This window comes from Papio anubis, chromosome 2 (assembly GCF_008728515.1).
Source record: "Papio anubis isolate 15944 chromosome 2, Panubis1.0, whole genome shotgun sequence".
In the NCBI taxonomy this organism is placed as follows: domain Eukaryota; kingdom Metazoa; phylum Chordata; class Mammalia; order Primates; family Cercopithecidae; genus Papio; species Papio anubis.
The window spans coordinates 177,707,032-178,162,225 of record NC_044977.1 but is presented as its reverse complement, the minus strand read 5'-3'; the positions used below and the strand labels follow the sequence as shown (position 1 = coordinate 178,162,225).

Here is a 455,194-nt window from a genome sequence, read left to right as displayed (position 1 = left end):
TTGTTCATTCTGAGCATCAGTCTCTGCCAGGCACTGTGCTAGACATTGTCAGAGTAAGACAAAGTCCTTTAAACCAGTGGTTCTCAAAGTCTGCTGCATATTAGAGTCACTGGAGCTTTTAAAAATCCCCATGCCCAGGTACCATTGCAGGCCAGTTACATCAGAATGTCCCAGGGTGGGATCCAGGCATCAGCATATTTATTTATTTATTGACTTATATATTTTTCGAGACAGTCTCCCTCTGTTGCCGGGCTGGAGCAGGATTTTTTAAAGTTCAAGAGGTAATTGCAAAAGGAAGCCAAGATTGAGAACCAGAAGACTAAAATATCAGTGGATTTTGGCTAAAGAAACAAATACTCTAGTACCTACAAAAAAACTAAGCCTAGGCTGGGTGCCATGGCTCACGCCTATAACCCCAGCACTTTAGGAGGCCGAGGTAGGCAGATCACCTGAGGTCAGGAGTTCGAGACCAGTCTGCCCAACTTGGTGAAACCCCGTCTCTACTGAAAATACAAAAAATTAGCCAGGCATGGTGGCGGATGCCTGTAATCCTAGCTACTCGGGAAGCTGAGACAGGAGAATCGCTTGAACCTGTGAGGCGGAGGTTGCAGTGAGCCGAGATCTTGCCACTGCACTCCAGCCTGGGTGACAAGAGTGAAATTCCATTTCAAAAAAAAAAAAATAATAATACTAAGCCTATTCGTTTGATGCTCAGAGAATTGTTATTTTTGCTTTGTTCTCTACACTGAATGAAATAGTTATTTGTGTTACTTATGATATTTACTTAAGGAAATACTTAAAAGGAGCTGGTGAGCCAGAGCAGTCTTTCCATCCCCTCACTAATGGTTTGTTCTCAATTATTTGCAATAATGCAAAGATACATGCAGGGATAATGGGAAAGATGGGCTAGTCAAGCTTCATTAATCCTTTCTGTATTTGTGTAACAGAATGCATTTGTCAAATTGAATAATGAAGTCATGTACTTGGGTAGTATACATACACTGCAAATATTTATATTATCTAACTGAACTAGGATCCCTTCGTCTGGCACAGTAAGGCCAAATACCCACACCAAGGTTTGCAGAGGGAGAAAGAAGGGTGTTTATCTGTAGGGCACCAAGCAAGGAGAATCAGGTAGCTCCTCCTTGATGGCTGGCAAGTAAGGGTTCTTAAAGGCAGTTGGGGGCCAGGCGCGGTGGCTCACACCTGTAATCTCAACACTTTGGGAGGCGGGGGCAGGAAGATTGCTTGAGCTCAGGAGTTCAAGACCAGTCTGGATAGCACATACCCTGTCTCTACAGAAAGTTAAAATTAGCTGCGTGTCCCAGCTAGTCAAGATAGGCTGAGATGAGGGGATTACTTGAGCCTAGGAGGTCGAGGTTGCAGTGAACTGTAATCGTGCCACTGCACTCCAGCCTGAACAAAAGAGCGAGACCCTGTCTCAAAAATAAAAAGTAAAATAAAGGTGCGTGGGGCAGAGGTTACAGGTAAAGTCGTAAATCAATACATGGAGCTACACATTGGTTTGACCTAAAAAGGCAGGACATCTCAAAGGTGGTGGGGGGGGGGACCCACAGGTCATAGGTGAATCAGAGATTTTCTTGTTTGCAATTGGTTAAGGAACTTTAAATAAAACTTTGTCTAAAAATTTGGGATCAGCAGAAAAGAACGTTAGTTCTCAGCCCAGGCAGTATAGGGAGACCCCATCTCTACAAAAATAATTTAAAAATTAGCTGACCATGGTGGCACAGACCTGTGGTTCCAGCTACTTAGGAGACTGAGGTGGGAGGATTGCTTGGGCCTGGAAGGTGGAGGTTGCAGTGAGCCATGATTGTGTGACTGCACTCCAGCCTGGGCAACAGAATGAAACACTATCTCCAAAAAGAAAAAATAAAAAAATAAAAAAGAATGTTAGTTCTGATTTGCAGGCATGACTTTTAGGCCCTCTGGAAGACATTTAGAACAAAGAACAGTGGTCAGAGTTCAATCCTCAGTTCCTCCTTATCTGAGGTCTACATGCCAGTGGATATGTTTGGTGAGGGTCTGGGTTTCTAAAAAACAACTCAGGGACATATGTTAAGATGCATCATTAGTTTCCATAGGGACCATCTTTGGACTCTAACTTCCTTGGCCTTTTTTTTTTTTTTTTTAATTTTTTAAATTTTTAGGTAGAGTCTTGCTCTGTCATCCAGGCTGGAGTGCAGTGGCACAATCTCAGCTCACTGCAACCTCTGCCTCCCAACTCAAGTGATCCTCTCCCTCAGCCTCTTAAGTAGTTGGGACTACAGGTACATGTCATAATGCTAATTTTTGTATCTTTTGTAGAGACGGGGTTTTGCCATGTTGCGCAGGCTGGTCTTGAACCCCTGAGCTCAAGTGATCTGCTCACCTTAGCCTTCCAAAAGTGCTGGGATTACAGGCGTGAGCCACTGTGCCCAGCCTTGGCTATTGTTTTAAGTTACTGTTACTTTCTTGCTTATTAATTTGCTCATTTACTTCTCAAGGCTGGGTAGGTGCCTGGAATTTCCCTTGAATGAACTCAAGATTTTCTGTTATTTCCATGCTTGGGAGATCCACAGGCCTTTAAGAGGGGTCCCTGCTCTGTCTCCTTTACACCAAATTATTCATTTTTACCAGTTGCCTAAAAGTTTTTAGTTTATTTTTTAAAAGGGGTTTTTTGGTAGAAAGAGGGTCTTGCTATGTTGCTCAGGCTGATCTTGAACTCCTGGCCTCAGGCAATCTTCCTGCCTTGGCCTCTCAAAGTGCTGGGATTATAGGCAAGAGCCACCACTCCTAGCCACCTAAAAGGTTTTTTGTTTTTTTGTTTTTTTTTTAAATTTTTTGGGGGCCACTTATAAGTTTTGTACCTTCTCTGGAAACTCTTATTCCTGAATATTACAACTACATTTGCATGAACGTGAGCTACCCAGCTATTCTGTGTGTTGGGGTGATCAGACCCCACACCAGGCCATGGGGGCTACAAAGTCCAACAGAGTCAAAGGACTGAGAAAAGACAAGTTAAGAGAGAAAGTGGGACCAGGGGGCCAATGCTAGTATGTAGGCTGCAAAGGCCCTGAGCTCTGGAAACCCACGCTATTTATTGCTGATAAAACAAAGAAATAGGTGGTGAGGATGTGGGGGTTGAAAGGAAGTGGTGTATCAAGCGAATGAGCTACAGCTGTGATGGTTTAGCATTTTCTTTGAAACATATGGCTACTTGAGATAATGGGAGAAAGGAGCCAGCAAGTCTAGACCCATTCCAAAGGCCACGAGGGGTTTTAGACCCTGGACCCTGGACATGTTCCAAGCCCTGCCTCAGCTTCTCTCCCAACACTCAGCTTTTCTCCCAACACTGTGGACATATCCTGTCCAGCATCATCCTACAGTGTTTATTGGTGACCTGATATGCACAACACATTGTGCGAGAACAGACAGAGAGGATAGTCATTTGGTTTTATAGACTGGTTACAAAGATTAAAACAAAAAACAAATAGGTGAAATTTATGAACCTAATGTTGAGAAAATAAAGCAAGTTCCGGGAGAATACATATAGTGAGATCCCATTTCTGTTAGTTCAGAAACAAGCAAAAATAAATCTATCACTAGGGATTTACATGTAGTGAAACTGTAGAGGAAAACAAGGAAAGGAAACACACAAAATGGAGGATCATGGATATGGTGAAGGGCAGGGTTAGTTATTTACACATTTTGCACATATTAAGTCATTTTTGTGTAGATGTTTAATGAAAATCACGGGCAAAAGGAGAACCCGCAGTACAGAGGAGTGAAGAAAGCCAAACCAACCACAGTGGATAGGACCTAGTGATCTGCTTTCCAATTTTGAGATAGCTGATCTTCTACCAGTCCCACTCTTTTGTCTAAGATGACAGTGCCAATGATGTTGGTCTTCTGTGTGCCACCTTCTCCAAAAGGGTTGAATAGCCTGGAAGACAAAAGGTTAGCCATTGTCATTGTGACAGTGCCAACTCTTTGGGGACCTGGAGAAGGCTTAGGGCAGGGGTGTCCAACCTTTTGGCTTCCCTGGGCCACATTGGAAGAACTGTCTTGGGCCACACATAAAACACCCTAACACTAATGATAGCTGATGAGCTAAAAAACAAACAAACAAAAAATCAAAACAAAACAAAACAAAAACAACTTACAAAAAAAATCTCATAATGCTTTAAGAAAGTTTATAAATTTGTGTTGGGCTGCATGTGGTCCACAGGCTGTGGGTTGGACAAGCTTGGCACAGGGCGTACATAATTTCATGCATGGAGACAACGTCTTTAACAACATGACTGGTTCACCCATCGTGGTAGAAAGAGGTGCCACTAGCTGGCCAGGTAAAAATCAGGTAGCACTTTGGAAACTCACCCCAGAAATCTCCTTAGCAAGGTCACTGAGTTCATGAAGTACACTTTTTATTTTCCACATTACAGAAGGCAATGGCAACAGTGTTGTCAAACTTTTCTGTGTAACTGGAGTCCCCTTTCCTCTCTCTGGATAACATTTCCCTCACTTTAAGTCCTCACCCCCAGTCTCCTACACCGTTACTAACATGCTCCCAGAGGCGTTTCTGGCTTATATCTGCTGCCCAGTCCCAAAGCCAGTGCTGCGTGTTATGGTGTCATCAGTACTCCACTTCCAGGTACAAAAATCTGTCCTGATTATTGCTTGTTGCATAACAAACCATCCCAAAACGTAGATCTTAAAACAACATTTCTTTATCTCTGGAATATTACATAGGGGTGGATGTTCAAATGGGGCTGGAAGATCCACTTCCAAGACGTCTTGCTTGGATAGAGCAAGATGGAGGCCAAAATGGCTGCCAAGTTGTGCCTGTTGCTGGCTGGCAGCTTGGCGGAAGCTGAGGGCTGGAGGCTGGAATCCTCTGCGTGGGCCTCTCTGGAGCTGCATCTCCATGGCATAGTGCCTGCATTCTGCAAGGAAGCATTACAAGAAAAACAAAATGGAAATTGCTAATTTCTTAAGACTTGAGTCCAGAAATGGCCATGACATCACTTTTGTTTTGATCAAAAAATTACAGAGCCCAAATTCTAAAGGAAGGGACATAGGCTCTACCTCTCATTAAAAGAAGTGCCAAAGAATTTGGGGATTATGTTTTAAAATTGCCATTGCCATGCTCTATATTGTATATTCATATTACAAGTGAGGACACTAAGGTACAGCAATACTAAAAAACACTTTCCAAGGGTCCAGTGGTGAGTCAGGACCAGAATTTTTGGATTCATATCCTGCACTTATCAACTGTTCATTTATTCTACATGTACTTACTGAGCACCTACTATGTGCTGGTCACTGTGCTAGGTCCCAAGAATTAAATATTAAACAAGAGCTTGGTGAGGTGGCTCACGCCTGTAATCCCAGTACTTTGGGAGGCTGAGGTGGGCCGATCACTCAAACTCAGGAGTTCGAGACCAGCCTGGGCAAGACCCCATCTCTAAAAAATTAGCCAGGTGTGGTGGTGCATGCCTGTAGTCCCAGCTATTCAGGAGGCTGAGGCAGGAGAATCACTTGAGCCCAGGAGGTGGAGGTTGCAGTCAGCTGAGATTGTGCCATTGCACTCCAGCCTGGATGACAGAGTGAGAGTCTGTCTCAAAAACAAACACACAAGAGAGGCAAGGTTCCTGCCCTCTTAGATGCTTATATTTAAAGGCAGATGTAGACCAATGAACAGGGAAGCACCCTAGTGTGATAAATGGTACCAGCTTACTATGGCAGCTCAGAAAAAGACCCTTGTCCCAGATGTGGGAGTTTAGGGAAGGCTTCCTAGATAAAGTAAGATCTCTGCTGAAGCCTGAAGAAAAGGTGGCATTGGCAGAGGAAAGGGGTGGGAGAGCAGCCAATGAGCTGTTCCATGCAGAGGGAACAGCACAGGCAAAATTCAGAGTCTAGAGAAAGATTGGGATGTTCAGGAGCTAAGAGGAGTTTAATATGGATGGAGGGAAGAATGAATGAGTGACAGAATATGAGGGGAAAGGGGAATTGGAAATAAATAAAAGCGGAGAGGTAGAGGAGGTACCTGATTATGGTTGGCCTTATAAAGCATATTGAAAAATTAGAACTGAAATTCTGAAGGCCAAAAAAAACATTATAGGGTTTCAGCAGGAGCTTAACATCATCAGTCTTGTGTCACAGGAAGTATGCTCTGGATGAATTCACAGGGAGAAGGCCCAAAGGCTGAGACCAGGAAGGAGCCTGCTGCTGTATTCTATAAGAGCCATAATAATGGCTTAGACCGAGATGGAGACCAGTGTGGTGGTAACAGTGATGGAGACAAGTGATTGAAACTCAGACATATCTAGGAAGCAGAAAAAAAAGACTTACTACTTTCTCAGGTGCGAGAGAGGAAAGGGTCTAGGATGACTCCAGCTATCAGTCTTGGGCAACTGAATGAATATCCTTTGCTAAAATGGGGAACCCAGGAGGAGAAACCAATCTAGAGAGAAGGATGATGAACTCAGTTCTAGACAAGTTTAAGTTTGGGGAAGATCATTTGATATCCAAGTTCACATTTCAGGGAAGCAGTTGGATATGTGAGCCTGAGATAGACACATTTGTCATTTACCAGCATGTACTTAGAAGTTGCAAGTGGTCAGTGCCTAGAACAATGCCTAGCACAGCATGGGCACTCAATAAATGTTGAATGAAAGTGATTGGGATCACTCAGAGAGATGGGAAGACAAACCAGGACAGACTCTGGAATGGACTTAATATTAAAGAAGAGGCACGTGAGAGGACGAGAAAGAAACAATGAGAACTTTGGGTGGTATCACAGTTGCCAAAGGAAGGCAACATTTCAAGAAGGAAGGATGGTCACAGGAGAGTTGAGAGTGGTCAAATAAAAACCAGGGTTGGGTGCAGTGGCTTATGCTTATAATCCCAGCACTTTGGGAGGCTGAGATGGGCAGATTGCTTGATCCCAGGAGTTTGAGACCAGCCTGGGCAACACAGCAAGACCTTGTCTTTAAAAAAAAAAAAAAAAAAAAAAAAAAAGGATAGGACTAAAGTGTAATGTATCTTCGGGCTAGGAGGATGTTGGTAGGGCCCTCATATGGTTGTGCAGGTAGCGCACTGCACAACACCAGCAGGCACCATGCACACTGCAGACATTGCAGATTGGTATACCTAAGATGACTATTTTCTGATAGACGGAAGCAAGTGTCTTGAAAAAGGGAAATGTTTTTCCAGTCTGCTTGAAAGCAATATATGGGCTTACCACAGGCCTGTTTTTTGCTGTCTCTGGTCAGAGTAAGTCACTTTCAGTTTTGGAGCTGAGCATAAACTCATTGTGTGGTGGGTGGAGGTATAAATAAATGGAAGGTAGGGAAGTGGGACTTGAACAAGTGCAGATATCTTAGTCTGTTTGTGCTGCTATAACAAAATCCCTGAGACTAGACAATTTATAAAGAACAGAATTTTGTTTGTTTGTTTGTTTGTTTGTTTGCTTTGTTTTGAGACAGAGTCTCCTCTGTCGCCCAGGCTGGAGTGCAATGGCAGGATCTTGGCTCACTGCAACCTCCACCTCCCAGGTTCAAGTGGTTCTCATGCTTCAGCCTCCTGAGTAGCTAGGATTGCAGGCTTGTACCATTATGCCTGGCTATTTTTATATTTTTAGTAGAGACAGGGTTTCACCATGTTGGCCAGGCTAGTCTCAAACTCTTGGCTTTAAGTGATCTGCCTGCCTTGGCCTCCCAAAGTGCTGGGATTACAGGCATGAGCCACTGAGCCCAGCCCAGAAATTTATGTCTGGAAAGTCCCAGGTCAAGGTGCTGGCAGTGTCTGGTAAAGGTCTTCTTGCTTGTCCCCATGTAATGGAAGAGCGGGGGGGAGGGGGTGGAGTGGGGAAGGGCCTAATTCCCTGTAGCCCTTGTAGCCCTTTTATGAAGTCATAATCTGGCCAGGTGCTGTGATTCATGCCTATAGTCCCAGCACTTTGGGAGTAAATCATGGGAGGATTGCTTGAGCCTAGGAGTTCGAAACCAGCCTGGACCACTTGGCAAGACCTTGTCTCTACAAAAAAATGTAAAAAACAGCTGGGCATGGCGGTGCACACCTATATCCCCAGCTACTTGGGAGGCTGAGGTGGGAGGCTCCCTTGAGGCCAGGAGGTTAAGGCTTCAGTGATTGTGCCACTGCACTCCAGCCTGGGAAACAGAGCAAGACTCTGTCTCAAATAAACAAATAAAGTCATAATTCCCAATTAGAGCCCTCATGACTTAATCACCTCCTAAAGGCCCCACCCCTTAATACTAGCAAATTGGGGATTAAGTTTCAACATGAATTTTGGAAAAGACACAAACATTCAAACTGCAGCAGTAGACAGTGTTTTCTAGAAGTTTTGGCTGTGAGGAGATGAGAGATAGGGACATGAGGAAGAGGAGAGGCAAAACTAAAGAGTAGCGAAGTAATTTTAGGTTTTTTGTGCTTGTTTGTTTTACATCATGTGGAGGAGGCTAGAATATGTTGAACTAGTCCTGGGGAGGAGCCAGTAGAGAGAGAGATATCTAAAATACAGGAGAGGCCAGGTGCAATGGTTCATACCTATAATCCCAGCAGGAGGATCTCTTGAGTAGCTGTGATTCCAGCTACTTGGGAAGCTGAGGCAGGGGGATCCCTTGAACCCAACAGTTTGAGGTTGCAGTGAGCTATGATTGTGCCACTGCAGTCCAGACAGAGCAAGACCCTGTCTCAAAAGATAAATAAAATAAAATACAAAAGAGAATGAGAAGGACAGTGAGAGTAGGAGTGAGAGAGAAATTAGTCTTGTCTTGTCTTGTCTTGTCTTGTCTTTTCTTTTCTTTTCTTTTCTTTTCTTCTGAGATGAAGTTTCGCTCTTGTTGTCCAGGCTAGAGTGCAGTGGTGTGATCTCGGCTCACTGCAACCTCTGCCTTCCGGTTTCAAGCGATTCTCCTGCTTCAGCCTCCCGAGTTGCTGGGATTATAGGCACCCGCCACCATGCCCGGCTAATTTTTGTATTTTTAGTAGAGATGGGGTTTCACCATGTTGGCCAGGCTGGTCTCAAACTCCTGACCTCGTGATCCGCCTGCCTCAGCCTCCCAAAGTGTTGAGATTACAGGTGTAAGCCACGCGCCCAGCCAAGGGATTAGTCTTATATTAGACGAGATGGTCCCAGAAAAATTCTCTGAGAAGGAGACATCTGAATGCATGGAAGGAGCCTGCCCTGGGAAGGTGGGCAGAAGAGAACTCCAGGGAGGGGCACCGCCGGTGTGAAGGCCCCGAGGCAGTGCAGAGCCTGCATATTTGAGGAACAGAAAACTACAATTAATAAGTAAGTATGAGAGAGAGGAGCATTTCAGTTAGAGACACAGTCAGCCCAGATTAAATAGCAGGGGCTTGTGGTCCATGGTATTAAAAAAAAAAAAAAGGATTTCCCACTAGGCAAATCTGAGTCAATGCATGCATTAAAATTAATAATAATTGTTATGAATGTAAACTCTTTGAATAAAAGTTCATGAGCCTATGCCAATTCAAAGAAACAAGTAAACAAACAAGGCAGAAGGGAAACAAGTGAACAAGGCAAACAAGTCGAATGTCAACCCATAAATATGGAAAGAATGAAGGCTCTAGACAATCATCAATGGATGCTAACAATAGTGACGAAAGTCTGATGTGGGACAGGATATTTACTTAGCATCAAAGTGTCCATACAAATTGTTTACAAAGGCTAAAACAGTAACTTTACTATAGAGGAAACTGACTGACACCACCTTAGCCACATGGTCAAAGTCATCGCCAGTGATGGGACAAACTGACACATGCACCTTCTTGAACTAAAATGAGAAGATATTTGCTGAATATCAGTGTGTTAGAGATCTATTTTTAAAAATAGGACTTCAGGATTTTACAGATTAAAATATTTTTAATTTTTTTGATGTCTGACAGAGAATTGTCCATTTCTTCCAAATAAGGACACAAGCTATTGCCATATCCTATTACCATTTTATTTCATCTTATTTTATTTTAATTCATCTTATTAATCTTACTTTATTTAACATATCTTTTGAATAATTAGTGCATCCATATGGTTCAAAACCCAAACATCTTAAAGAGGTATACAGTGAAATTCCTTTCTTTTCCAGCAGATGCCCAATTCCCTCCTTTGAATAAACCTTTTTCTCAATCCCAGTTTCTTTGTGTATCCTTCCAAGAGTATCCCACGCATATACAAATACAGTTTTTTTCCCTCTCTCTTTTTTTTTTGTTTTTGAGACAGAGTTTCTCTCTGTTGCCCTGGCTGGAGTGCCCAGGCACAAACATGGCTCACAGCAGCCTTGACCTCCTAGGCTCAAGCAATTGATCCTGTGTCCTCATCCTTCCAAATAGCTGCGACTCACAGGTGCAAGCCACCACACCTGGCCAATTTTTTAAAGTTTTTTATAGAGATGAAGTTTCCCCGTGCTGCCCAGGCTGGTCTTGATCTCCTGGGCTGAAGAGATCCTCCCGCCTCAGCCTTTCAAAGTGCTGGGATTACAGGCGTGAACCACTGTGCCTGGCTCTTCTTGTTTTTAATTCGTATGTTATGCACATTGTTCAGTTACTTGCTTTTTCACTAGATGTCATTTGGCATTAAAAATGTCAGTCAACATAAAAGGATGCACATAATGAAAACTTAAAAGAAAAATACTTAGCTTTTTGGAAAATACTCCCCCAAAGTCTTTATTTTTCTTATTTCTCTGTGACACTGAAAACCTATTCACAGGCTGATATTGGTTAGATTTTTTCCTCTAATTCCAAGTAAAACATACACTTGGACCACTGTAGAGAAATATTTTATCTATTCTGCCTTACTCCACATATGTCATAGCTTTACTTCCTCATTACACACCATACAATCTCTGGGGGTGACATTTGTTCTTGGTATAGCTGATTTCAAATGCAATTATCCATCTTCAATATTGTTATTGACAGTCCAGTGATAAATTACAGATTTTTGGCAGAAGAAGACAATGCCTCCTTTTGGAAACTTATATTGGCTTTTATCTCACTTCCTTGGGGAATAGAGACATAATGGATAAAAGCAGATTTGGCTGCTTGAAAGACCCGAATAGAGCCCCAGGCACTTAGCAGTAGCAGGTGTCAATTGTAATCTGTTCACATCAAAGTTTATTACATTATCCAGGAGGTCTGTGTACCAGGTTTTATCCAGCAACTGCATGTTTTCACCAGTTCCTTAAATTGGGACAGTGTGAAAATTTGTTGCTTCTTTTACAAACCACACTACCATAATCTACTTTTGGTTTAGAAGCCAGCTGTTAGCCCAGCACTGTGTATTATTATAGATTATGTCTGGGGTGTGAGCCAACTTGGACCACTTGGAGAACTTGGGAGTTTTAAAGATGAATTTACCAGACTTAGGACTGTAATTGACCAGAGAAAGGCATATCTATCCAGTTTTTGCCTGATTAAAAGTCAAATATCCACCTGAACTTGGTTTTCTGTGTGTTTTTGTTTGTTTGTTTGTTTGTTTGTTTTGTTTTGTTTTTGAGATGGAGTCTCCCTCTGTCACCCAGGCTGGAGTGCGGTGGCACAATCTCGGCTCACTGCAACCTCTGACTCCTAGGTTCAAGCGATTCTCCTGCCTCAGCCTCCCTGGTAGCTGGGATTACAGGCGCCCGCCACCATGCCCCACTAATTGTTGTATTTTTAGTAGAGATGGGGTTTCACCATGTTGGCCAGGCTGGTCTCAAACTCCTGACCTCAAGTGATCTGCCCGCCTTGGCCTTCCAAAGTGCTGGTATTGCAGGCATGAGCCACTGTGTCCAGCCTGAACTTGGTTTTTAGTTTGTCGTTTTCATTTGTTTATTCAACATGTAGTTACTGAACTCCTACTATGTGCCAGGAGCTAAGGACACAATGTTGAACACAACAAAGTCCCTGCCCTCATGGAACTTACAGTCCAGAGGGGAAACTAGATAAAGAACAAAGCAGGTTTCTTCAAAAGTATCCACCTTTATGTTCCTCTGATGAGAGATGAGGGAGGCCGGAACCGATGCGAGGGGCAGCAACCTGGACCCAAGGTGTCAGGTAAGACTTTCTAGACATCTGAATTGAAGGATGAGTAGGAATTAACTGGGGGAAGAGTGTTTGAAGCAGAGAGAACAGCACGGGTGAAGGTTAGGAGGCAAAATGAAAATAGTCATTGGTTCTTTTGAGAAACTGAAAATTCAGTAAGTTGGAGGATAATTCAAGACATAAAGACAGATGAGAGGCCGTGTGCAGTGGTGCACACCTGTAATCCCAGCACTTTAGGGGCTGAGGTGGGAGGATCCCTTGAGCTCAGGAGTTCGAGACCAGCCTGAGAAACACGGTGAAACTCTGTCTCTACAAAAAATACAAAAATTAGCCAGGCATGGTGGCACGCACCTGTAGTCCCAGCTACTCAGCGGGCTGAGGTGGCAGGATTGCTTGAGTCCCGGGGGTTGAGGCTGCAGTGAGCAGAGATCATACTACGGTACTCCAGCCTGGGTGACAGACCTTGCCTCAAAATAGATTAAATAAGTAAATAAATAAAGTGTTTTTAAAAATCAGAAACAAAGTCACTAAAAAAAGAAAAAAGGAGGCCGGGCACGGTGGGTCATGCCTGTAATCCCAGCATTTTGGGAGGCCGAGGTGGGCGGATCAACTGAGGTTGGGAGTTCAAGACCAGCCTGACCTCCAAGGAGAAGCCCTGTCTCTAATAAAAATACAAAATTAGCCGGGTGTGGTGGCACATGTGTGTAATCCCAGCTACTCGGAAGGCTGAGGCAGGAGAATCACTTGAACCCAGGAGGCAGAGCTTGCGGTGAGCTGAGATGGCGCCATTGCACTCCATCCTGGACAACAAGAGTGAAACTCCATCTTAAAAAAGAAAGAAAGAAAGAAAGAAGGAAAGAAAGAAAGAAAGAGAGAAAGAAAGAGAGAGAAGGAGGGAGGGAAAGAAAGAAAGAAAGAAAGAAAAAAAGAAAGAAAGGAAAGAAAGAAAGAAAGAAAGAAAGAAAGAAAGAAAGAAAGAAAGAAAGAAAGAAAGAAAGAAAGAAAGAAAGCAAGCAAGCAGGCAGGCTTAAAAAAAAAGGGAATAAAGACAGATAAGGCAGACAGTTTGGTGGGGGCCAAATAATGCAGGCTTCTGTCATAGAGCTTTTGATTTTATTTTGGAGACAATGAGGGAATACTGAAGTGTTTAGGTTGGTGAGTGAGGTAGCCATATTTGTTTTTAAAAGATTACTCTTGGCCGGGTGCAATGGCTCACACCTGTAATCCCAGCACTTTCGGAGGCCAAGGCGGGCAGATCACAAGGTCAGGAGATTGAGACTATCCTGGCTGACACAGTGAAACCCCATCTCTACTAAAAATATGAAATATGAGCCAGGCGTGGTGGCAGACACCTGTAGTCCCAGCTACTTGGGAGGCTGAGGCAGGAGAATGGCATGAACTCAGAAGGCGGAGCTTGCAGTGAGCCAAGATCGTGCCACTGCACTCCAGCCTGGGCAACAGAGCGAGACTCTGTCTCAAAACAGCAACAAAAATGATTACTCTTGTTGCAGCAAAGAAGATGTCCTAGAAGGGGCAAAGTTGGAAGTAACAAGAACAGTTAAGTAAGAGGCTGTTGCATACAATAGGGATGGAAAAAAGTGGACCAGTTAAAGGAAGAACCTATAGGATCTGGCATTTGAGCCTAAGTGATCCAGGACTGTAGGTAGAATCCACAGGATCTGGCAATGTTGGAAAGAGTTAATGATGACTTTCAGATTTTTCACTTGGACAGTTAGGTAGGTGGTGGTGGGAGGGGGATAGCACAGGGGATGTTTTGAGGCAGAAGTTGCCTTCTTGGCAAAAGCAAAAGTATCTGTGGCTTTTCTGGTTTTCCTCTTTTCTAAACTATGAAATCAGATACCAATCCTTGCCTTATATTTTATGCCAAATAGCATTCAAGACTGATTGTAGTTTTCCATGAATGACCTGCAAGTATGAGAGATGTGATTTAACTTGTAAAAGCTTGGCATTTTGGAGCAGTTCAAAAATTTATATGCTTCTGTCACTTCTCAACGTATGAGACACGTGGATAAAATTTAGCGCTTGCAATATCGCATCACATGATGTTTGGTTGGTCACTCTCTGGGGTTTTTTCTCTTAATTTTTAAAAACCAAAAATCTAACACATGCATGTGGTTTTTAAAATGATCTAGTACCAACTGCTAAATCTAAGTGGAAATAGTAAATACTAAATGGAAAGCAGCAACCCTCTCTGCAGATTCTACTCTTTAGAAACAACCACTTTCAATATTTCTTCTGGTATTTACTTCCATATTTCTACATAATGTCCTTATGCTTCTGTTTCTGTTTTTTAAATTAAAGTGTCTAAATAAGTAATGAAATCACATTGTTCTAAAATAGAACATATAAAAAGATGTACAGTAAAGAGCAGTTCTCTTCCTCTTGTCCTCTATCCGATTCCTACCCAACTTCATTTTCTCAGGTAACCACTACTATTTGTTTTTTGTGTATGCCTATATATGAGAAAATACCATTATACATTTAGTCCTTTTCCCATTTGCCCCAAGAATACTTGCTGGTGGTGCTTGCCACTGCAGCATTTGCCCTAAGATAACTATGCCACAAAATATCTTGCTCGTATTATTATTTTTGCATCGCTACTCTAGTATATCGACTTTGGAAACAAAAGACATAATTCTAATATTTATAGCATTCTGTTTTTAGTGGTGGTATTTCCATTTACAAAATATAGTATTTCTCGATTGCTGAAGGTGGCAAATCCTAAAAACTGTAGCATTCCTACATGTGATGTTAACATTGTTCTCAAACAGTTGTTGGCTGAAGATTCATTTGATGAATTCAATTTTTCTGAAATAGATGATTCTGGTTATTCAGACAATTATGATGTTAGCTCTGTTTAGAAATTACTCCAAGAACAGTTTTCATATTTTATATTTGCATTGAAAATCAGTCAGATTTGCTTCAGCCTCTAAGAGCATGTTTATGTAAAATTAAATGAGCGCTGGCAGCGAGCTGCACTTTTTTTTGAGAGGGAGTCTTGCTTTAACACCTAGGCTGAAGTACAGTGGCACAATCTCGGCTCACTGCAACCTCCGTCTCCCAGGTTCAAGCAATTCCCCTGCCTCAGCCTCACTGGTAGCTGGGATTACAGGTCATCACCATGCCTGACTAAGTTTTGTATTTTTAGTAGGGGTGGGGTTTTGACTTGTTGGCTCAGGCTGGTCTCCAACTCCTGACCTCAGGTAATCTGTCCGCCTTGGCCTCCCAAAATGCTGGGATTAGAGGCATAAGCCACCACGCCTGGCCCACTTTGTTTCTCTAAACAAGAAAAGGGTTAATTTTTCTGCCTTTTGCTTTTTTTACACAAAAGGTGCTATACTATCCTGTACCAGTCACAATAAAGGTGAATATGTTGCAGTAACAAACAATTCATGCATCTTTGTGGCTTCTTTCACCCACATGGTGTGTGTTCATCCTGGGCTGGCTGGGGATTCACATTTTCCTCACCCAGGATTGCAAACCAACTGAGTGTCTACCATCTGGAGGGTCATATTTGTGATGGAAGTGGGCAGGGAACATGACTAATCACTCACTGGCCCTGAAAGCCTTTCTCCCAGAGTTGACCCATATCTCCTCTGCTCCTGTTCATTGACCAAAGCATGTTACATGGACCTGACAGATTAAAGGTGTTGGAGACCAAAAGAATGAGGGTCATGATAAACTCAGTATACCACTAGAGGCTACACGAATAAACAGCAAACTGTTCTCATGAAAGCAGGATTTTGGCAAACTGACAAACTGCATCTGCCACCCAGAAGGAATGCTGAGGGTGGTCACGCCCCAGAAGCAGTGTTTCTTGTGATTAGGCACATGTGAACCTGTGATCAATCAAGCAGCTGGTCAATTGTTACCTCCTCCTCCCTGCTCTTTCTACCCAATAAATACGAAGGGCTGTGGAAGCTCAAGGCCCTTGCTCACTAGAAGCAAGGAGCCCCCAATCCCTTCTTTAAACCAGAGTATTTTGTTTTTGTTTTTCATTTCTGCATTCATCTTCCTTTGTTCAGTCCCATAGTAACCATAACAAGTGGTGCCTAAACAGGGACCTGCAGGGACAAATAGAGATAAATAGAGACAAATAGAGACAACAAGGAGAAATAGGGATTAGAAGAGACTTTCAAGGACTAACAGGAACCGACAGGGACATACAGGGACATGAATGAAGAAGGTCTGCTGGAGCAGAGAAAGTAAAACTGACCAGATGAATGAGAAAACCCAGGACGAGTCTGCCGGCAGCTGATATAAGGTCAGTGCCCTAAAGAGGTACTGGGAGTGGGAAGTTTCTGAATCAGGGTAACATGGGGCAGAATTTATCTATTCTTTCTGTTTTTACTTGGAGTTTGGCCCATGCTGTTCTTTGCCATTGTTTCCTTCTTATTTAGCGGGACGGCAGGAGTTATGTTCTGAAAATTTGAGTCTTTTGCCCCACCCACAGCACCTATTAAAAATGGTGAACAGGAGAGGGAGGATGAAAACTGGCCTGTACTGTCTTCTTCTGTGGCTGCAGAAATGCTAGCTTTGGCTTTGGCTTTTGGGAAAGCAAACGTGGATTGTAAATGTGCACTGGCATCTGTGAGATGTACAAAAAGCTTAAGAACACCTGGAAGTGCAGGATTAGATCTCCCAGTCAGAGAATGGGTTGCATTAGTTGGAGGAGACAAACCCACCAAGATTTCCACTGGTATTTGGGGACCCTTGCCAACGGGATGTATGGGATTAATTTTAGGCAAAAGTCATCTTAACCTACAGGGCATTACTTTAGTCCCAGGAGTTGTTGAATTATGAAGGAGAAATTCAGGTGATGGTGATGTCACAAGATCTTTGGGTTTTTGAACCAGGAGAATGTATTGCTCAACTGTTGCTTATTCCCTGTAAATTATACTCTTCTCCACTTAAGGAGAAATGGGGAAATCAAGGATTTGGGAGTACAACTAGGAGGAAATTTATCTATCACAACCCATAGCATCTAATAGACTCACCTGTACAGTGCAAATTAAAGGAAAGAAGTTTTATGGGCTTATGGATATGGGAGCTGATGTGTCAATAATATCTAAAAACAATTGGCCCTCATCCTGGCCTCTGCAATTAACTTCTACGCCCCTAGCGGAAGTAGGAACAGCTCAAAGTATTCAACAGAGCGCTGAGATTTTACCCTGTCTTGGACCAGATGGACAGTCATGTACTTTTCAACCTTATGTTGCAAATATAGGTGTTAATCTATGGGGTCAAGATTTACTTACAGCATGGGATATGAGCCTTACAAATGAAACTATTGATAATCTAGGACTTAAAATGTTAAAGAAAATGGGATCTCAGAGCAGAAAAGTCTTAGGAAAGCCCCTCCAAGGAATCCCTGAATCAATATCAATAACTGAACAGACAGATAGAAAAGGGCTAGGTGGTCAGGATTTCTGACGAGGGTCATTGATATTTCTTCTCCACCCACTGCTTTGCCATTAGAGTGGCTGACTAACAAACCTGTATGGGTGGAGCAATGGCCTCTATCACAGGAGAAACTGATACCAGTATTTGCAGTTGCAAAAAAGTCAGGAAGGTGGCAATTGCTACATGATTTGAGAGCTATTAATGCACAGATTAAACCAGTGGGTGCATTGCAGCAGGGTCTGCCATCCCCCATGGCCATTCCGAGGGATAGGCTTCTTGTAGTGATAGATTTTAAGGATTTTTTTTTGTTGTTGTTATACTATTGTACGAGAAGGAAAGGCCTCAATTTGCTTTCTCTGTGCCTCCTGTTAATCAGAAAGAGCCTGTCTCTCATTATCAGTGGAAAGTTTTCGGTGGATTTACTAATGTGGGCACGAGTGTGTGCTTGAGTTTTTACAGGAGATGGACAAACCTGTGGGTATCCTCAAGGTGTGTGTGTGACCATAGAACAGTAGACTGGAGGGACCCATGGATCCCAACCATGGGCCTGATTTTCCGCAGTATGAGCCATAAGCCAGTTGAATCTGAATGCGAAGACAGAGCAAGGACTGACCGGAGTCACGCTGACATCAACCCCCATAACATAGGGACAGATCTTATTCAAAACAAAAAGGGGGAGATGTTGAAGGCCAAAAGAATGAGGGTTGTGATAAACTCAGTTTACCACTGGAGGCTATATGAGTAAACAGCAAACTGTTCTCATGAAAGCAGGATGTTGGCAAACTGACAAACTGCATCTGCTGCCCAGAAGGAATGCTGAGGGCAGTCACACCCCAGGCATGGTGTTTCTTGTGATTAGGCACATCTGAAGCCTGTTAGTAATAATGTGAACCTGTGATCAATCAAGCAACTGACTAATCGTTACCTCCTTCTCCCCGCTCTTTCTACCCAATAAATTTAGAGTAATAGTATTATTACCTATACTGTGGAAGGGCTGTGGAAGCTCAAGGCTCTTGCTCACTAGAAACAAGAAGCCCCCTGACCCCTTCTTTAAAACAGATTATTTTGTCTTACGTTTTCATTTCTGCATTCATCCCCCTTTGTTCAGTCCCGCAGTAACCATCACATAAAAGGGCAGGGAAGTGGAAATTTATCTGGTGCCCAGGAGTCCAGGGAAGCTGGTGAAGCGCAGATGATGATGTCATATACACACTGTTGTGCAGCTTGCTTTTTTCAGCTAGCAAGATAATTATGCCATTTCAATAAATACAGAGAGCATCTACTGTGGATTGAATGTTTGTGTCTTCTCAAATTACATGTTGAAACCCCAATCCCCAGTGTGATGGTATTTAGAGATGAGGCTTTTGGGAGGTAAGTAGATCATGAGGATGGAGCACTCATGATGGGATTAGTGCCCTTGTATGAAGAGACATGAGAGAGCTTGCTTACTGTTGTTTCACGCATCTGTGTGAAGAGACCACCAAACAGGCTTTGTGTGAGCAACATGGCTGTTTATTTCACCTGGGTGCAGGCGGGCTGAGTTCAAAAAGAGAGTCAGCAAAGGGTGGTGGATTATCATTAGTTCTTATAGGTTTTGGGATAGGCAGTGGAGGTAGGAGCAACGTTTTGCAGGCAGGGGGTGGATCTCACAAAGTACATTCTCAAGGGTGGAGAGAATTACAAAGAACCTTCTTAAGGGTGGGGGAGATCACAAAGTACATTGATCAGTTAGGGTGGGGCAGAAACAAATTACAATGGTGGAATGTCATCAGTTAAGGCTATTTGCACTTCTTTTGTGGATATTCAGTTGCTTCAGGCCATCTGGTCACAAGGGATATGATGGCTTAGCTTGGGCTCAGAGGCCTGACACCTGTCTGTGTGCACCACCAAAGAAAGGCCACCTGAGGACATGACCAAGAAGAGGGCTTTCACCAAGAACCTGCTCATACTAGCACCCTGATCTCAGACATCCAGCCACTGAACCATGAGAAATGAACGTTTGTTGTTTAAGCCATCCAGTCTAAGGTTGTTGGTTATTATATCAAACATATACAACAACATCCTTATTCTTTTTTAACAGCTGATGGACATTTGCATTATTTCCAATATTTTCTTTACAAAAAATGCTGCAGTGAATAAACACATACACATATTATTTTGCCCATGTGTGACTCTGATACAGAAGCGGGGCAGGGAAGTGCTGGGTAGAGGAGGGCATGGCCCCCGGCTAGGGCTTCACCCCCAGGCCTGTGCCCAAGGATCTAGGTGAGGACAGGCACTCCTGCCTTCACGCCCAAATGTTGCATTTCCCAAGACCACTCTGGCCTGCCGTGCTCCCATCCTGTGCCTATAAAAACCCTGAGACCCTAGCAGACACACACACAAGCCACTGGATGTTGTGAGAAACACATTGGTGGAAGAAGACACAAGTGGCTGGATGTCAAGAGGACATTGAGAGGAGCATGCCAGCGGAAGAGCACATGACTGATGCCAGCACACTTGCATGCCATCGACTGGTGGAATGAGGCAGAGTTTGTCCAGGGCAGTTGGAGGAGAGCCCAAGATGCCAAGCAGCCTGATTCCAGGGGAAAACTATCTCCCATTTGGCTCCCCCACCTGCTGAGAGCTACTTCCATTCAATAAAACCTTGTACTCATTCTCCAAGCCCATGTATGATCTGATTCTTCTGGTAAACCAAGGCAAGAGGCCCGGGATACTGAAAGCCTCTAGCCTTGCCATAAGGCAGGGGTCTAATTGAGCTGACTAACACTAGCTGCCTATGGATGGCTGAACTAAAAAACCACCCTGTTAACACATGCCCACTGGGGCTTCAGCTGTAAACATTTACCCCTAGACACTGCCATGGGGTTGGAGCCCCACAGCCTGACTGACTGTATGCTCCCCTAGAGGTTTGAGCAGTGGGATACTGAAGAAGTGAGCCACACCCCCATCATATGCCCTGTGAGGGGGACAAGGGAACTTTTCCCATTTCAAGTGTGTTGCTAAGTGATATGGTTGGGCTGTGTCCCCACCCAAATCTCATCTTGAATTGTAGCTCCCACATGTCATGGGAGGGACCTGGTGGGAATCATGGGGGCAGAGCTTTCCTGTGCTGTTCTCATGATAGGGAAGGAGACTCATGAGATCTGATGGTTTTACAAAGGGGAGTTTCCCTGCACAAGTTTTCTCTCTTGTCTGCCGCCATGTAAGACATACCATCTGCCTTCCACCTTAATCGTGAGACCTCCCCAGTCACGTGAAACTGTGAGTCCATTAAACCTCTTTTTCTTTATAAATTATGCAGTCTCAGGTATATCTGTATCAGCAGCATGAGAACATACTAATACACTAAGATAAATGTCCAGAATGGGATTGTTGGGTCACAGGGTATATACATTTGTCATTTTGAGAGGTATGGCCACATCGTCCTCCCCAGGGGCTCAGCCAGTGTGCATTCTTACCAGCAATGTGTGGGTGTGACTGCTTTCCCATGGCCTTGCCAAGGGAGTGTACTTTGAACTTTTGGGTTTTCAACAGAATAGGCAAAAATATTCTCTATTTAGTGTAAATTGCATTTTGCTTATTATGAATAAAGTGGAGTGTTCTGCTACCTCTTGATTTTTAGGCTTCCTAGAATAGTAATGACGATTTACTTCTGCAACACTCACCCTCCCCATGCACACATTCCCTCTCCCTCTCTTCTCCATTTCCAGTTATGCCACAGCTCTGGGTTAATTCAGCAATCAGTCTACATCATTGTATCATGAAAATACATTTAGCGGCCAGGTGCAGTGGCTCACGCCTGTAATCCCAGCACTTTGGGAGCCCAAGGCGGGCAGATCACGAAGTTAAGAGATTGAGACCATCCTGGCCAACATGGTGAAACACTGTCTCTACTAAAAATACAAAAATTAGCCAGGCGTGGTGGCACGTGCCTGTAGTCCCAGCTACTCAGGAGACTGAGGAAGGAGAATCATTTGAACCTGGGAGGCGGAAGTTGCAGTGAGCCAAGATCGCACCATTACACTCCAGTCTGGGTGACAGAGCAAGATTCCATCTCAAAGAAAGAAAGAAAGAAAATATATTTAGCTAAAGTGCCAGATCATGTTCTATAATTAAATTTTCTCTAGTGTGCTCTCCCCACACCCCCGCCGACTTGATGATTGCCTTTGCATTTTGTACCCGTATACTATTCATCTTTTCATCCTTACAGGTAATTTTTCCCTACCTGTTTCACTGAATCTAGTATATGTCTACTAGTAGTTGTTCACAAATGATCAAATACAAATTTATTAGGTAATTTATTGGTTTCATTTTTTCCTGGAGACTGCCTTCCCAGAGCCATCCATCTGTCAGCCTGCACTATTTACTCTCCAGGCCTGCTTCCTAGACCCCATGTACTCCTCTTTCTTGGATTCCTCTGTGTTTAATTAGAGCACACCATTCAATAACTTTCAGAAAACTCTGTGTTTATGTCTTCATTGTCTTACTGAAACTCACTTTTGATAATGGACTAAAATGGCATAAGTGTCATTTACCCACCAAACGATGAAGACATTATTTCATTGACTACTAGTATCACAGTGATGCTGTGAAGAAATATGATTCTGTTTTGATTCCCATTTGTGGCAGAGGCTTCTATTTGTCTTTCAGTATCCATTTTTTTCCTTAGTAAAGTAATGCCTAACTTTTAGCCTGGCTGGAGATGACATTTCCCAGCCTTCCTTGCAGCACTTTATGGACATGTGACTAAGTTGAGCCAGTGGGGTGTGAGTTGAAATGATGTTTTCCACTTTCAGATTATGCCCGGAAGGAATCAGCAGCCAATGGCCTTTCCCATTCCCTTCTTCCCCATGAACAGGTGCAGACATGATCGGGGGACCTGGCTGCCACCTTGAATTCTGGATTGGAAGCTGTGTGATGAGGTTCCCAGAGCTGCTCTTCTCGCTCTGGACTTTACCTCTGAACTGTGATATGAGTTTGGAATAAATTTCTGTCTTGATTATGCCACTCCACCTTTATACATATGTGTATATTAACACTGCTTAGATTCTTCATTATTACAGTTTCTTTGTATATGACCTGTTAAATCAAGTTTAACCTAAAGTTTCCTCCTTACATATTTTAAGTTTGAGCAAAAGGTTTCTGTGTACATAGTGAACTATAACCTAAATGGAGAGATAGACACTGTCACCTACTCTTGTGAGAAATCACCGAGTGTTGGCTAATCAAGCTGTTCAGTGTTCAAATAAGGCAAATGCTGGGCTGTAATCAATCCAGTTTTTTGTGTATCTCATTTTGGTTTTCTGTCCGTCACTTTCCTTTTTCTGTCCATAAATCTTTTTCCACCACGTGACTGTACTGGAGCCTCCAAGTCTACTCTGGCTCAGGAGGCTGCCCGATTCACAAATAATTCTTTTGCCCAATTAAACGCTGCAAAATTTCTTCGTCTAAGGTTTTTCTTTGAGCTGATATGGTGGATTTTTTTTTTTTTCATTTCCTCTGTCTCTGAAAGTTTTAGGATCCTCTTTTTATCTCCAGCTTTCATGCTTATAGCCCTGTCACTAGCCTTTTAAAATTCAGGGTGCTGGGTACGCTGTGCCCTTTAAATCTGAATGATTGTGTTTTTCAATTTCATAGAATTTTTTGTGTTATTTATTCAAGAAGTAACTCCTTTTCATTTTCTCCTTAGTTTCTGTTTGAAATTTTATCATTTGTTATTGTCACCTTTCCTGAAGTCTTTTCTTTTCTTATTTCCAATTGTTTGCTTGTACTCATCTCCATTTTCTGCATTTCACCTTTTAACCCTTTTGGTGCATTTCTCTAAAAAATTAAAGCCATATTATTTTCCATTTCCAAGAGCTCTTTCTCATTATTCTTTTTATTTCTGTGAAGATGTTTATTATAGGTTTTGATTTTCTTTCATGTTTATGTGATCCTGTTCATGTCGTCTTTTTTATGTTGGAGACTGTCAAATGTTTGGTGGTGTGTGGCCGTTGGTATAAGAGTGAAATGGCTCTAAGTGGACTGGCATGGCTCGTCAACAGAGGGTGACTGGGTTGCAAGCAAGCCTTAATTTTTTTTAACTGATGCATAACAAATGTACATAGTTTCAGGCCATGTGTGATAATTTAATACATTCATATAATTTGCAAAGATTAAATCAGTGTAATTGGGATATCCATCACCATAAATATATATCTTTTCTTTATGCTGAAACCATTCCTATTCTTTTCTCCTAGCTATTCTGACATGCGCAATATATTACTGTAACCCATAGATACCTTACTGATCTACAACACGTCTTTTTCAGTGGGGGCACACCCATATGTCAGCATCCTGAAAACTTTTCTCCAGAGCAGAGTAATTCCTCAAGAGGAGAGTTCTATAGTTTCCCAGGAGAAGGAGATATCACATGTATACTCCAAACCAGCTTTCACATATAAAGATATTGATTCATTTTAGCAAGCCAATGGTTTTGAATATTTTCCCCTAGCAGTTATGGCATATGTATGTGTGTTTATATAACTGATATGGTTTGTCTGTGTCCCCATTCAAATCTCATCTTGAATTGTAGCTCCCATAATTCCCATGGATTGTGGGAGGGACCGGGTGGGAGATAATTTGAATCATGGAAGCGGTTCCCCCATACTGTTCTCATGGTAGTGAATAAGTCTCATGAGATCTAATGCTTTGATACTGGGTTTCTGCTTTTGCTTGGCTCTCATTCTCTCTTGCCTGCTACCATATAAGATGTGCCTTTCACCTTCTACCATGATTGTGAGGCTTCCCCAGTCATGGGGAATTGCGAGTCTATTAAACCTCTTTTTCTTTATAAATTACCTGGTCTCAGGTATGTCTTGATTACCAAAATGAGAATGGACTAATACATTCACTTAACAAATATTTATGCTGAGTCCCTCTGTGTGTGTGTATGTTTGTGTGTGAGATACTAGGAGGACAAAATTGAGAAAATCCACATTTGGGCTCTGTCTTGTAGCAGACACGATCACAATGTATTTCCGGGTAATGACTGCTGTGATGGGGATGGGAGTGGTGTAGAGGGAAACAAGAACAAAGGGTTCCCATATCAGAAGTGTGGAGTGGGCCAGGTAATGTTACAGCAGCTTGGAGGTCTTCCCGGTGGTGCATTCCTAAGTTAGGTTGAGTATAAAGGGAAGGAGTCAGCCAGGTGCAGTGGCTCACGTCTGTAATCCCAGAACTTCTAGAGGCTAAGACAGGAGGATTGTTTGAGCTCAAGAGTTTGGGCCACATGGTGAAACCCTGTATCTACAAAAAATACAAAAATTAGCTGAGTGTGGTGGCACATGTCTGTAGTCCCAGCTACTCTGGAGGCTGAGGTAGGAGGATCGCTTCAGTCCAGGAGGTTGAGGCTGCAGTGAGCCGTGGTTGTGCCACTGCACTCCAGCCTGGGTAACAGAGTGAGATACTCTGTCTTAAAAAAAAAAAAAAAAAAAAAAAGGAAGAAAGCCTCTGACAGTGTGAGAAGCTGTGCAGACAAAGTGTGAAAATAAATATAGTTTTAAAGCTGTTGGGACCCGCTTCACAGCGCCCCGGACAAAAAAAAAATTAAGCGTAGATAGAGATGACTGTGATCTGAGCCACATATGGTTACAATTTATGGTTCTCAGACTATGGATTAACTTGCTTTCTTATTTTTCTTGTTCTGTACAATGACTAGAGAGAATTAAACAAAATCAGAGACAAAAACTTCCCGCCTTTTTAATGAATAGCCCTTGCTAAAGATTAACTTCCCTTTTGTTGTCTTGCTTTGCTTAAACCAGATGACAGAAAATCTGTGACTATTACACCCTCTGTAAAAAGATGTTAAAATGTACCCTTCTCAAAAGAAACACTGCCTAAAACCAATCAAATTGGTGTAACTATGTGCCAATCTTGTATGAATAATGTAATCCCACCAAAAACTCCTCTGTCACCACCCATATACCTGAAATCTTAACTTCCCTACATTGCAACACCGACTCCATCCCTTTGGAGTTATCTTTGGAATATCTTAGCAGAAAAAAGCACAGGGCATGAAAAGACAATGTGCATGAGCAGAAATGACCAACGAACACATGAAAATTTTCTGGATCAGAGGTAGTTCAAACACTGCAGCAGGAAGCAACACTGAGGTTTGATTTCTTTTTAGTAGCCGGTATAAAAGTTAGAGGGGTGTGCTAACATCCAACATTCATGAAGACGGGGGAAAGGGGCTCTGTTGTACTCTGTGGATAGAAATATACAGTGCCATGATTTTCAAAGACTATAAATTGGCCTTATTCCACTTCTATTGAAATATTTAGGCTGGGCACGGTGGTTCACACCTGTAATCCCAGGACTTTGGGAGGCCAAGACGGGTGGATCACAAGGTCAGGAGATCGAGACCATCCTGGCTAACAGTGAAACCCCGTCTGTACTAAAAATACAAAAAAATTAGCTGGGCGTGGTGGCAGGTGCCTGTAGTCCCAGCTACTCGGGAGGCTGAGGCAGGAGAATGGGGTGAACCCGGGAGGCGGAGCTTGCAGTGAGCCGAGATTGTGGCACTGCACTTCAGTCTGGGCGACAGAGACTCCGTCTCAAAAAAAAAAAAAAAAGAAATATCCAAGAGGAATAATACTCTATTATACATATATTTAATTTACATAATGTGTGGTATATATATAAATATATAATATTTAAAAATTCAGAACCTAAATGTCCAACAATAGGTAAATTATATAGTTTTATATTATATAGTTATTAAATGTTGTTACAGAAAATAATTAGTGATATTAAAATAATAAAGATATATTAAATTTTAAAAGTTCACAAAATGATATGTATATGTATACACACGCACATAAAATAATGTATAAACACACACCTACTTGCATGTTAATGAAAAAACAACTGAAATATCAAACATCAAAATATTTTAAATGTGGAGGTACAGAAAACTTCTTAAAAACTTATGTATGTTAAATAAAAATTTTAGGAGGCCATTGTTTTAGACTGAGTTTCTGCACTAGGCCCCAACACACTGGAGTAAAAATCAAAATGGAGTCACCCATGCTGAAGTTCCACATCACCAAACACAAACTAAGTTGCTGTCTGACCTGAGAAGCCAGGAGAAAGAGACAGCCAATTTCCCAAATGGACCAGATTAAATCTTCAATGGGCGTAATAATGCAGTTCCCTCTTCTTTAATCCTTGCACCAGAGAAGTAGCCTAAAGTAACCTGATGTTAATTAATCAGTTCTTTTTCTATCGTTCTGTCTAAAAGTAACTGATAAACTCTTTGTTCATTGCTTCTGCTTTATTCAGCTCTCCTCTGTCCATAAAGCCAAACTCTCTTGCTCAGCTCATTGGAACACTTATTCTGTTTTATGGAAAAAAGTGTTGCCTAATTCTAGAATTGCAAATAAAGCCAACTGAGAAGCTTAAACTTGTTGTAATTCCATCTTTTGATATCTATCCCTTCTAAATTTTCTGTAATAAATATGCATTGTTTCTATAACAAAAGAACAACAGTGAAATATTTTCCAACCAACTGGGATTCACATCCTGGTGGGTTCACCTTGAGTGGAGAGTTGAGGCACACTTTGAAGGTGAACCTAGCAGGACTTGAATTATTTGTGAAAAGTGGCACAGAAATTATACATTCACCATTCAAAACTTATTTATATTTGAAGCGAGGTCCCCAGACCTTAACATAAAGGAACAAAAATATTATGTTTTTTCTTGTTTCATAAGATACAGTAGCACTCTTCTCAAAGGACAGAAAATACAGATCACCTTAACAAAAGAGCAAACAAATTTATAATCTTTTTTTATTTCATAAGATACAAAATGTCTATTTCCAAAGAGCAGAAGATGTAGACTCACTATTTCTAAAGGTGGTGGTAATGGTGGGAATTTCTGACCCTATTTGAAGAAGGAGGGGAGATACAGAGATCTCTGAGCAGGTGTCTCTGACATTTTAGATCATGCTTTGGGGCAGATGCCTGCAGAGAGAGCTAAGGACATAGCTGATTTCTGCAAGAGAGGCCAGTCTTTCTGTGGATTTCCAGAGGCAGGACCATGACTGGCGAGAAACCGTAAGGCTAACTGAGCACAGAACAGATTCTGCAGGAAAATGCAGGGGTCTTAGTGTTACTGATGGAAAGTATCCTAGTTACCAGCGGCAAGTCCATACAGGTCTGCAGCAACTTCGATTCTTACCTCCTCATGAAAGAATTCAACTGAGGGGCATAAAGCAGAAAAAATGACTAAGGCAGGAAGGGTGACTCCTCTCTGAGAAGGAGTGGAAGTTTATTTAAAAGGCTTCAGAACAGGAAAGAAAGGAAAAGAAAGTATGCTTGGAAGAGACCCAAACAGGCACCAAGGTCAAGTGTGACGTTTAACTGCATCCTAGGACTTTATAGGCTCACCTCTTTCCCACGAGTCTTCCGTTAGGGTGGGCTGCCCGCATATGCAGCGCCCTCCTTACCCTTGGGAGGTGAGCATGTGCAGTGTGTTTAGGAAGTTGTACACATGCCCACCTGAGGCTTTCTTCCTTTTTCCAGTGGCCTGCCCCTGGAACGTCGTACGCCACCATTTTGTCTCTTTTAACGTACATGCCCAGGAAGCTGCTTCTCCCTGAAGTCGGCATTCAATTTACACTTTATTGCAACAGGTGTGGACCGTCAGGAAATAGCCTCTTCCCTGGCACCCACCTCCCAATTCATCACTTTTAGAGAGGTAATATGATAATTACCGAACATTCCTAGTGGGTGGGGGAGAGTGCTCTCCTGCCCTGCTGATGCCTGCTTAACTACCTGTAACGTTAGCACAGGCAGTCTCAGAGCAGAGTTTAGATGACAGTAAAACTACCATTGCAAAATTATAACTGAGACGGTGAAAGAGATCTGACCTAACCAATTCCATCTTGCTTCTGACCTCTAAGCTGTCCTTGTGCATTCCTGAGCGTAGGCTGAACTAACTTTGGGAAGAACTTAGCTTAGAGTTTAAAACAAAGACTATAACGGCCCTTTCCCACAACAAACCCCCTTCTTGCTGGGGACTAGACCGACTTTGTAGGGCTAAAAAATTGGCCAAAATATTAGATATTATGGTTTAGGAGTCATGCAGCTGGGGGCTACAAGATTCTGACCCTCTCCAAATTGTTCTTGGGGATAATATCAGTGCTTGAGATATTCTGCAGACCCTGCACTTGATGGATCAGCTTGCACCACCCAGATCAATAAACTGGCTCATCTGATCTTGTGGCCCCAACCCAGGAATTGACTCAGCCACAAGAGGACAGCGTGGCTTCCTGTGATTTTGTTTCTGACCTTACCAATCAGCACTCCCCACTCACTGGTCCCCCACCTACCAAATTATCCTTAAAAACTCTGCTCCCTGAATGCTCAGGGTGACTGATTTGAGTTATAAAACTCTGGTCTCCCGCACAGCCGGCTCAGTGTGAATTACTCTTTCTTTATTGCAATTCCCCTGCCTTGATAAATCAGCTGTCTAGGCGGTGGCCAAGATGAACCCATTGGACAGTTAAAACAGTTTGTCAGGCGACCAGAGAAAGGATACCCACCTTTGATAGACCAGATGCCTTAAGGTTCACATGCGCGTCCGTTTGAAGAGACCACCAAATGGGCTTTGTGTGAGCAGCAAGGCTGTTTACTTCACCTGGGTGCAGGCGGGCTGAGTCTGAAAAGAGAGTCAGCAAAGGGTGGTGGGACTATCATAGGTTTTGGGATAGGCAGTGGAGTTAGGAGCAATGTTTTGCAGGCAGGGGGTGGATCTCACAAAGTACATTCTCAAGGGTGGGGAGAATTACAAAGAACCTTCTTAAGGGTGGGGGAGATTACAAAGTACATTGATCAGTTAGGGTGGGGCAAAACAAATCACAGCGGTGGAATATCATCAGTTAAGGCTATTTTCACTTTTTTTTGTGGATCTTCAGTTGCTTCAGGCCATCTGGATGTGTATGTGCAGGTTACAGGGGATATGATGGCTTAGCTTGGGCTCAGAGGCCTGACAGGATGTTTTTGTAATACTTAGATTCTATTTGTCAATGCAGATCCCTGAATATCGCCAACTCAACCAACTGAAAAGACAAAGCTGAATTTATTGCTCCTCAAGATGAGAGAACACGACCTCCACAGAGCTTTGGCAGTGGCTCTGGGTTCCACGGAAGGGGTCCCTTCCCAAGGGTTCCACTTGGGAAGACAAGATATAAATTGACTCAGAATTGAGACTATCAAAAGACACAATTACAAAAAAACAATTTTAATTAAAGATCTAATTGGGATTTAGATCTTTTAGATGTTGAATTGCCAATTCAACATTTCATCTGAAGATGTTTTTTTAAAGGTGCTCCATTGGTTATAGAAGAACAGTCCGTTTTTATAAGGTTGCTTAAGCAGGAAAAAGGAAACAGCATAATACAAAAAACAGTTTGGTTAACATCAGGTGACTTCAAGTTACTTTCTTTATAAGAGTTAAAGCAGAGGGAGCCTCATTATCATGCTGTCTAATACTGGCCCGTTTGGGAATTTGGCTATCATCTCTTCTGATCTTTTAGAAGATCAGATAAACAACTTAGTTTCAGAACTTTAGCATGAGTGACTCCATTTTGGTGTGATTTGTTGGGGCCAATCACAGGAGCTCAGTCCAAATCAATGACCTCCCATAAATTTCATTTTTCAGGAGTTTTGTTCAAGATGGGCCTTTCATTGTGGGCGACGTGATTAGGATTGGATAAAGATAACAATACAATTGTTCATAATTGGTGAGGAATTTGAAGCAAGGGATTTAAAGAATCTTAGGATGCAAACTGTTGATAATTTTCACTGAGGAGGTGATGGATCTTGGTTGGCTTGGGTGCGCTTGGCATGGCAGACTTTTCTGGCATGGCCAAACTGCTCATATCACTGAGTCTGCAGGAGGAGGGCAAGTTTCTGATGGAGGTAGTACAGGTTTGCTGTGCTAAAGAAACAATTATTCATGACACTTGTTAAAGATAGTAAGGCTGACTTTATTCAACGGGACCATGGTGATCAGTATAGGGACTATTACAATGTGAGATTGGCTCAATTCAGACTCCAACAAGGACGAGTGGAGATTGATAACCAAGGAGCAGGGTAGGGGCAGTGGATGGAAAATTACTAAGGGGAAATATCAAGGATAAGAGGTTTCTGGCTAAACTGACTTGATGGGATTATTGCTGAAGGTGGGATAGGGTGATAATATAGTTAGGGTGGTCAGATGGCAAGGGTGGGGCATGTCCTTCCTTCCTTCCTTCTTCCTTTCTTCCCTTTCTCTCTTTTTCTTCAGGGTCTTGCTTTGTCACCCAGACTGGACTCTAGTGGCACAGTCTCTGCTCACTGCAACCTTGCAACTTTCCCTTCCCTTCTCTCTTTCTTTCTCTCTTTCTCTCCTTCTTTCTCTTTCTTTCTTTCTTTCTTTCTTTCTTTCTTTCTTTCTTTCTTTCTTTCTTTCTTTCTTTCTTTCTTTCTTTCTTTCTTTCTTTCTTTCTTTCTTTCTTTCTTTCCTTCCTTCCTTCCTTCCTTCCTTCCTTCCTTCCTTCCTCCCTCCCTCCCTCCCTCCTTTCTTTCTTTCTCTTTCTTTCCCTTCCTTCCTTCCTTCCTTCCTTCCTTTCTTTCTTTCTTTCTTTCTTTCTTTCTTTCTTTCTTTCTTTCTTTCTCTCTCTCTTTTTCTCTCTTTCTCTCTCTCTCTCTCTCTCTCTTTTTCTTTCTCTCTTTCTTTCTCTCTTCCCTTGCTCTGTTGCCCTGGCTGGACTCTAGTGGTACAATCTCTGCTCACTGCAACCTTGCAACTTTCCCTTCCCTTCTCTCTCTCCCTCCCTTTCTTTCTTTCTTTCTTTCTTTCTTTCTTTCTTTCTTTCTTTCTTTCTTTCTTTCTTTCTTTCTTTCTTTCTTTCTTTCTCTTTCTTTCTTCTTTCTCTTTTCTTTCTCTCTCTTTTTCTCTCTTTCTCTCTTTCTTTCTCTCTTCTCTTGCTCTGTTGCCCAGGCTGGAGTCTAGTGGTGCAATCTCTGCTCACTGCAACCTTGCAACCTAGGCCTCCTGGGCTCAAGCGATCCTCTGGCTTCAGCCTCCCAAGTAGCTGGGACCACAGACACGCACCACCATGTCTGGCTGATTTTTGTATTTTTTGTGGAGATGGCGTTTTGCCATGTTGGCCAGGCTGGTCTTGAACTCCAGGCCTCAAGTGATCCGCCTGCCTCAGCCTCTCAAAGTGGTGGGATTATAGGAGTGAGCCACTGTGCCTGGCCTGGGGATTTTTATTAAACTGACTACACAGGATTCTTGCTCAAACTGGATTCTACAAGGGCAGAGAGGGAAGCCCAAGGGCAGCCTAGTGAAGCAGAGGCCTCAGAGGAGCCTGGCTAAAGTTCTGCTCAAAGGAGAGAGTCTTTGTCAGCCCAATGACAGGAGCAAGAAAAACTATCTTCTGGAGTCATCTATGTAGGTCACATACCTCCAGTGCTTTACGAAACCCAGATCTGAGCATATTTCTCCAAGTATGACATGATTACAAGATTCAAGCTCTCCAGAAGTGAAAAGTCTGAAAATGCCAAAACCATGCTTTTGTGGAGTTTGAGTCTAATGATATTGCTAAGATAGTTGCCGAAACAATGAACCACCTTTTTGGTAAAAGACTCTTCAAGTGTCATTTTATACCACTTGAAAAAGTACATGAAGAAGTTTTCAGTTCTTCTTTCAGAGAGTGGAATGTTCCATTTAAAAAGCCATCATACCCAGTGAAATGAAACAGTCAGAATCAAACGCTTTTAGAAAAGCTGCAGGTAAGGAGCTATTTAAAAAGAAAGAAAAATTACTCAGGAAGAGATTAGCCAAGAAAGAAATTGATTACAATTTTCTTTCACTGATTTAACAGAAAAAGGGAAAAAAAATGTTTCAAACACTGATTTTCAGATATCTGCATATAGTCATGCTTTACCTAAGAAGAAAAAAGAGATGTTAGGCATTCCTAAGAGAAAGGGGGGAAAAACAAACTAACAAAAAATATACATGTTTTATCTAGGGAACGTGAGCCCTTTAAATTATGAGGCCCAGAAAGGCATTTAAAATGTAACAGCAGTTATGTATCACTTCCCTTTGAGCTAAATCATTACTTCTTGAAGCCACTTGCTATTTGGGCTCTAGACTAACTGACATCAAGTAGCCGTAAAATGCCATGCAACCTGTAATTCAACACAAGCCAATCGCAAGTCAATGTTATTTCTGTAAACCAATGAGAATGCCTGATGAACAACTTTTATAATCGCCTCCTCTCCTGATTCATCTTTTTTCTTTTCTTTAAAAACTTGAGATTCTCTTTTGTTTTTCCAAGTATTCACCAAGGCAATTTGGAATCATGTCCCTAGCTGCAGTCCTCAACATTTGTGCTTGAATAAATTCTTTTTAAGCTACATTCTGACCCTTTGATTATTTCAGGTTGACACGTAACACTCCTGACAAGATGGTGAAATGCCAGGGCCTCATATTTGTATACCAGCATGTTTGCAGAGACAGAAATCTGATGTGACATAGATGAATGATGATGATAAAGATAATGAAATAGTTTTCAAATAGCACATATCTGATATAAAAAAAGAAATACTGGCCAGGTGTGGTGGCTCATGCCTGTAATCCCAGCACTTTGGGAAGCCAAGGTGGATGGATGGCTTGAGCCCAGGAGTTCGAGACCAGTGTGGGCAACATTGGCGAAACCCTGTCTCTGAAAAAAAAACAAAAATTAGCTGTGTGTAGTGGCTCATGCCTGTGGTCCAGCTACTAGGAGGCTGAGGTGGGAGGATTGCTTGAGCCTAGGAGGTCGAGACTGCAGTAAGCTGTGACCATGTCACTGGGCAACAGAGTGAGACCCCTGTCTCAGAAAACAGAACAAAACAAAACAAAAACATGAGACTGTATTAGTCTATTTTCATACCACTATGAAGAACTACCTGAGACTGGGCAATTTACAAAGAAAAGAGGTTTAATTGACTCACAGTTCCACATGGCTAGGGAGGCCTTAGGAAACTTACAATCATGACAGAGGGTGAAGGGGAAGCAAGGTACGTCTTACATGGCAGCAGGGGAGAGACAGCAAGAAAGTGGGGAACTGCCAAACACTTTTAAACCATCAGATCTTGTGAAAACTTACTATCATGAAAACAGCATGGAGGAAACTGCCCCCATGATCCAATCACCTCCCACCAAGTCCCTCCCTTCACATATGGGGATTACAATTCAAGACGAGATTTGGGTGGGGACACAGAGCCAAACCATATCAGACTCAAACACCTACATGTCACTTGCCCACATCTCCCTGATAGCACAGGGCCAAACTTGCACTGAATCTTCCTTAAAAATTTGACTAGGAAGGTTCTGCCCTCCACCCCTAGTGTTGGTCTGTTCACCCTGGGCATCGTCACTCTTTGATATGTGAAAGCTCAAAGTTCCTGCGCTGTGGAACCAGGAAGCTGCACTCTGAACTTCTACCTAGAGGCCTTCCTAGTCTTCAACATGTGGCTCTAAACCCCTTGCTTCCCCATCTCCCACCTGTCCCACCACAGGATTAAACGGGAAGTGGTTCATTCTTCCTGAGGCTGAAAATAGTCAGCAACCACCTCTCCCCTGAGAGCTGGATAAGTATTAGTTCTCCTCCAGGAGGAATGCAGCATGCTGTTATTCTACTCTTGAAACATGTCCAAGTCGATTCAGCTACCAAGAGACAAAGTTGAACTCAGAAATTATTCAGGACTGCAATTCAAGTTTTATTACATCCCACTGCAAGGTCTTGGAAAGATTGCTCTTATGCTCATCAAGACCAGGGAATACATAAATATGTTCAGTACCTAAACTGCTGTGAATTGACATTATCCAAGATACATGACTAATATCAGGATTTGTACTCTGGCAGTACATTCAAAGTAAGAAATATTGGGAAAAGGAAGACTTTCTATTTTAAAGGATTGATTATCTTGCATGCCTCTGAAACAGCTTTAAAAATAGAAGGAATAGCTTTTATTTTTAAATTGCAAAGATTTGCAAAACATGTTGGGGGATAAAAATAGGAGATTAAGGATTTGAACATTGACAAGTGCTACTGTCCTGTTTGTCTGGAAATCCATAATACATCCACAAGTCTGTGATCCCAGCACTTGGGGAAACTGAGGCAGGAGGATCCCTTGAGTTCAAGAGTTTGAGGCCAGCCTGCTCAACACAGTTAAGACTCCGGCTCTACAAAAAATAAAAAAATAAGTCAGGCATGGTGGGACATGCCTGTAGTCCCAGCTACTCAGGAGGCTGAGGTGGGAGGATGGCTTGAGCCTGAGAGGTCAAGGCTGCAGTGAGCTGTGATCATTGTGCCACTGTACTCCAGCCTGGGCCACAGACTGAGCCCCTGTCTAAAAAAAAAAAAGAAGGAAAAGGATTGATCCTCTTTGTTTCTCTTCCTCTATGTTCTCTTCTTTTTTCTCCAAAAAAAAAAAAAAAAAAAGAAGTTGCTAGATCCAGCAACCCGTGCAAGACTTGCACCCTCCTTTAGTCCTTTGGTATGAAGAGTAAATTCAATAAAAGAGTTTTAGGATGTAGAAGACCTTAAGGTTTTCCTCAAAGGCTTCACCTTAAATAGTGCCCATGAAGTATTTTATCATAATAGATAAATAACTTTAATTAAAGAAGAATTCATTCATCTCATTTCTCACTTATATAATAAATATGTATTGAGCTCCTACCAGGTGGCCTGGGCTGGGTACTGGACATATAGCAGTGCAAGGGAAGATGCCATCCTTGCACCTACAGTGCTTATAGTCTATCTGAAAGACAGATATTAAACAGAGTTACAATAAGGTGAGAGGGGAGCTGCAGGGTGCTCAGGGGACAGAGCAGAAGGGCCTAACTCAGTTTAGCTTCAATAGAGGCCTTCTTGAAGAAGTGCCTGAGGAAGCACACGAGATGGTGAGATGAGAGGAGAGTGATATGTGAAGTCTGGGAGGGGACAGAGTGGGGCTTGTTTGAGGGACTGAAGAGGGGTCATTGTGTCGAGGGACAGAGCAGGAGCAGGGGGTCCTCTGAGGTTTTTTGTTTGTTTGTTTGTTTTGCAGAGTTTTGCTCTTGTTGCTCAGGCTGGAGTGCAATGGTGTGATCTTGGCTCACTGCAACCTCCGCTTCCCAGGTTCAAGCGATTCTCCTGCCTCAGCCTCCCTAGTAGCTGGGATTACAGGCGTACTCCACCATGCCAGGCTAATTTTGTATTTTTAGTAGAGATGGAGTTTCTCCATGTTGGTCAGGGTGGGCGCAAACTCCCGATCTCAGGTGATCCACCCTCCTTGGCCTCCCAAAGTGCTGGGATTACAGGCATGAGCCACCATGCCCAGCCACTGAAGCGGGTTTTTTTTAAAAGTCGGGGAGCGACACAATCAAATTTGCCTCTTTGAACTTAATTCTGGCTGCAGTGGAAGAGAATGCTTGGAGAGAATTGGAGATAAACAGTGGGGATATTATTGCTCTGGGAGAATAAAGGTGCCTGTGGCTAGGATAGAAGTGGAAAGCAGTGGCTGAAGTTTCGATAAACAGTAAAATCAACCATTTTTGGTATATGAGCATTTGAGCAGGGTTAAGAAAGGACAGAAAGTTGAGAATGATGGTGTTCGGCCTGGGCATTTGATGGACAGTGAGACAGAAAGATGGATAAGCTCATTGGAGGCACACTGAATTAACCTACTTGTGTAGTAGGTGGGGGCAACAAGATGCAAACTAGTGCCAAGGAGGCCAGATCTTGCCTGCAGAGGAATTTGGCCAGCATTCATTCATCATTCAGTTTGTTTTAAAATTATTTGAAGACATACATACTTCAGTATCATTCTCTATCCATACACATACAGATCTTGCATTCTATTTTTGTGGTTTTTTGGCAGAAAACGTGCATACAGAAATGTATATATACTTTAAGTGTATATATATAGCTCATTGACTTTTCACAAAGGTAATTTTATACCTGTGCAACCACCACTCAATTCACAGAACATTACCAGTGCTTCCAAGAGTCCCCTCATGTACTTTTTAGTCACTACCTCCACTATCCTGGCTTCTAGACAGCCTGCTTTTTTTTTTTTTTTTCTTTTGAGACAGGGTCTGGCTCTGTCTCCCAGGCTGGAGTGCAGTGGTGCAATCTTGTCTCACTTTAACCTCCACCTCCCAGGCTCAAGCAATTCTCCTATCTCAGCCTCCCAAGTAGCTGGGACTACAGGCATGTGCCACTACGCCTGGCTAATTTTTTTTTTTTATAGAGATGGGATCTCACTATGTTGCCCAGGGTGGTCTCGAACTCCTGGGCTCAAGAAATCCTCCCACCTTGGCCTCCCAGAGTGCTAGGATTATAGGTCTGACCCACTATGCCTGGCCTAGCCTGTTGTTGTTGTTGTTGTTTTGAGACAGAGTCTCGCTCTGTTGACAGGCTGGAATGCAGTGGCATGATCTTGGCTCACTGCAACCTCCACCTCCCAGGTTCAAGCAATTCTTCTGCCTCAGCCTCCCGAGTAGCTGGGATTACAGGTGCATGCCACCGTGCCCAGCTAACTTTTGTATTTTTGTAGAGACAGAGTTTCATCATGTTGGCCAGGCTCGTCTTAAACTCCTGACCTCATGATCCACCCACCTCAGCCTCCCAAAGTGCTGGGATTACAGGCATGAGCCACCGCACCTAGGCAGCCTAGCCTGTTTTTAAAATCAATATAAACCAGGCATGGTGGCACACACTTGCAGTCCCAGCTACTCTGGAGGCCGAGGCAGGAGGATCCCTTGAGCCCAGGATTTCAAGACCAGCATGGGCAACACAGCGAGACCCTACCTCTACCAAAAAAATAAATAGTTTGTCATTGTGGTGCATATCTGTAGTCCCAGCTACTCAGGAAGCTGAGGCAGGAGCATGGCTTGAGCCCAGTCAAGGCTGCAGTGAACTATGATGGCACTACTGTATTCCAGCCTAGGTGACAGAGCATGACTCTGTCTTTAAAAAGCAACAACAACAACAATTTATGAGCATGGATCATTTAAAACATATGGAATAGTTCAGGCTGGGTGTGGTGGCTCATGCCTATAATCCCAGCACTTTGGGAGGCCGAGGTGGGCGGATCACTTGAGGTCAGGAGTTCGAGACAAGCCTGGACAACATGGTGAAACCTCGTCTCTACCGAAAATACAAAATTAGCCAGGTGTGGTGGCGGGCACCTGTAATCCCAATTACTCAGGAAACTGTGGCAGGAGAATTGCTTGAACCCAGGAGGCAGAGGTTGCAGTGAGCTGAGGTTGTGCCTTACTCCAGCCTGGATGACAAAGCGAAACTCTGTCTCAAAAACAAAAATAAAAACAAAAACAGAATAGTTCAAGGAATAGTGCAGAGAAACCCATATACCTACCAACTAGATTCTATAATTGACAACGTTTTGCTAAAGTTCATTTATCACACATCTATCCATCTATGTTTTAAATGCATTTTAAAGTTGCAGACATTAGGGCATCTCATCCCTAAACATGTCTGCATTCATATCATTAACTAAAGTTCAAGTTTTGTTTATAATTCTTTTTTTGAGGTAAAATTAAATGCAGTGATATGCACAGATCTTATGAAAACTATTAGATAAGTTTTCAAAGTCAATGGTCTTCATTTCCTGATAGCACCATGAATTATTAATTTTTTGAATTATTCTTACCATCATACCCATACAAGTCCATGCAGTTAAATATCAATGTCATTCTTGCCACAGGCCAATTCCTTTGCGTAGGTTGCTCTTCCTCAGGTGCCAGAGCTAAAAGTCTATGTATCTCAGCTGTGTACTCCCATCTCCTGGGTTGGTCCCCCCACCTGCGGGCCTCTATGTTACTCTTCACTCCCATTGTACGTCTAGATGATCTGAGACAGCAAACAACCCAGAGTAGTGATATGGTTAGGCTTGTGTCCTCACCCAAATCTCACTGGAATTATAATCCCCATTACCCCCATGAATCAAAGGAGAGACCAGGTGGAGGTAATTGGATCACGGGGGCAGTTTCCCCCGTGCTATTCTCGTGATAGTGACTGAGTTCTCCTGAGGTCTGATGGTTATTATAAGGGGCTCTTCCTGCTTTGCTTGACTCCTGCTGCCCTGTTAGAAAGGTGCCTTGCTTTCCCTTTGCCTTCTGCCATGATTAGAAGTTTCCTGACTCCTCTCCAACCACGCTGAACTGTGAGTCAATTAAACCTCTTTCCTTTGTAAATTACCCAGTCTCGGGTGATTCTCTATAGCAGTATGAAAATGGACTACTACAAGTAGATTTTACTAATCCCAGGGGCAATGGCATGGCCGTATGGAAAGGGGTCCTGATCTAGATCCCAGGAGAGGGTTCTTAAACCTCACGCAAAAAAAATTTGGAGGCAAGTCTATAAAGTGAAATCAAGTTTATTAGGAAAGTAAATGAATAAAAGAATGGCTACTCTATAGACAGAGCAACTGCATGGGCTGCTCTACCGAGTATACTTACAGTTATTTCTTGATTATATGCTAAACAAGAGGTGGATTATTAATGAATTTTGCAGGAAACAAGCAAAGATTTCCTGGAACTGAGGGTTCCTCTCCACTTTAGACCATATAGAGTAACTTCCTAATGTTGCCAAGGCACTGGTGGGAGTGTCCTTTAGCATGCTAATGCATTATAATCAGCATATAATGAGCACTGAGGATGGCCAGAGGTCACTTTCATTACCATCTTGGTTTGGATGGGTTTGGCCATCTTTACTGCATCCTGTTTTATCAGCAGGTCTTTATGACCTGTATCTTGTGTATTTTTATGACCTCTTATCTCATTTCTGTGACTAAGAATGCCTAACCTCCTGGGAATGCAGCCCAGTACGTCTCAGACTTATTTTGCCCAGCCCCTTTTCGAGATGGTGTTGCTCTGTTTCAAACAGCTCCGACATATGTCCCTCCTCCCTTTTACAAGGGTTGCAGAGGGACGAAGGTCCATTTTCTGTAACTTCTTCGGGCTGAATAGGGGCAATGATATTTCTACCTAAGTATTAAGGTCTCTTGTATTCAGGGCAGACAGGAGCTCAGTCGGAAAGTGTAGGTATGGCGAGGGCCATTCATATCTCTTGAGTTCTGACAAAAGGTGACATCTGGAAGATTAAAGTGTTCAGTTTAAGAAAACATGAAGTAAGCTTATCCTGCATTCCTACACAAAGAGTACAACAGCAATATACTCCACAAGAGTAAAGCAAAATAAGCAAAACTATCCCGAATAAACTAAATAAGAAGGCTTTCCATGAACTGGGCAATTGTTAGAACCCAGCTGATACGAAGTCTCTGGCTGATTCCAACATGTACCCAGAATTATAACATTGATCCAGATTTTTACATTACCTTCCCTCTTGTTTCTTCTGAGCTGCAGTCAGAAATCACTGGTTGGTTCACAGAAATAAGCAGGGTGAGTCTAAATTGCAGGAAAAAACTCCAAAATAACTGATAATACTAGACTCTAATAATAAACAGGTGTACCATGGTTCTTGAGACATCATTTTTCTCTCTCCAGTTCTCATTTTTATTAAAAGCAAATCATGATAGGACTGATTTGCTTACAAAATAAGCTTTGATCTTATTATGTCTGGCTTGATTATTTGTAAAAAGTGCAGCAAGAATAATTATTCGTCACATAGGCTCTTTTTAATTGGTTTTGATGGAACTTTGTTCCATAAGGAATCTCACATAAGACCTTTTTTAAAGCCAAGGCCAGCCATGGGTTTACACATACAGCCATCAAATACCTGTATGAGTTGGTCAAATTCCTTTCCTGTTGAGGTCGCAAGATAACCTGGGGCTCCCGGGCCTGTCAGAAGTGGCATTCTTTACTTACCACAGATCAGGAACCCTATACAGGAACTGTGTAGACAAGATATGTGGCCAGTTTTCCAAAAGGGCTTTTATTGGTTCTATAAGTCAGGTTTGATTCCTTAAAGGAAAGCAGGCCATTCCAGTCAAAGGCTAAGTAAAATAATCAATGTCTCCAATTGTGTCCTGTTACAAAAGAAAACAGATTCTTATTGCACTTATGCAAATAACTATATTGGTAAGAACACTCACAAGTAGTTTCTAAATTTTAGAGAAATCAAGTAGAGAAAATATACTCTAAATTTCGTTTATAGGAGTATAGTTTACTAAAATGTTAAAAGCTATAAATATGACTCATGCCTGTAATCCCAGCACTTTAGGGGGCCAATGTGGGTAGATCATGAGATTAGGAGACCAGCCTGGTCAACATGGTGAAACCTCATCTCTACTAAAAATACAGAAATTAACCCAGTGTGGTGGCATGCACCTGTAATCCCAGATACTCAGGAGGCTGAGGCAGGCGAATCGCTTGAACCCAGGAGCCAGAGGATGCAGTGAGCTGAGATCATGCCATTGTACTCCAGCCTGAGCGGCAGAGCGAGCCTCTGTCTTAAAAAAATTAATAAATAAAGCTATAAATAGCCCAAAAGTTTTCTTGACTCTGAAAAACAAAACAAAGGATCAGCAATGTTTTAAGCAAAAAGTCATAAAAGGATTATTTCAGTCTTCTATTAGTTCAGTCCATGCAGTTAACTCCTGTTCTTCTTGATATTCATGAACATTTCAGCTCTCCATGAGAGTCCTGAAAGTTTTTTCCTATATTCTAATGTCACAGTCTCCAAAGTTATCAGAAACCTGCATTCAAGAGCACCTGTCAACGTCCTATACCTGTCAAAGTCCTATAAACCACCTTATGTAGAGGATCAAAACAAGAGAACAGTTGTCTGTGAATGGCCAAAAGTCTTAGTTAGGACAGCCACTATTAAAGCCACAATTGCCGGGCACAGTGGCTCATGTCTGTAATCCCAGCACTTTGGGAGGCTAAGGCAGGCAGATCATGAGGTCAGGAGTTCGAGACTAGCCTGACTAATGTGATGAAACCCCATCTCTACTAAAAATACAAAACTTAGCCAGGCATAATGGCCTGCCCCTGTAATCCCAGCTACTCGGGAGGCTGAGGCAGGAGAATTGCTTGAACCTGGGAGGCAGAGGTTACAGTGAGCTGAGATTATGCCACTGCACTCCAGCCTGGGTGACAGAGTGAGATTCCATCTCAAAAAAAAAAAAAAAAAAAAGCCACAATTGACCGGGAAATTTTGGTTACTTCTGTGGCATACAACAATTTTATGTAATAATATAACTATTAATAACAGACACTAAGTCATATAAGAATTATAGGAGTGTCAAATAATTTTGGAACACATACCAGTAACATATACAAATACAACCCAAAGAAAGTCAAATACCATTTCATATTTGACAATGCTCCCTGTGTGATTTTTATACCAAATAAGCCAAATATGTCTCTTTTGGACTTTAAGGGACCTAATATCCAAAAGAGTAATTAGGTCAGAAGAAGACATAATTTAGAAAATGATTTTGGAAAGTTTATTAAATGTCAAAGATTTAAACACTTGATATTGTAAAATAGAATCCTAGGTTACCATAAGTCATTCATTTAGTCAAAATGATAACTCAAAAAATTTTTTAAAGGCAGAAAACTTTGCTCATTGATAGAGGGAAGACTTAGCTTTCCAAACAATCTGTCTCTTGTCTTTTCCTTCTTTTTCCTGTAGCTTATTCAAAAGCCAAACAAAACTCAAACATTTCTTTCTTTTTTTTTTTTGAGATGGAGTCTCGCCCTGTTGCCCAGGCTGGAGTGCAGTGGTGCAATCTTGGCTCACTGCAACCTCTGTCTGCCTCCCAGGCTCAAGTGATTCTCTTACCTCAGCCTTGAGATTACAGGCACATGCCACTACAACCAGCTAATTTTTGTATTTTTAGTAGAGATAGGGTTTCACCATGTTGGCCAGGCTGGTCTCAAACTCCTGACCTCCCATGATACACCTGCCTCGGCCTCACAAAGTGCTGGGATTACAGGCGTGAGCCACAGCACCAGCCTCATTAAATTTTTTTTTTAATATTACATGAAAATCTTATTCAAGAAAGAAAACCAAATTTCACCCTTGCATTAGTATACTACTGATATCAAACCCAGCTCTTAATGAAAATTTATGGACAAATTTATCCAATTTTAATGTCTGACCATAAGGTAAGAGTCTCATAAACCTTTCATAACCCTTTACAATTTTTGTAAAAGAGCTTATTAGTGCTCTAAGAAAACCATATTGTGCTTTTATTCCAGTGTTCAATTTACAGAAAAACTGAGTAATACCCCTTTAACTTTAGCCAACATGTTCACACACAGAATTTCTTTTATAAGATTATTTTTTCACAAACCTTCCACAACTTGCTCAAACCTTCAGCTTTATCCTAATATAACATAAAACAATCCTTTAACCCTTTAGGTGAAAAATCCACATTCCCATGCCTTCTTACAACCTTTTACCAAAAGGACATTTCACTTTCCTCACATGCCTTGCATGTAAAACTGTTTCTTGAGTAGTCTCGTTTACACTTTACACTGTTAATTCTTAGCAACTTTTACTTTTGGTGAAAAACCTGGTAAGTAAGCAATTAGAATTATGTACTAGGTATGGAGCCTAGGACACCAGACAGAAGTGCAGATAAGGTCTGACTCTTTCCAGCATAGCCAGGGGGCATAGCTAACTTCACATGTCCCCAGGCGTTACCTAGAATCTAACGGCTCCAAAGCAGGTAAGTCAATCAATTTTCTTTTTTTTAATTGTACTGTAAGTTCTGGGATACATGTGCAGAATGTGCAGGTTTGTTACATAGGTATACATGTGCCATGGTGGTTTGCTGCACCTATCAACCTGTCATCTAGGTTTTAAGCCCCACATGCATTAGGTGTTTGTCCTAATGCTCTCCCTCCCCTTACCCCCTACTCCTGACAGGCCCTGGTGTGTGATGTTCCCCTCCCTGTGTCCATGTGTTCTCATTGTTCAACTCCCACTTATGAGTGAGAACATGTGGTGTTTGGTTTTCTATTCCTGTGTTAGTTTGCTGAGAATGATGGCTTCCAGCTTTATCCATGTTCCTGCAAAAGACATGAACTCATCCTTTTTTATGGTCGCATAGTATCCCATGGTATATATGTGTCACATTTTCTTTATCTAGTCTATCATTGATGGGCATTTGCGTTGGCTCCAAGTCTTTGCTATAGTAAATAGTGCTGCAATAAGCATATGTGTACCTATGTCTTTATAGTAGAATGATATATAATCTTATGGGTATATACCCAGTAATGGAATTGCTGGGTCAACTGGTATTTGATGAATCACCACACTATCTTCCACAATAAAGTCAACCAATTTTCAAAAGTCAAAGAAACAGTTTATGACATTAAAGCATTTAGCAAATCTAATCTCTGACCTAATTTAAACCAAATATCTAAAATTTATTAATCTTTATTTTGCTTTTTTTGTGTGTGTGACAGGATCTTTTTTTTTTTTTGAGGCGGAGTTTCACTCTTGTTGTCCAGGCTGGAGTGCAATGGCACGATCTCGGCTCACCGCAACCTCCGCCTCCCAGGTTCAAGCAATTCTCCTGCCTCAGCCTCCCTAGTAGCTGGGATTATAGGCATGTGCCACCAGGCCCAGCTAATTTTGTATTTTTAGTAGAGACGGGGTTTCTCCATGTTGGTCAGGCTGGTCTCGAACTCCCAACCTCAGGTGATCCACCCGCCTTGGCCTCCCAAAGTGCTGGGATTACAGGCGTGAGCCACTGCACCCTGCTGTGATAGGATCTTATTCTGTCACTCAGGTTGTAGTAGAGTGGTGTGATCTCTGCTCATTCCAACCTCTACTTCCCAGGCTCAAGTGATCCTCCCATCTCAGCCTCCCAAGTAGCTGGGACCACAGGCACATGCCACCACACCCAGCTAATTTTTTGTATTTTTGGTAAAGGTGGGGTTTTGCCATGTTGCCCAGGCTGGTCTTGAACTCCTGAGCTCAGGTGATCACCTACCTCAGCCTTCCTAAGTGCTGGGATTACAAGCATGAGCCCCTGCACTTGGCCTACCAATAATCTTTAAAACTGTCTTTATTTCCCAAAGCTTACTAAAGTCATATGAACTAAAAAGCATTACAGTTTTTATTTTTCTGAAAAAACATTTGAATTAAGTGCTTATTATTTTTAAGCCAGTTAATTAGATCTCTTTCATATATAGACATCACACATACACCACATAGAAATACACAGACAGACAGAAGGAGATCTAGTAGTTGTAGGATTTTTCATTTGCCAGTTTCTTAGTTTCTTAATTCGATTACTGGCTTCAGGGTGGAACCCTTTGAGAAACAGGTCTAGGAAAACAGGCAGTTTCCAGAACCTAGTAAGCAGGCACGGCTGGAAGGGAAAATAGATCCACAAAAATTGAGGGTCTCATTTTTACACCAGATCCCGGATCCCCAGAGACAGGGAACTAGCCCATTTCCCACAGGAGTCTTGTCTCTCAGTGGCAGGGAGGAGCAGGGGGAGGACATTTGGCAAAACTTCCAGGTGGCCAAGAGCATGCTTCTGTAATCCAAACGTCAAAGAGCTCAGTATCCTCTGATAACTGCCATTAGCTAGCCCCAAAAGTATATTTCCTACCTAGTTATTCCACACCAAACTTTCTCATAATGAGAATTTCTAATCACGCTCCAAAAGTGAAAAAAAAAAAGTCTGATAGCATAATACAAAACAGAACGGATCCTTAGATTTTCATGAGGAAAACAGATTTTTTCCCAAAATGGAGTCTGTGGTGCCTCCTCTGTTTTTCCCCAGCAGTCCCAGGCTGTTAGAAATTATCTTAGGCCCTCTCATGTGTGCATCAGGAGTAGCAAGAAGGCAAAATGGAGACAAACCATTCAGTCAACTGAGAAGAAAACAAAGCCTCTTTTCTGGAAAAACAAGAGTCAAGAAGAGAAAAAACATAAAGGCCTTTTAAATATAGGTATAGCTTGGATATCCACTTTTAATTAAGCTGACTTTTAGCCATCGAGCTCTTTAAAAAAAATCCTTTTGTGGTTGGGTATGGTGGCTCACACCTGTAATCCCAGCACTTTGGGAGGCTGAGGCGGGCGGATTACCTGAGGTTGGGAGTTCGAGACCAGCCTGACCAAAATGGAGAAACCCCGTCTCTACTAAAAATACAAAATTAGCCAGGCATGGTGGCACATGCCTGCAATCCCAGCTACTCCAGAGGCTGACGCAGGAGAATCACTTGAATCAGGGAGGCGGAGGTTGCAGTGAGCTGAAATCACACCATTGCACTCCAGCCTGGGCAACAAGAGTGAAAATTCATCTCAAAAAAAAAAAAAAGAAAAAAGAAAAGAAATCCTTCTGCATCTCTTATTACCTGACTTTAGCCAGGCCAAACAGTCAGTATTTCTGGCCTTTGAACTTTACCAAAAGTAATCTCCCAGGTGAAACCAATAAGCCTTAACTAAGGTTATGACTCAACCATGAATGTATGAGGTGTTTTCAAAGATGTGGTTAGAAGTTTTTCAAGATTTAGAGTCATCAAAGGTAGCTCAGAGAAAGGAAGATTCAAGAAGGGAAGTCAGAAGTTGTCCATGGAGAAGAAGTGAATCAACAAATGGCAAAGATCACACAGATATCAAACCAGAAAGGACTCATTCCCTAAGCCTGGAATTGAACCCTGAATTCACGCCACCATTGGCTTGAAAAGAAAGCCTTAGCTACTAAGCTACAGCACTGGGCAGTCTCTATTGCTCTTCTCAGAAGGAGCCTAGAGTAGTCAATTTTGAGCTTGCAATGGCTTTTAACTGCTCAAGATACGTTTTAGAACTATGACATAAACTCCAAAATTCCTGTCCTCCAGATGGTGAAGATCAAGAGAAAGTACTGCCCATGGTTATAAGGTCAAGCTCCCAAGGAACTTGGGACAAGAGGGAAACTTCATCCAGTTTTCGTTGTTGTTGTTACACCAGATTCACTGCAGCTTAAGACTAGCCTCACAAATCCTTTTTCCCATTAATCAAAACTTTGCAGAGGAGACAGTGATTTTTACCATTTCTATAACCAGTTTTCACAGAGAGAGAGGAAAGGGAAGGGAGAAAAGTGTTGACTGCAGCGAGGTGGGGAAGGCAAGGAGCTCGGGGAGGCCAGAGAAAGACCCGCTCATTGCACTAACACTGAATCAAAACTTCAGGCAGCTGCTTGATGGTCACCAAGGGATCTTTTCCAGTAGTCCCATCAGCTCTCAAGTTTCCACCTTTGGGGAAAAGAAAAGTTCTCCATGTCCCATAATCTTGTACATGCCTAATCCTGTCTCTCACGGCCATCAGTAAAGACTACAAGGCAGATTAATCTAAAAAGAATAGTGGTTAAGATCTCATAGTGCCAAATCTATTTTTAAGCAAGGGGGGCTTTACTGAGAGGGGCCTCTGACCCCCTAAATCTTAGGAAGGGTTCTAAGCTTCCGAATTTGGGCCTTGCCTCGAACCCAAGTTTAATCAAGCATCCTTGCCTTTTATTAAGAGGAGCCTTTAACCCTCTCTGTCTTTGGAGAGACTCTCCTAAGTTGGGCCTCTAACCCAATCGCATCCTTTACCTGGGTAAAATGTACCCCGCCACTTACCCAAAGTTGGCCAATTGGTGCTGCAATCTAAGTCCTTTGGGTCAGGATTCTCCTCAGTATAGTCTCTTCATGGTCGCCAGGAAGATGTTACTGGAAAGGGCTCCTGATCCAGACCCCAAGACGGGCTTCTTGGACCTTGCACAAGAAAGAATTCAGGGTGAGTCTATACAGTAAAAGCAAGTTTATTAGGAAAGTAAAGGAATAGAGTAATGGCTGCTCCATAGGCAGAGCAGTGGCATGGGCTGCTCAACTGCGTATACTTATAGTTATTTCTTGATTATATGTCAAGCAATGGGTGGATAATTCATAAGTTTTCTGGGAAATGGGCTGGGATTTCCTGTAACTGAGGGGTCCTTCCCTCTTTAGACCATATAGGGTAACTTCTGGATGTTGCAATGGCATTTGTAAACTGTCATGGCACTGGTGGGAGTGTCTTTTAGCAAGCTAATGTTTTCTAATTAGTGTATAATGAGCAGTGAGGATGACCTGAGGTCACTTTCATTGCTATCTCGTTTTTGGGATGCCAGCTTCTTTACTGCATCCTGTTTTATCAGCAAAGTCTTTATGACCTATATCTTGTGCTGCCCTCCTGTCTCATCCTGTGACTAAGATGTCTAAGCTCCTGGGATTATAGGTCCCAGCCTTATTTTACCCAGCCCCCATTCAAAATGGAGTTGCTCTGGTTCAAACACCTCTGCTGTGACCAGCTGGTAGTTGGATGGGGGGTGTTAAAGGGGTATAGAGAATAAAAACAGCTAGTCTATAGTAATAGTGTCTAGGAGAGGCTGGGCACAGTGGTTAACGCCTGTAATCCCAACACTCTGGGAGGCCCAGGCGGATGGATCACCTGAGGTCAGGAGTTCGAGACCAGCCTGACCAACATGGTGAAACCCTGCCTCTACTAAAAATACAAAATTAGGCATGGTGGCGTATGCCTGTAATCATATCTACTTGGGAGGCTGAGGCAGGCGAATCACTTGAACCAGGGAGGCAGATGTTGTAGTGAGCTGATATCATGCCATTGCACTCCAGTCTGGGCAATAAATGAAACTCTGTCTCAAAAAAAAAAAAAAAAAAGTAGTAGTGTCTAGGAGAGATGACAGTATATAATGGGAATGGATTTTAGGAGCAGGGGTTTTGAATATTTTGAGCAAGGGGGATGGAAGGGAGAGATATCAGTGTTGAGAAGGGAAAGGAAAGAAAGCAAAATTGATAGGAACTGCCCAGTGCGGTGGTTAGAGGAAGAGACGTGGGGTTGTCAGAGGCATTTGAACCATAGCAACTCCATCTCAAATAGGGGTGGGTAAAATAAGCCTCAGATTCGCTGGGCTGCATTCTTAGTCACAGGATGAGATTGGAGGTCGGCAGGACTGGTATCACAACATACAGGTCACAAGACTTTGTTGATAAAACAGGTTGTAGTAAAGATGCAGGCCAAAACCCACTAAAACCAAGATGGCGACAAAAGTGACCACTGGCTGTCCTCACTTCTCATTATACGCTAATTATAACGTATTAGCATGTTAAAAGACACCCCTACCAGCACCATGACAGTTTATAAATGCCATGGCAAAGTCAGGAAGTTCCACTATATGGTCTAAAGAGGGGAGAACCCCTCTGTTCCAGGAAATCCCTGCCCCGTTCCAGGAAAACTCATGAATAATCCACCGCTTGTTTAGCATATAATCAAGAAATAACCATAAAAATAGCCAACCAGCATTCGGTGCTACTCTATGGAGTGGCCATTATTTTGTTTCTTTACTTCTCTAATAAACTTGTTTTCAAGGCCAGGTATAGTGGCTCAGCCTGTAATCCTGGCACATTGGGAGGCTGAGGAGAGTGGATAGCTTGAGCTCAGGGGTTCAAGACCAGCCTGGGTAACATGGCAAAACCCTGTCTCTACAAAGAATACAAAAATTAGCTGGGCTGGGGGCACACACCTGGAGTCTCAGCTATCTGGGAGGCAGAGGTTGGCAGAGGTTGCAGTGAGCTGAGATCGTGCCACTGCATTCCAGCCTGGGTGACAGAGTAAGACCCTGTCTCAAAGAAAAACAAAACAAACTTGCTTTCACTAGACTCTACGGACTCACCCAGAATTCTTTCTTGAGTGAGATCCAAGAACCCTCTTTTGGAGTCTAGATCAGAACCCTTTTCTGGTAATAGGGTCTGACTTCTTGCACGTCCCTGTTCTGCCACTTAGTAGTTGCCTATTTGTTTTAATTTAACTCTCTGTGCCTTAATTTCCTCTTCTGTAAAATGGGGATAATAATAGTAGCTATTCCATTAGATTCTTGTGGGAAGCACATGAAATCATGTAAATGATAGTGAATGCCCTACCTTTTGGTTAATGTACGGCAAACGTTCGCTGAATGAATGAATTGGTGGTTGGTTGGCTTAGCTTTGGGGCCAGTCTTTAACATTTACAATTTATAGTAAGAAAGGTCTCTCGCTATCCTTCCACAGCTATCCCCCATCCTCGTCACTTTCCTACCTGGCTGCTGCAGCAGAAACATTTATTTAATAGGAAACAGAACTACTCATTCTGCAAGAAGAGTCTTTAAATTGCAGATGCCTGGGTGAGTTATTATATTTATATAAGTGGATTTTGTTTAAAGTGCAGACAGTGATCTCTGATCTCTTTTTGATTTGTCAAACAAAGGTAAAGCGAACTTGGAGTCTATAGGTGGAAGAGCTAAAGCCACTGGGGTTGAGGAAAAAGCTAAAGGAATAGATGGGAGACAACCAAGACACATTGTGACACATTTTGATGAGGGTGTCAATTTTAAAAGGAAGCAGTATTTTTATATAAGAAGGACCCCATTTTTCTTTTAGAGATAGGATCTCACTGTGTCACACAGGCTAGAGTCCAGTGGTGTCACCATAGCTCAGTGCAACCTTGAAATCCTGATCCTCCCACCTTGGCCTCCCAAAGTGCCAGGATTACAGGTGCGAGCAACGGCGTGGGCTGAGGGCCCCATTTTTGCAATGCCAAAATATTCTTTATAATAAGTAAGAAATAAGAACTCACAGGAAAGTAGATTCAGGACAAACAATAGAACCGAGATTCTGGTGTTTGTTTGTTTGTTTCTTTGTTGATTGGTCAAGTGCAGTAGTGAGAAGTGGGGAAAGAGTAGAACAAGGAGTTCAACCTGTAACTGAGCGATCATTTGAGATAACTCACTATCTTCATACAGGCAGAGATACTACTTTTTGTTAAACACGTTGAGTAATAATCATACACACGTTGATTCTTAGGTTTCATCTGCTCACACCTGATAAACACCCATACAAATCCCTTCCTAGCTTTTTGTTTAATGCTGCTGAGTCAGCCCCACTGGATGAGAGAGAAGGGAGGAAGCTTAGTTTCACTTTGTGAGCCATCGCCTCCCCCACGGCTTACTTCTAGGCAGATGTGGGAAGCCTTGAGAGGCTGGCATGGTTTCCAAGTTGGATGCCTCCTTTAAAAATGTCTGTTAATTCTGACTACAGGCTAGAGCTGTCAGTTTGGAACCCCTTTAGGTGGAAAGCCAAGCTTACAGTCATTCTATTATTGACCCTGTCTCATTTCCCGGTGACTTTTCACCGTGTACACAAAGCCTTCACCTTTTATGCCCTCTCCCAGGCTCTTGCCCAACGGTCTTGACTGTCTTTTTGTAAATTGATCGGTTAGCATATACTCTATTATTAGTTTAGTCTTATCATAATCACCGTAACAGCTGCTGTTAAAATTTACGTTCACAACAGACGTTAGTGTAATCTGGCTCCTAGTGGCTCGAAAGTGTTTTCTTGCATTTGTGAGAAACCCAGTAGAAGTTACAAGCAGAGGGACTTGGAAGGCTTCCTGGTAGGATGCCTGCACCAGATGGGAACCATACCCTGAACCGCCTTTGGAAAAGCAATCTATGCTCCATCCAGACTGTTTCTCATTCACACTAGCTCGTGGCCCCACCCACTGTGCCATCTTAAAAGGCAAGGCCTCTTCTATTTTGAAAACTTTCAACAACAAAAAATGTGGGTTAAGCAAAATTAAATACTGTAAGTTATCTCACACTGCAAATTAACTTTAATAGGAAGACACAATAGAGTTTTTCTGGAATCTTTCAAAGTAGAGCATTCATTTTGAGTTAGGCCTAGTTTGTCCTCTAAAATCAGGTTGCCTTCTCTGCAAATTTTAAGTAGAGGCTGCATTGAATTACTATTTCAAATAAGGTTGAGAAATAAGATTCTTTCAGCAAATACTTTTTTTGAGCGTTATACAAGTTTATTCCTATTTATACTTAGGTATATGGCATCTGCCATTTAGGATTCAGAATCTTTTTTTTTTTGAGACAGTTTCGCTCTTGTTGCCCAGGCTGGAGTGCAATGGCACAATCTCGGCTCACCGCAACCTCTGCCTCCCGGGTTCAAGCCATTCTCCTGCCTCAGCCTCCCGAGTAGCTGGGATTACAGGCATGTGCTACCACACCTGTCTAATTTTGTATTTTTAGTACAGCCTGGGTTTCTATGTTGTTCAGGCTTGGTTGCAAACTCCCAAGCTCAGGTGATCTGCTCACCTCGGCCTCCCATAGTGCTGTAGTGCCGGGATTACAGGTGTGAGCCACAGCGCCCGACCAGGAGTCAGAATCATTATTAGATACATCTGTTTGCCATTAAAAATTTTAAAAAATATGTTATATATTATTTCCCAACTAATATTCTTTGTATATAAGACTATTAATAGGGGAACTCTTTTTAAGGTGTTGCCAGAAGTGATCAGAATAATATAAATCTTACATTACAAAAGATAGATTTGGAACACAAAATTTAACCTGAATAGGCTAGAAATGTTAAAATTAATACAATATATTTTGTTTATTGACTTTACAGGGTGATTATAACATTGCAGAAGACCACAGCTTGTCTTGGTTTCGATCTAAATACGTAGAATTTTCTTTTGTTAAAAAATAATTTCAACTTTTATTTTAAATTTAAGGGGTACATGTTCAGGTTTGTTATATTGGTATATTGTGTGATGCTGTCACCATAGTACCCAATAGGTAGTGAGCACAGTACCCAATAGCAGTTTTTCAGCCCTTGCCCCCTCCCTCCCTTCCTGCTCTAGTAGTCCCCAGTGTCTGCAATGACATCTTTATGTCCATGAGTACCCAATGTTTAGCTCTCACTTATAAGCGAGAACATGTGATATTTCATTTTCTGTTCCTGCGTTAATTTGCTTAGGATAATGGCCTCCAGTTGCATCCATGCTGCTGCAAAGAACATGATTTCATTCTTTTTTATGGCTGTGTCTTTTAGCAAATTATTTTTGAGTTCCTACTAGTGTAGGGCTCCCTGCTATGCATAGTGCTGGCCTTAGGAGAAAGGAGTGATACAGCAGCATACAACTAACACAAGACACACTAAGGGATCCATTCGGACCATGGAACTGAAGGTGGGTTTCAGAGAGGGGACGATGATTTTGCTGGGCCTTTAAGGATGAATAGACTGTACTAGCAAAACAGAGAAGGGCATTGTTTCACTACCACTGCTGCATAATAAACAGCCCCAAAATTTAGTGGCAAAAAGCAAACCATTTTATTATGCACACAGATTCTATGGGTCAGGAATTCAGAAAGGGTGCAACAGGGTAAGCTTGTCTTTGGTCCACCATGTCTGGGTCCTTAACTAGAAAGACTTAAACGTGGGGGTGACCGCACAGATGGGAGGTGAAATTGTCTGAGAGCGTCTTCATTCACATGTCTGGTGGCTAATCCTGGCTATTATTGGATGAGGCCTTAGTGGAGCTGTGGGTAGAAAAGCCTACCTATGGCCTCTCCACGGGCCTTCTCACAGCAGGTAACCTTTGGGTCGCCAGATTTCTAATTTGGCAGCTCAGGGATCCCAGAGTAAGTGTCCCAAGAGAACCAGGTGGAAGCTGCATGATATCTTCTACACTAGTTTCAGAAACTCAACCGGCCGCGGTGGCTCACACCTGTCATCTTAGCACTTTGGGAGGTCGAGGCAGGCAGATCACCTGAGATCAGGAGTTCAAGACCAGCCTGGCCAACATAGTGAAACTCCCATCTCTGCTAAAAATACAAAAAAATTAGCTGGGTGTGGTGGCACATGCCTGAAATCCCAGCTACTTGGGAGACTGAGGCAGAATTGCTGGAACCTGGGAGGTGGAGGCTGCAGTGAGCTGAGATCGTGCCACTACACTCCAGCCTGAGTGAGAGCAAGACTCTGTCTCGGAAAAAAAAAAGAAAGAAAGAAACTCAGTGGTATCACTTCCACAAGAGAGGCACCAATGTTGGCTAGCTCAGATTCAACAGGAAGTGATACAGACTATGGACTTCAACCTCTTGATGGGGGGCATGTGACCATTTTAAAGCCTGTCCTAAGTGTGCTGCTGCAGAAGCAAAACACAGAGCTCAGGGGCGTTTCCCGCCGGCCTGTAGTCTGATGCTGCTGGCATTGCAGGTGCGAAGGAGAGCGGCAAAGGTGGGGTTGGAAATGTAGACTGGAACCACCATGTGAAAAAAAGTCTTTACTGCTTTGTGACAAGTACCGTATCTGAAGCCACAAATCACAGAAGAAATAAAACTTCGTTTTTCTATGAGTCAATCTACTTTTCCTTTTGAGACATTCCATCAGGGCGTGGGAACTTCATCTCACTCAATTCTGGGTAATCTCTGCCATTCTGGGTTGCCTGAGTTCAGTCCTCCCTCATCTTTTCTCTTGACACTGTCTCTAGCGTGGCATGGGGGTGTATGTGACAGGGAGGAAGCTGGCTCTGGGCTAATTTCTGTCCAAGCTGACACCTGCCCAGGTGTAGATTCTAGGCCGTTGTTTCAAGCAGATTGCAGCTGTGTTATTCCTGACTGCAGAGCTTCTTGAGGTCTAGTTCTGTTTTAGCTAAAACGATCCCCTTCACAGGGACACAGAGATAATCTCCTGTACCTCTCCGGAGCTGCAAGGAACAATGTAAGGTCATCTCAGTTCTTCTCTGTTTCCTACTGCACTTAAATTTTTTTTTTAACTTTTATTAAAGACGGAGTCTCACTGTCACCAGGGCTGGAGTGCAGTGGCACCATTATAGCTCACTGCAGCCTTGAACTCCTGAGCTCAAGCAATCTTCCCACCTCAGCCTCCTGATTAGCTAGGACTGTAGGTGCATGCCATCACACCCAGCTAATGTTTAAATTTTTTGGTAGAGACAGGGTCTCTCTATGCTTCCCAGGATGGTCTCAAACTCCTGGCCTCAAGTGATCCTCCTACCTAGGCCTCCCAAAGTGCTTCAATTACAGGTGTGAGTCACTGTGTCCAGCCTATCTACTGGACTTTACACCTATGCCAAGCCAGCTGCAAAGAATCCACCTCCTGGGTTCAAGTCATTCTCCTGTCTCAGCCTCCCGAGTGACTGTGACTACAGGTGTGTGCCACCACATCTGGCTAATTTCTATATATATATATATATTTTTTGAAATGGAGTCTCGCTCTGTCGCCCAGGCTGGAGTGCAGTGGTGCAATCTTAGCTTGCTGCAACCTCTGCCTCCCAGGTTCAAGCCATTCTCCTCTCTCAGCCTCCCAAGTAGTAGGGACTACAGGCACATGCCACCAGACCCAGCTATTTTTTGTATTTTTAGTATAGACAGGGGTTCACCATGTTGGCCAGGATGGTCCCAAACTCCTGACCTCAGGTGATCCACCGTCCTGGGCTTCCCAAAGTGCTGGGATTATAGGCATGAGCCACCATGTCTGGCCTCTGTTTTCAATTCTTTGAGTATACTGTCTTAAACCAGGAGTGCAGTTGTTGAGTCATATTATAATTTTGTTTTACTTATTGAGGAACTGCCAAACTTTGTCTCAGGTCCTTAAAACACAAAGCTGACCCATATCCTTACTTGGTCAAGATTCATTGTTCTTTTACTGTACTGTTGAATTTCATCTGTCAGGGTTTTATTTAGGATTTTCACACTCCTATCCATGAGTGAGACTGTCTTTGCCAGGCTTTGGTAAAAGAATTATGATTAGTCAGCTTCACAAGTTTCTGTCTTCTATATATATTGTATATTATAATATTATAGATTGTAGAAATGATCTATTTCTATAGTTATAGAATATATAACACAAATACGAGTATTTTGAATTATAAACCTTCAATATCACTTTTAAGGATTTTGTTTGCTTCTCCTTAAAATAGTCTAAGTAATTTATAATTTATTTGTTTTTGAGACAGAGTCTCACTCTGTCACCCAGGCTGGAGTGCAATGATGTGATCTCAGCTCACTGCAACCTCTGCCTCCCAGGTTCAAGCGATTCTCCTGCCTCAGCCTCCCGAGTAGCTGGGATTGCAGGTGCCCGCCAACATGCCTGGCTAAATTTTTGTATCTTTAGTAGAGACAGGGTTTCACCACGTTGGCCAGGCTGGTCTCGAACTCCTGACCTCGTGATCTGCCCGCCTCAGCCTCCCAAAGTGCTGGGATTACAGGTATGAGCCACCATGCCCAGCCCTCTTTATAAACTTTTTAATAGCTCCTAAGTTTTCATTATTCCTTTTATTGTTGTCTAGCTTTTCAACTAATTTTTTTTATTTTGTCTCTGTACTTTACTTGGAATAGTCTTTTAGTCCACCTTAACTTCTAGATAAGGCATTTTGTCCATTTATTTTATTTTTCTTGCCTAGGATTTGCTTTTCTGAACTGCTTTATTAGGTTATAATTTTCCTACTTAAAATTCATCCATGCTCCATGTACAATTCAATGACTTTTAGTAAACATACTGAGTTGTGCAAACATCACCACTATCCAGTTTTAGCACATTTCTGCCACTCTGAAAGATCCCTTATGCTTGTTTACAGTTGATCTTCATTCCTATCTTCAGCCTTAGACAAGCATTGGTTTGATTTCTGTATCATAAATTTGCTTTTTCTGGCCGAGTGCGGTGGCACACACCTGTAATCCCAACACTTTGGGAGACCGAGGTGGGTGGATCACTTGAGGCCAGGAGTTTGAAACTAGCCTGACCAATATGGCGAAACCCCGTCTCTACACAAAATACAAAAATTAGTTAGGTGTGGTGGCACGTGCCTGTAAATCCCAGTTACTCTGAGGCTGAAGGGACAAGAATCACTTGAACCCAGGAAGTGGAGATTGTGCTGAGCCAATATTGCGCCGTTGCAGCCTGGCTGACAGAGTGAGACACTGGCTCGAAAGAAAAAAAAAAAGAAAAAATACTAGCTTTTTCTGGATATTTCATTGTAAATGGAATCATGTTGTATCATGTGGTCTTTTGCATCTGGCTTTTTCTACTGGCCATAATGTTCTCTGGGGCCCACCTGTGTTGTAGCATGTATTGTGTGCAGCAGGTAATACATTCTGACTTTTTAGATTTGCTCATCCACATCTTTCTAGGGACTCTTTCCCTGGACTCACGTAGCTTCCTCCTAAGACTGTGGAAAGCAATACTTTGCAAAGGCTCGAGGGAACACTGCAGATCTCTGGAACTCTCTGTTGGTACAATTTCCTTATCTCTTGTACGTTGCTCCAAACATGGTGGATATTTTCTAAAATTTTTCTCTGCTCTGATATCAAAACATTTCACAGCAGTGTTTTCTCTCTAAGATCTCAGGACAACGCTCCCTTTCCCTTAAGTTGCAGCGTCTTTGCTAGGATATATGAAGTCTGTTTTCACTCCTCCGTGAAGCAGTGAGCTCTTTCAAGGCCTGGGATTGTCACTGGGCAGATATGTGGACTGTTCTCTCCCACTGTAGAGGAGGTGTGAGATGTCCCCCCTCAGGCTGACAGACAACTGGGTGGAGGCTGATCTGCACTCTCCCCAGAGCAATTTCTGGTGCCTAGTGAGTTCTCTTTTATCATTTTTTTTCTTTTTCTTTTTTCTTATATCTCCTCAAGAAAACATAGCACCATCGAATGCTATGGCATCCTATAGAGAACTTCCATCTTTGGTCACAGTGTTAAGAGCTCTTGGTTTCACAGCCTCACAAGCCCTCTTTGAAATTAACTATCTTTTATCATTTAAAAAATAAAAAATTAAAAAAAATTTTTTTAGAGATGGGGGTCTTGCTATGTTGCCCAGGCTGGTCTTGAACTCCTGGCCTCAAAGTCCTCCCACCCTGGCCTCTCAAAGTGCTGGGATTACAGGCATGAGCCACCACACCTGGCCCTTAGTGGGCTTTCTGAAAGAAGCAAAACTTTTTTCCTGTTTTCATTCTGGGATTTCCTGACTGCAAAACCAGTCCAAGAACCTGCCTAGACAAATGCAAGCTTCTGCAGAGGGCAGTGGAGTCACAGAAGGCTGACTGCCTCCTGCTTGTGTAACCAGCTCTCCCAGTGAGCCGGCAGTTCCCTTTCTGTCTGTCACACGGGGTGCGTAGGGAGGCTTTTCTTCCAGCATGTACTGTTCTGGGGGCACTGCCTGACAGGATGCTCACCTCCCAAGATGCCCCTGGGCTAGGCAGTGAATACATCAAGTCCTGGTGGTTGTCACTGAATGGTTACAGAAAGTGGCAGGTGGGCATTGGGGGTAGTAAGGTAAAACGTTGGTTTAGATCAGTTTAGATCAAGCCAGCCTCTCTATACTAGTAGGACTTCTGCCTAGATGCTTGGTCAGAATGAGGATAAGTAAGCTCCTTGTGGCTGTCCACGGTTCAAGGGCCGAGTGAGTATCATTAGGAATGTGGGTTTCCTTTTCCTTTCTTTTCCTTTCTCTTCCTTCCTTCCTTCCTTCCTTCCTTCCTTCCTTCCTTCTCTTTCTTCTCTTTCTTCTCTCTCTTTCTCTCTTTCTTTCTTCTCTTTCTTCTGCTTTCTTCTCTTTCTTCTCTTTCCTTTCTTTTCCTTTCTTTCCCCACTCTCCCTCCTCCACTCCTCCACCACCACCGCCCTCCCTCCTCTCCCTCCTCTCCCTCCCTTCCTTCCCTTCCCTTCCTTCCTTCCTTCCTTCCTTCCTTCCTTCCCTTCCTTCCTTCCTTCCTTCCTTCCTTCCTTCTTTCGACAAAGAGTTTCACTCTGTTGCCCAGGCTGGAGTGTGTGGGTATGTGGCATCACTGCAGCATAAAGCTCTGGTTGACAGTACTCCTGCAAGCCTTCTCAAGTGCTTGGACTAAGAGGAATGAGCTACCATCCCTGGCTATGAATGTGTTTACTGTTAGTGTGACACATTGCATTTACTAGGCTTGTCTCAGATTTTGCCATGTGGTCTTCCTTATCTATCATCCTTCCTTATCTATCACTCCTTCCTTATCTATCACTCCTTCCTTATCTATCACTCCTTCCAGGGAGCAGTTGGGAGAGCACTGGTGGCTTACCCCATGTTAACCTTGAGACAATCTAAGGATTTTTTATTTGGTTCTGGAGGAATTGGAAAACCTGTGAGCTTTCCAGGCAGAAGTGGTGAGTTAGGCGGGTTACAGGTCAGAATTGTTCCACCTGGGCAGTGGCAATTGGAATGCAGATGAATCAATAGTTCCTTGTTTTTTCTCTTAACATTTTTTTGGCTGAGTGCAATGGCTCATGCCTGTAATCGCAGCACTTTTGGAAACCAACGCAGGAAGGCCAGAAGTCTGAGAAGATGAGAAAAGTTCTGGAGATAGATGATAGCGATGGTTGCACCATGTGAATATGACTTAACGCCACCCAACTGTACACTTCAAAATGGTTACAATGATAAATTTTATATCATAATATTTTAACTTCTATTATCTGTCTCTATAAATTTGCATCTCAGTTTTTGCTTTTTAAATCTGTGAAGATAGCATAGGTTCTTTTCCAACCAGAAAGTTGGAGAATAGAGGGAAGAGATATTCCTTTAAGATCTCTTCCAAACGTATTATTTTTCTCTATTTTTATTTAAAGAATTAGTATCTGATGCTATTTTATGAATTCAAATGTCTGATTCTTTTTTTTTTTTTTTTGAGACAGAGTTTCACTCTTGTTGACCAGGCTGGAGTGCAGTGGTGTGATCTCAGCTCACTACATCCTTTGCCTCCCATGTTCAAGCCATTCTCCTGCCTCAGCCTCCTGAGTAGCTGGTATTACAGGCATGTGCCACCATGCCCAGCTAATTTTTGTATTTTTAGTAGAGACAGGATTTTGTCATGTTGGCCAAGCTGGTCTTGAACTCTTGACCTCCAGTGATCCGCCTGCCTCTGCCTCCAAAACTGCTGGGATTACAGGCACGAGTCACTGTGCCTAGCCTGATTCTTTAGAGTTGTAAGTTTTGTTTTATTATATTTTTTCTATAAAGTACTTTTTCTTTCCTTTCTTTTTAAAATAATTTTCTTCGGGCAGCCTCCCAAGCCAGAGTAAGCTCAGACTCTTCTATGAAGTACTTTTATGGTATATCCTACCGCCCCACTCTCGTATCTCTTCATTTTCTCTGGTGTGGCTAGCTGTATGTCTGACGAGAATGTCTGAGTGTAGACACTGCTACTTCCATGAAACAACTTCAGCTAACAGTTATGGGAAAGCCCCATGTTTGTGTATTAAAGTCCTGTTACTAGAATTATCACTCTGTGAATTTATATACATGATAACTTCTTTTTCCCAGCTCTGGAATAATAGCTGTATACCTGATATTTACTTTGATACATTTTATAGATTTATGTAGCTGTAAATTGATTTACCATGTATTGATTAAGCCTGATTTTCATAGAAACTGTCTGATATAGTGTGAGTAAGTCTAAGTTCAGCAACACTGACTTGGCAAACTGACCCTGAAATTGTTACATATCGGCCAATACAATATCTTGACTGATATTGACTGAATGATTATAGTGCATTAGGTGATGAATTGCAGACACATTAGTATCTCCCTTGCAGGTACAGGGCAGTAAAACTATTTATTTTCTTGGAAAGCACTGTAATGAGCATCACTTTCTTCACCTGGAAATCTTAGTGTTGATTCTTCTTCTGTTCTGCAGCCTGTGATTGATTGGACTCTAATTATTGACAACTTTTCTAGGAAGTCTCAGAGCTTTTAGAGGGGAGAGTATTTACATTTGGTAGAAAATCTTTTTTTTGTTTGTTTGTTTGAGACAGGGTCTCGCTCTGTCACTCAGGCTGGAGTGCAGTGGTGCCATCTCTGCTCACTGCAGCCTCGACCACCTGGACTCAGGTGATCCTCCCATCTCAGCCTCCCTCTCGGCTGGGACTACAGGCTGGGACCACCACACCTGGCTAATCTTTTTATTTTTTGTAGAGATGGAGTCTTGCTGATATGGTTTGGCTCTGTGTCCCCACCCAAATCTCACCTCTAATTGTAATCCCCATAATCCCTATATGTCAAGGGCGGGATCACGTGGAGGTGATCGACTCATGGGGGCAGTTTCCCCTGTGCTGTTCTCCTGATAGTGAGTGAGGCTCATGAGATCTGATGGTTGTATAAGCATCTGGCATTTCCCCTGCTTGCACTCACTCCATCCGTCTGCCCTGTGAAGAAGTGCCCACTTCTCCTTTGCCGCCTGCCATGATTGTAAGTTTCCTGAGGTGTCCCTAGCAATGTAGAACTGTGAGTCAATTAAACCTCTTTCCTTTATAAATTACCCAGTCTTGGGTATTTCTTTGTAGCAGTGTGAGAATGGACTAAGGTACTCGCTATGTTGCCCAGGCTGAGCTCAAACTCCTGGGCTCAAGCAATCCTCCTACCTCAGCCTCCCAAAATGCTGGGATTACAGGCATGAGCCACTGTACCTGGCCTGATAGAAATTCTTAATTTCTCACCTTTCCTCTTTCTTTACACTAAAGAGTAAGAAAAGCCAATAACAATGGCCGCTATTGACTACTGTCTCAAAGGCAGCTAAATCTTTTCACTTTGGGGCTAAATGTCTCATAAAACCTATCAGAGAGTATATGAATACCTTTAATGAAACTCTGTCTCTTTTTTACACAATCTATGGAAGTTGATATCACTTGTGGCTGACAATAAAATTTGAATCTGGATATTCTTTTAAATTTTCTAGTACAGCATTTATTGGCTGCAATACAAAGTTATATCGCGCTTTTACTAGAAAGGAGATACTCCTCTGCATTCCATGTACTCCTTCAACAAGTATTTTTTGAGTGCCTTCTAGGTGCCAGCTACTTTGTAATTAAATTCCTAACCTTACGACTGACATCCATGGTTTGTCAGATTTTAAATTCCACAGGATCATGTAAGTTCAAGTTAATTAATTCTAGGTACTAAAAAATAAGACTTCCTGTTAAGACAAAAATTAATTTTACAAGATTAATATAGATATTTGAAAGCCTTCTTGGAATTGAAACAACTCATAAGATCTTCAAATTTTGACAAGTTGAGCCAAAATGATTCAACAACAACAGCAAAAAACCACTGAATTTTAATATACATTTCAAATTGTTTTATGATATTGGAAATAATAGAACTGTTCAGTAACACACAACTTGTAAAATCTAAGAACATTTTAAAGGAAATTCATCACATTATAATTTGACAAGCCCCTAAATATGACTACTGAAAACAGGCACTAATAATTGGAATGACTGTTTTATATTTTATTGCTAATAGTGAATGGGTCTTGAGTAAAGACGTGAATTTTCTTTCAGTGGTCCTCCAACAACAACAGATCTTATTTTATAAAATTCCATATTAATGGAGAGTTCATTTGAGAGTAAGCCAACTGTAATTTTTCCTAAAGTTTTCAGACAAGAATCCGAAACATACATCCATTGAATTGAAGTCTAACACAATTCTTTATCCTAGAAACATTAAAGAGATGGAGATTAATAGTGTTATCACCTCAACTTGAGTCAACTGTTCAATAGAATTAAAAATTGTAGTAATTCTCATATTCTTGTTTCTTTTCACATTCACAAAAAAAATCCAGTATCCTATTTAGGTGGCATTTCAACTTAAGCTGAAACTTAGTTATTCTTCTTTTTCTGCTTTGCTTTCTTTTGGTGGAGGGGTCATACAAGAAGAAACTTGGTCCTAAAAACAAAATATATAGATTGCCATAGATTTTACTTCATTTTATTGTTTTTTGTTATTTTTCTTTTTATTTAATTTTTAATTAATTAATTTTTTTAGACAGAGTCTCACTCTGTCGCCCAGGCTGGAGTGGCACGATCTCGGCTCACTGCAACCTCTGCCTCCCGGGTTCAAGAGATTCTCCCACCTCAGTCTCCTGAGTAGCTGGGATTACAGGTGCCCCCCATCATGCCTGACTAATTTTCATATTTTTAGTAGAGATGGGGTTTTGCCATGTTGGCCAGGCTGGTCTTGAACTCCTGACCTCAAGGTCCACCTGCCTTGGTCTCCCAAAATATTGGGATTACAGGTGTGAGCCTTCATGCCCGGCCTATTTATTTTTTGAAATAGAGACTAGGTCTTATTATATTGCCCAGTTTGGTCTCAAACTCATGGGCTTCAGCAATCCTGCCTCGGCCTCCCAAAGTGCTGGAATTATAGGCATGAACTACCATGCCTGGTCAGCCTTGAGATTTCAAAGGAGCAATTCTTAAAATGACTCATCTTTCCTATATATCTGGGTTTAATTCTGAAATATTCTAAAATTTCAAACTCATTTTTCTATTGCATTTATATTTCCTATTTCTCATTGCTTTTAAGAGGAAATGCATTTCCTATGTTAGCTTTATCCTCTTGAGACTATTTCTGAATATTTCTTTAAAAGTTACTAACATCAGAATTTTGTGGATTCTTTTAGTATATTAAAAGCCTTTCAGCTGGGCACTGTGGCTCACGCCTGTAATCCCAGCACTTTGGGAGGCCGAGGTGGGTGGAACACCTGAGGTCAGGAGTTCAAGACCAGCCTGGCCAACATAGTGAAACCCTATTTCTACTAAAAATACAAAAATTAGCCAGGCTTGATGGCGCATGCCTGTAATCCCAGCTACTCGGGAGGCTGAGGCAGGAGAATCACTTGAAACTGGGGGGCAGAAGTTGCAGTGAGCCAAGATCGCACCACTGCACTCCAGCCTAGGTGACAGAGTGAGACTCCGTCTCAAAAAAAATTAAAATAATTTTTTTAAAAAAGCCTTTCGGGTTAAATAACTGAAGAGAATCTAAAAATATTGTTGCAAGAAGTAGGCTGCTGACTCAAATCACATCTTTAAAAAAATATCCAACATATGAAAAGAAAAAGTTTTAAATACCAATGACCTTGATTTCATCTATGGGCTTAAGATACATTTTAGATTCAAATATGATAAACCCAGTTACTCTCCCTGAAACTGTAAAATAGTGAAGTCTTTTTCATTCTTGTTTGTCATTTAAGTTCTCTTCAATTGTTTTCTTTTTTCTTTCTTTCTTTCTTCTTCTTTTTTTTTTTTTTTTTTTGAGACGGAGTCTCTCTTGGTCGCCCAGGCTGGAGTGCAATGTCACAGGTCAGCTCACTCCAACCTCTGACTCCTGGGTTCAAACAATTCTCCTGCCTCAGCCTCCCAAGTAACTGGGATTACAGGCACCTGCCACAAGGCCAGGCTAATCTTTTTGTATTTTTAGTGGAGATGGGGTTTTACCACGTTAGGCAGGCTGGTCTCTAACTCCTGACCTCAGGTGATCCACCTGCCTCGGCCTCCCAAAGTGCTGGGATTACAGGTGTGAGCCACCATGCCTGGCCTCCTCAATTATTTTCAATTTTTCTATTTCCCTTGTCAAAATATTTCATATAATCTTATCACTCCCTTGAGATAAGGAATTGCTGTTGGAGAAAATGTGATTCCAACCAGAGAATATTTTATGTAACTTAAGGGTTCTGCTTAGTAAAATTTGTTTTTTTTTTTTTTTTACAGTCCAGAGGGTTTTTTTTTTTTTTTTTTTTTTCCACCTATTATGCCATGAATTCGTAGGGAATAGATTCCAGCAGCTCAGGCTCCTTCCCATTGGTTCTCACAAGGTGTACTTCTCTGGGTGCAGCAGGCTGGCGCTTCAGTTGAATCCAGGTACCTTTCTCTTTGGCTTCTTTCTTTTTCTGATCATTTTCCTTCACGCGTTTCAGGAAGCGATCTTGGCTCTTAGAGTGCTTAATATGCTCAATACACATATTAATTCTCTTGGCAAGAATCTTGCCCTTAACTTGTTTACAACAATGCCAACAGTATGCTGGGTAACACCGTAGACTCTCAGTTTAGCCATGGTGACACTTGTGGGGCATTGCTTTTTGGCGCCTGTTCCCTTGATGTCTACAGTATCATCTTATAGATTCGCATATACGTGGCCAAAGGAACAACTCCATGTTTTCTAAAAGGCCTGGAGAACATATATCAGGTGCCTCTCCTCTTTCCTTTGGTGTTTGTCATTTTGGTGAATTACTGGAAGGTGGCGGTCCTCGCCGAAAGGAAGCAGTAAAATTTTTATCACTTGCTTCCTTAAGAAAATTTAGATATTATAAATTTAGCCTCTAACCTTCTTTGACATATTCCCTATTCTCATTTTATGACTCAGTCTCTTCTGTTTTATTTAATGGCTTAATAGAGTCATGTTTGAAACTGGGTAGAAAGCAATTTCAAGAAATGGTTTACAAGCTACTTTTAATGGGTACTGTTAGAGTATTTATTGCTTTCAGATATAACATTATTATTATTAAAACTTATTTTTTGGTTGCTGGTGGTTGTGCTTGGAGCTATGAGAGACATAAAGAAGCTGCAATCACTGTCCTGTGCCCCATTATGTGGCAAATAAAAACCATGTGTCTTTATATGGTTTCTCTGGCTCTACCTGAGCGATTTCCCCCTCTAGGGAATGGACATTGGTTACAGTGAGATGATGCATTTTCATCTTATTTTTATTGGCTCTTTTCATGAGTGTTAGATTACTTGGTAGTCAAGCTGAACTCCCTAAGAGGAAACACTAGGTCAGTGAAGTATATCAATGACCTTTATAAGAACATGATGTCGATTCACGATTCCAAGACTTGCATTAGGGATTGCCTTGGCTCATATTGTTACTGGCAGAACATATCCGTATCTGTACAGGTCTGCAGCAACCTCAATTCTCGCCTCCTTAGAAGAAAGGATTTGACTGAGGAGGCTAATGCAGAAGGAGAGACTGGGGCAAGTTTTTGAGCAGGAGTGAAAGTTTATTAAAAAGCCTTAGAACAGGAATGAAAGGAAGGAAAGTACGCTTGGAAGAGGGCCTGCAGGCGACCTGAAAGGCAAGTGGGTGGTTTGACCTTTTGACCTGCGGTTTTATATATTGGCATACTTCTGGGGTCTTAAATTACTTCTTTCTCCCCGCTCACCTAACTCCCGAGAGCTTATCAGGAAACTGCTGATCACCAGTTTCAGGTGTTATCTATTATGAGACTGCCTTTCACTGGTGCCGGCTGTGACCAATTATTACTGTAGAGGGGCAGTTAACAACCGCCTGACTGTTACCTGATGGCCACCCAACATTCCTGGGGTGTGTGTGTGTGTGTGTGTGTGTCCTTGAATAGCTACCTACTCTAACAATATCTGTAAGTAGATGTTTGAAATAATCTTAGCGATTAGAGTCATGAGTTTTGGAGGGGACAGATATTCAAACCTGCCATGTTCTCTCTTTTCTTCTACCTTCCACCAAATATTTCTCACAAAAGGAGCAGATTTCTTAGCCATAGAAAAGGAAAGGTGACAAAAATGAAGAGGATACCAAACATGTAAAAATACAGAAAAGGAGAGCGAGAGAGTCTATGGATACCAGAAGTTTCCAAGCTCCATACAGAGGATAAAATGTAAAGCCCATCTCTTTGTAACATTTCTTCCTATTTAGGAAAAGAGGAGAAATCAGTTTCATATTGCAATTTGATGTGTATATTGTGTGTGTATATGTGTATGTATGTATCCAAAACACAGATTTTACAAATCAAGACTTGTGATGCACACTATTACCTATTCTGTGATTGATGGCTGGGATTTAAAGGTTGAAGTAAAGAGCCAAGACGACTTCTGGTCTTTGGTTTAGGCAATGGGGTTGGACGGTAGTACTGTTTACTGAGATAGAGAAAATGCAAGAGGAAATGTTTTGAAAGTTTAAAGAGAAGAAAGTGAATGAAATAATGATTTCTGATTTGGCCTTTTATGTTTGAGTTCCTTAGTATAGTGGTTCTCAGACATTTTGACTGATCCTCAGTACATTTGACATGAAGACCAAGTTGACAGGCACACATTTATATATGTAACATGCACATTGATATCATGAGTATGCACGTGTGTGTATGTCCTCCTCCTTTAGCATGAGCAGCAAGAGCTCTGGCCTGAGATGGGGGTTGAAAGATGCCATCTTAAGAGAGGACTCAATGAAGTGTTAGGGCCATCACGAACAAGAAAGAAGTTCTCAATATTTTCCTCATTTGCAGGTGGCACTCACTTCCAGAACCCAATGGCTAATTATTTTCAAAACACCAAGGCAGCGAATGTATTGGAGACAGTTGTTCCAGTCTCTCCATTGCTCTATCAGGAAAGATCAAGAAGGAAGAAGCTCAAGGTCTTCTCTTGCTTTGAGAAAAGCTAAATTGTGGAGTCTGAAGGGGCATCTCCATTTCTTGCTTAAAATCTGAACACCCCTGCCCCCAACAAATGCAAACCTGGGCACAGTGATGTGCACCTGTTGTCCCAGTTACTCTGGAGGCTTGGGCAAGAGAATCCCTTGAGCCTATGAATAGCCACTACAGATAGCCTGGCAACATAGTGAGACCCTGTCTGTTAAAATAAAAAATAAAAAATAAAAATAAAATCTGAACACATTCAATTTTATTGATTAATTAAAAATGATTTTGAGTTAAACTTATTGAAAAATATTTGGAAAAGTTTAGCAAACACTTATTTCCAACATCAAGAATTATTAATTGTTAACATTTGTCTTATTTTCTCCTAGTCTTTTCATTTATGAATATAAAACATTATGGATAAAGCTAATGTCCTCTTGAATCATCACCTCAGTTCCATTCCTCTCCGCTTCTCTGTGCCATCACTTCAGTTAGCATTTATGAATTTGATCTGCATCTTCTGATTCATATTTTATTGTTTTCATACATAATTATTTATAGCCAAGATATAGTATCAATTTTTAAGATTAATAAACCAAACATCGCATGTTCTCACTCATAAGTGGGAGTTGAACAATGAGAACACATGGACACAGAGAGGGGAATATCACACACTGGGGCCTGTTGGGGATCGGGGGCTAGGGGAGGGATAGCATTAGGACAAATACCTAATGTAGATGATGGGTTGGTAGGTGCAGCAAACACCATCGTACATGTATACCTACATAACAAACTTGCACGTTCTGCACATGTGTCCCAGAACTTAAAGGATAATAATGAAAAAAAAATTGATAAATGACTCCTCAGCTGGCCACGGCTGTTATCTAGCAAGCTAGGGTCCTAGCACTCAAAGTTATGTCCTCTCTGAGTGAGAACAGACTTTCTGAGGTTGAGGGGATGGTGATTGTGCAAATCTGTATGGATGCCAGTGCAGGCATCTTTGGCCCAGGATAGAGGGCTGTTTCTGAGGAAGTGAAGTGGGTTCTATGGGGAACTGTAGTTCATGCCCGTTTCCTCAGCTTAGAGCTGTCTCAAGTAAAAGTAGTAAAAGCTGTTCACCACCTGCAAAATGCAGCTGTGTGGGCTATTTTGAAGCAAAGGGAGCGTTAGTACGGCTGGTCATTTCCCCAGATCTCTCTTGGTTCACTAGGCAAAAGGTAATGCAGATATTAACTAGTAGGGTTTTCTGCGTCTTTCTGTCACGGCCATTGCTGCCTGTGGTAGGAGGTATCCTGGTGTAATATACATTTAGGGTTCTTTTAGAACCATATAGCTCCTTTAAGGGTTCCTTTAATCATATCAATCTGGATTGGAAGTTGAAGCTAACAGGCCTCCAGCTATAGTAAGGAGAAAGATATTCCTCAAAGAATATTAGGCTTAGCTGGGTGTGGTGGCGTGCACCTAGAATTCCAGTGCTTTGGGACGCAGAAGGATTGCTTGATGCCAGGAGTTTGAAGCCAGCCTCGACAACAGAGTGAGACCCTATCTCTACATAAAATTCAAAAAGTTAGCTGGGCATGGTGGCTCATGTCTGTAATCCTAGCTACTCGGGAGGTTGAGGCAGGAGGATCACTTGAGCCTAGCAGTTTGAGGTTACAGTGAACTATGATTGTGACATTGCACCCCAGCTTGGGGCATAGAGTGGGATCCTGTCTCAAAAAAAATTCTCTCTCTCTCTCTCTCTCTCTCTCTCTATATATATATATATATATATAAAGGCTCCATATATCATGTTTAGCCAGAGACTTTGGCATGTATAGCAAAGACCACAGCAGGTCTGAGCCATCCACACATCCCTGGCTGATGGAGTCTGTGTGTGTGTGCAGAGGAGACTCAAGAAAGCCTGATGGCTCTGCTAGGCCAAGAAAAAAAGAGACACAAAATCAGGAATGAAAGAGAGGACATTACTACTGACCTTATGGAAGTAAAAGGGATAGTAAGGGAATGTTATGAATATAAATTAGACAACAGATGAATTAGACAAATTCCTAGGAAGATGTAAATTACTGGCTTGAGAAAAAAAAATAGAAAAGCTTAATAGACCTACAAGTAAAGAAATTGAATTGGTAATTAAAAATCTTCCCACAAAGAAGTGCTCATGCCCAAATAACTTCCCTAGTGAATGCTATCAAATATTTAAACAAATACTAGTAACTTACAAGTTCTTTCAGAAAATAGAGGAGGAAGGAACACTTCCAAGCTCATTCAATGAGAGCAGCATTAACCTGATACAAAAGCCAAAGGTGACATGAGAAGAGAAAACTACAGACCAGTGTTCCTTATGAACATAGGCCCCAAAATTCTTCATAAAATATTATCAAACCAAGGTCAGCAACATAAAAAAAGGATCATATACCATGACCAACAATATCCCAAGAAATATTCCTGTATATTCCTGTAATCAGAAATATTCCTGTATCTCAGAAATGCAAGATTGAATTAACATTCAAAAATCAGTTAATGTGATATACCATATTAATAAAAGTCAAGACTGATATGATCATCTTCACAGATGCAGAAAAAACATTGGAAAAAATTCAGCACCAATTCATGATAAAAAACCCTCAACAAACAAGATAGAGGGGCCCTTCCTCATTCTAATAAAGGCATCTAGAAATAACCTAGGGCTAATATCATATTTAATGGTATAGGACTGAATGCTTTCCTCCTAAGATCATGAACAAGGTGAGACTGTCTACTTCCACCACTTCTGTTCAGCTCTATACTGGAGGTTCTAGCTGGTATAATGAGGCCAAAAATAAAAAAGACATCCATGTTGCAAAAGAGAAGTAGGCCTTTTAAAATTCACAGATGATACAATCCTTTATGTAGAAAATTGGAAGAAATCCATACAAACACAAATCTAGAACTAATAAATTAGCAATGTTGCAAGAGACGAAAACAATATACAAAGCTAATTATATTTCCACGTTCTAGCAACAAACTATTCAAAGATGAAATTAAGAAAATAATTCCGGCCAGGCGTGGTGGCTCATGCCTGTAATCCCAGCACTCTGGGAGGCCGAGACAGGTGGTCAGGAGTTCTAGACCAGCCTGGCCAACATGGCAAAACCCCTCTCTACTAAAAATACAAAAATTAGCCGGGCATGGTGGCAGGCGCGTGTAATCCCAGCTACTTGGGGGGCCGAGGCAGGACTTGAATCTGGGAGGTGGAGGTTGCAGTGAGCTGAGATCACGCCATCAGCCAGCCTAAGGGATAAGAGCAAGACTGTCTAAAAAAAAAAAAAAAATTCCATTCACGATACGTAAATAAAATCAAAAGGAACAAAATATTTAGGAAAAAATGATCAAAAGTAGTGCTAGATATATACACTGAAAACCACAAAATATTGCTGAGAGAAATTAAAGAAGATATAAATAAATATTATATGATGGGTTGGAAGACTCAACTTTGTTAAAGGGCGATTTTCCCTAAATTGATTTACATTCAACACAATTCTTCTCAAAATCCCAAGCAGGCTATTTTTTTTATAGCAATTGATAAGCTGATCATAAAATTTATATGGAAATACCAAGGACCTTGCAGAGCCCAAACTGTTTTGAGAAGGAAGAATGACATTCGAGAACTTATACAACTCAATGTCAAAACTCACCATTAAAACGACAGTAATCAAGACAGTGTGATATTAGGGTATTGGGTAAGCGTAGGCATGTACAGTAGGCTCTCTTTTCTGTGGTTTCGATTTCTGCAGTTAGCCATGGTCTACTGTAGTCCAAAAATATTAAATGGAAAATTCCAGAAATAATCTATAAGTTTAAAATTCTTATTATAGTATGCTCTTATAACTGGCCTACTTATTATTGTTGTTAGTCTCTTACTGTGTCTAATTTGTAAATTAAACTTTACCATAAAGTTTACATATATAGGACATATCAGTATAGAAAACAATGTAGAATGTATAGGGTTCTGTACTATCTGCAGTTTCAGGTATCCACTGGGGGGGTCTTGGAATATATCCCTTGCCGATGAGAAGGAACTATTGTAAGGCAATGAAGCAGGACTGAGAATGCAGAAATAAACTATATTAAATTACTTTTCAACAGCGGTTCTAACGCAATTTCGTAGGGAAAGTATAGTCTTTTCAACAAATTGCTATGGAGCAGGCGCTTCTTTTAGGGGCTTGTGGGCCCAAGCATGGAAATAAAGAAAAGTCTTGAGTTCCTTCAAGGGACATTCCGGGCACCTATCTAGCTGTATTAGTCAGTCTTCACACGGCTAATAAAGGCATACCTGAGACAGGGTAATTTATAAAGGAAAGAGGTTTAATGGATCACAGTTTCACATGGCTGGGGAGGCCTCACAATCATGGCGGAAGACGAAGGAAGAGCAAAGGGAAATCTTACATGGCAGCAGGCAAGAGGGCGTGTGCAGGGAAACTCCCCTTTGTAAGACAATCAGATTGTGTGAGACTTATTCACTATCAGACACACAGCAAGGGAAAGACCTGTCCCCATGATTCAATTACGTCCCATCGAGTCTCTCCCAGGACACGTGGAAATTATGGGAGCTACGATTCAAGATGAGTTTTGGATGGGTCACAGCCAAACCATATCACTAGCCTTGAAAAGTAAATAAGCAGCTTGATAAGCAAGAAGTTAATAGTAGCTTAAAACAGGAGCCACAGAAGCTAAAGTCAGGAGATGTTTGATTCTCTACAGAAACTAAAGATAATATCCTAACATATGTACCTGAGTTGTTTTTCAGAAACCCAGACCTCCACCAAACATATCCACTGACACATAGATGTCAAATATGAGGGACCTGAGAACTGAACTCTGACCACCGCTATTTGTTTTAGATGTCTTCCTAGGCGGTCTAGCAGAGGTTGCACTCCCAGGCCAGAATTAACATTCTTTTCTGCTGATCCCAAATCCCAAATTTTAGATAAAGTTTTGTGTCCTTTAATCGCAAATCAGAATTTTTTTTTTTTTTTCCAGCATCTTGCTCTGTCACTCAGGCTGGAGTGCAGTGTATGCAATCTTGGCTCACTGTGACCTCTGCCTCCCGGGCTCAAGTGATCCTCCCACCTCAGCCTCCCAAATAGTCGAGGTGCCAGCCACCATGCCCAACTAATTTGTGAATTTTTGTAGAGATGGGGTTTCACCACGTTGCCTAAGCTAGTCTCAAACTCCTGAGCTCAAGCAATCTGCTCACCTCAGCCTTCAAAAGTGCTAGGATTACAGGCGTGAGCCACCACGCCGGGCCTCAAATCAGAAAATCTTTGGCTCTACCTGTGGCCTATGGGCCTCCACTTCAAGATGTCCCACCTTTTTAGGTCAAACCAATGTGTAGCCTCCATGTATTGATTTATGACTTTGCCTGTAACTGCCTCGCCATCCTAAAATACCCTTACCTGTAAACCATCTGGGAGTTTGGGTCTTGAGTATGACCTGCCCCATTCTCCTTGTTTGATGCCCTGCAATAAATGCTTCACTTCCTCTTGCTGCGAATCCCAATGTCAGGGTTTGGCTTTGCTGCGCCGGGTGAGCAGACCCCAGTTCGGTTCGATAACAAAATGGTGCTGGGACAACTGCGTATCTATATGCAACACTTCTGAAAAAATAGATAAGCTGGACTTCATCAGAGTTGAAAACTTTTGCTTTTCAAAAAACACCACTAACAAAATGAAAAGACAAGTTAAACAGACTGGGTAATAATATTTGCAAATTATGTACCTGACAAATGACTTATATCTAGAATATACATATATATTTTTTTAATTTTTCTTTTTCTTTTTTCTTTTCTTTTCTTTTCTTTTTTTTTTTTTTTTTTGAGACAGAGTATCTCTCTGGTGCCCAGGCTGGAATGCAGAGGCATGACCATGATTCACTGCAGCCTCAACCTCTTCAGGCTCAGGTGATCCTCCCACCTCAGCCTCCCTAGTAGCTGAGACTACAGTCATGCGCCACCATGCCCAGCCCAATTTTTTGGTATTTTTTGTAGAGATGGGGTTTTGCTCATGTTGCCCTTGCTGGTCTCAAACTCCTGGGCTCAAGCTATCAGCCCACCTTGGCCTCCCAGAATGCTAGAATTATAGGTGTGAGCCATCACACCTGGCCTAGAATATATTTTTAAAACTCCTAAATGGGCAATGGATTCGAAGAGATATTTCACTAAAGAAGATATACAAATGGTTAACAAGTACATGAAAAAGGTGTTCGACATCATTAATCACTAGAGAAATATAAATTAAAACCACAATGAAATAGCCATTTACTTTTACCAGAATGGCTGAAATAAAAAAGCAAGCATTCATGAGTGTAAGGAAGTGGAGAAAGTGGAATCCTTTAATGTTATTGGTACGAAGTTAAAATGGTGCAGATATGTTGGCAAATGGCTTCTTAAAGTGTTAAACGTAACCCAGTAATTCCAGTTCGAGGAATATACGCAAGAGAAATGATAACATCTGTCCTCTTGACGTTGAACTTTGTTTGAGCCTGTGCTCCCGGAAAGCAGCAATGCGGAGAAAATTCCCACACTTTTGTATTTGTAAGAAAGCCTACCCACAAAGAATCACTGTTATGGACTTAGTTATGTCCCACCCATGCCCCAATTCATATATTGAGGTCTTAACCCCCAGTACAACTCAGAATGTAATTATATATGGACACAGGGCTTTTAAAGAGGTAATTAAGGTTAAATGAGGTAATGAGGATGGGGCCCCAATCCAACAGAACTGTTTTAACGAGAAGAGGAAGCCACATCAGGAAAGCACGTACACACAGGAAAGTCCAAGTGAGGACACAGCGAGAGGCAGCCATCCGCAAACCAAAAAGAGAGTCCATGGCAGAAACCAACTCTAATGACACCTTGATCTTAGACATGCAGCCTCCAGAACTCTGAGAAAATACGAGCTGTGTTGTTTAAGCCACCCAGTCTGTGGTGTTTCATGATGGCAGTCCTAGCGGACTAATACAACCACCTTGCTCTCGCATATTTCCTGTCATCATTCCTTAGGACTCCTATAAGACTCAGTGGTAGCTCTCTTGTTTACCTGCTTCTATAAAATCTCAGGTCCTCTTTTTTTTTTTCCCCCTGGAGATTCATTAATGAACATTTTGCCTATTTTAAAAGCTTGAATGAATGAATGAAATCATCTCCTTAATTGCTCAGCACATTTTGTCTTTTATGTCCATCACAAAGACTTGTACACAATTACTCATAGCAGCAGCATTTGAAAACTGGAAACAATCCAAATGTCAATTAATTAGTGAATTGATAAACAAAATGTAGTATGCCCGTACAATGGAATTCTATTTAGAAATAAAAAGGAATGATATAGTACTGATATGTGCTACAACATAGATGAACCTTGAAAACGTTATGCTAAATGAAAAAACCTAAGTGAATAAGACTACGTATAGTATGTTTCCATTTATATGAAATGTCCAGAGAGGGCAAATTTAGAGAAACAGAAAGCAGATCAGGCTAACCTGAAGTTGGACATGGGAGTGGAGTGTGTCTGCAAATGGACTAAAGGAAAATGGGCTAAAGGAAATTGGGTAGGGTTCTAAAATTGGAATGTGGTGACGATTGCACAACTATACACTTATTAAAAGTCATGAATTGTATACTTACAATGGGTGAATTTTATGGCATATAAATTTTAACAAAGCTATAGAAAATAACAAGAACAAAAAATAAAAATCAAATGCTTCAACAAACTATGAAAATTCACTGTCAGAACCAATAGTATCCAAAGAGTGGATTAAGCATCCAGACTTTTGGTGTTTTGCCATTGACTCAGCTTCTACAGAGCACTGTGAGTGGAACTCGGAGAGAAATCCCTCCGCAAATTCAGGGTTCATGTTTGATCCACATATCTAGCACCACCCATCAGAGCAGCACCCTCACCACCATAGTCAAAGATCAATAGTTACACTTTATATGTTCCAGTGTAGTAGAAATAAAGAACAAAGAAACTAACTCGATGAAGAAACAGACTATAGTTGAAGCTATTGATCATGGAGCCAAATAAAGATAACACAATGAAAGACTGCAACAATTTCACCCTTCTTATTGAGAAGAAACAGAGTTAATAATTCTTTATCATTGCATCATTAAAAATTGTGTTGAATCTTTTTTAAAAAAATTCACTTTTAGTTAGATATTTACAAATGAGGTCAATACCCATTAACTAGTCTGTGGATGTTGAACATATGAAAACAGACTTAAGAAGATCCTTTCTCTTCCAACTGTAATACAAGTTTACTTAATCATTGGCACTGACCTTTCTTCCCATTGTACTCCTCTCTTCAGAATCTTCCTCCTACCACTCATCTCTGCTTATTGTAAATTCCCATTCAACCATAAGACTTAGCTCTAATGTGATTTCATAGTTCATTTCTCCTTGAATCATCATTACTTGCATAAATATATTATTGATTGCACTTGAATGTAAGGAATGGTGCTGTGTGTTTTTTTCATGGGGTAGCCTCCAGAGTATGGAGCACTTGGTAAACTTCCCTAAGTACGCTTTTTGAATTGAATGGAATGTATTACCCCCTGGTGGCTGAATAGGAAAATAACTTCGGACTTTGTTAAACGACATCACCTGCAATCCCTTGTTCCTCAACTACTGTGGATTTTGGGGGGCTCCAACTGTGGAATTTAATTCAGGGGAATTTGGGGGGTGGGTGATGTTGATGTTCTAAAACTGGAATGTGATGATTGCACAGCCGTCAAAATCAAGAGTAGCTCAGGCCCTTGGTGGAGATTACAATTTCAAAAATTCCTTTTTTTGTTTTTTCCTCTTTTTTCCATTTCTTCCCGCTCCTGTTCCTGTCCTCATTTTTCTCATTTCTCCCTTGTGAATCCTTCCCCCACCTTATCTACTAATTTTAATTTTTTTCTTCTTTCACTTCTTGTTCTTATCTTTTCACTGCTGAGTTCTTTTGCTTCTTTTTGATTTTTGCCTGTTTATATTCAATTATTTCCAGTGTGATCACACGAAAACACTACTTTTTTTTTCTTTTGGTGTGTTTAATGGACACAGCTGGCCAGACTCCAAATTCAGCCACTAATGTCTTCAAATATAATGTCTTGCATTTTTTTCCTGAGGACAGAGTCTTGCTATGTTGCTGCTCAGGCTGGAGGGCAGTGGTGTGATCATAGCTCACTGTGCCCTTGAGCTCCTGGGCTCAAATGATCTTCCCACCTCAGCCTCCCGAGTAGCTGGGACTATAGGCACACACGACCTTACCCCGTGACTTGCATTTTTACAGCACTTTTACAGTAAACTTTTTTCCAGTATGGTTTCCCATCTATGCTCTGGTTCTCATCTATTTTAATATCTGGCAAGAAGTCTTCTTAAAGCAAACATACAGGCATTAGAATGATCTCCATTCAACGATAAAGCAAACTGAATCAGAGGAAGAACAAACACTTGTCTGAGATCACAGATACTCAGTCTGAGCTATGTTCCCACGTCTCTTCTATCATTGCACCAATCCTTCTACAAAGCTGGTTTCTGAAGGGTTGGGATCAAACTTCTTCACCATCAGGGTTTAATAATCACACTTGTCTTTTAAGAGCCTGTAATTATTTCATAATTTTTGTATTTATTTATTTATTTAGATGGAGTTTTGCTCTTGTTGCCCAGGCTGGAGTGCAATGGCAACATCTCAGCTCACTGCAACCTCCGCCTCCCGGGTTTAAGCGATTCTCCTGCCTCAGCCTCCTGAGTAGCTGGGATTACAGGCACCCACCACCATGCCCAGCTGATTTTTTGTATTTTTAGTAGAGACAGGGTTTCACTATATTGGCCAGGCTGGTGTCGAACTCCTGACCTCAGGTAATACATCTGCCTCAGCCTCCCAAAGTGCTGGGATTACAGGCATGAGCCACCACGTCCTACCCTCTTTTTTTTTTGGATGGAGTCTGTCTCTGTTGCCCAGGCTGGAGTGCGATGGTGTGATCTTGGCTCACTGCAACCTCTGCCTCGCAGGTTCAAGCAACTCTTGTGCTTCAACCTCCTGAGTAGCTGGGATTACAGTTGCCCGCCACCACGCCCAGCTTATTTTTGTATTTTTAGTAGAAATGGGGTTTCACCATGTTGGCTAGGCTGGTCTCGAACTCCTGACCGCAAGTGATCTGCCTGCCTTGGCCTCCCAAAGTGCTGGGATTATACGCGTGAGCCACTGCGCCTGGCTGACATTGTATTTCTTTAAGTTTAGTGATACAATGAATGTGATTGTTCACAATTCACCTGGGGTTATAGAAACTTAAAGCCAAAAGAATTAGAAGTAATCTAATTCCAATTATTTCAGCAAATGACAAAACTGAGGCTCAGAGAAGTGAAATGACTTAACTGATGTCACTTAGTTCATTGGTAACACAGCCAACAATAAAACCCAGGTCTCTTGGATTCCAGTTTAGTGTACTTTCCAGGACTTTGTGCAGCCCACTAAGCACAGTTTGGAAGTGGCAGGGAAGAGCTGTGAAGACGCAGAACCCTGGGCCCAAACAGACCAAACAGGAGATCAAGAGAAAATTATTATTTTTTTAAAATCTCAGCTCTGCCACTTGCCAAACCATATTTGGTAAGTTATTTAAGCATCAGTTTCCTTATCTGTAAAACAATGATAAAATCCAGTACAGTTCTGTTTGAAGATTAAAAATAAAAACTATTTGGTAGAGCAAAAATGTGTAGCTTGATAAGAGGTACCTAGATTCTGAGATCAGTACAGCGGATCAAACAGCTAGTGTTTCTAGCTGTTGGAACTTTGCGAAGCTTTTTAACTTCTTTGAATGTTATTTCCTCATCTTTAAAATGGGAATAACAATGCCATTTGCTTCGTAGGGTTTCCAGAAGCTCAAATGAAATCATTCATAAGAAATTAAGATGTGTTTGGCATACAAGTCAGAGTTCAATAAACACATGCTGTAATCAGCCTTCTTCCCAGGTTCTAATGGAAGTTCGGATCTCTTAATGGGCAAAACTTGGGACTAAAAAATTTAGTCTAGAAAACACTTTTTAATAAAATATTAGCTTCTTTCCAAAGTAGTGATGTTTTCAAGGAAATCAGGAGTAAAGACTTTTCGTTATCACATGAAGATAATAGCTACCAAGAACGTGTCATGTGGGCGCCAGGTCTTTACATACAGTCTCTCATTTAGGTTTCAGAATACTCACATGCAGACAGATTAAGTACCTGGTCCAGGATCACTTTGCTAATGAGACGTTTAATCCTGGTCCAGGTCACTCCAAACCCTGTGGCATTCCACCGTCCCATTTTAATTCCACCTCCCAAACTGAACTATTGAGAGAATTAAAACGTGAGACTATCAAAAATTGCTCTAGCTTTTTGACAACCTATTCTAATTACCAAAAGCAGCAGGAGAGAACGTCGACATAAAGCTTTTATGATGCCAGGAGAAACCCTTTTAACTTTTATTCCATGAAATCTCTTGGACATTCTCTAGTGAACCTCCTACCACAATTGACTGTTGAATCCTGTATTAGTCTGCTAGGGCTGCCATGAAAAAATACTGTAAACTGAGAGGCTTAAACAACAGAAATTTATTTCCTCATAGTTCTAGAGGCTGGAGATCCAAGAACAAGGCACTGGCAGTCTTAGTTTCTCCTGCAGCCTCTCTTCTTGACTTACAGATGGTTCCGGCCCCACTATCCGTCCTCATGCTCTTTCCTCTGTGCACCTGCATTTCTGTCTCTCCTCCTCTTAAAAAAAAAAAAAAAAAAAAAAGGCAGCCTCCTGAGGTTGAATGGGCTCAGAGAGACTTCCTTTTCAACTCTTCTTATGAGAATACAAGTCCTGTTAGATTAGGGCCCTACCCCTTACAACCTCATTTAAGCTTAAATGCCTTTGTAAAGATCCTGTCTCCAAACACAGTCACATTGGGAATTAGGGATTCAGCGTATGAATCTGGGGGATGGGGGAAACAATGTAGCCTATAACGAATGCATTCAATATTTTAGCCTCAAGGCCATAAAGCATTTTCTAGAAATACTTGCAGAAACATAATTGACAAGCACGATCATAAATCATGTCTAAGCCCCCAGAATTATAGAATGTGAGAGCCAGAAGAGACCCTAGAGGTCTAGTTCAGTGCCATTATTTTTCAGTTATTGAAACTTGGGCCCAAGATGTGGAAAGAGCTTGTGTGAGGAGTACCTCACATCCGTCCGTATTGGAACCCAGAACTTTTCATGTGGTGCACGAGTTATTCAACTGCAGTGCTGCTGCTATTTCAAATCTGATTTTATATATAATACCATCCTTGGTTTTTCCCCATCTTAAACTTCACCAATGCATTCATTCACACCTGGGAAGATTAGATTCAGCTCATGCCAAGCACTTCACTTGGAAATGCATGTCTTCATTTATTCCTCATTGTAGCCCTGTGTGGAAGACCATGTCGTTTTATAGATAAGGACATCTGAGAGTTTAAGTGACTTGCTCAAGTTTCCTCAACTAGTGAGACACAAAGCCTGATGTGGACATGGATTTGAAGGCTCATGTGTGATTAATTGAATGGCTCATGTGTTTGTTCACTTTGGAGGCTGATTCATTAGCTTCTTTCCCTATCCCCATTGTGACTTACAACTGCAAGTTCAACAACGGGTAGTGAAAGAGGACAACTACAGACCTTCACAGGGCCTTGGAAAAGGGTTCCTTTGTTGTTCTGCAAAAGGGATCACTGGGGAAAGCCAAGAGTTCCTACTTAGCAGGACTAGGGGCACTTTAGGCAGATGGGCTAGAGAATATTTTATAACAAAAACACTTTACAGTGACTGTAAAAAAACAAACCTGTTCATGATTTTAAAAAACATAAACAGTATAGAAAAGTATAAAGAAAGAGTAAATTATCTCATCTTCCTGGCTCATCCCCAGTTGCATTCTCCAGAGATAACTGTTGTTCTGTGTCTATTCAGACATATTTTTAAAAATATATGTAAGCACTTGCATAATGTATGTAAATTATACTTTAGGGTAATACTATAACTATTGCTCTGAAACGTACTTTTAAAAAATCTCTTAACAGTATGTCTTTGACATGTTTTCATGTAAATATATGTCCTTCCATTTCATCCTCCTTTTTTTGTTCTTTTTTTTTTTTTTTTTTTTCAGTCAGGATCTCACTCTGTCTTCCAGACTGGAGTGCGGTGGAGTGTAGCACAATCTTGGCTCACTGCAGCCTTGACCGCCTGGGCTCAGGTGATCCTCCCACCTCAGCCTCCCCAGTAGCTAGAACTACAGGCATGCAACACCACTCTGCTAGTTTTTGTGGGTTTTTTTTTTTTTTTTTGGTAGAAACGGGGTTTGACCATGTTGCCTAGGCTGGTCTTGAACTCCTGGACTCAAGTAATCTGCCCATCTTGGCCTCTCAAAGTTCATTCTTTTTAATGATGGAAAAATATTTCAGGCCAGACACGGTGGCTCACACCTGTAATCCCAGCACTGTGGGAAGTCGAGGTGGGCGCATCACTTGAGGTCAGGAGTTTGAGACCAGCCTGGCCAACATGGTGAAACCCTGTCTCTACTAAAAATACAAAAATTAGCCTAGCATTGTGGCGGGCACCTGTAATCCCAGATACTAAGGAGGCTGAAGCAGGAGAATTGCTTGAACCTGGGAGGTGGAGGTTGCAGTGAGCCGAGATCGCATCACTGCACTCCAGCCTGGGCAACAGAGCAAGACTCGTCTCAAAAAAAGAAAAAAGATAAAACAAAAATATTTCATTGTAGGGATATACAATAAATTTAAATTTACTCATTCCCGTAACAGGCTGAGTAATGGCCCCCCAAATGTCTACGTTGTCTACATCATAATCCCTGGAACCTGTACATGTTACCCTATTTAAAGAAATGATCTTTTCGGATGTGATTAAGAATTTTGAGGCCGGATATGGTAGCTCACGCCTGTAATCCCAGCACTTTGGAAGGCCAAGGCGGGCGGATCACCTGAGGTCAGGAGTTTGAGATCAGCCAAGCCAACATGGATAAACCCTGTCTCCACTACAAATACAAAATTAGCCAGGCGTGGTGGCACATGCTTGTAATGCCAGCTACTTGGGAGGCTGAGGCAGGAGAATCGCTTGAACCTGGGAGGTGGAGGTCGCAGTGAGCTGAGATTGTGCCATTGCACTCCAGCCTGGGCAACAAGAGTGAAACTCTGTCTCAAAAAAAGGGATTTTGAGATGGGGAGATCATCCTGTATGATTGAGAGGGGGGTGTGGGGAGGTGCTAAATGCAATCATTAGTGTCCTTATAAGAGAGAGGCGGAGGGAACTTTGACATACACAGAGAAGGCGATGAAGACAGAGGTAGAGATTGGACTGTGGAGGTTACAAGAAATGTGGGCAGTCACCAGGAGCTGGAAGATATAAGAGATGGAGTCTCTTTTTGAGCCTCCAGAGGAAGTGTGGCCCTGCTGGCACCTTGATTTTGGACCAGTGATATTGATTTCAGACTTCTGGCTTCCAAAATGGTGAAAGAATACATTTATTATGTTTTAAGCAACATAAGTTTGCTTAAAACAAGTTTGGGGTAATCTGTTATAGCAGCCACAGGAAACTTACATAATTCGTTTACTGATGAACATTTAGGATGTTTACAATAAAAGCCTATAATATAACTTTACCCACTTGGACAATTATATTTGTAGGACAAATTCCAAGAACTAGAATATCTGAGGCAAAGCATATGGACGTGAAAACAAAAATTTCATCAGGCCTAAAGAGAATATTTTATATATTCCAAATGGATTCCAGGTACCGTATGTCAAAATGTATACCTTTGAATTTACAACTTTAAATATGTTTGTTGGCTGGGCTCAGTGGCTCACATCTGTAATCCCAGCACTTCAGGAGGATGAGGTGGGAGGATTACTTGAAGCCAGGAGTTTGAGATCTGCCTGGGCCACATAGCGAGACCCTATCTCTACAAAAATAGAAATGAGAAAATGAAAAAAAATGTCTATAGAAGAGGGAATACCCATGAATAGTTAGGTTCATTTTCATAAAGGAAAGACAAGAAGAACGACGAGACTCCTAGATGTCAACAAATACTGCAAAGCCACAGCAACAAAAGCATTATCGTACATGATTGTGGGTAAATAGCTTAATGGGGCAGAACAGAGCGCTCAGAAGCAAAGCTGCGTACGTGAGAACTTGATATATGAGGCTGACACCACAAGTCAGTGAAGAAAGGCAACAGTGCCTCACTATTGGAGAAAAGTAAAATTAGGTCCTTACCTCATTCTGTGTGAAGGTGAATTTCAGATCAACCAAGATCCCATGGAAAGATAAAACTATAAAGTTAAAAAAAGAAAATGTAGGAAGAGTATCTTTTGGGGGGTAGAAGAGAGGTGGGGTTGAAGGATTTCTACAAGACTCAGAAACCACGAACAATTGGGTAAAAAAGTTTAATGGATTATATTACACCACAATTAAGAATTCATTTTTAATATGATATAATAGACAAAGATGACAATTGGCTTACAAAAAGGGAGATTTTTATATCATCAAAAAGTAACAGAAATAATATCTAAAGTAAATCCAATGGAAAAATACACAAAGTATATTCAAGGGGAAATTGAAATGGCTAACATTGCTCAACTTCACTGGATACAAAAATAAAACAAGACGGAGGGGTGCGGTGGCTCATGCTTGTAATCCCAACACTTTGAGAGGCTGAGGCGGAGGGATCACCTGAGGTCAGGAGTTCGAGACCAGCCTGGCCAACACAGTGAAATGCCATCTCTATTAAAAATACAAAACTTAGCCGGATGTAGTGGTGCTTGTCTGTAATTGCAGCTACTAGGGAGACTGAGGCAGGAGAATTGCTAGAACCTGGGAGGTGGAGGCTGCAGTGAGCCAAGATGGCACCACTGCACTCCAGCCTGGGTGACAAAGTGAGATTCTGTCTCAAAAAAATAAAATAAAATAAAAAATAATAAAGTAAAACAAGACACAACTTAAAAGCCAAGAACATTGGGCGGGGTATAGTGGCTCACGCCTGTAATCCCAACACTTTGGGAGGCTGAGGCGGCGGATCACAAGATCAGGAGATTGAGACCATGCTGGCTAACATAGTGAAACCCCATCTTTACTAAAAATACAAAAAATGAGCTGCACGTGGCGGCACATGCCTATGGTCCCAGCTACTCAGGAGGCTGAAGCAGGAGAATTGCTTGAACCCGGGAGGCAGAGGTTGCAGTGAGCCAAGATCGTGCCACTGCACTCCAGCCTGGCAACAGAGTGAGACTCTGTCTTAGGAAAAAAAAAAAAAAAAGGCCCAAAACATTAAAGAGGCAGACAATACCAAGTTTGAGTGTCTAGAGAGCAGTATGCCAATACTTCTGGATGTCACATATACCCCATGACTTATTTAGCCCGCTCCTGGGTAAATGCTCCAGAGAAATTTGCTCACAGTCGTTAAAGGGACAAGTCTACAGATGCTACATTCATTTCAGATTAATGTGGTAGTAGGACAATTGGAGGCATCTGAGCATTTACTGCTCAGGGAATGGATAATACTATGGAATAGATACAACCTGTGGAATACTTTCCAGCAGTTAGGCCCCTATGAACTAGATGTGCATGTGCATCATGGGTAGATCTTAAAAATTAGTGTTGGGGGTTGGGGGCAAGGGGAGGGAGAGCATTAGGACAAATACCTAATGCATGCAGGACTTAAAACCTAGATGACAGGTTGATAGGGTACTGCAAACTACCATGGCACACGTGTACCTATGTAACAAACCTGCACGTTCTGCACATATACCCCATAACTTAAAATAATAAAAAAATTAGTGTTGAGTGAAAGAAGCAGCAGATTAAGGTCTACGGCGTGACAGCATGTCTGTATGATTTTATAAAGATCCTATAAAATACCAACCTATCCAAGGATACTTATTAAGTCCATCAAAGTGGATGTCTATGGGGAGAAACATAAGTGGGAATTGAATTGTAAAAAATAAAACAGGCTGATGACGATAAGCACCATGAAACATGGACTAAAATTTACTCAATTTTATGCACCTATAATAATGCTAGCTATCCTTTTCTTTGGTCTAAAACATGACCTGCATTGTTTTAGAGGCTCAGCCATACACTTGCAAATAACTGCGCATGTATCTGTGGCTCTGCAAGGCTGTCAGGGGCTCTCGGGCAGCCCACGTTTTCTTCTCTGTTGTTCTCTTGAGACCTGACACATAGCAGGTGTTCAATAGTTTTGTTGAAAGAAAACGCAGGACATTTTTGGAAACCAGTTTATACATTCCTCCAAAGCTTAGAAAAATGCAGAGGAACTGAAGAATGTGATGCCTGGAAACAAGATTTTCTAGTTCTCCAACCGGTATCTTGAAGGCTCAAACTTGAAAAGCAAGTACTGTTTTTTGTCCCTGTTTTCTGACTCCCCTTTCTTTTCTTCTCCTTTTCATCCCTAGTGCTTAACAGTTGTCTTCCCCATCTGGGCAAGGGAGTCAGGTGACAGCAGAATTAATATGCAATCCTTCCTGGTAATGTAAGGGAAGGGGCAGGGGTTTGCCTATCACAGCAATAATCTAGCAAAAGCAGCCAGTACCACATGCTACTCCCTGCTGGAGGCCCTCCAGGTCCATGCCCTCAGGATCAAGTCTCCACCTGACACTCGTGTCCTTCCAGACTTGCTTCGGGCTCCAGACTTGGCTGTCGCCCCTCTAACATGATCTGCTTCTCTAACAAAGGGTGCCGACGTGGACACTCATTAATTTTTTAAATTCAATAAGAAATCATTTTAAATAATATAAGTTAAAACTAGTAAGTAATTTTAAATGCTTTCTAGCACCTGTCTCCAAAGGTGGCAGTTTGTTGAGGACACCAGGTCCACAGTGCTAGGGTCTGCTGTTCCCTGCTGTGCTGTAAGTGACAACCCCTTTTGTCTCACTTTCCCAAATCCACCTGTTGTTTTGCAGAGAAAAACCTCTGTGCCAGGGTGAACAAGTCAGAAAGAGGCCTTAGCATGAGCCCCTGTTCTAGAACTTCCTACTTTGTCCCTCCAAATCCACCGTTCTCCCTTTTCCACCTTGCTCCCTGTCCTGGAGGCTGACCTCCAGGGACAGCCTTGGCAGCCCTCCTTGCCCTCTGTTCTTGACTGGGTTTGGCCAGGGAAGAGAGGCACCCTCAGTGCTGACCACACACTGCAGTGCTCTGCAGAGCTACATGACCGCCGATGCCCAGGTCCACCTGAACCAATTCAATCCTTGCCCTACTTGCCCTCTGTTCCTGATCAGTTTTGGCCAGTGAAGAGACAAGAAAGAGGACTATCCTGTTTCACTGTGCAGTCTGTTCCCTCCCAGGACCTTGAATGATACCACCCACTGGTATATCCAGTTCTCAGGAACACCCTGTGTCTTCAGGGCAGTTTTATTTCTTGGTTGTTCTCGTCCTTTCCTGAAACTCAGCATTGGTTAAAGGCCAGCCTGATTCCCTAAATGTTCTCAGGAAACAGGATGGGATGGTTCAGGGCAAGTCTACAAATGGCTCCACTTTCCATACAGGGATCAGCTTTGCAAACCAGGTGCCTTAGGAAACCTCAGGGGAACTCCCCCTTAGCACTTCCCCTCTGGGGGCTACTTGCCTTTCACGTGTATATGCATAGGAAGACCATGCTAATGACTCTCCTCTGAACAGAGAACACACACTCCCGGTGACCAGTGCTTTCTAACCTTAGCCAGAGAAGAGTTTGGTGTAAGTTTTGATTAACTGTGTTATGCAGTCCTCCCCAGCATTCTAGACATTCTGTTGATTCGTCTTCAATGACACTTGTGATTCCTCCAATTTACCACCCTGTGCCCCGCTCTTGTGCCTCTGCCCAAGGCCTGACTGTGCTGTAACACCCCTTCCCACTTTCGTTGGGGCAGCTTCTGCTTTTCCCAGCTGGGAGGTCTGCCTCCTGCAGACAGTCTTCCCTGACCTAAATGAAGTCTAAATTAAACCCTCATCATAGCTGCTTCTCCCACTGTGTTGTAATGACCTGATTGTCTGTCACCCCCATTGAGACGAGAGAACGTAAAAATTAGCCTGGACTACTAAAATCTTCCTTGGCCCTTCATCAGGCTGGAATAAAAGAGAAAACCAGATTCAAAGTTAACAATAAATAATATTTCTCGCAAGGGGCATGCTGTAGTGGTAAAGGGTCACAAAAACCCCCTTCTTGGGGTGAGTAGTGTCTTCTGACTCACTGAGAAACCTTTTTTCTCTAAAATCCTAGACTATCAGAAACATTGCTGTTTGAAATGATGTTAGAGTGAAATATCTCACCCTTGCCTGGAGGATCTAAGTCACTGAGAGAGAAGTAGCCTTGATTTAAACCCTAGGGAGAGAGCTTTGGAGGAGGGGTTTCTGGACACAGTAGCCCACAGCTATGGATAATAGTCTTATTGCTTCCCAGCAAACACTTCATAGTGTTCCATTTGTTCCATTTGTTCCCAGCAAACTGCTTCATAGTCCAGAACTTCGGATGATACCTTTACATTTAGACCTATCTTGCTTTGAGTCTGTCAAAATACATTTCGCTTAAATTCCACTCTTCCCCATGCCCCATACTGTAATTCTTTTCTTTTCCTTTGTTTGGGGAGATACCCTATGGTTCTGCTGGTGTGTGGTCTCTGCAATGTGTCAATGAACATCACTTTGTAGGCTTTGTCAGAGTAGGCTTTGTTCCCGGTGGTCCTGGGTTGGTTGAGTGAGGACAGCAATTCATCATAGCACTTAAAACGCAGGATAAAAGAGAGAAGCAATTTCCGTTGAATGGGTGAGTACATGAATGAGTGAGTAGTGTTTCCCCCTAGATGGACTTGTATGAGCCAGGAAGTGCACCTAGGACCTAGCCAACTTGGGCAGTTTAAACTGGGAATCTGGAGTCAAAGCTGGGTTTGAACCCTAACCTGCCATTTATTAATCATGTGAGCAAAATGAATGTCTTACTTCTGTGCGCCTCAGTGTCCTCATCTCAAAATGAAGATGGTATTTTATTGAGCATAATAATCTCTCTTCTGCAGGGTTGCTATAATTGTCAGAAAAAAATTGTCCAAAAGTTGGGATTGGATAAAAGAGATTACTGGGTGTTACTTCAATTGAGTGGGGCCATTGTCCTGGGGACCCTCTGGGGAGATCTGATTCCACAGGGGTGTGCACATTTCACTGACTTGCCATTGGCTAGGTTTTTTTTTTTTACACTTGATATCAGCCAAAAGGCTGAGAAGCAGTGACTAGCCTTTTAAAAAATACAACTAACAGTAGAAATTAAGTTATAGAAAATTGATGGTAACAATTCCTGCTCATAGCAATGCCAATTAATTTTCTCTGGTCAAGAATATAAATCTCTGTAATTCAAATTCTTATGTGCACCAGCTTTTACATCTTACTGGATTCCCTATTAATTAATGAGTTGAATAAAACCCTTAGCATGGGTTCATTTCACATTTGCACGAGAGTCAGGATTTTACCTTTTGAAATTTTAACTTAGCACAATGAAGATTAATAATAGATGTAAAACGCTTATTGTACTAGAGACCCTCAAGTCATACCTATGATTATTATTTTATTGATAGACTGAGATGCCAGACAGAATACACCAACAGATCAGCAAGAGTGTAGGCGTTACTATAGAGCCCAGCCTTATAGAGTAGGCCAGGGAAGGGTTGGAGAGCGGGAAGTTCTCTTGGGACACATCCAGGCTGAATGAATGTTTGCCCCTCATCTTAGGCATCGCTGCTTGGTTGCAAGCACAGAACCCCACCTGAAACAATGAGGGAGCTTGTGCCATAAAGCACAGGTTGATCAGCCAGGCTTCAGGAAGAGTGGACAGACAAGAGCGCCCCCAGATGCCTTCACTCATCTCTCAACTCTGCCTGTTTATTAGTTTGATTCTCTGTCCTAGCACATTGACCTTGTCCACACAGCCAGGAACATGGCTGCTAACGGCTCCAAGTCCCCTTCCCCAAGGCTGTTACCACAGGTTAAGAACAGTCTTCTCTTCATTCCATTTCCAAAGATTTCCAGGAATGTCTCTAAGGGTTCTGGTTTGGAAAGCTGCACGTGTTAGAGTGTTCAGCTGTGGCCATGGAAGAGAAAGGTATTTCCCATGTGAACCAGTTTCAGGAAGAAGCGGGAGAGTGCTGAGCAGAGAAGACAGAGTAATTTTTCTATTCCCTCTCAAAATTGGCTTGGAAATTGAAGTGTAACTACCTAGAGCTGGCCAGATCCCATTGCAGTGCAGAAGTCAACGATGGTAAAGGGAGGAACAACCGTCCAGAGGAGGGGTTGACAAACCGTGCCGAGGACAGCCCCGCGAGTTTGCACAGATGTTACAGAAATGCTTTTAGAGTGTGTTAGATAAATGATGGGTTCAAACAGATGCATTGATTATATGGGAGTCAGCGTGCTGGCCTCCTTATGATCTCATTTCGCCCTCACAGAAGCCCACTGGTGTGGTGAGGTGATCATCATGTGACAGCGAAGGAGACTGAGGCCCAGAGAGGTCATATAGCTATGAAGTAGCAGAACCAACTGGAGGCAGTCTGATCCTAAACACTAACTGGAATGGACCTTTGGTCTTTAGCCCATATTATGAGCCGAACATGACTCTGATCTTAGTTTTCTCTTTTATCTAGAGTGCTAACTCTGTCATGTCATTCTGTCATGTCAGCATGACCATGCCACAGTGAAATTATGTGGAGAGAGCAGGGCTTTACACTTGTATAAAACCCAGGAAAATGAACGTTCATTTACCACGTAGAGGAAGACAGCCTCAAATAGAATAAGCTGGTATGACTAAGAAAGAGGAAATGAAGGCTGACTTAGAAACATATAAAGATAACCACTGGACCATGAGACTCAGACTGTTTGGTTATCTTTGTGGCAAAGATCATCTCCCTGTTATAGCTGAGGCCGCACCACTAGATAAAGTGAAAGGGGATTCATTTTAGAAGAGGCTCTTATGAACATTTTGGCCCTGACCTAAGGCGAGGGAATCAAATGACCTTTTTAAGTTTCGTTTTTCAGGCCTGGTTTTGTGACAGCAGTAAAATGACTCTGACTGAGAGTTTAGAGAGTTTCAGCACAAAGCAGGATGCTCCCTAGGTCTCACTTCCCCAGGCTGTGGGCATGCCTTGAAAAAGGTGATTCCTGACATCTGGGCATAGTAGAGGCAGCCATATTTTCTGAACCCCAAAGCAAAACTTATGAATGGCAAAGAATTTTTAAAAATGATTTTGAGGCCGGGTGTGGTGGCTCATGCCTGTAATCCCAGCACTCTGGGAGGCCAAGGCAGGCAGATCACCTGAGGTAGGGAGTTTGAGACTAGCCTAAAAAAACATGGAGAAACCCTGTCCCTACTAAAAATAGAAAATTAGCTGGGCGTGGTGGCGCATGCCTGTAATTCCAACTGCTCACGAGGCTGAGGCAGGAGAATCGCTTGAACCCAGGAGTCAGAGGTTGTGGTGAGCTGAGACTGTGCCATTGTACTCCAGCCTGGGCAACAGAGTGAGACCTTGTCTCAAAAAAAAAAAAAAAAGATTTTGATATTTTTATCTGAAAAGTCTCCCAAAACATAAATAATCACATTTATTGAAAAGAAAGAAAACAATCTGGGCCATGTTATCATCACTGACATAGGGGAATCAGGCTGGGGGAGTGACTGGCAAGACAGGAAAGACTGATACCTTTGCCACATGCCACACCTGAGATTGCCACTGCAGCCCTTGTGCAAACTGTCCCTGGAGTTACAGTGATGCCCTCCAAAGAGCAGAGGGGAGATAGCTGATGAAGCTAACAGCAGAGAGGGACCAAGTGAAAACTAAAAGTTAGGCTCTCTTCAGGGGATTATTACTGTCTGGCTGATATAAACTTGTAAATTATGTCCCTCCTTTTTTCTCTTTTACACATCTTCAATCTTGTGTGTTCTTATGAATGCAAAATAGCTAAATAGATTTTAAATATCCATTTATACTAAAGTGTGAATGATTGCTCTGAGCCCACGAGTGGATAAATTGTATTTATCCAAGATATCTGAAAAAGAACTGTCTTAGTTGGATACTCTCCATTAATGGTGCAGATCTACCATAGCCAAAGGGGGAAAAACTCAGTAGGGACAGAAAAACCAATAGACGTGGGTCTACAAGGAAAATGCAGAAATAGGAGATTACAGCTAGATAGGGAAAGGGCAGAGTTCTCAGTATGAGCAGAATTGATGGGTAGCCAATTGGCAACAACAGCTATAAAGTGGGGAATTAAAATGACGAGAGGACCATATTTGGTATGTAACCATCAAATTGCTTGAAAAAGATCCAATGAAAGGGACAGATAAGGATACTGGAATTTCATTATGGGGTTTGCTAGTGACAGAATGAAGTATCTCCATCACTGCAATCCCAAGTTAATATAGAATAGTTGTGAAGTTCCCTTTCTAAATTGTAAATAAGCCTGATGCTGGGGGACAACCATCTGCTCAAATTCTGACTAACAATTCTCCCTTACTAGCAAGAAATCAACAGACTCAGCACTCACGTGGAATATTTTGTGAGTGGTTTTCATTCAAAGGGTGAGTCGCCAGTGGTGAGATACGCTGACGGGGAGTATACTTTGATGCTGAAGCCATTCCTCATTTCTTCCCTTTCATTGGGGGCAAAAAAAAACGCTACAAGGAAAAAAAACTCCCAAACACTCCCTCACACTTCATAGTACTTTACCATTTACTAAGTAATACAACTCAAGATACCTTATTAGAGCCTGACAACAGCACCACAAAGTGGGTGTTGTCATCTTCTTTTTCAGATGAAGACACTGAGGCTATAGCTGGGCATGGCTGCTCACACCTGTGGCACTTCAGGAGGCCGAAGTGAGAGGAATGCTTGAGCTCAGGAGTCCGAGACCAGCCTGGGCAACAGAGTGGGACCCAGTCTCTACAAAAAAATAAAACAAAATTAGCTGGGCATGGTGGTGCATACCTGTATAGTCCCAGCTACTCGGGAGGCTAAGGTGGGAGGACTGCTTGAGCCCAGGATGTTGAGACTGCCGTGAGTTGGGATTGTGCCAATGCACTCCCACTCCTGCCTGGGCAACAGAGTGAGACCCTGTCTCAAAAACAAAACAGAACAAAACAAAACAAAACAAAAACACTGAGGCTCAGAGAGGCAAGTTGTCCCATGACAAGGAAGAGGCACTAACTTACAGCTGTTCCATCTTCCATCTCCAGATGTTTGCTTGATGAAATTTGTGGTAAGCAGACTATTTGATATGGAAAGTAAAAACACAACAAAACAAAAATCCTTCTTCTGCCTGTCATTTGCTAATTCACTAACTCTCTTTATCTCTTTAACAATGAATGATGTTTGGCCTGGAGCGGTGGCTCACGCCTGTAATCCCAGCACTTTGGGAGACCAAAGCGGGCGGATCACGAGGTCAGGAGACAGAGACCATCCTGGCCAACATGGTGAAACCCTGTCTCTACTAAAAATACAAAAATTAGCTGGGTGTCATGACTTGTGCTTGTAATCCCAGTTACTCGGGAGGCTAAGGCACAAGAATCCCCTGAACCCAGAAGGCAGAGGTTGCAGTGAGCCAAGATTTCGCACCACTGCACTCCAGTCTGGCGACAGAGCGATACTCCATCTTGAAAAAAAAAAATGATGTTCGTAAATGCTCATAGGGAGACTATTAGGACTTACACACTGCCTATTGACATTGTAGTAGTCATACTTACAGGGCTCTGCTGTGCACATAAATCGGGCATGCTTTTAAAGTCCGACATAATTTACTGTATAATGTCTGCTAGTAAATTCGAGCATATGATGATCTCAAATGTGTCTTGTCAGAAAGCAAGCCATTCAGCTGCAAGAAACATGCGGTATCTATAAATAAAGGCTCCCACCTTTGCATCAAGATGAATCTCCATGATAATTTCCTTTCCTCTGGCTTCTCTCCTATTGTGAGTAGGCAGCCTTCTGGGAAGAAGGGTAGAAGCTTGGCTTTAGTTCTCCAAGATTCACAACCACATACCATATTGAATGGAGTGCTCACAAAACTGAACTTTCTACCTGTCCAAAGATACCTGTCAAGTTTTTTTTTTTTTTTTAATTTCATTTTTTTTAAGTTCTGCATTCTCTGGAGTTGAAAGGGGGATCTTTTTGCTGCTTTTTGGTCTTTTGCTTTCTTTCTTCAATAATTTCAACCTATAAAAATTGACTTGAATATTAGGTTTGATCCAAAAAGAAATATCAACACCTGGCAACAGCTTCTTTCTGAAATTCTGTTTTCCAGGACTGGGAGTACAGAGATGTATTAGAGATTTTCTATAAGTGGTCTTTTCTCTTTTTAAACTTGGGGAAAGTCAATTCTTAAATCTGCAGATAAAAGCCTTAAGGTCCACTTCTCCCCCTGGCAATTTATATTTAAAACAACTTCAGATCCCACATAGGTTGGTTCATATTTAGATGCAGAGAATGGCTCATATTTAGAGGTTGAGAAACACTAAAGTGAAACACCCTCAATCACATCATTGTTCCCTTGCATTGGAGAGTTCAGAGAAATCAAGTCCTCTGGCAGATTGTAACAAAAAGTATGTTACAATTCTCAAATTTAAAAGATTTCTTTGGACAGAAGTTTCTCTTTACAGGAACATTGAATTGTTTTTTTCCCCCTTTTATGTCTTTAGCATATTTTGTCCACTTTGGTAATCTTCCAATCTGGTTATTTGGGTTTACCTGCGGGGAAGTCAGAAGGACTAGTATTTTGCAAACCACTTAAAACCGCCATTGAAATGGCATCCAGTCAAGAACATTCTGCCTTGAAACTGGCAGCCCCAATTCTACCTCCAGCTCATAGTGTGACCTTGGGAGTCTCCTTTTTCTGAGTTTCATTTTCCTTCTCAGAAAAATGCTGAGATTAGATTAATCCTCCATTTCCAGCCCTCCACAGGGCATTTTGTCAGATGGCAAATCAGGAAGGGGAGATGTCATGGATGGTCATTAACGGTGGCTTTGCACTGCATTGATCACACTAACCACATGTCACTTCATCTCTGGACAGGGACTTCCTGCGGCTCTTTAAAAACCTGGGGTACTTGTTTTATGGCCTTTCAGGAGCCTCAATCTTAAAACACATGAATATCTAGATTGTTTCTTCCTTCAGCAGTAACATATCTGGTGTTTGTAGTACACTTTCAATTTATGAAGAATTTTCTGATTTGGTGTCTCGTTTAATCAAATGCTCATACTACTGTCACTTGAAGAAGGTGTATAGAAAAGACATCTGCACACCTACCCAAAAGCTCTTAGAACTATCACTGAAAATTCTCAGCAGGCATGCAGGTGGGCTGGCAGTCCCTCCTTCCCTCCCTCCCTCCTTCCCTCCTTCCTTCCTTCCTTCCTTCCTTCCTTCCTTCCTTCCTTCCGATCCCTGACATAGGGAACTCATTCTCTAACATGAAGGCATACAGGACATTTGACCTCATATACCTTTTTCTTCTTTTTGAAACATTTGTTTTAGAAGTTTACATTTAATAAATTTCACAATTTTTTGGTGGACAGTCTATGAGTTTCGATGAGCACCTGGAGGTCTTGTAACCACTGCCATAAGTAAGTTATAGGATAGTTCCATCACTCCACCCACCTTCAAAAAAATTTCTGTCTAGCTACCTCTTTGTAGTCAAACACTTGCTCCACTCTTAACTCTTGGCAATTACTAATCTCGTTTCTGTTCCTATAGTTTTGCCTTTCCCAGAATGTCATTATCAAGGAAATCATATAATGTGTGGTTGAGTCTGGCTTCTTTCACTGAACATAATGCATGTGAGATTCACTTGCAATGTTTCAGGTAACAATAGTTTACTCTCATTTATTGCTGAGTATTCATTTATTGTATAAATGTACCATAGTTTGTTTACATTTTTAATTCATTCCCCAGTTGAGGGATCTTTGGGTTGCTTCTAGGTTTTGATGATTATGAATAAGGCATCAATAAACATTCACATACAGGTTTTTTTTGTACAAACATATGTTTTCATTATATTTGTATAAATATCTAGAAGTGGGATAACTAGATCATATTGTTAAGTGTATGTTTAACTTTAAAACAAACTGTCAAACTGCTTTCCAAAGTGACTGTATTATTTTGCACTCTCACCAGCAATGTGTAAGAGTTCCAGTTACTCCACATCCTCACCAGCACTTGGTATCCTCAGTTTTGGGGGGTGTGTGTGTGTGCGCGCGTAAGTAGTCTTGTTAATAGGTATGTAGTAGTATTTCATTGTAGTTTCACTTGTATTTCCCTAATGACTAGTAATGTTGAACATCTCTTGATGTGCTTTTTCGGACATCTGTATATCTTATTTGATGAAGTGAATGCTCACATTTTTTGTGATTAAAAAAATAAGGTTTTCTTCCTTCTGCATTTTGAGAGTTCTTTGAATATGCGGGAAACAAGTTCTTTGTCAAACATATGATTTGCAAATATTTTCCCCAGTCTTTGGTTTGCCTTTCATTTCCTTACCCATATCTTTTAAAATATTTTCAATATTTGTTTATTTTTTAGAGACAGGGTCTTGCTCTACTGCCTGGGCTGGAGTGCAGTGGCATGATCACAGTTCACTGCAGCCTTGAACTTCTGTGCTCAAGCAATACTCCAGCCTCAGCCTCTTGAGTATCTAGGACTACAGGCATGTGCCATCCACACCCAGCTAATTTTTTATTTAAAAAACTTTTCTGGGCAGGTGTTATCTTGCCATGTAGCCCAAGCTGGTCTTGAAATCCCAGCTTCAAGTGATGTTCCTGTCTTGGCCTCCCAAAGTGCTGGGATTACAGGCATGAGTCATCATGCCTGGCCAAGGTTGTTTGTTTTTTGCATATAGATGTTCAGTTCCATCACTGGTTGTAAAGATCATCCAGGTGTGCTCAATGTAATCACAAGGGTCCTTATAAAAAATGCACGAGGGTCAGAGTCAGAGAAGGAGAGGTAATGACAGAACCAGAGATTGGAGTGATGTCCTTGCTGAAAGGGGCCAAGAACCAGGAACTGAGGAATGTAGGCAGCCTCTAGATGCTGGAAAAGGCAAGGAAGAGATTCTCCCCTAGAGCCTCCAGAAACAACATGTCTCTACTGATACCTTGATTTTACCATGTAAGACCCATTTTTGGGCTTCTGACTGCCAGAACTGTAAAACAATCAAGTTGTATTGTTTTATAATAACCACTATGTTTATGGTAATATTTTACAGTAGCAATAGGAAACCAATATAAAAAGCTGCATTGAATTGCCTTTACACTTCTGTCAAAATCAACTGACTATATTCACATGAAACTATTTCTAGATTCTTTATTCTGTTCCATATTTCTATGCGTCCATACTTTTTGCCTACACAACACTGATGTATCTTTTTTTTTTTTTTTGAGATGGAGTCTCGCTCTATTGCCTGGGCTGGAGTGCAGTGGTGTGATCTTGGCTCACTGCAACCTCTGCCTCCCAGGTTCAAGTGATTTTCCTGCCTCAGCCTCCCCAGTAGCTGGGACTACAGGTGCATGCCACTACGCCTGGCTAATTTTTGTATTTTTTGTAGAGGTGGGGTTTCGCCATGTTAAGCAGGCTGGTCTGCAACTCCTAACCTCAAGTGATCCACCCACCTCAGCCTCCCAAAGTGCTGTGATTACAGGCATGAGCCACTGCACCTGGCATATTTTTTGTTTTTTGTTTTTTTTTTTAGACAGAGTCTCGCTGTCTCTCAGGCTGGAGTGCAGTGGTGTGATCTCAGCTCACTGCAAGCTCTGCCTCCCGGGTTCACGCCATTCTCCTGCCTCAGCATCCCGAATAGCTGGGACTACAGGCGCCCGCCACCACACCCAGCTAATTTTTTGTATTTTTAGTAGAGACAGGGTTTCACCATGTTAGCCAGGATGGTCTCGATCTCTTGACCTCATGATCCGCCCACCTCAGCCTCCCAAAGTGCTAGGATTATAGGCGTGAGCCACCGCGCCTGGCATATTTTTTTTTTAACCTGTCTTGAATTCTCTTATTTTCATTGCTTCATATCTTCAGGATATGAAAAGTTGGTCAGTGGTAGTGAGAAGGATCCCAAAACATAAGGATCAAAAAATGGCAAGTTTCGGGATAGACATCTGTATTAGTTTTTTTTTCAGAAAGAAAGAACTAAAATTGCGTTTGTAGATTGCATGTTCTGCTGTGTAGAAAATCACAAAAGTCAACCAAAATACTACTGGAACTAATAAACACATTCAGTGTATTTGCAGAATACAGTATCAGCACCAGAAATTAGTTAAATTTCCATACATTAAACAATTTTAAAAGAAAATTAAGAAAACACTTCCATTTGCTAGAGAACTTACAGTAAGAAATACTTAGGAATAAACGTAAAAAGGCGATAAGTTTGTACCTTAAAATCTACAAACATTGATCAAAATTATTAAAAACATATATAAAACAGAGATACAACCCCTATTGATGGATTGGAAAAATTAATATTGTTAAATGATTATATAACCCAATGTGATGTAGATTCAACACAATACCCATAAAAATCCCTATCAGTTTTTGATAAAGAAACAAAAAACAGGCTGGGAAAAGTGGCTCATGTCTGTTGGCCAGGCTGGTCTCAAACTCCTGACCTCAAGTGATCTATCCGTCTTGACCTCCCAAAGTGCCGGGATTACAAGCATGAGCCACCCTGCCCAGCCCAATCCTCTTAACATAAACACTTTAATGTCAATTAATGCTTGAACTCAATGTCAAGTCAACTCAAACTCAAGTCAATGCTGAATTGACTCTAATGTCAATTAATGCTTGATGGTTTGCTATACTCATTGCATTTGGAATAAGTATCTCAAAAATGAATTTTCTGCTGTTCTGCAAGGAGTGACTTCTGACTGAAGACCTTGCTATGACATTTGTAAGATTTCTGTCCAATATGGATTCTCTGATGTCTAATGAGGTGTGAATGTGAATTAAAGGCTTTGCCACAATTATCACACTTGTGAGGTTTCTCTCCTGTATGAATTCTCCTATGTTTAGCATAAGATGAAGCTTGACTGAAGACCTCGCCACAATCATCACATTTGTAAGGTTTCTCTCCAGTATGAGTTCGCTGATGAACTGCAAGATTTGAACGATGTCTGAAAAATCTGCCACATTTATTACACTTGTAAGATCTCTCTCCATTATGGATTCTCCAGTGATTTGCAATGGTTGTAGTGTTACTGAAGACTTTGTGACAATCATTACATTAGTAAAGTTTCCCTATACCAGGGATTGCTTGATGGTGAATAAGTGTTGACTGCCCACTAAAGGCTTTGCCACACTCATTACACTTGTAAGGTTTCTCTCCAGTGTGAATTCTAGTATGCCGTGCCAGGTGTGAAGCACGCCTGAAAGCCTTGTCACAAACCTTACATTTGTATGGTTTGTCTCCAAAACGAATTCTCCTATGTTTTTCAAGGTTTGATTTGCGACTGAAAACTTTGTCACATTCTTCACATTTGTAAAGTTTCTCTCCAGTATGAATCCTCTTATGTGTTTCCAGGTGTGATTTGTGATTGAAAACTTTGTCACATTCTTCACATTTGTAAGGTTTCTCTCCAGTATGAAGTCTACGATGGCATACAAGGGATGACGTCTGACTGAAGGTCTTGCCACACTCATTACACTGGTAAGGTTTCTCTCCAGTATAAGTTTGCTGATGAACTGCAAGATTTGAATGATGTCTGACAAATCTGCCACATTTATTACACTTGTAAGATCTCTCTTCATTATGAATTTTACAATTATTTGCAATGGTTGTAGTGTTACTGAAGACTTTGTGACAATCATTACATTTGTAAAGTTTCCCTATACCACGGATTGCTTGATGGTGTTGACTGCCCACTAAAGGCTTTGCCACACTCATTATACTTGTAAGGTTTCTCTCCAGTATGAATTCTCTTATGTGTTTCAAGGTGTGATTTGCGACCGAAAACTTTGTCACATTCTTCACATTTATAAGGTTTCTCTCCAGTATGAAGTCTATGACGATGTGCAAGGGTTGCCTGTCGATTAAAAACCTTGCCACATTCATTACACTTGTAAGGTTTCTCTCTGGTATGAATTGCCTTATGAATTACAAGGGCTGAATTGTGACAGAAAGTCTTACCACACTCATTACACTTGTAAGGTTTCTCTCCAATATGAAGTCTACGATGGCATACAAGGGATGATGTCTGAGTGAAGGTCTTGCCACACTCATGACACTTGTAAGTTTTCTCTCCAGTATGAGTTTGCTAATGAACTGCAAGAGATGAACAACGTCTAAAAAATCTGCCACATTTATTACACTTGTAAGATCTCTCTTCATTATGGATTCTCCAATGATTTGCAGTGGTTGTAGCATTACTGAAGACTTTGTGACAGTCATTACATTTATAAAGTTTCCCTACACCATGGATTGCTTGATGGTGAATAAGTGTTGACTGCCCACTAAAGGCTTTGCCACATTCATTACACTTGTAAGGTTTCTCTCCAGTGTGAATTTGGCATAAGTTGTACCAGGTGAATCAATGTACTGAAAGCCTTGTCACAAATCCTACACAGCTGGTTTCTCTCCAGCATGAATTTCCCATGTCTTTAAGATTTGATTTGTGACTAAAAATTTTGTCACATTCTTCACATTTGTATGGTTTCTCTCCAGTATGAAATTCTATGTCTTTTAAGATTTGATTTGTGACTAAAAATTTTGTCACATTCTTCACATTTGTAAGGTTTCTCTCCAGTATGAAGTCTATGATGACTTGCAAAGTTTGACAGTTGACTAAAAACCTTGCCACTTGTAAGGTTTTTTGCCAGTGTGACATCTATGATGGCATGCAAGGTATCACTTCTGATTAAAGACCTTGCCACATACATCACATTTATATTGTTTCCCTCCTAAATGGATTATCTGCTGTTTCCTTAGAAGTGAGCTACAATTAAAGGCTTTGACACTCTCATTATATTGGAAACATTTTTCTCTCATGTGTACTCCCTGTTTTTGTGTGAGTACTGACGAATGGAGGAAATTATTTTCATAGTTATTAGAAATATGGATTTTGGGCCTAGAAGAAATTCTTTGGGACGTTGGAACCGAGGAAGTATCGTTGATAGACTTCTCAACTTGATTACCAACTTTCCCTTTGGTCTGAAATATGTGGAGTTTAGGAGGATGTGAACGAAAGCTTAATCCAAGCTGATCTTTAATAGGCTTGTTTCCAGCATGCCTTCGATCACATCTGTCTGTGCTATTTCTTTCATCTTCTTGCCACTGAAACTCAAAGTCATGAATATCTTTCCCAATTTCCTGGAAGCAAAAATCTCCAATGTGATGACTTTCATGTCTTTCCAATGTCCCCATGTGGAACACTTCTGTATTGCCTTGCCCTGTTGACGAGAACTTCTTCATCATGCATTTGGAAGAGATATCCACAGAATGCAGGTTCCTATAGTTCTCCAACATCACGGCCCTGTATAAAGCCCTCTGCGCAGGGTCCAGGCATTTCCACTCCTCCAAAGAGAATTCTATAGCCACATCCCTAAAAGTCAAGTGTCCCTGAGGAAGAGCCATGCCTGGCTCCTTTTCTTTCCTCTTCTGAGCTGCTTCGTCACGTAACATGAGTCTTTAGAAATCAATAGCGCTGCAATGTGACCTTCACTGAGGCGATCCACTTCTGGGTCTGTATTAGTTATCTGTTGTCGAGAAACAAATTATCACCAACTTCGTGGATCAAGGCAACAAACACTGATTATCTCACAGTCGCTGTGGGTCAGGGGTCTGGAGGCATTTCAGCTGGGTTTTCCTAGCTCAGTGTCTCCCATGGGTTGTAATCAAGCTGTGGGTCATGGCTGCAGTCATCTCAAGGCTTGACTGGTGACAACCCACATCCAAGGTCACTCACATGGCCATTAGCAGGTCTCAGAAAATCTGCTTATAAGGTGACTGACACAATGGCTGGCACACCTTCATGCCTCCTGCCTGGGCTGTCCATTGGTGGCCTGAGTATCCTTACGTCATGGCAGCTGGCTTTCCTAGAGTGACTGATGATAGAGAGAAAGCCAGGGGGAGAGAGAAAGAGAGAGAGAGCGAGAGTGAACACTCACCTCTTTATAACCTGATCTTGGATATGATATATCATGACTTCTGCCATATTGTATTCATTAGAATTGAGTCATTAAATTCATCCCACACTCAAGAGGGGAGGAATTAAGCTTCACCACTAAAGAAGAAGAATCTATAGGCATAGCTTTGAAATCACTACAGCCTGCCCTCTGGCCACAAATTTTTCAATATTCCTCCCACATGTGGAACACCCTCATCCTACCCCTCAGTGGCCCCCAGTGTCTCATCCCGTTACTGCACTAGCTTCAAGTCCACAATCTCACCATCTGAGTCAGGTCTAGGTAGGAGAGGCTCCTCAGGTTAGTGAGTTTAGCTTCGTAAGTGCCATTCCTCTGATCTGTGAAACTAAAGAGAGGTTATCTGCCCCTTCACACTCAAAACACGATGGTAAAGCAGACACAGGATAACTGCTCCAGATATTCTTGTTCAAAAAGGGGGAAACAGGAGGTGCAAAGCGGTCAGTGGTCCAAGGCAATTCTGAAAGCCAGTCAGGCAAATGTTGCAAGTTCCTTGATCAGGTCTCAAGGCCTGGGAATACTTCTCTGGGGTTCTTGGCTTCCCTCTCTGAACCCTTGGTTTTGCCCTCTTAATCATCCTTCCCTTACCACAAAAGGCAACATGTGTTTGCTCCATTTTCCTAAACCAAGTTTATAAATATGTTTTCCTATGTTTTCCCCCAAAAATCTGATGGTTTTACATTTCACATTTTGGTTTTTGATCCATTTGGAGGTGACTTTTGCATAAAGTGTGAAGTATAGGTCTTTCAATTTTTTGCTTATAAATGTCCGTCTTCTAGCACTGTTAGTTGAAATGTGGCAAAGTGACATTATACCAGTTCCCAGACTAGGCTTCAGGATGCCCTTCCTGCTTCCTCTCTTTGGAACCCTCCCCATGCCATGAGAACAAGCCTGGGCTGGCCTGTTAGAGGATGAGAGACCCTGTGGAGGAGAGACAGCCCAGCCCGAACAAGGCCAGCCTAGTCCATCCAGCCAATGGTCCGACATGTTAGATCTAGCCAGAACCAGCATAGTAAACATTGATTCAGACTTTCTGGGGGTTAATTCTGCAGTACATGAGCCACATTTTTAAGTGTATGCAGCCTGACCCAGTCATTGGATCTTATTCTAAGGAAATAATTAATGGGAAAAGGATATTTCAAGAACATTTCTCACAATAGTAAAAGCTTGAAATATGAGTGTTCATCACTAGTGGAATGATTAAATTAGGGTGCATATAGACAGTGGAATACTCTGAAACTGTTACAAATGGTGATATAGCTGTAAAGGAAATTGGCTATACTATATTCTTCAGTAAACGAGGTAAATTAGAAAGTATTATATGTTTTATAGTATGAACCTGTTTTTGAATAAAATAGTATACAACTATGTCTCTACATAGAAGAGTGTCTGGATGAAGGGAAGGAGATGTGTATATATATAGTGTGTGTGTATACACATAAATATGGACATACATATATAAAAGTATATATATATATAAAAATTATTAGCAGTGGTTTAGAAATAATTTTTTAATTTTTTTTTTTTTTTTTTTGAGACAGGCTCTTGACAGGGTCTTGCTGTGTCACCCAGGCTGGAGTGTAGTGGCACAATCATAGCTCACTGCAGCCTCAAATTTCTGGGCTTAAGCAATCCTTCTGGCTCAGCCTCCTGAGTAGCTGGCATTACAGGTGCATGTGCCACTGTGCCTGGCTTATTTTAAAACTTTTTTAGAGATGGAGTCTCTCCAGGTTGCCCAGGCTGGTCTGGAACTCTGGGCAATCCTCCCGTCTCAGCCTCTCACAGTGCTGGGATTATATGCATGAGCCACTGCACCTGGCCTTCAGTTTTTACTTTATAATTTTGTGTGCAAATCTTTGAAAGTGAGCATCTATTTAATAAAATAATAAAATAGGCCAGGCGTGGTGGCTCACGCCTGTAATCCCAGCACTTTGGGAGGCCGAGGTGGGCAGATCACGAGGTCAGGAGATCGAGACCATCCTGGGTAACACGGTGAAACCCTGTCTCTACTAAAAATACAAAAAATTAGCCAGGCGTGGTGGCCGGCGCCTGTAGTCCCAGCTATTCAGCAGGCTGAGGCAGGAGAATGGCATGAACCTGGGAGGTGGAGCTTATAGTGAGCCAAGATCGCGCCACCGCACTCCAGCCTGGGCGACAGAGCGAGACTCCATCTCAAAAAAAAAAAACCACACACACAAAAAAGACAGTATTTCCATTTTGGAAAAATATTAATATTTATATATATAGTCATATGGCAAAACTTCATATAACCCTTGTAGCTATTTGATTTCCTTGGATGTAACTCTCAGGGTAATTTTTTTTTTTGAGACGGAGTCTCGCCTGCAGCCCGGGCTGGAGTGCAGTGGCAAGATCTTGGTTCACTATAACTCCACCTCCCGGGTTCACGTCATCCTGCCTCAGCCTTCCAAGTAGCTGGGACTACAGGCACCATTTTGTATTTTTAGTAGAAAAGGGGTTTCACCGTGTTAGCCAGGATGGTCTTGATCTCCTGACCTCGTGATCCACCCGCCTTGACCTCCCAAAGTGCTGGGATTACAGGCGTGAGTCACCTCGACCCGCTCTCTCAGGGTAATCTTAATGGAGCTGTTTATTCACTGGATAGTGGACTGTCCATATCTTAATTCTGGTATTTTCTTCTTCCCTTTGGATGGTAAGGCTGCATGTACACATCACAGCTGAAGTTCAGGCAGCAAGAACACTGGACTTGGAGTCAGAAGGCCTTGGTTCAGCATCAGCTCCTCCTCTTTGAGTTTCTGTTTCTTCCTCAGTAAAATTGGGCTTCATTTATCATGCAATAAACATGTATTGAGTATGACTGTGTTCAGGCCCTGTGGCTGGGTGCTAGGGGCCCGAACATCTGTACTGCTTCTCTCAGAGTGGTAATGAGAGGATCAATTCCTAAATGCATAAAAATATAACAGGGAATGGAATTCCAGGCACTGAGTTGTGCTTTCTGCAGTTTCCTAAAGTAGAGGAAATGAAACTGGATTCATTACGAAGCAGTGTTATAATACAGTGGCGAAGAACTCAGGCTCAGTAACCAAATTGCCTAAGTTCAAATCCTGGCTCCACCAGAATTTGGAGGATGTTGCTGAACCTCTCTTCAATTCAGTTTCCTCTGCCTGTAAAATAGGAGTAAGAACTATAGATCTCCTCATGTGGTTGTTGTGAGGATTTAATGAGTCATTATGTGTAAAACTCTTAAAGCAGAGTGTAGCACATAGTGCTCAATATACATTAGCTGTTATTATTATTATTTGGGATGTACAACACATCAGATCACATGTTTCTAACACAGATATGACCAAGTTGATATCAGAGAGTGATCTGGTTGTGATAATTTTCTCTCTACTTGTGGACAAGCTTCATTCCTGTCATCTGGCCAATGAAGTTAATGTCCACTCACTTACTTGCTGGTCCATGAACATCCTCCCAAGGCTTTCTAGCTAGAGGAGGGAGCCTCAGAAGCAACTACTGGAAACTCCAGACCAGCCCCCCAGGCCCGTGTGGAGAAGAAGATGGGGTAGTCAGCTCCCTACTAGGAACTACTGATTCTGTCCATTATTTCAAGAGGTATAATGTGTTTATCTTATTTCTCCAATCATGCATATCTTCATTCCCAAAATCTTTACATGGTCTGTCATGGCTGTTAGATTTACAGTCATTCTATTTATGTTTAAAATTGTTTTTCTTTCTTTCTTTTTCTTAAGACGGAGTCTGGCTCTGTCGCCCAGGCTGGAGTGCAGTGACATGATCTCGGCTCACTGCAAGCTCCGCTTCCCAGGTTCACGCCATTCTCCTGACTCAGCCTCCCGAGTAGCTGGGACTACAGGCACCCATGATCACGCCCGGCTAATTTTTCTATTTTTAGTAGAGATGGGGTTTCACCGTGTTAGCCAGGATGATCTCGATCTCCTGACCTTGTGATCCGCCCGCCTTGGCCTCCCAAAGTGCTGGGATTATAGGTGTGAGCCACCGCGCCCAGCCTAAAATTTTTTCTAAATGATTTATGCAATCTGGGTAAATTAAGGAAATGGTCCTTATATTGAGCATTTGTGTTTAGCCAATATTTTTTATTAAAAAAATTTTTTTTGAGATGGAGTCTTGCTCTATTGCCCAGGCTGGAGTACAATGGTGTGATCTTGGCTCACTGCAACTTCTACCTCCTGGGATCAAGCAATTCTCCTGCCTCAGCCTCCTGAGTAGCTGGGACTACAGGCATGTGTGACCACGCCCAGTTAATTTCTGTAGTTTTAGTAGAGACAGGATTTTACCATGTTGGCCAGGCTGGTCTTGAACTCCTGACCTCAAGTGATCTGCCCACCTTGGCCTCCCAAAGTGCTGGGATTGCAGGTGTGAGCCACTGTGCCTGGCCTAGCCAATATTTTTAATCATACAGAAAGTGCCTTTGCAAAATTATGACAGTAAAAAAAATCTGACATAGCTGATTCCATCTTGCTTCTAACCTGTAAGCTGTCCTCATTCATTCCCGGGCATAGGCCACAGCTAACTTGGGAGGAATTTAGTTCATAGTCTAACCCTAAAGCAAGGATTGTAATATTCCCTTTCCAAAACTATTCCCCCTTGTTTGAACACCAAACTACCTTTGTAACAGGATTAAGAGAGGTCTGAACTTTGCTAAGATAAAGGTATAGTTAAATGATTACCTGCCATTTTTCCAGAGGTCACAAGATTTCTAACCTCTCCATCACTCCTATAGATAACACCACTATTGTAAAACTTAAGATTTGTGTTTGAGGTATTTTTCACACCCTGCATTCTGATGGACCAGTTGCCACCACCCAGTCTGGCTCATCAGGTCCTGTGGCCCTTACTCAGGAACTGACTCAGTACAAGAAGACAAACTTCACCTCTCTATAATTTCATCCCTGACCTAACCTATCAGCATTCCCCATTACTTAGCCCTCTGCCCACCAAACTATCCTTAAAAGAAAACCTTAGGTGGGCCTGGCGCAGTGGCTCACGCCTATAATCCCAGCACTTTGGGAGGCCGAAGTGGGCGGATCACGAGGTCAGGAGATCAAGACCATCCTGGCAAACACGGTGAAATCCCATCTCTACTAAAAATACAAAAAAATTAGCTGGATGTGGTGGCAGGTGCCTGTAGTCCCAGCTACTCAGGAGGCTGAGGCAGGAAAATGACATGAACCTGGGAGGTGGAGCTTGCAGTGAGCTGAGATCGTGCCTCTACACTCCAGTCTGGGCGACAGAACCAAACAAACAAAAAAACAAACAACAAAACAATAGGATCTGAATTTTCAGGGAGATTGATTTGAGTAATAACACACTCCTGTCCTCCAGCTTGGCTGGCCCTACAATTGTTAAATTCTTCCTCTATTGCAAAACCTTCATTGGCTTTTCTGGGTAACAAGCAAGATGAACCCGCTGGGCAGTATAATATGTATTTCAAATACTTTTTGCCAATTTATTATGTATTTTTCAAATTGTTTTTCAAACATAAAGACTTTTTCCTCTCCAAGGATAATTCTGCAGGTACCTTTTCCCTATTTGCTATACTAGGGTAGGTCAAGGAAAGTGTTCTGGAAGAAGTGACTTCTAATCCATAATTCCATGGGTGAGAAACACAAACCAGGTGAAGAGAGCAGGGAATAGTGTTGCCAGCAGGGGGAACAGCATGTGCGTCATCTCTCTGTCATGATACAGCCTCTACTTTCAGCACATCTGCTCCACTCACCTGTTGCTACTGAGTTGGACATTTTTGATCCCATATGGCTGGCTTGCCCTGCCCCATCCTGGCCTTTACTATTCCTTTTAGCTTAGTTCCTTCCCCCCTTGAACTGATCTATCTCAAGGGTCTAATTTTTTAGTCCAAGGTGAGAATTTGTTGTGTTAGCTCATCCAGTCATAGGTTGACTGCGTAAGGTGGAGTAATGGTGGCATAGCTTAGGTAATATGAAATAAAATGATGACACTTCTCCTCTTTTAGCAGGAGCTTAAGGTGTCAGTCTCCAATAAAAAGGCATGTTGTTTTGGTACGTAATGACTGACCTTTATAGTTCAGGATGCACCTACTTTCCCACCTTCAGTCTATATGTCAATGCAGGACTCAATGAACACTCATATATGATCAGTAAGTTAGCTTAGACAAAGCTATGCTGTGGTAAAAAATAATGCTAAACTCTCAATGGCTTCAAACAAACATTTTGTGCATGTTACTTGGCCAACACTAACTGGCTTAGGCTCTGCTGTATTCCACACCTTCTCACTCCGGGTCGCAAGCTTAAGGAGAGTCCTTATCTGGACATGCTGCTCTCCCCGTACAAGGAAAAGAGAAAGATGGTGGAACCACATGACGGCTCTTAAAGCTTATGTTTGGAAGGAGCATTCATTACTTCTGTTCACATTCCATTGCTCAGAGCAATTCCATGGCCAAGCCTGAGGTCCACGTGGAGGAAGGATACTCCTTCCATAGGAAGCGCCAGCAAATATTTTGAACAAATGAACATTCTTGCCTAGTTTATCACAGCCAGTATCATTTGTCCCATTTTGCAAGTGAGAAGACTAAGGCTAAAAAAGGTAATTTGATCAAAGTCATAGGTTAGAATTCAGCTTGAATGGCTTCAAAGTTGGTCCAGGCAATCTCTTTTTCAGATTTTTTTTTTTTTTTTTTAAACACTATGTAGGCGCCTGGAATTGTAATTTACTCAGGGACACAACCACTTCCCTTCGGCTCCAGAAACAACTCCGTGAAAATCTCTAGAGCTAAACCACCCATGAAATCTTCCTGGAAGGATGTGAAGCTAGAAAGGGGTCAGGCTGGGGGAACTGTTCCTTTAAGAGCTGAGTCTTCCATTTAGTAATTTTTTAAAACTGTTGAAGTATTTATCTGCTTGATGGGTTTGTAGATCCTTTGGACGGAGATCACCTATCATCATCACCTTTTGTTTTGTGTGTGTGGGTGTGTGTGTGTGTGTGAGAGAGAGTCTGAGTTCCTCAAATATTTTTTCTAGGTAATTTTTGATACTTCAGATTGTAATGGGTATCTATATTCACAAAAATTATTAGTGGGGTAGAAAGCTATCTTCAGGTAGGAAGAGGGGCGCAGAAGTTACAGCCAACACAGAGAATCCTTCAATGTTTGTAAATATCTGTTAATTTCCCTTGCCTCCGGAGCAGTTTTCCCGGTTTCAGAGCCTCTGTTACCAGGTGCACTTGCAGTGTGATAACAATGGATAAGTTTTGACTTGCCAGGTTTATGCGTGTCATTCAGGGCAGGGGATCAGGGTTAGGCCAGTGAGTGACCTAGGACACTCCGTTTAAGGAGGCACTCGCACAAACCTGAGAGTTCGCGCGCCTCACCCCAGCCCAGTCCTGTGTCTGTTAAGCATTTATCATAATCCTGCTTTATGAAAATGCCCGGCGAGCTTACCTGTGAGGATCACCTGCCACTCCCCTCCTCCGCCAGACAACGCAGAGCGCCTCCCTGCCCTGTGATTTTGCTCCGCCGGTGACAATTTCCAGGTTACTGTGTAGGAGCGTCTGGCGCAGGATCGTGTGCGGAAGACCGAGGGAGGGAGTGCGCGTGTGAGCCTGTCAGGCCGGGCGGGTCCATATCCGGGTGGACCGGGTGGGTGGGGCTGCCCCTCCCTCCAGGTCCCGAGGTGGATAGGGGGTGGGGAGTGACGCGCAGAGATTCCCTTTCGCCCCTTCGGATCCAAGAGAGGGTGGCAGAAGGAATGCGTGGGTGACTCGGCGTGGATTTAGGGCGTGCCCACCTTGCAGATCGGCCTCCTAGAGTGTCCCCAGGGCCTAAGAGGCCGCAGGGACACGAAGGAAGAGAAGGAAGAACCCGAAGAGGGCTCGCTTAGCCGGCCACCCGCTCCGAACTTGCCCGGGAAACTAGTGCGGAGGGAGGGGCCGGGCCCTGGCCGCGGCGGGAGGAGGGGCGGCCGCAGCTGCATCCAGCCCCGTTGGCTTCCTTCCCAGCTCTCCTTCGCCGCCTCCTCCTCTTCCTCCTGTATGAGTCAGGCATTTCCCGGGGATTTGGAGCAGCCACGCGCGGCCCGGGCGCCCGGAGCTGTAGCAGCAGCAGCAGCCGCCGTGCCGGGGCCGCCACCGCGGCGGGCACCCGCGTCCCGGGCGCGCACGGACCATGGAGAGGGCAACCCAGGGCACAGACGGCGGCGGGGGTAGCAACAGCAGCAGCCGCAGCAGCAGCCGTGCTACCTCGGCGGGCTCCTCGCCCTCCTGCTCTCTGGCGGGCCGGGGGGTCTCCAGCCGGTCTGCGGCGGCCGGGCTCGGCGGTGGGGGCAGCCGCAGCAGCCCGGGCTCTGTGGCCGCTAGCCCGTCCGGGGGAGGCGGCCGCAGGAGGGAGCCGGCGCTCGAGGGCGTGCTCAGCAAATACACCAACCTCCTCCAGGGCTGGCAGAACAGGTAACCCGCCAGCCGCCCGCGCCACCGCGCACAGCTCTGTGTGTGTGTGTGTGTGTGTGCATGTGTGTGTGTATGTGTGTACACGCGCGCGCGATTATGCCTCCAGTGAACCGGGTGATGCCTCCCAACAGTGCCCTTCCTGCGTCCCTGCTCCCCTCCAGGTGGGGTTCTCAGGATGGGGCGCGCCGTGTCTCCACCCCGGGACCGCACCGCAGTGGCGGGGAGGGAGGCGAGAGCCCAGGTTTTCTTCTGTGCTGGCACCTGCAGAGACTGGAGTGGCAGGAGGAGCGTGCTGGTCCCCGTGCTCTGCTTGTCCGTGGTTTCCCGCACCCCTGAGGAATGACTGGGAAAGGGAGGCAGAAGGGGCGTGCTTTGTGCCTGGGTGAAAAAGCGTTAGCACGTCTGCTCCGATTACAGTAATTCTCTAAATACTATAGTTCATTTTAAAGTTTGGTGTTTCAGAACACCACCACCATCAACAAAAATCCTGCCACTTTGACAAGTGTACATACTCCTGCCCCAGTTTGTGCCTTGCAACCTACGATGTCTGTAACGGAAATTTTGTTTGAAAACAGAGGCCAGGCGCGGTGGTTCACGCCTGTAATCTCAGTACTTTGGGAGGCCAAGGCGGGCGGATCACGAAATCAGGAGTTCGAGACCAGCCTGGCCAACATGGTGAAACCCCGTCTCTACTAAAAATACAAAATATTAGCCGGGCGCATGTAATTCCAGCTACTCAGGAGTGTGAGGCAGGAGAATCGCTTGAACCCGGGATGCGGAGGTTGCAGTGAGCCGAGATTGCGCCGTTGCAATCTAACCGGGCCGACAGTGCGAGACTCCGACTCAAAAAAAAATAAATAAATAAAATAAAAAGAAAGAAAAAATACCCTCGCCCCTTTTAATATTAATAGCAACTTACATTATTATCATTATTTCCTCTTCAGGTCCCTTTTGAAGTTTCGTGCTCACTTCCACCGCACAGTTGAGAAGTTGTGGACACGTGGAAGGATGGGGCTGTCGAGGAAAGGGGCTCAGGAGGCACTTGGAACGGTGGTAGTGTGTGTGATCTGCCATCGTGAGGAAGACAAGAACAGATGTGGCACTGCTGTTTACTTTTTGTTTTTTTTTTCAATTTGTTTTTCAAAAGCAAGCCAGAGGGAAATACAAGTGTCAGTGCGAGGAGAGCAATGCTTTTTGGAGAGGTGGTTGGTGGGGTATTTTGTCCTGCCTATTTAATAGTCTCCAGATCTTAATAGACTTGGGGCTCTTAAGGATGTTTGTGAGATTTGAATCATATCCTGGAACGTTGCTTATCTCTGTTGCATGGACGATATTACTTGGTTATCTCTTCCTGTAGATTGTTTGGAAATGTTCAGATTTGCTTCCATCTGAAACGTATCAGCCAGTTATTTGCACGAAACTCAACTTGGAGGAAGAGGACTTTCGAAGTATGGAAACCGAGTCGTTTCTATATTGATACTGTACATATAGGACTTTCTGAGTCACCTGGGCTTCCTGGGAGGTGTGTTACTATGTTAGTGGAAGTTGCACTTAATTTCTGAATCCTTTTATTTTTCAAAATAGTCCTAGTGTCTGCTGTTGCCTCTCCCTTTCCCCTTTCAATTCGTGAAAGCTGAAAAAGAATAGGTAGAATGCGTAGGTACAGGGAAATGTGAGATGACTAAATCTGATTTCAGTTCTTGGTAATTATGTCTTGTTAATGGCAACTCACGGTGCCTTGTCAGTAACAGCATTTTGTTGGTGTGTTGAGCAATCACTTTTATTGCTTTTTCTTCAAGTAGCTTATGAGGCCAACAGAACTTTTGCCCTGGATTACAGTTATTTTATTATTTACTTGCTGGGGAACAATATTTTACCTGCAATGTGTATTAAAGGATTTGTTCTTTGGAGTGGATTTAGGAGGCATTGGAGTAACATTCTTTTGCATTATTTTAAACCCATTGTGGTGTTTAGGTTAGAGGCAAGGTTGAGAAGAAGCACATTTAATGCCATTAATAATACCTATGTGATCGCAGGCTACCTAGGTGAAATGTTGTATTATGTACACTCCTGAGCGCGCTTAAGTGATGTCTCATCTTTATTGAATTTGTTTACTGTGATTTATAGCTGTCTGCCTATGTTTGTTCTTACCACAGTAGACTCACCGTTCTCCAAGTCTACCACTGACTCCATAAGCATTGTCTGTAATTGTTAACATCTCAGTGTCAGGGTTTCTATTTCCCACATTGTGTTCTCTGAATGATGGCTGAGGGTCCATTAGTGGTTTGGAGAAGATTTACGATGACTCTGTGATTGCAAAATTCTCCCTTCTCTAGGGGTCTTGTGAAAGGAGAGCTGGATTAGTGAAAAGGAAGAGAGAAAAGGATAAAAATAGAAACTTTGAAAATGTATTCATTTGTTCATTTGTTCAATTAATTTATCTATTCAGAGACCGTTTTATTGAGCACCTACTATGTGGCAGGCACTGTTCTAGGAGCTGGAGCTACTATCCTTCCCTGGTCCAGGGAAATGCCTTAGTGCAAATAGCCAACTGATTCATGCTGCCTTTCTTTCTGGGCCTCATAGCATCTTCCTTTGGCAGTTCTTTTCAAAGTGCCCACAGTTAATGACAGATCTATAGCAACCAAGTTCTTGGTTCATCCCCTGAGGCTGCTGTGCAATTGTAATGCTCTTCACCAGCTCCCAGGACTTAACACCAATCACCCACTAACAGTTTGTACCCTGGTGTCCTCTTGCGTGTTCTCAAGTTGCTGTAAAACTTATATTTTAACATTTGGCATCATACTCTGCCTTTATTTGTAGCCTCATCCTCATGCCCTTAGGAAGGCAGTTTGGGCCAGAATACAAAATAAATGACATAAAGAGATGTCACAGAGAAGAAAACTGCATGATGGGAACGTGCCGTACTGAGGAGAGTAAGTTCAGGACATTTGGCTCACACTCACTGGATGAGAATGTGAAATACTTAGAGTATGGGGAAAACATGCATTAAGGTCTCTCTGTCATTCATTATAGATATTTAAAGAAAATATTTCAGGCATAATAACACTGTATAGATTTACAGGATGGCATTGAAGAGTCAGTGCGTCGATACAAATGAACAACAATAAAAAATCCAGAAAGTGGCAAGTGCTATGAAGGTTAAAAAAAGGTGATGAGATAAAGGCAAGTATTTGTAGCAATAATTTTAAGTGTGGGTCTAGTGTCTTTACTGCTATTCACATTTTAACTTAGAGCACTCTCTTATTACCCATCTTATCACTCATCTAGAGTGAACCAGGGGGAGAGTAAACCTCAAGAACTTGGGGAGGCACATGACATAGCACCTAGTTGGCCAGGATTAGAATTTCAGACTGGGTTCTGGTGGCCCAGAAGGATTTTAGGAAGGGAAGTGATCCTTATTTGGTCACTCTGGCTTCTGTGTAGAGATGAGATTTTCAACGGGCCAAAGCATGAAGCAGGGGGACCAGTTAGGAGCCCGGCTGAGTGGTTTAGGAAAGAGATACTGGTGGCCTGGGCTGGGGGTTGGCAGAGAGTTGGAGAGACGGGATGGATCTGTTGTGGAGCGGGTGGAAATTGCCGATGAATTTGATGTGGAGGTGAGAGAGGGGCATGGATAACTCTTGATTTGTGGGTCTGAGAGGCTGGGAGGTTGAGACGTCCTTTGTGGAGATGAGGATCACAGGAGGGGAATGTGTTTGTGGGGAGGGTGAGGCTTGGCCAAGAGTTCTGTTTGGACTGTGTTCAGTTTGAGATGCCTACCCCTAGTAAGAAACTGGCTGTAGGAACTTTCATTTGCCCTACGTCTAACTTTACTCTCAAACTAAAATGGAACTATTTTGGAGTTGCTGATAATATCAAGTATCTGAGGAAATAATTTCTACTCGGATCTAGAAATTGTTATTTAAGTATCTAAGGGTTGCCATTGCCATTCACTTTTTCTTATTTGGAGAAAAGAAGACACTGCAAATGTGGAACCAACCTCCAGTTCTCTTTTTGGTGATTGGCGGGGTTGTAAGAACTCAATAAAATGCTAAAGGACAACAAATCTTGACCAGGATTAAGGAAGACAAGGCTGGGTGCATTGGCTCACACCTGTAATCCCAGCATTTTGGGAGGCTGAGGTGGGAGGATCACTTGAGCCCAGGAGTTCCAGACCAGCCTGGGAACCATGGTGAAACCCTGTCTCCACAAAATAAAAATATAAAAATTAGCCAGTTGTGGTGGCTTAGGCCTGTAGTCACTGCTGCTCAGGGGTCTGTGGTGGGAGGATTGCTTGAGCACCAGAGGTCAAGGCTGCAGTGAGCTATGATCACACCACTGGACTCCAGCCTGGGCAACAGCGGAAGACCCTGTCTCTAAAGTAGACGTTTATTTGGGGAGGAAGAGTAGTGTGGACTTTGGATTCAAATCTTGATATCAACACTTAGCATGCATGTGACCATGGGCTCGCTCTTTAATTGCACTGGGCTTCTGTTTTTCTCTTCTGTTAAATGTGGGAAATGATGCTACTCTTTTCATTAGTTCAATGTGAAGATTAAATGAGATTATCGGTGTATAAGGGACTGAGAATAGTACATAGCAAGATACCAAGAAGTGGTAGCTATTATTAGATCTTCAATTTGTCTGTTTTTAAGTAGGCACTTTCTGGTCCATAAAATTCTTGGTTTTTATTCTGAGTGCTGTGGTTACCCTGGGACCACATTAACATAATTATCATAGAGTTCTTTGGGGGAGAAGATGATTACTTTATTTTGAAGGGATCCTTTTAAAACTTGGCACCAAACATTTACAGCTCCCCTTCCCAGCCTCTAATTCCTATCTTCCTTTCCTATTTTATTTCTCTCTATATACCTTGCTACTATCTGACATGCTTTATATTTTCCTTTTTTTGGTCTCTCCACACTAGAGTATAAGCTCCCTGAGGACAGATAATTTTTTCTGTCTTTGTCACTGCTGTATCTCCAGTATTGAGAACAGGGTCTGGTATGCAGTAAGGGTAGAGTAAGTATTGTCAAATGGATAAAAAAATGAATAAATGACAGAGAAGGAGACCAGGGCTTAGTTCTATTTGAGCCAGTGTTAGCTATTGTTAATATTAGAAGTCTTGGTTCTGTACCTGCTCTTCACCTTGTCTTTGTGTTGCTGTGTTTATCATCTGTCCTGCTCTCTGCAAACAGTCTTTGGTTCTGGGTCAGGGAGTATGACTCTTCTTGTGACATACCCACCCTGATTTAGGGCCCACCACAGCTCACCCATTGGGGGCCATTAGTGACCAAATATCCAGGGCTTGCTTTTGACTCTATCTGGATTAACAACATATGTTGGGTGTTTAGTGTTTAGCCCCCAGCATTTTGGGGCCACTTATCCCAAGTTGAAGCATCACTGGGGTATATACTAATTTTTAAAGCCACCTTGAAGGACAATAAGTGTTTTTTTTTTGAGTATCCCAATAATTTTAGAGGGAATTGGTGTTACCAGGGTTGAAAATCACTGCTGTGGGTTTTGTATTCTTGTCTGCATGTACATAGGAAATATCTGCACATCTTCCTGTCTAGTCTGCCGGAGTGTTTTGAGGCTGCGTGCTAAAAATCCTTTAGGGACACTAGATAGTTTCATTGATAGTAATAATAAAGGATGGTTGCCTAGGTTACAAAACAGTGTATAATACTGTTTATTCACTTATGGTTCAAAATACTTGCTTTGTATTAACCACTCCCTGCAGAATCTGCCCTCCCCTTCCTTTGAAAGTGTGTATATATTTAAGGAGATTCACACCAAACTGGTTTTCTTTGGTTGGTGGGATTATGGGTGATTTCCATTATCTTCTCTTGTCTGTTTTCCCAAGGTGAACTTGTGTCTGTTTTGCAGTTTGAAAAAGTTGTTGAGACAAAGAAAAGCTGCTCGTGCCTTTTCACGTCGTCTCTTTAACTGTGAGTTTTGCAAGTAAATCTCAAGTCTAATTAGCATTCAGGAAACTACACAAATCATATACATACGCAGTTCACTGAATTTTCATAAATGGAACACACCCACATTAAGAAACAGCTGCCAAAGCATTCCCTGTCCCCCACAGCCCCTTTCCTTATGGTATCTCCCTGCATAAGGTAACCGCTGTTGTGACCTCAACACCATTGAATTGTTTGGTCTCTTTTTGAACTTCGTATTGTGTAATATGTGATCTGTGTGTCTGGCTTCTTTCTCTTAACATTATGTTTGGGAGGCTCACGCATGTTTCTGTGTACAGTTGTGGTCTGTTTATTTTCATTGCTATTTGGTATTCCATTGTATGAATATACTAAATACATTTGTCTATTGTAGGTTGGTATTTGAGTTCTTTTCAGTTTTTGACCCTATTCATAGGGTCACAATGCTGTGAACATTCTACTACCTGTGTTTTGGAGAACATATGTGTCCATTTCTGTGGATATACACCTAGGAGTGTTTGCTCATGTCCAGCTTATTAGATACTAGCGGAGAGTTTTCCATAGTGGTTGTGTGCATTAATACTTCTACCAAAAGGGTGTAGAGAGAGTCCTGTGTGTACCACATTCTCATCCACGCTTGATATTGTCTCTTGTTTTCATGTCATCCAATTTTAATATGCCTTTCCCTGATGACTACTGAGGTTGAGCATGTTTTCATGTATTAATTGGCATTTGGATGTCACGTTTTTGCAAGTTGCTCTTTAAGTCCTCTGCCCATTTATCTGTTGGGTGTCTGCCTTTTTCTCCTTGACTTTTAAGAGATGTTTATATATTCTGGGTACGCGCCCTTTGCTGGATGCCAGTACACAGGTGCCTGGGCACTGCATATATAGAGACATGATGTATCATGCAGGTATTACGTCCTGTGGATATACCACAATTTGTTTATCCATTACCTGTAGGACGACATTTGGGCTGTTTCCAGTTTTTAACTATTACAGATAAAGCTGCTTATTTCTGTGCAAGTCTTTGTGTGGTCACATGCTTTTATTTCTTTTGGGTAAATACCTAGCATTAGAATTGCTGGTGTATCCATCCTGTGTAGAAAGTGCTTACCTGTTTTCCAAAGCAGCTGAACCATTTCACACTGCCACCAGCAGTGTGTATAAGTGAATACATGGCTCCCCATCTTGGCCATCTTCATGTTGCTACCTGGAGAGCTTTTGGAAAACAGGACTGCCACGTCCTCATGCGCATGGCATTGCTTCTGAGAGGGGCAGTCTAGGGAGAAGCTGTGTAGTCCTTCTTACCTTTCCAGCTTTGCCTCCTTTTGGCCAAATGACCTTGGGCAAGTTATTTAACTATTTGGGCCTTGGTCGCTCTGTCTGTAAAATGATACGAACCTCACAGTGTTGTGAGGCCACCACAGGCACGAGTCCTGTGCTTGGTGCACAGTAGGTCCTCAGCAGAAGTTTGTGACTGAGAGTCTTGTATTTTAGACTAGTGAGTAGCTTTCTGGAACCTAGGGGGTGCCTTGGTGGTCACTTATGCCCCAGCCTTGGCAAATCTGCAGGTGTCTTAGCCCTGCCTCTCATTACATGAGGACCCAGTTAAGCCATTTGATTTGCCCAGTGGCTGTCTGTGTTTGCTGTGGTTCCTCGGAGACTGCTTGTGGACAGTTGTCTGAGGACTCTGGGAAGAAGGAAGCCACATGGGCCTTTGTGTCCTGAAAGAAGGGTTGAAATGGTTGTGCCGGAAATGTGGGAGGCTTTTTGCAGTTCTGCCTGGCTCCCACTGATGCGATCTGGGGCCAGGCCAAGACAGAATTGAAAAGAAAACCATCCAAAATTTGAATTTTGATAACCTAGACTGGATTGAATATGGTCACAGCCCAAAAAGTGCTTTATTTGTGCCTCATGCAATGATATCAATAATAATGATAAAATTAGGAAACATAATATATGGTCTTTTGTTGCAAGTCTGTTCCTTGAAGGTCAGAGAAGGCATTTGCAACAGGAATAATCTTTTCTTTTTGTGTTGTAGTTTTTAGGAGACTATTTATGTTTTTGTGTGGTTTAGTCCCTTCCTATAAATGTATTGATGAAAATACAGAGTTGAAAAGCAACCAGTATCAGTTTTTAGTCACTCCTTTCCAGGATGTTTTAAGTGTTTATCTGCACAGCCAGCCTTGTGGCCTGTGCAGGCTGCCATGAGGTGGGTGGGTGGGATTGGACGTTTTTTGGAAAGTGGTGGGGTTCAGGTTCTCCTTATGTGTGGGTGGAACTGGGGGCTCTGTTCTGGCCTTGTATTCAGGGCAATCGAGTGGATTGGGTGACTGATGCAAATGATCCTCACTCTGCAATGCTCACTCCATCAGAGCTGTGTGGGCTGCTAACAATGCGGTGAAAACCACTGCTACAGTTTACCTGGGCCTTTCAGTTGTTGAGTAGAGTCTGGACAGAGTCGGGAAACTTTCTTTTTTCTTTTTGAAGCAGTCTCGCTGTGTCGTCCAGGCTGGAGTGCAGTGGCATGGTCTCCACTCACTGCAACTTCCACCTCCTGGGTTCAAGCGATTCTTCTGCCGCAGCTTCCTGAGTAGCTGGAATTACAGGCGCCCGCCACCACACCCGGCTAATTTTTGCATTTTTAATAGAGATGGGGTTTCACCCTGTTGGTCAGGCTGGTCTCGAACTCCTGACCTCAGGTGATCCTCCTGCCTTGGCCTCCCAAAGTGCTGGCATTACAGGTGTGAGCCACTGTGCCTGGCCCCGAGTCGGGAAACTTTCTAAGCCCTGAGTGAGGTGGCAGCACCATCCCCCAAACACATTCCTCTTTGCTTGAAATTATGCCTGGTGGAATTTTTATACCCCAAATATTTTTTAGGGCTTTTTATGTATATGCCAAATGCCACGTGAGAAGCAGGAGACGGGAGGGAATCAGCACAGGCCCTACCTTAAGGAGCTGACAGTCCATAACAGAGGGGAGCAGACTTTTCTGTAAAGGGCCAGAGAGTAAATGGGTTAGACTTTGTGGGCTATACGGTCTTCATGGCAGCTACCGGGTGCTCCTTTGTAAATAAGTGGATGTATCTGTGTTCTAATAAAACTTTATTTATAAAAGCTGGCGGTGGGCTGATACAGTCTGTGAGATGTAGTTCGATCATCCCTTCCCTATAATTACACTTAGATTTCTTATGCAAGTAGTTGAGGCAGCCCAGTGTTGTGGCTAAGAGTGTAGATTCAGAGGTCCAGTAGCCTGTTTTTAAATCCCAGCTCTCCTCTTTACCTTGGACAAGCTATTTGACCTCTGTGTTGCAGTTTATCTGTAAAATGGGAATAATATGGTGTCTGTGTCATAGTTTTGGGGATCAACTGAGAAGCTGTGTGTAAAGGGTTTAGGACGATGGCTGGCACATAGAAAGCACTCATTAGGGCCAGGTGTGGTGGCTCATGCCTGTAATCCCAGCACATTGGGAGACTGAGGTGGGTGGATCACCTGAGGTCAGGAGTTTGAGACCAGCCTGGCCAACATGACAAAACCCTGTCTCTGCTAAAAATACAACTATTAGCTGGGCAAGGTGGCGCACGCCCGTAATCCCAGCTACTCGGGAGGCTGAGACAGGAGAATCGCTTGAACCCAGAAGGAAGAGGTTGCAGTGACCCGAGATTGTGCCACCGCACTCCAGCCTGGGGGACAGAGCAAGACTCCGTCTCAAAAAAAAAAAAAAAAACTCATTAGATGCAACAGTACAGATGGTGAGTGCTACTGCAGAGGAAGCACCTGGCAGTGGGAGCAGCAGCTCCACTTGGGAATAAAGGGTAGAAGTGGCAGGTGGAGGAAGACCTTCCAGAATGTTGAAGAGTTCATCCTGCAGACAAGGGCTTCAGCAGGGCGTCCCTGGTAGAAGACTCTGTGAGTACAAATGTTTGGAGGCATGAAAGGAGATAGGTTTAGTATGACTTGAATGCAGGTTGTATGTGGAGTGTGGCCAGAGATGAGACTGTAAAAGACAGACTAGGCCAAAAAAGGCTACTTTCTGAAGAACCTCTTAAGCCACTGAGACCACAGATCACAAAATGTCTGTGTTACCACAAGGGTGACACTGGCCCTGTGTATTTGTGAGTCCATGAAGCATCAGACACTTTACACATACTATCTAATTTAATCTTTAAAATGAGATGGAGGTGGGTGTTGCAAAGCTATCCATTCTCCCCTTTTCCTTTAGCTATAGACTCCAGTTTTTAGCTGGATACATGGCTGTCAAAAATAAAACTGGATTTTCATCCCTCCTCCTGTTACCGGGGGTCCTTGCTCCCAGGGCTCCCAAGATGGTGGCGGGCCACTTCCAAGATGGTGGCAAGCCTCGTGTTCTCTGACCTGGGGTTCTTGGCCTTGCGGATTCCAAGGAATGGAATCTTGGGCCATGCGGTGAGTGTTATAGCTCTATTAGAAGCCGTGGGTCACGGAAGAGAACCGTGGAACCCAGTGACTAGTGTTCAGCTCGATTAGGACGAACCCAGGCACTTAGCCGTGCAGGAACAATGGCAAGCCTTTAGCTGATTGGGAGTGGCAATGGGCGACTCGCTGGATCAGGAGCACAGCGGACACCCTGCCCGATCCGGAGCTATGGAAGTCAGCAGCGGGTCTGTGACGCGGCAAACAGCAGTGGTGGATGGCGAGCGAAAGCTCAATTTGAGCGGTAACAAACATGGACTAGAAGAGTGCAGTTTCAAGATTTAATAGAGTGAAATAGAGTGAAGAGTGAAAACAGAGTTCCCATACAAAAGGAGGGGACCCAAAGAGGGTAGCCGTTGCTGGCTCGAATGCCTGATCCCGATCATTGTCCCTCCTGCTGTGCTCTCAGGCAACAGATGATTGGCTATTTCTTTATCTCCTGTTTTTGCCTAATTATCATTTTAGTGAGCTCTCTTTACTATCTGATTGGTCAGGTGTGAGCTAAGTTGCAAGCCCCGTGTTTAAAGGTGGAAGCGGTCACGTTCCCAGCTAGGGTTAGGGATTCTTAGTTGGCCTAGGAAATCCAGCTAGTCCTGTGTCTCCTTCTTGCAACCAGGATGGCGATGAGATTATAATCTGGATGTAAGTGCAGAGTTGTCACATAGTAATTTCCTGGAACCTTCTGTGTACTCTTCCTACCTTTTCCTTTCCTGTTGGAATATAGACATGCTGGCCAAAACTAGCATACAGAAATGATGGCTGGAATTCCAGCAGCCATCTTGAACCTTGAGGTGACTGGGATGAAGGCCATCAAGACAGAAGAAATCTGGCCTCAGGACTTTGTGGATCGAAGTCACCTCATAAATCCTAGCTGCAACCTCTGGAATTTTCCCTGGGGGGAGGGGGAGGAATACGCTTCTTTTGCAAGCCCCGAGTCTCAGTCAGATCTAACCCTAATTGATCCAGGTAGAATCGCAATTTTACAGATGAAGATGTTGAGGCCTAGAGTGACATAAACTGCACAGTTAATAAATTGTGGAGCAGGGAATTTTCGGACTCCAAAGTCTGTTTTCTTTTAACTTCTCTGGAAAGAACATGGTCTCCTACCACGTCATTTTATAGATGGGATTACTGAGAGCTTAGCCTCAGTGTAAACTAGGACCAGCTAATTCCACTGCAAGAGAATCATTTCCTGCCCCCTCCCGCCCCCCCCAATACTCTTTCTCTCCTTGGCCTTTCCAAAGAAGAGGCGCCGTGTTTTTTGTTTTTCGTTTTTTTTTTTTTTTGGAGACAGAGTCTTACTCTGTCGCCTAAGCTGGAGTGCAGTGGTGCGATCTCGGCCAAATGCAACCTCCGCCTCCCGGGTTCAAGCAATTCTCCTGCCTCAGCCTCCCGAGTAGCTGGGATTACAGGTGCCCGCCAGCATGCCTGGCTAAATATTTTGTAGTTTTAGTAGAGACGAGGTTTCACCATGTTGGCCAGGCTGACCTGGCTTCAAGTAATCAAGTAATCTGGCCCAGGTAATCTGACCTCATTACTTGAACACCTGACCTCAAGTAATCCGCCCACCTCAGCCTCCCAAAGTGTTAGGATTACAGGCGTGAGCCACCGCACCCAGCGAGGCCCCTTGTTTTAATGAGTGATGTTGTAGGCCTCCTTGGGGCAGAATATCTTTCTGTGCATGGATTGTGTTTGGTGGTTTTCCTCTTCCAAAACCCTAACTATTCCAGAGCTGTATGTTTAGAGCTTTCTCTTCAGACAACCTTGCCAACTCTTGCCACCTCTGGGCTGGTCCTTAGGAATGACTTTCCTTGCCTGGCCTGTCCTTTCTCTGCCTGAGTGTTTAGGGGATGGATGAGGGGGTTCCTTGGCCCTGTGATTATTTGTAAGTGCTGACACATGTCTTGATTTATGTAGAGGCCTCCCAATTCATTAACCTCAGAGTGTGGACTTTGGCTGAAATAGGATCATGCGTTTGCGGAATGTACTTTGCTTTTGGGATTCTTGTGTGTCTGAGTTCCACCCTATTACTAATACCTTAACAATGGGCTTTCTGATCCCCTTGGCTAACCACACAGCACAGAACTTTTCTGTGTATGTTCTCCAGCAGACTCATTGAGTGGCCTGGTGTCTAAAAAGTTTAACAGAACAAAAACCCATTTGTGCTAGTACGTGCCGTTGAGAGAGCATTTGTTGTACATTCATTATATAGCGTTTCATATTGATTCCTCTCTACACTCCAGCAAATTTCTTTGTGGTAATTTTTATTAGCTTGGCTGATGAGTGCCTTTTTCTTTTTAGGAGAAGTCTGCAGCTGGTACCTTGGCCCGAAGTACAGCATAACACTATTATAGTTGTTTAGTTAATTTGGAATTTCCTGTTACTGGAATTTTTCTGTCAAAGATCAGTTTACATGATTACTTCGAAGTCAGCTAAAATTCAGGAAGATGGTCTTAAAAGCCAAAATACCATGGTTTATTTTCTTATGTTAATAGGATAGGCCATTTTTATGGGTTAAACATAGAGATATGCTTCAGAAAATCTTTGTATCAAAGAAAGAAGACCAAACTTGTATCTGGGAAATCAAGGTTAAATCTGGATAAAGTGTTTTTTTTTCCTCCCTTCAAAAATAGAAGCAAAACATGACCTAACTTGGATGAAACTAAATTGCAGTGATTCATGTCATGCAATGGTCTGAATTTCTGTTTATCTGAAGGCTTGCTTCCTTTTCCTTTCCAGCATTGTAGGGTTATTGGTGTTTTTAATATTTTTGTTTTGTTTCCTTTTTTATATTTGCTTCCTTTCTTAGTTTAAGACTTTGAATTCTTTTGTGTAACAAAAAATGTAACTTGTGATCCGATTGTTTTTCTATAAATGACCTTATTATGATTGGCAACATTTGTATGAAGTCTACAGATTTGATAATAGTACTGTGTCCATGTCACGTATTTGATTTTAACATTTACACACTGAAGTATTTAAGGGTAAAGGAGCATTATGTTGGCTATTTACAGAAAGAAATACACACAGAAAGAAAAAATAATAAAGCAACTGTGGTAAAATGTTAATAGTTCTTCGGTAGTAAATAGTTGTATTATTTGTGTAACTTCTCTGTAAATTTGAAATTACACTGAAAGATGAACAAAAATTCACCTGACCGATTCGAAACAGAAACCTCGGGGTGTGCAGTGTGTACTCACCGAATAGAGTCTATATCTAATAAACATTATCCAGTTTGCCTTAATTCTAGTCTTCTGATGTGTCCACTCCAGCATCCATTCTGGAAGCTTCATCCAGACTGGTTTAGAAGATGCCCAGGTGTGATAAAAATGATTCTTAGACAATTCCAGAGATTAACTACAATGAAATTGCCTGAAAGTGTGCCCATGAGCAGATAGGTAAAGCCAGCATATTTGCAGCTTATGAAAGGACCATTAAACCAAAGGCTTGGGAGATCTGTGTTTTTATCCTTTCCCTGTTTTTATCCTTTCCCTATTAAGTTGTTTCATCTTAATATAAATGTCAACTGTCTGTTTCATTTATAAATAGGATGAAGTGGGAAACATTGCTTGTTTCCTCATTACTCCAACATAGGAAAATTATAATGAATTATCGTTTATAAGCAACTTTTTTTATTTTTGAGACAGGGTCTTGCTCTGTTGTCCAGGCTGGAGTGCAGTGGCACAATCACAGCTCACTGTAGCCTCAACCTCCTGGGCTCAAGCAATCCTCCTGCCTCAGCCTCCCAAGTAGCTGGGGCTACAGGCCGGGGCAGGAGGATCACTTGAGGCCAGGAGTTTGAGACCAGCCTGGGCAATGGCAAGCTCCCTGCAACAGTGAGATGCCACAAAAATTACAAACAGAAAACAATCAAACAAAAAACCTGGAGTGGCATGAGCTCTCTGCATTCCTGCCCAGAGCTGGAAAGATGGCTCAGTGCAGGAATGGGATGTTTTTTTCTTGACCTTGGTTTTGATGTGCAAGGTTGATTTGGTTTGTCTTGCATTATCTCATGGAACATGTTATTTATGGTCAGAAGTAACAGCTTAAGTCTTTATTATTTGTGTAGTAAAATGTGTTTTAACCATTTATTTAAAAAAAAAAAATCCCCTCAGAGATAGTCCATGAACTTGTTCATACTCACATGAAAGTTCCAGTTGTTCCACATCCTTGTCAGCACTTGGTATTACGGTAATTTTAATTTTAGCCATTTTAGTAAATGTGTCTCATGGTTTTCATTCATAATTGGCTGATAGCTAATGACACTGAACAGCTTTTCATGTGCTTATTTGCCATCCAGATATCCTGTTTAGTAAAGTTAGCTTTAGCTAAGTCTTTTGCCCATTTTTAAATTGGATTTCAATCAGGTTGTTTGTTTTCTTACTGTTATGAGAGTTTTCTTCTGAGAGTAGTTCATGCTTTTTAAGGAAGTGATCCATTTTTTATAAGTTGTTGAATTTAGGTATGTAGAGTTGCTTATAGTATTCCCTTATTATCTTTTTAATGTGCATGCGGTCCCTTTTTCTTCTCCCTGATACTGTTAACTTGTTCCTATTTCTTCTTGTTTTTATCAGTTTTGCTAGAAGTCTGTCAATTCATTGATCTTTCTAAGAATCAGCTTTTTGTTTCGTTTATTATCTTTATTCTTTCTCTATTTTCAATTTAATTGATTTCTATTCTAATCTTTTTTATTTTTTCACTCTTTTATATTTAGTTTTTTCGTTTCTTAAGGCAGATGCTTAAATTATTAAATTGTCATTTCTTTTCTAATGTAAACATTTAGTGCTATAAATTTCCCTCTAACCACTGCTTTAGTTGCACTCACACATTTTGATATGTTGTATTTTTATTTTAGTTCAGGTTAACCATTTTCTAATTTATCCTGATACTTTCTTTTTGCCCCATGAATTATTTAGAAGTGTGCATACACACACACACACACACACACACACATAATTTTGTTGTTGTTGTTGTAGAGATAGTGTCTTTCTATGTTATTCAGGCTGGTCTTGAACTCCTGGCCTCCAGCAGTCCTCCCACCTTTGCCTCCCAAAGTGCTGGGATTACAGGCATGAGCCACCGAGCCTGGCATATATATATATATATATATATGTATTTTTTTTTTTTTTTTTTTTTTGAGACGGAGTCTCCCTTTGTCGCCTAGGCTGTAGTGCTGTAGTGCAATCTCAGCTCACTGCAAACTCCGCCTCCTGGGTTTATGCCATTTTCCTGCCTCAGCCTCCCGAGTAGCTGGGACTACAAGTGCCCGCCACCACGCCTGGCTAATTTTTTGGTATTTTTAGTAGAGATGGGGTTTCAGCGTGTTAGCCAGGATTGTCTCGATCTTCTGACCTTGTTATCCACCCACCTTGGCCTCCGAAAGTGCTAGGATTATAGGCATGAGCCACCGTGCCCAGCCGCCTGGCCTACATTTTTTAAGGGTTGTTTTATGACATTGAATATGTTCTATCTTGATGACTGTTCCATGTATACTTGAAAGAATATGTATTTGGTTGTCATTGGATGAATTGTGCTATAAATGTCAGTTTGATTCGGTTGGTTGATAATGTTGTTCAGTTCTATATCATGACTGATTTTAAAAATTTTTATTTGATAATTTTGGAGCTGTGGTCTGGAAAGAAAGTACACCCTCTGCTCATAAGCCATTCATATTCAAATTTTCCCCTGAATTTGTGTAATTTTACAGACTAACTTATTTTTACATTTAGTTTTCCTGAGTATTGCTACATGAAGTCAGTCAAATGAAGAGCCATGAGAACTTGCTGTTTGTTCATTTTTTGAAAGCACACAAATATTTCAGGCCAGGGTGTTTGTTTATTTCATTTTAAGAGGCACACATATCATTATTTTATGTAAATGCCTAAAAATCAGCTTCAGGACTACTTGGAGATGCTTTTTCAGACAACTTAATTGACTCCAATTCAGACAATGTAAATATGTTATTTACCTCGTCAAGTGAAGATTGATCTAAGGAAATACGTATTGGTTCTAATGAGTGGATGGATGTTGATCAAAGAGGTTCTGAGACCACTGCTTACCCATTAAGAGTGCTGGGTAGGGCAGGGCACTGTGATTCACACCTGTAACCCTATCAATATGGGAGGCCGAGGTGAGCAGATCACTTGAGGCCAGGAGTTTGAGACTAACCTGGACAACATGGCTAAACCCTGTCTGTACCATAAATACAAAAATTAGCCAGGTGTGGTGGTGCACACCTGTAGTCCCAGCTAGTCAGGAGGCTGAGGCAGGAGAATTGCTTGAACCTGGGAGGCAGAGGTTGTAGTGAGTCGAGATCAAGCCACTGTACTCCAGCCTGGGTGACAGAGTGAGACCCTGTATTAAACAATCAAAAACAAAAAAAGAGTGCTGGTTAGATGGAATCATTGGAGAAACATCTGACAGCTATATTGAAGGAATCATTAGACAACCCAGGCTCATCCACCTCCATCTCAATAGGGAGATTTACCTGTGTCTCCCAAGATGTTCCCTCTTGATTTGGATGCGCTTTGGAAATATTGCTTTGAGTGGAAGATGCTGAGCAGGAGGGCTACTGGGATTAGAACAGTTTCTAACTGGGGCCAGGTATGGTCATGCAGGTCAGTAGTCCCAGCTACTCGGAGGCTTAGGTGGGAGGATGGCTTAAGCCCAGGAGTTTGAGATTAAAAAAAAAAATCAGGAGGGTGTGGAAGGTGATGCTGCTGAATTTTATTATGAGAAAGCATTTTTATCCAGAGACTTCATGACTATGGAACAAAATTAAATAGGACTAAGTCATGTCTTGGAGAAATCAGGTTACATGTGATTTGTTCCAGTTAGAGAGCTTCATTAAGTAATAAGGGAAGGAATTTTAATGAGAATTTTCTCCTGCCTGGAGTCCTCTAGGAAACGTCCTGTGGATAGCAAGGGAGTGAGCCAGGCACCTCCTGGGGTGGGTGTGTCTCTACAGGTTGTCTCTTCAGTCCCTTTGGTGTTTGAGGAGTGAGCCTTCAAATCAGTGTTTTAGAATCTGTGCATCACTCCTCCTGTCATCATCTGAAGAACTGGAAACATTTAAGTATTAAGTAATACTACTTAATCCATGTTAAACTGTGAGAACTTGATCGTCATATGGTTCTATAAGAGAATGTCCTTGTTCTTGGAAAATACATAAATATGAAATATTTCAGAATAAAGGGAGATGTCTACAACTCATTCTCAGAGGGTTGAGGAAACACTTTACATAGGGAGAAGGGGATGGGAAGGTGAGAGAAAGGGAGGGAGATAGATGGATGTGGATGGAGGGGAGGAAAGGAAGGAAGGATGCGGAAGGGAGAGAAGGGAGGGGAGAGATGGCTAGAGGGCATGATAAAGCAGATGTATGCAAACATCAATAATTGTTGAATCTGTGCGAAGGGAGATAGAGGAGTTCTTTGTCATATTCTTGCAACTCTTCTGTAAGTTTGAGTCATTTCAAAGTACACATTTAAAGAAACAGAAAACAAGGAAACACATGGCTCCTTTGAGAAACAGTAGTCACACCACTTCCTGTAATATTATTTGAAATTGCCGCATAAGCGAAGTCTTTTGATTGAAAGCAAGTCATTGTATTGCAAGATCCAGGAGAACAGGCGTTAGACCTAAGTTCTGGCACAGTGCCTGGCACGTAGTAGGTACTCAATATTTGTTTAGTGAATGCTATCAAAGCAGCAGTGATTTTGGCATTGTCTTTTCCCATTGTGCATGTACCTTGCACCCAAGAGATTTGGATTTGCTCCCCTAGACAAGCCTTTATGTGCTCCTGTGGTCTTTGTGAAAACAGCCAAACGGAAAAGTTTTGTCTCAGGGAGCTTGCATTACAACTTAGTGTAATGGGAGTGACTGAAACCCTAACTACATTACTTGCTGGTAAAGGCCCCCTGGAATCAGTCAGAGTATTTATGGCACTTTTCCTATGTTGGTTCCCATTTAAAGACGGTGAAATCTCAAAAAAAAAAATAGTGTTTCATTACTTTTATAGTATGTAGAACATAAAGTTTACAATTTTAACCATTTGTAAGTGTGCGGTTTGGTAGCATAAGTATATTCACACTGTTGTGAAACCAATACCATTCTTCATGTCCAGTACTTTTTCATCATCCCAAACTGAAACTATACCCATGAAATAATAACTGTGTTATTATTATTGGCTTAGAAAATCATGTATTCAACAGAATTATAGTTGCTATCTGTGTTAATAGTAGGCTACAGGACCTCAAATCCAAAATTGGTGATGCCGGCCAGGTGCAGTGACTCACACCTGTAATCCCAGCATTTTGGGAGGCCAAGGTGGGCAGATCACCTGAGGTCAGGAGTTCAAGACCAGCCTGGCTAACATGGTGAAACCCTGTCTCTACTAAAAATATAAAAAAAATTAGCTGGGCGTGGTGGTGGGCATCTGTAATCCCAGCTACCCAGGCGGCTGAGGGAGGAGAATTGCTTGAGCCTCGGAGACGGAGGTTGCAGTGAGCTAAGATTGCACCACTGCACTCCAGCCTGGGTCACAGAGCGAGACTCCATCTCAAAAAAACAAAAAAAAAAGCAACCCCCCCACCCAAAAAAAAAACAACAAAACTCCTAAAAAAAACCCTAAACAAAATTGGTGATGCCAAAATTAGAGAACTTATTTAAATGTAATTAATAGCAATTATCTTGAAAGGGAACCTTTAGAAATATAACAGGAACATCTGGTGTACATTAATTTCCATAAAGATTATAATTATACACTAGGATATATACAATTTAAAATGAAACTTAATAGGAGACTGAGGTGGGAGGATGGTTTGAGCCCAGGAATTCGAGGCTGCAGTGAGCTATGATTGCACCACTACCCTCCAGCCTAGGCAATAGAGTGAGACCCTGTCTCTAAAAAATAAATAAGTAAAATACAAATGTCAAAAGACACCAATAATTAGCCCAACCCCCTCCCAGCATTATTAGTATCATTAACACACACTCTCTCTAAATAGAGCAGTTTTAGGCTCCCAGCAGAATTGCAAGTATAGAGTTCCCATATTCCCCCTAGTCCAACGCATGCACAGCCTTTTTAATGATATTTTAAATTTTAAAAATAGTATCTGTCTACTAAAATAAAATCAGACACTAGCTTTCCGAGCTCTGGGAGCTCACTTTTCTCCTGAAGCCTTCCCTGGCTTCCTGGGCACTGCAGATCCCTCAAATTTAGGTTCTCCTACCACATTCTTGTTTGGTGACTCGTGATCCAGCCTCACCACAAGGACAGTGCTGGGCTCGTGTTTGCTTAAGAGGTGCTCCGTATTTGATTGTTGAGCCAAAGAGTGGCTTTGGAGAGCTTCAGAACTTGGTTTGTTGTAGACTAGCTTCATTATTTATGGAATGGGTTGCACGTGAAGAATATTTGATGTAGAATGGCTTTGGCAAGTTAAAAAAAAAAAAAAAAAAAGCTGTAGCTTCTTGGTTAAACAATGACAGAGGGAGGTCCCTTAGGGAATTTGTGAGCTGCTAGGTGGTTTACACCATTTTTCAGGCAGCTTTGGGGTCCAAGCAGTTTGGTTTTAACCCTTCGTAGGTCAGTTTTTTAGACCTTGTAATCTGTTTTCCCTTTTAAAGGAGGAATAAGGATTAAAGAGGATAAAGAGGATGGTTTTTCTGTAAGAGAGAGTGCTGGTAATTCTCTCCTGGTGGTGAGCATTCATGGGGTGGGGTGGGGGCACAGATGGCACATGGCTGATGACCTTGAGGGAGAAGTGAGTTGCACAGTCTCTTGCAGCAGTTTCCAGAGTGGGGAAGGTTCAGAGATGCTCTTCGGGTTTCTGAGCTTGTGAAGAGAGGCACAGAGGAGAAAGGGTTAACTTCCACTTTTACTTGGAAATGGATGGTTTAAGCTGGGGAGGGCCTGTGTTATGTAAACGAGCTTGCAACCTTCTGGTGTCCATTTTAGCCCTGCTTTCTCATTTAGGTCAATTGGATCTGAATAAGGAATTTGGCCAGACAACAAAATATTTAAACTGGTTCCCCTATTGCATCTCATTTCCACAGTCTGCTTATAATCCTAATTGATGCAAATGCCCTTGTTATTGTGCCTGTGAATACCCTGAATGCCGGGTTCTGGTTTGTTTCATTTTACATTGTGTTACTGAACGTGGTGAGGGAAGCTGAGGGTCTGAGTGACAAGCGGAGTATGACTGGAGCCAGCCTTATTTTGAATGATTCCTTTGGCACCCAGGGGCCCAGGGATGAGGTGCTGTTTTGGGAGGCTGGTAAAAGTTTAGAAGGGGTCTCTGAGACTCTCTATCTGCCCCATTCCCAGACTGTGAGCTGCTTCAAGCTCATGGAAGCTTTTCTGTATGTAATTTCTTAAGCACTCAGCAAAGTGCTAAGATACCCTTCCCTGCCTCAGGGAGTTTGGAAGAACATTTTTTTCCAGTGGAGTAGGTCAGACCCAAGAGGGAGAGTTTCATTTTTCTTCACTGATAGGCAACTTTCATTCTCTGCATTTGAGAGAACCTGATTTTAAGTAGCACAGTGGCCACATGTCACAATCCAGGAATAATCTTGGCATTTTTCCTGTATCCTTTTTCTGGAAGTGTTTTTCACAATAAACCAAAATAACTTAGACAAGGGGAGAGGGAGGCTAACATGTCCTTTCATAGAGCATCATTCTGAGGCCTTGAAGGTGCTCAGGTGAACTTGCCCAACTTCTGTTTCACAGGTGAGGAAACTGCCTCAAATCGATGACATTGACTTCAAAGTTACACATGGAGTTTGTCGCTGAGTTAGAACGAGAAACAGAATCTGCTTCTCAGTTTTGGAAAAACTCCAGAAAGGTGATGCTAAAAATGGTCTTTTTGCCTTGTGTTTTGTTACATAGCAAAGAATACCGGCTGGCTTCTCATTGTCTGGCTGATGCTCTGGGACTCATCTGATGTTCTGGCTTATGTATTAGCTGCTCTGAGTGATGGAGAAAACTTCAACATGTGCAGAGAGCTTTTCCTTGAACCCAGGGATCCTGGGGTATTAAAAGATCGTGTTTGGGATATCTTATATCTGAGTCTCATGCTCATTTCCTCTGATATATTGCAAAAAGACTGGGTTTGATAGTAGTTTTCAGCAGCCAAAGTTGCTTTTATTTTATTTTCCAGGTTATGAATAAAGAACTGGCCTTTAGGACTCCTTCTGATCTATCAGTAAATAGTACACTGTTTATAGTGCCGCAAAAAGAGAAGGTGGACTTATCAATTCAGGAAGGCACCTGGCTAAATTGGATTAGACTGCATTAAAAATGTGAGACTTTTCTCTGTGAGCCGATACCTCGTAGCAGTTCTTTAGGACAGAGCGCTCTTTAATTGAGAGTTGTTCTTGCCTGGACCTTGGCGTGTTAGCAGATGCAGCCTGTGTGATTCCATTGTGTGCTTCTCCACTCTTGAACTGCTACTTTGGACCACAATTACTGGAAGTGTCTTCTAGGGCCCTGACCCTTTAGAGATGACATTTGACCTTTGGGAGTCACTTCCATGGTGCATTAATGAGTTTTCCATGTGCTGGAGTGCTTACTCTTTGGTTTAGTACAGGGGTTAGAAAGGTTTTTTTGTAGAGTCAGAGTAAATCATTCAACTCTGCCCTGGCAGCAGGAAAGCAGCCCTAGGCAATATGTAAACAAATAGACTTGGCTCTGTTCCAATAAAACCTTATTTGTAGGGACATGGATGCAGCTGGAAACCATCATTCTTAGCAAACTATCACAAGAACAGAAAACCAAACACCGCATGTTCTCACTCATAGGTGGGAACTGAACAATGAGATCACTTGGACTCAGGAAGGGGAACATCACACGCCGGGGCCTATCATGGGGAGGGGGGAGGGGGGAGGGATTGCATTGGGAGTTATACCTGATGTAAATGATGAGTTGATGGGTGCAGCAGACCAACATGGCACAAGTATACATATGTAACAAACCTGCATGTTATGCACATGTACCCTACAACTTAAAGTATAATAATAATAAATAAATTAAAAAAAAAAAAAACAAAAAAACCCTTATTTGCTAAAATAAGTGGTGGGCTGGATTTGGCTCAAAGGCCTGATCTCTAGTTTAGAGGCTTTTGGAACACAAAGACGAAACACCCTTGGCTCTTGTGTGAGGAAGAGAAGAACCCAGTATTCAAAACATAAACCAAAAAATCTCAGTTGAAATGTAGCATCCATGGTGAGAACGATGCTTTGTGTTACTGAAAAGTTGACATAACAAATATAAAGACTGCTTTTGGGGAAAAAATGGGCCCTTGTCCTCCCATCCTAATACAACTGTTACTGATTTTTGTGCATTTCTTTTGAGTTTTGTCCTCCTGCATATGTATCTCTGTGAAGTCCTGATGTGCGCAATACCAGTTGATAGTATTAAAAAGCATAACACACCGATATATCTGACAGTTGTTACTACATTGGATCTAGTGGGCCTAAAACATACAAACTAGATTTGTCAGGGAAGGTATTTTTAAGGACTAATTTGTGAGGTGTACTGTCATTTTGTGCATTTTTAACTTTTTTCAATTGCAAGAGTAATAATTCACTCATAATTTACTTCAGCTCTAAATATTAGTGGAAATCAGGCCAGAGTTAAAGTAAATCAGGTAATTGGCTATTTAGGGGCTGGAGGATGTTTAGTGGCAAAGTCACGCTTTAGCTCTAAGTTAACATGGTAGTCACAAGGGTATTCTGGTGGCCTGAGAGTTACTGCACCCCTCCTTGCAAATGGCTACAAAGGCTAAATCATAGCACATGTTTAATTTTTTTCTTCCTTCTTAGCTGGTGCACACATAATAAACCAAGAAACAAATGACCATACTTCATTGTCACTCTATACAACGTGACTCTAAAGATGCATTTTTAAAAACAGGAATCTGGCCAGGCGCGGTGGCTCACGCCTGTAATCCCAACACTTTGGAAGGCTGAGGTGGGCAGATCACGAGGTCAGGAGTTTGAGACCAGCCTGGCCAACATGGTGAAACCCCCTCTACTAAGAATAAAGCGTGGTGGCACGTGCCTGTAATCCCAGCTACTCGGGAGGCTGAGGCAGGAGAACTGCTTGAACCCCAGAGGCGGAGGTTGCAGTGAGCCGAGATTGCACCACTGCATTCCAGCCTGGGCGACAGAGTGAGACTCCTTCTCAAAAAACAAACAAACAACAAATATACACAAAAACCAAACCAATAACAACAAAAAAAAACCTAGGAATCTCCAAATACATATCTCCAAGAATGGCAAGGTTCTTTTTCACAGCAGTGCTGCCATTGCTGAAAATATTTCAAGGCTGATTTTCTGGAATTGCCTTCAGAATAAGTTATAAGCCACAGTAGAGTAGAGGTCTGCCTGCTTCATAGTCTTTTCTCATTTTTGACTAAAAATGGTGTTCGTCAGTGCAGTTCCTTGCCTCAGCTGCCACTGTGGCTCTGGGTTTTTTTCAGCTGTTTCCAGATCTCATAACTGTGCTCAGAGGAGATGGATTTATCGTAACTGAGTTAAAGGTTGTGGGTAATGACAATAAGTCAGGAGTCTCTGCGGGTATTTCTTTGGAAAGAACAAAAATATTTATTTTATATGTAAGTTGTGATAGTTAAAAAAACAAAAAGTCCTGCCTTTGTACATCCGTGGGTCACCATGCCAACATGTTTTTATTTATTTTTATTTATTTTTTGTTTTTTGAGACATGGCCTCACTCTGTCACAGCCTGTCTCTAACCAATTCCCATCTATAGGATGGATATAACCCACTTCTGCCTTAGGACTGGTGACATTAGAGGCCAAACTTCAAAACATCTGCTATACCTGCTCCAAGGAATCAAATACACTTGTCACCATCTGACCAGAAGTTCTGACTTTCTGGTTTATGGCTACTGCCTCCTGTTGTTCCCCTCTCACTCTCAGATCTTGCATGAGTGTGTCTGCTTAGAAGAATCTAGCTGCAAGGGAGTCAGTGAAATGCAGCTTCTAGTTTTCTGGCCTCTGTAGACTAGAAGCTGGGCTGGAAAGCTGCTGGATGGCACTGAATGAGCTGCTTTGCATTATTTGTTATTAAGAGCATGTGCATGGAGATGATGTCTAAATCCCTGCTGGGTAAGTTCTCCTTGTGGCAAAAAGAAAAGAGGGAAGAAGATTGTGTGTAGGAGACCCCACAGGACTTATGGGAGAATGAAGCGACAGGGCATCAGTGCAAGTGTCAATGCTGTTACCAAGAGGGTAGCTTCCTACTGCATGATAGGTGGCATTGCTGGGTAGCTGTGGCTGGTGTGCCATGCCTGAACCTTTGGCACAGTCCTGACCTTTGCAAGAGGGAAGCAGTGTTGGGCTCATGGTTCTTTTTCTATTGAGGTTGGTAGAGCTGGTTTCAAATTCTAGCCTTGGATAAGTTCCTGCACCATTCTGAGTTTCAGTTTGCTTATCTATAAAATGGTGATATGACTACCTTGCAGGGAAATTGTGATGGTAAGACCAGATAGCATGTGAGTGTCTAGCATATACCTCTGGTGTATAGTAGTGGTTCAACAAATTATTACTGTATTACTGTTATCCTCAATTTTGTTATCTTTCCTTTTTTCTTTTGTCTGAGTAGCTCATGCTGCATTAAACCCCAGTGGATGCCTGGATGCCAGTAGCTTCTATGATTTTTTCTTAGAAATTAGCTTACCTTATTCACTCATCTACCTTCTATATGGCTAACTCCCCCCTCCCTCATTTTATTATGAAAAATTTCAAATATACAGAAATGTTGAAAGACTTGTACAGTAAACACACAAGATCTACCACCTGGATTCTACAATTGACATTTTATTATACCTGGTTTATCACATATCTGTCCATTTGTCTATCCATCCATTGACCCATTTTATTTATTTATACATTTCAAAGCAAATTGCTAACTTTAGTATACTTAGTCATAAATATTTTAGCATGCATATCATTAACATATTATTAACTATATTTGTTTTCAATTATTTCTCTTGATGTAAAATTTCATAATGAAATGCACAAATCCTGAGTGTACATTGCTAAGTTTTGACAACTGCATGCATTTTTATCCCAACCTCTATCAAGGCATAGAACATTACCATCTCCCCAGAAGCTTCTGTTATGTCTCTTGCCCCTCCCCACTCCAGGCAACCACCATCCTTCCCCCACCCCCACTATAGACTGGTTTTTGCCTATTCTAGCATTTCATATAAATGGAATCACACAGTATGTACTTACTGTGTCTGGCTTCCTCTAGTCAGCATAACATTTTGAGATTCATTTATGTGGTTGTATCTTATCACTTGTGGATTCCTTTTTATTGCTGAGATGGCTAGCTTTAAAATTATGCCTGATTGCTGCAAGTAGAAAGAACCAGAAGCCCTCCTCATGGAACTTAGGATTGTTTCTTCTTTCTCCTTTCCAGCCTAGTGTTAGCAATGCGCAAAGGCTCTTTGTAGAGGATTAGAGTTGAGGGGCCTAGAGGCCATTTAATTCAGTACCTCCTCCAGGCCTGTGGCATCTTGACCAGGCAGCTATGTTTCTGACCCCTTTTTCCTCCCTCTTGGGACTGATGTTAGTGGGAATTCATGTGCAGAAGGAGCAAATGGGCCAATGCACGGGCACCTCACACATTTAATTGTTCTAGGGTTAAACAAAGGATGAACCCAGACTTCTCTTAATGATTTTTGTTGTTGAGGATTTTAACATGCTTTGTGCCTGCTAGAAATTACAGGACCAGTCGGCAGCAACAACTGGAGCTGGAAACAAGTTCCTATATAGCTTTGATGTTAAGGAATCAACCACAGCATTGAAGCTGCTGAACTCTCTGATGGAAAAAGGAGTCATTCTCTTGCCTCTTGCCCCAGTTCCGTCTCTCTTCCTCTTTCATTTCTTTCTCTCTCTCTGTCTCTCTGTCACACACACACACCTCACATACACATAGAGCTTTTGAACATATTTACCTATGGTGACTTGTCTGAAAGTTTAGCTGTCTCTTCTTTGAAGAAAATTGACATGATTGAGAGGGAGAAGGAAAAGGGTTGATGAAGAATGGCCACTGTGGCCAGGTGTGGTGGCTCACGCTTGTCATTCCAGCACTTTGGGAGACTGAGGCTGGCAGATTGTTTGAACCTAGGAGCTTGAGATCAGCCTGGGAAACATGGCAAAACCATCTTTACAAAAAATACAAAAATTAGCCAGCTGTGGTGGCATGCATCTGTAGTCCCAGCTACTTGGGAGGCTGAGGTGGGAGGATTGCTTGAGCCCAGGAGGCCGAGGCTGCAGTGAGCTGTGATTGAGCCACTGCATTGCAGTCTAGACTCTGTCCTCAACAGCAACAGCAACAACAACAACAACAACAACAGAATAACTTCTGCTTGGTAAGGGGGAAGCAGTACCCACTCTTTGTGTGTGGGGGTATTAAATAATATAATGTGTGGCAACTGAGTGTTGGACACAGCCAGGCTCTGCAGATGTTATTTCCTTACTTGCTTCTGTCCTGTGGAGAGGTTCTGAAACTTGCCTGCACAATAAAAGTATCTGAGGGCTGGGCACGGTGGCTCATGCCTGTAATCTCAGCACTTTGGGAGGCTGAGGCGGATGGATCACGTGGTCAGTAGTTCAAGACCGGCCTGGCCAAGATGGTGAAACCCCATCTCTACTAAAAATACAAAATAATTAGCTGGGCATGGTGGTGGGTGCCTGTAATCCCAGCTACTCAGGAGGCTGAGACAGAGCATTGCTTGAACCCTGGAAGCGGAGGTTGCAGTGAGCCAAGATTGCACCATTGCACTCCAGCCTGGGCTACGGAGTGAGACTCCGTCTCAAAAAAAAAGAAAAAAAGAAAAAAGGTATCTGGGAAGATTTTACAAAAATATCACCAGATCCCATCCTGGACCAGTTGAACCAGAATCTAGGACCTTTCCCTGGCAGTTCTAATGCACAGCCACAGTTTAAAGTCACTGATTAGTACCTGAAAGAATCATTTTCATACATATTATCACCACTAATTCTAATAACCACACAAGGTGGGCAGGTTTTAGTAATATTTAAATATTTACTATTTAGTAATATCAGAGCCAACTGATGTTGGGGGGACATTCTAACGCACGTCAGTCTGATTCCAAGTGCCACATCCTTCGTATTATTCTGCGTTCCCGCTGATCCTTTCGTGTGAATGGATTTTACATAGTAGTGTGGTCATCCCTTCATTGAGTTGTTCATTCCTTCTTATTGCTCCCCATCTGCCATACTGTGCCTGGAGGTACAGTAGGGACTATTATAGATGGGTTCCTGCCCTGAGGAGCTGGTGGGCTAGGAAGAAGATGCACAGCAGCAGTTGAGCTGCAGCATGCAAAGTGCTCTCACGGAGCATGACGAGGGGTACGCCTGGACTTAGGGTGGAGAACTCTTTTGGAGGAAGTGCCATCTGGTTAAGATCTAGAGTGAGAGAGGAAACATGGCTCTTGAAGGGAAGTGAAAGAAGCTCAGAAGGTGAGAACAATAAGAAAAGAACCTGGAAAAACAGATGAATTTATCACTTGAATAGTTTTGCCTCACTCTTAAGAAAACTTATTTCTCAACCCACCTAATGTGTACTGAGGCATGGCTTTCCACTTTGCCCCAGGATTCTTTATTTGCATTTGTAAAATAAAACAAAATGCTTTATTGTAGGTTTTCTATAAATTGCAAATTTCATTGAATTTCAGAGTCTTTTGTTTAATATGACTATATGTTAACATGTAAATAAGTTTGTCTTTAGACCTAACAAATCCTAATAAATAATACTCATTTCCCACCACTCATGGAAGGCACAGATGATAGTAGGAGTTCTGTAAGAGTTGCACACTAATGGGGTTTTAGGCAGGGATTCTTGAACCTTGTGAATTATATCTCATTTTTTTCTTCCCTGGTGGAAACCTTAACAGTATAGCATAGTGTTAACGCATGGGTTTTAAAGTTAATGAAAAGCTTAGTTTGTCACTTTCACTTAACTGGATGTGTAAAATTATCCTAACTTTTTAACCCTCCGTTTCTTCATCAGTAAAATGGGAATAACGATAAATACTCCATATAATTTAAATATATAATTATCTAGTTTAAATTAACATTTATATGTTAGTTTCTAATTTTGTAATTGTATATAATCATAGAACAAATAAATGATCCAAATAGCTTTTTTTCTTATATTTGAAAAATATAATATTTGGTTTATATTAAAGAATATATGCAATCATATATGTATATATTTTTATATTGCATATATTTCATATTTCTTATATAGAACATAAGAAAATGAACAGGCGTGAGCTCACCATTCAGTCTAGGAAGGATAATGTAACCACTAGTAGCTCATCTGCCCAAGTATTCTTCTTCAACTCAATCTTTTCCTCCCCTCTTTTAGGTAGCCACTAACTCTTGAGTTTCAAGTTCATCATTCCTTTGCCTTTGTATAATAATATAAAGTATTTCTATAATAGATATTTTACATAAATAATGTGTATTTTCTCTCTGTATTATTTAGTTTTGTTTCTCAGTTATATATATATTTTTAAAAGCATGTTATATATAGTTTTCTGCAACAATTTTTTTCCCATTGTGTTTCCAAACTTGATTCCCGTTATTGTGTCTAACTTCAGTGCCTTTCTTTTCAATGCTGTATAACATTCTGTGTGACTGTGTCACAAATTTTTTATCCTGGTGATGGGTATTTAGGTTGTTCACCATTTCTTCCTCTGTGAACAGTGTTACTGCTGTGTCTAAGTTTGTATGTATCTCCCAGTACACACACGCAAGAATTTCCTTGTGATGTTGATGTAGAAGTTGAATTGTTGGTATGTTAGTCCATTTTGCATTGCTATAAAGAAATATCTGAGGCTGGGTAATTTATAAAGAAAAGAGGTTTATTTGGCTCACGGTTCTGAAGACTGTACAGGCATGGCACCAACATCTTGGCTTCTGGTGAGGCTTCAGGGAACTTTTACTCAAGATGGAAGGCAGAGGGAGCAGGCATGTCACATGGTGAGAGAGAGCAAGAAAGAGAGGAGGAGATGCTAGGCTCCTTTAAACAACCAACTGTAACAGAGCTAACTGGTAAACTAACAGAACCAACAGAGTGAGAACTCACTTATTACCATAGGGAGGGCTCCAAGCCATTTGTGAGGGATCTACCCCCATGACCCAAGTGCCTCCCCTTAGGCTCCACCTCCAACATCAGGGATAACATTTCAACATGAGATTTGGAGAAGTCAGACGTCCAAACTATATATATCAGCTGGGCTTCAGGGTATTTGGATGTTCCATTTTATAAGATGATGTTAAATTGTTTTCTAAAGTGGATGTGCCTGTTTAATGCCATCCAGTAGGGTATAAGCATTTGCATTGTTCTGCATCTTTCCCAGTTTTTGATATAGTAAGGATTCTTAATTTTGCCAAGCCAGTGGGTATACATGATATCTCATTGGTATCTTAATTTGTGTATGTATCTCTGATTATCAGAAAGACAGCAGCTCTTCATGTGCTTAAGGGTCACTCTTTCTTCCTCTCTCATGAAATTCCAGCTTGGGTCTTTTGCTCAGTTATCTATTAGGTTGTCTTTTCTGCATTGGTTTATAGGAGTTCTTTATATATTCTGCATACTTATCCTTTGTCGGATCTATGTTGCAAAGATCTTCTTTTAGTTCATAGCTTGGCTTTTTACTTTATTTTTGATGCTTGTGAAAAACAAGTTCTTACTTTTCCATATTCTCTTAATTATGCTGCCCACTGCTCTGTTTACTGGCAGAAACAGTCATCCCTCCTGACAGGCCCTTTTCAGATACCCTGGAAGCTAATACAAGCATAGTATTATGTAGTATACAAGCAGGATTTCCACAGAGACCTACTTTAAAAAATTTTTGCCAACTCTCAGATTGCTACTTCAACCCACTGCAGAACTGACAACTCAAATTTTTCATTGAGAGCAGCTTCTAGCTCTGATCCAAAGCAAGTCAGTCCACAGATAGGATCTCAGGTCAGGAAGTTCTTAATGTGGTAGAATATGAGTATTTTCTTTTATAGTTAACTAAAAAGATATTCTCTTGTATTTTCTGCTGAAAGTTTCAGAAGTTTACCTTTCTCAATTAAGCCTTTAATCTGTCTGGACTTGTGTCTGTGATGTGAGGTAGGAACCCAGTATCCTTCTATATTTCTTGTACTGCACAATGGCTCCATGAGAATGGAGAAGGATGTATGCATCCAACTCCTTGCACAGTTCTAGGCACGTGGAAGGTACTCTGAAAAGGTTAGCTGTTGCTATTTTAACTTATTGTCTCCTGTTTTTTCAGTGGATTGGTGCAATCCTTCCTGAAATAATATGTGTGTGCATTTTAGGAATGACGATTAAGGCAGATTTGCATTGGGCTAAGAAACCAACCTGGAACTCTTCTTTCCCCAACTTCCCCTTAGTATTGTTAGAAGCTTTATCTGTAAGTGTAATCACAGAGTAAATAATAAATAATGAGTTAATTGATTTGATCATTTATTTCCTTTTGGACTTGGCTGGTAATTAAGGAATTTCTCTGGCATCTTACCAAACACCTGCTCCCTTTTCTCTGAATAATCAAATAGTCTTTTATTACAAAGTTAATTTTGTTACTCTGGAATTTACTTATTTGGCCCTGTATTACCATAGACATACTCTCTAACTCCATCATGGATGGTGGGGGCTCCAGCCATGATTCGGAAGTTCTCCTTAAGTCAATTCCTTCTTGAATGTCTTGGTCCAGATTGTACACACTGTACAGAAAACTTGCTTTGGGGGCCTTTTCCAATTTCTTAGCTATGCTTTAGTGGAAAGGAAAGGCAGAGAAATACTTCTTGGAAAATTAAAACTGCTTAGCAACACTCCTGGGGCGCATTGAGTGCACACGATGAAATCTGGAAAGTAAAACATGAAACTTTATAAAGTCAGCATAAAAATCACCATAAAAATTGGAGGAAAGTTGTTAGTTATATGGCTGAGGATGACTGCCCGTTTATTGCTCGAGTGTGGTCGTGGAGATTCACTCTGAGGCCAAAGTGCTCTTAGGCAGAAGGTAGGTGGAAATGCAGGCTGCTGCTTGCAATAGGGAACAATAAACCCAGTTACTTGGGGAGGTAAGCCTTCAGTCTGGGTTGTAAAATTATACTCCATGCTCAAGGCTTTTCAGAGGTGCTCAACCACCTTGTACAGATGAGTTTGTTAACTTCCTGGATGGTTTCCAGAGAGGTGGAAAGATGAAAAGACTCATAATGATGAACGGCCCTTCCCTCTTTCCCTGCATGTATATTGTTCTGCTGGATTTCTAGAATGGACTCTGTACATTGTGGATGTTGTTGGTGCCCTGCACAGATCCCCTTTACTGGGTCAGGACACCCAGTCCTTGACTAATTGAGGGAGTTAGCTGCTAATACCTCATGCCTTTACCTTTCACTGGAAGATTCTGCTCTGCCAGGGTAGGAACCCTCTAGCCTGGAGATGACTGGGAGGTAACCTGCATCCTCCACTCTGGAGTGACCTGGTACCCAGTAACTGACATCTCTGAGTGAAGTCAATGATTGGGAGTATCAAACCCAACCCCCTGCTTCCTGGCAGCACAAACTTTGTACAGTTTACTTCAGAGCTTTTTGTGGGATCAGACGGAGGCTGGGCTTATCTCAACTCCTGTGCAGCTTCCCTCACCTTCTTCCAGTTTCTCCTGATCCTGAGAGCACTTCCTCAAGCACTCATTTGCATGCGAATCCCCACATCAGGCTCTGCCTCCAGGGAACATGATCTAATACAGATTCTTTCTCTATTTTTCTCCCCCAGCCTGTCGTCATACTTTGCTCAGGGTGTGGAGTGTTTCCACATGAGTCTTTCCTGATCTGTTAGGTTCTTTTGAGGTCTGGTTTCATGTGTTGGTCATCTTTAGACGTTCACCAAACCTCCCAGCCCCCATGCCCTGCCTGAGTACCTTCTCAATGCTGTCGCAGGGATCATGGAGTAGGGGAAGGTGGCATATGCAGAGGCCAAGAGGAGCTGAGAGGGGACTTCTGATGTTGGTGTAAGATCTGCCATTGGTAATTTGGACACTCTCTGCAGGCAGGCAGAGGACAAAGCATGCTTCCGCCTTTGTGAGGAAGATAGCATTCTGATTTTTCAGCCTTAGTGATGCTGTGGGAACTGCTGTTCAGCTGAGTTGGGTGGAGAAATTGGCACCTCCAACTTTGGTGCTGTGCTGTGTGCTCAGGGACAGCCTGGGCCGAGGGCTGACCTTGGTTGTGCCTAGATCCAGAGCTGCCACACTTCTGCAGATGGGATCCTGGTCTCTACGTCTCCCCGACTCACCCTCACCTTCCAGTTACTGCTCCCCCTCCTTTATTTTTTGTGTTGGTCTGCGTGTTTCTGATGTCCACTGAGTTGTCAGAGCCAGAAATTTTGTGAATCATCCTGATTACTGCTGTGTGTCATTCTCCAATATCTAACCAGCCACTGAGCCATAGCTGCCTTTGTGATCTGCTCCTCCTACCCTTGTCTTTGTTTTGGTGCTCCTTGCTTCTGGTCTGGACACCCACTATCATCATCTTAAGGCCTCCCTGAGCCCAAGCTCCTCTTCTTCTAGGCAAGTGAACACCATCTCCATGGTAACCTTTCTAAAGCATGCAGCACTAAAAACTCTTGGGTGACTTCCTGTGACCTCCAAAGGAAGTCCCAGCTCTGCTAGAATGGGACCAAAGCCCAGCTCCACCTTGACCTTGTGTCATAGTCTTGCTTCTTGTTCCCTCTCCTTAGCCAGGCAGATGCCTCGTCCTTTGATAAAGGCTTCCTGTCACCTCCTGAGGGCTCTTGTGCTTCTCGCAGGCAGGTGCCATGACCTTTACCGCTGTGCCTCCTGCCATTGCTCCTCTCACATGCTGTCCACCATCTGCCTGCAAGCGCCCAGGCAGGGTCTTACTCATCATTACGTCATTGCCTCAATAGAAGCCTTATATTTTGTACACAGTACTCAAGAAGGAAATGACTTTAAAAATTCTTAATTTTTCTTAATACAAGGGTTTTTGTATTTGATTAAAAGTAACAAAATTCTTAATTTTTCTTAAATAAATTCTTAATTGACTTCTAATCTTTTTTGTTATTATTGAAAAAGTAAAAAACTTGAGTTCCCTTTTTTCATTAAAAAACTTAGTAGTGGCTGGGCACGGTGGCTCACGCCTGTAATCTCAGTACTTTGGGAGGCTGAGTGGGGTGGATCACCTGCGGTCAGGAGTTCGAGACCAGCCTGGCCAACATGGTGAAACCCTGTCCCTACTAAAAATACAAAAATTAGCCAGGCGTGGTGGCATGCACCTGTAATCCCAGCTACTCGGGAGGCTGAGGCAGGAGAATCATTTGAACCTGGGAGGTGGAAGTTGCAGTGGGCCGAGATCATGCCATTGCACTCCAGCCTGGGCAACAAGAGTGAAACCCCATATCAGAAAAAAGCAAAACAAAACAAAACTTAGTAGTGTCTGTTGTTTCAGGCAATCCCTAATGGCAAGAAGTTCTCTGAATTGAGTAGTGCCTTAAGTAGTTTGGATTTTATTAGTCAGAATAGGATCTGCAGATGTTTGGCCAGTAACCCTATTTGTGTGCATGATACATTATTTGTATCAGACCAGGGGTCACAAGCTCAAATGTTCTCCAGGGCTCAGGCTGTGTCACAGAAACAAGGGTGTCAGAAAAGCAGTAAAAGCCCCTCTGGTCAAGGGCTGCTGACCTCTGCCTTGGCATCCTGAGCGTCTGGAGAAGGTGGGAGCGTGGAAACCTGAGAGTACATAACATCTGATAGGGCGGCTGCTTCTCAGCTCTGGCCTGCGGTTGCTGTGTAGTGAATGGACCCCATGTTGAGATCCTTGGATATTGCAAGAGAAACCAGAGATATAGATTTGTATGAGAAGCTGTCTTAATTTTTAAAGATTGTCAACTGATTCAAAACAACTTTTAAAGCCAAAAATAAAAACAATGAACAAACCAAAGCCTGATGCTGGTCAAAGTACATTTGGACTTGAGGGCTGAATTGTATGTCACTGACTGACTTTTGTTTCGAGGCTTCCGGTCCAGACAGTGTCCCTAGGGCATATTTGTGGTGACTTTGGGAGCCCCATGTCACTGGTGTTGACTTTGGGGACTATAATTTTGAATCAGAGTCCTAGTGGCAGGAATTTGACACCTCGTTTGCTGATGAAGGAGGGAATTTTAGGTAATTTTCTCCTCCCAAAATGACCCTGGCACCCCTTTTGTTAGTGTGGCTTGTTCCTTATTCTTTATTTATTTTTTGAGATGGAGCCTTGCTGTGTTGCCAGGCTTGAGTGCAGTGGCGCGATCTTGTCTCACTGCAACCTCTGCCTCCCAGGTTCAAGCAATTCTCCTGCTTTGGCGTCCCAAGTAGCTAGGACTACAGGCGTGTGCCACCACGCCCAGCTAGTTTTTGTATTTTTAGTAGAGATGGGGTTTCACTATGTTGGCCAGGATGGTCTTGATCTCTTGACCTCATGATTCACCCGCCTCAGCCTCCCAAAGTGCTGGGATTACAGGGGCGAGCCACCACACCTGGCCTTTTTTTTTTTTAGAGAAAGGATCTTGCTCTGTTGCCCAGTTTGGAGTGTAGTGGTGCAATCATAGCTCACTGCAACCTTGAACTCCTGTACCCACTCTTTTCATGTGAAGCAACCAAATTGGCTGATTGATGTGCTGGGATGAAGGTGTCTCCAAGGAGATGAGTCCGTGCCACAGGCAGGATTTCTTTTTTTTAATCATCATTTGGTTTTTTTAAAAAATGTGTTTGTTGGTAAAGTTACAGAGAGTAGAACTGCCCATCTGCTGAAACCTAAGTACTGGATGCTTCCTAAGTAAATGTGTTTTAGGCATTAGAATTGTCCTTAGTCTATTCAGGCATGTATAAAAAGGACAAGGGGAAAATTTAGGGATGGGTACAGCTATCAGGAAGGTGGTGGTTTGACATAAATTTTTCTCTCCACTTGTCCATATGTAAATATATCAGTGCTTTAGCAGGCCTGTTAGTTTAACATATGGATTGCCATTTGAAAACTTGACATTTTCCTGGATGTCTAAAACCTTAGTTCATCTAGCCTGCTCACATCATTTAATAGAAAAGATCATTGCTACAGCATGGTTTACCAGTTTGGCAGCTGTTCTTTTATATTACATTATTTGATGATTATATCATTAATTTGTTTTTACATTTAAAAAAGCTGCTTGTTTTTGCTGGTAGAAATATAGATTGGTATGGGTTTTATGGAAGACAAGTAGGTAGTCTTTATCCACAGCCTTAACAATGGTTTATATTGTTTGACCTGGTGATTCTACTTGTAGTAAGATATGCTAAAACAGTAATCAAAGAAGTGCAGAAGAAATAATTCATGAAGATGTTCATTGCTGTGTAATTTATGACCATGGAAAATATGCAACAGCCTAAATTGGGGAATAGTTAATAAAGTTATGCTTTATCTATCTGTTGAAATATCATTCATACATTAAGTGTTGTTTCTGAAGAACTTTTTTTTGATTGTTTTTTGTTTTTTGAGATGGAGTCTTTCTCTGTTACCTAGGATGGAGTGCAGTGGTACAATCTCGGCTCACTGCAACCTCTGCCTCCTGGGTTCAAGTGATTCTCCTGCTTCAACCTCCTGAGTAGCTGGGACTACAGGTGTGTGCCACCACACATGGCTAGTTTTTTTTTTTCTTTTTTTTAGTAGAGACGGGGTTTCACCCTATTGGCCAGGCTGGTCTTGAACTCCTGATCTCGTGATCCACCTGTCTTGGATTACAAGCGTGAGCCACTGTTTCTGGCCTCTGAAGAACAATTAATGACAGTGGAGTTAATGCTCTTGATATAATGATAAGTGGAAATAACCCAGTTTTAGTTAAAATATACATGTGTGTGTGTCTCTGTATGTGTATAACTAGACAGTAAGATTTAAGGGAATATTCTTACTGTCTAGTCTATTAACAGTGATTTTCTCTGGGTGGTTTAATTATTTTCCAGATTTCCTACAATGAACATGTATTGCTTTTTAATCAGGAAAAAATCCAGGTTTTTTTTTTTTTAACTATTGAATGTACTTGATTAAAAAAAAATGCTGTGTGTTATATGACCTAGCAATTCCACTCCTAGGTGTATACCCAAAATAATTGAAAGCAGTGACTCAAACAGATACTTGTGTGGCAAGGTTCATTGTAGCATTATTCACAAGATTCAAAAAATGGACACAACCCAGGTGTGCATCAGCAGATGAATGGATAAGCAAAATGTGGTTTATATGCACAATGGAATATTATTTAGTCATGAAAAGGAATGTAGTTCTGATACATGTGCCAACATGGAGGAACCTTGAAAACATTATGCTAATAAGTCAAATAAGCCAGTTACAAAAGGACAAATATTGTATGCTTCCTATTGTATGAAACATCAAGACTAGGCAGATTCATAGAGAAAAAAAGTAGACTAGAAGATACCAAGGAGTGAGGAAAGATTGGAATGGGGAGTTATTGATTGATAGTTACAGAATTTCTCTCTGGGGTGATGAAAAAGATTTGGAAATAGTAGTGATGGTTGTATAACAATTGTGAATACAACTAATGTCACTGAATTGTACACCTAAAAATGACTAAATGGCAAATTTTGTTGTGTATGTTATGATGATTTTAAAAAATTGACAAAAAGTTTTTTGTCAAAACTGTTAGTCAATTGTGTTTGCTATTTTACCTATGGTGTTTGCTTTTAATGACAGTGGCTATCACTTTTTAGTTCATTTATCTCAATTTTTGCTTTTCACTTTTACCCCGACAGACATGCCTGTTCTTTAAATGGGTTTGTTGTTTTGAAGGTTTCAGATGCCAGGCTCAGATGCTGACAATAGAGCCAGGAGGGTAATGAGGCATCTAGAAGGATTTAAAAAAATATGTAAGAAGAAATGTGTCACTTTTTTTTTTTTTTTTTTTTGAGACAGAGTCTCACTCTGTGGCCCAGGCTGGAGTGCAGTGGCGCGATCTCGGTTTACTACAAGCTCGGTTCACTGCAAGCTCCGCTTCCTGGGTTCACGCCATTCTCCTGCCACAGCCTCCCGAGTAGCTGGGACTACAGGCGCCTGCCATCACACCCAGCTAATTTTTTGTATTTTTAGTAGAGACGGGTTTCACCATGTTAGTCAGGATGGTCTCGATCTCCTGACCTCATGATCCACCTGCCTCGGCCTCCAAAAGTGCTGGTTTTACAGGCATGAGCCACCGCACCTGGCCATACATTCCATTCTTGACTGAGAGGAGAAGGAAGAAAGAGAAGCCCTGGTGGTAACCAGCAGCCCGCCGGTAATAGTTCTGGAATGTTGAAAAGTATTCTGGCAAATCAGACAGCACTTGAAGAAATACGGCCAGCACTTTTTTGCTTTGAAGATTCTTTTGGCAGCTAGAAGTGCTAGAGGAAGATCTTTACTTATTTTCTCTGCCTCCTGATATTTAAGGAATTTATTTCACTTGCAGTTTAACACTAGTCCATTTTCTTTCCCTTTCAAAGGAAAGACGAGCCCCATCTGAGATGTGAAAGATGGCAGGTGGCTGAGGCTGCTTCTCTTAAAGTTACCTCTTAGCAATCCATCTAAAAATGATTATGGAATACAAGAAATTGGGGTCAGCAGGGATCTTGGCAGTAGGCAGGCAGCCAGATCCCTCTCAGGGGAGTTTGAGGTGTCTAGACTTGATGCTTTTGAGCTCTTGGTACGTTTCCAAATCATTGTTTGGCTCCTAGCTGCTTCTGTTGGAATTTACACAGCTCGGAGAGGTTTGTTGGGCTAACTCTCGGTTCTGCTTAAATCAACTGAAAAAGCGACCACTTTTGTATCCATCAAAGAGTCTTCCTTTTGCTCAGGATGCCCTTCCTGAGATTCATTTATTTACCCAAGAAGACTTTCATTTTCCTTTTATCTCGGCTTTTAGAGTAAGAGTTAGCAGAGTCTGTTTGTCTTGCTTTTCTTTTTTGTTTGCACCAGATCTTGATATAATACAGTCTCCTGTGTATATATGGTTACTGAAGTATTAAATATAAAATATTGACCTTTTATGCTTTCAAGTTATTTCCTTAAATATTGATATTGCAACTGTTCATCCTTCTGTGTTTAGCTTGAGGAGAAAGCAATTTTTGAATGTTTCATTCACCCATCGGACAAACGTTAATTGAGTACATTTACCATTCTCAACACCTGGCACACCCTCAGCAAATAACTTGGAGACCCTGCGCTCAGGAAATTCACATTCTGGGGAGGCAAATGGTGAAGCACATTTCAGAGTTAGGGCTTGTGATATCAGTAAGTACAGGGAGCTGTTGGAGCCCAAGGTGGATACCTAATCTAGTTTGGGGACTGGGAAGACTTCCTGGCGGTGGTGACATCTACGCTGAGTCTCAAAAGACAGTAGGAGTTGGCCATGCCAAGGGCTGTGGGATTGTTCAAGCAGAGAGGCCAGGGGTGAAGGAGAACATCATCTATTTGGGAAAAGAGAAGAACTTCAGCATGCTAGCAGTGTAGCCTGTGACGGAAGGTGAGGAAGGGACAGGGAAGTAGATAGGAAATTCCAAAGGCCTTTTGCTGTGAGATTGTGGCACTCTCAGAAAATACTTTAAAAAGGGAAATAAGTTTGCAATTTCATACATTCATATTATCAACACGGTAAACCAGATATAGGACATCTCCATCAGCCCAGAAAGTTCCCAGTCCCCATTTCCAGTCAGTCATCACCCCACCTCTCTACAGCCGCTTTCTGACTTTTATCACCAGTTGTACCTTTCTCAGATTTCATGAAAATGATGTTACGTAGTAGGTGTTCTGCTGTGTGTGTCTCTCTTCAGTCAACATAATACTTTGGAGCTCAGCCACATTGTTGCCTATATCAGTCGTAGCTCCTTTTCATTGCTGAGTAGTGTTCCATTGTATGGGTTCACCCAGTTTGCCTATATATTCTGTTTTTTTTTTTTTTTTTTTTTTTTGAGATGGAGTTTTGCTCTTGTTGCCCAGGCTGGAGTGCAATGGCGCGATCTCGACTCACAGCAACCTCCGCCTCCTGGGTTCAAGCCATTCTCCTGCCTCAGCCTCCGGAGCAGATGAGATTACAGGCATGCACCGCCACACCCAGCTAATTTTGTATTTTAAGTAGAGACATGGTTTCTCCATGTTGGTCAGGCTGGTCTCAAACTCTGGACCTCAGGTGATCCACCTGCCTCGGCCTCCCAGAGTGTTGGCATTACAGGCGTGAGCCACCGCGCCCGGCTTGCTTATATGTTCTGTTGATGGACATTTGGGTTGTTTCTAGCTTTTGGCTTTGATGAATGAAGTTGTTGTGAACATTTCTTGTGTAAGTCTTTTTTGCGGACATATATTTCTATTTCTCTTGGTTAAATACTTAATCATGGGATTGCTAGGTCTGGCTGTCTATTAAAGAATATATGGAGTGGGCCAGGTATGGTGGCTTATGCCTGTTGTCCCAGTGCTTTGGGAGGCCGAGATAGGAGGATTGCTTGAGGCCAGGAGTTTGATACCAGCCTGAACAACATAGTGAGACCTCGTCCCTCTAATTAGCCAGGTGTGGTGGCATGTACCTGTAGTCCCAGCTACAGGAGGCTGAGGCAGGAGGATCACTTGAGCCCAGGATTTTGAGACTTAGGTTCAAGACTGGCAGTTTGAAAAACAGTGATGTAAAAGGCAGACAGAGGGAAAAGACTGGCTAGCGAGAGAGAAGGAAACCCAGGAGTGTGTGCATTAATTGAGGGCTCAGGCAAGATGCTCCAGAGAAGCCAGCTCAAGTGTGGTCTGAATGTGTTTGTGCAGTTTGGCCACTATGGCTGTGCTGGTGTGCTGCTACTGTAGCTGGGGGAGTTTCACTGGAGGGGTGGGGAAGGAAGCCAGATTCACTGGGAGAGAAGTTGGGAGAGATATATCAAGAAGCTTGACTGGGAAGAAGAGGTCATAGTTGGATCAGCTGTTAGGTCTGAGGGGATTTTTATTTATTTTTTTTAAGATGAGAGAGTTGGCTAGATGTGGTGGCTCATGCCTGTAATCCCAGCACTTTGGGAGGCTAAGGCAGGTGGATCACGAGGTCAGGAGTTTGAGACCAAGCTGGCCGATATGGTGAAACCTCGTCTGTACTAAAAATACAAAAATTAGCTGGGTGTGGTGGCAGGCGCCTGTAGTCCCAGCTACTCTGGAGGCTGAGGCAGGAGAATTGTTTGAACCTGGGAGGCGGAGGTTGCAGTGAGCCAAGATTGTACCTCTGCACTCCAGCCTGGGTGACAGTGTGAGAAAAAAAAAAAAAAAAAAAAAAGGGTGAGAGAGTCTTGGCACATTAAACTGACAGAGAGGGAAGTGTGAGAGCATGAGAGAGCATTAATGTAGTAGAGCGAATGCCTGGGAAGTCTAGTGTGGATAGAGTTCTGAGCTGGGATACATGTTGACCTGAAGCAGGAGGAAGGACATTTATCCACTGAATGGGAAGGAAGACATTGATGGATACAGATGAAGGTGAGTTTGAGGGCAGGAAGTTGAAGGTGTTCTTGGTTTACTCTCTGTAAAGTAGGAGGTGAGGTTATCTTCTGAGAGTGGAGTGGGAGGAAGGGGTGATGGTGGGCCCTGAGGCTGGGGCAAAGTGGGGGAGGTTTGAAAAAACCTCTGGCCAGGTGTGGTGGCTCACACCTGTAGTCTCAGCACTTTGGGAGGCTGAGACGGGAGGATCCCTTGAGCCTAGGAGTTCGAGACCAGCCTGGGCAGAATGGTGAAACCCCATCTCTACTTACCTGGGCGAGTTGGCGTGTGCCTGTAGTCCCAGCTACTTGGTAGGCTGAGGTGGGAGGATCACTTGAGTCCAGGAGGTCAAGGCTGCAGTGGGCCATGATCACACCGCTGCACTCCAGCTTGGGCGACAGAGCGGGCTCTGTCTAAACAAACAAACAAACAGACAAACAAAAAACTCCACAAAAACCTCCCAAGGGGAATGAAAAGAGAGCTCAACAGGTTTGCTGGGCAGCTCTGAGGATCTCCAGAATGGAGCCCCTGAATCTGTTATGCCATCTGCTGTAATGGTTGTGTGGTTTTCTCCTTGGTGTTGAGTGTCCTGAGGAGAGAAACAGAGAAGGTGATAGGTAGAAGGATCTGGGGTTGGGATTTGGTTGAGTGAGTATTTAAGAGAGTGTGAGGGAGTTGAGATCATTGGTTAGTGGGCAGTTGATGTCGGATGGAGGAGAAAGGAGATGTAGACAGAAGCGGCCTGTCAGAGAAGAAGAAAATAGAGGTGCTAGCAAATTGGAGCATCAGAGGAGATGGAAGAGTTGGTGTGGTGGGAGAGGTGGCATGAGACATCTCAGGGAAGGAGTTCGTAGGGACAAAAGGAAATGCGGTGAGATGTTTGCAGGTACTGTCAGAGTTGGAGCCATTCTGAGTAGTGATAGGAAAGCCACACTAGGTCTTTGGGAGGAAGACAGTAACACCAAGAAGGAGGTAACAGAATGAGGTCAAGGAGCTAATTGGGCAGTGTGCTTGGTGGATTCTAAGGTCATTTGGAATGACTGCTGGACTTGGCAACTCAGGGAGGACTGAACTAGGGGAAAAGGTCTTCAGTGAATGAGACAGAATGATTGAGAGACATGGAGGTAAATTTTACCCAAGAGTGGAGGAGTCTTATATTGGAAGCAACTTTGGGCAATGAGGAGAAGCTACAGTGTGCTTCCATCAAGAGTTCCAGGTTTCAACCAAGATAAGAAGAGAGGTTGGGGCAAAGGGTGGTCCCAAGAGGTTCAGTAGAAAGGTGTAGGAGGGTGGGGATCCCAGGGAAGTTTTGGACTGTGGGTGTGACATTGTGGGAAAGGGTCGGAGGTGGGGGGCAGGAAGGAGCTTGAACTTTGAACAGGACTGAAAGGCATGATGGGGGAGAGTGGCTGTATGGTTGCTCCCCTGCTGGCTAGGAGGAGCCAGTCTTCTCTTTGGAAGCAATTTGAGAAGTGTTCTGCTAGACCTAAATTGATGCTGTCCAAATTTCTGCTTGGGGCAAGTTGGCTATGCCTTCTCGGATGAGTAATTTCAGCCCCTAAAGAGTATAGCAAATCCATATAACCAAGAGTTGGCAAGAAAAGGCTCTTTATGGCATTTGAGTGTTTCGTGTTCCTCTAACTTTGTTGTTGTTGTTTTTTTTTTTTTTGAGACTGAGTCTCTCTTGCCCAGGCTGGAGTGCAGTGGCGCAATCTTGGATCACTGCAACCTCTGCCTCCCAGGTTCAAGTGATTCTTCCGCCTCAGCCTCCTGAGTAGCTGGGACTACAGGCACATGCCACCATGCCCAGCTAATGTTTGTACCTTTTAGCAGAGACAGGGTTTCACCATGTTGGCCAGGATGGTCTTGATCTCTTGATCTCATGATCTATCCGCCTCGGCCTCCCAAAGTTTTGGGATTACAGGCGTGAGCCACCGTGCCCGGCCATTCCTGTGACTTTCCAGATGCCTGTTTACTGGAAGAATGAATCATTTCAACTGCTGCTTTTTTTCCCCTGGTGTCTAGAAAGCAGAAAGATAAGAAGACTCCTTAGGGTTTCAGTTCCATTCAGTGCCTTGGTTACGCGGTGTGATAAGTCACGTCTGGTTCTTGAAAGCCAGCAGTGAATAGGCCTTTTCCAGTGTAGAGCGTGGAATTCCTTTGGGGAATTTAAACACATTTTTCTTTAATGGCTGAAATGAAGTGTTGCTTTTTTCATGAAAGTTTTATGTATTTGACCTACTTAATTCTTTTTTCTTCAGCAAACATAAAGTGGCACTTTTTTTTTTATAAATTTATTATTATTATACTTTAAGTTCTAGGGTACATGTGCATAACGTGCAGGTTTGTTACATATGTATACTTGTGCCATGTTGGTGTGCTGCACCCATCAACTCGTCAGCACCCATCAACTCGTCATTTACATCAGGTATAACTCCCAATGCAATCCCTCTCCCCTCCCCCCTCCCCATGATAGGCCCCGGTGTGTGATGTTCCCCACCCTGTGTCCAAGTGTTCTCATTGTTCAGTTCCCACCTATGAGTGAGAACATGCGGTGTTTGGTTTTCTGTTCTTGTGATAGTTTGCTAAGAATGATGGTTTCCAGCTGCATCCATGTCCCTACAAAGGACACAAACTCATCCTTTTTTATGGCTGCATAGTATTCCATGGTGTATATGAAACGTGGCACTTTCTTACTTCCCTTCCAAAACAGACAACCACTGGCTTTTCCTGGCAAGGAGATACCTATGTGTGTCATGGAAATGGATGGTGTTTGGAAATGTGAAAAATGTAATTTACTTTTTCTTTTCACTATTGAAGTGGATTAAAAGAAGTGAATATCTTAATGGAACTGGGTATGATGAATGTCTTTCTTGTGAAAGCTTTAGAATCAGAATGAAAAATTATGTTTTGATTTTTCCCTGTAAATATGCACATTTATTCTTGGAAGTAATACTAGAGTCTGTTTGTTACAGCATTTAGCTAACAGCAGCCTACATGAGGTTTCAAAGGACAGTCATTTTGTACAGATTGAATACAAAATGTGCAGAAGGGACTGCCTCAGTAAATAAATGCTAAGCCCTAGGTTGTTTTGGTAGTATTTTAAGAAAATAAGAGATGCTGGTGTACCTTAATGTAAGGGAGACTAAAAAGAAAACAAAAAAGAAAAGAGGAGAAAGAAAAATTATGAAAGCATGAGAGGCTGAAGCAAAGAATGAGTGAAACCTTGGAGAAGCTCAGGAATGGACATTTAGAGACCAGCGGGGAATGCTAGAACAGAGGGGAGTTACGTAAGGAAGTGACAGTTCAGGAGTTGAGAAGGGATGGTGAAGAGCAGAGGGAGTGTGGCCCAACCTATAAAAGCATAAAGCGGAAAGATAAAAGATTTTTCTCACTAGAGTGGTGACTTCACATAAAAAAGTAATCAGATCCTGCTTGTAGAATTTCGTTATCACTTCAGCAATTTTATTTCCAGAACCCCTTGCTTAAACGCAACCTATTTCCTTTCCTTTTCTACATATGCAAACCAATTATTTCGGCTGGGTGCGGTGGCTCACGCCTGTAATCCCAGGACTTTGGGAGGCCGAGGTGGGTGGATCACAAGGTCAGGAGTTCCAGACCAGCCTGACCAACATGGTGAAACCCCATCTCTACTAAAAATACAAAAATTAGCCAGGCGTGGTGGGGGTCACCTGTAGTCCCAGCTACTTGGGAGGCTGAGGCAGGAGAATCACTTGAACCCAGGAGGCAGAGGTTGTAGTAAGCCCAGATCACACCATTGCATTCTAGCCCGGGCGAAAAGAGTGAGACTCTTGTCTCAGGGGAGGAAAAAAAAAAAAAAAAAGAAAACAATCTATTTCATAAGAGTAGATTTTTTTTCTTCCTTTAGTTCCTAAAGCAGCATATCCCAGGATGAATTGCACCAAATACTGTTTCAACAGGCTGTTCAAAGGAAATAAAGAATTTTATGTTCAAATAACTTTGAGAAGTACTGTATTAAAAAAAAAAAGTCAAACATGTTTATTTACTGCACAGTTCTCAGAGCCCTTAACATCAAATATGTATTTTGAATTTCTAAGACAAACGGTCTCTCTTACCTAATGGAATTCTGGTTTTGCTCTGGGTGGCAAAAATTCTAGTTAAAAATTCTCATCTCCCCAGACTCCCCTGTTGCCAAAGGTGACACAGTACCAGCCAATGAAATATAAGCAGAAGTGGTTGCAGGGCAGAGGCTTCCAGGAGAGCTTTGGTTTCTTGATAAACAGGATCTGTGAGGCTGGCACACAACTTTCCCCTTTCCCTTCCCACCTTTCTGTATGAAGGGGGTGTACGTATCTTGCCCCAGGAAGGCCAAGCGCTAAGAGTTGCGTCACAAAGATTGAAGGGGTTCTTGATGGCTTCTTGGAACTACTCTACCAATCTTGGAGTTTCTATCTTGGGACAGGTTGTTCTAGTAGAAAAATAGAGCCCTGATTGTTTAAACCACTATGGGTAAGTTTCTATGACATGCAGCTGAATACAATCGTAACTTATACCAGGGTGATATAGTAAGCAGTAATTGTGCTTATTTTAACCATGGGTACCCATTTTTTTTCCTTTAAACTATTTAGAAGAGTCTTTGGGAAATGCTATCTTTATGAATAGAAATGAATATAATCAGCTTTTTTTTTCTATAAAAACGAATTTTCTCTTGGGAGGCTGAGGGGGGTGGATTACCTGAGGTCAGGAGTTTGAGACCAGCCTGGGAAACATGGTGAAACCCCGTCTCTACTGAAATATAAAAAATTAGCCCAGTGTGGTGGCGGGCGCCTGTAATCCCAGCTTCGGGAGGCTGAGGCAGGAGAATCGCTTGAACCTGGGAGGCGGAGGTTGCCGTGAGCCGAGATTGTGCCACTGCACTCCAGCCTGGGCGACAGAGTGAGACTTCATCTTCAAAAAAAAAAAGAATGAATTTTCTGATGGTCTTTGGCTATGAAATTTGGGTTTTAAATTTTGGGCTTTTTCTTTGCCTTTTCCCCACATAGATGAAGTTTTTCCTCCCCTTTTTTTTCGTTTTTTAAATGGGCCAGACTGGTCTTGAATTCCTGGGCTCAAGCCATCCTTCCCTCTCAGCCTCCTGAGTAGCTGTTACCACAGACAGGCATCCCCATGCCTGGCTTCCTTTTTTGTAAAAACAACAGACCAAAAAAACCTTTGTAATCATTTTATGCCTCTTACCAAAGCACTTTATATATGCCAGATTTTTTTTGTTTTGTTTAAACAGAGGTTGTTTTCATCAGCCTACTCATGCCTTCTTTACACAGTACAATTGTTCTGAAAATTTGTAGGGGAATTGACTCAGATGTACATTTATTTTCATCATATTACCAGAGATGTTTCCTTTGAATGATTTTATTCTTAACTTTGGCACTTAACACTTTTTCTGTCTTCTTTCCTCTCAAAATTAATGTTCTATGAACTAATATCTAAGTGGCCTAGAGAATCTCTTAATGTAAAAGCTTGTTGTAAAGTTGGCAATCTTTTGTAATTTGAATATCCCATGATTGCTGTCCGTCAGTGCATTGGATTGTCCTAGGGTTTTCTAATAGTATTTATCAATTAGCGCATAAAAGAATTTTAGAGGCTGGGTGCCCTGGCTGACTCCTGTAGTCCCGGCACTTTGGGAGGCTGAGGTGGGAGGCTTGCTTGAGCTCAGGAGTTCAAGACTAGCCTAGACAACATAGTGAGACCCCGCTGTCTCTGCCAAAAAATGTAAAAACTCAGGGGAGTGTGGTGGTGTGTGCCTGTAGTACCTACTGCTCGGGAGGGTGAGGTGGGAGGATTGTTTGAGCCCAGGAGGTTGAGGCTGCAGTGAGCTACGATAGCAGCACTGCATTCCAGCCTGGGCAACAGCAAGACCCTGTCTCTTAAAAAAAAAAACAAACAGATTTTTTTTTCCCCTCTCAAAGGACTTTTAAAGTATACTTCAAATCTCTAGAATATAAAATCAGAATGTTAAAGTTGAAGTGGCCCTTAGCAAATGAGTCTAACCTCCTCATTCTGCAGCTGAAGGGATTGAGAACTTACTGAAGGCCTCATTACTGAGCCAAAATGGTGGCAGGACTGGTGCTCTATTCATGAGTCTGCTCTCTCTGGTGATGGCCTGACAATAACAGTGTGGTGAGTCATACAACTCATTTCACCGATAGTTTCTTCATATGTAAAACTGGAGTAACTTCTCATTTGCTCAACCCACAGTAAAATCTTTAAACTCTTCTGAGTTGCTTGGAATTGAATCCTTATTCTAGTATACTGTATTTGTTGGAAAGGAGAAATACTTGATTTTAGAAAAGTTTATTTTTAAAGAAATTTGAGTTTATTGCAGTATATAAAATTGAACCTTTTCGAGTGTACAGTTCAATGAGTTTTGACAAATGTATATGTCTTATGAAACTGCCACCACAAATAAGAATATTCTACCATCTAAAAAGGTTACAATTTGTTTTGCTTTGATTAATGAGAGAATACTTTCATTTTCTGGAATAAGAATATGGATAAAATACATTACGACTATTGAAATATTGACATACTTCATTATTTTCATGAAAGCTGTTAAATTTTTGACTCTCTACTTTTGCTGACACCAAGAAGAAGGTGGGGGAGGAGAAGGAGCAGACGTCATTAAAATGATGTTAAATAGCCTCTTTGTGACATGGGGAGCGTGTAATGGACTTTAAAAAAATGATAGGTAAGAATATAGTAGACTGACTTATTTTTATTATATGCAATGTAAAACTTTACAGATTTTCCTGTGGGTTTGTGGGGACAAGGTGTTCGTTAAGTTTAAATCATGGGGAAGCCATTATCAATGAAATAGATTGTACATCTTCTTACATTGTTATTTATTTATTTATTACTTATATTGTTATATGAGAAGCAGCATCAAGGTACTTAAGCCATTTGTATCCCATTTGAAAGGCAGGAAGCGAAATCACTTACGGCATTGAGTTTGAGGCAGTGTTGCCTTGGAGGTGAGGGAAGTATTAAGCTAAGCAAAGAAACTGGGAGATGCGGGTGGAGGTGAGGAGACCATGTTTGTGGGTGGAGGTGAGGAGACCGTATTTGGAGTTGGAAACTCTAGTGAAATGAATTATTTTAGCATAAACTGATCATTGGCAAATAATAGTATTTGGTTTTCTTAAACTTTTTTTTCTTCAAGTTTCTTGAATGAGAGACCATGCTTTTCATTTTCATTTTTGTTTTTCAGTATAATGTAATCAGATATATAAATTCTGTAAATTATTTTTTTCTTCATTTAAAAAGATCGTTTGTTTATTTTTGAGACAGTCTTGCTCTATTGCCCAGGCTGGAGTGCGTGGCATGATCTTGGCTCACTGCAACCTCTGCCTCCTGGGTTCAAGTGATCCTCTCACTTCAGCCTCTGGATTAGCTGGGACCACAGGCACACGCCACCATGTCCGGCTGTGTTGCCTATGCTGATCTCGAACTCTGGGACTCAAGAGATCCACCCACCTCAGCCTCCCAAAGTGATAGGATTATGGGCATGAGCCACCATGCCCAGCCTAAATTCTGTCAATTTTATCACTATGTATTATTTATTCATTCATTCAAATAACATTTCTTGAGTACTTTGTGTAAGACAACATTCTAAGAATTTTGAGAATAAAAAGATGGATTTGATAATGAGTGTTCTGTAAGAAGCTTCTAGTGTAATTGGAATTAAAAAACATAAGCACAGACAACAGAGCTGTAAAAGTGCCTTGGATTTGAATGCCAAGACGAGGAGTGTGGCATTCTGTAAGCAGTCCGCTTCTGCTGGTGCATAGAGGAGGGACTTCATCACGTCCAGGCCAAGGTCATCTCCTTAAAGGGAGTTGAATCTGGTGGTGGAGTGTAGGTGCATTCCTTTCTTCCTTTCTCCCTTTCTCCCTTTCTCCCTTTCTTTCTTTCGTTTCTTTCGACACAGTCTTGCTCTGTTTCCCAAGCTGGAGTGCAGTGGCACGATCTCGGCTCACTGCAAGCTTCCCCTCCCGGGTTCACGCCATTCTCCTGCCTCAGCCTCCGGAGTAGCTGGGACTACAGGCGCCCACCACCACGCCCAGCTAATTTTTTTGTATTTTTAGTAGAGACAGGGTTTCACAGTGTTAGCCAGGATGGTCTCCATCTCCTGACCTTGTGATCCACCCGCCTCGGCCTCCCAAAGTGCTGGGATTACAGGCGTGAGCCACCGCGCCCGGCCTAGGTGCATTCTTAATGGGTAGAGGGGAGTACAGGGACCAGCTAGGAGACCCTTGATAATTGTCTAAGGACTTGAAGTGGGAGTATGGCCACAGAATTGGGAAGGAAATAGGTTAAACAAGAGACGTTTTAGAGAGAATCATCAGAACTTAGTAAGTGGTTGGGGGCTGGGGGTGGAGAGTGGGAAGTGTTTAAATGCTACTAAGGTTTTTAAAAAATTTAATTCGAATTCATTTTTTAGTAGGTATTACATTCAGATGGTTTTTAATCCAAAAGAGAATGCTATGAATTGTTTCCCCCTTCCCTCCGTCTGTCAGTCTCACTCTCCAAAGATAAGCACCAATGTTATTGGTTTCTTCTTTATGCTCCCAGAGATATTGAATGCCTATGTAAGCAGATAGATGCGAGCACTCTTTTATTATCTTTTTTTTGAGACGGAGTCTCGCTCTGTCGCCCAGGCTGGAGCGCAGTGGCGCGAACTTGGCTCACTGCAAGCTCCGCCTCCCGGGTTCACGCCATTCTCCTGCCTCAGCCTACCGAGTAGCTGGGACTACAGGCGCCGCCACCGCGCCCGGCTAATTTTTTTTGTATTTTTAGTAGAGATAGTGTTTCACTGTGTTAAGCAGGATGATCTCGATCTCCTGACCTCGTGATCCACCCGCCTCGGCCTCCCGAAGTGCTGGGATTAGTGAGCCACTGCGCCCGGCCTGTTTTCTTTTCATTCTACCCAGTAGCAATTTATTTTTCACTTACACTGTTTTTTAAAGCTCATTACAAAGAAGGAGATAAAAGTCTTCCTCATTCTTTTCTTATGATCACGTAGTGTACATTGTATGGATTTATTGTGATTCATTCATTATTCTGCTGTTGACGCCCATTTAGGCAGGTTCCAGTTTTTGCTGTTACAAGCAATCTACATTGCAATACGTAATTTCTGTGCATACGTAATTTCTCACATGTGCACCTATTTCTGTGGGGTAAATGTTGAGAATAGAAATAGCTAAGCATAAAGGTGTGTGCATTGTTAAATTTTGATATATGTTGCCTAACTGCCCCTTATAAAGGTTGTACACTTCCATTAGCAAAATAGAAAGTGCCTATCAATAGGATGTGGTTTTGAGCTGTTGAAAATCTGAGAGGTAAAAATGATTTCTCAGGTCAGTTTTAATTTGCATTTATCCTTTTGTGAATGAAGTTGAACATGTTTTCATACATAGAGGGGCCATTTATATATATATCCTTATCTATGAAATGTTTTTTAATTAATTAAAAAAAATTTTTTTTGAGATATGGGGTCTTGCTGTGTTGACCCAGGCTGGTCTCAATCTCAGACTCCTGGTCTCAAGTGCTCAAGTGATCCCCTGCCTTGGCTTCTCAAAGTTCTGGGATTACAGGCGTAGGCCACCACACCTGTTTTGTGTGTGTGTGTGTGTGTGTGTGTGTGTGTGTGTGTGTGTATGTGTGTGTGACAGGGTCTCATTTTATTGCCCAGGCTGGAGGGCAGTGGTGCAGTCATTGCTCACAGCAGCCTTGAACTCCTGGGTTCAAGCCATCCTCTCACTTCAGTGTCCCACGTAGCTGGGATTACAGGCATCAGTCACCATGCCCAGCCTGTGAAATATGTCTATATCTGTTGACCATGTATCTGTTTGGTTATTGGTCTTTCTTTTCTTTTCTTAGTAGGAGCTTTATTTTATTTACTTATTTTTTTGAGATTGAGTCTCACTGTTGCCCAGGCTGGAGTGGCAGGGGTGCAATTGTGGCTCATTGCAAACTCCACCTCCAGGGCTCAAATGATTCTCCTGCTTCAACCTCCAAAGTAGCTGGGACTACAGCTGTGCACCACCACGCCTGGCTAATTTTTGTATTTTTAGTGGAGACAGAGGTTTTGCCATGTTGGCTAGGCTGGTCTTGAACTCGTGACCTCAGGTGATCTGCCTGCTTTGGCCTCCCAAAGTGCTGGGATTATAGGGCGAGCCACTGCGCCGAGACAGTAGGAGCTTTATATATTAAGAAAATTAGGCTGGGAGTGGTGACTCAAGCCTGTAATCCCAGCACTTTGGGAGGCCGAGACGGGCAGATCACGAGGTCAGGAGATCGAGACCATCCTGGCTAATGCGGTGAAACCCTGTCTCTACTAAAAAGATACAAAAAACTAGCCGGGCGAGGTGGCGGGCGCCTGTAGTCCCAGCTACTCGGGAGGCTGAGGCAGGAGAATGGCATAAACCCGGGAGGCAGAGCTTGCAGTGAGCTGAGATCCGGCCACTGCACTCCAGCCTGGGTGACAGAGTGAGACTCCGTCTCACAAAAAAACAAAAAACAACAACAAAAAAAAGAAAATTAGTCCCATGATAGAAGTTGCAGATATTTATCACATTTTGTCATTGTTTTTGACTTTGCTTTTTGGTGTGTCTTTTTTTAATCCTGCAGAATTTTAAATTTCTGTGTAATTACATTTATCAGACTCTCTGTTACAGTTAGAAAAACCCTCTCCATTTCAGGCTCACTAGAAGATATTTGAGATATCTTTGGTACTTTTGATTTTTCATGTTAAAATTTTTGGTCATTCATGGCTGGAGCCTGTGATCCCAACCTTTGGGGAGGCTGGGGTGGGCAGATTGCTTGAGCTCAGGAGTTCCAGACCAGCTTGGGCAACATGGTGAAACCCCATCTCTACAAAAAGTACAAAAAATTATCCAGGCGTGGTGGTGCGCACCTGTGGTCCTAGCTACTTGGGAGTCTGAGATGGGCAGGATCACTTGAGCCCAGGAGATGGAGGTTGTAGTGAGCCGAGATGGTGCCACTGCCCTCTAGCCTGGGTGACAGAGTGAGACCCTGTCTCAAAAAATTAAAAAAAAAAAAAAGTTTTTGAATCCTGATTTTGTCCTGATGTGTAATCTGATGCTTATTAGATAAGAGATAGGGATCCAGATGTATTATTTTCTTAGAGGGCTTCCTGGTTGATCCTTACATCATTTGTTGAATAAACCGTGTTTCTCCTACTAATTTGAGATGCCGCTTCTCTGATATTTTGAATTCTCACGTGTATTTGGGTCTCTTTCTGAACTTTCTGTTCTTCACTGATCTGACTCACTGTTCATGTAATGATTACGCACTGTTTTAATCGTAACTTTGTAGTATATTTGAATATTTGGTAGAGTGTTTTTCTCTTCATTACCTTTGTTTTCAGAATTTTCTTGGCTGTTCTTTCCTGCTAGTTTTCCCATATGCATTTTAGAATATGGTCATTCAATGCCAAAAATCCCCCCAAAGATTTCATGGTACTTTTATTGAAATCATAATTGGGTTTATAGATTAATTTAGGGAGAATTAACATCCTTTTTTTTTTTTTTTTGGAGACTCAGTCTTGCTCTGTCACCCAGGCTGGAGTGCAGTGGCACGATCTTGGCTCATTGCAACCTCCACCTCCCAGGTTCAAGTGATTCTTATGCCTCAGTCTCCGAAGTAGCTGGGATTACAGGCAAGCACCAACACGCTTGGCTAATTTTTGTATTTTTAGTAGAGACAGGGTTTTACCATATTGGCTAGGCTGGTCTTGAATTCCTGACCTCAGGTGATTCACCTGCCTTGGCCTCCCAAAGTGCTGAGATTATAGGCATGAGCCACCGTACCCGGCCTGACATCTTGATTATGTAAAATTTATCCTCGAGACACACTGTGTCTTTCTTTTATTAGTCTTGAGTGATACCTTGCAGTGTTTTAAAGTTTTCTTTATATAAGATTTGCACATTTCTTGTTCAATTTATTGCAAGATATTTTACTTTTTGTAGCCATAATGAATTATTTTCTTTGATTATACTTTATTTTTTGTCTGTATTAAAGCCACATATTTTATGTCTTAATATTGTATTAGTAATTTTTTTTCTTGTCTAATTACATTGACTGGAATCTCCAGATCCATGTTAAAAAATACTGGTTCTTATTTTGTTCCTGAGTAGAATTTCTTGTTAAACGTGATGCTGACTTTTATGCTGAGATATATTTTATGATGTTGGAAAAGCATCCGTCTCTCTTTTTTTTCTTCCAAGAATGGATGTTGAATATTATCAGATATAAATGGATGTTGAGTATTACCAGGTGCCTTTTCAGTGCCTATGGCAATGATGTATGACCTACCATCTAAAAGATGTATTTTTAATCCTAGCTGGATGTTTCCTTTTTAATTCCAGCTGGACGTGAAGGAGATGCAGGCTTGGGAATGAGGTAGTTTAGAGTTGGATGTCCCTGTGGTGCTATTGTGCAACTCAGCTCTTTCATCAAATGCTATCAATATTTCATAAACCTAGACCTAATAATAGATTGACTTTGCATTGTGATTTTTATATTTCTGTCTTTCTCTGTCAACACCTTTTGGTAGCTTCAAGTTAAACTTCTAGTCCAGTTGGGGTTAAAACGGTGTAAATGTACATTCTGGGCTTTTTTTTTTTTTTTTTTTGAGACAAGTCTCACTGTCACCCAGATTGGAGTGCAGTGGCGGCAACCTCTGTCTCCCAGATTCAAGTGTTTCTCCGGTCTCAGCCTCCTGAGTAGCCAGGACTACAGGCATGCACCGCCATCCCCGGCTGATTTTTATATTTTTAGTAGAGACAGGGTTTCAGTATGTTGGCCAGACTGGTCTTGAACACCTGACTTCAAGTGACCCACCTGCCTCGGCCTCCCAAAGTGGTGGGATTACAAGCATGAGCCACTCTGTGCCTGGCCATTCTAGGCATTCTTAATTGTGCAAGTCTGAGGTAGGTGGTAGGGTCTGTGTCCTCCGAATCGAGAGTAGGATACTTGAGGGTAATACACACAATAATTATTGTTTTGGAGCATGCAGATACACTTTTAAAAGTCACCTTGATGTATGAGTCATTCTTGAAACTCTCAATTAGTGGAGTTTTTTTTTCCAGGCAGGTTAGCGTAGACGCCAAATGGACAGGATGTTTTGGTTATGTGTTGCCTTTTTTTAAAAGATCGATACCTCTGAATTAAAGTTGTGTAGGGACCTAAGTGCTCATTTTCTGTAGAGTTTTAAATAACATCCGCAAATCTCCATTATTTTTCTTAAAGGTATTTGTCCTTTAGGAGTAGAAAGTAATTGTTGTAAATGTAACTAACCTGAACTTCACCCTTGGGAATTTAATGACCTTATTTTTACCGGTCGTGGTTCACACTGAATTTTCTCTCACTTCTTGTTCCTCATTCTGTCCATGCAACCTTTCCTTTTTGGGCCTTTTTTATTTCTTGCTCCTTACCTGTATGGCAGCCTCCCTGTTCCTGACTACAAGGGTGAGTTAGGTGGGGGTAGAGAAGAAGAGCTCCATAGTGTGAACATACATGGATGTGAAAATTCACAGGCTACAAACTCTGTGCCTGATAGAACCCCACAAGTGTTCATTCACTCAGCCTCTTTACGCATGTTTTAGATAAGGTGTTCCTGGTTATTATACTAGATTTCTGGAAAAGCCAAATGAGAAGGAGCTGGCAATGAAGGCTGGCGGTAGATACACTGATTGCAACAAGGAATAATAGCTGCCATTTATTGGGTGACCCTGAAAATTATAACAGGACCTTTAAAACCAAGGCCACTTGGGGCCATTTAGTGAAGGGACAGGGCTCTCTGTTCCCTTTATGTCAGTATAGTACAATTTAAAAAATAGTTAAGATGACTCTGGGCATCCAGAAAAGGTAAATCTGACATCGGTTGTTCAGTTTATGAAGACAGAGAAATGTGCGATCTGTTTTTGAGTCAGTTATCTGGAAAATTTCCCAAGCAAGGGTTGAAGAGTGGAGATTTCTTTTACTAAGGAAGCTAGCTTAAAAGATTTGTTTTAATGGAAACAGTTACATAGTTGATGACTAAGTTTTTCTTTAGCAGTTACTTTTACGATATGATGTGGTTGAAAATAACCTCCAAATATTCCGGAGTTTCTTTTACATGTAATAGTGACATTTGTTTTTCATGGTCATTGAAAATGTTTCACATTTAACTTCTGTAATGAATACAGTTTTAATTTATTTTAGATTTGAAATAGTGACTTGGGAAGGGTCCAGAGTGTGTAGCTTTTATTTTACCTTTGACTTTGTTGTTGTTGTGGAGATGGAGTCCCACTCTGTCACCCAGGCTGGAGTGCATTGGCGTGATCTTGGCTCACTGCAACCTCTGCCTCCCGGGTTCAAGCTATTCTCCTGCCTCAGCCTCCTGAGTAGCTGGGATTACAGGCACTTGCCACCATGCCCAGCTAATTTTTTGTATTTTTAGTAGAGACGGGGTTTTGCCACGTTGGCCAGGCTGGTCTCGAACTCCTGACTTCAAGTGTTCCGCCTGCCTCAGCCTCTCAAAGTGCTGGGATTACTGGCATGAGCCACCGTGCCCGGCCTACTTTCCCTTTGATTTTGTAAGTAGCTGAGGAAGTGCCACTGTATTATTACGTCTGCTGCGTAGGTGCTGTGTCATTCATATGTCGAAGTAATAACCCTTTGCATGAGAATAACGTTCAAAGCACCCTGTGTAGCCCCGTGTATCTACACTGCTTTTCAGACCAGTTCAGGCATCCACAGCAAGCCTGTGCCATTTTTACTTGTCTTATGTTACACTAACTCCTCAAGCGTGGTGGCTTTCTGAATATGCTTATGGCATATGTGCTGCAAATTTTTGTGACTTCCTATCTCCATGTTCCAGAATTTATAGTAATCTCATGAGGAAGCGAGCTGAAGTTTTAGGTTTATTCCAGGGCTTCTCAACCCCAGCACTATTGGCATTTTGGGCTAGATAATTCTTTGTTGTGGTGGAACTAGCCTGTATATTGTAGACTGTTCAGCAGCATCCCTGTCCTCTCCCCAGTAGATGCTAATGGCATCTTCTCTGGTTGTAACAATAAAAAATCTTTCCAGACATTGCAGCTATCCTCTGGGGGGCAAAATCACCCATAGTTGAGAACCACTGGTTTATGCTTTATGAAGAGTGATTTTGAGGGTGAATTGATTGTTTATGTTATTATAAGAAAATGAATAAACCTTTGTTGAGCACAATTGATTAAGCCAACTCCAGTGCAAAAGCAAGTATACAGAGGAAACATCCCTGTCCTCAAAGGAAACATACGTGTATACAAGAACTAGAAATACAATACTTTATACTATGTGACAAAGCCTATAATAGATATAAAGATAAGAGAGTGGTTACTTTTACTATAAAGATATCAGCAAAAGAACAGGAAAGGAGAGAATACTTGACCTGGGCCTCGAAGGATGAGTAGGAATTTACCAGAGTGAACTGCAGTGGCCTTCATAGCAGAAAAGTCATCATGAATTAAGGCTAAAGGATTCTACATTATGGTTTGCCTTGGGCTACGATTCTGGTCCCAGCATAATGATTTATTTTTATTTTTATCTTTTTGTTTTTGAGATGAAGTCTTGCTCTGTTGCCCAGGCTGGAGTTCAGTGGCGCAGTCTTGGCTCACTGCAACCTCCGCCTCCCAGGTTCATGCAATTCTCCTGCCTCAGCCTCCCAAGTAGCTGGCATTACAGGAGCCCACAACCATGCCTGGCTAATTTTTGTATTTTTAGTAGAGACAGGGTTTCACCATGTTGGCCAGGCTGGTCTTGAACTCCTGACCTCAAGTGATCCGCCCGCCTCGGCTTCCCAAAGTGCTGGGATTACAGGCATGAGCCACCGCGTCTGGCCCCAGCATAATTATTAATAGCACTCCTTTCACACTAAAAATAATGCATTGCTTTGCACGATGAATTTAACAGTCACTCTGGTAAGGTCCTGGGGACTCGAAAGTTTGTGGGCAAGTGATGTGTTTGAGGTGCAGTGAGTCGTCTTATATTGTCAGAGTACTTGAGGGAGTGGGAAGGGATGTGGAGGATGGCTGGAGATACGGTTAGGACCTATTGTGGAGGGTCTTGTATGCCATATGATGAAAGTGGAACTTGTCCTGGACAGCCTAGAAGCCAACTAAAACCTCCTGGGCAGGGGAGTGTATCAGGAAGAGAGAGACAGAGAAAATGAGCTTTCCTGGCCCTTGAGAAGTTTCAGTCTGTTCTATATGTTGCATGTTTCTCCCAAGTACTACTTCTTAGAGGAAATAGGTCCCCAAGAGGTTCTCCTTGGCAGAGTTTTGTTTGGTGACAGCCAGGTACGGTTCACAACTGTGTTACTGTATCAACTGAGTTTCTTTATGAAATACATGAAGGAGACTTCTATTCATTTTCACTTTGTTCTTGACTTGTGAATGAGGGAGATTTTGCTCTGTTACTGAAATTGAATGAATGGCTACTATTTTAGTTGAAAAGATGAAATTATCTCAGGACTTGGCAAAGTATATTCTGTGGGTGAAATCTAGCCTCTAGTCTGCTGCTTGTTTTTGTAAATAAAGTTTTATTGGAACACAGCCACAATTATTCATCTATGTATTGTGTATAGCTGCCTTAATGGTACAACAGCAGAGCTGGATAGTTCTGACAAATACCATATGGCCTATGATGCCTAAAATGACTGTCTGGGCCTTTGTGGAAAAAGTTTGCCAATCCCTGATCCAACTGAATTCAGTATTCAAGTCAAGTCACTCAAGTATTTTCATATCTTTACTCTGATTAAGATAGTTTCAGGAATGGACCAAAGTATGTCGATTGTAGTACATCTGTTTGTTCCAAGTTGGGCTTGTGTTTTCAATTTTGCGGGAGAAATTTTGTTATCCGGGATTTTACCTGAGAGGAATAAAGCTCTAGAACTTGGCTTTTCTGTCTTCCAGGAAGTCTTGAATCCATACTCTCTGGATTTGGTACTGACCTCACAAGGAAGGTACTGCCCGGAGAGGCTGGGTGGCTGGACCCAGGCTCTGTGGTGGGGCTCTCTCCACTCTAGATGGCCATGGACCACATACCCTTTTCCGTTCCAGAGTCCCTTTCCTTTTCCACTCCAGAGTCAAATATATTTGACTCCATAAGAGACAAATATATTTCTTTTTTTCTTTTCTTTTCTTTCTTTCTTTTTTTTTTTTTTTTAGATGAAGTCTCGCACTGTCACCTCGGCTGGAGTGCTGTGGTGCGATCTCGGCTCACTGCAACCTCCACCTCCCAGGTTCAAGCGATTCTCCTTGCCCCAGCCTCCCAAGTAGTTGGAATTACAGGCGCCTGCCACTACTCCCAGCTAATTTTTTTGTATTTTTAGTAAAGATAGGGGTTAGCTATGTTGGCCAGGCTGGACTTGAACTCCTGACCTCGTGATCCACCCGCCTTGGCCTTGCAAAGTAATGGGATTACAGGCTTGAGCCACCGTGCCCGGCCTTGACAAATGTATTCCAATTTCAAGCATTTTTAGAAAAGTAAACTATTATAAATAACATGAATTTGTGTACTTAAGAATATTTTTGGCTTTTAAAAATACAAGTAGATACTATCATACTGCTCTTTAGCTTTTACTTATTCATTACTGTTTTTTAGAGACAGGATCTCGCTCTGTCATCCAGACTGGAGTTCAGTGGCACAGTCATAACTCACTGCAGTCTCAACCTCCTGGGCTCAAGTGATCCTTCTGCCTCAGCCTCCTGAGTAGCTAGGACTACAGGTGTGCACCAAATCAGATATTTTTAGAAATTATTTGTAGAGATGGGGTCTTGCTATATTTCCCAGGCTGGTCTCGAACTCTTGGGCTTAAGCAGTCCTCCCACCTTGTCTTCCCAAAGTGCTGGGATTACAGGGATATGTCACTGCTCTGGCTCATACTGATCTTTAAGGAAAAAAAAAAAAGGTACAGGAAGAAAAAGAGGCAGTGTTTTGGTTGGTCTGATGCATTTATTTCCTTGTTACACCCTTTCAGACTGACAGCTTTCACTCTGATTAGCATCAAGCTGTACCTGGTATTTGGGTGGGGACTGGACCTTTTGGAGAGAGAACCAGGGACAAAAGCAATGTGTTAACCAGGGACAATGTTAATTAACCAAATTGATGGTTTAGCTCCCCACCCCTTTCCTCCATGAGTCTGGATAGCAAAGCTTTTTGTAGGATTTGGCTACTTGCCTTCAGAGACTCTTCAATAAGAGGAGAGTGGTTACCCTGGGAAACCAGTTCACATAAATGAAGAATGCTGTTTAGTCATTTTTGGTACTGGATCTTGCCCCTTGTTCTTTCTTTGTGAAGTGTTCAGATGAGGGCTGTCTTTCATCTTTCAGTTGCTCCTTTAAAGCTCCAAGTGATTTTTTTAAACACTGTGAAGCCCTCACAATCAATTGCTTAAAATGTTTCTAGAAATTCCTGGTATCACTTAAAAATAGCTTCCGTTTTGTGCTCTAGAAGGTTCCTATTGCTGAGTGCCAGCAGCTACATTTTAGAATTAAGGCAGGTTTGGCCAGATTGGTGTGCAGTGTGGAGATGAAGAATTCCACCCCTGCAAGACGGAGCCACATAAGAAGCCAGCTGGGGGGACAGATCACTGTACCCTTCTCCGAAAAGTGACAACCCTAAATCCTTGTCCTGCCTTCTTCTCTTTCCTTTCAGTTTTTTAAAAAAATTAATAGACTTTATTATTGTATTTAGAACAATTTCAGATTTATAGAAGAATTTTTTCTTTTCTGTTTTCTTTTTTTTTTTAGACAGAGTTTTGCTCTTGTTGCCCAGGCTGGAGTGCAGTGGCGCGATCCGGGCTCACTGCAAACTCCGCCTCCCGGGTTCAAATGATTCTCCTGCCTCAGCCTCTGAGTAGCTGGGATTACAGGTGCGCGCCATCACGCCCAGCTAACTTTGTATTTTTAGTAGAGATGGGGTTTCACCATGTTGGTTAGGCTGGTCTTGAACTCCTGTCCTCAGGTGATCCACCTGCCATGGCCTCCCAAAGTGCTGGGATTACAGGCGTGAGCCACTGCACCTGGCCAGGTTTATAGAAGAACTGATTGGGTAAGAGAGTTCTCACATACTCCCCCCAACTCCCACAGTTTATTATTAACATTTTACGTTTATGTGGTTACATTACCATTAATGAACCGATATTACACCTCATAACTGACGTATATAGTTTACCTAGATTTCTTTACTTTTTATCCAGTGTTCCTTTTCTGTTCCAGGATCCCATCCAGGATACCACATTACATTTAGTTGTCATTTCTGCCCCTTAGGCTCCTCTTGACTGTGATGACAGTTTCTCACACTTCCCTTGTTTTTGATGACCTTGACAGTTTTGAGGACTGCTAGTCAGGTGTGTTGTAGGATACTCCTTATTGGAATTTGTCTGATGTTTTTCTCGTGATTAGCTGGGGGTTATGTGTTGTGAGAGGAAGATCATAGAGGGAAAGTGGCATTTTTATCACATCATATCAAGGATACATACTATCGACGTGATTTGTAATTGTTGCTGTTGACCTTAATCACCTGGCTAGAAGTAGTATCTTTCAGGTTTTTCCCCTGTGAAGTTTCTCTCCTCTCCTGCCCTTTTCATATTGTGCTCTGCGAAAGGAAATCCCTATGCTCAACCTAACATTTAAAGAGTAGGGAGTTACGCTTCTCCTTCTTGAGGGAATGGTTTAACATGATTTATTTGGAATTCTGATGCAGTAGGTTTGTCTCTTCTCCATTTATTAAGTAACTTAATCATTATTCATATCAGTATGGACTCATGCATATTTATTTTTTACTCTGGATTATAGACCCACGTTACTTTAGTTTGTTGCTCAAATTTTTCCATTTTTGTTGGCCGTCAGAAGCTCTTCCACTTGGCTGGTGCATCACTTTGACATACCCCCATCATTGTGGGTTTATCTGAGCACTTCCTTACTTCCTGGTACTACAAGATACTCTAGACTCATCTTGTGTTATTTCCTGCCCCAGTCTTCAGCCATTTTCCAAGGAACCTGATTCCTTTTATTGGAGAATGGTATTACAAACCAAGATGTGGGCACTAGGTGTACTTGTTGCCATGGGGCTGTCATTTTTTTAGGTCCTCTTAGCTGACATGTGTCTACTAAGGTGTAGATGTACACACATTGGTAAATATTTCTTTTCTTTTTTGAGAGAGAGTCTCACTCTGTCTCCCAGGCTGGAGTGCAGTGGCACAATCTCGGCTCACTGCAAGCTCCATCTCCTGGGTTCATGCCATTCTCCTGCCTCAGCCTCCTGAGTAGCTGGGACTACAGGCACCCGCCACCACGCCCGGCTAATGTTTTGTATTTTTAGTAGAGATGGGGTTTCACCATGTTAGTCAGGATGATCTCGATCTCCTGACCTCATGATCCCCACGCCTTGGCCTTCCAAAGTGCTGGAATTACAGGCGTGAGCTACCGTGCCCAGCCATATTTGTAAATATTTCTATGTGTAACCATGTGTATCTATATTAAGTTTATCATGAGTTTGACTCATGTTTAACATGTTGATATCTCAACCCTAGCCTATTAGCAAATGGATTAATCTAGATTCCTCTTCTAGTTTATCTGTTCACCCCCATTTCAGTAGTGAGAAACTTGGAGTATTAGTCCATTTGCATTGCTACAAAGGAATACCTGAGACTGTACTTTATTTTAAATAAAAGGGTTTTATTTGGCTCAGGTTCTGCAGGCTATACATAAAACATAGTGCCAGTATCTGCTTCTGGTGTTGGCTTCAGGAAGCTTCCAATCATGGTGGAAGGTGAAGGGGGAGCTAGTATATCACATGGTGAGAGAGGGAACAAGAGAGAAGCCAGGCTCATTTAAGCAACCAACTCTTGGCATGAGCTAATAAATAGAGTGAGAACTCACTCATCACCAAGAAAATGTCCCCAACCCATTCGTGAGGGATTGGCCCCCATGACCCAGGCACCTCCCATCAGGCCCCACTTCCAACATTTTGGATCACATTTCAGCATGAGATTTGGAGGGGACAAATATCCAAACCATATCGCTTGGCCTCTACCATCTACCATCCATTTACTTAATTGTTTAGTTCCAGCACACATATGTAGCAGTAGCAGCATTGGTAACCTGCATCGCCATGGGAAGCAACTTTATCAACTAGAGTACAGTTCTTATGTGCTCTTCCTTTTGCCTTTACTCTTACAGATGCCACTCATTTGCAAAGTCACTTAGGTTACTACTCTTTCTCCTACCTCCTTCAGTAAGGTTGTTTCCTACATTTGTAATACAGTTAGATTCTTTTGTCACAGACTGGGTTCTTTCCTAGGATCCCATGACTTCCTAAATGATTTTTCTTTTTAAATTTGCATATATCAAGGTTCACTCTTTGTGTTGGACAGTTCTATGAATTTTGACAAATGCATGCCACATACCCACCATTATAGTATCATACAGAATATTTTCACCATCCTAAGAATTCTCCATGCTTCACCTACTTATTCCTCCTTTCCTCTCCTAAACCACTAGCAACCCCTGATCTTTTTAATGTCTCTATAGTTTTACCTTTTCCATCTTCTGCATTTAAAATTTTTTACATTTGAATCTCTTGAATACCCACTGACAATGGCTGGCCAGTCAGAACTCATAGTCATGATTCTATTATTTTGTTCCTCTGGGGGGCACAGGAAGTTGGACTTCTCTTTGGAATAAAGTAGTGGATAGTTATGAAAGCTAAAATGCATTATCTTAACAACACCTCCATGTTTCACAGTCTGCACTATTGGTGCCACTATCCTCTAATAAAAAAGTGCTTTCATTGCAGGCTTCCTGCAAAGCCTGATTTTGTGGATAGATTTGCAGTGCCTGTGTAGTACTTCCTGTTTTCCTCGGCCCAGGATAGTGATTGCTACTTACTCAGCAAACAGTTTTGGAGGCACATTCTGGAAGCCATTCCTCCTCCTTTGTGAACTGCCTTCCTGGACCTTTGGTAATGATGTTTATTCTCTGGTGATATGACTGGGTGAAAGAGGCAAATCAGATCCTCACTTAGAAATTTGAATTGAAGAGATATAGCCAATTCGTGAGCACATTCCTGGAATTCTAGAAGGTGTCATCTTGGGAACTGAAACCACTATGCTCATTTCTGGAAAAACAGAGGTCGGAACCAGAGGGAGAAAACGAAGCTTCCTTTCTGTTGGTTGGACTTCCAGTCTTTGCTCCAGCCTTCCTAAGCCCTGGCCACCTTCCTTGGCTCCTGTGAGATGCCTTGAGCCTCCTTCAGTAAGTCACCCCTATATATCCTCAAGCAACCAAATTAGTTTCTGTTACTTGCAATAAAGAAGTCATAGGGGATTTATCTATGTTTTAAATTTAGTCTTTCCTCTGTGGAGTGCTGTTCTAAGTGGATTTGATATGTCAGACTTATTTACATTAATACTAAAGCATTATACAGGTCATGATAGAAATCTGTGTCAGAGGCAAAGGAAGGAGTGGTTGAGTCTACCTGAGGGCAGGAGAACACAGTCCATGAAAGAAAGAGGTGACCTTTCCAGGTGGGCTGGGCAGGGCATTCTGGGGAGAAGGTACAGTGTGAGCAGAAGCCCAGCACTTGGAATCATCTTCAGGACTTGCAGGATGTTTGACATAGGGTGTGACTGGGGGCAGTTAGTAGGCAGGTGAGATCCAGGCTATGAGTGCCTCATGCTGTGAAGTTGGACTTTATGGTGTAGATCAAAAGCCACAAATGGGCTTTGGATGGGCTGTGGCCTGCATATGTGTTTTGTTTTGCTTGTACAAATGTTTTCCATCATTAGTTGCCATGATTTAAAAATCAAATGCTTTCCCTTAAAAATCTGAATAGGTACAATCTACCACTGTCTGACATTTTCTGGAAGATTTATTAATAGATGGTCTAGCAGTAGTGGGCCTGCATTCCATGTGGCGCAGGAAATGGGATGTGTGGGCCCCTGTTGCCATGGTCCCACCTGGTCTACCCCATACACTGACTTTGCTTTCCTATCCTTATAGGCTTGGGCTGGAGGTAGTGGGGCCAGTGACTTGCTTACTTTCATTTGTTTCCTGTTTAGTCAGCAGTGGTCGCGGTGATGACCACCTTCCTATCTCATTAACCCTTTTCCTGTCTGAGGTGACTTTCCACTCCAAACTCTTTAGACACAAAGCTACTCTGGAACCAGGCAGCTCACTCCTCAGGAGGCTGAGGCGGGAGGATCCTTTGAGCCCAGGAGTTCGAGGCTACAGTGAGCTGTGATCACACCACTGGACTCTGGCCTGGGCAACAGAATGAAACACTGTCTCTTTAAAAAAAGAAAAGAAAAAACGAAAAGAAAAAGCAACTCCAGTGTGTGTCTTCTAGATGTTTTTATTTCATTTCTAGGGACCTGTCTTGCTGTCTTTTAACTTTGTCATTATTACTGTTTTTTAAAGCAAAAAAGAAAGTTTAAAATGCTGGCATAAAGGTTAAGCGACTTGTCATTGTGTTTTTAATAACTGAGGAGGGCTTTTCTGTTTGGAAAGAGATATTTATAGTAAGTTGTTCTTTTTCAATTATTAGTTTATTAAAATAGTAAATTTTAAAACCTAGTGTTTCTTGAACTTTCAGCTCAACTTGTAGATAGTTTTTTATTTATAAAGTAGTAATTTTCATGTCAAAAATGGTTTCACTTATTCATTGATTAGCCTCACTTAGTTTCTAAATTTAACAAATTAAAGTTATTAAGGCTGTTATCACCACTTACAAATTTAATTACAGTCCTGTAATGTTTTAAACTCTAATCACACATTTTAAGTATCTGTTTCTCTCAGACACCTGAACTAAGGCTGATAACAAAACCAAGGAGCAAAGTCAGCCTCGTGCTTCAGCAGCTCTTGGGAATTAATGCAGTAATCCTGCTGGAAGCCAAGAGAAAAAAAGAATGCCTTAGTCCAGTCAAGGTTACGTGTTTTGAGGTACTGATTGATTGATTGTCAACATACTGGATCTGCTTGTACCTTCCAAGGTGCTCTTTCAGATCTCAGCAGCTAGTTTCTTTTCTCTTTTTGTGTTTTAAATCAGGCAGCCTCTAGAAGCAGAATAGGTTCAGAGACTCTCAACAGCTGGTGGTTTGATAAAAACAAAGCTTACTTGTGAGTAGGAGGTTTGGGTGTCTGTAGTCCTTCAGTTGGGAGTTACCTATTTGCATAGGTTGTACTTGTCTGCAGCCAGGTGTCCTAAACTACCCAGCATGTAAATTAACAGACGCTCTTGAATATACTTTTTTTCTCTGTAGTCAAGCAGTAAGGATTTACTCTTTTATTTTTCACAACGTAGCAAAAGACACCTCATTAATAGCTTTTCACTATAAAGACTGTAAAGATTGAATGACTTTCTCGGTTGGTTGGGATTCCTGGTGGAGTTGGACACTTAAATTCCTTTGCCAAGGCCTTTGGCCCCACCTCACATGAATGCTGTAACTGTCTTGTAATTTCGTGTGTGGGGCCTAGTGTGGGCACTGGTGGGATGCTGAACCCTGGCTGTGACACCGACTTTGTCTTGTCTTATTCTCCAGTGTCCTGTTGACCTTCTCCTGCAGTCTCATTATTGACGTACACAAGGGAAGTAAAGTAATGCAAGGAGACACAGCCTCACATTATTTAGAAGAAACGCTTTTGGAGAGGCTTGAAATCGATTTTTTGAAATTAAATATTAGAACAAAAGAGAGATATTTAGTTTGCATATCTTAATAGGAGTCAAGGCTTACAATAAAAACATTTATTAAACCATTAAAGATGCAAAATAGAGATAAGCAACCATTTGCAGGAGAGGGCCAGGTGGATGAATCAACACAATTGGTCTTTTTGGCAAGAACGTTAAAACCTGTTGGTTTTGATTTTGTTAATTGGAAAGAGCGAGGGAGATTAACAGGTGCCTGAGAAGTAATTAATCAGGGATTTAGAGCGCTTTTATGTTATCAGGGAAAGGTGATTATGAAAGTGTCCACTTCAATCTTTAAGAGTACTGAGTGGAACAAACATTTATATTTTTATTGTATTGATTAACATACTCAGTGGTGAGCCATGGACTGTGGAAAATGATCATTTGTAGGGGGTGGTGATAAAAGACTAAGAGTCAATTTAGGGTGAGGTTTGGTACATGAAAAAAGGTGTCAGATATTTTACTTCTGACTGCTCATGAGAACAAAGGCATCATAATGCTTATAACCAACCTGCTGTTACACTTGACTCCTCTGTTTTTAGAGGCAGTGGGTGGGCTGGCCACTCACTCTACACCTGCCAAATCACCCATTCAGGAAGACAAACGAAGAAGGAACATTTTATGTAACTTTAGAATTGGGGAAATAGGTGAGTAGGAAGCTGTACAAAATATGCACATTGGTTTCTGCATGTTAACTTATTTTGGGTTCTAGAATGTAGAAGCCAATATAAGTGCATCCATGTTTGTGTGCTATAGCCTTTTGGATAGAATGTGATCAGTGTCAGAATAAATATATACATACTTATTGTGCATTATTTCCTTCCTGGAGACAGTGCTGGATTCATCTTTTTTTTTTTTTTTTTCTGAGATGGAGTTTCACTCTTGTCACCCAGGCTGGAGTGCAATGGTGCGATCTTGGCTCACTGCAACCTCCACCTCCCAGGTTCAAGCGATTCTCTTGCCTCAGCCTCCCGAGTAGCTGGGATTACAGGCTCCCGCCACCACACCTGGCTAATTTTTTGTATTTTTAGCAGAGACGGGGTTTTGCCATATTGGGCAGGCTGGTCTCGAACTCCTGACCTCAGGTGATCCACCCACTTCGTCCTCCCAAAGTGCTGGGATTACAGGCCTGAGCTTCCACGCCTGGACTGGATTTATCTTAAAGGGTGTTGCATGGTTGGTTACAGATAATTTTTTTTTTCAACTTTTATTTTCGATTTGGAGGTACATGTACAGGTTTGTTACCTGGATATACTGAGTGATGCTCAGGTTTGAGGTATGAATGATCCTGTCACCCAGGTACTGAGCATAGTATGCAATAGTTTTTCAACCCTTGTTCCCTCTCCTTCCCTACTTTAGTAGTCCCAAGTTTTTATTGTTGCCATCATTATGTCCATTAGTACCCAATGTTTAGCTCACACATATAAGTGAGAATATGCAGTATTTGATTTTCTGTTCCTGCATTAATTCACTTAGGATAATGGCCTCCAGCTGCATCCATGTTGCTACAAAGGAAATGATTTTTTTATGGCTGCATAGTATTCCATGATGTATGTGTACGCATTTTATATATCCAGTCCACCACTGACGGGCACCTAGGTTGATTCTGTGTGTTTACTATTGTGAATAGTGCTGTGATGAACACATGAGGGGTACCAGAGAATTTGAGGACAGGAGTTGGGAGGGGAAGTGGAAGGGAGCAACTCCAGGAAACCACCAATAAGAGGAAATTTTATTCATGATAATTTTTTTTCCCTGTTACCATTCAATGGCTATTTATTAAAAAAAAAATGTGTTCAAAGCAGTGCACTGGGTGCAGATGAGGATACAATAGAAAACAACAGGCGCAGTAGTGGTTCACACCTGTAATACCTGTGCTTTGAGGCCAGGAGTTCGAGGTTACAGTGAGCTCTGATTGTGCCACTGCACTCCAGCTTGGAGCTTGGGCAACAGAGTGAGACTTTGTTTCAAAGGGAAAAAACAAAACCAAACCAAACAAAATACAGTAGACACATCCCCCTGAACACAGCTTATACCCTGGTGTAAGGCTGTTCAATGGATCCTTCAGCAGTGATGGCAATGATCCATAGGTATGTTGTCCTATATGGTAGCCAGTAGCCACATGTGACTATTGAGTGCTTGAAATGTGATTAGCTTGACTGAGGAACTGAATTTTTTATTTTATTTAATTTTATAATCATCTTAAATAGTTGCACATGGCTAATGACTACTTGGGCATTTGTAGTGGGTCAAGTGAGTTCTTGTTCTCATCTTCATATTTAGACCACCTCATTTGAGGTAACTAGGAAAATTTGATACTAAAATCCAGAGTCTCGGCTCAAATAATTCCATATACTGGGAAATCAGAGTCCCATCTTGGATGTATTTTTGCTGTGACATTTCTCAAAGTGGGTTCCATGGAATGCTAGTCCCATGAGATATACTGCCAAAAAGAGTGCTGTGGTTAGTAAGGCTGGGAAATGCTGCCTGCTGCCATATCTTTCTGGAGCTGCGTAATGAATACAAGCGTATTTACAGACTCTGATAAATCACACAGTAGAGAAATTGATACTTGGTAGAGATGTATTGTGGCTCAGTTTCCCAAACTTAGTTGGCGATCGCACTCTTTTATTTACCACTACCTCTGAACACTTTTTCGGAAATGCTATTCTAGGGAGATAACTGAGCTTGGGTTAGGACTGTCTTAAAAATGAAAGGAAGAGGCCGTGTGCGGTGGCTCATGCCTGTAATCCCAGCACTTTCAGAGGCCGAGGTGGGTGGATCTCTTGAGGTCAGGAGTTTGAGACCAGCATGGCTAACATGGTGAAACCCCGTCCCTACTAAAAATACAAAGATTAGCCAGGTGTAGTGGCAGGTGCCTGTAATACCAACAGCCTGATGCAGGAGAATCACTTGAACCCGGGAGGCAGAGGTTTCAGTGTGCTGAGATTGTGCCACTGTACTCCAGCCTGGGCAATAGAGCAAGACTCTGTCTCAAAAACAAATAAACAAACAAACAAAAAGGGGGAAATGGTGGTTATAGCCTCTGGTTAGTTCTTGGTTCTCCAAGAATATGAGAATTCTCCCATTCTTCTAGATTTTGGTGGGTTAGAGATATGAACAGGATCGGGGCATAGAATTGCATATTGCACATTTGGGCACTGAAAAAATGCTTCTTGTCAGTAACAATATCTTCAGAGTTTTTATACGTATATTGTGTTCACCTTGGTTAGTCAGTTTCCTAATTGTTTCTAAGTTAGCCTGTGGTCTGCAGTGGTCTAAGGTAGCCTGAATTAATACATGCACAAAGAGGTTGAATAGTTTGATTTTGCTTTTCTCCTGTTTAGGTTTATAGTACTTGGGCCAGGTGTGGTGGCTCACGCCTGTAATCCCAGCACTTTGGGAGGCTGAGGCAGGTGGATCACAAGGTCAGGAGATCGAGACCATCCTGGCTAACACGGTGAAACCCCATCTCTACTAAAAATACAAAAAATTATCCGGGCATGGTGGCAGGCGCCTGTAGTCCCAGCTACTCAGGAGGCTGAGGCAGGAGAATCACTTGAACCTGGGAGGCGGAGCTTGCAGTGAGCTGAGATCGTGCCACTGCACTCCAGCCTGGGTGACAGAGAGAGACTCGATCTTAAAGAAAAAATAAAACAACAACAACAAAAAAAAACCCCTAGTACTTCTGTGGCCACTTATACCTGCTGACTCCCTTTACAAAAGCCTACAAGGCCTCCAGAGGCGGTATTAAGGTCCCCTCATTTACTTGGTATAAATTAAAAGCACAGAGTCTAATGTACATCAATCAATGGCATTTTAGACATTCTAGTTAGATCGTATTATAAATCAGTTCTTACGCTATTATATATGCGAGCGTGTGGGTATATGTGTGTGTATATGTGCAAACACAAATCAGATCTCTAAGCTTGCTCATGCCTTACTTAACAATACAACTAGGCTGGACTCAAGGTTATTCCTATAATAATGCCACCCTTGCTCACCTTCTGCAGTACTTTCTTGAGCAACAGAGAAGGAAATGGATTGAGCAGGTCATGGGAGTGGATCCTGCTGCATCCATCATGCTTGTACGCTCCATCCATCATGCCTGCTGTGGCAGGAAAAGGCTCAGAGCTGCTGGGTAGTGCATCTTCCAAGGTCCCTTTCAGTGCCGAAATTCTGTCACTCTATGACAGCTTTATTGAGAGTTTCCATTGTAGTGAAGGTGCATTGTGGTCTAGCTGAAACTCTAGCATCAAAGGAGAGACATGCTCAAAATACTTCAAGGCTTCAAGAGAAAATGTTGATGATGAAGTTGATTTTTGGCCTTATAAGAGGGCCAGAGCTTCTTGGGTGCCTTAACTTACCATTTCATTCTAAGAGTGTAGAAAACACTGCTTGTTTCTGCCATTTGGAACTTCTCAATAACTAATTCTTCTTCAACTTTACTAATGTCACCCCCTGACCCTGTGACTATCAATATTTTGCCTTAATTTTTTTTTTTTTTTTTTTTTTTGAGATGGAGTCTCCCTCTGTCGCCCAGGCTGGAGTGCAGTGGCACAATCTCGGTTCACTGCAACCTCTGCCTCCCGGGTTCATATGATTCTCCTGCCCCAGCCTCCCAAGTAGCTGGGATTACAGGCACCCGCCACCATGCCCAGCTAATTTTTGTATTTTTAGTAGAGACGGAATTTCACCATGTTAGCCAGGCTGGTCTCAAACTCCTGGCCTCATGATCTGCCTGCCTTGGCCTCCCAAAGTGCTGGGATTACAGGTGTGAGCCACTGCGCCAGGCCATTGTTTTTTTTTTTTTTTTCCCCCAATTTAAACATTGTTTACTATGATAAAATATACATAACAAAATTTATCATTTTAACTATTTTTAAGCATACTGTCCTGGGATATTAAGTACATTCGCATTGTTTCGCAGCCATCAAAATTACCATTTTTAATTAATGCTTGTCTGCATGGAGGATGAGGGGAAATTTCCTCTTGGGGCCTGACCGTCCAGCACCCGCCTGTACTAATAAGTTGAGACTGTTATTCATAAGCAAGACTTGCCAACCCAAGTCGACCTCTTTCATAATATAACTAGACTTGTGGAAGGAGAATGACTAACTTTTGCATATTCCCTGTTTGAGGCCACTTTCCTTCTGAAAGGAGACGAAAGAAAGTTGTAGCGTGAGCTTGTCCAGCCTTCGGCTTGTGCTGCCTGTGGCCCAGGACAGCTTTGAATGCAGCCCAAAACCAATTCGTAAACTTTTCTTAAAACATGAGTTTTTTTTTTGCAATTTTTTTTTTTTTAAAGCCCATCAGCTATCATTAGTGTTAGTGTATTTTATGTGTGGCCCAAGACCACTCTTCTTCTTCTTCCAGTGTGGTCCAGGGAAGTCAAAAGATTGGACACCCCTGTTGTAGTGGGAATGTTGAAGGTATTACCCCAAGCCTAGTGGTGTTCTCCCATTCCCCTGAGGGTGTCTGGAGATTTCTGGGGAAGGGACAAAATGCTCAGAACCACCAGCGGCCACTTCCCATTCCACTCCTCCACCCCCATGAGAGTAGCTTTCAGATTAACCAGCCCGGCCGGGCGCGGTGGCTCAAGCCTGTAATCCCAGCACTTTGGGAGGCCGAGACAGGTGGATCACGAGGTCAGGAGATCGAGACCATCCTGGCTAACACGGTGAAACCCCGTCTCTACTAAAAAAATACAAAAAACTAGCTGGGCGAGGTGGCGGGCGCCTGTAGTCCCAGCTACTCGGGAGGCTGAGGCAGGAGAATGGCATAAACCCGGGAGGCGGAGCTTGCAGTGAGCTGAGATCCGGCCACTGCACTCCAGCCTGGGTGACAGAGCAAGACTCTGTCTCAAAAAAAAAAAAAAAAAAAAAAAATTAACCAACCCACTGTTTTCGTTTTACATAAAGTTTTATTGGGACGCAGTCATGCCCATTTGTTTACTCTAATCTGTGGCTACTTTTGTGTGGTATCAGCAGAGTTGAGTAGTTGGAACAGAGACTGCAATGGCCTACTGAAGCTAAAATACTGACTTTTTTGCTTTTTCCAGAAAAAGTGTGTCAACTCTGTAGGCCCTGAGCACCCTTGGCCCTGTGCCTTCTTTCAGTTCCCCCTCAAACAAGGTCTGAAGCGGGATGGACTTATCTGAGTACTGTGTGGGTGCCGTGTTTAATATGGAACCCTGCCCTGGTGTCCTGAAAGGCTGGGCTGTGGAGATGAAAAGAATCAAAGCAACAGCCCAGGTGTGGCAGAAGACAATGTTCTTTTATTCTGGACCATGCTTGAGAAGAGAGCTTGCTGGTTTACATAATGATCTGAGTAAAGTAAGTAGGAGTCCTTTAATTCATGAAGTAGTTTATTTGGAAGTTAATTTAAGGATGCTATAAATATTTGTAAGGTTGGGAGACTTACGGATTTGGTTAAAGGAAGTGGCTGCCATTTGTTAAATTTTACAGTGAAAGCTTGAGGGTATGTCAGTACTGCCTTTGATTTGTCATACATTCCATTTACCAAGAAGTCCAACTGAGGAGATGCTCTGTTCCCAGACTCTGAGTTCTTTATTTTTATTTTTTGAGATAGAGTCTCACTCTGTCACCCAGACTGGAGTGCAGTGATGTGATCTTGGCTCACTGCAACCTCCACCTCCCAGGTTCAAGTGATTCTTCCACCTCAGGTTCCCGAGTAGCTGGGATTACAGGCGCGTGCCACCAAGCCTGGCTAATAATTTTTGTATTTTCGTAGAGACAGGGTTGCACCATGTTGGCCAGGCTGTTCTTGAACTCCTGACCTCAGGTGATCCACCTGCCTCAGCCTCCCGAAGTGCTGCGATTACAGTGCTGGGATTACAGGCATGAGCCACTGCGCCTGGCTCCCCGACTCTGAATTCTGCCAATAGGTTGTCCCTTACTGAACCCCATGTCCCTCCTTTCTAAAGGCCAGGAGATGGCCAGGTGCAGTGGCTCACACCTGTAATCCTAGCACTTTGGGAGGCCGAGGCGGGCAGATCACGTGGTAAAGAGATTGAGACCATCCTGGCCAACATGGTGAAACCCCATCTCTACTAAAAATACAAAATTAGTTGGTCATGGTGGTGTGTGCCTGTAGTCCCAGCTACTCGGGAGGCTGAGGCAAGAGAATTGCTTGAACCCGGGAGGTGGAGGTTATAGTGAACTGAGATCGCACCACTGCACTCCAACCTGGTGACAGAGCAACACTCCATCTCAAAAAAAAAAAAAAAAAAAAAGGCCAGGAGACAAGGATGCAAAATGATTGTCTTGTACAGTGCCAGTGCAGCCAGCCTCTTGGTGCTCCTGGATTAGGCTTTTTAATGTCTTTAATTTCTTAAATGTGTATGTGTTTAACTTTTTTTTTTTAATGGTGTTAGGGGGTTGGTTTCAAGGCTGCTACTCAGAGTGGGGGCCATTCTAGTAGATCGATGTGGGTTCCTAAAGGCAGAGTCGCATGTGTTTCCTGTGGGATGTGAAGAATGGCCCTAGAAAGAAAAGCTAATGTGGCCACTGAGGGTTACGTCAGTCACAGTGCGCTCGCTTGGTCTGAGGTGGAGGGAAGTGAAATCGTTGGAGTGTCAAAGTGGCCGTACTGACTTGGTGAGTTACTGTGGAAATGTTCATTTGCACTTTTTTGCTAATGAAATCATTTGCTGAGAGATAGAAATTTAGTGAGAAGTTCCTTCTCTCCCCCTTTCTTTCTTTTTTCTTTTTTTTTAACCTTGAGCCGTACCAGCAATAGCTTTCATTAGCCACAAGAGTCATAGAGTTAATGGAATCTTTGATTTTCCATCATGCCAGCTCCCTTTCCCAAAACTAATCTTCAGGTGCCTTAAGAGACAGCCTTGGAGAACAAAATGCAGAAGACCAGAAACCAAATCGTGTTGGTATTCGGTTGAATGCTAATATATTTTGGTGGAGGTCATTATTTAGAAACTATAGCTCTTGATGATAAAATTACCGATGGCTTTAACAGTTCCAGTAGAAAGGAGAGTGTTACAGAAATATGGCTTTGAGAGACCACTGGAGGGCCAAGGCCAGCCATCTGAAAAGGTGATGTCAGCTCTCAAGTTCTTTAGTTTGCTGATTGACCTCTAGGTAGTTTTCCCTTAGCTCAGTCTATAGAAAGTAAAAAGACTTAACACAGTCATTAAGAATTCTGACAAATGCTAGCTATGTTTTAACATTTTATTCTAAGACACTTCTTAGCTAAATGATACTTCTCTCCAGTGACCTAAAGTTAACGGCTTCAGAAGGCCCTTGACCTGGCTCTGCTTCCTGTAGAAATGATTTCAAGGTTTCCAATTGGTTACTAATCACTAGTTAAGTGAAAGCCAAATAAAACAATGCTACTTGCAGTTCCCTAGGGGAGCCACTCATCTCCTCTTTCCATCTCATTGCCTGAAAGTGCTGCCATCATTTGTAGGAAATCAATATCTCCAGGTACTTAAAAAATATCCTGGCCTATGGAAATGGACTGTTATATCAGGGAATTGATCGCTACAACCCAGGGAATCGCAGAATGTTTAAAGGCAAGCAAACATCCTGAAGTAATAGAAAACCAAAGCCAATGATGTTTTTTCCTGTCCAGTAGTTTCCTTAACCTCATCCTCACTAGTGAACTACATCCGACATAGTTAGGCCATTTACATGGCAAAAAACACCTGGCACCGTTGTCCTGGGCTGGCCATCTTGCCTGTAGATCAGCTGGTAGAGCAACAAGTTATCAGGCTGCAGGTGCAAGAGAAGGGAGTGGCTCTTCTAGGTGTGTTGGAAAAAATTAAAAAGTACACTTTTCCATATGACCAATCTGCAATCTTTGCCTGGACAATTATGCTAAACTGTTAGTGGATCCCCCTTCCCCTCCCACCCGAGCATCATTCTAGAATGAGCTGCTAGTGTCGTGTCTTTGCTCAGAGCCCTCCTGGGGTTTCCCTTGATATCTGGAATCAACCACCCAGTCCCTTTTATGCCTGCAAAGTTCTGTGTGAGCTGGCTCTTGTTCCCTTTATCTCCCATCACTTCCCCGTGCTCACTCCACTCCTGTTGTGCTGGCTGTTCTCCAGCACACCAAGCCTGCTCCCCGCTTGGAGTCTGTATTTATTGCCTGGAACACAGTTATTTTTACCACCAGCATGCTTTACCCTTTTCTTTCCGTTCTTTGCTCAGAATCACCTTACAGACAGGCCTTCCCTGACCTAGTGAGGTTAGAACTGCTCCTCTACCGCAGCCTTTTCCCAGCCTCCAACTTTGTAGCCTGTTTTATTTTTTTCTAAGCCACTATGGACACTTATCATGTTTGTGGATATGTTTATAATTTCTTTCCTGCCACTAGAATATCAGCTCCACAAGGGCAGGAATGTCTGTTTCACTCATTGTTCTATTCCCAACATCTAGAGGAGTCTTTGGCAGTGAATATCAACAAGTATTGAATAGGGAACCTCATAATTTAATAAAATAAACCATAGAACAAAATTCAAGTATCTGGTCCTGGCCCTTGTCCTTATATGAACTAGTTATGAGACAATGGAGAGATCACATAATTTTTTTTTTGAGGTGGAGTCTCACTCTGGCCCAGGCTGGAGTGCAGTGGTGTGATCTCGGCTCACTGCAACCTTTGCCTCCTGGGTTCAAGTGATTCTCCTGCCTTAGCCTCCCGAGTAACTGGGATTATAGGTGCCTGCCACCACGCTCAGCTAATTTTTGTATTTTTAGTGGAGACGGGGTTTCACCATGTTGGCCAGGCTGGTCTCGAACTGCTAACCTCAAGTGATCTGCCCACCTTGGCCTCCTAAAGTGTTGGGATTACAGGCGTGAGCCACTGCGCCTAGCAAGAGGTCACTTAAATTTACCAGTCTTACTTTTCTTACAAGTAAAGGGCAATCAAGAATACCTCCCCTATTTTTAAGATGACAAAATGAGATAATCAGATGAGTATGCTGGAAGCTCTGTGTATTGGTCTGACCTAGAGGTCTTTTTTGGTCTGATACCATGGGGCCTTTGCATATAGCAGATCCTCAAAAGCCATTGGCTTGCTATTGCTTTTACTCCCTGGTCACAGACCTTGTGATGGGTCTGTGCATCTGTGTATCTGTGCATCATTGCATCTGGGGTGTGACCTATGACCTAATGGACACCTTTCAATAAATTATGACATCAATAATTCAGAGGCTGACTGTGTAATTTCACTGCTCCCAAAGGCTGCAGAAATGATCTGCTTTCTAGAGCCATAAAAGTTCTCTTAACATAAAACCTTCTACAGAAGTGGGTTTCACAGGCAGGCTGTCTTCAGTGACTGCAAGTGACAGTTTTTCAAAATCGAGTTTTACTTCAGTGAGTTTTCTTTTAGCCATGGATGATCTAAAAACATAGTTGTTACCATTGGGTACAACCTCTTTTGTCTTGAAATTTGAATCCAGGCCGGGGACGGTGGCTCACGCCTGTAATCCCAGCACTTTGGGAGGCCGAGGCAGGTGGATCACAAGGTCAGGAGTTCGAGACCATCCTACCTAATACGGTGAAACCCCTCTCTACTAAAAATACAAAAAATTAGCTGGGCGTGGTGGTGGGCGCCTGTAGTCCCAACTACTCGGGAGGCTGAGGCAGGAGAATGGCGTGAACCCGGGAGGCGGAGCTTGCAGTGAGCCAAGATCACACCACTATACTCCAGCCTGGGCGACAGAGCGAGACTCAGTCTCAAAAAAAAAAAAAAAAAAAAAAAAAAAATTTAATCCAATCCGCTAGTGGTCCACCATGCTTGGCAGATTTGGTTCTCACCTTTTCTTCCTGCTCAGAGGAGAGGAGTAGCCAGTGGGGGAGGAGGATTAGAGGGGTCAGGATGGCCTCAAGATTGATTCATCAACATGGACCTAATTCATCAAGTCCTGATTGATTGGAAATTGGTCACTTTGCTAGCTGTATGTATTCGTAAAGTACCCAAAATGTCCCTGGTTATGGAGAATAGTTTTGGCTTTAAAGAGCTTTATGTGTTGGTGGTGATGGTGGTGATAATAGATAGTGAGTATGATAATGGAGGGATACATTTCTATTTAATGATCTTTTGCCCTGGACCTGTTAGGGCAAACTTCCTCCATATGCATGACACTATGCCAAGCCCAGAGCTATGTTTAATTGAGTGACATAATGTCAAAGAAGTTTCTAGTTTAATTGGCAGAGATAGTCATAATATTATTGGTAATAATAATAGTAGGAGGCTAAATGATTTCCCAGTTTTTTTTTTTTTTTTGGCTCTAGTCTGCTTGTGGGAGAGTTGAAGTGGGTCATATATATTTTATGAAAAATAATTTAAGAGGTAGTTGTGGGGTGGGTGAAGAACAAAGTGGAAAGGGGTTAGTTTTTTGGTTCCCTTGTTGTGAAATAGATTGCTTTGTTTGTTCTTGCTTGGCAAATTGAAATGGCAGCTGAGCCAACTGAAGCCATGGACTTCAGTTCTTGACTATGGTGTTGTTTGTGGAATCGAAGGAACTTAGCAGGAGACACTCCCCAAACTCATGTTCCTTCCATAGGAGAGTAGATTAATAAAGTTGAATGTGGTGACTGTTGCTCAAAATTCAGGCTGGATCTGAATATGTGTTTGTTCATCTGTGGAGAACACACTTTTTTTTTTGTTCTTGAAGTGATGGGTATAGTCAGAATAATTAATCAAGTGATAGGTTTTTTTGTCAGGGAATGTTTTACTGTCTTGCTAAGAAGTGTTAGTTTTTTTTTCTAGAGTGGTATGATGGATATTTCAAGCCAGATTTGAAGAATATCATAGTCAATGCTTGGAATTCAGTGATGTTTATTAATCTTTGGCCTCCTCTCTCACTGGGCCTTAATCTTGTCTATTGTGATGAGAATTCACTAGGTTCTGGCTGGGCACAGTGACTCACGCCTGTAATCCCAGCACTTTGGGAGGTCGAGGCAGGTGGATCACTTGAGGTCAGGAGTTCCAGACTAGCCTGGCCAACATGGAGAAACACTGTCTCTACTAAAAATACAAAAATTAGCTGGGTGTGGTGGCACATGCCTGTAATCCCAGCTACTCAGGAGGCTGAGTAACATGAATCACTTGAACCCAGGAGACGGAGGTTACAGTGAGCCAAGATTGTGCCACTGCACTCCAGCCTGGGTGACAGAATGAGATTCCGTCTAAAAAATAAATAAATAGAAATTAAAAAATCGGAAAAAAATCATCAGGTCCCTTGACATAGAGCTCTTTGTGGAATGCCACATGCTCTTTGACATATTGACAAGTTTGATATCATCGGGTGACTTGAGGACTAGGAAATCACAACTCATATGTATGTATGTATGCAGAATGTGATCACAAACTCATGTCCCTGAAAAATTAAGCTGTCTATGCAGGCAAGAGAGTGATTTCGTTCAGAGTAACTGGTATTTCCTTCATTTATGTTATTCATATTTGACAGACACATTCTACTTGCTGTGTGCCAGATACTATTTTAAGCATTTTACAAATAACTTATTTCGCCGTCATTGAAGTCCTGTGAGGTGGACGCTTCTATTACTCGATTCCTTTGTTGCTTATACTTTTGTTTTATATTCAGGTGGCAGCCTATAGGCAGATGCTTGTAGCTGCCTCTAGTTTAAGAAAAATTCCTTGGAGAAAATCTCAGCTCTGCCTCATAGCAGATGCCCTCCTTTTCCAGAAACCTGGGAAAGTTCCACCTTGATTTGAACTTGCTGGCCAAACACCGGCTGTCTCTGTCGGCACAGATTTTGACAGGTTCAGACCCAGATTGGAAATGATTTTGATTCAGGTTGCTTTTGAGTCTGTGGAGAGTCAGAGTTTGTGGCAATTTCAGCCCACTCTATCCTCTGGGATTATGTGTTCCCAGAGAGTAAACTGTGTGGCCCCAGAGTCACCCTAGGAGGCTCTGAGTGACCGTGGATTTTGTGTTTTCACTCTGTGGATGTTGTGGTCACGGTGGATCATGTTGTGTGAAGTCTTGGGAGCATGTGTTGGAGGAACAGTTGAGATTTTAATCTTATTTTTGGTGGCTTATTTGGTATGTCCAACCCTTTCAGGTTAATTAAATGCCCGGTAGAGCTGGCCCACAAGTGGATTTCATTTTGAAAATGTGCCTGTTTTCCAGGAGCCCTTTGTGGCAGCCTGGTCTGGTTGCCCAAATATCATTTTGGCTTCTTGGTGCCTTAGTGCCTGGGATGAATTGGCCTGCCTGCTGCAGTCTCTTCTCCTCAGCCCTGATATCCGCCGACTGGGTGGCTTCGATGCGCCTGCTGAGGGCTCTGGTTTCCTGCCAGTCTGGGAGGCGTGGGATCCCTTGCTTGGGAAGGGTAATCAAGCAGTACAACTAAGCCTGGGTGTGAGAGGTGGATTAAAGTGGGCAAGGAAGAAGCAGGGGAGAGGGAGGGAGCCAGCCGTCTGGAGTGGCTGGAAGAGGCAGAATATGGGCTCCATCCTGGCTGGGACCCGTCAGCCCTTGCGAAGACTTTTTGGGCGGTAGTATTATAGTTTGGGTTTTCCCCGTTCATCTTCTCTGCTTCCCCTCTCCTAGGTTTTAGCTGCCCACAGAGTCCTTTGAGGAGGTGATTCCTGGAAACCTGTGTTCACTGGATTTAGTAGACATCCACCTTGACTTCCTGTGTGAATATTTGACATGTCCTGACCAATGTTTCCCTCCCACCCCTGCAACCCCCACACCCTGCTTTAACAAAAAGCTTCAAAGTTGAGGCCCTTTGCTCTGAGGCAGAAGATTTTATATACTCTTATTTTTCAGAAAAGGGCAGAAGAATGCAGTAGTTAGGAACACAGTTCTGGGAACAGACTGCCTGGGCTCCTATTGCCTCTGCTGCTGATTGGCTGTGTGACTCTGATGAGAGAGCTCTGTGCCTCGGTTTCCTCATCTTTAGAAAGGGCGAATAGCTGGGCATGGTGGCTCATGCCTGTAATCCCAGCAGTTTGGGAGGCTGAGGTGGGAGGATTGTTTGAGTCCAGGAGTTTGAGATCAGCCTGGGTAACATAGTGGAACCCTGTCTCTACAAAAGAGTTTTTAAAGATTAGCTGGGTGGTGTGGTGTGACCTGTGGTCCCAGCTACTCGGGAGTCTGAGGTGGGAGGATTGCTTGAGCGTAGGGGGTCAAGGCTGCAGTGAGCCATGGTTGTGCCACTGTTCTCCAATCCGGACAACATAGTGAGACTCTGTCAAAAAATAAATAAATAAATAAAACCAAAAGCAAAACAAAACAAGGGGTGATAATAATGCCTCCATCATAAGGTTAGGGAAATATTAGCAATTATTAGTTTCTCTGCCTTCCCTGTTCTCTATAAAGGGCCCTTGAGATGAAGGCATGAATTTTTGTTATGTTTTCCCACTGTTATATTCCTGGCACCTAGAATAGTGCTTGGTACGTAGTAAGTGCTTAGTATATCTGTTGAATGAATAAATGTAGGAAAGACTGTGAAAATGCTATTTGCTGTGGCTTCTTGTTTATCCTGCGTCTTTTCGACTATAGCAGGGACGAAGGAGGAAGGAAGGGCACGGAACTGGCAGTGTCAGAAAAGTGCAAGAATGAATAAATCCTCTGTCTTTCTCCACACTTTCAGCTTTCTGATCGTTGAGCTGGCTGTTCTTCCTCACTGCTCTCTTTGGAATCAGAGACTCCCTAGAAGGGTGAGCAGGGTGAAACAGGTGCTTGCTGGCCACTGACTTAGGGGCTACATTAAGACTGACAGGAAGGCCGGGTGCAGTGGCTCATGCCTGTAATTCCAGCACTTTGAGAGGCCGAGGCGGGTGGATTGCCTGAGGTCAGGAGTTCAAGACTAGCCTGGACAACATGGTGAAACCCCGTCTCTACTAAAATTATAAAAATTAGCTGGGTGTGGTGGCAGGCACCTGTAATCCCAGCTACTCAGAAGACTGAGGCAGGAGAATTGCTTGAACCGGGGAGGCAGTGAGCCGAGATAGTGCCACTGCGCTCTAGCCTGGGCGACAGAGTGGGACTCCATCTCCAAAAAAAAAAAAAAAAAAGAAGACTGGCAAGAAGCAGCCTTTTAGCACTGTCTATGTGCCAGGTCCATCTTTAAGATGCTATATGTGTCTTAGCTTGTGTAAGCCTTAGCACAGCTCTGTGCAGTGAGGTCTTAGCCCCATTTTATAGATAGGAAACAGAGGCATTGAGACGTTAAGTGACCTGTGCAAAATCATGCAGTATTATAAATACTTATTAAATGCCCTTTTTTTGGTTTGGTGTTTTTGTTTTTTGGAGACAGAGCCTCACTCTGTTGCCCAGGCTGGAGTGCAGTGGTGCCATGCCAGCTCACGGCAACCTCTGCCTCCTGGGTTCAAGTAGTTCTTCTGTCTCAGCCTCCCAAGTAGCTGGGACCACAGGTGCGCGCCACCACGTCTAGCTGATGTTTTGTATTTTTACTAGAGATGGGGTTTTGCCGTATTGCCCAGGCTAATCTCGAACACCTAAGCTCAGGCAGTCCACCCACTTTGGCCTCCCAAAGTGCTGGGATTACAGGTGTGATTGGCCTAACTGCCCTTTTTGTACCAGGCATTTGTGCTAGATACGAGGAGCCAGTGGTGAAGAATCCTGATGTGGTTCCGCTCTCGAGGACATGCAGGCTAGTGAGTGTGTGGATGTTAACAAATAATCCCACAGATAAGGACATAGTGATGACTTGTGAGGAATGTGAGGGAGGCAGTGTGCCGTGGGGCAGAGTGACAGGGGACTTGGTATGGGAAAGGGAAGACTTTGCTCAAGGGCAGGCCTTTTTCAGCTGAGATCTGAAAGCACAAGTAAGAAGTAGCCAGACCAAGAGTAGGGAAGAGACTTCCAGGCAGTGGGATCAGGATAGGTGAGTGCTCTGAGGCAGGAGAGTGGGGGCATTGGGAAGATGGCCAGTGTGGCCAGAGCAGGCGGAATGAGCAGACTGCAGAGGTGAGCTGAGCTACATCATGCAAGACCTGTAGGCACACTTAAGGATTTTGGATTTTGTCTTGAAAGCAATGGAAGCCATTTAAGGATTTTAATTAGGAGTACAAGGGGATCTCATTTACATTTGTTGAAAAACCTTTATGTTGAGTAGAGGGAGATGATTAGAAATGAGTGAGAATGGATGTGGGGAGATCAGCAGGAAAAGTTTATACTTTGACTACAGGATTTAAAATGTGTATCCAAAATTCATATGGTCTCTTCAATAGATGCTAAAAAGACATTACATAAAAGTCAACATCTATTTTCATGTAATGTCTTATTTTGAAGTGTTTTTAGATTTACAGTACAGTTGCAGAGATAGAGTGTTCTCACATAGCATTTTCCCAGGTTCCCTTAATCTACATTTATTTTTGATTAACACTTTAATAAATTAGAAGTGGATTTTTCCTTATTATAAGAATATCTCTCTGAAACAAACAGCTAACATCATCCTTAATGGTAAAAATACTTAGAAATGTTTCCGTCGAAGACAAGAGTAATACAAAGTTTCCTGCTCACTCATTTCAGAACATTCTGTGCTATGCAGTAACGCAGGAAAGGGAAATCAGAAACAAAAAATGATCCTCCTCAATACCTATAACATCCACAGAGTTAATTGAATTGAAAATCTAATATTGATGCCATCAGTGGAATGTCAAAAGTACAAAATAAATATCTAAAACTCTCTTCTAGAATAAAGACAAAGTAATTGCTGTTAGAACAACGGACTGCAGTGGCTTTGGCCCCTAAATCATGTAATTTTCTCTTGTAGGACGAGCCTGAGAAGTGGGGAAATGTGAAGAGAGGTCTTGGGGAACAATGGGTCTTGTCTGAGGAGAGGCCAGGGGTTGAACAGGAGACAAATAGGGAGAAATTAGTCATAGTGGGCACAGCCAAGGGGCCAAGGGGCCAAGGGTTGGAGCTTTTATCAGGCACAGGGCTGCAGAAAAAGAAGGGGCAACGATATGGTAAATGGTTTGTTTTTAAAGTTTCGTTCTTGGCTGGGTGCAGTGGCACACGCCTATAATCCCAGCACTTTGGGAGGCCAAGGTGGGCAGATCTTTTGAGCTGAGGAGTTCAAGACCAGCCTGGGCAACATGTTGAAACCCTATCTCTACAAACAAAAAACAAAAAAACAAAAAAACCCCACAAAAATTAGCCTGGCGTGGTGGCATGTGCCTGTAATCCCAGCTACTGGGGAGGTTGAGGTGAGGATCACTTGAGCCTGGGAAGTCAAGGCTGCAGTGAGCCTTGATCGCACCACTGCACCCCAGCCTGGGAGACAGAGCCAGATCCTGTCTTTAAAAAAAAAAAAAGTTTTATTTCTAACTATGTTAGTAAATAAATATGGAGTTTTAAAAACAGCTTAATCTTCTGCAAAGTTGGTTTCATAAAAATAAAAACAGCTTAAGTATATTACTAAGGTGCTTTTAATTGTTGTTATTTTCTGTAGAATAGTTTCTCTGCTGGGACCACAGGTGTGTGTGTGTGTGTGCCATCATACTCAGCTAATTTTTAAATTATTTTTTTGTAGAGGTGGGGTCTCCGTTGCCCAGGCTAGTCTTAAACTCCTGACTTCAAGCAATGCTCTTGCCTCGGCCTTTCAAAGTGCTGGGATTATTGGCATGAACCGCTGCACCTGGCTGAATTTTTCTTTCTTTCTTTTCTCTCTTTATTTTTTAAAGAGATAGGCTCTCCTATTTGCCCAGGCTGGTCTCAAGCCGCTGGGCTCCAGTGGTTCTCTCACCTCGGCCTCTCAGAGTGCTGAGATTACATGCATGGTGTTCAGATTTTTTAAAACATCTGTTTAATTTGCAATATCTGTTGTTTAACTGGCAAGTTTAATGCATTTATATAGTTTGTGATTAATGCATTTGGACATGTTTGTGCCACTGTAACCACTGATTTTTATCTGTCCAACTTTTTCTGTTTCTTCTTCCTACCCCTACCCCATTGTGTATTTTTGGAGGATATATTGAATTTTTATTCTTTTGTTTATATTCTATTTTTTTCTTCTTACTCTTTTGGAATTTATGCACTGTATTTTCTATTGGTTTCCCTTTAAACTTTACCATACATATTAAGCTTTAAAAGGTTTAAAGTTGGCGGACGCGGTGTCTTATGCCTATAATCCTAGCTCTTTGGGAGGCCGAGATGGGTGGATTGCTTGAGCTCAGGACTTAGAGACCAGCCTGGGCAACACGGTGAAACCCTGTCTCTACTTGCGTGGCATCTCCACGACTGGATTCCAAGGAAGGAGCTGGAGGTGGGCACATTCTCCACATTGTCCAGAGCTGGAAGCAGTGATCCAAAATTCATAGATATGTCAAGAAACCGTACTATCCTTTGCTGAAATAAGTCATTTTTTATTTGATTAGATTCTCTGGAATGTGGATCTAAGCACCTGGAACATTTGATCCCACAAGGGATATAATCTTACACAGTCTTTTGGGGAGTAATTATTGTTTTTCTGTGAAGTCTGAAAAATGATACAATAACTCTCTTTCCTGTACAAAGTGTGATGGTTTTAGTGTGATGGCAACACATGAGTTTCTGAAGGATTCTGTATTTTGAAAGCTTTATTTTCAATGGTGAATGCTTCATTCATACAACTGTCATACAATTCTTGGAGTCTGAGTTTCTTGGAATTAATGTGACATTGTTCTTAATTATAAATTAAGACATGTTGAATACACTAGGCATAATTTCTAGTACTGTGTGTGTATAGGGGTGTGCATTGAGGATATAGCAGCAGTGTTGAACTATTCTTAGCAATTAATTACTGAATACATTGCTGAAATAAGGAATTAGATTTAACTTTCCTTTAATATGGTGGTATATTTCTCATCCTTGCGATTTCTCCTGGGTTTTGATTATGCTTCCCACAAACAATTGTAGAATTTATGTAGTTTGTTGCTCTTGCCCATTCATGTAATTTTTCAGACAACATACCTGTACATTTCATGAAGGCAGGAACACTGAGTCACTCACCAGTGTATCCTCAGTTACTAAATATTTGTGGGAGCAGTAAGCATTATAATCCCCTGTTTTAAAGATGTTCACATTGGCACAGGAAGAGTCAAACAGCTTGGAGTATCAGTTAGGAATTGTGTTCGGCTGTGAGTAATGCATTTACGTGAAGCTGGAGTCCATCACAGAGTCTCCAAGTTGACTGCAATTGTAACCACGTGAGGAGATTTAAAAAACTACCACTGCCTGAGTTTCATCCCCAGAGATTCTGACTTAATTGGTCTAGTTGTATGTGGGGGGTTGGGATTGTTAAAAAAAAAAAAAAAAGCCTGGGCCGGGCGTGGTGGCTCACGCCTGTAATCCCGACACCTTGGGAGGCCGAGTTGGCCAGTTTGTGAGGTCAGGAGATGGAGACCATCTCTACTAAAAATACAAAAAAAAGGCCGGGCGCGGTGGCTCACGCCTGTAATCCCAGCACTTTGGGAGGCCGAGGCGGGCGGATCACAAGGTCAGGAGATCGAGACCATGGTGAAACCCCGTCTCTACTAAAAATACAAAAAAAATTAGCCGGGCGCGGTGGCAGGTGCCTGTAGTCCCAGCTACTTGGGAGGCTGAGGCAGGAGAATGGCAGGAACCCGGGAGGCGGAGCTTGCAGTGAGCCGAGATCGCGCCACTGCACTCCAGCCAGGGGGACAGAGCAAGACTCCGTCTCAAAAAAAAAAAAAAAAAAAAAAATTTAGTGGGGCGTGGTGGCGGGCGCCTGTTGTCCCAGCTACTTGGGAGGCTGAGGTAGAAGAATGGTGTGAACCCGGGAGGCAGAGCTTGTAGTGAGCTGAGATCCGGCCACTGCACTCCAGCCTGGGCAACAGTGCGAGACTCTGTCTCAAAAAAAAAAAAAAAGGCTGCAGAGAATTTTAATGTGCAGCTTTTGTGTTCTGTCACATAAAAGCAGTTTGGAGGTAGCTTTTCCGGATGGGTTTGGGGATTCCACAGAAATCAGAGACCCATGCTCCTTCCAGCTTTCTGCTTCACCATCCCTAGGGTGTGGCACGGAATTTCAGCCATTGCATTCATCTTCCAAAAAGCAGGTGGAGGAGGGAGGAATTGCAATACGATGGCATTTTTCCTCATTAGTTAGAACTTAGTCAGTTGACCACATCTAAGTGAAAGGAAGCCTGGGAAAGATACTCTGGCATAGCATGTTGTGCCCAACTAAAAATTAAGGTTCTCTTGAGAGAGAAGAGAAATGGATATTTAGTAGGTAGTAGTGTGTCTCTGCCACACCTGGTTTCAGACCACTAGTGAATCAGTGGCAGAGCTGGAATTCAATCCTGGCTTGAACTCAGTAATGTTTCTACTCCTCCCAGTAAAAATGGAATGAGGATATCGGAAAATAGCTGGTGGACTTAGGCAATATGTTTGGAAGAGAAGTTCTTTTCCTTTCTCTTGGGCTTGGTGCATCGTCAACAACAAAGCAAAAATGGATTTGCTTGACAATAAATTAGGGTCATGGGAATCCATGAATCTAGAAATAAACAGATGAGCGTATGGTCACAAATACGATGTTTCAGTTCTTACTGACATTTTGTCAGCATTTGACATGGTCACTCTATCCTTTCTGTGCTTCTGGTTTTCCTCTCTGCCTTGTTTTCTCTGTTCTTATCCCTGTTTAATGTTAGAATTCCTCAAGTCTTGGTCCCAGGCCCATTCCTTCCTGCCTCCTGTTGTCTTCCTTGTTCTTTTTTCTAGACAATCTCATCCATGCTTGTGGCCTCAATTTCTACTTATTTGCAGATGATTTGCAAATTCACATCTCCAACTCAGACCGCTCCTGGGTTCCAGATCCATCCTTGCAACTGCAAAGTGACATTTCTTGGAGTAAGGTATTTCAAATGCAGTATTCCGAAAACTGAATTCCTGCTTCATCAAATCTTGTCAACCGAAACTCTGCCGTCACCACCTTGGTCTAGGCTGTTGCCGGGATCACTGTAGATATCACTTGTATTAAGGTATATTTTAAACATTGTAAAATTCACTCATTGTAAGTATACAATTGAGTTACTTTTAGAAAATGTATATAGTTTTGTAACTATCACCACAGTTCAGTTTGAGAATATTTCTAACACCAACATTAAAAAAAAAAAAAAAATCCCTGTAAGCAGTTTGCAGCTAATCCTGCTCCCACCCTCAGCCCCAGACAACCACTGATCTTTTTGTCTCTCTGTTTCCCTTTGCTGGACATTTTATGTAAATAGAATGATACAATTTGTAGTGTTTTTCATCTGGCTCCTTTAGCATAATGTTTTTGGGGTTCATCCATGTTGCACTTTTATTGCTGAATAGTATGCCATGGGATGGATATGCCACATTTTCTTTATCCATTCACCAGTTGATTAACATTTAAATTATTTCCAGTTTCTGGCTACTATGAATAATACTGCTTTAACATTCGCATATAAGTCTTTGGTATAGACATTTGTTTTAATTTCTGTTTAGTAGATTTTTAGGAGTGAAATTGATGTGTTGTAGGGTAAGTTTGTTTTCCCAAGCAGATGTTCTATGTCACATTCCTACCAACAGTGGAGAAAGGTTCCAGTTTCTCCATATCCTCACCATTTGTTACTGTCTTTTTAATTGTAACTGTTCTAGTGGGTGTGAAGTGGAATCTCATTGTGGTTTTAATTTGCATTTTTCTAAAGACTAATAATGTGCATCTTTTTATGTATTAACCATTCATGTATCTTCTTTGGTGAAATGAAATACTTTGCATTTCTTGAATGGTTTGCTTCTCTTAGTTTTGAGGTGTAAGAGTTCTTTGTATATTTTGGATGTATATGCTTGGTATTTAGCCAAAGATTGGTCAGAGATTGTGCTTTAGCCAGAAAGGCTTTGCCTCTGCCCCTCTATCTGCTTGTTGGGAGGGAGCATATTAACATTTCAGGCTGTTTCCGTGTCCTTCCTGGCTCTTACTTTCTATCGCTCTTCCCTGCGCCTGAGCATAGGCTCTGTTGACCAAGGATGTATGGGGTGTCTTGGGCCTGCTCTGGTCTCTGCTGTGGTTGTGCTCAACCACCGGTTAACAGATACATGAAAAGTTTCGCCCCATGGTTTTCTCACCTCCTGAAATTCCCAGTTAAGTCCCTGGCTAGTCTGCTTGTCCATGGCTTGCTCCAAACTGGGCAGCAACCTCAGGCCGGTGGAGCCCCTGGTCTTACCACTGTGTCTTCCTGCAATTGCCACTTTAACTGATGATGATCCGAATCATGTGAGCAATTGCCCGCACCCTCACCTCTCCCTCTCCCTCAGGCAGCAGAACCCTGCCGCCCCAGTTGAACTACAGGTCAGCATTGCTAGGAGGAGGCTGGGGACAGCCCAGGCATAATTCCCAAGCTCTGCTTGTTCTTATCAAAGTTTGGTCAGTTTCTTCTGTTCTGAAATGGTTGCTTTTGACAGTTTTGTCCAGTTTTATAGTTGACGTTTTTGGGGGACAGAATGTTAGTCTCTCCAGTCATCACGTTGAGAGAAAGTGAGTCTCTGCAGCAGCCTTTCTGCTCCCACCTGGTTTCTCTCCTGGCCTTTCCCTACTTTGGAGCTAGAATTCTCCTTCTCCAAAGTAGCTCTGGTTCTGTCCCTGCCGCTGCTTGATGTTGGGATTAAGAAAGTCCCGGCATGCCTTGTAGGCTCAGCATGGTTTGCATTGCCTGCGTCTTTAGCCCCATCTGACAACACACATCCTTTCCTTCTCTCTGCTCCAAACACACTGTCTTATAATTAAAAAGACAATAACAAATGGCCCTCTACCCACTCCGTCCTCAGGGCCATTACACATGCTCCTTCCTCTGCCTGGAACTCTCTCCTCTCCTCTTCCCCGAGTCCATTTCTTCACACCTCAGATCTCAGTTCCTTTGTCTCCAGACAGGCCCTAGTAAGTCAAATTCTACCAATTGACTCACTTCTATTACAACACACAATCACAGCCAGAGTTTGGCACTCATTTTAGTGAATAGTTTATTCTCTGCTTCCCTCCCCCATTAGAATAGGGACGTTGTCACCCATACCACATGTATCCTTAGCACAATACCCTGCTCATAGTAGATAGTAAAATTTTTCCGAAAACAAATGAGTGAATTCTTGCAAATTAAACCTAGTTTGGGGACTGGAGCTACCCTCTTCAAAAAGCTTTTATATGGGTTCTCTTCTCTTTAACCATCTGAATAAACTTATCCAGAGTGCTTTATTCATATCACAGAACCTATGTACAGTTGACCACACTGACACCTGCGTGTGAGCCCCTGCCTAATAATATTTCCATGGCACTGGCACCCCCCAAAAATGGCAAACACAAGCTCTCAATTTCTGTCTTGTTGGCATTGTAGTAAATTAAACTTCTGATGCAGTGCAATATGAGCATCAGCATCAGACCTGATTTACTGTCAGCATTTAGGAATGTGATATGAACATTTGGAAGTTCTTGTTTTATAAGCAGGCAGACCTTTGGGCATAGAGACGGTGGAATGGACTGCAAGAGCGAATTAGCCAGCTCTTTGTTTTTGCAAATGTGGAAATCGAGTCTGAGTGGATAAAGAACTTGCCCAAGGTCACAAAAATGAAAACAAGTGGTTCCCAAAGTGTGGTCCTACCAGCAGCATCCGCATCACCTGGGAACTTGTTAGAAATCAAATTCTCCTGCTCCACCCAGACCTCCTGAATCATAAGCTCTGGGGGAGGGGCCCAGGAAGCTGTGTTTTAACCAACTTCCAGGTGAATCTGATGTGGGCAAAGCCTGAAAACCCGTGGCCTTAGAGCATAATTAGGTCTCTGACTGCCGAATCACGCCGCCTTCCTCTATGCTTTGTTGCCCCTAGAGAAAAAGTAAAGGACACTTTGAATTCAGGGGTGGTGGAATTTAGAGACTGACTTAGTTGATGTTAGGGGAAGCAGCTGAGCCATGGGGCCTGGTGATGATTGGTTTGCTTCTCCTGGCCTCCACAGGACAGCTCCCATCTCTCTCGCTTGTGGTGGGTTCTAAACTGGGGTTGCTCACCCACTCTTACCCCAGGGCTTTAGCTAGTATCAGAATTGTTTCAGTGTGGCTTTCAGGATGTGTGTGTTCAAGCTTATAGTACAAAGCAGAGACTTGAATCAGGACTTCGCTCATTTCCAGGTAAGTTCCGACATTGTTAGTATCAAGAATCAAATGTAATTTGCCAGCATTAAGACACAGGTTGGTATCAAAATTTTCACCTAAAGATACCAGAAACTCAACAGTAAATAGTTCAGAGGGATACGAGGCAATACTGTGAAAGCCTATATTAATCCTCATAAGACAGGTCTCAGTTCTTTCGGGCTTAAATCAACTAGTCTTCAAAAGCAGATGGAATCTCATCATAGATCAAATCCAAGCTCAGTGCATCACATCTTGTGTTAGAAGTTCGCTGTGACTTACTCTGGTGCTTTATCAGGTCCCTGAAGCAGCAGCCTCTCAGGCTGGTGGCTCTTAATCTTGAGGTGCTTCACTCAGCCTGGCCCCTGGAGCCCCTCTGCTCAAGTGAGCGCCTTCATCCTGCCAGGTGATCCCATTATGCAGGAACTCGATGCCAGATGATTTCAAACATTGTCTTTAAATCTGTCTCAGAAATACTTCCAGAGTGACAAAGCCAAGAAATCCACAGTCTGGGCTGCTGTGATTTAGGAAAGCTGGGGTTTGGCTCTTTTTGACTAAGACAAAATGAGGTTGGCTAATGCTTAAATAACATTCATCTTGGTTATATGGGTGTGTGGGTGCTCAGGTGTTTGAATGAATGCTTGAGAGAAATGCTCGGCATACCAGATGAAAAACAGGGTGATGAATAACATAAGGTTTTCTTTTGACTCTGATTTTGCACTGTTTTTTGTACTTTAGGGTGCTTCTGAATCACTTGGGAAACTTCTTGAAATACACGTTTCTGACTTCCTGACCTTCACAAAGTTCCTCTAGGTGTGGGTTGAGAGTCAGAATCCACATTTTCAACAAGCTTTTCAACTGATTCAGAAGCAGAGAGCAACTGGACCAAACTTTAAGAAACATTCTTTTTATTTTTTATTTTAATTAAATTCTGAATTGACACATAATTGTATATATTTAAGGGCTACATAGTGATGTTTTGACACATACAATGTATCATGATCATATCAGGGTAATTCGCATATCCATCATCTCAAAGATTTATCATTTCTTTGTATTGGGAACATTCAATATCCTCCTCCTAGCTATTTGAAGCTATATATTATTCATTAGCATCATTGAATTGTGCTATAGAATGCTAGAAATCCTCCTGTCTAGCTCTAAGTTTGTATCCTTTAACAAATCTCCTTCTATCCCTCCCTTCGCCCACCCCTTCCCAGCCCCTAGTATCCTCCGTTCTACTTTTTATTTCTAGGAGGTCAATATTTTTAAGTTTCCACACATGAGTGAGAGAATATGTGGTGGTTCAATTTCTATTCCTTGCTTATTTCACTTAACAGTGTCCTTCAGTTCCATCTATGTTGCTGATAATGACAGGGTTTCATTCTTTTTTATGGCTGAATAATGTTTCATTGTGTATGTAGACCACATTTTCTTTATCCATTCATCTGTTGTTGGACACCCAGCTTGATTCCACATCTTGGCTATTGTGAATAGTGCTGCACTAAACCTGGGGGTGCAGATGTCTCTTCAGTATACTGATTTCCTTTCCTTTGGATAAATCCCAGTAGTGGATTGCTGGATCATATGGTAGCTGTATCTGTAGTTCTCTAAAGAGTATTCGTACTGTTTTCCATAATTGCTATACTGGCTTACATTCCCACCAATAGTGTACAAGAGTTCCCTTTTCTTTGTATCTTCACCAGCATTTGTTCTTTTTTTGTCTTTTTGATAATGGCCATCCTAACTGGGGTTAGATGATTCCTCATTGTGCTTTTGATTTGCATTTTCCTAATGATTAGTGATGTTGAGCATTTTTTTCATATATTTGTTGGACATTTGTATATCCTTTTAAGCAATGTATTCAGATCATTTTTAAATGATCAATTTAAAATCAGATTATTTTTAAAGCAGATTATTTGGTGTTTTTTGTTTTTGTTTTTTCTGAGATGGAGTCTCACTCTGTTACCCAGGCTGGAGTGCAGTGGCGTGATCTCGGCTCACTGCAGCCTCCACCTCCTGGGTTTAAGTGATTCTCCTGCCTCAGCTTTCCGAGTAGCTGGGATTATAGGCACACACCACCAGGCCTGGCTAATTTCTTTTGTATTTTTAGTAGAGATGGGGTTTCACCATGTTGGCCAGGCTGGTCTTGAACTCCTGACCTCAGGTGATCTGCCCACCTCAGCCTCCCAAAGTGCTGGGATTACAGGCGTGAGCCACCGTGCCCAGCCCATTATTCGTGAGGTTTTTAAAATTTTTTTTTTATTTTTGCTGCTGTTTGAGTTTCTTGTATATAGTGGATATTAATCTTCTGTTAGATGAATAGTTTGCAAATATTTTCCCCCATTCTGTAGATTGTCTTTTCACTCTGTTGTTTCCTTTGTTGTACAGAAGCTTTTATAGCTTGATGTGATCACATTTGTTTATTTTTGTTTTGGCTGTGTGTGCTTTTGAGGTCTTATTAATTTATAAAATATTTTCCCAGACCAATGTGCTGCAGCATTTCCCCTTTGTTTTCTTCTAGTAGTTTTATAGTTTCAGGTCTTACATTTAGGTCTTTCCTTCGTTTTGAGTTGACTTTTGTATATGATGAGAGATGAGGGTCTAGTCTCTTTCTTCTGCATATGGATATCCTGCTGTTCCCACACCATTTATTGAGGAGACTGACCTTTCCTCAATGTATGTTTTTGGTGCCTTTATCAAAAATCAGTTGGCTGTAGATACAGGAATTAATTTCTGGGTTCTCTATTCTGTTCCATTGGTCTATGTGTCTCTTTTTTGTGCCAGTACCATGCTGTTTTGGATACTACAGCTTTGTAGTATATTTTGAAGTCTGGTAGTGTGTTCTAATATAATTCTTATGTAAATAGACTATATTTATTCCTGGCTTGGTGATGAACCTGAGGACCCTCTGACAATTTAGTACCACCTGGGGTGTGTTGGCATCTCTATATCTTGGTGGTTTGGGAGGATGGTGGTAGTGGCAGTGGTGGGACTCTGGTCACAGACGAGTAGCTGAGAGATGTAAGAAGACCACTGCATTTCTCTAGCCTTTGCCACAAATTCCAAGAGTTAAGAAGATTCCAGATTTTAAAGTTTGGCTGGGATTGAGTTTGCCTGCAGTTGCTGTGCCTTGGAACCTGTTGTAAGGTTTTGGCTGTAGGATCCAGTGTCTTCCTTCCAGGAAGTTTGGTTATCATGAGAGAAATTCTAGAAGACTTGTTATTTTCTCCCAAGCCAGAAACTCTAAGGTTTTTGGGTATAAACTCTTCTAAGCTGATAAGACTACTATAGGGAAGGAAGAAAGTTTCTTTTCTTTCTACCCTCTAGGTTGAGCATATTTTGGGGTTATATGTTGTTCTTTTCTTCACCACAATGATTAAGGCATTACAGCCCCACCTGGAGATATGTAGGTACCTCCTTTGTGACACTGGTAGCTCCAAGCAGGAAACTTTTTGTAGACTTTAGTCTGTTGATCTTTGGAGATGAGAAGGGTTCAATAAATGATTACCCGATGATATTAATTTTAAAGACATACGGGACACTCGGGAAAATGCATCCATAGTTTGGCCCCCGCTTCACATACTGAGTGTGCTTTATTTTGCTGATTTTTCCTGAGTTTTTCTGTAAGTAGGAGATAGGAAGTTTTATAAACAAGGTGCTTCTTGATCTCAGAGATGGTGAAGTTTTAGATGTTTGTGCACAGGAGGGACCTGGAAGGCTACTGAAACCTCCAGAATCAGTATGTACATTGCTGGAAAGAGCTGCTCCTTCCAGCTCGGTTCTTGCACCAGGCAAATCCTTTAGTGGGAACCATGGGGGAGGGGAGATGCTGAAGGTAGGGAGGGTCTCGGTCTCTGCCATTTGTGTGTTCATGGAGGTGTCTGTTGACTGCAGCTCTAGAAGAGTCAGGTAGTAACTATCCCATGTGGAGTCTCACTCTGTCGCCCAGGCTGGAGTGCAGTGGCACGGTCTTGGCTCACTGCAGCCCCGCCTCCTGGGTTCAAGCAATTCTTCTGCCTCAGCCTCCCGAGTAGCTGGGAGTACAGGTGCACGCCACCACGCCCAGCAATTTTTTGTATTTTTAGTAGAGACGGGGTTTCACCATGTTGGCCAGGCTGGTCTCGAACTCCTGACCTCGTGATCCGCCCACCTTGGCCTCCCAAATTGCTGGGATTACAGGTGTGATCCACTGCGCCCAGCCAGGAGAAGGGTCTTAAGCTGAAGAACATGGCATGGTTGCCATTGGTCAGGACAAGACAGGGTGCAGAAATCTGTTCACAGGCCCTGTTCATGCAGTCCAGCAGTTTGGAGCAGATGAGTCTCAGAAGACAGAGGCCTGGGGAAGGCGAGGCGATCTCAGCAGGGAGGTCCACTTCTCCACGAGGCTGTGGTCAGCTGGGGGCTTGGTGCTCATTCCTCTTTCACATGGCAGAAGGTGGGCCTGGGTAGGTACGGGGCCTTCATGGCCCTGGCCTTGGCCATCGTGTGTGGCAGTGAGGGGCTAATCCTCACCAGGGCTAAGAGGAGTCTGAGCCCCTCTTGGTAATAGCAGTGATGTGGCTATGAAAGGTGTGCTGCTCAGTCATGGAAGAGAGGGCCATAACCTCCCCTTCTTGGGCGCGTTATGCTTGTTGTTTTAATTTTCACTTTTAAATTTAGATGAAATGATTTTGCTTTTTGTTAGGACCAGCCTGTCTAGCAAAGTGCTTCAAAGAAATATTTTTTTCATGCATGTTAGTAATTCTCTTGCAGTTTGGCTGTAACTTCTGGCTGTCAGCATGAGTGAGCTGTTTCCCACGGCAGCCCCCCGTCCCCCCCCCCCCCCCCCCCCCCCCCTTCCCCCTTTCCCTTTTTTTTTTTTTTTTTTTTTGAGATGGAGTTTCACTCTTGTTTCCCAGGTTGGAGTGCAGTGGTGTGATCTTGGTTCACTATTACCTCTGCCTTCTGGGTTCAAGAGATTCTCCTGCCTCAGCCTCTCAAGTAGCTAGGATTACAGGCACCTGCCACCATGCTGGGCTAATTTTGTTTTGTATTTTTAGTAGAGACGGGATTTCACCATGTTGGCCAGGCTGGTCTCGAACTCTTGACCTCAGGTGATCCACCCATCTCAGACTCCCAAAGTGTTGGGATTACAGGCATGAGCCACTGCAACCGGCCTCTCCTTTCTATTTCTCTTCTTGCCTGGGGTTTGGCTAAGGGTTGTTGGTGAAATCCTAGGCCCAGTTCCTCCCCTGACGAAGGAAACGTATGCTTTTGTCAACTTTACATCCTAAAGTCGAAACTTAATGAAACTATGTCAGGTAGATGGGGGTGTAGAGGCAGCAATGAAACAGGTACCTGTGTAGACAGGTGATGCCTCAGAGATGCAAGACCGGGAAGGCACCGTGAGTAGGTAAGGGCAGTGCAGTGTGTGGACGTGAGTGATTGAGAACGTGTGCAGGTGAGTGTGAATATGTGCAAATGTACCTCAGGGGTGAGTGCATGGGTGGTTATGAATGTGTGAGTGTGTAACACTCCTGACGCCTCCAGTTGTGCAAGTGTGCATGAGTTAGTATGTGAGTGTGAACATGTGTAAGCATGAATGCAAGTACCTGTGTGAGTGTGTTTATATGTATAGTGTGTGAGAGATGCATGTGTGTTTGTGGGCATCAGCGTGAGTGTGTCACATATGTAAGTGTATATGAGGGTATATATGTGTGCATTTGTGCTTCTTTTGGAAACAATGGATATATCTGAAGGATGTTAGTAGGCAATGGCTTGTCCTTCAGCCCTTCCCAGGAAGGGGCCTACACTTGCCCTATCTCCCAGCTTTGGGAGGCAAGGGTTTCACCAAGAAGCTAGCCTGGTGAGAGCGAAGATGGCGTTCCTCACGGGTTTGTTTGCTTGCTTCCCTCATTTTCCCTTTCTCCCCGTAGCACATGCTTTGATTTTTTTTCCCTCTTTTATTGATGTTATTTTTAACATAGCAAAGAAAATATGTTCTCTCTGTGTACAATTAAGTTCACCAACACAGCAGTCAAATTGCACACTGTAGCTTCAAGAAGTTAATTAATAAACCCCAGAACCTAGGAATTAGATTTGCCTGATTCCATTCTCCAGAAGGGAAGATCTTTAAGAATGTTTCAGGATTTTATCTAACAATTTCACTTGGTTTAATGAAGCCTGATCCAGAAATATGGTTAACTGTTCCATTTAGAAAGAAAGCTGTGACTTTCAGATACAGCTGCGAGCTCCGAACAGCAGCACCTGACAAAGCCATGACCCTGTGGGAAACCAAATGTAATTTCTTTTCTACCCGGGAATGTGACCCGCAGGAATTCTTCTTAATGCTGTATGGACAGTCTTACCTGTGTATGACACAAGCTGACTTAACTGTGAAAGGCCATGCTGAGAGAACACTTGTTTAGTCTGTTGCAATTTTTTTCTAGTCTGTTGCAATTTTTAATCAGATAGTATCCCTCCAAATATGATAAAAATTTTAACTGTCTTTAGAAGACGCGTACACTCCTTAGTACACATGATTCAAACCTGTGCATTTGCATTGAAACTATTTTAGAAAGCAGTGGAAACGTTCTTTTTTTCCATCTGAGGCAGAAAGTTAGAGATGTCAGTTTGAAGTAGGTAATGTGAAAAATCATTAATGTGTCCCTATATCCTATATAATGTGACATCAATTGGTTATTCTGTCATCCTTACTGAAAAAATAAAACAGCATTCTATTCATTTCTTTGTACCAGCTCCTAAATAATGTCCTCTTCAAATATATAGTTATTTGTTTGAACAGGATGCATTTGGGAAGCTGCCTCTAGGAGACAGAAAAGCTGGCAAGCTGGCAGGTTCTCTGTGGATAAGTTGGTAGGAGCGGTAAGGAGAGAAAAGTTAAGCCTTTGTTTCATTCCAATCAATGGCATAGAGTGGATGGGGAAACTGAGGGCAAGTTACTTTGCCTTTTCATTGAAAGTTTATCCCCTTCCTTTTCTACTTCCCTCTGTGTAAGAGTGGCATGTGGCCAGGTGCGGTGGCTCATGCCTGTCATTCCAGCACTTTGGGAGGCTGAGGTGGGTGGATCACCTGAAGTCAGGAGTTCGAGACCAGCCTGGCCAACATGGCAAAACCCCATTTCTACTGAAAATACAAAAATTAGCTGGGCATGGTGGCAGGTGCCTGTAATATCACCTACTCGAGAGGCTGAGGCAGGAGAATCGCTTGAACCTGGGAGGAGGAGGTTGCAACAAGCTGAGATCATACCATTGCAGTCCTGCCTAGGTGACAGAGCTAGACTCCGTTTAAAAAAAAAAAAAAAAAGGTCAGGTGTGGTGGCTCATGCCTGTAATCCCAGCACTTTGGGAGGCTAAGGCGGGCAGATCACCTGAGGTCAGGAGTTTGAGACCAGTCTGGCCAACATGGTGAAACCCTGTCTCTAGTAAAAATGCAAAAAAAAAAAAAAAAAAATAAAAATTAGGTGGCATGTGCCTGTAATCCCAGCTACTGGGGAGACTGAGGCAGGAGAATCACTTGAACCTGGGAAGTGGAGGTTGCAGTGAGCTGAGATCATGCCATTGCACTCTAGCCTGGGTGAAGAAGCGAGACTCCATCTCAAAAAAAAAAAAAAAAAAAAGTGGCATGCTTGCTTGTGGAAGGGGATGCTGAAGCTCTGTATCTGCAGGTGTGTGGAGGGGGGCACACATGGCACAACGTGCTGCAGTGTGAGCCTAACTAGTCTCCTTCCTCAGCTTGAAAGGATGATTGCTCACGTTCTGACTTGCCACGAGCATTGTCTGCACAGCTGCAGTCACGGTAACATTAAATACAGGTCAAGTGGAAGACACTCCTCGAGAAGGCAGAGTCAGCACTTAATTTAAGTTGAGCATTGGCTGCTCAGAAGTGACCCTGGTTCTTCTCTCATTGGGGGAGTTTGTCTTTTGCCCCACATTAAGGAATAGGGGCAAATTTCAAGTAGAAGGATGTGAAAATAGAAATAAAGGGTTTTTTTGTGTCTTTGTTAATGTAAGGCTAGCAGCTGCTATAACAGATACTGATCCCTGTGGCCTAATTAAAGTTTCTTTCTTATTAATATAGTGGTCCGCTGTGCGTGTTGCTCAGCAGGTGGTGCTCTTCCAGGTGGTGATTCAGGGACCCAGGTTCTCCCAAGTTGTGCTGTAGGTTGTCTCCATTCCAGTGCGTGTGTGTGCGCATGTGTGCACACTACTGCTCACATTCTATTGGCTGAAGCTCAAACAGCCACACCCTAAGCGCAGGGAAAGCTGAGAAATATGTTCCGGATGTGACTTCTCTGGAAGGGGAGGAAAGGGATTTGTTGATGGTAGTTTACGTCAGTGATGTTCACACTTCACCTGTAACAGATTACCTGGAAGCTTGTTAAAACCCGGAGTTTCTGATTCAGCAGGGCTCGGGTGGGGCTCAAGATTTTCCATTGTTAACAAGACCCCAGGCAACGTTGTTACTGCCGTCTTGGTGATCACACTTTGAATAGCCCTGGTTCTGACGTTTTTGTGTCTTCATTTATCCACGCTGTTCATGAGAACTAGAAATACCTTTATTAGAATGACTTGAGAGATAAGAGGGAAGAAGAGTAAAATAGATACGAGTCTTGGCCAGACCATCTGAAATATTAAAAATAATTCAAAGTGGACGATTTCTTAGAGGACTTGGAGCTTTGGAGGACTGCCACCTGGGCAGTCACGTGCTAATGAGATGGCTGCGCCTTGCTCCCTGGCAGGGGCCATAAGTAGGGTCCTCTATTGCCAGGCAAAGGAGCTTTCAGCTTCATGATCTCTGTTGGAGCAGGGAGATTTGGAGAATGAATTATGCAAGTTAGGTCCTGGAGAAGTGATATGGAAAAGTTACAAGGAAGGACTTGAGTGAGAAGCAAGCAGCTTGAGCTTGCTGGAGTAGACCCACGTCTGAACTTTGGACACAGAAGAGTTGAAGTTGGATTTTAAAATTCAAGTCTCAGGAGACCTGTAACATGGGGATAACATCTGTTCTGTTAGGTTATTGTGAGAATAAATTACGTTAGAAGTTCGTAAACTTTCCTGGTTGTTGGTGCTTCTAGGTTAAAATAAGTATCTAACGGATTCATTTTTGAAGTGGTTAGTTCCAAACATCCTCATACGTATTTATGTCTAAACAACTCAGTAGCTGTTTGAAAAAATAATATCAATTGAAAGAAAAATATTTTAGTTTCTTAAATAACCACAGTTACTTATTAATGGGATGTATGTACCTGTGGGTACTGCACAGCTTTTGAAACCTTGGAATCATACTGGACATTGCTGTTCTCTTTTCCTGTTCTACGTTGATGTTTTTTTAATTGCAGCACCTGCTGAAACTCTTTGCAAAAATATGATGGCATCAAAAGGAATGTAGTGCAGTGTAATATTAAAACTGTGGAAAGTCCCTGAGTTGGTAGTACAGACTGTAGGTATGTTGACTCTTGCCATGTATCCCTCAAAAATGTAAAATATATTGCTTTGCCTGTATCAGTTCACTGTATGACCCAGGTGCTTTGATGCATGGATGGAGAAGCGTGGGATTTAGTTGGTTTTTTTCTTTATTCATTCCTTTCACAAGCGTTAACAGAGTAGCAATGAAGTGTGAGGCACACTGCTGGGTGCTGTGTAGAGGAAGACACTTTCCACCTCCTCAGAGTGTAGTCTAGTGGGGAAACCAGTCATTGAATCAGATAATCACACAAATGTAGACTTCAAATGGGGCCAGGGCCATAAGGGAGCATTTCAAAGTGCTACAGGAAAGAATATTTGACCTGGTCAGGAGAACTTAACATGGCGAGAAGGGGTAGGAACCATATTCCAGGCAGGGGGAGTAGCATTCTGGGCAAGTGTTTTTCGACCTGTCTGTGGTGAAGGACCTGCTTTCCCCCATCCGCCAGTTGCACTGTTATTGATTCATGACTAGTATGTAGCTTGTGTGGACCATGTGTGTGTGACAGCTTCTGAACTGTTGAGACTTGTCCAACTGATCTATGCATTTGGATATTGAAACAGAGCCAAATGCAGGAAATGTTTCAAAAGGCTGTGGTGGATTGGTAACAGTTTGTAGACCATTAGAATTTGCAGACCACACTTTGAGTAACTGCACCAGACAGTGGGAATAGCATGTGCAAAGGTCCTGTGGTAGGAAGCAACTTGGTGACTATGAAGGAAGAGAGAAAAGACACTAGTATCAGTGGAAGATGAAGTGAGAATGTAGAAAAGTCGGCAGGGGCGGGCCTCAAGGCCACAGTAAGAATCTGAGGCTCAGGTGAAGACATTTCCATCCTGGTGGAGAAGGGGAAATTGGCTTGACTACTTCCCAGGTCATAGCCTGAGAAAATTAACAGGCCAGATATTTGGTTACAAAGATTCATTGTGTGATTTAAGCAAATTGCAGTTCTTCTTTTACCATGGATGTAGAGTTCAGTGGCATTTCAACGTCTCAGAGCAGGGGGAATCCTTGCCTTCATGCGAATGGGCCTGCTGGAGCGTGTCCAGGTGGTTGCAGAAGCACCTGCAGTTCCATGACGGATGCTGCCATGTGCTCAGGCTCCTTATGGTACCCATGCCACTGGCAGGAAGTTGGAGACCAAGCTTGCTGCTGCTATCTGGGTGTGAAACTACCTCTCCTGGAGGCCTTGTGAATTTCACCTGTTCCTGTGAATTTATATGGAGCATGTTGCAAGAGGCTGTGTTGCAGTGCTTCTGCCGGTCTCTGTCATTCTGAGGTTTAATGTATCCATGAATACTGGGTGAAGTGTGGGCATGGCACCAAATCCTGAGTGGTCCTGGCCCTTGCCCGTAAGTGCCCCATTATGAACTCCACTCTGATTTAAGAATTCAGTGCTCTCTCCCTACTCAGGCTAACTTTGGGCATCTGGGAGGGACTTTTGCTTTCCAGCTTCATGGATGTGGAGTCTTGATGTTGACTTCTGGATCACTTTGCTTTTCTCTGCTTTGCTGTGCAGAATAGGGTAGGAGAGAAAAATGATGTACTGTGGTTTCTCTGTGCAGGTACTTCGTACTGGATTTCGAGGCTGGCATCCTGCAGTATTTTGTGAATGAGCAAAGCAAACACCAGAAGCCTCGAGGAGTCCTGTCTTTGTCTGGAGCCATAGTGTCCCTGAGCGATGAAGCGCCTCACATGCTGGTCGTGTACTCTGCTAATGGAGAGATGTTTAAACTGAGAGGTGCGTTCTTCTCCCGGTAACTTTTCAGACAGGCCTCGCGGGCTACATTTATAGTTGCCATGGTGATGGCTCTCTTGTTTTTTGATTTTTTTGTTTTTGTAAATTGCCTTTGACAGTTTGCTGTGTTTGGAGGACTCTGTGGTGACACACACTGCCCCTCTTATCCCTGGGGTGGGGAGGTGGAGCTGATGTTAGGAATTACTTGTCCTAATTAACTGAGGAATTAAGGACAAAGGAAAGGTGAGTGATTGCCAAAGCAGCACGCCTTAGGACTTCGAAGATCTTAAGCGTTAGCTCAGTATATTTTCTTTGACCTAATAGTATGAATCTTCACTAAGTGCCCTGTGAGGGCTGTGCTATAAGGGCAAAATAAGCCCTTTAAGGGTGCGAGTGTCTTCCTCCCCAAGTTTCTCTAGAACCATTTCTTGTTAAAGTGCCCCTTTGAGTTTTGTTCAATCCACTGTTGTAGAGCCTGGTGAGAATGGAGTTAATGTCCCTTTGTATGCTTTCTTCCCTTTTCTTTGCTTCTTGAAAATGGATATCTTTGCTTTAGTAAAGGAAAAAATAACATGGATACCTGCCCAGCATCCCAGAGATGAGGATGACTTTCCAGGGAGCCCAGCATTCACCCTCAAGACACATCCATTGCACAGAGATGTCAGACTTGTAATAGAATTACAGTGTGATTTGATTGCGAGATCATTCTACCAGGATCTGTTATGGTTGCATTGCTGTGATTCTTCTGCCGCTTTTCTTCTAATAAAATAATGAAGCGAAACAACAAATCCAAATGCCCACATGTGCGTGCCCGCACACACACACACACACACGGACACGCAGAGTCTATATTATTTATCAAGGCCTGAGGAAAAGTAGTATGTATTAAGTATTGAGAGGTGGTTGAAAATTCTCCCTTTTTCATGCAACATTTTCTTTTGACTAAGTAAGAGCTAAGGATGAAGAAATGGCCGCTTGCTCTCTGTTCGTGACCGTGATGAGTTGCCTCTGCAAAGTCCGACTTTGGGTCTACATTCCTCACCTCTCAGCCCAATTTTCACCATTCTTCTGCCAAGCTTTACTACCCAAGAGATGGAATAAGCTAATGTTTATTATCTATATACAAGTCATATTTCAGAATCTATAAAACAATCCAAAAACCTAGGAAGTAAAAATGTCTATAGTTGATACAATTTTTTTCAGGAATGTGATAAGATTCATGTTCTCTTGAGATTCATGCCGTGTGCATTCCAGCTGGCTAGATTTATATGGCCCTTGGCTTTGCTTTGCCATTTACTGCTTAATAAATTGTCAGTGCAGAAACAATAGCAGACCAAAAACCTAATGGCACTTTCCACCCTGCCTGTGGTTTATAAAATGACACAAACCCATACAAAAGAAAAATCCAACTAATTTGGCAATTGAGCCATCTTGTTTTGCCATTGAATCATTAATATCCTTTGGATTATGAAGCCCTAGGTTTTTTTTAGAGGGCAATTTTAATAGCAAATATAGAGGTTTTATGATCTGCATGGAATAATCGCAATGGCTAAATTTAGCTACAGCTTAACTATAAAAAAAAGTCAGGATAAATTTCTGCATGTTTATGGCTTGTTCTTAGCCCATCCCACAAGGAACTGGCTGTTGGTGTCTCATTTCACATCTTACCTTCACGTAGTAGGAGTTGGATCATGAGATCATGAGACGCACAGCTTTTGGGAGTACTTCTGATGCAAAGCCTTCGGATAGTACTGCCCCAAACTGGCAATTCTTCAAGTTTACTAAGGAAAAAGGCCCTAATTTCTGCAAAGTCCTTTGTTTTTGGAAGTTCATTTCACCTGGCACACTCTGTAAATCAGACTTGTGCAACAGGCCTCTTGACAGACAAATCATTTGGGATTTGTGGGAGCCGTCTTCATGCCTTAAATGGGACTAAGCCAAAGAATTTCCCATTTAGTAACTCTAGATTTCTTCACCTGAAAGTTCAAGCCGAAGTCAGGTTTGATGGACAAATGACACTTAGGCTCAGTTTTGTAAACAGTTATAATTTCCAGGGAATCATTTTTTTTTTTTCCCCATAGTCAACATGTATGCAGCTAGTGTTATATTTATGCAGTTATTTATGTGGTTAAATTGATGATTTAGATTTCATTAGAACCTGTTGTGTGCCCATGATATTTAAGAATAACTTTATATATATTATTTGAGAGGTAGGTTATAGACGGAAGGATATGATTGTACAACATGACTACTTGCACTTTAACATCTCTTTGGGGGAAGTTTGAGGCTCTCTAAGACAGCATTTGGTATCTTGCTCTTTCCAATCGTATGAATCTTTGAGAACATACTAAAATGGTAATTCAACTGAATGCTTATTTTGTACATGCTAGTGACACCACAATACAGCCCTGGTAGACAGCAAAAGGCCCTGAAAAAGTGCCCTTTGAGGCCAGGCTCAGTGGCTCACACCTGTAATCCCAGCACTTTGGGAGGCCGAGGCGGGTGGATCACGAGGTCAGGAGATCGAGACCATCCTGGCTAACACAGTGAAACCCTGTCTCTACTAAAAAATACAAAAAAATTAGCCGGGCGTGGTGGTGGGCGCCTGTAGTCCCAGCTACTCGGGAGGCTGAGGCGGGAGAATGGTGTGAACCTGGGAGGCGGAGCTTGCAGTGAGCGGAGATGGCACCACTGTACTCCAGCCTGGGTGACAGAGTCAGACTCCGTCTCCAAAAAAAAAAAAAAAGATGTCGTTTGATACTCATATTAGCTACACAAGGTTAGAGGCATTTGAAAATAAGCATGTGGTTCCTTCCCTGCTGCCTTTTTAAAGAAGTATTATAGAAACGATTTTTTTCAGAGGAGGTTAAAAAATGGCAAAATTATTCTTATAATGGGTATTTCAGAATCAATTTTTCATATGACTCAAGAGAGGATGTTCTGTGGAGAGTCAGTGTAGTCTCTGTTTTGGTGTAAGTGCAGGCCGCTTGAGAACGCTGTGATCTGTGCTCGCTTCCCCACCTTCTCGCTACCTCTCACTCCCCAGGCTCCCCACCCCCTTAGGTGGGTGTAGAAATAAGTTGGATGTGTTTTGGAATAACCTCTGCAATCACTTCTTTCTCTGTTTTCTCTATTTTAGCTGCTGATGCAAAAGAGAAACAATTCTGGGTGACTCAGCTTCGAGCTTGTGCCAAATACCACATGGAAATGAATTCTAAGGTAAGTCACCGTGAGAAAGGAAGGAGGCATTCGAATAACCAGCATGGCTTTCAGCCCCCTTATTTATTTCTATGGGGCAGGTGTTTTTCATGTTATTTTTAAAGTTGCCCACTGCAGTGGAATTCCTACTTGTCCTGCTGCACATCAATTTAAAGTCGGGAGAAATGCAGTAGGATTTTCTTGTAGGTAGAATACAAAGGCATGCAGACACTGTGGGAACCAAATCTGGAGAGACACTTTTGCATTCTGTTGTCACTTTAGGCAGCTGTTAATTGGTCTATTGTGAAGCTCTAGGGGATGATTTCATTGTGGAGGCAGAGTTGTCAGATTCACCGTTGGTGAAGACTAGTAGCCATCACCGATCCTTAAATAAAACCTAGTCCCCGAATTGCTTATGCACTTTGCAAGGAGCTTCTGCATTCCTAGTGTATAAAAATGTTCTCGGGTAATTTGGCATCCAAGTATGATTTATTCTCTCCTGCGGACCTCGTGAGATCTTGTGTTAGGTGTGCAGGAGGTAGGAGATGGGCATTTTCATGGATTATTGTGGAGGATTTACAGTCACTACAATACAGGAAATAATTTTAAAATGAATTTATCTAGGGCAATAAATATTTGTTAAAATTAATGTTCCAAGGGCTACTCCTTTATATCATTAGTTCAAATACAGTTATTGTAGTCAACAGCTATCTTTTTCCATATTCCATGCATCTGGTAGAAAGAGCCACACTTCAAACTTCTGATGATTCCATCTACTAGAACCTGCCTGCTTTCCGGGTCAGGGGCATGTGAAATGTCTTTCTTAGATACACCTGGCTGTTCTGCCTCCAAATACAAACTCAAATAATTTCTTCATCTTTTTTTTTTTTTTTTTTTTTTAAAGAGACACCCCCTTTTCCTTAACTTGGTTAGGACAGTGGCACTTACCTGTAATGCCTCACTTAACTTGCCCTAAGCTGAATCTTCAGGAACTGTAGGTACAGCCCTAATTCTAAAGCATTTTCCTCCAACTGGCCTTCTTTATTTTCCAGGAATTATAGTAGGAGTTCTCAACATTTAATTGGTACTTTATATACATGTAGGAAGTGCAATTTGTTTCTGTCTTTTTATATGTGTCTTTACTTTTTATAAACCAGAACGGAAGAGGATAAAACTAAAAGGACTTATCCCCACCTATTGTCCTATGTGCTCATTAGAGATAGTTGCTCTTAACTATTCTTGCATATCTTTCTAGTAAATTTAGGCATGTGTTAGTATGTCTTGGTATGTGTATGTGTATATAACTATCTACATAAATACATGTTTTTATACAAATGGGATCACATGCATACTGTTTTCTCCTTTTTTTTTTTTTTTCCTTAACATATTTTGGAGATCTTTTTATATTAGGCACATGGATTTACTTGCACTCCTTTTTGGATGGCCAGATGGTGTTCTTAGGAATGGATGTCAGTGCTTTATTTAAGTCTTCTACTAATGGAAATTTAGAGTTGTTTCCTTATTGTTGTTGTCACGTATAATGCTGTAGTGTGTGACGTCTTTGTGCATATATATTCTTATGCCTCTAGGTGTATATCTGTAGGATGAATTTATACCAGTGGAATTGCTGGATCATAGAATGTGTCTTTGAAATTTTCATAGACGTTGATAAATTGTCTTCTACAACAGTTGCCCTTATTTGTATTCCCACCACTTCTGTAAGGGTTTGTTTCCCCCTCTCATTAATGGGTGTTACTAACATTCAGGTTTTTCTCTTCTCACAGATCAAAATTGGATACCTCATTATTTTTATTTTCATGTCTAAAATCATGACTGGGGCCAAGTATGTCTTCAGTTGCTTATTGGCCATTCTTAAAATTAATGCAAACTGCCAATTTGTATCCTTTACTTGTTTTTCTATTGAGCTCAATTTTTCTTCTTCATTTGTAGTAGCTCTTTGTGTACAAAGGATTTTTTTTTTGGCCTGTCATTTGTACTGTTGATATTATCTCCTAGTATACAATTTGTATTTTGAGTTTGAATAAAATTTTTGCTTTGTAGAATATTTAAGTTTTTGCAGTCAAGTTTATGAGTATTTTTATTTTTGGCTTTTAGTTTTGTATGATATTTAGAAAGGGTATCTCTGGTCCAAAATTATGAAAATATTCTTCACTGTTTTCAAGGAGTTTATAGGTTAATTACTATATTTAAATCACTGATTCATCTGGAATTTATTTTGGGAGTGGGAATGGAGGTAGGGGAACCAACGTTAAGTACCTTAATATTTTGATGAATCATTGTAGAGAAGGAAAATTAAAGGCTTCCTAATGGTAGTTAAAAAAAAAAGAATTTGAAGATTCTTGGAAGCAGAGTTTGAATTCCTGATATATTCTCTGGTTAGCTTCAGGAATACTGACTAATCTATTAATATTAGAATCAAAACAAATAATTTAGAAGTTTAGGCCTGGAGAATTTCTTATTTGAGAAATGGAGATGAAAGTGCTATTACCACTCATTTATATCCTAGCTAGCATGATCAACTAGGGAATAATAATTTTAAAACTATGAACAGACCTTATTATGCAATGACAGCATTATCAAACTCAAAGCTGCTTAAGCAGAAGTTAAATAGTGAAAACGAAGATAGGCTCAAAGTGAATATAAACTTGATATCTAGTCAACTATAGTATTGCTGCTTAATTTGCATCATGGTTATTAGGAATATATGCCAAGCCTCCTCTTCACCGTGTTTCTTCTTTATTCTCAGCAGATCAGATCCCTTTACAGTACACTATAGAGAATACTTTCCCTACAGCTGCTTGGAATTTTGCCTTTTAAAAACTCTCATGTAGGCCGGGCGCGGTGGCTCAAGCCTGTAATCCCAGCACTTTGGGAGGCCGAGACGGGTGGACGAGGCCGAGACTAGGACCATCCTGGCTAACACGGTGAAACCCTCACCTCACTAAAAAATTACAAAAACTAGCCGGGCGAGGTGGCGGTGCCTGTAGTCCCAGCTACCGGGAGGTTTGAGGCAGGAGAATGGAACCCGGAGGCGGAGCTTGCAGTGAGCCGAGATCCGCCACCTAATTCCAGCCTGGGTGACAGAGCAAGACCAGCCTCAAAAAAAAAAAAAAAACTCTCATGTAAAAATCGTGTCTAGGGTGGGAAAATAAACGCCCTGGAAACAAAACATTAGGCAGGTAAAATGGTGCTGTAATTCAAACTCATTTTAGTAAGAACTACAGGATAGCCAAATGCATAGAACTGTAGAGCTGAAAAAGGCTTTAAGGATGACCCAGCCAGTGGTTTCAAAACCCAGACCTGCCTTAGTCACTACCTGATGAAGTTTTTCCCCAGTCCAGAGTGAAATGAGAAAAACAAGGAGGACATTATTCCCAAAGATAACTTTATTCAAAATAAATGACTAAGAATAATGTTGCTTTGCTTTTGGATGGTTAAAATATTCCTTTTTATTGTAGAAGATGGTAGAATAGAATATTGATTGCATTTTTAAAAAATTGACTTTTATTGGAGTATAATTTGCATGCAACAAAATTTACTCTTTTTAAGCGTAAAGTTCAATGAGTTTTGACAAATACATAGAGTCGTGGAACCACCACTGTACTCACAATTCCGCCCTGCCAGCAGCAGGTTCCCTTATTACCCCCTTTATGATCAGTCTCCTTGCTGACTCCTCCGCAACTGGCAACTACAAGAAAATTTTAGTTTCATTGGCTTTAATTGTGAATGAGAACATTTTTAAAGGCCAGACTTGATGGAAACTTACAATATTTTCAATAGCATTTGGATTATTTTTTTTTTCCTGGACAAGGAAGGTGGATTCATTTGTGGAGATGACTTGTATAATAGCTTATGAGTCTGCTGTGATGCTAATTGGGCTTTAGTATCTTCTTCCCTGACCTTTCATTCCTGAAGGATAAATGTGTGACAGACAGTGATGCTTATCACTTCCTCAAGTAGCACTTGGCAGCCACCTAGACAATGGTGGGGCAGGTGGAATGTGGTGCTTCAAAACCTGATGGAGCTCAGGGATTGCCTTTTTGGTTCAGGTGGCTGTTTTCTGACTGGCATTCCCCATCCTTACTGCAAATGTATTCTTAGTGCCAGCTCATCTCTAACAACTTGCAAAGGACCTTTTTTCTCTACCATGGAAGTAGCATTTTAAAAGATTATGAATATTACCTATACACCATATAAAACATTCAGAAGATAGGAAAGTATTTTAAAAGGTCACCCCAGACCCCACCCCCAGACATAATCTGATGCTACCATTTGGGTTTGCGGAATCCCTCCAGGCACTTTTTAATGTGGGAAAATGTAGAGATACACATGACTCCATTTGGAGGTCCATCCTGCCCGTCTTTTTTTTCTGTACATTCATATGTACAGAACTTGTACACGTTTCGTTTTCATGGGCAGTTTACATCTCTGTGAGGAGGGACTAGGAAGACCAGGCTTTGACCATAGACCTGTTCTATGTTTGGGCTGTTTTATTTTTAAAGCGACTGTGAGAATGTTTGATTGGGGGCCTGTTTCTTAGAACATTTTGGGGATCTCTCTTGTGTTTTCAAAAGAGAGTCAGCCACTTGCCCTTCTCTCTGGGTCATTTCTGATCCCTTGTTCCACCTCCCTCCCTCCCTCCCTTCCTCCCTCCCTTCCTCCCTCCCTCACTTCCTCCCTTCTTCCCTCCCTCCCTCGCTTCCTCCCTCTCTCCCTCCCTCACTCATTTCCTCCCTCTCTCCCTTCTTCCCTTCCTCCTTCCCTTCCTCCTTCCCTTCCTCCTCCCTTTCTCCCTCCCTCCCTCCCTTCCTCCCTCCCTTCGTCCATCCTTTTCTCCCTCCCTTCCTCCCTCCCTTCCTTTCTCTTCCTTTCTTTCCTTTCTATTTCTTCTTGTCTACTCTGTGCCCAGGCTGGAGTGCAGTGCCGTGATCTTGGCTCACTGCAACTGAAAGGAGCTGGGCACATTCCTCAGCCCCGGTTTCAAAACTCCCTGAGCCCAGTACAAACACCACCTGGAAAGTCTCCGATAAGGGGACAGTCGTTCAAGGTTACTGAAAGCGCGGGAGCCAAAAGAATTTCTTTGTTCCCCTGCAACTTTCGGGCTATAAAAAGCAAACGCTCGCATTGTTCGGGGCCCTCTTGTATACTGTGTAAAGGAGGGACCAGGTTCGAACTTGTAGTAAAGATCCTTGCCGCTTGGCTTTGACTCTGGACTCTGGTGGTCTTCTTTGGGGAACAAACAGTCTGGGCATAACACAACCTCTGCCTCCCAGCTTCAAGCAATTCTCCTAGTAGCTGGGATTACAGGTGCGCACCACCATGCCTGGCTGATTTTTTGTATTTTTAGTAGAGACGGGGTTTCACCATATTGGCCACGCTAGTCTCAAACTTCCGACCTCAAGTGATCCACCCTTCTTGGTTTCCAAAGTGCTGGGATTACAGGCGAGAGCCACCGTGCCCCGCCTGTGTCCTGTTCTTGATTAACTCCAAGTGGGAAGTTGAGAAAATAAAGGGAAGTGTTTCCCGGTATTTTACGTATCTAACAGTATGGAAAGCACGGCAACTTTTTTTCCCTATCTATGGATAAAAAAGCAAGAAAATGTAGATATATGTAGAGGTATTTGAAATAGTTTACAATACTCATCGCATTAGAAATCCTTTCTCTGGGCTTCTAGGACCCCGGGTCTGACTCTCCCCTGGTGCTTACTAATGACTTAGTTTCCCATCTCCTGTGCTTGACCCTGTGCTGACTGAGACCAAACAGCGGTGGCCACACTGAGGATAGCAGTAGGTGCCTGTGAATCTTCATCTGTGTAAAGAGTTTGAAGACACTGTGGTTAGATTGGCATATGGTTAGGGCTTATTGTCCTTGCTAGGTAATTCTAAATTAAAATGCAAATTTTAGGATAAAGTCTTACGCAAATTTGGTCATGGAGGAATATGATTGTCTAATACAGAACTTTAAATTCATTATAAGTCATAGGGGGTCTTGAATGAACAGCAAAAGATACTGAGTTTTGAGGAGTGTGTCTATTAATAGCCATGCTGGAAGCTGCCCAAATCACAGATTTTTTGGGTTTTTCTTTTTCCCCATCCCCTTACAATGATAATTGCACATTAATTCACATGTGGCCTCGTGGTAGTAAGAGCCCTGTCTTACCCCTGTCCACTGGGGTCTGGACAGCCCCAAGAGTAGGGGGGGCAGCTCTTCCTCACCCCTTCTAGCTGTGAGGGACCTGCCTGTGTTTACAGAACTTCCAGTGATAGCTGACAGCGGTGATATTCCCTAACTCTCCTCCCCCGCCGTTGTCGTGGCATCTGTACTCCCCAAGCATGTCGGGGCTTTAGTCAGGGCATGTTAGAGCATTGGACGGTGAGAAAGGAGGCCTTAGGGAGATGGGCTGACTTGGCACCCGGGCTGACACTGGTTGGTTCCACATCCACTCTGACTCAGGAGAGCATGCGCTGTGGGTGTCTTCTGTCCTGAAGACTGTGTGTCCTGAAGCCACTGTTCCCACTTGTGTGGTTGAGTGCACAGGAGTGTATGGATAGGTTGAGAGGCCAACTGATAGACCTCGCCCCTGCTTGCCAAGTGCAGACACCACCCCTGTTTGGGGACATTGAGAGACCTTACTTGGCGAGGTCTAGGGGATGGGTGGGCTGCTTCCGGGGAATTAAAGGGTTTGTTTGTTGGGGTGGGAAGGAGGAGACAGGAGTGGGGAATTCTATCCATAGCAATATGTGAAGAGTGAGGTGATTTGAAGCTGTTGAATTGTTCCTCCCGCCAGTCTAGGTTTCTGATGGTGAAACACTACAACTTTATTGACTCTTTCCTGCCCGGGGGTGTGAGCCAGAGGGCTTTGGAGGGTGCTTTGATGTTTTGGTTAGGATGCAACACAACAGGAAGCAAGATGAACCCGGTGACATCTGTGGACTCTGAAACCATGTGGTTACGAGGGATTTCAGAAGTCACCTAGCCCAACGTCCTGGGTCATCCAGCTACTTGGAAAGAAAAATGCACACCAAAATCTTTACGCTGAGACTAAGGAAAGATTGATTCTACTCAAAACAACACCCAATTTTATTCTTTTAGAGAGGGTACTGCTGGCAACGCATTGGCTGAATTCTCAGAATTTTGGTGGCAATGACAAATGACACTGAATACCTCTTTTATATGATTAAGCAATTTTAGGGTCTCTCAGAACAATTTGAAATCATTCGGAAGTAACGGAATGATTAAAATGTTGTGTCTTAGTCTGTTTGGGCTTCTGTAACAAGCTACCGTAGACTGGATACTTACAAACAACATGAGCTCTTCTCTCATAACTGAATCACCTCCCAAAGGCCCACCTTCTAACGCTGTCACCTTAGGGGTTAGGATTTCAACAGATGAATTTTGGGGGAGACACAAGCCTTCAAACCATAGCAGATGGAAAGAGATTCCCAACTCCCTTTACTGCATTTGTCTAAGAACAGTAGATGAAAAGGGATAAGAAAATACAGATTCTAAAACTATGCTGTCCAATATGGAGACCTCTAGCTACATGAGACTACTTACATTTAATCGAAATAAGATTTAAAACTTATTTCTTCAGTGGCACACGTTTCAAGTGCTCAGCAGCCACCTCTGACTGATGGCTGCGTATTGGACAGCACAGATGTAGAACGTTTCCATTATCACAGAAAGTTCTGTTGGATGGAGCTGGTAAAGCTTCCAGTATTACTTAATGGCTTCTAAGAAGGGAATTTACCAATATCTCGTTTTGTCTCCTGCACGATGAACAGCTCTTTTAATCTACAGAGGTTTAATGGAGCTCCCTCACCCCTCCTGTCCCTCCCTCCCTTCTTTCCTTCACCCTTTCTATTGGGAGTCCTGGTTTTCTCTAGGACCTCAGCATTAAATGCTTGATCACTTTTACTTGTCCACTTGCCTCACCTGTGCAACAGGAACATAGGCCTTACTGATCTGAAGGCAGGAGCTAATGTTCTGTGTGGTCCGGGTCAGCTGCTTGTTCACCCCACTGGAGCCATTTATGGAGCAGACATCTCAGATGCTGCTTTAGTGAAGGACAAAGGAGCAAGGAAGACTGCTAGTTGGTGCCAGTCCCTAGCTTGAACAATCGTTAGTGGCACCAAACTTCCTAAGGCAAGTCCAAAACTTGATTTTGGCATTAAATGCCCACTCATTTCGGGTCCAGTTTCTTCCCCTCTATCCCTACCCATCATTCAGTCAATGTTCTAGACAAACAACTCCCCAGGCACCCTGCACACCTCCATGCTTCCTTGCCTTTGTCACTGATGTTTACTTTGCTGGGAATGCCTTTCCCTCTCCCTCCCTTGTGGTTTTTAAAGCTCATATACTTTATATGGGTCGGGTGCGGTGGCTCGCGCCTGTAATCCTAGCAGTTTGGGAGGCCAAGGCGGGTGGATCACGTGAGGTCAGGAATTCAAGACCAGCCTGGGCAACATGGTGAAACCCTGTCTCTATCAAAAATACAAAAATATGCCGGGTATGGTGGCATGTGCCTGTCCTACCAGCTACTCAGGAAGCTGAGGCAGGAGAATTGCTTGAACCCATGAGGCGGAGGTTGCAGTGAGCCAGATTGCACCACTGCATTCCAACTCCAGCCTGGGCAATAGAGTGAGACTCCGTCTCAAAAAGCAGAAACAAAAACAGAAAGCCCTTTACACTTCTGTGATGCCTTCCTGACCTTCCCAGGCAGCATGGCCTTCTCTCTGTGCTCCCATATATACCAGTACTCACTGGTATTATAGCCATCTTATTGTGCCCTCATGGCCCATCGTGTGTCCTCGGAGGCCTGGGACTGTAGGGGAAATCATACTGCATCCTCTGCATCTGGCACTGTCGTGACACATGGGGGTGAACATAAACCACTTAGTGCATGTTCAGTACTCAACAAATATCAACCCTGCTTCTTCCTTCTTCTTCTCCTTTACCTGTGAGTAGTAGTATTAGTACCAGTATTAGTAACAGTAGTAGTATTAGTAGTAGTGGTGTTGGATTTGGGTTCCTCAAAAAACTAGATCCAAGATACCACATTTTATTTTTCTAAATATTATTGTTGTGTATTTGATCAAGCATAAGAATTTTTTTATATAGAGAGAACTATTAGCCAGTAGCTGAAAATCAGTAAAGATGAATAAGCAAAATGTTTCTTGATTTTTTTACTTTTTTAAAGAGAGAAGAAACTTAACAGTCATAAGGAACACATTTTTAGGAAAAGGAAATAATAGTAAATGGCATCTTTGAACACATTGCTATGTGGCAGGTACTATGCTAAGTACTTTTCTTGGATTATCTTGTGTATTTCTCACAAAAGCCCTATGAGGCAGGCACTGCTATGACCACATTTTCTAGGTGAGGACACTGAGGCACAGAGTAGATTTGTGATAAGCCCAAAGCTGCATAGCCAACAAGTGGCTCTTATCTTTTCTTAAAATTTAAGATATAATTCACATACTGTAAAATGTACTCTTTTAAAGTGTGTAATTCAGTGGTTTTTAGTATGTTTTCAAAATTGTACAACCACTACCACTATCTTATTCCAGAATATTTTATCATCCCTAAAAAAGTCCCCTGTTTCCATGAGCAGTCAGTCACTCCCCATTTCTATCCACCCTCTCTTCCCAGCCCCTGGCAACCACTAACCACTGTCTCTATGGATTCACCTATTTTGGATATTTCATTTAAATGGATTGTATGCAATATTGTAGCTTTTTGTGTCTGGCTTTTTTCACTTAGCATAGTGTTTTCAAGGTTCATCCATGTTATAGCATAAATCAGTACTTCATTGCTTTTTTATGACTAATATTCCATTGTATGGACATGACATAATTTTTAATCCCTTCATTAGTTGGTGCATATTTGGGTTGCTTTTGCCTTTTGGCTATTATGAATAATGCTGCTGTGAATATTTGCATGCCAGTTTTTGTGTGAGTTTGTTTTAAATTCTTTTGGGTGTATATTTAAAAGTGGAATGACTGGGCCATATGGTAATTCTATGTTTAACTTTTTAAGGAACAACCAGACTGGTTTCCAAAGCAGCTGCACCATTTTACATCCCTATCAGCAATGTATGGGGTTCCAATTTTTCCATATCCTTGCCAACATTTGTTAGTATAGCAGCCATACTAGTGGGTGTGAAGTGATACCTCCTTGTAATTTTGATTTGCATTTCCCTAATGAATGATGTTAAGTATCTTTTTATATGCTTAGTGGCCATTCATATATACTCTTTGGAGAAATGCATATAAAAATCCTTTGTCTTTTTTAATTCATTTATATTGTATCGAGTCATGTGAGTTATTTATATGGTCTTGATAGTTAGACCTTTATCAGATACCTAATTTGCAAGCATTAGCTCCCATTCTTTTTTTAATTTTCTAAAAACATAGCATTACATTTTAATGTTGAATTTGTTCATGATAGTTAAGTTCTAGGGTGGAACACAGACATCTTTTATTTCAGCACTGTCTTAACGCAGGATTTGTTTATTTTGGTAATTTATTGTTGTTAGAATTAAACCAGGCTTCAGTCTTTCCAAGTTTGATTTGAGCTTATACTTTGCATGTCTATGTGTGGTCCTTTGGTCTCAGGCTGGGGCAGATTAAAGATAGCCACAGATTCTTTGAAACTTTCCTGTCAGCATTGCTATCAAAAAGGTAGGTGCTATTTTTTTCTTTGTAAATTTTTTTTTTAACTTTTGAGGGTACGTAATGTATATATTTATGAGGTACATGAGATACTTTGATGGAGGCATGCAATGCATAAAGGGGCTATTTCTGAGCCTGGCGTGTGGCAGCTTTGACCAAAAGTCAAAGTACCACTGATGGTTCCACGCGTGGGCTGTAAGAAGACTTGGCTCAGAACCCTGAGCCACCCTGTAAATATTTACTACCCTACTGGAGAGACCCCAGTGCGAGGCTCTAAGAATACATGAAGGGACACAGCAAAATCCAGGCTTCCAGCTGCCCCTCTCAACGCACCGGGATATGCCCAAGGCCTTCATGACCCCTCCAGACAAGTCTAGCTACTGGCCAACTACCACTGAGTGACCCAAGGTGATGCCACCCAGAATAGAAAGAATCACCCAAGGGAGACCGGCCTCAGTTCCTGACACATGTTGAGAGAAAAGAAAATAGTAGTCACTTTTAACCTCTCGTTTTGGGGTAGTTAGGCAGTAATAGAAAACCAGTACAAAACTGCCAAGGGAATGGTTAGTGTCACCAAAGAGGCCAGTAATATTAATGGTATTAATCAATTTTTGAACGATGATACAAGCTAAAATGTAAATTCTGAGTTTTTAGTTCTATATACAATCAGTCCTCTGTATCTGTGGGTTCTGCCTTTGTGGATCCAACCAACTCTGGATCAAAAATATTCTAAAAAAAATTGCATCTGTTTTGAACATGGATAGACTTTTAATCTTGTCATTATTTTCTAAACAATACAAATAACTGTTTACATAGCATTTACATTGCATTAGACGTAAGTAATTTAGAGATGATTTACAGTGGAATATATAGGCATAGGTTATATGCAAATACAATGCCATTTGATATCAGGGACTTGGGCATCTGTGAATTTTGGTATCTTAGAAGGGTCATGGAACTAATCCCCCATGGACACCAAGGGATGACTCTATATGCCTTCAAAATATCCTAATGACCCCCAAACCAACCCAGTGAAAATAAAAAATAAACACATTGATTAAAAACGTGACTTATTCTAAATCTGTGATTTCTAAACTAATAATTTATGTTATTGGCTTAATTTTCAATTTTCATCCGTAGTATAGGTTAGAGCAATATATGTTTAATAACCTGTGGACTTAAGAACTAAGGCATTTTTGGCCATGTGTGGTGGTTCACAACTGTAATCCCAGCACTTTGGGAGGCTGAGGTGGGTGGATCACTTGAGGTCAGGAGTTTAAGACCAACCTGGCCAACATGATGAAACCCTGTGTCTACTAAAAATACAAAAAAAAAAAAAAAAAAAAAAAAATTAGCCAGGCATGGTGGTGGGCACCTGTAGTCCCAGCTACTCAGGAGACTGAGGCAGGAGAATTGCTTGAACCCAGGAGGCGGAGGCTGCAGTGAGTTGAGATTGCACCACTGCACTCCTGCCCAGGCGACAGAGTGAAACTCCATCTAAAAACAACAACAACAACAACAAAAAAAACAGAAAAAGGGTACTAAGGTATTTTTAATGGTGTTTTGAGTAGAAGAAACTAAGAAGAACATAAATGAACTTTTTTAATGTGGTGGGTCAGGTCATCAGATAAGATGTGGTGGCAACGGTGGAGAATGTGGCTCATAACCCTGGCCTCCTTGGTCATTCTGTCCCCTTCTATCACTTCCTTGTCTCTTTATTGCCTTGGGGCTTTCTGTCTGGAGCCCCTCATTCTTCTCCCATAGTAAGTTCTCCTAATGCAGTTTCATGACTTGGTTAAGGTAACTCAGTGACATTTTCCTTTGGACCATCCAAAAACAAAATGCTTAATTCCTTCCTTTTTTACAACTCCGTAGACCTGGGGGCAAGTAAGATGCATCTCTGGATGTGCTTCTTCATGTAGAGAGTTGGCCCATCATAGGTCTGGTAACTGGTGACTGTGCTTTGTGCAGTGAATGATTCAGAGGTTGCTGAGGTGCAGGCTTCTTCAAAATCTTACGCTTTCATTTTCAAATACAAAGCCTTTTAGGGCACAGGGAAAGAAAAGGCTTTTCACTGACCCAGCCTATATGTAAGGGGGCAGGAAAGGCTGGTTCCAGTGTGCGCAGGAGGGAGAGGATTACCACGTATATATGAGCAATGTCCACCACACCATTCTTAACATATTCTCCATGCCCAAATGGAACTGTTATTGGAGTAAGTCCTACATGGCAACCTCCAAGTCCATTGGAAAATTTCACTCACTGTTTAGACCTCAAGGACCAGTCTATTTACATGTGGAAGTGCCACCTGCTTTGCTGGGCTCTTGGCCTTCCTAAGCAGAAGTGTGATTATACTCCAAGGTGTAAGGATCTATAATGAGTTGTGTATTCCTTGAGGATTCTGGAACCAAAGCCCTTTCCAGTGTCTCAGCACAAGCAGTTGCTGCGCAGAAAAATAAACTTAAGGAGCCTGGGGGAGGTTCATTTTGGGATGATGATGACATTAATGATGTTCCCTTGATGGAAGTCCAAGGTTGAGGGACCAGCGTCTGGTGAGGACCTTCTTGCTGTGGCATCCCATGGCAGAAAGTGAAAGGGCAAAAGAAAGCCATTTCACCAAGATAGGGATTGGGTCCATCATGAACTTGTTGGTCATCTCCAGGATTTCGTGAGGCAGCATGGCACTAATGAGAACAACCTGCATGGCTGGAGGCAAGTACCTGTACACATTGTAAATCTGCCCTTTGAAACTTACGTTTGCCAGTTTATTATAAAGGATACAGATGAAGAGATATGTAGGATGAGGTATAGGGGAAGGGGTGTGGAGCTTCTAAGCCCTCCCTGGGCGGCCACCCTCCTAGAGCCTCCTGTGTTCAGCTATCCGGAAGCTCCAGCTCCCATTTCATGGTTTGTCTCTTTACTTTTCCCATTTTTTTTGACATAGACAAAATTTTTTAGAACAAATGGAGGATCTGGTGTGGTAAACAGCATAGGGAATTAGGTAAAAAAAAACAAAAAAAAAACAAAAAAAAAACAAACCTGGGGCTGGGCGCGGTGGCTCAGGCACCTATAGTCCCAGCTACTCAGGAGGCTGAGGCAGGAGAATGGTGTGAACCTGGGAGGTGGAGCTTGCAGTGAGCCGAGATCGCACCACTGCACTCCAGCCTGGGTGACAGAGTGAGACTCCGTCTCAAAAAAAAAAAAAAACAAAAAAAAAACCTGGTTTCTGGCTGTGCCTGGGCCACTCACAGGCTACTACCTAGCTTTGTAATCTCAAGTAACTCAGTAAATGAGTAATTGCTCTTAGCCTCAGTTTTCACTTCTGTAAATTGGGCATAATAATGGCATCAACTCTACAGGACAGTTGTTAGGGTTAAGTGACATTAAGCATGTCACAATACTCTTTTTATAACACAGATTCACCCAATTCTGCTAGAACATTTCTATTGACCGATAACTTGGTTGTTAAGCCAAGTTCCACCTGAAGATGATCAGGAAGGAGTGGCTAAGAAGCATCTCTAAAACCTGATTGTTATAACTTTCCCCCTAAATGGTTTGATAGACTGCCCAAATGTTTATATTCTCCATGCATCGGAAAGCTCCAGTATAATCCAGACTCAGCCAGGCTGGCCTTGTTCACATTGTGCATCTGGTTTTGAGTGGCTCCCATCTCACTTTCTGTGAGGCTGTGGGATTAATGGCAAATGCTCTAGGCTCTTGGTGGGGATGAGGAGGGCAGTGCTGGGTTCAGAACTAGCCCTGTCGTGCCACTGGGGCCAGTTATTCCTTGAAATGTGGACAATAATTGTTGATGTGAGGATTGAATTGTGTGCTGTGGTGAGGATTGATGAGATCACGTCTGTCATGCTCTTAGTAGAGAGCCAGACACTGAATGAGTTTCCATGAGGGGTACTGGGCTTTCGGGACCCGGCTAAGTTGAGCCCTGGGAAACAAGCAGTACCTGACTGCCCAAGACTGGAAAGGCACAGCTTGTGAAATGAAATGGGGTATTTCTGATAAAAAACTGAGCTTCTGAGATAAAAGAGAAATTTAATTAAAGTTGATGAAAAGGTTAAAAAACATGGGGGGCTGGGCACAGTGGCGCATACCTGTAATCCCAGCACTTTGGAAGGCTGACATGGGAGGATTGCTTGAGCCCAGGAGTTCGAGACCAGCCTGGGCAACATAGGGAAACCTTGTCTTACAGAAATATAAAAAAAATTAGCCTGGTGTGGTGGCGTACTCCTGTAGTTCCAGCTAGATACTCAGGAGGCTGAGATGGGAGGATCGCTTAAGCCCAGGGAGGTCAAGGCTGCAGTGATCCATGATTACTCCCCTGTACTCCAGTCTGGGCAGTAGAACAAGACCTTGTCTCAAAAAAAAAAACCCCCAAAAAAACCAAAAAAACCCCACAGGGGGTGGGGAAGGTATTCCATGATAGCAACAACCAACCAGTCAAAACAAACAAAAACAGTAGAGACACACACATCCTTGCTTTTTCTTTCTCTCTCTCTCCCTCTCTCCCTCTCTTCCTCTCTTCCCCCTCCCCCTCCCTCCCTCCCTCTCCCTCCCTCTCCCCCTCTCTCTCCCTCTCCCTCTCTCCCTCTCCTCCTCTCTCCCCCTCTCCCTCTCCTCCTCTCTCCCCCCGCCTCTCTCTCCTCCTCTCTCCCTTTCTCCCACTCTCTCTCCCCCTCTCCCTCTCACCCTCCCTCTCTCTGTCTCTCTCCCCTGCTACCCCTTTCTCCCTCTCTTCCTCTCTCTCCCCCTCCTCTCCCTCCCCCTTTCTCCCTCTCTCCCCCTTCCTCCCTCTCTCCCCCTTCCTCTCTTCACCCACCCCCCACCTCCGCCCCACCAATCTTTGAAAGGACACACAAGAGGCCAGTAGTAGTGGTTGCCAGGGGTGCCGTTGGGGGAACAAGAGATTTATGGTTGAAAGTATGTAGGGATTTAGGTATACCTTTTGATATTATTCAAAATTTTCATCTTTTGCATTGGTCAGTTGTATCATTGGTCAACTGGTCAATTAAAGAATGTAGTTACTCAAGTGGTTAAACATTTGAATTATTAAAAATGTATTTTAAAACCTGGAGCCGAGGCTGTTTTGCTGAGTGCTGTGCTCTCGTGGGCCGCTATTGAGTTGGTCGTTTTATCTGCAGGGAGATGCTCTCCATCGGGCAGTCACTGATGAACCTGCTTCTCATTATATTCTTCACTTCAAGGACATTAGATGTTAAGACTTTCAAGATGTTCAATAATTCCAAATTCCTGCCAGTTCAGATTAGGCTTCTCTTCTTGTTACACCGAATTGCTTTTACGAGATATAATTTGAAGTGTTTAAAGTTTAATGCTCTTTGCAGGGAGGTGCTACCTCTCTCCCCTTTATTTGAATTAAATAGTGATGAACAGTGTCTATTGAGTGGCCTCTTCCTCGACAAGACCCTCGTGTGCTGGGGTGGTTGGCTGATTAGCAGAGCTAGCTCCCGTCTTGGGTTCTGTAAGCTGCTGCAGAGGGCAGGGGTTGTGAATGCCACTGGAGGTTGAAGAGGGTTGGTACTGCCCACATGAAAACTTCTTTTTCAAGGCAGGGTCTCACCCTGTTGCCCAGGCTGGAGTGCAGTGGCGTGATCCTTGAACCCTCCACCTCCCAGGTTCAGGCGATTCAGCCGCCTCAGCCTCCCAAGTGGCTGGGATTACAGGCGCCTGCCACCATGCTCGGGTAATTTTTGTATTTTTAGTAGAGACGGGGTTTCACCATGTTGGCCAGTCTGGTCTCCATCTCCTGGCCTCAAGTAATCCTCCCACCTTGGCCTCCCAAAGCACTGGGATTACAGGCATGAGCCACTATGCCTGGCTTACATGAAAACATTTTTAAGAAACCCCAGGTGTATCTTACATTCAACTCGTACATCTTACTGAACGATACACTAGCCTGATAAAATATTTTAAAGCTGTTTTATTTTCTTTCCCAAATCAATGGGTGAAAAGTAAGATATATTGCATCTCGTGTTGAGACTGAGGTATAAAGTGCTCCAGGTTGAAAAGCAGAGTATGAGGATAATATGTTTTCCTAAGTAGCAAGTCTTTGGGAGAATAGATGCCGATGAGTTTAGGCTTGATAAACTCCCTTAGTAAAGTTGGACAAGCTCATCTGAGAATTGAATCTTTCCTTGCCTCTGTCTTCTTATTTCTACTATTGGGTAATTTTGCTTTCATGTTTTATTAAGCTCAGTGCCATTTTTCTTCTAGAATTTTTCACAGATAATTACCTTTTGGGTACTTAAAACTAAGTGTAAAACATCACCCTCCTAAACATACCATCAAATTAAGTAAATAAAACACAATTTAAGAACAGCTTTTATTAAAACAATAAAGTTTGGGGATTTTTTTTATTGTCTGAATAAAGTGCAACAATTTTGCATACCTTCTCCAGCATAATTTTAACATTTGGCTGCCTGCCTTGCCTGAAAGGAAAGTTCTGACACTACCCAGGAAGATTATTTTAGGTCAAGAAGCCCTTTAGATTAAAACGTGTGTGTGTGTGTATAATATAAACATATATACATAAACTTATATGACATATATTATACATGTATAAATATATGTATTTTTTAGGAAAAACCAAAATGGTAGTTTTGATTCAGTCAAACTAGTTTATTGCACCATATGTCTGTACGTAAATAGGGCTTTTTTCTTTCTTTCTTTTTTTTTTTTTAAATTATACTTTAAATTCTAGGGTACATGTGCACAACGTGCAGGTTTGTTACATATGTATACATGTGCCATGTTGGTGTGCTGCACCCATTAACTCGTCAGCACCCATCAACTCGTCATTTACATCAGGTATAACTCCCAATGGCTTCCCTCCCCCTTCCCTCCTCCCCCTCCCCATGATAGGCCCTGGTGTGTGATGTTTCCCTTCCCATGTCCAAGTGATCTCATTGTTCAGTTCCCACCTATGGTGAGAACATGTGGTGTTTGGTTTTCTGTTCTTGTGAAAGTTTGCTGAGAATGATGGTTTCCAGCTGCACCTGTGTCCCTACAAAGGACACGAACTCATCCTTTTTTATGTCTGCATAGTATTCCATGGTGTATATGTGCCACATTTTCTTAATCCAGTCTGTCACTGATGGACATTTGGGTTGATTCCAAGTCTTTGCTGTTGCGAATAGTGCCGCAATAAACATGTGTGCATGTGTCTTTATAGCCCCATGATTTATAATCCTTTGGTTATATACCCAGTAATGCGACGGCTGGGTCATATGGTATTAGTCCCAGCTCCTCAGGAGGCTGAGGTGGAAGGATCCCTTGAATCTGGGAGTTGGAGGTTACAGTGAGCTATGATTGCAGCATGCACCCCAGGCTGGGGACAGAGCAAGATCCCTGTCTCTGGCAAAAGAAAAAAAAAAAAAAAAAAAAAAGACAACCAAATGCGATACCAGACCCTAAACTAGATCTGATTTTACACTGACATGGAATTAATTGGAATACAGAGAGTAGATAGGATAAAGGCACTTGGTAACTGTCCTGTGGTTACATAGAAAATATCCTTGTTTCTAGAAAGATATACTGAAACAGTTAGAGGTATTTAAGGGTAAAAGGCCTTACCCTTGAATTAGGAAAAAGTTTCATTCATTTATTCATATAGTAATTAAGTGTATGTATGTGTTTATTTTAAAGAGGGGAAGGAGAGAACAGAGGGAACAAATAAAACAAATGGGGTAAAATGTGAGTCATTAGTAAAACTGAGTAAAGGATACATGGTGGGTTTTCTTTTCAACTTTCTATAAATTTGAAATTATTTCTGTGTAAACTTTTATAAAAGTATATATTGTATATGTATTATATAAAATTGTAAAATTATGTATAGTCTAACACTTTTAAAAACATGATTCAGTTTTGAAGAAAAATGTATATATTCTTTGGGAGAAGTTACCTATTAGTCATTTCCATGTTAGTAATATGAATTTTAAGAAAAGTAATTTATTCATTTGCTATTGTCTTAGCTGAGACTAACCACAAAGGAACGGAGTGACTAAGAAAATTTGGGAAAGGAGGCATTATGGGGCCATGGCAGCCGGGCTGATGCAGAGAACTGGTTAGAACACTCGGGCTTGGAGAGTGAGGCCCACAATGTATTGTGAAAGATGACATTTAAAAGGAAGATCAGAGCAGGCCGTTGAAAAAACCTCCACTGGGTTCAGTTTGGCCTTTACTATTAGGCAATCTCTCTAGACCATTCTGTATGTTATCTTTGGAATAAAGTTATCCTTAAAAAAGAAAAAAAGCTTTACTGAGATATAATGTATATATCATGAAAGAAGGTTGTAAGTGACCTTTAAGAATATTTTATACAAATAGATGAACATTGTTATGCCAATATCTATCACACTTGATCAAAATGCAGGCACAGTGTTAAGTACTTTAATAGATATTATTTAGTTTAATCCTTACAATATCCATATCAGGTATGCCTTACTTTTTTTTTTTTTTTCCCCCAAACACAGATTATCTCCTTATACATTGTCCTCAAGTAATATTTTGTGTATGTTATTTTTTCTTATATAGAAAATACAGCCGAGTGTGGTGGCTCATGCCCGTAATCCCAACACTTTGGGAGGCTGAGGCAAGCGAATCACCTGAGGTCAGGAGTTCAAGACCAGCCTGGCCAACATGGCAAAACCCTCTCTCTACTAAAAATACAAAAATTAGCCAGGCATGGTGGCAGGCGCCTCTAATATACCAACTACTAGGGAGACTGAGGCAGGAGAATTGCTGGAACCCGGGAAGCAGAGGTTGCAGTGAGCAGAGATTGTACCACTGCACTCCAGCCTGGGCAACAGAGTGAGACTCCATCTAAAAAAAAAAACAAAAAACAACAACAAAAAAAACATATTGGGTGTTAAAAATAGAAATGTGCAAAAAGAAAAAGTAAAAAAGTAAAATCTCACACTAGGCAAATATCTTTTTTTAATTATACTTTAAGTTCTAGGGTACATGTGCACAATGTGCAGGTTTGTTACATATGTATACATGTGCCATGTTGGTGTACTGCACCCATTAACTTATCATTTACAAAGATAACAAGATATCCTTGTTAACTTTCTGTCTCGTTGATCTGTCTAATGTTGACAGTGGGATGTTAAAGTCTCCCATTATTATTGTATGGGAGTCTAAGTCTCTTTGTAAGTCTCTAAGGACTTGCTTTATGAATCTGGGTGCTCCTGTATTGGGTGCATATATATTTACAATAGTTAGCTTTTCTTGTTGAATTGATCCCTTTACCATTATGTAATGGCCTTCTTTGTCTCTTTTGATCTTTGTTGATTTAAAGTCTGTTTTATCAGAGACTAGGATTGCAACCCCTGCCTTTTTTTGTTTTCCATTTGCTTGGTAGATCTTCCTCCATCCCTTTATTTTGAGCCTGTGTGTATCTTTGCATGTGAGATGGGTCTCCTGAATACAGCAGACTGATGGGTCTTGACTGTTTATCCAATTTGCCAGTCTGTGTCTTTTAATTGGACCATTTAGTCTATTTACATTTAAGGTTAATATTGTTATGTGTGAACTTGATCCTGTTATTATGATATTAGCTGGTTATTTTGCTCGTTAGTTGATGCAGTTTCTTCCTAGCATCGATGGTCTTTACATTTTGGCATGTTTTTGCAATGACTGGTACCAGTTGTTCCTTTCCATGTTTAGTGTTTCCTTCGGGATCTCTCGTAGGCCAGGCCTAGTGGTGACAATCTCTCAGCATTTGCTTGTCTGTAAAGGATTTTATTTCTCTTTCACTTATGAAACTTAGGCTGGATATGAAATTCTGGGTTGAAAATTCTTTAAGAATGTTGAATATTGATCCCCACTCTCTTCTGGCTTGTAGAATTTCTGCCGAGAGATGTGTTGTTAGTCTGATGGGCTTGCCTTTGTGGGTAACCCGATCTTTCTCTCTGGCTGCCCTTAACATTTTTTCCTTCATTTCAACTTTGGTGAATCTGACAATTATGTGTCTTGGAGTTGCTCTTCTCGAGGAGTATCTTTATTGCATTCTCTGTATTTCCTGAATTTGAATGTTGGCCTGCCTTACTAGGTTGGGGAAGTTCTCCTGGATAATATCCTGCAGAGTGGTTTCCAACTTGGTTCCATTCTCCCTGTCACTTTCAGGCACACCAATGAGATGTAGATTTCATCTTTTCATATAATGCCATATTTCTTGGAGGCATTGTTTATTTCTTTTTACTCTTTTTTCTCTAAACTTTTCTTCTCACTTCATTTCATTCATTTGATCTTCAGTCATTGATACTCTTTCTTCCAGTTGATCGAGTCGGTTACTGAAGCTTGTGCATTTGTCACTTAGTTCTTGTGTCATGGTTTTCATCTCTGTCAGTTCGTTTATGGACTTCTCTGCATTGGTTATTCTAGTTATCCATTCTTCCATTCTTTTTTCAAGGTTTTTAGTTTCTTTGTGTTGGGTACGTAGTTCCTCCTTCAGCTCTGAGAAGTTTGATCAACTGAAGCCTTCTTTGCTCAACTTGTCAAAGTCATTCTCCATCTAACTTTGTTCCGTTGCTGATGATGAGCTGCATTCCTTTGGAGGGGAGATGTGCTCTGATTTTTTAAATTTCCAGCTTTTCTGCACTGCTTTTTCCCCATCTTTGTGGTTTTATCTGCCTTTGGTCTTTCATGATGGTGACATACTGATGGGGTTTTGGCGTGGGGGTCCTTTCTGTTTGTTAGTTTTCCTTCTAACAGTCAGGACCTTCAGCTGCAGGTCTGTCGGAGTTTGCTTGAGGTCCACTCCAGACCGTGTTTGCCTGGGTATCAGCAGCGGAGGCTGCAGAAGATAGAATATTGCTGAACAGCAAGTGTTACTGTCTGATTCTTTGTCTGGAAGCTTTGTTCCAGAGGTGTACCCAGCTGTGTGAGGTGTGGGGTGTCAGTCTGCACCTTGTGGGGGATGTCTCCCAGTTAGGCTACTCCAGGGTCAGGGACCCACTTGAGCAGGCAGACTGTCCGTTCTCAGATCTCAACCTCCGTGCTGGGAGAACCACTGCTCTCTTCAAAGCTGTCAGACAGGGACATTTACATCTGCAGAAGTTTCTGCTGCTTTTTGTTTAGCTATGCCCTGTCCCCAGAGGTGGAGTTCTACAGAGGCAGGCAGGCTTCCTTGAGCTGCGGTGGGCTCTACCCAGTTCGAGCCATGTCTTACTTTTTTAATAGTCAATGAGGATAAAACCCTGAAACCTTATAAATAACTGCCTTAGGTTGCATATCTGATAAGGGGCTGCATTTTGGAGCCAGGCCTCTGCTGTTCCAGCACCATTGGACTGGGCTGCCGCCTCATGTGTGTGATCCCTGATGTGTGGGTGGTGCGGCCAGGTGAGAGCAGAGGCTCTGTCTCAAGTTAGAACAGAATGTGCAGGCACTTCTTAAATGTGGCAGAAGTGAGCTGATGTGTCTCAGCCCAAGAAGAGAAGAAAAACTGTGTAAATAATAATAAGTAGGAAAATGAAGATGTCTGGGGAGTTAATTGAGCATTTTGAGGTTAATATTTAAGTAGAGTTAGTTCTGGGCTGGAGAAACTATAGCATCGATCCATTCTTCCTTCCATTCATCCAAGCTATATTCCAAGGTGGCTAACCTTGATTTGCATTTTTCTTTCTGCCCAGCATTGACCTTCCCTACCACTCTTGCCTGTGGTACAAATTAGATGATCCTGTTTTTCTACCATAGACTTTGCCTCCATCATCTTCTATTTTTAGCTACTTTTCCAGCCCTTCACTGACCCCTTGATGCTGACCCTCAGTTACCTAGACAGGTTATCAGAAACCACACTGGGAGTTAGGATACAGGGACATTTGAAGTGGAACTCTGTGTTTCATTAATTAGTTGGCACTTGCCTTCACAATCTTTCTTCCCTCTGAATCCTCTTTAGGCCAGGTCAGGAACTAGAAAAGGTTGCTGATGCCTGATATTAGGATATTTATTTTTCATTCATCTACTTGGCAGCTTATCTTAATGGCGTCTTCTATCCCTCCTAAGTCTTGTTGCTTGGCAGATGTGCATACCTCTTTGGACTAAAAAGCCCTTTTTCATGTGAAAAAACCTTATGAACTCCAGTGCATTGCATTGGGCAGTAGGCATTTATAAACTGCCTACTGTGTGGGGCACAGTGCCCTTGTACAATTTAGAGCGTAGAACCTTTATATTCCTAGATTCTCATCATGTATTCATGTACTACCAAAAAAAAAAAAAAAAAAAAAAGCCAGGCGTGGTGACTCACGCCTGTAATCCCAGCACTTAGGGAGGCCGAGGCAGGTGGATCACTTGAGGTCAGGAGTTCAAGACCAGCCTGGCCAACATGTGGAAACCCCATCTCTACTAAAAATAGAAAATTTAACCAGGTGTGGTGGCATGTGCCTTAGTTCCAGTTACTTGGGAGGCTGAGGCAGGAGGATCGCTTGAGCCTGGGAGTTGGAGGTTGTAGTGTTGAGAGCCTGCGACTGCACTCCAGCCTGGGCGATGGGAGTGAAACCCTGTCTCAAAACAAACAAACAAAAAAACAGGAAAAAAACTTTGTGCCACAGGAGTAGGTTGCTCAAATGTCACAAAAATGTGTTTTTCTCCTATAATAATTGTAGTAAATAGTGCACTGTCATTTATAGGTTTTTTTCACGTGCATCACCTCATCCCAGGGTTTTCACACCTTGGTACTACTGACATTTTTGGCTGGATAATAGTTGTTGTGAAGCGGTTGTCATGAGCACTGTAGGATGTTCAGCAACATCCCTGTACTCTTTACGTCCTGATAGTGTACCTCCTTCCCTCCACCCCCTGCCCCCGACTGCCGGTTATGACAACCAAAAACGTCTCCAGACTTTGCTGAATGCTTCGGGGGAGGAGGGGAAGGAGCGTAGTCACCCTCATTGAGAATTCCCTGCCTCTGATAATTCTCACAACAATCTTGTGGGGAGGTCTTATCTCCATTTCTGCAAATGAGGAAACTGAGGCCCAGGGAGGTTAAATGGTCACATGGCCAGGGCATGACAGAAGTGAGACTTGAGGTCATCCCCATATGTTCGGCTCTTCACTTGAGGTTTTTTTTCACCCTGCAGCTGCTGGGAATGGTGTTTCAGTGTATAAGGAGAGAAGCAAGGCCAGTGGGGAGGTTCTGCCGTTGAGCTTTTACTCCTGGGCAGGGCCTTGTTCTCTCTGCCAGATGCAAGGCAGCCTATCCATCGTGTCTTTGAGACTCCTGGGCATCTGCCCCAGGAAGGGATGCAGAGTGACACATGTTTCAGCAGCGAAGCTAGAATGCTCTCTGAGTCCTGCTCTGCCTGGCTCCAGGGATTGCCAGACTCAGTCACAGGATGGAGGGGGTTCTGAACTTTGCAGTCTGAGACCCCCTTTGCCAGGATACTGCACAAATCAGAGGAGAGCTGCCTGACACCTCTGGCACATGTTGCTGAAGAAGCAAATCCCATCTTTCGGAAGTTTTATTCCCCTATGCCCTGTGTTGCACTGACAGAGTGGAGAAGAGATTGAGGAGAATGTTCTTTGAGGCTGAAGTTTGACAGCTCGTGTGAGTCGTGCTGGTCTGGGTAGGACTGGCAGAGCCTTGGTCCAGGCACCTTCTGGCCCTCCTCATGGGCTATAGCCACTCTGCCATGGTGTGGACCGACAGCAGCGCCTCCTCCTCCCTCATCCTGCTGTGGGCAGATGCGGAGAGAGGCTCTTGCCGGTTTCCTCTTCATTGGTCATCAAAGGTAAATGACAGAGGGGCCAGGGCTGAACTGGGAAGTGGGATTGGAGGGGCGCGTTTACTCTTCAGCTCTTCTTCACGTCTCTGGCTGAGAAAGAAGTATGTCTCTCTTAGGACTTCTTGACACAGCCTTCCGAGGCATCAGGGATTTCTGTACAGTGTGAAACTATAAATATTTTCTCCCCCCAGTGGGATGCATAGTACAGACTGGTTAAACTTGAGGAAGTGTTTTTTTTAGAATCTGATTTTTGAAATACAAAAGAATGTTACTAGAGCATTCCTTGGCCTTTGAAATGAGAAAAAGACATCTGTCTTTTCTCTTGTGAAATTTTTTTTGCAACGTTAGATACTGACCTTGGATAATGGCTTTGATTGTCTGGTTTTGAAGCCAGTGTCATGTTGTTCATGCTTTCCTCATTACTTCTTGTACCAAATTATATGCAGACGCAACACATTAATGGGGGCAGTTCAGGAATGGAAGAAACTTGAGTATTCTTCTCAATCGTTCTGTCGTTGGCCTTGACCTTGAGCTGTTCCTTTTTTTTGTACTTCAGTTTCTTATTCTGTAGAGGGAGCATTTCCTTCTTTATTTTATGGAGACATTGCAAGGTAAGTAAATTAATGCTTTTGGAGAGGTTTAATCAAAGACAGGTTCAGTAGCTATTAATATCATGATTATAATGATGCCATGATGACGAATAGTATAATTGCCAGCTTTATTTGCAGAGGGGGTTGTGAGAGTTACCTGGGAGCGCTCTGCCGCTGACCTCTGCTCATTTCTATGGAGAGTGAAATTTCTCTCTCACATTTGTTTTAATCAGGTAGAATTTGGTTTCCTTTTTTACATGTTGGAAGCTTTTTTGCTGCCCCTTGGCTATTTGCCCCCCACTCTGTTCTCCAGAGTAACCATTCTGGGCAAGTAAATGTGAATATTGTTTTCAACCAAAGGGGAAAGTGGGGTCATATTTTATATTTTCTCTCGTGATTTATTGTTTTTGTTTTTTGTTTGTAGTTTTCACTTAACTAGGTCTTGGGTATTTTTTTCTTTCTTTTTCTTTTTGAGATGGAGTCTTGCTCTGTAGCCTGGGCTAGAGTACAGTGGTATGATTGTGTAGCTCACTGCAGCCTCAAACTCCTAGGCTTAAGAGATCCTTCTGCCTCAGTCTCCTGAGTAGCTAGGACTACAGGTGTGTGTGACCATATCCAGCTAGTTTTTAATTTTTTTTTTTTTTTTTTTTGAGACAGAGTTTTGCTGTGTCACCCAGGCTGGAGTGCAGTGGTATGATCTCGGCTCACTGCAACCTCCGTCTCCTGGGTTCAAATTATTCTCCTGCCTCAGCCTTCTGAGTAGCTGGGATTACAGGAATACACCACCACACCCAGCTAATTTGTTAATTTTTAGTAGAGACGGAGTTTTACTGTGTTGGCCAGGCTGGTCTCCAACTCCCAACCTCAGGTGATCCACCTGCCTCGGTTTCCCAAAGTGCTGGGATTATAGGTGTGAACCATCATGCCTGGCTAAATTTTTGTAGAGAAGGAGGCTCACTATGTTGCCTAGGCTGGTCTCGAACTCCTGGCTTCAAGCAATCCTTCTACCTTGGCTTCCCAAAGTGCTGGGATTACAGATGTGAGCCACTGTACCCAGTCCAGTCTTGGACATTTTTTCATGCCAGTGTTTGTGTATATGTATGTGTATGGAGCTGTCATTTAAAATAGCTGCATGATATTTAGTGGAATGCATATAAGTCTTATCCAATCTCTCATGTAACAATGTTATAGCAATCTCTTGGTGGGTATTTTTTTGGTTATATAGTAGACCCTTGAGCCTAGGAAAGGCCTTGTTACAGTATGAAGTGAGACCTTGGTAAGGCTAGTGAAACCTAGAATTCTAGACCTAGAATTATCTCTAAAACACACACAGGCAGGACCAGAAGGAATCTTCTAGTTATGCCTCTGTGTGCTTTAGAGATAATTGCTCCGTTTTTCTGGGCCTCAGTTTTCTCACTAAAAGGGAGGATTAGACTTGAAGATATACTCAGATCTTATCCAACTTTTAATGTTATAAATGTATGCTGAAATTGCCCGTACTGTCTATTGCTGTGTAACAAACTTCCGCAAACTTAATGCCTTAAAGCTACAATCCTTTATTTAGCTCATAGCTCTGCTGGACATTTCTTCTTATCTGGGCAGGCTCAGTTGATCTGTTGACAAGTGGGTCAGGGGAGCTTGTGTTCCTGGATGGCCTCACATGTCTAGTGGTGGTTGGTTCTGTTCACATGTGACTTGGCAGAGTTTCAGAGGTAGCAGGAGCAGAAGATGAAAGGCATCTTGAAGCCTAGGCTTGGAACTGACACAATGTCACTATGATCACAGTCTCTTGGACAGAGCAAATCACACGGCTAGCCAGATTGAGGTGGAAAGAGCCACCAAACTGGCCCTGAGACCACCCAACTCTGAACTTTTTGCTAAGTAATGAAAGGGATCTTGAAGTTTAGGCCACTGTCAGTCAGTTTTCTGTTAACTTGCAATGGAGAGGGTTCCTCACTGACATGTATATGTCACTATTAAGGATGTGATTAAATGAAGAAGAGAAGCAAGTAAGGTGTACCTTTCCTTCTATTTCATTTTAATGTATCAGACAATATTTTAGACCATTGGCCGTGCTTTTAGATGGCTTTGCATTCTCGGCTTTTGGCCAGACATGCTTTTTCAGCTGTTCTATGTTAATCCTTAACCTGAGCAAGAGGTCAGAGCAGGGAGCAGGCACGTGGGAGGCAGTCATTGCTCCCATTTATTCTGGGGCAGAAACACAATTAAGAGGTTGAAGCAGCAGCTCTGGCCTAGGAACATGTTATTCTTTAACCTGGTTACTTTTTGTTTTAAATGCAATAGGGCACTTGAGAGTAGTGGAGCATGAGTTTTAAAAATAACTGACGAAAAACGTCACTGGGTGAAACTGGAACTAGATAATGGAATTCGTGTTCTTCATGTTTGAGATGAGACTTACAATGCATTTTTCTACCATGACCTTGAACTTGCCATATGTCTTTATTGGAACAAGCTGTGGGGAGCTGGTAGTGGGAAAGGGAGATGTGAAATTCTTCCAGGACAAGCAGAGAGTGACAGCAGAAGAGAAGGTAAAACGTGTGCCTGAGTCAAGGAAGGCAGTTCAGCAAGACGTAAACTTAAGGAAAGACCACAAGGGGGTTATGCCAGAGTATATAGAACCCTACAACACCATGTCCAGGACCAAAGGAACAACAAAGCTTCAGGGCAGGTGTCCCCTGAACTCAACCCTGATTCTGCATCATCTTGTATAGCACAAACTGGCGACACCTGTGACTTTGCCTTTCCCAGGGTCCTTGCTGCAGGTAGGCTCAGCCTGAGGGAGGTGCTGGCAGGAGCCTCGGAGGCAGGGGGCGCTGGCGTGCTTCTGTCCTTCAGCTCACCTTGGGAGAGCTCTGGACTGCATCCCCCCGGCTCCTCGTCCCATAGGCAGCCCCGCTGTGTGTCTGGTCTTGCAGGTTGGCTGCAGCTTCTGGGCCCTGCTTCCAGCCCCTCTTCCCGTGATCCTGCAGCCCTGGAGGGTGTAGCAGTGTCTCACGTAGCTGATCTTCAGGTTGCCTTCCTCTTCTTGGCTGTTCTTTCTGCTGTTCCGTCCTCTGCGTGACCGATTTTCCGTGTTAAATTCCCTCACTGAGACACTTCCGACTTCCTGACCGGACAAAATCTTGTTGACTCAAACTGTCTTCTCTCTGTGTTTAGTGTGAAGGGGTCTATATCTTAACCACTCATTTGAAAGACTTATTGGGAGTCAATGCAGATATGGATTGGGGTAATGCCAGTGAGTAGTTTAAGGAAAGGACAGCTCTGAGGAGGGCACTTGAGAAGGTTTGCTACTACAGTGAGAGAAGTAATAGGCCGGGCCTGGTGACTTATACCTGCAATCCCAGCACTTTGGGAGGCCAAGTTGGGTGGATCACCTGAGGTCAGGAGTTTGAGACCAGCCTGATCAACATGGTGAAACCCCGTCTCTACTAAAAGTACAAAAATTAGCCAGGTGTGGTGGTGCCCACCTGTAATCCCAGCTTCTTGGGAGACTGAGGCACGAGAATCGCTTGAACCTGGGAGACTGCGGTTGCAGTGAGCAGAGATTGTGCCACTGCACTCTAGCCTGGGCTACAAAATGAAATTCTGTCTTAAAAAAGAAAAAAAAAAAGGAATGGGGAGAATTGCAGATGACTTGTGAGTGGAGGCTGAGATGGGGGACCACCTGGTGGATAAATGATGTAACGAGAAAGGGGAGAATGAGACCTTGGGTTGGGGGATCCTTGAAGTGACAGCCCTTTATGACAATTGGAAATCTGAGTTATTATGAGGACTCACAGTGGAGATCTGTGATTCTTCTGAGAAGAGGTGACAGTTGAAGACAAAAAAAGAAGTTCTTTGTAGAGAAAAGTCTATACGAACAATGGAAGGCTGGATCTTGGGGTTCACCCATAGTTGGGGGATAGAGGAATATAGAGGACACTGATGAGCTAAAGGTTGTACACTCAGATACAGGAGGAAAATTCGGATGGTTTTTCATCCCAGCTTTGAAAGGTGGGCATGCTTAGGAGCACCAGAAGCTGCAGAGAAAGAGAGGAGCATTTGGGATAAGACCTTTGGATTTGCCCAAAGGATAGTCAAGAGAGTGGTATGTTTATATGTGGCCACTGGCTCTAGATTAATTGTTCCAAATAGGATTTATTTATTTATTTATTTATTTATTTATTTATTTATTTATTTTTTGAGATGGAGTTTCGCTCGTGTTGCCCAGGCTGGAGTGCAATGGCGTGATCTCGGCTCACCGCAACCTCCACCTCCTGGGTTCAAGCGATTCTTGAGCCTCAGCCTCAGCCTCCCAAGTAGCTGGGATTATAGGTGCTCACCACCAGGCCCGGCTAATTTTTTTGTAGTTTTATTAGAGACAGGGTTTTACCACGTTGGCCAGACTGATCTCGAACTCCTGACCTCAGGTGATCCACTCACCTTGGCCTCCTAAAGTGCTGGGATTATAGGCGTGAGCCACTGTGCCCGGCCCCAAATAGGATTTTTAAAATAGCCATTTCTGGTCAGATGCAATGGCTGACGCCTATAATCTCAGCACTTTGGGGAGGCCAAGGTGGAGGATCGCTGGAGCCCAGGAGCTTGAGACCAACCTGGGCAATATAGTGAGACCTTGTGTCTACAAAAAATTAAAAAAATTAGTGTAGTGTGGTGGCATATGCCTGTGGTCCCAGCCACTCGGGAGGCTGAGGCAGGAGGATTGCTTGAGCCTGGGAGGCAGAGGTTGCAGTGAGCAGAGATGGTGCTGCTGCACTCCATCCTGGGTGACAGAGCGAGACCCTGTCTCAAGAGAAACATAAATTTTAAAAACAGCTATTTTAAAATTTTATCATGGTTCAGTTATTTCAGATTTGCATTTTGTAAAGCACATATCTCATCTCTTCAATGCCTTGACCACAGTTGTGCAGGATTCCTCTTGAAGTCAAATAAGTAATGCACAGGTGAGCCAAAGAAACTTGAAATGGTAGCAATCCATGGATAGAAAAGAGCCCGCCCTGCTGTAAGTGACAGGTTTTGGGAATCTCTGAAAAGCATCAGTTTGCCCATGTTGCTCCTTCTCTGGGTCATGCAGAACAGTAGAGATTTTCAAATCTGGACTTTGTGGAGTGACTACTTTATGCCTTTTTTCTCTTTTTAATGTGTGCTGTCTGGGACTCATGCTTTGCAGCTCCTCTTGGTGAAGTCTGAGACAGAACTGCTTCTTACTGAATTCTGCTCTGTGTGTAATGAGCAGTCAGTGTTATAAGGAAATTGAGGAATAACAGAATTTATTAGTTTAACTTTTTTCTTATTATAAAAGCACTATAATTGCACATAATAAAATGTGGAAAATAGGCCGGACGCGGTGGCTGAAGCCTGTAATCCCAGCACTTTGGGAGGCCAAGATGGGCGGATCACGAGGTCAGGAGATCGAGACCATCCTGGCTAACATGGTGAAACCCCGTCTCTACTAAAAAATACAAAAAATTAGCTGGGCGTGGTGGCGGGTGCCTGTAGTCCCAGCTGCTCGGGAGGCTGAGGCAGGAGAATGGCGTGAACCCGGGAGGCGGAGCTTGCAGTGAGCTGAGATCCGGCCACTGCACTCCAGCCTGGGCGACAGAGCGAGACTCCATCTCAAAAGTGGAAAATAGAGGAAAGAAGATCCTGGTCTCATCTCTCTAAAACAACCACTTTAACAATTTGGAATCTCTTCTATTGGTGGATTCACTTCCTACTTTAGTAAGTAATTTTGAGCCATTGCTTCTGGTATCTCTCAGTGTTTATCCAGTTGCCCTGGGTATACAGTTCTGCCTACATGAAGGAGAAATAAGAGCAGCTTTATTGTAAAATATTCTGTATGTCCCACATACCTTGTGGAATAAAGAGAAGCCCTTTCAGGGTGAGCAGGAGAAAATGGAGGCAGGCAGACAGACAGCATTAGAATTGCTGGTGGAGGGTTCCTGGATCCTTAAGGTGTTCGTTTTTATTTTCATTTTAAAAAAATTGATGTGAAAATCATATGACATAAAATTAACCATTTTATTTATTGAGATAAGGTCTTGCTCTGTCACCCACTGCACAAACACGGCTTACTGCAGCTTCGACCTCCTGGGCTCCAGTGATCCTCCTGCCTCAGCCTCCCAAATAGCTGGGGTTGCAGTTGTGCACCACCTCGACTAGCTAATTTTTTTTTTTTTTTTTTTTTTTTGAGACGGAGTCTCGCTCTGTCGCCCAGGCTGGAGTGCAGTGGCGCGATCTCGGCTCACTGCAAGCTCCGCCTCCCAGGTTCCCGCCATTCTCCTGCCTCAGCCTCCCGAGTAGCTGGGACTACAGGCACCCGCAACCGCGCCCGGCTAATTTTTTGTATTTTTAGCAGAGACGGGGTTTCACCGTGGTCTCGATCTCCTGACCTTGTGATCCGCCCGCCTCGGCCTCCCAAAGTGCTGGGATTACAGGCGTGATCCACCGCACCCAGCCGCTAATTTTTTTAAAAAACATTTTTTTTGTACAGATGGGGTCTTGCTATGTTGCCCAGGCTGGTCTTGAACTCCTGGCCACTAGTGATCCTCCTGCCTTGGCCTCCCACAGTGCTGGGATTATAGGCGTGAGCTACTGTGCCTGGCCCAAATTAACCATTTTTAAAGAGGACAATTAAATGATGTTTAGTACGTTCATTATGTTGTACAGCCACCACTTCTATGTAGTTCCAAAACAATTTTTGCTATCACAAAATAAAACCCTGTGCCCATTTGCAGTTACTCCCCATTTCTCTTCCCTGAGCCCTTGGCAACAACCAGTCTGCTTTCTGTTTCTATGGATTTACTATGCTAACTATTTCATGTGAATGAAATCATATGTGACTTTTTGTGTCTGACATCTTATTCTTTATCATGATGTTTTTGAGTTTCAACAACAATGTGGCATGTATCAATACTTCATTCCTTTTTATGGATGAATATTGTTCCATTGTATAGATTTGTCACATTTTACTTATCAATTTATCAGTTGATGAAAATTTGAGTTATTTCTGCCTTTTGACTATTGTGAATAGGGCTGCTATAAAAATTTGGGTATATGTATTTGAGTCTGTTTTTAATTGTTTTTTGTAAGGCATTAATCTTATTCCTCACTCTTTGGGTCGTAAACTATACAGGCTGAGCCAGCTTACTTGGATCATGGCAGTTCACGGTTGGAACCAACACATTTTGCTTACTGCTAAGCAATTCTCTGCATTATAATGATTTAAGTCACAATCCCAAAGATAATACATGGGTCTCCTTTTGCCTGACTGGTGCTTTGTTACAGGAATCCTGGTTCAGCATCTTGTCCCTACGGTGTGAAATGTTAGACTCTCAGCCATCTTATTATAATTGCTCGTGGGGAAAAACCATCTTTGTACTGCTCTGCTCAACAGCAGATCTTTGTTATGTAGCCCCAGACCCTAGCGTCCCTGTCCCTTGCCTCATCTGCCCTCTCTCTGCTCAGAGCATCTGCACTCATGGCTGCTGCCTGTGTTTGATTTAGAACTCATGGTCCAGGGCCACCAGTGACTGTGGAGCTGTTCACATGTGACTCCCTGAGCACAAAGTATATGTCTTGGAGATACCCAATCATGAACTTATGATCAGATGTGCTCTATTTACAGTGTCTAGATTGGTCCTTTGTCTGGAAATGTATCACTGTATTCCTCAATGTAGCTCTTGATAGACTCGAGGAGGAAAGGAACTTTGCTGTTATGCCAACTGGAACTTTAGCCTTTAGAATAAATTGGGGCAGGAAAGAAAGGAAGGAGGGCCAACAATGATCAGAGGTGTCAGATTAAAGCAAACATACCATTTTGCCACTGTCTAGCACTCTGAAGTAATGGGTATTTATTGTTTTAGATGGGTTCTCCCAGAAGGCAGAGCCTCAGGGATGAAGGTTTGGGTGCAGGAATGTGATCCCGGAAGAGTAGAATAAGGAGAGCAAGAGAAACAAAATATGGAAAGAGACAAACCCGAGAGGTATGCTAGTGTGCTGATTACAGCTGTGGGCAATTTAAGCTGAATCCCAGTGGCGACCCTTGTAGGAACCACATAGAATATGCTTCAGAATTCTCTACCCCAGACACAGGTAATGGGATTATTTTCTCCTGGCTCCCATCTCCCATTGATCAAGGGCTGCCCCATGGTGGGAGGTGGGTGGGGTTAACTCTCTCTTGCATGCCTAGATTTGCACTTGTACTTGGCTGAACAGTTGGCTGTGGACTTTCCAAACAGGCTTCTGTAGAAGAGTCCCAGGTCAGAAGGTAGGAGGTAAATAGCGCAGCCGAGTCCTCATGCTGTCTGTGTACCAATAGTTGGCTCAGCAGCCAGGAGTTAAAATGTGGATTGAGAGGGTGTAAGGCAGGACACACATGTGTCCAGCATGTGTAATTTCCACATTTTTTTCACCTTTTTGTTGCTGCTTATAGCCACCTCCTGTATCTAAACCTAAATCAAAGTTTTAGGAATATCCCAAAATGATAGCGTTCTATTATGGAACGTATTCTCAGCCTGGCTGTCGGTGAAGGTCATGTTTTTGTCCCCAACCCCATCACTTCTCTTTTGCTCTTCCCATATCAATTTTGATGGAATTAGGCCAGTTGATCCGTTAAAATTAAAGCCACTAAGTCTGTTAAAGCTGTAGGAATCCAATTAGATTTTAACACAAGATGAAACTCTTAAAAAATGAATAATTTGGACTCTTCAGCAGGTAGCAGAGTCTCTGGAGACAGGAAGAAATGAGAAAAAAGTCTTATGTACTATCATGCGGGGAGCGATAAGAGTCTAATTTTCTCCTTCATGTGCTCTAAAGTCTGTTATGACAGTGACGTGCTGGCTCTGAAGCCATAGTAGGAGTCGTAGTAGGAGCTTTTGTGTGTTATGTAAAGCCCAGCAACTTTTCTTTTGCATTTCCTGTGAGGATCACTCTGTCCCCGGAGTATTAACACAGAGCCAACTTGCTCAGGTATTGACACCTGGTAGCCAATGCTGCTTCTGTAATGACCCCGGAGCTTCTTGCTGAGCCAGTATTTGCACTGGTGAATTGATGGAAACTACATTTTTAGAGCTCACACATTAGGGACACTCCAGGGTTCTATGATTATAGGGCTGAGATACTTCAAGAGAAGTCCTAAGTCTTAGCTAAGGTGATGTGGAGACATCATTCCTTAATCAAAACAGTGAAATCATCAACCATTATGTATACAGACCTTAAGTGTGTGTGTCATTGTAACTTCGAATCTTTACCCACCAGTCTTTAGATAAAGTTCCAAGGTCCATTCATCAAGCGTGGGCTTGCTGCTAGAGTTTCTGCATCATCTCCCTGGTGTAAAGCATATCTATTATGTATTACTTATAATTCCTGTTTTGATTTGTTTAAAGAATAGGGCAGCTTGATTACAGAATACTTCTAGAGTTTTAGAAATAGTTTTTACTTTTTTAGTTGTCATACCTGTACCTAATTCAATGGCTGTTTTTAGCAACTCACTTTTATTGATATTTTTCAAATCATACATCTTAGTTTCATAAAGACAATTATTTTCATACTTTTATTGGTTTCTTTATTATTTAAATTGTGTAATTAAAATAATAAGTACAGCAGCAGAAATAGAGTAGGGACTAAATACTGTTGGCTGTTTGTAAATACCCAGCTCAGCTGGTGGGGGCAGTGTGCAGGCATAACTAGAGAAAGGCTTTGAGCCTTACACGGTCAGCACTAAAATGCATCGGTCAGTAGGTTTTGGAAGAAATGTGGTGGGACATCCAATTCGTTGGTTAAATTGAGGACATTGAAAGCATCTACGACAGCTTTTCTAACTCTGCTACCTGAAATCCTGAGACGGGGCAACACAAATATCTTCTCATTTAAAATGGCCTAAGCCTCTCCTGGGTTGTTTCTAACGGCTCCATCCACACACTTTCTGCGTGGAAATCCTGGCGCCCATGGGCAGTCCTTCAGGCTCTTATTCGCTGGCCCAGGTCTGCAGATTTCAGTGACTGGAATGACAGCAGCCTAGTGCCTGAACCACAAATACCGCTAAAGATTCCCTGTCTTGAAATTGTTGGTAAAAATGGAGAGATCTGAGAGTGAGTCAGGTGCTTTCCTTTGTGCTTCAGAAATTAGTAGAAAAATAAATAAATAAAAATAAGTAAGTGAATCTTGTTGGCTCTGTTTACTCAGGTCCTATGTGTGGATTCAGGATTCTTAAAAGTTCAAGACAGGATCTAAACGTATTTGTGTTTTGAAAATAAGCCTAGGCCAGGTGTGGTGGCTCATACCTGTAATCCCAACACATTGGGAGGCCAAGGCAGGTGGATCACCTGAGGTCGGGAATTTGAGATCAGCCTGACCAACATGGAGAAACCCCGTCTCTACTAAAAATACAAAATGAGCCGGGCGTGGTGGTGCATGCCTGTAATCCCAGCTACACAGGAGACTGAGGCAGGAAAATCACTTGAACCCAGGAGGCAGAGGTTGCGGTGAGCCGAGATCGCGCCATTGCACTCCAGCCTGGGCAACAAGAGTGAAACTCCATCTCCAAAAAAAAAAAAAAAAAAAAAAAAAAAGGCCTCGCTTAGTGTTAGCATAAGCCTGTGAGCCTGCAGTTTATTTCTGCTTTGGCAACAGTGCCTTACTGAGAATTAGGAAGAGATTAAATCTATGTATATAAGACACCTGTGTATGTGTTCCATACTTATAAAAAGCACAGGAGAAAAGAGGAAGCCAAATATCAAGACCTTCTAAGATTCTGGCCAAACACAATGTTTTTAGGAAAATTACCTCATGGATCCACGGGTTATAAGGTTTCTGTAGCCTCCTGTGGCTATCACCATAGGTGAGTTAGTAAGGTGCTATCTAGCCAGACTTCCTGTGTTATTAGCAAAACTCGCATTTTTATCTTAACTTCATCAGCAGTACCAAGCTCGGAATAGTAATTAGTGGGATTTATTCCACAGCTCCTGTAGGAGTCTGCACGCCGCTTGGGCATGTTGATGATGTCGTGATTTAATTTTTTTAGCATGAAACATTTTGAAACACAAGTAGGCGTGCCCTTTTGAGCTTGGCATTTTTGTGCCTGAGCATTTGGGAAGGAGATAATGATCTCTTAGTAGACAGGAGTGCTCTGTCAGAGATTAGTTATTGATTTCAAGAAAAAACAAATTTGCTTCTTGAAATGTTCTTGGAATGACATTGGACTTCTCATCCCATGGCTGATTTGACCCACTGGTAGGAGACAGAAGTTTAAACATAAAATAGGAGCCCTTGCCCGCATGTTCCTGAGTGATCATTTATAGAATTCCTCAGCACGCACTTGCCTTTTGTTCTGTGATTCATTTCTGGCATAAAGTATCTTCGAGTCGATTACAGTGAGACATGAGAAGAAATAGAGCACAGAATAAATCACGAAATGCCCATCTTCAGGGCAGTAGTAATACAATTTTATGATGAAAATTATCCAGTCGAAATGATCCATTCCGTGTAGACATAAGTAAATTGTATGCAAATAACAATTTAATACCTGAGTATGACCCTGAGGAGAAAGCTTATTGAAACCCATTCTTCTAATTTGCTTGTCATTCTCGGTGTCTGCGTCAGCCTTAGGTGGTACCAGGCATCTGGCTTGCCTGGCAGCTGTCTGTAATTTCTAATTCAGGAACTAGTCTCTCCCATCCCTTATCTATATTGCTCTGTGCTTTGCTCACTTCCACCTCTGCCACTCTGTCCATCTTGCTCAAACACGCCAAATGAACTCTCACCCCAGGGCTTTTGTGCTCTGTTGAGATTCTATGTAGAATGCTCTTACCCAGATGGCCTGACTCACTCTTTTACTTCATTGATGTCTTTAATCAAATGTTACCTTCTCACGAAGCCTTCTCTGGCCACCTGTCTAAAATTGGAAAGCCGCCTCAAGTTTTTTTTCTTTTTTTCTATCCCTGCTTCATATTTTACCTATTTACCTTTTTAGGGGGTGGTGGGTGGGGAGGACCTCTTTCTCTCACCAGGATGCCATTTCCACGGGGACAGGAGTATTTGTTTTGCTCATTGTTTTACTTCGTTCCTGAGAGCAGTGCCTGGCACATAGTAGATGTTTATTAAATACTTGCTGAATCTCTGAATAATGCGAGTTGGTTGGTGTTGTGCCAGGTTGCTTTTTGGACATTTCATGTTTATGGTAAGTGTGGTGGTATGTATGTCTTTTCTAGACTCTTCTGCCTATTTGGAAAAGGAGAAGAGACAGTAATGAACCATTGTTGATATTTTAAAAATTAGGTTTTCAGGGAAGAGCCAGTGGTTTAACCAGTGATAAAAGTTGAGGTTGGGGGGATTTATTGCTCTTTATTTACCGCATTCATAGCTTTTGCAAGGTGAGGCCCTGTATCAAATTCAACAGAATACATCATGGCTGGTTAGATACCGTCTCTGGCCTGGGAAAGGCCATCCTCGAGGAGAAGCAGTAAGCCGTGGAGACAGATGACTCCTGAGTAATGCACATTAAGTGCTATGCGTGGCGTAGTCTACATTTTGTTTTTACATCTGTATACATACTGCCCATCAAACATTACTCCTGTTATTAGGAATAGTTAATTAAAAACCATATAAACAATTAAAGGTATTTAGCTCCATGTGGTTTAGCCCTAATGAGCTTATTGTTTAAATGCCTGAGAATTAGTATGCTACGTTGGCCTTTTATATTAAAAAGTAATTTTTTTCCAAGATGCGAACTCAGCTCCCGGTTATGGTGTTTCATAGAGAGTTGTGGTGACTTTTTTGGACCTCAGTTGAAGACAGCTGAGTGAATTACCTCAAGCGAGGCAGTGAATCCTCATGTCCTCATCACCTTCCAAGGCCCTACCACCTAATAGCATCACTTTGGGGTTAGGATTTCAATATATGGTATATGAGGTTTTTTTTTTTTGGATGCAGTCTTGCTCTGTCGCCCAGGCTGGAGTGCAGTGGCGCAATCTCGGCTCACTGCAAGCTCCGCCTCCCGGGTTCACGCCATTCTGCTGTCTCAGCCTCCCAAGAAGCTGGAAATACAGGCGCCCGCCACCATGCCTGGCTAATTTTTTTGTATTTTTAGTAGAGATGGGGTTTCACCGTGTTAGCCAGGATGGTCTCGATCTCCTGACCTCATGATCTACCCGCTTTGGCCTCCCAAAGTGCTGGGATTACAGGCTTGAGCCACCGCGCCCGGCCACAATATATGAGCTTTTTTTACCGGGGAGGGGACACAAATATTTAGACCGTAATATGTACATATATGTATGTGTTTGTATGTGTGTGTATTTCCATTGTAGCTTTGTTAATATTTGTATCTGGTTGGGTGAGTTCTTCCCTTTTGCTCTTTTCAAAATTAACTTGACCTTTCATGAAACTTTATTCTTCTATTTACATATTAGAATAAATTTGTTGAGTTGCTCAAAAAATCCTGCTGGAATTTTTATTACAATAATTATAAAGCAAATTAGGGAGAACTGACATCTTTACAACATTAAGTTGTCCCATCCATTTACCTGATATGTGTATTTCCATCTTCTCAATTCTGCATTGATTTCTTTTCATGGATTAATTTTTTTTTCTCTATAAAGTAAAGGTCTCATATACTCCCTGTTTGGTTAATACTTGTACATCATAGTTTTTATTGCTATTGTGAATGATATCTTATTTTCTATTTTCTGATTGGTTATCGTTGATATGAAGGAATGCTATTGGTTTTTCTAAATTCATCATATATCTGACAACATTGTGAAACTTTTTTTTTTTTTTTTTAAAATAAAACAGTCACATCTACAGTGATTGTTTTCTAGTCCTATTTTGTTGACTAGTGCTTCCAGTAAACAGTGGTAGTGGAATTCTTGTTTCTAATATTAAAAGGAATGAAGCTAATTTTTAAAAAATTAAATATGATTTAAATATGATGGTTACTGTAATTTTTTGGTTTGTAGCCTAATTAAGAAAATTTCTTTTTATTCCTTGTTTTCAGATTTTTTCTCTATTAAAATGGCAATTCAGCATTTAACGGTCTCTGTGTTATGTTACTATATATATATAAAATAAAATTATTTTCTTTGGGGATCTGTAATTCTAGGAATATAGCCCACAATTGCCCTACTTTCAAAGGAGTGTTGTGTGTTTATTTTTATGATGATAAGTGATTAAGTTGAAGTTTTGGGTAAGAATAAAGATAAAAATGTGGAACAGTTGTCAGCTTTCTTCCTTTCTAGCAACTATTTTAAAGTCTGCCCTGTGTTAGATACTATTTTGGATGATGAGGTCCTTCTTTAATTGTGAAGGCCCAGCTGGAGGGGCTGAATCTCTAATCAGGTGTTTTCTGAGTTGAGTCTTGGATGAGATTTATAATTTGGGTCCGAGTTTTGTATGATTCATTTACCTTTTGGGAGCTGTAGACTTTAGATCTATAAAGGGAAAGGACTAGACTAGAATTATGTCTGAGATTCCATCTAGCTCTAAAATTGCATAGTTCCAAAGCATGAGAAATGCAGCGAATTGAGCTTTGTCAGCAGAAAGAGAGTCTTTCATATTTTCAGAATAAAGCATCCAAAAGGAGTCTTGGTACTTGGAATTGCAAGGCCCCCAAGCAAATGGTGTGGATGGAGGATGCAAAGTGAAGAAGGTGGAAGGTTTTGAAATCACACTTGACACTTCTGGGTAGATCTGTGGGAAGTGGCGAGAGAAGGGGGTCAAATGCACAAGGACAGTGCTTTCAGTTGAGTTGGGACCTTCAAGTTTGCCCTGGAGATTGACTAGGGATTCTAGAGCAGTTGAATTAACTGTTAAAGAAGAATCAGCAGGATTTATTGGCAAGGGGGTGGGGAGGGTGGAGGGAGGGGGGTTAGATGATTGGGGGATGGAGGAGTTGAAAATGATGGGGGGAAAAAAGCGAAAAATGTCAAGTTTTGTTTCTCACTATTTGTAGGAAATGAAATATATGCATTTGCTTGTGACAGTTTTTCAGAAATCTGGCATTTGCATGCATACTCATAGATTCAGGACAGTGTTTAGAAGCAGGCTAGAGACATCGTCTCTGGAAGAACCACAATTTTTCATTTGCACACATATTTGCATGCATTTATATTGCCATTTGAGAGGGTATTGGTATAAAGTTAGCGAAAAATGTTTAAGATATATTAAAGATTTGAAGATGAAATTTGAGGAAGAAATTTTCTATGCCTGGTTACTTAATATTGAAACTGTATTTCTGGATGAAAACAGGAATTTGGAAAAGTAGAGAGAGCTAGAACAAATTTGAAAAGCTAATCATGGAAATGAACTTGGAAAATTTCCCAGTTTTAATTCTACTTTAGGTCTGTTTAAGCTTGAAAGAATAGACAACTAAAAAACAAAAACAAAGCAATGCAAATTAGGTCAATATGAAGCTATTAAGCAAAATACTGGAATAGATTCATTTAAGAAACGGTTCACATTTTATTCAGATGTTGACTGTCAGGAAAGTGAAATTCCAACTAATTTTAATATACTATTTTAAAAATTGTTATGCTGTTTCTTTTTGTTGATTTTGAAGTACATTTGCTTTTAGAGGAAAAGGATTTTTATCCTTAGCTTTCACATATTTAGATATGGCACAATTTTTTTAGAGGAATAGAAGAAATACAATCCAATGATTTTAGTTGGTTAAATTTGTTCTTCAAAATATATTTCCAGACTTGTTGGATTTTTCTGTTTCCCTTGGGCTATTTTTTTCTGAAATATAGTATCTTGTTTTCCTCCTTGCTATGAAGGAATTCAAGGAAGTGAGGAAAATATGTTTCAAAGTAAATGTCATTTGAATGTTGTTACAATTAGTTGGTGCTCAGAAATTTTTCACATCAGAAAAATTTTCTACAGTAGAAGTGGTTGTCTCAAATGTCTATTTGAGATCTTATACCCCCTTTCCTCCCTTGCCTTCTTTTAATGCTAGTTCAGCAATTACAAACTTTTGATACATGTCTTAAGAGGTTTTTAGGACCAGCTGATCTTTTCTATTTGGAACTTTGTTTATTGCAAGTATTAAGGGAAACTTTCCATTATTTAAACTAATTATTTCTTTTTGGTAAACCATGTAGATTGGATTAGTTTATAGGGAACTTTGCTTTCTATAACAGGTGGGTTTCTGAAAATGTGAAATCATATTTTAAGTGCATTTTTTTCCTCTGAAGCAAGTGGTTTTTTAGTAATTAGGATGACTATCTTTTAAAGTTAAGGAAGCCTTAAGACTGTGACTACTTAAGATACCAAGGACCAAAATGGCCATATAGTTCAGTCAGGGAGCACTTAACAGCCATTCACCTATAATGAGGCTTGAAGACCTCATTTTATTTATTAATGATGGTATTTATTGCATACTTTATGACACATGCTTTATGTGTCTCTTCTCATATCTTTCTCCAACAACCCAATGAAGTAGGTAATATTAAACTTTAGAAAGGAAGATACCTACATTTTCTAGGTTACACAGTTTGCAAGTGGTGGAGCCCAGATTTGAACTCAGGCAGTTGACTTGAGAAAGTGTGCTCTTAACCACTCCCCACATTGTCCATAGTGCTGGATTGGTACTGGGCCTGTAGATGGTCCAGTGCTTCTCGCTCTAAGCTTTCTCGCACTTGGCTTCTATCTCCCAGGCTTGTTGCCCGTTTACCTTGGTTGGACAGATTCTTTCTAATGATTCCTCTCCTTTTCCAAGAATGCCTTTCCTAAATGGCGGTTTTGGCCAGTAGATACAAAGAGTATGTGTGTTTTGTCTTCTCTTTGCAAACTTGGGAAATTCAGGAATCATTCAATGAGAATGTAGGGAAAGACCAAGAGGCCTGTGTGATTGTGTGCAGATGCCTGGACAGGCTGTGAGCATTAGCACTTGGTCTCACCCGCTCCCACACTCTTTTTTGCTGTCACCCCATCATCAGTCAGGTGCTTACAAAGCGAGGGGACATAAGGAGTAGCCAGATGAGCACCTATGGCTGTGTGAGGGATAATTCTCCTAAGCAAAGGATGAAGAAACTTGCTCTTGACTCAGAATTTCCCACAGATGGCACACTTGGTGTTTCTAGTCACCCCCATTGAAGTAAATATTTGGAACAAAAACCTGCCATGTTGTTTCTCAGACTCTGTTAATTTTTTTTTTTTTTTTTTTTTTTTTGAGACGGAGTCTCGCTCTGTCGCCCAGGCTGGAGTGCAGTGGCCGGATCTCAGCTCACTGCAAGCTCCGCCTCCCGAGTAGCTGGGACTACAGGCGCCCGCCACCTCGCCCGGCTAGTTTTTTGTATTTTTTAGTAGAGACGGGGTTTCACCGTGTTAGCCAGGATGGTCTCGATCTGCTGACCTCGTGATCCGCCCGTCTCGGCCTCCCAAAGTGCTGGGATTACAGGCTTGAGCCACCGCGCCCGGCCAATATTTTAAATTAATAGCGAAGATAGGCTTTTATGACATGCAAGCATAATTTTGAAACAAAACCTGGAGATTGTAGACAGGCTGCCTTGTGGAAACACAGCCTGCTCGTTTATAGTGGCTGCAATTTGCTGCCTTTCTCACTTGTCCTTGTAATGACTGGTTACCTGTGGGATTTACCAAGGGTAAGACTTTTTTGTTCATGTTTATCCTGAAAGGAGGCATGGATGTGAATTACACTGTGAGAATCCCCAGTTAATGGAAAATTAAAGAGTTTTGACTCAGATTTACTGCTTGTAAATTCAGATGACAGCCAACCATTAAATAATGATCATGGGGTTAGACATTCACCATGGAATAATTTTGCTCTTGGGTGAATTTCTTGATTTATTGCCATTCATGGTGATACTGCTACAGGCAAAGGTGTCTATTGCCAGAGCTGTCTTCCTCTCTGATTTCTGATGAGTCCTCATTTCTACTCAGAATTAGATGTGTGTGTGTGTGTGTGTGTGTTTTCCCTACAATCTTGATATTTAATGGCTGACCCTGTAATTATTTAATTACGTTTTGGGCTTCTGACCAGTCTGACCCTATAGAAAATAAGAAGGTCAGCGACTCAGCAACTGCTTATGATTTTGTGCTAAGCAACTTCTTAACATTTTAAAAATCCATAAGGTTTTCATTGTTCAAGTTTTCAGTGATATTAAGAAACAAACGTTGTCCATGCAGCTTCTGCATGTCAGGCACTGTGCTAAGCATTTTATATGCATAATCTAATTTAAGTTTCATGATGATGTTTAAGGGTCAATGTTATTATTTCTCTTTTTAAAGATTAGGAAATTGATGCTTAATGAGAAAGCTTAAATAACTCACCCCAGATCACGTGGCAAGAACAGGGGTTTGGTAGGGGAGAAGTGGGGATAGAGGTGTGTGTATGAAGAATGAAACTTATGTGTCTGGTTTCAAAGCCCAGGGAAAAAAATCTGCCTTTTCCTGGACTGGAATAAGCCTCGCTGACAGGCAAAATATATTTCAGTGGACTGTTAATACTTAGGCAAATTTACTGTTATTAAAGAAATGTCCTCTTTCTCCCTCTACTCTCCAAGTGAAAAGATTGAAGCTGAAAGTAGGTGATTATTATAGCTCATTTTGATCAAGATATATATAGTTCTTAGACCACACATTTCTCCAATTACCTAACATATGGTTATTTCCTATCTTTATCTGCATTCTAATTCATTATGTCCAAGTCAAATCCAGAGAATCTTTACAATCTGCGGTATTTCAAGGTGAACCAAAACTCTGATTTCTACCCTGGCTCTCACCCCACTCCTCCATCCCCTGGTGATCTGTAGAATGATGAATCATTAATGTTTAACAGTGTTTAGAGCTGTGCTTGTTAGCTGAGGCCTGAGGCTAAGACTACCTTGGTATCCAGACTGTTGAGTTGCTATGTCGTGTGCTGCCTTGCCTGTCTAGCTTCGCAAAGCCTACTCAGGCTTCAGGCCCATCACCCTTGGAACATCCTGCCGTGACAAGATGAGCTCACTTCTTTGACATTTTCTGGCTGTATTGCCAAATTAGCCCCTGTTATGCACCATCTTGTAAGTGTGCATCTGTGTATGTTTCCCTCCGTCTGTCTCTGTATATTTGCATCTTACATCCCCAGCAATATTATAGGTATCTATGTCTCATACATTTTGTTTTCTTCCTGACACTACACAGTATATATTTTCCTAGGCACATAGTAGGTATTCAGTAAATCTTTGAATTGTAGGAGCTAGATGATTTCTACATTATCTAACCTGCCTTTTCTCAAGCTGAGATGAAGTATAGGAACAATTGGAATGTAAAGTTTATGCAGAATTAAAATGTTTTCAATAGGGAATACATTCATATAGTTCAAAGTGGAAGAATATAAAAAGTATACAGTGAAAAAATCTCCCCTCTTCTGTTTCTATCCTCTCATTCCCTGCTTCTGCACAAATAAACAGCCACTTGATAGTTTTATATGTATCCTTCCGCAGTAGGTTTGTTTTAAGCAAATAATTTTCAACAAGTTAAATAACAAAAATACTTATGTACCTCATGTTGGAAAAGCTATACTTTGCATACTATAGAACAATTATGTGCCTTCCTTCACTTAACTATCTAGCTGAGAGATATTTCCAGATCAATTCGCAGAAACCTCTTTCATTATTGTTTTATAGCTTGGTAGTATTCCATTACATAGATGTACCATAATTTATTTAACCCGTCCCATGCTGACGGACATTTGGATTGTTTTCTGTCCTTTGCCATCAAACATAGTGCTGCGGTGACTAACAGGGACATACAGCATTTCACCTGGCTGCAGGTATGTCTGGAGGATACATTCCCAGACGGGATTGCTGGAGCCAGGGGAGATATGTTTGTATCTGTGACGGGTCTGCTGATTGCTGTTCTCAGGGTTTTGCCATCTTTTTGACTTCCACAAACTTGTTTCTCTGTGGCCCTGTTGACAGATTGTGTACTCAGACTTCTGAATTTTTGCCAATCTGATGGGTGAAAGATGGTTATCTAAAGTAGTTTGAATTTACATTTATCTTCTGAGTACAGTTGAACATATTTTCCTATGTGTTAAAAGTCCTTTATATTTCTTTTTTTGTAAGCTGTCTTCATACCTTGGCCCATTTTAATAATTATTTCCAGCTCTACAATTTTCCTAGTTTATAGGTTGGCTTTGTTGGTGGTCGTAGTGGGGTATTTTGTTGGTCTATTTGTTTCCTTTGCAGAAGTTTCCAGTTTTTAGGTAATCAAATTTATCAAGATTTTCTTTTTTCTGTTCTTTTCTTTTTTGTGAGACGGAGTTTTGCTCTTGTTGCCCAGGCTGGAGTGTAATGGCGTGATCTCGGCTCACAGCAACCTCCGCCTCCCGGGTTCAAGCGATTCTCCTGCCTCAGCCTCCTGAGTAGCTGGGATTACAGGCATGTGCCACCACGCCTGGCTAATTTTGTATTTTTAGTAGAGACGGGGTTTCTCCATGTTGGTCAGGCTGCTCTCGAACTCCTGACCTCAGGTGATCCACCTGCCTTGGCCTCCCAAAGTGCTGGGATTACAGGCGTGAGCCATCGCACTCAGCTAAGCTTTTCTGGTATAGCTTTGGGATTTCAAAGTGTTAGGCCTTTCCTATCCCATGGTTACAAGTTTTCTTCTAGTACTGTTAGTTTTTCTTAAATCTTTGATCCATTCGAAGTCTGTGATCTGAGAGATGAATCCAGCTTTGTTATTCAGATGGCTTCCCAGTTATCCCAACATTTACTGAAAAACCCATCTCCACTAAGTTGAGATGCCATCTTTATCATCAACTAGATTGTAATTTGGATTATATATTACCACAGGATGAAATGTAAACATTGGACTAACAAATGAGGAATAATTGGTGGACAGCTTAGTTCATGCATACAGCCGACATTATTAAGCACTTAATAAATTAAACAATTGTGATATGCCAGACCTTGGGGATATAAAGTTGAGCATGAAAGCATCTCTTAAGAAAATAACTGGACAATCAATGAAATCTGGATGCAGTGGAATAAGAGCAGCAGAGAGGCTGAGAAAGCCAGGGAAATGCTTCACAGAGCAGGGAACACCATGCTGAGTTTCAAGGTTCAGCACCAGCCACGGAGGAAGGGCATTCTGGGAAGAGAAAATAATAGGTAGAGAGGCAGAGCTCTATGAGCGTCCATTGCGTGTGGGTCGGGGAGGCTGGGGGGCAGGATTTTGAATAGCTGTTCATGGCCATCATGTAGGACAGGAAGCACAATTGGAGATGAAACCAGAAGGGCAGTTCAGTGAGTATCTGTGGGATTTGGGCATGCAGTGTTGTTATACCTCCCCCGTACCTTCATCTCCCTAAAGAGATGTGGGGGAAAGATGAAGAGGTCCAAAATGAATAGAAGCCAACACTTAGTTGTGTTCTGCAGGTCAGTTGTTGAGTTTTGACACCTGTTGCTTATTCTAGAGTGCTCCGGGCTCCCGAAGCCGAAGTCTCACTTTGCTCCCACATGGAACACCCAATTCTGCGTCTCCCTGTAGCCAGAGACACCTCAGTGTGGGGGCCCCCGGTGTTGTCACAATCACGCATCACAAGTCGCCTGCAGCCGCCCGAAGAGCCAAGAGTCAGTATTCCGGCCAGCTTCACGAAGTCAGAGAGGTAGGCTTTGCTCTCCTACTAGGTTAAGCAGCCCCGGGGAGGTGGGGGCTGTGACAGGGGCTCTGCCGACTCCTCTTCCTTTGCGCCGTCTTGATTTGTGGAGAGAGGACCAGCAGCAAACCTCCCAGCTACACCGCTATGACAGTCCCTCCTGGTTTAAAAAAAGTTAATTGTTCCTATTTCTTCTTAGGTTAAGCGAATTGTTAGGAGACTCCTCTCAGAATTCAGAAAGCGGAGAAAGCAAGCGTACAAAAATATGGATGTAAATGGAAGTACAGTTAAATCCACGCTTGTAGCAAAGACTAGGCCCAACTCCATGGATAATAAGAAAATAGCTCTGGGTGTTTTGAAATTCAGGAAGTGTCGGACATAACGCAGATTCCCCCCATTTTCTGCCCTGCTTCACTTTTTCTCTCCTCTCCTCCTTCCCTTCATAGACACACTCCACGGGGGGTGTTGGGTAGTGAAAAGAATACTGTCCTTGAAGTCAGAAGACTGTTGTTTAAGAGCATCTCTTTTAACAGCTCCAAACCTCAGTTTCTATACCTGTAAAATGGAAATAAAACAGGCTTTGCCAGCCTTCTCTGGGGAAATAAGAGGATCATTTGTGATAATGAAAACTCTTTAATTGTGCCTTATAAAAGTGACATGAGGTTCCGTTTAAATTTTGCTTTTGATGCACTGGGAAGTCATCAGTTTGGGGATCCCACATCCCTAGTATCCCTGTCATCCTCTGCAGCTGTTATAGAGAACAGACTCTCAAATAAATGATGTTGGTTTTGGTTGCCTACTTCCTTTGAGTGCTGAGATTTTTTTGCTCTGCAACTTACTTGGGTACAGACCAGTTTGCTTTCCTCTTAGAGAAAGTGGCAGGGCTCTTCCTCTGTGTCACACAGAATGAGACTCCTAGACTAGAGTCTTGCTGCTGCTTGAATTAGCATGCATCTTGCTTTAGTTTTTAAATGTCACAAGCCAGGTGTAGTGCTCTGATAGCTGACTATCTTGGTTCTGAATCTGGCCCAGGAAGGACAGTCTAAAATCAGAGTCAAATCTGTAGATGCATACGAAAGACACATTTTTTTCTTGAAAGATTTTACATGTATATACTCTGTCTTGCCTAATAAAGAAAAAGTACAGAGTCAGAATTCTACTGGAATTTTCAGGTAGAATGCTTACTTTGAAATAGTCATCCTGATGTGTTAAAAAGGAAAAAAGTGGGCCGGGCCTGGTGGCCCATGCCTGTAATCCCAGCACTTTGGGAGGCCAAGGTGGGTGGATCACTTGAGGTCAGGAGTTCGAGACCAGCCTGGCCAACATGGTGAAACACCATCTCTACTAATAACACAAAAATTAACTGGGCATGGTGGCACGTGACTGTAGTCCCAGCTACATAAGAGGCTGAGGCAGGATAATCGCTTGAACTGAGGAGCCAGAGGCTGCAGTGAGCCGAGATAGCCCCACTGCACTCCAGCCTGGGCAGCAGAGCGAGGCTGTGTCTCAGAAAAAAGAAAAAGAAAAAGTGGCTATTAGCTTAATTGTGTTACATTAGTTGATATGATGAATGATTGTGCACGGGTTTATATTTCTTTTTATTTTTCTTAGCACCTTTTCAAAACATCGTATAATGGAAAATATTCAAATATATGCAAAATAGAATAGTAATGCAACCCTATATCCATCACCTTACTTTAACAATTTAAATTTTCTGTTGTTCTTGTTTTATCTATTTTTAATTCCCCCACCACTTTATTTTTCCTGCTAGAGTATTTTAAAGAATAGTTAAGTTTTATAAAAAGTTCCTGTTAGATAAATACCGTTACATTAACTGGCAGTGATAAAATGATACAACACTTAACTATGATACCATCGTTTCACTTTTATGTAGACCTCATTGCAGATTAGTTTATGAGTCATTTGAAACCGTAACCTTGAACAAAGGCAGGTGAAAGTTTATGGTATTTTGATAATTTTCTTTATTGTATTATAATGAATCTCTGTAGACTTACTGTTAAAAATGATAAGCCTGTATGTATGAAAAAAATTTTTTTTCTTAGGACTTGTGTGTATTGAGCAGTGACCTAAATAAAGGTTGAGGTACTTTAGCATGATTAATTAGTAGCATTTGATTCAACAGAATCTTTTCTACCTTCATTTAAAAAGAATTCAATTTTTTAAAAGAATAGAAGTATGGCTTTTGTGTGTGGTTGTACAAAGAAGTTTAATTTATATAAAGTCTATAATGCAAGTTTATATTGCAAAAAATGTATTAAGAAAATTAAAATTACCTATAATTCTACCTCCCTACAGGTAACCACTGTTAATCTTTCAATGAATTTACTTTTGGGTTTTTTCCCCTGTATATTACAGATGTAGATACGTAAAAATCTATACAGAGTGATCTAAATTTTGTAAATGAATACATATATGCTTTTTTTCCCTTTATATTGTTTTTTCTCTGTTGTCTATCTATTGGGGAAAGCTATTGAAATTTCCCAGAGTTTCATGATACGAAAAATAATTAGGTGAAACCAGGTCCGGTGGCATGCACCTGTAATTCCATCTACTTGGGAAGCTGAGGCAAGAGGATTGCTTGAGGCCAGGAGTTCAAAACCAGCCTGGGCAACACAGCAAGACCCCATCTCAAAAAGGAAAAAGAAAAAGTAGGTGAAATGCCTCTATAGCCATTTGGTTTGGTTTTTGTACTCTTGGGTGATGGTATATTTCTTCAGGTTCTTGCTTTTTGTATATTGATAACCATTATTACTCAAAATTTAAGTAAGATTGTTGACATATAAGTGCCAACACTGGTAATGGAGAGAACTTTAGGGTGCTGAGTCTCTTTAGGAAGAGTTTAAAGTTTCAGTCCTCAGACACTGTGTCCACCTTCACTCCTGATGGGAGATGGGTAGCTGTTCTGTGGCATTTGTCATTTTGTGATGTGGCCAGGTCCACCTTGGGAACTATCCGAGCAAATTGCACTCATACTAGAAAGTTCTGCAGTTATTAATTTCAGAGCACAAAGGTCACTGCTTTAAGGTTCCACTGTATTTATCTATAAAATAGCTCGAAGAAAATGGAATAGCATTTTTAACCCAGCTGTTCAGGGAAGATAAACTTATGACCACAGAAGCAATGGAGAAAATCATCATACACAAGACAGATGTGCCAGAATATCAGGAGAATAAAAGAGAAATAGCCCAGCCAAAGGCAATACAGTAAATAGTAAATGGAATGCTACAGCATTGGTGAAAATAATGGGACAGTTTGAAAGATTAAATGGTTATCCAAAATATAAAGAATTGAGATACCAAAGGTTGGAACCCAGCATCTTCTCAGGAAGTGGTTAGGAGAGATCAGTATAGGGAATTTCAGAGACTGTCATCATGAGCAACAGATATATTCTCTTTAGCAATTCAAGAAATGAAAATTAAGGCAACTGTTTGTGAAATCATCAGAACTAATTCTAGCCCATTATTGGTTGGGGTAGTAAGAAATGTTGACTGTGCTGCAGATTGTCTTTTTGCTGCAATCTGGTGATGTATAATAAGAATGAAACATAAAACAAACTGCATTGCCAGTGACCCATACATTTCCTGCTGGGAATCATACCTGAGGAAACAATTTATGGAACTGGGACTAGGAGGAAGAAAAATTAATTTGGATAAAGCTATTCATACTAATAAAGGCATAGATTCAATACAAGACATTAAGGGAATGACTAAACAATAATACATTTTAGATTCTTAGTTACTCTGTAGTAATTTAAGATAAGAATCATGTCAGTATTATTACTACATGGACATGTATGCATAAAATGAGTAGGAAAATAAGTGTACAGAATAATGTATATACATTGGACCCTATAGTCAATAAGCTCCAGAAGTTGTTTAAAACAGTGGTTCCCAGAATTTTGGATTTTCCTTGCAAACGAAGTTTTAGAAATAGAATTTTAGGAGCAACATAGTATTGCTATTTTAAAATTTACCCAGAAAGGACATTTTGAAAATAGTCATAATCTCTGCTTTCCACTATCTCATAAAAACGTCTCGATGTCCCCAAAGGAATATAATCTCAAATAAAGAGTCATTTATTGCATTGAATAAGAAGTCTTAGGGGGCTGGGTGCAGTGAATCACGCCTATAATTCCAGCACTTTGGGAGGCGAGGTAGGAGGATTGCTTGAGTCCAGGAGTTCAAGACCAGCCCTGGCCACACAGACTCCATTTCAAAAAAAATTTACAGATTTGCCGGGTGTGGTGGCTCGTGCCTGTAGTCCCAACCAGTCAGGAGGCTGAAGTGGGAGGATTGCTAGAGCCCAGGTGTTTGAAGTTGCAATGAGCAATGATTGTGCCACTGCACTCCACCCTAGACGACTGCGCAAGACTCTTTCTCAAAAGAAAAAAAAAAAAATCTTGGACCGGAAGAGACTTCCTCGTGGATTGATTCTGGCCTGTGCATCTGTGTTTCCAATTTGTCTCCTCCCTTGCCACTGTCAATCACTCTTTTAGTTCATGCCTTGCTCTATCTCCAGAAAACCACCTTCCTGAATGGAAACATTTTATCATGTCACCTTTCTGCTATTAAAACAAACAAAACCCCAAACCTTTTCGATTCCCCACTGTCCATAGGATAAAGGTCAAACTCTCCTGGGTGGCCCACAAGCCCAGCTTCCTGCAGTGTGTGCTCCTCCATCTCCCAACCCTCAGTGCCCCTTCTTGTCCTCACTGGGGACTCAGGACCTCCTCTGTTGGGAGGCCCACCGCTCAACAGAACTTTCTGCCAAAATAGAAATGTTCCGTATCTTTACTTGATATGGAAACATTCATATCTTGGCTCCACTAGGAAAAGTTGAGTGTACCAGAAGACTTAAGATCTACGATGGTGATGCAGGAGGTTTTATCGAGTGAGATGGGATGATATGCCTGCCACTGCAAGATATCCACTGGCAAGCAAGGAAGAACCAAGAAACAGCCGAGGAGGAGAAGCGCAGACAGACGGCACTTCCAAAGCAAGAGAAAGCATTGATAGGTGAGTGATGTGAAGGCTTTGGTGGACAGTGGCCAGAGCACAGATGTATGATCACACACTCTGCGTCCAAACCAACGAAGATGGCAGGTCTGTCGATGGAGAACCTAGTCCAAGGCATCACCTTGAGATCTGATCTTGCCCTTGATGATATCAAACCGTACATACCAAACCTTGCAATCATTTCCAATGCTCTTGTAGCAACCATCGGTCAGCAGAAAGTGATCCTTCAGTGCGTTGAAGAACGATTTGGACCATTTTTTGGATCAGAGACTGTTTATGATGCCCTGACCATGACTCAACAGAACACTGTAACAATAGAGACTCATGTCAAGGCACTTAAGCACAATTTAGATTAAATTGCAAAGACAGTGGATGGCAGTACTAGATCTCAAATTGGCCAACCTGCAACTACAGCAACTGTCAAGGTGGTCCCATGAGCTCTTCCTGCATCCATTTATCCCTTCCATATGTTCAAGCTGTCGTCATTTCCTGTTTCTTCAGGCCCAACTGCTTTCATTGACCACAGTGTCTTTATAGAATTAAAAAAAGGGGCAGGGCGTGGTGGCTCATGCCTGTAATCCCAGCTGAGGATTGGGAGGCCGAGGCGAGAGATCGCCTGAGCTCAGGAGTTTTAAGACAAGCCTGGGCAACAGGATCGTCTTAATGAAATCCCATCTCTACCAAAAATGCATGAAAGTAGCTGGGTGTGGTGGCATGCACCTGTGGTCCCAGCTATTTGGGAGACTGAGGTGGGAGAATCCTTTGAGCCTGGGAGGCGGAAGCTGCACTGAGTCAAGATGCACTCCAGCCTGGGTGATAGAGGCAAACCCCATCATACACACACACATGCACACACACTACATTAAAAAGGGGCTAGTCAAAATGAGTTCTTGAAATGTGCACAGTATGAATGGAGATGTGCTGTAATATAAAATGCACTCTAGATTTCAAAGACTTAGTACAAAACAAGGTAAAATATGTCATAATTTTTAATACTTACATACTAAGGAAATCATAATATATCCATTCAATTCAACAAAATATTTTAGAATTTATTCTACCTATTTCTTTTTACCTATTTATTATTTATTGCCCCCTGCATGGGCTGTGGACAGGTTGGGAGAAGGTCTTTCTACCTTTTAAATTTGCCTACTAGAAAACGTAAAGTTATGTACGTGTCTCACATTTGTGGCTTGGCTTATGTTTCTCTTGGATAGCACTGCCCTAGACTGTGAGCTTGCTTACTCACCCACTCCTACCTTCGTTCTGCAGGTATTAATTGAGCACCTTCTATGTGCCAGACCACAGATATCTATGTTAAAGGTCACGTCTTATTCATCTTTGCATCTTTCAGCCCTAGCACAATCACTAGGCATACTGATGAACAAATTGAATTAAGGACTCATTCTCTAGCTGTTAGGGCTCCTTTAAAATGGCATATGGAGGTATGCAAGGGTTGCTTAGGTAACTATATGTCAGCTACCTGGCAGTTGGTTGAGGGTTGTCAGGTACTCATTTAATCTTCTCTGACTGATAGCATTGGGTGAGTGTACATCTAGATGACTATGTGACTGTGGGGAAAAGTGATGATGGTATAAGCCTCTTAATGTGCCACTTGAATTGTTTTATAAATGGAATCTAGTATATTTTTTAAAATTAATTTGATCCCCTCAGTTATTTAAGCATGTGATGATTGAAATGTATGGTATTTATTGTATTGTATATTTTTTCTATTTTAACTTTTTTTTTTTTTTTTTTTTTAGAGTTGGGGGTCTCACTCTGTTGTAGGCTGGAGTATAGTAGATCAATCATGACTCATTGCACCCTCTAACTCCTAGGCTTAAGCAATCCTCCTGCCTTAACCTCCTGAGTAGGAGTATAGGCACATGCCACTATACCTGGCTAATTTTTTAAAAAGTTTTTTCTAAATATGGGATCTTGCTATGTTGTCCAGGCTGGTGTTGAACTCCTGGCCTCAAGCGATTCTCCTGCTTTGGCCTCCCGAAGTGCTGGGATTACAGGGGTGAGCCATTGCACCTGGCCTTTAACTTTTGTATGTCTAGTTATTACAATAGTTTTTAATGTGGCTCACACTTACTTAAATAGACACAAGTTCCATTGGTACAAGTACAATGTAATTTTAATAAAATTCTTCCTTGCTAGATGTTTTCTGAAGACATGCAACCCTAATACATGTTTTTACTGAATACTTTTTTTCAGTTGTGATATTTGAGACTTAAAAAACCACACTTAATTCAGTAGGGAGGCTTTGGATTCACAGCATGATGAGGGAAAAGGTGGTGCCGTTGAATACTGTGTGTGTGTGAAGCACAAATATAGATTTAGTTACGCAGTGAAAATTTAGAAACAAATAGGAATTATCCTTCTTTGAAACTTTTTTCATTGTTTACTTTTGCTTCCAGGCACACAGTCATCTGACAAAGAGGAAAGCTGTGTGCTGCACTGGTTTACTGGGTAGATTAACTGGGTTGAGGCTGCGTAATTTAATATGATTTTAAAGAAACCTTTTCCAGAGTCTGATATGTGGAGGGAGATGTGTGTTTATGTCATCTCACCTATGAGAATTTATATGTTTCTTCATGTAATTGCAATGTTATGTTTACTGACTACACACACATAGGGAAGACCCTTTAATGAAGTTGCTGTCTTTATAAATGGATATTAACTCTATCCTCTCCTTTTAGGATGATTTGGTGTGATCTTGGTTCACATGGATTCAGTAAATACCTGGTTAGAAATTCGTGTACAGCCTCTGTTATGGAAGCAGTAACTGTGAACTGTCACCCTAACACATTTTATTAGCTGATCAATTTTAAGGTAGTGATCTGTACTGGCAGCATTGAATACGGGCCATCACCAGGGAAACCACATTTAGGGTACAAAGTGAATTTACCCTTTGTGTGAACAGAATGATTACTTTTTCAAAAGTCCTAAATTAATTTTCCTGTGTACTTTTTGGATAGATGATGACAAGTAACCATAAAATGTATTTTTAGTGGCAATTTGCCATCTCTGAAAATAAGTCAGTTTCAAACTTCAGTTTTCAAAAAATGTTAATGTGGAATTAGTTAATAGCAGCAGTTTCCAAATTTTTTAAAGCAATAGAGTGGGTTGTTTGTGAGTAAAAATATTAGATACTTACTGTGTAAGAGCAGGTGGAGTTGGTGTTTTATGAGAGCAGATTTACTTTAGAAGGTAAAAGGGGCATTTGTTGATAGTGAAGCAGGTTGGCTGGAATAGTGAGAATGAGAATTTATGACCACCTGTACAATCCCTTATCAGCCTCTGTCTGCATCTGTGAACTCTGAAGCAAACATTTGTGTGGTCTGTGGAACACCATGGGGTCCTTTGAGAGTCATTGGATTTGGTTGTCCACTGACGGCATCTCAGGTGAACAACAACAAAAGCCCAACGTGAGATAATGTCCCCCACCCATCCTCAGCTCATTGTCCAACTGCTGCCCTGGGAGGAGAATGCTCAGCTGTGGTCTCAGCCTGTGGGGAGCACGGCATGGCTGGGTGGGGTGTGGGAGGTGGGAGAATAAACCCTCAGTTTACTCTCTCACCAGGCTCTTTTTGTTCATTTACATATTACACTTGGAAATTAGGCATTTGTTTACCTGTTTATTGTCTGACCCCTTGTCTTCCTCCATCTAAAGGTGTTTTTGGTTTAACCTGTTTATTCCCAAGCCCTTAGCACAGCACCTAGCGCTTGAAAGATGCTCAGTAAAAATTGGAGTAAATGAGTGATTTCCCATTAAGAGGATTATAACCACTGGGAAATACTTCTCTATAGATTAGGTCTAAGAAGCCTTTGAGAGGAAGGAGTTTCTCACCCAGCACCATCTTCTTAGGAGTTGAGGTCCCAAAGCAGATGCAAGGGGGAACTTGGGCCAACTGCATTGTATACTTACAGCGGTTTCTCACTGTGGCCTGGGCACACTTAGGTACTTCTTCTCCTAGTGCTTGGTATACTTTATACCTATCTATATTTTTAGCAAATATTTCTTTATGTTGTAATTTTTTTTTTTTTTCCCAAGACGGAGTCTCGCTGTCTCCCAGACTGGAGTGCAGTGGCATGATCTCAGCTCACTGCAACCTCCGCCCCCAAGGTTTAAGCGATTCTTCTGCTTCACCTTCCCGAGTAGTTGGGACTACAGACACACGTCACCACGTCTGGCTAATTTTTGTATTTTTAGTAGAAACAGGGTTTCACCCTATTGGCCAGGCTGATCTCAAACTCCTGACCTCATGATCCACTCGCCTCAGCCTCCCAAAGTGCTGGGATTATAGGCGTGAGCCACTGTGCCTGGACATAATTATTATTTGTAAATGTCCCCATTAGTCCATAACCTTCTTTCTTAAGGGCATGACTTTATAATAGCTACTACTACATGAATAATAATATTTCATACTTGTTGGGATCTTACCAGGTACCTGGGTTCAATGCTTTACTTGTGCTATCCTCAAGTCAACACTGTGAGGTAGATACTATTGTTTTCCCTAGATTAAGACAAGAAACTGAGGCCTAAAGAGGTTAAGGCAAAGAGAGGTGTACTAGCTAGGGTTCAACCAGAGAAACACAACCCTAGGAGATCTACATTAAGAGATTTATTAGGGGGAATTGGCGTATATGATTGTGGGGGCTATTCAGGCAGGTCCAGGATCCATGGAGCAGACACAGAAGTGGCCATCTACAGATGGAATTGCTTCCTTTAGAAAGCCTTGGCTCTGCTCTTTAGACCTTTCAGCTGAATCTGTCCCATCCAGATGATCTCTGTAATCTCTCTTACTTAAAGACAACTAATAATGAACTTTATCCACATCTACAAAATACCTCTCAGAAACATCTAGGTTCATATTTAGTTGAGTAACTGGGAACTGTAGCTTCACCAAGTTGATACGGCCAAAAAAGACCATCATGAGAAGTCACATGTGTGTGAAGTGGTTGATTCTGGCCCAGGAAATTTGACCACGAACTATCACACCAGGTGCCAATTCTTGTGCTGGGAGCTGGGGCGGCAGTGGCTGCCAAGGCCATGGCTGTCCCGCCCTCCTGGAAGTATGGCTGAGACTCTTGATCTCTGTATCCCTGACTCCTACATGGCCCCTAACCTGTGCAGTACCCCTGTGAGGACTTGATGAATTTATTCACTTGGATGAGTCACCAGAACACAGCACTTTTCAGTAGAAAGAGCAGTGACCTCAGTTCCAGTCCATGGGCAAGTCACATTACATCTCTCATATGTAAAGTGGAAATATCGCAACTGCTTACCTTGATGAACGATAGAAGTAAAAGTGCCCAGCCGAGTGTAGCACAAGGCAGGTGCTCAAGCCAATGATCAGAGATTCCCAGACACGTCAAACTGAGGTCTCAGAGAGGGGAGAACCTCAAAGCTGCCGTCGTCACCCTTCTAGTTTGTCAGCCTGGGTAGGCCAGAATGGGAGAGGGAGGTATCATCAGCGGGGGAGCCTCTGAAAAAGTTCTCTTGTCCATCCCACCCCTTAATGTGGGAGCCGCATCCCCGGCTCTAACAAAGGTCTGTGTGAAGGTGAGGAGCCACTCTTGTCCTGCACCCTGAGTGGATGTGTCCTATCTGTCCTTCCCTGAAAGTGGCAATCTTAGCAACCGTGCTCTTGGTAGAATGTGGGAGTCTGTATTTTGCCTGAAAGTGCCTGCTGGTAACATGACAGTGTCTCAGAAGTCTCTGAACACCTCCTACCCTACTCACTAGTGATTTTTAAAGAAAGCGGTGGGGGTGGTGGTGGAGTGGGGGGAGGCCCGTTATGACCAGTTCACTGAGTTTTGTACTTTGTAATTCCTCTAACCTGACCAAAGCGGATGAGACCAGCTGTCACTGCCTTGTCCTTGAAGCCCATTGGACTTTGAGGTGGTCTCAAGTGGGAAGTCCACTCAGGAGGGCCACTGGGTTAGAAAGAGATCATTGGCCCCTTTTGGAGTAGGAGTGGGGAGCATGCGGAGACTGAACAAAACAGCGAGCAGAGGCCAAGAGCTGGAGAAGCAGTTCGTGGAGAAGTTGATTGCTGCCAGCAGCTAGAGGGTAAGCAGCTAAGTCACAGACTGTTGGGCTGCTGGGTTAGAGGAGACCATGAGAACTGCTATGGCGCTGTGCGAGCCAGGGTTCTTCGAGAGATGGGACCAATAGGATGTGTATGTGCGTGTGCATGTATATATATACATACGCATGCATGCACACACAGAGAGAAGTTTATTTTAAGGAATTGGTTCATGGAATTTGGGAGGCTGGCATCTTGTAAATCTGCAGGGTGGGCCATCAGGCCGGAGATGAGGGAAGAGCCGATACTCCAGTCCAGGTCTGAAGATGACTGCCAGCACCATTGTTTCTTGCTCAAGAGGAGGTCGGTCTTTTGTTCCATTGAGGCCTTCAGTGGACTGGAGCGGCCCAGCCACATTACAGAGGGCAATCTGCTTTATTCAGAGGACACCAATATAAATACTACGCTCATCTAAAAAGCACCCTCAGGGAAACATGTGAGGGTGATTTCTTTGTTTTTTGAGACAGGGTCTCCCTCTGTCACCCAGGCTGGAGTGCAGTGGCACGATCCTGGCTCACTGCTACTTCTACCTCTCAGGCCCAAGCCATCCTCCTACCTCAGCCTCTCAAGTATCTGGGACCACAGGCGCGTGACCACCATGCCCAGCTAATTTTTGTATTTATTTGTAGAGACATAGCTTTGTAATGTTGCCCAGGCTGGTCTCAATCTCCTAAGCTCAAACAATCTGCCTGACTTGGCCTCCCAAAGTGTTGGGATTACAGGCATTGATGGCAGTGGCTGCAGCAGGGAGGCTTGGCTGGGGCCGCACACTCCCTGGAGCTGGTGGGAGCCCTGCCCCTTCTGAGGTGGAGTGGGAGCTCCCTGGGTGCCGCTGCCGTTGCCCAAACTGCAGTCCAGACCCAGGCCTCCTGCTCTATCGAGCAGGCAGGAGCCTGCCCTCCTTGGTGGGGCCACAGCTGCCTAAACTGTGGCTGTGGATCCAAGCCTCCCTGTGCTCTTGGACGGGGCTGGGAGCCGGCATGATTTGCTCTGCTGAGTGCAGCTGCCACCACCTGACCCACAGCTGCAGATCCTGGGCCTCCAGCTCCATGGAGCAGGCAGGAGCTGGGGACGAGCAGGAACCCTGCCCTTTCTAAGTGGATGGGACGGGAGCTCCCTGGTGCAGCCTGCATCTTTGGGGACCAAGGAAGGGCCTCCCCTGTCCCCCTACTGGCTTGAGGATGTCTGCCTCTGCTGTCTGGTCTCTCTCCTCTCCCACTGCCGTTTGGGGCCAAGCCATGGGGCCCTGAATGGCAGCAGGAGAGAGAGGGTCCTGCTAGAAGGGGGTGGGTCCCCAGTAAGGCCCCATCTTTAGGTCAGGGAGGGTCTGAAGGCTGAGGGCCGGGCTGCCAGTCCCACTGACCAGAGTGGGGACTCCTGGTGCCTCTTCTGGGCCCGCCCATGGCCACCTGTGGACCAATTGCATGCACTTTCTCTCCCCGAGGTCCATAAAAGCCCTGGGCTCAGCTGGAGCAGGGAGAGGATGGCCAGGGGATGCAGCGGGCAGAGGGATGGGATGATTAGCTGCAGAGTAGAGTACCTCTCTGCTGATAGCTGGAGATGACGGAACAACCAGTTGCAGAGAGGAGCTGGTCTCTCTGCTGAGAGCTGCAGAGACATCCTACCGGCGGAGAGGAGCCACCCTGTCTAGGGCCTCCTCTCTGCAGAGAACTGAACGCTTGACAGATGGCCTGCCTACAGAGAGGAGCCACCCACTGCGGGTCTCCTCTGAGCTGTTGTAACACTCAGTAAAGCTCATCTTTGTCATTTCACCCTTCACTTGTCTGCATACCTCCTCCTTCCTGGATGCAGGACAAGAACTCAGGCCAAGGTGCTGCAGCCACAGATGTTTCCAGGAAGAAAAGTGACACCTTAAAGATCCAGTAACAGCATGAGCTACTGTGCCTGGCCCAGATTAATGTTTGACCAAATATCTGGACACTGTGCCCAGCTAAGATGACACATAAAATTACCCATCACAAGCATCCTGGACTGTCTTGTTTCCCTGTGTAGTTTTACTACACGTGTCTGTCCCCCTGAGGTCCCTGAGCTTGTTTCTGGAAAGTGAAGGGAGCCTGACTATCACCTGTCAAGCAGGCTTTGTTCTTGCACAGACACTGTGAGGCCAGAGCTTGTCTATGATGCAGTGGATGGAGTGATGTGTGCAGCCTGGCTCTTGTCCAGGGGCTTGATAATCTAGGTGGTTGGTTTAAACTGACATGAAAGTTACTTGGTGTTACAGTCGTCATAGGAATTCACCAGAGGGCAAGGCCACAGTGGACTGACTGTCCCTCCACGTAGACCTGCACCCTGTGGGCTCCACAGTCACTGGGACCCCTGGAAGAGTCACTCCTGGATTCAGCAACTGGGGCAGGACTGACTGTATACCTTTCAAACCTTTCCTTCTGACGATTAGAGTATTGCTGAACATCTGTCTTGTCTTGCCCCTCTCTGGCTCACAGAAAATTCATGTCTTAGATGCCTTTGAAGCTTTGCAGTCGGAAGCTAAGTGGCAAGTTATTTTTTATCATAGTTCAGTGACATGAAAGGTTGTTCTGCCTGTTTTTATCTCATGGCAATTTAATACAAGGAGCCTTCCGACAAGTGCCCTAAGGCTCGAGACAATAACATATTGTATTTTGGATATTGAGTGAGTGGATGCAGAGAGAAGTTGGCCAAGTTCATTTCTGTGACACTCAACCCCTGCTTGGTGCCTGTGTTTTGTGATCTTATTCTTGGTTTTATCTCCAGAGGGTGTTAGGTTCCCGCCACCCCCAGGGGCTCATTCTAGTATGTCAAGCTACAACAGAAATTCTTCCTCATTTAGAACCCAGTCATCCATCTTGTTTGGCTTCCAGCAGAGGCAGGGGACTTTGGTCATTTCCATCTTTCCACCCCCATTAGATGCTTGGGTGTTCTAAGTTTCAGGTTAAATACCATAGTTTCCATAACTGGCCACCTCTCTGTCCCCCTGCCAGGACCATTAACATTTCTTATTGCTTTGATCTAAATTTTCTCTAATGTTTCCTTTTTTAACGTGTAACATATTTTGCTTCTACTTTTATGTTAAAGGCTGAGCGTCATAAGCTGCTCTGATTATCTATTGCTGTAAAACGAAACATCTCCAAACTCAACAGCTGAAAACTACAGCAGTCATTTATTTTGCTCAGGACTCTGCAGTTTGGTCTGGGTGTGGCAGGACCACTTGTCTCTGCTCCTGGGTGTCTGGGGCTTCCTGTGGAATTATTGGGGGGCAGGAGCCAGGGGCTGGCAGGTCATCTCTCTGTGTTCGTGTTGTCTCAGGGCCTCTCTGCATAGACATTCCAGTGTGGCCACTTCAGATTCTTACAGGGTCATGCAGGACTTTAAGAAGCGCTCTGGGGATAGAGAGCAGAAGTTGCTAGTTTCTTAAAACCTGGGCCTAGAAACTGTCACACTTTATTTTATGGCTTGCAGAACAGAGAACTTTCCAGATCCAAGAGAAGGCATATCATATCCTCAAGGGCAAGAGGAGCAAAGAATTCGTGGCCATCTTTAATCCACTGAATAAGCCATTTTTGTGCCTTAGGTATATGAATGTAGCCTAAATAGCCCCATGTCCCTTTCTGAATCCTTTGCTTTCACGGTTTGGATCCTGTATTAATTCCCTGTACAACAAAGTACTACAGCTGGGTGGTTTAAACCACAGAAATGTATTTCCTCACAGTTGTTGAGGCTAGAATCTGAAATCAAGGTGTTGGCAAAGTTGGTTCCTTCCAGAAACCTTGAGGGAGAATGTGTTCCGTGCCTGTCCTAGCCTCTGGTGATTACCGGCAGTCCTTGCTGTTCTGTGGTTCATAGATGCATCACTCCAGCTTTGGGCACCTGTGTCCCATGGCGTTCTCCCTGCGTGTCTGTGTCTCTGTCTTTTTTTCTCTTAAAAGGCCACGAGTTACTGGATTTAGAGTCCACCTTAGTTCTCTCTGACCAAATCTTAACTAATTACATCTCCACAGGTCCTATTTCCAAGGAAGGTCACATCCTCCGGTTCCAGCGGACTTGAATTTGGAGGGACTACAGAGTCAACTCAGCACGGACTTCTCTGACATTCTTTTAGGTCACAGCATGAGATTAGTCTTCCATTTTCAACTTCGTGTTCATGATTTAGTACAATGAGCTGTCGTATGTGCTCCAAGCCCTTAGGTTTGTCTTTCAGCATGGAAGGCAACTGGTCAGCTGTCACTGTTGGGATGTAGCTGTAGTCCTATTGGAGCTTGTCAGGCACAGGGGTAGACTCCAGCCTGCCCTGGGTTCTCTCTTGTCCCCACTAATGTTTGCCCTGGGAGGAGAGAGGCTGTGGGGATAGGTTGGTGGACAGGGCCAGGCTGTCTCCCAGAGATTCTGGCTGAAGTTTATTTAAACCGTGGACAGAGATGAAGCCCAGTGTGTCCACTCAATGTGTTCCTGCTTTGTGTGGTTCTTCACATGGACAGCAGAGCTCAGCGTGTACATGCGTGCCTTAAGAAAGCTCATACTTACGGAATGCCACTGTGTTGCCCTGAATTTGCCCCATGAAGTAGGTTTCATTCCCACTGTACAGATGAGGACACTGGGGCTTAGAGAGGGCCAAGGCACATGCTCAGGCTTATGGCAGGTGGGAGCTGCCAGGCTGGAATTTGAGCCAGGGAAGTCTCACCCTGGAGCCCTCTCTCAACAAGGCACACACAAAGCATGGGTACATGCACCTCGTCCCCTCCCCTACCCCATTTTGCCTCCATTTCTAGATAGCGACAGGCCAGGAGTCGTGCTCACAGCATTAGCCGCAGATATTTACTTTACATGTAATTTCCGGGTGATAGTTGGTGTTAAAAGCAACAATAGAAAGTTTTAATTTTTGTAGCCTTAACTTATATGACCACTTTCTCCTATGTGTCATTGTATAGACAACAAAACAAAACACAACACAACAAAACAAAAACTGCCTGTGCATGAGCTAGTAAGTGAGTACCTGGTGTAGGCTGCAAATCTGGGTGGAGAGCCATCTGAGGGATTAGGGCTGTGTCTCGGGCCATGAGCTGCTTCCTGTGGGACTCTCGGGCAAGCCATTTGACCTTTGCTGCCACCTGCAAAATGAAGGTTGTAGGCTGGGTCATCAGTTCAAAGATGCTTTGGTCATCCCTAAATCAGAACTTGATGTCACCATGGAAAAGACATTGTAAGATTTCTTTCTGAAGGTTTTTCTTCCCTCCAGCTACTTTCATTCTTTCATGATGATTCTACCCAGTCCAAGGATAACAGTCTTAAAATAGGTCTGCAAAGAAACGTTCCTGTATTTTTATTTTCAGAGAGATTCTTTATATTTCTTATATTGGAGAGATTTCGATGCAAAGCATATAATATGTGATTTATGCTGGTTGTCTAGAAGGGATAAAATAAGAATTATAGGAGTAAACAAAAACTTCTGCTCTATATTTTGAGCAAAAAATAGAACCTGCATTGTTTTAGTACAGATTTTATCTGTAACACAAAAATAATTGTCCTTCTCACATGCTATTGGAGAAGTTACTTCTTTTCTTTCTCTTTTTTTTTTTTTTTTTTTTTGCCTATTGTATAGAGATTCCAGCATGCCTCTGGAATAAACATCTATCAACTTAACATTCAGGAGATGAGAATGTGAGGTGAAGATTTCTCACTGACAGAAAAATCATCACAGTAAAGCAAGTTATTTAGAATTTCCTAACATTGGGTGCATAAATCACAGTGATAATACTTCATAATTACATAGTGCCTTTCATTTGAGATTCTAAAAAGAATTCATAGATCAACTTGTGAGATATCACAGTTGTCTTAAATTCTTTGTTTGAAATATATTGATGGAGATAATTTCAGAACCAAAATTTGGATGTGGGGAAAGGTACCCTTTAACCCTGCCTGGGGGAGGTTAACCAGGTATTAAATTATCTGCTATAATAACCTGGTCAGGGCCAGGCGCGGTGGCTTATGCCTGTAATCCCAGCACTTTGGGAGGCTGAGGCGGGTGGATCACCTGAGGTCAGGAGTTCGAGACCAGCCTGGCCAACATTGGAAAATCCCGTCTCTACTCAAAGTACAAAAATTAGCTGGACGTGGTGGCAGGCGCCTGTAATCCCAGCTATTCAGGAGGTCGAGGCAGGAGAATCGCTTGAACCCGGGAGGCGGAGGTTGCAGTGAGCCAAGATCGCACCACTGCACTCCAGCCTGGGCAATAAGAGCGAGACTCTGTCTCAAAAAAAAAAATAATAAAAACTTGGCCAGGTGAGATTTGGAGTTATTTATTTGTTCAGGTGTAACTTCTGTGATAACTCTATTTCTTTAAACAAATTAGACTTTGAATTATTAATAAGTATACTCTAGGCCAGATTTAAAAGGCACATGTAAATCTGTAGATATGTGTGGGCCATTTGTCCACAAGGGCCTCTCTGATTACTCTCTCCCAGCATCCTACTCTGATGGGCAACTACTTTTACCAGCTTCTTGTGTGTCCTATATGTGAAGGGGCACATATTTGTTTATGTGTCCTTGCCTATATATGCGTATTCTTTTTTTTTAATGGTCTTGTTTTTAAAAACACCAGCGGTGGCATATTACATTGTTATGGACTTGATATATCCTGTTATGAACTGTGCTTCTTTCACATGGAAATAGCTCTGTAGCAAGACATTTAGGAACTGTTTCTTTTTCCTGTCTGTCAAGTGTTATTTTCTATGGATACGCCATCACGTACTTCAACACTCCTTTCTTGGAGGCACAGGCTCCAGGCCAGAACCCTCCCAGTGATCTTTAGGCCCCACCCCAGGCTTTACCTGCAGGCCTCATGGGGAAAGCCGTCCTTCCTGCGCCACACGTGGGGCACAGTCAGGGGGAGTTAGAGTTCAGGAGTCCTGCACATTCTGAGCCCAGGCCTCTCCAGGTGGAGGCTTCCTCATCAAAGGGCCTCGCCCCTCCCAGGCACCTCTGCTGAGGCCTTCTTGGGAGGGGAGGAAGCTTGAAAACATTTGACTCTGACTCAGTCCTCAATCCTTGCCCATCCCCAGCATCCCCCACACCCCAGCCCCTCTGCAGTGATCCTGCACTGCTATCCACAGGCTGCATCTGAGCCCCTTCCTGGGGAGAAGCGGAGTACTGCAGGAGCTGGTGCCTTCTTCCTGTTTTGACTCTTGCTTATAGGCTCACAGAGTACATGAGGGCTCAGTGGTTAGTTTTGGTTTGGGTTTTTGTCCTTATTGACCTCCTTGGCACCTGGAAACTCAGCAGTCAACACTCTCGCGGAACAATTTAGGATGTTTCTAATTTTCTGCTCTTACAAACAATGCTATAGGGAGTACCTGTGGCCATGTGTCATTTAATAAAAGTAAGGGGGAGGATCCTTAGGATCAGTTCATGGATGGATAATTGCTTGATGGAGCCATTGATGTTTGGGAGTGCCAGTTTCCTTTCACCCTGTGGACTCACTATGCTGTCAAACCTTTCGCATTTGCCAGTTGGCTAGGGGAAAACTTGTATTTCATAATTTTAATTTAAATTTCTCTTAAGTGAGATTGAGCATAGCTTCGTATTTAGAGGGGCTATTGGCATCTCCTTTCCTGAAAACTGTTCATGTTTTTTGCCCATTTTTATTTAGTGTTCCTCATTGGTTTCCAGGAGTTTTATATATATCTATATTAAGATAATTCACCTTTCCTAATTTGTCAGTTGTTTTTTGATTTATTTGGGACGTTTTTCGCTGTGTTGAAATTTTTTATTTTTTCATAGTCAAACTGTCAGTCTTTTCTTTAGAGATTTGGAGTTCTATGTCGTTATTATAAACATTTTTTTCAATCTAAGATTATTTTTTAAAAATTATGTTTTCAAGTAATGGTATGGTCTCCTTTTAAAAGCAGGTTTATTGAGGGATATATATAATAAAAGTCACTCATTTTTAAGTTTACAGCTCAATGAGTTTTAGTCAATTTACATAGTTGTGCAATATTACCACAAACCAGTTCAGACTACTTCCATTATTATGGCTTTACTGTTTTATTTGACTTTTTTAAAATATGAAATTTGGTATAAAGAGTCAGAGGGCGCCGGGCGCGGTGGCTTACGCCTGTGATCCCAGCACTTTGGGAGGCTAAGGTGGGTGGATCACCTAAGGTCAGGAGTTCGAGACCAGCCTGACCAACATGGAGAGACCCTATCTTTATTAAAAACACAAAATTAGCCAGGCGTGGTGGTGCATGCCTGTAATCCCAGCTACTCCAGAGACTGAGGCAGGAGGATCGTTTGAACCCAGGAGGCAGAGTTTTTGGTGAACCGAGATTGCGCCATTGCACTCCAGTCTGGGCAACAAGAGTGCAACTCCGTCTCAAATAAAAAAAAGAATCAGAGGGGCACCCGTTGACATTTTCTTGGGCCAGTCTAGTTTTCTAATCCCATTTATTGAATAGTCCATCTTTTCTCCACTGATATGGCAGCGCTACCTAAGTTGCATACTAAATTAAGTACTTGAGTCTATCTTTGGTTTTCTCTGGTTTGTTGGCACATTCATGTTCCAGAACTATAATATTTTACATGTTGTCACATTAGAATGTGCTTCAGTGTCTGGTAAGGCCAACACAGCCTTATTGTCCTTAGTCACACTTGGTTTCAACTATTCCATAAGAACTTTAGAGTCAGCATGTCTAGTTTTTAAAACCTCCGTGTCCACCACTAACTTATCAGCACTTTTATTAGGATCGCATTAAATTTATACTTTATTTAAGAACTGACATCTGAATGATATCCTTTCCAAGAATAGGGGCATAGTTATTCGGCTAAAGTGTTCTTTTGTGTTCCCCAGGAGCATTTTAAAGTTTATGGATCCTACATGTTCCTTTTAATTGCCAAGTATTTTATCCCCTTTTGTTGCTGTTGCAAATGAGACTTTTTCCATTACATGTTCTACTTGATTGGGTGACTTGTAAATAGGGAGGCTATTATTTCCTGCGGGTTGAATGTATTCCCCAAATCTAAATATATTCTTTTATTGTTTGTTGTAGTTTTGCTGATGATTTTCTTGGGCTTTCCAGGAATAAACTCTTATCTGTTGCGAATATTGATCATTTTACTTCCTCTTTTTAGTTTATCAAATTTCTCTTAATAATTTTGTTGGCTAGTATGTCTAAAATAATTCTAAATAGTAGTGGTGGTTGTAATTATTCTTGGCTTAGTCTTGTTTTTGCTGAAAATGCTTTGTTTACCTTAAGCATGGAATACATATGGATGCATGTGTTTATATATTACAGGTATATTACTTGATTAAGAGTTTTAAGAAATCCAGAAGAGGTATTAATTCATTCCTTTGATAAATATTATTACATGTGTACAATATTCTGGGCAAGATTCCAGTTCTGGGAGTACAGTGGGAAATGAAACAGAGACAAAGCCTTTGCTGTTGAGAAGTTTAAATTCTAATGGAACAGACAGGAACAGAAATCAAAAGATTAATAAATGTCAGGTTTTATGAAGTAAAGCGAAGAGAGGGATATAGAATAATGTGATGACTTTAGTTAGGAATATCGGAAAGGAATGTAGAATTGCTTTCAAGTGTCTTTTTATTATTCTGTTTTCTATTTATCTCATTTGAAATGTAGAATACAGTAGCTTTTTTCAGAACCCTCTCTCCCAGCCCCGGGCTCCTGCATTTCCCCCAGCCTGGGACTTCAGAGCAAGACTAGTGATTGATTTGCCCTCTCAGTCCACTGGTCGGTATTTGCTTGTTCTCATATTATTTCCAGGACACTGATTGTTTAAGAAATGAACTGCATTTGTTAGACAGCAGGGTAATTTATCACCTTGGATAGAGATACTGTTGCCAAGGCAACTAGCTACATTCTGGGACCTCAGTCTCCCAACGTGACACTTGACAAGACCTCAGTGTCTGTGTGAGCCTTTCTTGGCCATCACCTCTCCTTGCCTTGCCCCAGGCTTGGATGGCCACTGTGAAATGCCTGCCCTTGTCTTGTCCTTTCTCCCCCTTTCCCTCCAATCTCCTGTCAAACCTGCTAGGATGACAGGAGTAAAATGGGGATGATCTTAGTCTTGATGACATGCTGGGTGAGTACAGAATTGTGGCTCTTTGCTCTCCAGGGTACCTGGTTCCAGGTGACCGATTCTGGGTGAAACTCAGGGTCATTGTAGCTAGCTGCTTAGTTACAAAGTCAGGATAGAAGTAAGGTCTGTGGCACCCTCTTCATGTTATATCACTCTTTCCTCCGAATTCTCTGTTATTCTTTACACATAAGTTGAAGTTATTAATAAGTCATTATATCATGGCCCAGCATCTGTAGTTCAATTCTTAAAACACTTTCCAATTTGTAACTAACTTCTTATTTCTTATGTGTAGTCTTCAGTGCCTCTTCCTTTCCTAGAGGAGTTTGGTTCTAAATTTGGCCACACCATGTCTTCTTATCTCTACCTTCAATGCTCTGCTCCATAACACCATCATCTTGCCTTTGTTTAAAACAAAAATTCTTTTTAGAGATGGGGTCTTGCTCTGTCATCCAGACTGGAGTGCCATGGCCCAATCATAGCTCACTGCAGCCTCAAACTTCTGGACTTAAGTGATCCTCCCACCTCAGCCTCCTAAGTAATTGGGACCACAGGCATGTGCCACCATGCCCCGCTAATTTTTTTTTTTTTTTTACAGAGATGGGGTCTTGAACTCAAATGATAAACCAACCTTGGCCTCCCAAAGTGCTAGGATTACAGGCATGAGCCACCATGCCCTGCCCTCATCGTGCATTTTAACAGTCTCTACTTGTGCCTTTGACTCCCACCATATATCTTCCAACACAGCAGGCAGAGTGAATCTTTTTTATTTATTGATTGATTTTTAAGACAGTCTTGCTCTGTCGCCCAGGCTGGAGCGTAGTGGCACAATCTCCACTCACTCCTGCCTACACCTCCTGGGTTCAAGCAATTCCCAGCCTACCAAGTAGCTGGGATTACAGGCATGCAACCTGACTCCTGGCTAATTTTTGTATTTTCAGTAGAGACAGGGTTTCACCATGTTGGCCAGGCTGATCTCAAACTCCTGACCTCAAGTGAGCCACCCACCTTGGCCTCCCAAAGTGCTGGGATTATAGTTGTGAGCCACCGTGGCTGGCCAGGAGTGAATCTTTTAATAGATCATGTAGCTGTTAAAAAGCTCCAGTGGATTCCCATTGTACCTATAGTAAAATCCTAAATCCTGTCTGTGGCCTGGGCTGTCTATGACCAGGTCCCTGGCTGTGTTTCTAACCTCATTTCTCAGAACCCTCCCTCAGACCCCTGTTTCCTGGGTTCTAGTCCCCCAGGCTGGATAGGAGGTCTGCTGTTCATAGAACATGCCAAGACACTCCCACTTTAAGGCCATTGCACTCACCATTCCCTGCGTATCCACCCACATGGCTCCCCCCACCCCCCAACTTCCTCTAGACCTCTGCCCAAATGCCGCCTCCTCACACAGGTCTTTCCAAACCACTGTTTGTAAAGTAGCACCCCCTGCCCCATCCCTCTCTCTGCCCTTGCCTTGCTTTATTTTTTCAACAGCACTTGTTACCTCCTGACTGCCTGACATTGTATGTCTTGATTTGCTCATTGCCTGTGTCCCACACGAGGATGTAAAGCTTCACAGGGAGCAGGGACTTGCTCTGCTTTTCTAACTGCGGTCACAGAGCGGAAGCTCAATAGATACGTATCAAAAGAAGGAATGACCCGTGCACTTTCTGTTTGGCTCTCAGCTGAAAGAAGGTAAGTAAGTGCAAGACCATGAAGAATGGCCGTCTAGACTTTTTTTATTAATGCATTTGAGTTCTTTTCAGTCTTCTAGGAAGAGATTCTTTTTGGGGAGTGCATTGGGGAGGAAGGCTTATCTTTGAACATTTGTTGGTCAAGTAGGAAAATCGTGATTTGGATGCAAGTCCCTGACTTCAACTTCCGGCAAAACCAGGAGGTACGGGGCTGGGACTTCTGCCAGAGGCTGCTGGGAGGGCTGAGGGAACAAGGGTGTAGACTCTCGGGTCCTCCTTCCCTGCATCCATCATTCCTGGAGGGGAGGTAGTGGTGTGATGGCACGATAGGTGGAGGCTGAGCATCCAGGGCCTGTAACCAGACTGCCAGAGTTCAATTCCTGGCCTGCCCTTGATTCGCTGAGTGACACCAGGCAAGTTACCTCACAAGATACCTATGAAGACTGCTTTAGACTCTGCAAATGTACATGCAGATAGTGACAGTGTTGCTTCTTTTTTTTTTTTTTTGAGATGGAGTCTCGCTCTGTCGCCCAGGCTGGAGTGCAGAGGCGCGATCTCAGCTCACTGCAAGCTCCGTCCCCCGGGTTTACGCCATTCTCCTGTCTCAGCCTCCCAAGTAGCTGGGACTACAGGCACCCGCCACCGCGCCCGGCTAATTTTTTGTATCTTTTAGTAGAGACGAGATTTTACCGTATTAGCCAGGATGGTCTGGATCTCCTGACCTCGTGATCTGCCCTCCTTGGCCTCCCAAAGTGCTGGGATTACAGGCTTGAGCCACCGTGCCCAGCTGACAGTGTTGCTTCTTAAGTTCATTTTGAAAATTAATAGAGAAAGATGTGTAGAGCTTAGAACAGTGCCAGGCACTTAGTAAGTTGTCGGCAACTATTAGATCCTGCTACCGTCGTTACCGCTATTGTAAGCCTGCAAGTCTTCTTGGGGAAGAGCTGTTCTTCCCTTCTTGTTGGGTTATCTTGGGAGGCCTGCCTGAACCTATGGACCTCAAAGAGACTTTTGTGAAAGGAAGATGCTTTTTGTCTACTAAATGAGGCAGTTTGTGTAATGACTGAGCATTCAGCGTCTGTCATCAGATTGTGGGAGTTTGCTCTTTATGTGCTATTTTAAGGTGCTTTGTATTTTATGTGAATCATTGCTCTTTATGTCTTACCTATGAGAGCAAGAATGCTTGATTTGCTAGTTCGGCGTGCACAGAAGAGAAAACCCGTTTACTAGTCATTTCAAATTATTTTGCTAAAACCGCATATAGCCAAACACTTGCGTGAAGGGAGAATGTGGAATCCCAGGCAATTCATGGTTGCATTGACTAGTTTTCTTTCAGCTCGTAATAAAAGCCATCTTCTGTTTGAAGCCCCATGAACTTCTGGAAGGGCACTGTGGATGAGAGCCTGGGAGTGCAGTAGAGAGAGATACGAGTAGATTTAGTCATTCTTTGAGACCAGCATTCCTGGTAATAGGTGCAAGGACCTGGTGAGAGGAGAGAGCAGTTCAAATTCTCAGACAGCGTTAACCTATGTAATGTGTTGACAGATTGTGAGTTTTAAAGTTTCATCTCAAAGGAGGAGTGAGAAATACCTTCCATGAAAAAGCTTGCGTGGTTCATTTTTAAAGAAACTGCAAACTCATGCCAGTTCATTTAAAGTGTAATCAAGACCAAGTCTTGAAGCTCAGCATGCTCAGATACATCGGACCCTGAGCACCTTTTAAATTAAAATTATAATTATGAATCTTGTCAATGATTTTGAAAACCAGAAGGAAAGTCAGGCGTGATAGTGAGAATATAAAACATGCTCCCTTGGAGATAGTGTTGTTTGTTTGAATTAAAATCAAAATCATTCCCACCAAACAGACACACAAAGTAAGGACCTTGTCCATTTAAACAGCTAAAAAAAAAAATGCAAACCAAAGCAGATTTAGTAGTTGGGAAAGTGAAGTCTTATTAAAGTTGAATAACCTCTGAAAAACCTTAATTTTAAAAGCTTCATTTAGATCACGAATGCTGCTGTTTATTGCTGTTGGCAGTCAGCACTTTGTGTGTTAGTAGAATTACATCTTGTCCTCATGAAGCGCGTTTGGTAGGCGCTGCTATGGCCACTGTGAGATGGGGAGCTCTACCTTTAATGGTGCTTGTCTAGGAAGATGGCCAGTAATTTTGGACTAAGTAAATTTGGTTGTTAAAATGAAGGGCTTCAGATATTTTTCTCTCCTCTTCTGTCCTAATATGGGTCTCCTTCATTGGTAGATCACAGTCTGCTTTTTTGCTAATTGATGATGACATCAGTTTGTTTACCCTAGAGGCTGGGCCATTTGCTTACTTGTAAGTCAGTGGAACTGGCTTTTGCATCTTTGCTACTCACTGAGCGCCCTCAAGCAGGATTTTTTAACCTCTCCTTGCCTCGTTTTTCTAATCTGCAAAATGGAGATAATATAAGAATTATTATCAGGATTAAAAATCTGTGATGTTGATAGTATTGGATTTCAACTCTTAGAATAAGATAAATATAAATGATTTGTGCTGATGTAAATAATAGGATGAACAAATACATGGGGTGGAGTATACAACAGACTTCTAACTAATAAATGTAGAATAATGAGGGAAATGGAAGGTCACCGTTGAGCAGACATCATAGTAATGACTGTTGCAGGTCAGAACCATTGATATATACTAATGTTAGGTGAAACTATGATGAAAAACAGGATATATGAATAGTCTCAAAATATCTCCCTGTAGGGTACTTATTTTTTACAAAGAGAAAACGGTTATTTTGCAGTGGAGACCACCATAAAGTGATCATGGTTAATACCACCAGTAATAAAGACATGAAAACATGTACCACCAAATATGCATTGAGAAGGTACAACATCACCTCTGTGTTATTCTTACCAAAAGTGCACATGACCCCGGTCTAGAAAATACGAAGGACATTTTGAAAATAACTGGCTTGGACTTTTAAAAACGTATGACAGATTAAAGGAGATATAATAGCCAAATGCAAGATGGGATCCCAGTTTGGATCTTGGGCCAGAAAAAGAAGCTATTAGTGGGAAAACTGAAAACAAGGTCTATAGATTGAGGTAGTTGTATTTTGTCCATATGCATTTCTTCATTTGAATAACTGTACTACTTTTATGTAGGATGTTAACCTCAGGGGAAGTTGTGCAAAGGGTATTCAAAAATGCTGTACAATTTTTGCAACATCTCTGTAAGTCCAAAATTATTTTAAAGTAAAATGTCTTGAAATATCCATTATACATATGAGGGACTTTTGGTCTGAAGGAAGGTTGTTATAGTGTCCCTGGTTCTGCCAGGGACTTAGAGGGGCTTTGTAGCATGTGAGAAGGTGCTCTGCTGTTCTGTCATGGTGCTTTAGACTTGGCAGTCTTGGCCCCTGAAAGCTGGATATCACTGTTCCTTCCCAGAAGACCTTTGCCTCTTCAGCTGACCTCAGGCCAGCGCCCCTCTGGGAGAAGGGGGGCTATAGCTAGTCATCGGCCTGGTAGAGCTTTGCTTGGAATGTGGAAGTGGAGCCATCAGAAGCCACTTTCTTATTGCCTTCTTCCTTTGAAAACGTCACATCTTGGTGGAAGCTGATGTTACACACTGTTCTCATTGATTGACAAAAAATTATTCAGGGGATTCTCACTGAATTGTGTGTGATTTTAGAAAACCCACTTTTTAAAAATTTAATTTAATTTAATTTTATTATACTTTAAGTTCTAGGGTACATGTGCACAATGTGCAGGTTTGTTACATATGTATACTTGTGCCATGTTGGTGTGCTGCACCCATCAACTCATCATTTACATCAGGTATAACTCCCAATGCCATCCCTCCCCCCTCCCCATAATAGGCCCCTGTGTGTGATGTTCCCCTTCCTGAGTCCAAGTGATCTCATTGTTCAGTTCCCACCTATGAGTGAGAACATGCGGTGTTTGGTTTTCTGTTCTTGCAATACTTTGCTGAGAATGATGGTTTCCAGCTGCATCCATGTCCCTACAAAGGACACAAACTCATCCTTTTTTATGTCTGCATAGTATTCCATGGTGTATATGTGCCACATTTTCTTAATCCAGTCTGTCACTGATGGACATTTGGGTTGATTCCAAGTCTTTGCTATTGTGAATAGTGCCGCAATGAACATACGTGTGCATGTGTCTTTATAGCAGTATGATTTATAATCCTTTGGGTATATACCCAGTAATGGGATGACTGGGTCATTTGGTATTTCTAGTTCTAGGTCCTTGAGGAATCGCCATACTGTTTTCCACAATGGTTGAACCAGAAAAAACCCACTTTGTAGACTAGAAGAGTATATTAGTTCAGCTCAGACTTAGATGCAGTGAAAAAAAAAAAAAAAAAAAAAAGTGACCCAATACCATTGTCTAAATAAGGTACCAGTTTGTTATTCCCTCGTAGATGGACCAGAGGTGACTAACTAGAGCTGTCTCGTGGCTCTTTGATCATTGGCACAAGCTTCCATCCTGGGTCAACCCTGGCTATCCAGTTGTCACCTTTTTCCAGGTAGTGGGAAAAGAGGAAGAAAGAGGAATGTACTCTTAATTGTTTTTAATGGGTTTCACTTCTACTCAGGAACCATTTGCAGGAACTTGGCCACTTGGTCACACCTCTAAGTGCAAATGAGGCTAGGCGACAAAATACCCTACTAAAAGCTGGAGGCAGGCAGGAATTGTTGAAAAGAAGGGTAATTAATACTAGGAGAGAGAGAGCAGTCTTCCACTGTCTTGGTACAATCCAGAGAATTCTTTTTTCTTTTTTTTTTTTTGAGACAGAGTTTCCCTCTTGTTGCCCAGGCTGGAGTGCAGTGGCGTGATCTCGGCTCACTGCAACGTCTGCCTCCTGGGTTCAAGTGATTCTCCTGCCTCTGCCTCCTGAGTAGCTGGGATTACAGGTGCCTGCCACCACGCCTGGCTAATTTTTGTATTTTTTTTCCTTTTTTTTTAAAAGTAGAGATGGGGTTTCACCATGTTGCCCAGGCTGGTCTTGAACTCCTGACCTCAGATTATCTGCCTGCCTTGGCCTCCCAAAGGGCTGGGATTACAGATGTGAGCCATCATGCCTGGCCTCAAGAGAATTCTTTATAGAGCCGCTTGAGAAATGTTTTCCATACCTTCAACCCTGCCCCTTGTTACCTGTTAAGAAATAATGTCTTAGTTCTCACGGCTGGGTGCAGTGGCTCACGCCTGTAATCCCAGCACTTTGAGAGGCCAAGGCAGGCGGATCACCTGAGGTTGAGAGTTCGAGACCAGCCTGACCAATATGGAGAAACCCTGTCTCTACCAAAAATACAAAATTAGCCGGGCATGGTGGCGCATGCCTCTAATCCCAGCTACTCAGGAGGCTGAGGCAGGATTCGCATGAATCCTGGAGGCAGAGGTTGTGGTGAGCTGAGATCGTGCCATTGCACTCCAGCCTGGGCAACAAGAGTGAAACTCCGTCTTAAAAAGAAAAAAGAAAGAAAGAAATCAGATCTTAGTTCTTATAAACAGAGAGGTGATAGTCTGACCATAACCCCACGGCATAAGAAATTGGTATAGACCTATAGACCTCCTAGCACCGCATACTGTTGAAGGCATTCATGGCTTCTTTCTTTCCTTGCAAAGGACATAGGTCCTGCTTGTTCCTGGAGTGTGACCTTTCAGGACATGGACCTACATCTTTTGTCTGCAGTGTGAATGAGGTCACGGCTAGAGATTTGGTTCCTGTAGGGATAGACCTCGGGGCCTGGGCCTGCTGTGGGAGGCCTCTGCTCAGAAATTGGCCTCTGTTTCACCCACACTCACAGTAAATGCTCAGAAGCCACTGCAGTTAGTTTTGTGCCTGGTAAACAGGCAGGTGAGAAGCCAGAGTCTTAGGGCAATTGGGGTAAAGGTGACAGGAGGTTATAACCCACTCTGTCAAACTGGGCCAAGAGAGACTTTTCACATCTAGTCAATCCTTCCTCTGCGTGGGTGGTGTTGGCAGTAGCTATCCGTCTCTGTAGGGAGCTTCCCCGACTCCAAAGACTTGGGGACCACAATAGTATGTCACCATATTGTGGAGATGTCCATGCAGTTCTGTGTGACCCAGTTTATTTCCGCCTAGAGAAAGAGTCTTTATCCCATGCTCCTGAAAAGTTGCTGGTTCTTGTACCTGACATTCGATATCCAGGGACTTGTGAGCAAGTCCAGGTGGCTGAATCCTAGTGCAGGTGACTGGATCCTAAGTCTCCCCGTCCCTCTGCTGGAGAAGCTATGGTGATGATGTCAGTAGCCTTATCTTTATGTATTTAAAAAAAAAAAAAAAAAGACCATTTAAAAGGTTACCTTTTTTTGGTCAAGGGGATCGTAAAGGATTGTTTTGTAGCTGAATTAAAATCTAAGAAGATTAATAAAACCTGAAATACAGTCCCTAGTTTAGGCTTACTTCAGGAAAACCTCCTAGAGCAAGCCAGAGGGCATGAAAAACTGCATTATTCTGATGGCATTTTTCTTATTATAGACTTACATAATTTCTGTGTCACCTTAACTGTTGTCAGCTTGGTTTTCTTTTCAAAATAAAATTTAAATACGTACCATAAGTTTTTATAGCATATTGAATTTCATGGTTTGACTATTTTAACTTAACCCACCCATGTGGTTCATTAAAAGTCTTTCCTTGCTGTAGCCTTGGGTAGTTTTATGGTGATTGTTTATTCATGTAAGCAGTGGCATTTTGCCTACTCATTTGCTTTCAGTGAGAGAGGGTGATTTTAAGAATGGAAAAGGGGATGCTCCTTAGATTGAGTGTTTAGCCTTAGCTGGTGACCCACAGGCTTACGTTCTTATTAGCATGCCCAGGAGGGGTGGGAACACCTGCCATGCTTGATGGCCCATCATGCCAGGGCCAGGCTGGTGTTTGTGCTGGGCTCAATCTGCTTGCTGAGAATTATCATTATCACTTTTTCTCTGTTCTCCCGGAGATGGTTTTAGTTCTGTTTGGGTGTGATCACAGATAATGAAGTGAAATGCGGCTTCCTTGTCATGAACCACCATCGTGCTCATTTACTGACTTGAAATAATATTGAGATCTCAACATGGAAAGGACAGCGGAGGAGGTGGGAAGACGTTCCAGTTTAGAAATATCTGTGGCTTATACAAGAGAATGCACAACAACTAGGCCACATCGTCAGTGTGATTCAAGTTAATGTGAGAAGTTGGACCATCGCTAAGACCATTTTCTGACCAAAAGTTCTTGCCTTTTTGCCTTTCACTGAACAGAACCTTTGACCCAAATACAACCCAGGCAGAGGTTATTTAAAAATGCACCTTTGGGGCTGGGGGTGGAGGCTCATGCCTGTAATCCCAGCACTCTGGGAGGCCAAGGTGGGCAGATCACGAGGTCAGGAGTTCGAGACCAGCCTGGCCAATATTGGTGAAACACCGTCTCTACTAAAAATACAAAAATTAGCTGGGTGCGGTGGTGCATACCTGTAGCCCCAGCTACTCGGGAGGCTGAGACAGAAGAATCACTTGAACTCGGGAGGCGGAGGTTGCCGTGAGCTGAGATCGCACCACTGCACTCCAGCCTGGGTGACAGAGTGAGACGCTGTCTCAAAAAACAAAAAAAACAAAAACAAAAATGCACCTTTAGGGGAGAAGGTAATGGAGAGTTACTGATCAACCAGCGTAAAGTTTCAGTCAAGCAAGAGGAATGAGCTCTAGATATCTGCTGTTCACCACTGTACCTGTAGTTAACACTGATGTGCTGCACACTTGAAAATTTGTTAAGAGGGTGGATCTCATGTTAGTAATTATTTACCATAATTACTTTAAAAGCACTGTCTGCTTGTAAGTTTCTGGTGCTGCTGCTTACGATTTGTGTGATTTGAAGCAAATATTTAAGTTCCTTGAGCCTTTATTTTCCTATTTGTTAAAGGAGGTTAATAAATGTTTTCAGCTATCATTTCTTGAGTGCTTGTAATGTACCAGGCACTGTGACTAATTCATCTTCACCAATACCTCCATGAGCTATGGCCTATTACAATAATTATTTTACAAACGAGGCACTAGAGGCAAAGAGAGGTTAAATAACTTGCCCAGGGTCAGGTAGATAATGTGGAGCTGATATTCAAACCAGCTGATTGACTTCTAAGCTGATATTCTTGTTCTTTCTTTCTTCCTTTTTTTTTTTTTTTTTTAAAGAGATAGGGGTCTTGCTATGTTGCCCAGTCTGGTCTTGAACTCCTGGCCTCACATGATCCTCTTGTCCTGGCTTCTCAAGTAGCTGGGGTGACAGGCCTACACCACCACGCTACTCTTAACTGTGGCTATGCTTGATTACTCTATTTGGTCTTGGCTTATCTGAAAATAAGACCGGGAGAGGGAAATGCTTGGCAGACATAGCCCTATAAGAAGAATCACCTGAGTTACAGTTCTGGAAAGGTCTTGTGTGTAAAAGACCTGCTGACATATGTATGCCTTAGGGTAGGGATCTCAGCCCCTAGACTGCAGACCTGTACTAGCCCATGGGTTGTTAGGAACTGGGCGGCACAGCAGGAGGTGAGTGGTGAGGGAGCAGTACTGCTTGAGCTCCGCCTCCTGTCAGATCAGCTGCAGCATGAGATTCTCATAGGAGTTCGAACCCTATTATGAACTGCGCCTGCGAGGGATCTAGATTGCATGCTCCTTAATTGTCTTCCACGAAACTGGTCACTGGTGCCAAAAAGACTGGGGATTGCTGCTTTAGGGTGACAGTTTTCTGCAATTCAGATACAAGCTCTTTGTATACAGGACTTGAAGAAGCCTGTTTTCCACCATGAAATAAAACAGGACCTAGATAAAAGTTTACTTAGTTGGCACTAAGTATGGCATTAGGCAAAAGGCAGGGGAAGGTAGATTTTTATCAACATGGTCCAACAGAAATATAATGTAAGCCACATATGTAATTAAAAATTTCCTACTAGTCACGTTGAAAGTAAGAAACAGGTAAAATTAATTTTAATAATATATTTTAACTCATATCCAAAATATTATAATTTCATCATGATTAATATTAAAAATTATAATGTAGTAGAGACGGGGTTTCATCACGTTGGCCAGGCTGGTCTCAAACTCCTGACCTCAGGTGATCCACCTGCCTCGGCCTCCCAAAGTGCTGGGATCACAGGTGTGAGCCACTGGGCCTGGCCTCCATGTGCATTTTATGCATCCTGCATGCATTTCCAGGGGGACTAGCTATGTTAAGTGTGCCCAGTAGCTATGTATGGCTGGAGGCTATGATATTGGATAGTCTATTAGTAGAAAAATGTATGAAGACAGCCTTGTAGATAGCTTCTTGTGCTTGGACCCAGAGTTTGGAACAATATATATAAAAGTGATCATTATTGTTTCAGTTAACAACACGGACTGTAAATGTAGTGGGTTCCAGGTTAAGAGTGCTAGAAAGAACCATGGCTATTTTATCTACTCTGATCTCCATTTTTACAGATGAAGGCAGGTATGCTCAACATGTGTGAGGTCACACAGAGAGTCATTGGCATCGTCAAGACTCAAGCCCAGTGATCTTTCTGGTACGTTGTATTGTGGACATGGCAAAAAGTGACCGTGACTTATGTCATGGTACATATAGAAAAACTGTGTGTGTATTTTAATGTACCCTCTTTTATGTGGAAAAATAGCTGTGACCTTTTGCAGGGTTCACAAAAATTGTAGTTTGGAGAGATGGAAATATCTTCTGAGATCACCTGATTCAGCTTCATTTTTTTCTCCTGGGTAGACTCAGGGAGGTTAAATTAAATGGTTTGCATGAGGCTGTTGCATTGGGTCTCCTGGCTTGCTGCCATTGCTTTGCCATGACGCTAGGAAGATGATCATTGGAGTCAGTGGCTGTAAAAATCACAGAGCAAAGGTGGGAGATTCCCTCTAAGAGCCACGAATTAGTTTAGTATCTTACCTTTCTTTTTTTTTTTTCTTACCTTTCTTTTTTTTTCTTTCTTACCTTTCTTTTTGAATACTCAACTTGAGTTTCCTTCTGGCCCTTAAATCATTTGTGGCCAGGTGCAGTGGCTCAGGCCTGTAATCCCAGCACTTTGGGAGGCTGAAGTGGCCGGATCACGACGTCAGGAGATCGAGACCATCCTGACCAACATGGTGAAAACCTGTCTCTACTAAAAACACAAAAATCAGCTGGGCGTGGTGGCATGTGCCTGTAATCCCAGCTACTCGAGACGCTGAGGCGGGAGAATCGCTTAAACCCGGGAGGCGGAGGTTGCAGTGAGCCAAGATGGCTCTGCTGCACTCTAGCCTGGCGGCAGAGCAAGCCTCCGTCTCAAAAAAAAAAATACATAAATAATAAAATAAAATAAAAAATCATTTTTAGGGTTCATCAGTCTCTCTTGAAGGAACCGGTATGAGAATGGGAGAAAAATCTTTGGGGTAGAGGGAAGTGAGGAGAGGGGAGGAAAGGGGTCTGTTACTGCTTGAAAGATCCTGAATGAAGCTGATACTTCCTGTGTGGGGAAGCCTAAGGTAAAAGCCCTCACTGGGTGTGTTACTATACCAGGAGAGTAATCTGTTGTAAGAAATCACTTAGAGCGGTAGTTGTCAAACCCAGGGCATTTGACAATGTCTGAAGACGTCTGCTAGTTGACTTCTAGTGGTAGAGGCCATGGATGCTGCTAAATAGCCTGAAATACACAGGACCTTCCACCCCCACAACCACCAAGTTATCTGACCTAAAATGTCAATAGAGTTGATGCTGAGAATCCTGACTTATAGAGGAAAGGGGCAAAATATATATTCAATTTTCCCTTGGTATCCACAGGAGATTGGTTCTAGGACCCACCTCAGATACCAAAATTCATGGATGCTCAAGTCCCTTATATAAAATGGCACAGTACTGGCACATAACCTACGTACATCTTCCCGTATGCTCTAAATCACCTCTAGATTACTTTTTTTGGCGAGGGGGGTGGAGCAAGGAATTTCTAAAATTTATTTCACTAATAGGGATTTTCTATAGGAGAACCCTCTGATTTTCTAACAGCAGTATTTCGGGTAAATATCTTTCCACGTTCGCTGCACTCTTAAAGCCTTTCTCCAGTGTGAACTCTCCTGTGTCAAATAAGACTGGAGCTTATAGCAAAGGACTTCCCACATTCATTGCACACATAAGGCCTTTCTACTGTGAGTTCCTCGATGCTGAAGGAGAGAATGGCTTCGGCTAACTTTTTGCCACATTGCTTGCACTCATAAGGCCTTTCTCCAGGATGAACTTTCGTGTTTCTTGAGACTGGAGCTTTCGGCAAAGGATTTCCCACATTGGGTGCACTCTTAAGGCTTTTATCCAGTGTGAACTCTTGTATGAACAGGAAGTGCAGAGCTGTAAGAAAATGATTTCCCATGTTCATTGCATTCATATGGCCTTTCTCCAGTGTGAACCCTCTGATGCACAGTAACATGCTCCTTCTGGCTAAATAATTTCCCACATACCTCTCACTCCTACGGCCCTTCTCCAGTGCGAATCGTCTGATGCACAGTAACAAGGTCCTTCTGGCTAAATCATTTCCTACATACCTCACACTCATATGGCCTTTCTCCAGTGTGAACTCTCTCAGGTAGAAGGAAGACTTCTTGTAAAATAATTTCCCACATTCCCCACAACTGTAAGGTCTCTCTCCAGTGTGAAAGCTCTGGTGATCAGCGAGGAGGGGGGACCCATCCCCAAAAGATTTCCCTCATTTCCTGCACTCAGAAGGCCTTTCTCCAGTGTGACCTTGTTGGTGTTGAATGAGGTTGCCCTTTTGTCTAAAACATTTCCCACATTCTCCACACTCAGATCTTTTTCCAGTGTGAACTCACTGATGATTACTGAAGGCATTACGTTTGCTAAAGGATTTCCCACATTCACTGCACACGTAACATCCTTCTCTAGCGAAAAGCTTCTGGTGGAACGAGTGAGTGGTGCCGAAAGGTTTTGTGGGCCGGGCACGGTGGCTCACACCTGTAATCCCAGCTCTTTGGGAGGCTGAGGTGGGCCGATCACCTGAGGTCAGGAGTTTGAGACCAGCCTGGCCAACATGGTGAAACCCCGCCTCTACTAAAAATATAAAAATTAGTCAGGCCTGGTGGTGGGCACCTGTAATCCCAGCCACTCAGGAGGCTGAAGCAGGAGAATTGCTTCAACCCAGGAGGTGGAGGTTGCAGTGAGCTGAGATGGTGCCACTGCACTCCAGCCTGGGTGACAGAGTGAGACTCTGTCTCAAAAAAAAAAAAAAAAAAAGGAAGGTTTTATGTCTTCTTCACAGCTGTATTCATTACAGCTTTCCCTCATGAAAGGGTGGGCCATGCTTGGTTTCAGTGTTTCTCTTCTCTCCAGTGTGAGTAGCCTCTTGCTGGTGCAGTCCCGAGCTGGGCAAGGAGTTCTTCCCAACCTCGTAAGAGATAAATGGCTCCTGTGACACATGGACTTTACAGCTCGTCACACATGGCTCCTCTCTGGCACCCCTTCTGTTGAGTTTCTCTCCAATGTGCTGCTTCTGGTGCTGATGAAGGTTTTCAGGGTCATCCAGTTTTTTCCCACGTGTCCCACTCCTGTTCAGTTTCTGCTTGTGATGAGTTTCCTGGTGCTGTGCCAAATGAAAAATGTCTTCTAAGATGGAACTACACATTTCGCAGGGGTGAGCCTTCTTGGGAGACCCACCTGCCCTCAGAGTCTTAACCTGAGAGGCTGTTTGTATAGAAATGCTCTGCTTAGATGGTGCCTCCTCATCTTTCACTCCACACCAACCACCCAGGGAAGATAAAAGTGCCAGGTTCTCCAGCATCACATCACGGTACAGGCATCTCCGAACTTCACTGAGGAGACTCCATTTCTTCTGGGGAAAGTTCACAGCCGTGTCTTGAAAGGTCGCAGTGCCCTGCTCAGCACTCGGCACAACCGTGGCCATTCAAGTATATGGGGAAGGCTGGGCGTGGTGGCTCACGCCTGTAATCCCAGCACTTTGGGAGGCTGAGGCAGGCAGATTGCCTGAGATCGGGAGTTCGAGATCAACCTGGCCAGCAGAGTGAAACCCCCTCTCTATTAAAAATACAAAAATCACCCTGGGCGTGGTGGTGGGTGCCTGTAATCCCAGCTACTCGGGAAGCTGAGGCAGGAGGATCGCTTGAACCCGGGAGGTAGAGGTTGCAGTGAGCCGAGATTGTGCCATTGCACTTCAACCTGGACAACAGGAGCGAAACTCCGTCTCAAAACAAACAAACAAAAAAACTATGTGGGGAAAGTGGGGTTGGGAGCGGCAGGTGCCATCAGGAGACTGAAGACCTGCCTCTGTGCAGCCAGGGCGAGTCCCCTTCACCTTCTGGGTTCAGCCACTGCAGTGCCAACCCAGCGCCCTGGGGCCTGGCAACCCACAAAGACACTCAGCACCAACCGACATGGCCGCTCCTGTCATCTCTGGATTACTTCTAAAGCCTAATACAATGTCAACGCCATGTGAAGAGTTGTTATTCTGCATTTTAATTGTCATTTGTTATTTTTTATTGTTTTTCTTCAAATATTTTTCATCTGAGGTTGTTTGAACCTATAGATGTGGAGTTCACAGATAAGAAAGGCCAGCTGTATGTCTAAACTCTCTGTAGTCAAAAAACCCCTTTTGAAATTCTAGTTTATAAAAAATTCACACTATTGTTTCTCATGAGTCCAAATTTAATTGCAGTTGCTTTTTTACTTGGAAAACTTAGAGAGGCTTCCTAATTCCATGTGGGGTTTTTTGTTTTTGTTTTTGTTTTTTTTTGAGACAGAGTCTTACTCTGTCACCCAGGCTGGAATGCAGTGGCACAATCTCGGCTCACTGCAACCTCTGCCTCCCGAGTTCAAGTGATTCTCCTGCCTCAGCCTCCCAAGTAGCTGGGATTACAGGCTATAGGTGCCCGCCACCATGCCCAGCTAATTTTTGTATTTTTAGTAGAGATGGGGTTTCACTATGTTAGCCAGGATGGAATAGATCCTGACCTTGTGATCTGCCCGCCTCAGCCTCCCAAAGTGCTGGGATTACAGGTGTGAACCACTGTGCCCAGCCCCCTAATTCCATGTTATTTTGTAAATCAGAGGTGCTTTTTAAGACCTTGAGAGAGAACAGTCACATTTGTTGAGCTCGTCTTGTTTCAAGAAGGTGAATGTGTATTTTGTGCTTAGTTTTGGATTTCTTAGCATATAATTTCCATCCTCCTTAAACCTACACAGCATTGAAGCCTATCAGCCTGGTAAATAAGCAGTGAGTGGTTACATTATCAGACACTTACTGCTAATTAAATTATATCTAAATTTAGATTTTTAAAAGCCCTCCATATGTTTTCATTTTCTGCATAAATTATTTATGCTAGGAGGTCATACAAATGGGTGCTTTATTGTGGTCCTGAAAACTTCAGCGGAGTTGAGGGAAGCTGCAGCGGCTGCTTTTGCTCTTGCAGCTATTTTAGGCAGAAAGAAAATGACAGGCGCTTTCCCAGTCTGGCTGGGAGTTCACAGGAGGTGTCGATGCCATCAGGAGGAGGAGGCAGGATATGAAAGAGACTAAGAATTAGAAAAATATTTCTGCCCTCTTTAGTTGGTTTGTGAATAGAAAAGGCTGTGGGAAATAGTGGAACTGGGGAAATAGGCTAAAGTAATAGATATTTTTTCTATTACCTTTGAGACTGCAATAAAGGGAGATGAAAACTTGTTTCGTGCTTTGCTTCCAGGATATCCAAACGGTGTGCATCCTTAGGGCCACGTCAGACCCTGGTACTTCTAGAAACATCCAGTGTGTCTGGATAGCTGAGCGTCTACTCCCCCCCACCCCTACACACACACAGTGTGCCTGGATAGCTGAGAGTGTACAATACATACCCCTGCACGCACCCCCCACACACCAACTCACCCACCCACTGTGTCTGGATAACTGAGAATTTTTAAACACACACACACACACACACACACACACACACTGTGGATAGCTGAGAATGTAAAACACACACACCCCCACACACCAACTCACACACACACCACACACACATACAGTGTGCCTGGATTGCTGAGAGTATAAAATACATATCCCCGCACGCACCCCCCCCCACCAACTCACCCACCCAGTGTGTCTGGAGAACTGAGAATTTTTAAACACATACACACACACACACAGTGTCTGGATAGCTGAGAGTGTAAAACACACACCCCTGTACACCCCCACACACCAACTCACACACACACACACCACACACAGTGTGCCTGGATAGCTGAGAGTGTAAAATACACACCCCCGCACGCACCCCCCACACCAACTCACCCACCCAATGTGTCTGGATAACTGAGAAATTTTACACACACGCACACACACACTGTGTCTGCATAGCTGAGAGTGTAAAACACACATACCCCTGTACACCCCCACACACCAACACTCTCTCACACACACACACACACAGTGTCTGGATAGCTGACAGTATAAAACATACACACCCCCATACACCCTCACATAGCAACTCACCCACCCAGTGTGTCTGGAGAACTGAGAATTTTTAACCGCCGCCCCCACCCCCAGCAACAAAACAGAAACGCTGCTATGGTTTGTGCTGCTATCCTTTGTCTGTCGTTTTTAGGTTAACTAGGAGCCTTTTAATTGTTTCCAATGTTGAGAGTGGGAGAGGGGAACCATTTTGCAATGTGTTTAAAATGGAGTGCTTGAGAGCTGCCCTCAACTTTGAAAACTTGGAAAAGCATTTTACAACTTGATGATTTTTCTCTTCCTGAATGTTTTTGAAAGTTACACATAATGTCTGATTGCTTGAAAGCTCAAAGAATGTTCTTTGACTTTCCAGATTATAATGTCTTGCTCATTTTTATCATTTTTGGTTTTGGAGACAAGGTCTCTGTTGCCCAGGCTGGAGTGCAGTGGTGTGATTACAGCTCACCACAGCCTCAATTGCCTGAGCTGGAGTGATTTACTCAGCTCAGTCTCGCGAGTAGCTGGGACCACAGATGTGCGCCACCACATCTGGCTAATTTTTTTTGGTGTTGCTATGTTGCCCAGGCTGGCCTCAAACTCCTGGGCTCAAGTGATCCTCCCACCTCGGCCTCCCAAAGTGTTGGGACTATAGGCGTGAACCACTGCATTCAGCTTTGTCTTGTTTATTTTAAAATCCCTCACAGCACCTATATCCACTGTTTTGCACATTGTATGGCTCAGTAAATTGATTGAATTGGAGTAATCTTTTTTTTTTTTTTTTTTTTTTGCTCTTTATAAACGTAGCCTTTGAGACCCAAGTTTTTCATTTTAAGCACTGTATGTGTTTAAGATCATAATTAGGTACTTACCTAGGGGTCTATTTTTCTCACTTGGTGGTTACCCTACTAGCTTTTTAGGGCATAAATCTATGATTTTCATGGACTTTAACTTACTTTGCCCATACACAGCTCAGTAAAGCTTTGTGGAAAACAAAACCAAAACCAAAAACCTCTTCAAGTCACTAGTGTGCTCTCTTACATGAGCCAGTGAGAGCTCAAGTCTTCACTGGGGCTATGGTTTTAAGATAAACACACATTAGAATATAGTTATAGTGAGCTACCTCTGGGGCATAAGACTGAATTGATCCTGCTGCGAATGCTTATAAAAATGATGCAGGGCTATCAGAAAATGTCAGAACCTCCGGGGAAGTGCACGCTGATTTCCATTTCATGCTAGTCTTTCTTTATAACTCTGTCCACAGACTTCAACTCCTTTCAGTTACGTTCTAAATACTGCGGCCAATTTGCTTTTACAAAACGGGAGTTTTTAGCCTGGGAATGTGCCCTTCACATTAATTCTTCCTCTAAAAGCCACTGTGCATGTACTCCCATTTTCTGAGATTTGAATGATGCATTATGGTTTTTAAACGATGAGATTTTTCACCTAGCATAAGAGCCAAATCTTGAGAAAAACAGGCTGTTCCAGTGTTTAAAATGACACTTCTATTTTAAAACAAAAATGTTTTGTTTTATAAAAAGGTCACACAGGTATTTTTTCTTTCATGACATTTATGTTCATGATTCAAGTGGACCAGAATTAAACCTTCTCCATCCTTCTCTTCCTTTGCATTTGTTAAGTTGTTTATGAGTCTCGAGTGCCCAGTTCTTCATGCCAGCCAGCCAGGGAATCCTCTAGCATATGGCTTACGTTTGGGGGAGAGAACATTAAAATGAGTTCCAACAAGCATAGCTGTGTCTTCTGTACCATCTGGCTTTCCGACACATATGCAGTAGATCTTTATGTGCAGCCCGGGTGCTCTGATTCCAGTGACGTTAACCTTTTTCCCAGGCAAGAGTGTTGTGTGGGTTGCAGCCAGTGGATTAGAGTGTGGTGTTTATTATCAGGGTCACCAGGTGGCCGTGGGTGGTTGGAGCGCTCCGATTTTAAAACTCAGGCTTTGGGGTCAGACCTCAAGGATTGGTTCCAGTTCTGAGAAACTTCTAGGTGCCGTAAATATCTCCGTGGCAGCCCCACCTGCGGTTGGCAAGGAGAATGCCCCCAAGATCTATCAGATGGCCTCTTAATCTTTTGCCCTTCATCTTTTTCCCCCGTCAGTATTTTTTAATTAGCAGATGGTGTATGCTAACAGCTGTGATACGGAGACAGAAGAATTTTATATATGTGAAATGTAAATCAGGTCTTAATTATTCAGAGGATGATTGAGGACACATTTCTTCTTGAGCACATACTCAGGAGTTCCTGGGTTCTGCCACACACAAATGGTCTTTTAAAGGTTTGGGGAACATATTGCCAAATGTCCTGGAGAAAAGTCATCCTAATTTACACCGTTGGCCGGCAGTCTATTTGACTGCTCGTTTTCCTGAACTGCTGCCAACACCGAGTATTACCATATTTAAACATTTTTGCCAACTTGGTAAGCAGACAAAAAAGCATCTAATTATTCCTATAATGTACATTTTTGTAATTACTTGTGAGATTGAAGCATGTCATGTGTTTATCAGTCATGTCTAATTTTTATTTTGGTAATTGTTTTGCTTACAGTTTTATCTCACTAACTTCCAGTTAGCTAAAGTAAGGAACATTCATATGGTGGGATACCAGATCACCTTTAAAATCATGTTCTTAAAAATTAATGTTATGGTACAGTGTTCGTAATATGTCAAGTGAAAAAAAGAATAAAAATGTGTGTCATGATTGCAATGGACATTAAAGTAGTATATAAATGTGGCGGGTTTATTAAAAGAGTTGCAAATGTATACACCATAGAATTCAGGTTACAAGGAAGAAGTATCCTCTTTATTTTTGGTGCGTGGTCCAGTCATCCTCAAGATGCCTCACCCCAAGTAGAGAGGAAAGAACCTTGCAGAGGGAGAGTCTTAGTCTCTTCTAGCCTGATGGTCCTCCTACGATGTAGCCTGGCCTCCATTTCCTATGGTGCTCTGTACCCGCTGACTTGCAGCTCTGTCCTGATCTGCTTCCCCTGCCTGGGCTCTTGCCCTCACAGTATCTTTCCCGAGGCAGTGCCCCTGCCTGGGGATGCTCCTGGCTCTGCACTTGGTCCCCACCACTTCTTTCACAAGCACATGCTGAGTTCTGAGTCCTTTCCTGGCCCTGCAGGGACTTGCTTGCTCTGCCCTGTACCCTACAGAAAGAGTTTACAGGTTAGACTTCTAAACTTTGTTCTGGAGAACTTCCGCATCTGTTTTCTTTTCCAACAAAGGCTGACTACTCTTTCATGATGGACTCAAGGACCTGAAGAAAGACCGCTTGGTGGTGTCACCTACCCCCCTGCCACCCCAGAGTGCCTTTCATTGAATCTGTGTGTAGAGAGTTTTCATACCGCAGAATCTATAGAATATGGAATAAAATATTTCATTAAATGTATGTATGAAATAAACATCCCAGCTGGACGTGGTGGCTCACGCCTATAATCCCAGCCTGACCAACATGGTGAAACCCTGTCTCTACTAAAAATACAATAATGAGCCAGGCATGGTGGCGTGCACCTGTAATCCCAGCAACTTGGGAGGCTGAGGCAGGAGAATCGCTTGAACCTGGGAGGTGGAGGTTGCAGTGAGCCAAGATTGCGCCACTGCACTCCAGCCTGGGTGACAGAGCGAGACTCCGTCTCAAAAACAAACAAACAAAAAAGAAATAAACCTCCAGGAAGGAAGTATACTAAAATGTTGATGATTTTCTCTGGATTAATGAATTGTAGGTGAGCTTTATTTTTTGACGGAGTCTCGCCTCTGTGCCCAGGCTCAGCGCAGGGCTGGATCTCAGCTCACTGCAGCCCGCCTCCGGTTCACGCCGCATTCTCCTCCTGCCTCAGCCTCCCGAAAGTAGCTGGGACTACAGGTGCCTCGCCACCACTCGGGCTAGTTTTTATTTTTTTTTTTTTTTTTTTTAGTAGAGACGGTTTCAACTGTGAGTTATTAGCCAGGATGGTCTCGATCTCCTGACCTCGTGATCCGCCCGTCTCGGCCTCCCAAAGTGCTGGGATTACAGGCTTGAGCTTTATTTTTTTTCTTCATGCTTTCTGTATTTTCCAAGTTTCCTACAATGTCTATATAATGTTTTAATAATTCCATAAAGCCATTTTATTTTTAGTTTTCTTTAGAGGCAAGGTCTCACTTTGTTGCCCAGCCTGGAGTGCACAGGTGGCATCACAGCTCACTGCAACCTTGAACTCCTGGGCTCATGTGATCCTCCTGCATCAGCCTCCTAAGTGGCTGGAGGAACTACAGGTATACACCACGACACCTACCATAAAGCCATTTTTAAATGGAGGTTTTTTTCTTTTGGCTTCCTTAAATGTTAGAGAAAAGGGGCAAAGTTAGTGATTAAATATAGTATGCATTTTGGATTATCTGTGATTTTTAGTCTTCCAGGCTTTTCTTCCAACTTTCCTATCCCACCCACAACCAAATTTGTAAAACAAGATCAAGAATTATATGCATACCTGTCACCAGCAGATGGAACCAGGAGAAGGACTAAGTGGAATTAAGAATTCAGGAAAATGGGGCTTCTATCATTTCTTTGATACTTGTTTTGACATTTATTCCACACTGATAATAGTTACCTTCTATTAAATGACATTATGGCAAGTGATCCTCTTACAGGATAAAATTTGGCGCAGTAACTCCTTTCAGTATTGCTGTTCATGTTGATAGTTCTAGAAAACTCATTTCTTGTAACCCTGCCAGGGTTAGATTGCTGACGTCTCTGAAATCTAGATACAGGCTGATGTCTAGATAGCTTTAAAATTTATACCAGAGTCACCTTTTCTGGGAGAAAAAATAATAACCTCATCAATACGTCCTTTGGGAAGGATTAGCAACATTTTCTCATCTTTGTCAGTTTGTCTAAATATTATTCATTTATTTATTACATTTGTGATGGGCAGAATACTTTCTTTTTTACTTAATATATGTTTCCATTTATATTGTTTGTGTATTTTAAAGTAGCTATATTCCATTTATATATTTACTTAAAAACACCAAATTCCCTTTAGTTTATTTAAATACTCATTCTGTTGTCGGGTATTTATGCCATTTAAAATCCTTATTTTGGAAATTATTCTAAACTGTACCTAGAAGGCATGTAGATTTCAAGTTTCTTATCAAAACATAATGTGAAGCATGTAGACTATGAACAAATTTAGGAGTGAGTGGTCTATCTTTGATCTGCAGTCTTGTTGATCAACAGGGTTGGTGTGGCTGAACCGGCTGGCTAATCCTTCCCAAAGGACATATTGATTAGGTTATTATCATGTCTTTTTTTTTTTTTTTTTTTTGGCAAAGTCTTGCTCTATTGTCCAGGCTAGAGTGCAGCGGCGCTATCTTAGCTCACTGCAACCTCCGCCTCCTGGGTTCAAGCGATGCTCCTGCCTCAGCCTCCCGAGTAGCTGGCACTACAGGGACCCACCTCCATGCCTGGCTAATTTGTGTTTTTTTCATAGCGATAGGGTTTCACCATATTGACCAGGCTGGTCTGGAACTCCTGACCTCAGGTGATCTGCCCGCTTTGGCCTCCCAAAGTGCTGAGATTACAGGCGTGAGCCACTGTGCCCGGCCTATCATGTCTTTCAAATCCATTGTATATGACTAAAAGAACCAGACCTTTTGTGGTTAAATCAATCCACAAATACCTCTGAAGCCTAATTTTTGGGACTTTAAAAGAATGAATGTTGGCAAACCAAATTCCCTGTGATATTTGTATATCCTTCGAGAAGTAGTAAATCAATCAAAATGCAAACAAACTAAGCGACATGAAGAAGTAAGGAGGCAGCAACTGTATCGTGACCGCTTATTCTGTGGCAGGCATTGTGCAGAATACCTTTTCATCGTTGTCTCATTTAATTCCGGAGCAACCTGGCAAACAGATAATGTTCTCTCTACTTTTGGAAATTGAGGACTAAGGAGTTTTTCAATCATTTGCCTGAAATTGCATCTAATAAGGAGATGCCCTGGTTCAGATCTGTGTCTGTGAGTCTCAAAAGCTGCTGCTGCTGCTGGTCTGGCCCATGCTGCTCATATCTACAAAACTCTGGTTTGTAGTAACTGAGAGTTACCTGAGAAGTGTGCCATGATGTATTCTAAATGGAACAAAGACTTAAGCAAACCAAAACCAAAACTTTTAAAGTGCTTGAATCACACAATATATATATTTTTTCCCCAGTGCTGTGGTTCGAGTGTTTGTGTCCTCACCACAATTGTTGGTGAAACTTTAATCTCCAGGGCAACAGCATTAAGAGGTAGGGCTCTTTGGAGGTGATTAGACCATGAGGTCTCTACCATCATCAATGCCTTGTAAAAGGACTGCAGGGAACTCTTCCCCTTCCATCTGCCATGTGAGGACACAGCAAGAAGGTGCTCTATGAGAAATGGGCCCTCACCAGACACAGAACCTACTAGCACCTTGATCTTGGACTTCCCAGCCCTCCAGACTGAGAAAGTAAATTTCTGCTTTCTATAAATTACCCAGTCCTAGGTATTTTGTTACAGCAGCACAAGTGGACTAAGATATCTCAGGATGGAGAAGGCTTTTTAAAACATGACTCAAAAAAATCTTAAGCCAAAAACAACAGAAAAGAGAAGTATACATTTGACTTCATAAAAATGAAAGATTCATGGCCAAAAATATGCCATAAGCAAAGTTAACCTGGGGACAAAGTTACAACTCATCACGTAGATGAGAGACCAGTTTCCCTGTTCTATAAGGGGCTCCTAAAATTGGTAAAAGAAAGCCCAAGAACCCAGAGGAAAAAAGGAAAAAGAATATGAGAAGATGGCTCACTGAAAAGGAAGGAAAAATGGCATCCCTGGGTCTTTGCCTCTATCCTTATCTGGTTCTGCCCAGGCTTTGACACACATGAGAATCATGGAAGTGATTCCAAAGTCTAGTTTGGGCTCTCCAACTTCTAGGCAAGTTGCCTTTACCTACAGTGATGAGTAATTTAGGTGGAGTCTTTCTGGGTCACAGTGAATCGTAACTGTGGCCATTTTGTGCCCAGAAGCTTGAGTCTCCCAGCCTCCTAAAGCCATGCTCATTTCGAGTAAAGTTCTCTGAATTTCAGAAAATTATTAAGGGAACGCTAGGACTTTAGTTTGGGATTATCGTCTGTCAAGGACCAGGAATTATCTAGTAACTTTCAGTACCTGAGGATAAGCCTTATAAGAATCCCAGAACAGAAAATGTTTAGGACTGAGAAACAGGCCGAGGCAATCTAGTTCAGTCTCTTCATTTTATAGAATGGAAAGAAAAAAATGGCTCAGAGAGGTCGGTGGTTTGTTCAGAGTCACCCATGATGTGAATGGTGGAGTTGGATCTCCTGACTGCCAGTCCAAAACCCCTTCCATTGCGCTGTGCTTGTAAGTAGGCCTTGGGGCTTACTGAAACAGCTTTAAGACAGATGGATTCCAGTCTGGGAATTCTTCCTCAGTGAAGCTATTTCTTTAAAAATTGCCTGGCCAGATCTGAATTTTATCTTGGTTTTTCCTGTTTCCCTTTCTCCCTCCCACAAATACCAATCAAACGCCTACCATGTGGTGTATACTCTTTTCTTTCAAGTTAGCATGCTTTATTCAGTTACAGTTATTTTATGTATATGTATACAGTTTCACTTTTATTTTGGACAAAATCGAGGTCATAGATACAGTTTTATATTCTGTTTTTCCATTTACTACAGTTTAGCGATTTTCTGATATGATCAACTGCCACATTTTATCTTCAAAAATATGGTTAAAGACTGTGGTGGTTCATGCCTGTAATCCCAGCATTTTGGGAGGCGGAGGCAGGCGGATCACTTGAGGCCAGAAGTTCAAGACCAGCCTGGCTAATATGGGGAGACCCCATCTCTATTAAAAATACAAAAATTAACCAAGTGTGTTGGCAGGTGCCTGTAATTCCAGCTACTCAGGAGGCTGAGGCAGGAGAATTGCTTGAACCTGGGAGGCAGAGGTTCCAGTGAGCTGACATTGTGCTACTGTACTTCACTCCAGCCTGGGTGACAGAGCGAGATCCTGTATCAAAAAAAAAAAAAAAAGTTAAATCATACAGATTAACACTTTGGGAGGCCAAAGTGGGCTGGAGTCACATGTGGCCATGATCTGGAGTTCAAGACAAGCTTGGCTCAATGCTTGCGAGCCTCCTGAGTAGCTGGGACTAAAGGTGCATATCACCACACCTGGCTAGTTTTTTGTTTTGTTTTTCCAGCTATTTTTGAGGCTGAGAGACAGGGTTTCACCTGAAGGTGGTCAGGCTGGTCGTTGAACTCCTGAGCTCAAGTGATCTGCACTGCCTCTGCACTCCCAAAGTGCTGGGATAACATGCATGAACCACTGCACCCAGCCAGTTTTTATTGTGTTTTAATACCCTAAGCAACAAATCACAAGTTTCTGTGGTGAATCACAAACTTGTTCATGCATATTGATTACTATTACGAGAAGATATGATTATTCTAAATAATGGATTTTACAATGTACTTTTTCCACAACAGATTTCTATCTTGTTTATAATTTTTTTAGAAACTCAAATTTATTTTACTTTTTAAAAATTTTATTTCAATTTCTTTTTTAAAAATAGAGTCTTGCTCTGTTGCCCAGTCTGGAGTGCCGTGGTGTGATCTCGGCTCACTGCAACCTCTGCCTCCCAGGTTCAAACGATTCTTCTACCTCAGCCTCCTGAGTAACTGGGATTACAGGCGCCCGTCACCACGCCTGGCTAATTTTTGTATTTTTAGTAGAGACGGGGTTTCACCATGTTGGCCAGGCTGGTCTCAATCTCCTGACCTCAAGTGATCTGCCTGCCTCAGCCTCCCAAACTGCTGGGATTACAGGTGTGAACCACTGTGCCTGGCCTTATTTTAATAGTTTTTGGGAAACAAGTGGTATTGGGTTGCATGGAAAAGTTCTTCAGTGGTGATTTCTGAGATTTTGGTATACCCATCACCTGAGCAGTGTACACTGTACCCAGTGTGTAGTCTTTTATTCCCTCACTGCCCCAACCCTTCCCTATGAGTTCACAGAGTCCGTTGTATCATTCTTATGCCTTTGCATCCTCATAACTGCTCTCATTGATAAATGAGAACATACGATGTTTGGTTTTCCATTCCTGAGTTACTTCATTTAGAATAATGGTCTCCACTCCATCCAGGTTGCTGTGAATGCCATTATTTCATTCCTTTTTATGGCTGAGTAGTATTATATCATGCACACACATATCTATATAGATGTCACATTTTCTTCATCCACTCCTTAATTGATGGGCCTTTAGGCTGGTTCCATATTTTTGCAGTTGCAAATTGTGCTGCTTTAAACATACATATGCGAGTGTCTTTTTTGTATAATGACTTTTTTCCTCTGGGTAGATACCCACTGGTGGGATTGCTGGATCAAATGGTAGATCTACTTTTAGTACTTCAAGGAATCTCCATACTGTTTTCCATAGTGGTTATACTAGTTTACATTCCCACAAGCAGTGTAAAAGTGTTCCCTTTTCACCACATCCAGGCCAACATCTGTTATTTTTCGATTTTTAAATTATGGCCGTTCTTGCAGGAATAAGGTGGTATCTCATTGTTATTTTGATTTGCATTTTCCTGATAATTAGTGATGTTGAGCATTTTTCCCTGTGTTTGGCCATTTGTATATCTTCTTTTGAGAACTGTCTATTCATGTCCTTAGCCCACTTTTTGATGGGATTATTTGTTTTTTCTTGCTGATTCATTTGAGTTCCTTATACATTCTGCATATTAGTCCTTTGTCAGAGGCACAGTTATCGCATATTTCCTCCTCCTCTGTGGTTGTCTGTTTACTCTGCTGATTATTTCTTTTGCTGTGCAGAAACTTTTGGGTTTAATTAGGTTCCATCTATTTATCTTTTTTTGTTGTTGTTGCACTTGGTTTTGTGGATTCTTGGTAATGAACTCTTTGCCTAAGCTAATATCTAGAAGAGTTTTTCATGTTATCTTTTAGAATTTGTATGGTTTTAGGTCTTATATTTAAGTCTTTGATTCATCTTGAGTTGATTTTTGTATAAGGTGGAAGATGAAGATCCAGCTTCATTCTTCTACATGTGGTTTGCCAAATATCCCAGCACCATTTGTTGAATAGGGTATCCCATTTTGATTTTGTTTTTGTTTTGTCAAAGATGAGTTGCCTGTGTTTGGCTTTATTTCTGGGTTCTCTATTCTGTTCCGTTGGTCTATGTGCCTATTTTTATACCAGTACCATGCTGCTTTGGTACCTGTTGCCTTGTACTAGCTTCAAGTCAGGTAATGTGATGCCTGTGGATTTGTTCTTGTTGCCTAGTCTTGCTTTGGCTATGCAGGGTCTTTTTTGATTCCGTATGAATTTTAGGATTTTTTTTCTAGTGGTGTGAAGAATTATGATGGTATTTTGATGGGCATCACATTGAATTTGTAGATTGCTTTTGGCAGTATGGTCATTTTCACAGTATTGATTCTACCCATCTATGAACATGGGATGTATTTCCCTTTGTGTCATCTGTGATTTCTTTCAGCAGTGTTCTCTAGTTTTCCTTGTAGATATCTTTCAACTCCTTGGTTAGGTATATTCCAAAGTATTTTATTTTACTTTTATAGTTGTTATAAAAGGGGTTGAGTTCTTGATTTGATTCTAAACTTGGTTGCTGTTGGTATATAGCATGTTACTAATTTGTGTACATTGATTTTGTATCCTGAAACTTCACTGAAATCATTTATCAGATCTAGGAGCTTTTTGGATGAGTCTTTAGTGTTTCTTAGGTATACACCAGCAAACAGTGATAATTTGATTTCCTCTTTACCAATTTGGATGCCCTTGATTTCTTTCCCTTGTCTGACTGCTCTGCCTAGGACTTCCAGTACAGTGTTGTATAGAAGTGGTGAAAGTGGGCTTCCTTGTCTTGTTCCAGTTCTCAGGGAGAATGCTGTCAACTTCCCCCCATCTAGTATAATGTTGACTGTGTGTTTGTCGTAGATGGCTTTTATTACCTTGAGGTATGTCCCTTCTATGCCAGTTTTGTTCAGGGTTTTAATCATAAAGTGATGCTGGATTTTGTCAAATGCTTTTTCTGCAGCTATTGAAATGATCATATGATTTTTGTTTTAATTCTGTTTATGTGATGGATCACATTTATTGCCTTAAATATGTGAAACCATCTCTGCATCCCTGGTGTGAAACCCAGTTGATCATTATATATTATCTTTTTAATATGCTGTTATATTCAGTTAGCTAATATTTTGTTGAGGATTTTAGCATCTACGTTCATCAAGGATACTGGTCTGTAGTTTTGTTTTTGTGTAATATCCTTTCCTGGCTTTAGTATTAGGATGATTCTGGCTTTATAGAATGATTTATGGAGGATTCCCTCTTTATCTTCTGCAATACTTTCAGTAAGATTGGTACCAGTTCTTCTTTGAATGCCAGATAGAATTCAGTTGTGAATCCATCTGGTCCTAGACTTTTTTTTTTTTTTTTGGCAATTTTTAAGTTACTGTTTAAGTTACTGTTTCAATCTCACTACTTGTTATTGGTCTGTTCAGAGTTTCTATTTCTTCCTAATTTAATCCAGGAGAGCTGTATATTTCCAGGAATTTATCTTTCTCCTCTAAATTTTCTAGTTTGGGCACATAAAGGTGTTCATAGTTGCCTTGAATGATCTTTTGCATTTCTGTGGTATTGGTTATAATATCTCTCATTTTCTTTCTAATTGAGCTTATTTAGCTCTTCTCTCTTATTTTCTTGTTTAATCTTGCTAATGGTCTATCAATTTTGTTTATCTTTTCAAAGAACTAGCTTTTTGTTTATTTTTTTTATATGTATATATTTAAATTTCATTTAGTTCTACTCTGATCTTTGTTATTTCTTCAGCTGGGTTTGGGTTTGGTTTGTTTTTGTTTCTGTAGTTCCTTGAGGGTGTGTGACCTTAGATTGTCTATTTGTCCTCTTTCAGACGTTCTGATGTAGGCATTTAATGCTGTGTCCCAGAAGTTTTAATACATTGTGTTACTATTATTGTTCAGTTCAAAGACATTTTTAATTTCTATCTTGATTTTATTATTGACTCAAAGATTATTCAGGAGCAGATTAATTTCTATGTATTTGTATATTATTGAGGGTTCCTTTTGGAATTTCCAATTTTATTCCACTGTGGTCTGAGAGGGTACTTGATATAATTTAGATTTTCTTAAATTTCTTTAGACTTGTTTTGTGGTATATCATATGGTCTATCTTGAATATTCCATATGCTGATGAAAAGAATGTGTATTCTGCAGTTGTTGGGTAGAATGTTCTGTAAACATTTGCTAAGTCCTTTTGTTCTAGGGTGTAGTTTAAGTCCATTGTTTCTTTTTGACTTTCTGTCTTGATGACCTGTCTAGTGCTGTCAGTGGGGTATTGAAGTCCCCCACTATTGTTGTATTGCTATATAATTTCTTGTGCCTAGTAATAATTGTTTTATAAATTTGGAAGCTCCGGGTGCATATATATTTAGGGTTGTGATTTTTTTCCTGTTGGACTGATCCTTTTATCATTATATAATGTCCCTCTTTATCTTTAACTGTTGTTGCTTTAAAGTCTATTGTCTGATAGAATAGCAACTCCTGCTCCCTTTTGGTGTCCGTTTGCATGGAATATCTTTTTCTACTCCTTTACCTTGAGTTTATGTCAGCCCTTCTGCGTTAGGTGAGTCTCTTTAAGACAGCAGGTACTTCGTTGGTGGATTTTTATCCATTCTGCCATTCTGTGTTTTTAAGTGGAGCATTAGGCCATTTACATTCAACATTCGAGTTGAGATGTGAGATACTGTTTTATTCATCGCGCCAGTTGTTGTCTGAATACCTTTTTTTTTTTTAATTGTGTTTTGTTTTTATAGGCCCTGTGAGATTTATACTGTAAGGAGGTTCTATTTTAGTGTATTTTGAGGTTTTGTTTTAAGAGGTGGAACTCCTTTTAGCATTTTTTGTAGTGCTGGCTTGGTGGTGGAGAATTCTCTCAGCATTTGTTTGTCCGAGAAAGACTTTATCTCACCTTCATTTATTGAAGCTTAGTTATGCTGGATACAAAATTGCTGGCCGGGAATTATTTTGTTTGAGGAGGCTAAAGATAGGATCCCAGTCCCTTCTGGCTAATAAGGGTTTCTGCTGAGAAATCTGCTGTGTAATCTGATAGGTTTTCCTTTATAGGTTACCTGATCCTTTTGCCTCACAGCTCTTAAGATTCTTTCCATTGTCTTGACTCTAGATAACCTGATGACTGTGGGCCTCAGAGATGATTTTTTTTTTCCAATGAATTTCCCAGGTGTTCTTTGAGCTTCTTGTATTTAGATGTCTAGATCTCTTACAAGACCAGGCAAGTTTTTCTCGATGATTGCCTCAAATAAGTTTTCCAAATATTTAGATTTTTCTTTTTTCTCAAGAATGCCAGTTATTCTTAGGTGGGGCTGTTTAACATAATCCCAAATTTCTTGGAGTCTTTGTTCATTTTTTAAAATTCTTTTTTCTTTGTCTTTGCCTGATTAGGTTAATTTGAAGCCCTTGTCTTAGAGCTCTGAAGTTCCTCTAATTCTTCAATTTTAATTTTGAAACTATCTGTTGTAGAGAAACACCATCAGGTGGAGGCAGGGTTAGGTGGGTCTGAGCTCAGATTCTCCTTGGGCAGGGCTTGCCATGGCCACTGTAAGGATGGGGGTAGTTCTCAGGCCAATAGGGTTACCTTCCAGAGGGGATTATGGCTTCCTCTGTCATTAGGGATGTGGGGGAAAGCTGGTAGCAATAGGCCTCACCCAGTTCCCACACAGTTGGCAAGGCCAGTCTTGCTAAGAGCACTGAGTTTATCTCCAGGCAGCCTGCACATGTGCAGGACTCAGACCTAGCCCCAGGCTGTAAGTTTCCCCACTGAGAAAGCAACCATGGCTTTCAGGCCACACCCTTCCCCATCTGCCCATACTGTCCACTGCGACTCCTGCTCTCCTTCCTCCAGCATTTCCTGTTTGCCCTCAGATTCTGCTCAAGAGAGTTTATGCCTAGTCAGAATCATTAGAGAGTTCAGCTGGAAGCTTCTTTCACCCTGTAACCTTTCCCAAATTCCACCGGCTGCCTTCCCCAAGTGCCCCCGTGAGACATTGTCAGGCATGGCTTCCCTGGGCTTGAGCTGGAGAATGGAAGTGCCTAAAAGGCTCTTCTCACTGCTGCTTCTGATTTTATATTTCATGCTAAATCCGTTTCAGCTCTAAATCCTTCTCCTGTAATCTGAATTTTTGGATTTCCCAGTGGGGACATGTGTCCACTGGGGGCAGGTTTTCACCGCTCGCACTTTGGGAACTCAGTTTTTAGCTTGTCATGTGGAATTTGCAGTGGCCTGCCACGTTTTTCAAAGGATCTGTGAATTCTTTTGATTTTCCTGTTACACTCTCACAGTGGTTCCTGGAACAAAAGTCCACACTGTGAGTCTCCACACACTGTTCCATCATCTAAGTGGGAGCTGCATGTCAGTCCTGTCTCCTGTCTGCCATCTTGAACCCAGTCCTGTGCTGCACACTCTTGCAGAGAAAGGGACATTAGCACTTCCTGTATTGTCTACTGAGTCAAATACTCTTTAGTAGCCAGCAGGCTAGGGGAACAATAGCGAGTCACTCACACACCTCAAAAAGAGTGGCTCTCTTCTCTGAAGATGACAAAAAAAAATTACCGGGACTTGAAAAGTGTATTACGTTTTAACAGCAAATTAGAAAATAAGGTTAAACTTAGTCACTGCTGTTCATTATTTCCTGTGATCCAGAGCTGGGCAAAGATGAGCCAGGGGCATGTCATCTGATGTGCTGTTCAGTGCTGGGGAAGTCCCTTCACAACTGAGTTTTCAATGAAAGATTTCAGGAGGCTTTATGTGTTTAGAATACCTAGTCGCGAACTCCAGTGATGATTGCATGACTTTTATACTAAATAACATTCAAATATTTTAGTGTAGGATTAAGGGTTGTCTGATCTTGAGATAGGTAAAGAATTACTTGATTTTTTTTCTCTTTGTAAACATTTTTAAAAAATTGTTTTATTGAGGTGAAATTCCCTAAAATATTAACCATTTTAAAGTGAATAATTCAGTGACTTTTAGTGTATTCACAGTGTTGTGAAATTGCCACTTCTATCTAGTTCCAAAGCATTTTCATCACCCCAAGAAAATAGTCCATACCCATGTAGTAGTCAGCCCTCCCTTCCCTCCTCCCCTCCGCCCTGGGCAACCACCAATCATGGTTCTGTGGATTTGCCTCTTCTGAATATTTCATGTAAATGGAATCATAGAATTTATGACTTTTTATGTCTCCTTTCTCTTACAATGTTTTTGAAGTTTATTCATCTTGTAGCATGTACTAGTATTTCATTCCTTTTTATATGTGGATGAGATTCCATTGTGTGGATATACCACATTTGTCCATTCATCTGTTGGTGGACATTTGGACTGCTTCTACCTTTGGCTATTGTGAATAGTGCTGCTGTGAACATTTGTGGGCTTATATTTGTTTAGGTACCAGTGTTCATTTATTTGGGGTTAGAAATTTCTGGGTCATGTGGTAATTTTGTGTTTAACTTTTTGAGGAATTGCCCAACTGTTTTTCATAGCAGTTGCACAATTTTACATTCTCACCAACAGTGTAAGAAGGTTCCAGTTCCTCCACATTCTTGCCACCTTTTAAAATTTTTCTCCTTTTTTGATGACAGCCATCCTAGTGGTTGTGAAACGGTACCTGGTTTTGATTTGCACATCCCTCATGAGTGATGACGTTGGGCATTTTTTCGTGTGCTTGTTGCATAATTGCTTGACTTTTATATATAATTCATCTCAATTTTAAGACCTAACACACAGTTTTCTCACTACTATCTGCTTGAGACCATTGAGTCTAATCTCGTTATGCTCTTTAATCCAGAAGGTGGCAGCCATCACAGGAAATCCCGAGTTCCCGGATCATTGCACCGTCCTGACTTGCAACCTCATGTGCCTCTGTGTTGTTGTTTTTGCCCCATCCCTCAACTCCTGAGACCCTTTCGTTGTGCTTCTTGGAATTCATATTGCATCATCAGTATAATCCCCTACATCCTCAACCTGTTCTCTAATGATTTCTTCACCTCGTTCTCTAACTGGAACCGGGTTCTCCTCCATAACCCTTTTACATGGTGGCAGCATTCTCTCTCCCACTCCTCGAAGGCCTGGAAATGGAGTAAGTGGCCTCTTTTTCTTCTCTGTCACTTCCAGATTACTCTTATCTCTCCTGCCCTACAGGCATCTACCTTTGAGTCTCCTGTCAGCATCACACTGTGTTCCCCACCATCCCTCCTTCATCCCTTGACAGTTTGAGTTTGTGAGTCACCATCACTCCCTCCAGCAGTGCCCTATCATCATTTTGGTGATTTCAGCATCCACATAGATGATGCTTTCAATTCCCTGACCTCTGCCGCCTCACACCCTGCCTCCCACGCTCAGACCTGTGACCTTAACATTACCAAAACTTTCAACTCCTTCATGATCTGTTTCAAGGCATCCACTTCCTTAACCATCCCTTCTTCTTTTCCTAGGTTTCTCCAGGTGGCACCTTGATCCTGGACTCCAACAGCTTTTTGCCCTTCTAGAGTCCTGTTCTCTTTCCCCTGTGAACCTTTCCCTGCATGTTTCTGTTTTCCTCCTGCATCAGCTTAGGTTCCGTGGTTCTCAGTGGAAGCAGTCCTTTGCATGCTGCCTCAGATCTGTTACCCATTCTCACTTGGCTGTACTCACGGAGCAAACCCGTTTTTAAATCCTTGAACCTCCAGCACTTCCTTCCCCAGCTCCATTTTTTTTTTTTTTTTTTTTTGAGAGAGAGAGTCTTACTCTGTCACCCAGGCTGGAGTGCAGTGGCACAATCTTGGCTCACTGCAACCTCCACCTCTTGAGTTCAAACAGTTCTCCTGCCTCAGCCACCCCCACTGAGTAGCTGGGATTACAGGCACATGCCACCATCCCTGGCTAATTTTTGTATTTTTAGTAGAAACAGGGTTTCACCATGTTGGCCAGGCTGGTCTCGGACTCTTGACCTCAGGTGATCCACCCAGCTTGGCCTCCCAAAGTGCTGGGATTACAGGCGTAAGCCACCATATTCAGCCCTCAATCTCCATTCTTAGGTAATGACCTGACTTCTTGTGTCACTGAGAACAAAAGCAATCAAAAGAAGACTTCTGGCCGGGCGCAGTGGCTCCCACCTGTAATCCCAGAACTTTGGGAGGCTGAGGCGGTCCCATCATGAGGTCAGGAGTTCAAGACTAGCATAGCCAACATGGTAAAACACTGTCTCTACTAAAAATACAAAAATTAGCCGGGCCTGGTGGCGGGCGCCTATAATCCCAGCCACTCTGGAGGCTGAGGCAGGAGAATTGCTTGAATCCGGGAGGCAGAGGTTACAGTGAGCCAAGATCTCACCACTGCACTCCAACCTGGGCTATAGAGCAAGACTCTGTTTCAAAAAAAAACAGACAAAACCAAAACAAAAGAGGGCTTCCAACAATCTCTTCCCTCCACCTCTGCTTACCCACCTGCCTCTGTTGCCAGACACTGTACCTTCACCTGTGTCAGCCTCGACACTCAGGTTCACCTGTCATCTCCTCTCGCCTGCTCCAAGGCATTTGTTGTGTCAGTTCTCCCATCTTACTCCTCTAATGTCAATTTATGGGATCCTTTCTGTTAGCGTACAAAGCTATAACTTCTTCCATCTTAAAAACCCCTCACCTGATCACACACTCTCCCTCTAACAATAGGTCATTTCTCTGCTCCCTTTTAAAAGGAGTCTTCTCAAAAGCATCATCTGTTTTCAGTGTTTCTTTTTCTTTTTTTTTTTTTTTTTTTTGGAAACGGAGTCTCGCTCTTGTTGCCCAGGCTGGAGTGCAGTGGCGCTATCTCGGCTCACTACAAACTCTGCCTCCCTGGTTCAAGCGATTCTCCTGCCTCAGCCTCCAAGTAGCTGGGATTATAGGCATGGGCCACCACACCCAGCTAATTTTGTATTTTTAGTAGAGATGGAGTTTCTCCATGTTGGTCAGGCTGGTCTCGAACTCCTGAGCTAAGGTGATCCGCCTGCCTCGGCCTCCCAAAGTGCTGGGATTACAAGCGAGAGCCACTGCGCCCGGCACCTGTTTTCAGTCTTTCTTAAGCCAACCCTAGTCAGGTTATTTTGCTCTACAATTTCCACTAAAACTGTTCTCATTAAGGTGGCCAGTGTTCTCTATGGTGACAAATTCAGTGTTCGGTTCCCAGTTCTCACTGCATTGGCCTGTCAGCAGGACTGGGTCCAGCTGGTCACCTCCTCTCTGAAACACCTCTCTTAGAGTGCAGGACACTACGCTGCCCTGATTCCCTCCTCCCACTGCACAAGTCACTTATGCTTCTTAGCCTCCATTGCTGGTTCCTTCTCATATCTCCAATCTCTAAAATATTGGCCTTTGTCTCTCCTCCAAAGTCAGTCATCCTCTTGGTGATCTCTTTCAGAGCTGTGGCTTTAATTACAGTCTATATGCCGACCATGCACAAGTGTCTATCTTCCGTCCTGGCTTCTTCCCTGAATGCCACGCTCATGTATCCAGCCGCCTTATTACATCTCCACCTCGGTACTACATCAGTATCTCAAAGTAATTATATTCATTTTTTCTCATATACCATCTCCCTATCCCCTAAAACTAACAGCAGGAAAAACTTGCTTCTCTGTCTTCTTATATTGATATGGGAACTCCATCCTTTCAGTTGTTCCAACTCTAAACCTTGAAGTCACTCTTTGTCATTTATTCCATTTGTTCTTATATTCTGTATCAGAATTGTAAGAATATTCTGTCACCTCTTCCTTCAAAACATATCCAGAGCCTGGCCCCTATGACCATCTCCCCTGCTATCAGCTCTCACCGGGCTGCCTGCTGTCACCTGGCTGCTGGTCTCTTTGCTTCTTACCTTGCTCAACACTCTTCTCAGTCTAGCAGCTGTGGTGATCCTTTTAAAAAGTGAAATAATTTTCTTTTTTCTTTAAAACCTACCAACGCTGAGATGGCTGATTCCAGGTCAGGAACAGGGAAAGGACAAAATAAGCCTAGGATGTTTTATAGTACCAGAATGCAAGGAAGTGCCCAAAGGCTTGTGGGAGTTTGTCAAAAAGATGATCATAATATTTTATAACATTCAGAGTAAAAGAAAAAGGTAGTCCATGAATCTGTAATGACAGCAAGAACCAAGGTGGCAGGTGGGGGGGGGGGGAAGGGGAGCAGAATGTCAACAAGTAAATGCAGAAAGAATGATAGAATTAGAAAGTCACCACACCGCAATCCCCAAAGAAATAACTGATTTAGGCAGAGATCATTAAGGAATGCCAAAGCCAGTAGGTGAAAGAAACAGGTGAAAGCCTGTTTCTAAGTGTATTTGTGAGGTTTTTATGTCTATTTGTGACATATGAAAGATGAAAGATTACCTGCTAATTACACAAGAGAAAACAAAGCTTTCAAGAGACGTGCCAGGCAGTGTGCACTGCATTTGAGTCTCTGAGTGTCACTGCTGTGGGACAACTTGATGTGCCTACTGCATGATGAAGCATGACATTCTCAACCACACTCATGAATATTCCAATGCCGAATCGAATCAGACCTTTAGACCTACCTTCTGGTTTGCAGAAAACACAGGGGATAGAGAAGCAAGTAAACCACCACCATAAAGGACAATCAGATCCATAATATGGGGCCTTTTGTACAACCACAACCCTCATTTCTTCAAATGTCAGTACAGCGGGGACAACAGTAGACACAAACACCTAACACTTGCTGTGTGTTAGCAACATTTCAAAGTGATTCGCATTTATTAACAAATTCATTCCTCATGATAAGCCTATGTGATGAGAACTATTGTGGGCCCTGTTTTACAGCTTTTGCACGTTTGTGCATTTTCTTGGTGATGTTGCTGCTTTAAAGTGCCCCAGGCACAGTGCTGACGTGTGCAGGAAGGTTGTGATGTGCCTTACAGAGAAAATATTTATGTCAGATATGCTCCTGTGAGTTCTAGGGCAGCTGGCTGTGAGTTCTATGTTAATGAATCAAAATGTAGTACATCCAAAAAAGGAAGAGGAAATTTGCCAATCTGTATGTGAGGCCACTCTGGAAAGTGCTAAAGTAACGTCTATAGTGCCTGCGAAACTTTGGGAAAAGTAGAAAACAGCTACATTTGTGGATTCAAGAGATGACTGATTTTTTTTTTTTTTTTTTTTTTTTAAAAAAAAAAGGAAAAAATTGTTGGGGGGAAAAAAAAAAAAAAAAAAAAAAAAAAAAAAAAAGTTTGGTCACGTTAGGCAGGATCAGGAAATGTGAAACCCTTCTTGGCTAGTGCTGGCTTGCACGTTTTGAAAGGCGATATGACACGAAAAGTGTTACATTTACAGAAGAGGAAGGTTCTGAGACTCAAGAATCTGAGAAAGAATTTTAAAAATACAGTCTATCCTCATTACTCACAGATTCGGTATTTGCGAATTCTCCTACTTGCTACAATGTATTTATAACTTCATTGATAGTTGCAGTGCTTTTGTGGTCATTTGCAGACACACAGAATGATGAAAACTGTATTTCAGGATCCACATGTTCCCAGAGAGGGCAAACAAGGCAGAACTTTGCCTTCTTGTTTCAGCTTCATCTGGAGATGACCAGAGGATAGAGAGGGCAGGGGCAGTGCAGTGCAGTGCAGTGCAAGAAGCTTAGCTCTGGTGCCACTTGGAGGGGGTTTGAATCCCAGTGCTGGCACCTGTTACTGGCCTGGCCTCAGGCAAATGGCTTACCACTTTTGGACCTCATTTTCTCTTTTGTAAAATGGAAAATAAAATCCACCAAGATGAGTTGTTTTTGCATTTAAGATTATAGTCTATGTGAGAAACACGCACACATACATTTCCCCAGTGGTTCAGTATTTGCTCCTTCACCATTTGTGGTGACTTTTTGGAGCAGAACTGTGAATAATGAGGATTGACTGTACCTGCTAAATGTTAGAAAGGAAAGGGGTTATGTGGAACGGCTGGTTTTCAATACTAATAAAACCGGCTTATTTTACAAGGACCTTGGCATTGAACCTATATAAAGCTAATGGCATTTTGGTTGATAAAAACGTTGTGACCAGAGGTTCGGGGGAACCCTAACCCTGTAATTCCCCAGGAGCAAACATTTACTATTGTCTAATTCGGTGTTTGTGGAGACTTTAATAGAACATAACTACTGTGCATAATGAGAATCAGCTGTAACTGATTTGGTAACTTTAAAAAAAATCTGCTAGGCAAATGATTCTGCAAGAGAAGTGTAATATGTTTTACACTGAATCTATTGCTTCTTAAATGAACATGTCTCATGATGTCTGGCTAAAATGACATAGTGTTCCCGGTCCGAACCAAGGGTTGGGCTGCTTATTCTTGCGGCCCAATAACAAGATGCAGACGAACTGAGAAAGAAGAGAGTTTATTTCTGTAACCAGTTACAGGGAGAAGACCGGGAAAATATCATCAGATCAACTCAAAATTGCGAAGTTTTCCGGAGCATATATACCTTCGAAGCTGTATGTCGACGTGTAAGTGTGCATTCATCTAAAGACCTAAGTGATTAAGATCTGAGTCCTGAAGACCTTCCTCTGGAGCCTTAGTAAATTTACTAAATCTAGATGGGGCCAGGTGCCAGGGGTGATTACCTTTGTCTTGTCTCCTGCTAAATCATGGAGGTTTGGGGAGTTCCTTTAGATCCCAGTAAAACTTGTTTGTGGAGGTCTGGGGAGTTCCTTCAGACCCCCAGTAAAACTCATTTAATCCTAAATGGGTCCTGTTAAGAATTCCTTCTTTATCTTGTCATGCTTCAAAGCCCAGGAAAGGCCTGGGCAAAACTCTTGGTGGGCGTTTTTTACATTCCAGCCTTTGCATAAGGACACCGGCTCTATCAGCTTTTAATATTGAACTTAACCCACTCAGTTAGTGCTGAAACAGTTGTCATGGAGGCCTGCCTGTTCAGCTGTTAGTTAGACCTGGCTTGCCACAATAGCATAGAAATTCCATATCTGTGATAACATTTATTCAGTGTTTCCTACATGCCTGTCACTGTTTTAAGCACTCTGCATGTAATCTCATTTAACTTTCAGGATAATAACTGGTAGTAGCAGGGGCAGCAACAGACACACTTACGTAACACTTGCTGTGTATTAGCAGCATTTCTAAGTGATCCACATTTATCGACTAACTCATTCCTCACGATAAGCCTATGTGATGAGAACTATTGTGAGCCCCATTTTACAGGTCAGGAAACTGAGGCCAAGAAAGATTAAACATGCCCAAGATTACAGTTAATAAGTGGTCCTGAGCCTACACTTCTAGACACTAAACTGTGCCACTTCCTAGAATGGGGACAATGGGGTGCCCCCTCGACCAGTAAACAAATTCACTGAGTAGGAGCTTGTGCTTTCTCATATTTTATTATGTATTGTTAGTTTTCCGTGAAGCTGAGCTCAAAACTAGTTCCCTTCTTTTTTTTTTTTTTTTTTTTTTTGAGACAGAGTTTTGCTCTTGCTGCCCAGGCTGGAGTGCAATGACATGATCTTGGTTCACCGCAACTTCAGCCTCCTGGGTTCAAGTGATTCTTCTGCCTCAGCCTCCCAAGGAGCTAGGATTACAGGCATGCACCTCCATGCCTGCCTAATTTTGTATTTTTAGTAGAGACGGGGTTTCTCCATGTTGGTCAGGCTGTCTCGAACTCCTGAGCTCAGGTGATCTGCCTGCCTCGGCCTCCCAAAGTGCTGGGATTACAGGCGTGAGCCACCGTGCCAGGGCTCAAAATTAGTTCCTACAGGCATTTTAGCTGATAGTAAACATAGCAAGTGTCAGACAATGAACTCCTGTTTCTCAAACCAGCTTTGCGAACAGAGATGACCTGTTTGTCAAGGAGAACAGACCACATAGATAAATACTTAAGAAATGGGCTATTTGGATTGATTTTTTTTAATGTTTGAAATTGTTGATGGGGAATGATATGGCATTAACAGCATTGTAGATTGGTATAACCGCCCTTCCCCAACTTTTTTCCAGAGGAAAGGAAAAATAGACATTTTAAAATTCAGTTTAAACCTGAACATTAGCCTCTCAGGATAGAAATGGCAAAATGCTCCCTGCACCTTTTTTCTTTATCTGTACCAGGAGTCCCTTGCCTGACATCCCTGAGACTACAAGTTTTGGTTTGTTGTTGATTGCGTTATCTTTGACCACAGGTTTCTTTGAGAATCTGTGAAAGTCCAGGACTCTTTTCTTAGGAGGAAAATGCTTCTAGGTACAGACAGAACCTTGTCGTCAAATGTATTTTGTGGATGTTCCCAAACCCCTTGAAAAGCCCATTGAGATGGCATCTTAGGGTTCATAGATTTCAGAACCTTCTCTCTTAGGGGATCCATGAACTATTTTCACCATTTAAAAATACCTAAAGTCAAGCAGTTATCTGTTTCTTTGTTCTTGGTTGGAATTAAGTGAGCATTTGCTAGGAACTCTGGTTTTCTTATGTAGACAAATAACTGAAAGCAAGAAGTGGGTGGGATTCCTTAATGGTGAAAAGGTTGGGAACTGACAGCCTATCTGGCGTCTCCATCTTCATCTGCCTCTCCTTTCCCCAAATCCTATAGTCTGCATAGCCCTGACTAACTCATATATTTTTGTAATGAGTTACAATATAAAAATATCTTTTATTTAAAATGTTCTTTTTTTTTTTTTTTTGAGATGGAGTCGCGCTCTTGTTGCCCACGCTGGAGTGCAGTGACGTGATGTCGGCTCACTGCAACCTCTGCCTCCCGGGTTCAAACGATTCTCCTGATTCAGCCTCCAGAGTAGCTGGCATTACAGGTGTGCACACCACACCTGGCTAATTTTTTGTATTTTTTAGTAGAGACGGGGTTTCTCCATGTTGGTCAGGCTGGTCTCGAACTCCCGACCTCAGGTGATCCTCCCGCCTCAGCCTCCCAAAGTGCTGGGATTATAGGCATGAGTCACCGTGCCTGGCCGTCTGTTCTTTGATTATTTCATGCATGCATGTTTTGTCTCCTCTGTTCATTCTTAAGACCATTTGGGTACCACATTTTAAGGGCACCTTTCTTACTTTCCAACTGACCTACTGAGGCTTGAAACTCAGTAGGTCAGTTGGCTTATTTTTCCGCAGCTTCCGTCTCCTCAGGAAAATGCAGTGTCTGCCAAAGGTGTCCATTCTTTTGTCAGCAGGGGGCAGCAATGGAATGGGCAAAAATGGTCATTGTTCTTCAGATTAACTAGGCTTTTCAGAGCTGTAAGACCCCTTAAGGGGTAATACCTACCTAATGTGAATGCTGAGGAAATCGTGAAATAAATACAGCTTAATTAAAATGTAGCATATATTTCATTTCGAAGCAATATTATTGTTTTAACTAGAGGAATTGCCTTGTTGAGAGGTGTATGTAGGTTTTGGTTCCTGATGTGTTGGAGTGGCATAGAGGGTGAAGTATACAGTCAGAAGCCTAGGAAGGGGCCCAGTGAGCATTTCCTCAGGCTGACGGTTACCTTTGATTGCTGCTAAATTTACATGAAAATAGGCCAATTTATCCCTGGAGTGAAATATCTATGTTGTAGTGCGGAAAGAATTACAACATGTGTTTATTTTACATTTGGGGAATTTGAAAAAATATCTGGAAGAGTACTAATATTATACATTTTTCTAAAAACTTTGTTTAAAGGTGGTAAATTAATAGTACACAGATAAGTCTAAAGGGAGACAATTTCTAATTATTTTCTGAACTGAAGAAGAAAATGCGTTCTCCTTCTATAAATGGTCAGATGAACCAAAAATTGGGCAGCCCTGAGATAGGAGTTTGGTAGGACTGGTTTTGCAAGGTACGGGTCACAAAAAACCTCTGCTGATAAAAAGAGATACCTGCCAAAACTGAGATGGCCATGAAAGTGACCTCTCGTGGCCCTCACTGCTGGTCATACGCTAATTATAATGCATTAACATGCTAAGAGATACTCCCACCAGCACCATGACAGTTTACAAATGCTGTGGCAACATCCAGAAACTACCCTATATGGCCTAAAAGGAGGAGGAACCCTCAGTTCCGGGAATTCCCCACCCCTTTCCCGGAAAACCCCTGAACAATCTATTCCTTTTTAAGCATATGATCAAGAAACAACCATAAAAATAGCCAACCAGTAGTCCTCAGGGCCACTCTATCCGTATCGATTCCTTTATTCCTTTACTTTCTTAATAAATTTGTTTTTACTTTACTCTGTAGCCTGGCTTTTCAATGCCTTTCTACGTGAAGCCAGTGACCCATGTGACCTCCCAGGCTGAACCCAAATTTTGAGGTTGGCCTTGTGACAGCCCCAACTATTGACATAGTTGTGACAACTGAAGCAGAGCATTTTCATCTGGAAGAAACAAATCTGAAGTCTGAGGCATAGACCCAGAGCCTGAAGGGTGCATTCGGTGGTTCATTAAAAACTTAATTAGTGTCACTTTGCACTAGCCAGGTGCTACGGGAGTGGGGACATGGGCCTGCTCCCCAGACCTCAAGGCCTTACAGAAGAGAAGGGCAAGTGCTCACGGGAAGGCTCTGAGAGACTGGGGGCATGGGGACTTCTAAGTGGGAGATAAGGAAGGCTTCATGAAGAAGAACTGAGGAAGGGCATTGGAAGCCTGGTAGGACTTTGACCATGAGAGATGGGGAGGAAAAGCTTTCTAAGCAGATGTAACCGAACAGGAGGTCAAGAAGTGTCATGTTGCCCAAGTTGGTAGTGTATTTATGAGGAGGCAGGGACAAGATATAAAGCCACTGTTTGTGAGAATTACACACAATTGTATTTTTTAGATCCTATGCTTTCCAAGTGGTTATTGCAGGGACCACATTTGAATTTTTTTTCTCACTGGCTTGGTGATGGTCATGGGAGAAGAACTTATTCCCATGAACAAAGAGAACTGTTTTAATCACAACTGCATGGGCAAAACACAAGAGGGCTCTTGAAAGAGAGAATTGGCTAATACTGTAGCAAAATCCAGAGCTCCTCAGTAGTAATTTTAATTTCCACAAAGTTAATGAAAGTATAGACCTACAGACCTGATAGGAAAAAGTAGATAACATAGCTAATTGGGTTGTTTCATAGACTTGGGAATCACCAGGGAAAAGCTAAGCTTGGAGAGGACTGTGGATTGAGCCCTCGTTTCTTTTTAATCTCCTCTATAACCTGGCAGATCCTACTGGCTTTTCATTATGAGATTGTACTGCAAATGAAAGAAAGAGGAGGTGGGGTGTTCTGGGCTTGGTTACAGCTGGGTGTTTATCACAGGCATTTATAAGAAGTTAGTATACTTTCAGGCCCTCTGACAGGAAGCTTTGTAACCCTGGCATTCATGTCATGCCAGCATTAAGTTTAGAGAAATGCTCCATTATTTGATTAATTGTCTTGGATAAAAGCCTTAACTGATGTTCCAGTTGACATACAAATCTTGTGAAGTGGATTTTAAAAGTATTTGTAAATAGTATGTATCCTTATAGCTCATGAATGTCAGAATTCTACACTGGGGCCAGCACAGTGGCTCTTATCTGTAATCCCAGCAATTTGAGGGGCTGAGGAGGAAGATTGCTTGAGGCTAGGAGTTCAAGTCCAGCCTGGGTTTCTACCAAAATAAAAATTATCTGGGTGTCATGGCACGAGCCTATACGCCCAGCTACTTGGGAAGCTGAGCTCAGAGGATCATCTGAGTCCTGGAGGTTGAGTCTGCAATGAACCATGATTGTGCCACTGCACTCTAGCCTGGGTGGTGACGAAGTGAGACCCTGTCTCAAAAACATACAAACAAACAAAAAACAACAACAACAAAAATCTATATTGGGCCAGACATCTCAGTCACAGCAGTGGGCAGAGGGAAGACCCTATGTTGAAGTGGGGGATCTGTGTCCACATGATGTGTCACATGGTCACTATCTTCCACATCCCCAGTGTCAGCTGAATCGTTTGAGGCAGGCATCTGACCCAGGGCCAATAACGCAAACTTACTTTCTCTCATCTGAATTGGGAGAGGGAGAAACTAGAGGATTGGGTAGATTTGACTCCAGTGGCTCTGCTGGGCTTTGTTGCAAGTGGAGGAAGTTGAGCAAGAAGAGACAGAAAGGTGTGAAAACCAGAGAGAGATCACAGAGACCGAGGGACAGAGAGAGATAAGAGACTGCCATATCTCTGAAGGAAAGAAGGAGTAGCTCTTTCAAGTAGATGCGGGGCAACTCTTTCCTGTATCCATGCAGCAAATCCCCTTCTCCTTGCATGAGTGTGGGTGGTTTCTGTTCTTTGCTACTAAACTTTCTCTGTGACTGTGATCAACTAAACCCTGGGAGGTATACAAGGAAAATGTGAAACCTTGTCCCTTGACTACTGAGCTTTTCAGTCTTGATAAAACAAGAAAAAAAAAAAAAACCCCAAACCTGGTCCTACTTATCCCCAGAAATGGTATTGTACCTCCTTTTTCACTTACTAATTTTAAAGTCCCACTGGCTGTCACTTAGATTGGGTATATACGTTTTTTGGTTCAAATGGACCCATCTTATAGTGGCATTTCGACCGATCTTCTTACCTGTCCGAAGGAAGGAGAACAGCCACTTCATAGCTCTCAAAGAGATGCCTGGATGCTCTCTTTTGTATATTCATTCATTCATTCATTCATTCTTTCAACTGATATTTTTTTGCCCACAGTTTACCACATCTTGTCCTAGGTTTATGGAAACAACAGTGAACAGAGGAGACAAAGTGGCACTTAGAGCCTGGTAAGGGCAAGAGAGATTAACAAATTAGTAACGTAACACATCAGTAGAGGCTGAGTGTGGTGACCCATGGCTGTAATCCTAGCACTTTGGGAGGCTGAGGTGGGCGGATCGCTTGAGCTCAGGGGTTCTAGACCAGCCTGGGTAACATGGCGAAATTGTGTCTCTACAAGAAAAAACAAAACAAAACAATATAATATATATATATATATATGCACACACATATATATATATCTATATCGCGCACACACACACACACAAATTAGTTGGGCATGGTGGCACGTGCCTGTAGTCCCTGCTACTTGGGAGGCTGAGGTGGGAGGATTATCTGAGGCCAGGAGGCAGAGGTTGCAGTGAGCCATGGTCTCACCACTGCATTCCAGCCTGGGCGACAGAGTGAGACCCTGTCTCAAAAAAAAAAAAAAAAAAAAAAAAAAAGTTAATTACCCATGATATGTTTTATGGATGATGGGGATCATGGCCTTTTGGGAGGGTGATGGAAGGCTACCTGGTGAAAACAACCTGTAAGCCGGGGTGGAAGAAGGAATAAAAATAAACTAGGAGAAAAACATGTCATGGACTTCACTGGAAGTCGAGCCTGAAACTCATTCGGGTAGTGCCTTCTTTATCCCACGATCATATAGATTAAGTTAGAGGTTAAGAAATTTGGGATTGTGTGCCCAGAGATATACAATGTGCAGTTAAAATACTCCGCCCATGCTGGGAGATTGGTATTAGAGAGAAATAATGTTTAAGGCTGAAGCTTCAAGGTCCCAGGTTAACAGGACACAAGATCTTTTATTCCTTGGGTGAAAGTAGTAACAACAAACTAGGGGCAATGGAAAGGAGTTCTCAGATTTGCTAGAGAACCATGCCAGCGTCTTAAAACTTCCAGAAGCCTTGGAACTCGATCCTTCTTCCTTCTTTCCTCTTTCTTTATTCTTCCCTTCTCTTCTTCTCCTGTTCTGCCTCCCTTTAGTCCCTCTTCCTTTCACTTGCCCTGTCTTCCCATTTCCCTCCCCCCTTCCCCTCTCCTCCATTCATCTACCCAACAAACATACATCAGGCATCTCCTTTGAGTAAGGTCTCATGGGCCCTGCCCAGATAGAGTTTGGCAGTGAATTAATTGATTGATACCATCAGCACGCTGGGCCATGGAGAGAGATACACGTGGGACTAGTTATAATATAGTAAGTTCATTCTGTGTGTTTATTATATGAACAGTGGTTGTGGACTATATACCCTTACATGTACTCTCTTTAAAAGTGCATGCTCAGAGCAGTGAGGAAGTATGGAGTAGGAGTAGACATGGATCCAGGCCAGTTCATTTCCATCACTGGAAAACAATTCTAAATGCACGTGTCCGCAAAGGGCGGTTAGCTCTTTTGCAAAGCACAGTCTGTTATATACCATTATTCTGTGTCATATTTGAGTGCCTTGAGGATTACATTGTTAAGTAGTTGGTGTGCAGGAATTGTGTTCTCTCTTCTGTAAATTGGTGACTGCAGTGTCATTTACCCAGTGGGGATACAATAAATATTAATTAATGGTGGCTTATTCCTTAACGTAATTTTCCTTTTCAGATTAATGAAGCAGATTCCTGATAAATGCACTTGTCTCTCCGGAGTTTCATTTGCTAAAGCTGAAATGATGTAAAGGATTTGCCTGGAGGTGTGAAATTTCTGTCCATTTTTTTTTTCTTTTTTCAAGTACCCTTTGGAGATGCATTTCTTTCCTGAAAATAATTAGTACTAGTGAAATTAATTCTAAGTGGAAAAGAGAAGCATGTAGTCATGTTCTTGCCTGCTACTTTGGGTAGCTATTTGATCTAAAAACAGCAATTAAGTTTTAAAAGAGAATGGCAGGTGTTTTTGGGGTAGAGCTAAGGCCTAGTTATATATGCTGTGAAGCTCAAGTTAGAATATTAGTTGGTATGTTTTCTTCAGGAATTCTTAGAGACATCCTACTCTCCTTGCAAAATAAGAGAATTTCCATAAAATCCAGATTAAATATCTGGACACTTAGAGGTTCTTTGAGATAGGCTGAGCATGTATGTGGAGTATGAGTGAACAAAGGTGAAGCAGTCTGAAGAAAATGGTTTAATTTCATGCTTGCTGATCCTTGGTTTGTAAGGTTATATTCTGTAAGAGAAAAAAAAAAAACACTGATATAGTATCCAGGATTTGCTGAGAAATGACGGTAGATTAATCAGAAGACTTCTGAAGTGAGTCAGTAAAGCAGCATTTTAGGTTTTCTGTTTTTTGGTTTTTTTTTTTGTTTCATATGATGTGTGTTAAATGATTTCTGATTAGAGAACTGACAGAAACGTAAACACTTGAATAAAACTTTCATACCATTTGCAGAACAATTCCTTACCCTTTCTTATTACGTCTTTGCTTATAAATTGTGTTTTCTTTTCTGTGAATTTTACCCTAGAGGAGTTTGCTGTGTGTGTTCTCGTTCCGTTCCGGATGAATTGGTGGGTGGATAAGCCAGCTTGCTCCCAAGCATCTTCTTTCTTCTAGGTGGAAGGCCATGCTAGGTGAGCATCAGAGTGTGTATGGGAGCCTTTGTGCTGTGATCTGTAGGAACAGAATGGTTCTGCATGCCTTCTGGTCATGAGGTTAGGAGCACAGAAGTGTGGATCCTTCAGTCCTGACATCTCCCATCTGCAAATTCTGATTTGGGCAAATGGTTTTACGCTTTCAGCCCCAGGGTTGTGTAAAATGAGAATAATGGTAATCAGGAGCTGGGTGCAGTGGCTACGTCTGTAACCCCAGTACTTTGAGATGGCAGGACCCACTGAGCCTGGGAGAGCGAGGCTGCAGTGAGCCGTGATCGCGCCACTGTACTCTAGCCTGGGTGACAGAGCAAGACCCTGTCTCGAAACAAAACAAAACAAAAACAGTAAGCAGCCTTGCTTGTGGCCAAGACAGAGCTGGGAGGATTACAGTTTGTGACTGTGAAAGCACTGTTGTAAACTGCAGCCCAGCCACCCATCTTGTGAAATGCCCTTGTTTGTATCATTCATGTAGTGGCTGTTACTGACATGGCTTTGATAACGGAAGTATTTTGAAAAGAGTGAGAAGAGAAAGATAAATGTGGGGAATGTGGGGGAAGCAGCAAAGGGCTACTCTGTGCTTTTTTCCTTGAGTTGAACGCTGGTTTAAAACCAGACCTTGAGCTTTAGATAAGCTTGTTGAACGTGGGAAGAGGCTCCTAGTGAGTTCTGGGGACATCATAACTAGGCAGTTGAACTTCAAGGTCCAGGTAGACCTGTCTTCTCTGGCACTGTGAGGGAAGTGTTTCCCCTTGTTCTCCGTGTCCCTAGGATCTTTTAGGAGAGAACTTTGACTTCTTCTATTGCTTTCTGGATCCACCTGCTTCTCCCAATAGCACTGCCCTCTCTTTGCTTAGGACTTTGGTTTCCCTTTCATTGCTGGGTACCATCACACCCCCATGTGCTGGTGCCCATGGCCAGACATGGACAAGGCTTCTCTATCCTTATGAAGGAAAACACTCTCTGACTCCCTTTAGTTTTTCTTTTGTTTTCTTTTGTTTTGAGACAGACTCGTGCTCTGTCGCCCAGACTGGAGTGCGGTGGCACAATCTTGGCTCACTGCAACCTCCACCTCCTGGGTTCAAGTGATTCTCCTGCCTCAATCTCTGGATTAGCTGGTGTCAACTGTGTGCCACCACGCCCAGCTAATTTTTGTATTTTTAGTAGAAATGGGATTTCACTATGTTGGCCAGGCTGGTCTCAAACTCCTGACCTCAAGTGATCCGCCCACCTCAGCCTCCCAAAGTGCTGGGATTACAGGCATGAGCCACCACACCAGGCCTCTTTAGTCTTATTTCCTTAAATTTTCTTTACTGGATATGGAAACTTTTTTTTTTTTTTTTTGAAATGGTGTCTCACTCTGTTGCCCAGGCTAGAGTACAATGGTGCAGTCTTGGCTCACTGCAACCTCCACCTCCCGGGTTCAAGAAGCAATTCTCCTGCCTCAGCTTCCCAAGTAGCTGGGATTACAGGCATGTGCCACCACACCCGGCTAATTTTTGTATTTTTAGTAGAGACTGGGTTTCACTGTGTTGGCCAGGCTGGCCTTGAACTCCTGACCTCGTGATCCACCTGCCTTGGCCTCCCAAAGTGCTGAGATTACAGGCGTGAGCCACCGCGCCTGGCGGAAACTTCTTAACTTTTCTTTGCCCTGCATTATGCAGGGACATGAACAATGAATGAAAACAATAAAATACTGGTTTGGGTTTTTTTTTTTTTTTTCTTTGCCTCTGAAATTGTTTAAGAAAGAAAGATGTTGGAGAGTGATAGGGCGGAAGACAGCTCACACATTACTGAGAGAATACAAATTGTTAGTTTTTTTCAGTGGTGAACTGGCAGTATTTATTTAAAAAAAAAAAAAACCTTAAATTCAGCAATTCCTTTTCTAGAAGTTTAACAAAATCTTTTTGAAGTTATGCTAAGATTTAGATACAGAGAAGTTTGTTGACTTGTAATCCGTCATAGAGAAAAAAGTTAAACATCATCGTAATGTCGGCCATAGGGAATTGGGCAGTAAGTTGTGGCATATTTATGTGATGAAATGTTCTGCAGTATTTTAAATAGTATTGTAGAAATTCATTGACATGGCATGTTGAATTAAAAAGGTTATATACATGATTATGGCCTGCATAAAAATTTTCATAAAAAGTGAAAAAAGGGCATACAGTCAGCCCTCCTTATCTGTGGGTTCTGCATCTGTGGATTCAAACTACTGAGGATTGAAAATATTCAGGAAAAAATATGGATGATTGCATCTATATTGAACATGTACAAGCTTTTTCTTGTCACTTTCCCATGAACAATAAAATATAACAACTATTTATGTGACATTTACATTGTATTAAGTGTCATAAATAATTTAGAGATGATCTAAAGCATATGGGAGGATATGCAGATATTAGTATCTTTTTATGTTAGGGGCTTGAGCATGCATGGATTTTGGTATCCAGGCGGGGTCCTGGAACCAATGCCCCATGGGTACTGAGGGGTGACTGTACACTTGACCCTTGAACAGCACAGGTTGGAACTGTGCGGGGCCACTGATATGTGGATTTTCTCAGTAAAAATTACACTGGGTGTGACTGCCTCTCCTTTCACCTTCTCCAACTCTTCTGTCTCTGCCACCGTGAGACAGCAAGACCAACCCCTCCTATTCTCCTCCTCCTCAGCCTACTCAATGTGAAGAGAAGGACGAAGACCTTCATGGTGATTCACTTCCACTGAATTAATAGTAAATATATTTTCTCTTCCTTACAAGTTTTAAAATAACATCTCTTGGCCGGGCATGGTGGCTCATGCCTGTAATCCCAGCACTTTGCGAGGTCAAGGTGGGCAGAGCACTTGAGGTCAGGAGTTCGAGACCAGCCTGGCCAACATGGCGAAACCCTGTCTCTACTAAAAATACAAAAAACATTAGCCAGGTGTGGTGGTGTACGCCTGTAATTCCAGCTACTCAGGTGGCTGAGGCATGAGAATCACTTGAACCCAGGAGGCAGAGGTTGCAGTAAGCCAAGATCGTGCCACTGCACTCCAGCCTGGGTGATGGAGTGAGGCTCTTTTTAAAAAAAAAAAAAAAAAAAAAAAAGTAAATAGAAAGCAAATAAAATAACATCTCTTTTTCTCTTGCTTTGTTGTAAGAATACAGCATATAATATGACACACAAAATATGTGCTAATCGACTGCTAATGTTATCAGTAAGCCTTCCAGTCAACAGTGGTATATTAGTAGATACGTTTTTAGGGAACCAAAAGTTATATGAGGATCTTCTACTACCCTCACGTTGTTTAAGGGTTGGCCATATATATACATAAAAATTTTGTAAGTACATTTGCCAAGATTTTAAAACTTCTTTCTGGTACTGGATATATTATGGGTATCTTTCCTTCTATTTGATTGTTTTTTTTCTATGTTAAGTATTATTTTGTGTTAAAAGGAGATTTTTAATTAAAACAAAACAAAGAGTAGCCTGCTGCAGAATGGAACTCCCATAGAAGCCCCAGTTTCAGATGTTGGGCAAGGGAGGCCAACCTTGTGTCCAGAGACGTAAGTGCTGCTCGATCTGCATTCAGGATCCTGTTCAGGCCTGTGTCTGTGTGTGTGGGAGGCAGAGAGAACAGATAAATTATAGCGAATGAGGCACTTATTCACTGATCCTTTGCCTTCTACTCAGAGTCCTTCTGTTGGACAGTGGCATTTTCTTTGAAAACAATTTAAGAGATTATTCCTTTTGTATCTTTCACCCCTTGTTTTCAACATGTTTATGGGTTACTCAATTCTGACAAATGGGATTTCTAAATAAATAATTTTTAACCATTGTGTAGAAATCACAGGGGAGGAGAAATATTTTTTTCCGTACTCTTCATAGTTCTGTCAACTGAAGAATGATGAGGTTCATGATTTGGAAAGGAGAGCTTTATTTCTCACAAATGGCTGCAGCCTGTAGGGTGGCCATTTTGACAGGCTGGGAAGCATAGTCTCTGGCCAGAAGCCAGAAACAGGCACTTCAAGGGTGGGAAGAATAAGCCAAGGCTTTATACTGAACAAGGTGGCCAAATAAACATATTCAAGAAGCTGTAGGAGGAATCATGAATATTTATGAAAGGAGAAATATGTACACATGCAATTGAACTTCATGCTGCTCCATGAGATCCATGTTCAAAAAAATGCAGCAGTAGCATGATCCAGGGGTAGAGTTTTCGGCCCTCTCACATCAAAAGATGAAGCACAGGACGCGAAAACCCTCACTGCACATCCTCCTAGACTGGCCAGAACCACTCTTGTGGTCAGTGATCTCTTATCAGGAATGCCTGTCAGTTGCTTTGTTGAAACCACAAAAGGGTGGGGGGAGTGTCAGTGGGCTTAACTGAAATGGGGGTGGAGTTGTTTGAAAGGGCTGGTTTCTGTTTAGCCCTTAGGGAAGAAAGCCTAAGAGCAGTTAGGGAGTTGGACCTCCCATCCTGTCATGGCTGGGAGCTCTGTTTTCAGGGTTTCTCTGGGGTCCCCTTGGCTAACAGGGGTATCTGTTTACTTGGTTGGGGGTCCTAGAATTTTATTTTTATTTCTCAGTTCTTAGTTGGGATGGACTCTGTAACAAAAGACAGATTAACAACAGAAAAACTGAAATTTAATACATGTACATATCGTGCATGCATGAGAGATACTCAGAGAAATGAGTAACTCTCAAAGAGGTGATAGGCTTCAGGCATAAATAACATCTTCCTGTGAGATTAAGAAGGGTGATGGGAAGGCAGATTTTGGGGAGGTATCCAGGAAAAGTACTGTAAACATGAGTACGTTTTGATATGCAGATTTTTAAGTTTGTGCCTTCTCCATTGATGAGGCTCTATAGTTTAGTCATCCTTATTATCTTCCTGGTTCAGAGAATGGAGACTTGCTTTATCAATGTAAATTTCCCTTACAAAAGGATAACTTCTTTGTTTTCAGAGCTGTTCTGGTGTCTGTAGTTTCTCAAAATAATCCTTATGCTAAAGAGGCATATTTTAGGAGGCATATTCTGGTTTTCTATAATTATATTTTGGGGTGGTATATTTTTGGTCTTCTACAGCATATTCTGTTATACAGTTCTGAAAATGTTTCTTCCACTTCACTGTTTCCTTTAGCAAAAATGACATGAGAAAAACTGATAGAGATTGCGTCAAAGGAACTTTTGTTCTGAAGCCAAGACCTACTTGGTTTGGAGTTAAAAGCCCTTATACATGCCGTCATTAAAATGAGATCTGTGTTTATCGGTGTGTAAAGATGTCTGTGATGTGTCTGTTAGTTTACTAGTGCTGCATTAACAAAGGATCACAGGCAAAGTGTGTTAAACAACAGAAATTCATTGTCTCACAGTTGTGGAGGCTGGAAGTCCAAAATCAAGTCACTGGTAGAGTTGGTGCCTTCTGAGCACCGTGAGAGAAGGATGTGCTGGCTTGTAGATGATCATCTTCTCCCCACGTCTTTACTGCTGGTCTTAAACTCCTGGCCTCAAGTGATCTTTCTGCCTCAGCCTCCCAAAGTGCTGGAATTTACACGTATGAGCCACTATTCTTGGCCCAAATTTCCGCTTTTTATAAGAACACCAGTCATATTGGATTAGGGACCACCCTCAAGACCTTATTTATCTTGATTCCTTTTATAGAGACCCAATCTCCAAATAGGGTTATATTCTAAGATACTGGGAATTAGGACTTCAACATATGAATGTGGTGAAGGATACATTTCAGCCATAATAATGTATTTTCCCCCTATTTTATTTTATTTTTTTCATGGAAAAACCCTCATGTTTATTTGATTAAACGAAATAAAAATAAGTTGCGTAGGAAGAATTTTAAAGTCCAAAGAGACACCAACTTTAAGGCTGTAGTAGCTGATACAGCATCTCCTTGCTACCTTCTCCAGCCTTCTCTGTGGACCACAGCGATACATTCAGAAGCCTGTTAGCTCACACAGGAGTTTCTGAATACTTTTCCATTGGTTCTTCACCTGCTCATTGCCTGTCATGCCTGCGGCCTGCAACAGTTAACATTTAAGATTTAAAATGTGAAAGCCAAGAGGAGGTTTCCCCCCTATTTTAAAAGACATTGTTGTTATGAAAAATGTCAAATGTAAATACACTAGAGAAAGATCATATTGAATTTCCATGTACCCATCAACAGCTTTAGCTACCCCCAAAGCCAATATTGTTTCATCCTTGCTCTTTTACCCCCATTGGGTTATTTTGAAGTACGTCCCAAGTGTTAGAGATGATGTATTCTAAAGTGATCAAAGGTTATACAATTATATATAAGGAGTGATGTTTTTAAGATAAAATAATAGACCTCTGTGTGTGTACATATAAATTAGAAGAGTCAGAATCATACTAGAATGTTAACAGCACTTATCTCCAGGAAGTGGGATGACAGGTAACTTTACTTCCTTCTTCATGACTGTTTTTACTGTCTGATTCTGTTGGGATGGTGGTTGGTGGAATGAGCCAGCCTTTTGTAATCGGAAAGCAAAAACAAGCAAGCTGGTTTCCAGATGGTGAGAATGGGTGGGCTGAGGGACAGTGGAAAGGAAGAAACCTTATCATAGTTGTTTTCTGAGGCAGGAGATAGCTTTTGCTTCTAGAATATATGAAAGAAATAAGAGGAAGTACACAGGAGCATGTCAGAGTGGAAAGGGTGCTGAAGTGGAGCCGGAGGACTAACGGTGAGTCGTGCCTTGCCAGGAAAGTGAAGCTGTGACTTTGACAAGGTCGTTCAGCTTCTCCGAACTCAGGATTCCTGCCTGCAAAGAGTCAGACTTCACAGACCCGTCAGTAAGTTGTGAGTGTTACAATCTCACATTTCTTGAGGATCTCAGTAATGGTTTCCTCCTAAGGCGTTTGTAAAGATAAAATTGGCATTTTATGTTTGCGCAGTGTGGTCTTACTATTGGGAGTGATGAGGCAATGATTGTAGAAAAACCAAAGGTGAAGAAATGACAGAAAGGAATCGGTTTTTTGGAACTGTAGAAGGCTTATCTCCCCACATCTTCAGAAAGTGTCTTTTGAGTGTGTAGGTGCAATTCAGAATTTTGCATTTACCTTTTGTCCTCAACAGCATGGGCTGGTTTAGAGGCAACACTGAGATTTCTTGATACCAACTCAAACTATGGAAGGACCAGAAAAAGCTTTGGATGTTCTACGTCTTTGGGTTGTCCTTTCAACCACTCTTTTGTTCCATCCCTCTCATCTCACATGATAAAGGTAGAGTGTCAAATTGTTGAACTTCAAAATGCCGTTAGCCTGTCCTGCCTTCCAGGGACAAGGGTGGACAGAAAACCCTGGAATCATGGCTTAAGTCACTTAGTGATGGTCAGCCTCAATAATTATACCATGAAGTCCAAGGCAAAGTAAGTATGAATCTAGAAAGCAGGAAATATCTAGAAATAATGAATGCATCTCTTCTGCCAATTTTCTGAAAGGGAGAATCGATTCTGTTACCAAAAAGATGAGTACAACCTTCCAACCGGCCAGTTAGATCTGCTTATGAAGCAGTCTTCAACTTCGAAGTGGAAATAGGATGTCTACACTTATACACCTTTGAAAGGAAAGCAGACTGTTATGCTCTGAGGCATAAAAAATGACTTCAGGCCTGAGACTTCCCTCCTACCCAGAGTTAGGGCAAGATGCAGCTAGGGGCATGGACAAGGGTGATCCTGCTCCCCTCCTGGAAGGCTGGAAACTCCATTCTTTCAATTAGGGGCACCAGTCAGAGGTCTGGGGAAGCTCTTTCTGTCCCCTTTGGTAACATCGACAGGGATGAGTGGAGGCTCCAGAGGCAGGAGATGAACCAAGTAGATTAAAATAGTACCACAATGGCTCTGAAATTAGATTGTCACTGGAACCACAGCCCATAAAAGCAGGCCAGGACCTACGTTCTAAACTTAAACATAAGACTCCCAGCCTAAAAAAAGAAAAAAATCAAATGGGACCCAGAGTCCCCTAACATAATAACCAAAATATCTAGGATAGAATTGAAAATCATGAGTCATGTCAAGAACCAGGACAATCACAACACGAGTGATAAAAGATCTTATCTGACACCGAAACTGAGAGTGAATAAAAATGTTAGTTTCACTGGAAAACTGCCATGCCCATTTGTGTATTCACTGCCTCTGGCTGCGTTCAAGCTACAGTGGCAGAGTTGAGTAGTTGCCACAGAGACCATACTGTCTGCAAAACCTAAAGTGTTGACTACGTGGCCCTTTTCAGAAGTCTGCAGAGCCCTGCAGTAAGTGCATTGACGACCTGGTGGTCACTGTTTTTGAGATCCTGCCTTCTTCTGTTTACCTTTTCTTTGTTTGTTTCCTTTGGTTTATAGTATACAGTGTGATATTCCTTATATTGGTTTCTCCCTTCTCTTTCTGTGCCTTTTTCCTTTCTTCTTCTTCTTTGTAACGTTGTCGCCTGTTGAGCCAGCACCTTCTCCCCATTGGAGCTGGATCCCTCTTCCTTCCGCTCATCTTGTCTGTTATTGCCACCGTCACTCTCTTAGCCCTACTGAGAGAAATGTGTATTTGGAAGTTCTGTACACTCGATGGGGGTTTTCTTTCTTCACGCCCCTGAAACGGGGTTAACAGATATTTGGCAGTCACGAACTGTTTGGGACTGGCCTACACAGGATTGTGTTTGTGGGTATGAGGAGCAGTGTCCCAAGGGGCTCAGGACCCTGCCTGAAGGGAACGCTTGGAGGGCTATCATTTTAGGGGTATGTTGTGCCAGGAGGTGTAGAATAAGGGACATAGGCTGGGAATTAAAGGGCGAAGGTAGAATGTCAGGTAGGAAAACTCAGCAGCTCATTGAGAGAAGACAAAATTGTTCAGGGGTGAGACCAGGACTGACTGTGCCCCAGCACTCAGAAGTTTGGAGAAGGGAGTTGCGATTGGAATGCCAGCTCTCCACATATCAACTTATCATTTGTTAATAAGACAAGACTAACTATTGTTGGCCACTGTGAGGGAAAACACCACCTCCGCAGGGTGCTGGCTGTGTCTCCAAGCCGGGAAGGCAAGGTCAGCATTTATCAAGAACTGGAAGTTTGGTTTACAGTGTGGAGACTTGATTAGGATTAAGATTAAGAATCAAGATTTAACAGTTCAGGATTAGTGAAAACAAGGCAAGGATTTTGAGGCAAGATATTGAAAGACTTTTAGAGGACAGAGTGTTGATGGTTTTTATTAAAGAGTTGATGGACATTTGGGGAAGTTCCTATAATAAATTATCAAACCATTTCTGGGATGGAGTATCCTGGAAAATTAAAGTAATGCTCATGAGAGGAGTGGAGTAGGATAGTAAAGCAATGTTAATGCAGACAGTAAACTGTGTGTGTGTGTGTGGTTTTGGTTTAAAGATCCATAAAGCGGCTGGGAACAGTGGGTCACGCCTGTAATCCCAGCACTTTGGTAGGCCGAGGCGAGCAGATCACCTGAGGTTGGGAGTTCGAGACTAGCCTGATCAACATGGAGAAACCCTGTCTATAGTAAAAATACAAAATTAATTGGGCGTGGTGGCACATGCCTGTAATCTCAGCTACTCGGGAGGCTGAGTTAGGAAAATCGTATGAACCCGGGAGGTAAGGCGGAGGTTGCGGTGAGCTGAGATCGCACCATTGCAGTCCAGCCTGCGCAATAAGAGCGAAACTCCATCTCAAAAAAAAAAAAAAAAAAAAAAACAAAAAAAAAAAAAAAAAAAAAAAAAAAAAAAAAAAAAAAAAAAAATCCTTGAAGCATGGCTTTAAAGCTTAGGTGAGGACATTGGCCAAGTGAAAAAGTGCCTACATTAACCAAGGACTGATCCCCTGACTCAGAGGGGAACTTAGCGGGGACTCAGGAATGCCACCAGACTGAGGAGAAATGCCAAACCAAGGCCATCTGGTATGTGGCATCAAATTGTTCGGCCTCCTTCCAAGCCGGACAGATTGAGTTACTGAAGGCACTGGGGCACCGGTTGAGGCTCTGCCAACCAGAGAAGCAGCTTTGGTTTCTTTAGGGTTAGGAATATTTGTTTAGGAGCCGCTTTATGCTGAGCTTTTGGAGGGTAATGGAGGAGTGACTGAAGTTGTCAAATTTGTTGACATCTGACCCATCAGGATTGGACTTTTCAGGGGCCTCTGAAACCTGCACCAGGGTTTACAGCTCAGAAAAATCCGAAGCAGTCTAGACAAATGAGGCCCTTATCTTCTTGCTGTCTACTGCAGTCCTTGCTTTAGCCAGATTTGAACTTGTTGAGCTAGATACCATTGGGTTTCGATCTTTGCATCTTCGTTTCAGATTTTTTGACTTGTTTTTCCTCTTTCTGCAGCCACTGATGCTATTAACATTAACTCCTATGCTTTGATTTTGCAATGCACGTGTCATCGTTTGTACTGTAAGAAACAGGTCATAGAATTTTTATTCCCTCTCTGAGAAGTTTCTTATCTGTGAAGTTCAACTTGACCTACATTTCATCTCTTTTACAACCTCAGAGTTGATATTTTCAGGTGGTTTATCTCTGAAATTTAATTTGAGGCTCTGTTTCTGTGCCCGTGTTACATCATCATGACGGCCTGATTGTGGAAGCCAAATTCCAGAAAGAAATGAAATTTTTGCTTTTTTTGCTTGTTTTTAAACAATCATGAATGATGAATGTTGGTGTGCCTTGGAGGAAGTATTTGGGGTTATAATTTGAGACTTCGTAATTAAAGTAAATGGTTCAACATTTTCTTAAAGGCTGGAAGATGTAGGTGAGTCTGTTTGCGGATGGTTGGGCTTTGCTCCTTTATTGATAAGCTGGTAGGCACCTTGAAGGGGAGAAGGAGCCCTTTTTAAGAATTTACTGTTGGTATTTTTGGTGCATTCTGCCTTTTGGTACCACATTTATCATCTCACATGTGCCCTTAATAAAAGTGAGAGAGAGATGGACATAGCTAAAACTTATTCTCTGGAAGTCTGATGAAGAGTCTTCATCAGTGCCTCCCAGTCTTAGCAAGTGTTAGAGCAGTAATAACTGTGATGCACAGCTCCAAGGCAAGAACTCCTACATTTCTTTCAGGGTTCAATCAACTTCTTTTGGATTCTCATGAAGCTAACATAAAGTGAAGATTGGCATCGATTGTGTCATTAAAGACTAGAGTTCTGTTTCACATCTCATGGAAAATGAGAAGAAAATGAGTCTGTAGGAGGTGTGTACTGTGTGCCAATCACTATAAAGCTTGTATTATTTTTAGCCTTCAGTTTCCCAAGAAAGAAGTCAAAGCTATGAGGTGCCTGGTTATTGATGTGTTTCTAGCAAAGGGTTACTCAAGGGGGCACTGTTAGTATTTTCAACAGCAGCGTTCTTTGTTGTATAGGACTGTGCCCTGATTCAGGAGAAATTTAGCTCTCCTGGGCCCTCTGCTTTCAGTGCCATAGTTCTTCCCCAGTCATCGTAACTGCCAAACATACCCACTGCCTTTAAAGGCTACCTGCCCTTGCTATTGGCAATAGGCTCTCAGTAAATACTGATGAATGCTTTTTATTTTTATTTTTTTTATTTTTATTTTTATTTTTATTTTTTGAGACGGAGTCTCGCTCTGTCACCCAGGCTGGAGTGCAGTGGCCGGATCTCTGCTCGCTGCAAGCTCCGCCTCCCGGGTTTACGCCATTCTCCTGGCTCAGCCTCCCGAGTAGCTGGGACTACAGGCGCTCGCCACCTCGCCCGGCTAGTTTTTTGTACTTTTTAGTAGAGACGGGGTTTCACCGTGTTAGCCAGGATGGTCTCGATCTCCTGACCTTGTGATCCGCCCGTCTCGGCCTCCCAAAGTGCTAGGATTACAGGCTTGAGCCACCGCGCCCGGCGAATGCTTTTTATTTTTAATTTATTTGTTTGTTTGTTTGTTTGTTTATTTTGAGATGGGGTCTCACTCTGTTGCCCAGTCTGGAGTGTAGTGGTGTGGTCACAGCTCACTGCAGCTCCCAGCCCCCGGGCTCAAGGGATCCTCCCACCTCAGCCTCCTGAGTAGCTAGGACTGACCACAGGTGCACCACCATGCCCGGCTAACTTTGTTTTTTGTTTGTTTGTTTGTTTTGGTAGGGATGTGGTTTCATTATGTTGGCCAGGCTGGTCTCCAACTCCTGGCCTCAAATGATCTGCCCACCTTGGCCTCCCAAAGTGCTGGGATTATAGGCGTGAGCCACCACTCCTGGCCTGAATGCTTTTTTAGAGAGCTAGTGCATGGATTCCATCTCTGAGCATGTGCATCTGTTGTAATAGAGAAGAATATCCTCCAAGGTGGTTTCATGTTTTTATTACCTAAGATTTTCATAATATCTTATGCTTATGAAATAACAATATTTATCCTATACTATATAATTGGAATAGAGTTCTTTTTGTTGATTAAAAATGAGTATATACCATATAGTTTATGGCTTGATTTTATTCACCTTTTCTCTTAAGCATTATGGCACCATTCATAATAATAAAAACATAATGTATCATGTTTCATCATGATTTCTTCTTTCTTTTCAGTACATTTTTCTAAGACAGGATTTTATGGTAGGAATTTACAGAAATGCTGACTACAAATAGCTCGAAATCCATTTCTCCCTAACTGTTAGCATTTATACATATAAATGTCAGAGAATACATAGACATTTTATCTTGTTTGAAGTTAAATTTAACTAGTTGGCAGTATTTCTTGGCAAACTGATAATGGAGGTATTATCCGTTACTAAATCTTCAGCCATATTATGTTCATCAAGTATTCTGTAGACTATATGTCATAAACGGATTCTTTTGCACTTCAGTGAGAGGAGGGAGACTTGGATTCATTCATTCATTCAATAGGTGGGTACTTATAGTACTTGGGATACATCAGTGAACAACACAGATGATGATTCCTGCTTGCACACTAGCATAAATGAATATAATAAGGAAATTACAAGTTAGTTTGGAAGGAGGTAGATGCTGTGGATAATAAGGTTGGTAAGGAAGACAGGTGTGCCTGGGGTTGGGCTGGAGGTGCAATTTTTTTTTTTTTTTTTTTTTGAGACTGAGTCTTGCTCTGTTCCCAGGCTGGAGTGCAGTGGCATGATTCCGGCTTAATGCAACTTTCGCCTCCTGGGTTAAAGCGATTCTCCTACCTCAGCCTCCCGAGTAGCTGGGATTACAAGTGCCCGCCATGACACCTGGCTTATTTTTGTATTTTTTGGTAGAGACAGGGTTTCACCATGTTGGCTAGGCTGGTTTCAAACTCCTGACCTCAAATAATCCACCAGCCTTGGCCTCCCAAAGTGCTGGGATTATAGGCATGAGCCACCATGCCTGGCCTGGAGGTGCAATTTTAAATGAAGTGGTTTGGGAAGATTTCTCAAAAAGGTGACTTTTATTATTTTATTTTATTTGTTGATATATATATATATATTTTTTTTTGAGATGGCATCTCACTCTGTCACCCAGGCTGGAGTACGGTGGCGCCAGCTCAGCTCACTGCAAACTCTACCTCCTGGATTCAAGCTATTCTCCTCCCTCAGCCTCCTGAGTAGTTGGGACTACAGGCACCTGCCACCACGGCCAGCTAAGTTTTGTATTTTTAGTAGAGATTGAGTTTCACCATGTTGGCCAGGCTGGTCTCAAACTCCTGACCTCAGGTGTTCCACCCACCTCCCAAAGTGCTGGGATTACAGGCGTGAGCCACTGCACCCACCTAAAAAGATGACTTTTAAACAAAGACCTGAAGAAGAAATGAGTACTTACTGAGCTTTCCTTATTTAGAGGCACTGTTTTAGGAGCCAGAATGGCTAGGTAGATCTTCTGTAATCTACAAAAAAACAATTTGCATGGCCAGATTATGGATGTGTACACTAAGATGAGAACGCTCAAACCACAGCTGTGGAACATGTCTCTTAAAATTAATCTTTTTAAAAAAAATCATTTTGAAGTAATTGCCAGTAGCAGGTATTTGTTTCAAAAGGAAAGAGAAAAAAGGCTAAGCAAAAAAGGAATGAGCTTTGTGTCCAAGTCCAGCAGTCTTTACAGAATTACTGCTTCTTCCCACTGGTGACATCATGGTGACAAGGATCCTCCAAGGGTGACAGTGACAAAGCAGGAGATGTTGCTTCAAATAAAAACAGCTTTTGTGGAGAAGCTTAAAACACAGTGGACCAGAGAACAGGAATTTACTGCTGCTTCTGATGTCAATGGGCTTTGTGACCTTGGGCGGGTTGCTTGAGCTCCTCCACTTCGTAGACCCGCTAATTATTTGTTAGACATGATGTCTAAGCACTTTATATACATCATCCTGTTTAATGGGATAAAACATGAGGAGGATGAACTTCACAAGATAACCATTAAAGTCCTTTTCTAGCTCCTGTGTTCCTTTCTTTTTGACTTGTTAGTTCAAAGACATAATTAGTCTACTGTTTGTCTTATGATAAGCTTATGAATTGAAGCCAGGCCACAAAATATGATTATTTGTCATAGCTTGAGCCATGGAGTAGGACTGGCTCTAGGATTCCTGGTTTTTCTCTGCCTGACATGTCTCGTGGTGTTAAGAAGGTCATGTCCTGCTTAGCATTTTTTATTTGCAAGTGAGTGAAGGGGGGGCTCAGCACTGGTTTCATTGTGATCTCCTTTGTACAAACACCAGCCCCAGATTTCCCTTGCGCTCCGTGAACTCTGAACAGGACTACCAAAGAGTTAAGGGTTGGAGCTGGAGGAAAAGCAAGGAGGAAGCCTTGCTGTGAGGGACAGCCACAGCGCGCCTGCTGTCTCAGATAACCTTCTGTAGAAAAAGAACTCTAAAGGTGGTTGCAAGGACGCTTGCAATGTATTTATTATTGACTTACCTCCAGAAGATCTGTAGAATGATATACCGAGATGGCCCTGATGGCCCCTTTTAGCTCTAAAGTTCAAAAATTCTCTTTTGATTAGAGTGCCTTTGGATAAATTTACCGAGACAGATTTCACCCAGGATTGAGTATTTATCAAAAGACGAACGTGCACCAAACACACGGAACTGACCCTCACCCAGTTTTACCCACTTCTGTGGTTTAACTGCCGCCTCCCCAGCCTGTTGAAAGAAGAGCTTCTGCCCCTCACCTCCTTACTGTCGTCTTGTTTTGTAGATGATGAACCAGGTGGAAGGGCAGCAGAAGAACCTCGTGCACGCCATTGAGTCCCTGCCAGGGTCCGGCCCCCTCACTGCCTTGGACCAGGACCTGCTGCTCCTGAAAGCTACCTCTGCTGCCACCCTCAGCTGCCTTGGGGAGTGCCTCAACTTGTTACAGCAGAGCGTGCACCAGGCGGGCCAGCCCAGCCAGAAGCCAGGAGCCTCGGGTAAGACCGCCGGCAGCTCGTCCATGTTTAGGATGAGTATACACACTATGTGTGTGTGTCCCATTGTCTTCCTCCTTTAAGTCCATCCATTTCTCTGTGATCCATCCGTCTATCCTTATATCCAAGTGTTTCTACTGCGCTTCCTCTCTACTGTTTGGGAGGTATTTTTATGTTACAAGTTACAAATGTAACATTTTATGAAAAATGTAATTCTGCATTCATCTCTCCTGCCCTTCCTCTACTGTTTGGGATATATTTTTATTTACAAGTTACAAATGTAACATTTTGTGAAAAATGTAACTAAAATATTTACATAAAGACTATGGAACACCTTTCAGACTTGCTGGCATCACATTATAAGTCTCATTCCATTCATAACATTTGCACTCAGCATTCTGTTGTTTTGTTTTGTTTTGAAATAGAGTTTTCACTCTTGTTGCCCAGGCTGGAGTGCAGTGGTGCAATCTCAGCTCACTGCATCCTCCACCTCTTGGGTTCAAGCGATTCTTCTGCCTCAGCCTCCCGAGTAGCTGGGATTACAGGCATGCGCCACCATGCCCAGCTAATTTTGTATTTTTAGTAGAGACGGGATTTCTCCACGTTGGTCAGGCTGGTCTTGAACTCCCAACCTCATGCGATCCTCCCGCCTTAGCCTCCCAAAGTGCTGGGATTACACGCCTCAGCATTCTGTTTTTAAGATCCACTGGCATGTAGCATCTGGTCCATTATTTCTGTGGTGTTGGGTCCACCACATTATACCCAGCCACTCTCAGATGACAGATAATGCACATTGCCTCCAGCCTCTGCCCCACTCACCTCGCTGCAGTAAACATCCTCCTGCCTGTCCCCTCACGAGGAAACCTCTGGAATACACACCAGGAGTATTTCTAGCTCTTAATCAAGAAGCTGGAGATAATAATGCAGGTCCTTGAGATGCCTCAGTCCTTTTGGAGGAAGGTTTAATCAATGAGCAGATATAAAGATATTTGTGAAGATTAAGATAAAGGTAAAAATAGCTTGAGATTGGTTATGTCACACACAATTATAAAATACTATAATTAACAGAATAACAGCAGCCTTATTGTGCTTTGTTGCTCAGGGGTCACTTAATTAATGAAGGAATGAGGCAAGTTAGGTGATAGGAAGTAAAGCCCAGACTATGAGTGATAGTCTTTATATTTCATGCTTTCCCCAGCTGCCCTTTGCCCTTTGTTTCACCGAAGCGTAAACGGGACAGTTGGTTTTTCAGAGTAGACTGTGTGGGGGTAATGTGGTTTTCTCTTTGTAAAACCCACTATCATTTACTGAACTTGGCCTTGGCTACATGTTTTCTGAAATCTTTACAAAGTAGGTATGATTATGTGCATTGTTCAGATGTTATGCTGGGACACGGAACTATTAAACAACTTGCCCAAGGCCACCCAGCTAAGTGGCAGAACGAGAGCAGGACCAGGCTCTTTCCGCTGTGGCAGGTGTCTTCCCGGCCTGGGGTTCTTTGTTCAATCCAGAACAACCACTCAGTGGGTTCAGTCCCCCAAACTGAGGCTGGGAACCGTGTCTTGTGAGCGTTGTAATTCTCTCAAGGCAGGTGTATATATGTTTTTAAAAAATAATTTCAGACTTTAGAAAAGTTGCAAGAATAGTATGAAAAATGCTCATATATCCCTCTACAAATTCCTTAAACAGTAACATGTTATGATGTTTACTTCATCTTTTCACTATATTTACATATTACAATTTTCTAACCACTTAAAAGTAAATTGCAGACATCACGTCCCTTCACTATTAAATACTTCAGTGTGTATTTCCTTTAAAAAAAAAGGACACTCTCCTCTAAAGACAGCACAATGATCGAAATCAGTAAATTAACAAGAGTACAGTCCTCTTTGCTGGTTATGCCATTGATAGCCTTTGCAAAATAAAGCAATCTGGGGGCAGAATCCAGTCTAGGAGATTTGCGTATATTCAAGCATGGAGCAAAGGCACCTAGACCTGCTTTTCTACCTTTCCTCTGCTTCTCAGCCTTAAGAATGAATCCCAAATGCAGAAGCTTAATGAGGCTTTTGACATTTTCGATCTGGAAGGAGCCTCAGTGACCCCATTGAGGCCTTCGAACGAAATTTGGAGTGAGACTGGAAACTTTTCAAAATTTCTGTGGTCTCTTTTTGCCCTGTATTGTAACTTGTGTAGCTTCTGCACGTAATAGGCTCTGCTCCGAGAATCTTTCACTAGTAAATACAGCTTGAATCATTTTCTTTTTCCTAAAATTAATCCCTCTTAAAAAAATATTTCTTCAGGGCTTCCTAGGAAATTCGTTGTTTTTTTTTTTTTCTTCTTTCTAACTTTCATTGGATCTCTGGCATTTTTAAGGGCCCGGAGGAACAAAGCTCAATTGGATGCATTTCAGAGGTGGTGACAGGTTGAAATGGAAATTATTGGAGAAAGGGGAGACCAAGAAGTGTCCCTGAAATTATGTCACATCAGGTGCTACCTCCTTTATGTCCTCCCTGTGCTCTCTCTTCCACCCTTGACTCTCACTTGCCCTTCCTCCCTTCCTCCCTTCCTTCCTTCCTGATGGAGTCTCACTCTGTCACCCAGGGTGGAGTGCAGTGACACAATCTCAGCTCACTGCAACCTCCACTTCCCAGGTTCAGGCAATTCACCTGCCTCAGCCTCCTGAGTAGCTGGGATTACAGGTGCCCACTACCCCTGGCTAATTTTTGTATTTTTAGTAAGGACTGAGTTTCTCCATGTTGCCCCGGCTGGTCTCAAACTCCTGACCTCAGGTGATCCACTCGCCTTGGCCTCCCAAAGTGCTGGGGTTACAGGCAAGAGCCACCGCGCCTGGCTAGCCCACTGTCGTTCATTTGGGTTGTTGTCATCCAGAAACTTAGCTGAAAGTTGGAGAATACAGCATGAAGCATCACAATGACTACTTTGTTTCCTTGTCGTCTTACCCTTTTTACATGTCATATTCCATGTAACACAGCCCCTGAAGTTTTAAAACAACCTACTGTGTGTCTTAAATCTATGCTACACATTGGGGGGAAATCGAATTACTTCCTGCAGGAAAAACATCATAGTTGTCTGCAGTTCAAATGGAATTCCAGAATCTCAAGCTAGTGGGATAAGAGAATAGAGAATACGTTGGCCCTGGGAGTGCTGCCTTAAAATGTGTTTGTTTAGACACTTGGGGCTCTCAGGGTTGATAGTTGCTATAGCGGCTGCCTGACACACATTGATAAAAATATAATGGTTATGTCTAAGAAGTGCCAGGTTGGGCTGATGGAAATCAAAATCTCATTAAAGTGAAACGCTGGCAGGGTTTCATTTCAGTGTTCAATGGGCAGGAAGGCCCGTCTTACCTGAAGCGTAGCAAATACTCATACAGATTTGTTCCTGCGTGATGGCTCTTTGCCTTCTGATCCTTGCACTGTTTTTTTTTTTTTTTTCTTTTTCCTTCTGTCCCTTTTGTGAATAAAAAATGATTTATGATCTTGTGTATTTCATCTTGTATAGCATTTAATTGTGTCTTCTGGGATATATGTTTGCTTTGGAGCTTTTGTCTCCAAATGTTGCTCATTACGCTGTTTTTGTTTCAAACACACTGCCAACCAGACTGAAATCTGAGAATACTTCAGTATTCATCTGCCTCCCAGCTATTCATTTGGGCTCCCAGACCTGTTTCTCATGTTATCTCCAAGATATACTGGGTCTGAAGTGCTTCACTTAGCTTCCATTTATGGAGAGGTGTGTAATTAAAATTAAAAAAGTAATTTGGCTGGGCGTGGTGGCTCATGCCTGTAATCTCAGCACTTTGGGAAGCCGGGGCAGGTGGATCACTTGAGGACAGGAGTTTGACCAGCCTTACCAACATGACGAAACCTCGTCTCTACTAAAAATACAAAAGTTAGCCAGGTGTGGTTGGCGGACACCTGTAATCTCAGCTACCCAGGAGGCTGAGGCAGGAGATTCACTTGAACCCTGGAGGTGGAGGTTGCAGTGAGCCGAGATCGCACTGCTGTGCTCCAGCCTGGGGGACAGGGAAAGACTGTCTTTAAAAAAAAAAAAAAAAGGTAATTTGGCTTTTCAGTCAAGACTTAAATTATGCAGCTCTTTTGCCATTCCTGGTGGCTTCTAAATCTACTTCAGCAGCTTGATGGAGGTAAACAGCTGATGGACAGGGGACTGGGTATCTGTTTTCTCCAGCCTTCCCTGTGCTATGGGGAAGAGGCAGGCAGAACCACGCTCAGAGCTGGAAAAGGTTGTGCTCTTTGGGAGCCTGGGCTTTTTAGGTGGGTTTCAAGTGTGAGAGGGAACTGGGCCTGGAAAGTGATTTGAGGGTACAGAGTACTCTGCCCTCTGTGCTACTGGTTGGTTTGCTATTTGCTTGCAAGCCTTAATCTAGGTAACATGGTTTGAGTTCGGGCAGATGCCTGTAACTAGACAAGCCCATTCTGGTGCCAGGTAAGAGCTGGCATTAGCAGCGTGATGGTATAAAACAGGCTTGGAGAAGCCTGGACACTGGAGTCGCCACTGCCAGAACTAGTGACAATGGAACCTTGGCAGAATGCAGTAGATGACACAGGTGCCCTTGAGGACAAACAGGGACAAAAGATCAAGAGAATATATTTGAGAGGAGAAGAACCAGAGCAGAATTTAATATACTTTCCTGAACTCATCCTTGCAATAACGCTTCATCCTCTTGAAAGATTAGTGGGGAGTGTCAGTTAATAAGCCAGTTGCACTGGTCTTCGCATTTTGGGGTTTGGCCAAAAGGGCCAAATAAGACTGTCGTAAGGACCCTTGGCTCTTCTGGCTGTTTATCTTCTTCCTTTTGCGGTGCTTTACATTTTTCCAGAGACCTCTTCAGACTTTCGTTTTTCATCTGTTTCCCACCACTTAGGGACTTCCTTTGCTTTCTTTGTCTCTTATACTTTCTTTCCTGACACCTACTGCTTTTGGTGAAGATTTGCCCCACTTATAGTCACCTTTCTTTATTTTATGATTAAAAGCTAAGATAGAAATATGGTAATTCAGTAAATAGGCATATTAGTTCATTTTCACAAGACTGGGCAATTTACAAAAGAAAGGGGTTTATTGGACTTACAGTTCCACGTGGCTGAGGAGGGCTTGCAATTATGGCAGAAGGCCAGGAGAAGCAAGTCACATCTTACGTGGATGGCAGCAGGCAAAGAGAGAGCTTGTGCAGGGAAACTCTCGTTTTTAAAACCATCAGATCTCGTGAGACACATTCACAATCATGAGAACAGCATGGGATAGACCTATGCTTCAGTCATACCCCATGATTCAGTCATACCCCACTGGGTCTCTCCCACAACATGTGAGAATTATGGGAGCTACAAGATGAGATTTGAGTGGGGACACAGAGCCAAAGCGTATCAATAGGATATCAGGAGAAGAGGAAAAACTAGCATTGCAGAATATTTCAGATACGTGTTTTTAAAATTTTTTTACAACTGTCTAAACAGAATTTTTGAGTGCCAACTTCTCCCTAAAGAAAGCAGTTAGAGGCCGGGCACAGTGGCTCACACCTCTAATCCCAGCACTTTGGGAGGCCAAGATGGATGGATCACGAGGTCAAGAGATAAGGACCATCCAGGCCAACATGGTGAAACGCCGTCTCTGCTAAAAATACAAAAATTAACTGGGCATGGTGGCACACGCTTGTAGTCCCAGCTACTTGGGAGGCTGAGGCAGGAGAATCGCTTGAACCCAGGAGGCGGAGGTTGCAGTGAGCCGAGATCATGCCACTGCACTCCAGCCTAGTGACAGAGCGAGACTCCGTCTCAAAAATAAATAAATAAAAAAATAAAAATAAAACAGTTACCAAGGCCCGGCTTTCCACTGGGAATATGTCTTATGGTTTCAAGTGAAAATTCAATCTTTTTGTGAATGTCAATCTTATTCTATTTTGGAAAACCATTTTATGTTTACTGAACCTGGGAAGCATGAATTCACTGGTACAGGAAGAGGAAAGACCTTCCAGGGGCCATCACCTATCACTGGCCTCTGGGCAGAGGCCTTGTAGCTCTCAACACTCTAAGCAAGGCTTAAAATAAGGCCAAGGAGGGATTAAGACAATTCCACAGTCAAACCTTTGCCCTTAAAACCAGTGTTTTTCTCTTAGTCTCCTTATGATTTTTGTTTTTATTCATACTGCTTTTCATGTTTTCTATTTTGCTATACAGGTTGTATTTCTTTTACCCTTCTTTAGTATTTTGGGAAGAAATATGACACATATATATATAAATTCTAGTAGTGGTCATATTAAGTTTTTCATAACCATTCTTTTCTTTCTTTCTTTTTCTTTTTAAGATACAGAGTCTCACTATGTTGCCCAGGCTGGAGTGCAGTCGCTCTTCACAGGCACAATCATAGTGCAGTCTAGCCTTGAACTTCTGGGCTCAACCAATCCTCCTGCCTCAGTCTCCTGAAGAGCTGGGACTACAGGTGTATGCCACCATACCCAGCTTCTTAAGCATTCTTTAACCTATTTTTTTTGGTAGTCCTCAGAGGGATGATGGAATACTTTTTGAATCTTTTCTTTAATGATGAAGACAGGGCAGACTTTAACTTCCTCTGCCCCTCTATTGTGCTTTCCAATTTTTGCTATTATGATATGCAGGCTATTGTTATTAATATTTTAATATTAGTATAATAATTAAATAATGTATGATGACTAATTCTTTTTAAAAATAATATGTGACTTTAATATTCAGTTATATAACCATGCTTAGAAATATTATTCATCGTGGCCAGGCGTGGTGGCTCATGCCTGTAATCCTAGCACTTTGGGAGGCCGAGGTGGGTGGATCACAAGGTAAGGAATTTGAGACCAGCCTGGCCAATATGGTGAAACCCCATCTCTCCAAAAAAAAAAAATACAAAATTAGCTGGGCGTGGTGGTGGGTGTCTACAGTCCTAGCTACTCAGGAGGCTGAGCCTGGAGAATCACTTGAACCCGGGAGGCAGAGGTTACAGTGAGCTGAAATCGTGCCACTGCACTCCAGCCTGGGCAACAAAGCAAGACCCTGTCTTAAAAAAAAAAAAGTATTATTCATAGCCTATTCTGGAGCTGGGACCAGGGTGAGATGAAAGAGACACTAGTCTTGAGTGCAAAATTCAAAAGGGTGTCAAAAGTTTTAGTAGTTAAGATAAAAAGATAAAGTTAAGTAGTTAAGATAAGTAGTTATGTTTTAATGCAATATTTTTAACCAAAATTAATGCAAAAACAATTGATAACAAAATATCAAAAGTTTACATAAAGACAGTGTCTTAGCTTGGGCTGCTATTATAAAAAACTGTAGACTGGGTGGCTTAAAGAACAAAAATTTCTCACAGTTTTGGAAGCTGGAAGTTTAAGATCCAGAGTCCAGTCTCCTAGGCCCAAAGTTTCTGGTGAGGGCTCTCTTCATGGCTTGGTGACAGCCGTCTTCTTGCTGTGTCCACACATGGCATTCCTTGGTGTGTGAACCTGGAGGGCAACCGACCTCTGGTCTGTCTTCCTCTTCTTTCAGCACTGGTCTCTCTTCCTCTTGTTTCAGGGACACAAATCCAACTGGATCAGGACCCTACATTTTTTATGTCATTTAACTTTATTAATGTGAAGGCCCTTTCTCCAAACTTGGTCATGTTGGGGGTTAGGACTTCAACATATGAATCTTGGAGGAGGGTAACATAGTCATTCAGTCTATAGCAGAGAGGATCTGATAGGATGGAGATGAGGGTGAAGTGAGGCTGAGTACTATAAGACTTTCTCTCTTCCTTTTTTCTTCCTTCCTTTCTCCCTTTGTCCCTTCCTTTCCCTCCTCTTCCCTTTTATTTCAATTTTAAAATATTGTGTTAAAATATAATTTACCTCAGCCAGGTATAGTGGTGCATACCTGTAGTCCCACTTATTTGAGACGCCAAGGCAGGAGGATTTTTTGAGCCCAGGAGTTCAAGATTGTGGTGTGCAGTGATCACACTTGTGAGTAGCACTATGTTCCAGCCTGGGCAGCATAGTGGGATCCTGTCTCTTAGAAAAAATTACGCTTTATCTCAATTACTGATTTTCTTGATGCTTCCTTTTATTTTACACCTGAGGTGAATGTCTTACTTGCCTGACTGTAGTCCCAGCCCTGCTCAGCTCTGCATTTAACTGGGTTCATTGCTTTCTACCAGTTTTTTTTTTTTTTTTTATGACTTCCCCATTTCTTGAGTTCTTAATTCTGCTTCTTTTATTCGTACATTGGGAAATGTTTTCAAGTTGTGTTTCCTGCAAGAAGAATCATTTCTGAGTCTCTGCAGTGCTGCTGAGAGGGCACGTGGTGCAGAGTGTGAGAGTCTGGGCTGGGGAGCTCAGTTGCACGGGTTTTAATCTGGATTCTACCACTTACTAGTTCTTAATGCCTGTGTTTCTTCATCTGTCATGTAGGCGTGGTAGTAATATGTACGTGCCTCATGGGTCACCATTAGGATTAGATGAGACAAACCACAGATAGTATGTACAACAGTACTTGGCACCTAGCAAGAGCTCAATAAATGTTGGCCATTCTTACCAAGGGAAAGACATTTTGGCTGGGGATGAATGTTATCCCCCAGCTCCCCAACTCACTCCAGATCTGTCGGTTTCTATTTACATTCTTCTATTTGCCTATTCATCTTTTGGCATTTAGTGTTGTCGCAAAATTCAAGACTGGTTTTTTTTTTTTTTTTTTTTTCCTTTAAGGCAGGTCTAATTTTTTTGCTTTCGTGATTGGAAAATTTTTCTCTTGATTTTTGTTATTCAAAAATGTTGCCAAACTTCATAAACTAGGGATTCATTATACTATTCTACTTCTGTGTGTGTTTGGAATTTCAGTAATAAAAAGCCTGAGAAAATATCGGCAAGCTGCGGTATTTAGATGTGCATTTTTTTCCCATTGATTTGGCTGGAGTGTCGTGGCTCCTTTCAGCAGCCCCCACAGCTTTCTGTTCAGCGCAGGACATGTATTTATACTTACATTTTTGTCTGTCCATTGATATGGTCTCTCTCCTTCAGGAACATGGATCCTTTATCTCTTGGATCTCTGTTGTGCATCTTCTCTCTCTCTTTTTTTTTTTTTTTTTTGAGATGGAGTCTTGCTCTGTCACCCAGGCTGGTGTGCAGTGGTGCGATCTTGGCTCACTGCAACCTCCACCTCCCAGGTTCAAGCAATTCTCATGCCTCAGCCTCCCAAGTACCTGAGATTACAGGTGCGTGCCACCATGCCTGGATAATTTTTGTATTTTTAGTAGAGACGCGGTTTCCTCATGTTGACTAGGCTGGTCTCGAACTCCTGACCTCAGGTGATCCGCCCACTTCAGCCTCCCAAAGTGCTGGGATTACAGGAATGAGTCCCTGCACCCAGCTTTTCTCTATTGTTTTCTGCCTCATGATTGTCGTCTGTGTCTTTTGCAACTGCACATAGGTAGAGCCTCCTTATCTCAATACATTACTTATTTGTTTTTCTGTAGTGTTGATCCCACTATTTCCTGTTCTCAGTTTTAATTTTAATTCTACTAATGTTGGTTTAGTTTCCGCATAATAATTCCTTGATGCGTTCATCTCTCTTTTCACCTCAGCCTGTTTTCTTCTTCTAGTTTTCTGTTTTTGTTTCATAGAGGGTGCTTTGTCCTATATTTATATGCTGAGGAAACACCTTTCCTGGTGTTTTCTCCAACACCTTGTGTTAGCAATTTTATATGTGTTCTTCCTCTTAGCCTTCTTCTTCTTCTTTTTTTAATTATACTTTAGTTCTAGGGTACGTGTGCACCTATAAACCTAAAGGTACTTTGTACCTAAAGTATAACCTTTAATTATACTTTAGTTCTAGGGTACATGTGCCATGTTGGTGTGCTGCAGCCATCAACTCGTCAGCACCCATCAACTCGTCATTTACATCAGGTATAACTCCCAATGCCATCTCTCCCCCGTCCCACCTCCCCACAATAGGCCCCGATGTGTGATGTTCCCCTTCCCATGTCCAAGTGTTCTCATTGTTCAGTTCCCACCTATGAGTGAGAACATGTGGTGTTTGGTTTTCTGTTCTTGTAATAGTTTGCCGAGAATGATGGTTTCCAGCTGCATCCATGTCCCCACAAAGGGCATGAACTCATCCTTTTTTATGGCTGCATAGTATTCCATGGTGTATGTGTGCCACATTTTTTTAATCCAGTCTGTCACTGATGGACATTTGGGTTGATTCCAAGTCTTTGCTATTGTGAATAGTGCTGCAATAAACATACGTGTGCATGTGTCTTTATATCCCCAGTAATGGGATGGCTGGGTCATATGGTATTTCTAGTTCTAGATCCTTGAGAAATCACCACACTGTTTTCCACAATGGTTGAACTAGTTTCCAATCCCACGAACAGTGTAAAAATGTTCCTATTTCTCCATATCCTCTCCAGCACCTGTTGTTTCCTGACTTTTTAATGATTGCCATTCTAACTGGTGTGAGATGCTATCTCATTGTGATTTTGATTTGCATTTCTCTGATGGGCAGTGATGATGAGCATTTTTTCATGTGTCTGTTGGCTGTATGAATGTCTTTTTTTGAGAAATGTCTGTTCATATCCTTTGCCCACTTTTTGATGGGGTTGTTTGTTTTTTTCTTGTAAATTTGTTTGAGTTCTCTGTAAGTTCTGGATATTAGCCCTTTGTCAGATGAGTAGATTGCAAAAATGTTCTCCCATTCTGTAGGTTGCCTGTTCACTCTGATGGTAGTTTCTTTTGCTGTGCAGAAGCTCTTTAGTTTAATTAGATCCCATTTGTCAATTTTGGCTTTTGTTGCCGTTGCTCTTGGTGTTTTAGATATGAAGTCCTTGCCCATGCCTATGTCCTGAATGGTATTACCTAGGGTTTCTTCTAGGGTTTTTATGGTATTATGTCTAACATTTAAGTCTCTAATCCATCTTGAATTAATTTTCGTATAAGGAGTAAGGAAAGGATCCAGTTTCAGCTTTCTACTTATGGCTAGCCAATTTTCCCAGCACCATTAATTAAACAGGGAATGATTTCCCCATTTCTTGTTTTTGTAGGTTTGTCAAAGATCAGATGGTTGTAGATGTGTGGTGTTATTTCTGAGGGCTCTGTTCTGTTCTATTGGTCTATATCTCTGTTTTGGTACCAGTACCATGCTGTTTTGGTTACTGTAGCCTTGTAGTATAGTTTGAAGTCAGGTAGTGTGATGCCTCCAGCTTTGTTATTTTGGCTTAGGATTGTCTTGGCAATGTGGGGTCTTTTTTGGTTCCATATGAACTTTAAAGCAGTTTTTTCCATTCTGTGAAGAAAGTTATTGGTAGCTTGATGGGAATGGCATTGAATCTATAAATTACCTTGAACAGTATGGCCATTATCATGATAGTGATTCTTCCTATCCATGAGCATGGTATGTTCTTCCATTTGTTTGTGTCCTCTTTTATTTCACTGAGCAGTGGTTTTTAGTTCTCCTTGAAGAAGTCCTTTACATTCCTTGTAAATTGGATTCCTAGGTATTTTATTCTCTTTGAAGCTATTGTGAATGGGAGTTCATTCATGATTTGGCTCTCTGTTTGTCTGTTACTGGTGTATAAGAATGCTTGTGATTTTTGCACATTGATTTTGTATCCTGAGACTTTGCTGAAGTTGCTTATCAGCTTAAGGAGATTTTGGGCTGAGATGGTGAGATTTTCTAAATATACAATCATGTCATCTGCAAAGAGGGACAATTTGACTTCTTCTTTTCCTAACTGAATACCCTTGGTTTCTTTCTCTTGCCTGATTGCCCTAGCCAGAACTTCCAACACTATGTTGAATAGGAGTGGTGAGAGAGGGCATCTCTGCCTTGTGCCAGTTTTCAAAATGAATGCTTCCAGTTTTTGCCCATTCAGTATGATATTGGCTGTGGGTTTGTCGTAAATAGTTCTTATTATTTTGAGATACGTTCCATCAATACCTAGTTTACTGAGCGTTTTTAGCATGAAGGCTGTGAATTTTGTTGAAGGCCTTTTCTGCATCTATTGAGATAATCATGTGGTTTTTGTCTTTGGTTTTGTTTATATGATGGATTATGTTTATTGATTTGCATATGTTGAACCAGCCTTGCATCCCAGGGATGAAGCTCACTTGATCATGGTGGATGAGCTTTTTGATGTGCTGCTGAATTCAGTTTGCCAGTATTTTATTGAGGATTTTTGCATCCATGTTCATCAGGGATATTGGTCTAAAATTCTCTTCTTTTGTTGTATCTCTGCTAGGCTTTGGTATCAGGATGATGATGACCGCATAAAATGAATTAGAGAGGATTTCCTCTTTTTCTTTTGATTGAAATAGTTTCAGAAGGAGTGATTTACTTCCAACTATGTGGTCAATTTTGGAATAAGTGCGATGTGCCGAGAAGAATGTATATTCTGTTGATTTGGGGTGGAGAGTTCTGTAGATGTCTATTAGGTCCGCTTGGTGCACAGTTGAGTTCAATTCCTGGATATCCTTGTTAACTTTCTGTCTCGTTGATCTGTCTAATGTTGACAGTGGGGTGTTAAAGTCTCCCATTATTATTGTATGGGAGTCTAAGTCTCTTTGTAAGTCTCTAAGAATGAATCTTAATGAATCTGGGTGCTCCTGTATTGGGTGCATATATATTTAGGATAGTTAGCTCTTCCTGTTGAATTGATCCCTTTACCATTATGTAATGGCCTTCTTTGTCTCTTTTGATCTTTGGTGGTTTAAAGACTGTTTTATCAGAGACTAGGATTGCAACCCCTGCTTTTTCTTTGTTTTCCATTTGCTTGGTAGATCTTCCTCCATCCCTTTATTTTGAGCCTATGTGTGTCTCTGCATGTGAGATGGGTCTCCTGAATACAGCAAATACAGCATGTGAGATGGGTCTTGACTCTTTATCCAATTTGCCAGTCTGTGTCTTTTAATTGGACCATTTAGTCCATTTACATTTAAGGTTAATATTGTTATGTGTGAACTTGATCCTGTCATTATGATATTAGCTGGTTATTTTGCTCATTAGTTGATGCAGTTTCTTCCTAGCATCGACGGTCTTTACATTTTGGCATGTTTTTGCAATGGCTGGTACCGGTTGTTCCTTTCCATGTTTAGTGCTTCCTTTAGGGTCTGTTGTAGGGCAGGCCTGGTGGTGACAAAATCTGTAAGCATTTGCTTGTCTGTAAAGGATTTTATTTCTCCTTCACTTATGAAACTTAGTTTAGTTGGATATGAAATTCTGGGTTGAAAATTCTTTTCTTTAAGAATGTTGAATATTGACCTCCACTCTCTTCTGGCTTGTAGAGTTTCTGCCGAGAGATCTGCTGTTAATCTGATGGGCTTCCCTTTGTGGGTAACCTGACCTTTCTCTCTGGCTGCCCTTAACAGTTTTTCCTTCATTTCAAGTTTGGTGAATCTGACAATTATGTGTCTTGGAGTTGCTCTTCTCGAGGAGTATCTTTGTGGCGTTCTCTGTATTTTCTGAATTTGAATGTTTTCCTGCCTTACTAGGTTGGGGAAGTTCTCCTGGATGATATCCTGAAGAGTGTTTTCCAACTTGGTTCTGTTTTCCCCCTCACTTTCAGACACACCAATCAGACATAGATTTGGGCTTTACACATAATCCCATATTTCTTGGAGGCTTTGTTCATTTCTTTTTCCTCTTTTTTCTCTAGACTTCTCACTTCATTTCATTCATTTGATCTTCAATCGCTGATACTATTTCTTCCATTTGATCGAGTTGGTTACTGAAGCTTGTGCGTTTGTCACGTAATTCTCGTGTCATGGTTTTTATCTCTGTCAGTTCATTTATGGCCTTCTCTGCATTGATTATTCTAGTTATCCATTCTTCCATTCTTTTTTCAAGATTTTTAGTTTTTTTGCACCGGGTACGTAGTTCCTTCTTCAGCTCTGAGAAGTTTGATTGACCGAAGCCTTTGTCTCTCAACTTGTCAAAATCATTCTCCGTCCAGCTTTGGTCCGTTGCTGGCGATGAGCTGTGTTCCTTTGGAGGGGGAGATGCCCTCTGATTTTTTGAATTTCCAGCTTTTCTGCCCTGCTTTTTCCCCATCTTTGTGATTTTATCTGCCTTTGGTCTTTGATGACGGTGATGTACTGATGGGGTTTTGGTGTGGGGGTCCTTTCTGTTTGTTAGTTTTCCTTCTAACGGTCAGGACCCTCAGCTGCAGGTCTGTTGGAGTTTGCTTGAGGTCCACTCCAGACCCTGTTTGCCTGGGTATCAGCAGCGGAGGCTGCGGAAGATAGAATATTGCTGAACAGCAAGTGTTGCTGTCTGATTCTTGCTCTGGAAACTTCGTTTCAGTGGTGTGTGCAGCTGTGTGAGGTGTGAGGTGTCGGTCTGCACCTAGTGGGGGATATCTCCCAGTTAGGTTACTCAAGGGTCAGGGACCCACTTGAGTAGGCAGTCTGTCCATTCTCAGATCTCAGTCTCCATGCCGGGAGACCCACTGCTCTCTTCAAAGCTGTCAGACATGGTCATTTACATCTGCAGAGGTTTCTGCTGCTTTTTGATTAGCTATGTCCTGTCCCCAGAGGTGGAATCTACAGAGGCAGGCAGGCCTCCTTGAGCTGCGGTGGGCTCCACCCAGTTCGAGCTTCCTGGGGGCTTTGTTTACCTATTTAAGCCTCAGTAATGGTGGGCGCCCCTCCCCCAGCCTTGCTGCCACCTTGCAGTTAGATCTCAGACTGCTGTGCTAGCAATGAGGGAGGCTCCGTGGGCGTGGGACCCTCTGGGCCAGGTGTGGGATATAATCTCCTGTTGTGCCATTTGCAAAGACCCTTGGTAAAGTGCAGTATTAGGGTGGGAGTTACCTATTTTTCCAGGTGTTGTGTATCTCAGTTTCCCTTGGCTAGGAAGAGGGATTCCCTTCCCCCTTGCACTTCCCAGGTGAGGCGATGCCTTGCCCTGCTTCACCTCTAGCTGTTTGGGCTGCACCAGCTGACCAGCACTGACTGTCCGACAAGCCCCAGTGAGATGAACCCGGTACCTCAGTTGAAAATGCAGAAATCACCCGTCTTCTGTGTCGCTCGCGCTGGGAGCTGTAGGCTGGAGCTATTCCTATTCGGCCATCTTGCTCAGGATCTCTTTCCTCTTAGCCTTCTTGAGAATATTTTTTTCCCCAAGCTCTGTACAGTCCTTTTTATTCACTCCATGTAAGAATATTTTTGCCTTCATCTGCAAGCAAGACAGGTCTATCCAGCCTCCTAAACCCATGATCATTTTTTAAAAGCAGCTGAACTGATCTGAGATGGGCATCTTTCTCATGCACTGGCTGTTTGATGTTCTGAATCCATAGGGTCCACAGAAAGCTGTGCTCCCCAGCATGCATTGCCACCTTTCTTTGTCTTGTCCTGGTCTTTGTCTATCCCAAGATACAGCATACCACTGCCAGTTCAGACTCTACTTCTTGCCCTCTTGTGCCCTAGGTTGCCATATCTGGATAATGTTGGAATAGAGGGGAGGGAGACACAGAGTTGAGGTATGGGAAGAATGGAGGGGACTTTGTCCTGATTGCCTAGGCAAGCAGATGTCTTTTCTTCCCCCCAGTGTTTCGTTTTGTTTAAAGACAGAGTCTTACTGTGTTGCCTAGGCTGGAGTGCAGTGGCATGATCATGGCTTACTGCCTCAAGCTCCTGGGCTCAAGTGATCTTCCCACCTCAGCATTCCAAGTAGCTGGGACTACAGGCGTGTACCACCATGCCTGGCTAGTTTGTTAATTTTTTGTAGTAGAGACAGTGTCTCACTGTGTTACCTAAACTTCTTTATCTTTTAAAAGATTTCCTAACTGCGCTACAGGATGTTTACTGCTTGTGTAATAAAGCAAAGAATTTTTACATAGCAGCCCTATATCTACAGAACAACTGTTTGGTATTTTCGATCTGAATCCAGTTTGAGGTTTTGGAGGCAGGAATTGGTCAGCAGGAAAGGTAAGAGGCATCTGTCCGCCTCTCTCATGGCAGAGTGTAGTGTCGTGAATCCTGGGTTGGTTTTCTTAGTTCAGCTCCATCTGCCTTGTTATTTGCAGACATTTCTCTCAAGTTCTGGTATTAGTGCATCTTTAGCCTTTGGTTTTAGTGTTGTGAGTTTTTACCTTTTAAAAAACAACATGAAGTGCTGCTATATGGATGCTTTTTTTTTTTGCCATTAAGAAAAAATTGTAGTCAAGTACACATACCATAAAATACACCATCCTGACCATTTTTATGTGTACATCTCAGTAGTGTTAAGTACATTCACATTGTTGTATAACCAATCTCCAAAACTCTTTTCATCTTGCAAAACTGGAGCTCTTTACCTTTTAAATGTTAACTCCCCATTTCCTCCCATCCACTCCCCAGCTCCCGGCAACCACCATTCTATTCTCTGTCTTTCTTTTGGCCATTTTTTAGTTTTTAATTTTTAGGAGGCTATGACGTGCACTCATCTTAATGTGTTCTATCTCTGATTTATACAGCACATTCATATTGAGTGTACACTCTTTGCTAAACATGTTCGTGGTTCTGCGGACACTGCTGTGAGCAAGGGCGGTATTGTTCTTGTCCTCAAGGAGCTGACATTCCAGGGAGGAAAGAAAATCAAGTGAATGAGTGCGTTAGTGAGTTCAGACAGTGCTAAGTCCTGAGAAGACAGCAAATGGCGATGTGACAGAGAGTGCCTTTGGGGTGCTGTTTTGGCAAGGGAGGTCCCAGAAGGCCTTTCTGAGCAAGTGGTATTTTAGCTGACTCCTGGATCTGTACAGGATACTTCCTCCCCGATGTAGAAGGACTGGAGGAATAGCCCTTTGGAAGGAAGGAACAGCATGCACAAACGCTCTAAGACTGTCACGAACTTGGCACATTTGAGAAATGGAAAAATATACTGATGTGACTTGAGCATACTAAGCAACGGGGAGAAGAGAACAAAATGAGGCTGGGCAGGTCATAGAGCAAAGCCAGGCAGCTTAGATTTTGTTCCAATTGTAATGATAAGCCACTTGGGGCCTTTATTAATTTATTTATTTTGAAACAGGGTCTCTCATTGTCACCCAGGCTGGAGTGCAGTGGTGTAATCATGGCTCACTGTAGCCTCGACCTCCTGGGCTCAATCAATCCTGCCACTTCAGCCTCTCAAGTAGCTGGGACTATAGGTGCATGTCACCATGCCCTGCTAATTTTTGTATTTTCTGTAGAGACAGGGTTTTGCCATGTTCCCCAGGCTGGACTCAAACTCCTGGGTTCAAGTGATTTACCCGCCTCAGCCGGCATCCCGAAGTGCTGGAGTTACAGGTGTGGGCCACCGTGTCTGGCCCACTTAAGGCTTTTAACAGTAGAGTTATGTGACCTAACACTTGACATTAAAAAAGATTTTTGCATAAAAATACACTTGAGTTGGATAATACTGCATACAGCAGCATACAGATGCATAAGCACCGCACATACACGGTGTCTTCATCTGCCTCTGACAACCAGATTCCCCTGGGGATACGTCAGGAAAGTCTGGGGTATCTGCAGACTTTTCTTTGAGTAATTCTCATGAAAAGGCTGACAGATAGTATTGCTTTATGGATGGAACATCTGAGACCCTGAAATGTTGAATGTTCATGAGTCATTCTCTACTTTAGCCTAATTTTTCTTTATCATTATTCTTGCTCTTAGACTTAGAACAGAATCTACAGAGTGTCAGTCAGCTAAGCTTGAGACTTACCTATTTTTTGTTACCTTTTTTGGAGATGGGGTCTTGCATTGTCACCAAGGCTGGAGTGCGGTGGCGCGATTTGGGCTTACTGCAGCCTTGACCTCCTTGGCTCAATAGATCCTCCCACCTCAGCTACCCAAGTAGCTGGGACTCCAGGCTTGTGTCACCACGCCTGGCTTATTTTAATATTTTTTGCAGGGATAGGGTTTTGCCTTGTTGCTTGGGTTGATCTCCAACTCCTGGGCTCAAGCGATCCTCCTACCTCAGCCCCCCAAAGTGCTGGGATTATAGGCATGAGCCTCTGTGCCCACTGAGACCTATTTATTTGAATGGCAGAATTGCTATGGGGTAAAGAAATCCACCTCTGCCAACATGGCACTTGTATGCATATGTAACAAACCTGCACATCGTGCACACGTACCCTAAAACTGAAAGTATTAAAAAAGAAATCCACGTCTGGTTACTCCTGTTTCTATTAGTAGGTGTATAAAATATTCTACAATAATATATGACCCTTAAAAAACAGAGTAAAAGTCTCTTCCCCTCCCCCCACAGGGGGTTGGTGGAGGATTCGAAAAATGGCTTTTGGTTTGCCAGGCTGCCATTTGTGAAAGTGTTTCTTGCCAGAATGGAATGGGTACCTGTGTCCTTGGTGATGGGGCTTCCTGACATCTGCCACACCAAGCCACGTCTGAGGGCAGGGGTGGCATCCTGTGCTCACACTGCAGGCATCTTTTCTGAGCCATGGCCATTGTGTCACTTGGACTTCAAACCCCATGTTGAGCAGCCTATTTTTGATAGAATCTGACTTTTCATTGTGAATATTTAGAAATTTTTTAAAAGGTAAAAAACAAACAGACCAGAAAAACACCTTTATCTGGCTTTGGTAAATAGCAATTGTTTTTGTCCACTGTTGGGGAGTGAAACGGCCTGTGATGATTCTGATCTTGATATTATACAGAAACTAGTTCCTAAACAGATGATCAGAATCTGCACTTGGTACTTCATTCAAAACAAGCCCTCTGTGTTTTACATCATGCCCTTTTCAAGCAGGTCTCTTTAGACAGTGGGTACGAATATTTCATGAGCTATAAATGTTTAATTTGGAAAATACTTGGCATCATTCTAGGTCTTTATTTCAGAAAACATCCTGGGATGGCACGGGCCCAAGTCACATTCCACAGAGCAGCTGAAAAATGGGACACTTGGCTCTTTGCCATCAGCCAGTGCCAACATAACCTGGGCCATTTTACCAAACTCCACTGAAGATGAACAAACCTCACAGCCAGAACCAGAGGTAAGCGTGCAGTCCTCTCAGTGCATTCATGGCTTGTGTTATCGCTTGTTCAGAAATATAGTAATTATATTTGTAACTTGCTCATCTCTTTGTTTCAAGAGGAGACAAATTAAAAAATGGAAGAATTGCCTGGAGAGACAAAATCAGCTGTGTGCATGCCCGGCACTTCTCTTGTTCTTGTGTCTGGCAGCTGCTATGGGTGAATTGTGATCCTACGAATGAGGAATCTCCTATTTTCATTGAAATAGGAGTCATTTTAACTTTAAGTGGGAGAAATTCTAACAGACCCATTAACATGATGCTTATTGACATGATGGGAGCAGTTACAATATATTATGTCGCTCCCCTGAATAATGGCTTTTTCGTGTGGTTCCTGCTAATACAAGCTCTTGCCTCACATGCTCGATTCCTGCATGCTCCTGAGCCAGGCCGGGATCCGTGGGGCCATGGCCAACACTCCTTTTGGGCACTGAGCTGCAGCCCAGGTTCAGGCTGCCGAGGATATGCACTGCCTCGTCAGGAGAGCAGTCCTTGCAGATCCTGGTGACCAACCAGGCTCCAACAGGCTTCATGGACTTTCTGTCATCTGTCCTCGGCTCTCCTAACTCTGCCTCTAAGTGGCAGCTGGAGGGGAGCGAAATGCAGTGTCTCCTTTTGTCAATATTATTTTGTGTCCTGAGTCCATTTTTGTTTTTCTTGTTCTTTTGATGCACATGATATAGTCTTGATACGGTCTCTTGAACTGGGCAGAGGCCTCCTTTAACCATGTGTTAGAGGTTGTTCTTAATTGCCATTGAAATCATTTTTGCCTGAAAATTGTAGCACACTCACAAAATCTATTTGATAAGGTTGAAAGCCCCAAGGCAGTGTCTTTGATCAAATGGTTTTGGTTATCAGTGGAAATTTTTCTCCAAGCAGCATAGGATTATATTCTTGGACAGTGATGTAGTAGCATAGCTCTCGTAAAGTCAGATTAGGCTGCCTACAAATATTTCATGGGCATCTTTAAGGGGCTTTAGAAGGGTATGAAGTGAATAGTGGCTGTGGATTTTTGCAAGGCATTTGCTCTGTATGTACAAGGAGTTTCAGGGTCTAGAAACCCACGCAGCTGATGTGTAAGTGAGTTAGAAGGTAAGTTGGCAACCATGTGAATGGTAGAGAAGTGAGTTATTAGATCTTTAGTGATCATTTTTTACATCCTTATTTCTAGCAGCATTCTTGCGCAAAACCTAACTTACTTACTATGGCTCGTACTATTTCTGACTTTGTAAATCCTCCTTAGTGTTTCTTCTGTGTTTTTCTGATAGGTGTTCCCTCTGACCCCCAAGGTTTGAGGCCAAGTCCGTTGTTTTTTACACAAAGTTGTCACCCACTTTACCTCACCAGTCAGTAGCATTGGCAAAAAAAATTAGCATACGATTATCTGTAAGAAATAACTAACTCCTGGCCGGGCGCGGTGGCTCACGCCTGTAATCCCAGCACATTGGTAGGCCGAGGTGGGTGGATCACGAGGTCAGGAGTTCGAGACCAGCCTGACCAACATGGTGAAACCCTGTCTCTACTAAAAATACAAAAATTAGCCAGGCGTGGTGCACACCTGTAATCCCAGCTACTCTGGAGGCTGAGGCAGGAGAATCGCTTGAACCCGGGAAGCAGAGGCTACAGTGAGCCAAGATCACGCCATTGTACACCAGCCTGGGCGACAGAACAAGGCACCATCTCAAAAAAAAAAAAAAAAAGAGAAAAAGAAATAACTAATTCCCAAATTCAACTTTAAAAATAATATATCCTGAAGAAGAAGAACTAGCCAGAGCTTTTTTCATTAAGGTAGGGAGACAGACATTAATTTCTGGTTGTCATTTTTTTCCTTAATTGTTTTGTCAGAGCAAGGTAAGATTTTGTTTGATTCCATGTAGCAGGGAAGGTCTTACGGAGTAGAATGGTGTTTTGGTGGTTTTCTGAGACGGGAGAATTTTTTGCAGAGACTCCCCTCATTTTTCCCAGTGAGTGCTATGGCAGGTGATTCTCAAAACCCAAACAGCTAGTAGAGCTTGGACACTATTTTTCTTCTTAGGCCATTGTGCCTTGCTACATTTTTTTGTCTTAATAGTTCAAAAAGTGGCGACATCCACACAATAGTTTCTCTGTCAGAAAAAAAAAATTGTTGCTATTGCCTCCTTTCTGTACATTGTGGAGGAATAACTTCTATATAGAATGAAGCGAAATTCCTAAAGGTTAAAAATGCCTTATGAGCAGGTCTTTAATGCTTTTGATCTAGAAAATATAGTTGCTTATGTGAGTGGTCGTTGGGAAACTAACTTTCAGAATTGTGGTTATTATGGTCATGTAGCTAAATTAACTATTGTCTTCTGGTTTACTGTTTAGAACATGTTAGGTCTTTGAGGGGATGAGTGGGATACCAAAGGTAGCTCCCCTCTGCTGGTTCTGGCTTCCCATAAAATAACCTACATCTGAAACAGTAATGCATTTTGAAGCTTAGTCTGTTTAATTGCCAGCAGAATAAAAGCTCAAAGAGCTGTATGTATTTAATACATGAGTTAAGAGAGCTGTGATCGGCTCTGTTATAAAATGTAGTAATCTTATAATTTTATTCTGCTGGGGCTAGAACTAACTAAATGTGAAAATGAAATATTCTTCCATAATGAAATGAGTTAGGATCTTGGTTTTACCTATTCGTAGAACAATTTTTCAACGAAAAACACCATCTGAAATGTAAGTCTAGATGGAAAAAGGTTTTCTGTGTGTCGCTTCATCATGTATGCCTTACTTTACGACAGGAAGGATGGTGATTGGAGTAGAGACTATGGACCAAGCTCTCTTGACTTTTTCTTTTTTTTTTTTTTGAGTTTTTTTTTTTTTTTTTTCCTCTGTTTCCAGGCTACAGTGCAGTGGCACGATCGATCTCAGCTCACTGCAACCTCCACCTCCCGGGTTCAAGCGATTCTCATGCTTCAGCCTCCTGAGTAGCTGGGATTACAGGCACGCACCACCACACCCAGCTAATTTTTGTATTTTTAGTAGAGACGGGGTTTCACCATGTTGGCCAGGATGATCTCGATCTCCTGACCTTGTGATCTGCCCGCCTTGACCTCCCCAAGTGTTGCGATTACAGGCGTGAGCCACCACGCCTGGCCACTCTCTTAACTTTCTTTCTACTTTCTCAATTGGAGAGATTGGAAACCTAACAGCTACATGTCCTAGACTTTCTTACAGTCGGATTTCTGAACACGTTACAGGGAGATGCATTTGTGTGAGATTTGGAAGACCAAGTTCCTTCTGTTCATGCTGCTGGCAGGCAGTGGCGTGGAGTTTGGAGTGTTTAGGGGCAGCTGTGGTGGCCACACTCATAGTTCCAGGCCTTAGTCCCACCTCCATGGATGTGGCAACAGCTTTCTGACCTCTGAATCACAGCCACCTACATTGTTGTGACCTTGAACTTAAAAGTCTAAGGGGCGTGCTGGGCATGGTGGCTCATGCCAGTAATCCCAGCACTTTGGGTGGTCGAGTTGGGTGAATCACGAGGTCAGGAGTTTGAGATCAGCCTGACCAACATGGTAAATCCCCCTCTCTACTAAAAATACAAAAATGAGCTGGACGTGGTGGCATGTGCCTGCAATCCCAGTTACTCAGGAGGCTGAGGCAGCAGAATCACTTGAACCTGGGAGGCAGAGGTTGCAGTGAGCTGAGATTGTGCCACTGCACTCCAGGCTGGGTGACAGAGTAAGACTCTGTCCCCTCCAAAAAAGAAAAGTCTAATGGGGCCCCTGATGTCTGCTCCTCCAGCCTTTTAAATAATTTTATAGGCACCTAATTCCCATATCAAATTCCTTTCTGACTGCAACACCTGGAGTGGTTTCTGTTTTCTGCACCCATTGTGACTGGTCGGGCTCTTGGCACAGGAGAGCCCAGGGCAATGAGGTAAACCCATCCTGAATGACAGAGCTCACACATGACCATGCATACCCACCTTCCAGAGGACATATCTGAGCAACAAAACCTTAACTGTTTTTTTAAAAGTCAGATTTATTGAGGCATAATTCACAAACAATATAATTCACCATTTTAAAATGAAAGGTTCTCAGTCTTAACAGATCAAAGTAGTATCCCTAATCCAAATCGAATTCAAAATCTGATTAGATCGGAGTTAAATCTGAATCCCTAATTCAAAATCTAAAATGCCCCCAAATCTGAAACTTTTTTAAGGCCGCCATGACACTCATAGGAAATGCTCCTTGGAATATTTGGGATTTCAGATTTTTGGATTTGGGATGCTCAACTGGTATAATGCAAAAATTCCAACATCCAAAAAAATTCAAAATCCAAACCACTTCTTCTCCCAGGCATTTCAGGTGAGGGATACACAACCTGTATAGAACAGTTCTACTGACCCCAAATTTCCTCATGCCCCTTTACAGTCAAATCTGTCCCCCAGCCCTTGGCAACCACTGATCTATTATTTGTCCCTATAGTTTTGTCTTTCCCGGAATGTCATGTGCATGGAATCATGCAGGATATAGCCTTTTGAGTAGGGCTTCCTTCACATAGTGTAATGCATTTGAGATTCATCCATGTTATATGAATCATACTAATGCATTCCTTTTGCGTTGAATAGTACTCATGGGATCTACAGTTTATCCATTCAATAGTTGAAAAGCATTTGGTAACTTTAAAAACTTTCTCACATTTTTTATGGGTAAGCTGGAAAGGGGGAGCAATGAAAAATAATGTTGTGTTAATTGTTTGAGGGTAAATATCTGGTGCCCAGATACCTACCCCTGGCCTTAGGACAATCAGGACTATAGCCCCGCCCCTGGAGACTGTAAGCAGAGTGTTTTTAAGCCTGTTCCTCAAGAGCACACCGTCAGCTCTTATCATCCCGTGTTGACTGTCCCAGTTAGCAGCTTTGCCTAGTTAGTTGTCTGGATTACAGTGGCAACAATGCTATCAAGAGACCACATACTCCATACCCCCACAAATCTAGCAGGTGTAGAAAAACTTATAATGTCTTTATGTACTGAGTACTATATCAGCATATAAGTTAGCTAAATGGACTTTGGTTAAAAAATTGCATAACTGAATTTTCAAGTAAGCATGTCCTAATCATCCCTTTCCAAAGGAAGAAAAATTGTTTTAAGACTAAAGGAAGGAGACTGATATAAAAGATTTAGCTGAGTTCTGTGTCAAGAATTTTCATGCTTTTGATTGAATCATCATTTTAGCCCTGAACTTTTGAACTACTTAACAACCCATAAAGCTGTCCATTTGAAATCCTCTGATGTTCAACTTGAAGCCTGGCCAGAATAATCCCCTCAACACATTTTTATCATTTTTTTTTATTTTTCATCCCCATGATACATAATTGTATAGGTAGATGTTGGTTGCGGATGTATCCGGTGTGGGATGGTGATAGATTTTTAGAGATGAACAAGGTTAACATGTTGTTTTGATCCTGTAAATAATTCTTTTCAAGTTGCAGTCTTGTAAGTTTTTTTGAAACATGTGACACATATTTATTTGTGGTCAACAGTTGGAGGAGTGAGGCAGCTATCACTGACTTAGGATGATTGAAAATCACTTTATTGAATCCTGTGATAACCTCACAGAGTTTAATTCCAAATGGTTGCTGCATAGGAAATATCATTGATCAAGTTTAAAATCTGTTATAAGTAAATTTTGTGGGTGATAGGATTGTCCTTCCACACTCCACTCCTCATCTCTCATCATCAAACAGACTATATCTCCTTCCAAGAATCTGTAGAATAGACTTTTTTTTTTCCCTTTGAATCATGACCTTTGATTCACTAAATCTTAGAATAGTCTTTAGGAGTCAAATGACCACTCCCCAAACTGGAGTGGTTGTTTAACTTGCCAAGCATCACAGAACTTAGGTTGGCACAAAATTGATATCTGGACTTGCTTTCTCCCAAGCTAGTGCTCTTTCCTTCTTACTGCACCATCTCCTATATTGGGTAGGATTCTTTCAGATGCAAATAATAGGAAACCCTACAATTAATACTCAAATAGTAATAAATTGAAGCCTGGGCATGGTGGCTCATACCTGCAGTCCCAGCATTTAAGGAGGTCAAAGCAGGAGGATTACTTGAGGCGAGGAGGTCAAGACCAACCTGGGCAACATAGACCCTGTCTCTACAAAAAAATATAAAAATTAGCCAGGCAATGGGGGTACGTGCTGATGGTCCCAGCTACTCGGGAGGCTGAGGTGGGAGGATTGCTTGAGCCTGGGAGGTTGAGGCTGCAGTGGGCTGTGATCACACCACTGCTTTCGAACCTTGGTGACAGAGTGAGATCCAGTCTCAGAAAATAATAATAATAATTATAATAACAATAATAATTATAATAATAAATTTTGCACAAAAGAATTCTGGAAGTAGGTGCTTCCAGGTCTGGTGCAGCAACTCATGATGGCCTCAAAGATACAAGTTTCTTCCATTCCTCCTCCTGTTTATCGTTATGCTTGTCATTTCATGGTGACAGTATCATAGCTGTATCCTAAATATTGCATCCTCACAACATATCCTTTAAAAGAAAGGATGGGAACCCTTCTCAAGACACTTTTTGAGGCCGGGTGCAGTGGCTCACGCCTGTAATTCCAGCACTTTGGGAGGCCGAGGCAGGGGGATCTTGAGGTCAGGAGATCGAGACCGTCTTGGCCAACATGGTGAAATGCTGTCTCTACTAAAAACACAAAAATTAGCTGGGCATGGTGGAGGGTGCCTATAATCCCAGCTACTTGGGAGACTGAGGAAGGAGAATCACTTGAACTTGGGAGGCGGAGGTTGCAGTGAGCCGAGATCACGCCACTGCACTCCAGCCTGGCAACAGAGCAAGACTCTGTCTCCAAAAAAAAAAAAAAAAAAAACAAAAAAAACCAAACTTTTTGTTTGGGAAGCGAAGCCCCATAGTACACTCCCCCTGTTATCTCACAGTCAGAACTAGATCACACACCTACTCCAAGACCTATAACTGGTGGTGGGTCACTGGATTTTCATGAGCCACCCTCCCTGGCTATGGAGCGTGCCTTACCTGAGATCAAAGGGATCTCAGATCCCAGAGAGACCAGAATTGGGTTTTTGTCAGCAAGAGAAAAGAGGGTATTGGCTTTTGGGTAGTGGTAGATTGTGTCTGCTGTACCCCTGATCTACCCCAAGTAGGTTTTCTTCATGCAGGGGTCATCTTCAGCCCCACAAGACTTTTCTGACCTGGCCGTTTCATCTCATAGACCTAATTCTTTGAGGGAAGACACTATGTGTGATTCTTCTCTGGAAACTCCACAGTATTTAGGAAAGTATGACGCACACAGCAGATACTCTAAGTATGTAATGAATGAATGTGAACGATGAGGTTCATTGGTAGTGTTCATGACTAAAGGGCATGTTTCCCTCTTGTTCTCATCTCTGTGCTCCTCCCTATGACTTCCGGGAGTTCCAGTAGAAGTAAGTTTAACCTGTTGAGTGGCATATGACTTACGTATGCTGCTGTGATGAAAGATGCATCCATGGCCACTGTCCTGGAGCTCTCCAGGCAGAAGATGCTTCTGTGAATTGGTCCATTCCTCATCAGTGGCCTTGATCAGCTATCTAACAGGTGCTAAGTGGTTGTAGTTACACGTGGAATTATTTTTGTGGGAGGATCCCTGATCATGGGATAGAATTCTTACTATAATCTTTTAGAAGAGCTGCTGAAGACATTCCATTTAGATCCTCACACTAAAGGAATAACCAATGGTTTGATTAGCCGGATTTTTTCTTTTTCTCTTCTGACTGTTGTTGGTCTGGAGGGAAAGTAGTTCATCCTTCAGACAAATGTAGAAGATATGCCTCCTAGCTATCAGACCCTCAGGACTCACTGAAAATCAGAAAGAGCCAGACAGTTCTTATACTTAAAAATACACTGCTCCTTCATCAGTTTGTTCTGTGTTCCAGTATAGTAAGACAGTGATGATTTATCTCTGCAATTATTTTATTCACTCAGCAGATATTGAGCTCTTATTATATAGTGGGCATTGAATGGAGCCCGCCCTTAGTTTAGCAGGTTTTCATAACCCAGTTTATTAGCTCTGTACATGTTTCATAATAGTTATAATTATTCTGTATATCATGAGATTAGCAGCAAGAGAAATGTCTCCTAGCCAAGTGACGTTTCTACGGTTAGTACCCTGAGACTGTGTAGGTCCTGGTGTCATGTGGTTGTGGATCTACCTATGGCCCGTGGCAATCGAGACGACCATCTGTGAGATGACGTGGAATTTGAAGATGTGCTTCTGTGGTTATCTCGCAGGCTATACCGCCTCCTATGGTTAAGAGCTCCTCCTGTCTGTCTTGCAAAACAGCATCTTTCTGCCCTCCTTCCTTCTCGTTCTTAGCAACTCACAGTGTCATCATCACACGCAAGCCTAAGCCCTGCACACGTTTTTCAAGAACTTGTTCGACTTGGTTTCTGGCAGCTTTCATGAGCTGAGTACAAGGCATGATAGTATATTTTTCTGTGTCCTTTTGGGGGATTAATTTCAGCTTATGCTCATTTTTCAAGGATTTTTTCTTTCCTCCATTGCCTTTCTCTTCCTCTCTTCCTTTTTTGTGGGTTGATAATAAGGTTTTGCTTCTTGGGTGGGTGTTGTTTTTATAAGAGAGGAGGGGAATATAGTGGAGGAGGGGAATATAGTGGGTGTTGTTTTTATAAGAGAGGAGGGGAATATACTGAAATCATGCCTTTGCTATGGCCAGTAGGATATGTGCTGGGGCTTTTAATGGGTTCCGACACTGGACTGAGGACTGAGAGAGTCTTTGGCAGTGGCCTTAGGAGTGTTCACGGTGTCGCCTTCCTTCTCTCCCCTCCCCCGAGGCCTGTGTGGCTTTGTGACGTAAACACCCACCAGAGTGCTGGGGAGGTAGCCACCTTGGATTTGCCAACTGTGAGCTGGAGCCATGTGAAAAAACGAAGCACCAGGTGGTATAATCTCTCCTATCCTGCAGCAGTACTCAAGGGATTAAGCGCTTTGAAACTGGTGAATGAAAAGGGCTTAAAGCCCTGCAATGTTTAATCTGGGTTTTCCCTCCTCTTTCCCCTTTTCTCTTTTCCGTTCATTCTTGTTGCCACAAAGGGAGAAAGTCAGGTCTGAACCAGAGGTGAAGAGTTGAAGAGATTGTGGCGATGTGGTACGAAAAGTTTTAGTATTCTGTTGTTTGGGGGTATTTAGTCTCACCCTCTAAACATGGCCCTAAATTTCACAGCTCCCTCTGCTTCCTTCTCACTTGCCTAGTTCTATGAAATTATACCAGTATAAATGAGCTTTTCACCATCTGCCTGGCTTATATTTGTATTTGCCCACGGTGAATGACTATTTTAAAAGTGATTTATTTTCTGGCCCTGATGACGCTCACTTTCTAAAGATGAAAAGTCAACGCTCAGAGATTTATGATCCTGGGGAAAGAATGTTATGGGAGAAAAGAGTAAAATATTTCTCACATCTACTTTGGGCTTCGCCTGACTTAATCGATGAGTTCTTGTATCCCTTTTGTAATTTGAATTGAGTTTTGTAGATGGCTTACGGCTCTATGCATTGCAGGGGCTTACTGTGTGCTAAATAATAATTGTAAATTTAAAATTCTTTTGGTACTGATGATGGATGTGAGCCACTAGGGGGAACGTTTGTGTGTGTGTGTGTGTGTGTGTGTGTGTGTGTGTTTGTGTGTATGAAACAGAGCAAGTGAGTGAGCCATAGAATTGTCTTTAAGTTCTGGCAGTGTTTTTCAGATCTTATGGATGTAGGAATCAAATAGCCATTCTGTAGTACTTGAAAGTACTGTACCAGCAGCTGTTTGGCTATCCATCCAGTCCCCAGCCACACCGGGACTACAGCCTTCCTCACCCCTGAAGATACTGGAGCAGCCCGGACCACGGCCATGGACTCCATGAGGTGCCCTGTGGAGCTGGGTGTCATACGGTGCTCTGTCACCACTGTCTTTTCTCTCTCTCAGACAACAATGTGCTCCTGTCCCTCCCAATCTCCACCCTTTTCTCTGTCATTCATCATCTACAGCCTGTGCTGGATGGTCCTCGTGTCACATAAAGTTCTTTCTATTAGCTCTAGTGGTCCCATTAAATGACCACATTACTAATAAGTATAAGCAGAGTGGTGGACATACAGCCGTGCGAAGGAGAAGGAAACTGTAGCTGTTTTGGAAATGAACTTAAATGCAGTCGAGAGCAGTGTATCAATCCTGAAAACCCTGGCAGTGCTCTTTAGATTGCTCCAAATCTCCATTCTCATTTTTCTTGATCATCTCATCAGAATTGCTTTTCTTTAAAATATATAAGAAATGTATATAACTTTGTTAATATTTACAAATTAATACTGTAAGAGTATCAAATCTTAAGTTATTTACAGCGAATGTATTTAGCCCACATTATGGGTTTAATACAGCTTTGTAGGTTACCCTGGAAACCCCCAGGAATGATGGTCATTTTTTGGAAAATGTGTTTCAGATTCCAAATATCTTCTTTTTACTAGCTTATGTACTAAAATGCAGAGCCAGCTTGTAGTTCTGACTTTAAAAAAAAATATGTGTATATATAGTGTAATTCAAGGAGAAAACTACTCCTTTGAAGGATGTGAACTTTTCTTATAGAAGATTGATACTAATTTCATGTATTGAATTGAGAAAAGAAATGGAAGCAAGAGGGACTTACACTCATGTTTATGTGGCTTTTAAAAATTCCATTATGATGAGTTTTTAGTGCTAACACATTTATTTAGAATGGAATATTATATAGAAATTCCCATAATGGGAAATCCTTGCCCATTTTAGATATTGCTGTGCTAGATCAGTGGTTCTCAAGCAGATGAGTTGGGGACTCTTGTGCCCTGCAGACATGGGGGGCAGGTGCTCACGACGGTCATTGACTAGGGCTTATGAGAAGCTTTATAAACTTCACTCTCCACCTCACAAAAGCCAGGTTTTTGTTTATATCATCTGAGAATACAGGTTCCTTGATGGACGCAATCAATTGATTGGACGTAAGATACAAAATCATAATGAAAACAAGAGATTCTGTTTTTGATAATGGCTGTTAAGATGAGTTAAAAAAAAAAAAAAAAAAAGGTCCAAGTCCCAAGGGTATTTTGGGGAAGTGCAGTAAAATTGTTGCATTTCTAGGTTGGTGAGAATGAGGTGAATAATCAGCATTTGGGTCTCTTTAAGCTGTTTCATGATGGGGGATGGGGATTAACATGATGTCTCTCTGGAGCCCCAGCTATGGAGTCTGACAAAGCACTTGGAACCCAAGCTCTTTCAATGATTGCCTGTAAGAATGTAAGCATGTGAATTATTAATGGTCGTATAATGGTACTTCCTGATGAAAATGTTGTAAACATTATATGAGATCATATATCGCCAGTGTCCTGCTCAATGCCTGGCACTCAATAGTAAGTCCTTATTAAAATTGTTCTTTGGCCGACCTAGCTTATCTTTATTTGTAGATATGAAGTATATTGGGAAACACTTAAGAACATGTGTTGTCATGCTATTCTGGGCTAAGCAAGATTCATTTATCTTTTGTTTGTCTTCCAAAGGAGTAGTCTGGGGGTAAATAATGACATCTGCCATTTATATAATGGAGCATGGTTTACAAAGGGCTTCCACTAATAAGTTATTCAAATATGGCTTCTCCACATAGAGCTAATTTAATAATCATCAGGCTAGTTCTGTTGCTGGTGTCTTGCCTGGATTTTCTCTGAGGAAGTCCTAAAATCACCTGGCATGGCCCCAGGTCAGTGAGCATCCGCAGGTGGGAAGCCCAGGTAGCTGATTTTCACAGTACATCCCAGGCTGGTGCATCAGAGGAAATCTGTATATATGGAAATAAAGGAAATATAAGTAGGTCATATTAGATTCCTGTTGCTGCTGTAACAAATTACCACAAATGTATTCTCTTACTGTTCTGTTGGTTAGAGTCTGACACAGGTCTCAGTGGGCTAAACTTAAAGTGTTAGAAGGGCTGTGTTGCTTTCTGGACGCTGTAGGGTAGAATCTGTTTCCTTGGCTTTCCCGGCTGCTAGAGGCTGCCTGCATTCCTTGACTTGGGCCCATTGCTCCATCTTCAGAGCCAACAGCATTGCATCTCATTGACCCTGCTTCCATAGTCCCATCTCCCTCTGACTTCCCTCTTCTGCCTCCCTCTTCCACTCTTAAGGCCCCTTGTGATTACACAGAACTCACCCAGATAATCTAGGAAAATCTCTCTGTTTTAGGATCAGCTGATTAGCAAACTCAGTTCCATTTGCAACCTTAATTTCCCATTGCCATGTAACCTAACATATCAGGACTTGAACGTCTTTGGCCCTTTTTTTTTTTTTTTTTTTTTTTTTGAGACAGAGTCTTGCTCTATTGCCCAGGCTGGAGTGCAGTGGCGCAATCTTGGCTGTAGGTTCAAGCAATTCTCATGCCTCAGCCTCCCCAATAGCTATGATTAGAGGCAGCCACCACCATGCCTGGCTAATTTTTTATATTTTCAGTAGAGATGGGGTTTTGCCATGTTGCCCAGGCTGGTCTTGAATTCCTGAGCTCAGACAGTCCTCCCACCTTGGCCTCCCAAAATTCTAAGATTACAGGCATGAGCCACCACGCCTGGCCATCTTTGGGCCATTTTCCCACCTACAGCAGCAGGGGAGTTGACTGGCATTCACAGAATACATTACATAGAGCATGGAGTTAAAACTAGGCTCAACCTCTGGCTGGTGGAAATTAAGCAAGTTGTTCTATTCCCTTTGAGGAAAGTGGTCAGCTCAGCTGGACTCATTATTGGAAAATAAGTGCCTGGCTTTGCTTTTTATACACAGTGAAGCCTTTTCAAACTTGCTTTTCCCAGGCTGCCCCTGCCTTTGCCACTCCCTTCCTCCCTGTACCTCCCAAGAGCCTCAGAATTCAGCCGGACATGAAACCATGATGTCTCATTTTTTACAGTTTCTACAATTCATGCTTTGGCAGTAGTAGGAGGATGATTTTTAAAAATTATCATAAAACAGCATAATGATTGCATTAAAATACAGTAGAAACCTATAGGAAGTCAGAAGTAAAAACCCCGTATTTCCTTTTGATGCCACCTCCTTAGAAGGAGCTACTGTGTGTCTCTTATGGGAAATTTGTATAGCAAACATATATATATGTATTTATTCTTTAACTTTTTTGATACCAATAGAATCACAGTATGAATAATGTTCTGTGGCTTTTCAATTTGACAGTATATCTTAGGTATCTTCACATGTCAGTATGTAGAGATTGTTTGCATTCTTTTGAACAGCTACAAAGCCATTCCAGTCTATGAATATATCTATGGAGTTATGTGCTGTATTTTATTTAACTAGTAATTTGTTTAACTAGACCCTAGGAGTGACATGTACGTTGTCCAGTTTTTCATTATTATAAATTGTCCTCTACACATACTGTGTACACTTACGGAAATATATCTTATATAGGGAAACTTTCCAGCAGTGGAATTTAACTGAAATCCAGTTAACAAATGTGGGAATTTAAGGTTTGATAAGTATTACCACGTTGCCCTCCAAGAGTAAGCCAAATGTATACTTTCTCAGCATTGTGTGAGGGTTGCTATTCTGTCTCTCACCATTAAGGAATGAATGTCAAACTCTTATTTTATTTCCCGTTTATTTTTAAGATAAATGGTATCTTGTTTTTAATTTCCTTCTTTATAATTATGAATGAAGTTAAGCATATTTTCACATTTATTAGCCGTTCGTATTCCCTTTGTCTTTAACATCTTGTTCATAGTCTTTGCATATTTTTCAGTTGGGTTATTGGACTTCCTAATTAATGTTTTCTAAGACTTCTTTTAATATACCAAGCCAGTGAATTTTTAATAATGTGGAGCAAGTGTTTTTCCACCTTTTGGGTGCATTTTTCGAGGTAAGAAGCAGTAACAACAATCATGATTATGTCCCCGCTGTAAAATTTTTTCTCATGAAGATCCCTTAGCTTGAAGCGTTTTGAGAGTCAGATTCCCCTTACATCCTTTTATAATTTAGCATTAGTTTAAAATTCAGCTCCAGGATTTTATGTGCTGCTGTCTAGGAACACCCACTGGAATGAGCCAGCAGGTGATTCTACGTGTGGGCTGTTCTGTAGGGATGAACAGCAGCTATGGGAATGTACACTAACTGATATATATATACACACATTTATCCTTCCTGGCAACATCATCTAGCAAGACTCTAGCAGTCCTCTTGTTAAGAGAACTGCACCATGTGGAGAGGTGGTTTTTCTACCCTCACTTTCCTGCTGGTCTAGGTCCTTGCTTGAAAACAAAGTGAAAATATGGAGAGAGATGCATTCCATGGAGGTTCTGATTTGGACCTTCCATCCCCATCCAGGGTCTGATGTTACTGGTTTTTAATGCAGTTTTATGCAGGATACTTGTCAAGTTGAAAAAACCGATATATTTATTCCTTAAAAATGAAACACTTAATGACATAAAAACTTTTTAAAAGAAATTCAAAGACATTGGATTAAGTATAGCATGATAAAATATTCAGTTAAATATCAATTTCCAATAAAGTGTCACATACTCTGTTATTTTGAAACTTGAAACTCACATGAAGGATGCGTTTCATGATCCTGTTTTATGAAAACGGGATGAAGATGTGTTCAGGAATAGAGAATTCTGTCAAAATCTCTAAAGTGACAGAAAACCTAGCTTGGAAAGTCATCACGGAGTTACTTTATGCTACAGAAATGGAAATTCTGGGGCCAGGCATGGTGGCTCACGCCTGTAATCCCAGCACTTTGGGAGGCCAAGGCAGGCAGATCACGAGGTCAGGAGACTGAGACCATCCTGGCTAACACTGTGAAACCCCGTCTTTACTAAAAATACAAAAAATTACCCAGGTGTGGTGTCACGTACCTGTAGTCCCAGCTACTCGGGAGGCTGAGGCAGGAGAATTTGCTTGAACCTGGGAGGCAGAGGTTGCAGTGAGCCGAGATGATGCCACACTCTAGCCTGGGCAACAGAGTGAGATGAAGAAAAAGAAAAGAAAGAAAGAAAAAAAAAAAAAAAAAAGAAATGGAAATTCTGTGCAATAGAGTAATACAAACAAAAACTAGAATATGCAGTATTTAAAGGATCGTAGGTCCTACCTGAGCACAGTTATGTCTTAAAATTCACCTTCTTTTTGTGCTAAATATAAGAATCCCACTGTTCTGATTATTAATAGTGCTACTACATACGGTTTGTGTTACCCCAGGATGATTACAGCTGTCTCACAAATTTCCCCTGGAAGTTTTCAGTGAACGAAGCATTTGAGAGTAGGACAAAGCAGAGCATGATAATGTGACAGTTTTTAAAGTAGAGGACATAGTGAGCCTTATTTGGATTTTATGGCAGTGGAATAATATGAAGAAAATACGAATTGCTGCAATTACCCTCTTACATCCTGAATATCGTTTCACATCTGAGTAAAAGTACAGGGAAACCTTTTAATATCCTATGTCACTGTGGCTAGAAAAATGGACACACATAATGCAAATTAAAGAGAATAGAAAATGCTTGCTGTTTGGACCAAAAGATATTGAGTGGGATGTAGCTTTATAGTGGGGCATTATTGGTGCCTCCTCATTGTGGAATTAAGGGCTGTGGTAGTTTTGCTCTTGGTTTCTTTCTTTTCTTTTAGGAAATGCTAGAGCCTGTTTTCTGCTAGATGCTTTCTTCTTGGTTTGTTAATATTTACAGAAATCAGGACAGAATAGGCGTATACCAGAGTTGTCTTTAAGAAAAATGAAAAGAATAAAACGTGAGCTTTGGGTTGTTTCTGATATTCCTAGCTCTTGATCTGCTTGTGGTACCAAATCACTGGTTTGAGAGTCAGAAGATAATGATCCAGAAACTACCTATTGAAGCAAAACGGGGTGGACTTGCTAGTTTTTGTCCCTTAAAGACTGCTACCCTGTATGTATTGATATGTGCCTGACACAGGGAAAGTCCTCATTAAACGTGCCTTCCGTGGGGCCTGGAGAGAACATTATAACATTATCAGAAGAGTTCTTAATGCATTTTGCTTTTTCCATTATTCATGATGCAGTCCCTTTTGGCCTGCAAAGAACAGTAAATGCCTCTTGCTTCTAATGACTTGTAAATCAAAACTATTCTGTGGTTTGCGATGCGCTTGGTTATTTCCTTTGTGTTATCGTACGCTTCGGAAATTTCCATCGGAGGGTATTAGTTGGGAATTTCCAGGTGAGAAGCATAAATGATTAAAATGGACAGATAAAATTCAAAGCTGGAGTTGAATGACTGCCTGGTGTGGCCACTGATGAAAATACAATCACCCTTATCCAAGCAAAGTTGTTAGTTTTCCACATCTGTTTGGGGGTCATCAAATGAAATTTCTGGAACCTTGTCTAATGTTGAGGAATACAATTTTCTTAAACTTGTGCCTACACAAGTTTATGAGAAAAGTTGTCCATATGTCGTGTTTGGTTTCCCCTAGCATCTAGCCCAGAGCCATCTCCTCACTGGCCACCTAGGACTGGGTTTGGAGAATCCGAGGGGCTGGTAGCACACTGCCTGCGCTGCTCCCCGCTGGGAGCCAGGCCCCTATCACGTCTGCTACTTTTCTCCGCTGTTCCTCGCAGCGCCCGTGTCCGGGGATCATTAGAGCAGACCTTCTCAAATGCTAGGGGGCACCAACATCTGCTGCGGGGCCTCGGGGAGCAGGGAGGAGGAGAAAGGGAGTTGCTGTTCACTGAGTACAGAGTTTGCTTCACTGGTTGAAAAAGTCCTAGAGATCTGCTGTACAATAACGTTATTATAGTTAATACTCCTGAGCTGTACACTTAAAAATGGTAAAACAGAAAAATATTAAGTTGGATATAAAGCGATACATGTGTCAAAATTCATGGAACTGTACAATAAGATTTGCATATTGTACCAAGTATAAGTTATAATTGTATTTCAATTAAAAGAATAAACAAACAAACCCCAAACCAAACAAACACTGGTCTCTGCCTTGCCCCCAGAGTTTCTGTGTCTGTAGGTCTGGAGGGGGGCCCTAGCCTTGCATTTCTATCCAATTCACAGTGATTCTGCTGCTGCAGGTCCGGGGACCACAGTAGACCTAATTTAGAGGCTTTCCCTGCTGCCACTTTGCATTCCCCCAGTGCTTTACATGTTTTCTTCTGTCCCTGCTGCAGAGTTCAGGCCCATAACTGCATAATTTATGGGAAAAGCAAGACAGTCTAGCAATTAGTGGCATCAAGTATATAGTTCTGAAAGAATCACTGACATGGTACCATCGACTTGAGTCTTGTGTTTCTTTCTGAATAAAGCCATTTACCATCTGCAGATCAGAAGAAATCCATCACCCAGCACAAAGCATAAATCAATAATAATTTAAACTGTGGATCTAGAAAGCCAGAATTCTAGTCTCGGCATGTACCTGTGCTTACGATAGAGGCAAGTCATAGGTAGTAGAATTCCTTTCAGTTTTTAGGCGCAGAATCATTTTATTACTATTGGCTACCCCAACTACATTATTCCTTCATCAGTTTGTTTTTGAAATGGAGGTGTTTGTAAAATTGTTCTTCGGTGTTTCATCAGGAATTTTAGATTTTGAAAATAATCTCTTCCCACTGAACTTTATATGACCAAGAAGTTAAGGAAAGATAGGCATGGCGGTAACATTCGAGTGATCCCAGTAAAACTTCAACGTGGGATTTAGAGGAGGGAAGGATTGCTCATGCCCAGATTGTTAGAGCCAGCATCGTGGCGCCAATGCTGTTCGTACACGTAAATAACAATTGGTGGAAGGAGTAGAAATGGATTGGGAGGCCATCAACAGTTAGAGCACCACTCTCCAATCAAACTTGCTGCAGTGATGCAAGTGTTTTCTTTCTACACTGTCCAATATGGTAGCCACTAGTCTGAATGTGGTTAGTGCTATCGAGGAACAAACTTTTAAATTGTGTTTAATTTTAATTATTTTAAGTAGCTAAGTGCTAAGTGTAATGTAGGTCCTCAGTCTAGCCTAGAGGAAGTTTAGGAGGGGAGGGGAAGTATGGGTCAGACTGAGGAAGCCCAAAGTACTGGCTGAGTAGACATTTTCGTCTAGGCAGTGGGAAGCCATTGAAGACCTTTTTTTTTTTTTTTTTTTGACACAGCCCTCAGGAGATCCTGAGAACGTGTGCCTGATTGAAGACTTCTGAACAGAGCACTGGGTGTCTGGGGAAGAACGCTCTGGTGGTGTGGTACAAGACAGTGTAAGAGAAGGAGTCTGGAGCGGAAGGATGAGCTGGGAGGCTGGCAGGGCCCTACATTTATGTGACCAAAGCCTAGGGTGTGGTAGCAGCAAAGATGAGGAAAGGAAGGGATGGTGGGCCAGGTGGGTCTCTGGATGGGAGGGGTCCGGGAACTTGCAGGTCTCAAGCCTGGGTGACTAGGATGGTGCACAGAACAGGAAGGGCAGGATGCGGCTGCTGGGCTCCTTTATCGCGTGCAGGCAGGGCTGAAAGGAGGGGAGCAGAGATGAGAACAGCCCTTCTCCCAGCTGAATGCCACCTGCCCATGTGTGTCATCTTAGCTGTTTTTTATTGCCCATCGTGTTTAGTGGAATAATTGGATCTGCAGACAGTTTTGACTGGTCCATTTTGCCTCTCACTCCACCCCGCTGCCTCTTGTGCTTTCTCTCTCTCTTCCTTACCTGCCGGCTGCCAGCTCCCTGCCTTGCCTCTGATTACTGCACCCCCGCAATAACTCACCGTTTGATCTTCCACATACAGGAACTCAAAACCCAACTACTGTCTGCTCAGCAAGGCTGCAGGGTCCAGGGTGACCCAGGCCATGTCCTACACTGATTGTAATCCTCCTCCGTGCCTAACACAGAGCCTTACGTGTATATTTACCCAGTAGAGGAGAAGGAAGGACGTCAAACATTTCACTGCCACCCCCCAGTGTGTGTCGGTCTCCCTCACGCTGGACTGTGGCAGGAGTCTTCCAAAACTGCCCTCAGTGCCCGTCCCCCCTGTGTGCAATCATATCGTTGCTTGCTTAACCATTCATCTTCTAGGGCCTGAGTTCTATTACCCAGCCTCCTCAGAATCTTCAGCAGTTCCTCATTTCCATAGGGGAAAGCCAGCTGTTTATTTCCTTTACTTATGCAACGAATAAGTCAATGTCAGATAGTATTTTTGTTGATAAAGCCACAGCAGCTAGCAAAACATTTTGGTCCTGCTTCCTGTGAGCTGACTTTCTGCAAGGGGGAAGAGACGATAAATACACATATAATACAGTTGAGAGTGATCAGTGCTGCAAGGTAAAGCAGAGCTGAGGAAGGAGCAAGCCGTGGAGAGGGAGGAGAGGGAGTGGTGCTGGCCTAGATGGTCAAAGGCTGCTGTGGTGAGGGGACATTGGAATTAAGATCTGTGTGAGGCCAGGTGTGGTGGCTCATGCCTGTAATCCCAGCACTTTGGGAGGATGAGACGGGTGGATCAGGAGTTCAAGACCAGCTTGGGCAACATGGTTAAACCCCATCTCTACTAAAAATACAAAAATTAGCCTGGCATGGTGGCATGCACCTGTAATTCCAGCTGCTTGGGAGGCTGAGGCAGGAGAATCACTTAAACCCAGGAGGGGAGGGTTGCAGTGAGCTGAGATTGCACCACTGCACGCCAGCCTGGGCAACAGAGTGACTCTGTCTCAAAATAAAAAATAAATAAGTAAAATAAAATGTAAAAAGATCTGAGTGAAGTGAGGGGGAAGTGGATGAAGAAGACCAATAAGAGCAGGTGCAAAGGCCCTGAGGTAGGCCTCTCCTTCACGTGTTCCAAGAACAGAAGGTGGCTGGGAGGGGTGAGTAGGGTGAACAAGGAGGGGAGTGTGATCAAGCGAAGAGTAGAGAAGTCGTGGGGCAACATCGTGTAGGGCCTCGTGGACCGCAGTCAGGACTTTGACATTTAGTCTGAGTCAAGAGGGGAGGGCTTTCAGCCTAGGAGTTATATGATCAACTTTATGATTTAAGATACCTTCCAGCTACTGTGAGGAGACGTAGACTGGGAGGAGGGGCAGGAGACTGACGGGAAGCTGTTGCAGTAATTAGGAGAGAGAGGTGATGGCGGCTTTGCCAGGGTGGCTGAAGTTGTGAGAAACAATGAGATTCTAGATATAATTTGCAGAAGTTGCTGATGGATGTGATGTGGAGCAGTGCATATGCAAGAAATTAAAGTCAAGAATGGTGCCAAGGCTTTTGGCCAAGTGGTTAGAAAAACAAAGCTGTTATTTACTGAGATGAGGAGGATCATATTTTGGAGGTATTAATTGAAAGGTCTGTTTTAGACACAATAAGTCTGAAATGGCCATTAGGTGATGTGTTTTCACTGCTGTAACAAATGATTATTGACTTATTGATTTAAAACAACACTAATTTATCATCTTGTAGTTCCGCATAAGAATTCAGACACAGGTGTCAGTGGGCTAAAATCAAGGTGCTGGCAGGGCTGCATTTCTTTCTGGAGGCCCTAGGAAAGAATTTGTTTCCTTGGCTTTTCCAGTTTCTAGAGGCTGCCCACATTCCTTGGCTTGTGGCCCCTTTCTTCATCTTCAGAGCCAGGAACGTTGCATCTATATTCCTCTTTCTGACCACAGCCTGGAAAGATTCTCTAAGTTTAGGGATTCATGTTTTTACATCGAGGCCACCTCAGCAATCCAGGTTAATCTCCTCATCTCAAGGTCCTTAACGTAATCACGCGTGTAAAGCTCCCCTTGTCACTTAAAGTGCCATATACACAGGTTCTGGGAATTCGGACGTGGGCAGGGGTCTGCTATCCTGCCCACCTCGGATAGCTAAGGGGGGGAGATGTTGAATAGGCCACTGGGTGCACAAAGCTAGAGTTCAGGGGAGAAGGCTGAACTTGAGATACACACTTAGGAAATAAATATTTAGAAATTATTGAAAGCTGTTGGATCAGATGGGCTCTCCAAGGGAATGAGTCCTATTCTAAGGCCAAAGCCCTGTGCTTGGCCTCAGCTGCACTTCCCTGCAGTAGGGTTCTCTTCATCCCTGACTGGCATCATTTCTGCTGTTGGACTGTCCCCTCTTTCTCTTGGCTGCTTGAAGCGCTCCTCTTTGGTGACACCCTGCCCAGAGTCTGCCTTCTCTGTGTGAGCCCCTCTGATCACCCTGGCCACGCCCTTCCTCCTGGCCTTTGCTATTTGATTTTGTATCATATACCTTTTCATTTATTTTTCTATTTTTGATGACATTGTTGAGATATAATACACATGCCATACAATTTATCCATTTAAATTGTACCAACCATTTGGTGGATTTTAGTATATTTACAGGTATATGTTACTGTCACCACAGTCAATTTTAGAACGTTTTCATCACCTCAAAAACCCTGGACCCTTTACCTGTCACCCCCATTCCGCCCGTCCTCACAGCCCCTACAACCACTCATCTATGTTGCCTGTCTTGGATGTCTCATAGACGTGGAATCACAACACATAGCCTTCTGTGACTGGCTGTCCTTTAAAATCTAGATTTTTGTCCTTGGACACTCAAGTTTCCCACACTTTCTTTTTGGTTTTATAAATTCATTCCTTTTAAGAACTTACTGTACATCTGTTGTAAACCGCCCTTTGTGGTGGAATTCTAGAAATGAAGCCCTCAATTAGCTAGGATTCCTCCATCAAAGAGTTCCAATTAAGGTAAGCCGATAACCACAAGACCACTGCGTTCCCCTCCTGAGCCTCTGGCTGATGTTACTAATTGATCACAGCTTTCTTTCTCCTCAGATTTATAGACGGCCTCTACGTCCACCTCCACCCATGGCCCTGAGTAGCCAGCCCCAAATAATCAATTTTCCTTTGCCGAAAGAGGGCTTGACATTTCTGGTCCAGTTGGAAAGTGGGTGTGCACTTGCATAAATCCACTTTGCTAAGTGCCAGAATGGGCGTGTCCGAAGCACTAGGGACAGACGGTAGGATTAAGTCTCCACCTCTGTGAAACGTGGTTGAACTAAGTCTCAAATGTTGAGTTGAAACTTACAGTCTGAAACTTACTAGTCTCCAGGGCTAGGAGAAAGAAAGATCCATGTACTCCTTCTCAACCAGAACACCGGCCCGTTGAATGTTGAGACCATATCTTAAGCAAATTTCTAGCTTCAGTATCTAATGTGGTGCTTTGTTACCTGTGATCATTGGAGGTGGCTGAGGTGATAGTAACCCTTTCAGACTCAGTGCCTACTTACCATTAAACCTACCCTTATGCCTTTATGTCTAAACCCATTGTGTTCTCTCTTATCAGAGCTCCAGGAAGGCTAGAATGGGGTCTTGAAGGAGTTTCTTCCCTACCTTTCCTAGGCCTAGAGAACTTGAGTAGCTGTGGATGGCAGGTTCGAATAACAGGTGTGGATGGCTACTGCTCCTGTCACCTCCAAACCACAGCTGGTCCTCTGGGGTCGGTTGCTGGGATACCATCTCTGATTCACTGCATTTGCTGCTTTGTCTTTGTCTTGCTTAGTTCATACATTTGCATGTGACCTTGATTGAGACATATTTCAAAGTTCTCTGAATCCTAGTGTAGCTCCAGACCAGGGAAGGGATGCTTGCCTTGTGGTCAGGGCCCTGCAGCCCCAAAACCCTCCGTGGGGAAGGCCTAGCAGAGGAGCTTGGGTGGCATCAGTTCAGCTTTGAGAGGGAAGCTGCGGGGGAGAAGGGAGCAGCACAAGTAGGAGGATGCAGGAGCTTTAGCAGCAACCTGAAGTCCACATACCACTGTGTGCCCAGTGCGAACGTCACAGGCCTCATCAGAGCATGGCTGTTTACCAAGCACTTCTTGTGTGCCAGCCACTGTGTTCATTGCTTTGTACGCTTTGCCTTGTTGAGACCTAGAGCAGGCCTCTCCGATGTGAGAGGTGGTACCATGTCCATTTTAGAGACAGGGAGACTGAGCCTTACAGGTGGGGCATAGCGTCTTTAGGATTGATCACCAGGACTATCTGCAGCTGGATCTCCACGCTTTTCTTTTATGCATCACTGTCTCCTAAAGCTGTGGTAGTCTCTGACTTCGTGGCCTCTTCCTTATCCTCACTGTGACTTTTATCCCAAATACTCATGAGCTTCCTGTGATCTGTGCTGCTTGTGCAACATCAGAATAGGGGCCATGGAGACCTTGGTCCCACGAGCATAAACAGCTTTGCTTTCAGGGTGTCTTTCAGAGCTCTCGGCCGTGTTAGTAATTCAGCGCTGGATTTGGTTTTAAAGTGCTAGCGTTTTGCTCATTGAGATGCTGTAAAGCGCCTGACACAGTGTTTGGCACTTAGCAGGCCCTCTGTGTTGTTGGGGCCCTGCCCTTTCCCTGCTTTTCCAGGCAGCAGGGCTGATGCTAAACTTGATTTGCAGCCTCTGGGATTCTGCACGCTGGCAGTCGGTATTCACGCTGGCACACGCCAAAAGCTCAGCTGCAAAATTGTTGCCTACCCCTTCATTTGCCGCTGCTTCTTCCCTTTTCTTTTTTGTACTTTCTTTAGGTTTTCTTTGCTATTTCTTGATTTCTGTTTTTTCCTTTCGTTTAAAAATAGACTCTGGTTTCGAATCAGAAACGTAGAAATGAGACAAAGACATGCTGCTATTTCCTGTGAATGCTTCCCTCGAATGTTTTAAAGGAATGCCTGTTGAATCCTCTCCATATAATTGTTCCCTGTTATCTTGGCTGATGACAAATGCCCCCACTCTCTCCCCTCCCAAGAAGTGACTTCCTTCTGCCTTCCAGGGTGTGTTTTATTTAAAACTAACCTTTCTGCAGGTCGGCCCCTTTGCTCAGGAAGAGCATCTGTCCTTCCAGTCTATAAGAGCCAAGTGTGGTAAATGTGTGTGTATGTGTGGTTAGAGCCAGCCAGCCAGCTCATCCCCTGGGAGGCAGCAGGAGGATTGTGATGTCAGTGACGACAAACTCAGCATCTCCAAAAGGCAGCTGGGACCAGCTTGCTGTGTGGACATGCGTGTACTTGTACCTGTCAAGGATAAGATCCAGCTTCTCCGTCGGGTTCCCCTCGCAGTGGCCTCGTTGTTGAATCTACCTCCAAATGGCAAGATAAGGTCCCCTAAATTCGCTGGTGGCCTTTGAGGCACAGTTGGTTGCCTGGCTTTGGAAGTGGCTCCATGTAGAGGATAGTACATGTGCAGGAGCCTTCAACAGCTGCCCTGCAGCAGGGCCGAGGGGCACCAACTATACCAGACACCAGCTGAAGACATGTGTCCACAGCTTCTGTCTTCGGCATGACTTCTGACCAGAGTGGCACATCCACCCGTTCAGCTGAGATACCCTCTACCCAGCAAAGATGGCCTACTTTTGGAGAATTAGACACAGCCACCAAAAAGACGCTTCCGGAGGAGAAATCTCACCTGTGCAGTATGTGGGAAGGACAGTAGGTTCATCAGGATCAACCATTTTGCATTCATATGACAAAACTTTCTATCTCTGTGTCCTCAGGGGAGATACTTTTTCCAAGCATGTAGTAGTGAATGCCTTGCCCTTGGTAGTCACGTGATATGAGTTTCTCACTGGAAATGGGGACAAGAAGGCCAAGTGAAATTTCCCGGATTGCTGGCCATCTTTGTATACCCTGGGCTACGCTGATGTAATTGACATATATACGGAGTCGGCCTGGATCTTCAGTTGTGGCTATGCCAGTTTTCATGACCTTTGCCTGCTAGATGGGGTTCTTAAGATATGAAATGTCACTGATTGTGAAGACACACTGTGAGGATTATGTAATGATGGTGATAATTTGGTTAAATATGCTGTACGTATTGGAATGAGAAAATGACTAGAGATAAAAGGGACTAAGTCCTTGGTTTTATGGATGCTGTACTGCAGCACTAACACTATTATTGTTAGAACGGAAGGTCAGGTGCAGTGGTTCATGCCTGTGATCCCAGCACTTTGGGAGGCCAAGATGGGAGGATCACTTGAGGGCCAGGAGTTTGAGACCAACTTTGGCAACATAGCCAGACCCTGTCTCTAATTTAATAAAAAATTAAATTTTTTTAACTGAAGAAAGATCTGAAAAATGGATTCAGGAATTGGTCCTTGGGCACTTGCTGCCATAGACACTGAGACTCCTTGGTTTCTCTTCTGCAACTCACTGTGTTTCTTGATTTATCCCCTTTGTCTTCTACGTGCCTACTCTTCCAATCTCTCCAGTCCCTAGCTTCTGTGTCTTGACTCCACCCTCTTTATTTTTCTAGAACCCCTTATTTCCTGACAAGCCAGCTTCTGTTGACTCTTTTCCCCTAGCAAACATAAGTACTCTTGCCCCCATGGCCATTGTTGCATGTTATTGTCTGTTCTGTGTAGTTACGGAATTGAGAAATAATTTGTCTATAAGGGAATGTCATTCTCTGGTTACTTCTTTGCCATGCTGCTGTGTACCTGACAGTTCTCTTTTCTGAGGATATCTGAGCATGGTGCTTTGGGTCTTCTCACCTACTGCCTGCATTTCTGTGACCCTCAGACTACCAAATTTTTTTTTTGACATGGCTAGATTTCCCCATAAAGATACTATGTAGATGTGTTTGGTCTTGTCACTCAGTGCCAAGATTTTTTGATATGGCTCAGTTCACCCGAGTGCCTCCTTGCCAAGTTAACAGTGTGTAGGGAAAGTTGCCAGGCTTTAAAAATGATTGAACTGCAATATGCTTGCTGCTAAAAGAGAATTTGATGTTCATTCTCTAGCTGGCTTTATTGTCTGTCGTTGCCATATAGGTTTTCAGGAAGGTTGCAGGTCACTGGAGCTCAGTGGGTGATGTTTTTCTGTTGTAGATATTGTCTATTTATTGGATACTTATTTACTTGGGCATGAGATGGCTTTAGGAATCCATCTTAATCCTTGCTAGAGTAGACCCTCTTACCCCTGCATGTCTGTGATTCCTGGTTTGGCACAGAAAAGCTCCCTGTCCAAAGGCAAAATGCACCTTTAATGGTTAGGTAATGGAACCACGCAGGCTTCTACCATGATGTCTCAAATCTAACCAGTAAGGATTCAGTCCTGTGAATTAAGATATTAGGTTATAAGGCCGTGTACAAATAAAGGAGACGCTAGTAGATGAGACTGCTTGTGTTGACCCCCCCATCTGAAGGCCAGGTCTAGGTTGAGAGAGAAGACAGGTCACTACAGCAGGAAGGATGGGGTGGGATAGGAGTCCTCCCTCTGAGGAGGGGAAAGCAGGAGTGAAGTGCCAGGAAAGAGAGTACATGTGGGGACATGGGTGGGGTGAATGAAGCCTGTGACAGGGAAATGAGTGGCCTCTGCAGACAAATGTCCATTTCATGGTTTTTCCTGGCACGGACCCAAACTGTAGTTACATTACGTATATGTATTGAATAAAAAGATTGGCATTTCAGTCGTGCTTGAAATTTGCATTTGTATTGAAGAATTAAGATTTTTGTTTAAGAGATGAAAGCAAAGCTAAATGTTTCTCCCACATTGGTGTCCCCATTGAGAAGACTGTTGGACCACACAAACCTAACACACATCACAGTTGTGCCTCCTGGCTTTGGCCTCGGTGCCATAGCCCCATATACCTGCTTCTCCTTATAAGTAAGAAGCAGAGGCCTGCGGTTAAGGGCAGGGTAACATCTGTAGATGCTGTGACTATCTTGGATTGGACCGTTCCCAGCCCAAGAGCCCATCTCTCACATGATCTCAGCCTTTGGTCCTCAAGAGGCCGAGGTCAGTGAAGGGGCAGAGACCCTTCTAAGAATCCAAGGGGAGCTATGGACCCCTCTTCAGAAAAGTGCCCAGACTTACAGCTTTTACATAAAATTTCAAGGATGGGGCTGGATATTTTAAGGGCTGTCCCTGGGGCCCAGGCCAAGAACCCTTGCTCTGGGCACAGGTCACTGTGGGTCACCAGGGAATGTCCCTAAGCCCCAGCCTGCCCGTGAAGCTTTTTCCTGCCCATTGAATTTTCGCTTATCATTCTCCCCATTTGCTAATAGGCACAGTTGCTTGATTTTTGTAGCACCATATGCCCTGAGGTGCTTGTGTGGTAGAAATATTGAGTCATAATTTCTGTTTTTATTAAAATCCTCATTTTTTCAAAGCCTGCTTCTCTTTAAAACATGTTTTAATTCCATTTTATCTTCAAGTTTACATACATTTTTGTGACTGGGCTGGCTCATTTGCAAAAATCTCTGGGGGATGGGGGATCTGAAGATTCTTCTGCTTAAGTCTTATAAATTCTCTCAGCATTATGAAATCATTTCTCACATTCATATTTTTCAGAGATGGGGGAACACTGTTCTGCCATTTTTGATGACCTTGAGACAGTTGTTATTGTTTTATAAGTGAAAATTTGCAGAGATTCAGAGAGGGGAGGCGTGCAGGGACTCCCAGGAGACAAGCGGGACTTTGTAAGAGAAGAGGGGTGTGGATGTGGATAAGCATGGGGACCTGATTATGGAAACCAGCACTTAGAGAGGGTGACAATTATCAGTCTCTTTGAATTCCACATCAGCGTAGTGGAATCAACAAACCCTTGACCCTAAAAGGGAAGGAGGTTTTGTGTCTTTAAAACTCCATCAAGACCTGTCTCTTCAAACCCTCCATTCCTTGCAGTGGATGCCTATGTGGGTGCTTTGTGGATGCCAGTAGATTGGCATTTACATTGCCACGGACCTATTTCAGACAGAGTTGACCTGTTGATTACTCCTACCTTTCCATCCGTGTACCCCCAAGTTGGACCGCGATGGGGGTTGGAGGGGTCTTCTCTTTGTGCGGATGGACTGAGCTGCAGTGTGGGTGGATTGAAAGTGTCCTCTAAGATGTTTACTGTCAACATGGTGTATGAAACCAGCTTAACTCTGATTATTTACTTGAGGCTGGGTAAGGAAAGTTTTTACAAATCACATTGGGAGAAAAAGGGCAAATTCTCAGAGGCTGTGGGAGAGAAAACAGTCCTAGGTCCTTGTTTAAGGTTGGGGCATGGCTTGCTCAGGATTTGTGCCACCAAAGGGCAGTGTGCCAGGCTCCCATGGCCGTCCTTCCCTGGGCGGGACTCCAGGGCCACCAGTCACCCCGGATGACTCAGCTTCTGGGGCACCTGCGCCAGCCTTAATTTCCTCTGCTGCAGCCAGTGTCTTTGAGAGGAATCGTCAGACACAGAGGACGTGCTGTTGATTTACAGTGGGCAAGACTGGAGGGGTTTGTGTTCACATTTATGTGTGTACTTAGTATCACGCGACTGGATCTTGTGAAAGACTTTCTAGCTACTGGAAGTCAGGGACAAGCTGGATTTAATTTTCGAGTAAGGCAGACAGCAGGAGGAGGTGTGGTCCCCGAAGGTCTGTAAACACATCACACTGAGTGTAGCAGTGAGTGGGAAAGATGAAGATTTCCCCTGCACTGGCTTGTGAGCAAATAGGAAATCACAGCTTTAGAAGAATGAATCATTCTTTGCTTCATGAAGTTTATGGCAGCCTCGGTGGAGCAATTGATTTAGTATGCAGTCCATTCTTTGTGAGAACAGCTAATTTCAAGCAGAAAATAATTGCCCACGAAATGGAGCTGCCTTTCCTGTTGAGATGTTTAAGGACTTTGCAGCCCACCCCACCTGTTGGGTACACCGTGGTGGTTGGATTTCACTTGTTTTTGATTGTCCTTTTTCTTCCCAAAGTAGAATGCCCAGGCACTGCCCTCTCCTCCCCCAGCTGGTGCTGGGATGAGAGGAATTCTGCTAATACAGATTACTGCCCACCAGGTCACTGCAGAGGAAGTTGCAGCTGTAGCACCTTTGCCATTGGGAGAGATTTGTGTCTGAGCTCTCTGACTTCCGTAGCATAGACTGGAAATGGAAGCTCACAGGGAGCTGAGACAGCCACCCACTTTGAAACTGACCTGAGATCCAGAAGAGGCAAAAGGGAGGAGAGCCAGGAGGACAGGCTGGTGGAAGGGAGGCCCTGCTAATCTCAGCGTTAGCCATTCAGGCTCGTAGCAGTGGTGGCCTTGGCAACGGCAGCAGTCACGCAGCAGCATGGGGTGTCATGAGGTGAAGCTGGAAGAGACCCTCAGGGCCACTGGCTGTAAGTGCTGGGCTCCTGTGTCCTTCTACCCCTAACTTCCAGTGTAGAATCAGGGTAACTCACAGCTCAGAGACTTCCCTCTGGCTTCGCTTCTCAGGGTTAGCACAGGTAAGGATTCCTCAATTATTTCAGCATAATCTAGCAAAGCAACTTGCCAGTGATGTCAGATAATACCCATTATGAGGTGGCTAGAGAACTGGGCACATAATGAAAGAAAACTTAGCTTTTGGCTGGGGGAATATCCTGTAGGCTTCACTGAGACCTTCCCAACCATCTCTTTAGAATTGGGATTATTTAGAGCTGATTGAGAACACCTTAGGAGTATGTCTGTGGAAAATGTCTATTTACGTTGAAGTTTTAAAGACGCCTACCCCAGGAGGGAAGGAACACCATTATTACCTCTCTTTGGAATGTTGGAAAGGAATGGTCAGTGTGGGTATGTAAGGCCAGACAGTTTTAAACACCTTGGCCACTAAAATAACCTTTGTATGTTAGAAGTGCCTGTAGATATAAAATGATTCTGTCTAATGAGGTTAGTAAATTGTTCGTTTTTTGCATGAACATTTGGACAAGTCTGTATCCTTTCATATTTAATACTTTTGAGCTTCTGAATTTCTGTAGATTATGTCTGACCTGTTATTGATAATTGGAAAGAAATGTATAATGTTCTGTGCAGAGTGCTTTTGCTTATATATAAGCAAGCATCATAAGAACATAGGTAAATGTGGAGTGTGGAATGTGGAGACTTCTTTCAATAGAATGCTGAAGGCAAGTTTTACCTTGTAGCCAGAGTTCTTAACACTTGGATATTGGAAAATTTTATGTGCAGTAATCCCCTTGCCCAGTTTAGTAAGTTGCCTGTTTTCTATGTAATGTGAAAAGATGGAATCGAGTAATTGAATTAATAAACTTGTATCGAGGAAAGCAGGGTCTGTTGGCCAGTGTGAATCCCAGTAGTATTATAAAGTTTCAGGAGTTTTGCCTTACATTTTCATTTGGTATCTTCCTCCCTAAATTAATGCCAATTCTCAGCCTTTTCTTACACCTGGTAGAGTGATCCTAATTGATTTGGATAGAATAGTCTTAGAGCACATTTTTCCATAAATAATTTTAGTTACTCCCTGGATAATCCAACTTTTACTTCTAAACAGAAAAATTTATATTAGATATGAAGTGGCCTGGGTCGTGCAAGTTAACAGGAGTTTAACTTTGGTAAACTCCTACTTGCTAATAGGCAAAATGAAGGGAGCTCATACCCATATACTATAGTTAGTTTCTTAAAGAACAGGGAGCTGTTTTGTCAGGGGAAGTCCCTTAGGCTCACTAATCGGGGAAGACGGGAGAGATGAAAGGGGATATGCAGTGTCCAAGGCACAGAGCCGACCCCCAGGGGACTCATCTGCCCCATGGCCAACAGGACTGGGTCACAGAGCAGCTCTGCGCATGACAGGATTGGGTTTCTTCTGTCATTGCAAAGCATATGAATTCATACACTTTATTTCTAACTTCTGTTGGTCCAGCTGGTGATTTTTACTGATTATTTCATTTTAGCCAAACTCAGGCTCTGAATTGGTTTTGTCTGAAGATGAAAAAAGTGACAATGAAGATAAGGAAGAGACGGAATTCGGGGTCATGGAGGATCAGCGTAGTATAATTCTTCATCTCATTTCACAACTCAAACTTGGAATGGATTTGACCAAGGTAGGTTGGCATGTCCCCCTGGATTTGTGGTCCATTGTTGGGGTTCTGTCTCTATCCTCAAGCCTTCTCGATATACATTCTTTTCATTGCGGTGAGATTGGAGAAGTAGAGTGGGGAAAAAGGCCAGCATTGCTTTCAAGTATGGATATTCCAGGTATAATTTGAAAGGACATTTTTGTACACAAATGATTATCCTCAGGGCTGGGCAGCCTTGCATTTGATTCTCGGGAGGAGGTGCTACTCTACAAGGGCAGGGAGAACATCAGCAAAAGCATATGAGATGGTATGGAAAATTCAAGGTACTATTTCTTTGTTTCTTGCTGTGTTCTAGAGATAATTGTAGGTGGCCTATAGAGATGACTATGACACAGTGGCCATAGAGGGAAAAGATGGGGAAGGCAAATGGTGGCGCCGGGAATGAGGCCACTCTGCACACCCAACCTCACGACTGGCTGAGGGCTGTCCTTAGCTGTAACCGCTGGTCCCCAAGGGTAACCTTGTTGGTGATTCGAATCTTATTGCCATAGGTAGAAGTGGAACCAACTCTTCTTGGTGCTGAGTGCAGGCAGGATGCTTCCTGAGGAACCTCACCAAGAGTACCCGTGTCCTCACCACTAATGTCATGGAGAGGGTCCCACATACGTTACCCCTCACCTCTAGTCAGTAGCTTCATTCTGGAGGCAAGCAGGAAAGGCAATTTTGTATGTAGCTGAAAGGTTGTGTGGTGTCATTGGGGCCATTGTTAGGTGATGGAAAGAACCTGGAGTTCGTCCTTCCTGGGTTCCACTCCCAGCCAGTTACTCCAGTTGGGAGCCTTCCTGGCATGGTGGCATGAGAATTGCAGGAGGCGTGCAGAGGACCTAACCCGGTGCTGAGCTCCTAGCAAGTGTGTCACCATCTTATCCTTATGAAATGCTATGTTATGTGATTTGACTGTGGTAGGGTAGAGAAGCAGCTGTCACACAGACAGACATGATCTGTGGGGAGGGTGTGCTGGGAAAGGAAGTTCTAGATTCTGAAGGCCAGCTAGAAAAATGTGGATGTCAGAGCCACTGAAGGCACAGCCTGGGGAACAGCCCTAAGGGCAGTTGGCTTGGTTGGCCACAGTGAAGGCTCTGGATTCCACAATCTCATCTCGGACTAGGCAGGAGATGAGAGGGAAGAGGCAGAGGAGAGAGGGAAGTGGCAGGAGTGTGAGGAATTCTTTGAAGAGGAAGATGACAGAACAGGGTGACAAACCATTTATAGAAGATAGGAGAGAGACTGAGGAGATGGGAGCCTCTCAGATGACAGACAAATCTTTTCTTTGAAGTGTTTTCATGGGTTTGAATGTGAGCGTGTCTGATATTCTGGGAGACTGCACCACTCTAAACAAAACAGTGGGCCCACACGGAGGACGCCAGACATAGAAATTTCCCTCTTCGCCATCCTCCACCCTCTGTGTGGCTGCTTTTGTTTTGCACGCCAAGCTATGACGACCTGTTCTCCATGCTGCTGCCTTCCCTTCATTTCAGTCCTCTAGCTGGATAATGCTCATTGTTTTTCAGCTACAGGAGTCATTTAAATGCCTGATTTTTAAAAGATACCCATGTTTTATTCTTGTGGATTGTGTAGACACCCAGATGGAGCTTGAGTTAAAGTTTGATGAAGTGTGCATGATAATGATGTATACAAGTACGATCTAAAATCACAGTGTTTCCAAACTGGATCATGAACCATTAGTGGGTTGTGAAACCATTTCTAAAGAATGAAATAAAATACAGAAGAAAATATCAGAGCATTCTGCACATGAAACCTAGTTCTTTTGATACATGTGTACTGGGTCCCGATGTAAAATATATTCTCATTGTGGATTTTCTTAATGTTTATAAAACTCAGACCTAGAATCATGAATGACAGAGGAAAGAGATTGTAAGAGAAATTGAAATTGCCAAGGTCAGATATGGAGAAGCAAGAAAATGCTGAGAGGACTATATTATGGCAAGCTGAGTGTCTGAGCGACTTCACGTTATTCCTGTCTTGGCCTAAAATAAAGAAATATCGCAACTATGCCTTTCGTGTTTATTATTGTTTTATTAGAATATGATTGTTTTGCATTTTCAGAGCCACAGCCTCTTCCTGAAAGAGCAGACATTGCATTTCTCCCAATACTCAGTTGAGTACCTGAAAGAATAACTTTTCCTGTCTAGAGTTTATTAACTTACTTTACAGGGAAGACTCTGTCATTCAAAAACCAAAGGAAGACTTGACAAACTGAAATACTTGTGAGAGAAAGAGGTAGAACTGTTACTATCCTATGTGGTTTCTTGGCTTCTGTTGCCTTGCATTATAAAAAGGTTGATGAAATTTCCTCTCTCCTTACTGTCCCCTTTTCTCTTCTTGGCACTTCTCCATGTCATTAAGTTAACCCTGTACTAAATAAGCAAGCAGAGGAAGAACTTAGCCAGAATGGAGTATCTGATGAGCAGGCACCCTGGAGAGAGAATCTTCTTCACCTCAAGGATGAAGGTCTAGTCTCTCTCCAAAAACAAGTATACTTCCGTATCCCTGAGGATGTGCCAGTGTTGACACATTTGTGAGTCATGACCAGCCCAACTGGGCACGTAGTGCTGTATCTTGCCATGTTTCACTGTGGTTACCAGACAGGGCCAGGTTCGTGGATGTTTGACCTGTGAGGTTGCTCAGTACCCTATGCTCGGAAGGGCTCCAGGCTTGGATTAATGCCCTGCTATCACTGTCTTGAAATTCTCAATAATTTTCAAATAAGGGGACTTGCGTTTTCACTTTCCACTGTGCCCCACACAGCATGTAGCTTCCTGCTTCCAGAAGCACCCTTGTCTGCCTTCTTTGCTCAGGGTGGCACCATAACCCCAAGTTACTGGTGACTACCACCACTGGATAACCCACTGTATTTCCACATATTGTGGGTAGCCTAGAAAAGAAGAGAGGATGGAGGAACCACAGTGAGGTGGAGGGTCACCAAAGGTCTGGAGTGTTGTGCATGCTGGTGAGTGGCTCCATTGAACCTGGAGTGGGCGTTAGGATCAGATCCTACAGAGCCTATGGGCCATGTGAAGGGGACAAACTTGATCCTGAGGACTATGGGAAGCCTTGGAAAGTTTGAGCAAATGAGCAACATCGTGTGGTGTTAAGGAGATCCTGACATGACTGTTGTGCCAAGTTCCAGACTCCAAGAAGGGCCCACAAAATGCAGTATTGAGGTTGGAGGCTTAGGACCATTTTTACTTAGTTTTCAGGGACATGAAAGGCAACCATTTGTAATGCGTTCACTCATGTAACATGTATTTATTGAGCACTGCACATGCTAGATACTGTTTTAGACAGTGGGATTGCAGCAGAGCATTCAGAATCCATGCCCTGATGGGGCCTGAGTGATGATGGAAGGAAACAGACAAGAAACAAGTGAGAGAGAGAGAAGGAAGGACGAAAAGAAAAGGAGATGGAGATGAAGTATAATGAAGAGAAATAGAGCATGTTAGGGAGGATAGCTGGTGGTGGGATGGGAGTCCCTCTTAGGTAAACTGGTCAGGGTGGCTAGGTAACATTTGAGTGGAGAGCAGATTTAAATGAGGGAGACAGCCATGTGAGCATCTACGGAAGAGTGTTCTGGTCAGAGGGGATGGGGGTGAAAAAGGCCCAAGATGGATCTTGTTTGGCATTTGGGCATGAGGCCAATGTGGATGGATCAGAGTGAACTGAGTGGGATTGGCAGGAGAGTAAGTTGGTGAGACAGCAGGTCATAGGGCCGTTTAGGATATTGTGAGGGCTCAGGATGTTGTTTTGAGTGATATGGGCGGCCCCTGGAGGGTTTTGAGCAAAGGAATATGTGATCTTACTTGTATTTTTGTTTTATTTTTATTTTATATTTTTGAGATGTAGTCTCGCTCTGTCACCCAGGCTGGAGTACAATGGTGCCATCTTGGCTCACTGCAGCCTCCACCTCCTGGGTTCAAGTGATTCTCCTGCCTCAGCCTTCCGAGTAGCTGGGATCACACGTGTGTGCCACCATGCCCAACTGTTTTTTTGTATTTTAAGTAGATACGGTGTTTTACCATGTTGCCCAGGCTGGTCTCGAACTGCTGACCTCAAGTGATCCACCTGCCTTGGCCTTCCAAAGTTCTGGGATTATAGACATGAGCCACCATGACTGCTTGCTTGTATTTTTAAAGGGTAATTTTGACTCTGCTGTGAAAAATAGACTGAGGCGGGGTGACTGGGGTGTGAAGAGCAGGGGTCAGGGTAGAAGAGGAAGCTGGCCGGGCGCGGTGACTCACGCCTGTAATCCCAGCACTTTGGGAGTCTTAGGAGGGTGGATCACAAGGTTAGGAGTTTGAGACCAACCTGGCCAACATAGTGAAACCCTGTCTCTACTAAAAATACAAAAAATTAGCTGGATGTGGTAGTGGGCACCTGTGTAATCCCAGCTACTCGGGAGGCTGAGGCAGGAAAATTGCTTGAATCTGGGGGGCAGAGGTTGCAGTGAGCCGAGATCATGCCATTGCACTACAGCCCGGGCGACAGTGCGAGACTCCGTCTCAAAAAAAAAAAAAAAAAGGAGGAAGCTACTATAGTAACCTAGGTAAGGTGCTGGTGGCACAGTGCTGGTGGCTGATTCTGGATGTGCATAGATGATACTGCCAACAGGATTTGCATATGATGTGCAGTATGAGAGAAAGAGAGGGATAAAAGATGACTCTAAAATTTTAGCCTGAACAGCTAGAATAATTATTATTATTAATTGCTATTTGTTTTATTGTTTTTTATTTTTTGTTTTATTGTGTTTTTAAATTTTGTTTTATTCTTTTATTTCTGGCCTGAACAGCTAGAATAATAATAATAATTAATTGCCATTTTATTGTTTTATTATTAATTGCCATTTATTATTAATTGCCATTTGTTTCAATTATCTATTGCTGGTAACTAACCATCCCCAAATTTTTTTTATTCATGGTTATGCAATCTCGAATGGGCTCAGCAGGGCAGCTCTTATGCTGGTCTTGCCAGTGGTCACTCATGCCTGTTGTTCGCTGGTGAGTTGGACTTGGCCAGAAGAGCTGGGCTCTTCTTTCTTCGTGAAGTCTTAGGACCTTTCTCTCTTCATGTGTTCTTCCCACATGGTTTCTCCAACTGGGTCACCAGACTTCTTAATTGGCAGCTCAAGGCTTCTAAGATGGCAAAAGTAGAAGCGGATAAGCCTTCCTAAGACTTAGGCCCCAAACTGGCACAAGATCACTTCTATTTTATTTATTAAAGTAAGTCACAGATCCAGGCCAGATTGAAGGAGGACTATGCAAAAGTGTAAATTCCAGGAGGTGTGGTTTATTGGAAGTCACCAATGTAACAGATTACCACTCCATTTTATGGAGGAGGAGGAGACTAGGGAAGAACAGGTTGGAGATGTTGGGGCTATCACAAATCCAGTCTTGGATCTGATTAGATCTGAGATATCCATCCACTAGGCATTCAAAAAGACATGTAGTCATTTGGATATATACAAATCTGGAGTTCATGAGTGAGGCTCAGGTACAAGTTTGAGAGGAAACAATATATAGATGGTGTTCACAGCCATGAGGCTGGATGAGTTTCTCTAGAGAATGGGTAGAGACATGGGGAAAAATATCCAATTACAGGGTCCTGGGATATTCCAACACGGAGGGGTCAGGAAGATGGGAAGAATCTAGCAAAGGATTAAGAAGGTTCAGCCAGTGAAGTAGGATAGAAGTCAGAGGAGTGTGATGTTGTGGAAGCCACGTGAAGAGAGAGTATCAAGAAGAAAGAATTGATCAGTTGTGTTAAATTGCTGCTGATGGGTCCAGAAAGCTGGGGCCTGCAAATGGACCCTTGTATTTGGCTTTGCCAAAGTCTGATTGGAGTGCATTCAAGGGAGAATGGGAAAAAATGTGGTGTAAAGACAGGGAGTAAAGATAGCTATTTAAAGGAACTTTGATATTAAGGGAACAGAAAATTGGGTGGAACCTGTAGGAGTATCTGAAATTAAGGGAGATTTGGTTTCTTAAGATGCTTGAATGCTGATGGGATTAAGAGACAGGAAAAAATGCTACAGGAGAGAGGAAGCAGATGAGTGCGGGAATTTCAGGAGGTGAGAGGGCATGGGATCAAGTGCATGGAAGGGGAATTGGCCAGAGATAGGATAATCCATCCATTGCAGCAGTGGGGGCAGGCAGAGAGAGGGGTACAGACACCAGAAGATGGCAGGAGACCTTCATGATTAAGCACATGGCTCTGAGCCAGACTGCCTGGGCTGGCATCTCACTGAGTTGCTGTCTATATATTACCTTGCATCTGAGTGCCTCTGTTTTCTCACCTTTAAAAGGGGGTTGATAATCGTACCTTCCTCATAGGGCCACTCTGTATGTATACATAGTGATGTGTGAAGGACTCAGAGCAGTGCCTGGCACAGAGTGCATGCTGTGTTTGCTGTTATCATTATCAAGTGAACTTTCCGGACTGCTTCAGTTTTCCCAGTGAGAAAAGCAGGAAAGTGACCAGCTGGGAGTGAAAAAGAGCAAAGAGTTATTAGAGGTTTGAGAAGGGAGAAGACAGGAAATAAGTGGTTGGGGAGACGAAGCAGGTAGGAGGATTGTCACACACCACCAGGGGGCCACTTAAGGTTTTGAGGTTGTGAATTTAAACTCAGAGTCTGCATGTTGTCTCTGTTTCTCTGAGAAAGTTGAGCTGCCAGATTGAGATATACAGAATGTGAGGGGCTGGATTAAACAGAGTTAAGATTTTCTCGGTTAGTTGCCTGGATGGAGGGAGAGAGTAGCATTGTTGCTTGAGGCAGATCAAAGGGAGTAAGTATAGGGTTGGGCCAGGGACTCTACTGGGAGTGGAGGGAAGTGAGACCACAGCGGGGAGGTGGACAGTACAAGGTCAATGGGTCAAAGGTGCTGGTAGGACTAGAGACTGGATGGGGTGAATGGGACATATGGGGCAATAGCAGAGAGAGGGATGCTTGAACTTGAGCTTATGGGTGGTAGTTAAAGATAATGGCAGTCTAGGATGTGTGTGTCTGTTTGTAACCCTGTATGGATTTCTCAGAGGATGTAGTCTGAACTCCAATGTTATAGATATAGAAAAATATCGAACAGTGTATTTTGAATCCTTTCAGAGAGCACAGCTGGCTTCAGAGAGTAGGTAGGAGGTTGGGGATACAGATTGTGGCCAAAACTAGTGGATTGAGCTGTGCTCTGGTGATGAGGTCCCTAGCCTAAAGATACCCAATTCATAGCTCATCAGTCAAGAACACGTGAGACAAGATTCATGGTTTGAGGCCGGGCACGGTGGCTCATGCCTGTAATTCCAGCACTTTGGGAGGTTGAGGTGGGCGGATCACCTGAGGTTGGGAGTTCGAGACTAGCCTGACCAACATGGAGAAACCCCGTCTCTACTAAAAATACAAAATTAGCTGGGCGTAGTGGCACACACCTATAATCCTAGCTCCTCGGGAGGCTGAGGCAGGAGAATCGCTTGAACCCGGGAGGTAGAGGTTGCAGTGAGCAGAGACTGTGCCATTGCACTCCAGCCTGGGCAACAAGAGCGAAGGTTCGTCTCAAAAAAAAAAAAAAAAGATTCATGTTTTGTTAGAGAAGCTTGCTGAGATAATTTTCTATGACTCTTAAATAATTGTTTAAGTTGTTACTAATCAAAGAAACAAATGACCTTATTTTAGACCTTCTAAATCAGCAACAAAATAGTAGATACATATTTAGCGTATACAGGGTAAAAATGATGTCCCAACTCCTTGCTGATGGCATTATAAATTGATTGCATTTTTAGAAAGCATTGACTGCATGTGTCAAAAATCATAGCAATGTTCACTGAAACTTTTTTAAAAATTAAAGTAATTTTAAAATTAAATGTTGAATGGATACAAAAGAATATAAAATATATGGATAATATAGGGCAGGGGTCAGCAAACCTTTTTTTTTTTTTTTTTTTTTTTGAAACAGAGTGTTGCTCTGTCACCCAGACTGGAGTGGCGTGATCTTGGCTAACTCCAACCTCGGCCTCCCAAGTTCAAGTGATTCTCCTGCCTCAGCTTCCTGAGTAGATGGGATCACAGGTGCACACCACCATGCCAAGCTAATTTTTGTATTTTTAGTAGAGATGGGGTTTCACCATATTGACCAGGCTGGTCTTGAACTCCCAACCTCAGGTGATCTGCCCACCTCGACCTCCCAAAGTGCTGGAATTACGGGCAAGAGCCATTGCACACAGCCAGCAAACATTTTCTGTAAAAGGTCAGACAGGTGGCTCACATCTGTAATCCCAGTGGTTTTGGATGCTGAGGCAGAAGGATCGCTTGAGGCCAGGAGTTTGAGACCAGCTTGAGCAACCTAGCAAGACCTTGTCTCTACCAAAACTACTTTAAAATTAGCCAGGTGTGGTAACACATACTTATAGTCCCAGCTACTGGGGAGGCTGAGGCAGAAGGATCACTTAAGCCTAGGATTTTGAGGCTGCAGTGAGCTATGATCATACCACTGCACTCCAGTCTGGGCAACAGAGCAAGACATTGTTTTTAAAAATTTTGTATTTAATTAAATAAAAGACCAGATAACAAGTGTTTTTGGCTTTGTAGAGCGTGTTCTATCTACTGCAACCATTCAACTCTGCCATTTGACCACAAAGGCAGCTGTAGATAATGCAGAAATGAATGGTTATAGTTTGTTCCAGTAAAACTGGTTGTCAAAGCAAGTGGAGATTTGGCCCATGGCTTGTATTTGTCGACCCCTGGTATATAGAATCACACTACAGCAGACATCATGTACTCACCACGGGTTTACCGAAAGTGACATCGTTACCTGTGTACATTTCAATGGATATATAACATTCTACCATATGGCTGCATTATCATTTACTTTCCCAACAAATAGTCTGTGGTTGGTCACGTTGTCTCTTTTTGGCTTCTTGATGTTATAGGTAATGATATAGTGAACACCTTCTTGGTCATACAGCCTTTTTCCTTTGATTGAATTATTTCATTAGGCCCGATTTCTAGCATCAATCACAATATGCAAAGATTAACATTGTGGTGCTTGAGCTCCTTTGTGTAAAAGGGAAATTTTAATGAAAAGGGTCAGCAGGCCAGTGTTTATCCTGGAAATGAACCCCTCAAGGCAGAGATGTGGACCTCAGGGATCTCTGGTCTCCCTGGTCCTGCTTCCACTTCTCTTGCCAGATCCCTCCAGCTGTTCTTCTCCCTGAATCTGGTTTTCAGTATAGTGTCAAGCAAAGCCTGTTATCTCTCCCAAGTGTTTGCCTTTTAATACAAGATAGAGTGGAGACCTGGCTTCCCTAAGCTTGTCTGTGTAAATCTGTTTCATGAGGGGATGCAGTTTGTGCGATCTCCATGCTCCCTTTCTGTCCTGTTGGCAGCAGCTCATCAATCCACACTTCTAGAAAGAGTGACAGTCACGATAGTCTTCAGGCCCCTTGGGTGTGTTGAGCGACCCAGCATGGGCCTTGGCCAAGCAGCATTGATTCTCATTCCAGCTCTCCACTGACTTAGCCATTGTAAATTGCAAAGCCTCTCTGGACGCTAGTTTCCTCATCTGTAAAATGGAATAGTCGTACCTGCTTACAGCATCTAAGAAGGTTACACAAGATAATGAGTGCTGTGCCCTGGCTTGAGCTCTAAGAACAGTTTAAGTCTGCAATATTTCAAATATTCTCACGGCAGTGTTTTTGTCTTGTACAATTATTTCTCCTTTTTCTCTGAGCAGGTGACGGATTGTTTATAGAAGTATCAGAGGTGGTCCTGGGGTTGCTCTGGGCATTGTGAGTCATTTTAGCTTTCAGCATTGTCACTGAAATATGATGTGACAAGGTTGTGTCTAATTTCTGTTGCTCGTATCTTCCCTGGTCTCCAAATGAGGTTACTGTTTCCTGATCATAGGGGTCTATAATCTGAGCCTGCCTAGAATGAGCATTTCCTGGATGCTAGGTAGGCACTGCACGGATTTAACACTGCCATTTGATACTCACAATCAGCCTAGAAGGTTGGTATTTTTATTTTCTCCATTTTACAACTGAGGAATTGAGTCCTGGGGAGAAGAATTTGCCACGTACACATGGCTAGTCACTGCTAAGGGATGACGTTCTGCTCCCAACAGAGCTGGTGTCTGGGACTCTGGAAAACACAGGCATTAACTTCAGCAGATATCTTTCTATGTAGTAAATATCTTCTTGGAAAAAGTAAAATTTTATTTCAAACTCTTCCCATCTAACAAAAATTTTAATGAATGCTGTTCATAATGCTTCAGGCACCATGAAATGGGTGTGAAGGGAGCTGGCAGGTTAAGGAAACCCAGGGAAAAGGTTGGCTAAGTCAAGAAACCTTTTGCAGTGTGAATTATCTGCCCTTTATTTTGTAAAATTGGATTTCCGTGTATTTCTCCTGGTTTTCTCAAAATAGGACATAAATGAACCTTTGTGGTGGTCGAGGCCTCTCTGCTTGCTTGTTTGCACTGGGTGTGTTTGCCCATCTAAGGGTAAAATAGGAAGATGACTTCCGAGGTTAAGAAGTGATGGTTCTTTTTTCTTTCTTTTCTTTTTCTTTAAAAAGATAAGGTCTTGCTCTGGCGCTCAAGCTGGTGTACGGTGGTGCAATCATAGCTCACTGCAGCCGGAAAATCCTGGGCTCAAGCGATCCTCCTGCCTCAGCCTACAAATGGCTAAGTCTGCCCTAAGACTACGGGTATGCACCACCACACGTGGCTAATTTAAAAACTTTTTTTTGGTGTAGAGACAAGGTCTTGCAGCCAGGTTGGTCTTGAACTCCAGAGCTGAAGCGATCCTCCCACCTCAGCCTCTGAAAGTGCTGGGATCACGGGTCTGAGCCACTGCACCCAGGCAACTGGTGTTTCTTTGAAGAAAATTGCACCTACTCTTGGCCTTCTATTTGCAGAGGCCAGCTGTGCTCCCTGTTGTGGGGAGGGGACTATCCCTCTTTCCAGGTGTCCTGTGCCTTCCCCTATGGTGATTGTTTATTTCAGATTTCTAAGAGCCTGAGAGCCCAACCTGAAGATTATTTACTTCTAGATTGATGCCACTTTAAATGTAATTAATTGTTCTCTGAGTCCCTAGTGCAGATCCTCTCTTTTTGTCCTTCCCCCCAAATAGTTCTTTGTCTTAATTATGTTAATGGAAGAAAAGGCAGTCTTTATTGATGGCTCAGTAAATCCATAGCAGTGATTTCAGGTCATTTGGATGCCATCAGTCTGAACAGCTGGGCCATCACTCACCCTCTGTCGGAGGCAGACAGCCCAATTAGTACTCACCACTCCTTGGGTCTGTATCCCTGGTGTCCACTGTCCAAGAAATGGATGATTAAATTACTTATTTGCAAACGCACCAAAAAAAAAAAAAAAAAGAGAGGGTGCCCAGGAGATTGTAGGACAGGAAGAAATCAGACCAGACTAGGAAGTCTGTTTTAATGAAAAGTATGACATCTTGTCCAGAGTGTTCAGTTCATGGTTTTGAAGTTGATCTGGTGTTCTGCACAAACTCCAGTGAAACACACAACAGAAGATGAAAGAGGAAATAGTAATTCTGCTCCCAACCCATTCTGCTCCATCTCTCCAGGTATTCTTTTTTTTTCCTGCTCTGACAAAGCCACATCATTTCAAAGTGCAGAATACATACCTAGTAGGTTGGACTTGATGTTGGCTGTGAGCCCATATTCCCTCAGTCTGCAATTTTGGGAAGGTTGTCTTTGAAAATTATTATGTTCTCAGGTATTGCATCCCCAGTAGAACCTTTTTTCTTTTTCCTCCAACTTTTTTATTTTGAACATTTTCCAATCTACAGTAAAGTTACCAGAATAGCAAAATGGACTCTCGTATTAGTTCTTGCATTGCTATAAAGAACTACCTGAAACTGGGTAATTTATCAAGAAAAGAGGTTTAATTGATTCACAGTTTTGCAGACTGTACAGGTTCTGGGGAGGCCTCAGGAAACTTACAATCATGGCAGAAGGCGAAGGGGAAGCTCTCAACATCTTACATGGCCAGAGCAGGAGAAAGAGAGCAAAGTGGGAGGTGCTGCATACTTTTAAACAACCAGATCTCATGAGAACTCACTATCATGAGAACAGCAAGGGGAAGTGTGCCCCCATTATCCAGTCACCTCCCATCAGGCCCCATCTCCAACACTGGGGATTACAATTTGACATGAGATTTGGGTGGGGACACAAATCCAAACCATATCAACTCCCATATATTCTTCACCTTTTTTGGCCAATTACTAACATTTTGTGCTTTGCATTTCTTCTCCCTTCTTCCCTCTCTGCCAGCCTCTCTCCTCCACTCCTCCCTCCTTCCTTCTTCCATTTTTCTCTCTAGCTCTCAAGCTCTCTCCCTCCAGAACTTTATCCATACACATGCATGTACATATGTGTGTTACACATTGTGTTAGTCCATTTTCATGCTGCTGATAAAAGACATACCCGAGACTGGGAAGAAAAAGAGGTTTAACAGACTTAACAGTTCCAAATGGCTGGGGAGGCCTCACAATTGTGGCAGAAGGCAAGGAGGAGCATCATGTCTTACATGGATGGCAGCAGGCAAAGAGAGAACTTGTTCAGGGAAACTCCTCTTTATAAAACCACCAGATCTCATGAGATTTACTCGCTATTAATGAGAACAGCATAAGAAAGACCCACCCCCATGATTCAATTACCTCCCACTGGGTCCCTCCCATGACACGTGGGAATTGTGGGAGTTACAATTCAAAATGAAATTTGGGTGGGGACACAGCCAAACTATATCGTACATGTATGTTTATTTTTCGATTAACCATTTTAGAGTATGTTGCAGACATCATGACAGTTCTTCCCTACCCCTTTAGTGAGTATCTTTTAAGACTAAGGACATTATAGTATACATTTGTCACATTGGGAAATGTAACATTGAGGCAATATTATTTCATATTCAGCCCATGGTGAATTTTCCCAAATTGTCCCAATGATGTGCTTTATGGCTGTTTTTTAAAACTGCAGAATCCAACCCAGATTGTTACATTTGGTCATTATGATGTCTCTAGTCTCCTTTAGCCAAGAAAATTCCCCTCCTTTTTCCCTTTCATGGCAGTGATACTGAAGAGTTCAAGTCAGGTTTTCTTTGCTTTCATTTTGTTTTTTTTCAGACTGTTCCTCAGTTTGGATTTGTTTCCCCCCCCCCCCCCCCCCCCGCCCCCCATAGTTAAGAGTTAGACTAAACAGTTTGGGCAGTAATAATTGGCAGAGGTTGCTGAGCAGAGCCTCTTTTTTTCCTTTTGGTAAAGAGAAGGGGAAGATGCCTTCATACAAGTGATTTCATTCCTTCTGGCTCCTTTGGAGCCTTTGAAGGCCCGTTCTGGATGTCATCCAGCCACATTCTTTTTGGCCCCAGAGGTGTCTTAGGAGATCCAGTAGAGTGTGGGGCAGACCGGTTTTGAGTCTACTCATTCATTAGACATTTAGAGTGCACTTCTGATACGTCAGGCTCTGGTTTCTTACTCCCCAAAACATGTTCCTGAAATAAGCTAGATTCGGTGTAAGCTGGCTTCAGCCCAGAAGTTGGTATGTTATGTGAATATTCTCATGTTCCTTGAGAGAAGCAGCAGCTGAGAACTTGGCTGGATATATTCAGAAGAATTAAAAGCATGGTGAGTGAAAATCTGCATTTAAAAATATGGGTAACTTCAATGTGTCAAAGGAAACAAAAGTGTCTCTCGTGCAGTTCATCTGTTTGTCTTGTTTTTTGCTGGGTACTAAGGGGTCAGGTGTCTGTCCACTACAGTTTTGAAACGTGTACATTAATAAAAGCAAAAAAGCCTTGCAGGTGGAGATATGTGTGGGGTGTAGAGGATGGGAAAGAGGGGTTGTTGCTTTAGCCTTGGAAGCAGAAACAGTCAGAAAAAGCTTCACAGAGGAGAGAGCTACTTGAGCTGATGAACTTTTTGTCATATAGACAGGGCAGGAGAAAGGGCAGAAAAAGGGAATGTGTGTGTGTGAGGGGAGATTTGTGCAGGGAGGGATGGGGGCAGTCAGTCAGGATATTGTGTGAGACCAGAGGGAGGTGGGGGCTTTATCTCTTACAGAGATTTTAGAAAGATGACTCTGGCTGTGATGTGGAGGAGAGTTGGAGGTATGACAGGAGGCTGGACATCCAGTTCAGGAGCTACACCTCCCATGCCTTTCCTTCATTGCAACGATCTCCCTTCCATTTATGATGTTGATGATAGTGTTTGGAATGGTGGATTTTCTTGCTATGTTGGGAAGAGTGAAATGGCCTTAGAAGGTGGGGCTCATGTCCCACAGTCTTGCCCATTCTATCTCCTTTGCTCACTTCTTTTAAAAAAATTATTGTTATTATTATTATTTGTAGTGATGGGTTCTCACTGTGTTGCCCAGGCTAGTCTTAAACTCTTGGCCTCAAGTGATCCTCCTGCCTCAGCCTCCCAAATTCTTGGGATTACAGGCATGAGGCACCATGCTTGGTCCTTTCCCCTCTTCTTAATCCATGACAGCAGCTGGGGTGGCTCAGACATCCTAACTGTCTCCCTTGTCCACTGAGAGAAGATGTTCTTGTTAACCAGAAACAGATAATCGTGATGTGTCATGGGGTAATGACAGGGACTTGGAGGTGGCAGCTGGGAGCCTGAGGTTCCCTGCTGGCTCAGCCACTGGGTGGCCCAGGCATAGTGCCCTCGCCTGTGGCACCAGGGTGTTGCACGAAATCATCCTGAAGGCTGCCGTTTGGTTCTGACATTCCATGACTCAGGGTTCCCAGTAGAGTTCTTTTTCTTATTTATTTACTTACTTATTTATTTTTAATCCTTCAGCTTCTGAGTTCAGAAATGCTGACTAAATTGGGGGAAATATCTTAAATTCTTCTCCTTTTCAAAAGTACATAACTAGAGAGTAAACATTGTATCGATTTTCCTTGTTAACTTTAATCTTGGGTACAAACATGAGGATTCGTGTTCAGGGTGGAATTATTGCCACAGAAGCCCCATTGCCATAGAGTGGGGAAAAAGACACGAGCCGAGGTTACGAAATTATCTTTGTTTGAAGTTATACCCGTCAGGGCTGATGGCCTCCGTGTATGTTTCTGTCCTTCCCCTTCCCTGGCCTGCCTTCTGATCACAGGGCCCCTTGGACCTGGGAAGGGAGAGAGCAGGAGATGGAGTCACTTGTGGAAGGGGTGCAGATGCAGACATTTGTTGGCCACCTGTCCTTTGTCAGTGATTTGGCTTCATTAAGGGATTTCCAGGCTGCTGAAATTCACACTCCGCAACCTGTGCCACCCTATCTGGGTGGAGTTCATAGGGGAGCCCTTGGGTGATTCTGGGGCAGAAGAGGGAAGTGTGATGAGTATTTGGGGGTCAATTACTCTGCTATTGGACAGCTATGTGGTGGGAGAACACAGCCTGACCCCAGTGAAGCCTCATTGGAAGAGCAGCCCCCAGAGAGCACAGTGATGGCTGCTGAATGACGACCTGTCCCCACGAAAAAGGCATAGGAAGTGATAGAGGTGGCATCTGAAGGCTGCTTCAAGGTAAATGCTTTTCTTGGCCGGATGAGATCCTAGGACAGCCAGATTCTCAATTTTTTCAAGTTGTGGATTAAAGAAAATTAGGAAACCTCCATTGATTTGCATAGTTGTGTTTTTAAATAATGTTTCTTCTTTGTGTGTATTATAAAAGCAAAGCAGAAAGATACTCAGAAAAAAGAGTGTTGAAATCCCTCAGTTCTATCACCCGGACAGACATGTTAACGTTTTGAGTGTTTTTATGATTCTTGGATTGTATTACATGTTCAATTTTACATCTGGCTGCTTTTTTATTTAGCACAGGTACATTTTCTCCTGACATACTTTTTAAATGAAAGATAGAAAAGCATTAAAGGAGATCCACCAAGCTTTACCTCTCTAGCAGACGGGGTTTTTTCTAGTTTCCCCTGAAATTTCTGTACTTTGCTGTTCTCATGTCTGCCTGTCTCTCTCTGGACATCTGTATTAGTCCCTTGAGTGTAGCTGTGACAGAATGAGACTGAGTAGTTTTTAAGAAAAGTACATTTATTTAACTCGCAGTTCTGCAGACTGGGAAGTTTAAGAGCATAGTGTGACATCTGGCTGGCTTCTGGTGAGGGCCATGCACTGGGTCAAAACGTGGCAGAAAAGGGAGCGGGTGTGTGCAGAGATCACGTGGGAAGCACAAGGGTCTAGGAAGCCAAAGTCACTTCTAGAACAGCATGTTCTTGCGGTCCCTAATTCAGTCCTGAGAGAGTGAGAACTCGCTCCTGAAGGAAGGCATTAATCTCTTCGTAAGGGATCTGTTCCCATTACCTACACACCTTCTGCTAGTCCCCACGTGCTAACACTGACACATTGGGGATCAAATTGCAACACACATTTGGGAGGGGACAAACTCAAACCACAGCAGCGTCTCTTCTCCCTTCCATCATATCCAAGCCATTTGCAGGGAACGGGGTTGGAATCCTGAAGTAGAGTCAGGGTTACAGATCTGTGAGCCTGTGTGATATTTGTGGTCCGTGATCATACAGCCTCCCAAATGTTTTCATGGGGGTGAAGGACTGCAGAAAGGAAGGACAGAATTCGTTATGTAAAGAGGGATTGTATACCAGGCCCATGGTGTTGGTCAACTCACTGGAACCCGGCGTGTTGCCTGCATGGCCCAGCAGATCCGGGCTAGCTTTCCAGTTTCAAAATCCTGTGAGTCCACATTAGGAGGAACAGGATGAGATGCTCCGGGTTAAAGCTGGCTGTGTGTTGCAGCTAAGTGGGTGGATTATTAATACCCGATAACTCTTTGGGAGGCCGAGGTGGGTGGATGGCTTGAACTCAGGAGTTCACGATGAGCCTGGGCAACATGATGAGAACCCGTCTCTACTAAAATAAAAAAAATTAGCTGGGTGTGGTGGCAGGGCCTGTAGTCCCAGCTACTCAGGAGGCTGAGGCAGGAGAATCGCTTGAACCCAAGAGGTGGAGGTGGCAGTGAGCTGAGATTGTGCCACTGCACTCCAGCCTGGGTGACAGAAGGTGACTCTGTCTCAAAACAAACAAAAAAACAAATACCCGATATTTGTTTTAAGTTATTTTAAGATCACTCTAGGACAGTGAAAATGGACTTTCTCTTCTTTAAAAAGCAGCAACAGTAATGAGTTATGGGCTTCTCAGTTTCAGAATACCTTCAGTTGCTTTAAGTGACTTAAAGCAAATGATCAAGTAATCATTGGGTTACAGACATTTGGAGTTGTAGAGCCCCCTGAGTAACCACCTGGATCCACTTCGGATCAATGAGGAGTCTCTGTCTTATCTCTACCAGAGTTATCCGGGCCCCTACAAGGTTTCTGTCTTCAGTCATGGTGCCAATAACAAACGTAGGGGTAGCCACTCTGCCAGTCCTTTAGCAGCAGGTTCAGCAGGTTCAGGGCCAGGCTGCTTTGTAACTTCCACTGGTTTCTCCTGGACCAGCCTTGAGGACCGACCTTCACAGATGGAATCACCATGGCCCCTCTTCTGTGCGGCAGCTCTGTGGATATTTGCCTGCTGATGGGCCTGCCCCCTCCTGGAGGTGGGCTCTTTCTACAGTCCTACCCTTCCTCGGTCATGGTGGGGCTTGTACACCATTCTTCTACCGAGGTCTCCCAATGCACACTGTCATTGGTGGTGGGTCCTGGTCTGTCTGGACCCCCTATGAAGTGGCACCAACAAACCCCAGTATCCATGTTTGTGGGAACACATTGATTGCCGTCTCCCCTACCCCCGCCGCCCCACTTGTTCGTGCCTGATGGCAGGGGGAATACAGAAAAGCCCTTTGAGGCTGTTTTCTTCACATCCCTAAATAATGGAGAGCTAGGGGAGAGATGGCAGTGGAGACTGGGACAGAGACTATTGTGTTAGCCCAGGTAAGCAAGGAAGAAAATCACTTAGAACAGTCTTGTTGACAAAGCTGGGCTCCCATTGATTCCACTGCCACTTCTCATTTCTTTGATATTGTTTCCCTTGATTTGTCATTTGTGCACAAGTCAAAACAGACTGCTCCCTGGCTGGAGATGTTCTGAATTTGCTTGACAGTGGTTGCAGCCTTTACTTTTCTTTTCAGCTTTTCCATGTAATCCCAGGGATTCCTGTCTGACTTTGTGTGCTTCCAAATGTAGGTGGTGCTTCCCACCTTTATCCTGGAGAAGCGATCTTTGCTGGAGATGTATGCAGATTTTATGGCGCACCCAGATCTACTGCTGGCCATCACCGCTGGGGCCACACCAGAGGAGAGAGTCATTTGCTTCGTGGAGTATTATCTCACAGCCTTTCACGAGGGCCGCAAGGGCGCTTTAGCCAAGAAGCCCTACAACCCCATCATAGGCGAGACATTTCACTGCTCCTGGGAAGTTCCCAAGGACAGGATCAAGCCTAAGAGGACTGCTCCCTGCTCTCCTGCTGGCTGTCATGAACACCCAATGGCCGATGACCCTTCCAAAAGCTACAAACTAAGGTTTGTGGCTGAGCAAGTGTCCCATCACCCACCCATCTCCTGCTTCTACTGTGAGTGCAAGGAGAAGAGACTGTGCGTCAACACTCATGTATGGACCAAAAGCAAGTTCATGGGCATGTCCGTGGGGGTCTCTATGATAGGGGAAGGTAAGCCATGTCGTGTGTTGGAGTTTGGCTCTTACACAGTGACATTTCTATACCTGGTAGATGATTGATAATTTTGTGTGTGGAGTTTTCTTGTTGTTGTTTTTAACTTGTTTTGGAATTAGAGGGTGGGTGGTAAAAGGGATGGGTTTTGTTATTTGGGGACAAGGTCTGGTAATTTCCCAGTGGGGCCAAGGTAATGGATATCTGCCTGACAGCCGCCCACCTGGACCTTCGCACCTGGACCTTCCCGTGCTGTGCATGTGCGTGCGCGTCTTACAGGTACGTTTTTCTTTCAGCTTTGCATGAATATAAGAGTTGGCCTCCAAATCTGTGAAAACACATTTTTATTCATCCTCACCGGTGTTCTGGCTCACAGACAATGAGGATAATCATGCTGCCTATTCAAAATCTGCTCATAAAAATTCCCAAGACAAATCTTTCGACTCTATGCTAGAAATTCTGAAGAAAGAACATAGTATAATCACGCCACTGGTGGATCACACATTCTTATTTTAGCAAATGGCTGTGAATGAAGTTTATTCATTGTTTGAAGAAACCTATAATAATCCTTGTTAAATTCAAGCGTCTGTGTTACTGGTTCTTCCAACTTATTTTTGAGTCACAAATCTCTTCAAGGCTCTAAGGCTGTGATTCTCTTCCTAGAAAAAAAGAATCGAACTCCAAATTTGTCTTTGAGTTTCAGAGAGTACATGGCTCCTTAGAAGCCCTTCCAAAACCCCATGAGATAAGAGCATGTTTCATTCCCTTAGCACATTTTTATCGAGCACCTGCTGGATGCTTGACATTGCCTTAGGAGCTGTGGCTACTTGAGTAAACAAAACAGACCAAAAAAAGCTGTGTTCTTATGATGCTTCTATTCTCCTTCTTTCTCATGGGGAAATGAAATAAGTAAATAAAATTGGTTGTGTGGTAAGTTGAAGAACGATAAGTGTTGTAGAGAAACATAAAGCAGGTAGGGGTCTGGGGAAGACGAGGGAGAGGGCAGTTGAACTTTGAGATGAGCTGGCCAGTGGGAAGGCTTCACTAAGGTGTTCTTTGAGCAAAGACCCAAAGTGGGCAAAGAGCGGGCAAGGCAAGCCTTATAGATCACTGGGAGAGAGTTTGTGTGCAGAAAGAACGAGGCAGAGGCCTAGAGGTAAAATGTCCCTGGCATGGGGATGGAGACAGGAAGCCCATGTGACTGGAGCAGGGTGAACAGGGGCAGGTGGAGGTCAGGGAGGTGATGGTGGCCAGATTATGTAGGACCTCATGGGCTATTGCTAAGGACACTGGCTCTTACAGTGAGGGAGCCAGGAAGCCACTGGCACTTTTGAGCCGGAGAGTACCAGGCTCAATCTCACAGTTCAGCAAGACTGCTCCAGCCATTTGTTGAAAACAGACCCTGACAGGGGTAGTGGTGGAAACAAGGAGACTAGGGAGGAGTTTGTGAGAATAACTAAGCAGGTGATGATGGTGGCTTGGACCAGGTGGAGAATAGTGGAGGAAGTACAAGTAGTGGAGTAGTAAGGATCTGGATGGGTTCTAAAGTTAGAGCCAAGAGGATTTGCCTCTGGATGGGATGTGGAGTGTGAGAGAAAGTGTTGCCAAGGTTTTGACCTGAGCACCTAGAAGGATGGACTAGCTGTTAACTGAGATGGGAAGACTGAGGGCTGGGTATTGGGCTACTTTGAAGGGAGAGTGTGGGAGCTCAGGGCGGTTGTTAGGGTTTGGTCATTGAAGGGAGTGCTAGAGTAGGCAATTGTGTATGCAAGCTGGAGTTTTATAGGGAGGGTCCTGGCTGAGATAAAATATTTAAGGCCTTGAGACTAATGTGACTGCTGAGTGAGCACTGATTTCTGAAGCATTAAGCAGCATGAAGAGGTCCACAAGATGAACGGCCAGCCAAGGAGACTGATGAGGGGTGGCCAGAGAAGTAGACTGAATGGAATGGGAGAAGGTGCTCCCCGCGAGGCAAGTGAAGAAACAGAAGTAGACTGAATGGAATGGGAGAAGGTGCTCCCTGTGAGGCAAGTGAAGAAGGGCTTCAAAGTGCGACAGTGATCAATTGCATCACGTGATGCCTGGTTACTTCAGTAAGATGAGAACTGAGAAGCGATCATGGATTTTGGATCATGAAGGTCACTCGTGACCTTGACAGCAGTTGTCAGTGGAGTAGCACTAGTGAAAATCTGACTAAAGTCAAGAGAGAAGGAAGGAGACGAATTGGGGACTGTAAATGTAGACAATTCTTCCTTATTTATGGTTTGCATGCAATGATTCTATTCAGGAAAATACCCACTCTTGGGTTCCGCTTCTCTGTTAGGTTTACACCCCAAAGTGCCATCCCCCTTGCGTAGATAAGACGGCAACTCCAGAGTGGCCACAGATGCACTCAGCATTCATGTCGGGCCTTCACCGGGGTCTTCCTTGCACACAGGTCTAGTAATCAGCCAGCTCCTGCTGCACTCCTCACACCTTCCTCTCAAGGATCAATCAGGATCAAGAAGTTCACCAATGAGACATTCATTAATTTGTGCAGGAGGCCAGGGACACGCCTGTTACCAGGATGATCTTGGGCCACCCAGTTTAGGCCTTTTCCACAATTCAGATGGAGGTGGGTTGTATCTGTGGGGGAAAGATGTAAAAATACATCTATCTTTAGATAAACCTCATCAATAATGAATATTTTCCCCCTCTTAGGTTATCTTCTGTGAGAGTGCAGTATTGCAACTATTTTCCAATTAGAAAAGTCCCAATTTATGACTGGGTTGTCTGGCTTTTCCTGCTGTTGACAAGGGGAGAGGGATGCCAGAAGTCGTCTCTCTTCTTAAAGAGGAGCTGTTACCAGTGATGACTGGACCATGACATCTTGTAGCTGAAAGGGCATTTGTCCGCCATATGCTCCAGGGTTTCCAGCTGTGCTGTAGAGAATCCCAGGCTCCTTAGAGGGGCACAGGGAGTGAGTGGTGAGGCTGGTCTTCTTCCCAAGTCCACTCCAGCCTGAGCATCTCCATCCATCCTTACCTGTTTACCAGATGGACTTCCCTATACAAGTTTATTTCCAAAAGGATTCTCTTGCTTCAGAATGCTCAGCAGACCTTGGATGAGTCCAGCTATCCTCATTTCACAGATGAGGAGCCTGAGAGGGGCAGCTTGCCTAGGAACCTGTGCATAATTAACAACAATATCCATCCTGCCCTCAGCACAAGGCATTGAAGGGGGATGCAGGGCAGCTGCTGGGGTCTCCTTCAGTCAGGGGCCGTTTCTCAGCTCATCTCTGACCTGTGGATGAGATACCAGAATCTGAGGAGGTTCAGGCAGCCCCCTGAGTTCACAAGCCCAGGAAGAGCAGAGGAGCAGGGTTGAGCAGCAGGCGGTGGGCCAGGGAAGGGGGACCTGGTCAAGGCAGGTTAGAGCCCTACATGGACACAGCCAGGGCTGTTGAGGCCTCTCTCTGACACTGAGAAAACTTGATTCAAGTGTGTTTCTCGGCGGGGCAGGGCTAGAGGAACAAGAGATATTTCCTCACCGGCCTCTTTTCTGACCCCAGTGACTGCTTGTTCTCCTGAACTCTGCCTTCTCCTTGGATGAAGCGACAGGGAGCTGCCACCATGCAGTACTGTTTGGGTTAAAGCCCCCTGGCAGGTTTCAAAAAGTGTGTCTCAGCCCAGACTGGGGACTCTTGAAATTGCATGAACTGAGAGCTCTGGTTAGAATACTCGGGTAGCTCTTCCTGTTGAAAGCATGGAGAAGATTGCCAAGGACTCCCCTGTGGGAGGAGTTGTTCACATTGATTTTTATACTTAAGTTTGTAATAAGAATGGGAGCAACATTAATCCTGGTTCTGACTTATCTGGGGCTCTGTGTTTTCGTAGGTTGCTTTAGGCTTGCCTCATGCTATGAGGTTTATATTGGTAGAAAAACCTTTTCCTTTTCTTAAAAACAAAAATTGGTATTCAGGAGACTCATCTCATTGTATTTAATTTTATTCCTTATTCTAAATTTCCCACATAATAAATATTTTGAAGATGAAATATGTTTGTTTGCTAGAGAAGGTAGAGAAGGCAGTTCACACTTTGTATTTATGTCCCGTATGCAAGATGATTCCTTGCACATTTTCTACAGATAGTATTTTAAACATGTTTACCTCCTTATCTGTAACAGTGGTGGCTCGAATAAATCTGTCATTTACCCATTCACTTATCCATTCATCCGTTTATTTGTTAAGTGATTGACACCATCCTTAATGCCAGAGATGCAGCAGAGGCCACAGCACACAGATTCCGGGCCCCCGGGAGCTCATGCTCCAGCAGGAGGGCCAGAGAGAAGACAAGACATGTGCGTGAAGTCCTCAGTGTGATAGATGATGATTGACACTAAGACAAAGTAGGAAGGAGGAGAGAGAGTGAAGCTGGGGCAGGGAGGTTGCAGTTTTCCCTAATGTGAACCTCAACAAGATAGAGCAGCTGAGGAAGGGCCTGAAGCAGGTTTAAGAAGGGGTCTTCTAGGCAAAAAAGAACAGCAAGTAGTAAGGCCCCAAGTTGCGAGCGAGTGGCTGGGGTGTTTTGAGGACAGCCAGGGGCCAGTGTGTCTGCAGCAGAGTGAGTGGGTGGCCGGGAAGAGAGGAAATAAGGCCAGAGAGGAGAGGCCACATTTTGGGATCTGATTTTGGGGACCTGGAAGGACTTTGCCGTTTGCTGTGAGATGGCAGTTGCTGGAGGGTAGACATGATTTTAGCAGCATCCGTGTTGGCTGAGTGAAGAATAGGCTGAAGGCGGAAGTGGAGAGGGCCCAGTGCAAAGATAGAAGCAGAGGGGGAAGTTGTTTCTTATTTCTCTTCTTCCCCCACCCCTCCTCCCACACACACGCATGCACACATGCACACACACACATGCACATACACACACAGTTTGAATCTGTGATTAGTCAGAGTAAGTGCTTGGTGAATAGAATGCCTTTTGTCTGGGGATTTCCCTGCACTTGCTGCTTGTCAAGGCATGGTCAAGCCAGATTCTTAAATTGAAGTAACGGGTCAACGCCTCAGTCTGTGAGCCCCTAATTCTTGCCGTTAGACAAATATGTGGACATTTTTGAAAAGGTAGATTTGCAAATCCATTGTTAGTGGTTTAGGGAATTCTTTACAGAAACGCAGTCTCTCCCTTCAGGATCCTTCCTTCCCTACCAAATAGTAGTCACTGTTCCCCTGTCTCCGACCACCAGCAGTGGGCTCCAAAAAGGAGGTGGGTGTGCAGTGGTGTCACGTGTGTGATTGTGTTTTAAAGCTGGTTATTCTCCCTTCCCCACACAATGTGTTCATCTTTCCCTTCTTCCCTCTACACAGCGTGTTCATCATCTTCGTCTTCCCTCTGCTTCCCTGCACCCTCGTCCTTTCTGTCTCCCTCTGGTGTCTCGAGCCCTTTCATTTAAACCGCACCATCAACAGGTCACCCCTCAGCCCAGCACAGCATGTGGCCTCCTTTCATTGCCTCTGCAACTGAACTTGAGAGAGTGATGAGGTCCTTTTAGCCCTCTGTCCCCTGAACTAACCGACATCTTTACTCTGTCTTACTGTTGGCCGTTGTTGAATGTCTGTGTCTCCACAGGGTAGGCCTGTGAGGTCTCAAGATCGTAGCTCCTCCGTTACTCATAGGCAGCAGGCAGGGACCGGAGCCCTTGATTCACTTTACCCAGCCCAGGACCACAGTGTCGTGGGTGGGAAGCCGTGGAACACCCTCTCCTGAGGCCCTCAGATGCAGCCTGCAGATGAAGCAGAATTAGAATTTGCTGCTTTTTTTCTAACTGCTTGAAAATTCCACTCAGAACTTCTCAATAGCATGCTGAGTTCAGAAAGAAGATTCTGGAGAGAGACTGTGAAAGGCCTCTCCTGGACATGGCTCTTCCTGGCCACTCACCTGATGTTCTCCTGCTGTGGGTGGGCCTGGGCAGGGCTGGGGGACTCTTGGCTCGTTCTGGTGAGACCTTGAGTTTGCCTAAGTCCTTCCAGTAGCCATATCCCCTTATCTTTTGTATGAATTGAAATGTGTCCTCTGTAACACAGGATCTGATTTTTCACACAAACGATTTCTGAGAATCTCCAAACTTTGAAGCAGAAGGTTCTGGCTCCCACACTCAGAGCTCCTTTGATTGGGGGAAGGCAGGAGGTCAGATAGTTTCCCTTCCCTTGCATATTTCCTGCACATTCCATGAATTTGTTGATTGGGTGTAAATAATGCTTTTTCCATCTCCTCATTATAAAAATGAGATCTTACATGGGTCCACTTGAAATTGTGAATGTAACTATGTGGGCTTATCTCTTAAATCATGGCCTTTAGGCTGTGGCATATTTGACTGTAATGAAATGCTATTATGAAGTGCTTCATTATGCCCTGAATTCACTCAGGTTGACCCCAGAGACTGCACCGCTTTCTCCCATCCTCTCGTTTCTATTGCTCTGACAGTGAGAGCTGACACCATTCAGTCAACCTAAGACTTCTGTCCATGGTGTGGGATGCTCACCCCTCCCAACCCTGCGCCACTGTGGAGCTGCGGGGCGTTCGGCCGCTCTTTGCAGCCCACTTCCCTCAAAATGCCTGAATCAATGCCTAGTAAATGGTACAGGCTCTTAATTGAGTCTGTGGGGAAAGACAGTTCTAATGAGAGGAAGTGACATGATTGCCACTGGGCTCGTGAGTGCCGATGCTGCCGGGTCTGCAAACACACTTCCCAGAGTTCCTTCTGTGACTCTGCTTTCCAGAATCCATGTCCCACATGAATATTTTGGTTCCTCAGATTGAGGTTGGGCACAAAATTATTTTAAGTTTATCAGTTTGAAAATCTTAATGCTTTGCTTTTATGTTTATTGGTGAATCACTTTGTGGAATTTCAAATGAAGATTTCCCAGCCTGAGGACTAACCGTGCATGGAAGGATTGATTATTTGATGTTTTTTTTAAAGCTTTTCTTAGCTGTTAGGCCAAATGAAGAAGTAACTTATATTTGTGATCCCATTTGTAAGTCTAATTTTAATATAGTCTTTTATTCATGTTAAGGAGAGATTTTTTTTTAAAATGTAACCCTGCAAAAAAGGAGTGAGTATTAAGGCATAATTGCAGGTGATTTAATGAATGAACACACATTTATGGATTTTCAGAAAAAAAGCCAAAGGCATGTGGTCTAGCCAGTGCCTTCTAATCAGTTTAGCTCTGAGGCTCACTGACCTCCCCCAGGACTTGGGGGAAAATGTACCTTGATTTGGAAGAGATTTTTCTGAAGACAAATGGGAGGAGGATGCTATCTCTTATGCAAAGTGCTATATTAGAGAAAGTCTGCCCTGTGTCTCTTCCATCCCTCACAGGCATAGCCCATTGGAAGACGTTGTAGTTTCCTCTTTATTGCCAGGTGGCGATACCCACAGAGGGGGCCGCTGTAAAGAATGAGGAGTAATTAAGACATAAAACCTTCAGGATTTTGGCAGTGTGCCATACTGCAGTGCTGTTGGCTGAGTTTAGAATCGCCTTCTCCATCTTTACCACAGCCGTGGGAGGTACAGATACCACTGTCTCTGCGTCACAGATGAGGAAACTGAGGCACAGAGAAGTTAAGATTGCCAGGCTGGTGAGTGATGGAGGACTTGGAATGATCCTCTTGAGATTTCACCCAGGTGTTAAAAAAGCTGTGGCATATTCTCCATGAAAAAACATGGTGAAGAAAATCACAGCTGTATAATCCTACCTTACTACAAAGTTTATATTTATGAATGAGACTAGGAATACCAGCCAGCCGAGTTTGTGGCTGTTGTGTGTTCCCAGTCTGTAGAGGTTTCCTGCTAGACGTGCAAGCGGTGGGAGTCCCCCAGGTATCCCAGTTAAGGACATGAAGGGTGAACCACAACATAGGAAGGCCGTAGACATCAGGGGCGAGGTTATGATGCCAGGGAGACATACTGCTGGCCTGGAAGGATTTTACTACCGAGTAGAGATGCTCCTTGGCTTATGACGGGGTTATGTCCCAATAAGCCCATCCGAAGGTGAAAATATCCTAAGTTGAAACTGCATTTAATATACCTAGCCTAGCAACATCCTCGCTTAACCCAGCCTACCTGAAACGTGCTCAGAACCCTTACATGAGCCTGCCATTGGGCAGAATCATCTGGCAGCACAGCACACTGGAGAGGATGGGTTGTGTCCTAGTCCATTTGCATTGCTATAAAGGAATACCTGAGAGAAAACAGGTTCATTTGACTCACAGTTCAGCAGGCTGTACAAAACGCGTGGCACTAGCATCTGCTTCTGACGAGGGCCTCAGGCTACATCCACTCGTGGTGGATGAGGAAGGGGAACCCCTGAGTGGGGGTCACATGGCAAGAGCAGAAGCAAGGTAGGGGGGGTGCCAGGCTCTTTTCAATTTATTTATTTATTTATTTATTTGAGACAGAGTCTCACTCTGTTGTCCAGGCTGAAGTGCAGTGACGTGACCATGGCTCACTGCAGCCTCGACTTCCCAGGTTCAAGTAATCCTCCTATCTTAACCTCCCAAGTAGCTGGGACTACAGGTGCTCACCGCCATGCCCAGCTAATTTTTTTTTTTAAATTTTTTTGTAGAAACAAGGTTTCGTCATGTTGCCCAGGCTGGTCTCAAACTCCTGGGCTCAAGCCATCTTCCTACCTCCACTTCCCAAAGTGCTGGGATTACAGGAGTGAGCCACTGCACAGGCCTAGCCTCTCTTTGACAACTAGCTTTCAGGGGAGCTCCTGCAAGAACTACTAATGTGAGCACTCACTCATTACTGCTAGGCTGGCCATAAGTCATTAATGAGAGATCCCTCCCCATGACCAAAACACCTCGCACTAGGCCCCACCTCCAACATTGGGGATCGAATTTCAACATGAGGTTTGGAGGGGGTCAAATATCCAAACTATATAGGAAGTTGTTTATACTCACTTTGGGAGGCAGAGGCAGGAGGATCACTTGAGCCCAAGAGTTCAAGACCAGCTTGGGCAACATAGGGAGACCTCGTCTCTACAAATAATTTTTTTTTTAATTAGTCAGGCATGGTGGCGCATGCTTGTAGTCCCAGCTACTCAGGAGGATTGCTTGAGTCCAGGAGGTCAAGGCTGCAGTGAGCCATGATTGCGCCATTGCACTTCAGCCTGAGTGACTGAGTGTCTCCAAAAAAGAAAAAGAGCCTCACTGCTGCTGCCTGGCATTACACGAGAGGGTCATCCCACATATCACTAGCCTGGGAAAAGACCACAATTCAAAGCACAGTTTCTATTGAGCACTTACTGCTTTGGCACCATTGTAAGGTCAAAACATTTCAAGTTGAACCATAGCTAAGTTGGGGGCTGTCTTAGTCCATTAGTGCTGTGGGGAGGGTGGCGGTGGACCCTCTCCTCTGAGGCCTTGAAGGCATGGTGAATGGTAGCCTTCTCTACAGAGTCCAGGGGACTCTCTCAGCTGCCACCGTTTCCAAGTCTCTGAGGATACAGCTGGCACCCAAGGAACCAGGGTCTTGGGAGATAAAACTTGAGTAGAGAGAGGGATATTTGAGGTGACCTCTCTCTCTTCCACTTTCCCTGGCTGTTGGTCAAGAAGAACCAAGTATTGATCTGTGTTTGACATTGGCTGCAATTTTCCACCTGCTTTAGGCTGTCTTCTCGACCCAATTCAAAGAAGTCAGATACAACTGTAGCCTTTGAACAAAACATAGTGTCAGACTTGGCCATTCTCCTCCAGGGGTCCTGATCAGAAACTATCAGGCTTGAAACACCAATGTCTAATTCTTCTCAGAACACAACACTCCTCCCTTAACTGCTTGGATAGGACAGGGCCTCCAGGGTCATCTTGGATGCTCTTCTCTCTAAAATGCAGAAGGAAGAATGAGTAACAGTGAGAGCAAGAGGTGGTCTGGGCTTTACTTTTAGCAAGATCAGTTTAGTCAAGAGAGCTCCAGCAAGCTGGAGCAGAGAAGAGGGGAGAAGGCCCGTCTGTTCTGATATGCAGTGTATTTGGTGTAGTGGACTTATGCTATTTGTGGATTTGCATTAAATGTATTCAATTATGTTCCCAGCCAGAGAGATAGGATGTAAATGCTGCTGTGATATCTGCCCTCCAGTCCAGCCCAGATGATCTGCTTCTCCTGGGTGCCTGCATGTGTCCATGTGTCTGAGGATCCCTCACACTGGGAGGGATCGAGGCTCCTAAACACGTACTATAGCATGTCAACTTGGGTTTTTAGAACCAGCCAAGTATTTCATGGATTGGGAAAACTGACTTTAATGGACTTAACTGAGAGCTGAGAGTGATGTTGCTGGTTCGGACAAGCCTACTGTGTCCTAAATACCGTAGTGCATGGGCAATTAGAGGAATTCTCCAGGGTAAATTGAACTATAGTCGAACACATCTTAGTATTGGCTTTAGAAACTAAGAGCAATCATGACTCCTTTGTACAAATTAACCCCATCTCTCCTCAGACTCCCCTGGCAAGCTCATCTGTACTAAAAGAAACTTGCCTTCCCTCCCCATCCCCCTCCTTCTCTCTCTCACTATCCTCCTGGTGTTCTGGTTCTCTCTCTCTTTCTCTCTCCTTCCCTGCCTCCCCTAGGCAAATTCTAGCTCTAAGTGATTTAGATGCGTATTTAGCCTAAGAGGGAAGTACCAAATGGCTGAATTACTTAACCTCTCCTAAAAGTTTGTTTTCTCATTCTTATTAAAACGATAATCATTGCCAAATAGGGCCGTTGTGAGCTGAAGAAGATAGTTCATAAGGAGCTCCCAGGAACGTCTGGCAGCTGGAAAGTGCTCTCATGTGGGAGCCATTGACCCCACTCTTCACTCGTTCCAGTGGAGGACTGGAAGCCCAGGAAGGTGCCGTCACTAACCACCCCTGGTCCTCTACCCTCCTAAGGCTCAGAGTGCTTTTGACAAGGCTCAGAGCAGCCCTAGAGCGAGGCCTGGGGTGAGCTGGAGTGGAGCTGAGAATGTGCATCTCTAGGGAGCCAAGTGCCAGAGTATTGGATGGGAGACTGAGAGGTGCCTTGTGGAGACGTGATCTTAAGAGAGCTGTCGTGCTGGGTCTCAGAGCCTCTGCCAGTCTGTATAGGGCCTCTGTATACAACTCTACAGCAGTCCTGGGAGCTTCTATACCTTGGGGGTGGTCTTTGAGGACTTGATGAAAACTGTGGCCGTTCCCTTCCCTAGAGAAATGAACAAACCCACCTAATTCTTCATTGCTTCAAGAGGAATAAGGCCTTTCCCACTTTGGGTTGTAGGTTGGAGAACCCCTCCTCTGGAGGTGAGTGGGCAGTAAGTGTTAGATTCCCACTCTTGGCAGGTGTCTTTCCCGAGGTTGCTGACAGCAGCTGTACAGCCTGATTTCTCTATTTTTGTGAGAACCATTGAGGTTGTCTCTGTAGCTCTCGGGTTAAAGGCAGAACTCTTCCTAGAAGTTTAAAAGACAAGGTCTGGCCCCTGCCGACTTGGTCATCCTCCACACCTATACATACTATCTCTCTTCTGCATGTGGGCCCTCTTCCCAGCCTCTTCACACTTACCAGGCTCCTTCCTACCCCAGGGCCTTTGCACATGCTTTCCCCCCTGCCCAGAACACTCTTCCTTCCCCTGTTCATTTTCTTAGGGAAACCTTCCCTTACCAGGTGAGTCTCTCCTCTTGGAGGCCTCCATTGTGCTGGCCGCCTTGCCCTCCCACCTTTATCACTGTTATAATTTTGTGTTCCTTTGGTGACTAATGACCACCTTTCTGTTCTGCTCTCTGAGGGCAGAAAGTGGGTCTATCTTATTCACTGCTGTATTCTCAGTGCCTTTCACACAGTAGAGCCCATGATGAACGAGCAGCTCACCTCTGCAGAGGTGGGAGATGTGACATCTGTGCAAGAGGCTCTGTGGTTTCCCGTCTTCATTTCTTCTGATCCCCCGTGCCCTCTTGGTGTTTTTGCATGGCTAACTCTCCCTCCTCTCTCCCTGGAGGTGTGTTGAGGCTCCTGGAACACGGGGAGGAGTACGTATTCACCCTGCCTAGTGCCTACGCCCGGTCCATTCTCACCATCCCATGGGTGGAGCTCGGAGGAAAAGTCAGCATCAACTGTGCCAAGACTGGGTACTCAGCGACGGTGATATTCCACACGAAGCCTTTCTATGGAGGGAAAGTCCACAGGTAGGAGCTGGCTGGAGAGGCTCTGGCTTTGTCTTAACACGATGCCCTGAGTTTCCTTTCACTATTAGAAGACTGAGTTTCAGTAATGGGATGAGTTGAAAATCAAGATAAAATTGTTAAGATCTTTTCCAAAAGAGATGCCTTTTCCCTACCTTACATGGCCGTTTTTTGGAGTCCTCCCCACTCTAAACTTAAGGTTGAATCTTTGGTGACGCATTTGCAGAGCAGACGCCAGAGAATAAAAGCACTTCTGTTTGTTGGAATAAACTCTCCCTTCTGAAGCCACAGTTTGTTGCTTTTCTCTAAAGTGATTGAATCTTTGAACCCAGACATAGCCAGACAGTTCCCCATTTCACATTAGTTGGCTACACTGTCCTCAATTCTGTGTCATGCATCCATGAGGTCAGGATCCTTTCTTTCTTTTGAAAAACTTGGGAAGCCCAAGTCTAAGTCATTGAAGGAGAGGTCTGCTGTTTGAGGAAGCATACAATTGTTTTTATTGCTGCAGCTATAAAAAAATTCCTCTTTCAGCACAGCTCTACTGCATAAGCAAGATATACTATACAAACAAGCTTCCATCTTTGCCCATTTTCTTGGAAAGCATTATTCTGCATGGCATTAGTGTGAGTGTGTCAGAGTGTCACAGGGGCATGTGGACACCCTTTGGGGGCACCTGGAACCAGCACACACCAGCTCGTGAGAACTGATTTGTGTGTATTTCACGTTCAGTGCTATCATATTGGTGTTGAAATCAGCCATGATAGGCATCACAGAAATTGGCAAATGGTACAAATCAGGTGTTTTCCCTTTTGGAGATCCAGTTGCTAAATATTTACCAGCATGCCACTAACACCTTTCCACTGTGTGCAACCCAGAAGATGCCTCATACCTGCCCGTGAGCCTCGGCCTTGCTGACTGTTTTTAGGCTCAAGGAGAAAGCCTCCCAGTCTGTTTGAAAACTCTAAATTCGGCCTGAGCTGGGCCTTAAGGAAAAGGGGAGTTTAGACCCTACACGTGGCTGCTTTGGGGCAGGTGTCCCTGTTTCTGCGGTGTTCCTTCAACTGCGCAGAAAGCTCAGTGGTGGAGAGGGAGCTGGGAGTCTGCTTTCACTTGGAATTCCCACAGGCAAGGCAGGTGAAAGAGAGGTCACAAATCTCCACAGAGGCCCTCTAAAGGAGAGGTTGAAGTCATTCCTCAGAGCCACTACTGTGAGAGGAAGGTATTGATTGAGACTGAGACTCTAGGTTCTGCTCAGCCTTCATTCAGGGGATGTGTGGATGCTGGAGTGGATATTTCCCTCCTTTTCCAACGTAAGCTCTGTTGGGATTGTGGGCAACCATGTTTGACCCCATACAAAATAGACCTGATTTAAGGATTGAAAAGCTCACCCTACACTCTTATAGTCTTTTTAGGGTTAAAATGTAGCATTATTAGATGCTATTTTGGAGAAGAGAGAGTATATGCTATTTTGTTTTCCTTTTTTTAAAAAATTAATTTTTTGCATAAGTTATTGAGGTACAGATGGTATTTGGTTACATGAGTAAGTAGTGGTGATTTGTGAGATTTTGGTGCACCCATCACCCAAGCTATAGATACTGCACCATATTTGTAGTCTTTTATCTCTCGTCCCCTTCCCACGTATTTTGTTTTTCTTGAATTGCCTGATTTTCATCCCAGTGATATCTTACAGAATATTACAGTTAAGAAATTAGCATTGCTGTATTACTATTAACTAATCTACAGACTTTTTTTTTTTCCAGTGATGCTTTCTTTTGCTGTTCAAGGATATTAGATCATCTTTTAAGAGTTAGTCTTTGAGCAAAGCTCCAAAAACAATCCCTCCTTCCCATTCTTGATAAAAAAAAAAAAAATCTCTATAGATGGGTGTACCTTTGAAGTCTCTGTTTTTATCATTTTGCAAAGTGTGTTCATTTGACTTATTAATTCAGGGTTACTGCAGAAGTGAAGCACAACCCAACCAACACCATTGTTTGTAAAGCCCATGGGGAATGGAATGGTACTTTAGAGTTCACCTACAGCAATGGAGAAACCAAAGTCATCGACACAACCACACTGCCAGTGTATCCCAAGAAGATCAGACCTCTTGAGAAGCAGGGGCCCATGGAGTCCAGGTGAGAATTGGGCTGTCTTCCTCTCCAGCTTAGTCATGCTGGGCACTTGACTCAAGGGACAGAGAAGAAAGAAGACTTTGAAAGCTTAGCGACTGGAAACAGGCCAGGAATCATGTTCTCCTGGCTTCTTGAGATATTTTAGTTTTCTACTGTGTGTCACTTAGGAGCAGAACCTTTCAGCTTTCAGTTAAGTCATTCTGCGGTCATGGGGTGGGTGTGAGGATAGACTTCAGCAGACTTTTACTGCTTGTCTTGCAAAAGTTTGTCAACTGATCTGTTGCTTAATTGCAAAGGTAAATACAGAGAGTTGATAGTAATCAAAGAACTGCACAGTGAGTCAATGAGATACTATTTTTTTCTTGCCAGATTAACAATGTTATTAAAAAAAAATTAAATGCTGGGAAAGTGTAAAACTGACACTCTATACCCTGTCCTTCTAGTAGGAGTGTGTGCAGTTTAGCTGCATGGATCAGTAGCTTTCAATTCATTAATCCACTTTAATTTCATGTTCTACTTCTAAGAATCTGTTCTCAGGACAAACTCTTAAATTCAGAAAAAATTTAAACAACATAAAATGGTTTGTTCTTTGTTTAAAAAAAACTAAGCAGCAAAAGAAAGAGAAATCACCTGTCTAATATTTGAAAACTGGTTAAGTAAACTATGAAGTATCCATTCAATTCATATATCTATTCTGTGGCTATGGTATGAATATAATGCAGCCACTTAATGTGATGTTTATGCAGGCACAGAAGCAGAATATCCTTGGAATATGCCAGTTTTATTTTTTAATGTAGGACATCAGCAAACGGCCAGTGGGCCAAATCCAACCTGAGGCTGATTTTGTAAATAAAGTTTTATTGGAACACAGCCATGATCATTCATTTACATATGGCTTATGGCTGCTTTCCTGCTGCAATGGCTGAGTTAGGTAGTTGCAACCAAGACCATATGGCTTGCAAAGCCTAAGATGTTTACTCTCTGGCCCTGTACAGAAAATGTTTGCCAACTGCTGCTCTAATCTAAAAGCATACACTCTTTAGAAATACGATGTAGGGTTAAAATGAAATTACAAATGATTTTCTGAAAGCTTTACTATTATTACAAGAATTTGTAACCAAATAGAAACAGTTCTTATAAGTGGAAACAAAGCAGGGATACCACAGTATGTATAAATAATACATTATATTAATAACTGGGTTTAATGGAAACAGAGCTTCAGTATCCCTGGAACCTTTGCTTCGTTGTAGATTTAGTGCACTCTTGCTTGTTAATCAGTTTATTTGAGGACAGTGAGCACAGCCTTTCTCTGTGTCTAACTGGAGAGCTTGGACTCTTACCAGTTGTCTTTTTCAGTCCATCCTGTTGGGCAGCAGTAGCAGGACAAGGGAAAGACTGCAATGAGGGAAGAAACCCATCCCCTTGCCACACTGCCTCTGATGAAGCATTCCCAGAATGGGGAAAGCTGTGGTTCATATCATAACATGACTGTTGTTTCTGATCTGGCTGTTGAGAACAAAACTATGATCACCTGCTACTTTTCCTCCAGGGATATCAGAGTAGTTTAGCTACTCCTTATTAAGACTCTTTGTTGCTTGTTAGCCTATGGGAACTATGGGATTTCTTCTGTTGGCGTCTGCACCCCCAGGAGGTGCTGCTGGCTGTCCCTAGTTCACCGGCAGCCCCATCCGCCTGTCCTCAGCCTGACCATGCCAGCATTCAAGCCTTCCTGCTGCTCTGAGCCCTTGCTGGGGAAAGGGTTAAGGACACCTGCTGTAGATGTGCTCCCTGGCCCAGGACCTAATGATGGGCATTCACTGGCCCCTGGTGAAGAGGCCTCGTTTTCTAGAAGCCAGGGAGGGAATCTCCACCACCTGGCATTCTGACAGTTCCTCGTCTGTGAAATCTGACCTTCTGGTGCATTTAAGTGAGGAAGTGCTTAGGTGGTGGTGTTCTGATTTATCATGGTTCCTTTCCTTTCTCCCTAGAACAGAGTATGTCTGAATACAGGCTGGTCCCAAGGACGTCCTGAGGAGGAAAGCTGTGTGTAAAGCATAAGCCAAATACAAAGTAGTGTTAAACACTAGCTGCTTTCCTTTTATCTTGTCCCACTGTCAAAGTGCTTTTTTTGCCAAGTAATCAGCCTTGATTGATGTAAACCACTCAAGCTCCCCTTTTATTTTGCTCATTTCCTGGGGTTTCCTCCTGCCATGCCAGGTTAGGAAGGTCAAGGTCATCTGAGTGTCCAAAGAGCAGCTGGGCTGAAGAGGGGTAGTGAACCAAGCAGCCTGGCCTCACTACCTTTAGGCTGCGTTCTACAATGAATGCAGGAAGCAGAGAAGTGGCTTTGTGTAGACACGTGGGGAGAAGAGAGATCCCGCACTATAAGCATGCACACACAAATACCCACACACCACACATGCATCAGCCTCTAACCCCTAATTCCACGTTCCCTTGTGGGAAAGCAGGTCTTATTCTGATTTACTAGTGTGCTGTCCTTGGGCAAGTCACCTAACCTTATGTAGACCTTAAATTGTCTCCTCTGTAACATGGAGATAAGAATCTACCATCTATAATATGTCATTGGGTTGCTGTGAGGATTAAATAGGTTTATGTATGTAAAATGCTTAGAAATATGGCAAATGCCATATATGCCTGCTATCGTTGTTTGTAGTAGTAGCAGAATGCCTACTACTACTCCTCTTAGATTTGATTTCCAGAAACTCCGGGCCCTGAGAAAGGCATGCTGCCTGGTACAAGTGGAGAGTAGAAACAGCACAGAGGTGGAGCTGGGTAGCCCTGGGTTCAAATCCAGGCTCTTGGGGTCTTTGAGGTGTCTGGGATGAGCTACCCCAGAGAGGGCTCGCCTGGATGCCCCTTGCTGCTCTGGCTGCTCCCGGCAGAGTTCTGTTAGCTTGCAGCCAGCTGGCCTGGCTGATTGTTTCCTCTCCTCCACCCATCCCCAGGAACCTCTGGCGGGAGGTGACCCGATACCTGCGGCTGGGGGACATTGACGCAGCCACCGAGCAGAAGCGGCACCTGGAGGAGAAGCAACGGGTAGAGGAACGGAAGCGCGAGAACCTCCGCGCACCATGGAAGCCCAAATATTTTATCCAGGAGGTAACTCTGCCGTCTGTCATTGGGCCCTTGCCCAGGAGAGAACTTGTCCTGAGAGGGTAGATGGGTTTTTCTTGCTGACCCCCCAGATTGGATAAATGCCAGCCAGGGGCAGGGATAGACTGGGGCATCTCGGTTCTGACTCCAGCTTTGGATCAGGCTTCAGGACAGGTTTTCTGCCACAATATTCATGAAACCTTCTGGAAGGCAGAACCGAGCAACTGACACTTCCCCTCCAGTATCCCTATGTCAGAAAAGCATGTCAGCCTGCCTGCGAGGGAACGGAATGGGACTGCAGACTGGATACTGTTCTATTTTTAAAAAGAAAACCATCATGGCCCCTGTTACATCATCTTTAGTCACAAACTAGTTGTGGAGTGCCTCACAGCCCATCTCCACACCTGGGTGGGCTGGAGCCCTCACTGATGAAGAATTGCCTTTCAGAGCTTTGCCTCCTGTGGTCCACAAGGGCTAGTCATGCAGGGGAAGGCCAGCCTGAGTCCTGTGCCTAAAATGCTGCTGCTGTCACCTGCAAATGTGACACTGGAAGCTAGAAATAATATCGGGGCAAGTGGGCAAGGCACTGTGTGCCCAGCTGAAGCCCTCACGCTCTTGAAGTTGTGGAGGGATTGGGAAGCACTCTGAGAACAGAGTTGGACATTATGAATATGTAGGAGCCACGTGTCTTAAAGCAAGCCCACAGGAACCCAGCAACATCAATGGGCAGCAGGCCGGTGAGGACTGGGGCAGATGCCACTCATCTCCCGGTGACAACAGGTTGTCTAGTTGTTCATGAGGAGCCAGAAATCTGAATTTTTTTTTTTTTTTTTTTTTTTTTTTTTGAGACGGAGTCTCGCTTTGTCGCCCAGGCTGGAGTGCAGTGGCGCGATCTCGGCTCACTGCAAGCTCCGCCTCCCGGGCTTACGCCATTCTCCTGCCTCAGCCTCCCGAGTAGCTGGGACCACAGGCGCCCGCCACCTCGCCCGGCTAGTTTTTTTTTTGTATTTTTTAGTAGAGACGGGGTTTCACCGTGTTCGCCAGGATGGTCTCGATCTCCTGACCTCGTGATCCACCCGTCTCGGCCTCCCAAAGTGCTGGGATTACAGGCTTGAGCCACCGCGCCCGGCCCAGAAATCTGAATTTTTATGAGAAATCTCATATTTGCATGGTCAAAGAATTAAAAAAAATTAAATACCAGGAGCCAATCAAAATGTATCTGTGGGCTTTCTTTAGCCCAGGTGCTGCTAACCCCTGACTTCTGCTACAAAGAGGGATTATTCTGTCTACATCCAAGGCTCTTGAGAAGTGAGTTAGGGCAACATAGTAGGTTAACTGGGGTAGATTCATGTTAAGAGCAGGGAGCCACCACTGTTCTCCCCAGAGTCAGGAACCGTGGGTTGTGGACTGAAGGAGATTTCAAGGTTGGATTCTGGTTCAGACAGGAAAGCTGCCTGGAGAAGACTCTGCCTTTATGGGTCACTGAGTGGGGACCCTGTGTGGGAGCCCTGCCCAGGTGAGGTAAAACCTCGAAAGATCCTTCGGTGAGGTGGATCCCTTTTCTCTTGAGAGAGCTAGTAGCTTGAGAGAGCTAGTTTGTCTGACTTTTGCGGAAGGTTGTGCATTAAACAGCAACAACATCGAAAAAAACATTTACAGTTCTTCCTGGGTTTAAGAAAAGCCAGTATGTCCATAACAGAAGGGCTGGGGACATGTAAGGAATAAGAGTCATCTGAACACCAGCACAGTTATTCAGTATAGCGCCTTCTAGTCATGATGGTATGTATTAATACCATTTTAATTCTTGCCTTTTTCCCACTTGATGTTTGATTGGCCTGTGCTGATTTGTTTGTGACTACTGCCTGCTGGAGAAAGCCTTTGTTGGGTGTTCACCTGTGGGCTGGTGGGCTGGAAGTCACTTCCCTTGCCTTTTCTTCCCCCTGGCCATTCATCTAGCTACTCTGTTTTCTCTTGTCCCACTGTCAAAGTGCTTTTTTTTGGTCAAATAATCAGCCTTGATGGATGGAAGCCAACCAAGCTCCCCTTTTATTTTGCTCATTTCATGGGGTTTCCTCCTGCCATGCCAGGGTGGGAAGGTCAAGGTCATCTAGGTCTCTGAAGAGCAGCTGGGCTGAGGAGGGGTACTGAGGCCAGCAGCCTGGCCTGTGTGTGAGGTATTAAGACAGGGCAGACACAGAGACACAGACTGGCTGCGGTTATCCTTGCTTCCCCCTTTCCCTGTTGAGAGGTCTCCATGTAATAATGCCTCCTTTCTTCTCTTGCAGGGTGATGGCTGGGTATACTTCAATCCCCTCTGGAAGGCACACTGATGGGGTGGAGGCGCAGAGCTTTCCCATATAGCCCTGTTTTTGTAGGAATATTAAAGTAGTAGAGTATCAGGGTTTTGTTGGCATTCACTGAGACCTTGTATTAGAATCCAAGAAATGATAACAGAGAAATTATTTACTATGAAAAGTGCACCCCCACACTCTGCTAGAGGAATGAATTTATTCAAGAGCCATTTGGGGCATGTGTATGTACATACTGTATATGTTCACACACATGCACTATGTGCACATCTGAGTATGATTACACATGTAAATACTGCACTCACCAAGGTTAAAGGTTAAAGTGCGTAAACATAAGCTCCTTTTTATCAATGAAGTTTGAAGTTTTCTATTTTTCACTTTGCCAAAAATGTTTTACACTCACAAAGATATTCTCACTTAGTCAACTCCTGTCAAAATGAAGGTGAACTGGCATGGCCTAATCATTGTCCATATAGGAGAAAGTGGCTCATTCCTAGTAGAAGTATGGGTGGCTGTCATTTCAAAATTATTGTGATTCTCACCTCCCTCTCCACCTCAGTGTTTTGTCTGTCCGTGCCCAAGAAAGATAAGCAACTATTTCCTGTTGGATGGGGGTTGGCAGGAAGCTGTTAAAGATTTATGCCAGAGCCTTGCAGGATGGAGCACGTCTGGGACAACCAAGAGCCAAGGCCCACCAAGGAGTTTTCCACCCATCTCTCATGGTCACAGCGCTAGTCATACATTTTTGAGAAGTTGCTTCTTTTACATCAGAAAACCAGTCAATCATATGGAGACTTCTTTTGTGATGAAAAAGGGCTTTAGAAGTTAAATACACATATGCACATGAAAACATGCACAGCCACAGCCTCAATCTTGTATTTAGTTTGGGGAAAGAGAAGAGAATTTCCTGTGGATTATTTTTTCCTCAAGTGTACCTCTCTGGTTAACCCAAACTCTGCAAGAAAGCACTGTGATTAAAACATACATAACGCCTGCATAAATATTCCATGGTTTCAGTTAAATTTCAGTCTTTACACATGAGGTCAAAGGAGTGACCAAAATACAAAGCAAGGAAAAAATGAAATACCCGGTTTTTGCTGAATGCTTAATTTATTTTTTACTGTGCCACTTCAATATTTATAAAATCCAGATAGCATGAATGCTTCTCTGTAGTAATACTAATTTTGTGCCTTTTGTCTGCTTTCTTAAGACCAGTTGTTCACACTTTGTAGATAGTAGACAAATATATTTCGATTGAATACATATCTGTGTCTGTGTTTTATTTTCAGGGATTCAACAGTTCTATTAGATTGGTGGCTCTAAGTGAGCTCAAATTTTCCTGGTTAGATATTTCTAATTATTGATATGAAGAGCAATCATATCTATATCGAAAAAAGTATTTAACACATTAAAAAATCTACCAGATGAACATTTATGAATATTTTCTGATAAGTCCTATAAGAACATTTAACTCCTACCCAGTGAGTGTTGTTTCCCGAAAACAGTCACGGCCAGAAGTCATAAAGGAAGCCTACATAGGTCCACAGTCTTTAAAGCGTCTGGGTGAATCAAGTACCTGGAACCATCTTATTTCTGACAGAGAAGGTGGAACAAATGCTATTTTGAGAAAAAGAAGAAAACTCAATGAGACTGAAAAGTAATCACTATGTTGTTGGATTTTTCCAGTCTGACTACAAAGCATACACCATCTGAAAGGTAAAACATGGAGAGGGCTCACTTTTCTTTTGGGGCTGGGGGTACATTTAAAATTGTGAAATGTTACGTGTCAGGAGATTTACATAAAACATATGTACAACTCCAGGAATAATTATGAATACCCTTGTAGCCACTGCTTAAGCAAAGAAACCTGTTTACCAGTACCTTAAAAGCCACTATTGTGCACCTATACAATTTTATCCCTCTCCATGCCTTCCTGGAGTTACCATCCCCTTATGGGTTTTTTTTGTTTATACACGCTGTGTGTGTATTTCTAAACAGTGTGATTGGTTTTACCCAATTTTTGTAAAAATTGAATCATACCATAGTTTGCTTATTTGAGCCAATATTTTCTTTCTAGTTCAATCCATGTTGCTCTATTTGTTCATTTTCTTGCTGAGTTCATATTATGTTTTATTGTGGTAAAATATATGTAACAAAATTTACCATTTTAACTTTTATTTTTCCCCCCAGATGGAGTCTTACTCTGTCGCCCAGGCTGAAGTGCAATGGTGCAATCTCGACTCGTTGCAACCTCTGCCTTCTGGGTTCAAGTGATTCTCCTGCCTCAGCCTCCCGAGTAGCTGGGATTACAGGTGCCCACCGCCACGCCTGGCTAATTTTTGTATTTTTAGTAGAGATTGGGTTTCACCATGTTGGCCAGGCTGGTCTCAAACTCCTGACCTCAGGTGACCTGCCCGTCTCGGCCTCCCAAAGTGCTGGGATTACAGGTCTGAGCCACTGCGCCCAGCCCTGTTTTAACTATTTTTAAGTGTACAGTTCAGTGGCATTAAAATACACTGGTATCATACAATCATCATTATCACCTACCTCCAGAACTTTTTTGTATTCCCTAACTGAAACTCTGTACTCATTAAACAGTAACTCTCCATTCTCCCTCTCCCCCTAGTCCCTGGCAATCACCATTCTACTTTCTGTCCCTATGGATTTGACTGCTCTAAGGAACTCATATGAGTGAAATCATACAACACTTCTGCTTTTTATGTCTGTCTTAATTAGCATTATGTGTTCAAGGTTCATGCTGTGGCATTGTATCAGTTTCTTATTAAGGGCCGGGTGTGGTGGCTCACGCCTGTAATCCTAGCACTTTGGGAGGCCGAGGCAGGTGGATCTCCTGAGGTCAGGAGTTCCGAGACCAGCCTGGCCAACACGGTGAAACCCAGTCTCTACTAAAAATACAAAAATTAGCTGGGTGTGGTGGTGTGTGCCTGTAATCCCAGCTACCTGGGAGGCTGAGCAGGAGAATAGCTGCAATGAGCCGAGATCGTGCCCACCGCACTCCAGTCTGGGCGACAGAGCAAGACTCAGACTCCAAAAAAAAAAAAAAAAAAAAAGTTTCTTATTAAGGCTGGATAAATACCCTCTACCTTGCCCCAACATATGTATTCCTATTTTGTTTATCCATTCACCCACTGGGGTGTACAAATATCTTTTCAAGTCCCTGCCTTTTTTGTTTTTTTCTTTTTTGAGACAGAGTGAAGCCCAGGCTAGAGTGCAGTGGCACGATCTTGGCTCATCACAACCTCTGCCTCCCGGGTTCAAGTGAATCCCCTGCCTCAGCTTCTTGAGTAGCTGGGACTACAAGTGCGTGCCGCCATGCCCAGCTAATTTTTGTATTTTTAGTAGAGATGGGGTTTCACCATGTTGGCCAGGCTGGTCTCAAACTCCCGACCTCAGGTGATCCACCTGATCTCAGCTCCCAAAGTGCTAGCATTACAGGCGTGAGCCACCACACCTAGCCCCTACTTTTTAAAAATATACCCAGAAGTAGAATTGCTGTATCATATGAAAATTCTGGTTTAAGGAATTGCCACGCAGTTTCTCACAGTAGCTGGCTGCCACATTTTGCAATCCCACTAGCAATGCACAAGGGATCCAGTTTCTCCACATCCTCACCAATACTTGTTATTTTGTTTTTACTTTTGTTGTTTTTTTTAACCACCATCCTAATGGCTGTGAAGTACCATCTCGATGTGGTTTTGATTTATGTTTTCCTAGTGATGTTGAGCATGTGTTTTTGTGGTTTTGGCCATTTGTAAATCTTTGGAGAAATGTTTATTCAAATCCTTTTGCCCATTTTAAAATTAGGTTCCTTTTGTTGAGTTTTAGGAGTCCTTTATGGGTATTAATCCTTTCTGGATATTAATCCTTTATCAGATATTATGTGCAAATATTTTCTTCCGATCCTTTGGTTGCCTTTTCACTGTTAATGGTATCCTTTGATGTACAAAAGTAATTTTGATAATGTCTAATTTATTTTTCTTTTGTACCTGTGCTTTTGATGTCATATCCAAGAAATCACTGACAAATCCAATGCTGTGACATTTTTGTCCTATGATTTCTTCTAAGAGTTTTATAGTTTTAGGTCTTACTAGGGGGCTGGGAGTACTTTGATCCATTTTGAGTTGGTTTTTACATATGGTGTTAGATAAGGGTCTAACTTCTTTCTTTTGCATGTGGATATCCAGTTTCCCCAACACCATTTGTTGAAAAGACTCTGCATTGCCCACTGAGTGATCTTGGTACCTTGTTGAAAATCATTGGCTATATACACAAATGTTTATTTATGGCTTCTCTATTGTTTTCCAATGCTCGATGTCAGTCTTAATGCCAGTACCACACTCTTTTAGTTACTGTAGCTTTGTAGCAAGTTACAACATTAGGAAGTATGAGACCTCTAACCTTTTTCTTCTTTTTCAATATTGTTTTGTCTATACAGGGTCATTTAAGATTCCATGTGAATTTTAGGATGAAATTTTCTATTTTTGCAAAAAACTCTGGGATTTTTGATAGGGATTTCATTGAATCTGTCGATCCCTTTGAATAGTATTGTCTTAACAGTAAGTCTTCCAATCTGTTAACCAGAATATCTTTCCTTTTATTTATCTGTCTTAATTTCTTTCAGCATGTTTTGTAGTTTTCACTGTGCAAGTCTTTCACTTCCTCGGTTAAGTTTAATTCTTAAGTACTTTACTCTTTTTGGTACTACTCTAAGTAGATCTTTCTCAGTTTCCTTTTTTGATTGTTCAGTGTTGGCATATAAAAGTGTAAGTGCCAGGCACAGTGTCACATGCCTGTAGTTCCAGCTACTCAGGAGGCTGAGACAGGAGGATTGCTTGGGCCCAGGAGTTTGAGATTTCAGCATGCTATGATTGTTCCTGGGGATAGCCACTGTACTCTAGCCTGGGGAACATAACAAGACCTCATTTCTTAAAAAACACATACAACTAATTTTTGTGCATTGGTTTTGTATCCTTTGCTGAATTTGTTTATTCTGACAGTTTTTTGGGGGGTGTGTGGGATCTAGGATTTTCTAGATACAATCATGTCATTTGCTAACAGATTTTACTTCTTCCAAATTTAGATGTCTTTTATTTCTTGTTGTTGCCTAATTGCTGTACCTAGAACTTCCAATACTGTGTTGAATGAAGGAGGCCAAAAAAGAAAAGAAAAGAAATCCTTGTTTGTTCTTGATTTTAGTGGAAAGGTTTCAGCCATTCACCATTATGAGATTGGTTGTGGGTTTTTCATATATGAACTTCATTATGTTGAGGTACTTTCCTTCTATTTCTACTTTGCTGAGTGTTTTTGTTATAAAAGGATGTTGTTTTATCTTGTCAAAATTCTTTTTCTGCATGAGTAGATCATGTCATTCTCCCCCCCCCCCCCATTCTGTTAATGTGTGGTGCATTGCACTGTTAATCCTTTTATCAATATATAATGCCCTTTTCTCTTGAAACAGTGCTTGACTTAGTTTATTTTGTCTAATACTAGTGTAGCCATTTCTCTGTGATTACTATTTTTTCCATCCTTTAACATTGAATGTATGCATCTCCTTCCATCTAAATGAGTCTCTTGTAGACAGCACATGGTTGTAATCTTTTTAAAAAGTCTATTCTGTCAATATGTCTATCGACTGGAGTTCCATTAATTTACATTTCAAGAAATTACTGGGTGGGGTGTGCTGGCTCATGCCTGTAATCCCAGCACTTTGGGGGGCCGAGGCAGGTGAATCACTTGAGGCCAGGAGTTTGAGACCAGCCTGGGCAACACGGCGAAACATCATCTCTACTAAAATACATAAATTAGCTGGGTGTGGTGGCACATGCCTGTAATTCCAGCTACTTGGGAGGCTGAGGCGGAGAATTGCCTGAACCTGGGAGGCGAAGGGTATAGTGAGCCGAGATTGCACCACTGCACTCCAGCCTGGGTGACAGAGCAAGACTCTATCTCAAAAAATAAAAAATAAAACAAATAAGAAATTACTGATAGGGAAGGACTTTGTAATTTTGTTGTCTTCTGTATGTCACATGTCCCTCATTTCCTCCATTACTGCCTCCCTTTGTGTTGAGCCTTTTTTTTTTTTCCTTGTAAAACCAGATTTAATTCTCATTTCCTTTATCTGTATTCTAGGACTATTTTCTCTGTGGTTAACACAGAGATTACATCAGCAGCTTAAAGTTGTAATAGTCTGTTATATTGATACCAACCAATTTGTCCATGTATTTACTTTTACTATAGATCTCCATATTTTTGTATGGCTTACAGTTACTATCTGAAGCATGTCATTTTAAATTTTAGGATTTCCTTCAGAATTTCTTGAAGGGCAGCTCTAGTAGTAATGAACCTGCCCCCAGCTGCTTCTTTCTCTGAGAATGTCTTAATTTCTCCCTCATTTTCGAAGGACAGTTTTGTCAGATATAGAATTCTTTGTTGAGACTTTGCTTCAACTTTAAATATATCATGGCACAGCCTCCCTACTACCAAGGTCTCTGCTGAGAAATCTGATGATAAGTTTATTAAGGATTGCTCATATGGGACAAGTCGTATCTCTTGCTGCTTTCAAGATTTTCTCTTTGGCTTTTAACAGTTTGATTATAATGTGTCTAGTGCAGGTCCCTTTCACTTTATCCTACTTGGAATTTAATGAAATTCTTGGATTTGTAGATTCATGTCTTTCCTCAGATTTGATGTTTTCTACCCTTCTCCCTCTTGCTGCCTGTCTTTGTTCATTCTGGAGCTCCCTTAATGCATATGTTGGTTTGCTTGATGGTGTCCCTTAGGTTCTATTCACATTTCTTTATCCTTTTCTCTTTTTTGCTTATCAGAATCAATTTCCAGTGAACTAGGTTTATGACTCTTTCTGAGTCTACTAAACATCTCTAGTCAATTTTTCAATTGTGATTTTTTTCAGCAATTTTTTTTTTTTACTGATACATAATGTTTTACATATTTATGGAGCACATTCATAGAATGTGTAATATGAGTATCTGTGGTATCTGTCAGGTTGAGTATTTTTCATTTCTATATGTTGGGAATATTTCAAATCCTCACTTCTAGTTATTTTGAAATATACAAACTATTGTTGCTAACTATAATCATTCTACTCTAATAGTGAACATTAGGATGTATTCTAAGTCTGTACCCATTCACCAACCTTTCTTCATTTCCCACTCAGACACTCCCCACATCTGGTATTCTATTCTCTATCTCCATAATATCAAGTTTTAAGGTGCTACACAACTGAGAACATGCTGTATTTGGCTTTTTGTGCCTGTTATTTCACTTAACATAATGACCTCGTTTCCATCCATGTTGTTGCAAATGACATGATTTCATTATTAATGGCCAAATAGTATTCCATTGTGTATATAAACCACATTTTCTTCATTCATGTATTGATGGACACTTGGGTTGATTCCATATCTTCGCTATTGTGACTAGTACTGCAATATACATGCAAATAAGTGTATCCTTTTGGGAGACTGATTTCCTTCCCTTTGGATAGATACCCAGTAATGGGTTTGCTGGATAGTGTGGTAGTTCTAATTTTAGTTTTTTGAGAGATCTCCATACTGTTTTCCATAGTGGCTGTACTAATTTACATTCCCACCAAGAGTGGGTAAGAGTTGCCTCTTTTCTGCCTTCTTGCCAGCATGTCTTTTAACGAATAGCCATTCTGAGATAAGATATCTCACTGTGATTTTGGTTTGCATTTCCCAGATGACTGATGATGTTGAGCCTTTTTAATGTACTTACTGGCCATTTGTATGTCCTCTTTTGAGAACTATCTATTCATGTTCTTTGCCCAGTTTTTAATGGTATTTTCAAAAACTGCTGTATTCCTTATGTAGCCTATTATTCCTTTGTCAGAGGACATTTGCAAATATATTCTCCCCTTCAACAGGTTTGTGTCTTCACTCTGTTTCTTTTACTGTGCAGATTTCAGTTTAATAGAGTCCCATTTGTCTATTTTTTTATATTACTGGCAGGAATAACCACTTATGTCCATTTTTGTTTCTGTTGTCTGTGCACTGGAGGTTTTCGACATAAAGTCTTTCCTAGGCTGGAGTGCAGTGGTGCGATGACAGCTCGCTGCAGCTTTGACCTCCCAGCCTGAAGTGCTCCTCCTACCTCAGTCTCCTCAGTAGCTGGGACCACAGGCATGCACGACCATGCTCAGCTGATTTTTATTTTTATTTTTTGTAAAGACATGGTTTTGCCATGTTTCTCAGACTGGTCTCAAACTCCTGGACTCAAGCAGTCAGCCCACCTTGGCCTCCCAAAGTGCTAGGATTTCAGCTGGTTGTAAATACATGTATTTATTCTGTGTTTTCTATTCTATTCCATTGGTTTATGTGTCTATTTTCATGCCAGTACCATGATATTTTGTATACTATACCCTTGTATTATAATTTGAAGTTAGGTAGTGTGATGTCTCCACGTTTGTTCTTTTTGCTCAGGATTGCTTTGGCTATTCTAGGTCTTCATTGGTTCTGTATGAATTTTAGGATTTTCTATTTCTGTAAAAAAATGACATTGGTATTTTTGATAGGGATTGCATTCAATCTGTATATTGCTTTGGGAAGTATGGTCATTTTACATTCTTCTGATCCATGAGCATGAAATGTCTTTCCATTTTGTCCCCCTCGACTTCGTACATCAGTGTTTTGTAGATATTTTTCACCTCCTTTGTTAAATGTATTCCTATGTATTTTATTATTTTTGTAGCTATTATAAATGGGATTGCTTTCTTGATTTCCCTTTTGGCTATGTCATTATTAGTGTAGGCAAATATAAATGCCTTTTGTATGTTTCTTTTTTTATCCTGCACCTTTACTGAATTTGCTTATCAGCTGTAATAGTTTTCTGATTCTTTTCATTTTCTAAATATAAGACTGTCATATGCAACGTAGGATAATTTGACTTCCTCTTTTCCAATTTGGACGTCTTTTATTTTCTTCTCTTACCTGATTGCTGTGGCTAAGACATCCAGTACTATGTTGAATAGGAGTAGTGACAATGGATATCTTTGTCTTGTTCCAGTTCTTAGAGGAAAGGCCTTTAACACTTTTCAGTATGATGTTAGCTATGGGTTTGTCATATATGGTCTTTATTACTTTGATGTGTTCCTTCTATACCTAGTTTGTTGAGTCTTTAATCATGAAGGAATCTTGAAATTTATCACATACTTTTTCTGTGTCTATCGAGACGATCCTATGGTTTTGGTCTTTCCATTCTGTTGATGTGATGCATCACATTTATTGATTTGAGTATGTTGAACCATCCTTGTATCCCTGAGATAAATCCCACTTGATTATGGCGTGTTATCTTTTTGATGTGTTCTTGAATTCACTTTACTAGTATTTTGTTGAGTTTTGCATCTATAGTCATCAGGAACACTGGCCTGTCAGTTTTTGTTGTTGTTGTTGTGTCCTTATCTCTTTTTGAAATCAGGGTAATGCTGGCCTTATAGAATGAGTTAGGTACTCTTTTGGAATAGTTTGAAAAGGACTGGTATTACTTTTGTGTTTGTTTTCTGAGATGGGGTTTCATTATGTTGCACACGCTAGTCTCAAACTCATGAGCTCAAATAGTCCTTCTACCTCAGTCTCCTGAGTAGTTAGGATTGCCTCCAGAGTAGCTGTGATTACAAGGATGCCAGCACATGCAGCTATGGTATTAGTTCTTTATGTTTTGTAGAATTCGGCAATGAATCCATCCAGTGCTGGGCTTTGTCAGAAGACTTTGTATTACTGCTTTGATCTCATTACCTGTTATTGATCTGTTCCGGTTTTTGATTTCTTCCTGTTTCAATCTTGTTAGGTTGTACACGTCCAGGAATTTATCCATTTCCTCTAGGTTATTCCAGTTTGTTCGCATGTTTTTCATATAAGTCTCTGGGAAGCTTTTGTCTTTCTGTATTAGTTGTAATATCTCTTTTGTCATTTCTAATTTTATTTTGGTCTTCTTAATCTAGCTAAGTTTAGCAGTTTTTTTTTTTTGAAGAACCAACTTCATTTCATTGATTCTTTGTATTTTTTTAACTTTCTATTTCATTTAGTTCTGCTCTGATTTTTATTTCTGGTAATTTTTTTTTTTTTCCTGATTCTTTCTCTGTCACCCAGGCTGGAGTGTAGTGGTGCGATCTCAGCTCACTGCAACCTCCGCCTCCCAGGTTCAGGCAATTCTCCTGCCTCAGCCTCCTGAGTAGCTGGGATTACAGGCACCTGCCACTATACCTGGCTAATTTTTTGTATTTTTAGTAGAGATGGGGTTTCACCATCTTGGCCAGGCTGGTCTCAAACTCCTGACCTTGTGATCCCCCCGCCTTGGCCTCCCAAAGTGCTGGGATTACAGGTTTAAGCCATTGTGCCCGGCCAATTTCTGCTAATTTTCAATTAGGTTTGTTCTTGTTTTTCTAGTTCCTTGAAGTGCATCATTAGATTTTTTAAATTGAAATCTTTTTTGCAGCAGGCACTTACTGCTATAAATTTCCCTTTTAGTACTGCTTTTCCTGTATCCCACAGGTTTGAAGATGCTGTATTTCCACTTCCATTTGTTTCAATAAATGTTTTTTTCTTCTTCATTGACCTGATTAGGTTGTTCAGGATCATGTTATTTAATTTCTGTATGTATGTGTAGTTTTCAAAATTCTTCTTAGCATTATGTTCTAGTATTGTCCCATTGTGGCCTGAGAAGATACTTATTTTAAATTTGTTGAGGCTTCTTTTTTTTTTGGCCTAAAATATGGTCTATCCTGGAGAATGTTCTGTGTGCTAATGAGAAGAATGTGTATTCTGCAATTGTTTGATAAAATGTTCTGTGTTAATGTTAGGCCCATTTGATCCAAAGGTGAATTTAAATCCAATGTTTCTTTGTTGGCTGATTTTTTTTGTCTAGATGATCTAATGCTTAGAGTAGGGTGTTGAAGCACCCCACTATTATTGTATTGGAGTCCATCTCTTTGCACAGAATACGTTTTCCCTTCTCTTTGTTGTAATTCTATAGGTCTATAGGTAAAGTGCATTTCTTGTAGTTAGGATATAGTTGGGTTTTATTTTTTTACCCATAAGGTAGTCTACATCTTTTAAATGCAGAATTTAACTGATTTACATTTACAGTTATTATTACGTCATGTTTTGTTTCTGTCATACTGTTGTTTTTAGGTTGTTTTGTATATTTTTTCTCTTATTGTAATTGTTGTTTGGTGGTTTTCTGTAGTGGTACCATGTGAGTTTGTTCTTTTCACTTGTGCATTTGCTTTTCCAGTGAGTTTTTTACTTTTCTGTTTTCATGATGGTAAATGGCATCTGTTCCCTTCCAGGTTTAAGATTCTCTTGAGCCTTTCTATAAGGCTGGTGTAGTGGTGATTCTCTCAGCTTTTACTTGTCTAGGAAAGATTTTATTTTTCCTTTATTTAGCAAGGATAAGTTTTCTGGATAATCTTCGGCTGTCAGGGCTTTTTTTTTCCAGTCAGCATTTTGAATATATCATCCTATTCTCTCTTGGCATATAACATTTCTGCTGAGAAGTCTGCTGTTATTCTGATAGGAGTTCCTTTATAGGTACTAGACACTTTTCTCTTGTTTTCAGAATTGTCTCCTTGTCTTTGACTTCTGAGTTTGACTATAATGTGCTATGGAGAAGACCTTTTTGCACTGTTATCTCTTTAGGGATCTCTGAATCTCCTGTATCTGGATGTCTAAATCTCTTGCTAGACTGAAAAGTTTTCCTCTTTTTGCCTTCTGGGACCCTGATAATTCAAGTATTTCATTGCTTTGTGGTGTCCCATATGCCATGAAGTTTTTACTCACTACTTTTTATTTTCCATTTTTGCCCAAGTTATTTCAAAAGACTTGTCTTCAAGTTGAGATTATTTCTTCTGCTTGACCTAATCGGTTGTTGAAGATTTTGGATGTATTTTGTATTTCATCCAATGAATTCTTCTGTTCCAGAATTGGCTTTGTTCTTTTTTATGATATCATCAATCTGTGTGGTAAATTTCTCATATATATCTTTACATTTTTGGTTTTTTTTAAGAGTTTTTGTGTACCTTACTGAGCTGCTTTAGAATCAGGTTTTCCCCCTGGATTTTATGAATTTTTGATTGGGATCTGTTATTGCAGAATTAGTGTTCCTTTAGAGCTGTCACATTTCCTTGATTTTTCATGTTTTCTTTGTCCTTAGGTTGATATCTATACATCTGGTATAACAGTTGCTTCTTCCAAATTTTTGACTTTGCTTTTGTAGAGGAGGACTTTTTCCTTAAGGTGTGCCTATGATGTTGGCTGGGTAGGACACTTTCCCTTTGATTCTGGGTGTGCACAGTAGCATACTGTATCATTTCTTCAGTAGTAAATGGAGTCAATGGTATCTGTGATTTCCTTGTTGGCTTAGGGTGAAGTTATTAGCGGAGGCTTTGGTGATGTTTTGCTGGGGCCTGGTATGCCACGTTGGTTAGTCTTTGGGCTCCATTACTGCCAACAGTGGGCTGTGTCTGCACTTGGCTCAGGGCAAGGGAAGCTGGCATTGGTGTTAGTGGGTCCATGCAGGCTAATTCTTGGGCCGCCAGGTGGCTTACTCAAGCACCAATAGTGGCAGCAATGAGTCAGGCAGGCTCTTGGTCCCCTGGGCAGCTGGCATGACAGGAATAGTGGTAGGACAACAATCTGGGCCCATGTGGTGTGCATCGGTGCTGGTGGCATCTGTAATGGGCTGAGAGGGCCAGTCTCCAGGCCCACATATGGAGGTGGCTGCCAGCTGTGCTGGTAGTGGCCTGGTGGGTAGGCCCAACCTCAGGCCCCTTGGAGGAGTGTTCAGGTGCCAGTGGTGGAGTGTGCTAGGCAATCCTTTGGTCCTTGGATTGTGTACTGTGACACTGTGGCACAGGGCTGGGGGAGGTGAAGCCAGGCCAGGTGGGCTTGTCTTCAGGCTGCCTGATGGTGAGTGCAGGTGCCAACCATGGTAGGCAGGAGTATGCTCGCCAGCCACCTGTGGAATGCTTTGGTGGCAGGTGGCAGCAGCCTTCAGTGGTGCGCAGACCAGGCCAGCAGATGGGGAACACGTGTGCCACTCATGCAATAGCTTATGCTGGGGTAGCCTGTGCCTCACCCATGCCTCAGACCTGCTATGATTGCCCAAGGTTGCTCATGGCTAAACCCCAGAGGCAGCAGCCATACTTCTCTTGTGCCTCAAGTCCTGGCATTGCTGGGCTCCAGAACAGTGCATGGTCTAAGATAGTGCCTTGCTTTAGCTGCTTACGTCTTAAGGAGTATGTGAAACCCATTGTGAGCTTCCTCCCTGGAGCAGTGCCATAGTATAATCTCCTGGCAGCTCCCTATGTTAATTTCAGGGCCTGTGACGATCAAGGGGCTGTCCCATGGTAGGGTTGCAGGAGTCCATGGTAGAAATGTGGACTGCTGAGAGTCTGTCACTTACCTTTTCCCTGTACTGTGGTGTCTCTTTTGACTGCTAGACATTCCTGGACAGGCAGGTGTTCCCACTTCCTTCTTTCTTGCTTAAGTATTTCCTATCCTTTTCCTGTTGAATTCCAGTATTCTCTCTTGGATGATCTATTTGAAGTGTGATTATCTATCTACTCACTACTTTGGTTCTTCTCGGTGGAGGCAGCAACTACTAAATGCTTCTAGTCAACTGTCTTGAAGTGCCTGTTGGAATTTGGTGCTTAAAATTCTTAGTTGATAGTCCAATTTTGTTTTTTCTGTGTTCTCCTTTAGTTCTTTGAGTGTAAGTCTTTAGTACATCTGATGCTTTTGTTCAAGGGACAGTTTCTGCACATTTTTTCCTATGAACAGAACTTTTTTTTTTTTTTGAGACGGAGTCTCGCTCTGTCGCCCAGGCTGGAGTGCAGTGGCGCAATCTCGGCTCACTGCAAGCTCCGCCTCCCAGGTTCACGCCGTTCTCCTGCCTCAGCCTCCCGAGTAGCTGGTACTACAGGCACCCGCCACCACACCTGGCTAATTTTTTTGTATTTTTAGGAGAGACGGGGTTTCACCGTGTTAGCCAGGATGGTCTCGATCTCCTGACCTCGTGATCCACCCGCCTCGGCCTCCCAAAGTGCTGGGATTACAGGCGTGAGCCACAGCACCCGGCCTGTTTTGTTCTTTATATGCCTTGTGATCATTTGTTGAAAATTGGACATCTGAAAAACAGCCAAGTTTCCCAGTCTTTGCAGACTGGCTCCATGCCAGGAGGGACCTCCACTAACTAGCAGGATGTGTTCTGACCTTTAGAATTATCCCACTTTGAAGCCCCAAAGACCCTCCAGGACTTTGCTTGGTAAGGGTCTTGCCTGGGGTCCTGTGTGTATTTGTTTTTATTGTTATACCACGCTTTTAAATTTTTTACTTTTCCAAAGAGGAGTCCTGCACCTTGTTCTAGTCCATAGGACTGCAGTCCAGCAGTTTTCACAAGCAGTTACCCACCACTTTCTATAGCTTTTCCAAGGCAGAGCTGTAAGTATACCACTTTTCCTCATCCAAGCTCCAAGTTAGGCAAAACAGAGACCAGTTCTTCAGCAGCCCCCAAAATGTTGCAAATAAGATCTGCCCTGCTCCCTTCTATTTGAGGGAGGTCACTGATACCTGGGCTGCTGCTTCCTCCCAACACTACCACACTGTGGAGAGGGTGGGGCAAGCCTGAGTAAAACTACCACAAAATTTCTTACCATTTTGAATGTGACTTTTCCTTCACTGGGCATTAGCTTGGTTCCTGTAGATCTTTGTCTTCCAGAGTTCCCATAAAGTTTTCTTTAGTCAGTCTCTACTTGTTTCGTTAATGTTTCCATGGGGGGAATGAAGACCTGGAGCTGCCTAATCTGCCATCTTGCTCTCATTTTCTATTCTTCTTGGTGCTGTATAGTCCAAGCATAGTGCAAAAATAAAATCTACAGCATAGCAAGTTATATTTTAAAGCAGACACATGTAAATCATAATGCAACTCAAAAAATAGAATATTTCTAAAACTTAGTAAGTTCCCTGCTTACCAAATCACTGATATCCCTCACCCTCCCTTCCCAAAGCTGACCATTATTTTAACTTTGTGGGCAATCATGTCTTTGCTTTGCTTTATACTTTAACACTATGTATACATCCCTACACAAAATATAATCATCTTGCCTGTTTTGAAACTATAAGCAGAAACATATGTTACATATCCTTTTGTCTGATTCTTTAATGTTTTTACCAGTTTTTTCCTTATAAAGGAAACTTTTCTCCTTGTATTTCTTTTTATGACTATACTACTATCAACTTGTCTATTTTTAAGATTTAGAATCACTGGATATAGGAATATGTATATTGTCAGTTGCACTAATGCCGAAGTTTGCCATAGTGGTTTTCACCAGCAATATATGGCAGCTCGTTTTTGCATACCTTCTCCAATATTTATTTGTACAGTTTAGCCAATCTGGTGGGTAGTATGTTCATTTTCGTGTATTTATTTGCCATTTGGATTTTTTCTTCTGTCAAGGGCTAATAAAAATATTTTGTTTTCCTAAGAGTTCTTTATATATTCTGGATATTAGTCCTTTATCAGTTACAGGTTGGGTGACAATATATCCTCATTTGCCCAAGATATCTAGTACGTGCCTGTGGTCCCAGGGTAATTAAAGGGCCATTGAACAAAGGCACAGAACTTGCACTACCAGATTTCAAGACTTATGGTAAACCTACAGTAATCAAGATGGTACACACTATTGGTGTAAGGAGACACGTACATATCAATAGAACCGAACAGAGAATCCAGAAATAGACCAACATTTTAAACAGATTTCTACAAATGTGCCAATTAAATGAGGAAAACAAGTCTTTTCAACAAATGGCGTTGGATCAGCAATTAAAAAACCCTAACACCTCAAAATCAAATACAAAAATTAACTCAAGACACAGTACAGATCTAAATGTGAGATAACTAACTTGATATTATAAAAAGGAGGTATGAACTAGGTTTGCCCACTGACAGGTCTCTATTTTACTTTTTATATTCCCTTGGGGAAAGGGAGGTAACAGAGCTACACTAGTCCCCATGTTCTGCAATGTTCGTTAGTGAAGTTTCTTCATTAATAGTTAAGTCCATCAAAACATTTTTAAAAATTTCCTTCCACAGGATACAGACTGGGCTCTGGTCCATGTAAATCTGAGTCTGTGGAAGGGAGAACACATGATATATCGTCTATCTAGCTTGTTTCAACAACTAAGTGTGCTGAGATTATGAGAATGCACTGTTTTCAGTCACTCTTGTTGCCATTTCATCTTTAGTTTTCATTGTCTTACTAGCTCCGCTTTTCAGTGAAGCCAATTTCATAGGAGACACTTGATATTTTAATCAGTGCCCCCAAGCTGTTTTACCCAGGCTGGAGTGCAGTAGCATAATCATAGCTCACTGCAACCTTTAAGTCCTGGGCTCAAGCAATCTTGCCAGCTCAGGTAGCTAGGATTACAGGCACATGCCACCATGCCTGGCTAAGGCTATTTTTAAGATTTAGAAATAGAGGCCGGGCGCAGTAGCTCATGACTGTAATCCCAGCACTTTGGGAGGCTGAGGCGGGTGGATCACCAGGTCAGGAGTTCAAGACCAGCCTGACCAACATTTGAAACCCCCTCTCTACTAAAAATACAAAACAAATTAGCCAAGCATGGTGGCTGATGGCACATGCCTGTAAACCCAGCTACTCAGGAGGCTGAGGGAGGAGATTTGCTTGAACCCAGGAAGCAGAGGTTGCAGTGAGCTGAGATCGCACCACTGCACTCCAGCCTGGGCAACAGAGCGAGACTCCATCTCAAAAACAACAAAAAAAGATCAAGGCCATCCTGGCCAACATGGTGAAACCCCGTCTCTACTAAAAATACAAAAATTAGCTGGGCGTGCTAGCGTGCACATGTAGTCTCAGCTACTTGGGAGGCTGGGACAGAAGAATCGCTTGAACCCAAGGAGGCAGAGGTTGGAGTGAGCCAAGATCGCGCCACAGCATTCCAGCCTGGCAACAGCAAGACTCTGTCTCAAAAAAAAAAAAAAACCCAAAAGGATTTAGAAATTGAAAATATAGCATTTTATTGGACTGTTTTTTCTAAGTAAAATTGAGATTGTGACTATCTCCGGGTGGCACAAAATTAGAACTGGCAATGTCTAGCTACTATACAGATAGTGAGGAAGATGTAAGAAACATTAAACATTAGATATGTTCTGCGATTCAAAGATCACATATTGCTAATATTCCATTTTTAATAATAGGAATTTCTAATAATAGGGAGTTTTAACCAACTACCCAACTAACAACAATTAGAAAAGCTGAACAATACCCGCTTCAAAACTTAACTGAACCAAAGCAGTATTAGCAGGCCAGAATCAAGAAGACAAATTCTGAGGTAAGTTTGGCATTTGGGGCCATTTTCCCTTGGGAAACTGACAGAGTTGAATACCAATTTTAATGACTTTGTAGGACTATGAGGACAAATATTCCTATCTGCTTGGATGAAATCCTCAGAGAATTTCAGCCTGAGAATAATGAACTACCCCTTATGGGGACGGCAGGCTAGCTTTGTATCTAATATTAATCCCTTCATAAATTGAATTAAGGTGTTTCTGGTTTATTAGCTCCCCTAGGTACCTGGCAAAAAAAAAAAAAAAAAAAAAGTCTGTAAAGCATGGGCTGAACATAGTGGCTCATACCTGTAATCCAAGCTACTCAAGAGGCTGAGGTGGAAGGATCACTGAAATGTAGGAGTTGGAGGCTGCAGTGTCATACCACTGCATTCCAGCCTGAGTGACAGACCCTGACTCAAAAAAAAAAAAAAAAAAATCCTGTAAAGTAAAACACCTTAGGCCTAAACTGACTCATACAATTTCTTAAATATAATGTCTAAAACACAAACACATGCCCATCAGAAGACCACAGGAACAAGCAGCAGAAAAAAAGACCCACTATGCAAGAGAAACAAGACCCACAAGAGCTCTAGATAATGGATTTATCAGATACAATTGAAACTATTCTATGTTAAATAGCCATAAGATTGGGAATTTCAGTGGGTCAGGTGTAAAGTCTAAAAAGAGACACAGCTGACTTAAGGAGTGAATGGAGAGGCAAAAGGAGAGAGGAGGGAGAGGGAGAGAGTGGAGAAATTACAAGTAAGAAGGTCTAATTATGTTTAATTGGACTCTCAGAAGGAAAGTACTGAGAATAGGGGAAGAAGGAACATTTAAAGAGATAATGAGAACTTCAAAAAAAAAAAACTGATGAAAACCAACAAGTCACAAAGTTCAACAAATCCAAACTGGGATGTATTAGAAAAATAAAAAACATACATTATGTGAACACCATAACAATGTTGACATAATGCTATTATTAATCAGAAATAGGCTTTTAACAAAAAGTCTTATTAAAAATTGTCTGACATTTCTAAAAAGCTGACGGCTCAATTTACCAGTAAGATACAGGCTCCAAATGTGTATGAACTTGTTAATATAGAATCAAAACATATAAAGAAATTCGTAATTCAAGGAGAAATACACAATCTGTAATAATCGTGTGTGATTTCAGTACATTCTTCTCAGTAAACAACAAAATAGCCACAAAAGATTCAAACAGAATTGCCAAAAGAACACACATTGTTTTCAGGGACATATGGAGAAAAATTATATATATGTAAAATTATTTATGTTTGGCTGGGCGCAGTGGCTCACACCTGTAATTCTAGCACTTTGGGAGGCCGAGGCAGGTGGATCACCTGAAGGTCAGGAGTCAGACCAGCCTGGCCAACATGGCAAAACCCCATCTCTACTGAAAATACAAAAAATTAGCCAGGCATGGTAGAGGGTGCCTGTAATCCCAGCTACTCAGGAGGCTGAAGCAGAATTGCTTGAACCCAGGAGACAGAGGTTGCAGTGAGTCGAGATCATGCCATCGCACTCCAGCCTGGGCAACAAGAGCAAAATGTTGTCTCAAAAAAAAAAAAAAAAAAAAAAAATTCAAAACACATTTATTTATGTCTTTGAAAGCACCGTGTGCTCACTTGACCCTATGTTTTATTGGCAAAATATAATAATATTCTATATGTTTATAAATTGGCCATAAGTCGAGTCGCAGAGCAAGCCTCAACCAATTTCAAAGGATTAAAATTATAGAGTCTCTGACTACAATTCAACAAAGGTAGAAGTTGATAATAAAAGTATATTAGAAAACCACCATATTTGGAAATTTTTACAAAGTACATGTAAATAACCCATGGTTTTAAAAAAGAAGTACAATGGAAATTAAATATACATTTAACTTAATGACATTTAGTCACCTCAAAACCTGTGAGAATGGAGGTTAAATTATGCTTGGAGTAAATCTGTAACAGGACATTAAGAAAGAAAAAAATCAACACACCAAGTTTAAAAGAATATTGCCTTCCGCCTACCCCAAGGAAATGGCATAAAATAATGAAATAACACTGTAGAAAACATTAAAGTGAGGAGGTGGTCTTTGAAAGAAAAAAAACAGCTAATAAAATCGATGTAAAGGGAAAAAAAAAAAAAAAAAAAAAACGTGCCAAGGAAAATCGGGGAAAAAAATGTGTGTATGGCAGAGGTTGGGGGAAAGAAGTATGAATTCAAGGTGGAAAAAAATGCAATATTTATAATTAAAAGGGAACACCAATAGAAACTGCAGACATTAAAACAATTAAGTGATACTGTTAACAAGTTTACTTTAACCGAATTGAAATTTTAGATGAATTCCTTGAAAACAACTCACCAAAATGGCAACAAGGAGTAAAAAACTGAAATAATCCTGTATCTGTGAAACGTAATCTGTAATTAAAAGCATTTGCAACAGAACTCCAGGCCCAAATGGTCTCACCAGTAAATTTCACCAAGCATAAATCACTATTCCAGGAATACAAGTTTCATTTAATTTAACCTTGTGAACAAAGTCTCTGTAATTCGTGTACCAGATTAAAGAAAAAAAATCAGCATCATCTCAATCAAGGAAGGAAAAAAACACTTGAGAAACAAAAACTACTCATGATTAAAAAACTCACAGCAAACAGTAATGTCCTTAATCTGATCAAAGATATCTATAGAAAATATACAGCAAACAAACTTAAAGGGTGAAATGTCAAAAGCTACCCCTGTGAGAGAAGCAAGCAAGATGTTGCCTTTTCTTTGCAGTACTATACTGGGTGTGTGTCCTAGCCAGTGAAGCAAAGCAAGAAATATAAATATATAACGATTAGAAAAGGAGAAATAAAATTGTCATTATTCCCAAGTTATGTTCACAACAAAAAAATCTGAAATTGTTAAGAGGAAGTTTAGTAATTTCAACATATAAAAATCAACTATTTTTACATGCTAAGAAAATCTAATTTTATAAGATAGTATTTATTTAAAAAATAACATATACCTTGGAATGAAAGTTATGAAAATGTGCAAGGTCTTCAAAAGCAATAAAACAGAAACTAAAGGCCTGCATAAATGGAAGGATATGCCACGGGGTTCATGGACACAAGACTCAATATTTTAAAGATGTTCATTTTCCCCAAATGATCTATATATTCACTGCCAAATCAAAAGCTCAACAGGGTTGTTTTTTTTTGTTTGTTTGTTTTGGTGGAACTTAACCTGATTCTACAATTTGTATGAAAAAGCAAGGCAAATTAAGGAACAATGGAGGGAGAGATGGACTTACTCTACCATATTTTCTGAATTATCTTAAAGCTATATGTTAAGTCAACACACACAGAGCTCTATGGAATATAACAGAGGGTCTAGAAATAGATGCATATATGGACATATGACTTACTACAAAAGGGATAGTGAAGAGCTGTAGGAAATGAACTGTCTTTTCAATAAATGGTGCTGGGTCATTTAGATTTACATATGCCAATAAAACCCCTTAAAACAAAAACAATTCACATTGTACTCAACAAATGAATTACAGGCGGACTGCAAAGCTAAGTATAAAAAGTAGAACAATAAATTTTCTGGAAAACACAGCAGACCATATGGCTTCAAGTGAGGAAAAGATTTTGTATAGATATACAAGAGATGGAAATAGACTATATTAAAATTATTAATTCCTAGGCAATTTGCAACACAAATGAAGGCCTTATATACAAGACAAATAATTCCTATTAACATAATAAATTAAAGAAAACAGGAGAAATGTATCAGAACCAACACCTTATAAAAGGGAGATCTCTAAATGGCCAATCTTATTAACCTAGAAATATCAAACTAAACATGATGACAAATCATTATTCACCCACCAGAAAGGCAAAATCTAAAAAATGACAAGGGTTGATTGGGATATGGAAGTAACCCATCGATTCCACTTTTAGGTAAACACCCACAGAAATATACGCATATAAGCACCAAGGGAGATGTAAAGTATTCCTTTAGCACTGTTGGTAATATCCTCAAACTGGAAACAATGTAAATACCCTTTAACAACAGAATGGATATGTGTATGTGAAAGCAAACTATAGACACACACAAGGAATACTATATATATATCAATGAAAACAAAAAAAAGTGTAGCTGCAATAACCTTGATGTATTTCACAAATACTGGGCAAAAGACGACAGATATAAATAATACATACTCTATTATTCCATTTCTATAGTTAAATAGATGCACCTAAACATGTTTAGAGAGAAATACTGAAGTGGTAAAACCATAAATCAAAGTACCAATAAACACCAGTATAATGATTACCTTTTGGAGAGGGAAGTGGGACAGGATAGTGACCACAAAGGGTCATGAGGAAATTTCTGGAGTACTGGCACTGTTCTGTTCTCTTGACCTGTGTCATGGCTACAAAGTTGCTCACTTTGCACTAATTCACTAAGTTGACCCCTGAACAATGACCGCCAGTCAAAAATTCACATACAACTTTGAGTCTCCCAAAACATAACCAGTAATAGGCTATAAAACAGTGGTGTCACATATGGTGTTTTAAGTGGATACTAGCAACACTTGAGCTCACAACGGCAACAGGAGATGGCTAATTACTATAGTACAGTACATATTTTATGCAGTTATGATTTAATATGGCTTTACATTGGTTTACATTTCTCAACTGTGAATGGCGCCATGTACTCAGTGAGCTTAAGTTTTGATAAATCTTAACATATGATATAGACTTGTATATATTTTATGGCAGTAAATGATAAAATAGTAGTACCTAGGCCAGGTGCAGTGACTCACGCCTGTAATCCCAGCACTTTGGGAGGTCATGGCAAATGGATCACTTGAAGCCACGAGTTCAAGATAAGCATGGCCAACATGATGAAACCCCATCTCTACTAAAAATACACAAATTAGCCAGGGATGATGATGGGCACCTGCAGTCTCTGCTGCTTGGGAGGCTGAGGCACGAGTATCGCCTGAACCTAGGAGGTGGAGGTTGCAGTGAACCGAGATCACGTCACTGTACTCCAGCCTGAGTGAACGAGCAAGACTGTCTCAAATCAACAGCAAAAAAGTAGTATCTATATACTTTGTGCATTAATCACATAGCTTTTTCTTTAAAAATATTTCTAGGCTATTTGCAAGCTTTTTCCAAATTGCTGTAAATCTCCAAAAAATGTTTCAATACATTATATAGGTTTTTTTGAGACAGCGTCTCACTGTGTTGCCCAGGCTGCAGTGCAGTGGCGTGATCTCGGCTCACTGCAACCTCTGCCTGCCAGTTTCAAGCAATTCTCCAGCCTCGGCCTCCAGAGTAGTTGGGACTACAGGCGCCCACCACCACGCCCGGCTAATTTTTGTATTTTTAGTAGAGACGGGGTTTCACCATGTTGGCAAGGCTGGTCTCAAACTCCTGACCTCAAATGATCCGCCCGCCTCGGCCTCCCAAAGTGCTGGGATTACAGGTGTGAGGCATCGTGCCCGGCCAAATTTTTTCAATTTATTGAAGAAAATCCATTTGTGCAACTCATGTTATTCAAGGGTCAACTGTACATTTTCACGTTCTGTGTGTTACATTTCACAATAAAAATAAGACATCATGACATTTCATTACTGTTTTTGGTCTGTCTCAATTTCCTACCATTTCCATGGCAGACAGCTGTTGAGCGCAACATTTATTCATTACTCCACCTATCTCGATTGAGAATTATAGGCAACATGGCAAAACCAGCATTAAGCAGCAGCAGCTACAGCAAGATGAAGAGAGTTCTGGAGACTGGTTGCACAACAATGTAAATGTACTTCACTATTGAGCTGCGTACTTTAAAATGGTTAAGTTGGTAAATTTTATTTAATATCTATTTTACAATTAATTTTTTAAAAAGGAGAAACAGCTACAAATTTCATGACCTTACAGCCCCTTGGCTATGGAAACTCACTACAGGACGCTTTTATACTATTTTAGTCCTCCGGTCACTTGGTCATGGCCTAGAATGCAAATGAATTAAAACTCCACAACTATAAACTCAAGTAGGTTACAATGTAAGTCTTCAAAGTGAATTTTGTCTTTGGAGTTGCTGCCTTGCTGCCTTATTTATACTACAAAGCACTACAGCCTAAAAGCTATTTTATAGTCTAAAACTTCACGGCCACGATCCTTAAGTTCCTTTGGTGTACAATGTTAGTGACTACACAAGAAATGAATTAAGAGATCTAAAGAATATTTTGAGTCAATTATCCTACATTCCAATGTATTCAAACTACTATT

At 42.5% G+C, this 455,194-nt stretch overlaps 2 protein-coding genes, 1 long non-coding RNA gene and 1 other non-coding gene across 14 annotated transcripts; 1 reads left to right on the top strand and 3 right to left on the bottom strand.

Moving 5' to 3' along the window:
* Positions 1 to 56,979: 56,979 nt before the first annotated feature.
* Positions 56,980 to 57,107, bottom strand: LOC116274009. Its single transcript, XR_004182492.1, has one exon. It is a non-coding gene; the product is annotated as a small nucleolar RNA SNORA25 (small nucleolar RNA).
* Positions 57,108 to 95,841: 38,734 nt separating this feature from the next.
* On the bottom strand, positions 95,842 to 107,316 carry ZNF860 (zinc finger protein 860). Its single transcript, XM_031662899.1, is given in 6 exon segments — positions 95,842 to 96,705; positions 97,514 to 98,191; positions 98,252 to 98,304; positions 98,306 to 98,431; positions 98,433 to 99,675; positions 107,207 to 107,316. Coding segments are annotated over 5 exon segments (1,923 nt in total). The 5' UTR covers positions 99,254 to 99,675; positions 107,207 to 107,316; the 3' UTR covers positions 95,842 to 96,460.
* On the top strand, positions 107,259 to 432,758 carry OSBPL10 (oxysterol binding protein like 10). Of its 11 annotated transcripts, none has more exons than XM_017956006.3 (12): positions 107,259 to 108,210; positions 209,124 to 209,299; positions 212,436 to 212,515; positions 258,964 to 259,155; positions 343,045 to 343,255; positions 362,094 to 362,248; positions 392,931 to 393,080; positions 411,292 to 411,772; positions 423,757 to 423,943; positions 425,893 to 426,075; positions 429,039 to 429,192; positions 431,472 to 432,758. In XM_017956006.3, the coding sequence occupies exons 1-12, from the start codon at positions 107,930 to 107,932 to the stop codon at positions 431,514 to 431,516; spliced, it is 2,295 nt and encodes a 764-aa protein (XP_017811495.3). In that variant the 5' UTR covers positions 107,259 to 107,929; the 3' UTR covers positions 431,517 to 432,758. The 11 variants fall into 11 exon arrangements, 10 of the variants coding, with proteins under 10 accessions (XP_017811495.3, XP_031518753.1, XP_031518750.1 ...); XR_004181986.1 differs by lacking the exon at positions 431,472 to 432,758 and adding an exon at positions 411,988 to 412,051 and having other exon boundaries at positions 107,724 to 108,210; positions 429,039 to 429,191; XM_031662895.1 differs by lacking the exons at positions 107,259 to 108,210; positions 431,472 to 432,758 and adding exons at positions 153,042 to 153,688; positions 155,243 to 155,356 and having other exon boundaries at positions 429,039 to 429,252.
* LOC103882437 lies at positions 373,958 to 391,301 on the bottom strand. The gene is made up of 2 exons (XR_644259.4): positions 391,195 to 391,301; positions 373,958 to 374,137 (listed from the first exon to the last, which is right to left on the bottom strand). It is a non-coding gene; the product is annotated as an uncharacterized LOC103882437 (long non-coding RNA).
* Positions 432,759 to 455,194: the final 22,436 nt, after the last annotated feature.

Bases quoted from the DNA above. Each gene is read 5' to 3' on its own strand.
- OSBPL10 (XM_031662890.1), top strand. From the start codon at position 107,930: ATGGAGAGGGCAACCCAGGGCACAGACGGCGGCGGGGGTAGCAACAGC. The intron at 343,256-362,093 runs GTAAGACCGCCG...TCTTTATTTCAG, and splicing joins CCAGAAGCCAGGAGCCTCGG to AAAACATCCTGGGATGGCAC. The intron at 362,249-392,930 runs GTAAGCGTGCAG...ATTTCATTTTAG, and splicing joins CCTCACAGCCAGAACCAGAG to CCAAACTCAGGCTCTGAATT.